The sequence below is a fragment of the Tenrec ecaudatus genome, chromosome 11, assembly GCF_050624435.1.
Source record: "Tenrec ecaudatus isolate mTenEca1 chromosome 11, mTenEca1.hap1, whole genome shotgun sequence".
NCBI lineage: Eukaryota > Metazoa > Chordata > Mammalia > Afrosoricida > Tenrecidae > Tenrec > Tenrec ecaudatus.
The window spans coordinates 62,584,701-63,161,416 of record NC_134540.1 but is presented as its reverse complement, the minus strand read 5'-3'; the positions used below and the strand labels follow the sequence as shown (position 1 = coordinate 63,161,416).

General features: G+C 43.8%; 3 protein-coding genes, 1 non-coding gene and 3 pseudogenes across 4 annotated transcripts; 2 read left to right on the top strand and 5 right to left on the bottom strand.

The window, feature by feature from the left end:
* Positions 1 to 45,153: 45,153 nt before the first annotated feature.
* LOC142460942 (large ribosomal subunit protein eL29 pseudogene) lies at positions 45,154 to 45,735 on the bottom strand (annotated as a pseudogene).
* Positions 45,736 to 55,800: 10,065 nt separating this feature from the next.
* On the top strand, positions 55,801 to 57,713 carry LOC142460941 (zinc finger CCCH domain-containing protein 15 pseudogene; annotated as a pseudogene).
* A 12,858-nt stretch (positions 57,714 to 70,571) lies between these two features.
* On the bottom strand, positions 70,572 to 71,605 carry TMSB10 (thymosin beta 10). The gene is made up of 3 exons (XM_075562531.1): positions 71,514 to 71,605; positions 71,126 to 71,240; positions 70,572 to 70,817 (listed from the first exon to the last, which is right to left on the bottom strand). The coding sequence occupies exons 2-3, from the start codon at positions 71,223 to 71,225 to the stop codon at positions 70,783 to 70,785; spliced, it is 135 nt and encodes a 44-aa protein (XP_075418646.1). The 5' UTR covers positions 71,226 to 71,240; positions 71,514 to 71,605; the 3' UTR covers positions 70,572 to 70,782.
* An 82,783-nt stretch (positions 71,606 to 154,388) lies between these two features.
* On the bottom strand, positions 154,389 to 410,590 carry DNAH6 (dynein axonemal heavy chain 6). The gene is made up of 76 exons (XM_075562653.1): positions 410,372 to 410,590; positions 400,609 to 400,785; positions 396,619 to 396,881; positions 385,445 to 385,712; positions 378,374 to 378,508; positions 378,165 to 378,285; positions 377,343 to 377,472; positions 373,729 to 373,897; positions 367,952 to 368,068; positions 360,816 to 361,016; positions 353,113 to 353,233; positions 348,670 to 348,821; positions 344,443 to 344,595; positions 342,637 to 342,888; positions 340,404 to 340,532; positions 338,497 to 338,610; positions 337,165 to 337,308; positions 328,321 to 328,533; positions 326,167 to 326,259; positions 325,333 to 325,452; positions 315,210 to 315,390; positions 306,175 to 306,271; positions 302,945 to 303,164; positions 301,090 to 301,254; positions 300,893 to 301,006; positions 298,107 to 298,232; positions 297,864 to 298,019; positions 297,404 to 297,565; positions 295,092 to 295,229; positions 293,480 to 293,647; positions 286,610 to 286,758; positions 285,266 to 285,373; positions 280,208 to 280,763; positions 279,133 to 279,255; positions 277,412 to 277,594; positions 276,272 to 276,415; positions 273,516 to 273,737; positions 272,047 to 272,194; positions 269,944 to 270,101; positions 255,449 to 255,580; positions 250,049 to 250,220; positions 247,123 to 247,269; positions 246,465 to 246,538; positions 242,863 to 243,017; positions 242,194 to 242,425; positions 239,597 to 239,749; positions 237,918 to 238,058; positions 236,210 to 236,452; positions 233,514 to 233,681; positions 232,735 to 232,970; positions 231,386 to 231,647; positions 230,173 to 230,296; positions 228,621 to 228,817; positions 227,671 to 227,874; positions 226,547 to 226,672; positions 223,390 to 223,554; positions 219,433 to 219,500; positions 216,273 to 216,453; positions 209,554 to 209,733; positions 207,235 to 207,468; positions 201,884 to 202,019; positions 197,382 to 197,551; positions 194,461 to 194,651; positions 184,671 to 184,831; positions 180,407 to 180,495; positions 179,541 to 179,687; positions 176,839 to 176,977; positions 173,707 to 173,826; positions 172,125 to 172,246; positions 169,176 to 169,305; positions 166,838 to 166,965; positions 164,710 to 164,895; positions 163,993 to 164,065; positions 163,020 to 163,171; positions 156,913 to 157,135; positions 154,389 to 154,492 (listed from the first exon to the last, which is right to left on the bottom strand). Exons 1-76 carry the CDS (start codon positions 410,588 to 410,590, stop codon positions 154,389 to 154,391), a joined length of 12,474 nt encoding a protein of 4,157 aa, XP_075418768.1.
* Positions 309,398 to 309,588, bottom strand: LOC142461848 (U2 spliceosomal RNA). Its single transcript, XR_012787028.1, has one exon. It is a non-coding gene; the product is annotated as a U2 spliceosomal RNA (small nuclear RNA).
* Positions 310,556 to 312,398, bottom strand: LOC142461548 (eukaryotic translation initiation factor 3 subunit C pseudogene; annotated as a pseudogene).
* Positions 410,591 to 448,923: 38,333 nt separating the features above from the next.
* SUCLG1 (succinate-CoA ligase GDP/ADP-forming subunit alpha) lies at positions 448,924 to 477,410 on the top strand. The gene is given in 10 exon segments (XM_075563066.1): positions 448,924 to 448,948; positions 448,951 to 449,028; positions 457,699 to 457,802; positions 463,824 to 463,940; positions 465,845 to 466,057; positions 466,182 to 466,239; positions 469,589 to 469,672; positions 470,737 to 470,888; positions 475,565 to 475,753; positions 477,160 to 477,410. Coding segments are annotated over 10 exon segments (1,032 nt in total). The 5' UTR covers positions 448,924 to 448,938; the 3' UTR covers positions 477,187 to 477,410.
* The last annotated feature ends 99,306 nt before the right edge of the window (positions 477,411 to 576,716 follow it).

Genomic DNA, 576,716 nt, shown 5'->3' with positions numbered 1-576,716 from the left:
TAGATCTTCTCCATAGGACTTTCTTAGTTGTAAACTTTTAAGTCGTGTTAGTTAAATAAATGTGTGTGTGTGTGTGTGTGAGAGAGAGAGAGAGAGAGAGAGTATTTGCCATTTCTATAATCCTTACATGTACAGTTAGTGGCATTAATTACATTCAACAATTAACCAGTCTCCCCAAACTTCCATCACCCTGAAACAAAATTGACCTGTAATCAACAAGACCAGATTGTGAAGTCTTTGCTCCACAGCACCTCAACATGGGTTTGAACCTCCAACCTTTGGCTAGTAGTGTTTCAAGGTACAAAAGAAACCCCATCTAGAATATAAAGAGAACATTTGATAAGCCTTAAGAGCGACAAAGACACAAAGATACAAACACACTGTCCAGAGGAGGGAGACCACTAGACAAGGTTGCAATGGTGTTAGAGTGTTTGTTGAGACACAACTCTTTAAAAAAAGGCATGGGCGGGCAAAGGAAACGGTCACAAAAGCATGATTAGTGTTGGATCAGTATATCACAGTTACAGGAGGAGCTACCCAATGATTGGGCCATGATTGGGACACTACATCATTAGATAGAAGGACTTATAAGGTTGATCCAAGGCCTTGTGACTAAGGCAGCCAGGGGAAACATCATAGGGCATGGCTCATGACTATAGATACCTTTGTGCTCTCTCCACAGCACAGTAACCAAGGACACACCCAGGCAAGTCCTAAGAGAAAGACTACCCCTCTCGGGGCTGGCTAGAGAAGGGTGGAGGCAATTCACTCTCTACTGCATTCTGCCAGAGGGTAAGATTATCTCCATCCTTGGTTAGTGATAAGAAAGTATTCAATGGGATCGTGGGGGAGGAGATGAGCCAGTCAGGGGGCAGTGCAGCAACAATGAAACATACAACTTTCCTATAGTTCTTTAATGCTTCCTTCCCCCGGCCCCCACTACCAAGATCCCAATTCTACCTTACTGATCTGGCTAGACCAGAGGATGTACACTAGTACAGATAGGAACTGGAAACACAGGGAATCCAGGACGGATGATCCCTTCAGGACCAGTGCTGGGAGTGATGATACCAAGAGGGTGGGTTGGAAAGGGGGAACCGATTACAAGGATCTACATATAACCTCCTCCCTGGGGAACGGACAACAGAAAAGTAGGTGAAGGGAGACATCGGACAGTGTAAGATATGACAAAATAATAATTTGTTCATGAGGAAGGGGAGGGCTGGGAGGGAGAGGAAAATGAGGAGCAGATACTAAGGGCTCAAGTAGAAAGCAAAAGTTTCAAGAATGATGGAAACAAATGTACAAATGTGCTTGACATGTATGTATGGATTGTGATAAGAGAACAAGGAAGCATTCAATGGAGGCCTATGTGAGAACTCTGCAAATGGCTTTGGGGCTGTCACTGCCGTCTACTCTCTTCTGCAAACCAGGGTGCTTGCAATTTAAGCTCTGATACAATCGTTAAGCCCAGCTATGCATTAGAACTTACATTCTGAGCACCCATCCCAGTTTGGAAAAGGCTATGATGGCAGTAACAACCCCAAAGCCATCTGCAAGGTCCCCCTATAAATTACGCCTCCATTGAATTTTTCCTGATCATTAACCACTGGTGCAGACGATCCTGTCCTCAAGCAGGCGGCCTTGGAGATCAGATTGCCTCTACCCATCTCTGGCCTGTCCAGGGAGGGACAGTCTCCCTTTTAGGGGTTGGCCTGAGTATGTTGTTGGCAGAGGTCACTGCACTAGGGACAATACAGGGTGTCATGTAGTCGTGCGGCATGCCCTATCAGTCTTGGCCTGTCTTGGTGAGAAGAACCCTGGCCAATCTTGTATACCCTTCTATCTAACATAATGTACATGTCCCATTCATGGTCTTGTTCCTGACTTCTTTAGTCCCACCTGTACTGTGAAGTATTGATCTGCCACCAATCATGAATTTGTGACAGTTCCCTTTGTTCCATGTTCGGTACATCTAGCTTGCTGATTGTGAATTCTCAGATGACATTTTGACCTTGTGTGAATGGCTTCCCTCCGTCCATGATGTGGCTGTGTCTTGACATTGCCTTTCTCTCTTTGAAGAGGAAATCAATGTTCTCCTTAAATTATATTTGAGAGTGGAGTCTCTTTTGTATCTTCAAAACATTTGTGCCACCAGGGCCCTAAGTGTCACCCAGCTCTCCCCAAAGCCCATGAAGGGCCTGGAACGCAGGTTGCTGGGATCATGCACTAGAACCGAAGGCTTTGTGGACTACTGCAGGGAGTTCAGGAAAAGGGAAGCCCTTGTTCCATTAGAAAGAAGGGTGTGTCTCTCACGCTACAAAGGATTCAGATGCTGTTGGCCAGTGCTGTTCCTTTACCGAGAACAGAGAACTAGTTCAAAAGGCTGCTAAATCATTGTAGGAAAAACAGGCCCTTCTCCTAGGAGCAACTAACATATTCTCTTAAGTCTCTGTTAAGCACCTCCCGTGTGACAGGGTCTGTCCTAACTGCAGCCACTTGATAATGAGCAACACAGGCAGTGTCTGCCCTTGAGAAGCCATGTAGTGTTCCCACTCAACACATTTGTGACCTGTAATTTGGTGTGCTTTCCAGGTTGGCTGGCATGGCAGAGTACTCCAAGGCAATGACCCAAACCAACTACGTGTTTTTGCCAGTTAGCCTTCCTGTTCTTACATTAAGAAAATTCTAGTTTTGAGTCATTATGACTTGGGCTGATATAAAGCAGTCAGTTCCCCGAGTGTGATTTCCTGGACAAATAGATTCTAAGCAGGGCTTATGGATGAACCTGGCAAGGCATCCATCACCACCCTATGAGGATTTACCAACCCCTAGCCGGCCTGCTCCCTCTTAGTTACCACACAGCCTCCCTCCCTCATGTACTCTTGCCCTGTGAGGGTTGTGTGGGTGCCCTTTCTGTACCTCAATAGCTCGCCTGGAGGGACTCTGGAAGATTCCTGGGGCCGTTGTATCTCATCACTTGAATTCCTAAAGCAGCAAACAGTAGAAGTTTCAGGGCCCGGGGTTGTAATTTAAAGGAAATGAAACAGAAGGGAATGGACATCGTAAGAATAGACTTGGGGACAAGGCGTGTCTCAGTTAGCCTGAGAGAACCCTGTGAGGACTGAAAACAGTTTCTCAACTTCTGGTAATTCCTAAAAAGGGCCTTCCATAGATCCGGCTCTGAAAACTTTTACTCAGGGCTATAGTTACAGGGTGGGGGTGGGCGTAGAAGGCTGAGTTTTAGACATTTTTGGGGTAGTAGGAAGTGGGTAGGTAGGTGACTCAAGAAAAATTTATGAAGTGAGATACAGGACCTGGAAGGGGCTTGTATCAGTAAGTGAAGAGCCTGCAGCATCGGCCTCAGTGTTTCACAGAATCCAACCACCATTCATTCGAGCAGTAAAAATACTGGGAGCCTTTGATCCCACGAGATCAGAGGGTCTTTCTCAGGATGCTTGGAAGGAAGGAGGCAGAGATGAGGGTAACTTCAATGTTTTCCTTCCTTGCGCTTATTAATAAATCGTACTTTTTTCTTTATTTCCGATATTCAGTTGTAGGTTGAAGTGCTAGACTCTGAGCTACTCAAGGAACAAAATCATAACTAGTTCATTTTGGAATCCTTAGTACTTTGCACAAACCTAAGCAAAAACTTTGACAGAATGAATGCACGAAGTGAAAACAATCTCTGAATCTGGCCAGTCTCATATAGTCCCTTTAACCCTCGTGACTGCCTCCTAGAGGTGGCATAAAACATTGGTGGGTGGGGTGGGAAGCAGGAACTCAGGAGTCTGACTCCATCTTACTATCTTTGGCAAGTTATCCAGCATCTCTCAGTCTTTATTCCCTTGTGAAATGGAGCAAATCATACCTTCCTTTGAAAGGTTGTTGTGAGAATCAGCAGTCATGTCGATAAAGCGTCTGGCACAGGTTAGTCTCTCAGTAAATGGTAGTTACTGTAGTATCAGGAGTCCGGGTGGCTCTGTAGGTTAAGCTCGGGACTGCTAACTGCAAGGTCACGTTTCAATCCCACCAGCCACTCTGTAAGAGAAAGAGGAGGTAGTTTGTTCGGTGAAGATGTATGGAGTCGGAAACCCCCTGGAGCATGCCTACACTTTTCTAGTCACTATGAGGTAGAATTGACTTGATGGCAGTGAGTTTGTTTTCTGTTTTGTTCGGATTGTAACATAACTCTAGAGCAGGGATGGGACACCACAGTGTTTGCCTGAACCCCTGAGATGCTTTTATTAGCCCGTCCTCTCCAGTAAACCCAGGTGCCACTGAGTCGGTCGTTCCAACAACTGGCGGCCTGCTCGCTGTGTGTCAGAACAGAGCTGTGCTCCGTCGGGTTTTCCATGCGGACTTTTTAGAAGTAGACTGCTGGGCCTTTCTTCGGAGATGACTAGGGACTTCAACTTCCAACCTTGGTTGAGGTGCTCCGGGGTCCCAGGAGAGTGGCTGCAGGGCTCTCTGCTGCCGCCATTCTGGAAGTACATGCTCTGCTCTGAAGCCTTTGCCTTTGTTAGATTCCTCGGCTGGGAAATGCAGTGGTCCTTGGCTTCGAACAGAAAAAAATGCACGCCGAAGCCTGGTTTGTGATCCAAGTGGGTTTTATAAAGGACAGCAGAAGTTTCATGCGTGACAGTAACTGAACACAAGCGCCCCGTGGCACTGAGCACCCACATGGCAACCTGAGGCCACGGAGAGGCGGCCTGGCCACACAGACCTCAGCCGAGCAGCTGGGGGAAAGAGCGGCCTTCCGGTTCCGGCCTTTTTGAGGCCTTCCGCTGGGAGGCGTGGTTGAAGGTGCTGGTTGACCCTATTGGCTGAATTAAGGCCGCTGGGCCTCGATTGGTCTAATCCAGATGTACCGCCCCTTTCTGGGTGGGGCATGAGTTGGCGCATGCCCAATGGACACCCTGGTCCCTGTTATGCTACCTAAAACCTTGTTTCTTTTCTTTAAAACCATCTATTGTCTTTCTCCCCCCCCCTCACCCCGCCAGTAACTTTTTATTCTGAATTAGATAAAAGCTGACACATTTGACAACACATTTCAACTCATCCACAGTGAGCCCCTCAGTGTGCCATCCCCGAGTCCACGTACTCCCTGTGTCTCCTGTCTCCAATTCATCTTCTCCTTACACTCCCGACGGGCGTTGTCCTTGGGTACATATGCACCTCTGATCTTGAACGGTTGATTAGTCTATCGCAGGGGTAGGTAGGTTCAGTTCCTGAAGGGTGACTGAGACTCCTGGTCTTGGCGGTTCTCTCTCCAACCCGTAAACCTGGTCTCTTTCATGATTTGAGGTTTGTTCTACATTTTTCGTCCCCGCTATCTAGGACTTTCTAAGATGACCCTTCTCAGTGCAGTTAGTGGAAGTAACGGGACATCCTCTAGTGTTCCGTCTCATGGGTGGTGGAGACGGAAGTTTGTGTGGTCCGTTACATTAGTCCATTGAGCTAATTGTTTCCATGTATCCTGCCGTTTTCATCCCGTGTTGTTTCCCCACACCATTCATGGTTGCACCTCGGATGATGCTCACAAGCTTCTGAGAACCCAGGTGCTCTTTGTGAACTCTGTGGTGTCAATGGATCTCCATGTCCCTTGAGGCTACAGTCCCTATCTCCCTGGCCCAGCAGCTTATTCTCTCCAGGGATTTAGTGATATCTCAAAAGTATGCATCTTTTCCAACAGGTGTAGCTCTTGAGCTTACTGCTCTGATGTTCTGTTAACACATTGGAAAAGAGAGGCTGGTGGTCAGATGTTAAGATCCCCCCTATACGGCCCCCGGCCCCCTTTCACAGAGGAGAATGTGCTGGGTGCAGACTCAGCCAGCCCCCCGGGGAACCTCTCGGGTCTGCTGTTGTTGCTTCTCATTCTTTTGCTTTATACTCTGCTCCCTGGAGCCAGGGGTCCAGAGACAAACACTTAGCTTTCACGTTGTTTCTGAAAGCATTGATTGGCTTGCCTCGGGCTTGGGGTTTTTTTTGGTTCTGCTGATTTGTCTTGCTCTTGTCATCCCTCCGCATAAACTGGATCTTTGGTTCGAAGCACCCGTTCAGAGCAGAATCTTCCCCTGTCCTTCCAGACACTTCTCCATCAGAACCCGTGGAGAGATTAGGGATAAGAAAAGTGTCCAGAACCTAAATCCGCATAATGTTGGTTCTCATGAGGTGGAGAGCAAATACCCCAACCTTGCCACTTTTCCACTAATTCACTCAGGGTTTCTCTGCTGGCTACAAGATTCACTGCAAAGGTCAGAGAGAACTCACTGAAATACAGGCTGTCCTCATGGTTACATAGTTCATTGGACATAACAATATAGCGGTAAAAGAAGTCAATTCAGGATGCAACTCAGGTCAATGGCAGGATACCCAAGACACAATCTAGGGTCATCCTAGAAGGCAGGGCATCTCTCCATCTGCAATCAGGGTAGTTTCACACTCACACACACACACACACACACACACACACACACACACACACACACACACCACGCATCACCCCCGGAACATATTGCTTTCTGGCAACTGTTGGGCAGCTGTCCTCCAAATTAAGGCCACTCTGTTCTCAGGTTCAGGATTTTCAGAGGCTAGTCCTTGTCATTTATAAAGTTTAGGGTGGGGAGTGGTGGGGAGAGGCTCTTTAGCTAATTTGGGAAAATCCCCCAGCCAATTCCTGTAAAGATCAACAACAGGGTGGGTAATCTGGCCAGTCCTTGCAAGCTGTTTATTCAACTAATAAATTGACAAATCTCTTGCAAGATCGCAGCTTTACCTGTCATTTTGAAATGGTTACCGACACAGGGCCAGAAAAGCCACAGAACAAAGAACCTGGGTTGCACATCTGGTGTGTTCGTGACTCCTGATGCCATCCCTCTCCCAGATCTGTGCCCCATCTCCCAGGCATGGCCCCCATCTTACTTCGTGGCCAGCCTAGGAACTCTTCATTTAAAGTGTCTTAAAGTTGCCATGTGTAGTTGGGATGAAGTGTTGTACCAACCTTTTGATGGACTGTTGCCCCCTAGACCTGTTTGGGTAACCCACCTCCCACTCAGCTTTCTTTTCTTTTGTTTAATTTATAACTCATTTCCTTGGGGGCTCTTACAGCTCTTCTCTGTATCATTCCAATGTTAGTGCATGTGCTGCCAAAGCAAGCACATCTTATAGCCCTTAAAACAATCCCTACATCAATTCTTGTTCTTTCTACAATTCCTGTTCTTTCTACTTGAGCTCTTGGTATTAGCTCCTCTTTTTACCTTCCCTCCCCTCCCCCTCTCATGAACCCTCGATAAATTATAAATGATTATTTTCATATCTTATACCATCCACTCTGTCCCTTCATCCACATTTCTGTTGGTCGACCCCCTGCGAGGCGGTTATACATTCATCATTGCAATCAGTTGCCCCTTTCTGCCCCCTCTCCCCACACCTTCCCCCTACCCTCATGATATTGCTACTTCCATTATTGTTCTTGAGGGGCTTACCTGTCCTGGATTCCGCGTGTCGAGAGCTCTTATCTGTACCAGTGTACATGCTCTGGTCTAGCTGAGTTTGCAAGAAAGAGCTGGGTTCATGATAGTTGGGGGAAGGAAACATTAAAGAATTAGAGCAATGTTTTTCAGCCTTCCTAATGCTGCAACCCTTTAATACAGTTCCTCATGTTGTGGTGACCCCAGCCATACAATTATTTTTATTGCTACTTCGTAACTGTAATTTTGCTACTGTTATGAATCATAATGTGTTTTCCGATGGTCTTAGGTGACCCCTGTGAAAGGGTCATTCGACCCCCAAAGGGGTCTCAACCCACAGTTTAAGAACAGCTGAACTAGAGGAATGTTGTGTGTTTCCTTGGTGCTATGATGCACCCTGTCTGACTCGTCCCTTCCTGTGGCCCTTCTGTGAGGGGATGTCCAGTGGTCTACAGTTGAGCTTTGGGGCTCCACGTTGACTCCCCTCATTTGCATTGATATGGTTGTTTGTTTTGGGTCTTCTGATCCCTGATCCCATCGACACCTTGTGCACACTGATTTCTTTACCAAACTCTGTCTGTAACCTGGTTTCTGATTTTGAACTTTAACTTGTTGATCTGTTGCTGGACATGGTTCCAAGCAATCTTCCACCTGGGAGCTGAATTTTCTTTTGTGTATTTTTATTTTATTTAAATTGCTGTTGGGAACTTACACAACAAAACGTACACTAACACAACAGTTTCTACATGCACAATTTAGTGGCATTGATGGCACTTTTCAAGTTGTGCAACCATTCCTTCTCTGAGTTGTTCTTCCTTCATTAACTTAAACTCCCTGCCCTTTAACACTCTTAACTGGTCTTTTGAGTTGCTGTTGTCAATTTGATCTCAGACAGATAGTTCTTGAAAGAGCACAATGTTCAATGCTCTTTTGAACCCAGTGCCCTGAAGTCTATCTGTATCATTGCTGCTTATTATCCCAAGATAAAAGCCAAGAGAAACTCTTCAGACTCTAGTGGGTAGACATCAGAGACCACTGGCCCAGGCATATAAACAACTCTTCCCACCCAGTAGGTTTATTTGCTCATGTCAAGCACTTAGCTCAGTGTCTGGCCCACAGTGATCTATCTGTTGCTTGTTTCTACTGTCATTATATAATTAAGGTAAGTAAGTGCGGTATGAGTTAGGGGGTACCAGCCCTCAACCACTAATCACGGGTTCAGTAAGCACAATTGTATGGTATATATATATAAAGGTAAAGTCATCGAGAGCATGAGAGAGGAGCTATTGCAATAATGGAGTCAGACACATTTCATAGTAGCATGCTCATCTCAGCCCCACTTGATGGTCTGTTAGGCAGACTAGCGCAGGGCTAAAAGATGTCCATTAAAGCATGCCCAGAGAGCCAAGCGTGGGAACAAGGAGTGGAGCACTGCACATGCTCAGAGGTCCAGGTTTTCTGCCGGTAGGCATGGGTGGGCACTAAACCTGGATTGGCCCACCTAGGCCAGGTGAATTCAATTCAGCCAGTGGGTCGATCAGAGGTCATCCACCATGACTCCCACTGGAATCCTTGAAAAGGCAGGAGCCTAGAGGAGAGAGAGAGAAAGAAAGAGAGAGAGAGAGAGAACTTTGTCTGCGTGACACTGAGCAGCTTCCGCCAGGCTGCATGGTCAGGAGTAGTCCTATGGGTGCCGTGTAAACCTGAAACTTCTAACTCTCATAAAACTCACTTGGATCATGAACCAGCCTTCGGCGTGAATTCTTTCTTGTGCAGAGCCAAGGACCGAATTATAACTCTATCTCCAGAGAGATCTAACAGGTCCACACAGAGAGAACGGGAGGGGAAAGAGGGCAAGGGAACAAGGGAGCAAGAATGGGAGAGGTGGAGCCGAGCAAGAGAGAGGGGGCGACCAACGAGAGAGGCCTCTATTGCTAACCAAGCTTATGTACTTTTGGGGGGCATGCAGGTGGTAAAGACATACGTCACAGGAAGGGGTTGCACTATAGATTATACAGCAATGAGAGGGGGTGATCTAGGGACATACACGCAATAGGAAGAGGAGGGATTGGGGGTATACATGTGACAAGATGGGCGGGTCCTAGATTTAGGATGGCAGCTTAACATTATCAGTAGGGTGTGAACTCCACCTAGAGGAACCAAATCAATGATTGCAGGCCTGTCCATTGTCCTTAACAGCAGGGAGTGTGCCTATTGCAGTCTGGCAACTGATCACCCTCAGGGAGGATGCCTGTGAGCATCTGACCTCTCCCCACAAGCAAGGTGTTAAAACCTGTAAGCCAAAAGATCCACGGGAGGCAGGGCAGAGTGGAGATGCAAAACATTTCTGTAGACATTTGGATATCCTGCCACAGAAGGGTCACAAGTAAGGGATGATTCAAGCAGGATGCAGTGATGCAGTATAGCACTGAGGAAACACATAACATTCCTCTGGTTCCTGAATGCTTCCTCTCTCCTCACTGTCATGACACAGTTCTACCTTGTAAATTTGGCTAGAACAGAGTTCTTACATAGGTACAGATAAGAGCTCTCCAAAACACATGGGATTCTGTGTATGGCCGGATCAATGCCAGGCAAGCTTCTAGCAGCAAGTGACCTTGAATCTCCCCCACCAGTGTGGAGCTGACCAAAGCTGGCTGACACAACTAGCAGCAATTGGCCTTGAATCTCCCACATACACCTGCGGAGCTGACCAGAGCTGGCTATGTAACCTGTCAGCAGCCTTGTAAGATTTTTTCTTTCTTTTACTCATGGCCCATTTTGCTCACAGCCTGTTTTGTTCATGGCCCGTTTGGCTCAGTGCCCACTTTGTTCTTGTCCCATCACTCTGCACCCTGCACAAATACACCCAAAACCAGGAAGACACCTTACATTCCAGAAACCCGGACATACCTGTATCTCCCAATCCCTGACTACTTTACCTTATGTGGACTCAAAACAGCCTAGTCACATGTTCCCTGGCCATATAAGCATCACCCCTGTAGCCTGGGGCACAACTCCTCTGGCCCAGACATTGGACAGTGGGACTTCTCCCAGGCTGAGTTTTTCTCCCCAATAAAGCCTGTTTGCTCTTATTCGACTGATTTGGTCTCTGGCACCTCTCTACTACCTTACATCCAGGACAGATAAAACCCTAAGGAACAGTAGTAGGAGTATAGATATCATGAGCTTAGGGGAGGATGGGGGCCAGGGGTGGGTAGGGGGAGGGACTGAGAAAGGGGAGAACTGATCACAAGGTTGGATATATAGCCCCATCCCCATCCAGGGGGACGGATAACAGAAATGTGGGTGAAGGGAGACAAGGGACGGTGTAAAACATGAAATAACATGATATAATTGATCGTGCTTGACACATGGATAAATATATGGATTGTGATAAGAGATTTAAGAGCCCCAATAAAAGTATTTAATTATATATATATATATATATATATATATATATATATATATATATATAAATATAATTGATCAAGGATTCACGAGGCTGGGAGGGTGAGGGAGGAAGGGGAAAAAAGAGGAGCTGACACCAAGGACTCAGATAGAAAGTAAATGTTTAGAACATGATGATGCCAACCTATGTACAAATATGCTTGATACAATTGATGTACGGGTTGTTAAGAGCTGTAAGAGCCCCCAATAAGACGATCTTAAAAAAAAGTATTAGGCTGCAGTTTGTCAATAGCATTTGAGGAGTTGCTGACGAATTCCAGGGGCAGAGGATTCAGCATGGAGGCCACATGGCCATGGGGGAAGGTCAGCAAGGATATTAGCTGGGAACAATGGGAAAGGAGGTGGAGCTTCACCAAAGGGCAGAGCAAACCTGAAGTAGAGAAGGTAGAGTCCTTTGGGCCTGGCCTGTACTTAGGAGTAGGTCATGGAAGAAGAATGCTCGGATAAATGGCTTGAAAGAGGAAGGAAGGAGAGTGAAGGAAGACAAAAAAGAGAAATATCAGGAAACTAAATGTGACTTTGAACTTTATTTTCCTTCCTTTCTTTCTCTCTTTCTAATAGGGCCATGTTCCATCCCACAGGTGAATCTGTGATATGTTTTGTGTCAACTTCTCTGGGCTAGGATTTCAGTGGTTTGGCAGTTAAGACTTAGTAAGCCCCCATTTATCCCTTAGGAATCATCATACTAATGTCATCATACTTTGATCTTGGCTCAAAGCAGAGGATACCAGAAAAATGTTTGTGTTTTATTGATTGTGCAAAGGCATTGGACTATGTGGACCATAATAAACTGTGGATGACCTTGAGAAGGTGAATTCTGGAACACTTCATTGTGCTCACTCGGAACTTGTACATGGATCAAGAGGTAGTTGTGTGATCAGAACAAGGGAATACTGCATAGTTTAAAGTCAGGAAAGGTGTGCATTAGGGTTGCATCCTCTCACCATACTTGTTCAGTCTATTTTCTGAGCAAGTACATAGTCAGAGAAACTGAAATCTATGAAGAAGAGTGTGCATCAGGATTGGAGGAAGGCTTATTAACAACCTGTGATATGCAGATGATATAATTTTGCTTGTTGAAAACAAGGAAGAATGGAACTACTTGCTGATGAAGATCAAGTATTGTGGATTTTAGTATGGATTACAACTCAATACAAGGAAAACCAAAATCTTCAGAACTGGACCAATAGTTAACATCCTGATAAATGGAGAAGAGGTTGTTGAAGTTGTTAAGGATTTTGGCTTACTTCAGGCCACAATTAATGCTCATGGAAACACGGAGATTAAAAGATAGATTGCACTAGATGGGCATTGGGTTTCTACTCAAGTACTCCCTCAACTCAAGAACACTGTTCTAATAACATGGCATTCTGTGATGTTCACCTTCGACATGATCACTAAAGTAAAAATGGGTGCATAGGCAAATGTGGTGAAGAAAGCTGATGGTGCCCGGCTATCAGAAATTATATTTAGTGTCTGGGGTCTTAAAGGTTTGAGTTTTAACAAGTGGCCATCTAGCCGAGAAGCAACAAGCCCACATGAAAGAAGCAGACAGCCTGCATGATCATGAGGTGTCCACAGGATTGGGTATCAGGCATCAAAAGACTCAAAACAAACAAATTATTCATGCAAATGATGGGGGTCAGAGAGGAGACCCAAAGCCCATATGTAGACAATTGCATATTTCCTTATAGAAGGGTCACAAGGAAGGAACGAGTCAGCCAGGGTGCAGCATAGCACTGATGGAACACACAACATTCCTCTAGTTCAGAGGTTCTCAAACTGGGGGTTGTGACTCCTTTGGGGGATCGAGTGCCCCTTCACAGGGGTCCCCTAACACCATATTTCTGGTGCTCTTAGGAACTGAGACACAATCCTCTATCAGTCTCCAGGCGGGTCTGCCAACATGCAGATACACCCGCATACTGGTCACCACAACATGAGGAACTGTATTAAAGGGTCGCAGCGTTAGGAAGGTTGAGAACCACTGCTGTAGTTCTTTAATGCTTCTTCCCCCAACTATCACGAGCACAGTTCTACCTTACAAATCCGGCTAGACCGCAAAATATACACTGCTACAGATAAGAGCTCTAAACACATGGAATCCAGGACTGATAACCCCCTCAGGAACAGTAATGGAAATATTGATGCCATGAGAGTAGAGGGAATGGGGCGTGAGAAAGGAAAGAAACTGGGAACCGTCTACAATGATCAACATGTAACCCACCCCCAAGGGGAGACAAACAATAAAAACATGGGGGAATGGAGACAGTGGATGATGTATAAAAATAATAATTAAAAAATTAATAATAATTTATAATTTGTCAGGGGACCCTAAAGAAAATGTTTTGAAAATGATGATGACAACATATATACAAACGAGTTTGATACAATTGATGTATGGATTTTTATAAGACCTGTAAAAGCCCCCAATAAAATGATTTATTAAAAAAATAGGGGGGAATGACGGAGGGAAAAAAGAGGAGCTGATCACAAGGGCTTGGTGGAAAGTAAATGTCTAGAAAAGATGGAATATATGTATGAATATGCCGGATACAATTGATGTGTGGATTGTAGCAAGAGTTGCATGAGCCCCTAATAAAATGATTATTAAAAAATAATAAATAAAACCAAAAAAATTTGGAAAGGGGCCCAAGGAATTTGAGGGCAATTCCCAGGTCCACTAGGCATATGATCTTGGCAAGTTACTTTCTCTTTTGGATCTGAATGTCCTCACTATAAAATGACAGTTTGCTAGTGGCAAAATATAATTCCAGAGGCAGATTGCCTAGATACAAATACTTGCTCTTCCACTCACAAGCTGTTGGACCTGGTTCTTTGTGCCTTAGTTACTTAAGATATTAAATAAGGATAAAAATATCTGATTAATATATGTAATGAAGATTATATGAACTAATGCTTGTGAAGCACTTAGAACTAATATCTGGTATATTGTAATAAATGAATGAAAAAAATTTTAAACTTCGAAGCTAATTTCTCTGTCAATTTGTCAAGTTCATATCAAGTTTCTTTTCCTTATTTCATAGAAATGTACCCAATTTTTTATTTCTTTGCTGTGGGGTATTCAATTGAATATAAACAACCTGTTAATCACTTTTAATGCCTTAGTGTGACTCTATTTGTCCCTTATTAGAATTTATGAAATGCAAAAAAAATACATATTGCATTAGATAAATCTGCAGCACAAGACCACATTAGAGTATTGAAAAGCAAGGATGTTACTTTTTTAAAAATCATTTTATTAGGGGCTCATGCAACTTTTATCACAATCCATACATACATCAATTGTGTAAAGCACATTTGTACATTCATTGCCCTCATCATTCTCAAAATATTTGCTCTTCACTTCAGCCCCTGACATCAGGTCCACATTTTTCCCCCTCCCTCTCCACTCCCCACTCCCTCATGAACCCTTGATAATTTATAAATTATTATTTTGTCCTATCTTGCTCTGTCTGACTTCTCCCTTCGCCCACTTTTCTGTTGTCTGTCCCCCAGGGAGGAGGTCACATGTAGATCCTTGTAATCGGTTTCCTCTTTCCAACCTATCCTCCCTCTACCCTCCCAGTATCATCACTCACACCACTGGTCCTGAAGGGATCATCCGCCCTGGATTCCCTGTGTTTCCAGCTCCTATCTGTACCAGTGTACATCCTCTGGTCTAGCCAGACTTGCAAGGTAGAATTGGGATCATGATAGTCTGGCGGGGGATAGGGGTGGGGAGGGGAGGAAGCATTTAGAAACTAGAGGAAAGTTGTATTTTTCATCGTTGCTACATCACACTCTGTCTGGCTCGTCTCCTCCCCGAGATCCCTCTTCAAGGGGATGTCCAGTGGCCTACAAATGGGCTTTGGGTCTCCACTCTACACTTCTCCCCTCATTCACTATGGTAAGATTTTTTTGTTCCGATGATGCCTGATAGCTGATCCCTTCAACACCTTGTAATCGCAGAGGCGGGTGTGCTTCTTCCATGTGGGTTTTGTTACTTATGAACTAGATGGTCACTTGTTTACCTTCAAGCCTTTAAGACTCCAGATGCTATATCTTTTGATAGCCAGACACCATCAGCTTTCTTCACCACATTTAGTTGTTCATCCTCTTTGTCTTTAGCGGTTGTGTTGGGAAGGTGAGCATCATAGAATGCCAATTTAATAGATGAAAGTATTCTTGCATTGAGGGAGTACTTGAGTGGAGGTCCAATGTCCCTCTGCTACCTTAATACTAAACCTATAAACATAGACACATAGATCTATTTCCTCATCCTCATATATAAATATATTTGCATATGTACATTTGTACATGTCTTTATCTAGACCTCTGTAAATGCCCTCTGCCTCCCAGCTCTTTCCTCTATTTCCTTTGACTTCCCTCCTGTCCCACTATCATGCTCAGTTCCCATCAGGGTTTCAGCAATTCCTCCTGGTTACATTATCCTTGATCATGCCCTACCAGGCCTCCCACACCCTCCTCACCACCAATTTGGATCACTTGTTGTTCCCTTGTCCCTGGGTTTATTAACACCACTACCTTTCCCCCCACCTCCCCCTCCCCTATGTCCCCCCAGAACTGTCGGTCCCATTGTTTTCTCCTCCAATTGTTCATCCAGCCTATCTTATTTAGACAGACCTGAGGAGATAATAACATGCACAAAAATAAGACAGAGCACAACCAAACAACAATATACAACAAAACGACAACAACAAACCAATGACAAAAAAAAGCAAAACAAAACACAATAAGAAAGAAAAGCTTGTAGTTAGTTCAAAGATTGTTTGTTGGCCTTTAGGAGTGTTTTCCTGTTCAGTCTGTTGGAGCACCATGCCCTGGCCCCAAAGTCCACCTTCAGCATTTCCTGGGGACCTCGCTGCTCCATTCCCTTACTGTTCTGCTGTACCCCCTTAATGTTTTGCCTCGGTGTGGCGGGATCTGTTCGGGTGCAATTCATACACTGTGCCTCTGGTGTTGTTCCCTATAGGGATATGGGTCAGTGAGGGGCGTCATGTCTAATAGTGGGGTCGGCTATGTGGTCTTCTCCGTCGACTGGCTGCTCTAATTGGGAACATCGTCCTCAGGGCCTGGTGGGCCAGGATGTGCTCCACTCTTCCCTCCTCCCCCTTCATCTGCTCCTGTGTGCTCTGATCATATATGTCCCTCTCCCAGAGCTGTAGATTCAGTGCCAGCCTTTGAAATAAATTCTTCTGAGTGGAGGGGCCGGTGTCCACTTAGTAGTTTGGGTTGGGGCCGGGCCCCCAGACCTTTCCACTGGCTCCTTACTCCACGCTGGCATGTTGCATTCACATCTTGGAGCACTGGGTTGAAGTTTGGTCCCTCTTTCCCTGTGGAGATATAAACAATACCCCCCCCCCTTGGGTGGGTAAATGCCCTGTACCCCCGCTACCCTTTTCTTTTTATTATTATTATTTTTCCTTTCCCCACCTCCTTTTTAGCTGTCTACCATGTGTACCCCTGTATTTGATCTGGTCCCTGCCATATTACCTGGTCCTCACCCCAGGAATGTTTATACACAGTAGCTTTTCCCTATGCCCCTTTTGCATTTTTTTAAAAAAGCTTACCTCAGCGGACTCATGTTGAACTTGTCCTTTTGTGCTTGACTTACTTCGCTTAGCATGATTTCCTGCAGTTCTTCCCATGCAGCGACGTGCTGCATACACTAATCACTGCTTTTTAGCGATGCATATGTATATACCACAGTTTTTTAATCCAATCATCAGTTGATGGAAATTTGAGTTGCTTCCAACTCCTTGCAATTGTGAACTGTGCCACAATGAACATTGGAGTACAGATGTCTGACCTTGGTTTGTTTCTTGCCTCTTCTGGATAATAAGCCCAGTAGGGGGATTGCTGGGTCATATGGTAACTCTATTTCCATCTGTTTTAGGTATCGCCAGATCGATTTCCATAGTGGTCGAACATACTTACAAGTCCACCAGCAGTGGATGAGAGTTCCTGTCTCACTACAGCCCCTCCAAACCTTGTTGCTTTCTGATGTTTTGAATTGGGCTACCTTTGAGTGTGTTAGGTGGTTCCTCATTGTTGTTTTAATTTGCATTTCTCTTATGGCTAAAGATCGGGAACATTTTCTCATATGTTTGTTGGCCATTCGGATTTCTGCCCCTGTGAAACTTCTGTTCAGGTCCACCTCTCAAGTGGGCAATTAGTTTTTTTTCTTTTTGGAAGCTAGCAGAGTGTTGTAGATTGTAGTCATAAGACCTTTGTTCGATGTGTCATTGCTAAAGATGTTTTCCGAGTCCATGGACTCTCTTATTATTCTCTTGGTGAAGTCTTGCGATGTGCACAGGTGTTTTATCTTCAGTATATCCCATTTGTCAATTTGTGCCTCCTCTGTGTTTGTGTCCTTCCCTATTTCTGATAGCCTATGTATTCCCTGTGCCAAAGTTCTCAAGTTGGTTCCAATTCCCTCACTGATGGCCTTAAGAATTTGGGGTTTAACTTCAAGGTCTGTGATCCACCTTGAGTTTATTATTGTGCATGTGTGTGAGATAAGGGTCTTGCTTCATTTTTCTGCAGGTAGATATCCATTTTCCCCCCAGTACTACTTGTTAAAGAGGGCATCTGTTTCCCATTTGATATTTTTTGGGGCCCTTATCAAAGATCATTTGTCTGTATGCTGATGATTTTGTTTCTGGGTTTTCAGTTCTTTTCCATTGGTCTGAGTATCTGTCGTTGTACCAATACCATGCAGTTTTGACAACTGTGGCTTTATAGTATGTGCTAAAGTCAGGTAAACAAGCCCTCCCACTGTGTCCTTCTTCTTGAGGGGTTATCTGCTAATTCTGGCCTTCTTCCCTTTCCATATGAAGTTGGTAATCAGTTTTTCCATTTCTTTGAAGAAAGATGAGGGTAATTGTATTGGGATTGTATTAAACTTATATAGTAGTGCCTTTGGCAGAACTGACATCTTGATTATATTAAGTCTTCCAGGCAAGGATGTTACATTGAGGGTTAATATACACCTGACCCAAATCATGGTATTTCCAATTGCTTTATATGCCTATGAAAGTTGGACATTAAATAAGGAAGACTGAAGAAATATCAATGCATTTGAACTGTGGTTTTGGCAAAGAATAGTGAAAGTAACATGGACTTCCAAAATATCCCAAACGGATCTGTCTTGGATGAAGTATAGCCAGGATACTCCTGAAAGGCAAGGATGGCAAGACTTCGTCTTTCATACTTTGGACATGTTGTCAGGAGATATCAGTCCCTGGAGAAGGACCTCATGTTTGGTAAAGAGGAGCGGCAGTGACAAAAAGGAAGGCCCTTGATGAGTAGGACTGGTGCATGGACTTCGGCATCGGAACAATTCTAAGGATGGTGCAGGACCATGCAGTGTCTCCTTCTGCTGTGTGTCGGGTCCCTAAGGGTTGGAGCCGACTCGAGGGCAGCCAGCATCAGCAATCTCCCAGTCTGTGGTGGAACACAATGCCATCCCCTCCATCATGGGGTCTTGTACGAGCAATCAGCCGTAGGGATGTAGAGTGGAAGTGACTCCCTTACTCACAACACAGCTCTAAGGCAAGCAATTGAAACGACAGTTCCTTCAGAGCCTGGCCTGCTTCCATTAGAAGTGAATGCTGTTAAAAAGTTGCGTGCTTTTGTTGGATCTGCATCTTGCATCTGGCTCAACAACCTTCGAAGCCTTCCATGTGATCTGCTGACCTTGGGTTCACTCACCTCTGCAGCCACCAACCTTCAGTTTCCTGCCAAGCTGAGTTCCTCAGCTCTCGTGGCTATGCAAGTTTGGAGAAGTCTCCAGCCTCACATCTGACTCGTAGGTTTGGAACCTACTTGGACTTGGGTTTGCCTGCGTCTACCTACATCTGGGTGAGACATTTGATTGATAATTTTCCCCTCTCATTATAAGCTTCACTGGTTTTGCTTCTCTAGTGAACCCGGCCTAAGCAGGGAACTAACTGATATGCCCACAGGGTGGCAATCTGACTTGAGAAAAGACAACGGTTTGCACCATGATCCGTAGCAGTTTATCAGTAGCAGGGCTCAACGGATGAGCTTGTTTCACAGGGGAACTGGCAGGATTCACTGGAACAAGAGTTTGGGTGGGTATGTGCAGGCATACTTATCTAGTGCTGCTGAAACAAAAGAACCACAAGTGGGTTGGTTAAACAAGCAGAAACTGATTTTATCACTGTTTACAAGAGGTTAGATGTCTGAATTTGGGATATTAGCTCTCAGGGAAGGCTTTCCTATTCTGCTGACTGGAGGAGGAAGGTCCTTGCCTCGAGTTTCAGCTCCTGGGTGGTCTTCAGGTGGTTTGGCATCTCTCTTCCCCCATCTCTGCTTCTTTTGCTGGAAGAAATTGATTTAAAACATACCCTATGCTAATCCTGTCTCATTAACATAAAAAGACAAGACAACCCATTCCTAAGTAGTATTATAATCCATTGGGTGTAGAGATTAAACTTGACAACTTAATTTTTTAAGTGTCACAATTCAATACATAAAAGTGCTAAAATGAAGCAAATGTTCTCTCTTGTACTGGGAAACCTTTGGGTGGAAATATTAGGCAAATCAGCAATGAATATGGTTCATTGGTACAACAAGGTATAGCATTTATTGAGATATAACCCATGTTCCATGAAACTTACTCTCTTCAAAGGATGCACTCAGTGGTTATTTTGATACATTCCCATGGCTGTACACTAATTTCTGTATCTAATTTTAGGACATTTTCATATTCCTTCAAGGAAATCCCATACTCATTAATAGTCATCCCCATTTCTCATCCCCATCACCCCTGGCCAATGTGAATCTATTTTCTCTCTATATAGATCTGCCTATTCTGTTTATTCATATAAATGGAATTATATAATTTATGACTGCCCTGTCTATTTTTTTTCACCCTCAACATAATATTTTCAGCCTTATCCATTTGGTAGCTTGTTTCAAAGTACTTCACTCTTCTTTATGACTGCTGGATATATGGATGTACCACCTCTTGTTTAGTCATTCATCATTTGGGTTTTTGTTTATTCCTTTTTTAGGAAGATCAGGTGAAAGTCAAGGCTTTCTACTCGTATGAAGAGTTATAGTCTCACAATGTGTACAAGGAAGAAGAAAATGTTCTAGAATTGAATACAGTGATGATTGTACAACCCTCCTCGATAAGATTGAATTATTGAATTGTATGACATGCAATGAAGTGCTAATAAAATGTTTTAAAAAGAAAAAAAAGTTACAGTCTTGGAAACTCACAGGGGCAGTTCTGCCCTGTGCTACACAGACATTATGAGTGGGCATCTATTTGACAGTGGTGAGTTTGCATTTGGTTTGGTGGTGTGGTCATTAAGCCTTGGGCTGCTACTTCTGTAAAGTGTTACACTCTTGGAACTCACCGGGACAGTTCTACCCACCTCTATAGTATCACCATGAATTGGAATCAACTCAGTGGCAGTGAGACTTAAAAAAACAACAACAACTTTTTGGCTATTATGAATAATGTGTAAGTTTTTGTGTAAACAGCTTTTCATTTCTCTTGGGTGTATATCTAGTAATGGAATTCCTGGGTCATATGGCAGCTCTGTTTAACTCTTTGTAGGAACTGCCAGACAGTTTTCCACAGCAGCTACATCCTTTCTTATTCCTACTAGCAACATGTGAGATTTCTCCACATCTTTGTGATAGTTTAGATGTTGTGTCAGCTTGCCTGGGCCTGAATGCTCAGTGACGTTGGCAGTTAGGGGATACTAATCCCATGATAAGATCTATTGTAATGGAGTCATCTTCATGAGGAGATCTGCTATGAGCAGCCAGCCAATCAACTGAAAGCAATTTCCTTTGGGAGGGGCGCTGGGGTGGGGTGGGTGGGGCCATGGAGGGCCAAGAATGCATATTCACAAAGTCAGAACTATAATTTTGGAAGGCAATACATTGACAACTCCTTTAGGGAGGAACAGAGTGACTTGAGGATGATGAAAAAGAGAGATTACTACACTCTTTGTGAAAAAGCTTCCTATCGAGTCAAGGGGCATTTATGGAGGTCTAGACAAAGACATGTACATGCAAATATATATATGAGGATGGGGAAATAGATCTATGTGTCTATATTTATAGGTTTAGTGTTAAGGTGGCGGAAGGACCTTGGGCCTCTACTCAAGCACTCCCTCAATGCATTAATACTTTCTTTTATTAAATTTGCACTCTATGATGCTCACTCTCCCGACACAACTGCTGAAGCCAAAGTGGGTGAACAAGTAAATGTGGTGAAGAAAGCTGATGGTGCCCGGCTATCAAAAGAGATAGTGACTGGGGTCTTAAAGGCTTGAAGATAAACAAGTGGCCATCTAGCTCAGAAGCAACAAAGCCCACATGGAAGAACACACCAGCCTGTGTAATCCGTGGTTCCGAAGGGATCAGTTATCAGGCATCAAAGACAAAAAATCATATCATTGGCTGCACACCTCCATGACACGATCGCTGAAGACAAATGGGTGCATAAGCAAATGTGGCGAAGAAAGTTGATGGTGCCTGGCTATCGAAATAGATAGTGTCTGGGGTCTTAAAGGTTTGAAGGTAAACAAGCGGCCATCTAACTCGGAAGCAATAAAGCCCACATGGAAGAAGCACACCAGCCGATGCGATCACAAGGTGCCAAAGGGACCAGGTATAAGACATCATGCAAAAAAAAAAAAGAATATATAATATATATTCACTATGGTATATATATATATATATATATATACCATAGTGAATGAAGGGGTTAGTGCAGAGTGGAGACCCAAGGCCCAAGTGTCGGCCACTGGAGATCCCCTCATAGAGGGGTTGAGGAGAGGAGATGGGTCAGTCAGGGTGGGATGTAGTACCAATGAAGAACACAGCTTTCCCCCAGATCCTGGATGCTTCCTCCCCCCAACTACCATGATCCGAATTCTACCTTGCAGGACTGGATAGGGCAGAGGTTGTACACTGGTGCATATGGGAGCTGGGGGCACAGGGAATCCAGGGTGGATGATACCTTCAGGACCAGGGGTGTGAAGGGCGATGCTGGGAGAGTGGAGGGTGAGTGGGATGGAAAGGGGGAACTGATTACAAGGATCCACATGTGACCTCCTCCTTGGGAGATGGACGGCAGAGAAGGTGGGGAAGGGAGACTCCGGATAGGGCAAGATATGACAAAATAACAATCTATAAATTATCAAGGGCTCATGAAGGAGTGGGGAGCGAGGAGGGAGGGGAAGAAAAAAAAAAAAGAGGACCTGATGCAAAGGGCTTAAGTGGAGAAATGATTAGGGCAAAGAATGTATGGATGTGCTTTATACAATTGATGTATGTATATGTATGGATTGTGATAAGAGATGTATGAGCCCCTAATTAAAAAAGAAAGAAAGAAAAAGCTTCCTAGCTGGGGATCAGGGTAGAGGATGTGGGCAGCAGAGGGAAGTGCACTTATTGTCTTGGAGAGGTGTGCCCTGGGGACTTGATCGAGATGACCCCTTTCCTTCCCACCAGAAACGCTGTCTGGGGGCATTTCTTTTAACACAACGACTTGGCATGGATTTTTTGTGTTATCAATAGCTGCTTAACCTACTATTAGCTTTCATTTCTCCATCAATCATCCCACCCCCAAGAAATACACTGTGGCTTCACACGCCTCATGCTTTGCTTTGTGTAAGGCCTGCAGTGTCAGACTTGGTCCCTGGGATGGGTCTAGTTGCAGGCAATTATGGTTTTCAGTTAAATTTGCTCCTTGCTCTGGGACCGTTCCAGTTATCAGCCCTCTTCCTGTTCCATGAGGGAAGTTCCCCTTTAGGCCATGTGCTTAAAACTGAAACCAAACCAACGTTTAAAGGTCATGGGTCACCACAAAGATGAGAGCTTTACACCAATTCAGCTCCACTCACAACAGGTTCCCAAGTACCCCTAAATCCTTGATACTGTCCTGCACAAGACATTTAAAGCCAAAGTGGTGCCTTGCCGTTTCTAAATCTAGATGTGTTTTCCCTTCAGAGAGTGCGTATTGTCTCCTGTTTCCTCTCTTTCCAGCATGACTTCCCTTTCATAAATGTCTGTCTTGAGCATTGTCCTCTTTTAAGAACAATATGACATAAAATCGACAATGTCACCTTGAATATAGGAAATTTTGGGGGCAGTGAGGAGGATGAGAATGGTTGTCCAACTCCAAGAACGTAATCAATGCGATTGAATTTTATATGTAGAAAATATCAAAAGAGTGTATGTTCGGCTGTGTATATTTTCAACAACAATAAAATACATGATTAACAGCTGGGGATCTGGAAGACTATGCTGAGTGACATTAGTCAATTGTTAAAGGACCAATACTGTGTGAGTCCACTGCTGGGGGCCAGACAGCCTGGTAGAGAATCTGCCTGGTGCCAAGGGACCATGTACCTTCCCTCCTAGGCAAGTATCTGGAAGGTCACTTTGTTGGATGTCTGGGATCACACTGTTAATGGAGACTACTGAGTGGCTGCCATGCAAAGCTATGATGAGGCCCCCCCAAACAGGTAGACATCCCCAGCCGAGGGATGATGGATACTGATGGGAAAGTCAAGTCAGGAGCAGACCCATCTGGGGGAGAACAAGTGCATGAAAGTGGGAGGACCACCTCCGTGTGTGTGTGTGTGTGTGTGTGTGTGTGTGTCTGAGTGTGTGTCTGACTAAAAAGACTTTTAAGGACCCTAAGCGGGGAGTATCCCTGGTAATATGCACTGAATAAGCCACATTGTCCCGTGTTTCTGGGCACATCCTATGGACTCAGCCAAGTGCCACAGAATACTGGGGCAACTGAATCCTGGATCTTCAAGGCACACAATATGCTCCAAAGGCCACACCAGAGAGATCTGATTCAGAAACTCCACCAGGAAAACTGGACTCTACCTCAAGCAGACTTGTAACTGGAGGCTTCAGGCTGAAAATGCTTGGTGTTTGGAGAAGCAGAAGACAGTGTATACCAAGATTATTGAACTGTCGGTGGGCAGACAATCATTGGCATATTACAATCAATGCTCACTATGCTGTATTAATATATATATTAGTACACCAAATCTTTGACTGACATTCCCAATATTATTGTAAAATTTCCCTGGCAACCAAATATTTGTTTGTGCAAATAGTGTCCAGTTAGACAGAAAGGATTGCTGAAGACAAAGTGGGTGCATAAGCAAATGTGGTGAAGAAAACTGATGGTGCCCAGCTATCAAAAGATATAGTGTCTGGGTCTTAAAGGCTTAAAGATAAACAAGTGGCCATCTAGCTCAGAAGCAACAAAGTCCACATGGAAGAAGCACAGCAGCTTGTGTGATAACGAGGTGTCGATAGGATCAGGTACCAGGCATCAAAGAACAAAAAATCATATCATTGTGAATGAGGGGGAGTGCAGAGTGGAGACCCAAAGCCCTTCTGTGGGCAATTGGACATCCCCTTAGAGAAGGGTCATGGGAAGAGATCAGCCAGTCAGAGTGCAGTATAACAATGATGAAACATAAAACTTTCCTTTACTTCTTTAATGCTTCCACCCTACCTCCTCACTATCATGACCCTAATTTTACCTTAGAAATGCAGCTAGACCAGAGCCTATACATGGATACAGATAGGAGCTGGAAACACAGGGAATCCAGGACAGATAAACCCCTCAAGACCAATATTGAGAGTAGCCATACCAGGAGGGGAAGGGGCAGGTGGGGGAGAAAAGGGGAACCGATCACAATGATCTATCTATAACCCTCTCCCAGGGGATGAGCAACAGAAAAGTGGGTGAAGGGAGACATTGGTTAGTGTAAGATATGAAAAAATAATAATAATTTATAAATTATCAAGGGTTCATGAGGGAGGGAGGGGGGAAATGAAAAGCTGATACCCAGGAGTCAAGTAGCAAGAAAATGTTTTGAAAATGATGATGGCAACAAATGTACAAATATGGTTGACACAATAGATGGATGTATGGATTGTGATGAGTTGTATGAGCTCCCAATAAAATGATTTAAAAAACACAATTGACTTTTGTGTATTAATCTTATATCCTACAACCTTTTAAAAATCATTTATTAGTTCTAATAGGTTTTTTTGAACAAAGGCAATATTGTCTCCTTCTTCAAATATCTGTATATCTCTTATTTCCTTAAAATTTTTTTCCTAATTGGAGATAAAAGTGATCAAAGAGACTTCCTTCTTTTGTTCCTGATCTTACAGAGAAACATTTAGCATTTCTTGTCAACATTTGTTATTTTTCATGAAAAAATATGCTGGTAGATATTTTAGTGTGTGTGAAGTGGTATATTTTTGTAGTTTGGGTTTGAATTTCTCTAATGACTAACAAGGAATATCCAGATGGTGGAATGGTTAATATACTTGGCAGCTAACAAAAAGCTTACAGGCTCAAGTCTACCCGGAGGCATTTGGAAGAAAGGCCTGGCCATCTCCATCCCCACACTTGCCATTAAAAACCCTACGGAGCACAGTTCTACTCTAGCACACATGGAGTCACCATGACTCAAAATTGACTTGTTGGTTCTGGTAATGACTAATGATGTCGACTATTTTTTTTACGTGTTTATTGGCCATTAATATATCTTCCCTGGGCCTATTTTTGTCATTTTAAGTTGGGTTGTATATTATGGTGGGTTCTCTAGAGAAGCAAAACCTCTTCACACCTATCTCTACCTCTACCTCTCTCTATATGACACACACACACACAGACAGAGACACACACACACACACACACAGAGAGAGAGAGAGAGAGAGAGAGAGAGAGAGAGAGAGAGAGAGAGATTTATATCAAGAAAAAGGTTCACCTAGTCATAGAAGTGAGCAAGTCCACATGTCAGAGCTTATTAGGCTTCTCTTGACTCATGTAACTCTTGAGCTGATGAACTCAAGATTGGCAGGAACATCACAGGCTGATGGTTACAGAGAGATAAATCTAAGTTAACAGGTCAGGCTTGTGACTGGAGAGGGAATGAATCCAAGGTTGGTTGTCAGATGGTAGGCCACATAGATGGTAGGGCTCTGGTAGCTCCTGGGATCAGCAGGCAAAATGGCGGACATTGGCTCAAGTCCAAAGAATGGGAGGTTGATTGATCCAGATGCAGGATCCAGACCCAACCAAAAGCAAGCAAACTTTCCCACTTGCTGCTATCGAGTCAATGCTAGTGACCCTCTGTGGGTTTGCGGGGCCATAACTCTTTACGGGAGTAGAAAGCCCAGTCTTTCTCCAGAGTAGGTGCTGGTGATTTCAAACTACTGACCATGTGGATGGTGGCCCAACATGTAACTACTACACCACCAGGCCTCCAGCTTCCCCACAGCATCCTTACATAAGAAGTATGCCACCTGTCAGAGGAAACATCCTTTGAATTGCAGGTTATCACCTGAGTAAGGGGGCTGCATTTCACTCCATCCTTATAACTGATTGACTGCTCACAACAGATCCCAGTATGCACTTGACCACATTGTGTTAGGTAATATCATGGGGGATTACTTACCCTTACCTGTGAAATAACTGAGAATCATGGTCTAACCATGTTGACTCAAAATCTACTATCACAAGTTTTTTTTGGTTAGGTTTTAAAAGTTCTTTATGTAGTCTAGATGCAACTTTCTTATGAGATATATGATTTGCAAGACTTTTCTTCCCATTTTATGAATTGTCTTTTCACCCTCTTCATGTGGTCCTTACTGTGAAAATAATTTTAATTCTAATGATGTATAATTTATCTATTTTTGCTTTTGGTGTTTGTACTTTTGCTGTCAGATTTAAAGAACCTTCACCAAATATCCAAGGTCACTTGGTTTTTTTTTTATGTGGAAAATATTATTATTAAAATATATTATTTCTTTTTTTTATTAGGGGCTCATACAACTCTTATTACAATCCATACATATACATACATCAATTGTATAAAGCACATCTGTACATTCTTTGCCCTCATCATTTTCGAAGCATTTGATCTCCACTTAAGCCCTTTGCATCAGGTCCTCTTTTTTCTTCTCCCTCCCCGTTCCCCCCTCCCTCATGAGCCCTTGATAATTTATAAATTATTATTTTGTCATATCTTGCCCTATCCGGCGTCTCCCTTCACCCTCTTTTCTGTTGTCCATCCCCCAGGGAGGAGGTCACAGGTAGATCCTTGTAATCGGTTACCCCTTTCCAACCCATTCACCCTCTACTCTCCCACCCCTCACACCTCTGGTCCTGAAGGTATCATCCGCCCTGGATTCCCTGTGCCTCCAGCTCCTATATGCACCAGTGTACAACCTCTGCTCTATCCACACTTGCAAGGTAGAATTCGATTCATGGTAGCGGGTGGGGGGAGGGGACGGGGGAGGAAGCATTTAGGAACTGGAGGAAAGCTGTGTTCTTCATCGGTGCTACGTCGCACCCTGATTGACTCATCTCCTCCCCTAGACACCTCTGTGAGGGGATCTCCAGTGGCCGACAAATGGACTTTGGGTCTCCACTCTGCACTTCCCCCTTCATTCACTATGGTAAGGTTTTTTTTGGTTTTTTTTGATGATGCCTTGTACCTGATCCCTTTGGCACCTCGTGATCGCACAGGCTGGTGTGCTTCTTCCATGTGGGCTTTGTTGCTTCTGAGCTAGATGGCCGCTTGTTCACGGTCACGTAGATTTCTGTCGGTTTTTTGTCTAACATTTCTCTTAGGCTTAGGTCTTTGATACATTTTGAGCTAACATTTTAATTTCATTTAATTGATTTCTGCTGTAATTTTCATTTATCCTGCTTGATTTAGACATGGATTCCTCTTTTGCCTCTGGTGTCCTGAACGGAAAACTTAGAATGTTGATTTTATATCCTTCTTGTTTTATCATATATGTATTTCCCACTGCTTCCTACACATTTTTATAAGTTCCATTTTCATTTTACTGCTCAGTTTTTTCTTGGAGAGTTCTTTAAAAGTGTGATGTTTAATTTCCATATATTTGAGGACTTTCTTCATTTTTTTCTAGTTTGTTTACATTATATCTAACAACAGTCTTTATGTGGTTTCTATCCTTTTAAATCTTTCCCTTAAAATGTGTTCTACAGTACAGAATGTAGTCTATTTTAGTTAAGGTGCGATGCGAGCTTTACAAGAATATATATTTGCTGTTTGGGGATAAAAAGTAGTCTATCAATGTCAATTAGATCCAGTTGATTGATGGTACTTCTGTTCAATTATATTCTTATTGATTTTCTGCCTGTTGCATCTGTCAATTATTGATAGAGGGGTGTTAAAGTCTTCAGCAATAATAGTGGATTTGTCTTTCTTCCTGCAATTCTATTATTTTGCCACATATATAACTCTCTTGTTGGCACATGCACTTGAAAGATTGCTATGTTTTCTTGGAACAGTGCCTCCTTGTGTTGTTAGTCTGCGTAGACTAGAGAAACAAATCTACAGAAACACACATATGCATAAGAGAGAGTTTTATATAAAGTGTAAGTGGTCATTCAGAAAGCATCCCAAACCTGTCCAGTCCAAGCCCATAAAGCCTACTTAGCCCATTTGTCCAACACTGATCTACAAAATCCTCCTCAAACTCACAAAACACACAATGATGCCGAATGTTTGAATTCAGGAGTCTCCATGCAGCTGCTCCAGCACCCAGGGCTGCATCAGGGTAAGTCCATGTGGTTTCTCCTCAGGGATGTCTTGCAGGTAGTGAGCCTTGCCAGCTAAAGCAGGGAACTGGCTAAGGCAGCTGCACCCTTATACAACCATCAGAAAGCAAGAGACCCGAGAACTAGAAAGGTGAGGCTCATGGAGCCATTTATCTCTCTGCCCTTCTATTAACCCCACATGTATTTATCGGCCAGGGCCAGGTTGACACAATAAATCTTAACTATCTCACTCCTTTATCATGTAGTTGTGGGGGGAGGTCAGATCCTCTCTTGAGGCAGACTACTGTCTCCCCATGCCACAGGGGTGGGCCTGCTCCCTGCTGCTGGAGACAATGGATTACTTCTCCCTGAGCCTTGCAACCATTAGCTTGGTTCCTATAGGTGGGGTTACACCCTACTGATAATGGTTCCTATGAAGATCCAGAGAACAGGTCAAAGTTAACCCCAATCTCTCCTCTTCCTATTGCGTGTATGTCCCTAGACCACCCCCTCTTATTGCTGTATAACCTATATGCAACCCCTTCCTGTGATGCATGTCAACCTTTAATTAGTGGACTTGCACACCCCCACAAGGTTAGCAATAGAGAGCTCTCTCCCCACTCTTTCCTCAGCTCTCTCTCCTCCCATTACCCCTTGTCCTCCTTCCCTTCCCCGTGTCTCCACGTGGACCATCATGCGGGACTGAGGTGAGCAATGCTACCATGAAATGTGTCTGACCCCATTATTGCAATATACCTTTAATCTATCATGCTCTCGATGACTTTAATATAATATATATCCCAACCGTACAATTGTGCTTACTGAACCCCTGATTAGTGGTGGGGGGCTGGCTCCTCCCAACTCCTACCACATGTAGTGCCCCAGATTTTCCTGGTTCTGAAATCTGGTTTTCATGAAATTATTATATTATGTCAGCTTTCTTTTGATTAGTATTTTCAGGGTATATATGTCTTTACTTCTTTATTTTCACTTACATTTAAGGTAAAGGTTTCTACTTTTAATAGACCACATACGAGGATGCTTCAAAAAGTTCCTGGAATAATTTCATTAAAAAAATTCTTTAAAGGTGAACAAGCGGCCATCTAGCTCAGAAGCAAAAAAGCCCACATGGAAGAAGCACACCGGCCAGTGCGATCACGAGGTGCCAAAGGGACCAGGTATAAGGCATCATGCAAAAAAAAAAAAGATATAAGTGTGTGTATGTATGTGTATATGTATATATGTATATATATACCATATTAAATGAAGGGGGAAGTGCAGAGTGGAGACCCAAGGCCCAAGTGTCGGCCAATGGAGATCCCCTCATAGAGGGGTTTAGGAGAAGAGATGGGTTAATTAGGGTGTGAGGTAGTACCGATGAAGAACACACTTTCCCTCAGATCCTGGATGCTTCCTCCCCCCAACTACCATGATCCGAATTCTAGCTTGCAGGGCTGGATAGGACAGAGGTTGTACACTGGTACATATGGGGGCTGGAGGTACAGGGAATCCAGGGTGGATGATACCTTCAGGACCAAGGGTGTGAGGGACGATGCTGGGAGAGTGGAGGGTGAGTGGGTTGGAAAGGGGGAACTGATTACAAGGATCCACATGTGACCTCTTCCCTGGGAGAGGGACAGCAGAGAAGGGGGGAAGGGAGACTCCGGATAGGGCAAGATATGACAAAATAACGATGTATAAATTACCAAGGGCACATGAGGGAGGGGGGAAAGGGGAGGGAGGGGGAAAAAAAAAGAGGACCTGCTGCAAGGGGCTTAAGTGGAGAGCAAATGCCTTGAGAATGATTGGGGCAGGGAATGTATGGATGTGCTTTATACAATTGATGTATGTATATGTATGGATTGTGATAAGAGTTGTATGAGTCCCTAATAAAATGTAAAAAAAGAAAAGAGGAGAAAAAATGATTAGGGCAAAGACTGTACAGATGTGCTTTATACAATTGATGTATGTATATGTATGAACTGTGATAAGAATTGTATGAGCCCCAATAAATTGTTAAAAAATTCTTTATTCTACAAGCTTTTGGAAGATCCTTTGTGTAGTTGAGAATTGTTGTTTTAGTCTTCTCTGACAGTCTTTATCTTTTAATTAATATATGTAGACCATTCACATTGAAAATTATTAACACAGTCGACTTAGTATCTATTATGTAACTTTTTCTATTATTGCAGTTGCTCTTTGTCTCTTTATTAAAAAAAAACACTTATTTTTTCTTCTTCTTTCCTGGTTATAATTGACCTTTACATGTGGTTCTACTTTCTTTCCTGAAGGAGCCCGGGCTTCACTGAGGATCAGGCATTTGCCTGATAACCCTGAAGTTGATGACCCGAACTCATTCGCTGCTCCATGGGAGAAAGATGAGGCTCTCTGCTCCTGTGAAGACTTCAAGTCCTGGAAATTCTAATGAGGACATGGCATGGTGGTCATGCCTGACCTTCAACAGCTACACAGGGGAAAGGAGAATCCAGAGGCACATATGCCCAAGAACGGAATCTGAGCAGAGGGCAGACAGGCCTCCAGCTTCCATCCTTCATGACCCTATTCTGGCATGAAACATCCCTACCATGACACTGCTTCTCTGCTGGGTTTGAAAATCCATTGAAATGACTACACAGAACTCAAAGAGAATACTCACAATTATGAGGTTTATTAGAGAATTAGCATCTTACAAGTCAGAATAAAAAAATATTAAGGATACAGTTTTTGTTTTGTAGCTGCGTGTCTTTTTAGCCTTGCCACTGGCACATCTCTCTCTGGTCTCACACTCTCAGACACACAGCCCCTTGGCCTCTTGGCCCCTGCTCAGGCGAATGTTACAAAGCTCCTCCGATGAATGCCCAAAGGGCACCCCACTCTGCAAGCCAATCTCATACTCAAAGGCAACCAACTTCACTCATTCTGTGGCTGAGAAACCTGATACTCTGTCTCACGTTCTTGGTGCTGCCACCATTTCTATCAGGGACCTCACACCTGCTCCACAGATGGCTCCTCTTTCTCTATGCTCCTGGGATTCTCTATTCCTGCATCTGAGGCGGTTCACTCTTACAGCCAGTGGAAGCGCAACACAGTCCTATCCTCTCAGCAGAGTCCTCCTTGCCTCATTTGCCTGATTCCACGCAATCATTTGGTGGGAGTTACAAAGACAATATATAGAAGAGTCCTACCAAGTAATTGCATTTCACTTTACCTATTTATGATCAAAATCAACTCGATGGTAGTGAGTTTGGGTATTTTATCTCATCTCTTAGCATATCACTTATTATTTTAAAACATTAGTGGTTATCCTAATGTTTGTAATATATATTACAACTAATCTAAGTTCACATTTAAATAACAATATGCTAGGCAATAGGGCAGCCTAGGCAGGCATGCTGCACAGAGCCTCTCTTACAAAGATACAAGAGACCAAGGAAAACAGACATGGATGAAAATTCTGCAACCTTGAAGTTCAGAGAAAAGAATAGAGAAGTAAACTGAGTACCGACTAGGAAAAGAAGCTGAACAATATTGAGAAAATAACAAAGAGGTGAATTGTTGGCTGACCTGGTGCAGTGCAGTCCTCTTGTTTTCTGTACACAGCATTTGATTAAAACGGTGGCCTGACAACACAAATGCACGCTAGTGTTTGGTAATGAGAACACTATGCAGTTCTGTTTTCTTGCTGTTGCTTTCCTTGTTTTTTCTCTCCTTTTTTGGGTTGCAATTGTTTCTCTCTTCTCTCTCTCTCTTTTGGTCCCACCTGATGGGAACTATCAGCTGTGCCCACATGGCCTACCCTCACCGAGACCTTCTGCAGCCCCACTCACCAGTTTCTTCCTGTTTCTGTATCACTTGATCATGGAAGGCAATGGCCAGCACCAGTCAAACCTGCCGTCAACGGTGCTCTATGAATAGTCAACAGAGAGTTACACACACACACCTTTTCTATCACATCACCAAGAGGCAGGTGGTGAGTGTCTAGGGAAACACCGACATGCAATCGCGGGAACACACCGTCTCAGAAGCCCGAATGAGCAGTTCTTCTCTGTCCTGTGGAGTCACTGTGAGTCGGAGAAAGAGAAATTCATTCGTTCTAGGATGCCTTGGTTGTGTAATTTAGATCTGAATTCCTGACTTACGTAATTTTCTTTGTCTCGGAAGATCTTCTTAAAACACTTTTTGCAAATCAGGTCTAAAACCAAACCTAAACTCATTGCCATCAAGTCTTTTGGGGAGTAGAAAGCCTTGTCTTTGTTTTGGGGGAAGAGGCTGGTGAGTTGGAATTGCAGCTAACTCACAACTCCTCCACCACCCCAGGGTTCCTGCTAATTGCCTCAGTTTCTGTTTCACCGAGAAAGTCTTCATTTCTCTTTCACTTCCGACGGGCAATTTTTCCCTCCCCAACCTTCCAACAATGTAAATATTTATTCTACTCTCTCCTTGCTTGCATGGCTTCTCATAAGAAATTTGATCGTTTTTATCTTAATTTACCATTTTCTGCCAAGATTTTTTCTTTGCCTTTGGTTTTTGACAGTTTAAATATGGTATGTCTAGGTATAGATTTCTGGCCCTTCTCCCATTTAATGCTCTCTAAGTTGCTTGAATATAGGGAGTCCTGGTAGTGTAGTGATTATGAGTTGGGCTGCTAACAGCAAGGACAGTAGTTCAAGACCACTAGCTTCTCTGAGGGAGGAAGATGAGGCTTTCAACTCCCATAGAGAGTTACAGACTCTGAACCTCACCGATACCGTTCTGCCCTGCCTTAGAGGATCCCTCTGTGTCAGCGTAGACTTGATGGCAATGGGTTTAGTTTGTATCTGCAGTCATCCATTTTACAATGCACTCTGTTTCAGGGCAGCACTATTCACATCCTTGCTCAATGAGCCAAGGGAGTTCAATGGAGTCATACTCCTTACTGGGATCCTGCAAATGGATTTGTGCTTTCACTGTCATCCATAACCTTCTGCAAACTGGGTGCTCACATTTTAAACTTTAATACAGTTCTTTCCTTTGGTCTTGAATTTTATTATTTACAATCCTTGAATCACATGGGCCGTTGTGCTTCTTGCAGGTGGACTTAGCTGACACTTTGCTTAGATGGCTGCTTGTTTTAAGACAAGCCTTTAAGACCCCAGACGCTATTTTTTCCCTGATAGCTGGGCATCATATGCTTCTTCTTCACACTTTGCTGTAGCATCCATAGGTTCTGTGATCGCTTCATGCGGTCAATATTGAGCAGGGACATGTCATAAGAACGAATTGTCCTTAGATCAGGGCTTACAATTAAGTGTGAGCTCAAAACCCATTCGTATAGCTACAGTTTATATATCCCGGGTCCACTTTGCTGTTGGTAGGTACCACTGAGTCCATTCCAGCTCACGGTGACCCCGGGTACAACAGAGCAAAACCCTGCCTGGTCCTGGGTACAACAGAGCAAAACCCTGCCTGGTCCGGAACCATCCTCCCAATGGTTCTTGTGTTCCAGCCCATTGCTGCAGCCACTGTGTCAGTCCATCTTGGTGAGGACTTTCCCCTTTGTTGCTGTCCCTCCACTCCCCTAAGCACGATCTCCTGACCATGGTTCCACAGCACGTGCCTCTAAGGAGCATTCTGGCTCTTGGCGAAAATGTCTCCCAACAACTCTTCGACAATTTCTGTGTGCTTTGTTTGTTCGTTTGTTTCTTCCTGTTCTGGAATTACTATGATATGTATATTATTCCTCTTGATATTGTACCACATAATTCTCGGGATTTCTTTGTAAATTTTGTTTGTTTTGAACTGTTCATCCAGCACAGGGGATGGCAAACTGCAGCTGGAGAGCCATATGTCGCTCTCTTGGTACACACATGCGGCTCTGAAGTGAAATTGAAAATGAAAATAAAACTAGTTTCATTTATAACATTTAAAAAGATATTATACAGATAATGGTGATTTCATTTGTTTGTAAAAAGAGATTCCTGGCTCTCAAATCATATTGAAATTGTTGTGAAGGACAGGATTGGCTCTTCCATCTCAAAACTTTGCTGAGCCCCGCTCTAGTAGATTGGTATTGAGAGAGTTGTCTTCAAGGTCACCAGTTCAGGCTTCCGCTCGGCTGCTTCCATTCTACTGCCTCACTCTTGCAGTGGATTGTCAACTTCTAAAATATGAGTTTTCATCCTCTGGATTGCAATTGCTGTTTTTGTATGGCTTCAAAACTAAAAAACAACAAAACCATTTCAGTCAATATATTCAGAGTTAGGTTTCTGTTTTTGAGGGTTAGTTTTCTTTTCTCTTTTAAAAAAATCGAGTGATTGGCATGTATGTCACATACCAGATAATTTAATCATTCAAGTGTGTGAAGATGTGTGCATCATCATCACGGCTTCAGAACATTTTCTTCTTGTACTCAGTGTGTTTCGCTCCCCACTGCCCCCTGCAGGGCTCACCTCTTACAATTTCGTTAGTCAGATTGTTCTTGTAATGTTTTCCAGGACTCTTCTATTTTTTGTCTGCCCCCCCCCCCCCGCCTCCACCCCAGTTTTTTCCCCCACCCTAGTTTTATCAGTTGCTTTTTCTGTCTCAATCTTTCTCTGTATCCAATGAAATTACCCAAGTGCCATTCTTCTGAATGCTTTCCGCCCCCGTGGTTCCGATGTCTTTTCTTCCTCAGGAAGATCTTAGGGCTCTGTAGATGGGTCCCTTGTTTGCACACTCTGCCTTGTTTTCTTGTACGAAGAGAAACCGTCTATGTTTCCATGGAGAATGTGGTGTTGAACTTGGGGTTACTTGATGATCAGCTGATTCCTGAGCGGGTGGTAGCTCCTGTTCAACAGCTGTAGGTGTTGGAGGTACAGGGGTGATTGGGTCATGGGGGGACAGTTTTCACAGAAGAACAAGCAAATGCTTTCTCTTTGTCAGCAACTCGTGTGTGTCTGGGTCTTTTCAGGCCATGGTGGCTTCTGGAGGTCGCGCTCCATGGTGGGTTTCTCCCGATGTGTTCTTTCAGTCTGCACTCTGCAATCCTGCTGCTACACCAGGGGGTGCAGCAGGCCACTAGGTGTGTGAGAGTGGGGGCTGCTCACGCCTTTGGCCGTCTGGTTTTGTGAGAAGCCACGAGAGACTCCTGTCCCTTTCAGCCACCTCTGTACAGCTCCTGGCTATGTAGCTTATCAAGGCTACGCCCTACCGGTGTGCTCCTGTCTGCTGATTTTTCTCAGCAGGTATTCAGTAGCCTAGGGGGTGGGCAGCAGGACAGTGTAACTAGTTGCTATGGAGAGTAAGGGGTGGGGGTGGGGGGGGGAGAATATCACCCTTTCACTCTCAACCCCCGGAGAGTGCTTTACTCTGTAAGTGGAGAGGATTTTTTATCACACCATGATAGGCCAGTGGAGAATTTATCTTCTCTGAGAGGCGGTTCTGGTTTTTTTAAAAAAACTTTTAAAGTCACTTATCTATCATTTCCTCAGAGACGTAGGGTTGTAGGCTTTTCATTTGTCTTGGTTAGCCCACACCTTTTCTTTACAGTGTGGCTGTTTAGGGGGCCATCTTGCCAGAAGTCCTCAGCTAGATAGTCTATTGTAGTTAAGCGAACTTGCTTCAATTATATTGCTTCACTTTTGCAGTGGATTATCAATTTCTGAAATATTAGTATGAATCCTCTGGATTACATTTGTTATCTAAGTGGCTGACTTTCTATAAACCCTTGGCTGCCAGTTTGACCTTGTGTTGACTAAGGTGTCCTTCATCTCAATGATGATGTGTCTTTGTCTTGTCTTGTCTTTGCTCTCTCACACACATATGTATATGTATGATTTGTTGATTTCACTTTGTATGAGAATAGATTTATAGTAACTTTAAAACATATAGACACTTCACCACTAGCCTGAGACCAGAAGAACTGGATGGCCCCTGATGAGCACTATATGCATCACAATAGAAGGCTCTGGACAGAAGTGTGTGTGTGTAGAATATAGAATAAAGTTCAAAATCTTCCAAGGAAATCAAGCTTATGCGTCTGATAGAATCTGGTGGAACCCCTGAGACTCTGGCTAGTAGACACTCTTCAAGTCTGGAATTAAACTCACCTGTGGGGATCAACTTCCAGCCAAACAATACATAGGGCTAGAACAGCAGTTCTCAACTTGGGGGTGGTGGTTGAATGACCCTTTCACAGGGGTTGCCTGATTCATAGTCATGGAAAAATCACAGTTATGAAGTAGTAACAAAAATAATTTTATGGTTGGGGGTCACCACAACATGAGAAACTGTATGAAAGGGTCTCGGCATGAGGAAGGTTGGGAACCACTGCCCTAGAGGGTGAGCAGTGAAAACACCAGACGGAACTGTATGCCTCACAACAATCAACCACATGAGGTCAAAGGGGCAACATTTGCCCTTAAACTCGGATCCGAAAGCAGGAAGGGTCTAAGGATGGGATGGAAGCAGGGACCCAGGGAGGAAGTGGGAAGAGTGATATTACATTGAGCAGATTGCAACCAATGCCATGAAACAAAATGTGTTTAAACTGCTAGATGGAAGGCGAATTGCTCTGCAAGCTGTCCCCCAAACCAGAGTAAAATGTCCCCCCAAAATAAATTAGGACAAAAAAGGAAAGTGTCTTTTATAAAATTGATTTAAAATGTATAAAAGAAGGTTCTTCAAAAAGTTCATGGAATAATTGACTAAAAAGAGAATGGAATTTTCCCCAATTTTTTTGGGGGGGGGGGTAAAATATACACATAGGATTTCAAAAATGAAGCTAAGAAAGATGGTCATAGAGAACATTACAAGGCCACGGAGAACATTAGTAGGGCCAGCAAACACAAGTATTCCCGATAAATGTCTAATTCTTAGTGCATAGTCTTTGGTGCAGAGAATGTCTGAGCTCAGTTGCAGGCACCTATGAGGAGAGGTCACATTCTGGCCTTCTCTCCAAGGGCATCCAGAGAATGAACACGTGGCCTGTTTGCACCCGAGAAGAGGGAATGTTGCGATCTGGTGTGACCCTGAGGTACACTACTCTCTGATTTTCATTCCATTTGCACAAGATCCTGGGACAGAATTGGAGCAAACTAGACAACTGGTTCTTCTCTGACAATACAGAGATGGCCACCAGGGGGCACCTTTCCCCCAAAGTCTAGTCTGATCTGGCCCAGCACGAAGGAGAGGCACCAGCTGCCACGGGCATCCTTGGAATCCACTGTTGAGGTTTAGTTTGAGCTCCTTGACCTTGCTTGAATCCTATCCGAGAGAAGTTAGCTCTCCTGCTAAAACACTCGGTGTTTCCCGAAGCGAAGACAGAGCCACAGGGAATGGAGTCTTGGGAAAGAGAGGATGAAGCCATCCTTGAACGAGGCCCAATGCAGGAAGAGTAGACTCAAAGGGAACATGGGAGAGTCGGTTCTGTGGTACTCTGTGTCTGGAGGGTCTCTGGCAGGGCTGTTTGGATGTTTATAGAACCGTCTGTGGCCCATACTGGTCAAACACTTACCGTATATGCTCGAGTTTATGCCGACCCAAATATCAGTCGAGGCACCTAATTTTACCACAAAAACTGCATAAAAGTGTGCTGAAAAACTGGGCTTATACACGGTAACTACTCAACCCCAAGGCGATGGCTGGAACTGCTTCTCTTTGGTGGGGAGAGGGATGTTAACTGGGATTGATGATTTCGCAGGTCTTATAGATACGGGCTGTAGGCTGGAGGTTCTCCACGGCTGCTCTGAGGAACCAGGCCACAACCTCTCTTGGAGTATGCACATCTCCTGTCACCACGAAGCCATGACGGTGACGGAGGGCCCTCTTCCATCCCTCAGTCATCCAGAGAAGGAAGCAGGACTGGGGTGACACCTCTGTAGCCACTGGCAGCCGTTTTTCTCTTGCTGCCAGTCCCACAACTAATACTCTGTGGTCTTGCAGGGGCTTGAAGCAGGGGCCTCAGAGGCCAGAGCTGTGCTGTCCAGGGGAAAAGCTGGGGTGACGGCTGTGTGTGTGTGTTTGGTGGAGTCAAGCTTCTTGGTGAAGGCTTTCAAATCCAGCTGTCATAGAACACCCCATCCTGGGTCAGCTAAGCATGCCAACTCCCTCTGTCCATCTTGCCTCGAGCACCCTTTCTTCCCTTCCTGGCTTCCTTCCAGGCCCCCCATGGGAGTGTTCAGTCCAGGTAAGCCTTGAGTTGTTTCACTGACAGCCAGGGCTTCCCTCCGCAGGTAAACAAACGGAAGGTGGATGTAACCTGCACCCAGCACGTCAACCCACCTTCTTTTTGCCAATACCATGTGCTCACTTGGTGTTTCTGGGCTACCTATTGGCAATTCTTAAGATATTTTAAAAATTTTCAAAATGCACCTTGAAGGCTACAAACCAAACGCATGCCACGAAGACGATGCTAACTCACAGCACCCTGTAGGACAGGGGAGACTGCGATGTATACGGGGGTAGAAAGCCCCATCTTCCTCCAGCTCGACAGCCGATGGTTCCGAACCGCCGAGCCTGTGATCGCACGTAGCCTAACGTGTAACCACGAAGCCACTCGAGCACCCAATGATAGACTACCAGTATAGTGTAAACCTAACTTTTATATGGCGTGAGAAACTGCAAATGTGTGAGCCTCACTTTACTGAACCTTCGCTATCTCCAGAGCTTGCCTGTCCATCCTGGGCCGCATTCACGTGGCAGGTCAGGGCCCCCATCCACGGTGGATTTTGGAGGACGTCACCCTGGTGTCCTGGTTGCTGTGTGGCGCTGCTGCTCAGCAAGGAAAACCCCACCCTTGCAAACCCAAACCCGCCACCATCCCGTCACTTCCGGCTCACAGCGAGCCTAAAGGGTGAGGTAGAACTGAGCCTTTGCCTTTTGCGGATTGTGAATCTTTATGGGAGCCGACAACCTCGGCTTTCTTCTGTGGAGCAGCTGATGAGTTTGAACCTCCCACCTTGTGGTTAGCAACCCAATGCGTATTCCACAGTGACCACGGCTCCTTGCTCAGCCCGGAGCCCATTTGCCATCGGCTCAGTTCTGACTCCTACGGACCCTGAGCCATAGCACACGTGGAGAGCAGCGTCAGGGGCTGGGTGGAGGGTGGGATTTCCAAGACCAACTCGCGGGAGTAGGCAGCCTCTTAGGGTTATCCGTACATGGTTGTACAGAACACACAAAGAGTGTGATCAATGGAGCGGAATTATATACGGAGAGGTTGTTGAATTGGAGAATGTCTGGTTCTGTATATTTTTGCCAAGATTGAAAAAAAATTCTATGAATGACAATAAGTACAAGGAACAAGAAAATGTTCTAAAATTGATTGTGATAAAGATTGTACAACTCTTTTTGGTAGGATTGAACTATTGAATTGTACGATATGTGTTTTCAGTGCCAATACAGCTCTTAAAAAAAAGAAAGCCTCTTCCCTTTTTTTCACTTTTAAATAAAATAATTTTATTGGTATATAACTCACATACCATGCAATTTAATAGATTAAACACAGTAAAAAGTGTTGTACAATCACCATCACAATCAGTTTTAGAACATTGTTTATTCCTGTTCCATTAGTTGCTCCCCATTACCCTCCAACCTCCCCTCTTCCTTCTCTTGTGGAGCAGCTAGTGGTTTTGAACTGCTGACCATGAGGTCAGCAGCCTAGTGCTTTGACTACTGCCACTCTAGAACTCCTCAGTCAACACAAGTCCCTTGGTGTGACACAAATCCCTGGGTTCTCACTTCTTTCATGCCACCTCCAGAGGGAGCCACCAGGTGGTGCTTCAAGGTTTGTCATCTGTGTATCATGGTTTGTTAAACAGCCCTCCTCTAATCCTGATACCACATTCTTCTGCATGGAGTCCAGCTTCTTGGATTGTTTGCCCAGCGTACAGATTGAATAGCTATGGTGGAAGGATACAGTTCTGGAGCACACCTTTCCTGGTTTTAAACCACGCACCATTCCCTGGCTGCACTCAATTGAAGGCCTCTGGCTATGTATAGAGTGCACATGATCACAATGCAGTGTTCCGGAATTCCCATTTTTCTCACTGCTGTGCATAGTTTGTTATGATCTACATAGTCTAGTGCCTTTGCATAGTCAATAAAACACAAGTAAACATTTTCTGGTATCTTCTGCTTTTAGCTAAGAGCCATCTAGATGTCAGCAATGATATGCCTTTTTCTCCTCTTTTAAAAACAGAATTTCTGGCAGCTCCCTATCCATGTATTTCTGCAACCACAGTTGGATGACCTTCAGAAATTTTACCTGTGTGTGATATTAATGATACTGTTCTATAATTTGAGGATTCTGTTGGGTCACCTTTCTTTGGAATGGGTGCAGATAAGGATCTCTTCCAGTTGGTTGACCAGGTTAGCTGTCTTCCAAATTTCTTGGCTTCCGTGGGTGAGTATTTCCAGTGCTTCATCACCTTGTTGAAACACTTCAATTGGTTTTAAGTCAATTTCTGGAGTTGCGTTTTGGGCTAATGCTTTACTGTACCGTGGACTACTTCCTTCAGCAACATTGGTTCTGGTTCATATGCTGCCTCCTGAAATGACTGAATGTTAACTAGTTCTTTTTGGTCCAGCGACTCTGTGTATTCCTTCCATCCTCCTTTGATGCTTCCTGCAAAATTCCGTGTTTTGCTTGTAGAATCTTTAAGTATTTCAACTTGAGGCTTGACTCTTCTCCCTAGTTCTGTCAGCTATGTTGAGGTATGTTGAGCATGCTCTTCCTTTTTGGGGTTCTAACTCTAGGTCCTTGCACATTGCATTACAATACTTCGTCTTCTTGAGCTGCCCTTTGAAAATTTTCTGTTCAGCTTTTTTTTACTTCATAATTTCAGAGAAGCTGGCTTAGATGAAGAAGAGTGGGGTAACAGGATCTGAGGAGGGCTTGTGAACAACCTATAATATGCAGATGACATAACCTTGCTGGCCGAAAGTGGGGAGGACTTGAAACACCTGGTGATGAAGAGCACAGATTGCAGCCTTCAGTACAGATGGCAGCTCAATGTAAAGAAAACCCAAACCCTCACAGCGGGACCAGTCAGTAGGTCATAATTAATGGAGCAAACTTGAAGTTGTCAAGGATTTCATCTTGCTTGGATCCACGATCAGTGTTCATGGAAGCAGCTGTCCAGAGATCAAACGACTCTTTGCATTGGGTAAACCTGCTGCACAAGACCCCTTCAAAGTGTTGAGGACAAAGGTGCATCTGACTTAGGCCATCGTGTTTTCAATTGCTTAATATGCCTGTGAAAGTTGGACATAGAATAAGGAAGACTAAAGAAAAATCCCTGGATTTGAGCTAAGGTTCTGGTGAAGAAGATTGAAAGTATCGTGGACTGCCATGAAAACAAGCAGATCTATTTTGGAAGAAGTGCAGGCCAGATGCTCCTGAAAGGCAAGGCTGACGAGACATCATCTCCTGCATTTTGGATGCGTTATCAGGAGAGGTCACGCTCTGGATAAGGATGTGCTTGGTAAAGTGGGTGGGTGGGGGTGCATTGGAGAAGGGAAGGCCTTCAATGGGTGATTGACACAGAGGCTGCGACAACGGGCTCAAACATAAGAACAATTGTGAGGCTGGTGGAGGACCAGGTGATGTTTTGTTCCATTGTACACAGGTTCACTATGAGTCAGAAGTGACTCAATGGCACCTGACAACAACTCTATGATCAAGAGCAAGTTTCAGCGTCTCTTCTGACATCCACTTCCATCTTTCCTTACTTTCCTCTTTTGAAAAACCTTTTATTTTCTTCATGTATGATGTTCTGATGTTATCCCCCAGCCTCTCTAGTCTTCTATCGCTAGTGTTTGACCCCTGCCAGTGCTGAGACACTTACAACGCCACTGGATCCACAAGACTTCCCACCCACTGGCCTGTGAGTTTGCTGTCCTCAGTGTCATTGTGTCTGTTTCATGAGTCTGAAGAGGACTTTATAGATTGGTATCGGACATATGGACTAATATTGAACTTATGGACTTGATCTCAACTGGGCTGGGATGTTTTCTCAATATTCAATGGTGCTTGTATATAAAGCTCTTTCTTATACACATAGGAGTGTCTATGGATTTGTTTCTCTCGTTTACCCAGACTAAAACAGCCCATATGTCTAAACTGGTCTGTAATTCCTCATCAGACTCACGCAACAGATGCAATGACACCGAGGACAGGAAGATCACAGGCCAGTGGGTGGAACGTCTTGTGGATCCAGTGGAGGTGGAAGCATCTCAACGCTGGCAGGGTCTACATGTGGCTTCTCCAGTTCTAGAGAGGTCTGACTCCACCACCTCTCTCCATGTGTCTTCTCCGCAGGGAGGTCTTGCAGGGAGTGAGCATGTGTCTCGACTTCAGTGAGTTATTTATTCACCATTTCTTCTGTTCATTAAGTTACTCTCAGTTCAAAAGCAAGTTTCAGAGTCTCCTCTGAGATCCATTTTAGTCTGGTCTAGTTGTATTTGTAAGGTAGAACTGGGGTCATAATTGTTGGGGCAGGGGGCGGAGAACCAGAGGAATGTTGTGTGTTTTGTCGGTGCTATGCTGCACCCTGGCTGGCTTGTCCCTTCCTTGTGACCCTTCTTGTAAGGGGATGCCCAGCTGTCTACAGACGGGCTTTGGGTCTCCATTCCGACACCCCTTGTTCGCATTGAAATGGTTGTTTGCCTGATGGTTGATCCTGTTGACACCTCATCATCCCAAGGCTTGGTGTGCTTTCTTCCATGTGTATGGCCTCTTTTTAGTAAATCCGCATACACCGGCGTTCTTCTTTTACCCGTTCTCTGTTATCCAGCAATATCTATAGCACCACTCCTATCCCCAAGTAAAACTTGTTCTAAAATAGTTCCTATCATCTGTGCTCCCTCTTCATGTGGGGTGAAGATAAGATGAAATTATTCCACTCTGTAGCAAAGGTGGGGGATAGAGATTTGGAGGACAAGATGATATTGACAAGCAATTTCATATACTTTTATTAGATCATTTTATTGGGGGCTCTTACAACTCTTATTACAACCCATACATCAATTGTATCCAACATATTCATACATATATTCCATTGTTCTTTTCTAGACATTTACTTTCCATTGAGTCCTAGGGATCAGCTCCTTTTTTTTACCCTCCCTCTCCCATTCCCCCAGCCCTTGTGGCCCCCTGATAGAGTGTAGATTGTTAATTATTTTCAAAGCTCACACCGATCACTATCACCTTTCCCCTCTGGTTTCTGTTATACTTCCCCCTGGATGGGGGTGTGGGGTTATGTGCCATTCATTGTGATTGGTGCCTCCCTCACTCCCTCCCTATCCCCCCACCCCCACTTCCTCCTACCATTTTGGTATCTCTGTTCCCATTTCTGTTCCTGGGTTCCATGTGTTGTGAGTTTTATCTCTTGCCTATACTTATGTACATGCTCCCGTCTAGTCTAGACTGGGAGGCAGCACTGGGGTCATGCTAGGGGGGGATGGGCAAGGAGGCCTCAAGGTATCAGAGGTATAATGTGTGACCCGTTAGTGCTCTATTGCACCCAGACTGACTCATCCCCTCCCTGTGACCCCCCTGTGGGGGGATACTCTATTGTCCATAGATGGGCTTTGGGTCTCTGCTCCAACCCCCTTTCATTCTCATCAATGAATTTTTGTTTGTGTTTACTGTTTGTTGTGAGTCTTCTGATGCCCATTGCCCAGACTCGATGACACCTCTTGATCACACCGGCTGGTGTGCTTCTTCCATGTGGGCTTGTTTCTTCACTGTTGGATGGCTGCTTGTTTAACTTCAAGCCTTTAAGACCCCAGACGCTACATCTTTTAATAGCCAGGCACCATCCTCTGTCTTCACCGTATCTGATTATGCAAGCATTTTGTCCTCAGCGATCGGGTAGGGGTGGGGGGGTGAGCATCACAGAATGCCAATTTGTTAGAACAAAGTGTTCTTGTACTGAGGGAAGGTATAAGCTGAGGCCCAAGGCTCTTCTGCAGCCTCAGTGTATTGCCTTATAAATATATGTACCTCGGCCAATACCACTGTTGTTAAGGTTTAATGTATTTATACAAGTGCACACCTCTGTTAATCTCCCTGTCCATGCCTTTGCTTCCTAGAGCTTGCCTGTTTCCTTTTGCCTCCTCCTGCCCCGCCACCACTTTCCCCCTTCGTCCACCTCTTAGTGCTTCCTCTCCACTAGCATGGTGTTGCTCTAATACTGACAGGATCTCTACCCTCTCCTAGATGCTGGTTCCGCTTCCCTAGTTGTTCCCCTGTCTCTGACGCCGTCTGCTCACCACACCCTTCTGCCCACTTCCTTCTTCCCCCTCTACCTTCCGGGGTCATTGGCCCCATTCCATTGCCTTCTCCCGGAGCTCCCACACAGCACTCTTGAAACCATCCCGTTCTGTGACCTCTCTGAGACCCGGGTGGCCGCTATCGCAGGAACTGCAACCAGGGAGGAATGTGCCCTGGAAGGGATGCGATCTGGTGGGAGGTGCCTGCCTTCTAGCAAAGCTGGTATTTCTGAACATGGTGTCTGTGTGAAACACAGCTTCCTCTCTATAAGAATAGAGAAAGATCATCTCTATATTTTGTAGATTATTTCATGGTTTTATTTTTTAATATTTATTTATTTATGACCGATAACAGTGCCGCCTGGGTTTATTTGTACAACAAACAGCACAAGAAGACACCAGCACCATGCAGGCAGCAGTCCAGGGCTCACACCAGTCCCTCACACTCTCACACAGAGAACTGTACTTTGTGGGAGCCTGGGTGCCTTTGAGAGCTTTTGCTGGAGTTTTGTCCTTGGCTGGAGCGTCAGCCTTGCTTTGTGCCTTGGCCTTGGGCCGGCAGAGCCTCAGACTCTTGGTAATATGTTCCCGAGCCCGCTTGTCAAGCTTGGGGTGGGTGATATAGGCCAGTCCGCTGAGCTTGCGGTTGACGCCCATTGGGATCTTGACCTTGACCTTGACCTCCGTGGGCTTCACAAGATCCTTAATGACCTCAGCAAGAGCAGCCTCGGCCTTGGCGTTGTTGGCCTGCATTTTCTTCAGGCCCTTCTTGTTGTGTTTCTTGGCGAAGCGCATGTTCCTCAGGAACTTGGGCCCACCCCCTTAAGGGATTCGTATCTCTGTGAAGCGGGGCTTTTTGATGCCGTTTCTGTGCCATGTCCGGGATTGGTTGTGCGTGGTGTGGTTCTTGGACTTGGCCATGCCTGCACCGATGCCTGCAGCTCCTGGGGCGCCAGCCATGGTTTTATTTTTTAAATATTAGATCCTTGATATAGTAAGAATTTCTTTTGGTGTTGGATCTGAGGAAAGTACCTAATTTTTCAAATATTTATTTATTTATGTATTACTTACCAAGCAATCAAGCTTTTTCAATATTGACCTAGACCCTGTGGCCATTGCATATAAAGGTTAAATAGGTATATGCACATTTGACTCGATTTTTTTTAATTTGTTGTTCTTCACTTTATTGTTTTTTTTAACAATTTATTGGGGCTCATACAATTCTTATCACAGTTCATACATATACATACATCAATTGTATAAAGCACATCTGTACAGTCTTTGCCCTAATCATTTTTTTCTCCTCTTTTCTTTTTTTACATTTTATTGACTCGATTTTAAGCATCCTGATCTATTCCTTTGCTATATCTAGGCATTATATCAACAATGCCAAAGTTTACAATGTATTGCATTTGTATGAAGTGCTTTGACATGTAGTAGCTGAGTTATTCCCGCCCCCCCTCACCCCCCATAAAGATTTCAGGGGGCGTCACTGGTATATCTGGCCCTGTGGTGGAAGTGCCGGGCAGGCTGGCTGTGCTGGGCCTGTTGGGACTGTGGACTGGCGTGCTAAACGCACCCTTTCCAACACGGTGGTCTCTGAGAAGTGGGAATTGCTGCATGGCATGTGGTCTTCCCCTGAGCGTGCATGCTGTGCATACACTGGCATAAGCTGGATGATCTTTCCTGACCTAGCCACTCGTTTCATCGATTTCAAATGTCTGTTTCAGTGGCTTGTAGTATGTGAAACCATTAACAGCGAATTTTAACACATTTTTATAACTTCTAAAGATTTCCATATTCTGGACTTTCATATAAACGGTACCATGTTGAAATCAGTTGATCATTCAGGTATCAGGTATCAAGGAACAATAAAACATATCATTGTGAATGAGGGGGAGTGCAGACTGGGGACCCAAAGCCCATCTGTGGGCATCTGGACATTCACTTACAGAAGGGTTGTGGGGAGGAGAGGAGCCAGTCAGGGTGCAGTGTAGCAACGATGAAACATACAACTTTCCTCTAGTTCCTAAATGCTTCCTCCTCCCCCACTATCATGATTCCAATTCTACCTTACAAATCTGGGTAGACCAGAGGATGTACACTGGTACAGATAGGAACTGGAAACACTGGGAATCCAGAACAGATGATCCCTTAATGACCAGTGCTGAGAGTGGCGACACCGGAAGGGTGGAGGGAAAGTGGGGTAGAAAGGGTGAACCAATTACAAGGATCCACATATAACCTCCTCCCTGGGAGATGAGATGGACAATAGAAAAGTGGGTGAAGGGAGACATTGGACAGTATAAGATATGACAAAATAATAATAATTTATAAATTATCAAGGATTTATGAAGGAGGAGGGAGTAGGGTGGGAGGGGGAAAATGAGGAGCTGATACCAAGGGCTCAAGTAGAAAGCAAATGTTTTGAGAATGATGATGGCAACAAATTTACAAACGAGCTTACACAATGGCTGTATGTATGGATTGTGTTAAGTGTGGTACGAGCCCCCAATAAAATGATATTTTTAAAAAAGGACAAAGAGAACCCTTAAGGTTTGTTCTCTAATAAAAGTCCATGAGTCATTTCCTGCCCCGCAAAAAAGAAAAAATCAGTTGATCATTAAAAACATATGATTTAATTTCTAGACTCTTTAATTATACTAATGAATGTAGCTATCATTATTCCTGTGCTACACTGTTATTGCTGGACTTGGTTTATGTTCATTTTGTGATCAATAATTTAACCAAACTCTCTTAATTATCTTAACATTTATTTGCTGAGTTTTAATTTAGATAGATGATTATGTCATTGCTAATGAATTTGTCTTTATTTCAATGATAACGCTTTTTAGCTATTTTCCTTATTTTATTGTGATAGGGTTTCCTTAACAATGTGAAGTACATTTGAAAATGTTTTCATAAATTCATGTTAATATAAACCCAAACTCATTTATTGTTAGTTTACCAAGTACTTTTTATTTTTTAAAACTTTTTTTGTGAATTGGGTGAAGGTTTACAGAGCAGAAAATCAGTTTTACATTCAACAATGAATTCATACACATTGCTCCATCTCATCCCTTGAAATCCCCTCGTTTTAACACCATCACTTCCTTCCTGTGTGCTTGCTCGCATTCTTCCTTCTTTCCTCCATCTTCTGAACTTTGTGCTTGTGTGTATGCTGCCCCATGGACTGCAAATGAACCATTGTTCTCAGGTGTGTGCATCCCAATCGTATTATTAGTTCCTGTATAAACCTGTCTTTTGTTTGAGTGAAAATTGAGCTCAGTTCTAGATTTGAAGGTGCCCAAGGATCTTATACAGGCTCAGGGGTTCCATCAGTCTCCATTCAGCCAGTACGCCTGGCCTCTCTCGTGATTTTGAGTTTGTTCCTCTTTCTTCTCCCACTGTATCCAGGATCTTCTAATGATTTCTTTGGCAGTGGGAGCGGGGCACCATCTAGTTCTTCTGGTCTCAGGGTCATGGAGACTGACGGTCAAGTGATTCGTGAGTCCATTAGCCTCGTTGTTTCACATGCCTTCGACTTCCATCCTGCTTCTTTCTCAGGACAAGGAGAGACTCACAGTCGCACCTCAGGTAGCTTCTCACAAGCTTGTAAGGACTGCAGCCACTGCTCACCAAAGCAGGATGAAGGTTTGTGAACTATGTTATGCCAATTGATCTGGTTACCAAGTATTCAACAAACTAACGTAGATATTGAAATCGATTTAAATTTTTTTGCAGTTGTCCCACTTCCCTAGGAACACCATGAGTTCCGTTGTCTCCTCCTACTCCCTTTTGGAGCCCCATGTAGCCCCTTTCTCCGCCCACTCACCTTTGCAATACTGTGACATCCCTTGTCCCAGCCCACTCCCCTTTGGAGCCCCATGAGGCCCCTTTTCTCAGCTGAGTTCCTTTTCATACCCCATAAAAATTTTTTTTGCAGTCATATCAAAGTAAGCATATATATTTTTCCTTTTACCTGTTAATATGCCAAATCATACCTTCTTTGAGTAAGCATTAATTTTCCATGTTGCAATATTATTGTACATTCTTTATTAAATTTGCTTGTGTTTTATTTTGGGAAAAAAGTGCAGCAATGATCCCAGTAGGTTTTGTTTCCAGGATCATTTTGGGTTTGTAAGATGACTTGAGAGGCACTCAAGCACTCCCTCAATGCATGAATACTTTCTTCTATTAAATTGACATTCTATGATGCTCACCCTCCCAACACAACATCTGAAGCCAAAGTGGGTGAACAAGCAAATGTGGTGAAGAAAGCTGATGGTACCCGGCTATCAAAAGAGATAGCATCTGGGGTCTTAAAGGCTTGAAGATAAACAAGCGGCCATCTAACTCAGAAGCAACAAAGTCCACATGGAAGAATACACCAGCCTGGGTAATCATGAGGTTCCGAAGGAATCGGTTATCAGGCATTGAAGAACAAAAAATCATATCATTGGGTGCACACCTCCATGATACGATCGCCAAGGACAAATGGGTGCATAAGCAAATGTGGCGAAGAAAGCTGATGGTGCCTGGCTATCAAAAGAGACAGTGTCTGGGGTCTTAAAGGCTTGAAGGTAGACAAGCAGCCATCTAGCTCAGAAGCAACAAAGCGTACATGGAAGAAACACACCAGCCTGTGTGACCACGAGGTATCGAAGGGATCAGGTATAAGGCATCATCAGAAAAAAAAAAATCTTACCATAGTGAATGAAGGGGGAAGTGCAGAGTGAAGACCCAAAGTTCATTTGTCGGCCGATGGAGATCCCCTCACAGAAAGGTCTAGGGGAGGAGATGAATCAGTCAGGGTGCGATGTAGCACCGATGTAGAATACAACTTTCCTCCAGTTCCTAAATGCTTTCTACCCCCAAACTACCATGATCTGAATTCTACCTTCAAGTCTGGATAGAGCAGAGGATGTACACTAGTGCAGATAGGAGGTGGAGGCAAAGGGAATCCAGGGTGGATGATACCTTCAGGGCCAGGGGTGTGAGGGGCAATACTTGGAGGGTAGAGGGTGAGTGGGTTGGAAAGAGGGAACCGATTACAAGGATCTACATGTGACCTCCTCCCTGGGGGATGGACTACAGAAAAGGGAGTGAAGGGAGACGCCAGACAGGGCAAGATGTGACAAAATAATAATTTATAAATTATCAAGGGATCATGAGGGAGGAGGGAGCGGGGAGGAAGAGGATAAAAAGAGGACCTGATGCAAAGGGCATAAGTGGAGAGCAAATGCTTTGAAAATGATGAGGGCAAAGAATGTACAGATGCGCTTTATACAATTGATGTATGTATGGATTGTGATAAGAGTTGTATGAGTCCCTAATAAAATGTTTTTAAAAAATGACTTGAGAGGCATATGCCCTTTCCCAGTTACTGAAACAAATGCAAATGTTGAGGGACTGACTGAAGTTAGTGCTTTCTTGTAGCTTTGAGAGAAATCATCTGTGTAGCCATCTGGGCCTGGCATTCTTCTACATAGTAACAATGTGTGTGTGTGTGTGTGTGTGTGTGTGTGACCGTGTGCACTTGTGTGCTGTTATACACTGAGTAAAAATTTATGTCTGTTTTTAAAAACAGTAGATTGTCAATATTAAGCAACAGTTTTTATTTGTTTACTGTTTCTGACTTGAAGTTTATTGTGTTTGATATTAATGTCCTAACCCCTTTCTGAACAGAACTGTTGGCAGATATGCTGCTCCTGAAAGCATGTGGTTGCAAATAGTTTCTACTTTTTCAGAGAGTCTTTAAAAAGGATTTTGAAAGTTACAAAACTAATTCACATTTATGATCCAGTCAAGTCTTATTTGGGCCATCCTGAATTATGCTTCGTTAAACAAAAATTCCCTTGTTTAGTGCTTTATCATCTTTTATTTTTAATTAATTAATTAAATTTTATTAAATACTTTTATTGGGGGCTCTTATATCTCTTATCGTAATCCATACATTCATCCAGTGCGTCAAGCACATTTGCACATATGCCACCATCATCATTTTCAAAGCATTCTCTTCCCCCTTGAGCTCCTGATATCAGCTCCCCATTTCTTGCCCCTCCCTCACCTGTCCGCCCTCCCTCATGAACCCTTGATAAGTTATAGATGATTATTTTCTTAGCTTACACTGTCCTCCATTGCCCCTCACCCACTTTTCCATTGTTTGACCCCCTGAGAGGGGGTTCTAGGTTGATCCTTGTGATCGATTCCTCCCTTCTCCCCCCACCCTCCCTAATCCTCCTGGTATCTCTACTCTCCTTGTTGGCCTTGTGGGCGGGGGTGGTGGTTTGTCTTTCCTGTATGTCATTTAAATCACTGAGTATTAGGGGGGATTTCTGTCATATGCAGCTAAGTCCAATCCGTGTCTCAAAGAGCAAATAAAAAATGGGACACTTAAAAGATGTTTCAGAAACACATAGCTTTATCATCTTTTAAGTGCGCCATGTTTTATTTGCTCTTTGAGACACGGAGAATTGGACTTAGCTGCATATGACAGAAATCCCCTCAGCACTCAGAGACTTAGATGGCATAGACACGCAGTCTTCTCCTCCATGAAGTAGACAAACCAGATCTGGCATAGAAACGCCAAGGTCCCCAGCTCAGGACAGAGGCTTTTTTGCAGCTTCTGCCATGCAATAGGGACTTCAGTCCCTAGGGTCCCTTAATTCCAGACCCTTAGTGGGAGAGGGTGCCCATACTCAGGGCCCTCTGCTGCAGGCTCAGGATGGAAGGCACCGATGCCAGGGCTGAGGGAGCTCATGCTTACTGACACCAGATGCTTTCAGGATGAAATGAGAGAATCACCCCCCCGCCAGCACACTTTCCCCCCTTCCCCCCAATGCACAGTGTCTGGCACCAGGGACAGCTGCAGTGTAATTCACCTACCATACACTTCAATTTTGATGTCACTCCATTCTAGGACCTATTTAAACAACTCCTAGATCCAGCTTCTTTACTTCCTCTCTAAGTCATGTTACCAAGTTCCAACCACTAGGGCGCTTAGCACAGACCTTCTGAGCTTTAGCTATTACTTTGTCCTTGGTTTGGCTTTCTGTTTACTTTAATGCCTTCATCTCATTATATATATATATATATATACACACACACACACACACACACTTTATCCACTCTTTCACTTCTTTAAAAGTCAGGGATCAAGATAAAATGATTTAGAAATTATTTCTATGGTGAATTGGGTGAAGTTTTACAAGCAGATCACCAATTTTACATTCAATCACCAATTTTACATTCAGTACATCCTACATATTTTGTTTCATCTACTGGATTGAAATGCCCTCAATGTAACTTTACTCATTCCACTTCCTCCCTCTGTTTCCCATGTCCAGTATGGACCAGTGGGATAAGTGGAGAAAAGGTGGAAGGTGTCCAAGGGTTCTGTCTCGCTTGGATCCACAATCAGTGCACATGGAAGCAGCAGCCAAGAGCTCAAATGATGCATTGCATGAGGGGTAAATCTGCTGCATAGTTTGGATCTCAATTTTTAAGGTTTTATTTTGAAATAATTTCAAATATATAGAAAAAAAATTAAGAAGAGTACCACGATTTCCCACATAGCCTCCAACTAACTTCATGAACTATTAACATTTTATCATATTTGCTTCCCCTCTCTTCTCTACAACTCACACACACAGGCTATTATAATCTTCCTAAAAAATTACAGGCAGGTTCCCCTACATCTCTGTGTTTTCCAAGAACAAGACATTCCCTTATATATTCACAGCATAGTTTTCAAAATCAGAACACTAAACATGGATAGAATATTATTTTTTAACACAACGTCCATTTTCAAATGCCTCCAATAAGGAATTCAAATGCCACCAATGCACCTCATGGCACTCTGTTTTCAGTGCAGAATCTGAGCACTGCATTTGGTTAGCATGTCTCTTCAGTCCCTTGGAATGAAACACAGGGCCTCAGCCTTTCTTTGTCGTTCATGATCTTTACCTCTTTGACAGGCGAGTTGGTCTGTAGAATACTCTTTAACTTGACCCAGGTGTTTCCTCATGATGGAATCAGATGATGCATTTTTGGCAGGACTACCATAGGCACGATGCTGACTTCATCTCAGTCCATCGTACCAGAAGGCACACCATGCCAGCTTGTTCCACTATTGGTGATGCCAGTTCCAACCTATTTTTTGCTTTTCCGTTCTACTGGTAGAATAGGACAAACAAAAACACCAGGTGAAGAATTATCCAGGGATAAGCTTAGCAGCATCTTTCTATCATCATTGAACTTCCTCCAGGCCTTAGTCTCATATTTAAACAGCTATAGACTTAACTCGTCTTTGATCTCCCTCTTGGTCTTACCCCCTTGTAGAATTTTCTGCTTGCTTTTGACTTATAGAGCGACACGTAGGTAGCAAGTAGATGTGTGTGCTTGGCAGAAGGCCGTGATGATTAAAAAAAAAGTTTAAGTTTCCTTCAGTGGTACAAATCTGCCTACCCCAGGGTAGTCCATGGAGTCCCCAGAGATTAAGAGACTAATACGGACACTGACCATACCAGTTTAGCATGTGACACTGGTGACTGTTGGTAACGTCAGCAGCTCACCATTTATTTCCCTTGTTTTGGGTGATAGCTCCTGCTTTTCATTGGGAAGTTTGTTCCTTTTCCATTTGCTGCCCCAAAATGTCTAATGGGTAGACCCACGCCCTCACTCCTGAGGTCGCTTATAATCTAAATTCAAACCTATTGGGGTCCTCTGTTGCTCTGACCCAGGTCTGACGTTTGAAACTACCAGGCACCCCACAGGCCAGAGACGTGGTTTCTACTCCTGGTAACAGTTATCGCCTTCAAATAACTCAAAGGGGCAGTTCTGGCCTGTCCCCTGGGGCCAGGAGGAGCTGGCATCATGCGGGTCTGAGTAATCAAACCCAAACCAAACTCACTGCCACCGATGGGTTTGGTTACGCTGACCAATATAACTGGTCTGGGGATGGTCACATTCCCCAATTCAGCCTGGCAACATGTAGGCTCAGGGTTTTTATTTGAACTAGATGAATAAAAGTTGTTGAGTTTCAAACCGAATCCACTGCCAGCGAGTTGATTCTGACTTGGAATGAGCATACAGGACAGAGTAGGAATGTGCCAGGGGGGTTCTAAGACTGTACATCCTTTTAGAAGCAGACAGCTTCATTTTTGCCCCTGGAGCAGCTGGCGGGTTGAACCCACTCACCGCCAGGGCTGGTCTCACACCTGAGCGCAATGTCAGCTTTGAACTGGAGCAGTCGCATTGCCTCTGCGAGGGTGCAGCCTGAGGAGGGAGGCTTCTGAAGCAGAAGTCCCTGTGACACCATTTAGCTCTTTGATTAACTCTGTCAGATGCACCTGAAGGAAAGCCACTCCCGGCCTTCTTAGTTAGATGAGTCAATACATCCCTTTGCTTAGCCCAATCTGGATAGGTATTTTTAAAAAAATTAATATCAGTAACCAAAGAATCCCCATGATGCAATGATTTTTCATCTTACTAATTTCTTTCTTTTTCTTCCCTAAGAACAAACCACATCAAATAACCTGGACATTTGGGTAGCAGGAAACAAAATAAGGGACGCATTGACAGGAGGTAACATTTGGATAAAAAGGAGATTCATATAATCGTAATCTGTTTAGCCGCAGCTGTCTCAGACGAACCTCTAAGAATTGTGCTCATGCAAGAGTGGGAGTTTGTCTCAGTAGAATTGCCTTCTTAGAAAGCAGGATTTCTCCACAATGTAGGAATAGTTCTTACCTGTGGTTTGGGTTCTTGGTCAAATTCAATTTCATTTATGGGGCCAGTGGCTTATAGCTCCCAAGCAGTAGGCAAGTCCTTGTGATCTTGTTGATGTCTGTGAGTCAGGCACTTGAGCATGAAAGAAATAGACATGAACATGATGGGACGTCAGAGAAAATGCTGACTAAAAGCAGATTTGTGCCATTTGGGTTGTTTCTCAGATAGTGTTAAGGGTTCAGTCTTCTAAATGTTTCTGAGGAGATTAAAACAAAAACAAAGCGCGGAGAGCCCTTTGTCATCAATCTGGGTCACTTTTCTCTTGCTAACTCCAAGGTCGGTATTTCAAAACCACCAGTCACCTGGCTGAAGACAGACTTTCTCCAGGCCCAGAACCCACAAAGGCAGTCCCACCCTGCCCTGGAGGGTCCATAGGACTCGCCATTGACTTGATGGCAGCGAGTTTGGTGTTCACGTTTGGAGGGACTCACTGAAAAAGGAGCCCTGGTGGTATACTGTTGGGCTGCTAATCTCAAGGTCAGCAGTTTGAAACTGCCATCTCCGAGGGACAAAGACCAGGCTTTCTATGACCATAAAGCTTTAGTCTTGGAAACCCACAGGGGCAGTTGGAGCCTGTCCTACTGGCTCACTGTGAGTTGGAAGCAACTGGATGGCAGTGAGTTTTTTGTTTTAGGGACTCAGTGGGTGGTATTAGTAGTCACTGGCTACCGAATAAAAGATTGGATGTCTCAGTCCAACCACAGCAGCTCCGTAGAAAGGTCTGGAGGTTCTTCTGAAAGTCAGTCATTGAAAACCCTAGGAAGCCAAACAATAGGTTACTTTAACTCGTACAGAATGTCTGCCCTTAGTACTGAGCTCTTTTGCGATCTATCTATATAGGATCACATGGACAACAGCAACACAAATGATTAGGTGGGAAACTTGAGGTGGGGCGGGCAGTTGAGTTGCTTTAATGACAACTCAGATAAAGTGAGGATGGCTACAACCCTTGAAGCAGGAACCGGTGTAACTGAACCGAACATGTAGACACTCAAACTGATGTGTGTTCTGCTGTGTATCTTTTCAACAAGAACCAAAGGGATGCATACGAAGGAAAATCTGGTGGAGCAAAGTTATACTCTGAAACCAGGCTTGCATCGGGTTCTCCCTGGTTCCATCACAGCTGACCAGAGAAAACGAAACCAGACCATTATGGACAGGCATTTGCAACATGTAGGTGTGACTAAGTGATAGATGGGACCGGAAAAGGTAGGCGCTGACGTATGGCTAGAAACTTAATCTTCCTCTTAGTAAGCAGGGGCAGCATATATTTTGCATAACGACCAAATCTCTTGAATGGCAGGGGCAGGAACAGTGGTGCCTGGCTCTAAGATGGCAGCGACAACGTCGGTTTAATGAATGCAATGCTTCATGGTCCTAGCAAAGATGTCTCTGCTAAGTCTCTCACTCCACGGCTTTAATCTGTATTGACCCAATATACCCACACTTAACAAATTTGGGTTGGTTTTGACTTTGCTGAATTGGCCATGATCGACACAGTTCTAAGTCCTGCCTCAAACATGAGTTGGGGTCTCCATGAATTGCAGTGACTCAACTGCAGCTGCTTAAGCCACCACAACAACCCTGATATAGGACTATGATGTAATGGATTGCTTTTTACATGTCTTTTGTAGCCATGTTCTTGTAACTCCTGCTAAGAAAATTGGTTGAGATTATGCATTTAAGGTGTTTGCGTTTCGCCAAGAGGATTGAACACCAAGCTAATAATGGAGCGATTTGTCTTTATTGTGAGGCAGCGGGGACAGAGGCCCAGGTCTTCCTACTCCTGCTGTGGGAAGCCAGAGTCCCTGACTGTGTCCATTGTGCTTAGTCTGGCTGGTGCCACCTGTCTTCCTAATGTACCCCCAAAATAGGCTCAGGCTGGGTGCGGAGGAGAAGAAGAAACCGAAGAAGACAAAGCTTTCGGTGTAGACAAAAAGGAAGGAGCAGAGCAACTGGAGCTTAGCTAGGCTGTTACTCATCCAGGCAAACTTGGTCAGCAGCATCCGTGACAGGGGCACAAAGGGAAGCACAAAGGAACTGGAAGAAAGATGACAAGAAGGAAGAATTGTAGGAGGTAAATGAACTATCCAGACCTTTAGCTGCTGCGGCTCAAAAATCAGTAAAGGCTCAGATTCCAAGTCCCTGGTATTCCTCAAGCAAGGACAGTGCCCTAAAGGCGAGAAGTGTAAGTTCTCTCGTGACTTGACTCTGGAGAGAAAACGTGAAAAGTGATATAAATGATGAAGAACTCAAAAAAGATACTATGGGTAGTTGGGATGAGAAAACATTTGAAGAAGTAGTGACTAAGCAGCACGGTGAGGCGGAAAAGAAAAAAACAAAAACTCACATAGTGTGCAAGTATTTCCTTGAAGCTGTTGAAAAGCAGTGTGGCCGGTTTTGGATATCATGCCCTAGAAGGGTGATATGTGTATGCAGCATTAAACACTTCCCCCTGGGCTTGTGTTGAAAAAAGATAAAAAGAAAGATGAAATTTCATGAGAAGGTCTCATTGAAGGGGAGTGTTCTTTCTAAATGTCGGTCCAAATGTTACCAAAATCTTTTCTTTTTTTTTTCTTTTTTTTTCCAAAATCTTTTCTTGCATGGAATAAAAGGAAAAGACAAGAAAAGATGATAAACTTGGTTAACTTTCCATAAGGATCTAGAAAGAAGAAAAGCTGACTTCGAGGCAGGGGAAGCATCAGTGATCACTGGTCATGGGTGTTTGGTTTTCGTCGGAACTGGTTGATGATGAATGAGAAGCAGAAGCAGATGATGCCCATTACACCCAGGGAACAGGCAGCGACAAGGTTAGTGATTTCTGTAAATGATATAGATTTAAGCCTGTACACGCTAAGAGCAATAGATGGGACAGGTATTATGGCAGCCAGTCCTGAAAGATTCAGCACATGCACCTCAGAAGAGCAGGAAAGCAAATGAAGTGAACTTCTGGAGGGAGGACAGAACATGCAGCCAGAAGGATCTGTAAGAGGATAACGAAGGGGAGGCACAGGACAATGGAGCCATTCATGCTGTTCCTCTTGATGCAAATCTTTTCACTGGAAGATTTGGATGAACTAGAAGAAGAATTAAACACTCTGGATTGAGAAGAATGGCCCCCAAACAAGTTGATGAACAAATGAAGTCAGCTCATGATGAGCTAGAATTGACAACATTAATTTTCTACCTGGGATTCTTCAAAAGACTATGCTTATTTGCCATGCTGATTGTGGAGGGCTAACCCTCTCTCAAACCAGGAATGTTCTCCCTCCATCTTCCCTCCTGACTGTGAGTAGCTCATGATAAATTGAAATATAATGGGCATTCCAGAAAACGATTGTCGTACCTGTCCACTTGATGTGGAGGAAGTTTAGCCGCATTTCTAACTTTTGTTTTTCATTGTTATCACCAGGAACAAGATGAATCTAAATATAAAACCTCTTCTAATGGCCCACAGGGGGCTGGGGGAAGAAAAAATGGCAATGGGGGAACAGGGCACTATTCCACCCAAGGGGAGGGATATTGTTCATGTCTCCACAGAAAAGAGAGAGGGAGAGAGAGACCACATTCTGGTGCTGCAAGCCTTGAGGGTGATGTTCCTGCTTGATACAGCTCGACCACAGAGAGTACTGCAGGGCTGAACCCGGCTCGAGACAGAGACATGACATCTCCTACCTAAATGACATTGCTACAGAGGCCAGCATTGAAGATACAGTTCATAGAAGTGGCCAGCCCACATGAGGGCAAACCAGGAGGGGAGGGCAGCAGACCACAATGGGAGCAAAGACAGGAAGACCCTGAGGAATCTACATAGCAGATATCTGACTTTAGGGGCAACGCTTGGCACCCCATCTGAACTGGTTTGGCGATATTCACCAGGGGGCCACACTAAAAGTTACAGGGTGTGGGGTGGAGCTCTAGATCGCTCCTGCCTTAACTGAAGGAAGAACAATGGGGTCTTGTAGAAGGCATGACAGGAACACTGAGGACTCAAAGGATATGAGTGTTGTTGGGTAAGCAGGTCCTGGGAGATGGATCACTGAAAGAAAAGAGGAATGGACGAATGGATTTTATCAGGGTCTACTTGTTATTTAGCAGAGGGATACTCAAAATAACAAAATGAATTATTTATCAAGGGTTGGTTCATAAGGGTGGGAGGGTGGGGGAGGAAGGAAAAAAATGAGGAGCTGATACCAAGGGCTTAAGTAGAAAGAAAATGTTTTGAAAAGGATGATGGCAATATATGTACAAATGTGCTTGACACAATGGATGCATGGATTGCGATAAGACCTGTAAGAGCCCCCAATAAAATGATTAAAAAATATATAACAGGGATACTCATCTACATCTACTTGGAGCTAGGACAAGAGTTACACATAGAAGTATTAGCATGAGTGCCTTTTCTTTTCTTTCTCTTTTGGTGTCTATCTCTATAAGACAGGCAGGATAAACAATCCCAAAGAGCTGAAAGTTCTGGGGGAAGGGGTGGGGGCATGGGAGAGGAGAAGGCGGTAGGAAGGGAGTGATAAACCAACAATGACAGGGACATGGGAATAGTAAGGGATCTGCAAGTGATGGTGAGGAGGGGATGGCACTCCTGTTCTTCTTTGCTCAATTGAAAGGTATCTGAGAGGAATTGCTGAGAGGAAAGTGATGGGTAAATATGATACTGGGGCAGGAGGAAAGAAAACAGAAATAGGGGAAAGAACAAGAAAGTAAATATTATATATAGGTATAAATATAAATATGTAAATATATAAATATATGGATATAAATTTTATAAAGATAGGAATCTTTATATATATATATATATATATATATATATATATATATATATATATATATATATATATATAGTGTGTGTGTGTGTGTGTACAACAAGGAAGCAGATGGTCTTTGGATCTCTACTTAAATCTTACCTCAGTACAAGAACGGTTTGTTCTAATAATGTGGCAATGTATGACACTCACCTTCCTGACACAATCACTGAAGACAAAATGGGTGCATAAGCAAGTGTGATGAAGAACGCTGGTGGTCCCCAACTATTAAAAGATATAGTGTCTGGGATCTTAAAGTCTTAAAGTTAAAAAAAGCAGCCATCTAGCAGGAAAGCAACAGAGTCCACATGGAAAAAGTACACAAGCTTGTGTGATCAAGAGGTGTCAATAGGAATAGGTATCAGAAGGTCAAAAACAAGCAATCAAATTGATGTGAAGGAGCATAGACAAAGTGGAGACCCCAAAACCACCTGTAAGATAATTGTCAGTTCCACATGGAAGAGATATATCTAGGGTGCAGTATAGCACTGTTGAAACTCATAACAATCCTCTAGTTCTTTAACTTTTCCTCCCCCTTCTAGTATGGTCTTAGTTTTATCTGATTAATCTTGTTAGACCTGCATATGTTCATGTGTATAATTAAGATCGTTCTATGCATGAAATCCAAGATCGATCAGTCCTTCAGGAGTTGTAATGGGAGTAATGAGTCCCTGAGATTACAGAACAGAGGGGAGGGGGAAAGGGAGTACAGACAGCAAGGATGACTACATAACCCCCCTTGAGGGGAATGAACACAGAATGACAGGTGAACAGATACATTGGATGGTGTAAGATATTTAATATATATGGGATACAGAAAGATTTTTTACCCAGGTTGTCTCCTGCTTGCTGGCTCATTGTGTTGTCAGCTGCTTAGGAGTTTTCTCCCTGAGGGTTATCAGCTATCCAGAGCAATCAGACTCTATCTAGTCTGTCCCATCCTACGTAGGGCCCACTCCCTGCTGATTAAAATAGTAGATTGTTTGCTCAGAATAACTCTAGCCGGCTCATGGATGACCAAGCTGAGGCTGCCATCTTGAATTTAGAATCCATCCATCTTGTCATATGTGTACTCCTAGTCCCTCTGATTTCTATTGCGTGTACCCTTTTCCATTGCTTGTATTGTCTATGACGCACTCCTTCCTGTGACGTATGTGGTTACCTGTAAATCAGGTGGGCTTGCACACCCCTAAGTATATATAGGCCTTGGTCAGAAATAAATAGGGTCTCTCGTCCTCCCGCTGTCTGCGCAGACCTGGCTGCTGAGAGCATGGCCATCCAGGAGGTGAGAGTGCTACTATGAAATGTGTCTGGCTCCTATTTTGTCTTCTCTCCTACCGCTCCTATATTCTATGAATTTACATATTATAGACATATGATTGCGCCTACGGACTCCATGAGTGTCAGAGGCTGGTACTCTGACAAATATAATAACCGAGCTTTGGGGGCTATAGGGTGGGGTAGGGGAGGGATAAAGGGGAGCTGATCCCTTAGAGTACAAGAAGAAAAAATGTTTTGAAAATGGTGAGGGCAACAATTGTACAATCATGCTTAATCTAATTGAACTATGGATTGCTATAATATCTGTAGAGCTCCCAATAAAATGAGGGGGAAGGAAAAATATTACCAAAAATATCCTTCATTTAATGCTGTTGTAGAGTGTTTTCATTTACTTTATATTTAGGATATTAAAGCGACTGCTTCAATATGAATGCTGTACTTCACAGAGGGAACTGCACATGCAGAGTCAGTATTGTGTTGTCTTTGCACAATTAGATGACCATTTGAGATGGACTTTCTTTGGTCTGTTAGGACCAGCTATACTCTCTGGTGTTAAACTGTTTAATTTGTTCCTCTTCCTTTTTGCCAATAAAGTTATAAGTAAAGACAGTCAGACATTAGAGTCTAAGAAAAAGAAATCAAGGAACCTCCCAACAAGAAAGAAGAACCGTGAGTGGATGACGGCTTTTGGACCTGGAGTCCCTGTGCTGGGAACCTGCTAGGCCCTGAAGATAGCTATGACACCAGAGACAGGGAAGACAGTGAGACGTGGCGGCAGAAGAACTAGAAGATCAGCATGAGATTGTAACACGGGGCTTTCTGGCCTATTATCAAGGCAGCCACAGTGGTGTGCCAACCCAAGGAGCCAGAAAGTGTCTGTGCAGGAGGCTCCTGGCAGAGTGCGGTGTCTTTGGGCCCTTGTTGATAGAGCTGAAGATCATTTCAGTACTTTTCTTAAAAAAAAAAAAAAAAAATATATATATATATATATATATATATATATATATATATACTTTCTTGACAAATACTTTGCGTATGATACAATTTTAGATTGTTTTCTTCATTCTTGTGTTCATTGTTATTGTTGTTAGGTGCCTTTGGGTAGGTTCGAAACCTATGCACCACGGAATGAAACCCCACACAGCCCTGCGCCATCCTCACAGTTGTTCCCACCCGGAATCCATTGTTGCAGCCCCCCGTCAATCCATCTGGTTGAGGGCCTTTCTTGTTTTTGCTTCCCCCCCCCTTTGTGTACATACATGTGGCTCTAAATAAAATTGATAGTGAAAACAAAACCATCATAGATTTGTTTATAATATTACTTAAAATTTTTCCTTATTTCTAAAAATAGACTTTTTAAAAATTGTTGAGAGGGAGGGACAGGATTGGCTGTTCTGTCTCAAAAGATTGTTGACCCTGGGTCTAGAGGAAGTCCCTTCATGGTTTTCCTGATTTCCAGTAGCCCCGGGTGTTTGCTGGCTGGTAGTGCTGCATAACCCTGTGGTTAGATGACCGTTTTCCCTTTGTTTGTCTTTCTGATTTTCTTCTCACCGTTGATAAGGAGTGAACATAGATCTGGTTAAGATCCATCCTACTCCAGTATGACCTCATTTTACCTCAACGGATGACATGTTCAGAGATCTTATTTCCAAGTAAGGTGACATTTGTAGGGACTGAGGTAAGAAAGGTGACATTTCTAGGGACTGAGGGCTAGGACTTCAATATCTCTTTATTTTGGGTGGTGGGTGGGTTATAATTAAACTATATCAGGTATTTACTGGTTGTTTAAAACATATATGTTGATGAGTTAAACTGAATAATAACACATCTTCTGAATTTCATAGAAATCAGTTAACCAATAGCCAATTTTCAAAAACTGGTTAAGACTCAACAGTCACCCTCTGAGTAATGTACAGATCACCATTAATAGCCTCAATTGTGAATATATTGTATTGCCTCTCCTGGTAGTAGATTGGCCCACGAAGAAAAATGTAGGTGCTGGACTTTTCTGAAGCATTTCTAGTTTCCACAAGTCATCAAGGCCTTGGGCACTCTCGATAATGCCCAGCAGAATGAACAAGGTAGCAGGGGGGCTAGTGGCAGCTCAAGCCAAGACGGAGCACGTGAGACTCATGGTGAGCATTCCATGACAATTCAACACGTATGGACCAACTGGCTACTGTAGGATTCACAGTGTCAAGAAGGCTTCTTCTTCATGGAGTCTACTTGAAGTGTGCCTTGGCCACTAGTTGGAAGGTACAGATAGAAGCTGAGAGAAGAGAATGTCTTTGGCTGGGAAATACAGAAATTCTTATGGGAAAAAACGATAACTGGTAGGAACTTGAAGGATGACTAATATTTGAATAATCAGAAAAAATACAGAAGGCCTTGCAAAGTGGAGAAGACCTCCAGTGGCTGAGAAGGAAGGAAGAGAGTTGGAAAACATTCACGGTTTCCTCTTGCTCTCAGGAACCAGATATGGGCTTTGCTCACACAATCTTTGGCTCTTTTGTCTGCAATGATAATGTAAGCTTCACAACTCTGAATTCTTAGCTTCTTACAAGATCAGGAAAGAAACCCCTTGTTAATTATAAAGGCCATATGGATAGTAAAATGCTTGTGGTGCATAAAATACTGGTAGATATATTGATAACTTTAAAAAATGTACATGAGAGGTGAAAAATGGAGATGCAGAACAGAGATAGAATTTCAGGAATTTGAAGTGGAGAAAGATTTTATTGAGGCAGGGAAATTGCTCTTGGGAGGGAAGGGTGAACAGAGAAAGGGACAGGAACAACTTGAGCTCTCGGCGGTTCCGAAACCCAATGAGCTAGGTCAGGGATATCGCGTGCCTGGCAGTGAGGCTATGGGACATATACAGGGTTTGAGCCAAGGATGTATGCACTGATAAGGGGAAGGAGGCTTTCTGATGCTGCAATTGCAGGGTCTGAGTCAGGATATGGTCTGTGAGAGTCAATCATCTTGTTTTTTGCAGACCCTCTTCCTAGAACGCTGAGAGAAGGGGCTGTACAGACCCGGCCCGGAGAGATACGCTCCTTGGAATGCTGGAGGCAGGGACTGCACAGTGCAGCTCTGTCCTTGAGAGGCAGGGGGGAGGGGCCCACACAGTCCAGCAGGCTACCATTAGGAAGAGCTGGGGGAAGCGGCTGCATGGGCCAGACCTGGCCCAAACATTCCAGATTCTTAGTGGTAATAGAGTCCAGGTTCTTATCTTTAACTACTTCCTGCTGAGATAGGGCGACAAGGGGAGGAGTTAAGATTTGGAAGGTTCAGGGTTGGTAGCGGACTATAGGGGTGCAGCAAAAGTTGGTTGACGGTCAAACTGGAAATGTCTTATCCATTCCTGTAAAAATTTAAGCACACAGGAAGCCAAAAGTAATTTTTCTATTTGGGAGTGATCTGTGACGGAAACTGGGTGCATGGACCCTGATGGGGCCTTCAGCTCCAGCTACCTCATGGAGAGGTCAAATATGATGTGACCTGGCGTGAGAAGTGATGGGGGAAGGTAGAGGGGTTGGGGGAGGTTGAGAGGTCTGAGGCTGAGGGGGTTGAGGAGGTGGAGGAGGAGTCTGACTAGGTTCTGGGCCTGAAGGGGGTGGAAGGGAGTATGGTGGAGGACAGGTAGGTGGGAAGGACAATGCTTCCAGGAAGTCAGAAGGGGTGAGATTGGGTTGAGTGGTAGCAGAAGGTAACGAGAGTTTAGCAGGAGTTACTGTGGATGATTGAGCAAGTAAGACCTGGGCTGGGTGACAGGTGACACATAAGGAAGGATGGGAGTGGAGGAAAAAGAAAGTTTGAATGTTCGGAATGTCAGACCATTTTTGGGTTCAGTGACAAAAATTGTTGAGATCATGGAGAATCTTGAAGTTGAAAGTACCTTTCTCTGGCCAAAGCGACTCATTGTCTAATTGGTATTGTGGCCACACTTGGTTACAGAAAAAAACGACACTTAGAGCTAATGTCTAGGGCCAGGCCCAACTTGGTGAGACTGGCTAGCAAGCATCCTAAAGGACTGGGATGCTTAGACAGGGGCTTCCCATGGTGTCTCAAACTCTATGGGGTCTGGGCAGATGAGAAGGGCATCCCCTGGTCCCCATCCACCCCTGTCAGTCAAGAAGTGGTCTGGTCACCCTAAGAGGCATCCCAATCAGAGTTAGGGACCCAAGGGAGAGTCCTGGACTCTCTGGAACAGGAAGGTTCCCTGACACAGCCTGTGGTTTTACCCCGCAGACAAGGACCTTGGATCAGTGAGAGACACTGTGGGGAGTTAAGTAGGGTGAGAGAGAGGCCTGGCCTCATGGCTGGTAAAAAATGGAGGTCAGAGGTTTTTGTTCCGAGTGAGGAAAGGAGGAAATTCATTTTAGAGTAGTTCTGGCAGCAGGCACTGCAGAGCTGCAAACACAAAACAAACAAACAGGTTGAAAAAGCTCAAACGCACTCTGCACTCTCGTCCAGCCAGAAGGTACAGTGACTGCTAGGTACTCACTGGTAGATGCCGAAGATAGCAGCTGAGAGGTCCTGGTCCAAGGGAAGGGGGGATGGAGGAGAGAGGGATGCAGCACTCGCTCAAGCATGGCAGGAGCCGGTCAAGACACCTCTTACGCCTGGGTTTCATGCACCAAGGTCAGAGGTGAAAAACAGAGATGCAGAAGGGAGTTAGAATTTAGCCATGAATGTGAAATTGAGAAAGATTTTATTGTGGGGAAGAGCTCCCGGGAGGGAAGGGAGCTCAGAGAAAGGGACAGAAGCATCTTGAGCTCCCGGGTGGTTCTGCGACCCGGTGAGTTAGGTAAGGGAAAATATGCCTGTCATTGGGGCAATGGGACATATACAGGGCTTGAGCCAAGGACGTATGTACTGATAAGGGGAAGGAGGCTTTCTGATGCTGTAGTTGCAGAGTCTGAGTCAGGATGTGGTCTGTGAGTAAATCATCTTGTTTTTTGCGGACCCTCTTCCTGGAACGCTGAGGGAAGGGGCTGTACAGACCCAGCCCAGAAAGATAAGCTCCTTGGAATGCTGGAGGCAGGGACTGCACCGTCCAGCTCTGGCCTTGAGAGGTGGGGGGAAGGGGCCGCACAGACTAGCAGCTATCTCTTGGGAAAGCTGGGGGAAGTGGCTGCATGGTCCAGACCAGGCCCAAACAGTACACACCTGTGTAACTACCACTTCATGAACATAGACATTTCCATCACTCCAGAGGGTTTTGACTTCTATCATCAAGAATTAGCTTTGTGGCCATCTAGCTGAGAAGCAACAAAGTCCGTATGGAAGAAGCACACCAGCCTGTGTGATCATGAGGTGTCGATGGGATCAGGTATCAGCCATCAAAGACCCAGAACAAAAAAATCATATCAATATGAATGAGGGGGAGTGCAGAGCAGAGACCCAAAGCCCATCTGTAGACAATTGTACATCCCCTTACAGAAGGGTCACAGGGAGGAGATGAGCCAGTCAGGGTGCAGTATAGCATCGATGAAACATACAACTGTCCTCTAGTTATTTAATGCTTCCTTCCCCCCAACTATCATGGCCCCAATTCTACCTTACAAATCTGGCTAGACCAGAGCATGTACATGGGTACAGATAAGAGCTAGAAACAAAGGGAATACAGGACAGATAACCCCCTCAGGACCAATAACGAGAGTAGCGATACCAGGAGGGGAAGGGGAAGATGGGGGAGAAAGGGGAAATCGATCACAATGATCTACACATAACCCCCTCCCTGGGGGATGGGCAACAGAAAAGTGGGTGAGGGGAGACATTGGTCAGTGTAAGACATGAAAAAATAATAATTTATAAATTATCAAGGGTTTGTGAGTGACGGTGGGTGGGGAAGGGAGGGATAAAAATGAGGAGCTGATACCAAGGGCTCAAGTAGAAAGAAAATGCTTTGAAATGATGATGGAACCATATGTACAAATGTGTTTGACACAATGGATGGATGTATGGATTGTGATAAGAACTATAAGAGCCTCCAATAAAATGATTTTTAAAAAAGAATTAGCTTTGCTTTATCAGCAGGGATGTTCCAACCCAGGAAGGCAGCTAGCAAGGTCATTAAGGGGCCAGATAGAAGCGTCCCCAGCTGAAGGCCTGGAGTGGTGATCTGGTAAAGTCAGACACTGAAGCATCATCCCAATTTAAGTAAACGAAGGTGCAGGGAGCTTCAGGGGATGGTGGTCTAATGGCTCTTGGAGAAATGTAGATAAAGATCATCTCCTAGCAATTGCTGCAAAGCCTGCCTTCTTAGGGGAACCATTGTATTCTATTGGTATTGTTTAAAACCTGCTAATCACTTCCAGGAAACATTGGTAAAAATCCTGTTTTATGTTGAAGGTATATTGACTTGCTGGGTCAGGACTAGATTCTGAAACCGCTTGAAGGAGAAACCTGGTGGTTTTCCTTTTGCAAGTCCTTGCAGGAATTAGCTTAGACTCTGCCCCCACCTCCCTCCCCCAACAAAAAAAGGATAGATGTTTAAAGACCTATTCTCAGAGTCTAAAGTAACTCAGAACTGCAATCAAAACAATGTAGCAGAATCATACAAAAAACAAGTCTGTTAAAACTCATGAGGGTTGAGATGTTACATAATCTGCATTTGCAAAGAAAAAATATTTTTCTGAGCTCAATAGTACAAAAAAATAGAACACGTTGGAAATGAATGGATTATGAAACAAAAAAAATCAGCTTTGATTTTTCCAGAATTTAATCTAAACCGAATCAGACAGTATATGATTCCCTTTTACTGTTGGAGTAGTAATCCATTGTATGAGCACACGACATTTGTTTCCATTCTGCTGATGGACACGTGGGCTGTTTCTGCTTTTCTGAATACTGCATCAGGAACATTCTTGAACATGTCCTTTGGTGGACCTAAGCACTCATTTCTTTGGGATCTATGACTAGGTGTGGTGTTGCTGGGTAATCGAGTTGCATGTTCATATGACTATGTCCATATGCTGCACATGCTCTGGTAAAAATTCTAACGCTGTTTTCCTAAGTGATTGTAGCAAATTTTCCATCATCAGTGTGTGAGTATTCCCGTTGTCTACCTCTTTGCCAATGCTTAGCATTGTGACACTTTCTGATTCTGGTCATTCTGGTGGGTTCTTCATGAAGTGTTTACCTTCCAAAGTCCTCTTCCTTTCAGCCAGATCCCCAGTGCCATTATGATCGCTTCACTACGTGGTTCCCAGAGGTCCTCCATTAACCTTTCAAGGCCTTGTATTGATCATGCAACAAATGAAAAGTAAGGAGATGGCTGAGGGAAGAAATAGAAAGGTCTTGGAGTGGGGTGTGTGTGTGTGTGGGGGGGGTATGGACAATGGGGAAGATAGGAAAACGGAAGCATCTAATATTCTGAGAAGGTAAGATGTTTGCCTGAGAGTGAAAGGAGCACAAGATAAAGATCGGTGGGACTGGGAAGTGCTGGGAAGAGAGGTGGTCCTACCTCTAATGTAGACCCGACATTCCTCAACGGCAGGATGGGGGTCTCTTAGCCTGTATTCCCAGAACCAAGAACAATGACTGGCACATTCCAGGCACTTTGCACATCCTCATTGAAGGGCTGGGGTCCTGGAATTAGAGGGCAGGTCTGGGAACCTTCCTTAGCCCTAAGCCCACTGTTAGACCAAAGTCCCAAATCCTCAACTCTATTCAGGACTCGTTCTGGATGGGACACAGAAAGTGAAACCCAAAATTCAGGTGTGATTAAATTTATATTTTAGCTTCAGATCAAGTCTCAACCAATTAGTGACTGAACTAGTAAATGGTTCCCAATTCCTCAGAAGGAAAAGTCATACATGAATGAGTCATTCAGCACAACTTCCCAATCCAGTCAAGTCTAACGCAGGCTGTCCCACTCCTCACCGCAGAGTAAGATTGCTGGCCCCACGGTTTTTCTTTTTTTCTTTCATGGTTGTGATCTCTCAGAAGCAGATTAACAGGCATTTCTTCTGAGTCACCTCCAGGCGGGTTCCAGCCCTCACTCACATTTTAGGTTGGTAGCTGCCAGATGAACTGTCTGCACCACTCAGGGACTTCTAGAATTCTCCCTAAGGCACCAAGGTTCCCAAATGGCAAGCAAGAAAACCGGCAGGACAAGGAAGGCAGGGGATGGGGTGCTTTCGTGATCTCTGACACGGTGCTTCTGTGATCGGAGCAGATGCAGCCTCGAGGCTGGGCTCCTTTGGAGTTTTTATGCTAAACCTGCTATGTAAAATAGCCATTTATCTAGATATACATTCCTGGGTGCAGTTCAGGAGCTGGAATGAGGGCGGGGCAGCCAAGCTTTCCTATAAACCTGTGGTGGGATTGGATTTTTGCAATAGCATTTCAACCCCGCCTCTGATCCCTATCTTTCTCCCACCTGTTTCCATATCATCAGCTTGCCCTTTCCAGAAGCAGACAGCCTCTTTCTCAGAGCAGCTGGTGGGTCTAAGCTGGCAGCCTTCTGGTTAGTAGTAGCCCAATGCCTTCTTATCAGCAGACTATCATTGTTAGCAGAAATGATTTCCTGTTTTTCTTTTTCAAACCTCCCAGCAGGGCTGGTTACCATGCACTGGGAGTAGTGAGGATGCCATAAAATTGTAGAACCTTCCAAAGCATATGCTTGGCCAGGAATCCTGGCCCATCACCCACTGGCTATGTGACTTCAGCAAATCTCAAAGGCTCTTGGGACCTGGGGCTGATGCCCATACCTCCCTGTAAGACTTGAGAATGAAAGTCACTGTTAGTGTCTGGCACCTAATAGGCCCTCAGTAAAGGTTAATGACCCCCAACTGGCTGCCCTCCTGATTCATTTTCCTCCCTTCTATCACTTCCCCAGGCCCACTGGCCTTTTGACAGCCCAGGTCGCCCCACCAGCCAACTCACTCCTTTATGCAAAACCAGCAGTAGCAACTGTCTGCGGTCCCAGATCTGCTGTGGCTGCCTGTCTCACCCACCACATTGTAAATTCTTTGTAGTCAGGGAGCATAGATTATTGGCATTGCCTGCCTTCACCCACAGTCCAGTCTCTTTCCAGCAGGTTAAAAATGTTGAATTAATCTCTAAGCAGTGATCCTTGTTAAAGAAACTCTACCCCTAGAACCACAAGTCTGTTTTTTTTTTCCTGTTCCTCAACACCCTCCCCTGGGCCCCACAGGACTTGTTTACCCCACCCCTTTCCCACGACTCAGAGTGGGACCGTGCTGCAGCTCTGCTGTGAGCACCAGTGTTGTCTACAGCTCTCTGGGGGCGGGGGTGTCACAGCACTGGAGGCTGCTGTCTAAATGGCTAACGATTTTGTGTAAGGTTTCTGAGTATCAAGACAAAAAAAAAAGCCAGGCTGTCCTAATGGCTCGTCTAGCTCATATGCTCATTTCCCCCGATGTCCTTTGCTTTTGTTCTAACGCCTCCTCTTAAAACTCCAAAAAGGGGCCTGGGGAGACGACTCTTTGGTCCCAGTCAATTTTCAACATTGCAGATTTTGTCTCCTCGATCCACCCCTCCCCCCTTAGTATGAATCAAAGCTCTGAGGAGGCCAAGAGGAAAACAGGCAGACTACAAAAGCGTATCCAAACCAAATCCTGCTCTTTAAGAAAGGCTTTTCCCAAAACAGCTTCCAGGAAGGGCAAAATGGATTGAGTTTTGTGTGGATCCTACCAGGACGTCATTATAACCCACAAAATCTTTTGGGGAAGACGGGAAAACCCAGTGAAAATGGTCCCCTAGAGCCAGCCATTTGCTGGACCCCTCCCCTCCTCCTCCCCTCTCTGCGGCAGCAACTGGATTCAGTCAGTGGGGAGCTTTGCTGCAGCGGCACTGTCCCTACATGCTCAACTAAGAGACTCAGACCACGCCAGCTATGCCACGAGGTGTGTTTTATTTTCATTAATCATACAAATAATTTTCTATAGTATCCCAGGGCAGACCGGAGAATTTGGTAGTCCCTTCGGAGACCCGGAGGCCGGTGGGTTCACAGTGCAGCTTGTCGCTCGTGTCCATCTTGCAGGTGACTCTTCCTCCACCTCAGTCTGGTGGACGATGGAGGGGGTGGGGGGCGAATCCTCCCGGATTAGGAGATTTCACTCCGCTTCTCCTGCTCAATGGCTGTGGAGAGCGAGAAGCGTGCATTGATTGGGGAGGGAGGGCGCCTCGCAAATCCCCAGCCTCGGCGCTTACAAACCTGCTATGGGCGAGGCACCCACGAGGACTGGGGGCTAAGAAAGAGGCTTGGGGTTGGCAAAGATAAGGCACTCTAGGTAACATATGGGGGGGCTGGGGCTGCCCAGCCCGGGGCATGGGCTGGGGTGGGTGAGGGCTGGTAAGGGAGGGGCAGATCAGGGGTGTGTGTGGGGGGGTGGAGGGGGTGGACTGCCTCCCCCCACCACCGGAACGGGAAGCGGGGGCGCACTCACTCTCTTTGGTCGGCAGGGTGTTCTTCTCCTGCGTCTCCGTTTTCTTCAGCTTGGCCTTATCGAAGCTGGCAATTTCTCCCATGTCTGGCTTGTCTGCCATTTTCTTAATGCAATCCTAGCGGGCAAACCAAAGCTGTGGGCCGGGCGCGGCGAGGCACGCGCTGTCCCCTCCGCGCTCGGGCCGACGTCTCTCGACGTGGCACGCCTGCCTGGGCGTTTCCTGTGGCCCAAAGGCCCGAGGGTCTGGGCGCGTCCCGCAACCCCCGCGATCGCCCCGCAACCTGCTCGGCCGGCGGGACGTGCCGTCGGGGCAGGGCGCCCGCGGCCGTGGCGGCGCGCCGGCTCCAGCCCCCCAGCGGCCGGGCCCCCGCCCCGGCAGAGCCCTCACCCTGGCTTCCGGCTTCCAGACGAGCTCCCGGGCGATCCCGCTCTCAGCGCTGCAGCAAGAGACAAAAGAGCGGCGCCCGCCCCTCGCCTTATATAGGCCGCGCCCCGCCCCGCCCCTCGCCCGCCGCAGCGGGGGCGGCGCCGGCGCCGGAGGGGCGGGGTCAGCCCGAGCAGCCCGCCTCCCCGCCGCGCCCAGAGCCCGGCGCCGCGTGCCCGAGCGTCGGGAGCCCTGGGCTCGCCTTCCCCGGGGCGGACTGCAGGCGCCCCAGGGTGGCCGTCTTTGGCGCCGTGGCCAAGGCCTTCCTGCGGGGGATTCCTCCCGCCCCCATACGGGAATCTGCCGTTAGCTCGACTGAATGGGCGTGGAGGTCGGCGGGGGAGGTGTGTGTGTGCGCGCGCGCGTGGGTGTGCATGCGTGTGTGTGCGCGCGCGCGGGTGTGCATGCGTGTATGTGTGTGTGCGCGCGCGCGCAGGTGTGCATGCACGATCTGCTGCAATCTCAGCTCCCTGGAGCTACCTCTTCTCTGTGAGGTTCCCTTGTCCCTTATTTGTGCCCCCTGTGGACCCCCACTCCGCCCTGCTTCGCCCCCCCCATTCCAAGGAGTCTATCTTTGCGTGTTTTCGAACTAAAATTCATAACAGATTCCTGGAATCGAAGGGGACGGGCGTGGGGACTAGTGCGATTTCCTCAGGTCAGGGGCCAGTTTCCTTCGGTCCCCGGTCCCTAATCACAGCAACCATGGCAGCGAGAGCGCTTCTACAATGCTTCGACTTACGTGGCCTTAATGGGTGGGAATGGGAGCAGGGAGCCCCAAGAAGTCTGAGGTTTTTCGGGGATTGTGTCGGGCGGTGCAGGTTTGGCTCCTTGAGTTAACCTTGAGAATGTTTCAGGCCCATGGAAACATTCCGGTTTTTCCTATGAACCCAGGACAGCTGTCTTCAAATCTTGAAGGGCGCGCAGCATCTTTAGGTAAGAAAGGTCATACATGAACAAGCCAAGGGGTGAAGCTGGCCGTGCCGGGTTTCTCCAGCTTTACTTTTTCAAAAGTCAGTGACCAAGCTCTATGAAAGTAGGACTTGATGGAAGCATCCTGAATTCTGTCCTATCCTCTCCTGATTTTATCTACTGTTTTTTTAGTTTCCCTCAGGATATTTGGGGCAATAGGAAAAGCTTCCATGTATGAGTCTGATATTCCAAACTCCTTGAATGACCTTGAGCAACTCTTTTCTGTGGCTGGATTTCTTCAAAGGTAAAATAGAACTGGTGTAGATTTTAAGCTCACGTGGTCAAGAAGAGTCAGAATCTAGCTGAAGGTAGCCGGTTTTATCTGGGAAAGCTTAACCCCTGTGACTCCGTGCTAACCAATAAGTTGGAGGCTCATATCCACAAGTCACTCTGCCTCTTCGATGGAGTTTTATAATTTTGAAAACCCGGTGGGGCAGTTCTAGTGTTCCCTAAAAGGTCATGGTGAGTCAGAATTGGACTCTATGACAGGTTATTTTTGTGGCAAAATGGGTAAGCGCTCAGCCGCCAACCAAAATGTTGGCAGTTCAAACAGGAAACCCTGTGGGACAGTTCTATCTGGCATAAATGAGATAAAGAATGCACACCAAGCACAGGTTTAATACGGCACAAATAATTTGTGTTAGGTTAATTGTGCCAAGACTATTGACTGTATGGATAACAAACTCAGGATCACATTGAGAACAATGGGAATTCCGGAACACTTCACTGTGTTCATGTGGAACTTGTACACGGGCTAAGCAACATTTGTTCCGATTGAGCAAGGAAATACTGTGCAGTATAAAATAAACCCAGGAACGATATCATCAAGATGATATCTTTTCACTATACTTAATCTGTATGCTGAGCAAATAATCTGGAAGAATGAAGGATTTGCCACCAGGATTAGAGGAAGGCTCATTAACAACCTGCAATACGCAAATGATACAACTTTGTTGTTTAATGACATTTTGCTTTCTTCAAGTATGATGTCTTTGATGTCATCCATAAGAAGTCTGGTGTTTGGTCATTTGTGTTCACTGTGTCATATCTGCCTGCGAGATATTCTCTAAATCCAGGCTGCCATCTCTTGGCTCTTAGGGGCCTGTTTTAATCTGCCGGCTTCATTTTGGACTTGAAGATGAGCCCAGTTGGCCCTTGGCCTTATTCTGATTGATGATACTGAGACTCTATTCATCTCCACAATTGTTGATTTGATTCCTGTGTTTTCTATTTGGTGAAGTAGATGTGTATACTCACTGCTTATGTTGAAAAAGATATATTCAGTGAAATGATTATTGATATATTTATATCAAGTAATTGGCACGCACAAATGTTGAACTGGGTAAATCCAGTCTGGTTCAAGCTTGTGGGTCAGATGTTAAACTAGAGGCTTCTCTCAACTCATAGCTGCCAGGGGCTGACAACCAGGAAGTGAGAAGACCAAGCAGGAATAAGGAAGACAAACCCGGAAGACCACAGGCTGGTGAAGTCAGAGGCAGATGAATTGGAGGTCAGCAGGCAAGCTTGTGGCTGCTGATGGCTTCCAGCGATGGCAGGCAAAGTGGTGGACCATTGGGTCAGGCCAAAGAACAAGAGGTTGATGAGGCAGATGCAGGAGCCAGATCCAGTAAGAAGTTAAGCAGCTTTCTACAGCATCTGCTTTTTAAAAATCATTTTATTGGGGCTCATACAATTCATCACAATTCATACGTACATCAATTGTGTAAAGCACATCTGTACATCCATTGCCCTCATCATTTTCAAAACATTTGCTTTCCACTTAAGCCCCTGGCATCAACTCCTCATTTCCCCCCTCCCTCCCTAGCCCCCCCTCCTCATGAACCCTTGATAATTTATAAATTATTATTTTTAATATCTTACACTGTCTGATGTCTCCCTTTACCCACTTTTCTGTTGTCTGTCCCCCAGGGAGGAGGTTATATGTAAATCCTTGTAATCGGTTCCCCTTTCCACCTCCCTTCCCCCCCACCCCGGTATCGCCACTCTCACCATTGGTCCTAAAGGGCTCATCTGTCCTGGATTCCCTGTGTTTCCAGTTCCTATCTGTACCAGTGTAGATTCTCTAGTCTAGCCAGATTTGTAAGATAGAATTGGGATCATGATAGTGGTGGGAATAGGGGGTTTGGGGAGAAAGCATTTAGGAAATAGAGGAAAGTTGTATGTTTCATTGTTGCTACACTGCACCCTGACTGACTGGTCTCTTCCCCACAACCCTTCTGAAAGGGGATGTCCAGTTGCCTACAGATGGGCTTTGGGTCCCCACTTTGCACTCCCCCTCATTCACAATGATAGGATTTTTGTTCTTTGATGCCTGATACCTGATCCCATCAACACCTCACTATCACACAGGCTGGTGGCTGTGTGGCTTCTGAGCTAGATGGCTGCTTGTTTACCTTCAAGCCTTTAAGACCCCAGTAGCCACTGGGCATTTCGACTGAAGATTCTTTTTTTTAAAAAAATGTTTTATTAGGAGCTCATACAACTCTTATCACCATCCATCCATACATCAATTGTGTAAAGCACATCTGTACATTCATTGCCCTCATCATTTTCAAAGCATTTGCTCTCCACTTAAGCCCGTGGCATCAGGTCCTTGACTGATGATTCTATAGAAGAGTTTTGACCCAAAGAGGGAAAATGCATAATGGAATATCTCATTCTTAGAGCCTTAAGACATTCTGGAATCATGGAATCTGGGTGGAACAATGAACCTTTAGCCCTGAAATAATCTTCAAACTTTAAACAAAAAATACCTCCTGAAATCTTAAAATCAAACCGTTGAAGAGATGGATTGACACAGTGGCTGCAACATTTCCAATGTAAGAACCATTGGCATGGGCCAGGTAGTGTTTCATTGTGTTGTGCACAGGGTCGCTGTGAGTCAGCATTGGCTGGATGGCACCCAACAACAACAACAACACTAAGAACAGTGCTTTAAATCCTCTTCAGTTTCAGTCTGCAAAGCGATTTTAACATCCAGCTTCTTGGGTTATTTGCTCAGCGTACAGATTGAGTAGGTATGTTGAGAGGATACAACTCTGACACACATCTTTCCTGGCTTTAAACCGTTCTACGAAGGGCCACCTAAAATAGACCGGTAAAAAGATTCACTGGGCAGAGATTTTGTAGTATACATTTTTCCTGCTAGGTGAGCATCAAGCAATTCGTTTTGAGTTAGTGGACCCAGTGGTGTCGCCTGGGAACGTTCTCTCTGGTCACAGTGATATTTTTTGTAAAAGCAGTTTTCCTCGTGCCTCATTTTTTGTAATGGCCAATGTAAGAGAACAGTGTGTGGATGTGAAATTTTGTTTCCTGCTCAGGAAAAGTGCAGCAGAAACTGTTGTGTTGTTGAACACACTTTACAAGGACAGCACTATGGGGAAAACTCAAGTGTACAAGTGGTTTTCTCATTTCAACAAAGGTGAAATGTCAATTGATGACAAACCTCATTCTGGATGTCTGACAACTTCCCGAGTGGATGAAAATGTTGACAAAGTTCGTGCACTTGTGGTCGCAGACCAATGACAGGCCACTGAGGAGATGGGGAAGTCATCTGGACGATCTTGGAGTTCAGTTTAGCGAATTTTAACCAAAGATTTGTGAAAGAGAACGGTGGCTGGGAAATTTGTGCCTCGGGTTTTGGCTGACCATGCCTTGCTCTGAAAGAACAGCTCTGATGGGACCCAGACTTTTGCCCTCTGCCCCAAAGTTATTATTCTTACGACCCGAGACTAAACATCAATCAAGTCAATGGAAGACACCATGTAACTTTGCCCCCACAAATCTCGTCAAGTGAAATCAATGATCAAGAGGATGCGCTTTAAAAAAATTTTTTATCTTAGGGGTATAGGGCATTTGGAGTTCGTTCTATCAGGTCAGACTGCTAACCAAGCTTTCTATTTAGAGGCTCTGAAAAGATTCTGTAACTGCTATAAAAAAGGCCTGATTTGTGGCAGACAGGGACTGGTTTTGCCCCCATGTGATAGTTTGGGTACTTTAGAGAAACAAATCCACAGAAACTCATGTATAAGAGAGAGCTTTATAGAAAGGTTAAGTGCACATCAAGAAAACATCCCAACTCATGCTGCCCAAGCCCACAAGCCCAACATTAACCCATATGTCCGACACCAATCCACAAAGTCCTCCTCTATCTCACAAAACACATGCAATGATGCCAACTTCAGGAGGAAAGCCGAGTCAGTGAATGTGTAAGCATCTCAGTGCTGACAGCGATCTCCACACTGCTGCTCCAGCACTCAGGGAACTGGCTAAGGCAGCTGCACCTTGGTCCAACCATCAGAAAGCAAGAGATCTGAGAACTCCAAAGGGGAGGCTCACTGAGCCATGTATCCCTCCGTCCTTCAATTAACCCTACATGTGTTTATTGCCTAGGTTGACACAATAAACTAACTACCTCACCCCACAACAATGCACCTGCTCACGCAGCCATCTCAGTATACCAGTTTTTGGCAAAAAAACAGCATGCCTCTGTTGCCCCACATACCTTCCTCCCTTGAACTCACTGTGTGTGACTTCTTTTTGTTTCTGCAATTGAAGAGTGATATGAAAAGACAGTGATTTGAATATGTAGAAGAGGTGAAGAAAAAGCCCAGGGAGGGGTTGTGAGCCTGTCGAACAGATGGGTTTGAAAAATGTTTCCAAGAATGGAATCGTGGATTTGACAAATGTATTCAGTGTAATGGAGAGTACTTTGAAGGTGATAAGGTTGTTTTGTAAAAAAAAAAAAAATTAAATATATAGCTTTGAAACAAAATTTTGGTTCTTTTTTGGGCAGCCCTCATATATCATTTTTTTTCCGTTGGAATTTCCCCCTCTTAATACAAAGTGCAGGAAGAGACTCTGGGACTTGCCCTTGAACATAAAATTCAAGAGCGAAAGTGAAACGAAGAAATAATGACGTAAAAGAACTGAACAGGAGGTGTCAAAGGATGGCTCGGGAAGACAAAGTAAAGTATCATCATGAAATGTGCAAAGACCTGGAGTTAGAAAACCAAAAAGGAAGAACGTGCTCAGCCTTTCTCAAGTTGAGGGAAGTGAAGAAAAACTGAGTTGAGTTTTGTTTGCTCACCATGGAGTGTGAAAATGAGTTTCTGAAGACGTCTAGCTGGGTTGTGTCTTGAAATTGAGAATGGGGAGACTTCTTCTCTTGTACTTTGGACATGTTAGGAGAAGAAGCATATGGTGCTTGGTAAAGCGGAGGGTCAGCAAAAAGAGGGAGACCTTCCGTTAGATGACTTGAAACTGTGGTTTCAACAATGCTTCCAAGATAACAGCCGTCATGGACAGTTTCGGACAGGACATTGTTTCATTCCACTGTACACAGGGTCACTGAGTTGTAGCTGATGTGACATAACCTAACAACAATAATATGTGAAGTTCAACTTCTGCGAAAGCTTACTGAGTCCAGTAGAGAGACAAACAGCCTTAACCTTTAAAATTTTTTTTAATTTTAAAAATCATTTTATTAGGGATTCATACAACTCATCACAATCCATACATACATTAATTGTGTAAAGCACATTTGTACATTCATTGCCCTCATCATTCTCAAAACATTTGCTCTCCACTTAAGCCCCTGGCTTCAGCTCCTCATTTTTCCCTTCCTTCCTGCTCTCTCTCTCATGAACCCTTGATAATTTATGAATTATTATTTTGTCATATCTTGCACTATCCTACATCTCCCTTCACCCACTTTTCTGTTGTCCATCCCCCAGGGAGGAGGTTATATGTAGATTCTTATAATCGGTTCCTCCTTTCTGTTCCATGCTCCCTCCACCCTCCCAGTATCACCACTCTGACAACTGGTCCTGAAGGGATCAACTGCCCTGGATTCCCTGTGTTTCCAGTTCCTATCTGTACCAGTATACATGCTCTGCTCTAGCCAGGTTTGTAAAGTAGAATTTGGATCATTATAGTGGGGGAGGAAGCATTTAGGAAATAGAGGAAAGTTGTATGTTTCATCGTTGCTACATCGCACCCTGACTGGCTCATCTCTTCCCTGCGACCCTTCAGTAAGGTGGTGTCCAGTTGCCGTCAGATGGGCTATGGTCTCCACTCCACACCATTCACAATGATAGGATTTTTTGTTCTGATGATGCCTGAGACCTGATCCCTTCGACACCTCGTGATCACACAGGCTGCTGTGCTTCTTCCATGTGGGCTTTGTTGCTTCTGAGCTAGATGGCCCCTTGTTTACCTTCAAGCCTTTAAGACCCCAGACACTATATCTTTTGATAGCCGGGCACCATCATCTTTCTTTGCCACATTTGCTTATGCACCCGCTTTGTCTTTAGCACACAATTATATGATTTTTTGTTCTTTGATGCCTGATAACTGATCCTTTCGGCACCTCATGATCACGCAGACACACAGGCTTAATCTTAAAAACCTGTTTGGTTCTCTCAGGTAGCCCCACCTCACATTTTCTATCTCTTCCTTTCCCATTTCTGATTCTTTCCTGTCTTCATTCTTCCCATTTGGAAATATTAATGTTCTCTCCATCAGAAGAGTGGAGCTGTTCTACACTAACTGTGCTAGACCACCTTTGTTCTTGCTTTTCAAAAGAAGCAGCTTATTTAGATATTTTCCCAAAGAAAATTCCTTTCTGCTATAGTTTATTGTGCCAGCCTGGCCGATAAACACAAGTAGGATTAACTGAAGGGCAGAGGGATAAATGGCTCGGTGAGCCTCACCTTAGTTGTTCTGTGCCTCAGTTTAAAGGGGTACACTACCTGTGGGATGCCTAGCCTGTGGACTGTGTCACTGTAAGTTGAGGTCCCTTTAAGTCCACACGATTGGAATGTTCATCTCTGGAGCTGGGGACCGACAGTTGATGACAGTTGGGGACCTGCCTTGCTGTTTGCTGCCTGGGTATATATAGCCCAGCTCTCTCTACAGAAGGGGACTAGTAACTGGCAGCTCTCAAAACTTGAAGGACTGCTAGTGTCTCACTGCTTTATAATTTAACTCTTAATTTCTTGTATTATCTATCTGTATATTATTTAACAGTTTATTTCTTGAATTATATATCTATCTTTATAAGTATATTTATATATAATTACTAGCAATCTGGTTTGTCTCTCTAGAGGACCCTGTCCAACACACTTTCCTCAGTGGAATTTTGATGTAAGATCTAAGGCTGCATTAATTTTACCTTTTTGACACAATATTCTGTCTTCTGTGTTTTTATTCTTTTAAATGTTACAGAAGTTTTTCCAAATTAATATTTATGCTCCCTCCCTTGCTTGCCCATGTGTCATTGAAAAGTCCCAGGTCATGAATTTGGCCTGAGTGTGATCTGCGGGTGAACCTGGCTGTCTGCATCCCAGTAAACCAGTTGCTCTTGGGTTAACTCTGACTTAAAGTGACTCCATGTGTGTCAGAATCGAACCGTGGTCCCTGGAGTTTTCAGTAGCTGCTCTTTGGGAGTAGACCACCAGGCCATTCTTCCCAGGAGCCTCTGGGTGACTGGAACCACTAACTTTTCAGGTGAACTGGGTATATTGACCGATGGCACGCACCATCCATCCAGGGATTTCTCTGTCTGGGCCTGAGCTTGTTTATGGGATTTGCTCCTCTGTTTTCTGTCCCAATGCTCTGAGCTGACAAAGTCTTGGAGAAGTCCCTCTCATACAAGATGACCTGTCCTAAAACAAACGAGCCTTTATGCTTCAAAGTAACTCACACTCACTGCCATAGAGTCAATCCCAAATCATACTACCCGATGTGACAGGGTACTACAGCCCTGTGAGGTTATGAGGCTGTTATGGGAACAGAAAGCCTCATCTTTCTCCCTAGGAGCAAATGGTGGTTTCAAACTACTGACTTTATGGTTAGCAGCCCAATGCATAACCACTTTATCCTTAGGGCTATGGAATTCCAGTCTCTGTGGCATAGTATTACCCTGTGAAGGAGCAGGGCACACCTGGAAAGAGGAAACAAAGAATAAAAGCTTTATAGAGAATCAAGACACGTTTTCTGATTCCTTCATCCATTTGACCAAAGTATTTTAAAGTATCTATTCTATGCAAAGCCCCTTTGTGAGAGATGCTTCGGTTCTCATCTTCAAGGGTTATATGATCTGATGGGGGATGCAGGTCTGAAAAATCAACCTAAAATATTGGCAGAAAGAAGTAAGAGTGAAGATTGGGAATTGCAATAGAAGCAGCATTTGAATCTATCCTACGTGAACAGCCTGGGGGGGTGCCTTCTGGGTGTTGAAAATTTGGGGTGCACATTATTTTTGTGGTTTGGGTAGGAGACTCATCTGTTCGGTCCTACCATCAATACTGGTCTCACCCTTATTCTATAGAACAGTGGTTCTCAACCCTCCTCATGCCTCGACCCTTTAATACATTTCCTCATGTGGTGAATCCCCAACCATAACATTATTTTTGTTGCTACTTCATAACTGAAGTTTTTCTAGTTATGAATTGGGTGACCCCTATGAAGGGTTTTCAGCCCCTAAAGGGGCTGCGACCCCCAGGTTGAGCAGCACTGCTGTAGACTAATTAATGCGAAAACACTGGGTGTGGTCTGGAAAGGCTCCACATGGGCACCTGGCCCCAATAATCTGTCCAAAGGAATGTATGATAGGCTTCCCTACAAAGTTACACTGAGGGGTGGCCATCAATCCCAACTACTACGTGGACACCTGCCCCTCCCCCGAGACGAATTTGTTTCAAAAGACAGCATTGAATCTGCGGCTCTGGAAGAGGGACATATCTGATCAGGGCACACGGGAGCAGATGAAGGGGGAGGAAGAAAGAGTGGAGCACATCCTGGGCCACCAGGCCTGGAGGATGATGTTCCTAATTAGAGCAGCCAGTCAACAGAGAGGACCACATGGTCAGCCCCACTATGAGACATGACGCCCCTCACTGACCCATAGCTACAGGAGACAACGCCGGAGACACAGTGTGGGAGTTGTGCCTGATCTGACCCCACCACACTGAGGCAAAACACTAAGGGGGTGCAATAGAACAGCAAGGGAATGGAGCGGTGAGGTCCCCAGGGAATGCTGAAGGTGGACTTTGGGGCCAGGGCGTGGTGTCCCAACAGACTGTACTGGAAAACACTCCTAAAGGCCAACAAGCAATCCTTGAACTAACTACAAGCTTTTCTTTCTTGTTGTGTTTTTTTTGTCATTGGTTTGTTGTATATGTGACTTGGTTTTGATCTGTCTTATTTTTGTGCATGTTACTATCTCTGCAGGTCTGTCTAAGTAAGAGGCTGGATAAACAATCCATGGGAAAGGGGACATGGGAGAGGGGGAAGTGTGGGGAAAGGTAGTGGTGTTAACAAACCCAGGGACAAGGGAACAACAAGTGATCTAAATTTGTGGTGAGGAGGGTGTAGGCGGCCTGGTAGGGTGTGATCAAGGGTAGTGTAACCAAGAGGAATTACTGAATCCCAAATGAAGACTGAGCATGATAGTGGGACAAGAGGAAAATCAAAGGAAATAGAGGAAAGAACTTGGAGGCAAAGGTCATTTATAGAGGCCTAAGTAAAGGCATGTATATATGCAAATATATTTATGAGGATGGGGAAATAGATCTATATGCATATATTTATAGATTAATACTAGGGTAGCAGAAGGACATTGGGCCTCCACTCAAGTACTCCCTCAATGCAAGAATATTTTCCTCTATTAAATTGGCATTTTATGATGGTCACTTTCCCGACACAACCACTGAAGACAAAGTGGATGCATAAGCAAATGTGGTGAAAAAAGCTGATGGTGCCCGGCTATCAAAAGATACAGCGTCTGGGGTCTTAAAGGATTGAAGATAAACAAGCGGCCATCTGGCTCAGAAGCAATAAGGCCCACATGGAAGAACCACACCAGGCTTTGTGATCACAATGTGCTGAAGGGATCAGGTTATCAGGCATCATCAGAGCAAAAAATCCTATCATTGTGTACTGACCTCCATGATATGATCACAAGGTGTCGAAGGGATCAGATGAGGTGTCAGGCATCATCAGAACAAAAAAATCTTAACATGGTGAGTGAGCAGGGGAGTGTGGAGTGGAGATCGAAGGCCCATTTGTAGGCCACTGGACATCCTCTTACAGAAGTTGTCTTGGGGAGGAGATGAGCCACTCAGGTGCGATGTAGCAACGATGAAACATACAACTTTCCTCTAGTTTCTAAATGCTTCCTCTTCCCCCATTATCATGATCCCAATTCTACCTTACAAATCTGGCTAGACCAGAGGACGTACACTGGTACAGACAGGAACTGGAAAAACAGGGAATCCAGGAAGATACGGGGAGGGGAGAGAGAGGGTGGGTTGGAAAGGGGGAACCGATTACGAGGATCTACATGTAATCTCCTCCCTGGGGGGGCGGACAACAGAAAAGTGAGTGAAGGGAGACGTCGGACAGGGCAAGATATGACAAAATAATAATTTATAAATTATCAAAGGTTCATGAGGGAGCGGAGAACAGGGAGGGAGGGGAAAAAAACGAGAAGCTGATGCCAGGGGCTTAGGATGGAGAGCAAGTGTTTTGAGAGTGATGAGGGCAATGAATGTACAAATGTGCTTTATACAATTGATGTATGTATGGATTGTGATAAGAGTTGTATGAGCCCCTAGTAAAATGATTAAAAAAGAAAAGTTAAACACCCCCCGTATGGTGGAGAGTGAGTGAATGCTACCTACTCTTGTCATAATGACCATCGTAACACCAAGCAACAGCAGCAGACACTAAGTCCTCCCTAATTTAGGTATAAGACCAATACTCAAGACTTGCCTATCTTGTATCATGTCTCAGAAACTGCACTGTATTCTAATAGCGACAGATTAAAGCTGATGAACTTATTTACATGGATTGGCAATCTCTCCTACTTTATAATAGTTGATGACACCCTGAAATTAAGTAAGGGAAATGAACAAAAACTACCCTAAAGAAAAAGAAGAAGTAAAAGCGTTGAGGTGGTAAAACCCCAGACACTAGAAAATAGAGAGGAGCCAGCACTGTTGGACTCTTGTCTGATTTCCTAACTCACCAAACCAGGGAACCCATAGGTGCTTGTTGTTGTTGTGAGTTACTGTGTTGGTGGATGACTTGATGTATAGTCAGTCACTGGAACATATTCTCACTGCATCGAGTCACTTCTGACTCATCGTGACCCTGTTGTTGTTATTCTTAGCTGCTGTTGTGTTGATTCCCACTCACAACAACTCTCTACAGCAACATGAAACAGTGCCTCAGCTGGCCCTCTGCCACCTGCACAGTGGTTCTCATGTCTTAGTTTGGTGATGCCGCCACTGCTTCCATCTCATTACATACTGTTACATATATTCTGTCCTCATGAATGACAGGTATCACTTCATAACACAAATTTTTAAATGAGAAAAAAGATAGAGTTTTAAGAAACATTTTATTGAGGGCTCTTACAGCTCTTGTAACAACCCATACGTCAGTTGTATCAAGCACATTTGTACCTATGTTGCCATCATTACTTTCAAGACACTTATTTTCTGTTGAGCCCTGGTGTCAGCTCCTCTTTCCACCCCCCGAACCCCCAAATGATAGTTTTTATGTGGGTGTAAGTGGTAAAAAAAAATCACAAATGACAGAGTTTAATAAATGTTAAGCATACCTGGGTGTTCTGTTGAGTGAGTTGGGATGTTTAAAAGAGCAGTGAAATAAAGACATAAGTTATGAGAAAGTTATCCCAAAATTGCTTCTTACTTTCTTAGCATAATGATTGTGTTAGTCTGGGTACTTTAGAGAAACAAATCCACAGAAACTCACGTATAAGAGAGAGTTTTATATAAGTTAAGTGCACATCAAGAAAATATCCCATCTCAGTGCTGTCCAAGCCCACAAATCCAACATTAACTTATATGCCCGACACCAATCCACAAAGTCCTCCTCCATCTCACAAAACACACGCAATGATGCTGACTGCAGGAGGAAAGCCGAATCAGTGAATGTGTAAGCATCTCAGCGCTGGCAGGGGTCTCCACACAGCTGCTCCAGCACCCATGGCTGCATTGGGTAGGTCCTTGGGGATGTATTGCAGGAAGTGAGCCTTACCAGCTGAAGCAGGGAACTGGCTAAGGCAGCTGCACCTTGGTCTGACCATCACAAAGCAAGAGACCCGAGAACTAGAAAGATGAGGCTCACGCAGCCATTTATCTCTCCACCTTTCAATTAACCCCATATGTGTTTATCAGGCAGGTTAGCACAATAAACTTTAACTAACTTAATGATTAATTATATTATTATCAGTATTTTCATATAATGTGTCCTTTGAATAGTAATGCTCTAAAAGATTAAAAAGGAAAATGTGAATGTATTGACGTATACAATATTTTAATATAGGTTCATTCAAACTGTTAATTCAGTTTTGCAAAAAATGAAACAAAAGAAATTCCATTTATTTGTGGTGTCCTAAAATATTATCTTAAAAATATTGTGTCCTAAAATATTAACAGTTATCTATTAAAATAATAATAAGGTGATATACAAATATTAATGACTTAACATTTTGGATAGAAATATTTAATTAAAATTTTCATAGGTCTAATGAAATTCAGCTAGTAGTGGTATAAAAGTGAAACATTAATTCTAGCACCAATGTCCATCTGTACTAGCTGGGTTCTCTAGAGAAGCAAAACCAGCAGCACTTGTATGTGTATGTATATAGGAAGAGATTTATACCAAGAAATGACTCACACAGTTGTAGAAGTGGACAAGTCTACTGGAGGCGTCTCCTGACCCCTGCAGCTGCAGGGGCTGATGAACAGGAAGCCAGAAGATGAAGCAGGGAGGCAGCGTGCTGGTGGATGCTGAGCTGAATGAATCCAGGGATGGCAGTCTGTTGATGGCAGTAACGAGGAGGCAATATATTGGTGAACCAGATGCAGGATCCAAATTTAGCAGTGGAAGTCAGCTAGCTCCCACACACTACAAACGTATACTCAGAGGACGCCACAACCTGAATGAAACCTCCCTCAATCGTATGACGTTTGTGACCAGATACAATTAAGGAGGTCTATGCTCCCCACAACTGCTTGGTGGCTTCACAGAAGACCCCATCATGGAGTTGATCACATCATATTAGATCATATCATGGGACAATCCTTTTTCACCCAAGTTGACAAATCTATCACACCACCTCATGGCCAAGGTAAAGAAGCAATATTTTGCTTCATGTATGTTATGTCTGACCTATGTGTATGCAAATTTAAGAATAATATAAATTGGTTACTGTTGCAAAGTAGTTTTCAGCTGCTGGGAATACTCTGCTAATTTGTAGGTACCCCTGGAGGCTCTGTGGGTAGGTGTTGGCTTGCTAACCACAAGGTTGGCGGTACAAACTCATTAGCCACTCAGAGGAAGGAAGATGAGGTTGTCTGGTCCCATAAAGATTTATAGTCTCTGAAGCCCTATATGGTCTTTATGATTTGGTGTCAACATGATGGCAGTCGGTTCTATAGCCACAAATTGAAAGAGTAAGAGAAGTAAGAAAACAGACAGACACAGAACCAACGCCAAGAAGCATCGTTATGCCAGAATCTCAGGCACGCACGTGCTTGGAGAAAACAGGTTTGAAGCATCTACCCATGCCCGGTTGTCACTTAATTCTTTCCTAAACGCAGAAGCAGTATCCTTGCTGGTGCCGGCAGTGGGATAGCCCACAAGCCTGGGTGCAGAGGTACAGCCATGCATTGCTTCCAGGACACAGGATACTGTGCAGGGCTAGTGGGAGGGGGTAGAGAGGATGGCGAGGGAGGGCTTGGGATTGAGATACTTTAATCACGGTCTAAAGGTGGAACTGCCACAGATAACACAGCTACGAACTTAAACAAGGATCTAAAACATGTGAAGGTGCAGGATAATTCTCACCACTACTTCCTTTTTCAGTTTTAATGACTTCTTCCTTTTTTACTTGTGCTTGGTCAATAGCAACATCATGATAAATAGCGGAAAGATTGCAGTTGCCCAGGATTTCATTTTACTTGGTTCCACACCAGGGAAGGAGCAGTCAAGAAATCAAGTGAGGTCTGGCATTGGACAAATCTGCTGCACAAGACCTCTTTACACTGTTACAGAGCGAGGATGTCACTTTGAGAACTCGGGTGCACCTGACCCAGTCATGATATTTTAAATTGCCTTATATACTTGTAAAAGTTAGCCAACGAGTAAGGAAGGCTGATGAAGAACTGATGGATGCATTTGAATCAGGGTGTTGGTGAAGAATGTTGGAAGTACTGCCATGCAGCAAGGATGAAACAGGCCACTTTCCTCGAGCTCCTAAACGCTCCCTCTGCCCCTCCCCCACTATCATGATCCCAATCCTACCTTACAAATCCAGCTAGACCAGAGCATGTACACTGGTACAGATAGGGACTGGAAACACAGGGAATCCAGGACAGTTATCCCTTCAGGACCAGTGCTGAGAGTGGTGATACCGGGAGGGTGGAGGGAGGATGGGGTAGAAAGGGGTAACCGATTACAAGGATCTACATATAACCTCCTCCTTGGGGGATGGACAGCAGAGAAGTGGGTGAAGGGAGACAGCAGACAGTGTAAAACATGACAAAATAATAATAATTGATAAATTATCAAAGGTTCATGAGGGAGAGGGGAACTGGGAGGGAGGGGGAAAATGAGGAGCTGATACCAAGGGCTCAAGTAGAAAGCAAATGTTTTGAGAATGATGATGGCAACAAATGTACAAATGTGCTTGACACAATTGATGTATGTATGGATTGTGATAAGAGTTGTATAACCCTGAAATAAAATGATTTTTAAAAAGTACTGCCAGAAGAACAAACAAATCTATTTTGGAAAAGTGAAAATATGATGTCTCATGACTGGCCTGTTTCTCCCTGAGCTCGCTGGACATTGCCTCCCGTTCCCTGACTGAAGCTACAGAAGGCAACAGTCTGCAACCTTATCAGTTACTTCATGTTCCCAGCCTCATCCTCCCCTCCCGTCGATGAATAACTTGGCTGATGTGGTTATGCTTCTTTGTAAACCTTCAAATGGTGAACTGTCCCTTTGTCTGTAAACCCGTCATGTGTTGCAGGATGTGTGCAGGGGAAGTATGGAAGCCTGCCTCTACTAAAGCTCCGGGCCTAGAGTTTCTTACTGCTGGGGTCCCTTCTCCCTAACTTTCATCTGTCTGTTTGGTGCATAAGTTTTTCCTTTCAGATTGTACCCTCTCAAAGCCTTCAATTAGTAAGATAAGAGCTGGTCTCTACGTCATCTCACCCCAGTAGAATATTCCTTGGAATTGCGGATGGTGAGACTTTGTTTCATATATCTTGGACATGTTATCTGGAGAGACCAGTCCCTGGAAAAGGACATTATGTTTGGTAAAGTGGAGGGAGGGCCAGTCAGAAAGTGGAAGACTCTCAATAAGGCGGATTGACACAGCGGCTGAAACAAAGGGCTTCAACATATCCATTTGTAGGATGGTGAAGGGCCAGGCAATATTTCCTCTGTTGTTCATCATGTTGCTGTCAGTTGGAATCAATTCCACAGCCTCTAACAGCAACAACAACACTCGACGGCCAGTCAGTCTGTCGTTCTGTGGCAGCACTGTGCGTTGCTGTGATGCCGGAAGCTATCCCGCTGTATTTGAAATATCAGCAGGGTCATCCCTGGTGAACAGGTCTCGGCAGAACTTTCAGACCAAGAACAGACGGTGAAGAAGGAATAGACTGTCCACTGAAAACTTTATAAGGAGCGGTGGAACGTTGCCAGGTATCCTGCTGGAAGATGAGAACCCTCAAAATACGACAGAGGAAGAGCTGCCCCTCATAGTAGAGTTGACTTGAATGCTATGGATGGAGGAAAGCTTTCCAGATGCTTAAATGCTGATGGGGCATGACTCAAAATGAAAAGAAACAGCTACAAACATCTATGCTTGGTAAACGACAGGGTCAGTGAAAAAGAGGAAGACCCGCAGGGAGATGGATCGGCACCGTGGCGCCAACCCTGGTGTCAAACACAACAACAATTGTGAGAGTGAGGTGGGACTGAGCAGCAATTCTGCTGTATGGAGTGGCGTCAAACCAGACTAAGGAGACAGCCCCTCACAATAGTAACAATTTAATTTGCATGATTTCCAGAATTCTGGTCCCCTCTGACTACTGTATTTTTATTCTCCTCTTTAAAGAATATGTAAGGGCTCTATTTTCTTTCTAGTTAATTTACTTCTTACAGAATTCATATTCTCTTTCTGTTTTCTTTTATGGCAATGCGATGCTCTTTGGCTTAAAACCAAATTTCTTGACCGCCCCCCCCCCAAAATCAAGCCGTATGAAAGGCAATTAGCAGCTCACCGAGGAGGGCTCCAGGACTTTAGAACCATCGGGCCAGTGCGAGCCAAGCGTTCACACTATCACTATGCTTCTTGCATGCAATGTGTGAGCTTTCCCCCAGAACCAAGGACCCAGGGTATTGTTGGAGCCTGGCTGGGGAGACGTAGGTCCAAGTGCTGGTTTCATCACCTACCTGGGTGGGTCCTTGGAGAGTCACTGTACTTGTCCAAACTTTAGTTTTCTCATCTAAGAAAAGATGATGCTAATAGCTGTCATCAGGATCCGCCCAGTCAAGTAAGAAGGCAATTTATAGCCGAGATGCATTTTACAAAGAAGAGTGATTCAATGACTGATTTTTTCTATGCCACTTACTTCTCGCTAGTATTTCTGAGCTAGTCTCCATCTTGCTTTATTTTGATTATTCTGTGCTGCCTAATAAATGTCACTAAGCTTAATTTTTTTGTGGGGGCGGGTGGGGTGAGTGGAGAACATGAGAGGACAGAGTCGTTATGAAGAACAGAGTGATGATGGAGTGAAAGAACATCCCAAAGTCTTGTCATTAGGGTCACACTACAATGGAGTCCATTGAAAAAATGCTGTCCAGGAAATTAGGGGCCTTTTCCTGATATGGAGTCTATTGGGGAGCATAGGAGAGAAGTGGGGACGAGGACTTGTCCATGAACATTTAATAACAGCAGGTGACCAGTTTAGGCCCAGATCTCTGGCTCCTCATGTCAGATGAATGGATGCGAACATGACTTCTTGTCCCCAAAGCTTACACAGATACATACTGTACCCGTGGGGTAAGCCAGGGAGCTCTTTCCTCGGAGCCAGAGTTTTAGGTGAGAAGGTTCAATGCTTTCATCTATTCCTATATTTATTCAACAACGATTCCTGGTGGCTGGAAGGTGCTGGATACCACGGCAGATGCAAGGGACCCAGGGCATATTAACTGGCAGTCTGGAGATGTCCATGGTCTGTTACAGGACATGGGCCATACATGAGTAGATGTGATGGATACAGCAGGACAAATGTATGCACAGATGCTGTGGGGGTGTACACTGCTCCTGGTGCCTGTGGACCCTCTGAAGCAGGTAAGCTCCTAGGGGGTTGGCCCTTTGGGGAGGAATGAAAAGAGAAGACACCCCCAAAGAAAGAGCATTTTCTTGGGGTGGGCCTGGCTGAACAGGGAGAGACCTAGTAACCATGAAGGACTAACTCTCACCTCTTCTGCTGGCGTGGGCACTTAAGCACACCCAGAGATAAAACACTGCATTCCCTTCTTCAGGCATGGGTCCCAGTGTGTAAACGTTGACCTCCTCCTCTTCCATGTCCAATGTGAGCATCTCTCGCCTTTGCATTCTTGTCTCTCCTGTCTCTGACCCTGTATTTTCTGTGAAGGAAGAGCAGTAGTCATTGCAGCTGAAGTTCGGTGACCGACTATGCAGCAGTTACCATACTTTATAGAGTAGAGGTTCCTTCAGGCTTCCTCAACTCCTTAGGGAAAGGGCGCTGCAGGCTGGGTTCTCCTGGAAGCCAGCTCGGAGGTGGTGTTTAACATGCAGGATGCTTACTAAAGAGCGCCCTTGGGGTTCCTCTCTGTCCAAAGGGAGGGAGGGAGCAGGATGGGATGGAAGGAGAAGTTGAACTTTGAAGTATGAAGTATGCTTCATGTCAGTCTCAGTGTCTGTGCCAGCTGGACAAAGCCCAAAGCCAACACTCCAAACCACGTCCTCTGCCTCCACTGCTTGTCTCTTCCTTGTGGCCCAGCATTAGAGGATTTTGGGTTTGGGACCTTTAATACCTTTGGAGGGAAATAATAAACAAAAGGAACATAGCTTTCCTTTTAGAAAACCAAAATAAAAAAATCTAATGGGACTACAGTCACATACCTGGCTGGATATGGTTGACTGGATGTTACACAATACCTGCATCTCCTTGAAGAAAATACTAGCTGCCAGCCAGAGGCAGTTTCAGGAAGGGGGTGGGGGGTTGAAAGTTTGGATTCTGAATAGCAGACCTACTGGGTATGTGACTCAGGTGATGTAACTTAGCCTTTCTCTACTGAGGCCTGCTTTCTTGAACAAGGACTGTGGGCAGAGTGGCTCCTGATAAGAAGAGACATTGGTGATGGACGGTCTAAGGTAGTTGCTTTACGGGAAAATGCAAAGCCTCAAATTCATTTGTTAAAAAACAACAACAGAAAACTTTAGATGTACAAACAACTTTATATGCGTATAAAGACCAACCGGAAAAGATCACTGTATTTCTGAGGAGCTGTAAACAGACTTTTTTGGTAGAGGTCACCCTTTCCTTAGGAGGGAGATCTGGGCCCAGAGGAAGTCCACAGGGGCTGTTGTTAGCTGCACTGAAGGGATCCACGACTTGTGGGTCCCACGCCTAGCAGAATGAAAAGTTCCAGGTCCTGTGCCATCCCCCTGGCTGTTGGCAGATTCTCGTTGGCTAATTTTTGGAAGTGGATCACCAGGTCTGTTTTCTTAGTCCATCTCAGTCTGGAAGCTCTGCTGAAGCCTGTGTAGCATCACAGCAACGCACAAGCCTCCAGATGGTGGCGGCTGTATTTGAGGTGCCTTGCTGGGAGTTTTCAGGCATCAAAGGCAATCACCCTGCTAGTGAACAGAAGGAAGGAAAGCAGATCCCTGATTTCCTGGAGCTCCTCAAGAAAATACTGACCAACTCCTTTGAAGCCAAATCCAATGCCTTAATTATAGCCCTTGAATAGGAGGGCCACTCATCATAGCCCTGTGAGGCTCAGACCCTTAGTGACTTCCATTCACGCGGCAAAAGGAAGCAACTAGCTTCTGGCAAGGGAGATGCGAGGCAGAATGGAGAATCCTTCTTTGTTGTAAAATATCGATGGCCAGATGCCAGGGCGACATTCCAGAAGTTGGCAGGGCCTCAGGGGCCAGCAACCATGAAGACAGCCTGGGAGATGTGGCTGGGATGGTAGGTAGCATTGGGGCCATTGCTCCTCACAAATGAGTCTTGGTAGGAACAATAACAACAACAAAAATATGAATGCTTTCTTCAACACTGATAGAGTCAGGGCAGCATTTCCTCAGCATTATGTAATCATGAAAAATGATCCTGTTGTGGAGAGCCGTGTAGTCATTAGGAAGAAAGAGCAGATCGATACGTTTGGGTGTTCCTGGCACACTCTCAAACTGGGCTCACCACGGTGTGTTTGCTCAAGGAACAGCTGTTGGAAAATCATTACCAAGGCGTGCAGTGCATTATGAAGGTGTGCTGGTTATTAAACAAAGAAAGAACAGATTCAGCAATACAGCGGCACGCCGCTATTGTTTGGTGCCGTTGAGCCTGTTTCAGCTCCATGCGGCATAGTAGAACTGCCTTCCGGGTTTCTAGGCTGTGATCTACACAGAAGCAGATCATCAGGTCTTTATTCCTTGCAGCGGCTGGGGGATTCCCACTCTCAACCCTTTAGTTCGTGACCTAATGCCACCACCAGGGCTCCTTCATAGAAGCATGGCGTGTACAACGGCAAGATCCTTCTTCATTTCCTCCCCACCCCAGCCCTCCCCTGCCCCAGTTCCACTCCCTTCCCAGAGGAAAGACCAACCTTCCCTTCACAACACAAACACTTGCCCCAGTCTTTCAGATCGTTCGGCAACTGTCATTAGAAGGATTAGCTGAGCTGTTTCATTGTTAGAATGCCGTGGTGAACCAACTTTGTGATTCCCAGACTGTGGTCTGTGTGTGCGCGCATGTGTCAATATCTCCTAAGGACAGATTCCTACAGTGGAATTTCCAGGTCAAAGGCCACTCACGTTTTGAGCAGGGGCTGCATCGCCTTACTTTTGAGAAGCCTTTGCATTCATACTGCATAAGCTTTTATTTTCGTCGGCTGGAGTGGTGAGATAGCACCTTGTTGTTTCAATTTGCTTTTATTTGCTTAATTAGTGTGTATCTTTTCATTTGTCTACTGGCTGTTGTATTTCTTTTTCTTCTTTCTTCCCTCCTTCCATCTCTCTCTCCCTCCACTCCTCTGCCTGTTTATGATCTTTGCAGATTTTCAACCAGTTCATGTCTTTGTTTTTCTAAATCAGGGGTTTTCAGTAGAACAGATGGAATCTTGGTCACCTGTATCTATTTTGCTGGTCTTATTATAGGTATTATTTTATTGTGGTGAAAATATACATAATAAGACACACATACACCAGCTCAATAATTTCTACATGTGATTCTGTGACATTGATTACCTTATCCAAGCTGTGAGACGACACTTGCTATCGGTTTACCTGTATTGGTTTATCGATGACAAAGCAGGAGATTGATTTGAAAAGAGACCTGGCTTCAAATGAGGCCTCCGTTACTCACTCCCCATGTGACTGTCTTGCAAGTTACTCACTCTCAAGTGACACAGCAAGTTCTTCTGTGCCTTTGTTACGTGCCTGGAGCAGCCTAAGAGCTTAATTAAGAGAGGTGGCTTCATCATCTTATTTCCATTTTTCTCCGTAGCTTCCAGGAAACCAGATAGCCTTTATCTTTGTACCATGAATTCTAGTCCCTTATCAGGAACATGTCACTGTTGAGTCAGTTCTGAATCATAGAGACTCCGTAGGACAGAGTAGAACTGTCCCACAGTGATCCTAAGGCTCCAGGTAGTCGTTACAGAGCCGACTGCGATATCTTTCTCCCAGGGAACGTCTAGTGCGCTCGTTCATCCACCACCCTTGCGGTTTGTAGTGGAATATTTAAGCACTGTGCCACCAGGATCCTTTCCACATGTTAAGACATCTCATAAATATTTATTGAATGGAATAAAATTTTAGGTAGGGAAGAAGAGAGAGAGAGAGAGAGAGAGAGAGAGAGAGATTGAGAGAGACTTTTGGAGTTGAGCTATTGCATTTCTTTTGTAAAGTTTTTTATAGTGAATTTGGTGGAGGTGTAGAGAGAAGATCTTCGTCACAATGCCCTCAATGCATGTCCCTTTCCTCCCAGTGCTTCCTGTTTCCCTGTCAGGCAGGGTTGCCCAGAGACACAAAATCAGTGATACTCCTATAGGTTTAAGAAAGAACGTTATATCAAGAAGTTATTTTATATATCAAGAAGGCATCCCAGCCCACGGATTCCATGCCAGCCAGACCTCTCCTTGGACTTGCGTAGCTGCGGACCGATGCGGAAGAAAGGTGAGGCGGAATCCAGGAGATCACAGGCTGGAGGGTGCCGAGCCACGTGGATCCAAAGAGCAGGACAGTTCCCGGGGTTGGCGGCCCTCCATGGGGCCACCCTTGGAGGCAGACACTGAATCCAAACAAGGAGAAGGTGAAGGGCCAGAGGGAGGGAAGCTTTCATTGTTTCTCTTATAAAAAGATCACACTGCCAAGAAGATATCACCAGGCTACTACTTGATCGACAGGTTGAACTCCCTACCTCAGCACCGGCCTAAATGGCACCACAAACAACAACATATTACTAACAGGTTGATTCTGAGTCAGATACTATCAAGTTGACACAAGATCTAGCCATCATACAACGCTCCTTCTTTCCGAACCCTCTAAATGTTGCCTTTGTGCAAATGCTGCCATTGAAAAACAGTGTCCTACTGTGAATTAGGTGTGGGCTTAGGTATCAGATCATTATTTTTGTGTTCTAGAACTTTAACAATTTATCAGCTCCCTCATTAGCCTTCCCCTCACCCTCTATTTTCCCATCTCCCTTTTGTTGAATATTACCATCTGCTTCATCAAATTAGTCCTTGTCTATCCTCTACCCTCTAATTTCCCTTTTCTCCCATTCCTTCCCATTCCTGGTATCTGTTAAAGTCTGTTTCTTTTGGTTTGATAAGCTTATTTTTTTTATAACAGTGGTTTCATACAATATTTGTCTTTTTGTGTTCAACTAATTTCACTCAGCATAATATCCTCCAAATCCATGCGGGCCAGGAGGTGTTTCACAGTTTGGTCAATATTCTTTGGTGATGCACAGTATTCCATTGAGTATATGGACCAAAGTGTCTTTCTCCATCCTCCCATGGATGGACATTGTGATTGTTTCCATCGCCTTGCTATTGTGCACAGTGCTGAAGAGAATATGTGTGTGCATGCAGCTGTCTGTACTTTGTCCCTTCTTTCTTACAATGTATGCCGAAGAGAGAGCTATCGCGGGATCATGTGGTATTTCAATTGCCAGTTGCTTTTTAAGAAAACAAACAGTTTTTTATTGTAAATTAGGGAGGAGTTTATATTTCAGATAATCAACTTGGCATTCAATAGTCCAAAACCACTAACCAACTCCACCTGTAGTCACCTCCACCTGTTCCCCAACCCCCCTTCCTCCTCTATGGACTACCATCTGTCTTCACACTAATCAACACCCATCAACAGCCCAACCCATTGCCCTGCCCCCTCCCTGCTCTCCCCCACTTGACAATTTCCAAAATCTGTTATCATTTCACCCCTTCCCCCAAACCCTCTTTCATCACCGATCTCATATAATATTTGTCCTTTGCGATTAGATAATTTCACTTAGCCTGATATTCTCCAGGTCTATCCATATCATGAGGGGCTTCCTGGTTTTGCCATTGTTTTTTGGTGCTTCATTGTATTCCACTGTGTGGATGCACCAGAGTTTCTCTAGCTATTTTCTGCTGATAGCTAATTAGGTGGTTTCCATCTTCTCGCTATTGTGAGCAGGGCTGCAGTGAGCCCGGATGCTCCTGTCTCTGTTCATCTTATGACTCTTCTTCAGTTATCTTCCCAGCAGAGGGATTGCTGGATGGGATGAAATGTCTATTTCCAGTTGTTGGAGGAAGCATTCTCTTGCTTTCCACAGGAATTGGACAGTGTGGTAGTCCCACCAGCAATGCATGAGTTCTCTAATCTCACTGCATGCTCTCCCACCATTTGCTATCAATACCGGTGTAATTGATAGTGTGTTTATGTTCTGTATCAGGGCCCCTAAGTTTGTTCCTAATTTTTCAGTGATGATCTTCATAATTCTAGGTTTACATTTAGGTCTTTAATCCATTCTGTGTTTGTTTGTATATGGAATGAGGTATGGGTCCTGTTTCATTCTTCTGAAGAGAAATATAATTTATTGAAGAGACTCTCTCTTCCCCATTTGGTTTTTGTCAGCCCTTTCTCAAAGAGAAAGGGATGGATTTATTTCTGAGTTCCATTCATTTGCATATCTATTGTACCAGAACCAGGCTAATTCTTCTCAGTTTCCCCTCCATGCTGTAGTCTGGGTGTGGGGTTTAAAGCTCACTGTTGATTATACTAAAACACATAGACAGCGCTGCAAAGCTTTCAAGATCTGGGCCAAACATCTTCATTTCACTCACCTGGCTCCATCTGTTCCCTGCTTGCCCCTCCTCCTTCAACTGTTTCCCGTCTTGGCCTATGTGTCAGCCAGACGGAACGCTGTGGACACAGCTAACTTTCACGCCTCACGTCCTTCCCTTGCGCTATCCTCTATGCTAAGAATGCCACTCTCCCGACTCGCATTTACGCACATTTTAGGAATTCAGTGGTTAGACCAGTGGCTCTCTACCTTCCTAACGCCGCAACTATTTCCTCATGTTGTGGTGATTCTCCAACCATAAAATTATTTTCGTTGCTACTTCATCACTGTAATTTTGCTAGTGCTATGAATTGGGCGACCCCTGTGAAAAAGTCATTCGACCCCCAAAGGGGTCAGGACCCACAGGTTGAGAACCACTGATTTAGACGGTCCACTGGGAAACATTTCCGACAGCTTAAGGTTCCATTAAGGGTTATTGTTTTGTGTTGTAATGGACCCTGGCTCCGCTCATCCTAGATATCAGTTGCTGTTAAGTGACCTCAACTCTGGGTGGCCTCTGGGTGCCAGGAGAACTGAGCGTCATAGGGTTTTCAATGGCTGTGACCTTTGGGAAGTTGAAAGACAGACCTTTCTTCTGGTGTCTGGTTGGATTAGAAACTCCAGCCTTTCAGTTTGCACTGAGGACGTGAACCGTTTTCCACCCTGGGACTTCACATTCGCTCTAAACCAAATGCAAGCCCTTTGTCATCCAGTTGATCCTCATTCAAAGTAACTGCAACCCCAATCGTACTTACTGTCATCAAGTCCATGCTGACTCATAGTGACCCCACCCCCTCCTCCCGTGGGTTTCTGAGACTGTAACTGTTTGCTGGAATAGAAAGCCCAGCCATTCTTCCTTGGAGCTGCTGGTGGTTTTGAACCACCCACTCTGTGGATCGCAATTCAACGTGTAACCACTATACCACCAAGGCTCCTAGTACCTATGCCACCTGGTAATATCCTTTTTGTCTGTCTCTTGATCATAATGATTACAATAAGGAGGGCAGTGTTTAAGATACTGATACGGGGCTACAAACTCTCGAGATTCTGAGTTTAACCAGAGCTTCAAACCAGTTCACTTTGGTTTGCCTGCTGAGAATGACCTTTCCACTGCAGATAAACTCAATCAGATTCTGCCTTTGAACCAGACCTCCAGGTTATTCTTCTGCATGTTTAAGAACATGTGGGAATGCTTACCTAAGAATTACCTAGGGGATCCTGTTAAAGTATAGATACAGACTCAGTTGATCTGTGGGGCAAAAGAAATTATCGGCAAGGAGTCAACCTGGAAGGAATCTGGTTAAAGTCTGATAGTAACTAACCAGGAGTTGGGCTTGGAGGACTCTGGCAATTTACAAAGCTTACTGGGTGATTCTAATCTGCAGCCATGGATGTGAACCGCATCCTAGAAAAAACTTGGTGGAACTGGGGCTGTAACTATTTTGGTCATCATTGTAAACCTGTCACTCACCACTGAAATGTCCAGGCATTGAATAAGGTTATGTTGGACAAATCTCTGAGGCATTCATTCCAAAGACGTTCAGCATCCCTTGAGGACAAGAAATGGTGCGTCCCATATCTATCAGGGGATGCCAAGCTGGAATTTCTTAAAACATCTAGCGTACACTCACTTTCCCTGTGCATAGAAGAACTAAAATGTTTGTGGTTTTGCTTACTGTAGAATCACAGTAAAAATCACACGTGGAAGCCATCGACACTTGTGTGTGACTGAGTCCATTGGGGAAGCCATGTGTTTCCCCTGTGCCCATCTTGAAGTCAAATGCCATACTGTCAGGCCCCATAAAAATGACCTCCCAAATACTGGTAATTTAAATTTAACTGAAACATTTTCACTACACATGAACCGGAAAACGTAATCAATGCTTCCTCCCACCCCCACCCCACCTTGTTAACATCTCTGCCCCTTTTCTCTTCAATAGTCATCTTCAGTTTCCTTGTCTGTGGTCTCTTCAATGGCATCTCTGGGGAAATTCCCCTTAACATCCAACAATTCAGCACTTTCCCTTCCTCTTCCTTTTTGGGAGTTCAATTCAGCACTCTCCCTTCCTCCTCCTTTCTGGTATTGTGCTACACATTGGGCTGCTAAGCAAAAGATCAACAGTTCAAACCCACAAACCACTCCTCAGGCAAAAGATGAGGCTTTCTGCTCTCATAAAGACTGACAGTCTCAGACACTCAAAGGGGCCATTCTCCTCTGCCCTATAGGGTGGCTGTGAGTCAGAATGGACTCAATAGCAGTGGGTCTTCCCTCTTTTATTCCACATTGTTGTTGCTGTGGCTGAGTGCCTCTGAGTTACTTCCAACTCACTGCGACCCAGTGTGCAGCAGAACAAAACACTGCCTGGTCAGGCGCCATGCCTACAGTCGTTCTTATGCTTGAGCCTATTGTGGCAGCTACTTCACCAACCCACCGTGTCTAAGGTCTTTCTCTTCATCATTGCCCCTCTGCCTGATCAAGCCTGAGGTCCTGCTCCAGGGGCTGATCTCTTCTGACAACATGTCCAAACTACACGACATGGACTCTCGCCTTCCTTGCCTCGAAGGAGCATTTTGGTTGTACTTCTTCCCAGACAGATCTTTTTGCTCTTTTGGTGGTCCCTGGTGCTTTCGATATTTTTTGCCAGTACCATCATTCAAATGAATGGATTGTTCTTCAGCCTTCCTTAGTCAATGTCCAACTTTCATATGCATATAAGGTGGTTGAAAATACCATGACTTGGCTTAGGCACACCTTAGTCCCCAAAGTAACAGCTTTGCTTTTCAACTTTTTAAAGAGGTCTTGTGAAAACATTTACCCAGTGCAGCGGGTTGTTTCATTTTCTATTATTTTCATGAGTATTGATTGAGGAGCCAAGCCAGATGAAATTCCTAGCAACGTCAACCTTTTCACCATTTACCATGATGTTATCTATTGGTTACCTCGTTTTCTTTATATTGCGCTGTAATCCATGCTGAATGCTACGATCCTTAATGATCAGCAAGTGCTTCAAGTCCTCCTGACTTTCAGTAAGAAAATAAGTCATCTACACATTGGTGTCATCTACATATTGCAGGTTGTTAATGAGCCTTCCTCCAATCCTGATGCTGCAGTGTTCCTGGTGTTCTCTGCTTTGAGCCAAGGTCCATCTGACATCAGCAATGGTATCCCTTGTTCTATGCCCTCTTCTGAATCCAGCCTGAACCTCTGAACCTCCCTGTCAGCACACTGTTGCAACCGTTGTTGAATTATCTTCAGCAAAACTTTATCTCTGTGTGTGATAGTAATGATAATTTGTAATTTGAGCATGATGACCTTTCCCTAGAGTGGGCACAAATATGGACCTCATCCACTTTGATCTTTTCTTTCTTTCCTGTCTTTTAATGACCTTTTGCTTTCTTCATATATGATGTTCCCGATGTCCTCCCACAGCTCATCAGGGCTTCTGCCATCGTGTTCAAGGCACCAAACATGTTCTTGAGATGGTCTCATAATTCAGGTAGCATGGACTCAATGTTGTGTTTCAGCACTCATGGAATTGTTTTAATTTTCTTCAGCTTTAGCATGAATTTACAGGTGAGCAATTGATGGTCTCTTTCCAAGTCAGCCGCAGACCTATTTGTAGTGGTTGATATTGAGCTTCTCTGTCCGTCATCTCTTCCCTCAGATGTATTCCATCTGGAGAAGGCCACATGCATAGCTGTCATTTGTCTCGGTGAAACATTTTTTTTTGCTATGTGGGAGTCATTGGTCTTGGAAAATTCTACCATAAAACCTCCAACTTTGAGACTATCACTAAGACCATATTTTCTAACTACTACCCCTTCCTCTCTTTCCAATTTTCACATTCCAATTGCCAATAATTATGAATGCATTTTGATTTTTTGATCAATTTCCAACTGAGGATGTTGGTAGAATTCTTCAATGCTGCACCACTAGCTTTGATGGTTAGGATCACTGGTGGCATGGTGCTTATGGTCTGGGTTTAGCAGCTTGAAACTAACAGCAACTCTGAGTAAGAAAGACAAGACTTTCTACTGCTGCAAAGCATTGCGGTCTTAGAAACCAAGAGAGGGCAGTTCTACCCTGTCTTACAGGGTTGCTATGAGTCAGGAATGATGCAGTGGCAGAGAGCTTGTTTTGGTTTGAGTTTTAGTGGTTGAAGTGTAAATTTGAATAATAGTTGCATTGATTGGATTTGCTTGTATGAGGATGGCTATCACAGACAGCCCTGAATTTCTTTTTAAAAAATCATTTTATTGAGGGCTCGTACAACTCTTATCACAATCCATACATCCATCCATTGTATGTCAAGCACATTTGTACATTTGTTGCCCTCATCATTCTCAAAACACTTGCTTTCTACTTAAGACCTTGTTATCAGCTCCTCATTCCACCCCTCCCTCATGAACCCTTGATAATTTATAAATTATTTTGTTATTTCTTACACTCTCCAATGTCTTCCTTCACCCATTTTCCTGTTGTCTGTCCCCCAAGGAGGAGGTTATATGCAGATCCTTATAATCAGTTCCCGCTTCCTACCCCACCTTCCCTCCACCCTCGCAGTATTGCCACTCTCATCACTGGTCCTGAAGGGATTCCCTGTGTTTCCAGTTCCTATCTGTACCAGTGTACATCCTCTGGTCTAGCCGGATTTGTAAGGTAGAATTGGGATCATGATAAGTGGGGCGGGGAGGAAGCATTTTAGAGGAAATAGAGGAAAGTTGCACGTTTCATCATTGCTACACTGCACCCTGACTGGCTCGTCTCCTTCCCACGACCCCTTTGTAAGGGGATGTCCAGTTGCTTACAGATGGTCTTTGGGCCCCCAATCTGCACTCCCCCTCATTTACAATGATAAGATTTTTTGATGCTTGATACCTGATCCCTTTGACAACTCCTGGTCACACAGGCTGGTGGACAGCACTGTATTTCAAGGTAAATCCTGAAAATATCCTTTTAGGCCATGAATTTGACAACATTCTTCCTGAACCTGTCATTTCTGGCATACTAAATCATATAATTTTCTGATTCAAAATGGCTAATATCAGTTCATTTTAGCTATGCATCTGGATATCAATCTTTATATGTTCCATTTCATTTTGACGACTTCCAGCTATTCTAGATTCATAATTCATATGTTCCAAGTTCTGATTATTAATTAATGTTTGCAGCCGTTTCTTCTTATTTTGAGTCATGCCCATAAACAAAGGAAAATCCCAAAGGCTTTCCTCTGCAGGCACTACTCCCCCTGCATCACTGTGGTCAACTCTACTTTGCCCAAACGGCTCTTCCTCAGCCATATTTTGCGGGCCTACTGACCCGAGGGCTCAACTCCTGGAAGCGTCTCTGACAACGTTCTACTTCCATTCAGGAAGTCTCCAGTATCTGAGTGTTCTGAGACTATCCACCATCTCTCAGAATTACCCTTCTTCACGGTCTGTTCTTCATCAGAAAGCTCTGGGGAAAGCTGTTCACCTTGGTTGGACCCTGCTGGCATTGGACATATCAGCGACACGGCTTCCAGTGTCACAGCAACACACACGTCCCCATAGTATGACAAATTGACTGTGGCTTCTTCCGCACCCCGAGGTTAGCGTACCAGTGGTGAGTCTCCTTAGTGCTCTCCTTGAACCATCGTTCCTCTTGACATGCAGTCAGACCATTCATACAAGCACCAGCTTTGGATCTGGTGCCCAGGAGCAAATTACCCTTTATCTCAGCACAATGCCCGCCAAGTGGGATGCAGGGGATAAGGGACAAGAAGGGAGGAAGAGAGGAGAATGAAAAAGTGCCATCACAGGGAAACCGTCTCCCCTCACAAGGAAGAGGCCACACCATGACTAACTTGTAGGAGCCTGTCGAAAGCCATAAGAACACCTCTGAGGTTGAATTATCCACAGGTTTAAAAATCAATGACCTAGCTTAAATCAATGTTCTCCCTTAAGAAGTTAGAAAAAGAAGAGTAAAGTAAATCTCACGTAATCACAAGTAAGGATTTAATAAAGATAAATCAACAAAATAGAAAAGACAAGCAATGAAAGCAAATTAATTAAACTTTGTCATGCTTTGTGATACATTTGTGGGCTTCTCCTTCTAGCAGTGACTAGAGGCAATGCATTCAGTGTGGAGGAGAGTATGAAATAAGAGGTAATTGCTTTTTCTCATTTCATGCTTTCATTGTGAGTTGCGGGAAGATTTACAGACAAACCAGTTTTCTATTCGGCAATCCATACACATTTTGTTTCATGTCATTGATTGAAATCCCTACAATGCAACATCACTTCTTCCCTGTCCTTTTCCCATTCCTCCTTCTCTCCTCCCCCCTTTCTGCCTTCTGGACTTTGTGTTGGGCAAATGCTGTCCTGGTTTTATGGTTCACGTTATATCCACTGCCACGGAGGAGATTCTGACTCATACCAACCCCACAGGGCAGAGGAGACCTGTTCTCTAGGGCTTCTGGGGATGCACCTCTTGATGGAAGCAGATTGCCTCATCTTTCCCCGGTGCAGTTGGTGGGTTTGAACCTCTGACCCTGTGTTTAGCAGCCCCCAATGCTTCCCTGTGGAGCCATGAGGGTTCCTTTTTGCTCACCTTGTAGATTTGTCTATTGTTTGACTGAAAGTGAGGCCTGGGAGTGAGTTTAATTCTAGACCTGTAGCCTCAGCGGTTCCACCAGGCTCGATTTGGCTAGTAGTCTGGTCTTTCATCTGATCTTGAGTTTTGCTCCACATTTTCCCTCCCTTTCTGTCTAGGATCTTCTAATGTGACCCCTTGCAGAGGAGCTTGTCGTGATAGCCAGGTACCATCTAGCTCCTCTGGTTCTTCGGACATGCAGGCTGAGGTTTGCACCGTCTCTCAGGCCATTAGACTGATTGTTCCGTGCATCTTGACTTTTCACTCTTTTTGCCAGGATGGACAGGGACAAGTAGTTGAACCTTAGATAGCTGCTCACTAGCTTTTAAGACCCCAGCCTTGACTCAAAATAGGATGGAGAAAACTATCTTTATATGCCAATGACCTTGACATCCTCCAAGACTATGGTCTTGAGTTCTCAGACCTAGCAAACGATTCATCGTGTTTGGTTCTGGCTAATAAGTTTTAATAACATTGCTCCCTTCGTGCTCTATTATATTCATGGACATAGTTGCAGAAGCTCTCAAAAACACCCATTGCATCGAGTCCATGTGACTCATCATGACCCAATAGGACAGGGTAGAACGGCCTCTGTGGGTTTCCAGGACTGTGACTTATGGAAGTAGAAAGCCTGTCTTTCTCCCCAGGAATGGCTGTTGGTTTTGAACTGCAGACTTCGCAGCTAGCAGCCCCAAGTATAACCACACTGCCCCCAGGGATCCTCACATGCAGCACAGGTCAATATATATGTAGAGGACCCCCTGTTGAGCCTATATAATTCGGTGGGGATAGTCCTATGCTTGTTCAGCTTGCGGGTGTCTCTATGTATCTACTCATATAGATTACTGTCATCGCAGGATTGTGTGTCTAATTGTCTTTAAACTAGAGAACAATGTTTTTGCCAGTAGGTGGCAGCGCAGGCACCTCAAAGCCCGCCAGCGGGGTTCTGGCTTGGCCAGGGGTCTGGAAACTGCCACTGTACAGGCTGCACTCCCGCCAATGGAGTCTGACTCTAATTCCTAGCGACCCAATGGGACAAGGTCGAATGCCCCTGCGGGTGTCTGAGATTGCAATTCTTTGTAGACAGGAGAGGGTGTCAACTGCAGAAAGAGGATCTAAAGTTAGCAATTTCACAAAAGCACCCCAAGCTCGGAACAAGTTGGCTTTTGGGATGTAAGCTCTCTCCAGCCCGGCGCGGGTCGGCCCACATTAATACCAGATTCTCAAAGTGGCTTGCGGCTTAACAGGGCAACCACTTGCACAAAGGCCCAGCTCGTTACCGCTCAAAAGTGCATCACAGCACGGTGGTCCGAGGTGGGATGCTGCTAGTTGGTTTTACACTATTTCTCCCCCTCAAGGATGCATGCTGTGGTCCTTATGGGGGTTCTGGGAGAGGACAGGGCGCAACCACGTTTTGCAGGCCTACTGTGTGCACCAAAGGCGGTGCTTTTCATCAAGGTCCTCATTTAATCCGGGCAGCAATTCTCCGCGTGTGGTGTTAACGAGGGGAGCGTGTGAGTTTTTGGGGTCAGGACTTTCAAGGTGTGAGCCCACGGACCACTCCCCAATCTCTATTTTCCAATCGGGTTCCCTTGTTTTAATTACGTTTTCTTTAAAACTAGCCTTCCGTTGGTTTCTCTGACTTACTTCAAGATCCAGCTTCAGTCTTGGCAGTCTGAGTCCAGAGGCCCGGACAGGAGCCACGACGAGAAGACGGCTGGCCCCGCGGTGGGCGGCGGCGCTGGCAGGGCCAGGGCGCGGAGGCCGCCTCCCCGGGGCTAGTGGACTGCGAGGAGGGGCGAGGGTCTCTCCGGGCCCACGTGGTCGCGGGACTCGCCCAGCCGCGCCCGGAGGTGGCCGCGTGACCTGCAGAGGGAGCCGGCGAGCACCCCGGAGCCTGGCACCCGGTGCACCTGGAGGGCAGCGGGCGCGGCGCGGCGGCCGGGGGTCTGTGGGCGAGGCGGCAGCGAGGAGGGCGCGCACCGCACTGGCCAGACATCGTCGCCCGCCAGCCCCGCGGCCTGGCCCTAGAGGCGCAACCTTGGAAGAGGATGGGTCCCTATGGTTGGTTCCTGCTGCGGACCCTCGGCCTCCTGCCTTGGGGCGCTGTGCCCGCCGCCGCCGCCAACTGCGAGCTCCAGCTGCAGGTAAGGGCGCCTGGTGGCCGCGGGCAGCGCTCGGGGGTGTGGGCGCCGCTCTCCTTCCAGGCTCCGCGAAGCCCTCAGACCCCCGAGACCGGTCTTCCCCTTCACCCAGCGGCGCCACGCTGTGCGCCCTCCTGGCTGCGTCCTCGGGGGTCCTGGGTAGCGCACGGGGGCACCACCCTCCCGTCGTGGGCGACTGGGTCCCCGGACCAGCACAAGGGCGCCCTGGCGGGACGCCAGGACACTGGCCGGACTGCTTCTAGGGCTTTCGAGGGAATGATTGGTTCCTTGGACAGGAGCTGGGACTTGGGCACATTTACTTTAAAAGTATGCTCCGACCCCTTCCTTGTTTCCAGGCCCACGAAGTTTTAAAAGCACCCCGCTGCTGCGTATCCAATTTCCACATCGATCGTAGTGTTAGGGAGCTAAAGTCATTCCCCTTGTTTTACTGGTCCGGGAAACGGAGGCAGAGAGAGGAGGACCCTGGCCTCCAAGTCACCAAGTCACCAAGTCACCCAGCGCAGCAACCTCCGACAGCCTTGCACCCACTGCAGGGCGGCACTTCCTTGGATATTCCCCTCCACGCTTTGCTGGTGCGGACACTGAGGCGAGGGACGCTGTCCACCCACCAGTAGGTGCTGAAAGCCAGCATTTCTCCAGATTCCGAGGATGGTACTCTTTTGAAATTAATGTTTCTTTTTTCATTTGTTATCCAGATAAAATTTCTTATACTGGGAATTGAGAGTGGTTCTCCACCTTCTCTCTTCTGAGTGTGAGTGTGGCGTATTTGTATGCGTGGATCCAGCCTCTGTGCGTCCTTAGTGATGATCCGAGGTTTGCCTTCCTGGGGACCTGTACGCCCTTGGACACGGGGTGCCACACCCTTGGTAGCACGGTGTGCAGCTCTCGGACTCCCCTTTATCTCTGGCCTTCTTAATCGTATTCATCATCCTGTCCACTCTGAACTCACTGCCAACGATTGTTCCCACTCATAGCGAGCCTAAAGGATATGGGAGAACTGCCCATGTGGGTTTCTGAAACTGAATCTTTACAGGAGTAGCAAGCCCCATCGTTCTCCCTCAGGTGGGAGCTGAGAGGCCGGTGGTTTCAAACTGCTGCCCTTGTGATTAGCAGCCCACCTTGTAACCTGCCGTGTCCATATAGCCTAGCGACAGCAAAGGAGAAAAGCCAACCCACTGCTACGCTGTCCATTTGACTTACAGCAGACTTGCGGAGCAGCCTAGAACTGCCACCCCAGCCTCCACCCTCTCCAGAGGGTTTCCAAGGCTATCCATCGCTATGGGAAGCAGACTGCTTCCTGCTTCTCCAACTGAACGACTGGCAGGTTACACAGCAGACGGAGTGCTTGAACCACTGAGTTAGCTACCTGAGGTTCTCTATCAAAGGAGCCCCAAGCCCTCAGCTCATAGTGACCCTACTGGCTGAGTCCAAATAATCTCTCAAGTTTCCCAAGCTGCAAATCTTTACAGGAGCTGACAGCTTCATCATGCTCTGGTGTCAGCAAAGAGGATGGCCTAATTGAGCTGTTCCTGGGCTGTGGGAGAGAAGGGGATGCTGCCCGTGGTCCCTGGGGGGCCTCCTGGATGCAGCTGCGACTCTCGTTCTAGAAGGCAAGGGACAGGGCAGCTGGCAGCCCAGAGAGAAGTGCGCAGGAGGGTTCCTTTCCAACTCTCCTGCGGTGTGGTGTACTTGTTCCGAAATGCACGAGCTCCCTTCTGCAGCTGAAAGGATGACCTTTAGCTCTGGGAAATTATAGCAGTTCTTTTGAAGAGTGTGTCTAGGGGAGGGGGTTTGTCTTCCTGGGTCCTAGAGAATCACTGAACTAGTTATTCTCAAACTTGCTGGTCTTAAGACTCTTCTCTATGCTACTAAAAAAGATTGAAGAACTTTTATGTGGATTGACAGAGAAGTCTGTAAAACCCTAGAATATCCACCTCCCTAGAGGATTTCAGGTCCGTGAGCCTGGAGCCAATTTGCTTTTAGGTGTGATTTAGGTTATTAGCGAGCAGAAGTGGCCTGGACACTGCACCATGTACCCTTGCACCACACACTTGTACCGCTCACACCTCCAGTGTCATTAGGAAGGGTCTTCTGGAGCCATTTGAGCAAAACCAGAAGGAATACGGAAGTCTGTGGCTGTCGGAGGGGGCGGGGGGCAGCAGAACCTCTGGAATGCTCTTGGCTGTTCCTTTTGCACTTGCCATTTCTTCCTAATTACACTCGTCAAAGTAACCTCACTCCTTCCTTCCCTCTACTTCCTAGCTGCCTTCCCTGCTTTATTTTCTCTGTAGTGTTTAACCATTATTCAACAAAACATTTTTGTTTATTGCTGCCTTCTCCTACCCCCCCCAATGCAGTCTTCATAAGGGTGTGGATTTCTGTCTGTTTGTTTACTCCTGTATTCCCAGTAACTTAACAAAAAGTGCCTGGCCACTTAAAAGCTTATTTTAAAACGAACAGCCACCTAACAGGTGTCAACTAAGTTCACATGTAAGAAGCACATCAGCCTTTGTGATCCAAGGATTATAATGAATAAAATCCAAATCCGACGGAGGGAATGGCATCAAGGCGTAAAATGTGAACATCTGCTTTGCAGAAGATTATGGATGACAGTGGAAGTCCAAAATCCATGTTCAGGGGCCACACATGGATTAAGCTGCCAGTAAACTCTTTGACCACAGTTGAGTCACGGGAGTAGCTTTGCTTTCAGACAGAGAGCATTGTGAAGTCGATTATGGCACATGGAGTGACGTTAAAATGCAATGCCTTACAGCTGATCTCCCTTTTGACCCATTTTAAAGTTGTTTCACTAAAAATGAAGTCAATGGGAAATATACGTGGATTAACTCTCCAGGACACCCCCTCCGACTGTGTTTAGCTAAAAGGGTGTGAAGAGCTTGCTATCACACAGGTGCAACGGGATGTGGATTGTTGCAGAAGCAGTTTGGCTAAAATTTAACGCATTCTTATTTGAGTTCCCTTTCAACCCATTCAAAATTTGTTCTAGTTTTTAATATTTCCTACTTTTGATTTTTGATTGAGGTTTTCTCTGGTTTATTTTGCTACTGTGTTCTGTTTTTATGCATTTTTGTCTTTTTTCCCTACCTATGAAATCCAGGATAGGCAAATCTATAGAAATGGTAACTGGATTAATAGTATTGAGCATGTGGTAGGAGAGGTTGGGGGAAATGGGGAGCTAATAACAATGAGTAAGAGAAGGAAGAAAATGTTCCAGAACTGATGATAGTGATGATTTTATAAGTGTTTAGTGTGATGAGTGAACTATTGAATTGTATATGTGAATTTTTGTCAATCAAACTTTTTTTTTTTTTTTTAAGAAAAGGGCCTGACTATGGTTGATGTTGATGTTGGCTGCTGTTGACTTGGACCCTGATACTTGGTGGCCTTGTGCACCTTAGACATGTTGAATGATCCCTGTGAATGGCTGTGGTTCAGACTTGACAAAATCAAGGGTTTTCATTGGTTGAATTTGGGATCCAGATCACCAGGCCTTTCTTTCTCGTCTGCCTCAGACTGGAAGCACCACCGAAATCTACTCAGCATCTTGACAATGTTTTGTCTTCACTGATGGATCGATGGTGGCTGCATATGAGGTACAGTGGCTGGGAATTGAACTTGAGTCTCTTGAACAGGGAGCAAGACTTTGGTAGCTGTACCACCACTGTCCCCACCCTGGCCATTATCGGTGGTTGATAAATATCTGTTGAATGGAAAGGATAAACTTACTTTAATATAATCCTAGCCAACATATTCTCTGATCAAACCAATTCAAAGTGCAGTCACCCCCTATCTCCAGATGGTAGGATGGGAAGAGCGGAAGGGTACAGCATCCCAGGCAGGGAGCTTGCCCAGTGCAAGTTGTTGTTGTGTTCCATTGCACGTACCTGTGCCATTGCAGGCACCTGTTAACATCTTGCTTTGATTCACATTGGACAGAACTCATGTATCTCAGTTACCCATGGCCATTTTCTCAATCTTTTGGGAACAGTTGCAGCAAGGTTTAGAGAAGCCATGTTAATAGTGTTAAGCTTTCTTTTTTTAAAAAAAGAATCACACCATTGACACGGGCGACTTCTTTCTTCTAGTAGCAGGTGGTGGCCATATTTACAGTGACACGATGCACTAGCGCAGTGTTGTGTCACTGTGTTTGTGAAGACTAACAGGCCCTAGGTGGCAGGTTACCAGGTTGAGAGCACGGCGGGGGCAGTAGCACCTGCAGTCAGTGCAGTGGACTGGGATTCCTCACAGGAAGAGCTCCCTGCTCGGAAGCCCTAGAGTCACCCTTCAGGCATCTTTTAGATGCTGAAGGCATGCCTTGGAGGTCAGTGTGGTTGGTTGGATCCTGGTAATCAGACCTGGAAAGATGGATGGTACACCGAGTGGGCATGTATGCTGGTCAGAGCACAGCTGGATTTATTAAAAAGCTTCTCTAGGATAGAGGATTGATTTCTTTTAAACGTCGCTTTTGAATTCTGATGCGAGAAGGTGAAGGTGAATAGGATGTAGCCTCTGGCTTTGGGAGTCCCTGAATTGTGTGAACCTAAAAGGAGAGCCTGTTGCTTCCATGAACACTCACAGTGGAGCCAAACAAAATGAAAACCTTGACGCAGCAGTCAAGAACTCAAGTGGCCTCTTGCAGTGGGCAAATCTGCTGCGCAAGACCTCTTTAAAGTGTTAGAGAGCGCGGATGTCACTTTGAGTGCTACAGTGAGCCTCACCTGCGCTGCAGTATTTTCAATGGTCTCATATGAATGCAAAAATTGGAAAAGGCACACAGAAGACTGCAGAAGGATTGATGTATTTGAATTATGGTGCTGGTGAAGAATATATGTAGGTGATACCAAGGGCTCAAGTAGAAAGAAAATGTTTGGAAAATGATGATGGCAACAAATGTACAAATGTGCTTGACACAATTGATGTTTGGATTGTTATAAGAACTGCAGGACCTCACTGCACAATGGGCTTGATTTATTAAAAAGAAAGAAAAGAAGTTCTATTTTGCAATATTAGCAGTGTGGCAGTTACACAATCTCCTGTCAACTTGGGAAGGGATGGAGTCTAGCCTGTCAATCAGGTCACAGCTTGATGACCTCATTTGGAGGTGCAAAGGAGATAAAATAGTTCACTGGAGGTCAGATACACGCTCTCTGCTTGATATTCCTGTTGACAAGCCACATGGAGCTACACTGATGAAACCAGAGCCCTGGAGCTGGAGGAGCCACGTGGGACACCCACGCCAGCACAGAGATGCTTTCACTGCCACTGGATCCACAAGACTTTCCACCCACTGGCCTGTGATCTTCCTGCATTCAGTATCATTGCATATGTTGCGTGAGTCTGAAGAGGAATTTATAGACTGGCATTGGACATATGGGCTAATGTTGGATTTATGGATTTGATCTGGACTGGGATATCTTCTTAATATATAATTACTCTTTATATAAAACTCTCTCCTACATATTATATATGAATGTATCTGGATTTGTTTCTCTAGTCAATCTGGACTAACACAGCCAGATAAGAGCATGAAGTAAAAACAAACAAAACCCCAAATCTCCCAAACCAGGCTCCTACAGTCTGGATTTCATTGTCTTAGGATATCTTGGTTTAACGTCATCTTCTCTTTCTAGACACTTGTGAATTGAATGCCCTGCTTGGTAGGGTGAATCCCACCTAGTCGTGCTGTGGGGGAAAGGTCTAGGCATCTGCTTCCATGAAAATGACAGCCAAAATCAGAAGACTAGTTTCTGGGAGTCTTAAAGGCTTGCATTCAAACAAGTAGTCATTAAGGTGAGGCGTCACTTACGTCCGCATGGAACAGCATACCCTCCTTGTATGATCCAAGGGTTGGAAATGATACCATACAAGACTGGAGGAAGGAATTATATTAGGGATTAACTTCTGAGCATCTGATTAGCAGAAGACTATGGACGAGAGGGAAAACAACAATTTCCTTGGCAGAGGCCCCACGTGGATTAAGTCTCTGGCCAATTCCCGTGGACCACCGAGCAAGGAGGTGAGTCACCTTGCTGTCAGAGTGCACTGGGGAGTGGATTCATGCAGGTGTAGATAGATGGAAACTGAACACCTTTCTCGTATGTTCTCCTTTTTGATCCATTTAAGCTTGTTCTAGTTTTTATTACTTTCTGCTTTCTTTTGTATTGAGGTTTTCCTTTGTTATTAACTTTTGTATGATTTTGTTCATGTCAAATCCAGGATAGGTAAATCTATAGGAAGTCACTGGATTAATAGTTTCTTAGGGCGATTACACAGGAGGTTGGGAGGAAATGGGGAGCGAGTCATAATGAGTGCGAGAATGAAATAGATTGCAGAACCATTTTAAAGCTATTCAAACCATTGAATTGTGCGGTATGTGAATTAGAGGTCAATAACACTGTTAAAAATTAAAACCCGGAACTAGAAGGTTGACAGGTATTGACTTGGACAAAAGGAGGATAGAGAAGTGTAAGAGGGCGAAGAGAAACCTGAGGTGGGGGTGTAGTGGGACAGAATATGGGGGGGAGTGTTGAATGCAGAGTTGATGATCTGAAAGGTACCCCCCACTTAATTCACAATAAAAATTCATTTATTATTTAAAAAAGATTTTTTAAAAAGAAAAGAATAACTCTGCCATCTACTTTCTTAATAAACACACACAAGCGTTAAAGTCGAGAGAATCCCCCAGAACAGTTTGACTTTGTGGCACACTGGGCGGTCATGGGCCAGAATCAGCTCTCAGGCAGGTGGTTTGGTTTCCCATTTGGGGTTTAATACTAACACTTCCGCTGTTGTTTCTTCCCCTTGGAAGCTGTTCTGAAGCCCTTTGGTGGACCTCATAGAAGAAGTGGAAGTAGGTTCGTGGTTTCCAATCTTTTCACCCTCTGTTGTTGGGGGCTGCCCAGTCGATTCCAAGTCCTAGCACCCTAAGTGACACAGTAGGACTGCCCATTCAGGCTTCCTAGGCCGTAATGCTTTTTATTAAAACAACCCTTTTGTTTAGGCTGTGATTTTATTTTTTCAATAGTTTTGATATAAAATTCATACACGCTTCCATAGTTAAGTCGCTTTTAAAGAGTTGTCTATACATCCTCACTGTAAGGAATTTTGGGGCGCGAAACAGAACCAAAGATCCAATCGACAAAATTTAGAAGCAGGCTTTATTGAGAGGCTTGCGGGCGGATTCAGCAACTCAGGAGATTGAGCTATTGAAACTGCACTTTGGGAAATTTAGGCTGCGGTTTTTATACCCCTGCTGGCAGACAGAACTGGGAAGAATCCAAACTGGGGAGGATCTGTGCACACAGGTGCTTCAGAAGGGAGAAGGTCTTTGACCTTATCTATATGCCAAGGATGGCTAGAGTGGAGTGTGCATATCTTCAGAAAACATTCTGGCTCCAGGAGGAGCGGCTCCAGGAATTTGAAGGTTGAGCAGGGGAGGGGGAGATCAGTGAGGGAGAGAGGTCAGTGAAAGGGAGGTCTATGAGAGGTGAATTCTGAGAGCCAAGCTGAAGGCATTGGATTCAAAATGGAGTCCCTTTTGCCAAGACCAGGCACTCACAATGCATCACAGTGCCCCTCCCTATTCCAGTAGCCATTCATTGCTCCCAGGTCCCCTCTACCTCCCCCTCCCACATCTTCTGATAATGTATTGTATCAGTTATTGTCTATGCATCCACTCCTGTGTTTCATAAACTGGGAAACATACCAAAAATATACAAAAACAAAACAGAAATCAATCAATCAATAAATAAGAAAAAGGGAAGAAAAGACCATCAGCAACATTCACATAAGCCAGAGAGCCAATTTCTGTTGTGGAACAAGCAATAAATATTTAAACCTAGAGAAAATTCAGGATGGGTCAGGAGGGAGGTCAACTGCCAGGTATCATATTATACCATCGGTCCATTCACCATAATAAAATTCCGAGGACGCTCTTTCCAATGAGGCTGTCATTTCAATGGGAGCAGATCTCCCCGCCCTTCCTCTTGCAGAGCAGATGGGGCACTTGAACTGCCAACCTTCTGGTTAGCAGCTAGTCACTTTGACCTTGGGCCACCTTGTTGCTAGGTGTCATAGAGTTGGTTCTGACTCATAGGCTACCTTATGACTCCTTTATCATCAATTTTCCCCTTAAAACCAAACCGGACTTAGGCTTTGAAGGTCAATTTAGGGAAATCAGTTGCACATGTAGGTGCTGATTAATTATTTTGTTACCTATCTAAATTAACCAAGACACCACCGCCTGTCTCAGCTTTCAAATGGCCTCTAGGTAACAAGTACTTTTTTCCTTCCAGGCAGCTTTCCTTCTAACTGATAGCGAAGGAACTTGATTGTTTAATTTCTGGACAATCATTTCTTGATAGAAGTACCGTTTCTGTTTGGCTATTTGAAGCACAAGCAGCCCCCAACTAAGGATGTATCTGGGTATGTCGAACTGTGCTTAACCTCTGATTTTTTCCCCCCTCTGGACATCTGTTTTTAAAGTTTAAAAATTTTATTGTACATCTAATTGTTACTAATACATACTACATGCAACGTACAATGGGTAGTTAAATGATGCTATAATTGTCATGCTAATTCCCCAACAAGGATCAGATTTACAAAAATGCTGATAAAAGGTAATAGCAATGAAAATTACAACAAAAAATAAGGTATTTGAGTTATATAATAACCAATATATGAGGGAGTCATAGGAAAGGAACACCATTGTAAATCGGGGACTATCTACTTTTAAATAACTCTGGGACCTTTTATACTCTGCAAGAGGATGCCTGGGGGTTCAGAAGGAGCCTGGTGACATAGTGGCTTGAGCACTTGGATATTAACCTCAAGTTCAGTGGTTCAAACCCACCAACCACTCCAGGGGAGAATGATGTGGCAATCTGCCTCCATGAAGATGGACAATCATGGACACCCTATGGGGCAGTGCTACTCTGCCCTGTGGGGTCACTAGGAGCCCAGATTGCCTCACTGGCCTGATGACCCTGTAAATCAGTGGTTCTCAACCTGTGAGTCGCAACCCCTTTGGGGTCAAACGACCCTTTCACAGGGGTCGCCCGATTCATAACAGTAGCAAAATGAAAGTTGTGATGTAGCAATGAAAATAATTTTATGATTGGGGGTCACCACCACATGAGCAACTGTACTAAAGGGTCGTGACATTAGGAAGGTTGAGAACCACTACTATAAGTGATTCATCTTTTACTATAAAATATTCAAGCAAAAGTATGCTCAAAGTTTTCTTAACAACATGGCTTATTTCATGTCAATGAGCCAGCTGCCTATTCATAACAATCACCTGTCTAATTTGTTCATGACCATAACCTTGTAACATGGATTAAAATCTACTTTTACTGAGGAGAAATCTGAGATGCAAGCAAATGAAGTGGCTTTCAAAAGCACAGTGGGGTCACAGGATGTAGGCTCACTTTGCTCATTGGTGTAAATTCAATAAGAAGTATTTGTGTGTGAGCAGAACTGTAATTTGAATGCTTGCAAAACGACGTCTCAGGGCTGAGATGTTCTTAAGACAATCGAGGCAACATTGACGAGTCAGGAGATTTTTTAAAAAAAAAATGGGAATGTGTATAGCTTCTCCTGAAATGTCTGTTCTAGAGCAGCGGACTGCTCACACGCTCACTGGCTGCTTGGCCCATGCCCTTGACTGAGAGTTGTGGTCAGTTCTGTTGCCATTTTCCATTGTTATTTCTCTCCGGCCCTTCTCTGAGTGTGCAGACCTGCCGAATGGTGTTTTTGTGGAAGCTCGTGGGTAGGGGTGGGAGCAGAGCAGCTGAAAGCTGTGAGGAGTGGGACCCTGCTTCAACCTCCTCCACCGGAGTGTCTTGTATTTTGAAACCCCGTGTCCTATTGAAAATGGAGTGGGGCTGCTCATACACAGAGGGCCATGGAAACGGGGTTTCCAGCTCATCCAGGGATGCCTTGGAAGTAAGGCGCCCCCTTCTGAAAAGTCAGCCATCAAATTTCAGCCACGGAGCACACAGCTCTGCCCTCGCACACGCGGGCTCCCAGGACTCAGGGCTGACTCAACAACAGCCGTCTGCTGACCGGGTCTGAGAGGGAGCATTGCTGAATGCCCCAGGGTTCAAGCTTCTGTAAGAAGGGGAACCTACAGGGACAGGAGCAAACTGGGAGGACAGGGATTTTTCTTCCTCTATTTCTTTTAAAAGAATATACTATAGATATTTACACAGTCCGAGAAATGAAATCAACAACAACATCCTGTGAAACCCTCCATTCGCCCCCCGCTCCCCCCATCCCTCCCTCTCCCTGCTGCTGCCAGGACCCTGACCTCCTCGTCATCATGGAAGTCTTGTCTACTGTGCTAAAACCATGTTTCTTTTTCTTTATTTTCCTTATAACAATGATATTAAATATTTATCTGCGCAAGACTGGCTGAGCTGGCTAAGCCTCAGGGTTTCTAATTTCTGAGGACTCTGCCCTTGGCAGGTGACTCTACCTGGACACAGCCTGAATCCTCCTGTGGTCTATTTTTCCTGCAATGCAGTTTGTCCCTTGAACTCACCTTCTCACGTTCTCAATCCCCCTTTCCATCCTACCTTGTCTCTCCTCATGTTAGCAGAGCGAGTTGAATTCCTTCTTGTGGACCATAAAGCGAGACCCTCCGTCATACTTATTCCGCACCATCCGTGTGCCGTACCCCCAGGTCGGGGACTTCATCCCTGACAGACAACTCCAAGGAGGCTTTTGAGCAGAGCAGCATTGTGTACTTTGAGCTTGACCTCACGGACTCCGGCACCGACTTGATCCTCACCAGCTGTCAGATGCTGCTGCTGGCGAAAACCTCCAGGCCGTGCTCCCCAGCGACCTCTACTGCTGCCTCAAGAGCCACCTGGAGCATGTCAAGCTCATGATGCCCGTGTGGGTGACCCCCGACCAGCGCGGCAGAGGGCGAGGTTGAGTGGAGTGGGGAGAGGGAAAAAGGGATGGAGAGACATGTCTGCTAAAATATCCATTTGTAGTATGGGGGCAGATCACACCTTAAGGAAATTCCCCTTTCGTTTATTTATTTTATAAAACTAGTTTTCTTGAGATATAATTAATATACCATACAGTTCAGGGGTTCAATCATATTAAGAAGACTTGTGCAGTCATCACCACCATCAATCAGCTTTAGGACACTTTCTTCTTCCTTATGCCGGTGACTGTTGATTCCCCATTACCCCACAGCTCTCCTTCATGCCCCAAGGCAATTGTTAACCCAGTTACTGTCTTAGTGGATCTTCCCAGCCTGACTTCTCAGAAAAACCTGCAAAATCAAGACAAAGAACAAACAAGGACTCAGCAACAATGACCAAGTAAAACCGAGAAAAACCTCGATAGAAAAGGAAGTGGAAATACTTAAAAACTTGAATAGATTAGAAATGGGTCAAAAGGGAGATGAAATGACAAGGTGTTATAATCCAGCCTAACTATAGCTGCTAAAACCCACTTTACAACGCCTCTGTCTGCTATGAAAGCTACCCGTATTCCCCACACTATGGTTGGAGGGGATTCACCGGAGACTAAATCCACGTAGAGACCTTGCAAATGGGTTTTGGGCTTCCACTGTCATTTGTACCATTTGGCAAACCAGGTGTTTAAGATTTAAGCTCTGATACTATTAATTCCTCCAGGTTTTATTAATTACAATCCTTGGGTTATTCCAGGTGGACTTAGCTGACTCGTCCCTTAGAGGCATCTTGTTTTGAGATAAGCCTTTAGGGCCCCAAGGAGCCCTCGTAGTATAGTTCTTATATGTTGGGCTGATCACCGCAAGGTCAGTAGTTTGAAACCACTAGACACTCCTCGAGGGAAAGATGGGACTTTCTATTCCTTAAAGATTTAGTGTCTCAGAAACGCAGAGGCAGTTCTACCCTGTCCTATAGGGTTGCTATGAGTTGGCATCGACTTGATGGCAGTGAGTTTGTTTCTGTGTTTTGTTTTCAAGACCCCAGGTTCTATTCTCTCTGTTGGTACCATCTGGTTATCTAATTTCTTCATGAGATTTGCTATAGCACCCATATCTCCAATGATGTCCTTATGAGCAGGGCCATGTCTCAAGAACTATTGTTTTTTTTTAAAATATCAGGGTTATGATCAAATGTGTGCTTGAAATTCACTCATGTATCTATCACATATCTGTATATGTCCCTGGTTTAGTTTAGCGACATCATTATCATTTTATTGGTGTACATCATAAACCCCGACACAAACACTTAACCATCACCCTCCCTTTATTGTTTGACTTCGTCTACCATTACCCTTGCGAATCACTCATGTTGTTGGAGGTAATTGTCTGTCGCTCATTTTCATGCTGTGTAGAACTGTAGACTCTAGAGGAATTTGGGAGGTGTTGTTCAAGAGTCTACCTTCCCTGCACATCCTACACAAAGAGAGATCATTTGGACGTGTTTTGCAAGAAGATGAACCCAGACTTGTTTTCCAGCACTCCTTCTCCGGCCGACTTGAGGAATGGCTAGTTTCTCTCTCCTTTTTCTTTGCAGCTCTCACAAAGGGCATCAGGGACCCCTGCTAAACAGTGATAGTAGGGGAGGTCCAACCCCACAGACTCCTCAGCCACTTCCCGCCCACTGCAGGGGAGAGGCAGAGAGCAGAGGAACAAGGGGAGCCAAGCCTTGACTTTCAGTCATGGGACGCCTGCCCTTCAGGCAGCTCTGAAAGCTCACTCCCCAGGTCGCTGCCGCCTCCCACTGGGATTTGTCAGGTGGTCCAGCTTGTGATAGAGGCCCAGCTGAGGCCGCGCCAAAGCCCTTGAGGAACATTGTGTTGGTGGTAGAAAGGGCGCCAGACCTGAAGTTAGATGTACTGGCATTAAAATACCTGTGCGAAAGCTTTGTATCATTCACTTAACTGCTCTGAACTTCAATTCCTCTCAGCCCCCCGTTGTTTGACTGTAGTTAGTGATACATGTCCTACCCCTTTTGTGAGAAGTAAATAAACCCGTAACTTGAATAACACTTTCTAAAGACTACACAGGGTACTGATAGAATGTGAATGGGACCTCCGTGATCTTTTACATTTGGCGTAGTGGTTAAGGCCAGCAGTTTGAAACCACCAACTGTCCCTCTTGAGGCAGTCGAGGCTTTCTATTGGTGCAGAGTTAGAGTCTCAGGATCCCACAGCAACAGTTCTCCCCTGCCCTGTAGGGTCGCTATGAGACGGCATAGACTGGACGGCAGTGAGTGAGACCTCTTCAGAACAGACCAACATACCCACTTTACAGAAGAGGAAATGGAGGGTCGGTGAGTCTTTGCCTGTTTGGATTTGATGCCAGATGGGTTGGAGTCCCTGGGGACTTGAGTCTTCAACGGCCTATCCTGTCAGCATGAGCCCCTAGAGTCCTGGGTTGCAGCAGAGGCTTCTGGGCTGTGCAGTCAATTCACTAGCCACCTACCATGGGTAGCTGGCTAGTCAGCATTTGGATTGTGGCTAGTACTTTGAAGAAGGGAATTTTGAATTTTATTTAGTTCATTAAAATATCCAGTGGGGATGATACCTTCAGGACCAGGAGTGTGAGGGGCGATACTGGGAGGGTAGAGGGTGAGTGGGTTGGAAAGAGGGAACTGATTACAAGGATCTACATGTGACCTCCTCCCTGGGGGACGGACAACAGAAAAGGGGGTGAAGGGAGATGCCGGACAGGGCAATATATGACAAAATAATAATTTATAAATTATCAAGGGCTCATGAGGGAGGAGGGAGCGGGGAGGAAGGGGAAAAAAGAGGACTTGATGCAAAGGACTTAAGTGGAGAGCAAATGCTTTGAAAATGATGAGGGCAAAGAATGTACAGATGTGCTTTACACAATTGATGTATGTATGGATTGTGATAAGAGTTGTATGAGTCCCCAATAAAATGTTTAAAAAAAGAAAGTATATAAAAAATAAAATAAATTTTATGAAAAAATAAAATATACAGTGGATTTCAAAGACCAAGTATGTATAAAAGAGATAAACTACACTATGAGTAATGTTTTAGATTGATCCCACAATCGAATGCCTAATCAAATGCATAACCACATGTCACCAGCACTCCTCGCCTCCGTCCTAATTCCTGACAAATAATCCTGGAAGTACATAGGGTGGCTTTGTCTGGACGTCTGCTGGCACGTGGGGCTGAGAGAAGACTGCCTTGGAAAGCTGATATCAAGGCAGCTCCCATCTCCCTTGTCACCAAGTCCATTCCGACTCATGGTGACCCTATAGGACAGGGTCGACCTGCCCCTCACGTGTCTGAGACTGCCCATCTCTGTGGGAGCAGAAAGCCTCGTCTTTCTCCCACAGAATAGCTGGTGGCTTTTTTGTTGTTTTGTTTTTAAGATCAATTTATTGGGGGCTCAGACAGCTCTTCTAACAATCCATACATTCATTGTATCAAGCACATTTGCACATATGTTGCCATCATTGTTTTCTAAACATCTACATTCTATTTGAGCCCTTAGTATCGGCTCCTCTTTCTGCCCTTCCTCCCCACTTCCCACCTTTGAACTGCTGACCTTGAGTTTAGCAGCCCAGCACATAAGTCACCAGGGCTCTGTATCAACTGGCCTCAAGAGGCAACATGTATTCTATCATGCAGGACTGAGCAATAAAAGCCAGGAAGCGTCAGAGAGCGTCCTCACTGGTGAGAGGGTTGAGCGGGTGACGCATCCTTTAGGACACAGAAGCTTCCAGGCCCTGGCATGCATCTCTTCCTCCTGATGCTCCTGATGTCTGTCCTTCTGCTCTAATGAATCGATTCCCCCAACTCTAACACACTCCCTGACTTCCGTGAGTTCTTCAGTGACTTTTCAAACTTCAAGGGGCAGAAGAAGATAGGGTGGGCCGGCAGGTGAAAATGAAGGTGTCTTGTGGACCCCTGGCTCCCAGCTGATATCTATTTGGTGATCTAAAGGATGGTGACCTTTCAACCTGTGATCTCTGAATTAATGCTGGTGTCAACGGGCAGAAAAATGTGAGCCAGGTGAGCAGCTGGCGTCAGAGATGGTGGCAAACTGGGAATGTGAAGACGAGATCCATGTCGGCATTTGGGGCATTAGATTTATGCTGATTCTTTTCCACAAAGGTCTCTGGGAAATCGTGTTGGGGACTAATGTAAAAAGGAAAACCAATAGGATAAAAGCAAATCACACACACACACACACACACACACACACACACACACACACGACTTACTGGGAAATTTAAGATGCTGGCTGTGAGAAAGGCTACATTTAACTTTCCGAAGTCATCAGCACACACTTCATGTTGCGCCTTTTCTAGCCAAGGTCCCTACAAGTCTACTGATCGCCCATTGGTCTTGACAAGCATGGAAACTCACCTTTCATCCTCCCATCTGCAGCTACCTCCAGAGTGGCCCAGCCTCCCTCCCATCACTTGTGAGCACATCCCAGGGACCAGACCCTGGACTAGGAGGTGGTCGTGCAAAGACCAAGAGACTGTGCCCAAACTTTGTGGAGCCTGTGCCCATGGGAGAAGTGGCCAGGGCTCCAACAGAGGCAACCCCAGAGAGGACAGCAGAAGGTCTGCTCTGAGCGTAGAAAGTGTCTTGGGGTCTTCGCCATGTGGATTTCTTCTGGCTCGTCTCCTCCCCTAGACCCCTCTGAAAGGGGATCTCCAGTGGCCAACAAATGGGCTTTGGGTCTCCACGCTGCACTCCCGCCTTTAATCACTATGGTAAGATTTTTTTGTTCCTTTCTACACCTCGTGATCGCACAGGCTGGTGCACTTCTTCCATGTGGGCTTTGTTGCTTCTGGGCTAGATGGCTTGTTTACCTTCAAGCCGTTAAGACCCCAGATGCTACACCTTTTGATAGCTGGCCACCATCAGCTTTCTTTGCCACATTTGCCCATACACCCATTTGTCTTCAATCGTATCATGGAGGTGTGCATGCACCCAATGATATGATTTTTTTGTTCTTTGATGCCTGGTAACTGATCCCTTCGGCACCTCGTGATCACACAGACTAAAGTGTTCTTCCATGTGGGCTTTGTTGCTTCTGAGCTAGATGACTGCTTGATTACCCTCAAGCTTTTAAAACCCCAGATGCTATATCTTTTGATAGCCGGGCACCACCAGCTTTTTTTTCTTCTTCACATTTGCTTATTCACTTTGTCTTCAGTGGTTGTGTCAGGAAGGTGAGCATCATAGAATGCCATTTTAATAGAAGAAAGTATTCTTGCATTGAGGGAGCACTTGAGTGCAGGCCCAATGTCTTTCTGCTACCTTAATACTAAACCTATAAATATAGTCATGTAGATCGATTTCCCCATCCTCATATATAAATATATTTGCATATGTACATGTCTTTATCTAGACCTCTATAAATGCCCCTTGCCTCCCAGCTCTTTCCTCTATTTCCTTTGACTTTCCTCCTGTCCCATTATCATGTTCAGTCCCCACCTGGGTTTCAGCAATACCTCTTCATTACATAACCCTTGATCATGCCCTACCAGACCTCTCACACCCACCTCACCACCAATTTGTATCACTTGTTGTTCCCTTGTCCCTGGGTGTGTTACCACCAGTTCCTTTCCCCCACCTCCCCCTATCCCATGTTCCCCTGGAACTGTAAGTCCTGTTGTTTTCTCCTCCAGATTGTTAATCCAGCCTATCTTATTTACACAGACTTGCGGAAATAATAACATGTACAAAAACAAGACAGAGCAAAAACCAAGCAACAATATACAACAAAACAACAAACGACTGACAAAGAAAAAAACAAAACACAACAAGAAAGAAAAGCTTGTAGTTAGTTCAAGGATCATTTGTTGGCCTTTAGGTGTGTTTTCCAGTTCAGTCTGTTGGGGCACCATGCCCTGACCCCAAAGTCCACTTTCAGCATTCCCTGGGGACTTTGCTGCTCCATTCCCTTGCTGTTCCGCTGCACTCCCCAAGTGCTTTGCCTTGGTGTGGCGGGATCAGGTTGGGCACAATTCCCACACTGTGTCTCCGGTGCTGTCCCCCGCAGGGCCATGGGTCAGTGAGGGGCGTCATGTCCCATAGTGGGGCTGGCCATGTGGTCCTCTCTGTGGACTGGCTGCTCTAATTGGGGTCATTGTCTTCAAGGCCTGGTGGGCCAGGATGTGCTCCACTCTCTCCTACTCCCCCTTCATCTGCTCCTGTGTGCTCTGCTCAGATATGCCCCTCTCCTCGAGCTGCAGATTTATTGCCATCTTTTGAAATAAATTCTGCTGGGGGAGGGGCAGGTGTCCATTTAGTATTTGGGATTGGGGCCAGCCCCCCACCTCTACACTGGTTCCCTACTCCATGCCTACATGTTGCATTCACATCTTGGAGCACTAGGTGAAGTCTGGTCCCTCTTTCCCTGTGGAGATATAAACAATACCCTCCCCTTGGGTGGGTTAGTGCCCTGCGCCCCCGCTGCCCATTTCTTTATTATTATTATTATTTCCTTTCTCTACCTCCTTTTTAGCTGTCTACCATGTGTATCCCTGTATTTGATCTGGTCCCTGCCATGTTACCTGGTCCTCACCCCAGGAATGTTTGTATACAGTAGTTTTTTCCCTATGCCCCTTTTGCATTATTTTTTAAAAAAGCTTACCTCAGCGGGCTCATGTTGTACTTGTCCTTTTGTGCTGGACTTACTTCGCATAGCATGATTTCCTCCAGTTCTTCCCATGCAGCGATGTGCTGCATACACTAATCACTGCTTTTTAGCGATGCGTAGTACTCCATTGTATGTATATACCACAGTTTTTCATCCAATCGTCAATTGATGGAAATTTGGGTTGCTTCCAACTCCTTGCAGTTGTGAACTGTGCCGCAAGGAACATTGGAGCACAGATGTCTGACCTTGGTTTGTTTCTTGCCTCTTCTGGGTATATGCCCAGTAGGGGGATTTCTGGGTCGTATGGTAGCTCAACTTCCATCTGTTTTAGATATCGCCAGATCGATTTCCATAGTGGTCAAACATACTTACAAGTCCACCAGCAGTGGATGAGAGTTCCTGTCTCACTACAGACCCTCCAACACTTGTTGATTTCTGATTTTTTTGAATTGGGCTACCTTTGAAGGTCTTAGGTGGTATCTCATTGTTTTAATTTGCATTTCTCTTATGGCTAAAGATCGGGAACATTTTCTCATATGTTTGTTGACCATTCGGATTTCTGCCCCTGTGAAACTTCTGTTCAGGTCCTTTGCCCACCTCTCAAGTGGGCAATTAGTTTTTTTTTCCTTTTGGAAGATAGCAGAGTACTGTAGAATTTAGTAATAAGGCCTTTGTCTGATGTGTCATTGCTAAAGATGTTTCCCCAGTCGGTGGACTCTTTTATTACTCTCTTGGTTAATTCTTTTGATGTACACGGGTGTTTTATCTTCAGTATATTCCATTTGTCAATTTGTGCCTCCTCTGTGTTTGTGTCTTCCTCTATTTCTGATAGCTTATGTATTCCCTGTGTCAAAGTTCTCAAGTTGGTCCCAATTCCCTCATTGATGGCCCAAATAGTTTGGGGCTTCACTTCAATGTCTGTGATCCACCTTCAGTTTATTCTTGTGGATGGAGTGTAATAAGGGTCTTGCTTCATTTTTCTGCAGGTAAATATCCATTTTTTCCAGCACCACTTATTAAAGAGGGCATCTCCTTCTCATTGGATATTTTTTGGGCCCTTATCAAAGACCAGTTGTCTGTATGTTGATGATTTTATTTCTGGGTTTGCAGTTCTTTTCCATTGGTCTGAATATCTATCATTGCAGCAGTATCATGTGGTTTGACAACTGTGGTTGTATAGTATGTGCTAAAGTCAGGTAAAGCAAACCCTCCTACTGTGTCCTTCTTCTTGAGGAGTTCTCTGCTAATTCTAGGCTTCTTCCCTCTCTATATGAAGTTGGCAATCAGTTTTTCCATTTCTTTGAAGAAAGATGAGAATACTTGTATCAGGATTGCATTAAATTTACATAGTACCTTTGTCAGAACTGACATCTTGACTGTAATGAGTCTTCCAATTCACGAGGATGGGATATTATTCCATTTGTTGAGGTCACTCTTGGTTTCTTGTAATAGTGTTCTGTAGTTTTCCCCATATAGATCCTTAGTTCTTTTAGTCAGGTATATCCCTAGATATTTCAATTTATGTTTGGCTATTGTGAAGTGTACCACCTTTTTGATCTCCTCTTCTGTGGTTTTATCCAATGTGTATAACAGCCTGATGGACTTCTGTTTATTGATTTATTTTGCACAATAAGATCTTTTATTTGTTAACACTAAGTCTTAATTTTAAACAGATCCCTGAACTGGTGGCTCATAGTCATCAGCTCATTCCACTTTTGCACCTGTCTCATCACCAGTAGTTTTTCCAGAACTGCCACCTTCACCATGAAGCTCCATGAGTTTTCCCAATTCAAACTTGGGCTTTTTCAGCATCTTTACTTTTCTGACAAACACATCATGGAGAGGATAAATAGACTGGTAAGCCTTTCCTATGTCTTTCCCAATGCGGTCTAGAAACAATTTGTTGACTCCACTTCTTTCAAGTCATTTGCACCTCTTGGGTCATGATTTCCATCATTTTCTTTCGGATCTGGCAGACCTGCTGGTGCTGAGCTTAAGAGGTCTTCCTAATCTGATTATTGCATTTTTTAGTAAAACCAACACAGAACAGATTGAAGTAGATACCCTTTGGTAGTCTTGACATCAACATGAGCTTCAATAATGGTCTGCCATTTCTTCACCATGGAGCACATCTTGTCCCATGTAAGGTACATGCCATGGAAGTTGGTCAGGCAATATTTGCGCTGAACATCCTCGGTAATTAACTTAAATTTTCTAAAGGCAGCTTCATCGTTTTGCAGATCAGCAAGGCTCACTTCAAAAACTCAACCCTTGAGGCCATCAGATGCAATTTTGGTTCCTTGAGTCCTGGTGACTAGTGTTTTCCCAATATTTCTTATATTGAACTTAGCTGGTGCTTTTACATCATACCAATCTTTTTTAGAAAATGGATCAACCACTTTTTTCTTAGCTCCTTTTTGCCACGTTTGGTAAGGCGCTTGTTCTTGCCAACTGCCATGGTGTCGTCCAGAGAGCAAAAAGGGCCTTTTTGTTGATCTTGTACCTTGCCACTCTACCAAACTCCTCTATTGCTTCCAGTACTTGTGGAGCTTTTTGGATTTTCTCACATTTTCCTTCCCCAGACGAATACCTTTGATGTCTTTTCTTTGTCTTATCCTGTTAGCTAAAAGCTCCAGCATGATATTAAATAAGAGTAGGGACACGGGACATCCTTGTCTGGTTCCCTTTTTCAGTGGGATTGTGTTAGTCTTTTCTCCATTGACTACCACATTGGCTGTTGGTTTTTCATATATAGCTTGTATTGTCTTGAGGAATTTTCCTTCCATTCCTATCTTCTCAAATGTCTTAAACAGGAATTGGTGTTGGATGTTGTTGAATGCTTTTTCTGCATCTATCAATATTATCATGTGGTTCTTACATTTTTTTCATGTCAATGTGATGAATAATACTAATGATCTTTCATATGTTGAACCATCCCTGCATCCCTGGTATGAATCCCATTGGTCACGGTGACGTATTTGTTTGATATATTCTTGTATTCTGTTGGCTAATATTTTGTTAAGGATTTTTGCATCCATGTTTATTAGGGATATTGGTCTGTAGTTCTCGATTCTTGTAGGATCTTTGCCCAGTTTTGGTATCAGAGTTATACTAGCTTAATAGAAGGAGTTTGCCGTCTTTTTCTATGTTCTGGAAGAGTTTGTGTAGGAATGGTGTTAATTCTTCCCTAAATGCTTGGTAGAATTCTCCAGTAAAGCCATCTGGTCCAGGGAATTTTTTTGGTTGGTAATCCCTTGATAACTTTGTCTATTTTTTTTATTTCTATGGATCTGTTGAGATTCTTGACGTCCATTTAGGATAGTCTAGGGAGGGATTGTTTTTCCAAGAATTTGTCCAGGTCTTCCAAATTGTTGAATTCATTGGAGTACAATCCTTCGTAGTACTGTGTAATTATCCTTTTGATTTCATTAGGGTCTGTTGTAATGTCCCCTCTTTCATCACTTAATCTTGCTTTTGAAATTTGTTCCCTCCTTTCTTTGGTTAGGTTTGCCAGCGGTTTGTCAATTCTATTTATCCTTTCAAAGAACCAACTTTTAGCAGCATTCATTTTCCCTATAGTTTTCTTATTTTCACTCTCCTGAATCTCAGTCCTGATTTTTATAATTTCTTTTCTTTTGCTATTAGTAGGATTGTCCTGCTGACTCTGTTCTAGTTGTTGTAAATTCTGTGCCAGCATATCAATCATGAGTCTCTCTTCGTTTCTCAGGTGTGCATGTATTGTTATGAAACTTCCTCTGATAACTTCCTTTGCTGTGTCCCATAAGTTTTGGTACACCATGTGCTCATTCTCATTGTTTTCTAGAAATTTCCTAATTTCATCTCTGATCTTTGCTGATATGCACTTCTTTTGCAGTAGAGAGTTATTCATCCTCCAATTGTTTGCTCTTGTCTTCTTTGTCTTCCTTTTGTTCATTTCCAGCCTTATGGCACAGTGGTCCGAGAGAGAGGTTTGTATGATATGAATGTGCTCAAATTTATGTAGATTCGCCTTATTCCCCAGCATGTGGTCTATCTTCAAATATGTGCCATGTGGGCTTCAGAAGAATGTGAATTTTTTTTGGTATTTGGATGAAAAGCTTTGTAAATATCTATCTGGTCCAATTGTCTAATTGTAGTTTTCAGATCTCTAACCTCCTTGTTGTGTTTTTCCCCCTGTGATCTATCTTTCTCAGAGAGCGGTGTATTGAAGTCACCCACTATAATTGTTGAGACTGTGATTGCTTTTTTCATCTTTTGGAGTGTTTTGTTGATGTATTCAATAGGTCTTTCATTAGGGGAATATATGTTTACAATGCTTAGTGGTTCTTTGTCTACCATTCCCTTGAGCTTTATATAGTGTCCCTCATCTCTTTTATTGGTTTTCACTTTTAGGTCAATTTTATCCGAGATTAAGATTGCAATCCCTGCTTTTATTGAATTGCTGTTTGCTTGGTATGCCTTTCTCCAGTCTTTGATTCTAATCCTATTTTTGTCTGTAGCCTTGATATGTGTCTACTGTAGGCAGCAGATTGATGGGTTTGTGTTTTCTAAGCCAGTCTGCTTTTCTCAGTCTTTTAATGCCTGAGTTTAGGTCATTGATATTCAGGGTTGTTATCTCCATCTGTGGAATCTGTGATGTCATCTTATACCTTTTGTGTTGGGAGTTTTCTTCCTTTGCTTTCTCATTAGTGTGTTGTGTGTGTGTGTGTGTGTGTGTGTGTATCATTCTTGACTTCTTTCCATCCTTAAGCCAATGCTATCTTGGGATCTGTTTTCTCTTTGTTGCTCTCTGGGTGAGGCTGTTCTATGTGGCGGTCTCTTATTTATGCTTTGTGAGTGTTGTTCTTCTGCCCATACTGGGTCAGCAAGGATCTTTTGTAGGGCTGGGTTTCTTCTAACGTATTCTTTGAGTTTTTCCCTGTCTAGGAAGACTCTTACTTCTCCATCTATCTTGATCGATAATTTGGCTGGGTAGAGTATTCTTGGGTTTGTATTGTTTTCCTTCAATTTTTGGAATATGTTATTCCACTCTCTCTTCTTCATAGTTTCTGCTCATAGGTCTAAGCATATTCTTATTTGGGAACCTTTATATGTTATTGTTTGTTTTTCCCTAACTGCACTCATGATTTTCATCTTTTCCTCAAAGTTGGACAGTTTAACTATTATGTGCCTTGGTCACTTCTTCTTGGGGTTCAGTCTAGCTGGTGTTCTTTCAGCCTCCTGAATGGTTGCCTGGTTTTCATTCATTAAGCTTGGGAAGCTTTCCTCCAAGAATTCTCTCACTATTGTTGTAGCTGACTTCTTTGATGTGACTTCCTCCGGTAAGCCAATAATTCTAATGTTGTTCCACTTCATGTCATCCGACATAGTGCTTAGGTTTTCTTTAGCTTCTCTGATGATCTTACTAGATTTTTGTTTGCATTTGTTTTAGTCTGCTTAGCTGTCCTCCAAGACACTGATGCGGTCCTCTGCTTTCTCCAGTCGATTCTTGAGGTCCACGTTTCTGCTGCTGGTTTTTATTATCTCTTCCCTAAGCTCCTGTACTTCCCTTTGGTGTATAACCTTTATCTCCTCTATCATTTCATCCTTTTTCTGTATTGTTTCCCTCATATTCTGTATGACTCCAAACAGCATTCTGATAGTTTCTTTCTGTGGCAGCTCAATGCCTGCTTCTTCTATGCATGTCATTATGTTTGGAACATCTTCTACCATTGCCTTTTGTTTGTCCTGTTTTTCCATTGAGGCCATTTGGGCTGATGACTGTTTGTATTGCATTGTTTTAGAGGAGCCAGGTACCATTTTCGATGGAGTTGAAGAGCACTGGCTTTCTCTGGGAGACTTGTAGGAATGCTTCTTTGAACTGCCTACAGCTAATTTCACTATGGAATTAACCTACCACTTTATCATCATGTGGCTTCCCTCTCAGGGGAGTACCCCAGAATGCTGGTGGGTTGCCTGGTTTGTTGTTTCAGAGGTTGGGCAGAGGTTCCTGCAGCAGCTTGGAATCTTAACGGGTGTTGGCCAAGCTGCCTTAGTCCCACAGGCGCAGAGGCAGGAAATCCCCGGTAAGAAGTTGGGCAGAATATCCCCTGGTGGAGTTCAGCAGGGCTTTCTCCAGCCTTGGGCTAGCTGCACAGGGTGGAGCTCAACTAGCTGGATGTGGCACAGGCGTAAATGCCCTAGGCTAAGGGGAGTGATCTGGAGGTCAGCAGTGGAGTGTAAGAGAACAGGAATGAAACAAAGTGGAGATAAAATAAATAAAATGTAAGCCTGCTGAGACTGTGCTGGGATATAGGGAAGAGAGGGAAACAAAAGTAACAACGTGGCTGAACCCTGATCTCTGCCTGTGGAGCTGCAAGGGTTTATTCCCTGCCCCAGCTGCAAGGGTTTATTCCCTGCCCCGAGGCTGCAGTGGCAAGCTGTGGCTGTATTGAGAAAAAGCCCCTGTGCAACCCTCCAAGACTTGGGGGGTGGGGTATAGAGAAGACTGGGATGCAGTAGTAACAATGTAGCTGAACCCTGATCCCTGCTAGTGGGGCTACAAGGGTTTAGTCCCTGTCCCAAGGTAAGCAGCGGAAACTGTGGCTGTATTAAGATCAAGCCACCTTAGGAATCCAAAAGTCCTGGCTCCAGGAGAGACAGTGGCGGGGCTAAAGTCAAGCCCTAGCTGGTCTCCACTGTGGTAAGCCAAAAGTCCTTAGCCCCTCAAAACCTTATGGGTCTGTGCCTACTTATCTTTATGATGTTCCTCCTGCATTCTAGCAGTGTTGCATTTCCATCTAAGCAACTCTCCTGGGCTGAATTCTTCGGAGTCCCTCTGGTATGTGTCACTCCTTTGCCATCTTCCCAGAAGTCTGAAGCGAACTTTTAAAAATGTGGTTTGTGGTGGTTACATAATCTGGTGTCAATCTGGTGTCTATCAATCGGATCATAGCCAATGAGGCCTCTGTGTGGGCATGGCTTTCTCCTGAGAATTCTGAGAAATCTGGATTTTACTCCTTGGAGGCAGGAGAGACTCCTCACTCCCTTGGAGACACTCTACTGGCAAGACACATGGCACTATGCTGAGAAACCTCTACCCTGGGAACTGGAGAAGCCACATGCAAACCCCTACCAGTGACACTGGATCCAAAGACTTTCTACCCATTGGGTTGTGATAATCTTGCACTGATCATCATTGCATGTGTTTCATGAGTCTGAAGAGGACTTTACAGATTGGTATCCGATATATGGGCTAATATCAGACTTAGGGCTTGGACTGGACTGGGCTGGGATGTTTCCTCAATGTTCAACTGCTCTTGTATATAAATCTCTTTCTTATGTACATATGAGTGTCTATGAATTTGTTTCTGTAGTCTACCTTGGCAGCACATGATTCTTCTAGCAATGGCTCTGGCTCTGTAACTCCTACCAAATGATTGGGTGGCACTATGCAAACAGAGTGTAACACTAATAGTGGGGATTGGTTAATTTTAGTCACTCCCTCTAGAGTTCCTTTCACCTACAGGCTGTAAAGATGAGCCATCTTTGAAGTAAGAGCAGAGACAGAAGTCCCAGTACCATCGGAAGAACAACCTATTTGAGATCTCTGTCTGAAGTGGTGGGGACCAGGGGCACCAGGGGCTGTGGCATGGAGACCACAAAACGGAACAGAAGAGCAGCACTGAGATGAGGAGACTGTGAGGCAGGGCAGTGGGCAGCCTTTCTGGTCCATGGAGGCTGAGGCCAAGAGACATGTGACTGAGAGACTGAAGACCGGAGAGCAACTTGAGTGCTACCCAAGGAGAGGAGCTCCTGTAGATAAATTTTTGTATCTTTAATATTTTCTGATTTTGGTTTTATTAACTTCCAAATTAGCCCCCTTCATTGTGAGTATTGTCCTAGTTCTGTGTGGTCATTGCAATGAGTTATGGAAGCCAGCCTAAAGTAGAGTGCCATGGGAGGAACGGCTGTTTTCAGAATACATCAAGAAGGATGGAGGGTGGGGAGGCGTGTCTGACCCCTGCCTCCTGGTAATTGGGAAGCTATTAGTAAAAAGGTTCGTCTAATACCACAAGACTGGAATTTTCTTCTTGCGTTTCTGGTTCCTTCTCTCTGTGATGATGATTTGCCCTGTTAATATTCTTCTCAAGCACCAAAAATCTATGCATTGATTCTTCTACAGTCATCCTACTCAAGGTCCAACTTTCACCTACATATGATTCCGTGGAGAATACCATACCTTAGTCCTCACAGTAATATCCTCGCTCTTCCATTCTCTAAAGAGGTGCTGGGCAGCACATTTACCTAATGCAATACATATTTTGCTCTCTTGACTGCTATTTCCATGAGCATGGATTGTGGATCCAAGTAAGACAAAATTGTTGATCACTTCCTCCTTTGCTCCATTGATCATGAGGTTACCTATTGGTCCGGTTATGAGGATTTGGGACTTCTTTACACGGAGTTGTCATTCATACTGAAGATTGAAATCCTGGGTCTTCATCAGCAAGTTCTTTAAATCATCCTCCCTTTGACTTTCTGAGACTGTAACTTTTTATAAGAGTAGAAAGCCCCTTCTTTCTTTTGAGAATCAGATGGTGGTTTAGAGCTTCAGACTTTGTAGTTAGCAGTGCCACCAGGCTACTAGAATTGAAAGATTTTGACCCCTTAGGAAGGTTTCCAGGCAATGGGTAGGGTACTAAAAATAAAAAGCACCTTATCATGGGGTAGGCCTGGTGAAACAATAAGCAAATGCTTGGCTTCTCACTGGAAGGTCGGTGGTTTTAACCCATAGCTACTCTGAGGGAGAAAGGTGACAATCTGCTTCCATAAAGATTACAGCTACAGACCCTACGGGAGTTAGACTCTGTTCTGTGAGGCTTCTAGGAGTCAGAGTGAACTCTACTGCATGGGGTGTAGCTTTTTAGGTTAATGATTCTGTGTGTGGTTAACCGTGTCCCATTAGCTGTTTATTTGATTAAAATAAATTGGTTTTGAAGCTCAGTTGTCTTGTTACAGTTTAAAACACAGCCTAAGGGAAATTCCTTTTAGGGTAGTAGAAGTAAAATGAATGGAGATTTATAAAGAGGGGTTGGGACAGTGTAGGAGTAGCATCGATTGTGACTTTTATTGGACCTTGAAAGATGGCGAGACAGTTTATTATACCAGCATTACATAAAAGAGTGTTATGGATTGAATTGTTTCCTTCCAAATTATGCACCAATTTGGCTAGGCCATGACACTCAGTATGTAATTACCCTCCATTTTGTAAACTGACATAATTACACTATGTGTTGTTGTAAATCCTAACCTGTATGATATTAATGAGGCCAGATTAGAGAACATTATGTTTATGAGGCAAGATTCAATATTCAGGATTTTGTGTGTGTGTGTGTTTTTTGAGTCAATCTCTTTTGAGATAGGAAAGAGATTAAATAAGATCAAAATGAAGAAAGAAGAGCTAGCTACCACCACGGGGGGAAAAAAAAACCCAAATAAACAAAACACCTGGGAGCGAAGCTTGTCCTTTGGCGGCAGAGCCCCCAAGCTTCTTAGACCCAGAAGATGGATGTCAAGTCACATGGAGATCTCCAAGGGATGCTGAGTCCACATAAATGGAAAGAAGACAATGAATTTCTTCCAGAGTTGGCACACACACACACACACACACACACACACACACACACACACAGCCTTCCCCTAGCGCTGGTGCCTTGAATTCAGACATCTATCCTCTGAAAGCACGGAGGAATAAGTTTGTATTTGTTAAGTCACCCATTAGGGACTTTCTGTCATAGCTGAGGGAAGCGAATGAGCTCAGTCAGCTCCTGGAGGTCAGGGTGCACTTTGGATGAGTAGAAAGGAGAGCTTGTGGTCAGGAGACCCGCGGCTGGCATTGCTGGCCTTCCTCCCACCACCAGGCAGAGGACAAGGCTTGGGAGGGTTCAGGAATAGGAGGATAAGAGAAAAAGTTCAGGGCTGTCTGTTGATTCTCTCTTGTTGGTATTGACATTCAGAACTGTTCCCCTGTTGAAAGTGAGCTGAATGCCATTCCTAGGGCCCCCATGCTTGAGGCTTTTTCTTGAGAAGAGCTCAGGTTCAAGTTGAGAGAAGCACTTTTCTCTGCTGGAAAGCAGCCCTCCTTGCCCAAAGACGTTTGTGGAAGGTGTAGTTCCCAAGTCTGGCAACAGATATGAACGACAGCAGTGGGAACGACTTACATCACCATCTTGCTTCATTGGTCAGTCTAGATATCCGCTGAAGGGCTGCCCTGTCAGGCAGAGGAGGAGGACTCTGGGACAGGAGAAAATAAATCTCAGAAAGACGCACCCCTTTGCTTGGGTACCTGTGTGAGGTGGGAGAGGCCAGGGCAGCTCACAGTGTTTTAAAAAAAGAAAAGGTGTTGGCAAAATGCGGTCTGGTGTGGGGACTAGGCAGACCTTCCCAGTGCTCCCAGACCATACATAGTTCAAGGGACTGAATGGGTCTCAGAAGTGAAGGGGATGGGGGTGGGGTGGGGAGTGAGGGAGAAGATACAGCAACCAAACGCCCCAGAAGTGAGGCCTGTGCCTGAACAGATGTGGAGTCCATTGTCTGGGGAGCTGTGGGGCTGGAGGGGTGGCGTCTTTCTTTTTTTTTTTATTAGGAGATTAAAAAAAAATTTTTTTTAAACAATTTATTGGGGCTGATACAATTCTTTCACAGTTCATACATATATAAAGCACATACATTGTATAAAGCACATCTGTACAGTCTTTGCCCTAATCATTTTTTTTCTCTTTTCTTCTTTTACATTTTATTAGGGACTCAAACAACTCTTACCACAATCCATACATATACATACAACAATTGTATAAAGCACATCCATACATTCCCTGCCCCAATCATTCTCAAGGCATTAGCTCTCCACTTAAGCCCCTTGCATCAGGTCCTCTTTTTTTCCCCCCCTCCCTCCCCATTCCCCCCTCCCTCATATGCCCTTGGTAATTTATACATCGTTATTTTGTCATATCTTGCCCTATCCGGAGTCTCCCTTCCCCCCTTCTCTGCTGTCCCTCTCCCAGGGAAGAGGTCACATGTGGATCCTTGTAATCAGTTCCCCCTTTCCAACCCACTCACCCTCCACTCTCCCAGCATCGTCCCTCACACCCTTGGTCCTGAAGGTATCATCCACCCTGGATTCCCTGTACCTCCAACCCTCATATGCACCAGTGTACAGCCTCTGTCCTATCCAGCCCTGCAAGGTAGAATTCGGATCATGGTAGTTGGGGGGAGGAAGCATCCAGGATCTGGGGGAAAGCTGTGTTCTTCATCGATACTACCTCACACCCTAATTAACCCATCTCCTCTCCTAAACCCCTCTATGAGGGGATCTCCATTGGCCGACACTTGGGCCTTGGGTCTCCACTCTGCACTTCCCCCTTCATTTAATATGATATATATATATACATATATACACATACATATATACATATACACACATACATACACACACTTATATCTTTTTTTTTTTGCATGATGCCTTATACCTGGTCCCTTGGGCACCTCGTGATCGCACTGGCCGGTGTGCTTCTTCCATGTGGGCTTATTTGCTTCTGAGCTAGATGGCCGCTTGTTCACCTTCAAGCCTTTAAGACCCCAGACACTATCTCTTTTGATAGCCGGGCACCATCAGCTTTCTTCACCACATTTGCTTATGCACCCATTTGTCTTCAGCGATCCTATCATGGAGGTGTGCAGTCAATGATATGATTTTTTGTTCTTTGATGCCTAGTAACTGATCCCTTTGGGACCACTCGATCACACAGGCTGGTGTGTTCTTCCATGTGGACTTTGTTGCTTCTGAGCTAGATGGCCGCTTGTTTATCTTCAAGCCTTTAAGACCCCAGTCACTATCTCTTTTGATAGCCGGGCACCATCAGCTTTCTTCACCACATTTACTTGTTCACCCACTTTGGCTCCAGCCGTCGTGTCGGGAGAGTGAGCATCATAGAGTTCCAATTTAATAAAAGAAGGTATTCATGCATTGAGGGAGTGTTTGAGTAGAGGCCCAAGGTCCTTCCGGGGGTGGCGTCTTTCATATGCAGAGCAGCCCTTGGATCTGAGGGCTATGAAAGTGCTGGAAAGTTGAGGGGCTTGCTGGGGGAGCTTTTGTTTTGGACAAAATAGGCATCTGCCAGACTCGAACCCCCTGCTTGCCCCTTGAGCCATGGGTCCCACAACAATGGCCTAACTGGATGGGGTCTCCAGCAGCTGAAGGATCCCCTCTGCAAGTGCTGACAGGGAATAATCAATTCTCTCCACAGCCCACAGCAGAGCAAGAGAGGAGGGGGCTGTGGGCAGCCGGGGAGAGTAGAGACAGAGACATAGGGGTGGAATTTGCAAACGGTCTGGTGGTAAGCTCATTGCTTTCGCCAGTGAGCACGGCTTTGCAGAAGACCGTGTAGATGAGGGGAGCGGGTGTCACGGCGTAGCCCCAGAAGGGCCGTCTGCAGACGACAAGGCACTAGCTATTTGGGGGGCTGATAATCATGTTTTAGAAACAGTAAGATACACGACTACTGGTCTTGTGAAAAAGCAGAGGTCAGTCTATCAGGCTGGTTACTCTAAGGGGTTGGGGAAGGAAGACCCTCTGTCTTGACAGCATTAGGAATCCTATGCCAATGGGCGCTTTAGGATTGCCATAATCTCTCCCTTTATTTCTTGCTCTCTGTTAACTTTCGTCAGCTCTAAAACCAGTGCAAGTTCAAAGGGGCTTGATACACAGCAACTGGTGTTTGGCCCAGAGATGAGTCTCTGCTTCAGCTGATTTGGGGTCTGTTTCAGAGGGGAGATGAGATCTTGGAGCAGCGCAGCGGGTTATGCACTGAGCCGCCAACACAAGTTGAGCAGCTTGAACCGCCCACTGCTCCCAGGGAGACAGGTGAAGCCGCTACTCCTGTAAAGGTCTAAAGTCTTGGAAACCTGAGGGGCAGCCCGACCCAGCCCTGTAAGGTAAGTGAGAGTCAGAATCAACTTGATGTCAAGGAGGTGTTTCTTTGGGTGTTGCCACCGTCATTTTCCAAAATATTTTCTTTCTTCTTGAACTCTTTGATATCAACTCCCCTTCATCCCTTCCTTCCCACACCCTACCCATCAGAACCCTTATTATTATATTATATAATAATTATTACTATTATTTGCGGTATCTCACACTATCCAGTGTATCCATTCATCTACAGTTCTGTTATTCGTTCCTCTCCGGTGGGGTTATACAGTCATCATTGCTATCAGTCCCCCCCCCTCACCCCCGCTTCCTGTACCCTCAGGGAATCATTACTCCCATTTCTATTTCTGAAGGGTTTATCTATCTTGGATTTCATGCACTGAATTACCTTAATTCTACAAATGAGCACACACAGGTCTCACAAGATTAATGAGGCAATACTGAGACCATAATAGTAAGGGAAGAAATATTAAAGACCTAGAGGACAGTTATGTGTTTCACCAGTGTTATACTGCACCCTGGATATGCCATCCCTTCCATGTGATCCTTCTAAGAAGGACTGTCCAGTTATTTTACAGGTGGGCTTTGGGTCTCCACTTTGTCCGTGCTCCTTCCCATCGATTTGGTTGCTTGTCTGATACCTCTTCCCGTGGACACCTCATGATCACACAGGCTGTTGTGCTTCTTCCATGTGGGCTTTGTGCTTTCCTGCTAGGTGGCCTGATTGTGCTCTTTATTTAATTGAGCTACAGTAAGGACGGTTGGAGTGACTCTCCAGGGATGTGTCCCTGAGCCCGGAATCCCTCTGCAGCTTCCTTTTCTGGTACCTATGTAACCTGCTTCCCGCTTGATGCATACGGTTAAGCAGTTGACTGCCAACGGCAAGGTTGGCCGTAGAAACCTACAAGAGGTACCTCAGAAGACAGGCTTGGTGCTCTACTTCTGATTGGTTGAAAACCCTGTGCGCACACGGATCTACTCTGCCTAAGTCGATCTCAAGGAGCTGGAAGTAAGTTCACTGTAACTAACACCCACAGCAATCGGCTCCTTTGTTTCAGGAAACAGACACTGTGGCCTCTCCTCTCTGGACGCCCTCTGGCTCCATGCTGGCCTTCATGTGCTCCTCACACAGTGGTAGCTTCCAGGTTTCTCTCTTTCCAGGGGCAAGGCCATTGATTTTGGAGTAGGGCTGGCTAGCTTCTTCGGATTTTCAAAAAGAGCCAGTCTGGGTGGACCTCTTAGTTGCAGGACCTGAACTAGCTGAAGCCGGGTTCCTCTGCTGTTTGCAAGCTCCCCCAGATGCCTTTGTGGGGGGTTAGGGTGATGGGAAAGCTGGGTTGGTTGCTTCCTTTCCCCTATCTCTAGTGATTATACAACGGGCTAAGAACATGGCTTTTAGGGTGATTTCACTTACCCTACGGATCACTGGTGGTGTAGTGAATTACACATTGGGCTGGTAACCACAAGGCTAGCAGTTCAAATCCACCAGCTGCTTCATGGGAGAAATTTGAAGTGTTTTGCTCTCATAAAGATTTATAGCCTGGGCAGTTGACGTCTCGTCTTCCATGTTCCTGTCTGTCTGCCAGTGGTGACCCGATGGCTTCCCCAAATCATGATCAATGTGCAGCCAGCATGGTAGCTTCCCCAAAAGGGGCAGAACCCAGTGGCAACACTTCCAGGATTCTGTGGGCAAGAGGCTACAGCAGATGCTGATGGATCTCCAAATGCTTGGTGACAAAGGAACTTCCTGCCATCAGGCAACCTTTTCAAGTGGGCAGGGGCCATCCATTTGTGAAACAGCTAAAAGGGCTATGAAGACTTGAGGTGGAAGCTCTCCCTGGAGCTTCCCCAGTGGCTACTCTTCTGATTTGCACAGTGAAGTTCCTCCCTCCCTGCCACCCCCCACCTCCCCAACATAGACACTTAGGGCAACACCTGCCTGAACATCCTGAAGTCAGGGCCATTCACCTCTCATTCCAGAGTGCTGGAAGAGTCCAGCATCACAGCCCTTTGACCATACATGCTGCTGAACTCTGGAACCCCCCTGCCTTGAAGAAATAAATACCCGTAGAAATCCTACACAAAGCAAGTCTCCAGCCAAGAGCCATGACCCAGTCTGCTCTGTCCAGGCTCTCTTCTTGCATTGTCTCACCTCTCTGCTCTTTAGAGTGTCTGTTCTTTCCTTGAGTTCTGTGCAGAACTCTGTAGTTTAAGCTCTGTTTTTGTTTGTATGTTTTTTAAATTAAGTCCCATTTGTACCTTTGTGATGACTATATTAAAAAATACAAAAAAATGCATTTTTACTAAAAAGCCCCAAACACACAATCCTCCTCAGAAAAGGGTGACTTTCACTCCTCCGGGGATGACAGGGACCCTTCCAATCAGAGTTCTGCACTCCTTTTCTTTCCTCCTGGCTTCCTCGGGGGCCCAGGTGACCCTGTCTTCCATCACATTGACTCTGGGGCTTCACTCGTTGCAGTTAAATTTCAAAGTCCCATCACCATACCTTTAGCTGTTCCTCCATCAGACATCTTTGCAGAGACTAGGGGCCCTCGTGGCGTGCCGGACAGATCCTCTGAAGGCAAGCGGGCAGCACCCTCTTCCACCCCAGAGGCATGTTGGCAGAGCCTCCCTCCTGTGTGGGGGAAAAAGCTATTTGCTTCTTAGGCAAACGGGACAGGACCAACACATTTCATGGCCCAAGGTCGTGGAAGCATGATCACAGCTCAGGCCGCATAGCTGATTGAAACAACTGTTGGCCTGTCTCTCCTACTGAGATAAAACAGACACGCTGCTCCTTGGTCCCTGGCAAAGGCTGCAGAAAGCAGCCACCTGCAAGTTGATCAATTTTTTCATGTTCCACCCTCATCCTCCCCTCCTGTCCATGAACAACTTGATTGAAGTGTTAATGTTTCTTTGTATGCCTTAGAACTAAACTGCTTTTGTGTAACTCTGGCATGAGCATGCTGGCTACGTGACCCCAAAGATTATATAAGCCTTCCCTTAATACAGCACAGGGATCTGGAGTGTCTATGTTGCAGATGCCCTCGTGCCTCAACTTTTTGTCTCTTTTGTATATAAGTTTTCTCCTGCAGATCGATCGGACCCTCTGGAACCCGTACAATTTATAAGAGCCGGTCTCTGTGTTATCTCACAAGTCTGCACCCTGCTGGCTGCTCCTGCCATTGCAGCTTTAGGGCTGGGGTTCCGGCTGGCTTGTTCATAGAGCCTCCTGCAGTGTCTGTGCTTGCCTGGCGGCTCCTGCTCCTGCTGCTCCTGCTCCTGCTGCTTCTGTTGTGCCCTCTCTGCCTGACCCTAGGAGTGTCCTGACTATGGAAGAGTTTGTGCTTAGGGTAGATGCGCGGACTCTTCCATGAACAGAGTTTGTGTTGGGTGTATGTTGAGTTTATGGCAGTTACAGCAACAAAACTGCTAGTGCCAATCACCAGGAGGATGAGCAGCTTGGCAGCTTGGCAGGGCAGGAGCCATATGGGAGCCATTAGAGAAATTTTCGCCAGCGCTTTGCAGCGCATTCCAAAAGCTGGATCTACGAACTTGGAATGCAGATTAAAAATAAAAGGTTGTAAATGGTAATTGCTAGGTTAATCCACAGAAGGACTTGCCCTCCTGGGGAGGATATGAATCAGACTCTGAAAACTTTGATGACAGGTGCTTCCCATCCTGGTGGGTTTCCTCAATGAACGTGCTTGCTTTTCATCAGTGGTACAGGGGGTTGCCGTTCAGGTGCCCAAGGGTCCATGGAGGCAGGAATTGACTGCAGCGCAGTGCACACGAGCTGCTCCCAGAAGGCATTCACATCCAAGAGTGGGCATGACAGGTATTCATTTCTTTAGGTTCTTGAAGCTGTAACCCTGAGTGGTAGCCACCCAGCCTGCACATGGAAGCCCCTGTGGGTGGGAGAGAGAGCAGCTTCAAAGAGGCTGAATCAGAGGTACTTAGGGTGGGGCCCAGATATCACATTAAAGCTCCCCAGATGTTTCTTTTTCCTTTTTTTTCTTCAAGACTGGATTCCGTTTATTTTGTGTTCACACCAACATTCCAAAACAGAAAGTAAGAAATAAAGAGGGGCCTCTTTCTTTTTTTTTTTGATGAGAAAATCATATACATTTATTTAAGCTTTGCGCCATCATTTCTTCTTAATAGGAAATTAAGTTATTTTCACATGACCAAAAAAATTCATGACACACAATTAGAAACCAACAAACAAGAGTCACATTTTATAAGATTGCAATTATGTTCATGTGGTCCTAGTGTAATTGAAAGACATAAGACATTTCATTCGTTAGTAACGCAGAATTTCTTCTAGTGGGTTTCCTAGAGCTCATTAGATATTCCCTGGCTGATTCTCCTAAGTAATTAGATTTTAACAGGATTTTCAACAGATCAGAGCAATCTCTGTGGGTGCCAATAGAAGAGTCCCCCTCTGGCCTTACCAGCAGGGCAGAGCAGATAACATCCAGACTGGGAGTTAATAGGACAATTACTGGCCTCTTTTAAATGAGTTACATTAATGCACTTAAGCTAAATGGCTCTGCATATGATTAAATATTAACATCTGCAAAGTATGAAATCATGCAATCAAGTTTTGTTGTTTTAGTTTCCCCCAAAGAAAGATTTCAATTGTTTATACAAATGCCTTAAATACTGTATATTAAACAGTAGGTTGTGCGAATAGAAGTTGGAAACCATTCGCACATAAAAGTCCTAAAATATAGTGACTTATAGGATTCTTTTTTTAAAAATAATTAATTTAATTAGTAATGCAGGAAAACTTCCTTTTTTCCCCTTTTTTATATATATATTTTTTAATTTTAACAATTTATTGGGGCTCATACAATTCTTTTCACAGTTCATACATATACATACATCAATTGTATAAAGCACGTCTGTACAGTCTTTGCCCTAATCATTTTTTTTCTCTTTTCTTCTTTTACATTTTATTAGGGACTCAAACAACTCTTACCACAATCCATACATATACATACATCAATTGTATAAAGCACATCCATACATTCCCTGCCTCAATCATTCTCAAGGCATTTGCTCTCTACTTAAGCCCCTTGCATCAGGTCCTCTTTTTGCCCCCCCTCCCTCCCCATTCCCCCCTCCCTCATATGCCCTTGGTAATTTATACATCGTTATTTTGTCATATCTTGCCCTATCCGGAGTCTCCCTTCCCCCCTTCTCTGCTGTCCCTCTCCCAGGGAAGAGGTCACATGTGGATCCTTGTAATCAGTTCCCCCTTTCCAACCCACTCACCCTCCACTCTCCCAGCATCGTCCCTCACACCCTTGGTCCTGAAGGTATCATCCACCCTGGATTCCCTGTACCTCCAACCCTCATATGCACCAGTGTACAGCCTCTGTCCTATCCAGCCCTGCAAGGTAGAATTCGGATCATGGTAGTTGGGGGGAGGAAGCATCCAGGATCTGGGGGAAAGCTGTGTTCTTCATCGATATTACCTCACACCCTAATTAACCCATCTCCTCTCCTAAACCCCTCTATGAGGGGATCTCCATTGGCCGACACTTGGACCTTGGGTCTCCACTCTGCACTTCCCCCTTCATTTAATGTGATATATATATACATATATACACATACATATAGAAATATACACATATATACACATACATACACACACTTATATCTTTTTTTTTTGCATGATGCCTTATACCTGGTCCCTTGGGCACCTCGTGATCGCACTGGCCGGTGTGCTTCTTCCATGTGGGCTTTTTTGCTTCTGAGCTAGATGGCCGCTTGTTCACCTTCAAGCCTTTAAGACCCCAGACACTATCTCTTTTGATAGCCGGGCACCATCAGCTTTCTTCACCACATTTGCTTATGCACCCATTTGTCTTCAGCGATCCTATCATGGAGGTGTGCAGTCAATGATATGATTTTTTGTTCTTTGATGCCTGGTAACTGATCCCTTTGGGACCACTTGATCACACAGGCTGGTGTGTTCTTCCATGTGGACTTTGTTGCTTCTGAGCTAGATGGCCGCTTGTTTATCTTCAAGCCTTTAAGACCCCAGTCACTATCTCTTTTGATAGCCGGGCACCATCAGCTTTCTTCACCACATTTACTTGTTCACCCACTTTGGCTCCAGCCGTTGTGTCGGGAGAGTGAGCATCATAGAGTTCCAATTTAATAAAAGAAGGTATTCATGCATTGAGGGAGTGTTTGAGTAGAGGCCCAAGGTCCTTCCGCCAGAGGGACCTCTTTCTTACTTGGCGAGATATAAGGGGAAAAGACCAAAACACAAATAAAACCAAGAATTAGAAAAATAAAATTTTAAACAATTCTCACTGCCGCTGAGTCGATTCTGACTCATAGTGACCTAACACACTAAGTTCTGAAAGTAATTACCATATATACTCGTGTATACGCTGAGTTTTTCAGCACAAAAAATGTCCTGAAAAACTGGGGTTCGGCTTATACATGGGTCAGTGGTACCCCAGCAAGTGTAACATCTCACGGGTGATTGCCGTTTCTCGCTGTTCATTCAAAGCCCCGCTGACACTGCAGGGCTTTGAATGTTTGTTTGCTCACATTTAACCAAATCAGAGCCGTCCTAATACGTGGACGGCTCCAATCCGCAGAAGCACCCGTAGTGATTCACTGACGGTGGCAGCTGAACTGGTAAGGATGTGTCTGTGGCTGCACTCCATCTCTCCCCTCTGGTCTCTGTGTTAATTCACACCCTGCATTTCCCACCCTAGGCTTATACTCGAGTCAATCAATTTTTCAGGTTTCCCAGATAATAATTAGGTACCTCAGCTTATACTCGGGTCAGCTTATATTCAAGTATATATGGTAGTTCTTTTTAGATACAACCCTTTTTCCTCGGCCGACCAGCCTAAATCGAAACCCAACTCACTGCCATGGAGTTGCTGCTGACGCATAGCGACCCTATCGGACAGGGCAGAACTGCCCCGGTGAGTCCTCTTTGTGGGAATACTCGCCTGTTCTCGTTAGAAAGCCTCGTCTGTCTCCCTCCAATTCTTGCCATTTTCATTTCTAGGAGCAGTCTTTCTGGCTGTACTTCCTTCAGGACAGATTTGTTAGTTCTGGTAGTCCATGGGAATTTCAATATTCTTTAACAATATCATACTTCAAAGGCATCAAATTTTCTTTGGTCTTTTGCATTCATTGTCCAGCTTCTCATATGCAGATGAGGTGATTGAAAATACCATGGCCTGGGTCAGGCCCATCTTAGTCTTCAAAGTGACATCTTCTTTACTACTTTAAAGAAGTCTTGTGCAGCAGTTTTGCTTGATGGAATATGTCATTTGATTTCTCAATGGCTGCTTCCGTGAGCATTGACCATGGATCCAGTTAAAATGAATTTCTCAACAAGTTCAATCTTGCCTCCATTTATCACGATGTCGTCTGTTGGTCCAGTTGTGAGAATGTTTGTTTTCTTTATATTGAGGTGTAATCCATACTGAAGGCTTTAGTCTTTGGTCTTTCTCAGTAAGTGCTTCAAGTCCTCCTTGCTTTCAGTAAGCAAGGTTATGTCATCTGTATGCCACAGGTTGTTAATAAGCTTTCCTCCAACCCTGATGCCACATTCTTCTTCACGTAGTTTACCTGCTCAGATGGTTTGCTCAACATACAGACTGAATGGTAAAAGGATCCAACCCTGACACACACCTTTTTCTGATTTTAATCCATATACTATTCCCTGGTTCTGTTTGAAGCACTGCCCACATTCAGGTTCATCGTGAGCACAGTAAAGTGCTCTCGAATCCCCATTCTTCTCCACATTACCCATAGTTTATTGGGACACATAGTCAATGTCTTTGCATGGTTAGCAAAGCATAAGTTCTGGGATCCTCTGCTTTGAGCCAAGATCCATCTGCTGTAAGCAGTGATATCCTTTGTTTCTTGCCCTTTTCTGAATTCACCTTGAATTCCTGGCAGCTCCCTGTTGAAATGCTCCTGCAATCATTTTTTAATTGTCTTCCTCAAAATTTTACTTATATGTGACATTAATGATATTGTTTGAGAATGTCTACATTCTGATGGGCCAGCTCTCTTTGACGTAGGTACAGATATGGATCTCTTCCAGTCAGTTGGCCAGCTAACTATCTGGAGGGGTTGTTGAAATACAGATCGCCGTGCTTACTCCCAGTGCTTCAAATTACGTAGGTCTTGGGTAGGGCCTGGGATTTGAATGTCTGACAGTTTCTCAGGTGATGCCATGCTGTTGGTCCAGGGATCACACTTTGAGAACCATTGGGCTATGGAACTAGCACTAAGCTCAGCTTGTTTCATGGAGAATAGATGGGAGGGTATTGGCATTTCCTCCCCATTCTAAGGGGAACTAAAAAAGCTTGGAAAAGGCAGATACTTGGTGAGTGTTGAAGCAATTTGAGTAGGGAACAAATACTGTTTTCTTTAAAAAATACTTATTTGACAGATCTTACACATTCTAATATATCCATTCACATACAATTCAGTTGTTCAGTCCCATTGTGTGGGGGTTATTCAATCATGAATACTATCAGCTCTGCTTTTCCTCATCCCCCCTCCCCTTCCCTTTCTGTATCCTCAGGGAACCATTACTCCTGTCACTGTCTCTGAGGGGTCAGCTATCTTAACTTCCATGTACTGAGCGATCTTAAATCTACAAATGAACATATGCAAATCTAACATGATTAATGATGTAAAACACATAAGGCAAGTAAAGGGAGGAAATCTTAAAGAACTAGAGGATAGTTTTGTGGTTCATCAGTGCCATACCGCACCCTGGATTTATCATCCATTCCATGTGGCTGTTCTGAGAGGGACTGTCCAATTATCTTGCAGGCAGATGTTGGGTCTCTCTTGCGTGTTTTTGAACTTCTGATACTTCTTCCAGTTGACACCACATGCTCACACAGGCTGGTATGCTTCTTCCATGTGGGCTTTGCTGCTTCCCTGCTAGATGGTCACTTGTTTAATTCCAAGCCTTTAAAACTCCAGATGCTTTATTGTCTGATAGCTGGGCACCATCTGCTTTCTTCACTACATTTGCGTATGCACCCATTCTATCTTCAGTGATCGTGTTGGGAAGGTATCATATAATACCACATTAGTAGAACAAACTGTTCTTGTACTGAAGCAAGATTTAGCTAGATTCAGTGTATCCATGAAGAAAAATGCAAGATTCAGCTATATAGCAGTGTAGCCATAAAAAAAGGATACAGACATGTGGAAGAACACATGTAAGATAAGTATGAATAAACACTTCATGTTGTGATGGTTAAGGTTGCGTGAACAACTTGAGTGGGCTGTTATTTTCATTGGTTTGGCAGTTACAATGTAGCCATCCTTCACGATGAGATTTGCTATGCAATTATCTTTGTGATCAGATCTATTAGCCACCAATGAATTGAAAAGGAGTTTCTTGGCATTGTGATATGCTTCCAGTATTTATGGCTGCCCTGGCAAAAGTTACTTGGTTTTTACTGGATGTAGATTCTGCAAATGGCCCATAATTTGACCTCCATTTCTTTGTACTTGAACCAGCAGCCTGCGGTATTGCCTACCGATCCAGGAAATAGTCAACAGTTTTTCATCTTCAGTGGGTTTATTTTCTTCTGCAGCCAGCAGCCTGATGTCTGACTTGCTGATCTTGATTCATCAACCCCTGTACCTTTTTTAATCAGTTGAAGCCTCCAGCCTGCTATCTGACCCAAGGACTTGGAACTTCCTAATCTCTACAAATATGTGAGACATTTTCTTGAGATAAATTTCTGAAGTCATACCCCCTTGGAAAACTCCAAAGCTATTGGTTTAGCTCTTTAAAGTGTCACTGTAAGGAGTAAATAAAAAAAGATACTCAAGCAAAGTTTTTAAGCTTCTCACAATAAGGGGAAATATCTGAAGAGCGAATGATACTAGCGTATGTTGAGAAGGCACCAAATAAGCAGAGCGCGCATTCCAAATCTGTGATGTGGCCTGATTCTCAGTCTTCACTACTTTACAGACAGGTGTGACTGTCAAAACATTACAAAAAACCTTACCTTTTCTTTTTTCTAAGAGTACCTTCTTATAAATACCAAGGATGTTTAAGAAGCTTCCACCCATCAAAGAAATGGAAACTCATGGAGGAAGGCCTGTTAACAGGTGCTTGTCCTGAATGCCTTGAAGAGAACAGCAGAACCCGACAGCAGGTACATGTGAGTCAGCTGGATTTTGCAAAACTGGTTTGGATGGGTTAGACTGTGGAATGATGTGTGACCCCTTGGCCTGGGCCAGCTTACATGTAGATGCTTCACAGTGCCCTCTCCCTCTTCTCCAAAGAGTCATTCATTCAGATAAGTGAAGTCAGCTGGCAAGTCATTCCCAATGCCAGCCGGTGGTGCTGGATAGATCCTCATCGGAAAACTTTAGAATCCAGGGCCCCTGGAAAGCTGCGTTTCCTCATTTAGGTCCTGATTTCAGACATGCATCTGGGCTTCTGTGTCTCTCTTGATAGGACTGTGATTAGACAGGACCATGCAAGTTGTCAGCTCAGGTAGGGCTCGTCACCAGCAGAGGGATGGGAAGGGCAGGAACATCTTATGTCCCAGAAGGTTTGTCCCAAGATGGAAAGGCTGGCTAACAGGTCCTTAAGAGAAATAGAACTCTAAAACCAAGCTCACTGCCACTGTCTCTATTCTGATTTATATAGACTGTATAGAACAGAGTCGAACTATCCTTATGGGTTCCAAGGCCATTAAATCTTCAAGGGCACAGCAAGCTTCATCTACCGCCTGGAGAACAACTGGTGGGTTTGAACCAGCAACCTTTTGGTTAGTAGCCCTAGAAGGTTCCTTTTAGAGATAGCCACCAAGAAAGGTTGGAGAGGTTCCTGATAGAGAAACGTAGGATGAGCTAGTCAAGAGGAGGGGATTTTTACAAAGAAGGCTGTTCTCCCATTGGTTAAGGGCACATGCCAGGGGCAGCAAACTTACAGTAACCAAGGAAAACAGCGGCGTGGAAGGAGGGATATGTGGGAATGGGACCCTATCTCACGGACCTGTGGGAAATAAGCTAACAAGCCGCTCCTAGCGAGAAGAAGGAGGAAGATGATAAAGGGGGCTGGGCTGTGTGGGATCTTTTGCTGACGTGAGACCTGTAGTGTGTTACATCTTCAGAGGACAAGGATAGGTATATGTGTTGGGGGCAGAGGGGAAGTCGCCCTCCTGCTGTCAGCAGGCTGGAAAAGATAGGACATGCTCCTGGCCCTGAAGCTAGGACAGAAACAAGGAAATAGGGGGTTTCTTGCCAGGCTGATCTGTGGGGAAAATAGGCCAGCCCCCCACAACTAATCATGGGTTTGATAGGTGCAATTGTATGGTTAAGATATATAAAGATCATAGTAAAGTCATAGAGAGCATGAGAGATATAGGAGAGAGTAAAATAAAGAAGTCAGACACATGTCATGGTAGCATGCTCACCTCCTGGATGGCCAGAACTAGCCAGGTCCTCGCACAGCGTGGGCTGAGGTGAGGTGCGGCAGAAGCAGACAACCACCTGGAGGAGGAGGTGAGGTGGGCCAGAGACCCAGAGAGAGCCGGCTGGACCAACTTTATTGTTAACCAAGGCTTACAGCTACTTAGGGGGCATGATTACAGGTAAGCACATGTCACAGGAAGGGACAGTACAATAGGCATACAAGCAATAGGAGGGGGATATACAATGGACATAGGTGTGACAGGAAGAGGATGAGCTTGGGCTGTACACATGATAGGAAGGGGAGGGACTAGGGGTATACATGTGACAGGGGTGGACCCTAGATTTATGATGGCAATCACCCTTGGGTGGGCTCTCCTTCAGGGAGTGGGCCCCACTTGTTGTGAGATAAACAGTGGTGTCTGCTTGCTCTGGATGACTGATAACCCTTAGGAAGAATGAGTCATTTGCCAAGTGGCTATCATAACCACAAACCTAAGGCTTTAAACAACACAGATCGATTATTTTGTAACTCTGTAGATCATAAGTCTGATACAGGTCTCTAGCAAAGTTGTCAGTTGGACCGTGTTTCCTTCTGGAGATTCTTAAGGAAAATCTCTTTCCTTGACCTTTCCAGCTTTTAGAAGGTGCCCACATTCCTTGGCTCATGGGCTCTTTTCTTCATCTTCAATACTGGTAGCATGACATCTCTTTGACCACTTTTCCATAGTCTTACTCTCTGAGTCCACAGTGGGGAAAGGTTTTCCAATTTAACCCTTTTGTGATCTGGAGTGCATACATAGTTCCCACCCACATTTTCTGCACCTAGGATTTTGTGGGAAGATGCCATCCCACTTTCAGTGCATGCTGTCATGTATAGCTAGGTGAGTCCGAAGACCCTTTGGGACATATGTGCTCACTACTTGTATGAAAATCCACATTACCTCAGAAAAGCTAAAAAAACAACAAAAAAAAGTCATTCAGAATGCCTCCTATTACTGAAAACACATAATTCCAATAAAAATCCAAAGCAGAAAATAATTGTTTTGAAAGTGACAGGTGATTCGATTGGACCCTCCAGATCCCCCAGATCATCTCTTTATCTCAGGATCCTTTACTTCATCACAACTGTAAAATTCTCTTGTCACCTATAGTGACATATTCACAGGTGTGGGACATTCGGGCATCTTTGGGAGTCATTGCTCTGCCCAGTGCTTACAAAGGCCTGGGGATCTGACCCGCATTGAGAGAAAGGGAGGTACACATGAAGTGAGCACCTATTGTCTGCTCAACACTGTGAAACATGTTGTTGGTTGAACGTTGTGGTCAGTCCCCACAACAACCAGGTGAGACAGGTCAGTTTTGCCAAAGCAACAGAAGTGCAGAAGGTGAGAGCCTTATCCAAAGTTCTGAGCCTGAGCTCCTTCATGGATACCACATGCCCTCCTGGGACTGTGGGTGAGTGCCCAGGAGAGAAGCAACATCACCCAGGTGGGTCTCTTTTTGAGACTCCGATGAAGTGAGTTGACTATCAAAAGCAGGCAGGGGGAAAAGCAGGCCATGTTCCCAATGGCCTTTGTGCACAAGTGACGGCAGGCTTCTGCTTGCATGACTACAGGTTGAGCTGAATTGTCTGGACTTGGGGTGAACCACAGCATGATGACCTAGAACCTCAAGCTGCGGTCAGATACACAGACAAGCCCGTGCGCTTTGGGACTGATGGGGGCTTAGCAGCAGCTGGAAAGGTCTGTTTCTGGCAGAGCAGCAGCTGACTCTACTCTCTCTGGGACCTTCAGCCTGGGCCGGAGCCCACAGGAAACTTCGAATGTAGGAGCCTTCCCTGGAGAACACGGTGAAAGCTATCTGTACTCTCCATGTTTTCTGCAGTGAGAATGGCTTAGGTTTGTGATCGGTAACAGTATCTCAACCATGATTGTGAAACATGACATGGTACTTTGGGCAAGTCAGCTCATTTTTTGACCCTCAGTGCTTTCAACGACAGTGTGGGCATTATGATTCTTCAGGACCCATCAACTCCAAAATTTGAGAAAGAGGTAAAACCAATTTCCTTTGGTCATCCATCCCCTGATGCTCAGCCCTCCCCCGGCCCAAAGGACTATGAAGCTTGGCCCTCAAACCCTGGCCTGGGCTACTTGATGGAACTGGGTTTGGGTCTGAATGTGTCAGCTGGGATTTAGTCCCACTGTAGATCAACTGCTTGAGCCAGAGAACCGAGATGCAGTGAATTTGAGACCATGTTCCGGGCTAAGTTAACCGAGCAGCTATTTCTGGAGGGGCCACCGTGTGCCAGGGCCTGTTTAGGTTGCATGGAAAGCAAAAATGACACAGATAGAGTCTCTGCAATTGAAGTCTCATCAGGGTTTTGGGGCGGGGGCTACCTGACCACCTGCTTCTGAAGCTTGCAGAACTTAGGGTTGACACGTCTACTTTGGGGCCCTGGTTTCTGGTTGGTGGAAAAAAGGGGTTTATCTAAGAGGTGTCATAGGTTGTGGCAGACACTGTGCTGGACTCTGGAGACAGTGGTGACTATGACATGTGCTGTCTCTTGGGGGTCTTCCAGTTGTGACCATTTCTGGAGTTCTCAGCTTCTGGGGGGTGGTTCAAAGTAGGTGATTTTTGTCCTTCTGTTGCTATTGAGAAATTTCCTTCTTTCCCCCAATCTTGGTCTTTCTTTTCTTTTTTTTTTAAAAATTCTCTTATACCTACCCGCTTCCTCACACAGGGTCAGGGATAGATACTGCCTTCTCAAGTTCCATTAGACTGTGGTCAGAATAGGCTTGATGCCAGCAGGTGGGTGAGGCAGAACCAGAAAGGAGTGATAAAGGCAGTGTTTCTCAGCCTTCCTCAGGCCGCGACCCTTTAATACGGTTCCTCGTGTTGTGAGGACCCCCCAACCATAACATTATTTTCGTTGCTACTTCATCACCGTCATTTTGCTACTGTGATGAATCTGGCGGCCCCTGTGAAAGGGTCATTTGACGCCCCCAAAGGGGTCGAGATCCACAGGTTGAGAACCGCTGGATTACGGTCTTACATGCACTGGTCTGCTGTACCCACATCTTTAAAGAGGGAAGCCGAGGACATTGGCACATCGTTCACTGCTCCCCGTCCTGGAGCAAAGGGGAACTTCGAGTCGCTTACTGCCTTTATCAAGTGACAATGGGATTGACAACTAGTGGCTGGAATTCTCCATCTTCTCCTTCTCCCCCTTCAAAAAAGATCTGCTCGGGGAAGAAAGTTGGCCTTTCCAGGGCTTTTACTTCTTCACTGGACTAGTGGGTTAGGGCCAAAGTTACCCTCAGGGGTAAATAGAACTAAGTTTGTATTGCCCACCAGTTGTTAACAACCTACCTCTGGGAAAAACTAGTTTATGGCCAGACCAGTGTGAGGAAGGAAGGAAGTAGCCCTGAAGACACCTGGACAACAGCCTGAGTGTCCTTTGCTCGAGACAAGAGGCAGAGTCTGTTGTTCAAAGCAGGGACCTCATAATGGTCCAGGAGGGATGACCAGGGCTCAGGGGGGTTTGTAACTGTTCCCATGCACCCTAGTGATACCGCGGTTAAACACTGGGCTGCTAATGGCAAGGCTCCCAGTTAGAATCCACAAATGGCTTCGTGAGAGTCAATTCTTGCTCCCTTAAGGGTTACAGCCTAGGAAAACAAGAAAGCCAGTTCCCTCTGTCCTATACGGTTGCTATGAGTTGGCACTGAACTTGACACCATGCGTCAATACACCAACCTAACCAATCTAAGCATTTAACCATTTTACATCCCTCTTTAAATACTGGACCCTTAAGTGACTTTCTGCAGACAGTGGTGACCTATCAGGGAAGGAGAGTGATCATATTCAGGTAAAACAAAATGTAACAAGGAATAAAAATAAAACAAGGCTCCCACGCCTTATTGTTTCTTCCTCCTGAGTGGGAGACTAGGAGAGAGAGTATGGTGGGGTTATTAGCTCAGAGGTTAAGAGCACTAAACTGATAACAAACTGTCAGTGGGTGGAACCCCGTGGAGAAAGATGCAGCAGTCTGTTGACCTAATGAAATCTTTGGAAATCCTGTGGTGGTGGTGGTGGGGCAGTTCTGTTTGGTTCTCTAGGGTGGTTATGCGTCAGAGTTGATGGCAATTGGCTCTGGAGGTATATTGGTGTGGGTAAGGGAGAAATAAAGGCTTTCTTGTGATCACTTCTCCTGGTGCCTTCAAACACCAGACAGTCGCTGCTTGTCTGGTCTTGTCCTGAACTTTCTTGTTATCTGCATGGCTGAAGTCCGAGCTGTAAGAGGGAGGAGGATTTTGTGTCGCCCTCCACCCAGTACCGACACCTCCTGCTCCAGTTTACAGAGAGAAGAGGAACGGGACTTCACAGCCTGCCCGGTTTGTCACCTGGGCTCCAGGAGCACGGGAAGCTGGGACCACAGTGCAGTCACTGTCGCCACCACAAGTGTTTCCACCCGGAAGTGTCCACCTGCCCATCGAGGCTGAGCAGAGGTTCTGGAAGAAACGAAGGAGGCCGATGCGAAGGACATGGCTCTGGCAGCTCAGCGAGCTGTGGGTCCATCTGGAGGAGAGGGGAGGCAGGGCGGTGGGTGGGCCGGCCACGCAGGAGCTCATTGACTGGGAGTGCTGGGGAGCCAGACTCCCCTAAACAACACGACCTAGCACTGCTCTCCTTAACACTCACTTACGTGAGGAGGCTCGAGGCTAGGGGAGGGATGAGAGCCTTCTCAAGGCCCCTCTGCACACCTGTGGCACCGATTCCTGCTCTCTGTGGAGATGAAGCCAGATTCAAGGTGTTTGCTTCGAGGCAGGACAAGGGTAACCTGCTCACCTCTGTTAGAAGGCATCTGTGGGGGGCACGGATGGGCCTGATGAAAATGGAGCGAAGCTTGGATAAAGGCTGAAGTGACTTGATTTTACAATTAGTGCTTGGCAGAGTTGGCAGCAACTCCATAGGATGTGCTCATTCAGCCCCATCCATGGTTTACTGGGACATTGGCCGTGGCAGCATCTCAGACCCCCTCTTCCAGGGTGGGTATAGGAGAGCCAAGGGTGGTGACCCTGCATGGGTCTGCAGGGCACCGGCTCTGGAATAATGACAGCACAGAGGCCTGGCATCCAGGCTCAATGTTCAGCCTCAAGGCATTGAGTTCTTTGTGCCCGCTGTTGGGCGCAGTGCTCTGGTTATGACGTGAATCGGACCAACATTGGCCCTGCCTTCATGGAGCGCGCTCACAGTGTGCATGTGTGTGGAGGAGGCTGGATTTGGAGTCGATCATCCTCCTGGCACAGTGTGAGAGTATGTGAGTGTTAGTGTGTCTTTATTTAGGTTACTTGATATAGGCTGGTTATCCCTCCTTCAGGAAATGGGCTTGGTAGCTGATACTGAGTGGAAACCTGGCAGAGTAGAGTCTGATGACTAACACTTCTGAGTCTGGATGAGGGGTCTTGGGGATCTGTTGCTTAGTAACTGGTGGATGGAGGGCCCAGTGGGGGCGGGGGGCAGGAGTAGAGCACTCTGCTGATCATGGACAGTTCAGCGGTCTGAGTGCGCTACACTAGCCACGGGACAAGGACAGAGTAGTCTGTGTCCATAAAGATTCACAGCCCTGGCAGCCCTGGGGGCAGCGCTGTTCTGTCCTATCCGGTCGCTGTGAGTTGGGGCTGATTCAATGGCAGTGGGTTTGCTTTGGCTTCAATGCCGAAGGAATGAGGGAGCGAACAACTGGACAAAGACAGAAAGGCGTTCCAGACAGATGGAAACATGTGGAAGCCTAGTGTGGAAACCCCATCACATTAAAGAAACCAAGGTAGGTGGTATCTAGCTGGAGGCTGGGAAGGGAAGTCGGGGTTGGGTGAGAAGAACCAGAGGGTTGGTCAGTCTAATCCACACGGTCACTGCTCTTTATCACTTGGCTGCCTTTTCATCACGGCAAAGAGAGGCAGAGACACAAGGAGCCCACCGACATACACCCATTCCCGTCTTTCAGGGCAAGGAGGCAGATGAAGTCGGTTGGGTACTTGGGGGCTGTGGAGAAGGCAGGGGCTCCTGCTGTACCCTGAGATGCTGTCTTTCTCTTTGCCTCCTAGTGCTGTGCTCCCACATCTCCAGGGCCCCCTCCTGGGCAGGCAGATCTCTGCGGAGCTGCGGTTCCCTCGCTGGGGCAGTCCCACCATAGCCAGACAGTGGCCAGCAGTGCCTGTCTGTCTCTCTGGACTACTGTGTTTTGGGTACTGGTGCTGGCGTTCCCAACAGAAACACCCCTTCTGTAAAGGCTGGGGCAGCCAGACAAAGTAGGCCGGCCACACCTGCCCCGCCACACTCTGCTCTGGCCTTGACCGGCCCATCGTGGGAGAGGAGATTCAGAATCAAAACCACGATTGGTTCTTCTCGGTCCAAGAATGATGACGGGTAGCCCACCTTGCTGGGGGTGGGAAGGAGATGGACAGCTTGGTAACATAGCTATACATGGAAACCATGAAGCATGTCTGTGTGTATACATAGACGTGTCCTCCCCACAATATGTGCAAACCCAAGCCAGACTCACTGCCATTGAGCCGATGGTGACTCGCCGTGTGCAAGGCGGCCTCATCTCTCTCCTAAGGAGGGACTGGTGTGCTGGAAGCACACACCTTTCCAATATCCGCCTAGCACCTAAGTCACAGTGCCACCTCAGGACTTCTGAAACCAGCAAACAACTCTTAGCCACATCACCTGCCTCTGCCTCCTCAGCTCTGTTCCAGCAACTTCGATACCGTGGTGCAGTGGCTGTGGGTCCTGACACTGCATTTTCCTGTGGCTCTTCCTCCCTGTAAGCTCCTGTTCTGCATCCAGTGGAGCCAGGGGTGGTGCCCTATTCAGGAGCCAGTGAAGCCTGCACTTTGGCTGCTGTAGATGGGAGGGTGCCACCGGAGCGCACTGCCGGTGACGGCTGGGGAGGCTGTGTTTGAGGTGCTTCTACAAAGCGGTTTCAGTCTGTGCCCCCACTGCTGCTGCTGCTGCTGCCTGGGCCTCCGCCTCCCGGCCTCTGGGCGAGAGAGACCAGCGGGGTGGAGGAACAGAAGCCTCCAGGCCAGGGATGGAAGCACATGCAGATGTAGACAGCAAGGGGCCTAGTGGGTGAGCCGGAGTGCGGGGTTCGGGGTGCTCCAGGAGGTTACTGACGGCCCCCTGGGCCGAGGGAGGGCTCAGTGTACAGCTTTGAGCAACAGGAAGCAAACCACTTTATTGCCGATTGTACGTGAAATACAAGCCACTTATACTACACTGTAAGTAAAAACAAAAAGCACTCGCTGTGTTCCCATGGAAACCCGCAGACCTTGCTGGCCCCTCGGGGAGGCGCCTTGTCACTCGCTCAGCTGGCAGAGCAAAGCCGACCCCTTGGCGATCCAGTAGTCCTTGGACCTCTTGGAGGGCAGGAGGATGGTCACCACAAAGTTAGTAGAATGGCCTGTTTAGGGACACAGGGAAATAAATAAATACAAACATAAAGGGAAGGCAAGCCCCCTGTGCCACGACACTACAGTGAGGGCCAGGTCTCTTAGGCTCCAAATAGCCCTCCCTGGATTTCAGGTCTGCGCTCGAACATGAAGGTAGACAAGGGATCCTTGAGTCCAGAGTGTGTCTGGCTTGGGCTTTATGAGCTCTATTTCAAGTTCTCTGCAGTCAGATTTAGGGTTTGCATGGTCTTCAGTCACCTGTGGCTGCAAAACTTGACTTTGAGGACACCGGACCAGAACCCAGACCCAAGCTTTCCATGAGACTCACGGGAATGCATCTAGTAGGTTGATTTTACACATATTTCATTTTTCCCTCCATCCATCTGTCCACTCACCCACTCATCCGCTCACCCACCCCGGCGCCCCCTCCATCTCTCCCGTGTTCTGGAGTGCGCTAGGCACCGGGGAATCCTAGATGGATAGCACCGTCAGGTGGTTTGTCTTTGGCTGTGGGACAGCTAATGGCAGAGGTTGCTTTTGTAACTTCTTCAGGGCGGGCATCTGCGAGGCGCAAGGACCAGGGTGAAAAGAAAGAGGTCCTGCCTTCTTAATTGGCGTTGCCATTTCCGGCCCTCCAAGCACAACATTCTCGATCCATGTGCAAGTTACCAGCAGCCAATGCTTCGATCTGCCCCTCTCATCGCCGTCCCGGGTGCCCTGGTGATAGCTAACCCTTGAGTAACAAGCCTCCCATCACAAAAGCAAGGGAAGGCAGCCTCGCACGGCCTTAAGAGACAATTACTGTTTTTCTGGGACCTGGCATTTGGCCAACGTCCTAAAGAACCCCTCAATCTCTGCTCCCTGCCCGGACTTTCCTGGGGGCTGGTTCCAAGCCTGTACGGGAGACAGACAGTGACGCCCAAGGAGTCTGGGAGGGCGCGTGGTGGGAAAAGGGAATGAAAAGATAGTTGAGTTTTTCTAAGAACGTTTTGAAGCTGCTGGGATAAGAATGGTGTAAGGCCTCCCCCAGATCTGGAGAAGCCCTTGGGCGCAGAGCCAAACCTGTGCAGCCATTATGTGTGCAGGAAGCCGGATTCGCCCACTGTCGGCTAAAAGGCCGACGCCCTGGCAGTGGAGCAATTCGAGCCGTGAGCGCTGCTAACTAAACGGGCCGTGCTTGAATCGGCCAGCTGCTGCCCGGGAGGAAGATGTGGCTGGCCGTCCATAAAGTTTGGCGGCCCGCAAGACCTTCTGGGGCAGCTTCTCTGTTCTAAAGGCCTCTGTGTGTCGGGATGGACTGGCCAGCGCGTTCATGGGAAGCAGATGGCCACAGCCCGCTCCTGTGGAGGGCCTGGTCAGTTCACACCCTTGACCTTTTGGTGAGTAGCTGAGCATTTAACCACCGCACTAGCAGGATTCCAAAAAGTTACCACTGTATTGTACACAAATGCTGTGCATGCTATAAACACACAGATACATGTATGTGTGTGCGCGTGCGCGAAAAATGCAACTTCCACGTGTGAGTCTTCGATGAATAATATACGTGCATGTAAGTTATTTCTATGATGCATGTAAAATATGGGAGAACTAATAACGGAGATTAGAAATGTCTGATTCCAACAAGCAGTAGAATGTAAATAGAAAGGTGCTGTGCTGACACAAAGCTCAATTAGATCAAGTGCACAGAATGTTCAGTGTACTTTTCATTTAGAACTGGTAAGGTACAGAAAACAAATATTTCACAAACACTGTGGGGACAATTGGTCATACAAAACTTAGAGCCTTTCATGACATACCACTTACCAAAATTAAATTACTGATGGATTCTACAGACTCAATCACAACGACTTTAGAATTATTCACACCTTGGTGAAATCAAGGAGCCCTGGCGGCCTGGTGGTTACCAGTGAGGCTGCTAATCAACTGCACGGTTGGCATTTTGAAACCACCAGCCACTCCGCCTGAGAAAGATGGGGCTTTCTACTCCTGTAAAGAGTTCCAGTCTCAGAAACCACAGGGGCAATTCTACCTAGTTCTATATTCTAGGATCTGTAGGGTCATTATGAGTCCGGGTGGACTCCACAGTGTTTCTTTTTGTTAACGAAGAGAAACTTCCTGTACAGATTGGAGCCAAGGAAGCCTGGTGGGCAGGGCCACTCAGTCGCACCAGGTGGCTAGGAATGAACAATGGATCCCACGACTCCAACAATAGATGGGGCCACACCAGCTTGCTTACATCGCGTGCCAACAATAGATGGGAAACATTAAGATGAGTAAGATTTAGAACATTTACCTATTTGCATGCAATGGTTGGCTTCCTTTTAAGCCTGGCTCAAGACTTCCCTTTGCCTATTAGAGGTGAGTGTATAGACCTTCCTTGTCAGATGTGCTTTGGTCACTCCCCACACTGGATCCGTAAGGGTGTCCTCACCTGTGGTTGACAGTGTGCCTGCGCGGGCCCCTGTCTTATAGAGCGGGGAATGGTACAGTGCAGGATCGGGCTCATAATTCTGTTGAGGTTCAAAATGCACCACAGGCAACATTGGATTCATCTGCCCAGACAGTGCGTCCTCTATCACCATCTCCTTATCGTCCCATCGGGAAGCATCCATGAACATCCCATGAACAAGAACGCCGTCTTCCGGAGAGGGCAGCTAAAAGATACCCAGAGGTTTAGAGGTGAGAGGAGAACACTGCTTCTCAGCTTGACCTCACCACATGGTTTTCCCACTCCTCCAGGCTGTCTATGAGGGGCTCCCCCCAGGGGTCCCACTCTGCTGTCATCGCCTAGCTTCTTTGCCTTTCTCCTGGGAAGCAGATAGGGTACGGACTGTGGTCAGCACTGGCTACTCTTGGCACAGGGTTCAAGGGCCCGGGTTCCTTTCTATATCTAGATGGGAGGCTGCACCGCTGCAAGCATATTTGCAGAGTGCCTATGAGAAATCCCTTTCGTCTTGTAAAATATAAAACACATTTGATTTGGAACGTTTTTATTGAAGGATAAAAAGAGCTGAGGAGAGATGCTATCCTCAATATCCTGCGATTGGATGTCTTTTCACTGGTGTACAATTTCCATCCCAGGAAAAGTAGCAGAACATCTCCTTAGACTAGGCAGAGGTTGATTTAGCAGGGCTCAAGTGCAAATTGCAGGCAGCTTGGTGTCATCCTTCCACAGACGGCGAGTGTAGTCACTTCTGGGGCTCTGGACGTTTGGCTAATTGGAGCCTTAAACCTTCAGAAAGAGGCCCCAGCAGTGGACACAGGTGGTGCATTTTATAGTGAAACAAAGGATGGGGATTTTGTGAGTGTGTATGTGTCCTGAGCTTTCTCTCTTCCGGGAATGGCAGGGTAGGATTGGCATTCTTGTTTTCTGGGCCTCTCTCCGTGCAGTTAAGGACCCCTGGTGGTGCTGCCAGGTTAAGTATTGGACCGCCAACCACAAGATTGGTGGTTCAACCCCAGCAGCTGCTCTGGCGGAGAAAGTTAACACTAGCTGCCCCATAAAGATGTAACAGCCTTGCAAACGATGTAAGTTTATTAAGATTTGGAATCAAATCCTTGTTTGATTGTTTTGGGTGGGGTGTGTACATCTGAGTTAACAGTACCTGAGGGCCATCTGGTTTTCCGTGTGACAAGCTCTGCTGGAGACATCCATCGCTTAAGCACGGTGCCCACAGGGTCTCACCCACTCAGAGGGAGGGCCTGTTTCTAAACTGGGCAAAGGCTGGCAGTGGCCCTGACTGTTTATCTCAGAAGTAAAGCTGTTGAGATCTATGCCCTTGCTGTCTCTCAACATTTTCTGGGAGGTGGGAGGATGTGTTCAAGCAGAATTAGCCATAGTTTAGGAGATGCTGTGAGACAGGTCATCGAGCCAATAGCTGAGATCTCCACCGAACTTGGAGGTCCTAAAGCATTGTCTTGACTTGGTGTACCTGACCCAACCAGAGATGTAACATGAACTGGTGGAGAGGACGTGAACCTCAGTCCCTGGGGTCACTGTAAACTGCTCGCCAGAGCCAGCCAGGGACACAGAACAGGGAACCTGGTTGAAGGCTTTTATGTGTGTGCTGCTCTGCTTTCCTGCAGCCTCAGTGATGCCTGACATGGAAGGGATTTAAAAAGAATGGAGAATACATCCCTAAGTTTGTTTTTCCCTCTTACTTTTAAAGATAGTTTGATGCTTGTGTTAGAAACGGTTCTCTAGAGAAACAAAACCAGGACACTTAAGATTATATAGCTGTAGATATTTACAGCATGAAGGAGTATAACAGCTAATTAGTCCACACAGCAGTACAGAGGGCTCAGTTCAACTCACTTCCACAGAACAGTTAATATGCTGGAAGCCCTTCAACTCATGAGGGCTGCTGGGTCCAAGGTCAAGGAAGCAGACAGCTGAATCTTCCCCAGGGCAATGCAGGCAGTCCTGGCCACAGGCAGCAAACAGCAGGGTGCGTCACCAACAGTCAACAGGGCAGGAGCTTAGTGAGGCAGGCCCAGGTGGGATATAGAACTCAAGCAATGCAGGATGACAGAATCTGACCGCCTCAAGCTCAAGCAATGTATACACCAGCAGTGTGGCGAAGCAGGTCTCGAAGGAACCCCAAGCTCTAGCAACATGTTACATGAGTTGACTGTCCTACAGGTAGTGTAGCTCACACATTGAGGCCGAGAACTAGCTAAAGCAGCCACATGCTGGTCCGACCATCAGAGAGCAAAAGAGAGGGGGGCAGGGCTTTCCCCAGCCATTTACCTCTTTGCCCTCCAATCAAACTGCAACTTTATTAATCCCACATGTTCCTATTGGCCAGATTGGCACACTACACCTACCTATCAATGCTGAAACAAATTTCCTTCAAAGCAATCAGCCTTTTCCCTCTTCACTGTTATCTTAAACACTGGCAATGAAGAGTGTTAGCGGGTTATATGTTGGGTTGCTAACCACAAGGTCAGCAGTTTGAAACCACCAGCTGCTCCAAGGGAGAAAGATGAGGCATCCTACTCCTGTAAAGAGTTACAGTCTTGGGAACCCACGGGGGCAGTTCTGCCCTGTCCTAGAGGGTCTATATGAGTTGATTCACCTCGATGGCAGTGAGTTTTTGGTTAAGATACAGGCAAGTATTTCATAGGTTAAGGCATGTATTGAGGTCAGTCCATCATTCTCTTATTTTGCAAAAGGGCAAGGGCAAAAGGCAAAAGTCATTTCGTTAGATCTAAGTAGTATGATACCGACGTAGTTACAAGATGAGTAGCAGTAATGAATTCTGTGATAGTTTAGAACAGTTGAGTCAAAGCCAGTCATTTCAGCTACAACGATTGGTTATTGAGCCCTTTTCTTTTTAGATAGTTTCATTGGCATATACTTCACATATCATACAAGGTAATCTTTCAATTATATGAAGAATATTTATGCAATCACCACCACTCTCAATTTCAGAACAATTTCTTCTCATGCTCGTTGTTAGATACCAATTTCTCCCCATCCCCTGCCATGACCCTATCCCATTACTGTCTATAGGTCTACTCAACCTAGATTTCATATACCCGAATCATAAAAACGCAATAAAAAACTCAACAACAATGAAGAGTGCACCAAACCCCAAACAAACAAACTCACTGCTGTTGAGTCACTGCTGACTCATAGCAAACCTGTAGGACAAGGCAGAACTCCCCAATGGTGCAGCGCTTGTGCATTGGCTGCTAATGGCAAAGCCAGCAGTTCAAAACCACCAGCTGCTCTTCAGGAAGAGTGCACAGTCTTTGAAATACCTGTACAGGTGATTTTCCAGGCAAGGTTGAGAATCAGTGATATTCTAGATCAGTGGTTCTCTTACTTTAGTGGGCGAAGAACCACCTATAATCCCAAATCCCACTATCTCCTTCAGAGCCATTCTTATTTCTAAGGAGCCTTCCTCTTGTACTTCTTCCAAGGCAGATTTGTCTGTTTTTCTGGCAGTCCATGGCACTTTGTATATTCTTTGCCAACAGTGTAGTTCAAATGCATGAACGCTTCAGTGGTCTTCCTTATTCAATGTCCAATCTTCTCATGCATGTGGGTGAGTGGATATCCCATGGCTTGGGTCAGGGGTTCCTTAGTCCTCCAAGAGACATCATGTTCTTCAACACGTTAAAGAGGTCTTGTGCAGTAGATTTACCCAAAGCAGTATGTTGTTTGGTTACTTGACAGCTGCTTCTCTGAGCATTGATTTCTGATCCAAGTCAGATGAAATCCTTGACAAGGTTCATCTTCTACATTTGTCATGATTTTCTCTGTTGGTCTAGTTGTGAGAATTTTGGTCATCCTGAAGACTGCAGTCCTTGACCTTCATCAGCAAGTGCTGCAAGCCCTCCTGCCTTCAGGAAACAACACTGTGTCATCGGCATTTTGCAGGCTATCAGAAGCCCTCCTCCAAGCCTGAGGCTTCATTCTTTATATGGTCAATGTTCTTGGATTATGCAGATGGAATAAATTCAAAAACCAAACTCACTGCCATCAAGTTGATGCCAAATTACAGAGACCCAACAGGACAGAGGAGAGCTGCTCCCCTGAGTTTCTGAGACGAACTATTTACAGGAGGAGAAAGCCTGAGTTTTGAGGGCAGACATAGCAGACTGCAGCCCAACCAGAGCCCTGGGCCACCAGGGCTCCTGCAGATGGAGGATGTGTGGTGAAGGCATATAACCCTGCGACACACCCTTCCCGATTTAAACCGCATCGTCTTTCCTTGTTCTGCTCAAATGACTGCCTCTTGGTCCACATACAGGTTCAACATCAGCACTTCCTAGTCTTCTCAACGTTGCCCGTGGTTTGTTTTAATCCACACTGCCAAATGCCTTTGCACAGTGAATAAAACAATTAGACACGTTGGTGGTGTTTCCTGGGTTGTAGCCAAGATCCGTCTGACTTCAGCGGTTTCTTGTTGATGGACAGCTGCAACTGTTTTTTAATCATCTTCAGCAAAATTTTACTTGCATGTGATTTTAAGGATATTGTTAGATAATTTCCACATTCAGCTGGGTTACCTTTGGGTCCAAATAGGGCTCTCTTCCAGTTAATCTTTCTAATTTCTTGGCGTAGGTGATTGAGCGCATCCAGTGCTCCCTCAGCTCAGGAAACATTTGAGCTGATTTTCTGCCAATCCTGGGAGGCTTGCTTTTTTGGTTACTACCGCGGTGTGTTCAGTGGAGAGCTGTCAGAATTGCTGGGCTGTGGTCCAGAGTTGCTGGTTTAGTGGTCCTGGGAATTTTCATTTCTAACAAAGTCTCAGGTGGTGCTGAGACTGTTGACTGGGGGCACTGAGCCTTGACATCCTCTGCTCTAGAAGGAGTAAACTATGCAGACGAACAGGTCAAAAGTGCATCCGTAGCATGTTCCTATCAGGTTTGAAATATAGTCATATAACATGTAGTTAGCACATCAGATCTGTCGGGAGGTACCTGAATGCTTGACCAAGATAATGAATTTAGCCTATAATGCTTATTGTGGACCTATTAGGTCTTGGTTGCATTACATCTGCGTGTTCATTTAATCCGCACTGGGACATGGGTGGCACGAGCCCATTTCATAGACAGGAACGCTGAGGTGCAGATGTGTTTCTAACTGCTCCAACTGACCGAGCTGGTGAGGCAGGATTCAAACTTCAGCCTCTCTGATTCTGAAACACTTGTTTTTATCCTTCTGCTACATTGCCCTCACAAGGAGGACACAGTTACTGTAGGTATCTAAAGAAATCAGGTCTTCGCCATCGTCCCTGTTCCTCTGTGGCTGCAGAAAGTCGGGCAGTGCAGTTTCAGTGGGTACAAGGTTGACCCAGGACACGGGAGGTGCTATGCCAGGCCCGATGGCAAGGTTTTCCAGTTTCTTAATGCAAAATGTGAATTCGCGTTCCTTTCCCAGAGGAGTCCCCGGAGATCAACTGGACTGTGTTCTACAGACGGAAGCACCAAAAGGGGCAATCGGAAGAAGGCAGAAGAAACGATCCTGCCAGGCAGTCACGTTCCGGAGGGCCATCACTGGTGCATCTCCTGCCGAATTAATGGCCAAGGGGAATCAGAAACCTCAAGTTAGAAAGGACCTACGAGAAGAGCCTATCAGGGCTGCCAAGGAAGCCAAAAGGGCAAAGCAAGCCTCTTAAAAAGACAGCAATGGCTGCGACTAAGGCACCCAACAAAGGCAGCACCGGAACAAACGCCTGTGAAAGTGTCTGCTCCCTGCGTGGGTGGAAACCCTAAGTTGGCAGATGAAACTTAAATCAAGATGCAACTATAGCTTAAAAAAATAAACAAAGTGTTGCTTTACTCTATGTTTACAAATCAGACTCATTTAGGCTGCTCCTCAAACTTCTCGTCATTCCTAGTTAGGGAGTTGGTCTTGCATGTGTGAGTCCTGTCCTGCCCCTTCCTCTCCTAGATAAACTGATGGCATAGGAGGTGGGGGGTGGGGAGCAGGGGAAGGAGTGGGTGGAAATACAGAATGGCAGCGGGACAGGAGGTGCCTTGTTGTTTGGCGACAGTAGTTGGGGGCGGGGGGGGGTTTCATACCTCTTTGTCCATGGGCAGTTCTTGTCCAAACTGCACCGCCTTGGCAGCTTCTACCACTGCAGCTTGATCCCGGTAGGCGGGAATCATGTTGAACTTGAAGCTCAGCTCATCTATCGGCAAATTGTATTTCCGGGCATGATTCTGAAGAGTCCCTGTAAACACAGAAAGCAGAAAGCTGAGTTCTGCAAACACCACCGCGCAGTCTGACTTAGAGGCCGGTGGCTTTGTTTGTAGGGTGACCCTGGGCCATCAACTCCGTTCTCCTCCCCAATGCCCCAGGGGGCTGCTCTAGTGTTAGAGCTTCTTGTCCACAGTGAAGTCCTCACCACCAGCACCTCTTTCTGGAAGCCTGCACCTTTTGTACAAGTGTTGGTCAGGCTTGGGAAGAGGGTCCGAGGGTCGGGCTCTGTCAAGGTGCCAGGGAGGGGCCTGCGGGGAAGCCTGGGCACTAGTGACAGGGGGAGCAAGAGGAGGGGGCTTCCCAGCCCAGTCTCCCTCACTTTCCATCCTTGTCTCCCGTGTCACGGTCAGCTGTTCCTGCAGATACAGACGAGACAGCTGAAGGGCTGCGGAGAAAGCTTTGCAGAGGCTCTGACCCTGGGCGTCTCCTAACTGGATTGTGGCTGCTGGGGGGACAGCAAGCACCTGTTTCAGAAGGGATAATGTTGCACCGAGCTGGGGCTGGCGCAGGTGCCCTGAGTGCCACTCCGAATCCCTGGAGCCTGGAGTCCTCGGTGAGAGTCCACGGAAGCAGTGGGGCCCACACTTTCTAGCCTGAGAGGGGCAGGAGTTCAGTTTTTGGGGGACACCTGCTATTCATGCCACCCATGTGGTTGGGGGGAGGATGCGCATGGCCTTGTTGAACTTCCCTATAATCTGCAGGCAGTTAGGAAGCAGCCATTTGCCAATGTCTGAAGAACCCGCGCGTGACAAACCAAGTGGTGGCGAGGCTTTTCAGGGGAATCACTCCTACCTGTTAGGAAGCCTTGAGGGAAGAAGAACCCAGAGATCCAGAAGGACTTCGGCTGCCCTCTCTTGAGCCACAACTGAAGGAGACACAATTACACTGCGATGTACTTATTTCTGAAGCACAGTTTGCCATCGAAGTAGATGACATGTTCTAGGGCAGTGGTTCTCAGCCTTCCTATTGCTGCGACCCTTTAATACAGTTCCTCATGGTGTGGAGACCCCATATGTGGGCGTATCTGCATGTGGACAGACCCGCCTGGAGACGGATAGAGGAGCCGTGTCTCGGTTCCTAAAACCATCGGAAATAGGGTCTTAAGCAATCCCTGTGAAAGGGTCGTTCAACCCCCAAAGGGGTCGCGACCCTCAGGTTGAGAACCACTGCTCTAGAGGGTCTCTTAGGAGGCAGGGCCTAGCCAGTCTATTCTTACAGCTTGCCCTGCCTCCTCGGCTCCCTGACCCCGCCTGACCACAAACACAGCGCCTGGCTATGAAGGGAGATCCAGCAACAAGGTTGCTCCTCTTAGCTTGGCTCTCTACCCCGTAGTGGAGGCCACTCATGAGACTGGAAGTCCCAAGGATGGCCTGGCTGAAGAGTGAATGTGGGAATGTGACTGCATCATAATCAGGATGTTGTCCTCAGCACCCCCCTTCTGGACACTCACGTGATCCCTCCCTGATCATCACCAGAGTCACCAAACCCCAAAGAAGTGAGTTTACTTACATCCACAAATGCAGTCCTCAGAATAAGATCTTTCACCCACGATCCTAGCGGTTTTAGGGAGGGGTAGGCTGTGTTGGACCAGAGAGAGGGGACCTGGTTGTTCAGGAAACTGTTATAGACCTTCTCCATCTCCTCAGACATCACCACAAGCCCAGCAATGGCTTTTCTCAGTGTTTCTAGAGAAGTCTGAAAGAAGAAAAGCAAGGTCAGTACCCTTGATCAGGGTCATTTATCAAGGATGAATAGCGCTCAAAGGGACACAGCTCTGGATGGTAGGTACTGCCTGGGGCTGCAGGGCCCCCTTGCAGGGTCCTCTTTGCACACGGCCTCCTGGGCCAACCTCCCACTCCACTCCCTCCTGCCCCCAATTTTGCATGAATTTTTATAATGTTAGACCAACAAAGTAAGGTTTGTAGGCTCAGGGTGTGTGAGACAGCAGTGGCAGTGTGCAGTCAGTGGAAACGAGGGAAGCAGGGGGACACCCTCGGAAGCTGAGAAGAATGGCTCCCGGGCCTTCTGGCCAGCATCCAGCCCTGCTCCAAATCCACAGGAAGAGAGGGCCTGATGGTGAGTGGTATGAGAACCAAGCAGGCCATCTCTGTCCAGAGGACCCCGGGAGCCCCAGGAGCTGCATCAGAAGTGAGAGAGAGCTACAGGAGAGCAATCTTCCAGCAGCTGGGAGAGCATCTCCTTGAACGAGAAACCATTCTTTCAGACTGGACCCTTACCCGGCCCTCCCTCTAACAAGAGATGGGGCAGTCAGGAGTGCTGAGAGATGGCAGGGCTCGCAGTGGCCATGAGAAATACAGGCTGATGCTTGCCACTTGGCCAAGGACAGAAACGGGTTCTGAATTTGGTTACGGCTCTCAGGTTTCCTATTGATGTGAGAAGTACTACCAATACTGGGAAAATAGACAAGTAGGTGTCAGGGGCCAAATTGATGTTGATTAAAACACAAAGTGAGGCCCAGGACTACACAGCATAGTCCCAGTGACAGACAAAGGTATTGATGAGGCTAGCCATCCTTAAATTCCTTCATTTTTACAGATTTATTTTTAACCCTTTCTAGTTTCCTACATCTCTTTCCATAAGACCTATAGTAGGAAACACAAGGTTATAATTAGATTTAGTCTGATGATCTGAGAAACCATTGGCAGCAGACTGCAGGGAGGAGTTTCTCAGCCAGAGGAAACACAGGCATTCCATCTTCACAAGCCAGAAACTAACTCACACGCCACCAAGTCATGACCCTAGGTAGGCCCTTTTGGGTTTCTGAGACTCTTTGTGGAGGTAGAAAGCCTCATCTTTCTTCCACAGATTGTCTAGTGGTTTTGAACTGCGACTGTCATGGCTAGCTACCTAGGCTTCACCACTCCACCACATGGCTCATTCCATCCTAGATACCAAAAATAGAATCAGGCAGTGGTAGCCTTAATGACAATGCAGGGAGAAGCCATGAGAGAGAATGACTGCTCGGGATCTCAGTGTCATGTGAAATAGGGAGAGGTCACATTGCAGTTGATGACGTTCCTGGTCAGGTATCTGTCAAGTCAATGATAAGTTGAAGAATGTATCCGCATAGAAAATATACAATGCATAGAAAATATAGAACTCCTTAGAAGTGAAGACGGCAAGGTTTTTTTCTTAATTAATTTGGATGTATCACCAGGAGGGGCCAATATCTAGAAAAGGAATTTGACTTGATAAAGTAGAAGGCCGGCGACAACGAAGGAAACCCCTAATGAGACGGACCCGGAGAGACACAGGGTGGAGGAGAGTGGCTGCCCTCGACCCACAGTCTTGGAGGTGGTGCAAGATCAGGAGAGGCTTTGATCTGTTCTCCATGAGGTCACCAGCAGTCAGAGCCTACTTGAAGGCAGCCAACCACTACCCCGACTATTAAAGTGGGGAGGCTGAAGATCTGTAAGGTCACACACTTGCGGCCTCATTATTAGAAATAGGGAATGCAGATTCATTAGAGGGGGATTAATTCCAGTTTAGACAAGTTAGGCTTGAAGAGATGTTGGCATATCCCAATGGGAATGGAGACTTCTCGGCGTACTCATATCCTTAAACAATTCTCTACAAAACATTGATACTCAATAGCAATGAAAGTAAATACCCATACATGTATCAAGTTCAGCAGATTGTTAAATCGGTCCACTTCTTGCCCAAGGACTGTGGTCAAGGAGTTAACGCGGCCTTGGGAATCCTTGGTGAACAGGCCCTCCGAGGCACCCTCCATCAGCAGGGCTTCTGCGAATGGAAAACACAGAGCTGCAACATCCCTGGTTTCTGTGCGCATCACTTAGGTTACTGTGATGTGCTAATCTTTAACACTCTCATGCCAATTTCTTCTGATATTCAAGTCATGTATGCAGGCCTTACATCTGACAGCGTTTCTGTAATTAGGGCTCTGTGGCAATTCATTCTGCTTATTATCGAAGCAGTCACCGAAAAGGAGCCTCAAATTCAACTGCACAGGGATCAAGTGATAGTTTATACATGGATGTATCTATGTATCTCAGATGTTAAACTTGTGTATCTTATTTTTTCATCTGAAAACACGCTCCTTGTGGCTGTTTTCATCTTCTCTGCCAGTCTGTGTGGTCTACGGATCTGGGATTGGGGATAGTAGGTCTTTGACTGCTGAAGTCAAATACAACAGGTTGACTGTGCCTAATGAGGTGACAGTGGGAGGAGAGGAGAGAGATTCAGAGGGAAAAGGATGAAGTGGGAGGTGAAGGACCAATTGTATTGAGTTTGAGTGGATATTTTGCCTGAAAGGCTCTAGTGGATGTGGAGGCTGTACACGAGGGCACAGAAAGGTCAACCTGGGCTGAGGGGAGTCAAGGCAAGACAAGGGACATCCTGAGACCAGAGGGAACTACCCTGGGAGCCTGAGTCCTTTCCTCTACCATGTAGGTATGGAAGGCATTTGTTTCCTTGAATACCTACCTTGCATCTAGGAGAGAAAGGGGTAGGGGCGAGGGACAGAGACGAAAGAGACTTAGCATTTATTCCAAGTTACTGAGCATCACGTACAGGAATGGATTTCACAGTCAAACTCCATGATGCTTACAGAGAGAAATCTCTTATATGCCAATAGGACTCCACATCACATGGACATTATTTCTGTAGTAGTCCATCAATCTATCCATCCCTTTCTCACCAAGTCCTCCAACTTATATTTATTGATTAAAGATGGCTTTCTGAAAGAAGGGACTCAGTCCACCTCCACTTTAACTAAGTCCTCGACTCCAGGAACCGTTCTCTCGGGGGTTTGCTCTGAGGAGGAGATCATGGGGTCTGAGTGCAAACTTCATCCATTCCCTGGGGGCCTTGTGGATACTGGGGAGAGCCAGCCACAGGCCTCTTTTGGCTTCATTTTCTTCCTCCCAGAATGACATCTCGGAGCTGGTTCCGACGCATGGCGGGCGGCCCCAGTGGTACAGAGTAGAGCTGTCCCATAGGAGTTTCTTGGCTGGAATCTTTATGGAAGCAGAGTGCCAGGCCTTTCTTCTAGGGTGCGATGGCACATGTTTGAACGTCCAACCTCTCAGTTAGTAGCAGGGCACAAACTGTACCCCCTTCCCCCCGGGACTTGACCCATGACGAATGGACTAATAAAATCTAAAGCTACAGCCAATGTCAATGTGGAAATGGATCTCTTGTGATCATTCAGCAAGATTCCGTAGCGTGCCAGCAACCCCGGTGAAATTAATTTAGCCATTTCTCTGGCAGAGGGAAGCATGAAAAGGAATGGATTCCAGAGATGGGTTGTCTAAGGGGATATTTTACAGCAGTGGGTTTTTAAAATCTGCATTGGCCAGTGCGGCAGCGTTTGGTACGTGCTTTGTACGGCTGAGGAAGTGAGCGTTTGGTGTTGTTTTATACCTTTTAAATTTAAGTGGGGGGACGGAGACATCAGACAGGGCAAGATATGACAAAATAATAATTTATAAATGATCAAGGGTTTATGAGGGAGGGGGGAGCAGGGAGGGAGAGGAAAAACGAGGAGCTGATGCCAGGGGTTTAAATGGAGAGCAAATGTTTTGAGAATAATGAGGGCAATGAATGTACAGATGCGCTTTACACAATTGATGTGTGTATGGATTGTGATAAGAGTTGTATGAGCCCCTAATAAAATGATTAAAAAATATATTTAAGGGCCCCTGTCTTGCTCTCAGCAGGTCTGGAGATAATAGAATAATGACGCCAAGGGAAACGGAGGAAATGCCCCGGCTGAAGTTCCTTTGGGCTAGAAACCACCTCACTCCTGCTGTTTCTCATAGCTCAGCTGCTGAGTGCTGCAGGATTCGTCAGCAAGTGCAGAACTCGCGTCAGGGGCCGACACGTAAGGACAAGTCTGTGTATTTAGTGGGTTTGGAATCTTGCTTATAACTTAACTCCCTTTGCATTTCTTCTTAAAACTGCCATGACTGATATTAGGATTTATTGATTACCTGGAACTCTGGCCCGGACGGAAGCAACAAGTTCTTGAACAATTTCATCATTACTCTTCCCCTCACCGCCTGAAAATGACCTGGGCTGAACTTCCAGGATGATGTTGATTAACGTGTTGGTCTCTTTGTACTGCACGGGAAGCAAGTAGGAAACAGTCAAAGAGTCACTGGTCAGCACACATCGTTTACGTCTAGAACACATGATCGCTCTGGAGGACAAAGGGAAACCTTATGTGAACGATAGAGTCGGTAAAATGTGCTCTTTGGACATGCATAATACACGGCTGTGTTCTATGTGATTATCTTTTAGCTAATCATTTAAAGGGAAGATATGGAAATGAGGAAGAAATGGTGAGAACCCAGCTTTAGGACACACTTTAACTAGGTAGTAGCTTTCCCAATTGGAAACATCCCATTTAATGGCTTGCCATTAAACATTTAGAACGTGGAGAGAAGTAGGAAGAAGTACTCAAGATCTTGCTGTCTAGGTTGGGGGGTGGGGGGAGATGATACCAAACATTTTGGCTTTTCCCTTACTAGGATATCTTCTTTGTATATATGTATCTGGTTTACAAGATCATGTCCACACAATTCCAGTTCACATTTTCAGTTTCATGAGCATTTTACCATATTTGAAAAAGGTTCACCAACCTTGCTTTTAGTGATTGTGTCTCCTTCTATAAGGTGAGTAGACCATAGAGTACATTAACCTTGGGGGGCATCTGTAGACGGTATAGAATTCAGGAACGTAATCTGTATGTGAATTTCATTCTCTATCTTTGCAAGTTCTACAGTGTGCCTCCCGGAAACCAGTCAAACTAGATGGTGTCTGCTACTGTGCCCAAGTGCCCTGCAAGGGATCACATTAAAAGGTTCTGGATAGAGTGGGAGGAAAACGTGGAGCAAAAACTCAAACCATAAAACAGGAGCCCCTCTAGTCACTGTTCAGGTCTGGCAATGGGCAAAATCCCTTGGCTCAATTTTCAGTCAACCAATAGGCAGATCATGGGGGACAACACTAGAGCGGTCCACCGAATAGTCAGCCATTTGAGATCAACGGGCGGAATTCACCCAAGGACAGAGTTCAGAAAGGTTAGTGCGGGAGGAGGAACAGAAAGAGGAAACAGCTGGGAAGAAGTGGGAGAGGCGCTTGTGGAGCTTGTCATCAGCGAGAGGAAGCAACATATGTGGAATGGGAAACAGAAATGCAAACCTTCACCCAGTTCACATTAAAAAGAAAACAGAGAGAAAGCATTAAAATGATGAATTTAGAAGGTTGCTTTGAAAGCTGAAGGGAAAACCTCTCATTGGCCTGACATGGACATCATGCCTGCACCTTGGACCAATGAGCACGGCTCAGGGGTGGGATGTGACTTCGGCCTGACTGAGTTATTTGTTCCCTTCTGTGGAGGTGGAGCGAGGATGGCTGGGGATTTTATGAAAAGTTCATGGAATGGGGAAAGGACACTTGCCTTCAAGGAAAGGGATGAGAGTGGGGTATGTACCGCACCAGAGGAACGAGGGAAAGGAGGCTGAGCAGAAGGACCTACCCAGGATCTCCCAAAACTACCCTCTTCAGTACACAGTGTTGCCTCACTGCGTACAGGACGCAGGGAATGTCCTCATGCCAACCACAGCCCCCTCCCTTCTCTCGCCTTCACTTACTCCTGAACAAATCCAGAACCAAAATACCAATCTCACTGCCGTCCACTCCGTGCAGACTCATAACGACCCCCCGTGGGCTTCTGAGATGGTGACTGTTTATGGAGTAGAAAGCCCAGTCTTCCTCCTTCGGAGCCGCTGGTGGTTTGCACTGCTGATCACGGGGATCAGGGCCACCGCACCACCAGGGCTCCCATCCAGAGCAAATCAGTCGTGGTAAATAAATAATAACAGTGTGTTTGTCCATCTCCTTTTCTTCTTGAAAGCAGAGCATGTCTTAGAAAACCAAGATAGGTTATTTTGACTCCCTGCCGAATGGCGGATTTAATGCCAGTGGCCAGAAATAAGGCGTCCAAGCACCTACCTTCTGGAGCTCTCGAAGGACACACTTTGTGTGTGTGTGTGTGTTATGTGGCAGATCTCACTCTCAATATATAATTTCAAAGTTTAATTTGTAAAGAAAGAGGACGGCCCTTTAGCCCGCTGAGGTCAAACCTAGTCCCCTACCTGTGGGTTGTGACCCCTTTGGGGGTGGAACGACCCTTTCCCAGGGTTCACCCGATTTGTAGCAGTAGCAAAATGACAGTGATGATGTAGCAATGAAAATAATGTTATGGTTGGGGGTGAGTCACCACCACATGAGGAACTGTATGAAAGGGTCGCGGCATTAGGAAGGTTGAGAACCACTGCTCGAGAGTGTTTGAGGGTCTCTGGGAAAATACCTCATTTCATGAGTTGGAGTCACCATCCATGGCTGACCATGGTAGATGAGAAAACTAGAGGGTAAGCTGAGTTAGGTAATCAGACTATCCTTCGGTAATGGTGAGATATCGGAAGGCTGTTCGTACAGAGAATCAGCCAGACCTATTGCTGTGGTCTGGCACGAGGAAATCATTTTAATCCATTGCCTTTGGGTATTTGTAACTTTACTTTTATGGCTTGAAGCTATATAGAACCATGAACTTTTGTGCCCTGTGGTACAAGGTGCCAACATGGAGCAAGAAGGATGGGACTGTTACCCCAAGCCCCTGTGTTGTGGTGGACGGTGAGCAGGCAGAAATGGACGAAGTAGGAGGTAGGGTTTCAGAGGTCAGTAGTGACAGAGGACTCGTGCGATGAGTTTAGAGGAACGGTGAAGGGTCCAAAGGGAACAGGCTAAATAAATCAAGGTGGAATATTTTATCTATGTAAGAAAATTATAACTTACGCAACTGGTGAGGTGATTTCTGAAGCTTCAAGTTTATAGATAAAATATGAATATGTATTTTAAGTTGAAAGGCCACATACCTGGAAAACTAAGTTGGCATTTTCATGCATTCCAAATATTTCTGGGTCATCTATCAAAGGCAGATGCTCAATGTAGTCCTTAAACTCTTGTAGGCTGTCAGCCAAGGGTGCAAAATAGATGCCTGTTATAAAAAAGACAGAAAGTGAACTTGTGTCAAATGGGCTGGCTTTGTACCCCTGGGATTGGTACATCGTTGCCTGGTTCTGATGGTGGCTGCAATCAGCTGCCCATATCAGAAAAGGACTCTTTCTTTCACAAGCTTCTTGGCTTGCACTTGCGTGTCTTGGGCATCTGCTCAGTGCCCGGACTTTTCAGGTGTCTCCTGCAGATCATTTCAAGCTCCCTTGAATAGGACTGTGCTGCTGAAATGCCCACCTCCATGAAGGTTCCAAATTGACACTGTTCGAGACGGCCTTTTCATCTGTTTAATGAACAGCAACCCTCCCCAGGCCCCCAAACCAAAAGCTATGTTTGCAAGACGTTAACATGTAGGGTTACTCCATGTGTCCTACAAATTCCAGGATAGACAGATGGGTCTTATGAACTCTGAGCATCAGTCTCTTTCAACTAAGAACGAGGAGTTTTGATATGCTAAATGTGTACTAGTCAAGGTAAGCCAGTGGCACAGAGGTTTAAGGACTGTGTTGTTAACTGCAAGGTGAGTGGTTCAAACCCACCAGCTGCTCCACAGGAAAAGGAGCCGTTCCGTTCTGTGCTAACAAAGAGGTCCACTCAGGATTCACTCATCTATTTGCTGAGTTACCAACAACCCATAAGACTTGTTTTTGACCCAACTCATTGTAATGAAACTTTCTGTGTGATCACGAGGTGTTGACGGGATCTGGTACCAGAACACCCCAACAAACAATTATATCAATGAGAACGAGAGAGGCTGTGGTGGAGACCCACAGCCCATCTGTAGAAATTGGACCACCCCTCACAGAAGGGTCACAGGAAGGGACGAGTCAGCCAGGGTGCAGTATAGCACTGACGAAACACACAACATTCCTCTAGTTTTTTAATGCTTCCTCCCCCCGACTATAATGACCCCCGTTCTACTTACAAATCTAGATAGACCAGAGCATGTACCCTGGTCTAGATAGGAGCTCTCAACACATGGGATTCAGGAGAGATAACCCCCCCCCACCCCCGGGAACAGTAATGAGGGTAGGGGAGGGAGGGGGGAAAAGGAGCTGATATCAAGGACTCAAGTAGAAAGAAAATGTTGATGGCAACACATGTAAAAGTGTGCTTAAGGATTGTTATAAGATCTGTAAAAGCACCCAATAAAATGATTGTTTGAAAAAAGAGCGTTTCTTTAATTACAGTCCCAATGTATTAGAATGTAACTTTGAAAATACATATAAATTAACACAACCAATTTTAAAATAGAAATTCAGAGTTGTTGCTGCTAACATATATCCTTATCTTCTAACAACAAAACTAGCTTTGAAGGTGGTCAAGCATGGAAATGGGGTTGTGGTCGGGAGTGCTGGGGGTCAGACTGGACATAGTGAACTCCTCAATGGACACCTGAGATACTGGTAAATAACTTTTTAAGAATATTGAAAACTCATTCACCTGATTCAGAATATTTATAATTGACTTCTAGTGTCTCAGGAGAAAAAAATTTTTTCAAGACAGTACGAAGGCATCTTTGATCCCAGGTGTCTGTAACTCGGCCACCATATGTAATTTCACCTGAAAAAAAGTTTGCACTTTGAAATATTTTATTGTTTGCTTAATTGAGAAACATACCCAAACTTTATTAGGGTTGTTTATATCCACATTCATTTGCTATTGAAAATGGACACACCAGATCAGGATTTCCTTTCACTGAATTCATATTGTGAAAATGTGACTATGACCCCACGGAACCACGAATTAAAATGCAATGCTGATCCGGGTCACAGCATCCTTCTTGAATGGGATGAAACACCAATCACCAGCTTTACACATTCGACGAGAAAGCATGTATCATAGAGGAAACCGGTCTTACTGGCAATTAGGGAGAACTGTGTGCGTGTGTGTGTAAGAAACGTTGCATGTATTTAGTTTTTAAAATTAAAAACTAAACTTGTGAATTGGGTGAAGGTTTGCAGAGCATCTTTATGGCTTTCCTCTTTATTTCTCTCACGACTAACGGAAGGAGACTTGGTGACCCAGGGGTGGCCCTCAGCTGCTCCAGGAAGGGTGGGGAGTTTGAACCCCAGTCACTCTGTGAGGGACAGGGGTGGTTCTTTCCTGCTTCTGTATAGACTGACAGACAGAAACCCGTGGAGTGGCTCTGCTCTGCTCTGTAGCATTGCTGCTGGAAGGCAAGCGGTTAATGACGAGTGGAGCCCTTTTACTTGTGTTTATTGGACCCTTGTGTGTATTCTTTGGTAAAATGTAAAATATTTGTTTTTCTCCCAAATATTTTCTTCAGATTTTAATTTCATTATTTTCCTCATTATTTTTGAGTTGTAAAAGTTCTTAATGTCTTTAAACACAAGTTCTTTATTAACTATATTATTTTCAAATATGCCTACGGCTTGTCTTTTCACTTTCTTGATAAGTTTAAAAATGTCATCATTAAAAAACAAACCCAAAACCACTTATTGCTTGCGCTTTTGGTGCTGTATCTAAGGGAGCCATGCTAACACAAGGCCACAAAAGTTTATTTCTCTGCCTTCCTAGCTTCATTGTATAGTCTTAGCTCTTGTACTTGGGCCTATCGTTCATTTGAATGGCAGTGCGGATGGTGTGAGGCAAGCATTTAATTGCCCAGTCCAGTGCCATTTGTTGAAAAGACCACTCTTTCTCCATTGAATTGTCTTGGCACCTTTATAAAAATCCAATTGAACATAAATGCAAGGGTATATTTCTGGACTCTTGGATTCTTTCCCACGCATCTGTAGCACTGGGAGTTAGGCATTGGGCTGCTAAAGGAGAGGGTATGCTTAAACCCACCAGCTGCTTCTGGGGAGAAAGAGGAGCTGTTGCTCTGTCATGATTTACTTTTCTGGAAACCCTATATAAGGTCACCGCGGGCTGGAAACGTCCTGGAGGGCAATAGGTTTATGCCAGTACCGTCTCTGTTACTGAAGTCTGTAGTAAGCGTTGAGATTGAGAAATGGAAGTTTTACAACTTTTTAAAAATATTTTGAGTCCTTTGCACTTCTATATGAAAGTTAAAATCACCTCAAAACTATGAGAAGAGATTTTCTTAGGATTGCGCTGAATCTACAGATCACTATGGGGGAGATTTGCCATCTTGACAATTTTAAGTCTTTCAATCCCTGAGCATGGATTTATCTCCATTAATTTATAGCATTTTAAACTTTTTAAACGATGTTTTGCAGTTTCAATATGTCAGTCTGGGTTTCTTTTGTTAATTTATCCCTAAGTACTTTATTCTTTTTGATGTTATTCTGATTGAATTAAAGATAATTTTTGTAATATTTACACACTGCTTTAGTCTCCTATGACCTTGCTGTTCTTGTTTATCACTTTTACTTGCTTTTTTTTTCACTTTTACTTGCTTTAAAGTGAATTTTGTTGGATTTTCTTTGTATAAGCTCATGCCATCTGCAGACAAAGACAGGCTTACTTTTTCCATTCCAATGTGAATATCTTTTGTTGTTTAATTTTCCTGGCTAGAAGCTCCTGTACAATGCTGAATAAAAATAATGAGAATAAGCACATCTTATTTTGCTCTTTATCCTTTTAAACACCCAGTGGCTTTCATCGCCGTAGAGACTCAGGTCACCTGAAAAAACCAGATGTTCTAGGAGTGAAGGCGTGAAAACACAAGGAAAGGATGGGGAAGTGTGGGCTGAGCAAAGGGCTCCAGAGTCAAACTCTGCCCACGGACCCTTTTTGCTAATCAACCGCAGCACCATTTGAATGCCTGGAGGCAAAAGTATAAAATACTGTCTTCTGCTTGGCCTTGCCGCTTCCAGCCCCCCCTGTGATCCCCCGGGAGCTGGTCTTCGTCTATGCTCACTGTTATTTGCTTCCTTCTCTTCACACTTCTTCCAAAGTCTCATCTGCAGTTCAAGTTTCTACGCCTCTGTTGTTTCCCATTTCCCTCTATAACCACAGAAAACCATCCATTCCCACACACCTGGTCTCTCCTCTCTGCCCTTTGCAGAGATCTCTCTTCCCCTCAGCTATCTCAGTGCAAACCGTCCCTCCCTCGGTACTTGGGGTCACACAGTTACGCTGGATCCAGTTCTGAAGGCAAGATCCCACATGACCATAATTAAACTTGGTCATGGTCACAATGTCAGTATCGTGTCTTCTTTTTGCCCAAATACAACAGTTAAAAAAATCTTTTGAATTTAAGACGAGGGACTCTGGAGCCAAGATTAACTGTGTACTTTTTTCTTCTGTGTAAAATGAGAGGAATAACAGCTCTCAATATATGGAGGTGTTGTGAGGATTAAGTACGCGAGTCATGGGGCATGTTTTAAAGCGTGCCTGGCTTTAAAGGGTGAGGGCTATATTAATTGCTAGCTATTATTAATATTTGGGAATACATCTACTCCTTTTCCCTGTGTAAGTATAAATGTCTTCGTGATATTCTTATTATAGCATTTCTTCCCAAAAGGATTATCAGCACCGTCATCAAACACGGGGGGAAGACCCCGTCTTGCTGTGGGCCAGCTGGGCATACACCAGCAACGTTTTGGTGCCCGGCTGGATGCCCTGGCCCGTGGGCACACTGACCAGTGATGTAAATCAAGGCAGCCCAGGGGATCTTTCCTTCTTGACAGTAAAGGTTCAGGTTCAGCAACGCACACTCCCTGTCACTGTCATTGAATTCATAGCAGATGTTCCAACCGAGAGGGCCAAACTTCTTCCTCTCCTGGAACGGAAAATGAAAACGGTTTCAAGTCAGATTTGATACATTAACTTGTGTAAAACACTGAAGACTAAAAGGCTTCTTGTTGCTGTCGTTGCAGGAGGGCATCCTCATACTGCAAAACATCTGAAAATGCTGTGCTTCCACCTTTGCTAGGTTTCCACATAAGGAGAGAGACACAGCAGTCATTTCTTCCTTCAGTATTGCTTCTTCTCTTAAATTTCCTTGAAACAAATTGCAATCTCTGTAAATTTGATCTGTCAAAAGAATAGCTATTCTTCAGGGCAGATAAAGTAACGTATTTTTTTCCCAATTAAAATAAGAAAAAACTCAACCTTTGAGTCTTTTGACATAAAATACCGACTGTCCACTTTTCAGCCAAGCCATGCTATGCCGATCACACACAAATGTCTGCACAGTAACTTTAAAATAATTGATGCAAAGAACCGTAATTCTTGTCTCATAACACCCTATGCTAAAATATTTTAGCCTCTTGTTATTCCCTGTCCTACCTTATTCTGAGCTGCTGAATAAACCAGAACATTTGTCTCAAGGGCCCTCCTCTTGCTCTCAAAATGGCCCTAAATATTCAACCAACTCCTCAAATCCGCTGCCTTTTGTTACTGGCACAAGCGCCCCGCACCCATTGCCCCTTGAGCTTTCTCTAGTTCACCTGTTCCCTTAATTATCCACAGATTGTAGTCTTAATTAGTCTTGTGTTAGTGTGGTTACCAGCTCCATGCATGACCCACGACACCACCAGAGTTCTCATATCCTTAATTACTTTTTATCTTTCTTATTTCTTTTTCTTTCTTTTTTTTTCTTCAATCATTTTATTGGGGCTCATACAACTCTTATCACAATCCATACGTACATCAATTGTGTAAAGCACATTTGCACATTCGTTGCCCTCAACATTCTCAAAACAGTTGCTCTCCACGTAAGCCCCTGGCATGAGCTCCTCATTTCCCCCCTCCCTCCTCCTATCCCCTCCCTCATGAACCCTTGATAACTTATAAATTATTATTTTGTCATATCTTACACTGTCCGATGTCTCCCTTCACCCACTTTTCTGTTGTCCGTCCCCCAGGGAGGTAGATATATGTAGATCCTTGTAATAGGTTTCCCCTCTCCACCTCACCCTCCCACCGCTCTCCAGGAATCGCCACTCACACCAATGGTCCTGAAGGGATCATCTGCCCTGGATCCCCTGTGTTTCCAGTTCCTATCTGTACCAGTGTGCATCCTCTGGTCTAGCCAGACTTGCAAGGTAGAATTGGGATCATGATAATGGAGTTGGGGGAGGAAGCATTTAGGAACTAGAGGAAAGTAGTATGTTTCATCGTTGCTACCTTGCACCCTGACCAGCTAGTCTCATCCCCACGACCCTTCTGTAAGGGGATGTCCAGTTGCCTACAGATTGGTCTTGGGTCCCCACTCTGCACTCCCCCTCTTTTTCTACGTAGATGGCGTACATTTGAAAACCAGGCAGTCAATCTATGTATACCACATCTAGAGATAGGGAGTCAGAGAGTCAAGTATAAGAACACACAATGGGTATCCGGGCAGAGCTGTGAGGAGGAGAAGGGAGTGCCTTGTTAAGCTCATCTTTCTGGGGACTTAACACTGCTCCATCGGTGTCACAGGATGGTGTTCAGCATGCTGAGCAGGTATGAAGACTGACAAGATACATATGTGTGAAAAAGGCAGAGTGAAAATGATACTGAAGTTCCAATTGGAAGGCGAGTAAGAGAAGGACATGATCGTTATCAGACCTGGGGTCTGGAAGAGAAGCATATTTGGACACTGAGGCAGGGTTGAGGCCATAAATTTCACGCCTGCTACATTTCCCTTAGTGTAGGCTTCCTGCAACTAGAGTTGAGGATAGAGGTGGAAACTCAGTCCCGAGGCACTGAGAATGGGCACGCACGGCCGAGTTGGGACAACTTAGGTTCAGATCCACGCAGCACAGGCTTCTCAGAGTTTCCCTTGCCACCGAAAACCGCTCTTTAATTTCTTATTTCTCTTTTTCAGAATCCTTTCTTCCTTTTTCAAGTTTGCAAACTTGGGTTTCCCAGTGCGATTTATAACCATTCATTTGTGTTTTATTTTTCCGTGTAGTTGGGGTACAAGGAAGCTCATTTTCTTTCGATCATGCACCCTCGTTGGTCTTGTGGCAGTGACTGTGACCCCCTCAGTGTAACCGTACTCCTTCCACACGCGCCCGAGTTCCCGGTTTCCATACGTGCCTCATTTTGTTGCCCCTCCTGCCTCCTGAGCTCTGTTTTCAGGCCAAGGTGTCCCCGTTGGTCTCCGCTGGTTGATTTACCGAGCTGTCCACTCCTCTCAAGTGTTGGTACTCACTTTCTAAGCGGTGATGGCTTGCCTGAACGCTGCCCTGGAGGCGGGGGCGGGGTTGACCAAGCGTGGAGGGTGCGGCAGGGCCACAGTCTCAGCTGTTCCCCCGTCGCTGCCAGACCACTAAGTCTGATCTTGTTTTTAGGATTTGAATTTCCGCCTAAGAATGCATTTGCCATTGCCTATGAAGAAGCAGACACGAGCATACCTGAATGATCGCGTGAAAGAAACAGATGCCAAATATGATCTGTCTCCACTTCCTCCCGAGTATGTTCTCTTCAAAGAATGAAGGTGTCATTTCCGTAAAAGCTCGTCGGATATTTGCACGTAAGCCTTTTGGGGGCTCATTAGTTACCTGGATTTAGATAGAATACAAATGGCAGAGAATCGAGAGATTTGCATTATTTGTGAATAGCACACGCATACACAAACACACACACATGTAAGTCGCTGGTCAGATGCCCGTGGGCCATTCCTGCCAGGTCGGGGCCCCTCTGTATCCCATGTAGGCTCGGTCTAAGGAGGGTAGGCTGTGTCCTCAGACCATGATGGTGTATCCTCTACAGAGGACCTCACATGTTTGTTTGTTTTTTGGTTCATTTATCTCAACACAGGCCAGAAAACCTGGTTAGGCCTTTTCCATTGGATGACTTCTAGCTATCCCAACACATGGCCTCATCCTGCTTTTTGCCGTGAAACGTGGGACAGGTGGAGAAGAGGCAGGCACCCCTCTGTTCCTCTTCCTTCACAGGCAGAGTTTCCCTGTGGATTGGAACTTTCTGCACTCAACTACAACAGCCGTATCATCACCTGTGAAACAACCCCCTCCCTCCGAGAGGGCGTCCTTTCTCATTTAGCACCTGGGACCTTTTCTGGTCGAGGGCGAAAGGAGGACAAGTATAATGACCGGGGCATACTGGGAAAGGACATGGCCTGGGGAACTGTTTTCCCTGCTTGCTATGAGGTGAAAGGACATGGGCTTCCATCTCCCCACTTTGTCCACACAGACCCGTGCGCCCACTTAGGGACCACTGAGGTCAATCATCTGAATTGCTCAAATCGGGCAACCGTTACCTTGACAGAATTTTGAAGGACTGTCACAGGAAATGTACTACTTGGCATGGAACTTAAAAAAAGACGAAATGTGTCCTTGATCACGATAGCTGTTTCAGACAAAGACAAAACAAGAGACTGGTTAATTCTTGAGAGCATTTCTGACAAGAAGCCGCTGTATCAAGGTGGAAAAAAAGTGTAAACTCTTTGTAAGGGCTTGTCAATAATACCGCTGCAACCATTGTTGGATGATCTTCAGTACAAATGGACTTATATTTGATATTAATGATATTGTTAGATAATTTCCTCATTTTATTGGGTCGCTTTTCCTTGGAGTGGGCACATGTATGGATCTCTTCCCGTTGATTGGCCAGGTAGCTGTCTTCCAAATTTCCTGGCATAAGCGAGTGAGTGCTTCCAGTGGTTCATCAGCTTGCTGATGCATTTCAGTGAGTATTCTGTCAGCTCCAAGAGCCTTGTTTTTTCTACGGCCACCAGTGCAGCTTGCAGGTCTTCCTTTAGTACCATTGGCTCTTGATCACATGTCACCCTTGAAACGGTTGCCTCCCAGCCAGTTCTTTTTGATACAGTGACTCTGTGTAGGCCTCCATTTTCATGTGCTGCTTCCTACATAGTTCAATAGTGTGACTAAAGAATCTTTCAATATTGAGCTTGGATTCCCAGTTCTTTCAGCTTCAAATGTTGAGTATGTTCTTCATGCCTGGCTCTCTCACTCCATGTCTGCACGCTTCATGACAGTAGTGTACGTTGCCTTCTTGTGCTGTCCTTTGCAATTTTCTGGTCAGGTCTTTTACTCCATCATTTCCTCATTTGCTTTAACTGCTCAGCGATCAAGAGAAAGTTTCAGAGTCTCCTTTGATATCCACTGTGATCTTTTCTGTCTTTTAAATTACTTCCCTCCCCCCTCAGGTATGATGATTTTGAAATTACCTCATAATGTGCCAGTCTTCTGTCATTGGTGTTCAGTGATTAAATAGATCTCCCTCTCTCTCTTTTTACTTTGTTGACTTATCTTCTCTCTTATTTAATCATTTTATTAGGAGCTCTTACAGATGCATGGCATTCCACCATTCAATCACATCAAGCAGTGTTATACAATTGTTACTACAATTAGTTTCTAATCATTTTTTCTTCTCGAACTCCTTGATATCAGCTTCCCTTTGTTCCCTCCCTCTCCCTACCATACCCCCAGGAACCCTTATCCTTTTTACCCCTATAATAGTTATTTTATCTTTTAATGAATTTTTATTGTCAATTAGGTAGGGGTTTTTATATTTCTACCAATTCTGTATTCAACAGTTCAAATCACTCATCCATACACTTTCCACTCTCCTCATCCCTCTTCCCAGTCAAATGTATTCTTGAGATGGTTTGGAAATCCAGGTTAGACATACTCAAGGTTGTAGTTTACATTCACAGACCTGTTTTAATTTTCTTCAACTTCAACCTGAACTGAGTAATTGGTCTTTTCCATTGTCGGCCCCTGGCCTGGTTTTGGCTGCTGATATTGGATTTCTCGATTGTCTCCTCCCACCAATGTAGTGAGTTTGATTCCTCTGTATTTCACTTGGTAAATACCAAGTCTATAGTTGTCATTATGTCACTGAAAAACATATTTGCAACGAAAAAGTCATTGGTCTTTCAAAATTCTATCAGGTGATCTCCAGCTTCATTTCTATCAACAAGGCTATGTTTTCCAACTTATATACCTTCCTTGTTGTTTCCAACTTTTGCATTCCAATTGCCAATAATTATCAGTGCATCTTGGTTGCATGTTAGATCAATTTCAGATGGGAGACGGTAGAATTCTTTGATCTCTTCACTGCTGGCTTCAGTGTTTGGTGCATAAAGTTGAATAATATTGCTACTGACTGGGTTTCCTTGTATATGTAGATATTATCTAATCAGACACAGTGTTGTATTTCAAGACAGCTCATGAAATGCTCTGCTTTGCAGTGCACAAGAGGCCATTTCTCTTGGATTTTCCACTCCTCGTACAGTCAACCATAAGATTGCCTGGTCAAAATGGCGAAGAGCAGTCCACTTCAGCCCACTAATGGCTAGGACAATGACCTTTATGCATTACATTTCATTTTTGGGTGACTTCCAATGATCTTAGGTTCATACTTCACACATTCTATGTTCAAATTACTAATGTATATAGCTGTTTCTTATCATTTTTAGTCATGTCCCATCAGCAAATGAAGGTCCCATAGACTTCACTCCACCCACATCATTATGATCTCTTCTCCTTTGAGAAGCCAGCGATTGGTCGGCTGTATTTTCGGTGCCCTTCCTGTGGGCTCATCTCCTGGCACACGGCTCCTAGAATCACAGTCACTTGCCAGCCACCACGGTCCGATGCACTGACCGACAAGCAGTGCCCATTTCATGTAGCCATGGCACATTGCACTTTAGGTGTCTTCCAGTGATGGTTAGATTTTTGTGTCTACTTGAACCTTATGAAAGTTGGGGTGGAGGTCATAGCCTGATGCTGCGTCTTGGAGAGTGTGGCTTTTTGATAAGACAAACACTGGGAGCGTCTTTCTCTTTCTTACCTGGTGCCCTCTTTGCTGGCTTCTATTTTGTGTCGGCCTCCAGGGGTGGCCCCCATGTACACTGCTGTCCCTGGGAGCTGTTGGTGCCCTGCCATGCTCTCACTGACCTCGGATCCACACAACTCTGCACCCACTGCCTGTGACCTTGCTGCTTCCCTCTTCACCCTTGTGTGTCATAGGCCTGCAGCAAAGGGCCCGGTGAGCATCGGATCCAGAAACTGGAGTTGGACTGGCTGGGATGCCTTTATACATAAATGAGTGACATCGGCTTTGTTTCTCTAGACAACAAGCCTAACATACTTCACTAGTACAGCGTAACACCAGTACTTTCTTCTTCATTATACTCCTAATCCTTAGAGAACTTGAAGAAACAAGAGGCAGCTAGTTCTCAGCTGCTGTCTGATGGATTTTCACTTGGCAAGCTCCTGTCTCTCAGAGAACTGGGTTTCCGCATTTTTCGAAGAACACTGGTGGCGAGGTGTAGGCAGAGCCCTCTCTTCCAGGAGTCCCTCTGTCCTTGAATTGGTGTCAGGCACCTTGCTGGTGCAGTGGTTGCACATTGGACTGCTAACCGCAAAGCCAGCAGTTTGAAGCCCCAAGCTGCTCCAAGGGAGAAAGGCGAAGCTTCCACTTCCTTCTCACAGCGTTACATCTTGGAAACTCACGCGGTCAGTTCTACCCTGTCCTAGAGGGTCACTATGAGTTGGAATCAACTCAATGGGACCCAGGGTGGTTTTTTTTTCCCAGTTGCTGTTATGGGCCATCAAATCAGCTTTGCAAATCACAGAGATGCCATAGAATTTCCTCCTTTGTACTTTTTTAAGGGAGCTGACTGCCAGCTCTTCCTCTCCGGTAGCTTGCTGGGTGGCTTTGCAGGGCTGGCCTTTCCATTAGTAGTGGAGTGCTTCATTATTGCTCCACTAGGGCTCCTTCGGCGCGGTAAGAGGTAGCAGTGAGTAAGGTCAAGTCTCAGGTTATCTATAAAGCTCTCGCTTTCCCAGGAAGGCCTCGCTGATGGAGGCACCAAAGCCGACCTGTGCAAGTGCTCTCGATACTGTAGACCAGGATTGTTCCGAGGCGCAAGTATGGTGGATGGGGTCCTGCCCGGTTTGTTACTACTAGCGCAGCTCCTAAGGTTTTAATTATTTTTATACGAACATTTTTAGATGGTTAGAGTTATGTCTTCTTTCTTGCTAGCCACACGTTCTGGAATGGGAAATAAAATGATGTCCACCCCTGAGAATAATGCTGGGATGTGTGGCTGAGAGGCAACTGTCAAAGTGTCGTCGTGTGGACTACAGAGGGTACCACTTGGTAACACTCCTTTAAGAAATAGGGGGTAGTTGAACTCCAGTCCTTAGCATCGCTCGCTCATTCTATAGGGAAAGACTGCATTTCCATCTCTGCTTAGTCCATTTATTTATTTATTTTCATCAAGCTACCATGCCCACAGGTCAGCTCGTAGGCCACCTTCAAGTGTCCTTCTATAGAAGGCCACATGAAACAGAAGTGATATCGCGGGTCACAGCCTCAGGGCGGAACCCCAGTTGTGTAACTCAATGAACCCTTCCTGGGTCTCACTTTTTTTCTCTTTCATATGGGGAAACACCATGCCCACAAGGAAGAACTATGACAACGATTAGGCTAGCTAACAAAATGTGACATAAGAACAGTATCACCATGCAAAGGCTAGGTGCTCAACATACTTGGATCGGTGAAGGTTTTAATGAGCTCTTCCATTGCCAACATCCACGAAACAGCAAGATGGCAGTTCTGCAGAAACACCCAGTTTCCTGTCTTCATTGCATCCTTGATCATTCTCTCAGCGATGGGTCCTTGGCCCTGCCCCAGGGAAATGGACTGCACTCTGCATTGAACGACAACAGAATACCGCTTTGTGCTATCTGTACGCAACGTTAAGTATGAAGAAGTCTAACTATAGTCGTGCCTTGTGTAAGTAAACATTTCTTTTTTTTTTAATTTTTATTTATTTAAAAAAAATTTTTTTAGTAAACATTTCTAATGTTTATCTTGATCTCTTGTATACCATTGCGCATATGAAGAAATGTATCATTACAATCCACACTCATATTATAATGAAAATAATTTTATCATATTTTTGCCTTTTGAAAAACATTTTATTTTTTATTTTTATTTATTTATTTATTTTAACATTTTATTAGGGGCTCATACAACTCTTATCACAGTCCATACATATACATACATCAATTGTATAAAGCACATCTGTACATTCTTTGCCCTAATCATTTTCTCTTTTTTTCTCCTCTTTTCTTTTTTTATTGAAAAACATTATAATGATAACACACATACTGAGCAGTGCAGAAAACAAATATAGCCCTCTCTGAATGATCACAAATGAACATCTGTGGTTGAGAAGGGCAACTTGCTGAAACCCAGAGCCACTTTTCATGGGTCCTCTCCGCTCACAACACGGCCCCTTGTATCTCCGATCCTCTTTCCAGAAAAGAAGTGCTATTCTGACTGCTAACACTACAGGTTAGCTTTCATAACTTAAAAAAAAGGAAGCCTAACTTCTGTACCTAAAAAGTGTACAAATTACTAGCCAACAGCATATTGAATACGCCTAAAGTTAAAGTACACATGTATCACTACCCTGAAATCAACATTACCGACACAGGCCCAATCACTCTCCTCCCTTATCCCGTAACACAACTATTTTGAATTATAATGCCATAAATTAGTTATGTTTTTTATTTTATATAAATGGAATAGCATTAAGTACTCTTTTATGGCTGGCTGATTTCCACCAGCATTATACTTTTGAGATTCACTCATGTTATTCTATGACAGGAGTTCATTGCTGTATAACACGGCACTGGGTGGTGTACCACACTGATTCATCCCATCAGCTTTTGATGGGCATTTGAGGTGTCAAAGAGAAATGAATAGAAGGTATCTTTCTTTGATTTGGGGGCCACCTTACTCATTCAGTTATTCACTTTAAAGGAGTTCCTGACCAAAATTAATCTGCCATCTGCTTTTCATTCACCCAAAGTTGCAAATCATTTATTTCCTGTTCAAAGCCAAGTTGGCTAAATTTGAATTTCAAACGATATGGCTGGATGGAGGGGCAGAGACCACTGTATGACTTGGTAGCCGTTGATTTCAGTAAAAGGGAGAAGGCAGGCTCAGTCATCAGGTTAAGATTCGCCCATGGGTGATCTTCTCTTTATAAGTGTCCCTGAGCCATTTGCCTTTTCTGGAATTAAAATGGTCTCCCTAGATTCATAAAGAAAACCAAAAACCCATGCTCAGATCAAAGCTGGGGTTGGATGATTTTTAAAAGGGCTATTTGTGGCATTTGATTATTGTGTACCATCTGCAATAAACACCCTTGCCCATGCCTTCTGATACTCAGGCGCAATCTATGTTGCTGAGTGCATTTCTAAGAGGGAAGGAGCTAGACAGCGGTCAACTTCTGACAAGAATCCCAAACTCTCTTCTACAGGATGGGGTCATCCCACAAGTCCCTCAGCAGGGGACGAGCTCCTGTCTCTTCCCTCCTTGCACACCTCTTAGCGATGATGCCTGGTGGTGTCTCCGTTGCATTTGCAGTTGTTTCCTCTGCTATCAGTGACGAGGAATGCCTTTCATAGACTCATGCATTGCTAGGTTGGCTAATCCCTTTCTGGCATTTGCTCTCTCACTTTATTTTATTTTTTCTGGTGGGTTCTTTGTCTCATTGATTTCTGAGTTCTTTACGTTTGACATCAGCTTTTGTTAGTTATATTTCTTACAAATATTTTCTTCTGTGCTTCCAATTTATCTATCTATCTTTTATGAACAGAAATTCTAAATTTTAAGGTACTCCAGTCCAATTTATTCATTTCTTTGTAATCATATTCCTTGTGTCCGATTTAAGAAAGCTTTCCATACCCTATGTCAGAATGATATTCTTATACTATTTATCTATATATTTTTGGCCTTCTTTGTTTAGATCTACAGTCTTCTCAGAATTGATTTGTGTGTTTAGTTTGAGGGATGGGCTATCGTCCTTTTTGTTTTCCACATTCAACTGACTTGGGAAGATTTATTGAAAAAAATTGTTTTTCTTCATGGGTCTGGGGTACTAACTATCTTAAATGCCTATGTACATGCATCTCTATCTAACTTCTCGGCTCTGTTTCCTTCATCTGTTTAGCTTTGCATTCTGTGACTGGTGCTTTGTAGTAAGCTTACGGTAAGCCGTATCTGGTTTCCCCTCTTCCGAATTGTCTTTTGAATTATTCAAGTGATGTTCACATAACAGCATTGATTACGGAAGTAGTTTGAAAGCGTGCTGTGGCAGAGTGAGATTTCTTATTGCGGCGCTTCCACCTGCCGGCAAGTCTCTGTACGTCCCTCCAAATGACTGAGTGGCCGTATGAAAATTGGGTGTGTATCACACCAATAGAGGACTGGTCAGTTTTTGTTACCCCCTTCTTGGCTATCTTTGTAGCAGCAGCAGCAGCAGCAGCATCTTTGAAGCAGCAAGAGAGAGAGAGAAAGCCCAGAACCAGCAGAAGAGCCTGTTCTGTAGCTCCGTCTGCAGTGGTGGGGCTGCTTGAGCGACAGGAGCAGCATTGAGACTATGGTGCTGTGAGAGCGAGCAGCATGTGGGCTTCCTGGTCCATGAAGATACAGGCCAATGGGCCACATGGCTAAGAGGCTGAAGTCCAGAGAGGGACTCATTTTCTGACTGTAGAGGGGTTTGGTTGTGAATGGCTGTATCCTTACTGTGTACTGATCCTGACTTGTGCCTATTGATTTGCCTAGTAACACCCCTTCCCCAGACCCCAATAACTGTGAGTACTGTCTGTGTGACCATTACAGTGAATGATCAAAGCCTGCATAGAAGTAGACTGTCCAGGGGCACGGTCAGTGTCACAGTAGGTAAAGAAGGACTTGCCTCCAGCAAGTCTGGCTCCTGCATCGTGACAATAGGGAACCCAGAGGCGGCCAGGTAATGGCCCTCCATTCATTTCCAGCATGGACAATTCAGTGGCTTCCAGTAAATTTACAATACTGTGAGGTTACCACTTTTATCTAGTTCCAGAACATCATCATCATCATCATCATCATCATCACACACACACACACAAACAATAATAAACAAAATCCATACACATTAAGCAATTAATCATTCCCCATATTCTCTCTCCCTAGTCCCCAGCACTAATCACTAATCTGCTTTCTATCCTGATGGCTTTCTGAATATTTCATGTGAACGGAATCAAACAATATGTGAACTTTTGTGTCTGGCTTACTTACCTAGCCAAATATTTTCAAGGTTCATTTGTGTCATAACATGTATCAGTACTTCATTTTCATGGCCAAGTACTATTTCATTGGATGGACATGATCACATATTTTACATTTAACTATTGATGCACATTTGAGTGTTTTTTTCTTCCACTTTTTGACTACTCAGTAATGTTGCTTTGAACATTGATTGATATGTGAGTTTCATTTGAATACTTGTTTTCAGTTCTTTTTCTATATAGACCCAGAAGTGGACTGTCTGGGTCCTAGGGAACCATAAAACTATTTCCATAGGGATTGTACAATTTTACATTGCTAATTGTAGTACACGAGGATCCCAATTTCTCTGCATTTGCACCATCACTTACTACAATATATTTATTCATTACTATTAAAATTCCAGTGGGTGTGAGGTGGGACTTCACTGTGGTTTTGATTTGTATTTCCCTAAAAGCTAATAACACTGAATATCTTTTCATTCCATTGTCAGCTATTTCTATATCTTCTTTGGAGAAAAGTATATTGAATGCACTTTGACCAGTTTTTAAATCGGATGATCTCTTAGTTTGTTAAGTTGTAAGGGTCTTTTACATATTCTAGATAATAGAATCTTATCAGATATATAAGTTGCAATCATCACAGCCCATTCTATTCTTTGTGTTGTCTTGTCGTTTTCTAGATACTGCCCTGCAATGCACAAGGTTTTATAGTCTTTTAAAAAAATCATTTTATTGGGGGCTCATGCAACTCTTATCACAATCCATACATACATCAATTGTGTAAAGCACATTTCTGTAAGGAGATGTCCAGTGGCCTACAAGTGGGCTTTGGGTTTCCACTCCGCATCCCCCACCTCATTCACTGTGGTAAGATTTTTTGTTCTGATGATGCCTAATACCTGATCCCTTTGACACCTTGTGATCACACAGGCTGATTGGCTTCTTCCATGTGGGCTTTGTTGCTTCTGAGCTAGATGGCCACTTGTTTACCTTCAAGCCTTTAAGACCCCAGATGCTATTATCTTTTGATAGCAGGACACCATATGCTTTCTTTGCTATTCTGTTGTCTTGTCTTACACTGCCCGGCGTCCCCCTTCACCCACTTTTCTGTTGTCCATCCCCCAGGGAGGAGGCTATATGTAGATCCTTGTAATCGGTTCCCCCTTTCCATCCCACCCTCCTTCCACCCTCCCAGTATCACTACTCTCAGCACTGGTCCTGAAGGCATCATCTGTCCTGGATTCCAGGTTTTATAGTCTTATGAAGTTCATTTGGTCTGTATTTAATTCATTATTTTATTTTGTTCCTTGTACTGTACCCAATTGCCAAGCCTGAAGTAATTTGCACTTTTTTTTTTCAAAAAGAGTTTTACAGTTTTTGTTTTTATATTTCAGGCTATCATCTATTTCAAGTTAATTTTTGTGTATGGTTTGAGTTACAAAAGTTTATCCATTTAAACGTTGATGGAAATCCCGGCCGGTCCTGGGCTGTCCTCACAATTGTTGTGTTTGAATGCATTCTTACAAACACTGTGTCTGTCCGTCCAGCTCATTGAGGTCCTTCCTTTTCCCTCTGCTGCAGGATGTCCTTCTCCAGGGACTGGTCTCTCCTGACAACTTGTCCAAAGTACGTGAGACAAAGTCTCACCATCCTTGCCTCTAAGGAGCATGCTGGCTGTACTTCTTCTACGATAGATTTGTTTCTTTTGGCAGTCCACGGTACTTTCAATAATCTATGCCAGAACAGTAATCCAATTGACCCAGCACCATTTGGAGAAAACACTATCCTTTTCCCTTGGGATTTTTGTGGTACCCTTGTTGAAAACTCAATTGACCACAGATGTATGGGCCTGTTTGTTACTGCTTAATTCAATTTCATTGACTTCGATGTCTATTCTTATCCCATACCATGCAGCTTGATTACTGTAGCTTTTTAGTAAGTTTTGAAATAAAGAAATATGCATCTTTGTTCTTTTATTTTGAGATTGTAATTTGCTTTTTGGAGTCCTTTGTGTTTCCATGAGAATTTCAAGATCAGCTTGCCAATGGTTGAAAAATTATCAGCCTAAATTTTGATAGAGATTGCATTAATTTTATAAAGCCACCTAGGCAGGGTTACCATCTGTGGTAGCAGTTACACCATTTCATGTCAACTTGATAAATAAGAATGAAGGGGTGGAGTCTAGTCTGTCAATCAGGTCACAGCTTGGTGATCCCTCCTGGTGGGCGTAGTCTTCTCATGAGGATTCTGGGACTTCTTCTCTTCCTCCCGAGGGGCAGGACACACTCTCTGCTTCACATTCCTGTGGACAAGTCACATGGAACCATGCTGATGGCAGCCAGAACCCTGGAGATACGTCTACCGTCATTGGATCCACAGAACTTTGCACCCACAGGCCTGTGATCTTCCTGCATTTGGCATCATTGCATGTGCTACGTGAGTCAAAGAGAACTTTATGGACTAGTATCGGGCATATGGGACAATATTAGACTTATAATGGACTTGATCTGGACTGAGTTGGGATGTTTTCTTAATATATAATTACTCTTTGATATAAAGCTCTTTTTTATACACGTTTCAGTATTTGTTTGGATTTGTTTCTCTAGTCAATCCAGACTAACACACCATCATAACAATATTGAGCCTACAATATAGCATGTCTTTCCATTTAAGTCTTAGATTTCTGTGAGCAATGTTTCACAGTTTTAAATATATAAGTATACAAATCTTGCAATTCCTTGGTTACATTTATTTATAAGTATTTGATTCTTTTTTGATGAATTTTAAATAGCATTGTCTTTTTAATTCCATTTTCATGTTGGAAAGGGATCATCTTTGTTATGTTAATGAGAAGGGTTAGCATTGGGTGAAGTTTGTGTTAATCTCCGTGGAGACATGAAAGAGATACACACCAAGCTGATTGGGGGGAGTCTCGAGCAGAGGGGGAAGAGATGCCAAGTCACATGGTGGTGAAGTAGGAGAAGAGGTTTAATAAAACCAACAATGATCTTCCTCCACAGCCTACAGAAAAAGAAAGCCTTCCCCCAATGCAGAATTCTAGTCTCCCAAATGGAGAAAACACATTTCTTTTGGTTAAAACCACCACCCACTTGTGATAGTTCTGTTGTAGCAGAACGAAATAACTAAGATAGCAATTACATTGCTATATGTAATTTTACTTTATTTACTTACATCACCAGAGTATTACATTTTATAACTATATCGTGTTCTTATCTAAGTAGACATCTAAGTTGGCTCCAAATTTTCACCGTGGTGGTATGAAGTTTCTACAGACGCTCTTGCGCACGGCTCCTTGTGAACACATGGCTGATGCTTTCCAAGGGCCAACGGTCAGAAACGAATGGCTGCACCCTCGCAGTGCCACCTCAGCCCTCAGTGTTGTCGTCGTCAGGTGCCGTCGCGTTGGCTCAGACTCACGGGGACCAGAAGCACAACAGAAGGAGACACTTCCGAGCCCGCCGGCCTCACAGCTGTTATGTTTGAGTCCATCGCTGCAGCCACGGTGCTAATGAATTTCCTCTGAGGGCGTCCTGTTTTCTGCTCCTCTTTTACGTTACCAAGCATGATGTTTGAAGCAGACACTGCCAAGTTGCCCTTCACAAGGTGCTTACCATTTGTTCACGCTTACCTACAATATGAATGTTTCCATAACTCCATATTTTTTTAACCAGAATTATGCCAGTTTGATTATGTGAAATGGCATCGCATCATGGTTGTAATTTATTGCCTCCTAATTACTATAGAAAAGATGCCCTGGTGGTGTAGTGGTTACAAGTTGAGCATTGATTCACAAGGTCTTCAGTTCAAAACCACCAGCTGCTCCATGGGCGAAGACAGGGTTTCTCACACCATAGTTAGTCACAGGGGCACTGACTTGATGGCAGTGAGAGTTACTACAGAGGTTGGATAACTTTTTATATACGCTTAGTAGTAGACATTTATGTGTCCTTTTCTAAGGATATTGTGGTAAATTTTTTGTTTTCTTTTCTTAATTTTTAATTTTTGTTTTCTTTTTTTCTTGTTGATTCACAGGAGTGTTTAATAATTTTGGACACAGATTCTTCTCTCTCTCTCTCTCTCTCTCTCTCTCTCTCTCTCTCTCTCTCTCTCTCTCTCTCTCTCTGTGTGTGTGTGTGTGTAGGGAGATTTTAGAACCAAAGGCAAATGCCTCGGGCCACAAATCTCAAGTCAACAGACAGGATTCATCATTCCTTATTGTTCCTCAGACCAGGGGCCCAGACCAGACTCTTCATTACACTCCGGTGTCTAACCCAGGTGGAGAGCACTTTGTGGATCCGAGCCCCCCTCTTCCAATACCTCCATGAACCTGTGTGATTTACTGTGTGTCCAAGCTCCATTTTGGAGTGGATTAAGGGAGAAAGTGGAAGTCAAGAAGACTGAGTTTTTATGAAAAAACAAACAACCCCCAAACCAAATCCCCTTCTACTAAAGGAGAGTTTAAATCAAAAGAAGATATAGTTATATAAATGGAGAAGTTTAAATTACCCACCTCCCCTCAATACTCAGCAGAGTGGAGGCTTAGAAGGAAGATGAAATTAATACAAAGCAAGAGTTAGGTACCATCTCACCCCTGCATTGATAGCAAAGGTAAAATAAAACCGAAGAGCAATGCTAGTGAGGGTGTGGAGAGCCTGGGCCCCTCCTGCCCTGCGGTTGTGACTAAGCAGCACAATGACCGTGGCTCTTCTATCAGTGGGGGCTGCGACTGTCACTCGGCCCAGCAAGCTCTTCAGTTGGCAGATAGCCTAAAGAAATAAGAGCCAAGGCACAGATAGCTAAGTATTGTATGATAATATTGTACAAAGGAAAAATATTACAGGAGACCCCTGTTATAAATGCTTGAGAAAAGGCTTTCACAATAAAAGAAACATGCTTTGATGCTCACCGGGATGACAGGGAGGGGAAGTCACAGGCTAGAGGGTAGCCTGGTGTTACCTTGGGTGAAAAGGACAGTAAAACACAACAAGGGAAGATAGGTCCAAATGAAGGGCAGGGCTAGACACTGGGAGGTTTGCAAGAGTTAAGGGCAACAGAGATCCATACATAATCCACAGATCTGACAGAGGATCTTTGTATGTTTATCTGTCTTTGCTGTGAACATATCCATGCATGCAGTGGAACATACAGGAGGCACAGTGGTGAACACTCTTCAGACCTAACTAAACCTCTTGATGGGCTGAGTTGTTGGGCCTAGGAGATGACGTCCATAGTCCTGGGGGAACCCAAGTCTATTGGCATAACCTGGGTCACAAAGACAATGTTCTGTATTCTCTCTGGACGAGTAGTGACTGAGGTCTTAAAAACTCACGAGCAGCCATCTCAGGTGCAACGACTGGTCTCTCCTATGTGGAGGAAATAAGGGCAGCGAATGTGGGAAGACACCTGGAAATGATTAGTCCAGCAGATTACTGTGTCGCACAAACATTTCTCTGGAGATCAGAAGAACTAAATGGTGCCCAACTACCGCGACCAGCTGTTCTGAGGAGGATCACAGTAGCAGGACCTGGAGAAAGTGGGAGAAAATGTGGAATAAGACTCATAATTGTAAGCGAGATCAGGCTCACTGGCCCCCAAGACGATGACCTTTAGTTTCCCTGCAGGGCTGGAATGGAATCGATCTCTGTGTTAAAATAATCAACCATATAAAATACGACGGGTCACATTTCCCCAGCAACAAAGTCCTGAGGGTTAGAAACAGGAAACACAGAGAGGAAGTGGGCTAAGGGATGGTACCCTGGGAGGGTTGATCACCTTGGTAATGGATGAGTGGAACAAAATATGTACGAATTATTGAGTGCCAAACTGACGAGATGTTTTGTACAATTTCACCCATAGAACATAACAAGTTATTATCATTATTTTTGCAGATTTGAGTACGGGGAATAAACTATAGTCATTTTACAGTTTCATTAGAGTCAAGCAATTCCACTAAATGATTGCAATTGAACATTTTAAACAACCGCCTTTTTTCTCTCATGAAACTTACACCTGCTTGTATGAACTTTGACCTCATAGTAACCACATACATATCCAAATATTAATTTAGCTGAACTTACGTTGAAGGGGTATCTGAATGTAAAAGTTACATTCAACAGGGGAAAGTACAAAGGCATGTTTTAACAAGACAACGCTCATTCCTAGTAATTATTAAAACCGTACAATGTGACCTTACCGTTCTGAAAATCCACTTTCTCGGGCAAATCTCTGGAACGCGCCCATGGGATCGGAGCCGGTGCTTAAGATGAATATCAGGGGCGTGTTGGAGGACATGTCTTGGTACAGAGTAGCCAGATCCACAGGCGGGTTCTCTATGAAACGTTTCCCAAGATTTTCTATCACAAAGTCTGTAAGAGCGAAAACCACCTGACCATTGGAAAGAGAAACATAGGAATGAAACAATATGTTAGATGAAGATTCTTCAGATTTTGATTCTAATTCTTTCTCCTCTGCACCTCAGAGCGGGGTGCCCTGTGCTTCGACACTCATTCTCTCCTGGTTGAGTTTTCTCCTCCTCTGCCGTGGGGTTGATTCCCATTCACGGCGACCCCACAGGACAGAGTAGAGCAGCCCCTTTGGGTTTCAGAGTCTTCAAATCATTATGGGACTGGACCGTATTGTTTGTCTCCCCCGGAAGAGCTGGTGGGTCGGAGCAGCTGACTTGGGGTTAGCAGATTGATGGGTAACCGGGTACCCCATCGGAACTCCTTCCGAGTGCCTCCTCCGGGCAATGTTGTGAATTTTCAAACGGACTACTTGCTGGCAGCCATGAGCCACTGGGTGAGCGTAAACGTCCCTCATTCCATCTGGCTTCATGCCGGCCGTCTTCCCAGCTTATCTCATCACCCACCTCGTCTCCACTCTCTTGCCTTCTCTTAGGCTTTACTTCAAGTGTCCCATGGTCTCTTTCTGCATTAAGATTCTCTCCCTCTATCCTGGTTTCCCTACTTCCCTGTTTCCACATTCAGTTAGGAGCTACTCTCTCCATCTCTACAGGGGGAAAAATACCCCCAATAAACAGTCCCCATCAAGCAACGACTTCCTCTCTTTGCTCTCCTTCATGTACGAACTTAACTTCCCATGTCATCTCTCCTCCCCTGAGGGCTCCCCTGGACTTCTCTTAGCAACCAGCCGCAGGCCTGATGGTCAGGATCGCGCTTGGCCATTCCTTGCATGGATGCGCTCCCTTCACTGCCTTCCTTCTAGCTTCCGACCCCAGGCCTGCTTTGTGGCTGCCTCAGTCTTTACCCAACATGGGGCCTGGTGTGAGACAGCCCAGCCTCAAAGTGTTTTGTTGTCAAAAAGTGGCATGATAAACATGGAAGCGTACCATGTCCATCGTGCGGATGGCTCTCCGAGAGGCGCGCGGTGCACCTTCCACACACGGTAAATAGCTGCCCTGGGGTACCATGAGCGTTAACACGGCCCTGTCGAAACAAATCCGAGTGCAGTTTCGGGGGGAGGGGAGGGCATCTTAAACTTGCATCAGACCCTTCTGTGGACACTGGGAAAAGGCGCTCCATGTTTGTCCATCCAAGCGAGGGCGCGTTGCATAAGGGCACCATGGTTCAGAAGAAGAAAAACCCACAAAATCCCTGCCACGGCATCCTGTCCCATTCAGAGTGGCCCTAGGGGCTGAACAGAACTGACCCTGTGGGTTTCTGAGATGGCCACACTTGTCAGGCGTTTTTAAGCTCTCCCAGCATATACCTAGGAGTGGGATTTCGTTACTTTTATTTAGAACAATTTGGATAGCATAAACATGCTTTTTGTTTGGTTTGTTTCTAGGAGGTCCTCCAATCAGTGATAATACATGACCACAGGCAATCACTGGTGATTGGTTTGTTTCTAAGATGTCCTCCAATCAGTGATAATAAATGACCACAGGCAAGCGCCGGCGGTGATGTCCTGGAGCTTCTACAGCAGCGCCAAAGTGGCAACACACTCATGAAGGGTTTTTGGACATAAAAAAGTTGGAGTTTTCGGAAAATTTCCTTTGTAAACAAAGCAAACCATGATTAATATAGAGACGGGGATTTCCACTTTATTAACAGCAGGTTATTGTATTGTTTGTTTGTATAATTTCTTAGGTGAATGAATTTTTTGTTACAAACCATTTAAAATATGCAGAAACCAAATCGGTATAAACACACCCTTTGTTCAATTCTCTTCTATTCAATATATATCCAGATTCCTGGATGATGGTTCCCCAGCCTTTTCTTTCATTATTAATTTTTTTGGGGGTAAAATACTGCTTTAGCAATAACTTCGAGACTCTAGTTCTTAAAGGCACCTCCCATATCTTCTTCCCCTATTGCCCTAACTTACAAAACCCCAAGCCCTCCAAAACCAACTTGGTCATTGGTGCAGTCTAAATAATTAAGTCTAACCTATTTGTGGGTCACTAAAAGGCACGAGGCTTTAGAAGAAAGAAGCACAACACAGCCCTCCACTGAAAACACAAAACAACAACAGACCAAGCCCGACCGCTAGAGCAAGACAGGCAGCCTGAGACCCTAGCCCAGTGTTTCCTCCAAGGCGCGAGAGCAGGGGTTCCGTAGGTGGGCTCTCCATGAGTGGGGACCGACGCCATGATAGTGAACTTGTGTTTGGTGTGCCCCGAAGGTCACTGCGGCATTATTCACAAGAGGCAGAGGGTGGGAATAACCCAGGAGTCCGTCAACAGGTTAACGCATAAGGAAACCGTGGCTCGGGCAGACAGCAGACTGTTTGCAGCTATAAAGAGACACGAAGTGGAGAGACACGACGAGCCGGAGAACAGTATGTGATGTGCAGTAAGTCACAAACAAGAGGACAAATATGGTGTGGTCTGACTCCCATGAAATATTAATAACAGGCAAATGCATAGAAAACTTATGAATGGCTACCAGGGTGTGTGGGGAGGAAGGAATGAGGAGGTATTACTGAAGATGTACTGATAGAACTCTTTGGTCCAATGAGAACCTTTAGGAAATGGGTATTGGTGACGGTTACGTGACCTAGTAAATATAATTAGTGTCACTGACTTGTACACTTAAATGGTTAGAACGGTAGTTTTTGGCTACATATATTTTACTATAATTAACAACCCCCTACCTTTTCTTCTTTACAACATTTAATAAGAATGAGCTTATTGAAAGAACTCAGTTCTGGATTCCAGGTGCTCTGTTTCTGGACCCCCTTTTCCGGGGTCAGGTCTTGCTCTTCTGACTTTGCCTTATCGTACCCTTCCCATTCCACGGGGTTAATATAAGTTTCAAAAGAGCCTGGAAACACAATGAAAAACGATTCCTTAGTCATATATATATATATGTATATGTATATATATATATAACTTTGAAATGAAATGAGTTAAATATTTTGATTCTTTAAAATATTGCTACATTTACTGTTGGTTATAACCATAAATGCAAATACATTTATGTCCCCCTTATGATTCTGTGTTGGGCTGCTAACCTCAAGGTCAGCAGTTTGAAACCACCAGCCATTCTCATAAAGAATTACAGTTGGTCACTATGAGTCAAATCACCTCAATGGCAGTGAGTTTGAATAATTTATTTATTTTTAACCCAACCAAATGTTTACATATTTAAAATTGGATCAGAAAACTAATTCCGGCAGCAAATCACTTACAAACAGACTAACAGAGGTTAGAAGTCAAAGGACACACAGAGAAACGTCAAGTAAAATGTGAGCAAAAAAAGGAGCATTGAAGGGTGGAGCGTATTATTGGGCAAATTATAATTTACAAAAAAAATTAATGGAACAAAGTAGATCGAGTTATAATAACTGAAATGCAAAATCCATAGTAAAAGACACAAATAAAATACTTCTTTGTATGTCAGATAACAGCACTAAAATCCATGACACATCACTATCTAAAGTAGAAGGAAGAAATGGGGAACACCTCACAATAGTGGTGGGAAGTAACACACAGTAGTCTTCTATGATGTGACCCTTGATCACCCCTGGAGGATGGAGCAGATCTGCCCCTGTGGGCCTCTGATACTGTGTATCTGTATAAGCGCAGAAGCCTCATCTTGCTCCCGAGGAGCAGTGGGTGGTTTCGAACTGCTGACAGCTTGTAAAACCCTCTCTGCCAACAGGCTCCTTATGAAGAACCGACTCAATGGCAGAGATCTTGGTTATGTGTTTACACATCTACAGACAAAGTCAATGGAAAATTCTAGCATATAAGTAATAAATAAATACATTGACATCAACTCATTTTCCACTCTAATAAAAATTCATGAGGTGGGGAGGGAGGAGGAAAATGAGCAGCAGATATTAAGGGCTCAATTAGAAGGCAAATGTTTTGAGAATGATGATGGCAACAAATGTACATGTTTTTGACAAAATGGATGCATGTATGGATTGTGATAAGAATTGTACGAGCCCCCAATAAAATGATTAAAAAGATAGAATCTATCACTCCGCACCCTCGCTACTATGCAACATTGATAAGAAATGGATTTGCATCTCATGGGGAGTAGTTAGCCTTCACTATAGTTAAGGAACACGAGAATTCCTGTAGTCACGGGGTGGATGGGTGCTGTTCGCCCCTCAGTCCGTTCCCCGGGGACGGGGCAGGTTCTGCAAGTTGTACATTAACAAAATAAGTGGCCTGAATTTAGAACTTTCTCCACCTGTTCTGCTGAGGATCTCCTCCGAGGAGCTAACAATGGCACCAAAGAGCTAGTGACAGAAATTTTGTGACACTCAGACTGTGGCCTTGGGGTAGAAGGCAGACTTTTATGTGATATGCGACCCCAGGGCACACCACTCCACACCAGTGTCCCTTAGTTGCAGGTGGTTACATTGTGCTGAGGGCCAGGTAGCGACTGACAATTCCAAAGGAACTTATTTCTTCCAAGGTCATTATTTATTATAGAATCACTAGGACCCAGATCAACCAGCTGGGATCTAATCATGCATAATTTAAGCGGTAAATCTCAATTACTGAGGTATGACTTAGAACCAATCAAAAACAAAATTAAGGCAATGAGGAAGCCTCCAAAGGTAAGGTAAGCATGACTTTGGAGTTAAAATTAAGCATTCCTTGCAAAGATCTAAAGCTTACTTTTGGATCACATGGACAAATCTCCATAATTCTGCAGGAGTTAAAAAATAAATTTGAAAAAAAATCTGGGCACTGAAAGAAATGAAACAGAAATGTTGTTTCAGTCTGCCGCAATGTTTGAGCCCCACTGTCAAGGATAATAGCACATGGTGCCTTTTCTACCCCCCAAAACAAATGCTCTGCAGAGTGACTTTGCCTTTCTGCCTCGGCCCTCTCCCTTTCTTCAGCCGTGTCTGCATGAGGTTCTGTCCGGCACTTTCTGCGTTGGGTCTGTCTCTAACATAGCCATCTCTGGACCCTTTCAAAGTCTCTTCCTTTTTGAATTCACTTCTACCCTTAGTTGTCTAATGTTGTAGGTCCACAATTTAAAAAAAAGTTTAATGTGATATATTTATTAAAGAGCATCTTAATTTTAGAATTCTTTATTAAAAAGCCAAACAAATATATTAGAAGCCCCAGGCATCATGCTTTGTAAAGAAAAGGGTCAGTGAAAAGGAGGAAGCTCTTCAACGGGATGGACTGACCCAGTGGCTGACCCGGTGGCTGAAACAACAGGCTCCAACAATGGTTGTGAGGAGGGCAGGGGAGCAGGCCAGGCAGGGCTTGCTTCCTGTGATGGTACGCGGTGCCACTGCGAGCGGGGCTGACTCAGCAGCACCTACCAGCATCCAGACCAGCATCCTGGAAATGTTGGTTCCCATGGACCGCATTGAGCCCCACTTAGGGTATTTAGTTAAACAGAGATTCTGTTTCAAAGTACACAACGTAGTCACTAAAAGACTAGAAATAGAACATAGGACTTCCCCTTAGTAGAGGTGGAAATAAAGGAAATAAACAAATGTAGACCATCTACCTGAAGGCAAGAGAGAAGAAAAAAACACCCACTTAATGAACTTGAAATCCAAATCGAGTAATGCTTTGGACTACTGACAGTTTGGATCAAGTGGCTATTTGTTATGGGAGGCAGTCCTAAGCATTGAAGGCTGCTTATCTGCACCCCTGACTGGACTCTCTGGATACCACTAGCTGTACCCACGTGTCTGCAGGGGACAAAATCTCCAGTTGAGGACCATTGAAATATATCAATAATTGTAATAGAATTTGAATGAACCTTTTCATTAAAAAAGAGGGACTATCTGTTTAAAGCAACGGAATCTCATAAATGATACTCTAAAGACATGATGACATAAAATGTTGAAAAGAAAGGATAATCTAGGAGCCCTGGTGGCATAGTGGTTTTGTGTTGGGCTGCTACCTACAAGGTGAGCAGTTCAAAACCACTAGCTACTGCTTGTGAGAAAGATGGGGCTTTCTACTCCCATAAGGACTTACAGTCTTGGAAAGTCAAAGGGACAGGTCTACCCTGCCCTATAGGGTTGCTATGAGTCAGCATTGACCCATGGCAGTGAGAGAAATATATATAGGGGGAATGCTAACCCAAAGGAACTTGGTCTAGCAACTTTAATATCAGAAAATAAATTTCATAGTAAAATGCATTTTTCAGGGTAGAAAGGAATATTACTTAATAATAAAAAGAACAATTCACCAGGAAGATAATCATCTTACCCCGGTCTCACACAACATAAAGAGAAAAAATCCCAAAATACAAAGAGAGATCGCCAACTACAGTGGTATATCTAACTATGCCTCGCTTAGAACATGACAAACCAAGTATGTCAAATATTAGTAAAAAGCATAATTAATATGTTAGAGCTAAAGACTGCACACAGAACCCCGAGTCCAAGAAATACACACCCAGAACAGGTTACATAACCTTCGCATGCACCAGGCTTCAAAGAACATTTAATAAACCACAAAGCATCAACTTCATGGGATCTGTGAATATAATTTCTATAATATAATGAAATCATAAATAATAAAAAAGTTGGTTGCCCCAAATTGTAAATGTTTACAACTAAAAGGTCTAGATATAGACACTTGGGGAAAATGGACTTGCTGTGTTATAATTCCACACCGCAGTTCCCTGTGGGGAGAGTGGGGGCGCAGAGAAAGCATGACGAGATGCTGAATGCTCCCAAACCAAACTCACTGCATTCCAGGCCCTCTGACTCATCCTGATGCTATGGGACCGGGTAGAACCGTCCCCGTAACTCTGCCCGAGAGTGGAAAGCCTGGTTTTCTCCCACGGAGGGACCGGTCGTTTCTAACTGCCAACCTTGGGGTTAGCAGCCCAACACATGACCACTCGGCCCGCTGGGCCCCTCCCACTCATCTGTTTCTGGATTTAGGTGGGTCTGTAAGTGTACTCAGATTTTGATAATTAATAAAGTCATACAATTGTAATCTGTGCCCTTTCTGTATGTTATCCTTCAAAAATATTTTGAAAGGCGCAGTCCAAGCAACGCTTAAAGGTAAAGTTATAGTCATAATATGGATCTAATAGTCAGCCATGAAATATTGAAAATACATGGGTGAAGTATACAAATTAAGAATCATAAAACACAGGATTCAAGAGCCTGTTTACAATCCCTTTAGCAATTTCTCTTTGTCTTATTACCTAAGGTTATGAAAATTGGATGTAACAGTAGATATTGTGTAATTCCCTTAAAAACTGGAAATGACTCTTCTAGGTCACAGCAGGCGAACCATGTGGCAGGAAGTAGCCAGGGAGCGTCAGGCTTAGGAGGACGTTCCTATTAGAAGACAAAAAGCAAGGGTAATAATTCACAAAAGGAAATCAGTGGAAAGCCAATCTCTGATGAAACAAGGCAAAGCCCATGGCCTTCAGGTGCAATCTGACTCATGATGACCGTATGGGACAGAGAACAACTGCCCCTTGGGGCTTCCTTGGTGGTGATTCTTCCAGAAACAGACGGCCACGTCTTTATCCAGAGAGTGACCGGTGGGTTCAAACGGCTGATATTTTGACTAGCAGGTGGCTGAGCTTTTAACCACCGTGTGATCAGGAATCCTTCCTATTTTACTACCAGCATGCTAAAAATAGCCAAGTACCTGAATAAGTAATAAAAAGAGTGATACAGAAATGATGTTGAATCAATTTTACCTGTGAACTTTTGCACAGACATGTAGCTGATGAACAATTGTCAGCTGACATTTGCAGAAAGCAAAGTTGACATGGTGATTAGTCTTAGGGCTAATGATTTCATTTCCCCCCAGGGAACTACTGTCTCCAAATCAGATCCTCATATTTTTAAACCCCAAGGTGATGGAGAACGCTGAGCAATGCAGTAAGATGAATATGGAAACTAAGCTCACCCCACTTGGGATGGGAGCATGGTACTCATCTCAGACATCCTAGGGTTTTCTGAGGAATAACATTTTGCCAACTTGTCAGCATGTCATGAAGCACTTATATATAGATTAGCAGTTTTTAAAAAATGACAGAAATTGTGATTATAGGCTGAACTAGTTTTTTGAGAAACGTCATGAATACTTGCACGAGGTTCTGGGCTACATTTAAACAAAACAAAAGACTAAGTCATTGAGGTATAATTAACATGTGCAATTTACTCATTTAAAGCATACAACCCCGTGGACTGGAGTATTCTCACAGATAGGTGCAATCAGCAGTATTCTAGAACACATATATTGCTAAACTCTTCCAATGAGTTTTTAATTTTAGACTTGTTTGATTTTTTCAATCTATTTATTATTTGGGTTTTCATAAACAATTTCTTTCCCTTCAAATGTTCGTTTCAATAGAGCATTGTTTTTTTTCTTTGTGTGCCTTGTGAGTTTTTGCTGAAGCTGATACATTAGAATTTTACATGGTGTCAGCTTCCTCAATTCTTCTAAATATACAATGATTTCAACACTGTTTATTTCTCCAAGAAACGTTTAAGCAGGCCCAAGCTTCTCTTTCTCACTGTAACATCTCCCAGCTCTGGTACGGCCCAAGTGTCCATCTTTTGACGTTTCCCAGAGAAATCTGAAAATTCAGACTTCTCACTCCACTTTCACGGGACACAGTCTACGAACCTAAGTTCCCACTCTCTCCTCCACTCTGTGAAGATGATGCTGATTTTAGAGTTAAAAACACTCATTTTAGTACTGTTAAACTGGTTTCTGTCTTTTAAGTAGCTAAAACTAAGAATTTTAATCTGTAAACCACCGGTGGTCATGACAGTCACAAACAGATGTTTGTATTAATGTTGTTTGTCAGCTAAATGACAGTTGGAATCAAACATCTCCTTTCTTCAATATTTATTCCTTTAACCGTGTTGTTGCTGTATCTCTATGGTTGGTGATGCAATAGACACATGCAGTAAAAAGACCATGATGAATGCCTTCTTATTGAACATATATCTATAGCGTTTGTAGAAATACTAAGATTTGCCAAACCTTCAAAATTTTAATTGTGAAATATACAAAAAAATTGATCACCTAAAACATTCCCTCTTTCCATTTGAAGCCCCTTGTATGGGCACAGGAGTGTCTAGGACATTGGCATGGCTGCACTTGCCCTTTGTCCTTGTTTGCCTCTCAGCGTCTCCCTTTGCTGGGGCATGCTGTGCTGCCTTTCACTATATCATCTATTAACTTTCCCTTCATCATTATTCATATGACTTTCCTACATCTCCCTCTCATCTCTAGTCACTGTCAAGTTGCAATAAATGGCATGGAACCCATATCGGACTTCTTCCGGTTTCCCCATTGCCACAAGGCAGAAGGCAGATATGCGTCCATGCTCCATCCTTCACCTATTCTGATACCAACTGCTTCTCCCACGGCACTCAACTTCTGTGCTGGGCTGATAATTTGCTGTCATGGCCACACAGAAGGCCCAGACAGTATGCACAGTCATGGGGGTTTCTTAGGGAAGTTGGAGAGTTCTGGTGGCATATTGGTTAAGCTACTAACTGCAAGGCTGGGCTGCCAACTGCAAGGCAGTACTTTGAAGTCACGGCTACACCACTGGAGAAAGACAGGCTTTCTAGTTTGTAAAGAGTTACAGTCTCAGAAACCCACAGGGGCAGTTCTAAGTTCTACCTTGTCCTAAAGGGTCACTGTGAGTCACCCTCAGTGGCAGTGAGTATTAGGGAAGCTAATGGGTTACTACAAATCAGGAACAGTAAACAGTAAGGATACAGCCATTGCTTGACAGAAACAGCGCCCATCAGTCAAGTCTCTCTCAGGTCCTCAGCCTCTCAGCCACATGGTCCCTTGGCCACTCCTCTGTAGACCAGGAAGCCTGCCTACTGGTCTACCTCCCAGTCTCCCAGTCTCTGAGCCACAGTCTCTGTGGTCTCTGGTCTCGGCCCCTGCCACTTCAGAAGATCTAGAAGGAGTTCTTCTGACAGTCCTGAGCTTTTTCTTTCACATCAAATAAGGAAGGGCCATGTTGATGGACTAAATATCAAAACAATGTGTTTATTTTCTTTCTGTAATTAAAAAAATAGTGATCTGAGACATTATTTGTACTTCTGTGATTGACTTATTTCGAGTCATGTAATCTCTGCCCAATTAATGCGTGTTGCGAGGTGTTTCACAGCTCTGTTGTTATTCTTTCCTTCATGAGCGCCCGTCACAGCTGATTTACGCGTTCATCTGCGGGGGTACAGGAGCTGGTTCCTGCTTGTTGCTGCTGCGAATAAGGAACACGGGTGTGCATACGACTGTTTGTGTCACAGCTCTTATTTTAAAGAACACTTAAGCTACCGTTGTCACTTTTCTGGGTGTGATCTTACTCTGTCTGAGATGATGATGATTATTAGCATTTAGAAAATATATTTTCACACATCACCCAAATATACAAAATCCACTAATTAGATAGAGTGAGTATAGTCAATGAGACTAGCCTGGAAACCTCCATTTTCTGAAGTCTATTCACTCGCCCCACATGGAGCACACACCTGAAGGTACTTGAGGCACTGGGTGTCTGTTTCAGATGTTTGCTGTGTGTCCTTCAACTACGGTTGCTTTCGTGGTGTTTAAAGCGCCTCCAATTGCTCTGACCAGCAATGGGCTCCAGTTTCTGCCCCCCGCCCACCTGTGGCTTTAGACCCCTGCCCACCTGTGGCTTTTGCTGTCACGTCCTCCTGGAATTCTAGGCTTTGTTATCTGGACTTTCTTTATCTGGTGTCCCCTTGAACTCTTCAGAGTCCATGGGGTGCTTATCTCCTCCTCTCCCTCTCCTTAGAAATGGGACACTCCTTATTTTCTCTAAATCCCCCTCACCCCCTCACAAGGCCCTTTCTGTCACACCATGTCCCTGCATTACAGAGTTTTTCCATAGGCATTTAAAGCTCCATCGTCTGTTAGTTCCTGACACCAGCATAGAAAATTTCATATAGTACAAAATGTAGCTTTCTCCACTGGAAACAAACAAATGAGCAAAAAGACAAAAACAAAATCCTCCCTCCTTAAAAAAAAAAAGAACTGTAGAATTTGTGGTAAGTGGGAAATAACACTCTTAGAATGCACCCTCACTGCCCTTCAGTCCACAATGACTCACAGCGACCTTATAGGACAGGGTAGAACTGCCCCTAGGGGTTTCTGAGCCTGTCACTCTTCAAGGCATTAGAAAGCCCTGTCTTTTGTCCCTGGAGCTGCTGGTAATTCAGCTCTCAACCTTACAGTTAGCCGCTCGATGTGTAACCATGACAGGACACTACAAGTAACTAAATAAAGTGCAGATCAATACAGACCTTCACCTTTCTCCTGTGGACCGGCTGTTGGTTTCGAACTGCTGGCAGTCCAACACACAACCACTAAGCCACCAGGGTAATGAACCGTAGCGTGAACTTGTTAAGAGAGCCAACTCGACCAACCGAACCTGATGATTCAAATCCCAGATCCATTACCTCCTGAGTAGGTGATCAAATCACATTCCTTAACCTCCCAGTACGGCATTTATCTCATATGTAGACCGGGGATTAAAGGAGGAACTCGCTCATGTGGACTCTGAAGTTAATAAATGAGTTAATAAGAGGGGGCTTTCAAAGGTTTGTGGGGACATGGAATGAAAAGAAAGTAGATTTTCCCACACAAACAGTTTGAAGCCCCTTTGTAGATATCAAACCCCATAACAGCCCTCCATGAGTCGTTGATAAGGTTATGGCAGCATTAAGGACCAAAGACCCGAACGAGTGGATGCAAGACAGGTGGTGGTAGGTGGGGAGTTGCAAAGAAGGGTCTGCTGGTGGAGAGGCCATGGCTGGGCTTGTCTCAGGAGCCTGAGTGCTGAGAGACCCTGAGTTTCACCTCCCCAAGGTTAGCAGAGGCTCAAAAGTCTGCCAAACAGGTTCAGCTGCTGGGTCTGTAAGGGCCAAGGGCAGGGCGTGTGACTGGAGGACAGAGCAAAGAATTTAGAGTGGGATTGAGATGGGCTGACAGGGGGGTTGGTTGGGGGATTGTGGCTCATCTCCACGGGCCACCAGGTGTGTGCAATGCAGGAGCGTTCAGGCATTTTAAAGGGCTTGGGCAGCTTAGAGAAAAGGATGAACAGGAAGAAGGGAACTGTAGCCACACTTGTGTCAATTATAGAAGGTGACATGCACGCTAACTAAATCCCCCAGCTGTATCGTGAGAGGCGTTTGCAGGCAAGATTTCACAAGCAGCACTGCCAGGTCTGATCTGTGGGTTACAAAGCACTGCAAGCAACTTCTATTTGATTGTTTTTTTTTTTTCCCAGAAAGGAACTTCCATTAGATCTTAACTCTTCACCTTTGTAAGATGGTCAATTTTTCAAAATAGGTTCACTTCGATCAGCTCAAAGGGTACTCATGACATCTCTTGCCATAGGTGAGAGAACTGCTGTACAAAGAGGCAGAGTGAGTTGGCCCCGGCTCCCTCTGCGCTGGGTCACACTATCAGTCCCCCAGGATCCCTGGCTGATGTGTGGTCTTGATCTAGAAAGACTTGGGATATGTCGGGGGAAACAGGTACCTTCTCTAATCCTGCGGCACCCCGGAGAAAGAAATTCCATTCGGCGTCCGTGAGGTTCCCTTGCTGACGCATCATCTCGATGCACAGCATGAAGCTGTAGATGAGCTTATGTTGTTCAAAAAGTCCTCTGGAAATATTGACGTACGCTGTCAGGAGGGTTTGCTCCAGCAGTGTGTCCAGGCGCTGCTCTAGATTGCTTGACTTCTCGGAAGTTTCAATGGTTGTGTTGAACAACTGAGTGAAAGAGAGCTTGATTAATGCCAGGGCTTAATTCGTTCTCTGTGGAGAAAAGCAAATCTCTGTGCCCCTCCCTTCGTCCAGGTCCAGTGTGTGAGAGCAACATGGGAGGGGAGCATTGCACGACAACACGTTCAGGACCCATCCCACACTGCTAGGTGGCCTCCACTCACTGTACTCTTTTCTCTGCTTGGACGACCCTGGACCAAGCTCACTGTCATGGAGGGGATTCTGTCTCATAGAAGCCCTACAGGCCACCTGAGCATCACCTCAGGATTCTGAGGGCAGGAGCAGACTGCCTGCCTCATTGTTCTCCCACAGAGCCTCCAGTGGGTTTGAACTTCCGGCCTTTTGGTTTACAGGTGAGTGAGCGCGCGCTTAACCAGCGTGCCAGCAGAGCATGTTTCAGAAATGGACCAGTACCAAACTCCCGACAATAGGCAAGGGCACCATCTTTAAGCAAGACAGGAAATCATGAAAAAGAGAAGCTGGGATTACTAATTTTTCACTTTCTCAAAAAAAGAAAGAAAGGAAAAAAGGTGTGTGTGTTGTCAGCCCCTTCATTTTGCAATGGGTAGTGGAGTTGTTATTTTAACACACTCAGTAGACAAGCAGATTAAGCTCTCTTTACCCAACTGGCCAGCAGTGGAAAGCTAAAGCCCAGTGGAGATGTAGTAAGTTTGCTGCCAAAAGAAAACGTGGGGAACCTGAAGATATGCTAAATGCCCTCAGCTTAAATCACACCTGGCTTTGGTAGAGGACGTCCCAGCTGGGCTAGGGCTGGCCCCGCGACATACAGGCCACTTTCTTTGTAGCTCCTCTTTCAAACAGGGCTTGGATGATCCAAAGCCCCACCATGTGCGAGAGATCGCTCTTGGAGGTCCAACCTGGTCGAGCCTCCAGATCCCTGCAGCTCCTCGGTTGGCTCCACTGAAAAAGGTGGATGTAAGCCAGGAGAGAGTCTAAACAGAGGGAGCTCCCTAGACATAAAACCGCCCATCCCGGGAGGCCAGTGAATAGAAATGGGTCAATTAGCGGAGGCACGTGGCTGGGGAGACCGGCTAGATGTAGCTCTGAGTTCCCGGCCATGGAGGCTGAGCAGTGTTTGATGAGGAATCTCTATTTAGGAGTACAGGGATGTGGGTCAGGATTGTGGGAACACTAGGCCTCAGCTGACCGGGTTTCCAGGTGTGAAAGTTAGCAGTGACGAAAGAGGATTAGAAGCATTTAAGAAGAAATGAAAACTGGGGAGGAAAGAGGAGATGTCTACAGATGTCTGGTGCTCCCTGCTGGGCGGAAATGGGACTTTCTATTCCTGGAAAGATTCACAGCCTTGGAAACCGACAGGGGTACTTCTACCCTGTTGTGTAGGGCTGTTCTAAGTCAGCACCAACTTGATGGCAGTGACTTTGACCTCTGGCTACCCTGAGTGATGCTGACAGAGAGGCATTGTTTTGGGGAGATACAATGAAATGCTGCCACAAAGGGAGTGCTGGCTGGAACCAGAGAACTACAAAAATGTTCATTCATGGGAAAATTCCATTTTTCCACCGACTTTTTGTAGCGGCCTCCTGGATCCTCCTCATCAGGTGAGACGCAACTGTGAAAAGGAGGTGAAGTCGAGAGAGCAGGAGGGGAACACGAGGGTCTCACAGTCATAGGGAAACCAATTTGGCCATGGTTGGTGCGGTCAGGGACTTGCGATATAATTTGGAAGCACTCACAGTAGAAAGGGAGCCAGATGGCGTAGAAAAAGATCAAGACAAAGCCGTGACTCTGCAAAGAAAAGCACACAATGGCAGGAGTGGGGGAACCGAAGCAAGCTGGTTTCGTTGAGAGGGTCAAGAGAAAAGGAAACAGGGGAAGAGATGGTCTTTCCTACTTCGACTGGTGGTTCTCCGCTGAACAGAGCAGATGAAGGCCCTCGTGGGGCCCAGACCCGAATTCCTCTCCATGAGAACTCGAGTCCTGACTTGTTTGAGGCCGGGAGGGATTGAGGAAGGACTAGCAGGTCTGAAGGACAACCAAGGAGATAAGTTCCATTGACAACAGGAGCAACAGCAAGCCCCCCCAGCACCTTACCTGCTTGAAATACTTTAGGGAATACTGGTACATGGGGTCTATCTCGGAGAGGCTGGCAATGACAAAGTACATGACGGAGCCTTGTGTGGCTACTGGGCGGTACTTCTCACGAGCGATGTTGATCATCTTCTCGGTGGACTCTGCTTCTTTCAGCCTGGTTTTAATGGCACCAGATGTGATCTGGATAGATACACAATGACGCGTTCTTAGAGATCTGTCCCAGAGAAAAACAGGTTAGCCCAGGGAAGAGAGAAGATGACAATAAAGTCGTGATTATAGGAAAGGGTGGCCGCATGGAACGGCTGACTCTCAGTGACAGAGCTGACTCTTTCCTCCCAGGGTGAGCAATGCGCAGAGGGACAGGGGCAGTATAAGCGCCCCGAAGTAGCTGGAGCAGTGTCTCTAAGACAGGGGTTCTCAGCCTTCCCAAGGCCGCGACCCTTTCATACAGTTCCTCATGTTGTGGTGACTGCCCCCAACCATAAAATTATCTTCATTGCTACTTTGTAACTGTAATTTTGCTACTGTTATGAACTGGGCGATCCCTGTGAAAGGGTCCCGAAGGGGTTGAGTCCCACAGGTTGAGAACCGCTGCTCTGAGACATGAATCTGAGTTCCTGCTGAAACAGAAGCACTAACACAGCACTACCCAGTGCTCCCTAATTTCCTTAGGAACCTTCTTAAGTGATTTGACGTCCCCGTAATGAAAGAAGCATGAAGGAAGGAGGGATACTCATGAAACTGCCCCAAAGAGGTCAGAGGGAAGTTGGTTGGTACCATCTCTCATCCTGGAATGAGAGAGGAGACCAATATTCTCATTCTTCTTTTCTGATATTCCCAGGTGTGGACATAAGGAGCCCTGAGGATAGGCGCTGTTGCTTGTGAAGCAAATGGAGATGCTAGCAAGGCCCTCTGATGGGTTTTTGGACTCGTGTGACTCTGGGGAGCATTTTTGTCAAGGGACTGTTTTAAGATCCCTGTGTATGTCTCTTTGAGTCTCTCTCTTTCTATTGCTGTCTCTTCCCACCACGGTCTCCCTTTTAAAATCAGCGGTGGATATTCGTAGCTTGGGTGAACCTTTAACTTTAGAGAAAGTCAACAGGTTGAGGGCAGGGACCTGAAAAAGCTCCCTGGGAAGGAAGTGGCAGATCAGGATTTGCTCAATTGCTGAAGGGTTCTGTTTAGATGGGTGTCTCCATTCTGTCTAGGTTGGTGTTGTCCAAAAGAAATGTAATGTGAGTCACCTCTGTCATTCTGGAATTTAAAAAATACATTCAAAATTAAACAGGTAACATCACATTTTGTTTAACCAATGAGAACAAAAGTACCCTCATTATCCATAGGTAGTTGGTATGAAATTATGAAAGAGCTATTTCACTTTTTTTGGACTCCTGGTGTGTATATGTGGCAAGCAGTTACCAACTGTATCAGACAGTACAAATCTACTGCCCACTGGGCCAACAAGAAGGGTGAAGAGGGAGGGCTTGCTTTACCTGACTTTGGCACATACTATACAGCCACAGTTCTCAAAACTGCATGGTATTGGTACAATGACAGATACTCAGACCAATGGAAAAGAACTGAAAACCCAGAAATAAAAGCATCAGCATACACACAGCTGATCTTTGACAAGGGCCCCAAAAAGATCAAATGGGAAGCAGATGCCCTCTTTAACAAGTGGTGCTGGAAAAAATGGATATCAACATGCAGAAAAATGAAGCAAGACCCTTATCCCACTCCATGCACAAGAATAAACTCAAGGTGGATCACAGACCTTGAGGTTAAACCCCAAACTATTAGGGCCATCAATGAGGGAATTGGGACCAACTTGAGAACTTTGGCGCAGGGAATACACAGGCTATCAGAAATAGGGAAGGACACAAACACAGAGGAGGCACAAATCGACAATGGGATATACTGAAGATAAAACACTTGTGTACATCTAAAGAATTCACCCAGAGAGTAATAAGAGAGTCCACAGACTGGGAAAACATCTTTAGCAATGACACATCAGACAAAGGCCTTATTACTAAAATCTACAGTACTCTGCTAGCTTCCAAAAAGAAAAAAACCAATAGCCCACTTGAAAGGTGGGCAAAGGACTTAAACAGAAGTTTCACAGGGGCAGAAATCCGAATGGCCAACAAACATATGAGAAAATGTTCCCGATCTTTAGCCATAAGAGAAATGCAAATTAAAACAACAATGAGGTACCACCTGACACCCTCAAAGGTAGCCCAATTCAAAAAACCAGAAAGCAACAAGTGTTGGAGGGGCTGTGGGGAGACAGGAACTCTCATCCACTGCTGGTGGGACTGTAAGTACGTACAGCCACTATGGAAATCAATCTGGCGATACCTAAAACAGATGGAAATAGAGTTACCATATGACCCAGCAATCCCCCTACTGGGCATATACCCAGAAGAGGCAAGAAACAAACCAAGACCAGACATCTGTGCTCCAATGTTCATTGCGGCACAGTTCACATTTGCAAGGAGTTGGAAGCAACCCAAATTTCCATCAACTGACGATTGGATTAAAAAACTGTGGTATATACATACAATGGAATACTACGCATCACTAAAAAGCAGTGATGAACTTATGAGGCACATAGCGGCATGGGAAGAACTGGAGGAAATCATGCTAAGCGAGGTAAGTCAGGCACAAAAGGACAAGTACAACATGAGTCCGCTGAGGTAAGAATTAAAAAAAAAATTTTTTTTAAAAGCAAAAGTGGCATAGGGAAAAAAGCTAGTGTATACAAACATTTTAGGGGTGAAGACGGTGTAGTATGGAAGAGACCAGACCAAAACCAGGGATGTACATGGTAGACAATGGTGGAGGAGGTGGGGAAAGGAAAACAAAAGGATGAATACAAGGAAGAAAAGGGTAGTGGGGTCAAGGGGCATTAATCCACCCAAGGGGAGGGTATTGTTTATATCTCCACAGGGAAAGTGGGACCAGACTTCAACCCAGTGTCGCAAGGTGTGAATGCAATATCCCGGCGTGGAGGAGGGAACTGGTGGAGAGGTCTGGGAGGCTGGCCCCAGCACCATAAATTAAGTGGATTCCTGCCCCTCCCCCGAAAAGAATTTGTTCCAAAGGACGACATTGACTCTGCAGCTCTGGGAGATGGACATATTTGATCAGAGCACACGGGAGCAGATGAAGGGGCAGGAGGAGAGAGTGGAGCACAGCCTGGCCCACCAGGCCGTGATGATGATGTTCCTGAGTAGAGCAGCCAGTCCACAGAGAGAACAACATGGCTGGCCCCACTAGGAGACATGATGCCCCTCAGTGACTAAGGGCGATACAGGGGACAGCACCGGAGACACAGTGTGGGAATTGCACCTGACTTGATCCCACCACACCGAGGCAAATCACTGGGGGAGTGCAGCGGAACAGCAAGGGAATGGAGTGGCAAGGTCCCCAGGGAATGCTGAAAGTGGACTTTGGGGCCAGGGCGTGGTGCCCCAACAGAATGGACTGGAAAACGCTCCTAAGGGCCAGCAAACGATCCCTGAACTAACTACAAGCTTTTCTCTTGTGAACTGTTTTGTTCTGTTCTTTGTCAGTGGTTTGTTTTTGTTGTTTTATTGTCTGGTTGTATACTGTTGCTTTGTTTTCCTCTGTCTAGTTTTCATGCATGTTAGTGACTCCACAGGTCTGTCTGAATAGGACAGGCTAGATGAACTATCTGGAGGAAAAACAACAGGACCGACAGTTCTGGGGGGACTTGGGGTGGGGGGGGTTAGGGGGGGTAAGGAAGTGGTGTTAACAAACCCAGGGACAAGGGAAAAACATGGGACCCCAAATGGTAGAGAAGGGGGAGTGGCAGGCCTGGTGGGAAATGATCAAGGGTAAGGTTACTTAGAGAAGAGGTATACTCTAGCCCAGGTGGCGATGAAGCATGGTAGTAGGGCAGGAGGAAAGTCAAGGGAGATGGAGGAAAGAGCTAGGAGTCAAAGGGCATTCATGGAGGTCTAGACAAAGACATGTACATGCAAATATATATAGGAGGATGGGGAAATAGATCTATGTGTCTATATTTATAGGTCAAGTATTAAGGTGGCGGAAGGACCTTGGGCCTCTACTCAAACACTCCCTCAATGCATGAATACCTTATTTTATTAAATTGGAACTCTATGATGCTCACTCTCCCAACACAACGGCTGGAGCCAAAGTGGGTGAACAAGTAAATGTGGTGAAGAAAGCTGATGGTGCCCGGCTATCAAAAGAGATAGTGACTAGGGTCTTAAAGGCTTGAAGATAAACAAGCGGCCATCTAGCTCAGAAGCAACAAAGTCCACATGGAAGAACACACCAGCCTGTGTGATCGAGTGGTCCCAAAGGGATCAGTTACCAGGCATCAAAGAACAAAAAATCATATCATTGACTGCACACCTCCATGATAGGATCGCTGAAGACAAATGGGTGCATAAGCAAATGTGGTGAAGAAAGCTGATGGTGCCCGGCTATCAAAAGAGATAGTGTCTGGGGTCTTAAAGGCTTGAAGGTGAACAAGCGGCCATCTAGCTCAGAAACAAATAAGCCCACATGGAAGAAGCACACCGGCCAGTGCAATCACGAGGTGCCCAAGGGACCAGGTATAAGGCATCATGCAAAAAAAAAAAAAAGATATAAGTGTGTGTATGTATATATATGTATGTGTATGTATGTATATATACATATATATCATATTAAATGAAGGGGGAAGTGCAGAGTGGAGACCCAAGGCCCAAGTGTTGACCAATGGAGATCCCCTCATAGAGGGGTTTAGGAGAGGAGATGGGTTAATTAGGGTGTGAGGTAGTATCGATGAAGAACACAGCTTTCCCCCAGATCCTGGATGCTTCCTCCCCCCAACTACCATGATCCGAATTCTACCTTGCAGGGCTGGATAGGACAGAGGCTGTGCACTGGTGCATATGAGGGTTGGAGGTACAGGGAATCCAGGGTGGATGATACCTTCAGGACCAAGGGTGTGAGGGATGATGCTGGGAGAGTGGAGGGTGAGTGGGTTGGAAAGGGGGAACTGATTACAAGGATCCACATGTGACGTCTTCCCTGGGAGAGGGACAGCAGAGAAGGGGGGAAGGGAGACTCCGGATAGGGCAAGATATGACAAAATAACGAGGTATAAATTACCAAGGGCATATGAGGGAGGGGGGAATGGGGAGGGAGGGGGGAAAAAAAGAGGACCTGATGCAAGGGGCTTAAGTGGAGAGCAAATGCCTTGAGAATGATTGGGGCAGGGAATGTATGGATGTGCTTTATACAATTGATGTGTGTATATGTATGGATTGTGGTAAGAGTTGTATGAGTCCCTAATAAAATGTAAAAGAAGAAAAGAGAAAAAAATGATTAGGGCAAAGACTGTACAGATGTGCTTTATACAATTGATGTATGTATATGTATGAACTGTGAAAAGAATTGTATGAGCCCCAATAAATTGTTAAAATTAAAAAAAAAAAAAAAAGAAGGGTGAAGAGAAAACGCAGAAGCTGCCCTCGGGAACCTGGAGGCTGAAATTCCCCAGGCACCTCCTCCTTGCTGTCTGCTAGGAGGACTGGGGAGTGGGTGGAAGAAAAGACAGAGTTGAGTAGGAGGCTCCAATCTCAATACTGGACTCAAGTACAGCTTCCTTACAAGTAGACAAAGGAAGTTGATATGTGTGCTGCGGGATCAAGAACAGCTAGAAAATAACTTTTTTTTCAAAGTCCTGACAAGGTAGAGTTCAGGCTAAAAAAATGGAAAGTGGCCAATTTTCTTCCCTTTGGCCAGAGAAAGAGAACAAGGGAATGTGAGATTTAGGATGACTAGTTTATTCTTGTTCCGACATGAAGACCTCAAGACACTGTAGGACACAAAGCAGGAAACCATTTGTAACATCAGTGGAAGCCAACAGAAATACCCCTATGTGATTCTTGTCTAGTAAAGTAAAAGGGATTTTAAAATAATTATTTTTATTTCTCATGAACAGATGAAAATAACTGTGTGTATTATGTTCACAGTATATACTTTGTACATCTGGGTTAGACAATAAGAAATAATTCCTTGTATTTAATTTACATTTACCTTTAACATGCATTTAATGTAAAAGGTTGTCTTTACTATATAGGGTATTCAGTCAGCCAGCCAGTCAGTCAACAAATATTGATTGGGCACCAATTATGTACACCAGGCTTGGTTCTCTGAGCCCTATCAAGATAAACTATTCACAAATAACAACTACATACACTTTTATATGTAGCGGAGGAGCTCAGCTATTTAATTCAATAACTGGGAGACAGGCATAGACAGTAGACAGCAGCATGTGTTACAGTGGAGAATCAGATAAGGTGCTATAGAAGATCTAAGGAGGAAGAGATTAATTCATCTGGGGATATGAGGGCAGCTTCCTGGAGAAGGTGATATTCCCATAATACATGGTATGTGTGTATACACCATGATTATATTTATTCCCTTCAGCTTATGTCTTGTCTTAGTTGTTGACACCAAATGCTTTATTTATAACTCAGACATGACAAGAAGATTAGTTGTCTAGTTTCTCGGTTCTGCCTTTGGTTGGCGATGGGCTCGGCTGGCCACCACATGGTTGTCAGTGTCCCTGGGGCTGCCATTTGTACTTTACAAGCCCTTGAGGGAAATGTCAAGGGTCATAGCTCTCACCTTTGAAAACCCCCACTTTCTGAAAGCACTAAAGATCTTTTCCTTGCCTTGGAATCCTGGAGGGTGTCAATAAGTTCCTCGTTGTCTAGGACGTTTCCTTCAGAAGTATAGAGCATTTTCAGGATTTTCTCTTCGATAGCTTTCAACTGGTTCTTGTCAGTGTTGATCCTCACAATGAGTTGGTTTCTTTGTTCCTCCAAATCAGGCTTTTCAAGTCGCACCACATCACTAGAACCAAAGTTTGAATAGCTAAATCATGTTTTGTCCCGTTCCTAATGTTGCTTCTCTTTCCCCTTTTCCGGCTCTAGGTGCTTTTATTCTGAGAACTATTCAGGTGAGTGTAAAGATTATTGGACTCCTATGCACAAGCCCCTCCCCCACCATTTAGTTGGATTCACCCTGTGACTCATCACTGAACTTGCTATCCGTTCTCATTCTCTGTCTTTATTTCAGAGCCCTGCACACTCTCAAGGTTCTTATAGCTCCTGCTCATTTTAGGAAAACCCACTCAATGCTGGATTGTTCTAATCACTCAATTCAGTTTCTAGTGTTGGGTTGTTCCAACTGAAAATGGCATTGGGAACATACTTTTCGTGTTGGCACAGAGCTTTCTCCTTTCCCTCATTTAGGGTGTTTCTCACCAACTCTGAGATGCACCTGAAAATAAGGGGATTTTACCCACAGGTCCACTCCTCGCTTACATGGGCCTTTAGGCTTTCCTATGAGTTTTATATGGTTTACCTATCTCACTCCTCTGGATGGTCCTAGGAGGTGAACACCATGGTTACCACATCTAGCGTAGCTTGCACATGAGAAACCACACGGGTGGGGGTCACTTCCCATGGTCACACGGCTAAAAGGGCTACAGCTGAGTTGAACCTGGGTTTGCTGGCTCCAAACCCAACCCACTGCTGCATTCATTTAGGGTCATGCTAACTCATGGTACAAAACAGAACTGCTCCACAGTGCATTCTTCTGTCACCCTGCATGATGGGCCAGAGAACTGCCGACATTCCAAAATAAATACATTAAACAAAGAACTACCATGATTCAGGTTAGTAGCAGGGAGCAAATCTCCCAGAGACCTGCGCTGGCTCGAGAGCACTGAGTATTATCCCTTATGCCACACCACCTCATACGACAGCCCGGTGCTTATTTGTTATGCACATGCTGAAATCAGAAACTAAAAAAATTATGATACACTCAGATTATGATACGCATACCTCAGATGCCATTGTTTAAAGACGTCTACCGAAGAAAAGGTTTATAGAATGTTTAAGCTAAAGGTGAGCATAGAAGACACCGTGAGAGAATTATAAATTAAATTAGATAAACTTAGAATCAAAAGAGAGTGCCAAGCAAACTTGTGAGGATGAACTTGAGTTTCTGAGAGAAGGAAGGCAGACAGGAAGAGGGGAGGTGTGCAGGGTGAGGCAGTGCAAGTCCTTGAAGCTGTAGAAAGGTGTTGTCCTCTTTAGAGGGGCTGAAACATTGCTTGGCAGACCCCAGGAGGCAGAGGGGTGAACTCATTTTCCAACATTGTGAGGAACCTAGAGACATTTCCCAGTGAGCAATGGGCTACCCCGGGCCTTTGCTGCCTGGCCAGGAGCTCGGCCGTACAGAGGACAAGGAGAGCTTGCCAGACTCTAGAAGCAGAACTGCATCCTGGCACCAGTCAGGAATCGTCAGCTTCCCTTCCATGACATCAGCTGGGGCGATTCCACAAGCCTGGACTGAGACTCAGCACTCCTGTCGGTGTCAGGCCCCTTCTTGTTCCAGGGAGTCTACCATGCCCACAGTTTAGCAGCACAACCAAGCTTAGCTATTTATGGGGACAAATTGGCATGTGAGATGTGCAGACATGTCATTAGAGGATGTCCATAAAATATTGAGAAATACCCTTTGGTGGGGAAGAAATGAACTTAGCGGAAGTTAAGCAAACTAGCAGCTGGCAGAATAGATTCCAAAAAGAAACAAGAACAAGTTCATTAGTGATAACAGGGGTTGGTAATTGGATAACCTTCATTCTATATAAGAGGTCTAAACTATATTTTCTTTTAGAATCTATGTATATGTGCATACAATTAATTCTCAACCAGCTATTATTAAAATGTCTGTTTCCTGGACATTTGGGCTAATTCCAAATATTAATAACAAGAACTTGGAACCGTACTTGGGTGAAATGGGGTTTCATTCACATTTATAAGTAGGAGGGAGGAGGGCTTTGTTGTTGTTGTTGAGGCAGACATATAGCTGAATGCTGCTGCTAGCTGCTGTGAAGTCAGCCCAAATGTGTGACACCCTTTTGTACAAAGGGACCAACGATTGCCTAGTCCCAGGGATCACATCTGAGCAGTGGCCCTGTGCTCCACAGGACTTTACTGGCTGATTCTCACAAGTAGAGCCGCAGGCTGGGCCTTACTGCCTAGTCCACCTTAGTCTATAAGCGCCACTGAAACCTGTGTAGCATCATAACAATTCGTATGCCTCCACTGACAGTCTGTAGTTGCACATGAAGTGCATTATTCTGGAAGTGAACCTGAGCGAGCCACATGAGAGATGAGTGTCTACCACCAGGACCACCAAAGGGTTCATCTATTACCCTAAAAAAAATCTAGAGAAAAGTGAAGCAAAAAATTTTTTTCAGAGTAGTAAGTTTTTCTCCCCGCCAGGTGTATAGGAATGATCCTCCAAGAACAAGAGAATGATCGAGTGTGTTCACTTACCCAAGGTTGGAACTACTGGAAGGGGTGCTGACCTGGCCCAAACAATGGGTGAGCACTAGGGGCAGATCATGGAGGGGTTTGAAAAGATGGGGGGCCACATCAGCAGCTCTGGGCAGTGATGCAAGTAGGAGAGAACTGAACCCTGCTCATCCTTTAAAGCTGAGTAGTAACACGTGGTGCTTTTCCACATTAAGAATATTTTCTTCTTCAATATTTTTAAAAGAAAAAATATGTTAGGAAATCCTTATCCTTAACCAGGCCCACTGGTGCCACAGTGGTTAAGAGCCTGGCTGTTCTCTATCAGGTTGGTGGTTTGAGTCCAGCAGCTGGTCTGAGGGAGAAAGATGAGGCAGTCTGCTTCTGAAGATTGCAGCCTTGCAAACCATATGGGCAGTTGTGCTCTGTCCTGCAGGGTTGCTTTACGCTAACACTGACATGTTTGTATTGTTTTTTATATTATTCGCCCCTTCTCCTTTTTTACCTTAATAATTGATCCTCAAGACCAGATTTGGTCACAGTGAAGTTAATGATGGTAACTTTAATGCACACCTGGAAGAGAAGCACATAAAAATGCCTAAGTATAAACATACATATGTAAATACACTTATAAATAATGATAGGGACATAGATCTATGCACATAGATCTATGCACATATAAGGTAGCAAACAGCCATTGGGTCTCTACTCAAGTGCTTCTTCAATGCAAGAACAGTTTGTTCTAACAACCTGGCATTCTGTGATGCTTACCTTCCCGACACGATTGCTGAAGACAAAATGGGTGTATATAAGCAAATGTGGTGAAGAAAGCGGAAGGTGCCTGGCTATCAAAAGATACAGAATTTGTGGTCTTAAAGGCTTGAAGGTAAACAAGCTGCCTCTGGCTGGGAAACAACAAAGCCCACATGGAAGAAGCACACGAATCTTTGTGATCATGAGGTGTCAATGGGATCAGGTAGCAGGCATCAGAAGACCCAGAACAAACAGTCATATTGATTTGAACAAGTTGGGGGGAGGGGAGGGTGGTAGTGGAGTGAAGACCCAAAGCCCATCTGTAGACCATTGGACATCCCCTTCCAGAGGGTCACAAGGAAGGGATGAACCAGCCAGGGTGCAATATAGCACCAACAAAACATACAACATTTCTCTAATTCTTTAATGTTTCCCCCACCCCCACTACCATGACCTCAATTCTATCTTACAAATTTGGCTAGACCAGAGCATGTACACTGGTACAGAAAAGAGCTCTCGACACAGGGAATCCAGGACAGATAAACCCCTCAGGTACACTAATGAGAGCAGTGATACCATGAGGGTAGAGGGAAGGCGAGGGGAGATAGGGGGAACCAATCACAATGATCTATGTATAACTGCCTCTCCAAGGGGATGAACAACAGAAACATGGGTGAAGGGAGACAGCTGTAGGTGTAATATATGAAAATAATAATAATTTATAAATTATCAAGGATTCATGAGCTGAGAATAAGTAGAAGTAGTGTTTTAGGATCAACAGTTTGGTTTCAGTTTCAGCTGCCCTCTTCAGTAAATGCATGAGATAGGGCAAGCCAAGCCATTTGCCAGTTCTGAGCTTCAGTTCATGATATTTAAAAATTAATATAACAGTAACAACTTATAGGGTAGTTGAAAAGGCTAAATGAGGCAATAAAGTCAATGATAGTGCCTTGTACACAGTAGGTCCTTAGTCAAAAGAAGCTATGCATTGGGTTGTGATCTGCATGGTTGGCAGTTTGAAGCCACCAGTATCTCCAGGAAAGACTCCTGTAAACAGTTACAGTCTCGGAAACCCACAGTGGGTGCCTATGAGTCCGTGTTGACTGGATGGCAGCAAGCTTGGTTTGGTTTATTATGGACAATAAGTAGGTGGCATTTTACATATTTTGTCTCACAATAATATTTTTATGGAACATTGAGACAATTAAAAAAAATGCAGACATTACTTTAACATGAATAAGTCAACGGCAAGAGAGAATAAATTCAAGCAAAGGTGAGTACTCTTCTTGGTAAATCCTTTAATTAGGCTTTATCTCCACTTTATGGTTGACAGTTTTAAGAACCCAGAAGACAGCATAATCATCTAACCAGGGGCCAGGGAGCTAGTGGCAGTGGGGAGGTTCAGTGGGTGCACTGCTCCTTTTCATAGTTAATAAGTATGCAAGGGCCTGAAGGTTGCAAGTCAGCACCTGGTTGCTTTCCTAAGACATCAATGAGATGTGGGACAGGGAACACTGGCAGTGGTTGTGTAATTAAACCACTTGAAACTGAGAAGGAAACACTGATCTTGGCCTTGAATGCTGTCCTTCCATCCTATTGAAGTGTGTCAGTTTCATTGAACTTGACACCAGCTGGTGAAGACAGGTACTGAGGGTGACACCGGAAGCCCTGAATCCACTCGCAGGGCCTGCATATGAATTAAGCCTCCCCGATGGATCCCCTCTGATCAGAGCGGACAGATAGGAAGAGCTTTGCTGTCAGACAGCAAGCATTGTCAAGCTGGCGATGGGAGATGCAGTTAGGTTACAACATAATACCGTATCATTCGATCTCCCTTTTGACTCATTGTGAAGTGTTTCAGGTTTTAATATTTTCTGCTTTCTTTTCGATTGAGGTATTTCCATGTTTTGTGTAGTCATTGTTGTTGTTTTCTTTGTTTGAATCTTGCTTTTTTTGGTATAATTTTCTGTATATGAAATTATGGATAGGTAGGTCTGTAGAGACAGTAACTGGATTGATTGATCATTGCCTTAGGGCATGGCAGGGAAGGGTGGGGGGAAACGGTGAGCTACCTGCAGTGAGTATGCGAAGAAAATGTTCTGATATTAATTGGTGATGAATGTACATATAAATCTTCTTAATGTGGTCAAATGATTAAATTGGATGACATGTGAAGTATATATTGATTATATTTAAAGATGGCATTGTTATTGGTGCTACCAAGCCAACATCATTTATACTGCTTCTGTTTATGGGTCCACTTGTGAGGAACTTTGATTTCTTTACATTGGGTTATAGTCCACACTGAAGGCTGCAGTCTCTGATTTCCAACAGCCAGTTCTTCAAGTCCTCCTGGCTTCCAGCAAGCAAGGCTGTGCCGTCTGCTACTGCAGCGTGTCAGGTAGCCTCCTTCCACTTCCAATGCCACTTTCTTATTATGTAGTCCAGCCTCTGGGGTTATTTGCTCAGTAAACAGACGGAATAAGTCCGGTGAAAGGACAGAACCCCGAAGCACCCCTCTCCTGATTTCCTGAGTTATGTCATCCATGGCATTCAGGTCAGCTCTACTGGAGGAGACCGTTCGTACCCAGTGACATCTTCAGTGCCTTCCGACCTCAAGGGTCCATCCCCCGGCACTGTGGCATACAAGGCTTTGCTGCCATTCAGAAGGTTTCAGCGCTAGTCCCTCAAGCGTGGACAGCACAGTCCTCCTTCCCAGTCGGTCTGAGTCCTGCAGTTCCACTGACACGGGTTCACCACGGGGGACCCTGCTCATATTTGAAATACCAGGGACAGAGCTTCTGGTACCACAGTCACATGCATGCCACCACAGTGAGACACAGTGACAGGGGAGGGGTTGAGGAAAGACTAATAGGTGTGAGAAATCCAACAACTAAAATTACAGTGACACTATTTAGAATGGTGCATGGGGATACTTTTGAAAGTAGTAAACATAAAGTTTTGATCTGTATAGGCTTTTCCCTGGTTGTGCAGCCTGGCTTGAAAAGACCCTGGAGAGTCGATGTGGATGTGTCTGGAGCTGCGGCAGCCCCAAGGGAGTGTGGGAGTGGAGCCATGGATGGAGTAGTAGAACGAAATTCTTACTGACTTTAGTTCGGTGGCCACTGCCTAGGATATGCATCACAAGAGTCGGAGTTCTTTTGAATCCTCTCATGACACAGGAACATGTGCAAAGAAGTAGAGGTCATCCACCTCCTCTCACATGGTCTAGGAGACCCGATGACCCTGCTCTGGGACTCTATATTCAGACACTGGATATTGGAAAAGTGATTCTCTAACCTTGCTCAGTCGTCAGTGGTTTCACCTGACAGCCTCTTTATTGGGGGCTAGCTATTACAGGTCTGGGCACGCTCAAAGACTGACAGACCTCCGCAGATGGATTCTCACTTCGCTGATTCCTTCCTCCCTGCCACGAGAGAGGGCCGAGAAAGCCCTTGTGCTGAGTGAGGGAGAGGCATGATGACAAGGGAGGGGTGCCTTGTGCTTCTAAGAGGAGCAGCTTGTGGACCAGGAGGAGATGGGGAGCCCTTGGGAGAAGTGCAAAGCCTCATGGAACCAACAGAGATCCAGGGAAGGAGTGGGCAGGATTAGAAACTCAACTAGCTGTGGAGAGTCAACAGCATGAGGATGGTCATAAAATCATGACAAAAGCGGAAGGTAGGCTGGATTCCAGACTATGGCGGCTTACCTCAGGCAGATAGTGGGGATTTGGCATCTTGGTCGTCATATAGAACCTGAAGTTTTTGTCATAATCAATGTCTGAGTCTCCAAGGCGAATGAGAAATCGGCCACCACTAACAAAAGTCTGTTTCAAAAGAATGGGCTCTAGAGCTGGATCCAAGGTTTCTTTAAGCTTCAAAACACAACAAAACAAGAAGCCATTAGAATGACATCAACTTCTAAAATTGCCTTTGATCTTACTAATGAGCCTTTTACGTGATGTTAAAGGCACTTATTTAGTGTACTCATTTTGTGTCTAGCTATGTACATTTCCTAATGATTATTTTTTTTAAAAAAGAGCTGAGTTCTACTCGTAGTGACTCTGTAGGATTTCCCAGGGAGCAGGCAGTCTCATCTTTCTCTAGAACCTCATCAGTAGTCTAAGGAAATGAAGATGTGAGGGCAACACCTCTACTTAGAGTAACCTCACAGACACCGTCATCTCCATGAGAAATAATCTAAGTAGACGTGGGGGGTACCAGCAGTCCCCAGGTAAATGAAGACCTGTGAATTCTCAGGGCTGTTAGTTAAGTTGGGGTTGGCAAGCTTTGAGGACCAAAGCGGAACCCCACTGACTGGTTTTGTGTGAACCTAGGGTTAAAAGTAGTTGTAAAATATTTTATATAGTTTTAAGGATCATAAGAATAAAGAGCAGAAAATTACAAAACAGAGAACATGAGACTTTATATAATTACAAGGCCTAAAATGTTTAATATATGGTTGTGGACCCCCACATGATGGATATATGTATCTATGTATACACACACATATTCATTCTCTTAAGGAAAAAAATATCATTGTAAGAGTTTGGACATGGTCTGCGTGACCCAAGGATTGCAAATAATAAAGTCCAAATCCAGAGGCGGGAATGGGAGTAGAATTTAAATTCTGAACACTCTTCTGGGTTGCTGAAAGCTATGGATGACTGACAGTGAAAGCCCAAATCTATTTGCAAGGTCCGATGTGGAGTAAGTCTCCAGAGAATTCCCCCTGGCCACTGACCAGGGATGTGAATAGTCTTGCTGTCAGACAGAGTGAATTGTAAAGTGGTTGTCACAGACATAGTTAGGTTAAAATGTAAACCTTGTCATTTGATCTCCCTTTGGACTAATGTTGAATTTGCCCCAGTTTTTAATATTTTCTGGTTTCTTTTCCATTGAGGCTTTTCTCTGTTTCATTTGTAATTGGTTTACATTTTCTGATTTTGGCTTTAACTGGTATGTTTCTTGTATATGAAATCCAGGCTGGGTAAATCTATAGCGATCATAAAGGGATCAACAGTCTTCAAAGGGCATGGCAATGGCGGCTGGGGGAAGTAGGGAGCTAACAATGAACGCAAGAAAGAAGAACATGGTCTGAAATTAATCGATGACTGCGCAACAGTTTAATGTGATTGAACTATTAGATTGTACAATATGCAAATGACATATCAATCAAACTGTAAAAAAGAACAAAGTATTTGGGTATGGTGACATTGCCAATTGCCATATCAACTCGGGGAATAGCTGATGGGTTCTAAGGCCCTTGAGGTTTGCTGATATTTGACCGTGATACACAGCAGCCAATTGATTTCACACGGCGGCATGCTCTCTACTCTTGTGAGGGCTTAAAACAAAAAGTTATCATATAAAATTTACCCTTACTCCCTATAAATGCACCTTTGTGGGGTTTCCCCTTTCATTTTCTTCTGTTTCATTTAAAAATTGCTGATAGAGATTGACCAAATTGATTTTGTCCCCCAGAAACAAGATTTGAAAAAAACCACCCCAGAAAATGTAGACAGCAGCTGGGAGCACAAAGCACCAAGCTCATCACCGAGTGCAGGGCAGACCCTCTCAGAATGCTCGGTTTCTGTCTTAGGTCCTGACCAGGAGCCACCCTCCACGGTCAAGAACACTGCTCTCGAGTTGAGAGGCTGCTCGTCAGTGGTTCCTCCACTGCCAAGAGAGAGGGGAGCCTCGCTGGACCTCCCTTCTTTGTATCCAGAATCCAGTTTGGTGCCTAAGTATTTTGGAAGAACTCGCCCTCTCCTGAAGGGCTTGGTTACTAAAAAAGGAAGGCAAACACAGGATTACTTACTCACCTGTAGGAAATAATTTTTCATCCCCCACCCTGCTCCACTCATATCAAAGGTTCTGCTTCCAGGTACGGCTGGCATGTGTGACCCTCCTAACCCCGCAGCACCTTCCTGCTGACTCAAAATTCCTTTCCAGATGTATAAGCCTTGACAGGAATGAAGTATGCAGTAAGCACGGTAAGCAAGGCTTTCTTATGCTTACTTACTAATCTGTACTGGACAGTTTCACATGTTTTTAATTTCATGTTTGAAATCACAGCATGTGGTGAAACCTAAGTGAAATTGTTCACTACAGAGGAGAAAGTACAAGTAAGCCTGTGTTTATCTTGTTGATGGACTAATGATCTCCCTATCTCTTAGCTGCAGAGGCTGCAGGCAGGCCTGGGATCTTCAGATCAGAAACAGTGCACCCAGACTTCTCGTGCTCTTTAAGGAGTGGGAACAATGACGGATTTTTAAGGCAAGCAAGTCGACTCAAACAGTTTACTTAACATTTCTGTGATTCAACTTCCTAGCTGGTAAAATGGGATAATACTAGTAACTAGCTCAGATTTTGAGAATTACTAACAATCAAGGGAGCCCTTGGTTCTGTACTGGCCTGGTGATTTCAAGGTCAGCAGTTTGAAACCACCCACTGGCTCCTCAGGAGAAAGATGAGGCTTTCTACTCCCATAAAGTGTTACAGTCTCAGAAAGTCAGGTCTACTTTACCCCACAGGGTGACTGTGAATCACAATCCACTCCAATGGCAGGGTTTTTTTGTTTTGTTTTTTTACTATCAAGAAGCTCAAAGAATCCTACGAGTCAACAATATCAGGAAATAGAGGCCACCCTGTTTGGCACCAAACAGCGTCTGAGCAGGAAACATTTCCTCCAGTCAACAGATTCCTCTCCACGTGAGAGTCCATTGTTCCAGGAGAAAGTGGTTTGACCAGTTTGAAACTGGCGCTGTCAGGTGTCTGTGGCACGACGCAGCTCTCCCTGTGTTGGATTCTAGATGTAATCTTAAAGCTGGGAGCCAACACGAGATCAGAAAGCAATCGGCCCACCTCTTCCAGTAAGACAGGCAAACCAAGTCGGATGGAATTCTCAAGTGTACGTAGGAAGTTACTATCTGTCAGCTTGATGATCTTTAAGCCACTTCTGATTTCCTTGTTTCTTATCCAGCGGTTTGCCTGTGGAAGAAAGGCCAGAGCAGGGCACTTACTTCTGAGTTTTTTTCATAGTCAGAAAGGGGAAGCTTTTAGAATCAAGCTCAGCAAGTTTGTTCATTCTAAAGACAATTTTGAAAAATAAAGACAAAATAAAATAAAACGATGCTCCCACCAAAGAAATATTTTAAGGCCTACTTGCTGTTATTCGAATTTGGACCAAATGAAGTAAAAAGATCCCTGGGTAAAGAGTCATATGATAGTCAAGCTGTCTCCTTCCTTTCACAGTGGCTCCATTCTCCAAACACCACTTAGCGCAGGCTGATCCCTGGACTTGGGAAGGCTGGCCACTGGGCTCTATAAACTCGGGGTAGCTTACTCAAGATCCATCACACCCCGGCTTCATTTTGAACCTTCCAAGCCTTCATGAATGTCTGTCCTCATAAGTATTGGAAACTAAAGGTCGACTCTTAGACAAATCAGTCTAGAGCAAGTGTGCAGAACACTCAACACTCCTTGATGACTTCCCACCTCCCCCAGAGAAGGGTCTTCAACTAGCTGACTTCCAAACCTCTTCCTGGGTTGACACTGCTGTGACATTACCAGGACACCTGCTCCTCACTCACTGTCATTTTCCCACAAGAGTGAAGAAAGGATCGTACGTTAACAAGGTGCTTCCGGCAGCAATGACTGTGGAGGTGTGCGGTGAGAGCAACGTTGGTTGTGACAGCTGAAGTGATGTGAGGACTTGGGGAGGCCATGATTCTCAATGGTTTGGCATTTCTGTCACGATGACCTCTTGTCAGTCAGGTCACGATGACATATGTCAGTTATGTGATGATGACATTGTCCTCCATTTTGTGATCTGATGTAGTCCTCTTGGCATACAATGCTGCTCTTTTTACATTTATAAGCTGGTCTGGGGAAGCTCAGTGTGTTGGTAAGTGAGGAGTGGGTCTATGTTACATCCAACTTCTACAGTTCTCAGCATGGTGTAAAAGCCGTGAGCATCTGTTACATACCTGATCCTGCGGGTCAATCATCAAGGGCCACCGTCGCCCCTGAGTAACTAAAATACCATTTTCTGTTGAGATCGTGTCACGCGGCAGCCCGTCCGTGTTCCACTGCCGTATTTCATAGGGGTCTCCGAGGATGTTAATGAGACTGAAGGAAGTGTCGATCGGGATGTTCAGATCCAGGCAATCCGTGATCCAACAGTCGATAAGCTGGAGAAGAAGAGCTCATGTGACTTTTCAGAGGGAGGAGCTCTCGGTAAACGCGGGTGTTCAGGAGTAAGGCAATGGGACAGCCCGGCATAACAGAACACTGTCACCCCACTATGCCCCGAGTACCAGATGACCCCTGAATTCCTCAGTCTACAGATGAGTTCTACACTGAACTAGCTCTTATCAGGCAAAGACAAGAGTGAAAAGTTTTTGAGAAAGATATTTCATAGAGATGGGTTTAAATAATAGAATCCCTCTAAATAATTCAATTTCCTGGGAAGCTCACTTGGCTGGAACTGTTATTTTTCTGATAAATGGCAGGCTTTATTAATTTTAAAGATGAAGATTAAATGGGCCACAGAGTTGTCCCTTGTCCAGTCCCCTTCCATGACCCTGCTCTCGGCAGCAGGCTCCCAATGGAGAACATTCCATCCTGGCAGCTCAGGCGCTACTGCTGCTCAGCAGGGAGGGGGACTCTGACCTCGCTGTCCTCCCTCCCAGGCCACACAGGGCTGTGTGATGCTGTGATGAGCAGCTGCTTAGGGCAGCAGAAGCGGAGGGGGCGCTGTGCTATGGACAGTCTAGGGATAGCTAGCTCATCACTGGCTGACACCCAGAGGCAGGGAACCGTGGAATATGCCAACCCATTTCCCTCATGAGAACCTCCATCTGAACGCAGGAGAACCGGCACCCTTCACAGTGCCCGCTACGTTCGAGCCCTGGGAGGAGGATGCAGGCTTTCTCACCAATTGCCTGTACTGAGCCGTGAATGCGCCATAGTAGGCCACACAAGCCGCGGCTATGAACACATTCCCAACAACATTGGAAAGCTCTTCTTCAAATTTCTCAATGCTTTCTTCCCATCGGACTTGCTCATCTCCTAGCGCTGCTGTCAGCTTTCCAGCACGGACGAGGCGTGCTTGTGTCAGGGCCATGTTCTTAGCTGGGAAAAGGATAAGAAATCCAATTCTGTTATTTGGTATTTTCCTAAAATGTTCACGGTGTGTTGTTGTCTGTATGTGCAATGGCACAGAGCACTGCCAGGCCCCGCTCCATTCCCACCCCAGTTGCAGCTCTGGACACGGTGACCCTCAGGGTTTGCCTTAGCGGCTTTTCAGAAGTTCGTTTCCAGGCCTTTCTCCCTGGTCTGTCAGTGTTGATGCTCCACGAAAATTTGTCCAGTATCACAGCCACATGTCAGTCTCCACCGACAGGTGATGACTACACATGGGGTTCATCGACTAGGAATCAAATGGGTAAATCCAGGTAAGAATTCTACTATGGAACCACCAGATCTCAGGTTGAACAGTTACTCAACTGCTTTGGCTTATAGTGAAATTAGCATTATTTAGCTAATTATGTCAGTCCATCTCTGTGATGAAGGCTCACACAAACTCAGGATTATTTCTGATTTCAGAATTAAAAGCAAGTTTGCCTCTTCCATGTAAAGAACTCTCTTTTGGTACCCCGCTACTCTGGGAAAAAATGATGCCCTCGCTCTGCCTTGGGAGTCATTGTTTTTCTATATCAAATGCATATGTAGCCTTTCATTATACCATATGCCTCTCAAATAACCATAACACCGTACCTGATCAAGGAAGTCTGGTTCTATGTAATATATGCGCCTTTTCTAGTTTCCTACTGATATAGTTAAGGTTTATTGTGCCAACCTGGCCGATAAAAACATGTGGGATTAATGGAAGGACAGAGATAAAATGGCTCAGTGAGCCTCGCCTTTCTAGTTCTCCGGTCTCTTGCTTTCTGATGGCTGGACCAGAGTGCTGCCGCCTTTGCCAGTTTCCTGCTTCAGCTGGCAAGGCTCACTTCCTGCAAGACATCCCTGAGGAGAAGTCACATGGACCTACCCTGGTGCAGCCCTGGGTGCTGGAGCAGCCGTGTGGAGACCTCTGCCAGCACTGAGATGCTTACACATTCACTGATTCAGCTTTCCTCCTGCAGTCAGCATCATTGCATGTGTTTTGTGAGATGGAGAAGGACTTTGTAGATCGGTGTCAGACACATGGACTAAACGTTGGACTTATGGGCTTGGACAGCACTGGGTTGGAATGCTTTCTTAATGTATACTTACCCTTTATATAAAACTCTCTCTTATCCATATGAGTTTTTGTGGATTTGTGTGCCTAGTTTACCCAGACTAACACACCTCCCAGGTTAATGGAAGGAAATGAATGGAAACACATCCTACGTGTTGGGTGAAAGCTGAGACGGGGATGCTTGGAGAACTCTGCCTTTGGAAGCAGGCATTGCTGACCATTGCACGTTCTAGGAGCTACTGACCCAGGCTATCCTTTTCATTCACGCCTTTGTCGTATTCGTCTTGCAAGTTCTTTATCTTGTCCTCTACCTGTTTCAGCAATGCTTGCTTTTCTCTCAGGGTCGCCATAGTCACATCGAGCTCAGCCTAAGAACGTCAAGTAAATAGTTAAGAAGAGGTCCCCAGGGAAGGCTGAATTTGCAGATTCAAAAATATATATGAAATTTATAAATATGACTTTTACCCTAGATTTTTCTTCTAAAAATGATTTTGATATGCAGATACAAAAGAGTTAGCACAAATGTAAAATAGAGTTAAAAAAAAAACAGAACAGAAGCGAACTAGTCCAACAAAAAATTCCTAAGAGGACTAGGGAAACAGGAATACCAACTGTTGGGATGAATTCATTATTACAATGGAATATTAACTTTAAATGATGAAACTAGTGGTGTAGTAAGAACTCGTCTTTACCGAATAGGGTTTTGGAGCAGGGTCAGTGTGCACAGGCGGACAGGCTGCAGGCCATCACCAGCCTGCTGCTTGCTCTTTGTACAGCCTGAGAACCCATTTTTAAATGGTCTTGAAGAAAATCAAGGGAAGAATAAATGTCATGGCATATGATAATTTAAGACACCACATGGAGCTGTATAAATTTGGGCTCCAGGGGTCCTCATTTAGAGAGATTCAAGAAGTGAAATAACATTGGAAGTAAGGCAGGCACAATCATTTGTGTGATGCCTGGCTGTTTTTGAGACAGATCAAATAGCCCACAGAGCATGGATTACTTACTATCTAGACCTGTAGATAAAAAGGTTGCCACCCCCTGTTCTACACTCCTCATGATCTAGGTCACCTGCTCCACTGAGTGACCATGCTTTGTTCTACTTGAGAAGCCCACACATCTCACACCTGGTGGCACAGACCAACAGATGCTAGAGCTAGAAGACACCTACAGACACATTCCTCTTTTCGGGTAGTTTTGCTTATTTTCCCTTTTATGCTTGAAGGTGGCTCATCCTAGAGGCCATTTCTGAAGAAGAAGAAACAAGTTGCCAAGTTAGCTATTGATTAGAAGAAAGCTAATTTCCAAGAGCCTCGCCACCACCTATAGTGTGTGTGTGTGTGTGTTGGGGTGTGTGGTGGGGTGTGTGGACATAGTGGCCTTATTAAGGAATAAAATCTTGAGTGATAGACGCCCACAACTTTTAATTCTCTAATACAGAAAACACAATGTACCTGGGCAGCACGGAGTTTCTGTCTCTTTGGCTCAACTTCCTTGACAACCCGAGAGTACAAATCCATTGCCCGTACCCACATGCACATGGATTTGCAGGCTTTGGACACTTTTTCTACTTTCTCAGGCACAAAGTCAGGATTGTTGATATACTTCTGAAGTTTGGCCAGGATTTGCGGCTTTATGTTCTCCTTGTCATAGTCTAACAGCCTTTTCAGGAAGTTCGAGTCACCAAGGATCTGCTTTGCTGTTGGCCAATCGGGCCTGAAAGACAAACATGATAGGTTAGTAGCACCGTAACAAAGTAACCAAAGGACAAAAGAAATGCCTTCCCTTGAGAACGTTACCCTATTATTCCAATAAGCGTTTTTTTTTTTCTATTCCTATATTATAGGTAAAAGTATACTGCAATTCATGGGAAGGAACTACGGTTCCTTCCATCTCAATTTTGGCAGAGAAAGAATGAAAAAGTCATACAGTTTTAGAAAGGTAAGGCAGTACAGAGATAACAGTTTTATTTTATTCTAATAGATTTACTTTATTTAAATTCCTTAGGCATTTGCATTTTCCCTCCATTGCCTTAAAATCTCTAGTCAGGACCATTCCAATCACATTCCAATTGGATATAATTCTCTTGGTCCATCTTGCCCCTTCTGAACTCTCACCAGATTGCTCTTTCTAACATGAAAATTTGTCTGTGTAAGAAATATTTAATGGTTGTCAGACCCCCTTGTTCTCTGAAGAGCCCCCAGACTTCACTCTGGTGCCCCGAGGAGGGAGTGCTGGATCCTCTCCTTTGGCTCTTATGAGTTTTGCATAGGAATGCTGGTTCCTCATGACATAAATTTTTCAGGAAGAAGAAAAATGGTTTGTATTGTTAAAGAAAGTTTGGAAACTACATGTCTTCGGGATGAGATGTATAACTTTAACGGCTAGCACAACATCCAAGACCTTTCATGAAGTAGTTATTCCGCCTTCCACCAGCCCCATCTCATTCTGCAAGCATGTAAGGTCCCACTGTCTGAGCATCAGCTCCGGAATAACCATGTGGACGTAGGAACTTTCCCTCCTCAGCACTCCCCAAACAATGCAACTCTCATATTGCTTTGAAATGATTTTTATTTTATTTTTCATGTCTCTTTTATTACTAACCGCATGTCCCTAGTAGGGAAATCTTTATCCTGATATCTTCTATTATCTAGCACAAAATAGATATTCAAAAATTGCTTCTTGAATGACTGAATCACGGAGTGAATGCAGAAGACAATGAAAATATATAATAAAATGGAGGGGGAAACCATCAAGAAATCCCACTAGTGGTTCTGGCAACACATGAATCTGAATTACTCACTTTGCATTCAGGAGAATGGAAATTGCTTCCATTACTGTCATGACCATATCTGGGGGTTTTGTGAAGACTCTGATCTCAGATATATCTGCTTTATCCAAGGAATCCAAAGCTTTATTGGCAGCATCGAGAGCAGGGAGAGCTTCTTCAAGGTCTCTCTGTGCATCATCAGCTATGGCTTGGGTTTCTTCGGCTTTCACTTTTGCCATTGCTTCATCTTCTTGTACAATTTGACGGACCTAGTCATTAACAGATGGCTGGGTAAGTAGTCTCAGTACTTGGATTTCAATGTTTCAAAACCAGCAATAAGAAGTCCCATTTGCCCTTTGGTTTGCAGCAAAGAGGAAAGGGGACTAGCCGCATTGTGCCGCATGCTCTCCCTAGCTGCCTACCCACATTTAAGCTCTCAAAACCCAAAGGGGCAGTTGTGCTCTGGCCTATACGGTTGCTGTGAGTTGGAATTGACCTGGTGGCAGTGAGTGAGTCTGTGTCCTTCTTCACGCCATGTTGTAGCACAACGGAGGGGAACTTACTATCATAACACTTCCTTCTGAATAGAGGACTAGCTGCTTCAGATATGTAGGTGACGCCATGCTCATAATGCCCCCTGTCCCACTCATGGAAATAACCCCATTTTGGGGGAGAGAACTGGATGATGTATTGGGGGAAATTGTTTAAGTACTTAAACATGGTTGGGTTTATCTACCATTCTATTCCGTCACATCTATTAGTCCATTGCATCTGAGTGATTCTTGTCAGCACTGTCAGGTCACGCGGCTTACCTGATCGGCACTTTCTTGATCCACTGCTAGTTTGTCCATCAGCTCTTCAACATTTTGTGATTTTTTTAAAAGGATAGGTTCCAAAGCTGAGAGGTCTAATTTCATTTTATCTACTAGTAGGTTCGTTTCTAATAGCTTGGTCAGACCATTCTTCACCCGACCTAGTGCCTAAACGACAATGAAATACCCATTTTAGTGAGTATCATCAACTCTAGGTTTACTCATGTCTAGGATCAGAAAAGCCTAGATTTATAAATTTCAAGCTTAAAGCCAAGACCCAGTAGAGCGCCTCAAGTAGCAGACTCTGAAGGGGTAACTCTGGCACGCACATGGTGGATTTGGCTCCAGGCCCCAGTCATCAAGTTCACTGGGCTGTGAGCTCACGTTGGGTGGAGACCACATCGTATTCAGTGTTACTCCCCTCTGTTGGCTTGTGTGAGTCTATCAAGTGGATACAGCACGAGTTCCAATAGGAATCCCTGGAGACTGCTGCTCTAGGAGTTTGTTCATTCAAGGTGGGCTGGCAGGCTGAGACCCCAGGGAGACAGAGCTGACTCTGCCGAGTTCTGGCTGCTGGACATGAACCCACTCCCCTATAATTAGGAACTGCTGACTAGGATCAAAGGTGTGGGGTCTGGCTGCCAGACTTTGTGTGTGTGAGTGAAGGCGGTGTAGAAAGCTTTGGTTCAAATAGGCAGATTCTGTTCTGTGCGGCATGTATTTTATCAGGTAATTATCCACAGAGAGGCACCCCAATAACAAAATGAGTTAAATATTTTGTTGCTAACTGCAAAGTCAACAGGTGAAACCCATCAGTTGCTCCATGCAAGAAAGATGAGGCTATCTGCTACGTACAGATGTGCAGTCTCTGAAAAGCCTGTGGGGCAGCTCCACTCTCTCCTCTAGGGCCACTATGGGTGGGAAGCAACTTGATGGCAGTGGGTTTGTGAATCTGCTGAGAAGGATTATGTATCTGAGTGTTAAATGCTTCCATTTTACTGTGCTTACAATGTTATTTGACACCTAACGGCGATGATCGGCAGCCCCTAGTTTCTGAGCTCATTGACTGTGTCAGATCAAACTCCAGGTGCTTCACAAACATCCAGTATCATATTTAAATTCAACAACAGTCCACGAGGAAAGATACAATTATTTTTAGACCTTATTTTCTCTTCAGGATGAAAGAAGTTACATCCTATAAGTCCAAGGTTGCACGGCAAGAGAGAGGTGGTGGGCTCGTGTGTTGTACAGAGTCTGGGTGATAAAAAAGTTTTTGAAGTAAAAAGAAATAGAGGAAAGAACTAGGAGGCAGAGGGCATTCATAGAGGTCTAAATACAAGTATGTACATATGTAAATATATTTATATATGACAATGGGGAAATAGATCTATATGCATATATTTATAAGTTTAGTATTAAGGTAGCAGATGCAAGAATACTTTGTTCTATTAAACTGGCATTCTATGATGCTCACCTTCCCGACACAATTGCTGAAGACAAAGTGGGTGCATAAGCAAATGTGAAGAAAGCTGGTGGTACCCAGCTATCAAAAGATATAGCCTCTGGGGTCTTAAAGGCTTGAAGGTAAACAAGCGGCCATCTAGCTCAAAAGCAACAAAGCCCACATGGAAGAAGCACACCAGCCTGTGTGATCACGAGGTGTTGATGGGATCAGGCATCAGGCATCAAAGAACAAAAAATCATATCATTGTGGATGAGAGGGAGTGTGGAGTGGGGACCCAAAGCCCATATGTAGGCAACTGGACATCCCCTTACAGAAGGGTCCCAGGGAGCCAGTCAAGGTGCAGTGTAGCAATGATGAAACACACAAATTTTCTCTAGTTCCTAAATGCTTCCTCCCCAATACTATCACGATCCCAATTCTACCTTACAAAACCAGCTAGACCAGAGGATGTACACTGGTATAGACATAGGGAATCTAGGACAGAGGAACCCTTCAGGACCAGTGGTGATAATGGCGATACCGGGAGGGTGGACAAAGGCCGGGTAGAAAGGGGGAACTGATTACAAGGATCTACATATAACCCCCTTCCTGGGGGATGATCAACAGAAAAATGGGTGAAGGGATGCATTGGTCAGTGTAAGACATGGAAAAATAATGATTTATAAATTATCGGGAGGGAGGAAGGTAGGGAAAAAATGAGGAGCTGATACCAAGGTCTCAAGTAAAAAGCAAATGTTTTGAGTATGACGAGGGCAACAAATGTACAAATGTGCTTGACACAATGAACGAATGTATGGATTGTGGTAAGCATTATACAAGCCCCCAATAACATGATGAAAAAAGTAGTTCTTGTTGTTAACGAGAACCACTGACATGTTAGACAACAAAATCCCATCTCTATCGCTTTACCTAAAGTTATTCTGTGTGCTGAATGATGCAGAAGTGACTGGCCCCTGAATGCTGTTGCTGTCGCAATGTTCCCATGTTTACACCAAGTCAAGATGTGTGAATGAACCAAGTACGACCCGGAAAGATCGAGAACGGGAAGACCCCTGGCTGGACAGACTCCAGGTGGAGCGCGAGATGCCTTTTTGTCAGCCTCTCAAGGATCCAGGTCGGGATGCAGGGAAATCCGCGCGGAGACCGTTCACTTATTCTGGCAACCACTTTGAGTTCAAGCCACACAGAGAAGAAAAAGAAACCCATTTGCCATGGGTAACATGGAACTTACTAAAACCAACTGTCTCTTCTTTTCGCTCAGCATGGACAGGTAGAGGTTGATGAGCTCCAAGTAGGAGGTGGGCGTCGTGTAGTACCGCCTGCGCAGCTCCGTGTAGTAGCGCTCCGCCATCTGCGACACGCTCAGGTGCACGTACACGCACATGAGCGAGAGCTTCTCTTTCAGGTCCACGTTGCCAGGGTCAACAGTGGAGAAAAAGGTCTTTGACACAGAAAGAAGTGCTTCCTTGGGCCACTAAATAGGAAAACCGTTTGGACAAATCTATTGGCCACTTTAATACTATATAGTTAGCTGAGCCATGAAAGAAAAACAATTCTCTAGAACGCTTTGTTGCCTTGTTCACCCTACCCCACCCCACCACACCTCACCGCCCCGCCTGCCCCTTCGCGAATGAACCAGCAAAGGGCTCGCTGTCCATTTGAGCGCGCCCCGAGTCTGCTTTTGCTCAGAGTCTGATACACAGATGTTGTGCAATAAGTATTTGTTGATTGAATAAATGATAGCGTGTCCTTGGATTGTTCTGTGGATAAAGCATATTACCAGGACCTCGAGTCCTCGTTATGCAGTTTGGACTTCAGGCTCATCATTACAATCATTGTCCTGGTCACACTTTAACTCCATCGCCTCTCTCTTGTGTCTCAGTCCCCCTGAGGCCTACTCAAATGCAGTCTGTTACTCCGTGCAGCTGAGTATGACTGGGCCAAACATGCGTCCACACCCACTGTCCTCACTTTAACTTCATGACAACTAGGTCATGGGGCCCCTCGTGTGGCTCAGAAGCCCTTCTCAAAAAAGCACGAGATTTACTACTATCGGGTCGATGTCAACTCACAGTGACCCTATAGGACAGGGTAGAACTGGCCCATGTGAGTTTCTGAGACGGGAACTCTTTATGGGAGTAGAAAATCCCATCTTTCTCCCGAGTAGTGGCTGGTGGTTTCAACTACTGACCTCGCAGTTAGCAGCCCAATGTGTAACCACGACGCCACCTCTAACGCGTCCCCTTTGTACTCGTCTAAGCAGTTATCTCGTGCTTTGTTCTCTCCACTCATCCTCTTTTCTCTTTACCCTCAGTGGTTGGTCTTGCTTCCTGAATCACTGTCAAATAGAAGCAGTGAAACGGACCTGCCCCGTGGCCCCTCACCTGTCTCAGTGTTTCTCCACCTCGTCTTCTCTCCTGTGCCTCTGGGGCTAGCTGCGCATGCTCCTTCAGCCCTTTCATCGATGCTGCTGCCCTTCAGACTCAACAGTATTGGTCCCACAACCCTTCCCATTGTCTACTGCGCTCGTTCTCTTTCGGGACCATTTTCATCAGCTCAGGCTCAGGTTGTGTTTCCCATGGAAAAGCCCTTCTCGCAGACTGCACACCCCCCTCTAGCGATGGCCCATCTCTCTGCTCTCCTTTAGGGATGAGCTCCTCGAAAGAGCAGCCTTTACTTGCTCTCGGACCTCTCCTGGTCTCTCTCTCCCACCGTTCCAGTACAGCAGCTCTTGTCAAGATCACCAATAAGGTCCACACTGCTAAATACATTAGAACTCATGTGCCATTTTTGCCCATTGACAACATATGGTGATTTCATCCCTATTATGAATTCCTAGTGACCTTTAACAATAATACCCAAGGCCGTGAGTTCTTCCTTGACAATATGAACTCAAGCAAGTCCAACTTCTCCATGAGACGTTCAAGGTTGTTACCGACCTGGACAAACCAGTCAATGGTGCAGCAGTTCACAAGGGAGGGAAACATCCGACATCGGGCCCGAAAAGCCTCCCCGACGGGACTCATGCAGAGAACAATGTGCAGCTTCTGCCGAACTCTGCTAATAAAGTACTGAAACACCTGACCAAAAAAAAAAAGCGATAAATACATATTTTCAATTTGAACCAAGGATGAAGCAACTAAGAAAATAAGTTTTGGCTAATGAACTGACATTACCAATATCTAAGATTGGGGGCTATGAGTCAGAATTAATTCGGCAGCATCTAACATCAATCAAAGCATCAAATATCAGAAAGACAGCACCGTAGATACATGACTTGCCTTGTGCTCACTAGCCGCCACCATCTCTTCCTATTATGCGGTCTGGAAAGGTGAAAACTGACATTGTGCAGTTGTATTGTGATGAGGATTAGGTCCTCTTCACCAGGTATTTGCGGAGATCCCTCGCCTAAGGTGGAGGGAGGCCATCACGGCAGGTTTTGGTTCGGGAGAGTGGCTCACTGGGAGAGAGGCAGCCCCGGGGGAATGGTCCTGGAGCCTTTTCTCTGATCTGGTGGGGCAGGCGCAGCTGCAAAGCGGGCTCGCTGACTGGCTCAGAGGCTTCCAGATTCAACAGGAATGAATGCTGCAAAGCAGCTTTCCCGGCCACTGATTTGGACAGTGGGTGCCTTCCATTCAGTGCTAGGGGTTCAGCTTAGAGTCTCTACGGCCTTCCCATGATGCTGCACACAGTGGCTGAAGTACATATCCAGCTGTCCATAACTTTGAACCTTGACCTAGCAATCCAGGAGATTTTCGTGACAGACCAAAAGAAAGGCATGAGAAAGACCTGCCTCCTCCCATCCCCTCGCCCAAGTGCACACAGCTAAAGAAGGTGGAGGAAGGAGGGAACGGGTCCGCATATGCAGTCTAGCGTGTTGTCGAAAGTCAAGAGCGGCGAGACTTGTTCTGGAGTGAGCAGAAATGTCTTGTCTTGGTTGTGTGGTTGCTTTCCTGGTAGGTCAGAGGTTCACGTCCCGGGCTCTCCTCAGGTGGGTACGGCAGGTGTGTTAACACACTTGGGCTTAAAGAAGCCGGCCAATTGGGACAAGACTTTGACTTCCCGTGGCACGGCAGGATTTCTGTTTTATTTATTTTTGCTTTGCACAGCCTGGTGAATCAATAATTTAAGCTCATAAGATGAAATAAACAGGATTATAAAGAAAACCCAATTATGTTGGAATAATTCTACTCAGGGACTCTTTTACAGTGTGTGTATGTGCTGATTTTTAAAAAAATAGTGCATGTCCAAGAAAGTACTAAGGAGTCCTGGGGGTACCAGCTAAGGATTCCGCTGCTAACCAATGTTGGAAGATCCACTGTGGGGGAGCAAGATGTGGGAGTTCACTTCCATGCAGATCACAGCCGTGCAAATGCTCGGGGGCAGTTCTTCTCTGCCCTAAGTGGTAGCTATGGGCTGGCCTCAACTCCTGGCAAAGGGGGCAAAATTCCCCCAAATTCCCCATCACTCCTAACAGAAGCTCAGAGTCTCCCAAGCACATTTCTTTTTTCCCTTCCCTATTCACAGATCCTTTGAAACAATGTGTGGGTTTCTAAAAACAAAATACTGAGACAATTTTCCATTTACAAAACCATGTGTCAGTCTGGCTGTGTCCTACCTCATCTCTATTCCCCTCAGAAATCCCCGCTTCTTTTGCTTTGGGTCTCGTGGCAGCTAACACCTGCTCCAGTTCATCCTTTTCAAACAAATTAGGCACCTCACCCGAGTTCAGGATGTTATTTATATCTTCTAGGAATTCCTCCACCACAATCTGTAGAAGGAAGCAGAACGGTCATTTCAACCCATTCACCGCTTTGTATTTATGAATATGGATGGTAAGGTAAACATGTAACTTAAACAGCATTGTCTTAATTATGTGTTTAATAAAAGATAATCCAAAAATTTATATAAAATCATAATGACATAGCTAGCAAGCTCATTGAGTTTTTAATTTTTCTTTCCTGCTATGTTTCTTAGAAGTTATGGCCACTTCACAGGTTTAAGTTATATGTCTAAGCATTTGAGTTATGCTCTTATTATAAATGTCAATCCACAATTGTGTAGAAGTCTATCATATATAGTCATATCATTTTGTTGCTGCCCCATACATTTATTTGATGGACTTAGATGGTCCACAATCTCAATTATGTCCTTAGTATATATTTGGGCCTATAGCTTTTCTCTCCAATTAGATTATTCTCTTAGAACAAATTGAAAGGAGTCAAATTAATAATGAAAGTTCATAAATACTTCATGGATTTTGAATATTTTGAGGTATGGACCCTGTTTCATTCTTTTGCAGATGAAGATACAATTTCACCAGCATCACTTATTGAAACCCATTTAATGGGTTTCAGCCCTTTATCAAAAATCAGATGTCTGTAGATGCTCGACCTTATTCCCGGGTTTCTATCCCGCCCTTTGGTCTCTGTTTCTGTTGTACCAGTCACAAGCATTTTTGACTACCGAGGTTGTGCAATGTGTTTGAAAGTCAGAGACTGAGAGGCTTCCCGGGTTTCTTCCCTTTGGACATAAAGGTGGTCTTTAGTTTTTCCATTTATTTGAAGACTAGGGTTTAGATAGGAACGGCATTATATTTAGAGATTGCCTTACATGACATTTCCACAATACTAAGTCTTCCTAATTCATGAACTTGGAACAGTCTTCTGCTTATGTAAGTCTCGTCTTTGTTTGTTTCTAGTGCTGTTTTGCAGTTTTCTTTGTACAAGGTGTTTGTTTTTCTAGTTAGGTTTATAGAAATTACATTTTTTATATTTTTAAAACACACTTACTTTGCTTTCTTTTTACCAGTAAGCAGCAGACTAAATTCTATTTTTATTATTGTGCTTCTTTCAATTGCTTTCCACATTTATAAGTTTTACATAGATTTGCACATACATATATATATAGCTATGAATCTTTGTTATTATGACCACATCTCCTTATCGCTAATATAAAACATTTTAGATTTATTGTGCTTTTCAACAGTAAAAATTTTTTTGGTTGTTGTTAAAAGTGGAGTAAGACAAGGTGATTTTGTCTTTGAAAATTTAACCCCTGGAATTTGCTTTTTTTTTTTCCCCCAATGTGGTTTGTTTGATCTTTAAAATAAGTGTTAAAAATTCCTTAATAAAGAATCTAGTTTCTAACGAGGACAGTTAGAAACTACAGATAAGTAAAAATCACTCACCATTCCATGCCTAGATGTTTTTACATTGTGTATGTGTATGTGGCCTATCTGTTTACATAAGTATTAAGCCCAAACATTGAAAAAATGTTATGATGTAACAACATATTATATTTTTCATGTTAATGAGTGTAAATATGGAAACAATTTAATTTCATACTTTTTACACTCTTATGCTGTAATCTGCTGTGTAACTCTTTCCCTGAATAATGAGGCTATTTTAAATTATTAACTATTATTCAGAGACATTGAGCCAAATATTCTTATATATCAAATTTTGTATGCAGCTCTTATAATTTTTAAGGGAAATGGAATGATTTTAGGTACCTGAGGTCGTTACATAATTTCATGTCACCTTGGAGATAACGAAAGTTTATGGGTAGTACTCAACCTGTCAGTCAGATCCACAGCCTGATGGTGCCTCCCTGTGGGCGTGGCCTTCTCATAAGGAGGGTCCTGGGAACCTCCTCCTTTTTCTCAGCCTGCATCTTCCTGCCTGCCGGCAAGCTACTCTGAGACCTGCCTGAGCCCTGGAGATGTTCCTACCTCCATTGGATCCACACAACTCCACACCCTCCCACCCTGTGATCATCCTGCATTCAGCATCATTGCTTGTTACTACGTGAGTCTGAAGAGGGACTAGTACTGGACTTATGGACTTGAGTTGGACTGGGCTGGGATGTTTTCACGATATATAATTACTTCTTGATATGAAGTCCTTTCTTAGACATATACGAGTGTCCCTGGATTTGTTTCTCCGGTCAACCTTGCCTAACACAGTACCCATTGCCAATACATTTCCAGAAAAAAAAATTGTTAACTCATAATTTACCACTAAAATTTTCCAACACAGCATATTATGATTTTCACATTGGCCAACCAACCAACAAATCTCCTGGTCCACTTTACACACTGTTAAAGTACAGAGCACTGAAAGCCTCTGCACTTCGGCCTACAAACTACGGAGAGCACACAGAATTGCAGCACCGATATCTTTCCTGCTCCGACACAGTAACTATTGCATGTACCTGCGTGTCCGTGAAGAGAAAAACCATGTTCTTGTCCTCTACGCCTGCCATTTTGTACAACTTCCTCAGGTCTTCATGGAAAGTGTCATAGTTATAACCCCGGCTCAGTTCAATCTGCATACATTTGTAACCACATATGTGAGCTGCAAGTCTCGTAAGAGACTGCTTTCCCGTGCCCCCTACTCCAACAAGCAGAGCATTGCCTCGTTCCTGACGGATCATCCTGGCAATCCTGCAAGAAGCAAAGCAGAAGCATTAGTTTCAAATCCACAAGTGTGGCTTCTGCTGGGAAGGCCTGTCACAGCCCCGAAGGCTGCTGGCTCGTAGTTCCCCATCCAGCAATTGTGGCGTATCACCCTGCCATTCATTTTATTTCTCCATAGACTTGAAGTTCCTCTTTAGGAATGTATGTAATTAGCCATCTTTGTAAACAAGAAGACAGAACATTAAAAAACCATCTACTTAGCAAAAATAACACTTGGGTGTCCATAGAAAGTCCATGCCAGATGTATTTAAAATATAGTCCAAAACCTTTGAAATTATGATGAGATATCCTAGCAGACCTTTGTCCATCTAGAAATCCTTGTAAAGTGTTTTATATAACTTTACTTTTATCTTTTAAACCAAAAGAACTTAGAACAACGCAGTGAGCACACTATCGCATTGTACCTTGAAACATGTTCTATAGCATCCTGGAAGAAGACCAGCTTTACGTCTTTGGGATTTGTGAGATTGTAATCATCAAGGTAGTCCTGTAGAACATTTGCAATTTTCTCCATATCAGGCATGTCATCATAAATGCGATCGCTCTTGTCTGCTCCAAACTGTAAGATGATTTGTGGGAGAAAACCACATGGAAAAAATTTATATATATAAATGTATGTAATAGATATAATAAGGGAAACATTATTTAATCTATGTTTCTAGTAAACCTTTTGATGATATACATGCATATACAAACAGAGCTTTAACTTCAAGGAAATGGGACCAGGTCCAGATTTTCACAGGTCACTGGAAAGTTCATGTAGTTCTTCAAGTCAGATGTCGACTTTATGATCTCTGCAATAAAACTGCAGTAGGTTGTATGTAGTTTCCCACTTATCCATTACTCTGGCTTCATATTTTGGCTCGAAGGCAGTTGGCATCAGAAAAGCCAACTGGGTTGAAAATCATGCACAGTAAACTGTGAACGCTTTCTTAAAAAGGCCATAACCATCTGCCATTTTGAATAACAGTCATCTTGGGTTAAGGAAATTGTTGCGAGTGTTGGGACTTTCTGCAGTCCGTGGGTGGCACAAATGTGTTAAGGCTGAGGTGCGATCGTAAAGATTAGTTATTCAAATTCAACCAGAGATCCGGGTTTGTAGTCTATGGGGCAGTTCTACTCTGTCCTCTGGCATCGATGTGAGTTAAAATGAACTTGATGGTACATGACAACAATATTCACCTACCAGAGGGCTGCCCGAGTGAGGAGCTATCGCACACACATGGGCAATACAACAATATTCACCTACCAGAGGGCGGCCTGAGTGAGGAGTTATCACACACACATGGGCAACATGAAGTTCACTTAACCGGCACTCATTGAGAGTCTCTTATGTACCTAACTTTGTGCATAAGTCTTGGGGATGGAATGTTAATCAAACAGACATGGTACCTCCCCTCTTGAAGACAGAGTCAGCTTGGTAAAGCACAGTGGCTCTTTGCCAACCGAGGCATGGCGGTGAGATTAAGAGCTACACAGGGCCCATGTGTAAAAGTTATTGGGCTTTTTCATAAAAGGAAAAATTGCCACTAATTAGAGCTCCCTTAAAATGAAGACAGAAAGTCTACTAAGTACCTTCTCATCATTAAAGAGGCAACATAAACGGAACTAGGGTGTAATAAGGGGATTCTGGTGCTGACTTAAGAGATTACACCTCTGTGGTTCTTTCCTAATGACATGCTTGCTATTCTCTGATTCAAACTACAAAGAAAATGCATGCCACTACATTGGAGTCAGTAAACCTTTTCTGTACAAGGCCTGCTAGCAAGCATTTGGGGCTTTGAGGGTATGTGATCTCTACAGTGATTATTCCAGTCTGACATTGTAGTTTGAAAGCAAACCAAATCAAAGTCACTGTCGTTGAGTCAATGCTGACTAACAGCGATGCCCTTGTGGGTTTCAGAGACTTCACTGTTTACAGGGTAGGAAGTCTAGTATTTCTCCCATGGAGCTGATGGTGGTTTCGAACTGTCGACCATGTGGATCACAGCCCAACTTATAACCACTACCCGACCAGGGCTCCCACACACACGTGAATGGACATGGCTATACCTGTGTCATAATACATTTTATTTACAAAAATAAGAAGTGGGTGAATTTGAGCCAAGGGCTAAAGTTTTCTGACCCCTAGTCTAGAGCCTTTGGCTTCAAGTAAAGTTCTGGCAGAACTTGAACTTTTTTTTTTTTTTTGACCTTCAACATCATTTTTTTTTCATATATTTTTTTTATTTTAACAATTTATTGGGGCTGATACAATTCTTTTCACAGTTCATACATATACATACATCAATTGTATAAAGCACATCTGTACAGTCTTTGCCCTAATCATTTTTTTCTCTTTTCTTCTTTTACATTTTATTAGGGACTCATATAACTCTTACCACAATCCATACATATACATACATCAATTGTATAAAGCACATCCATGCATTCCCTGCCCCAATCATTCTCAAGGCATTTGCTCTCCACTTAAGCCCCTTGCATCAGGTCCTCTTTTTATTTCCCCCCTCCCTCCCCATTCCCCCCTCCCTCATATGCCCTTGGTAATTTATACATCGTTGTTTTGTCATATCTTGCCCTATCCGGAGTCTCCCTTCCCCCCTTCTCTGCTGTCCCTCTCCCAGGGAAGAGGTCACATGTGGATCCTTGTAATCAGTTCCCCCTTTCCAACCCACTCACCCTCCACTCTCCCAGCATCGTCCCTCACACCCTTGGTCCTGAAGGTATCATCCACCCTGGATTCCCTGTACCTCCAACCCTCATATGCACCAGTGTACAGCCTCTGTCCTATCCAGCCCTGTAAGGTAAAATTCGGATCATGGTAGTTGGGGGAGGAAGCATCCAGGATCTGGGGGAAAGCTGTGTTCTTCATCGATACTACCTCACACCCTAATTAACCCATCTCCTCTCCTAAACCCCTCTATGAGGGGATCTCCATTGGTCGACACTTGGGCCTTGGGTCTCCACTCTGCACTTCCCCCTTCATTTAATATGGTATATATATACATATATACACATACATATATACATGTACACATATATACACATACATACACACACTTATATCTTTTTTTTTTTTTGCATGATGCCTTATACCTGGTCCCTTGGGCACCTCGTGATCGCACTGGCCGGTGTGCTTCTTCCATGTGGGCTTATTTGCTTCTGAGCTAGATGGCCGCTTGTTCACCTTCAAGCCTTTAAGACCCCAGACACTATCTCTTTTGATAGCCGGGCACCATCAGCTTTCTTCACCACATTTGCTTATGCACCCATTTGTCTTCAGCGATCCTATCATGGAGGTGTGCAGTCAATGATATGATTTTTTGTTCTTTGATGCCTGGTAACTGATCCCTTTGGGACCACTCGATCACACAGGCTGGTGTGTTCTTCCATGTGGACTTTGTTGCTTCTGAGCTAGATGGCCACTTGTTTATCTTCAAGCCTTTAAGACCCCAGTCACTATCTCTTTTGATAGCCGGGCACCATCAGCTTTCTTCACCACATTTACTTGTTCACCCACTTTGGCTCCAGCCGTTGTGTCGGGAGAGTGAGCATCATAGAGTTCCAATTTAATAAAAGAAGGTATTCATGCATTGAGGGAGTGTTTGAGTAGAGGCCCAAGGTCCTTCCGCCACCTTAATACTTGACCTATAAATACAGACACATAGATCTATTTCCCCATCCTCCTATATATATTTGCATGTACATGTCTTTGTCTAGACCTCCATGAATGCCCTTTGACTCCTAGCTCTTTCCTCCATCTCCCTTGACTTTCCTCCTGCCCTACTACCATGCTTCATCGCCACCTGGGCTAGAGTATACCTCTTCTCTAAGCAACCTTACCCTTGATCATTTCCCACCAGGCCTGCCACTCCCCCTTCTCTACCATTTGGGGTCCCATGTTTTTCCCTTGTCCCTGGGTTTGTTAACACCACTTCCTTACTCCCCCTACCCCCCCACCCCAAGAACTTGAACTTTTAAAGTAAATGTTTTAAAACATACTTGCCTTAATAAAATCTCCAAATATGATGGGTTTAATCAAAAAATATTCCACGTCAGTAGTAATTCCAAAATGTTTGTCTATTTAAAAATAAAATTTGTTAGGTACATTTATCATTAGATAAATTTGTTTGTAGTATTTTAATGATATAATGATGTATTTAATTATAAATATAGGAACAGTATCAGCTGTTACTTCACTTAGAAGCATTAATTAGCATAAATGAAAACTAGGGGAGCCAGATTAACCCCGAATTATGTGGTTTGGTTGACAAACAGCTCAGTTAGAGATGAATAATACTTAATATTTATTTTAATGTTGCATTAAGTAATAAATTAAGTAATAATAAGAAATGCTTTAGCAATATCCTGGTTGGTTCCCAGACTATTTCTCCTACTTTCCTTCCTCTACTTAAAATTCTATACTGACTTTAAAATCTTAAAGTCATCATCCTTGGATTTCAAGACAATAATTTTCATAATAAATCTTTAACCCAAGCCATCGGAGAATTTTCATTTGTGAATGACTAAAATTCACATTGCATGGCTGCATATAAACTCATTTTAAAGAAGCCAGAGTGCTTTTCTTCTGCAGAGAACAACCAGGACCAACACAAACAAACAAATAAGAAACCAACAATAGATAAATAAATCTTTATATTTACTGGCCATTTCTGTCAAGATGACATGGAAATAGAGTTTATCTTCATTATTAATCAAACGATCATGGAAAACTCTTTGACATTCATGGCAAAAGAGCCTAAATATCTGCAGTTCTTCTCTTACTGTTCCTGAATCACACTGGAGGATACCTACATTTTAAGAAAAGAGAAAATAAAAATTTTACCTCTGTGGGATAGATGGTAATAATTTTAAAGTTACTGATTATGAAATCCTTAAGTCCAAATTTCCTGGATGTTGCCCCTTTATGCACACAGATAATGGCGATCTAATTTTTAAAACCAAAATTGAGACGCATTTTTCCTGAAAAAACAAAAAACAGCAACACCTTTTTCCCCCCGTTTTGTGATGTTTCTTTAAATGAACACGTAAAGTGGCCATATTTTGCAGTACAAGCAATGTCGATCTCATTATTACACTGGGTTGCAATACATTAAGCGGGGCATGCCAAGTTTGTAGAAAACATACTTTCCAGAATGGGTGAAGGGGAAGGAGTATTGAGTTTTGTTTGGGGTAATGTAAAGTTTTTTGTTTTGTGAGTAATGAATGTCATTGAATTGTACACTGAAACTGGTTAAAATGGAAACGTTTCTGAGATATATATCTTACCACAAAGAAGAAAAGGCCCCAGGAACTAATGAGAAAAGAGAGAAAGGAAGAAAGGGAAAAGGCAAAGGTCTTGAATAGACATTTCCCCCTACAAGATAGAGAAATGGCTAATAAAATGTTATTAACCCTGAGAAATAAACCAATCTCACTGCCATTGTGTTGACGCTGACTCAGAGTGACCCTACAGGACAGGGAAGAACTGCCCCTGTAGGCTTATGAGACTGGCTCATCACAGGAGAAGTAGAATGCTCCCTCTGTCTCCCTCGGAGCAGGTGACGGTTTCGTGAACTGCAGACCTTAAGGATCATAGCCCCAAATGTAACCACTACACCACCAGGGCACCTCATAAGCCCTTAGGAACATTCAGATCAAAACCATAATGAAATATCATTTTATATCCAATAGGATGGCTACTAGAAAATTTTTAAAAAAGAAAAGAAAAATATATGATGTTGGTGAGTATGTGGGGAAATGAGAACACTTGTGCTTTACTGGTGGGAATGGAAACTAGTTGGTAATTTCTTAGAAAGTTTAAAAATATGGGGGAGAAAGGGGAACCTATCACAATGATCTACATATAAACCCCTCCCAGGGGGATGGACAACAGAAAAGTGGGTGAAGGGAGACATCGGCCAGTGTAAGACATAAAAAAATAATTATAAATTAACAAGGGTTCATGACGGAGGGAGGGTGGGAGAGGGAGGGAAAAATGAGGAGCTGATATTGAGGGTTCAAGTAGGAAGCAAATGTTTTGAGAATGATGAGGGCAACAAATGTACAAATGTGCTTGACACAATGGATATAGGTATGGATTGTGATAGGGTTGTATGAGCCCACAATAAAATGATTTTAAAAATTAAAGTTAAAAATAAAATTACCACATGGTCTAGCAATTCCACTCCTGGGTGTGTACCCAAAGAGCTGAAAGCAGTGACTTGAATAGTCTTATGCACATCAATGCTCATCACAACAGCAGAAATTAATAGCCCGAAGGGTGAAAACCCAAGGGTCTATCAATAATTGAATGGATAAACAAGATGTGGCATATATATCAATGGAGTATTATTATCCAGACAGAAAGAGAAAGGAAGTTCTGATATGTACTACAACATGGATGAACCTTTAAAACCTATGCTTAGGGACACAAGACAAGCACAAAATGACAAGTATCGTACGATCCTATTGATATGAAATCTTCAGCAAAAGCTAGTCTACTGAGGCAAAAAAAGAGGACTGGTGGGTAACAGGGGCTGGAAAGAGGAGTTGGGAAGCTCACGTCATTCATCTAGTAAGCCTTTCTCTCCCTGACATTTCTACTGTTTTCAAAACACGGATCCCCCTTTCGTTGTTCTCCGATGTCCATTTCAATCCTCATCAAAAGCCCTTAATCTTTTTGGGTCTTGCTCAAATTATTTTAAGTATGCTAACCATATATATATATATATATATATATATATATATATATATATATATATATATATATATATATAATCGCAAACTCAGTTCTAATAATTTCAAGTTAAAATGAAAGCAACGATGCATGGAAGTACCTGGAAATGTTGGTGCTCCATCGGGAGCTCACACCGTGAAGATGGGACAGTGAGCAACACACAATACAGCATAGTAGGTTCTGCTCATGCTGCTGCAGTGGAACAGGGCATTTCTACAGATACAAAGGTGAGACTTGTATAGCTCACAATTACGTGTGTGTGTGTATCTATGAGTTTTGAAATGATTAAAATTTTGATATTTTCAGTCAACATTTCCAGATCATTTTAATGATATGGGAAAATAGTCAAAATTGGAATTTCATGGCTATTTGATAATGCACCCTGGTCAGAGAGCAATAGGCCCTGAATTCTGAGACTCATAAATTTCAGTGCTAGCAATAACAATTCAATGGGGGAGGGTGATAAGTGACTAGAGTAGACGATGCCTGAGGAGTAGGAAGTAAGTCCAAGTCTGTTCATTTTCACCAAAGAAATGCACATGTTCCTGAGCTTTTCTAGGAACAATGGACCGTGCCAGGACTAAATTGCTAACACAGAGGGCAAACTTCCAGTAGAGGAAGAGGAACACACTTTATTGTGTCATGCTCTATCAAGCACGGTGGCCGCACCAAGGTCAGTAGCCCCAGTCAATCTACCAAGGAGCAACCAGGCCACAGGGCCGTGAAAAGAAAATAGAATCACAGAATCACCCGAATAGGAGTTGAGTCGTTGAGGAAGCTGGGGTGAATATTGGGGGTCAATGGAAATGAAGGGAGTGTACAGGTCAGAAAAGGCGGGATCAATACGCCACCTTGCACACATTTGGATAAGTCTCTCAAATTAAAGACATAGTGGGACTTGGCTGGTGTTGGGAGCAGGTCCACACTCATCCTGTTATAGATCTCCACTGCAGCTTCCACGATGTTCGGCGCGCTCTGCTTTACAGCTGGGGGGAACTCACTCAGGAAGCCGTTTAAGATGGACTGGAGCAAGAAACACAACGAGAGAAGGTGAGATTTGTTTTTAACTTTCAAAACTTTTATCCAAATACGTCTCTTTCAATAGTATAGAACTAATAATAACCAGGAGGAGAAAGTCCCATGCAAGGACAGCTGGGTACTAATGTCCCTTTATTCACTCCAGAATATGCCCTCGGGAGTGAATTAATTCCTGACTTCTATAATTGTTCAGGGGTGCCTGCATGACATTCAGTCTAACGACTGAACTTACCACGCATGCTTTCCTTTCCAGGGGTGGACACCGCGGCCGGCTGGTTGTTCAGAGTGTCTTCATGGAGGGCCCAAACTCATTGGAAATGAACTAACAGCCTTTCTCTGATTTTTATGGGTGGGTGATCCACAGTCCTTCATGTGCACAAAATCTGAGCCTTACTGATAACTATGAATTCCTCGCAACGCTCAGTTAAAAGGCCCCATCTTCCAGCAGCTAAGGAACTTAGAAGTCTTTTTTTAACATCCCCACCTCTGTCCCCACAATCAATCTTGAAAATATTTCTTTTTTAAGGTTTCATTGAGATATAATTCACATATCATATACTTTCGTATTAATTAAATACTCCCATATTTAATATGACTCCAGTTGCATTAAAATAGTTATATAATCATCGCTACAATCAGGTCTAGAACATAGTCTTCCTTTCTGTATTCTTGGCTTCCATATCCCTCCAACTTCCCCTTCCGTGTCCCAGTAAGTCAGTACGCTAGTTATCACCTCTACGGATTTACCTATCCTGGATTTCATGTACTGGAAAACCAACAGACAAACAGAAAAAAAGAGACCAAGAACAATATCAAAATAAACCAGAGCAAAAGCCTCCATTGAGAAAAGAGCAGGAGAAAATAAAAACTGGGACAAATTTAAAATAATCAAATTAGTAGTAAGTATTACATTGTAACTGAATTACATCTGCCATAATTGAGTCTACAATACTCTCTGCCTGATAGCGAGGCTAACTGAATATCTTTCTTGACCCAGTCTACTACTGCAGCCCCTGATACTATCCCAGTCCAGCCCTCACCCTTTTCCACCTGAGCTCCACCTCTCCTCTTTACTGCCTTCACCACTTCTACTCTTGTCCCCACGTACGACCTATAATCATGCAAACCAGGTGCCCCAAACTTCAACAGCTCCCAGTGCACCTTGAGGACGTTCACCAGGCCTTACTTCCATGGCCTGGCCCTTCCTCCCTGTCTGCCTCCTTACCTTATCACCCACCCACCCCCAATAGTCACCATGTCCTGGCCACACTAGCTCTAGCATCACAGGTTCTTTCCTCCCGTAGGGTTTCTGCGTAAGCTCTTCCCTACTTCCAATACACAACTCCCATGATTCTCTACTTGGCTAGTCATTTTTCATGCCTCAGGATTTAGATTACTTACATGTCCCTTTCCCTGAGAGGACTTCCCTGATCACCTAATTTAAACGAAATCTCCCCATCAGTTTCTTTCTTGGCTTCTGATGTTCTCATACATGATCTCCCATACTCTGAAACTTATTGCCATGGAATGAGTCACGGTGGCCCTACAGGACAGGACAGGACTGTCCCGTAAACACTGTTACTGTTTATGGGAGGAGAAAGCCACATCTTTCTCCTTCAGAGAGGCTGATGGATTTGGTGGATTGGAACTGATCTGTGCTTAGCAGGCCAATGTGTTCCCCATACCTCCATTGGGATTCCTCCATACTTTGAAAACACATGTTTATTGGCTGGACCACCACCTTCAGGGACTTGGGTAAAATTATGATAGCTTTATTAAATACAAAAAATATAAAATAACAAGAAATAAGAGAAAGACACAAACATCTGCTGCTATCTCTACAAGTTAAGATGAAAGTAGAGTGTTGGAGGCACAGCGGGTAGGATCCTGATGCTGTTCCAAACTGGCGTTTGGGTTCATCTAAGCCAGGGGTTCTTAAGCTTTTTCCACTGTGAACCCTTTTCAACAGAGAAATTCACAACAGGGGCAAACACTGCCAGAAACGTGTTGGGTTCATTAAGGATTTGATTTTTAATTAATTTTTGGTTGTTACATGTTCAGAAACCTTTCGCTGTTGCCAAGTTTTTGGTGACCCCTACATTCACATGGTAGAGTTTACAAGACCCATGGCTTCTTCCTCATATGCATCTTTTTCCAACAACACAAAAGGAGACTATATACTTAGACATCTCCAGATGGAATGCACACAAATCCAATGGACTCCCTCACTGAGGTAAGACAATGAAGAAGCTCAGTTCTGGCTGCTAAAACCAGGCCAGTGGCTGACTGTGCTGACAGATCATCAATTGCTCATAATATAAGCTTAGGTTATAGCTGAAAATAAATGAAAAGTTCACGAGAGCCAAAATACAATCACAAGTCTATCCTACCTGACTTTTGAGAACAACTAACGAACAGATTTGCTGCCCGGACACTACTGACAGACTTGATGAGCTGTAGGAGGACATCAAGAACATTGCCCATGAAGAAAGCCAATGGCCACTAAAAAGACAGAAAAGATCAGTGTGGATGTCAGGAGAGACCCCAAAATTTGTCTTTAATTGTAGAGCAGCTCAGGCAAATGGAAGAAATGATTAAGTTAAAGAACTGAATGGAAAATTCCAAAGGGCAGCTCAAGAAGGCCTAGTAAAATAGTATAATAAAATGTGCAAAGACCTAGAGTTAGGAAACCAAAAGGGAGGAACATAGCCAGTATATCTTAAACTGAAAGAACTCAAGAATAAATTCAAGCCTCAAGTTGCAATATTGAAAGATTCTACAGGCAAAATATTTAATGATGTAGGAAATATCAAAAGAAGATGGGAAAAATGCACAGAGTCACAGTTCTAAAGAGAACTAGTTGACATTCAGCCATTTCAAGAGGTAGCACATGAGCAATAACTAATGCTGCTTAAGGCAGGAGTCCAAGATACATGGAAAGTGTTATCCAAAAACAAGAATCCAGGAATTGATGGAATACCCACTAAAATAGTTCAACAAGCGGATCAAGTACTTACTAGAAGCACTAACTCATCTAGCTACTTGGCTAACTGACTAGAAATGATCAATATTTGTACCTATTCTAAAGAATACCCGATTATTGGAAATCATAGTAAAATTGTGCTGAGGCTTACTCAACAATGGTACAGCAGTACATTGCCAGGGAGCTGCCAGAAGTGCCAGATGGATTCAGAAGAGGACATGGAACAAGGGCTAGTAGCATTGCTGATGTCTCAGAGCATATAATACCAGAAAGATGTTTACTGGTATATTATGGATTATATTCAGGCATTCAACTGTTTGGACCATAATAAATTATGGACATTCCTGAGAAGAATGGGAATCCCAGACACTAAACTGTGCTCATGCAGAACCTGTACACACATCAAGAGGAAGTTATTGGAACTGAATAAGGGCATACTGCATGGTTTCAATTCAGGAAAGATGTGTAGCACGGTTGCATCCCTCACCACACTGTTCAATCTATATGTTGAACATACCATCAGAGAAGCTGGCTACATGAAGAAGAATGTCACACGAGGAGTAGAGGAAGGTTTAGTTGTGACCTGAGATGTGCAGATGACACAGCCTTGCTTGCTGAGAGTGAGAACTTGCAGTACTTGTTGATGTAGATCAAGGATTGCAGCCTGCAGTGTGGATGACAGCTCAAAGCAGACTACACCCTCATAACTGGACCAATAGGCAACATCATGGTAAGGAGAAAGGATTGCAGGTGTCCAAGATTTCATCTTGCTTGGATCCATGATGAATGCTTATGGAGGCAGAAGCCAAGAGATCAAATGATGCAGTACATTGAGTAAATGGGTGCACAAGACCTCTGTAAAGTGTTGAAAAGCAAGGACGTTCCTTTGAGGACTAAAGTGGACCTGGTCCAAGTCATGCTATTTTCCATGGCCTCATCTGCCTGTAAGAATTGGACATTGAATAAAGAAGACCAAATAAGGATCGATGTGTTTGAATTATGGTGCTGGAGAAGAATACTAAAAATAACATGGGCTGCCAAAAGAGCAAACACATCTATTGTGGAAGAATTACAGCTAGAGTGCTCCTTAGAGGGAAGAATGGTGAGACTTTGTCTCACATGCTTTGGTCATGTTGTCAGGAGAGACCAGTCTCTGGAGAAGAGCATGATGCGTGGTAAAGTAGAGGGGCAGCAAAAAAATAGGAAAATCCTTAACAAGATGGGTTGTCCCTGTGGCTGCCACAATCAGGTCAATCATGAGGATGACACAGGACTGAGCGGCATTTCCTTCCGCTGTGCATAGGGTTGACATGGGTAGGAAATGACTCGATGACAAATAACAACATCGGTAGGAGACCCAGTGTTGGTGAGGGTGGGGTCTCACTCATTCCCACATCATTGGGCCTCTTCAGTCCCTCAGTGATTACGACTAAAGTGGGCTTCTCTCCATCAGTCGCTCAACTGTTGGGCCAACCCAGACACTTGTTTTACCATTTCCTGCCTTTGTAATTTCACTTACCTACCTACTTCCTGTCAGTACCAGGATCTGTCCTGCTGGTCAGTTTGCATCTCTAAGACCACTTTCTCTAGGCAGCCTTCGCTGTTGGGCTGCAATCTGTCCTAGGTGTGGCGCATCATTATTCCACTAAGAACTAATGTCTTCTTACTGACCACGTGAGCCAGGCGCTTTTCAGGCAGATATCCTTATTCTTCCCATTTAAAAGTGGAGGCAGTAGCCACTTAGGGAATTAGCTCGGCTGGATGAACTATGGGTGGGTAAGTGGATTGATTGGAGGTGGTGGTGATGGCAGATGAGATGGGTGCCGTTTTAGGGATGTTGCAATTGAGCACACGCTGGGAGACGCCAGGTGTTGCCAGTGAAGGGCAAGTGGACTCATACACCAGGTGGTCAGGTATTAATTAGAGGAGCACAGAGGAACGCGGACTGGGAAGTGGGTGAGATCCACTCTCAAAGGTCTAGGATGTAGCCTGCCTTAAAGGCTAGGGCTGAGTTTTTGACAATCTTTTTGCATTCCCGAAACTATTTCAGGGGCCACAAACACAGCGATGGGGCAGTGATACAAATGCCTGCTAACTTCTATGTTCCTGTGACCGGGTTTCTGCTCAGGAAAATGAGGGGCACCTTATAAGCACAATTAACCCTTTGATGATGGGATATATATACACACGCACCTATTTCCCTCTTGCCCAAGTTTAAATCCACACTCACCTGAAAAATCTGTTTTAGACTGTGCTCAGAGGGCATCGGAAGACACAGCATGCTGAAGTGTCGGATGAAGCGAGGCGTCACAGGGTTGCGGCCACCACCTGGGGGTGCGCATGCCGATACGATCGTTACATCCTGTGGGGGGAGAGGTCCACTTAGGTCATCCAGCAAAGAAAGTCATGGAATTTTCCCATTCCAATGACAGGAATGTTGACTCAAAGTCAACATTTTTTAAGGGCCTAACGAAATACCAGCTTTGAATCGTCTGACTGAATCCTCACAACCACTTTAGGAGATTACTCTAATCAGGTCCATTTTTTACATTAAAAAAATCACTCTTTAAACAAATATTTTGTGCTACTTAAACATAGTAAGTGTTGTGCTGGGGAGAAAAGGCAGCTTTCTCCATGCTTCATTGAACTTGAGGGAAGGACAGAGTTTAATACCATAAGCCAATAATCTCAGAAATAAATGTGCGACTATAAACCATAATAATCTTTTTGAGAGAAGACAGATATTGCCATGTCTAGTAGCTATCTAAGAGAGATGTTAGCTTAGTTCCTATGGAAGAAGCACACTAGCTGGTGTGATCCAAGGATTGGCAATAATAAAATCCAAGACCAGAGGAAGGCATTGTATTAGGGCTGAAATTCTTAGCACCTGGTTTTCAGAAGGGTAAGGTTGACCGTGAAAGCCTAAGATCCTTTTATAGGTGTCTCACGTTGATTAAGTCTTCATTGAACTCCATTGGACCATTGACTGGGGATGTGAATAGTTTGTTCTCAGAAAAAAATGCATTTAAAAATGGATTATTGTAGATATAAAGTTTAGCATCTTTTAATTTGTTTTCCTTTTCGACCCACTTAAAAAATTAAATTCTTACGTAATATTCCTTAAAATTAAAATGTTTTTTAAATAAACAGTTTAAATGGGACATAATCCAAATATCATACAATTCAATAGTTTAATCACCTCAAGAGGTATTGTACTATCATTACCAGAATCAATTTTAGAACATCTCTGCCCCCACTTTTGTACTCTGTATTATTAGCTCCCCATTTCCAGCCAATCCCCGCCATAACTACAAGGAACCATTCATCCAGTCAGTGTCTCCACAGCCTCACCCATCCTGAATTTCTTATACCAACAAACACATAAATATAAAACAACGAGTCATAAAGCTAACAACAGTAACAAAATAAAATGGGGGAAAAACCAGTTGGAAAGACAGAAAATATTAAGAACTAAAGCAATTTAAAAATGGGTCCAAAAGGAGATAAAAGTTAAGGTGTTAGATTTTAACCTATGGAGACTTGTCATTTTCTACTTTCCAGTTCATTGTATTCACTACCTTGGTCTACGTTCAAAGGGCATTCACCTGAGGCTCCATCTGCTCGTATTTATTCACATTTTTTCTTTTCCTGCTAGAGCTTTTAGATGTGTCAACAAAGGGATCAAATCAGATGTTACACTTTAATCTACTAGGCAATTATCTCTACAATACGCTCTGGTTGACTAATCACATCTCTTGACTATGATCATGTTTAATGTATGTGTGGATCCTGCAAATAGATTTTGGGCTTCCAATGTCATCCACAACCTTCTGCAAACCAAGAATTCACAATTTAAGCTCTGATACCATTCCCTCTGTCGGATTTGGATTTTATTATTTACAATCCTGGGATCACACAACTGATGTGCTTCTTCCATGTGGACTTAATTGGGGCTTCACTTAGATGGCAGATTGTTTGAAGAAAAACCTTTAAGACCCCAGACATTATTCTTTCTGACAGCCAGGCACCATCTAGTTTCTTCACCACATTTTCCTGTTGTACCCCTAACTTCAGATCTTTTCATGTGAGGTTGTATCAAGCAAGGCCATGTCATAAGACCTAATTGTTCTTAGATTGGGGCTAGAATTAAGTGTGAACCCCAAATCCATTTCTATAACTGGTTTATATAGGCCTCTGATTCATCTTAGAGACATTATTGTCTTTCAATGTTAAAGAATATTATCAATTTTCTTTCTGGAACACAAGGTCACATTGTTGATAGTGTCATTAATTTAGCCAATTTGACTCATTTTTAACTTGTTCTAACTTGTTCTTGACTCATTTTTTGACTCATTTGACTCTAACTTGTTCTTGACTCATTTTTAACTTTATCATTTTCTACTTTCTTTTGAGTTGAAGTTTATCTATGTTTTATTTTGTTGTTTTTGATGGAAGATTTTTGGTATGATTTTCTTTATTTGATATCCAGGATAGGTACATCTACAGAGACAGTAAGTAGATTCATAGATCCTTAGAGTTATTTTAGGAGTTATTGAGGATAGTGGAGTGCTAATAACAATGGATACAAGAATGAAGAACATTATCCAAAATTGATTGTAGTGATGATTTCATGGCACTTTGTAATACATTTAAACCAAGGAATTGTATCATACACTATGTATATGTCAAGTAAACGGAAAACAAAAGAGACCTGCATTAAGGAGATGCTATGGACCTTGTGAGAAACATCTCAGTATCCTCATTTTGTTAGTTTTAGGTCTTAGAGCACGTGGACAGGACACAAGGACTCATCATTTCAGTTGCCCTATTTCTCTCTTTGAAGCTTTCTCCTTCTACCTTATATAGTTTTAATGTTACCAGCTTTTAAAAAAATACCATATATACTCGAATATAAGCCGACCCAAGTATAAGCCGAGGTACCTAATTATTACCTGGGAAACCAGAAAAACTGATTGACACAAGCATAAGCCTAGGATGGAAAATGCAGAAGCTATTGGTGAGTTTCAATAATCAAAACAAATGAAAATAAAATTACTAAAAATTGAGACATCAGTGGGGTAATGTATTTAAATATTTATTTTAAATAAAGACATAAATGAAAGGACAACTAGTCATTTAACAGTAGTAAACCAGCACAGTAAGTGGAAAATAGGTTCAACAAAAACAATAAGGTATCAACAACGATACCTTAAGAGTACTATTCCCTGAGCTCAATCAGCAACCAAGCTAAAATGTAAAGTGTTAAAATCCTTCAAAACTGGATTCCTCATCATCATCCGTATCCCAATGCAGAGCTTCGGCTGGTGTGAGGTGTTCATAGATGCTGTCCTCACTGAGATCGCCATCATCACCATCACTGCTGTCATTTTCATACAAAGCGCAGTCTTCACTGCCATCCATAGCATTACTAATACTACATTTCTGGAAGGCACGTCGCACCATGTCTTCTGGAATATCTTTCCATGCATCTTGAACCCACTTTGCTATTAACTCTATGTCAGGCTTCATGAGATTTCCTCCTTTTTTTAGTCGAGCTTGACCAGATGACATCCATTCGTGCACATCCTTTGCACACGGTCTTTAAAAGGCTTATTCAAAGATACATCCAGAGGCTGCAGTACAGATGTAAGCCCACCTGGAATAACGGCTAAAGTGACTACTAGATTTTTGTCAATTTCTTTATGTCATCCGATAGGTGGGCTCTGAACACATCCCAAACAAGTAACGATGACTTTTTCTTTAAGGCTGCTCCTGGTCGTCGGTTCCAAATTTCTTCCAGTCATTTTTTTGTTCTGTCTTCATCCATCCAGCCTTTAACATATGCATGCACAGTAATTCTGGGTGGGAAATTATCTTTTTAGGCAAGGTCTTTCTTTTAAAAATGACAGGATGCAGCTTAGTTCCATTAGCCAAACATGATAGAACAACTGTAAAGTGGTTTTTTAAAAATTTCCTGTGGTTTTGAGAAAAATGTTTTTTTCTCCTAAACTTTCCACAGTTCTGTTGCTTGGACGATCAAGAGTCATGGCAGTTTCATCCATATTCCCAATATCTGCCAGGTCATAATTATAAATCCTTCTTTGTTTTATAATAAGTGACTGGAATGACATCATTTTTTCCTTCAGGGTCTTGTGGCAATTTCTGGGAAATCTTTGTTCTTTGTCTCAAACATAGTAGGCCAAACCTATTCATGAAGCAGGTACACCATCTTGCTGATGCAGCAAATTTTGCAATGCCTGGTGCTTTATATTTGTCATCCTTAGCCATTTGTATAGCACGTGTGTGGATTCCCATGTGTGTTATGCAGTAACCATTTTGACGACACTCCATAACCCATTTATACAATTCACTCTCTAGAGCCCCACAAAAAGACGTTAAACCACGACACGCTTTTTTAGCTTTGGAAATCTGTTCCAAGTTAGCCTTCATTTTCCACAACACTCTCACTTGCTTTTCGTCAACACAGAATTCCCTACTTGCAATACTGTTATTGCTCTCTTCTGTTCTTGACACAACCTTCATTTTGAAACCAGCCTCATATGACCGGCATTTTTGTTTTGGTTCAAGAGTATCCATTTCCAATAGGATAAAAAAACAAGACTTTGAAAAAGAACTTTCATGGTAATACCCTCCCACCCAGCCCCCTGTGACGTGTTAGCTGAGAGGAGGGGGTGGGGGAGTCCATGTGGGCGGGGGGGATGCAGGATGTGAATTAACACAGAGACCAGAGGGGAGAGACGGAGCGCAGCCACAGTGTCAGCCCTTCAGTGTCAGCGGGGCTTTGAATGTACAGCCGAGAAACGGCAATCACCTGCGAGATAACGGGTTACCTGGGGGGGGGGGGCAACGAGCTGTTACACCTTGCTGGGGTACCACTGATCTGTGTATAAGCCAAACCCCAGTTTTCAGCACATTTTTTGTGTGCTGAAAAACTCGGCTTATACACGAGTATATACGGTAGGTCATTTTATTGAGGGCTCTTACAGCTCTTATAACAATCCATACATCAATTGTATCAAGCATATTTGTACATATGTTGCCATCATTATTTTCTAAACATTTACATTCTATTTGATCCCTTGGTATCAGCTTCTTTCTACCTTCCCCTCATTCCCTTCATTGTGACCCCTTGATAAATTATAAATTATTATTTTAATATCTTACACTGACGGCTGTTTCCCTTCCTCGGCAGTCCCCCCCCCCCCTTCCAATCCCCACCTTCCACCTGCCCTCCTGGTATCTCATTTCTGTCCCTGAGGGTTTATCTAACCTGGATTCCATGTGTCCTGAGCTCTTATCTGTACCTGTGTACATGGTCCGGCCTAGCCCGCAGTGAAAGGCAGGATTCATGTCATGACAGTGGGGGTTGAGGAAGCCTCAAGGAACCAGAGGAATACTGTGTGTTTCATCAGTACTATACTGTGCCCTGGTTGACTCATCCCTTCCTTGCCACCCTTCTGTGAGGGGATGTTGCATTGTCTACAGATGAGTCTTGGGTCTTCTCAGACACTCCTCATTCTCAACAATATACTTTTGTTTGTTTTGGGTCTTCTGATGCCTGCTACCTGATCCTATTGACACCTCATCATCGCACAGACTGGTAGCCTTCTTCCATGTGGGTCTATTGCTTCTCTGCAATATGGCTGCTTACCTAGCTTCAAGCCTTTAAGACCCCAAATGCTATGCCACTTGCTAGCTGGGCACCATCAGCATTTGCTTGTGCACTCATTTTGTCTCCAGCATTTGTGCCGGGAGGGTGAGCATCACAGAATGCCAGGCTGTTAGAACAAAGTATTCTTGTGTTGAGGGAGGACTTGAGCAGAGGTTCAAAGTCTGTCCACTTCCTCAATGTATTGCCATATAAATATACATACCTATGAACAGCCTAATCTTAGAGTCATAGAACATTAAAGTTTGAAAGTACTAAGCATGTTATATTTCTGCAGGAACTGGTTATTCCTGACAACATATTCAAGTGTGTGGGGAAAAAAAGTCTTTCTATACTTGCTTTTAAGGAGCATCTGGCTGTTCTTCTTCCAAGACACATTTGTGTGTTCTTTTGGCGGTCCACGGTGCTTTGAATGCTCTTCACCAGCACGAGGCTTTCCACTCATCACAGAAACTCACAGGGGACAATTATGCCCTTTCCCTGCCTTTTGACCACTATGAGTCGGCATCAACTCAATGGCACTGAGTTTGATTTTTGCTGTTTTGGTTGTTTTATGATGCAAATGATCTATACTATGGCTTGGGTCAGGTAACCCAAGTAACATTCTTGATTTTTAACACTTTAAAAAGGTTGTATAAGCAAACATGGTGAAGAAAGCTGATGGTGCCCGGCTGTCAAAAAGATATAGCGTCTGGGGTCTGAAAGGCTTGAAGGCAAACAAGCGACCATCTAGTTCGGAAGCAACAAAGCCCACAGAGAAGAAACACACAGCCTAAGTGAATACAAGGTGTTGAACAGACCAAGTAGCAGACACCAAGGAACAAAAACCATCATTATGTGATCACTTTCCTCACATAAACGCTGAAGACAAATGTGTGCATAAGCAAGTGTGGTGAAGAAGGCTGATGGTGCCCGGCTATTGAGAGATATAGCATCCGGGGACTTAAAGGCTTGAAAATAAACAAGCAGCCATCTAGCCCAGAAGCAACAAAGCCCACATGGAAGCAGCACACCAACATGTGTGATCATCAAGGGCAGAGGGAACCAGGTTTCAAACAACAAAGGCAGGGGGAGAAAAAAACCACATCACCGTGAATGAGGGGAGTGCGTGATGGGGACCCAATGCCCATCTGTAGACAGCTGAACATCCCTTGCAGAGGGGTAGTGGGGAGGAGATGGGTCACTCGGGGTTCAGTGTAGCAATGATGAAACTTAAAACCTTCCTCTAGTTCTTGAACATTTCTTCCTCCCACCCCCCAATTATCACGATCCCAATTCTGCCTTGCGGACCTGGTTAGACCAGAGGATGCACAGCGGTGCAGTAGGGATCTGGAAACACAGGGAATCTAGGATGGATGGACCCCTCAGGACCAGCGATGAGAGTGGCAATACCGGGAGGGAAGGGGGTATAGAAAGGGAGAACCGATCTCAGGGATCTATGTGTAGCCTCCTCTCTGGGGGATGGGCAATGAGAAGGTGGGTGAGGGGAGACGCCGGGCAGTGTAAGATAAGATAAAATAATAATTTATAAACTATTAAGGGTTCATCGGGGAGGGGAGAGCGGGAGTGGGAGGGGGAGGGGAAAAAAAGGAAAACGAGCTGATTCTAGGAACCCAAGTGGAAGGCGAATTTTGAGAATGATGAGGGCAACGAATGTATAAGGGTGCTTTACTCAATCGACATATGTATGGATTGTGATAAGAGTTGTATGAACCCCAATAAAATGATTTATTAAAAAAATTTCAACGGAAAAATGTTCAACTACAGTAATGAAATTTAATTGATTAGAAATAATAGGTCTTTAGTTTGAGGTAAATTGAAGACCTTTTCCATAAAGTCTCATTTTTACTCAAAAAGAATTGAATATGCTGTTATCTTCAGCACTCCCTGAAAATCTCTTTTTATAAACCTTCGAGCCAACATATTCTATTAAATAAAGACCTTTGAAAAATTCAAAATAAAATAAAAAGGTCCTGTGCAGCAGATTTACCCAATGGATACATCTTTTGATCACTTGACTGCTGCTTCCATGAACATTGATTGCAGATCCAAGCAAGACAAACTCCTTGACTTCAATCTTTTCTCCATTTGTCATGATTTTACCATGTGTGGTAGTTACACAACCTGGTGTCAATTTGGGATTTGAGAGGATTAAGAGTGAAGGGGTGGAGTCTAGTCTGTCAATCAGGTCATAGTCAATGAAGCCTCTGTGTAGGCATGACCTTCTGAGACTCCCGTATTTCCTCCTTTGAGGTGGAAAACACTTCTCTCTGCTCACTTCCTGTGAGAAATCCCTGAGGAGAAGCCACATGGACCTACTCTGATGCAGCCCTGGAAGCTGGAGGTCACATGGAGACCCCTGCCAACATTGCTTACAATGCCACTGGATCCAAAGACTTACTACCCACCGGCCTGTGATCGTCCTGCACTTGGTGTTATTGCATGTGTTTCATGAATCTGAAGAGGACTTTATATAATGGTGTCGGACCTATGGGCTAACGTTGGATTTATGGACTTGATCTGGACTGGGCTGGGATGTTTTCTCAATTTTCAACTGCTCTTATATATAACGCTCTTTCTTATTCACATATGAGTCTCTATGAATTTGTTTCTCTAGTCTACCTGGACTAACACACTATGGCTTAGGTCAGGTGCACCTCAGTCCTCATTGTAACATTCTCACTCTTCAATAAACTAAAGCGCTCTTGTGCCTAATTCAATACAACTTTTGATCGCTTCACTGCTGCTTCCATGAGAATGGATTATGGATGCCAACAAGCCAAAAATCCTTGATGATTTCAACCTTTTCTCTATTTATCATGATGTTACCTATTGATCCATTTGTGAGGATTTTGGTCTTTACATTGAGATGTAATCCATACTGAAGGCTTCTGTGGTAGTTACATAATCTGGTGTCAATTTGAGAGGGTTACAAGTGAAGGGGTGGAGTCTGGCTTGTCAATCAAGATATAACCAAAGAGGTCTCTGTGTGAGCCTTCTCCTGAGAATTCTGGGAACACCCGTATTTTCCTCCTTGGAGGTGGGAGATACTTCTCTCTGCTCACTTCCTGCGAGGCATCCCTGAGGAGAAACCACATGGACCTTCATAATGCAGACCTGGGAACTGGAGGAGCCACCTGGAGACCCCTGCCAGCACTGAGATGTTTCTACTGCCATGACTTTGCACCCACTGGCCTGTGATCTTCCTGCATTCAGCATCGCTGCATGTGTTTTGTGAGTCTGAAGAGGACTTCATAGATTGCCATCAGACATAGGGGCTCATATTAGACTTATGGACTTGATCTGGACCAGGCTAGGATGTTTTCCCAATAGTAAACTGCTTTTGTATATAAGCCTCTTTGTTATACACATATGAATTTCTATGGATTTGTTTCTCTAGTTTACCTGGACTGACACAGCTTCAATCCTTTATCTTCATCAACAAGGGCTGCCAGTCCTCCTCAACTTCAGCAATCAACGCAGCTGTCATCTGCATATTGCAGGTTGTTAATAAGCCTTCCTCCAACCCTGGTATCACATTCTTCTTCTGTGTAGGTTCTCTCAGTAGTATTTTCTCTGCATGCATATTGAATAGGTATGGTGAGAGGACAGAACCCTGACCCACACCCTTCCTGATTTTCAACCGTGCAGCCTTCCCTTGTCCTGCTTGCACACGAATCCCTGGATTCATGTATAAGTTCTGTGTGGGCACAATGAAGTGTTCTGGAATTCTTCTCAGGGCTCTCCAGAGTTGTTACGGTTCACATAGCCAAAGACCTTAGCATAGTCAATAAAACACCAGCACACCTCTTTCTGGTGTTCTCTGCTTTCAGCCAAGATCTATTTGATGGCCCATGCTCCACGCCCTTTTCTCAATTTGGCATGACCTCTGGAGCTATCAATGTTAATTTGCAACCATTGTTGGATGATCTTGAGTAAAATTTTACTTGCATATGATACCAATGATACGGTTTTATAATTTGAGCATACTGTGGGGTCATCTTTCTTTAGAATGGGTATGAATATGGATCTCTTCCAGGCAGTTGGCCAAATAGCTGTCTTCCAGATTTCCTACCTGCTCCCAGTGCTTCACCAGCTTGTGGAAACAATCAATTTAACAATCCCATCAATTCCTGGAGGCTCGTTTTTGGCGAATGCCTTGAGTGAGGCCTTTTCTACAGGTACATGAGTGTCACTGGTTTTGTTTTCTTGACCACCCAGCCTAGCACACTAGTCCATTTCAGCTCAGAAACCCTTGGTATGTCAATCTTCACGTTCTACTTAGTTTTTGATGACTTCGAATTTTCCTAAATCCATACTTCATATATTCCAAGTTCTGATTATTGTTCTTCCTTCTTCAGCTCTTCCTTCTCGTTTTGAGCCATTCCCCATCAGCAAATGAAGGCCCGAGAGGCTTTACTCCATGCAAGTCATTGTGGTGGACTTTACTTTGAGACGACAACTCTTCCATTGGTCATAGTTCGAATGTCTGTGACCTGAGGGGTCATCTGGCGCTATCTCTGACAATGTTCTGCTTCCATTCACTAGGCCTTCAGTATCTGTCAGTGTTTCCATGCTATGCAGAAGGTGTTCAGCTCTAACTCCTCCAAAGCGGACAGAGGATTCCTTCTTCACAGTCTGTTCTTAGCCTGGGAGCTCTGCCGAAACCCGTTCCCTCTGGGTGACTCTGGTGGCATGTGAAATACCAGTGACATCACTTCCAGCATCACAGCCACACACACACCATCACAGCGTGAAACAAAATGACACAAACGTTGTGGTTGCCTTGTCGAGAGGCTGGTAATCAGGGGCCAACTCAATAGGTGAAGGAGCTTTCCAAAGGTCAGAGCAACTCAACATTGAAAAACTGAGTCTCATGTGCGATCATGTAGGGACAGAAGAGCCACTTAGCCCAGATGCTCTCTGGGGGTTTCAAACACTCAACAAATGCCAGGGTTTCATGACCTTTGGGTGTCCTTTCCACCCTAAGGATCCCCGATGGCATAGTGGTTATGCATTAGGCCGAGAACCATAAGGTCAGCCATGCAAAACCACCAGCCTCTCCTCGGGAGAAAGATGAGGCTTTCTACCCTTGTAAATAGTTATAGTCTTGGAAATCCACCGCAGCAGTTTGACCCTGGCCTATTCTGTTGCTCTGAGCAAAACAGGCTTGATGGCAGTGAGTTGCTTTTGGTTGTCCACGTTGAGATTCTAGAACTACTCGGCCCCACATGGAATCTACAAGCCGCCCGGGTCTACTGAGCCCTTGAAATGTGGCTAGCTCAATAGGTTCAATGAGTACTTGATTCCAAAGACAGCGCAAAAGAACATCAAATGTCTCAATAATTTTTACATTAGTTACATGTTGAAATGATATTATTTTGTATCCATTAGGCTTTCTAAAATACGACATTAAAATAAAAAAATTACAATGCCATGCCAATGCTTGGCAAGGGGACATAACTTAGTCCATGGGGCCAGAAGACATTCATGGAGAAAGTGATTTTTCAGTGAAAAGCTGAACATTGGTAACAAATCAGGAAGCATGGTCAAAATGAGGAAGCAGGGTCCACGCCAGGCAAAGGGCAGTGGGTGTGCGAAGTCCTTCTTTGGGAGGGAAAATCTGACACCTTCAGGAGGGCACTTACGGGCTTAAGCCAGGGGATGTCAAGATCAGAGCTGCATGTTGAAAAGACCCTTCTCACTGTCTACAGGGTGGGGACAAACTGCAGAGGTGTGGAGACCAGTGAACAGTTAGCAATCCTGCAGAGCGCTTGGCTTCAGATATAGTAGCCAGACCCATACCACACTCCCTGCCATCCAATCAGTGCTGACTCATTGCGACCCCCTGGAGGTTTCTGAGATGGAAACTGTTTATGGGAGTAGAAGTCCAGTCTTTCTCCCTTAGAGCTGCTGGTGGTTTCAAACTGCTGACCAGACGGATCGCAGCCCAAGTGTAACCACTACACCACCAGGGTTCTTCTCAGATAATGGCAGCTGAGACGAAAAGAAATAGTTGAACAGAAAATATTTTCTATGATTAGCTTGTATGTTAAAAGAGAATTCTGGAACATGGAAAAGCCAGTGAACAAGAAGCACCACACTTATACGCAGAGAACTTGACCATCAAGTCTTTAGGGCATAAGGTAAAATAGATGAAAAGGTTGCCTGGGATGTATCTCTCTGCTTCTTGGCCTTATTTCTATGCCACCGAGGCCTGAGATAGGTAGGTTCCTGGTTTTATGTGAATTCAGCTCTAACACATACAAAGCAAGCTACTGAGCTCGGCAGGGACCCTAAAGATGAAGGGGAAACACGTCAAGAGCTCACAATAGAATTCAGAGGCATACAAAAAATACGATCATGCCCACAGCTCTAATTCAGAGACACACAAAATATTTCACAGAGTCGAAAGACGTGAACATGAGGAAATAGGGTTACAGTGTCGAGGGGGAGGCCTGTGAGGTGGTGATTTAGAGATGGCCTTGAAGGGAGAGGGGGTCCCAGTGGCAGAGCTGGAGAATGAAGACCTTCTAGGCAGGGGAACCTTCCACCTTCACAAAGGCGCAGGGGCGAGACTCGCGGGTACATCAGGAGAGCACCATCGATATGATTATGAGGGTCTGTGAGGCACGTGGAAAGAGTGGCCGTTTGTGACTCTCTGTCCGAGACCGTGGATTCTAGAATGAGGCATTTCCAAGCCTTTCATTTGCTCGGGAGGAACCCCTGAAGAGAGGGCTTGGCGTCCTGGAGGTTTGGTCTGCTCACACTCTCCCCAGGCTCACCTCCCTGGCACAGAGAGAGCGTCTACACATGGAAAGTAGGGACCATAATCTTCCCTTAACAGTCTACTGGAAAGATAAAGTTAGAGAAACTCTTTGGAAGGTATTAAAGCTTTATGCAGAAAGACTGCTTATTTACAAGGTGTTCTTGTTGCCTTCTGACTCTTTTCTGCAGGACTTTTCCTATTTAGCACTGGCTTCACACACAGTCTGGGAGAAGAGAGCTGCTGGCTTCTTCCTGGTGATGGAATGCAGGCTTATCTCCCATCCCAGACACCCTGTGCCAGCAACCAACTGGGTCCTGGTCCAGGACCTGCTCCCTGGCCCCCATCATGTTGGATTTGACTCCAGCTTGTCTCCCTCTCAGATTCTATCCCTTCCTCAGCCACTTACACGTATTCTTCTCCTTTCCAGGATCACCGTAGCTTACTGAAGCATGATCCATCTCAAATGCTTCACCGGCTGTGTTCAATGGATGTCATGTGTCATTGCCCATGGTAAGCCACTCTCCCCTGGCTGATGCTCTTACCAGATGTGGGCTCCACTTTGTTCTTGTTGGTAATTACCATCCAAGGGATTGTGACTCATGGGGACCCCGTGTGCACAGCACGGAAGTGCTTCACAGGGTTTTCAAGACTACGACCTTTTCCGAAGCGGATTGCCGGGCTTGCTTTGCATGGCACCTCTGAATGGATTCGAATCTCCAACCTTTAAGTTATTAGGTGAGCCCTGAGCTGGGTGTGCCTCCCAGCCTTGCTATGAATTCCACCAGAGCGGAGACAGTTGAGAGTTTCACTCACGCGGGCATCCCTCGCTAGGAAAAGACATCACCCTTGGGAAAGTATAGGGCCGGCTAACATCTGAGAGCCCCCCCCCCCAGGAGAGGGGCCATGGCCCTAACAATGGGCTCTAACGCCTGTCAGGCCCTGGAGATGGTAGGGGACTGGGACACAGTGTACCCTGTCACCATGAGCTGGAGCCGACTTGATGACAATGAACAAGAAAGTCCCCAGTCCATGGCATGAATGAATAGGCTTTCCACCTGCTCTTGCAGTTTAAATTGACAGACACTGTGTCTATCATGTTTCATTAAAGGCTTTCCATATGAAAAAGTCTAAAGTAACCTGTCCTTTCTGGCTTCTAACTGTAACCTTTATTCTGAATTCTAATTATTCCCTTAAAATGTTTATCTTCCTGCTCATCCTTCCCCCAGTGTTCGCAGTTAAGAGGCCAACAGCTCGACAGAGCGCTTCTGAGCCATCCCGAGGCACCGGGGTGTAACATGCAGGGCAGGGAGGTATCTTGGCTAAATACCAAGATCTGTGTCAGTCAGACGACTTGGGTTCTAATCCCTCCATATCTGCCATTGAATCGTAACGTGACCTGGTGCTGTTTACTTATAATGCTCTGGTCCTCTATTTCTTTATCTGTCAAATGGGGAACATGGCACTTGACTCTCTTCCTGAATAAGTGGAAGGCACTGGTACCACTAACTGCTGTTTTTACTGTGAGCAAAACCAAATCCACTCCCCTGTTCTGTTCAGGCTGGTGGTACACATTCCTCAGAACAGACACAAGGCAATGAAGCTAGATTCCTACTCCTCCCTCAGTCAGCACCCCTACCCCCCACCCTGGTGTCCTGTCAATCTTCCCAGCTACCCTGCACCACACCAGGCCCCCAGTCCCCAGCCCCTCTGCATCCTGCCATTCATTGCCTCTGCTCTCACCTCCTTTCTCGCCCATTCCTACCCTGCAGCCAGTGGGTCTTTCCCTACCATTTCCTTCGGAGGTTCCTGAGCCCTCACAGGATGAATCCACGTTCCTCATCATGGCGTCATGCCCTCTGAAAACTTCCTGGGCGTCCTTCCTTTTGGGTATTCACACTTCACACGGCATGGTCTTTCATGGATGTCTTTTCCTCATTTGGTCATGTTTTCCCTTCAAAACTATAGCTTCGAAGTCACTTCTTCTGGGAAGGCTTCTCTCACCATCAACCAGCCCCACCATTTCCCCTCATCAACCCACGCTGCAATCACATCGAGCCAGATCCTCCCCGGGGAGCCGGGACCCTGCGAGGCGGGGGCTGTCTCCCCTGTCCATGAATCCCTGAACCAAGCACGGCAGGAACTTAATGGAACTGAGTTACAGGGGTTAAATTGACTGGATTGAAGGACATCAAAGAGACACTGAGGTGACCTTCCTACCCAGCCATTTAAACAAAAGCACTCAAAGGAATTTCAAGCCAAACGTTACCTGTATTTCTTTCCAAAAGAGTTTGTTCCTGTCGTAAAATCCATGAAAATCTTGGTATTGCCGAAGCAATTCAATGGGAGGTTGAGAGCCATAGCGATCCAGCCTGGGCATGTTTAAATCGTCCACAAAAATCACCACTTGCTTATTTCCCGGTGCGCCTGGGGGAAGGGACAGTGAATGGGAGAATTACACATTGCCCTTGGAAAACGTCCACCACAATCTAGGTATGGATCTGGACTAAATGGACACCTTATACATCACAATGAGCTGTATGTATTTTTTCTGGGGCGAGGGAGGCTCCAGCAGGGTCCCCGCCACCTCTGATGTCATTTGGGCGCCTGCAGAGATCCGTGATCCCTGCCTGAATGCGTGTGCTGTCATTTCAGCCCCCTCCTACCCCCTGCCCAAGGCACACAACCTCCAGTTGGACCTCAACTTTTAAAGTCTCTATCACAACCGCTGCCCTCCCCCACCGTGTGCCTGGGCCCAGGGTGAAGGAGGGCACCTCCGTTTTGCATCCGGAAGCTGCCTTGGACCATCAGGAGAGTCAATAGCTATACTCACTACAAAACCAAACTCACTGCCATGGAGTCTATCCAACTCACGGCGGCTACAGGGCAGGGTGGAAGTGCCCCTGTGGGTTTCAGAGACTAGAACTCTGTATGGGGGCAGAAAGCCTCGTCTTTCTCCCGTGGGGTGGCTGGTGGTTTCAAGTTGCGGACCATGTGGGTAGCAGCCCAGTGTGTGACCACCCCCCACCTGGGCTCCTCATTACATGAAATAATAATAATCATAAAAGAGAGTGCTGGCAGAGAATGAGTTAAGCAAAGACCCCCTGGTGGACCCCACATTTCTGTGTTTGGGCTAAATTTCCAGGAGGGGCTTTCAAGGTCACTGAGGAAACCTCAAGGGTTCTGTGCCATCCATTCTCTGGCCCTCAGAAGCCAAGTAGCAAGAGTTGGGGAGAGAATCGCTCAGAAAAGGTGCGGGGCCTCCCTAGAAGGGCGGGCATCTGTTGTCCTGTGCCTAGATGCTCAAGACGAAGAGAGGGAGTCAGTCAAGCATAGAGTATGCCCACGATTGGGGGTGGCAAGGCCAACAATGTGCAAGGTGGCCGAGTTTGGTATTGCGTCAGTACGCTCGCTACCCAGGAGGGCTGTGGCCGGGCAAGCGGACCTCAGTAACAAGAGGCTGCGGGGCACCCTGATGGAGGGTGGGACTGAGTGGGTGCCGAGGGCCTGCTTCCCAGCATTAGAAAGCCTTCTGGTCAGAAGGTGAATGCCTAGCCTGTGGAGGACGCTGGGCGTCCTTAGGAGAGCCCGCTCCTGGACGCTCTCTACACCGGGAGCACTGATACTCGGGCGGCCAGCCCAAGCGGAAGGGTCCGTTCACAGAAGGACCATCCACAGACAAGTCAAGGAGAAGATGCTTAGCCCTTCATTTGTTTCCTCTTGTCTCAATGCACGTCTCCTAGAGGCGGGGAGGACAAAGACAAGTGAAAGAACACCCCACGGCCTGTCCACCTGAAGTCCTTCGAGTACCTAGGCTTGCAGCAGGGGAGATGCACGACTTTAAGTTGGGCTTGGAATGGCGGCTTTACATGGTTCTGGACTCAAAATAACTAGAATTACTAGAAAATGTTGCCCTGGCATCGAAGTGGCTAGTAAGGGAAGGGCAGTAAGCGTGATAGCCAAAGCCTTGACCGAAGCGCTGACTGACGGGGGTGAAAAAATGGAACACAATTGTGTTGACTTCTCAGTGAGTTCAGATTCATTCGGCCCAAGGTACATAGGTTTGTTGGTTTTCCATAAAGGGAACCAATGGAGGTTTGAAACCAGAGCATCTGTGGCGTGAGGGAGGGCCATGGAGAGACAGAGACCGAGGACGTTCTGAGTGGAGCACGATGATGGAAATGAATTCTTTGCTTGCTAATAGGAAGGTTCCTAGGTATCTAGCAGTAGAAAAGATACCTTTTAATGGGAGCACTTTGAAAGACTTTATAAAATAAAACAAATATGTTATCCACTGGTAGTTTATCAGTAATTTAGTGATTTATAAACTCCTTAAATAATTTTGGGGGGACAAAAAAATGCTAACTCTTACCGAGAATGTTCTTTCTTTTCCTTTCCAGCTTTGACTCAATAATCTCTTGTGTCCTTACTGATGAAGTTTGAGCAGAAAAATTTAGATAAACAGGAACATAGCCAGCCGTTTCCTGAATTTTACTCAGTAGTCCTTTTGCAATGACAGACTTTGAAATGAAAAAGAGTCCATTGATTTCAAGTTCAGTGCAATATTTTTCAACTGTCTATATTTGTAATCACCCAGTATGATGCATCAGAAACATGATAAAAAGTGAGAGGTTATCAAGGGTTCACGAGGGTGAGGCAGGGTGGGGAAAAAGAGGAGCAGCTACCAAGGGCTCAAATAGAAGAAAATGTTTTTAAAAGGATGATGGCCACATAGGTACAAATGTGCTTGATACAACTGATGGATGGATTGTTATAAGAGCTGTGAGAGCCCCTGATAAAATGATGGTTAAAATGAACCAATGATTGGTTAAAAGAACCAATTTAGAAGTTACAGCTGTTAATCTCTTGCTGGGGGTTCCATATTTATGAGACCCAAAGCAATTTTCCCACTGACTCCAGCTGATCTCAGCCAAAAGCTTCTTTAATTTTGTTATCAAAATCCATTTTGACTATTGTGCAAGCCAATTTCATAAAAGGAGTCGCAGAAAGGCCCAAACAACTACTGTATTTCTTTCAGAAACAATGGGGTGGAGGCGATGAGTCCGTTTGTATGGAATTGCCCCCAAACCAGCAAGGCCAACAGCATTCCTCCTTTTGCTTGACTTTTCTCCACAACAGAGCCCTGTTGGGTAAATGGGCAGGAGGGACAGGGGGACCATCACCAACAGCCTACTGCAGACATAAATGGCTCCGGGCATTTCCTATTCTATCCAATGCACCGGGCAGCCCCAGAAAGTCCAAAACACAAAGGAGGGTCTACAGCTTCAGTCCCTAAACTTAGTTATTTGGCCTACTTGCTCCTTTTCAGGAAAAAAAAATTGCAATGCCTTACCACTCTGGCATTTTATATACTATATACAACCCATGTATAATACTAGATATAACCAATACTCCAGGATAAGGTGTAGGTATCTGCTTTTGAAGTTCCTTCTGGAGGGTTCCAGCACACCTCCCCAGGGGGTGTTCTCCTCCACTTTCGGAAAGACTGGTATATCATCTGGTTCATATGATATTGACTCCACAGATTTATTCCCAAACTGGCACACTTTGGAATAATTCCTAAGACCCCTACAGATTCGGCACAATCCATCCATTACCTTCATCCTGAAAAAAACAACTAAACTCACTGCCATCAAACCAATCCAGGCTGACTCTTAGCGACCCCTGTGGATTTCTGGAATGCCATCCAAAAAATAAAAAAGGAAGAAAATCAAAATGCAAACGACTTTCCCTCTGAGGACGAATGTGTGATTTCTGACCTCTACAGTTCGAGTCCAACCTGCTCTCAGGGCAGAAGTCTGGTTGGTGCCAGTTTCCTACCTTGCCAACTCCCGTCATTCCCGTGAACAGCACCGAATGCTTCACTGCCAGTAATTTTTCCATCAGATACCCAAAGCGCACGGTGTCCATCGTAGGGACGAGCATTTCAAAAAACGGAACATCCCGGCTATACTTGAAGGTCGGTATGATTCGCTCCCAGGGATCCAGTCGTTTGGTGTCAAAGTCCATGTGGACGCTCCACAGGTCGCCAGAGCTGGGCAGCTGAAGTGTAAAATTCAACACTGCCGTCAACTGAGGGACTCAGGAAACAGAAACCGTCACAGAGAAACCAAGGGAGCAAAGGACAGGAAGAGGGGGGTGGGGAAGGTGAATGGGTTTGGATGTCTTTTTTTCTTTGTGGTAAAATAGGGTAGGCAGCAGACTCGTTCTTTAAATGCAAGCGTGCAACTTGCTGCAGGGGAACGTCTGAGACACTGATTATCGTGGTGCTGCTGCTGTGTGCCCTTCAGGCTGGGAAACAGGACCGGAAGCCACGAGAGCACAGGGCATGCTGGGAACATTGCAGCCCACTGCAAAAGCTGGGAGATGCAGCTGGGAACAGAGGCAAAGGCCAGGTGTCAGCAAGCCTTGGTCTGGCAAGCCAAACTCTGCTCGGAGGTAAAGAGTTTGGAACGAAAGATTCTAAACAGGCCATAATTTTTTTTTTTTTTGTACAGAGCATTGAGATGGAAAGCTCACTTGAGGGTAACTCTTAATAAGCATTAATTTTACATGGAGACTGAGTGCATACAGCTATATGTATATGTCAAGTGAATAATACTTATCCCTACTATCTGTCTGAAACTTCACTCTATTTTCTGTGCTATTGTAGTAAAAAATATTTATGGAGGTATAACGTTTTTTCTCTCCCAGATTTTAGGAGTCGAATATAAGGAATTTCCCCCAATATGTTCAGCACCTCAGAAGGCAACCTTGTGCCTCTCCCCTGTCAATACCTTTAGACACGCCTTTACACTCTTTTAATCTGGGAAAAGCCTCAACTTTGTCTGTCAGACGTTGACAGTTTTGAAAAATACAGGCCAATTGATTTCATTGAATGCTCTTCTGTTTGGGATTTCCGGATATATCATCATGATTAGACTCAGGGTGCTCATTTAGAAAGGATACCACAGGAGCAAACTTATTTCCTTCGTAAGCCCCGCCCCACTGCCGCTGAGTGGATGCAGGCTCGGACTGATGCCCTGAGCAGTTTCTGAGACCGCAAGTCTTTATGGGAGCAGAAGACCCACGTCTTGTTCCTGGGGAGTTCTAACTGCTGGTCTTGGCAGTTAGCAGACCAACCAGTAACCCGCTATTGTCACCAGGACTCCTGCCTTCCCTTCTTAGGACACCAATTAAGGGGTAGAGGGTTGTCTCAATATTGCTGATGTTGATTTGATCACTAATTAAGAGGTGATGCCTGAAAAGTTTTATATTTCTAGGTAGTATTATCTCTGGAAACAATCAGTCATTTGTGCAGAGCTTCTTTGAAACTCTGCAAATATTGTTTCTCAGGAAGCTTATACCCGCAAACGCTAGCATCGGCTATTAATGTAATGGTTGCAAAGCGATGAGGCTGTAACGTCATTAATTCCTTCTTCATAAGTTAGGTGTCATTCTCCTGTAATGAACAGGTTTTTCCTTCTCCCCAATTTATGTATACGCGCGTGGGTATTTTCATTTTCGGTAGAGATTCACAGATCTTATTCAGTAAACTATAATTCACTACTATATTTATTTTCGATATTCAAATTTTCCCAGTTTGGGCGGTGGGAGCCTGGCCAAGCTATGTTCTTTATGATATGTCTGCATCATCCTCTAAATACTTCTTTACTATTTGGCACAAGAAGAGACTTGGGCTTTGTTTGCACGTTTCCTGTCCCATCCTGGAATCAGTTAGTTCACTAAGGAATCTTTGTTACCTTAGTGGGGCTTAGGGTTTAAGCATTCAGAATCTCATGGCAGTGGGCAGTCATTGCTCCTAGTTCCTTTCAGGGAATTTATGTCTGTATGGGTAGTTATTCACCTCCATTTATCTCCCAGGTTCAACGCATGCACAGGAGGAGCCCTGGGGCTCAGCGGTTAAGTACTTGGCTGCTAGTAAACCATCTGTGGCTCAAACCTCCCACTGCTTCCTGGGAGAAGGGTGTGGCCGTCTGCTTCTGGGAGACGGACCTGGGCAACCCTATGGGCAGTTCTCGCGTCCCTATGGGGTCATGGGGAGTTAGAATGGACTTGATAGCGTTTTCAAAAAGTATACACATTTTAAAATAATCCATACTCATACGAACCTTTGGTTCTTATTCCATAACAGAAATTACATGCCAGTCTTTCTCCTTCCATGTTTGGAAACCCCTTCTGTGACAGTAAGAAATGTGGCTGGCATTGTCCTTAAACTATTTATCCATTTACTCAGTGATAATGTATGGCAGTCAATTTTAGAGTGGTTAATTTACCCCAGCAGGAACAAGACATATACAAACTACAATGATATATTCTGGAACATCATGGGGAATTTAAAAATATTCTTTGTACTTTATTCTTTCTTTATGCTAGATAGAGACTCCTAAATATTTTTTTCAATGTACTAAATGGTATCTACAATAGAAAATTGAGAATTTTCTTTTAGAAAAAAACTTATTTTAGTCAAGAATATATATTTGCAGTAGGAGGAGCGGTCTTAACATTTTTGACTTAAATGTTAATTTTTACGATTCAGAATTATTATGTTAAAACTAAATTTATTTGGGTCTTACCCTGGCATCAGGATTGTCATCAAATTGTGTTCTAATAAATGTATCAAATGAATCCCAGTAGTTCTCACTTAAGTTTCCGCCCAGAGACCATAAATAACAGAATACAAAAGTCTGGCATAGTACAGTGTTCAGTTTGGTTTGTTCCTGAAAAATAAAGATAAGCAGTTTCAATATTTTCTGTGTAAACATCAGAAGGATCCTAAACCGCGAAGTCCAAAGACCCTCTCCTTTTCTTTAGAATGAAACGTCCTCCCAGGTGCATTTCTTAGCCTCCAGGAAGTGCTCCACAGAGCAATGTTATCTGTGAGACATATGTGAAGAGCCAATGGGAAAAAGAATGGCAAGGAGTATGTACAAGAAAAAAAGGCTCTCGAGGTGTCTTTCACCTCACTGTTACAACTGTTGATGCTTGAATGAAACTGTTTAAGCAGCTGCTAGATAGACATTTATTGGGAATAAGACAAAGACTCAGAGGATTCAGACGTTGAAAACGGGTGTAAACTAGAGGGCCCCTAACATGCCCTCCAACTTGGGGCTTCTCCGTCAAAGTCACTGGGACTCTAGTAAATTAATTTGACAAATCATATTACAGAAATTTGAAATTATTTGCAAAGCATCTGCCCAGTAATCTTCTTCTTTGTTAAAATTGTATTGAGCAATAATTCACATATCATACAACTAATGAGTTCAATTGTATTAAGGAGAGTTATGCAATCCACTTTGGAACATTTCCTTCCCTCTTTGCTGTTGACTCCCATTGCTGTTGACTCCCCACTTCGCCCACCCTCCCTTCTGTGCCGAGGCAATCATTAATCCAAATACTCTCTTCATCCATCCACCCATCCCCATTTCCATGTAGAGATGTGCGTGCAAAACCCAGACAAGCACCAAACAAGGACCCAGCACCAATGACCACAGGGGAAAAAAAAACAAAACAGAGAAAGACCTCAATTTAAGGGAAAGCAGAGAGTATTAGACATTGAGCAACAATGCACATTGGATCCAAAGGGCATTCCAATGACAAGGTGTTATCTTCCAACCTCAGTGCAGTTGTTAAATCCCCTTACAGTGCTCTTTGCCTGACCACAGGCTCACTGTCTCACTTTCCTAGGTCCACAGCAGTGAGGAAACCCTTCATACCATTGTCAAGTTAGGTCCATCCTTCCCAAATATCAAAGACTCCAATAAGAAACAGAGTGTAGTCACTTTGCTGATGTTCACTTGTGGGATTGCCTGGCTACACTTTTTACTGATAAAATTTAAACCATCATCAACATAACGCTGGAAAAGGTTTAGCAGATATTCCTTGGTTTCTTCATTCAACTGCAAATAAAGTAAAAGCAATTTTAGCAAGACTACATGAAATGTTTAATGAAGTTTAATGAGGTTTCCATGTACGTGTGACTCCAATCTATACATTTCAATACTTTCTATAATCCCGTAGCTAACGGTCATAAGATATAAAACAAATTAAATGTACAAACAAAAAATTCTACTGTTGTTAACAAAGGGTATATAGGGTGCATTCTATTCTTTAATAATATTTGGCTCTTTGATCTGGTAGCGGAGTCCCAGGTTTATAATATCAACATATGAGTATATATTCCATGTATCCCTCTATAATGTATTACAACTCATTAAGAACAATCAAACAAGAGACACAGAAGAAAAGAACTAAATATCTATGTAAACTAGGGGAAGTGCCCTGGTGGTACAGTGGTTTAAGTGCTTGGCTACTAATCCAAAGGTTGGCAGTTCGAACCCACTAATCACCCACAAGAGAAAGCTGTGATAGTTTACTGCCATCAAAATGATAGCCTTGGGGCTCCAATGGGGTGGGTCTACTCTGTCCTATAAGATCTCTATGAGTTGGAATCTACTTGATAATAGTGGGTTTGGTTTGGTATATATGTTAAAAGGAATTATTCCAAATATTTTGAAATGAAGGAGGTTTCAAGCTTTGTAGTAACCTATGATAAATTCTAAATTCTGAGAATTATTTCTTTTAATAAAATACTAGGCCACAATATTGCTAAAATGTTGGTGCCTGGCTATGCTGCAAGCTGCAGTCTGCATGGTCTCCAGCCCTGCAGGAGAAAGACTGGGTTTTCTACTGCTGTAAATAGAGTCTCAGAAACCCACCAGGGTCGCCATTGTGAGTCAATAGTCACTTGATGGCGGTGAGTCTGATTTTTAATGAAGAGTACAGGACTGAGGAAAGCAGTTTTTAAATTCATCTTTGGAGGGGAAAGGCAGGGGAGAAGATGACTTTCTTGGAGGGGGGTGGAATGGGGAGAAACATTTCAAGGATCCACTTGTTGAGATAAAGAAAGCCAAAACCCTATTTAAGAATGGAGAGTTATGGAAGATAATGAGGAGCTACATTGGACGTCTTCTTCACTTTGCTGGGAGTCGTCCCTTTGATGTTAGAACGTGTCTTTGGCCATGAATCTCAGAGTAGGGTGGGCTTCTCCTTCTGTCTGCTCACAGAGGTGTTGGGGGTAGGAGGGATGTTCTGAAATTAACATTGCAATGACAGCTAGTGTCTGGGTTTAAGTTTTCTTTTTCTTCATTATCCCTAACGAAGTCTTTTTTTATCTGTGCTTTGGCAGGACGTGGTTTGTACCTGAGAGGAACCGGTATGGTGAGAACCCAGGCATGCAGATAGAGAGCTGGAAGACCAGCAGGCGGCCATATTTGGAAATTCTTGGTGAGAGGCACTAGGTTACATTCTGGAATTCCCACAATCAAGCCAAAATGAGGCCTTCACCTGTTCCTGTTGGCCACTCACGGGCCATATGAGCCCTAAAGGAGAGGTTGGACCAGGGGTGGGTGGGGGGGGTGGATCTGGTTGCACCTACTTTTTTAGAAATCCCATTCATCCAGGTTTGAACATATGGCATCCATTTCAGTTCTTCAGGATCAACAAATACCATTCCACAGCGACTGACGGTGGCCGGAGAGGCCACCCTTAGATCTTGAACCTGAAATTGAAGGAAGTTAACGGGTAATAGCTAACACAACTCTTCCTTATTCCAGAATGAATGACTCGCCATTTGAAAGCTTAAGCGACTGCTGAATGGTTTTATGTGGAAGAGCATGGGGGAGCTATAAGCAAGCAGAACTGGAGATGGGGAATCGAGGTGTAAGACGGGGAATAAAGTGAGTGTAGAGCCAAGTTCGTATGGGAGGGAACAGATGCCCCTCCCCGTCCCCACCTTTATTTCATTTATTCTTGTAACCGAATACCTGGCCTCCTAGCCTAATACCTAACAGAATGCTTGAAGAATGAATGGAAAACCCCACCAAACCCACTGTCTGTCAGAGAGTTGATTCTGACTCAGAGCCACCTTTGGGGAGGTAGAACTGCTCCTTCAATAGTTGCAGTCTTGGAAAGTCACAGGGGCACGTCGACCCTGTCCTAAATGGTCGACCCTGTCCTAAATGGTCACCATGAGTCAACATCAACTCAATGGCAGTGAGGGCTTTTTGCTTAGATTTAAAATCTTCACAGGAGAAGGCAGCCTCATCTTTCTTCTTCAGATTGGCCAGTGGGTTTGAACCCCTGATGCTGGGGTTAGCAGCTCAATGCTTCTCCTCCTATGCCACCAGGGCTCCTTAGGTGAACAAAAGAGTGACGATACCGTCCTTAATACTTTGTAGTTGTATTCGGTTCACATTCCTCTCTCGATTCCTTCAAAAGTTTACACTACAGTGAACCAATTTACTCATATTAATACAATTTATCTTTTACTTAGAAATTATCTTTTACTTATTATTTTACTTAGAGATGATGTAAAGTCACCAGTATATACAAATAATACACGATTTCAGGTATTACGGAGAGTGAATGCTACATCAGCGTGAGAAAAACAATTTAACGATGGTATGCTAATCTAATAAGTGATTTCTCTCCACACAAAGGCATTCATTTACCTCAAAAAGCATGTGGATTTGAGGTGTGAGTTTAATCCTTTCACTGTTAGCCAGGCAAAGCATCTTGTTATCATCCAACACTGTATTCATATTTTCGATCCAAAGAGCATCCACCGGCCCATCACTGACAATCCACTTATGGTCTTCCGAGGGATCACTCACAGCTGCTCGGACACTTAGCGCCATCAAGCCATCCTTCCATTCCAAGGTTACACTATTCACTTCGCCGTACAGTTCACCCATTGTGATTGATTTAGGATTGAGAACAAAGGTTTTCACTGGATGGTAAAAGGGGTTGTCTATTCCAAGTTTGTGCAAGTTTCCCAAAGTTTCCGCCAGTATTCGGTACACGGTGGTCTTCCCACCTCCTGTTGGCCCGACTAGCATAACACCATGCCTTACTAACATGGTCTCATAGAACTGTATCACTTTCTGAACCATACACAGCTCAGGCTGAAGCTGCTGCTTAGTCATAACATCAATAATTGTTGAGTGCAAGATACCGTAATCGTGCTCCGGAATTTGGACTCCAGGAAACAGGTCAGATATGATTCCACTGAGAAAACAAAAATACAATCCATTAGGAACCTCTGGCCACTAGGAAGCTCTCCATATTGTTACAGTGACTTGATTAAAGATTATAATGAGCCCTGCTTTTCATCATTGGTCTGCTTTTCTACTGACTTCATAGAATACCTGCCTGTTGATTTGCTGACAGGACACTTTTCTCTGATAGCTTGCATGGTTTTTTCTGCTTTCTGTATACTAGATTAATGTTTGGAAGCACACATTCTCAGCATATAATAAGACCTTCTGGAGTAAGCAAAATTTTTCATGCGTCTGAAATATTCACAGGATGTGGCCACAATGAAATATCCCTATCCATCTACCGAAATGGCTAAATTCAAAACTAGTGACAGCACACTGAATGCTGACAGGACGCAGGGCTACCGGATCAGTCATGCATCACTGATGGAAATGCAAGACCGCACCCCTGCTCCGGAGCACGGGAGCTGCATAAGAAGCAAAGATGCAACTGTCATGTGACTCATGATCTCACATCTGGATACTTAGCCAAGATAAACAAAAGCCATTTTTATGCAAAAACTATACTGAGCGTTTATAGAAGTTCCATGTGGACTAGACCCAATCCGGTAACGAGCCACATGTTCTTCAAGAGTGAATGGTTGCTCACATTACAGCATATCCCCATCGTGGAATACTGCTTGGCTATAAAGGAAAATGAATTACTGCTACGCAAACAACTTGGGTGAATCTCCTTCGAATTATGTCAGTCTCAAAAAGTTTCATGATTCACAATTCCAATGCAGTGAAACTTGTGACAACCCAAGCCTATTATTATTTTTTCATGTCTTATACCGACCGATGTCTCCCTTCACCCGCTTTTCTGTTGTCTGTCTCCTAGGGAGGGGGTTATGTGTAGATCATCGTGATCAGTTTCCCCTTTCTCCCCCACCTTCCCTTTCCCCTCCCGGTATCATTATTCTCAATATTGGTCCTGAGGGGTTCATCTGTCCTGGATTCCCTGTTTTTCCAGTTCCTATCTGTACCAGTGTATATCCTCTGGTGTAGCCAGATTTGTAAGGTAGAATGGGATCCTGATAATGAGGTGGGAGAAAGTATTAAAGAACTAGAGGGAAGTTGTATGTTTCTTCCGTGCTATTCTGCACCCGGACTGGCTCATCGGAGGGATCCCTTTGTTGATGATGAAAATGTGCTGAATTTGATTGTATAAATGCCAGCATCCTGGTTTTGATAATAGTTTTATGATATGTTATCATTGAGGGAAATTGAATAAAGGGAACATATAATCTGATTATTTTAAAACCCAATGGTAATAAATACAGGCAACAGCCACCATTTATCCAATCACAGAAGAGTCCGTGTAAGCACGTGGGTGGACAGTGAATGTGGGAGGTAGGAGTGGAGGTTTGGAGGCTGGTAGAGGTGCATTCGTGTTTTATTTCCTGTTATGAATACGAGTATGAATTTCCTATTATGATACAGTCACGAACTGAATTGTATTCCTCAGATCCCCTGCAGACTTAACTCTCAGACCTGGGAATTTGATCTCATTTGGAAATTGAAAGTCTGCGAAAGTGGGATCAGTTAACACAAGAGCAGGGTGGATCCCACTTCATTATGAATGGGTCCTTCCAAAAAGAGGAGACGGACACAAACACGGAGCAATGGCAGCCAGATGGAGGTAGATACTAGAGTGATGCACCTACAGGCCAAGGAAACCATGGATTTCCGGGAACCCCTGGAATCCACGAAGAAGCAAGGAAGGATCCCCCACAGCCTTTCTCACTGCCATCGAGTCAGTGCTGACTCAAAGTGAGCCCTGTGGCTTTCCAAGACTGGAACTGTTTACTGGAGTAGAAAGCCCAGTCTTTCTCCCTCAAAGCTGCTGGTGGTTTTGAACTGTTGACCATGTGGATCGCAGCCCAATGTGTACCCCCTACACCATGAGTGCAGCCTCTTGGTGGAAAAGGAGGGGAAGGGTAATAGTCTTCGTGACACCTTGATGTCAGACTTCTGGCCTCTGCAAGCGGGAGGCAATACTTTTTCGTTGTTTTAAATCACCCAGTTTGTGGTAGTGTGATCTGACTGCCCTAGGAGATGAAGGCAGATAACTAAACATCTAACTTGGTTTAATGAAAATAAGTGAATTCACAAGAACAAAGTGAAGTTATATGAACAAAACCACACTCATACAATTAAGCGAAGGGAAGACGCAGCAGATGAGACAGTTTCCCAACTTGTTAAAGCAGATGAGCAAAATTTCAACTTGTTAAAACAAGATGACAGCAGATCGAGGTATGGTCTCCAGCAAAGTATGTCAAGGTGTGTGAATGAATTAACACTATTAATACCTTGTGCTAGTTGACAAGAGAGAGAGGGGCTATCCTCAAAGCAAGATCTGCACACACACGTGTGTGTGTGTGTGTGTGTGTAAACTTCAACTGAGATAAAGAAATATTCCTAGGGAAAGGAGAGGACAAACTATTGCCTCACATTTCATCTCTCAGTTACCGTATGCACTGTATTTCAAAATAAATGACAGAACTACATAAACAAAAATAAAGTAAAACAAAATAACCTAACAAAAAAGTAGATAAAAGTGAATATTTATTATCTCACAGTAAAAGAATATCTCTCAAACAAACAAACAACAACTCACTCCCACCAAGTTGGTTCAAACTCATAGCAACCCTACATGACAGGGGGGACTGTCCCTGTGGCTTTATGAGATGGTAACTCTTCATGCAAGTAGAAAGCCTCATCTTTCTCCTGAAAAAAGAATAGTTAGCCATACCTAATTTCTAGGTTAAAAGATGAGCGGGAACTGCATAGACAGGGAGGCAAAAGAAAGCATTCCAGTGGAAAGCCCAGTGGGAGGAAAGTCATTGGATCACAAAGTGTCTGGAAATCAAGGAAGCAAAGGGGACTTGGCCGTCCGAGCCGCAAGGCGACACAGAGGCTCCAGCAGCTCAGCGGTGGCTCTGCCACCAGAACCCTCATGCCCTGCCCTCTCCTGGAAAAGAGCATGGCACTCTTTTCAAGCCTCCCTGCTCCTAGACACGTTGTTGGTGGTCCTCGTTGTGGGGCAACTTGTCCCACAGAACAAAGAATGAATAGTCTTTCATTAAGACCTACACAAGAACTAGATGTCTGAATTTAAATTTGAAATTTAAGCTGGCAGCGAGGGAAGACATTAGACTCGAGGAAGGCTCGGGAATGGGCACTACTAGGGTTCTATGAAATTAGGGTTCACTGTGGATTTAAGAAGGAGCCCTGGCAGTGTAGTGGGTTACATGTTGAGCTTCAATCTGCATGGTTGGGAGTTCAAAACCACCAGTAACTCTGTGGGAGGAAGACTGGACTTTCTACTCCGGTAAACAGTTACAGTCTTCAGGAAACCACAGCGGGTCACCATGAGTCACTGACTCACTGGCAATGAGTTTGGTTTGGCTTTGTGGAGTTGAGAGGAGCTCTGGGGGTTGTGGTTACACGTCGGGCTGCTAACTGCAAGGTCAGCAGTTAGAAACCACCTTGGGAGAATGATGGGGCTTTCTGCTCTGCTACAGCGTAGACTATCTAGACATACATAACACATACATAAAGCGACCTGGAAACTCACCGGGGCAGTTGTACTCTGTTGCTATGAGGCAACATTGACTTGATGGCAGCGAGTTTGTTGAGTATTTGGTTTTATGGAGTTGAGAATAGGAGGTTTGGCTAAAAGTCTGCTTCTAAGGCTATTAAATCTACATATCTGTTTATTATTCCACAAAACCGGCCAACTGTCTGATGCTGGGGGACACCCAAGTATGACCAAGGGTAGGAATGCCATATGAGGAAGCAGAGCATTCAATAAACGATGAGCGCCCCGCCCCTGCTCCCCTAATGGGTACAGAGCTTCGCACTATCTTAGCAGTCCTTGGGTGGTACACATAGTTTGTACTTGGCTACTAATCAAAAGGTTAGCAGTTTGAATGTACCTAGTAGCCCTTGGAAGAAAGGCCTGGAGATCTACTTTTGCAATTTTATAGCCATTTGAAAATGGAATGGATGACCTCGTCAGAATTGACTCTAGGCAAGGAGTTTTTCTGTTTGTTAGTTGTAAAACTATGCGGGTGTGTAACTTGGATAAACCTAAATAATAAAAGAAGAGATAAATACAAGGGATCAGATTTCTGCTAACCCCCAAGATTTTCCCCCTTCGAGCATGCATTTCTGTTAGGTCAGGAGCTTATAACCAAATGCTAATTTTTTTCTTTTTATTTATTTATTTTTAACTAGATACTAATTTCTATAGCACATAGCCTACTGATGAATATTTTGAAGAAAAAAGAACTAATGTCAAAATTTAGTATCTTTATTTTAAACTAGTAGTTTCTTTTCAAATTTCAATACATATCTCTGGAAAAGATGAAAAAGTTATTACTTTGTTAAGGGAAGAAAGACTCAATCATGTGAGTATCATTATCCATACACCAGCTAGGCTTTATCCTGAAAGCCCCAGAAAGTTACCTGAACAGAAGAGCATCGTCCGTGAGGAACTTGGGCAAGTTGGAATCTCGTAAAGCCCTTATGAGTACCACGTCCTCATTCAGGGTTGGGTTCTCTCTTTTTAAAGACCTAGATCCAAAGGAACAGTTCAGAGGACAATTAGAGAAAATGTGATTGGACATAACCTTTCAGAGTCAGGAACTCTGTTTGTCGCAAGGTGCAAATCCTCCTGGACCGCAGCCTGTGGGAAATAACAAGGATATCTCCCTTCCGCACCTGATTCATCCACACTTTAGCCAAGCTGCACCGTGGTGTTTCATAGTCCGTGGCTCTCTTTCCCTCTGCCCAGAATGCTATGCTTTGCTCTTTTGCTGACTAACTCCTAATTTCTCTTCAAAGGCCAAACCTTCCTCTAGAAAGCCCCCCCCCCCTTTTGCATTCTTAGCGACCCTATGAATGCCCTCAGCAAGTGGCATCCTAGATGACGGCTGCTTTGTCTGTCTCTCCCACTGCTCTGAATTTGTGTTCTTGGAACCATGCCTGTAACTGTATTCTAACCCTTATGATGCTTATATGGCAAGCCTGAAACATAAGTAATACTGCATTTGGGAAGAGAAAGGAAGGAAGAAGGAAGGAAGAAAGGAAGGAAGGAAGGGAAGAAGGGAGGGAGGGAGGGAGGAAGGAAAAAAGGTTATAGATACAAAGTGAGAGAGAAGAGGCATGGATGTACAGAAACTGGCCCAATGAGGCTCAGAGGAAGACCTAGTGAGAAAACTGTTATTCTCAGGGACTCTGGACAAGGTGAGGTCCAGAGTTAGTCATTTCAATTAGTTGTAAAGAAAAAAAAATAAGGCGTGAAACAGGAAAGACTTCTGCTCTACTAAGAAAGAAATGCAGCCTTGTATTACTTTGTGAAAACGCGGTGGCCCCCACGAGGTAAGCCTGAATGCAGTTGGAAGGATGAACTGAAGTTTCTCTTAACATGCATGATGTTGTCGGCTAACAATGTGATTTACCTCCCTGAATCTGAATAACAGGCTGACCAGTCTTCCTTTCCAGTGGTCGTAAACACTTTGGTATGCTCGAGCCAAAGTACTGGATGAGCTCCTGGAGGCAGGAAAGTTAGTCCTAGTCTATTTGGGATTCAGGTTCCATCTCAGGTAACACGTGGGGTCTCACAGAGGAGAGCCCTGGAGGGAAGAGGTGAGATCCCTGACCCTGTGGGGTGGGAGTCTGAAGGTGAGACTGACAGCTGGCGCAGGAGCTGTCAGTGACTCATTACTGACTGTGAACCAGGCTGATTTCCCTTTCCATCCATTGGTTACAGGATGTGGTGTTTAATGTTTTACCACTTTGGTTTCTTACCCAGCCATGACCAGTACAGACTTCACGGCTCTCATGCCGAAATCGTAGTGATCCTGCTGAGAAAGTTGCTCACTGCACAGTTTATACATCTGAGTCATTTTTCTTGCCAATATTTTGCTGGACTCAAATCCTTCAGAATAGAGAATTACCTAGAATAGGAAAGTATAATATTATTATATGATATTGATAGTCTAATTATTAGATTATTATTAGGTCTCCAGATTTATTTGGTCTATTGTCTCCTTTTAAAAAAAATTACTCAGGTTGCTAAAGTTTTATGATACTCTGGCTCATAATTTAGGATGTAGTTACATTTCTTTGCAGCCCCTCGCTAGATGATTCCAGCATCCCCAGGGGGAGGGTATCACCCACTTTGGGAAACACTGGAATATATTAGCCTAATACTAACCTATTAAAACGACTGCCATTAAATTCATTTCAACTCACCCTTGACCTCTATAGGGCTTCAGAGGCCTTGCAAATCCTTATAGGGGCAGGCAGCTTCCGCTCTCCTGAAGAGGGAATCCACTTTCGGAATTGCACTCCTCCAGTTAGGTGGTCTCGTTTAACAAAAGAATGTAAATATAAGGTTGGAAGGACAGGGTTTGCCGTGCCACTGGAGGGCATGAGACAGGATGCTTTATGGAGACACCTGGGCAGTGCTCTCTTGACGAAGATGTGGCTTTGACGACTTTTAGTTCAAAAAGCAACAGAGCCAAATGCTTACGCCATGGAGGTGAAATGGTATGATCAGGCCAGGCCTCAACAGGGCAGTGTTGTCACAGAACTGAGCTTATCCAGTTCGACAAGACCACCGCCTTGGAAGACAATATCAGTCATAGCAATGTGCTCCCCTGAGAAAAGCTACAGTGATTGGCAGTCTATCCCATGCCCCACAGGGTCTTGGTGGTGTGAATAATTTGTGCTAAAAGTATATGGTCCAAACCTAATGATGCCACAGAAGAAAGATGTAGTGGTCTACTTCTGTTAAGACTCTAGCTATGAAAGCCCTATGTTTTGGGTTTTCATTTTTGTATGTTTTTCTCTATATGAAATCTAGGGCAGGGGAGGTTGGGAGGAGACGGGGAGCGAATAAGGAGTTCAAGGGGGAAGAAAACGCGCTAAAATCGGTTGTGATGCTGATGGCACCGCTCTTGTTAGTAGGTTTACATGTTTGAAATGTGTGATATGTGAATTATATGCGAATAAAGCTGCTAAAATAAACAAACAATAATCAATAAACAAAAGCTATTTTGATAAGGGGACTGGGGGAGGTGGGGAGAGAGAGACACACACACACACACACAGAGAGAGAGAGAGAACCTTGCAGAGTAGTTCTGTTTTGTAACACATGGGGTTACATGGGGGAGGTGGGGAGAGAGAGAGAATAAGAGAGAGAGAGAGACAGACAGAGACACACAGAGAGAGAGAACGAGAACCTTGCAGAGTAGTTCTGTTTTGTAACACATGGGGTTACATGAGTCAGAATCGACTTGATGACCACAGTTTTTTATTTTGCTTTGTTCCCTGACCTGTGAAGTTACTTTGCTTCTGACAAGTTTTTGTGTCTTTGGTTAAAGAAATTACACAATGCCTAGTGTTGTTCCAATTTAAGTATATGTGCTGCCGAAGCTTGCCCTGCGTGCTGTCTTTGATGATGGTGGTGGGCATGGACCTATCCTTAATCCATAGTCTACCAGAAGCACTGCAGTTGGCCTCAAAAGCCAGTCCGCAGTGATGCAGAGATGTCTTACTGGGGCCCATTTCATTTAGGGTTCTGTCACTCACTGCTAGTGAGCACAGCACTGTGCATGATTAAAAATAGTTTCTGCTCACAGACTCTGATTCAACCAACCTGTCATAGCAACAGGAAGAGTCCTTAGAAGACAGGATGTTCAAGTCCTTCTAATTCTTGAGTTCTGTAGCAACAGGACACACAGAGGATACGAACAGGGGATGGACTGGCTTCTAAGCCGGGTTTTCTCCCTACCAATTCTGGGACAATAAGCAAGTAGTCATTTATCTTCCCTGGTTGCACAGAAGGTCAAAGGTGATGACGGCATGTCATCCAACCCACTGGGCCCCCCGGGGGTTCTGGAGGACCGTGAGATGTGGTAGCGTGATACGAATGAAGGTTGTAATTGTTCTACTGATAGGATTTGGCAGGGTAGGATCTAGTCTTAAGCAATTGCTCTCCTTCACATGGAAAAATATTAAAAATTAGTTGTTATCAAAGGAGAATTAACTTCAGATGATCAAGTGTACACAGGCTGACAATAAATAAACAAAATTTTTAAAAACCGACTTGGGCTATTATTTCTTTTTAAGACAGTTTTATTGGCACATACTCCAAACATACCCCACACATTATGCAGTACAATAGTTTAATCAGGGCTATTGTTTTTTGGTTTTTTTTGGGGGGGGGCTATTGTTTTTCAACAAATTCATAGAGCTCCTTTTGTGAGTGATTCTGAGAAAGTCCATGTCCTCGGTCCATGAGATTAAGTGACCGACTTTTCAGGATCATTCTGGTTGTCCTCCCAGGACAGAGTTGTTCATTATTCTGGCGCCCGCGGATTATTTACTATTCTTCACCAACACCACCATCCAGAGGCACCAGCTCTCTAATCTCCATTGTATTCATTGTCCAGCTTTCCTATGCAGAGGAGGGGTTGAAAATCCCACTACGTGGACCAGGTACACCTTCGCTTCCAGAGTGACACCTTCACCTTTGACACTTTAAAGAAGTATTTTGCAGGTGATTTGCCATGCAACCTATTCTGTGGTTTCTAGACTGCTGCTTGCTGGGCATGGATTGTGAGGCCAAGTCAAATGGAATCCTTGATGGGTTTAATCTTTATTCCCCCCCCCCCATTTATCACGGTCTTACTGAGGGGTCCAATTGTGAGAATTCTGGTTTTTATGTTGAAGTGTAATCTACAGCGATTCACATTGTTAAGTCCTTCTTTGCTTTGAACAAGCAAAGTTGTACCATCTGTTTATCTCAGGTGTTGAGTCTTTCCCTAATCCTGATATCACATTCTTTTTCATGTAATCTAAGTTCTTTGGCTATTTGCTCAGCATACAGATTGAACAAATATGTTGAAAGGTTACAACTGACACACTCCTTTCCTGATTTTAAGCTACACAATAACCCCATTGTTCTGCCCTAATGATGGCCCTTTGGTATAAGTTCTATGTGAGCATAATCACTGTTCTGGAATTCTTATTCTTTGAAATGAGGTTCATAATGGTCAAAATCCACTTGACCAAGTGCCTTCACAGAATCAGCAAAACACAGGTAAACATCTTTCTGTTATTTTCTCCTTTCTGCCAAGACCCTTCTGACATCATGAGTGTTCTCCCTAGTGCTTTGTCTTCATCCGAATCTCTCTTTCAAACAGTGTTATTGGCGTATAATCCAAACATAATACAATTCAATAGTCAAACCCTATCAAGAAGGCCTGTACAATCGTCACCACAATTGGTTTTGTCATATTTTCTTCATTCTTGTGCTCATTGTTATTAGCTCCCCATTTCCTCCCAACTTCCCCTGCTATGCCCCCAAGAGAATATTAATCTAGTTACTGTCTCTATCGATTTACCTATCATGAGAGGAATATGGAAGAGTGACTGGATACAAGATTTTTTAAAAAGAGGCTATTGGTTTGCTACATACATCACACAAGACCATGGAAGAGGAGATCAAGAAGGCAGCACCCTTCACAATAGCGAAGAACAAACTGAAATATGTAGGGATCTATCTAACCAAAAAACCCCAAAGACTTGTTCAAGGAAAACTACAGAACTCTCCTACAGGAAACCAAAAGCAATTTCCACAAATAGATTTGCCTATCATGGGTTTCATTTGCAGAAAAATAAATAAAACAAGACAAAAAAATACTCAGCAACAAATTAACAAAGCAAAACAGATAAAAATCTAGATATAATACAAAACAGAAAATATTAAAAACTAGAACAAATTTAGAATTATAAGGGAGAGCAAATGACAGGCACTAAATTTTAACCTAACTGCATCTGCAATAATCCACTTTCCAATGCACTCTGCATGATAGCAAGTGTATCAGTCCAGGTGGACTAGAGAAAAAATCCAGAGATACTCATATGTGTGTAAGAGAGAGCTTTATATCAGAGAATAATTGTATATTGGGAAAACATCCCAACCCAGTCCAGATCAAGTCCATAAGTTCAATATTAACCCATATGTCCTACACTAGTCTATAAATTCCTCTTCAGACTCACATAGCACATGTATTGATGCCAAATTCAGGAAGATCACAGGCTGGTGGGTCAAAGGTCTTATGGATCCAGTGGTGGTGGAAGCATCTCAGCACTTCCAGGGTCTCTATGTGAGTGTGGCTCCTCAAAGCCACATGTGGCTCCATGTGCCTTATCAACAGGAAGCAGAAGCAGCAGCAGCAGAAGAAAAGTAGCTTCCAGAATTCTCATGAGAAGACCATGCCTACCAGGAGCCATCATCAGGCTGTCACCTGACTGACAGGAGAGACATTCACTCTTAATATCCTCAAGTTGACAGGAGATTTTGTACTACTAGAGCAAGGTTGTTCACCTTCTTGGTCTATGATCCAAAGAGAGTCATGAGAGGCTTAATCCACATGTATGCCTCTCATTTATTTATTTATTTAAACCCAAACAACTTTAAAACAGGTCAACAGGGAGCTCAAATGACAGGCTAGTACATTTTAACCTAAAAAGTCTGTCGGTATTTTCTTTCGACATTTCTTGTATCTCAATGCCGGAGAAAGACAGGCGTGCTACTCCTGCAAACAGTTACGGTCTCAGGGACTCACAGGGGCAGTTCTCCCCTGTGCCTCAGGGCTGCTACAGGATGGCAGTGAGTGTGCTTCTTGGTTTGGTGTCTTTCAGTGCTGGAGCACTGGTGGCGCAGTAGTGGCTGCGCACGGGGCTGCTTGGCAGGGGAAGGGGGCGGCAGTTTTACCCTGCCCTAAAGGGACAACTTGATGGTAGTGAGAGTTTTGAGTGTCTTTCCGTGTTTTCCTCATAAACTCAGTGTCACCGAGTCTATTCTGACTCATAATGACCCGATGGGTCAGGGCAGAACTGTTCCTGTGCGTTTCTGAGGCTACGATTTTTTTTTAAATGGCAGTAGAAAGCCTCAACTGTAGGCTTGACTCCCCCTGCCCCCACGATTTCAGTGTGAGAAAGGCCTAGCATGCTCTTTCCTTTGGTTTTTCCTACGTTACTATAATACTTTGTCTTTTACAGCCATCCTCTGAAACCCTCTCATCAATTCCTGTACTCCATCATTTCTTCCATTTGCTCCCTGTTCAAGAGCCAGTTTCACAGTGTTTTTTGACATCCTTTTTGGTCTTTACTCTGCCCCCACTCCTTTCCTTTTGAATGGTCTTTTGCTTTCTTCGTGTATGATGCTATTTATGTCGTCCTACAACTACTCTGGTCGTAGGTCTTTAGTATTCAATGTATCAAGTCTGTTCTTCAGATAGCCTCTAAAACCAGGTGGGATATGCTTAAGGTTGTACGTTGGCTCACATGGACTTGCTTAAATTTTCTTCAGCTTCAACTTGAGCTTGCATATAAGCAATTGATGATTTGGTCCATAGTTGGCCCTGGGCCTGGCACCAACTGATATTGAGCTTCTGCACTTGTCTCTTTCCACGGATGTAGTCAATCTGATTCCCGTGAATTCCATCCAGTGAGGTCTGTGTATATAGTTGCCAATTATCTTGTAAAAAATGCATTTGCAATGAGTACGGCGTTGGTCTTGCAAAATTCTACCGTGCAATCACCAGTGTGGCTCCATCACTGAGGCCATATTTACAACAGATGTTTCCTTTTTATTTCCAACTTCCTTATTCCAATCACTAGTAAGGATCAATGCACCTTAATTGCATATCTAGTCAACCTCTGACAGCATAAGTTGGTAAAATTTAAAATTTCTTTATCACTGGCATTTATGGTTGGTGTGTAAATAGGAACAATCGTTATTTCAACTGACTTTTCCTTGTAGCCATATGAATATCGTTTATCATTAATGGCGTTCAGAATAGACCTTGGCCTTTTTTGCGATGCACGTGATGCCATTCCTCTTTGCTTTGTTATTTCTGCAACAGTACACCTGGTGACTGTCTGAGTCCAAAAGACCAATGCCAGCCCATTTCAGCTCACCAACACTTAAGATACCAATCTTTATGCATTTCATTTTTGATAACTGCCAATTTTTCTAGATTCAAACTAGTATATTCCACATTCTGATGCTCAATCGATGGCTGCAGCTATTTCTTTCACTCCACGTTAGCAAATAAAGGTCCTTCCACAGCTAGTCTCCTTTGATGGGGCAGCCCTTTCTCATCCGATTTTGAGTGTCTTCCCACCCGAGAGACTCATCTCCTGGTACTATATCAGCCGATGCCCCGCTGCTAGCCACAGCTTTTCACTGGCCAGTCTTCTTGCAAGTCGATTGCCAGTTCTTCCTTCCGAGTCTGTCTTAGTTTGGAAGTATTGGAGAAATCTGTCCAAGCCGGGGGACCCTATTCATATTTGAAGTAACAGTGGCGTAGCTTTTAGCGTCACATCAAAACCCAAGCCACCCCATTATTAGAAAATGACCGGCAAGCGAATTAGGGATATTTCAGTGAAGAAAATAAAGAAGGAAAGCAAAAACAAAACAAGCAAAATCAAATATAGACTCAGACGTTCTTCGTGAAAATAGTCATCGCTACATTGAATCCAAACAATGATGTGAAACCTTACTCAAATGCTTTTATTAAAACACTTCCTACCATGATAACAAAATCAAATGTAACGAAAGAAGGTTAATTTTTTGCCGCTTTATAACGTGAAGCTCACCTCTGCAATCAAGGCGTAATTTGGCACCATCATTGCGAATGGTCTGAACAAGGCTTTCAGGTTATCTGGCAATTCGGTCCTGCCGGCATAGCCAGGGTTCATTGTGATAAAGGCGGCACACGTCATGATCAGCTTTATTTCTCGCCCTTCAAACATGAACCTGGAGAGCTGTTTCAATGGAAGAGAAAGTGTAAGTTAATACTTCTCCAGAATGATTTGCACACAAAATCCATATCGAGGTACAGTCAAGCGGAGAAGAATGAGTCCTATGTTTGCACAGCAGGTGCCATTTCTCCCGTGATTTAAATGCTTGTGCCTTCTCTGTTCTGGGCTACGTTTTCTCTGCTCTGTCTCCTTGCTCCTGCCGGCCTAGTACACTGACAACAAGCTTCTAAGCCTCCACTGTTTTTGCCAAGCTTTCTTAATTTAATTTAGACTGTATGGTCATTATACCTTTTTTATTCCTACTTTCTGGCTTTTCCCAAGGAATTCCAATTTGGTATTATTGCTTGGGTGTCGAGGAATACTGTCGCCACCTTTGGGACTACACTTTCCCTTTTATTCAACAGCAAATCCTATTGACCACCTGTACAGCTGAGGCGGGGCCCTGGGCGAGGCTCGAAGGAAGAGCACGGGGGAGACCCACTGCCGAGCCCTCCAGCAGCTCCCGGGCTTGCTCTTGTGGGATTGCCTGAGGCCTGGAACGCAGCAGCGCATCGTGGAAGTGTGCACAGCACCTGCAGAGAGCTGCAGAATGCTGAGATTTGAAGAATGAAAAGGGGAATTGTGGGTAAACAAGCAGCGACAGCTATTCTGGGCAAAGGAGGCAAGAACAAGAAGCAACACTGTGTTCACGGAATGGCCGGCGATTCACTTTGCTAATCACGAATGTGCACTTTCCTTGGACGTTCCAGGGAAAAGGATAGAAACGTGAGACAGAATGGAAATGGTTCTGCAAGCCAGGCTAGGGATTTGAGATTTTTTTTTGACACATAGAAGGGTAAAGCTGAGAAATATTTTCAGCCAAAGGATTAGATCACTCTGGCAGTGTAGAGATCAGACAAACTGTGGACAGACCGACCAGTATTGGCTTTTGTGTGTTTGTGTGCAAACCTGACAATAAAAATATTTACCCAGTACTCAGCAGCGCTTTCACACGAGGACAGCCTCTGTCTAGTTTAGTCTGGGAACACTGCTGACACCTGTTTGACAACAGGGCAGCGCACTCCCCACTGACACACAGATGGTGGCTGCCATGAGGTGTGTCACCAGGCAGTGAATTCGGTTCTCCTGTACGGAAGATGGGAATTCTACCACCGAGTCAAAATGCACTCCTGAAATTTAATTCCCCAAACAGAACTCACTGCCATCATGTCCATTCTGACCCATAGCAACCAACTAGGAGGTCAAGGTGGAAGTGGCCCCATGCGTTCCCATGACAATAACTCTTTGTGGGAGTAGAAAGCCTCATCTTACTCCTGAGGAGTGGCTGGTGGTTTCAAATTGCCAACCTTGTGGTGAGTAGCCCAAGGCATGACCACTATGTCACCAGGACTCTGTCAGTTAACTGCAAACATTAAAAAAGGCATCCTCCAGAGAACATGCACCTTACCTTTGCAGCTTTGGCATTTCTAATGGTGATAAGTTGCTGGGCGATGACTGACAAAACTTCTATGTCAATTCGGTTGAATTCATCAAAGCAGCACCAGGCCCCTGACTGTGCCAACCCACTGAAGAAGCGCCCCATCATCTGAAATCAAAATCACGCTGTTCAACTTGGGACTGACTGCATATTACAATTTCTTCAGAACTCAAGTTTTACGCTGACATGTTAAAATGAGAAAAGAGATAAGATCTGCAAATAAGTATTATGTGAACACTGTGGGCTATGTCAGAAGTCAGCCTCTTTCTACAAAAGGAAATATATTCATCTTTCTTAAAAAAATGAGTTGGCCCTCATTTCATTTTTAAATAGAGTGACAGCCTCAACACTTTCCCTTCTTTTCCATAACCTCCCCTGACCTCTGCAAATACTTGATAGCTCTCAAACGTATAACAGATAAACTTAAAGACGTGAAGCTTGAGGATTTTACTAGTGAAAAGCTTCATTGCCTTGACAAGGCAGTATAAGTGGCAGAACACACACTGGAACTACTAAGAAGAAGTGTCACTTTACCATTTAAGACTGCTGTTGTTGGGTGCCATGGAGTCCGTTCTGAATCACAGTGACCTCACTTACAACAGAACGCAACACCATCCAGTCCCAGGCCGTTCTCCGCAAACACTGTCATGCTTGCGTCCACTATCGCGGTCCCTGTGCCAACCCACCTCATCAGAGATTTTCCTCTCCTTCACCAACCCTCCACTCAACCCACTCTTCTTTTCTAGAGACTATTCCTCCATGATGACAAGTCCAACGTGTGTGTGTGTGTGTGTGTGAGACCACCCTTGCTTCCATGACGCACTCTGACTTTTTCCAAGACGAGGGTTGTTCATTCTTCTGGCAGGCTGCCATTTATTTAAAATCCACTGTCAATATCACAACCCAAAGGTATCAGCTGGACCAACAGGTCACAGGATAAAGAAAGAAAGGATTGAAGCTGCCAAGGCCTTCAGCTCACTTGGGTTCATAATCAATGCTCAAGGAAACAAAGTCAAGGATCAAATGACCATTGCATCGGGTACATCTGCTGCACAAGACCTCTTAAAAACGCTGAGAAGCGTGTTACTTTGAGGACTAAAGTGAGCCTGACCTGAGCCATGGAATTGCAATTGCCTCATATGCACGTGAACGTTTTACACAGAGTCAGGAAGACTGAAGAAGGATGGAGGCATTTAAATCATGGTGCGGGTGAAGAATATTGAAAGTGCCATGGACGGCATAGGAGCAAACAAATCTGTCCTGGAAGAAGTACAGCTAGAGGTTCCTTAGAGGCCACGGTGATGAACTTAGTCTCATGTACCTTGCTTATGTTGGCAGGAGATACTAGTGCCCGAGAAGGACATTATGCTTGGTAAAGCTGAGGGAGGGACAGTGAAAGGAGGAACACCCTCAACAAGATGGACTGACACAGTGGCGGCAGCAACGGGCACAGGACCGGGCAGTGTTTTGTTCTGTTGTACTCAGGGTTGCTATGAATCAGAATGGACTCAGTGACTCTGTGGTAGTTACATGTCAACTTGAAGATACACAGGGATGGAGCATAGCCTGTCAATCAGGTCACACACAGCCTGATGGTGCCTCCTTGTGGGTGTGGCATTCTCATAAGGAGGGCCCTGAGAACCTTCACTTTCCAGACACCTGGAGAAGCGTCCACTGCCAATGGATCCATGGCACTTTGCACCCACCAGACTGTGAGATTCCTGCATTCTGCATGCTTGCATGTGGCTTCATGAGTCCGAAGAAGGACTTATGGACTAGTTCCAGACTTAAGGACTTGAGTTGGACTGAGCTGTGATATTGGCTTGATATATAATTACTTCTTGATATAAAGCTCTTTCTTACACATATGTGTCACTGGATTGTTTCTCTAGTCCACCCAGCCTAACACAAGCACTGTAGAACAACAACAACAACAATCTTTTCTGATAGTGCTACGGGTTATGTGTGGGGGTACTAACTGCAAGAACAGTGACTCACACTGGTTCGAACCCCACAGCCACTCTGCAGGAGAAAGATGAGGCCGTCTATTCCTGTAAAGACCTGTAGTCTCAGAAACCTAAAGAAGCCATTCTACTCTGCCTCATAGGCCACCATGAGTCAGAATAAACTCCAAGGCAGTGGGGTTGGGTTTGGATTACTCTTTTCTCTGACTCTTAAAAAGACACCCAGAGTAGCTGCCGTTAGCACATCCTGTCCTTCTGTTACGTTCTTCCGCAGACAGAGGACACACAAACCAGAGTGTTCAGCTGCGGGGCCTGTACCTTATAGTCCAAGCCGTCGGAACAGTTAAAGACCACGCACTGGATGGCGAGCGCTTTGGCTAGGTCCTTGGTGGTCTCTGTTTTTCCAGTGCCAGCAGGTCCAGCTGGGGCACCCCCCAGGTCGAGTTGCAAAGCCCCCATGAGGCAGAGGTAGCAACGATCCTGAAGAAATCGATAAGTTGCCGTTATGGAAGGGAATCGACTCTAGCCAGAGCTTCCCGGGGGTTCCTTTCGGTGGGAGTGGGGGGAGGGGCCATTGCTTTCCACAAAAGACTCCCCAGAAGCTGGAAGATATGCAAAGACCCACACACACGTGGTCAAATAACGGCACTCCTTGCTTCAGGAAGGTGGATTCACGGCCCATCTGATCATGAGTTGATGGGAAGGAAGACTTCTGCTGACGGATTTTGGTAGAGGAGCGTCTGTACGCCCCCATGAACCAAAGGGCACAGCAGCTTACCGTGAGCGGAGTAATGACTAGTCGTGGGCATGCACCTAAGTATTCATAGCCGTAAGTGTACTGTGAGAGGGCCATCCGAGCCACACAATTGTCCAGGTCTATGTCCCAGTAATAGCGCAGCTGCCTCTGCCAGTCAAAGGAGTCTACTCCAGAGATCTGCACACACGACGGCAATGGTACACTTGTTAAACGGGTAACTGCAGTCAGAAGGAGCATTGGCTTTTCTTTAAAAGAAACATTTACCTGCATCGTCACAAGCTCGGAGACAATGTCTCTTGCATGGACATCAATAGTAATTAAGGCAGTTATGATATTTCTGTGTAATTTAGGAAGATTACCACGAACCAATGCAGCCAGGGCATTTAATCTCTACAAAAGAGGAAGAAGAAGAAAGACCATCATTTTTTTACACACCATGCATATATATTTTAAACATACATACATACATATTCGCTACAAAAGTTGGAGTAGAAAAATGCGTTGCTATTGCGCCTGCTCCAACAACCAGGGACCCTATGGGACAGAGTATAAGCGCCCCTTAGACTGTGAACCTTTACGGATGCAGACAGCCTCATCTTGTTCTGGTGCATGGTTTGAACTGTAGACCTGCAATTACCAGTGCCCCTTAAATTTGGAGTCGATACCTGCTGAAACCATCTCCATGGAAGAATGTCTAGTTCTATGACTAACTATGGTAAAAATCTACATGATTTAATTCCCCAAACACCTCTGTGGTGTGCGTACTTTCATTCCCACAGGTTAACACAGTAGGAAACAGACGGAAAGCGAGGGACAGCAACTGCATGGCAGCCACGCAGATACAGAGTGTCAGAAATAGAGCGAGCATACATGCTTGTCTTCAGGGAAGTCCACACTCCTGAGCGTTATGTGCTGATGCTTCTGGAGGCTGCTGGCCACAAGGTCAGCAGTTGGAATCAAGCAATGACTCCACGGAGAAACAAACGACTTTCTACTCCCACAACATTACCTTCTCAGAAACCCTCATATCCTGGACTTGATGGCAGCGAGCGAGCGAGTGAGTGACTTTCCACTCCCACCTACAGTTACCATCTCAGAACCCACCCACAGTCCTCATCTCCTGGACTTGATGGCAGCAAGTGAGTGAGTGCATGAGAGAGGGAGTGAGTGAGTGTGAGTGAGAGAGAGTGTGAGTGAAAGAGCCAGTGAGTGTAAGAGCCAGTGAGTATGAGTGATAGAGTGAGTGAGAGATTGAGTGTGAGAGTGAGTGAGTGAGTCAGTGAGAGGGTGAGTGTGAGTGAGTGAGTGAGAGAGTGAGTGAGTGAGTAAGAGAGTAAGTGAGAGAGTAAATGAGTGAGTGAGTGAATGAGAGTGAGTGAGTGAGAGAGAGGGTGAGTGAAAGTGAGTGAGTGAGTGAGAGTGAGTGAGTGAGAGAGTGAGTGAGAGTGAGTCAGTGAGAGGGTGAGTGAGTGAGAGAGTAAATGAGTGAGTGAGTGAGAGAGTGAGTGAGTGAGAGAGTGAGTGAGAGTGAGTCAGTGAGAGGGTGAGTGAGTGAGTGAGAGAGTGAGTGAGTGAGTGAGAGAGTGAGTGAGTGAGAGTGAGTGAGTGAGTGAGTGAGAGAGTGAGTGAGAGAGTAAATGAGTGAGTGAGAGAGTGAGTGAGAGTGAGTCAGTGAGAGGGTGAGTGAGTGACTGAGAGAGTGAGTGAGAGAGTAAATGAGTGAGTGAGTGAGTGAGTGAGTGAGTGAGAGAGTGAGTGAGTGAGAGAGTGAGTGAGAGAGTGAGTGAGAGTGAGTGAGTGAGAGGGTGAGTGAGTAAGAGTGAGTAAGTGAGAGTGAGTGAGTGAGAGAGTGAGTGAGTGAGTCAGTGAGAGGGTGAGTGAGTGAGAGTGAGTGAGTGAGTGAGTGAGAGAGTAAATGAGTGAGTGAGTGAGTGAGAGAGTGAGTGAGAGAGTGAGTGAGAGTGAGTCAGTGAGAGGATGAGTGAGAGTGAGTGAGAGAGTGAGTGAGTGAGTGAGTGAGAGAGTGAGAGAGTTAGTGAGTGAGAGTGAGTGAGTGAGTGAGAGTGAGTGAGTGAGAGAGTGAGTAAGAGGGTAAGTGAGAGAGGGTGAGTGAGAGACGGGGTGAGTGAGTGAGTTTGTGAGAGAGTGAGTCCTCATTTTCAGGGGTTGTTTCCCACCCACATTCAGGACACCCGGGTGTGTTAGCTAAGGCAATGCTGGGTTAAATGAAGATATTTCTAGAGCTTTTGCGTCTGCTTTTCACCTGCATGGCTAATGTTCCGGGCAGTGCTGACCGGGGCTCACTTGCTTTAAACGGGCAGCGGCTCTGTCTTTAGGAGCTTTTGTCTCCTTCCTCAAGCCCTCTGAGCTGACATCCAATCTGGACTCAAAGAAGAGTCTTGTCTTATTACAAGGACGGTGTTTTCTCCTTTCTTTTGGAGAATGATCTTCGACAAAGGCAATATTGCTTGAAAGTAGCATTGAATTTGGAGTTAAAAGTTAGGCCCCATTGTAAAATAGCATTTCCCAGACAGACCCGGAATGGTATTTACATTCATCCAGTTGTGTGTGTGAGTGTGTGTGTGTGTTGACTGACAGCTGCCGGAGAATTCCATAACATTGCAGACAAGCGTAGCCTGCCTCAGAGAGAGTGCCAACCCGGGGGTTTACGCAGGATAGAATTTCATCTCAGGGTGGAATTTCAGAGGAAATCTCCAGGACCTAGCTAACACAATTGCCTCCCTACAAAGTGCAAACAATTATAACCGGATCCTTCCTCTTGAATCATTTTCCTCCGATTGTATACTATATTAATACTCCTAGTTCATGCGCTTGTACGTGTGTATAACACAAACACTGACTGTTGCTAAGAAAACTTGAACCAAAGTGGTTTCAGTGTATTGGTCCCATGAGAACATTAGATTTCCATACATAAAGGAAATGTGCACGACTGTGCCAATACAGACCTCAAAGACCACCCGCACCGCATTATGCGAACACACTGTTATGCTGCTAACAACAACAACAACAATAACAACAACAAACCTCACCTCAAAGTTTACTTTTTCAAAAGCTTCCAGGGCTTCTTGGCAATTGCCGCCTTCTGTCTCCAAACACTCGGTCAGATCTCGACACCACATGATTTGAGAAATCGTCAGGATTACCTGCGTGGAAACATGTCCGGTGAGTGTGTGATGCAGCTTACTAGCGGATGATTCAAAGGCGGGATCGTAACCGGGGCAAATACCTGAGAAGGGTGGCCAGCTATCACCCACTCCGTCCTCAGTCGCAACTGATAGTCAGCAATGGCACCTTTGCACAGGCGCCGCAAAGACGAGAACATGGCCTCTTCCACTTTGCCAAGCCATTCCTCCACGTTGCCTCTGGCCTTGAGTCCTTTCCCCAAGCCCACCTAGGAGGCAGTCAGGACAATAAGACAGCTAGCTACAGAGTCGCTATGGGTCAGAATTGACTTGATGGCGGGGCGTTTGGATGTTGCCTTTGGACGGGGCAGGTAGGCTGTTTGGCCTCTGTGCTTCTGTGACACGATTCTTAGCTATATGAACACTTATAGTAGGAATTGGTAGTTGTATGCTCCCAGGGTCACTATGAGGCGTCTGCTGGTACTGAGCAGTCAGCATTGGGCTGCGACTCACAGGGTCTATGGTTCAAACCTTCTCATTTCTCAGATTGTCAGTCACCGCATTGGCCTGCTTGTCCTCGACTCCAGCTGTTCTTTCCTACTGCCCCTTTAAACCTCATGTCTCCCTCGGGCTCTAGTCTCGGTCCTGTCCTTTCTCCTGAGCCAGGGGTGAGCACGTTCTTCTGCAAGAGGGTCAGTTCAGAACCAATAAAATACAGGCTCCTGTCACACACACACACACACACACACACACACACATACACCCCACTATGCATTGCCTGGACTAGAATTCTCGGCGTTTCCTTGCTTAGGAGATATTTGCTCTGTGGTCAGTTGTGCTGTTCCCAGGATATGCTGCCATTGCTGGTGGTAACTCACACCTGGTCAGCGCATAGTGTCAAATACTTTCTGTTTATTACCAACTGGGCATCCTCCTAGCTCATTGCGTGTTGTTATTAATTCCTATTTAATAGATGGGGTCACAAGGTGGTCCAGGACTTACTCCCAGGTGGTATAGCAGTGCCGTTAGCGTTCCACCCTGTGCCTCTGCGTTGAGAAGGTGGGATTCCTGCTTTCTCTGCTCTGTCCCTAAGCACGGAGCTCGTGCCTGTACCGCTGCGTTCACTGCGGTGCGTTTGTGTGGGAAACGGAGGGCTGGGAAGAGGGTGTATGCGGACAAATTCTTTATTCTCATATTTAAGAAGCCTGGGAAGCCAGGGTTCTGGGTTCAGGGAGGCCTTCACACTTGTGAGTTAGAGATGGGTCCTAACCACATTCTCATGATTAAGATTAGTCCCCACCACATCCTCCCTAAGAGTGCTACCTTAAAGTCACCTCCTACAAGGACATGGCGGATTTGTAATCTGGCCAGCAGTTTTGTCTATAGGAGCAGGCATGTTGCTATTTCTTTCCTAGCTCAGGAGACATTCACTCCCCTCCCCTGGTCCCAGCACTGGTGCTAGGTTACTCCTCCAGGAACTCAGGAACTTCTAAAGTTAGGGTACAGCCCACTTTGTTATGTATGTGGTTACCTGTAATTAGGGAGCTTACATGCCCCGAGACTATATAAGTTAATGTAAAGGACATATTTGTTCTCTCTCCTGCCTGGACCTGGTTCTTGACACCAGGAGGTGAGCGCCCCAATGCTTCTGCCTGTCTCTGAATTTCTTCCCTTCAATTACACAACTGTCCCATAGGACCCATCCGCGTGTGGAGCTGGACCTCACACTTTTGAGCTGGTTGCTGACAGTTTCCCCACTAGACTATAGCTCTTTCTGGCCAAGCATTTCACCTTGGTTATTTCTGAAACCCCCATGGCGGCAGCAGCAGACCAGCTGGCACATCGCAGCACTTGATCGGTGTTTACAAGGAGAATGGGTAAACCTCTGCTCTCAACACCCAAGAGAAACAAACTTTTATCCACAAAGAATTATAAACAAACAACAAAAAGACCTCTTACCCTTTCTCCTTCTGGAGAGAGCATAGCTAAAATATCATTAGTAAAAACTCGTTCTGGCTCTCCTTCGACACCAGGGATTTTCCCTTCCGCAGGAGGCATAAGAGCGAATTCGAGCTTGGAAATGGAGTCGAAGCATTTTCTCAGGTGTGGCTGCACAGCTTGGGGATTTCGTGTCTGAGCCAAAATCTCTAGAAGTTCATCATTTGACAAGAAGTAAAATCTGGATGAAAGAAAATACTGGGAGATATAACGTGAAGCTGAAGCAACGCCTTGGATAGACGAAATGTCAATCCCTTAGCCACACCCCTAGGTTCCCTGTTCCTCCCACGAAGTGGCCCTGGCATTCCGGGAAGACCACATGTCCCCAAACAAAAGTTCTCTGGTGATTAGTGACCATAGAGCGCAAACACTTAGAGACAAATGCTGGTACATAAAAGAAATATTTTTTTAGTAAAAAACTTAAGACAATGCTAGCTCTCGCTATTATAATGATTAATTGTAAAGTCTCACATGGCTTTAAGCTCTTAGATCGAAGCTATATTTATATTGTTTGTTTTCTCTAAAATATAGCCTGGTATCTCACACATATAAAATTTGTTGAGTAGGTGAATGGCTGGCTGGCCAGACAGTGAGCGGATCGCTACAGGAACCTGATTGGGTTCTGTGAAGGGGCAGTAGGTGACCCCCCGCCCTCCAGCACAACTGCATCCCTTGACGTCTATGTTACTAAACAAAAAGTCACAAAATACAATTTGGCCAACACACCATTTCAGGTTATATTAAGTTGTAACTCTTGTAGAAACAAAATGTTTTGTGTATGTGTAACATATACAAGATAGGAGTCCTGGTGGCACAGTGGTTTTGCAGTGTGAAACCACCCGCCACTCCTTGGAAGAAAGTGGAGGTTGGCGTACTCTTCCTGGAAAGAGCTACAGTTTCAGAAACCCACAGGGGCCGTCCTTCCCTCTTCTATAGGGTTGCTATGAGTTGGAAGCGATTCGAGAGCAACGAGTGACTCCGGTAGAGATATACAGCTTTGGAAACCCAGTTGGGCAGTTTTGTTCTATGAGCTCACTGGACGGCCACGTGATTGAGCTTTCTGGTTTATTTTTCAAATCTATGAGACCAATGAAGGAAACCATGAATACTATTTTGCTATAGATTAGTGGTTGTCGAAATATGGCTCACAAACGCAGTCCAGCCTGCTAACTGATTTGATAGATTGTTTTGCTGCAGGAAAGCTCCATTGCTTACAGACGGTCTGTGGCATCTTTCCTGCTGAAGCAGAATTGAGGCGTTGCAGAAGAAACCATGTGGCTTGCAAGGCCTAAAATAACCACTAACTGGTCCTTTATTAGAAAAGAAAATCCAACCCTTGGTCTAGCTAACTGAGCATATTATTTTAAATACCAATCACCATAAAAATAGGGATTGGATTTAATCACTCTAAAGGAATTTGGTTCATTATCTGGCTATTGTAATTCATTTTAGAATGGTTAATGAGGGCTCCAAGATTTAAGATAGTGGCTCATTAACAACAACAACACAAGAAAACTGCATCCAATCAGTAGGCATTTTGTTTTCACTGCCGCCCACATCCCTCTTTCATCTTTCAAAGGAAAAGTGTACAAACCAGTAGTTCTAAGTACCCTAGACGACTGATTGGCCACTAGATCCCTGCATCAGGGAAAGCTAGGCGGACGCTTCTCAGGTGCCTGTGCAGTAAGGCTTTTGGTGAGATTCTGCTCCTGAGAGGCTCCAGAAGGTGGCGAAGGCCCGGTTTTCCTAGGATGGCTGGGGTCCATCACAAGGCCCTGGTGGACTGACGAGGGAGGCTTCAGGGGTCCTGCTGTGAATCACTGGTCATGGTCAAGGCAGCTGAGTCTCGGGGGAGCTTCCTGAGACCTCTGCCTGCACTTCCAGGTTTCCTTAAAGTGGCCCTCCAGTCCGTATACTGCTCACACTCAACTACATTTATGGATATTGTATTTCTTGGGCACACGTATGTTTGTTAGCCAAGTAGCCAAGATAAGAATCTAGCCGGGGCTGCCTCAGTGGCTGTCCCAAGAGAGATCCTAGCAGCTATTCCCTTGACAGCGAATGAGAAAAAGCCAGGAAAGGGGAATCCTTTTGTGAATGCTCTCCAGCGTACAGCCTGGTATGCCCCAGTGACTACAGTTAGGGACTCTGGCAGCCATTGAGCAGTCATACTAGGTTGTTGCTATGGTTAATTGCTGTAGTCAATTCCAATTCATGGGGACACATCAGGTGCAGAGTAGAACTTCTCCATAGGGTTTCCGAAGCAGGCCACCAGGTCTGTCTTCTGAGGCCTCTCTGAGTCGGTTTCAATCTACAACCTTTTGGCTAGTAGTGGAGCACTTAATTATATGTACCCGTCAGAGTGCTCGGTCCTACAAACAAAAAATCCAAACGCATTCCCTTCAAGTAAATTCTGACGCTTACAGCACAGAGTAGAACTGCCTCTGGGTTTCTGAGGCTGTAAATATTTAAGGGAATTGAAAGTCTCATTTTTCTCCCTCAGAGAAGCTAGTGTTTCGAGCTGCTGATCTTGTGGTTAGCAGCCCAACACAGAACAAACTATGCCACCAGGACTCCTGTAGTACACTACAGAATAGTCAGCCTATAACCACCCATAATGATATGTCATTGGCTTATCTTCACTATTTCCCAGCTGTTACCCAGGAGCTTCCTTAGAGTAGGAATCTGGACTTTTCTTCAGCACCGAACCCTAACATTTGGTAGGTTTTTGGAGAGCATGAATGAACAGATAAGTAAGTAATTTCATTTGGAATTGGCAACATGGGGAAACTACAATGACTTCTGAGTCAACCTTGGCAATGGTACCCGTAGGCCACACATGAAAGAAAACGGAAAGGATCAGATCTCTTTCATTTTTCACATACAGATCTGTGGCCTTATGCCCACATGGGGGCACACACATGCATACCTATCTCCACGGTGAAACAACGCTGTGATCAAGAATCCTTCTAGCCTTCACAAACAATGTTGACCTTGAGACTTCAGGGTTCCCAATCAAGAAACGACCGGAGTCTCCATGAGCACCCGTTTTTCTTGCTTCCCTTTCTGGTTTCCTGATGTTGTGAGGTCATGGACTGCTTTGTTTTGCTTGTATCCTTTTATATTAATGGATCGTGAGTCTTAACTACTAAAAAAAGTCTTAGGCAATTTATTGATATTTAGAGACTTACCTTGGAAAGATAACTCTTTTAGATTCTAAATAGGCTTCTAGACACTTCTGGATTTGGTCAAGCAGTGCATTATTGTTTTGAAAAGTCTCCAGAAGCCCTGTTCATTGAGGAAGAATATGTATGAGAAGTATGTTAAAAACCAAAATGTGATTCCAATGCGATATTGGTATTTCTAGACTTTTGGTTTCATTTGCCGAAAGCATGGTTTAACTACTTAAACTTTGGGAGCTTGCCTAAACATATCCACTGTTGTTGTTGTTAGCTGCCCTCAAGTGGGTTCAGCTTCTCCCACGCCTGTTGACAGCAGAGCAAACAGGGCCGGTCCTGCACCCTCCTCACAGCTGTCACGGTTGAGCCCATTGCTGAGCCACTTGTGAGCGGATCGCAGTGTCAGTCCAACTCACTGAGAGCCTTCTTCTTTTTCCTTGCTCTTCTACTTTACCAAACAGGATGTCCTTCTGCAGGGACTGATCTCTCCTGATAACATGTTCAAAGCATGTCAGACGAAGTCCTGCCATCCTCCCCTAAAGGCTGTACTTAGTCAAAGACCGATTTACTCATTATTTTGGTTGTCTTTCAATATTCTTCTCCAGCACCCTAATTTAAGCGCATCCATTCTTTTTCTGCCTTCCTTATTCAATGCCAACTTTCACATGGATACGAGGCAATTGAAAACATCATTGTGTCACTTAGGCCAAGTTCAGTCCTCAAAAAGACATCTGTGCTCCTCAATGCTTTAAAGAGATCTTGTGTAGCAGATTTACCCAATGCAATGTTATTGTTCGCTGCTTCCATGAGTATTGATGGAGCAGCCAAGCAAGATGAAATTCTTGACCATTTAAATCTTTTCTCTGTTTATCCTGATGTTTTATCCTATGATCCAGTTGTGTGGATTTTGGTTTTCTTTACATTGAATTGTAATCTATATTAAAAGATGTAATTATTGATCTTCAGCAGCAAGTGCTTCCAAGCTCTTCTCGCTGTGGCCAAGCAAAGCTGTGTCATCTGCACGTCAAAGGTTGTTAACAAGCCTTTCCCATATTCTGATGCTGTTTTCGTCCTCATCTAGTCCAGCTTTTTGGATTACTTGCTTAGCATACACATTGCATAAGAACGGTGAGAGGACCCAACCCCGTCGCACACCTTTCCTGATTTTAATCCAGGCAGTATTCCCTTGTTCTGTTGGTACAACTGCTTCTTGATCCATATACAAATTCCGAATGAGCACAACATAGTGCTCTGGGATGCCCATTCTGCTCAAGGCTCTCCATAGTTTGCTATGATCCACACAGCTCAATGACTTCACCTAGTCAATATTTTTCTGGTATTCTATAGTTTCAGCCCAGATCCATCTGATGTCAGCACTGATATTCTTTGTTGCATGTTCTTTTCCGAGTCTGGCTTGACTTTTTGGCGGCTCCTTGTTGATGTACTCCTGCAACAGTAGTTGAAGGATCTTCAGCAAAATTTTACTTGCATGTGATATTAATGCTATTGTTAAATTCTATTGGGTCACTTTTATTTGGAATGAGTAAAAATATGGATCTATTCCAGTTGGTTGGCCAGGTAAATGTCTTCAAAGTTCTTGGCATAGATGAGTAAGTGCTTCCAGTGCTTCAACAGCATGTCAAAGCATTTTCAATGATATTCCGTCAATTCCTGGGGCCTTGTTTTGGCGAATGCATTCAGTGCCACTTCCTTCAGCACCACTGAGTCTCAATCAGATGCTACTTTTTGAACTGGTTGAATATCGACCAAGCCTTTTGGTACAGTGACTCTGTGTAGTCCTTCCATCTTACGTGGATGCTTCCTGCATCATTCAACGTTTTGCCCATAGAAACTTTCAATATTGAAATGAAGAGCTTGAATGTCTTCTTGGGTTCTTTTAGCTAAAATTGTGCTGAGTGTGTTGTTCTTTATTGCTTTTTTAACTCCAGGTCTTTGCACATTTCATTATCATGATGTACTTTGACTTCTAGAGCTGCCCCTTGAAATGTTCTGTTCAGCTCTTATATTTCATAATTTCTTCCATTTGCTTTAGCTGATCTACAATCAAGAACAAATTTCAGAGTCTCTTCTGACATCCACTTTAATCTTTTCTTTCTTTCCTGTATTTTTAATGACCATTTGTCTTCTTCGTGTATGATGTTCGTGATGTCATCCAAGAGCTCATCAGGTCTATTTTTCATTGGTGATTAATGAGTCAAATCTATTATTGATATGTTCTGAAAATTCCAGTGGGATGTAATCAAGGTAGTATTTTGGCTCTTGCGGATTTGTTTTAATTCTCTACAACTTCAACTTACAGAGGGGCAACTGATGGCCTGTTGCACAGGCAGCCCTGGCCTTGGTTTGACAGTTAATGTTACTCTTCTCTGTTGTCTCTTCCCATAGATGCCATCAATTTGATTTTTGTGCATTGTATCTGGAGAAGTCCACATATATAGTCACCATTTATGTTGTTGAAAGGGCATTTGAAATGAAGTAGTCATTGACCTTGTAAAATTCTATCATGGGATCTCCAAGTTTGTTTGCTTCTATCACCAAGGTCATGTTTTCCAATGGCTGTTCCTCCTTGTTCTAAGCTTTCACATTCCAATCACCCATAATTATCAAGGCACCTTGATTATGTTTGGGCAATTTAAGACTAGAAAAGTTGATAGAATTCTTCAAGCTAGTGATGAAGAAACCGATGAATGCTATCAACTTTAACTAAAGCTAGTGATGAAGACTTTCCATTTCTTCATCAATTGAAAATAGCTAGAGCTACTATTAAGAATATAAGCTAGTACTTTAAAATAATATTAACTTTAATATTATTTTTAAATAGTTTTATTGGGACATAATCCACATACCATTCAATAGTTCAGTCCTATCAAGAAGTGTACAATCACTACCACAATCAATTTCATAACATTTTCTTTCTTGTACTACTTGTTATTATCTCCCCATTTCTCCCCAAATTCCATTGCCCTACCCCCAAAGAAACAATCCACTTATAATCTCTATAGATTCAAATATGAATTTAATATCTACTACATATGAACAAGTATATTTGATTTGAGACACTTTTAGCTGGCGCCCTTACATTTTGTAGAGCTTGGAATGCAAAAATGGAAGTTAAATAGTTGACCCTCCAAACAGACAGTTCGTGAGCCCTACCCCATTCTCTGTCCCATCTTCCTCATGGGTCTTCTGTTTCTTTTTATTTATTTTTTATTTATTTTTGTGCACCGTTCCTGGAAGTACTGCAATACCAGGTCGGTGCGTGGAGTGGATGGAGCAAGCTCCTATTCCAACTCCCTGCTCCAAAAATCCATTTAATATATTGTCCTTGGACAGAGGACGTATCAGATATTAAACTGATAAGAACAGATACTACACTTGATCTTAGCCAAAAGGCCAAGAAGTGATAGGTCTTCTGTTTCTTCTGTCATCTTTAGATGCCATGATTATGGCAATAGGAGCCTCATGCCTCAACTACAGCTCCTTGATGAGAAAGATCCATGTACCAGTGAACTTTGTAGCTTGGGTGCCTATCGCAGTGCCTCGATTCCCTGCCTATCCAAGAATCAAATCCAAGTCTCTACCGCAGCTTCCCAGCCTGCATGTGACCGCATCCCATCCCATCCCAAGCCACCATGTACACACACCTGTATGGCCTCATCTCCTAAATATCTTTAAGTGAGCACTTCACCCCCCTCTAGACTGGTTCTTTGCTGGCAGGCACGCTCTCACTTCAGAGTCCTTCTCTGGGTCGGTCCTTCTACTCTAAGCCTCCTCCCGTGGGATATGCAAATATGTTTACCTCTCTCATTCATTAAGATTCATGCTCAAATGTCTCTTTATCAAAGCAAACAAACAAAAATCCCATCGCACACACAAATACCCTTCACATATGGCAACTCCTAGCCACTCCCCTTTATCTGACAGTGTTTTTCTTTATAGCCCATCCTCATATGAAATTATATACAGGTCTGCATTGTTTTTGTTTTTTTCAACTCTCAGTGGACTTTAACAACTGGGTATGATTTAGGACTTAAACACTGAGTGGTCTGGGCACAGAGATACAACTGGTGGGATTAGTAGGCTGTTGGAGACTGCTGCTGGTGGTAGCCACTACGTTGCATGTAGCCCTCACTTTAGCGGTAACCATCCTGATCTCAGACGTAGCCACCATAGGTACCCTGCTTGTGGGCAAACACTTGCTCATTTTCTCAACCAGGGTGCCCAGTTTCTCAGCCAGCTGCAGTACCAGGTTCTGCTGGGCCGTGGCCTCCGTGCGGTGCATCACAAACTGTCTGTGTTGGCTGGTCCAGGGAGGCCATCAGCTCCTCATTAATGATCATCTTGCTGATGAAGCTGTGTAGAGGGGGGCCAGTCAGCTCAAACATGTCAGAGTCTCCATACTGATGGAGTCGTAGACACTGCTGTAGGTGAAGAGGTAGGTCCGAAGAGGCTCCTCCTGGATTTTCCTAACCAGCATGGTGTGGTTCGACAGGGTCTGCACTGGTGGGTCCACATGCTGGCGGTTGTCTTGAAGGTGCCTCAGGAGCATGAGGTCATGGGCCTGGTGCCAATGGGAGTGCAGAGCGTGGATCTGGGAAGTCTTTGGCGTGGATGTACTTGCAGTCTCTCCATCGGCACAGCCATGTCGTCCCCTTCATTTTCTTCCTGGTCTTGCTCAGAATTCGAGGACCCCTTGGGGGCATAAGCTGCCGCTGGTGGGCCTTGTAATCAAGCTTGTCATAGGTGTGGAGGATGCGCTGCAGGTAGACACGGCAGTTCTCCTCTGTGGGGCCCTTCTCCTCCCGGGAGCACTGCACACGCTCGATGATGGCACACTCCTTCGCCTCATCTTTCGGATGCTCCAGTGTACTCTGGGGAGTGACGTTCAGTATTTTGCAATATCTTGGGAAATTCTTCATCCATTTTCTCCACAAGAGTTAGGATACAGCCACGGACTCGCAATGGCTGGTCAGTATTGCTCAGGTTCTCACTCTCTTCCAGAATGTTCTCTCCAACACAGATGTTGGGGTTTGCAAACAGGATGTCCACCAGCTCACTAATGCAGTCCAGGCACTTCTGCCACAATTCCGGCTTCATGTACGTGGCCAGGGTGGGGTTGTTGTCATAGAGAGAGGTGATGATATTGAACTTGATCTTCACAGCGACACCCTCCCCCAGGTTGTTTTCTGAAGCAATTCTGAGCCAGCAGCTGCAGCAACTCAATCTGTGCTGCAGGATCAGCGCCCTGCAGGATCTCATTCAGCGTCTTGATAACACGAGCATGGGAGATCTCAGTTCCCTTGGCAAATTTTGGCTTCTCCTTAACCAGGGGCACTCCACTCCGGACACGTTCCCACTCTCCACCTTCACTGTCCTCCTCCTCCTCATCCAAACGCTTAGATGTCTTATCATGCTGAGATTTCCATCCTCTTTCCTTTGTCCTCCCACTTCTTCTCAGCCGCCTTCTTGTCCTCCTCTGCATTGGGGTCTTTTTATGGAATCTTGAGGCTGGTGCAGACTGTTTTCCTTCTTCCTCCTCCGAGTCTGAGTCAGACGGTGTGGGACTGGGGTCCCCATCTTCATCATCTTCGGAATCTTCTGAGTCTTCATCTTCATCCTCCATGTTGGGAGGAACTTGTGACTGTCTGATTTCTTCTTCAGGAATGCTGCAGCACTCATTCCATCCTCATCCGAAGAGCCTTCTCAATCTCTGTTCTTCTCCGCATCTCCGTCTGCAGACTGTACAGGGTTCTGCTTGTAATTTGTGTTGTGGGATTCACAATCTCGGTTGTATTTGCGGATCCACTGGCACAGGGTGCTCAGGGCCTTGGCTTGTTCTTGGTCATCTTCTTCTTCCCTTCCTTGTCCTCCCAGCGCTCATTCAGGTAGTCCTCCAGGTAAGCCACGATCCAAATACAGAACCTGAGCGCTTCATCTTTGTCCACAGTGCTCCTGGTCTTTCTATTTGATTTTCCTAGAAGCTCAAATTCTTTCAGGCACTTGGTGAAACCTCAACTCTTCATGACATTCCGCATGGTCTGGATAAGATTGAGCAGCTCTTCTAGAAGGGCACTTCGGACAACCCTCTTCTTCATCATCACTGAGCAGTAGTGCCTGTTTGCCAATGCTTCCTCCAGAGGGTTTAGAGGCCGCTCCTCCCCAGACGCTGATGACTCCGGCTCGCTGTCGGAACCAGTGGTGAAAAAACGCGACATGGTGACCTGGCAGCTGAGGTTGCGAGCTACAGGCTGGAGTTGGATCCACATGGTTTTAGCTGAAATTCTGAGCACCAAATATGTTTGTGAACCATGTGAATTTGAATTTATGGCAAAAGTGTTGGATACAGAGTAGTAAATCCAACTGTCCCGTTGGATTTTCTTGGCTGTGATTGTTACAGAGGATATTGCCAAGTTTCTCCTGCAGAGCTGCTGGGTGGGGTTTGACTGTGCTCTCAAGCGTTACAGAGTAGAACACATACAGAAGGGTCCCTTGGCAGCGATCTGTAATGAAACCGATTGATAGGCCTTTCTTCTATGGCATAGCTGGCTAGGTTTGGACTGCCAACTTTTTGCTTAGTAGCTAAACATAAATCACTTGTGTCCCTCAGAGTTTGGTTAAGTCACTGGTAGAGGTGTTCAGTGCCATCGAATTGACTCTGACCCATAGAGACCCTATGCACGCGAGAATGAAACACTACACGGTCTGCGCCATCCTCACACTTGTTCCCTGTGCCTGAGCCTATTGACGTAGCCACTGTGTCCTGCTCATCTAGGACCTTCTCATTTTCTCGGTCTCTCCACTTTACCAGTGTAAGATGAAGTCTTGCCATCTCTGCATCTAAGGCGCACACTGGCCTTACTTCTTCCAAGACAGATAGGTTTGTTCTTTTAGCAGTCCACAGCACTTCTCCAGCACTGCAGTGCAAACACATGGATTCTTCTTCAGTCTTCCTTATTCAATGTCCCGTTTTCACATGCATATGCTGCCACGGAGAATGCCATGGCTTGGGTCAGGCGCACTTAGTTCTCCAAGTGACATTTTGCTCTTCAGTATGATAGAGAGGTCTTATACAGCAGATTTACCCAATGCAGTACATCTTTTGCTCCCTTGACTGCTGCCTCCATGAGCATTGATTGCAGATCCAAGACAAAATCCTTGACAATTTCAACCTTTTCTGCATTTATCATGATGTGAACTATTGGTCCTGTTGTGAGGCTTTTGGTCCTCCTTAGATTGAATTGTAATCCATATTGAAGGCCACAGTTCTTGAGCTTCATCAGCAAGTAAGAGTGGAATAACAATAACAGTAATAACAACAGCCCCTTCTTTGACAGGAGTAGCCATTGTCAGAAAACAGTGGAGCTACAACTACAAGATCCCCAGGGATGTAAAGTCTAGTCCAAAATCACATCTGGCAAAAAGGACATTCCGACGTGAAGGCCAGAGACAAGGGGTTGTTAACATGCAAGAGAGCAAACCATTCCTGTCTACAAACTTTTACTAAGTTAATGTTATAGCTTAAAAATTACATACATAAATATTTAGCAATATTTATCATGATGTCTATAATTGACTTCAAAATCATTCCGTACATAGATCTATCAAGGGGATTAAAAATGAAACGCAGAAAGTAAAGAGGGCAAATGCATTTGGAACTCTTCCCGGAAGCTTTACTGTACCGAGAGACAAAGACACTGCAGAGAGGGAGTTTATGAAAGGATTTAAAAAATGGATTTGGGGATATAACTCGGCCTTTTGATTGATAGGCTCATGGAAAGAATTCTAGAGAGAAGGAGACCGTGAAGAAGCAAGGGAGTGATTGCAGGAGCAAAGAGCTAGGGTGGAGTGAGAAAGGCTGGGATCCAGAACCTACATGGAGGAGTTGGCTCTGATAAAAGCAAGACTGGGTCTATCACTGATGACAGAAGGGGTCAAGGGACACGGAGGGGCAAAAATGCTAGAGAGTGCACAAAGTTAATTTTGGGAAGGTGGGGAGTTCCAATTTGTTTTCTGACTGACAAGGCAAGTTCCTGCTCTATAACGGAATGGCACCAGAAGATCAAGGAGAAAACGTGGTGTGAAATGGTCACCTTGGAAAGTTCAGCAAAGAGATCTAGACAAATAGAGTAAGAAGTCAGCGAGTGCTGCATTCCTTCCTGTGTGAGAGCTGGCATCAGGAGCCTAACGTGAGACATGCTAGGTGACACTGATGGTTAATGTGTTTGCTAACCCAATGAGTAGAGGTCTGACCACACACAGAGGCACCACAAATGAAAGGTCTGGTGGCCTCTGTCTCAAAAACCACCCATTGAGAACCCAGTGGGATCAGATTTACTCTGGGTGAGGCTGCCACTGTTTGTTTGGATGGGACTTCTCTCCACAAGAACCACCCTCTCAGGTGCAGATAAGGCATTTTAGATAATGGTTTCACCTAAAATTAAGGTGAAGGCAGGTAAAGATTATAGAAGAGATCTTTAAGAGATTTTGTAAGGGAGAATTTTACAAATGGATGGCAGACTCTCTTCTGGGTCAAGAGTGATGTGGGATCACCAGGAAGGTTCAGATGGACAGAGCCATGGTCTGAAGGTTTCTACGAAGTAACATGATTGCTTGCTTAGAGCGAGCGAGCTGGGGAGATGGCAAGTGGGACTCAAAGGGTAAACGCTTGACAAAGAATCTCCATCCACCTAATTTTTTTACTTGAGATTTATGAATTCATGGACAAGCAAACAAGAGTTGGGAAATCTGCTCCGGGGTAGTTCAGCAAATGCAGCCCAACTAGGGAATGTTTTCAAGATGAGAAAGATTCACTGCTTGACATTTCCTTTAGTCTTTGTATCAAGTGAAAAAGTCAAGATAAAATGGTAATAAAATGACCCCAATTGACTAAGATCCTGAAATCTATGCAAGACTATCCCCTGGCTGGTAAAGATACTTCTAGTAATCTACTCACGCTTTCCCTTGGAACTCCACGTGACCATATGGTGTACATTGATAGAAAAATAAACCCACAGTGTGTTTTATACCTGGTTGAGTAGCTGCTCGGAGAGCATTAGGCAGCCGGTTCACCTTCCTCATGATTTCTTTCCATGACTTATCCACCTGAAGGAACATCTTGGCCTCCGCTGGCAACTGCCTCTGGATATCAGGAGCATTGAAAATGCTTTCCAGGTAGAGCCAGTTTCTCTGACAGGTCAGCCACTCCTCCTAGGAGAAAGAGATGGACATTATCAGATTTTAATTCCCATAATAAAAGCATGCAGTTACATGAACCGTAATTACTGAGGGAGTCACTGTTACCTTTCTCTGGGCGGTCTCCTTTATGTCTCCTCCCAGGTTCTTTGAAATGAAAATCCCTTAAAGGTTCTGTAACCTCCACCTGATTTTATCTCACTCTCCACTGAGAGAGTAGAGTCAATAGTGAGTTCTGTGGTAAACAGACTGCAACCAGAGATATACCCAGAGACAGTCTACAGCAATGTTTCTCAAAGTGCACAATACCACCCCTGGGGGCCCTGCGACACCTCAGGGGGCTGCAAAAGCAGATCCCTACACTTTATTTTAGATGATGGAGTATAGTATACATGTTTTTAATTGCCAGGGTGGCACTGAGTTTTGTTTCTTGTTTTTAGTCTAAAAGGGGCGTAGTGGGTCAAATAAATTTGGGACGTTATATTCTGGAGGGAAGGAAGATGCCTACACTTAATGAAATGTGAAGGGCTTGGAAAATAGTGAGTTGAGTTGCTATTCCCAAGCATTAAAAAATATTATAATGAGAAAAGGTTTTATTTTCCCTCTCAATTATTTTACATTCGTCTCTTTTTTTTTATTTTGGGAAATAAATTAGAAAGTTTGAAATTTCTTTGAAAATAAGTAAGAATGCTTTTCTTCATGCATAAAGGTCATCTGGAGAGTGATAGGACAGGTAGAAAGCACAGGAGGCTGAGAGGAAGGGGATTATTCATTGCCCCTCATCTTAGATACAATCAAGAAACCACAGATGCCTTTGAGAATTAACTCCCTAGAGTTGACGTTACCTCTGTGCTTCCTGCCTTTGTGCATGCAGGGCTAGATCCCAAAGAGATTTTTCTCACATAACTTTTAGACTTTAAGGTATCGTCTAAGTCTCAAGTCATAAACATTCTCTGGTTTATTTCAGGTATCACGTTTTCTCACAGTTAATTGCCTGGGACCCACAAGCTAGTACAGAATTTTCTCTCTCTCTTTCAAATGACAATGCCTTACTTTCCAATTGCACAAGAAATACATATTTATGGCTTAAAAGTAAGATACAGACTACATTAGAAAAGATGAATCACTATAAATTTACCACTAGGACTCTGTTGTTTCCTTCCTGGCTTTAAAGTATGAATTTCCCATTTTAAAAACAATGAAAGGGCATAATACTCCTTATTTTACTTTTTTGCTTATTGTTTTCAAAAGTTACATAGAGAGTGAACCTCTCCCCATATAAACAAATACATCTTCTTGTCATTCTCAGGGAAGAGTGTCCATTTATCATTTAATCAGCCATGCCTTTGATGCCTACACTATCCTGAGATGGCCACTACTTTTGATTCACAGATAGTTTATTTCCATTTGCTGTGGGCAGAGCAGCCCAGGCTGTTCATTCTTATCAGTAATACGTCTCTGTGGCAGAATTATTTTCTCTACTTTTCATTTTCTTTTTAAAAATAGTTTTATTGACATATAATTCACCAATCATACACTTCCACAGTTCGGTCATATAAAAAAAGCTGTATAGTCATCACTGCAATCAATTCTAGAACATTTTCTTCCTTCTTGTACTCCGTATTAGCTCCCCATTTCCCTCCACATCCCTCTCCCACAACTCCAGTAGACAATTAATTTAGTTACTTTCTCTACAGATTTACTTATCCTGAATTTCATATACCAGAAAACATTCAAAAGAAAATAATAAAAACAGCAAAAAAATTAAAGGCGAACAATATTAACAAAATAAACCAGAGGATAAAACCTCAATCCAGAAAGAAGCAGGAAATACTAAAATCTAGAACAGATTTAAAACATGTTAAAAGGGAGATCAAATGATCAGGATTATATTTTAGCCCAATTACATCTGTCATAATCAAGTTTACAATACTCTTTGGACACAATTTTTTTAAAGTCCATCTTTGATAATTTATCTTTTAACTTTGATATGTATTTCCTCCCTTCCTATACAAATTAGCTATCAGTAAAAAAAAACAAAAACAAAACTTTGCAGGCATCAGATAATATAGTTTTCATTGATTAGGATAGATTTATTATAAAACATCTCTGCCAGATGGACATCAGACCTCTTACTCAATAAGAGAGTTTTATGTAAAGATTAAGTGCGCATCAAGAAAACCTTCCAACCCAGTGCTGCCCAAGCCCACAAGTCCAACATGAACCCATATGTCCAACACCAACCCTCAAAGTCCTCCTCCATCTCACAAAACAGAGACAATGATGCCGAGTTAGTGAATGAGTAAACATCTCAGCACTGGCAGGGGTCTCCACATGGCTGGTCCAGCACCCAGGGCTGCATCAGGGTAGGCCCATGTGGCTTTTCCTTAGGGATGTCTTGCAGGAAGTGACTCTTGCAAGCTGAAGCAGGGAACTACCAAGACAGCTTCACCCTGGTGCAACCACCACAAAGCAAGAGACTCAAGAACTAGAAAGGTGAGGCTCTCTGAGCCATTTATACCTCCACCCTTCAATTAAGCCCACATGTGTGTATCGGCCAGGTTGGCACAATAAACTAACTCAAGTTGATACCAGGGGCTCAAGTAGAAAGAAAGCGTTTGAGAATGATAATGGCAACAAATACACAATGTGCTTGACACACTGGATGTATGTATGGATCATGATGAGAGCTGGATGAGCCCCCAAGAAAATGATTTTTTTAAAAGTGTCTGCCAAACAAAATAGGAATCGGGTATCTTTTCTTACTTATTGTCTTTACCAAATCACAGATACCGTTCCATATCGCAATACATCGAGATCTAAACACAGTTAAAGTTTAAGAGCAATTAGATAGGTCTCTTGTGAAATCGGTGCAACTGAGGACTTTTGTGCTTCTTTTTTTTAACCTTTGGGAGAATCTGAGATGGAATACAAATAGAGGTGTGTATCACAAGAAGGAGGAGGAAGCTCTGGCAGCATTGAGCTCTTGTTATACATTATGCTGGTATCCACAAGGTCAATGGTTCAAAACCACCAGCCACTCTGAGCAAGAAAGGTGGGGTTTTCCACTCTAGTAAAGAGTTAGCCTTGAAAACTCACAGGGGCTGTTCTGTCCTAGAGGATCACTATGAGTTGGCATCTATTTTATGGCAGTGTGTGAGAACACAAGGAATAGTTCCAAAGAGACATCAAGCAACAGTGTTTTTCTTGTAGATACAATGTTGTGGTGACAAGACTGCTAAGATAGCTGCCCTCCCCCATCCCCACCAGGCCAAGATCTAGTGTTCACACCTTTGTAATCCTCTTTCCTTGAATATGGGCATCACCTGTGACTTCTTGCTAGCCAGAGGAACATGTCAACGGTGATGGGATGTACACATTACATGTATATGATTATGCTTCCTATGATTGTAACACCCATCATGCCAGGAGACACTCTTCTTTGCTGAAAGTGCTCACATTGGGAAAAACATATGGAAAACATTTGCAGGCAGCCTCTAGAAGTTGAGGATGGCTATGCTTAAGAGCCCACAAAAATTGAAGACCTTAGTTCTATAGCTGCAAGGAAGTGAATTCTTCCATCCCATCTGGGGGAGCTCCACCCTCTGCAGTGTAACACGAGGTTGGGGAAAGCCCACCCAACTGCCTCCAGGGGAAATCCTGCCCATCTCCTCCAGGGGATGTCCCACCCACCTGCCCTCTGCTGCACCTATATCCCACCTACCTTCCTTGGGAAAATCCCGCCCAACTTCTTTTGGGGACTATCCCACCTGTGTGGTTGGGGGAGCTCCTACCCGTCCTCTGGTCCCATGTGACTGAGAGAGCTTCCTCCCACCTGCCTCAGTGACACTGGATCCAAACTCTTTCTACCCACTGGCCTGTGATCTTTTGCATTCAGCATCATTGCATGTGTTTCGTGAGTCTGAAGAGGACTTTATAGATTGATATCAGAAATATGGGCTAATATTGGAATTATGGAATTGATTTGCACTAGGCTGGGATTTTTTCCCTGGATTTTCAGTTGCTCTTGCATATAAATCTCTCCCTTATATACATATGCGTGCTTATGAATTTGTTTCTCTAGTTTACCCAGACTAACACATGGAGCATAAGGTGAATCTGCATAAATTTGAGCACACTGATATCATACAGACCTCTCTCTCTGACCACTGTGCCATAGTCTGGAAATCAACAAAAGGAAGACAAAGAAAACAAGAGTGAAAAATTGATGAATAAGTCTCTATTGCAAAAGGCTTGTATATTGGCCCAGATCAGAGATGAAATTAGGAAATTTCTAGAAACAAACTAGAATGAGAACATGACATACCAAAACTTATGGGACACATCAAAGGCATTTGTCAGAGGAATTTTCATAGCAATACATGCACAGATGAAAAAGGAAGAGAGACTTATGTTTGACATGCTGGCACAAAATTTACAGCAACTAGAGCAGAGTCAACAGGACAGTTCTACTAATAGCAAAAGAAAAGAAATATTAAAAGTCAGGGTTGAGATCCAGGAGAGGAAAAATAAGTAAACTATGGAAAAAATTAATGCTGTTAAAAGTTGGTTGTTTGAAAGGATAAACAGAATTGACAGACCACTGGCAAACCTAACCAAATAAAGGAAGGAACAAATTGCAATAGCAAGGATGAGGGATGAAAGAGGGGACATTACAACATACCCTAATGAAATCAAAAGGATTATTACACAGTACTATGAAGGACTGTGCTCCAATGAATTCAGCAATTTGGGAAACATGGACAAATTCTTGGAAAACCAATCCCTCCCTGGACTATCTCAGATGGATGTCAAGAATCTCAATGACCCATATCAATAGAAAAAATAGACAATGTCATCAAGGGATTACCAACAAAAAATCACCTGGACCAGATGTCTTCACAGGAGAATTCTACCAAGCATTTAGGGAAGAACTGATACCAATCCTACACAAACTCTTCCAGAACATAGAAAAAGATGGCAAACTCCTGACCTCTTTCTGTGAAACTAGTGTAACTCTGATACTGACACCATACAAGGATCCCACAAGAATCGAGAACTACAAACCAATATCCCTAATGAACATTGATGCAAACATCCTTAACAAGATACTGTTCAATAGAATATGAAAGTATATAAAACAAATAATTCTACCATGACCAAGTGGGATTCATACCAGGGATGCGGGGATGGTTCAATATACGAAAGACCATTAGTACCATTCACCACATTGACATGAAAAACTGTAAGAACCACATGATGATATAATAGATGCAGAAAAAGCATTCAACAACATCTAACACCAATTCCTATTTAACACTCAATCAGATAGGAATGGAAGGAAAATTCCTCAGTATAATACAGGCTATTTATGAAAAACCAACAGCCAATATGTTAGTTAATGGAGAAAAGATGAAAACAATCTCATTAAAAAAGGGGACCATACAAGGATGCCCACCCTTGTCCCCACCCTTATTTTACATCGTACTGGAGGTCTTAGCTAAATGCATAAGGCAAAAAAAAAAGATACCAAAGGTGTTTGCCTGAAGAAGAAAGAGGTGAAACTATCATTATTTGCAGATATGATTATATGTATGGAAAATCCCAAAAGCTCCACAAGGGGAGTACTGGAAGCAATAGAGGAATATGGCAGAGTGGCAGGATACACAATTAGACTATTATACACATCAGACAAGACCACAGAAGAGGAGATCAAAAAGGTGGTACCCTTCATAATAGCCAAGCACAAATTGAAATATCTAGGGATATATCTGCCTAAAAAAACAAAAGATTTGTACGAGGAAAACTATAGAACACTATTCCAAGAAACCAGGAGTGACCTCAACAAATGCTTATGGATTGGAAGACTCAATACAGTAAAGATGCTAGTTCTGCCCAAGGCACTATATAAGTTTAATGCAATCCCAATACAATTACCCAAATCTTTCTTCAAAGAATTGGAAAAACTAATTACCAAATTCATATGGAGAGGGAAGAAGCCCAGAATTAGCACAGAAGTCCACAATGAGAAGGACAGAGTGGGAGGGCTTGCTTTACCTGACTTCAGCACATATTATACAGCACAGTTGTCAAAACCGCATGGTGTTGGTACAATGACAGATACTCAGACCAAATGGAAAATAATTGAAAGCCCAGAAATAAAGTCATTAGCATATAGACAACTGATCTTGGATAACAACCCAAAAATATTAAGTAGAAGCGGATGCTCTCTTCAACAAGTGGTGCTGGGAAAAATGGATATCTACCTGCACAAAAAAATGAAGCAAGACCCTTATCTCACTCCATGAACATGAATAAACTCCAGGTGGATCACAGAAATTCAGGGTAAAACCCCAAAGTTTTAGTGCCTTCAATGAGGGCATTGGGACAAATCCGAGAACTTTGGCACAGGGAATACATAGGCTATCAAAAATATGGAAGGACACAAATACAGATGAGTCACAAATTGACAAGTGGAATATCCTGTAGATAAAACACCTACGTATATTGAAAGAATTCACCAAGAGAGTAATGAGAGAACCCAAGGACTAGGAAAACATCTTTAGCAATGGCACATTAAAGGCCTTATTACTAAAAGCTACAGTAGTCGGCTAGCTTCCCCAAAGAACAAGACTGACTGTCCACTGAGGAGGTGGGAAAAGGACCTGAACAGAAGTTTCACATGGGGAGAAACCTGAATGGCCAATAAACATATGAGAAAATGTTCCTGATCATTAGCCATACGATAAATGCAAATTAAAACTATGAGATACCACCTGACACCCTCATAGATAGCCTAATTAAGAAAATCAGAAAGCAACAAGTGTTGGAGGGGCTGTGAGAAGACAGGAACTCTCATCCACTGCTGACAAACCTGTAGGTTGTACAGCCACTATGGAAATTGATATGGCAATATCTAAGACAGGTGGAAATTGAACTACCCTACAACCCAGCAATCCCGCTACTGGGCATGTACCCAAAAGAGGCAAGAAACAAAGCAAGACCAGACATCTGTGCTCCAATGTTCATTGCAGCACAGTTCACAATTGCAAGGAGTTGGAAACAACCCAAATTTCCATCAACAGATGAATGGATTAAAAAACTCTGGTACATATATACAATGGAGTACTACACATCCCTAAAAAGCAGTTATGAACCCATGAAGCACATCGCTGCATGGGAAGAAGTGGAGACAATTGTGCTAAGCAAAGTAAGCCGAACACAAAAGACAAGTACAACATGAGTCCACTGAGGCAAGCTTAAACATGGCAAAAAGGGGCCATAGGGAAAAGCTATTGTGTACACACACTCCAGGAGTGAGGCCCAGGGAGTATGGCAGGGGCCAGACCGAATCCAGGGATACATGTGGTAGCCAAATAAAAAGGAGGGGGAGGGGTAGTAAAAAAATAAGACATGGGTAGGAGGGGAACAGGGCCATAACCCACCTAAGAGGAGGGTATTGTTTCTATCTCCACAGGCAAAGAGGGAACAGACTACAACCCAGTGCACTAAGATGCGAATGCAACATACCAGCATGAATCAGGGAAATAAAAGAGAGGTCAGAGTGGCTGGCCCCAATCCCAACTATGTGGACAGCCCCCACTCCCTGAAGAAGAATTCACTTCAGAGCACAGCACTTGAAGCTACAGCTCAGGAAGAGGGACATGTCTGATCAGAGCACACAGAGGTAAATGGAGGGCGAGGAAGAGAGAGTGGAGCACAACCTGGCCCACCAAACCCAAAGGACGATATCCCTGCCCAGAGCAGCCAATGTACAGAGAGGACCATCGGGTGGGCCCCACTACAAGGTACAACATCCCTCACTGACTCATAATGCTATGAGGGACAACACTGGAGACACAATGTGGGAATTGCGCCAGATCTAACCCCACCACACCGAAGTGAAATGGTAAGTACACGCACCAGAACAGCAAGGGGAGCAGAGCAACGAAATCCCCAGGGAATACCAAAAACAGACTTTGGGGCCAGGGTGTGGCACCCTATCAAACTCGACCTACCAGAAAACACTCCTAACAGTCAACAAACAGACCTTGAACTATTTATAGGTTTTTCTTGTTAGTTTGTTTTGTTTTCTTTGGTTGTTTTGTTTTTCTCTACCTTGTTTTTTGTGTATATTATTATCTCTGCAGGTCTATCTAGATAAGATAGGCAGGATAAACAATCTAGAGGAGAAAACAATGGGACTGATGGTTCTAGGGGGACATGGGAAAGGGAGAGGCAGGGGAAAGGAAGCAGATGTTAACAAACCCAGGGACAAGGGAACAACAAGTGATCTAAAATCGATGGCGAAGAGGATGTAGAGGCCTGGTAAGCCTAGATCAAGGGCAATGTAACTGAGAGAAATTTGATCAAGGGCAATGTAACTGAGAGGGATTACTGGAGCCTAAATAAAGGCTGAACATGATAGTGGGAGAAGAGGAAAGTAAAAGCAATTAGAGTGAAGAACTAGTAGGCAAAGGACATTTACTGAGGTCTAAATACAGGCAAATGTGGTGAAGAAAGCTGATGGTGCCCAGCTATCCAAATATATACTGTCTGGGGTCTTAAAGGCTTGAATATAAACAAGCAACCTTCTAGCTAAGAAGCAACAAAATCCACATGGAAGAAGCACACCAGCCTGTGTGATCACAAGGTGTCGATAGGATCAGGTATAAGGCATCAAAAAACAAAAAATCATATCATTGTAAATGAGGGGGAGTGCAGAGTGTCGACCCAAAGCCCATGTGTAGGCAACTGCACATCCCCTTACAGAAGGGTTGTGGGGAGGAGACGAGCCAGTCAGGGTGTAGTATTGTACCGGTGAAACATGCAACTTTCCTTTAGGTAAGCAGTTCTCAACCTGTGGATCACGATCCCTTTGAGGGCTGAATGACTTTTTCACAGGGATCATCTAAGACCATCAGAAAATGCATATTTCCAATGGTCTTAGGAACCCAGGACCTGAGACACTGATCCTCTATTAGGGTCTTCCCACATGAAAAAACACCCACATATGAGTGCCGGCATGAAGATTATTACCCATGCTTCAAGACAAAATTTCACTTATTTGTAATTAGTAAAAATATTTCACAATATATAATGAATGACATATTGTTTTGTGATTAATCACTATTCTTTAATTATGTTGAATTTCTAACAATCAAAATGCATCCTGCATATCAGATATTTATATTATGAGTCCTAACAATAGCAAAATTACAGTTATGAAGTGGCAATGAAAACAATTTTATGGTGGGGGGGGGTGTCACCAAAACATGACAAACTGTATTAAAGGGTCGTGACATTAGAAAGGTTAAGAACTACTCCTCTAGTTCTTAATGTTTCCTTTCCCCCATTATCAGGTACACTGTTACAGATAAGAGCTGGAAACACAGGGAATCCAGGGCAGATGAACTCCTCAGGACCAATAATGAGAGTAGTGATACCAAGAGGATAAGGGAAAGGAGGTGGGAGGAAGGGGGAACTGATCACAGTGATCTACATATAACCCCCTTCCGGAGAACAGAAAAGTGGGTGAATGGAGACATCAGTCAGTGGAAGACTTTATATATATATATATATATATATATATATATATATATATATATATATATATATATATATATATATATATATATATATTCAAGGGTTTGTGAGGGAGGGAGGGTGGGAAAGGGAGAGGAAAAATGAGGGGCTGATACCAAGAGCTCAAGTAGAAATCAAATGTTTTGAAAACAATGATGCAACAAATATACAAATGTGCCTGACACAAATGGATGGATTGTGATGAGTTGTATGAGCCCGCAATAAATGACTTTTTAAAAGAACCCTAATAAAATGTCAAAAGTTGAGTAGTACAATTGTAAATTATGTGACATTGGCATGACAAAATGATTTCTGAGTCTTTCTGTAGTCCTCTCGTTCTCTAAATTATGCGTTTCAATTATCCTTACTCACCAGAGTCTGATTAAATAAAGCAAGTTGTTTCTGCCAATCATCCACTCTGGTTTTCAGAGGACCCACATAACGTGATGAGGCGATCGTTGCAATGTTGATGGTGCTGTCATCAAGAAGCACCTTTTAAGAAAGGAGACAGTGGCTGGTGTAAGATATGAAAATAATAATAATTTATAATTTACCAAGGGGTCACCAGTGGGTGGGGCGGAGGGGAGGGAAAAGGGAGGAGCTGATACCAAGGGCTCAAGTAGGAAGTAAATGTTTAGAAAATAATGATGGCAACGTATGTATAAATGTGGTTGATACAATTGATGTCATAAGAGCTGTAAGAGCCTCCAATAAAATAATCTTTAAAAAAGGAGAAGAAAATACATGCAGGGCTACGTATCTGCGTGCTCAGTCATAACTATAGACATTTAGACCCAACACACTATTTTAAAGCCAACTTTTTGAACAAATAAATTAGGTCCACCAATTCTTTTTACCCAACCGCTTCCTCTCATTCACGCCCTCATGGTGGCTCATAACCCACACTGGTGCTTTCTTAAAGTCATCCAGGGACTTTCATTCCTTTGCTAAATATTTCATTCAAGTATTGAATAAAATAATATCAGTTATATTCCTATAAGGGAGGCTTCTAAAAAAGTACATGGATTAAAAATTGATGAAAATTTCCCATAAATTTTTGAAGCTTTTTTTGTATTGTGCCTACCCAATTAGGGTTTTTCCTTCATGACTCTCATATTTCAGGACTTCGTGAGAATCTTCTACAGAAAATTAGGGCTAGATCGGACAGGCCCTTCATTGTAAGTCTTCAATAACCCAGTTCCTCACCTGTATGTCGTCTGTGCCACCCAGAATAAACACATCTTTGGAATCTCGGTGAGGCAGAATGACAAATTCAGTTGTTTTCCATGAATCCTCCACCTTAGAAAGAATCCAATTCTTAGAATATCTACATAGATTATTATTTAGGCACTCAGTAAATGAGTGATGAATGAAATAAATGAAAACTTGATTATTATAGCATTCTCTTTTCCTTATTGTTCTTAAAATTATTTAAATTCTTTTCTCAGTTAAAAGACACTTATTTGCCAAATTTACCTATATTTATATATATAATGTATTAATACTATTTACCACCATTTTATATGTTAACTCAAATGAAGAGAGTTTTATGTAGCCATGCATATATATTTTTTTCACGCATATATTTTTAAGGTAAGGAATTACTATGTCAGGAAGCAGGGAAACCTTACTACCCCTCAGGCATTCTCACAGTCTTCTTTGGTAGTCAAGAAGAAAAAGAAAAATAATTTTGGCTTGAAAGCTCTCCCTTGCCTTGTGGGTCTTTATTTGGGCAGATAATTTCAAACCGTGTTGCCATCCAGTTCTTATTACGGTAAAGGTTAAGCAGAAGGAGGATATTTCTAAAGTGATGATAAGCATGCTAGTAAATGTAGCTGGGCCTCAGAAGGATGGACGACACTGATAGCATCAAAGCTACATTATTAAAATGCATCAAGATACCAAAATGTTGACAGTCTTCCTTCTGAACCTGCACACGTTCACACTCCACAATAAACAGAATATACCATTTAGCTCAAGACCACAGTGTCAGGAGATAGCAAGGCCCATTGAGTTAACACAGTCCACAAAAACCATGTTCTACGTCCTTCTTTGGTGGTCAGTGACTGGGGGTTTAACAACTGTGAGCAGCTATCTCTCCTTGTCTCAGAAAAAGAGAGTAAAGATATCCAGAGACACATGGAAACACTTAGTCAAAGGACAGTTGGACCATGCAAATCCCAGCTTCAATGGCCCTGAGACAAAAAGAATTAGATGGTGCCTGGGTACTACTGACAAGCACTCTGAAGGAGTTCGCATCAGGAGGTCCTGGATGAGTCGGGGGTGGGGGAGATATGAAACAAAATTCAAAATCAACATGACCATACAGGTCTGATGGAGCCTGAGTCCTGATACTAGGGCCCTATGCTCTCCAACCTGAACTTGCCCACGTGATTCAAACAATTGACATATCCACAGGGGGAACAATAACGTGAGGGATGTATGCACTTCCTTAGGACAATAAAGCATAAGACATCAAAAGGGCAGAGCTACTCATTGTGGGGGATGCAAGCAATGTCATGAAACCAAATGTTTCTAAATCGTGGAATGAAAAATCAATTTGTTCTGGAGACTTTACCCAAATCACAATAGGAAGTTTAAAAACAAGTACCTATATACAGATATACTAAATATAATGTATACATTGAGCCTGACTTTGGTAACGTGAAATTACTTGGTCTGGCTCTTTTACCCATAGTCTTTGTCACTCCCACCAAATGATTCAGCGGGGCACTGCAAATAGGCTCTGTGAAACGGTAATGAGGGATGTGGTCAGTTTTACCGTTCTAGTGGGTGTAAAGTGAGCCATTTCAGAAGCAGAAACAGAGAGTCCATGACCAGTGAGAAAGAAGAACCCGCAGGGAAGCTCTCTGAGATCCCTGCATCGAGAGGTAGCTGAGAAGCAACATCTAGACGGCGAGACAGAGCAGAGAAGCAGTGCTGACTGTGAGGCAGAGAGGCGAGGTTCCTGGCCCAGTGTTTCGGTGCAGGAGGCTGGCTTGTAGAATGGTGTCTTTGGGCACTTACCAATACTAGCGGAGCTCTGTAATACTTGCTCAGGCAGGGCAGAGGCCAAGGGGCCACATGGCTAAGAGGCCAAAGAGAGACATATCTGGCAGCATGATGGAGAAATTTGTCCACGAAATTTGTAGGGTCATTGAAACAGTGGGGAGCAGTGGCGTGCTATTGGGGGGGGGGATGGTTGGTATCAGAATAAGGTAAAGAAAGTTGGAGGGTAGAGTCATGTCTGAGCTCCGTCTCATAGGAATCATGCTTGGGCGGATGTGGAGCAGGATTCTCCTTTCCCCTTCTGTAACCAAAGGAGTTCAGATGTAGCTTCAGAACCATGTTTTCACTCACCTTTTTAAGAATAATTTCTAAGGCAGCTTCTCCAGAAGCCTGCCCAGAAATGTCCTGGATTTCTTGGCCAAAGTCAAAAACATGCAACTCAGAGAGCTTCTCCAAGGTTAGTGGAGTTTCGAGGTCGACTAGAGTGGCATCAACAGTTTGCTCGATGGTTTTCCAATGTCGAGGCTTCAAAGTTGGGTTCCTCAAGTCAATGATAACTGGAAGCTGGAAAACAAACAGTCTCAAAAACATCACGCTTTTTGCCTTAAAAACAGTCTTTTCTTGGTCTTATGAAGATAAGCATTTCATGACACCGTTATTATAAAGAAAAAACCAACTCTCCTGGTTTCAGAAATCTAAGCTTCTGAGTTCAAGTTGGGGCTGCAGACGGCTAGAAAGAGCACCGACTTCATTCCTACACCAAATGAAAATCTGGACAAACTGAAAATCAATGACTTTTCTCGAACCTATTTGGAACAGAGGTTGGAGGGCAACCAACTAACTTCAAATCTGCGGAGACACATACAAGGAGAAACACGTCTTAAGAATTTTTCCTATAAATCTCTCTCTCTCAGTGGCTCCAGGGAGACTCCATACTCTCATGCTATCCCCCAATCGCTTTTGAGCATTTTAAAAAAATTTAGCTGAGTCATATTACGAACGTCTCTGGAAAAGTTGGAGGGCATCTTAAGAAAGCTTCCTTAGAGTGCTAGCTGAGGGGGGGGGGGCAGCAGCCTCTGCAGTAACTCAGAAGATTAGTTTCCTAATAAACAAAAACCTTAACATAAGGGAAAGACCACAAAAGCTGCCAATGTGGGGCACTCGTGATAGCTCATTGCAGCGGAAGGAATGAAACAGGAGCGGGGAGCTCAACTCCTATGGGAGGGCTTCAACAGTTCAGGGAAATCTTTCACTGTTTACATTCCATTTTTCCAGAGGGAGCTTTGTAACTTGTCCTCTTACACATGCTGGGTGCAGCGCTCGATGTGTTAAGGAACTAGGAGCACTTGTGACGGCCAGACTTCTGAAATCCTGCGCGGTCGTACCTGAGTGCATTTTGTCACGGTTCCCTGAGGCCCTGGAGCGCAGTATCCTAGGTGTATTAGGAGGCTTCTCAAGGCCGGCAAGGGATTCCTTTCTACCCCTCTCACTGGACTAAGAAGTGCTGAGTAAAACTAACAGGGAGATGCAGCATGGAAACGGCTGCTGGTAGTGCCTTCTGGTTGGTCCTGACCCATAGCGACCCTGTGCACAACAGAAGGACACACTGCCAGGTCCTGTGTCATCCTCACAATTGTTCGTTAGACCTTCCGTATCTGACAGTGTTTCCAAGCGAGGCGCGATGCTTTCAGCAGCTGCTTCCTTGGAAGCGGGTAGTCAAGTTCTTCATCGTCTGTTCTTAGTCTGGATATTCCACTGCGATCTGTTCACGCTGAGTGAAACGCCAGCAGCTTCCATCATCGCACTAGCCTTCAGCCCACCCCAGTAGGACAAACTGACAGACGAGCATGGAAAACTGCAAGAGACACATTCTATCAAGAATACAGAACAAGGGAACGACCCAAAGTGAGGGAGAAATAGAAACTGAGAAAATAACCTTTGATAAACCAGCCCAAGCCCTAAGCTCAAGGTCTCATCAGAGAAACTTGAAGTGTCTGTGGAACGTTAGTTAACCTTAGAAACCAAACCAAAGCCATTGCCACTGAGCGGATTCTGACCCACAGTAACGCTATATAAGGTTTCTGATGCTGCACATATGCACAGGAGCAGAGAGTCTTGTCCATTTTCTGTGGAATGGCTGGTAAGTTTGAGCCACCAACTTTGTGGTTAGCAGTCCGATGCTTACACTCCAATGCCACCAGGGGTCCTCACCATAGCAGGGCCCCCAAATCTAGTCCAACTCTTGATGAGATGTACCCCAACGCGCGACACTAAACTCTCAACAGAAGGAAAGGCAACCTCATTTCCAAGCATAACAATTATTAACTCTATCTACACTGATGACTGATGATGATCACGTAAAACAACTGGCTTTCAACAAAATTTAATAGACCTAAAAAAAAGGCAAGAAAAGTACACATTCAAGAGATACAAAATCAGGACCAGACTTAGAGATGCTAAACATGTTGGAGTGAACAGAAAATTTAAATAATGAATTTAAATAACTACTTAAAGCTCAAATGGGAAATGTAGACAATGTAAATAACTGGATATATAATTTCAAGAGGACATATTTGAATTTTGAGAAAAAGCAGAAATGCTAGAAATTAAAAAGAAAGTAAGAGGAATAAAAGAATGCCTTTCCCTACAACCGCCACCACATCAGGATAAAGCTGAATACAAATCGGCAGTGGCTGTGGGACGCAGTGTTCCATCTCTTTTTGCTCAATGTGGACGGAATGCATCTGAGGCCCTGGGTGCGCCCGTGCAGACGCCTCACAGCCATTGGGTGAGTCAACTTAAGAACAAAAGGTGAAACTGGAAGAATGCAGAACAGAACGAATTGAAAAGAAAACAGAGGGAGCACCATGATTCAGCCATACCTGAAGGCCTCCTCACCTCCAGACTACTCTTTGATGACTTGAACCAATAATCCACTTTATTATTTAACCTAGGATAATTGGTCCTTTTCTTTTTTAAAAGACAATTAAAGATGCCAATATAAAGAGTCTGGCTATATAAAAACTCAAAAAAAAAAAAAGAATGCCTTTCATGAGTTCGACATAGTTGAGAAAACAATCAGTAAACTTGAAGATGGGATATAAATTTCCCAAACTGAAGCACAAAGACAAAAAAGGAATACAGAGAAGAAGAAAAAAAATACAAATAAGACAAATTCCAGAAAGAAGCAAGACAGAAAGAACAGGGCAGAAGAAAAATAGCTGCAAGTTTTTTATTTTTCCCAAATTAAAGGCAGACTCAAAACCACAGATCTCAGAGACCTAGAGAACACCAAGCATGATACAGACAAACAGCAACACCTTCCCTAAGCATATCATGTTGTTGTTAGCTCCCATCTAGGTGGCCTCCAACTCATGGTAACTCTGGGTATGAGGAGGGAGGACCATTGTGATTCTTGTGGTTTTCATAGGTTGGTTCCAGAATTGGGATGCCCACGGTTTCTTCCTGGTTTGTCTTAGTCTGTGAGCACTGCTGACAGCTAGTCAACATCAGCTCAACTTGAAAACCTTCACTCAGACAAGTGATGGTTGCACGTGAGCAGCCTTGGCCGAGGACTGGCGCTGGGTCTCCTGTACAGTGAGCAAGGACTCTATTATTAAGCCACCACTGTCTTCTGCCTGCCCTATTAAAACTGCAGGACACCAGAACAAAAAGAAAACCTTGAAGACAGTTAGAGAGGAAAAAGATATTCTCTAAAAAAGAATCAGATTAAGCATGACAGCAGATTTCTTGTCAGGAATCACACAAACAAGAAATTAATAAAAGCACACAGTTAAAAACAAACAAATAAACACAAAAAGTGTCATCACAGAAGGATAGATCCAGTTAAAATATCATTCAGAAGTTAGGAATAAATAAGAACTTCTGAAAATGGAAGCTGTTGTAAGTGGGCCGACACTTTTATGATTGAATTAAGGAAGTTCTTCGGACAAAAAGTATGGGACAACTCAGATGCTTAGTTTATACAAAGAAATGGAAAGCACTGGAAATTCAGCCAATTAAGATAAAAAAGTTTTCTTTCTTATTCTTAATTACATTAAATTATAATTATTCACAGCCAAATAGTAAGGATTACATTAATGCAAAAGGAGAGAGAGATGAATTGACAGCGTGCTATTATAAGGTCTATATCCCTATGCATGACAGCTTTGTCACAAAGCAAGGCTCCAGGAATTGGCGGGATATCAGTTGAGGTGTTGTGATCGTCTGGTGCAGTGATGGCTCTGCACACCCAGGTGCATCAAGAAATTTGGAAGATAAGGCTGCTTGACCATTCAAATAGAAGAGTCATGCTTGTGCCCATGCCAAGGAAAAGTAAGCCAAAAGGAAAGTGAAAATTATTGAACTATATCATTAATGTCATACGTGGACACAATTTTGATGAAGATATATTTTTAAATGGCTGCATTGACAGAGGACTGACAGAAGTGCAAGACGGATTCAGGAGAGAATGGAAGGAGGGATATCATTGCTGATCTGAGATGGATCTTGGCCAAATGCAGAGACAATCCGAAACATTGTCATTTGTGCTCTAACTATGCAAACACATAGAAAACAAATTATAGAGAACATTGCAAAAATGGGAATTCCAGAACAATTAATGGTGTTCATTTGGAACCTGTGCATGGATCAAGGAGTGACTGTTTGGAAAGATCAAGACAGTAATGTGTGCTTTTAAACTGGAAAAGGTGTGTGGCAGGGTTGTATCCTGGTACTTTCCTCATTTAGTCTGTATGCTAAAAATTATTCAGAGAAGCTGAAGTAGATGAAGAAGCATGTAGCACAAGCATGAGAGGAACACTCATTGCAGCCTGTTATGCAGATGACACAAGCTCGCTTGCTGAGAATGATAACACGACACACTGACTGATGGTTGTCAAAACCTATTTGGCCTTCAATAAGGATTGCACCTGCATTTGAACAAAGTGAAAGTCTTTACAACCGGACTGATAAACAGCATCATGATAGAGCAGAACTTGACACTATGAGCCAGTTCATTCTACGTGGACCCACAATCAACTTCCATAGAAGCGGCAGTTAAGAAATCAAATATTGAAAAAGCATCTTCTTAAAGTTTTAAAATGCAAAGAGTTTGCTTTGATGACTAAGGTACACCTGGCTCAAGCCATGGTCTTTTCAGTGAAAGAGGAAGAGGGAAGAATCTGGGCATTTAAATAGTGGTATTGGTAAAGAATAAGGAATAGACCACAGATTGGGAAGGAAGAAAGGAAGGAAGGAAGGAAGGAAGGAAGGGAGGGAGGGAGGGAGGGAGGGAGGGAGGAAGGAAGGGAGGGAGGGAGGGAGGGAGGGAGGGAGGAAGGAAGGAAGGGAGGGAGGGAGAAAGGAAGGGAGGGAGGGAGGGAGGGAGGAAGGAAGGGAGGGAGGGAGGGAGGGAGGAAGGGAGGGAGGGAGGAAGGAAGGGAGGGAGGGAGGGAGGGAGGGAGGAAGGGAGGGAGGGAGGGAGGAGGGAAGGGAGGGAGGGAGGGAGGGAGGAAGGGAGGGAGGGAGGGAGAAAGGAAGGAAGGGAGGGAGGGAGGGAGGAAGGAAGGGAGGGAGGGAGGGAGGGAGGGAGGAAGGAAGGGAGGGAGGGAGGGAGGAAGGAAGGGAGGGAGGGAGGGAGGGAGGGAGGAAGGAAGGGAGGGAGGAAGGAAGGGAGGAAGGAAGGGAGGGAAGGAGGGAGGGAGGGAGGGAGGGAGGGAGAAAGGAAGGGAGGGAGGGAGGGAGGGAGGAAGGAAGGGAGGAAGGGAGGGAGGGAGGGAGGAAGGAAGGGAGGAAGGGAGGGAGGGAGGGAGGGAGGGAGGAAGGACGGGAGGAAGGGAGGGAGGGAGGGAGGGAGGAAGGGAGGGAGGGAGGGAGGGAGGAAGGGAGGGAGGGAGGGAGGAAGGAAGGGAGGGAGGGAGGGAGGGAGGAAGGAAGGGAGGGAGGGAGGGAGGAAGGAAGGGAGGGAGGGAGGAAGGAAGGAAGGGAGGGAGGGAGGGAGGAAGGGAGGGAGGGAGGGAGGGAGGGAGGAAGGGAGGGAGGGAGGGAGGGAGGAAGGGAGGGAGGGAGGAAGGGAGGGAGGGAGGGAGGAAGGGAGGGAGGGAGGGAGGAAGGGAGGGAGGGAGGGAGAAAGGAAGGGAGGGAGGGAGGGAGGAAGGGAGGGAGGGAGGGAGGGAGGGAGGAAGGAAGGAAGGGAGGAAGGGAAGGAGGAAGAAAGAAAGAGAAAGCAAACCTATCAGTCTTAGAATACAAGTGGAATGTTTCTTAGAACTGAGGTTGGCAAAAACTTTGCTTCTCTAACTTTGGACACGTTATCAGGAAAGACATTTGCTAGAAAAGGAAACCATGTTTGGTGGAGTCAATGGACATGAGGGCCATAATTGCCACAGCGATGTACTCAAAGATATACCTTTGACCAAAAGGATGATACATTTCCAGGCATCATCTTGCTCTCTTTTACATAAAACCAAACCAAACTCACTGAGAGTCCATAAGGACGCATAGTGACCTGTAGGACAGGGTCGAACTGCCTCCTGCGAGGATTCCAACTCCTTATGGGAGTAAAAAGCCCCGTGTTTCTCCTGAGGAGAAACTGGTAGTTTTGAACTGAAAACCTCGAAGATCCCAGCCCCACTGAGTAACCACTATGCTACCAGGTCATGGTTTGGAGTCTGTCAGTAATTTGGTTGTGATCGTTAGGATTATTGTGCCAACCTGGCCCATAAGAACGTGTGGGATTAATCAGGTCACAGTTTGATTGGAGAGCAAAGAGATAAACGGCTCTGCAAGGCCTGGCCCCTCTCTCTTGCTCTCTGGTGATCTGAACATGTTGGAGCGTGGGTGCTGCTGCTGTAGGTAGTTCTCTGTCTCACCCTGTGAGCTACACTACCTGTGGGCCAGGCCAATTCGTGGATCGTGTTGCCAGAGCTTGAGGCTCCTTCAAGGCCTTCCTCGCCATGCGGCTGGTGCGTGTATCGCTTGAGCTTGAGGCTGCTGGAGTCTGTCGCCTTGCATTGCTTGTGTTCGATATCCCATCTGGACCTGCTTTGCCAAGCTCCTGAGCTACTGACTTTTGGTGACCCATCCTGCTGCCTACTGTTGTGGGCAGACTCTGCTTGCCTTGCCCCAGGAAAGACTCTGCTGTCTGCTTCCTTGATCTTGGACTTGGCAGCCCATGTGAGATGAAGGAATTATAGTATATTAACTGTTCCATGAAAGTGAGTTGAACTGAACCCTTTGTACTGCTGTGTGGACTAATTAGCTGTCATATTCCTTCTCGCTGTATAAACCAAAATCATAACTGTCTGGGTTTCATTTCTCTAGAGAACTCTGCCCAACACATTGGTTGTATAAGGTCACCATACTTATTCCATCTGTATGCTGAGCAGATAATCAGAGAAGTTGCGTTATATGAAGAAGAATGCAGTATCAGGAGGAATGCAGAATGCAGGATTGGAGGAAGGCTTATTAACATCTGTGGTAGGCAGACGACACAATCTTGTTTTCTGAAAGTGAAGAGGATTTGCCGATGAAGGTCAAGGAATGCAGCCTTCAGTCAGATTGCAGCCTTACAGCATGACGGCCAAGGTTACAATTAGACGTCAGAAAGACCAAAGGCCTTTCAACTGGACCAATAGGTAACACCATGATAAAGAAAGAAAAGGTTGACGTTTTCAAGGATTTTGTCTTGTTTGGATCCACAATCAATGTTCACGGAATACAGGTTTTGTATTCCAATGTGGCTACACCCATTTGCAGTCTTACCGGCAATATATGAGGATTCCAGTTTCTCCAGATCTCCACCAACACTTAGTACTGTCTGTATTTTTAGTCTTGGCCATTCTACTGGGTGTGAAATGATACCTCCTTGTGGTTTTGAGTAGCACTTCTGATCACTAATGACGTTCAACACCTTTTAAGAGTCTTCTATGGGGAAATGTTTACTTAAACTCTTCCCATTTCTAAGGATTTTCTATTATTTTATTTTTTTAATTTTATTTATTTAAAAAATCATTTTATTGGGGGATCGTATAACTCTTATCTCCATCCATCCATCCATTGTGTCAAGCACATATCATTTTATTTTTGAAATACAAGATACGTCATGCTTTGGACATAAGCACATGAACAGCATTTAAACGCATTTTGCTAAGTAACAGAAGAAAGAACCCCAAAGGCTGCACAAAGTATGATTCTATTCATATCATATTCTGTAAAAAGTAAAAGCATAGGAACACCAGACAGACCAGTGATTGTCAGGGGTTGGTTACAAAAGACAGTGCAAAGGAAATTTGGGGTGATAAGCTGTTTTATGCGGTACTGTTGTGACAGATACATGAGTCCAACCACTTGTGAAGATGCACAGAACTATGTGTAACAATGAGCGATGTTTGCATGATGGGAAAAGCAGCAATAACGATTCTGAGGGAACCCAGGGTGGGATGCCAGTTGCGACAAAGAACCGCAAGTGTATTTACTCTCGTGTGATACAACCACACTAAGGGTGTCAGGGAGACGGCGACCCGCATCACTTTGGAAACGGTGCTGTACTTAACTATTCTAACTCTAAAGATCAAAACAAACAGTATGTAAAAACACTCAAACTGGTAAATTTGCTTCTCGTTCTACGTGAATAAGCTTTGCTTATTTTTTCCTACCCCCTGTCATCTTTCAGTCCTTTGTCTCGTCACTTTAGAAAGCCGAACGCAAACTGGTTCAGAGGGTCCAGTCATTTCCCTTTGGATTCCCGCCTTAAGCACCGGCTCAGCAGTAATAAATTTCAACGAGACAGTCCTGTACATGTCCTATCTGGCTTCCCAACTTTTCCACACTATGACACACCTTGAAAACGGCAATGCTTGTAGGAAGCAGGGATATAAATGGACAGAACTGTCCTAGTCTCACCTGGCTGCCTTACAGCTGAGCATCTTGACACACCTACAGTCCCCACCATTTGTCCCAGTACCACATGGGAACTGCCGATGCTAAATGGTCCTTCTAACAAAAGTCCTCAAATGCATGTCAGCCAGTTGTAGGGCTACAATTTGTGTGCATTCAAAATTGAATTTGTGTTATTTTTTTCTTTTTCCTGAAAAGATCCTAACTAAAATAGGGAAGAATTCGCGACTTGTCTCCTTAGCTTCATGTCTTAAACAACTAATCTGGAGGGTTTGAAATAATTTCAGCCAGCCTTACCTTTTCTTTCATTTTCTCCACCTTCTGTTTGAGCTGAGGCACTACGTTGTTGGGCGGCAAGCCTTTTTCCAACTGAGCTACAAACTTGGCATATTTAGTAACCTGGGAGTTTAGCATTTCTGGATCCAAGGAGTCAAATTTGGACTATGAAAATTTGAAGAAAAAAAATTTAAGACATGGAATAAAAGGTATGCTGAGTTAGCTATAATAATTTATCTTAGTCAGATGTTTTTGTTGATAAATGGTTACTCCAAGTTATTGCTAGACTTTTGGAAGTGAAATGACTCATCGTACATGCTTTCCATGGCCCTTGTCTCCACATTATCAAACGTAATGTTGCGCTACCAGTAGTTGCTCCCTGAGGACCAACACACTTACCGTCGCCCACGGACACAGCTCAGTTTTACTCTCCAACCAAACCAAATGTGTTACCACTGAGTCGATGTGTACTCACAACAGCCCTATAGGACAGGGTAGAACTGTTCCACGGGCTGTCCGAGACTGTGATGGAGCAGCTGGTGATTTCGAATTGCTGGCCTTGTGGGTACCAGCCCAACGTCTGTACTCCACCACGGCTCCCAAATTTTTACTTCAGCTAGGCAAAAATTTCTAATCCAGCAGTCGCCTTTTATTTCATTAGGCACAGCTTTAATATAGGTGGTTTTAAAAGATGTCTTTCTAACACACACACACATATTTTAAGTGTATTTAACAATTACATGACTGTATGTTGCTGTTAGTTGCAAGCAAATCTGTCTCAACACATGGCCAACCCCACGTGTTACAGAGCAGAACTGCTCCATGGGGTTTTCAACACGGTGACCTCTGGGAAACAGGCCTATCTTCCAAGGTTGTCTATAGGTGGGTTCAAACCACCAAGCTTTTAATCTATATGTGCTAGATGCACCTATATATTGACTTGTAAAGAGTCACGTGGATTCAGAGAAATAGGAAAATTGTAAACCTTAAAATTTCACAAATGGGATAATTCTACAGTCCTCAAGAATTAGGTTCTTCAGGACAGCACTGTGTTGAGAAACCACGAAACTGCTAAATGTCCTGGGATGAGGCCCTGGATGCTGGTGCCTTCCTGTAGCTTTTCAAGCAGAGAGCTGGTGCGTCTGCCTTACACACGCTGCTCTGCAGCCTGCACTGATGGCAGGACGGCTGTGCACGTCACTGGGAAGTTGATAAGCATTCCCATAAGATTGCAACATAGCTTATTTTATTGAGATTAAGCAGATACCAATTTTTGTTAAATATTACAATTTACATGGCTAGGATTTCACTTGTAGTGCAAACCTGATTTAAGAATGGAGGTTCTTTTCCTACCTTTAACCATTCTTGTTGAATTTTATCCCATTCAGAGTAAGAATCCCAGAGCAACACTTTGAGCTTCAATTCAGCACTAACTTCTTCCAAATCATCGAACTTGGACACTTCTACCTTTAAAGATATAGTAAGAAATACGCATTACTTCGTTTTCAGATATAAAGACCTTATAGTATCCTATTAGTATTTCTTGATCAGGGACTGCTTAGCAGAAAATTCAGATTAAATGGAGGGGGAAAAGGAGAGATAGAAACAAATACAAACAAACATATATAATTTCTTTTTTGAGTGAAAAATGTAACTCCTTATTTTAATAACTTGGATATTCTCTGAAGACATCGGATGGCAATCCTACTTCAAGTTGGGTCATGCATGCTTATTTTGGAAAGCATAAGTCTTCAGAGGTCTGACCTTTTTTGGGAAAACATGTCTTCATAGGCAATTTCCTTCAGGGACTGTGCTCTTAAATGATAGCCGTGAGTGAAGAGGTTGATGTGGTCGCTGGTGGTGATGATGGGGCCCTAGAGAGGTGGAGGATGGAGAAGACAGTCGCATCCTTATTTCTTCCTAAACCCACTGACTGTGTCTGAAGACTGTGGTGAGAAAGGCGATAGCCTAAAGAAACTATGTTTCACAGACTGCCTGAGCTGGGAGGTGCGGAAACGTGTAGGAGGTTTGCTGCCTAGAAATTACGAGCCCTGTGATGCTTTAGGGTTTTGAGAGAAGACATTCAGCCCTCAGTCTTCCTTCTAGAATTACATATGGCTTCATGGACTCTAGATTACTTAGGCGTCCACGCCTCTCCCCCAAATAGTGGGAGCTGCAGAAGGAAACTTGGACCGGAAGCAATCATCAGAGAAGAATCAGTCAAGTGCAGACATGGACTGTGAGAGTGAGGACACAAGATGTTTTCTTTTGCAGGTTCTGCCTGAAGCAATAAAGCCATAGAGTTCCCTCTGTTAGTAGTAACTTTTATCAAGCAACTTTTCCTCCAGCACTCCCTAGTGCATATCTTCCTATCTTGTAAGTCAGTTAACTCAACCTGGGAACAGTTAGAGAGAACCCCGAGTCTTTCACACACAACCTCCTATGTCAAGTGTTGTGTCAGCTGCACCACCCAGTGCAAAGCTCATTGTTTTTCAGATTTCCCTTCTAGGTCCTGAGATTTCAAATGGATAGCTCCTCTGAGCACTTGGGGCCAATTCATCTGAGGCTCTGGAAGAGAAAAATGCATCACATACCAAATCCTGCCACAGAACTCTGATACTTTGGGGGAAATTAATATCTCCCTCATTGTTGGTGGCTTTGACTCTAGCAATATTTTCCTTTCTTGTTAGTCTCTAGCAACGGTCCAGGGATCGATACCAACTGTCTCTCCATTTTCAGAAGGGACATCTTGCAGTACGTTCAACCTACCCTTTAGGCCAAACTACTGCCTGGCTTGGCTAAAAGGCCCTTCCTTCATCAAATTAAAGCATCCAACTGGTCAAACCATACGCTATTCATAGATTCATAACACACACACACACACACACACACACACACACACACACACACGAGAATCCAAAGAAGTTTTAACCTTACACATCAGAAAAAGAAAAAAAGGTTGGGGGCAGCTTTACTTAATTGACCACATTTGATAATTCACATACATTTTGACATTGCGACTAAAATGCCCAGGCTGAGAGTTTTCAATAAATCTCACTCACTTTACATAAGAAATAGGCACTAATCTTTAAAGACCTCCAAAGCAGGAGACATCTCATATGTTACGGACCAGCACCATGACTAGTAACACGTAAGTGTCCAACACTGAATGTAGACAGTCATGATGTTGAAAGTGCTTCTCCATCAATTTCACTTTCTATGGACACGTATTAAAAACAGATGTGGACAGCTATAATCACCTTAAAATTCTTCTGATAGGATTTGAATTGAAATGCACGCTTTTGAAGATCTTCTAGAACTAATTGCAGGTCATTCAACAAGACCCTTATTTTGGATTGGTCAGCATTTATATCCAAAATCTGTGGATCCTGTAAAAATAAGATGGTTTCATTATATACACTTATTCTTGGATATAAAATTCTTTTTTATACATAAAGAGATGGTTTGAGGTTAGTAATTTTGATGTAGCCCAATTATATTAAATGAATGAACCATGCCAGGCACATATTTTTCCCAGTAATATTTTCACTCTCTCTCTCTTTTTTTAAGTTAACACACTTGCTTTTCCTAAATTTGAAAGTGAAACGTGCCAAAAAAGTACAGAAATGTATTTTTAAAAGGTGGCATGAGAATAGCAATGCTTTTAGAGAATCAGTGGGACCTAATATAGTGTCTCTCACCTCTTTGCATTTCCTACATTTCTTCGACCACCATGCCTTCAGGGAAAAGAGGTATTAGGGAACAGAAAGGAAAGGCTATCATATAAAACACAGTTCCACTTTATAGAAAGGGGGCATGGGAAGAAGCTCTTTGAATTCTAAGAGGGAAGAAGAGGAAAAAGAAAGAAAAGTAGCTGTACATCATAGATTCTCAGGAACACTAGTTGGGATTCAAATATTGGTTAACGAAAAGGGAACAGTTCTGGAGGAAAGCAGAAACACCTAACCAGCCATGGGAGAATCGGAGAAAATTGGAGGAATCTGAGACTCCTGCAGACACAGCTCGGGAGGCCACTTATTCCAGCTGTGGTTCAGCATGACCCTGCATTCAACATGGCAACAAGCTCTGATGATCCAGCAAATAGGAAGTGCTGAGAGAAAGCGTGTGTGTGTGTGTGTGTGTGTGTGTGTGTGTGTGTGTGTGTGTGTACGTGCGTGTGTGTGTGTATACCTCAGACCACAAGAGGTCTGGTCAGGATCAGAAAGGCCTAGACCACATGCTATGGAACTCGCAGGACTAATGGGCTGCGGGAGGGTAGCAACAGGGCTAGCGTGGTGCCTACATACCTGGGCAGGACCCTAAGTGAACAACTGGCAAAGGGCCCCGAGGCAGAGCAGCCAAACTGAACTGGAAGCTGCTCTGGGCTTGGGGTACACCTGAGAACCACATGTGCCCCCACGTTCTCCACTGGAAAGCAATGCAAGCTACTTTTAGGGGTCAGAAAGCGCCTGTGGAGCTGAGGACAAAGGCAGTGAGGTCTCTTAAAGCCAAAGAGATGCCCAAGAGGAAGTTTACATTTTGAACTGAATTAAAAATCTACCCAAGAAAACCCGGCTTGGAGTAGAGCAGACATTTCCATGACTTTCCTGAAATGGAAAATGTCAAATTTATGTTTTTATCTGTTTCTCCCCTCATCCGCAGGACTGGGGAGTCTTAACAGCAATATGATATCACTGTTTAAAAAAAAAGAAGCTTCAATTCTTTGCCCATTGAAGCGTCTGCCATTGAGTAGATTCGGACTCAGGACAGAGGAGAGCTGCTCCTTGGGGTTTCTGAAACTGCTAATCTTCATGGGCAGCGAGCTCGCCTTCTTTCTATATCAGCTGGTGGCCTTGAACCCTGGGTTGAGGTTAGCAGATAAATGTCCCCAGGGCTCCTGTCCTTGGGGAAGAATGGTAGTGAATTCATCGCAGCTCGTGGATAGAAGCAATTGCTGGTCCACAGGGCAGAGAGGTGCACTGCTGCGCTTTTTGTGTATGTGCATCTGGCTCTTTAGAAAACAGTACACACAAAGTGCATGCTGGCACATATTGCTTTCTTTAGAGATCTGTCTGTACGCACGTTTACATTATTTATGCTTTTAAACATCGTGCTTTTTATCTAAGACAGTCAATCGTACCCACGAATCATACCAGCGAGTTGTAAAAACATTCGTTTTGAAATAATGACTGTAAGCCAGGTGGAGCCGTCTTCAGTAGGACGGGTGTGCTTTACCTGCTGGGCTCTGGAGTCTTTAGGAGAGGCTCGAAGGCATTTCCAGTTTTCAGGAGCCGCTCAAAGACATCGCTACTGGGTCAGAATGAAATCATGAAAATGAAAGCTAATATATATATGTATATATACACACACACACACATACATACATATGTATGTGCATATATATGCTCCTTCAGTGGTTTAATGAAAACCCAACAGTAAAACTGTACACAGGCATTTTGGGGGTGCTGGGGTGAAAGTCCTGCTTTAGCATACCTGTGCTTGCAGCTTGATTTCGTTGACTTCATTGTTTAGCTCTTCCAGGTCTTTACCCAAATGCACACAGAACTGCTTGATGCTAGAATCTCTATCACCCACGGATTTGTCGATGGCATTCCGAACAGCCACGATGGATGGCTTCATTGTCGCAAAAACCGCAAAGTCTTCGGGAGGGGTGGGGACCTGATATTGCTCAATCAGCTTGTACATTTGCACCACCGTGTTCCCCTCCTCCTCCAGGCTTTCGATCTAAAGAGAGACAGAGGTTGCTCGGGAAAAGCAGCTCAGCCCAATGAGGTCCTTTCAGGCTGTTGGTTTTTAAATAGGAGAAGGCTGCTGCACCCCATCTCCCTAAGAAAACACAAGCATGATTTCGGACTCCTCTTGCTGTTCCCTGATTAGTTACCCACCAAATCCTTTTAGTGTTCCCACATCATTAGACTCCAGTTCCTCTCTCCCACCCGGACAATGCTGCTTTAATTACAACCCATCAGCTGTCTCCACTAAATGCTTTCTCCCTAGCATCCCAAGTGCCAGGCCCTGTTGCCTTGGGTTGTTGCACATTCCCTCTCTATGGATTGCCTACTCAAGTGTTTAGCTGTTCCTTACAGAATGACTGAAATAGAAAGGGGCTTCAAAGTTTACTGGGAAATGGAATGCAAAGATAATGGAATTTCCCCCACAAAGCTTTTAAAGCCTTTGGTGACCCCTGGGCAAGGGTCACCACAAATGCCCTAGTCTTACAATATCTTGAACCTGTTCTCATTGCTGTATTAATCACCTTATAATGATGGTTTGCCTTTATGCTAGATTTTGAGCTCCTTGAAAACAGGTTTACGTGTTGCCATATTTGCTGTCCCCTGTTTGTTGAATAAATGGAAGAAATTATAAAGTAGGCAGCTCATATGTGTAGAGCATCTCTTTAGGGAAGCTGCTTCCTCAACAAAACCCAACACTGCCCAGAAAGACCTCTAGGGACACAGAGTGGGATTCTGGATGGCACCTGACTCCCTTGTTCTGGAACCGCAAGGCGACAGCAGTCTACCCATCATGGCCAGTGTATAAAATATGATCTTACTTTCCTGTCATAGCTTACAGGACAGGAGGGGATGCCTGAATCTATTTACTAGGCATTTAGAATTGACACTGGAAGAATGACATTCGCTTTCTCTTGGTAGTTGACTAGGTTTGCAATGCATAACTTGGAAGTTGCCAGTGGCCACGTTGCTGTTTTTGGTGAAGATTAAGAAACAGTGGTCTGCACAGGAAAAGAGAAGAGTTGAGAGTCTGAGAGAAGCAGAAGAGAGGGCTACAGTGGACTACTTGGTTTACTTGGATCCCATCCTAGAAAGCATCCTAGGTTTTAGAGTAGAACCTTCCCTTTGGCTCAAGGTATCGAAAGTCAGTTTTGTGCTTGTCCAATGAGGCCTGTGGTGGTGGCAGTGCTTAGGTGCGATCAAGTGGTTTTAATCACTTGAGCAAACTCTGTATCTGGAGCAATATCACCTGTCGGAGTCCTTGTTCCCTCACCTGAAGGATGCGGATACATTTTTATCCATTCTTTTCTAGGTTGTGTAAGGATGGAAAGTGTCATGCGCATACATTTTTCCTGTAACTCATGGCTTGTAATACATTTACTAGATGTTAGCTGCGATCGCGATGTGAGATAGGGTATCTACTAGCTTTGTTTGAAAATGTTTCTGACATTTTGGCAGCCACTTCCTGATCTTCATGCCCTCCCTCTTCCTTGCCTTATCTCGTATAACATGTGAAAGTTTGAGTTACTTAGCATCGCCAACTCACCCTTTCCTGAATCTCATCAAGAAATATCAAGCTGTTCACATATTCTATGGTGGTAGTTGGAGCAAACTCTAGTTTATACTCTGCATCTTGTGCCTCAGAGATAATGGCGTCCACTTTTTTCTTGCTTTGAAGAGGAAGCATAAAATTTAGCACCTATTAAAGGACAAGAGAATGTGATTGATCAATTTGATATACATCCTCACTGGACAGTTATTAAATCAGTCAGCATTGAAAACAACAATGGTTTCTTTTCTCTCATTAAATCACTGTCAGCATATCATTGGATTGTTAGCACAACACGGAGAGGTCACGCAGCTGATTAAAAGTTTTTGTACAAGGATTGATCTCTGTAAGCACTCTTTCTGACTGTTGTACGCGGTTGATATACATTGTGTTGGCCTCCACAGAATTAATTCTACTCCTTCCTTAATGAAGAGACATTGATCTTAATTTCTTTCAGAAACGAGCATGGAGTCTGACTGATATCTAGGGAGCTACGGCTGTGGCTTCCTCATGCAGTGGCATAACGAGAAGGGTGCAGGGGTAAGGGCCACCCCAAGTGACACTGCCAGACCTTCAGGTTATACCAGAATGGAGGTCTGGAAAATGTATTGTTTCAGCAGAAATTTATTAATTTTATAAAATATCCCCGTGGTTATAAAAATAGCTATAATAATAAAGTCAAACTTACGTATATCAATATGTATTCAAGACTGAAACTTTATGCCAATTTACTTTTTGAACCACGTGGAACCCTGCTAGAAGGCCTGGCGGTGCACTGGTTACACGCTGGGCTCCTAAGCACAAGGTGGGCCATTCAAAACCACCAGCCGCTCCACAGGAGAAAGATGGGGCCTTCTACTTCCATAAAGAGTTACGGTCTTGGAAACCTGAGGGGAAGTTCTACCCTGTCCCACAGGGGCAATTCTACCCTGTCCCACAGGGGCAATTCTGCGCTGTCCCACAGGGTTGCTATGAGTAAGCACTGACTCTGTGGCAGTGAGAGGACCCGTTGTTACTATCCAATTACAATATTGCTTCAAATCACGTGGTTTAGTCTACAGGGACTACCAAGCATCTACCATTGTTTTAGTGGTTTTTATAATCATTGATTTTTCTCAAAATTTCTGGTGCTTTAGCTACAATTCTGTAGTAATTAGTATTTGTGAATCTGTATTAATAATGTTTTTGAGAATGAAGAAGTTACCAAGGTAAATGAAGCAGAAGAATTTCAAAAAGGCTTCCACTCAGTGACTAATAATATTGTAACAGTGTTATAAATAATTCAATGGAGAAAGATGTTACAAAACAAAGTTATTGGTAGTATTCGTATAATCTAATAAATATTACATTCAAGCAGTTTGTTATAGCGCACATTATTTTATGATTAACATGGATAATAAACCTTACTGAGGCTGCTGTATGGTCTAATACGGGACTCCGATCATGAGGGCGGGGGCGGGGTGAGACCAAGAGCTACTGCGCTGGGGGACCCACTCTAGTGACATTAGGGACATCACTATCCGCGTGTCCTACGGCTGATCGCAGTTAATTCAGTCAGGTAGCTGCCCAGGCTTTTTTAAATTCTGAAGCAGAGTGCATGTTAAGAGCCCAGGTATCCCTTGCGTTCACTTCCTGTTCATGGTAGAGGCTATGGTTAGCCTATGCCATGGAAAAATTATTTTGAAGTCAGAACAATAAAATGAAAAACCTCAAGCGGACAGCATCTCACATCACTGAGACATGGCAACAACTTTAAGGGAATGCTGCCCAACGTAAAACAAGGTTTTGGGTGGATCAGACATTTTAAAGATGGGTGGCAACCTCAAAGTTGAGTTAAGAAAGGTGAGGTAATCAACCTTGACAAATGAGGAAACTGGCTGAAATCCAGAAACTGGTGGAAGATGATTAATTACCCATTTCCAATGACTGAAACTGGAATCTCACATGGTTTGGCATTTTCAATTTTGGGAAAACACCTTGACCTGGGCAAACTTTCAGCTCAAAAAGGTTTCAGCCGAAAGGGTTGTGGGAAGATCAGCTAGTTTAAGAGTCTGAGTTTTCCATCACCTTTCGAGGCAGCTTAAAGCAAATGAAGAGGGTGTTATTGGATGAATCAGACCTGGGAGTGAGTTGCAGGGTTGCCGATATGTTCCAGAGAGAAAGGTCCAATCACACCGTGGCTTCCAAGGGCTTCTATTGGACCAGTTAAGTTTAAGGCAGGGAGACCAGTCAAGAAGATGGTGGCAAATATGTGCACAGGTTTGATTCCAAAGGGGTAATCTTGATAGACTTTCTCATAGGACACAGGACCATCTCAGGGGCTTGTTATGAGGGAGTTTTAAGAAAACTGAAAGCTGCATTGGTTTGAGGAAAAGGGCAGGAAAATCGCCCAAGGCATGATTTTTCCCATCATGACACACGCCTGCCATTATTCACGGACAGCGAGAGCAGTCTTCCCAATACTTTGTTGGGAAACCTGTGTCCACCTTCGAACCCTGGTCCTGACCCTTTAGACTTTTTGTACCCTGAGCTCAAGAAACACAGAAAGGTTTCCCGAGGATACCCAGACTGCCACTGGAAATGATCAGAAGTGTGTAGACTTAGATGTAAGGCATGTAGAGGAAAAACAGCTTCACACTCTGATGGTCTTGTTTAATAAAGGTTTCTGTGGTTTGTGGTAACACGTTTTGACTTACCACACCTGATAGTTCTGAATTCTTTAAAGTTCTCAGAATATTTATTAGTCAATCTCTACTCCAACCTGCCAATATCATGAACGATTCTTTATATGGATTAAATGTTCCTTCTTTACATTAGTATATTTTTATTTCTTATTTGACCCAGACTAATACAGTGGAGCGATATGGAATTATACAGTGAAACCTATCTCTTATTGCAATTTCAATTGTAAACTACTACTTGGATTACGCCAGATATGTTGTAGAGCTCGAAGTGTTTGTGGAAACGGAATTGAACTTACTCCAGCCATATGTGTGGCTGTCTTTTTCTTTTCAGCCAACAAATAAACAAAATTCCAGAAGAACGCTAACGCTATACTGCCAGCAAGAGAGCGGGCACTACTGTCAGTGAACTTGGCGGGCTTCTATGCAGCGCTCTGTCTCATGTCATCTACACAGGGGTCGGCAAGCATTTTCTGCCAACAGTCAGCATATGTCTTTACTTTGTGGAATACACAGTTTCAACCACAGGTGTACGATAGCGTTCCATTCCAACAATTCTGTCAACAGTCAGTTCTGACATACTTCAAGGAACCCTTTTTTAGTTTTCAAGACAATAATTTCTTTCACTACCGATACGTCAATAAATCTGATCTTTGAATATCTGCAAGGGAATCGCCGAGAAGGATAACACCAGCAAATTACACACCGCAATATTGTGTGCAGTGCATATTATTCATGATAACATGTACACACACAAAGATTGCTGTCAATACAGTTTGTCAGAACTCAGATACGTCATGACTCGAATACTACCTGCTCAACTCTGCTCTTGTAGTGAGAAGTCAGGCATAGACAATATGTATACAGAATCACACTAACACTATGTAGTCTAAAATAAAACGGCCTGGATTATACCGTGGACAGCAGGGGGCTGAGCCGCACTCTCTGCAGCTGTCTCTCTGGAAGAATCTGAGAGACATGTGTCCTGGGGTGCGTAAGAGAGACTAAAAGTTATTGCAGAACGAATGCAAATTCCTCCAGCGCGAAAACTCACCAAAAACACAATCAAATCTTCATGGACAGTGCTAGGAAATGATCTTTTAAACTTTATCTCAGCATCGAGAACTCACCAGCATACCCAAGGTCCAGATCGGATGTAGCTAAGTGGCCCAAATCTCTTTAGGATCCTGAGCTGTCTCACTGGGCTCTCAGTGGCAGAAAGCCTTGAAATATCCCAACAAAGGATAAAGGAATGGGAATAAGAGACTAATCTAAGTCCTTCATCCCCTCTTTTTCATCAACTGAGAGCTTGCTACACTGGAAGTGAAAAGAATAAAATGGGATTCCCCACCCCCACCCCCACCCCCACTCCCACCCCAGCCCCACCCCCAGCCCCACCCCCACCCCCACCTAGAAATCAAGGGTGGCCAGGGGTCTTATGCTCATTTAAAATATTTTTAATACCAGAACTATTTTTTGTAGTTAAAAAAATCACCAAGTAATTGAAGAACATGTAATGAAATTCTTCCTCGTTCAAACTCACCTCCAAGCAGCGCAATGGCGATGGAATTAGCTTTTCCTTGAGCAGCTTGGTGTCCACGAGCAGCAGTCCGACGTTTCTGGTGGGCCTCAGAGCCACCGCATCCTTATGCTGTTTGTGATATTTTTCCAGTTGTTCACTAAAGAATTTGACATCTACATAATTTATATAAGTCACAAAATGCACTTCATTAGATTTTTTCAGGGGTCATTACAAAAGATACTGAAAGTCATTACATCATTACATGAATATAGTGTCGCATGTATTTATAAAGTTCTGGTGGTGTGGTGTTTACATGATGGGCTGCGATCCGCATGGTAGGCCGTTCAAAACCATCAGTAGATATATGTATGTGTATATATATATTATATTAAATGAAGGGGGAAGTGCAGAGTGGAGACCCAAGGCCCAAGTGTCGGCCAATGGAGATCCCCTCATAGAGGGGCTTAGGAGAGGAGATGGGTTAATTAGGGTGTGAGGTAGTATCGATGAAGAACACAGCTTTCCCCCGGATCCTGGATGCTTCCTCCCCCCAACTACCATGATCCGAATTCTACCTTGCAGGGCTGGATAGGACAGAGGCTGTACACTGGTACATATGAGGGTTGGAGGTACAGGGAATCCAGGGTGGATGATACCTTCAGGACCAAGGGCGTGAGGGACGATGCTGGGAGAGTGGAGGGTGAGTGGGTTGGAAAGGGGGAACTGATTACAAGGATCCACATGTGACCTCTTCCCTGGGAGAGGGACAGCAGAGAAGGGGGGAAGGGAGACCCCGAATAGGGCAAGATATGACAAAATAACGAGGTATAAATTACCAAGGGCATATGAGGGAGGGGGGAAAGGGGAGGGAGGGGGGGAGGGAAAAAGAGGACCTGATGCAAGGGGCTTAAGTGGAGAGCAAATGCCTTGAGAATGATTGGGGCAGGGAATGTATGGATGTGCTTTATACAATTGATGTATGTATATGTATGGATTGTGGTAAGAGTTGTTGGAGTCCCTAATAAAAAGTAAAAGAAGAAAAGAGAAAAAAATGATTAGGGCAAAGACTGTACAGATGTGCTTTATACAATTGATGTATGTATATGTATGAACTGTGAAAAGAATTGTATCAGCCCCAATAAATTGTTAAAAAAAAAAACCATCAGTAGATCCAAAGGAGAAAGACTGAGCTTTCTACTCCCATAAATGTTACAATCTTGGAAACCCACCGGGGGTGGGGGGGTGTCATTATGAATCAGCATTGACTCAATGACAGTGAGTTTGCTTCTGGAGTTTTATGGATAGAGTACTTTGCATAACTTTAAAGTGTTAATTCAAAATGTTTTATGATATTTAATTCTTATAATAAATATTACAATATCTCCCAATTAAGAGATAACAGATGGGAAAAACCAAAAGCCTTGTCATTGCATTAGTGAATCTAATCTGGAACACACTAGATTCTAGAGTTAGGCTTTTCTGAAGTTAGGCTTAATCTACGGGATGTCCCACATGGTACCTCAGATGGAAACAATGTGAGGATATCAACAACAGTAGCAATGACAGCTCTCAAAACCGAAGGGAGCAAATGTCTATGTTTCTCTTCCCCAAATGAGTTCTCCCTTTCTCCTCCCAGCACTTCCTGGCCACTTCGGCTCGCAATCTCAGTTACATCCCTCTTCAGTTTTCTCTTGGCTAACATTGCCGATGCATTCAGATAATCTTCCCTCGTCCATTTTCTCTCTTTACCAATCTATCAGGTACCAAGACCAAAAATCAAACGCACTGTCCACAGGTCGATACCAACTCAAACCCATCTGATGGTACAGTTGGAATAGCCCCGTGGTTTTCTGAGACTGTAATTAGATGCCAGGTTCCATACCGTATGACCTCTGTGGTGGCATCTCATAGCATATGAGGCACCATTCCCCAGCCGATTTGCTTCTGTTCAGTGCACACCTGCTCTTGCATGATAGTGTTGCAAAGAACAGTGGAAATAGACTTGTCTAATTTTTCTTCCAAAATTGAGACTTGATTTTTGTCTCTCTAGGATACCAGTATCTTGAAAAAAGGGATCTTGTTTCAGTTTTTTTTTAATTGAGGGATCCATACAAAATATTTACCATACAAAAGTATTAATTCAGAAATAGATCAGTGACCTCAATTTATAAGCTAAAACCAGAAAATTCTGACAGGAAAATAAAGGTAACTCTTCATGACTTTTACTTGGCAATGGATTCTTAAATAATGAAACCATGAGCAGCAAAAGAAAACATAGATACATTTGATTCCATCAAAGATTTTAAAATGCTTGTGATGCAATAGACACTATCATGAAAATGAAAAAAATTGCAAATCACATATCTGATAAAGATCTAGTATTCACACTCTGTAAAGAAATTGTATGTCAACAACAAAACATTTTAATTTTAAAAAGGCAAATATCTTGAATAGACACTTCTCCAAGAGGACATATAAATGGCCACTTAGCAAATGAAAAGATGCTCAACATGAGTAATTGTTAAGGAAATGTAAATTAAAACCAAAGTGAGGTATCACTCATACCCACTAGGATCGCTGTAAGTTATAAAAACCAAAAATAACAAACGTTGACAAGGATATGGAGAAATGGGAACTCTTGTATTGTTTGGAATATAAAACAGTGCAACTATTGTGAAAAGCTGATCACAGGTGTTCAAAAAACTTAAAGAATTGCCGTATGAGCCACCACGATCTATAATAGGCTAAGGGTGAAAACAACCCAAATGTCCATCAAAGGATACATGGATAAGCACTGAGACATAGAAATACAGTGGGTTATTCTTTAGGCACAAGATGACATGAAGTAGTGATACAGGCTATGAAGAGGATAATGATGTGAAAGAATCTGGTCACAAGGTAATATAGTGTTGGATTCAGTTTACATAAAACCAGAATGATTCAATCAATTGTGATAGAAGACAGATTTTTATGATTCAGTATAATAAAAATAAAAATTTAGAAGAAAAACAACTTATTACACACACATAGAACACATTATACTGTCTCTTGAGGCAAAGTAACAAAGTAATTATTTTTGTATGCCAGAAAATGAAACAACAAAGCTAGTTCATGAATTAAAAAAATATTACCAATACACTCCATATTTTAAAATAGTCATACCAAATGATATATACTTAATTTTTATTAATCATTTGAGATCTTTCTGGCCTGGAATTTCAGTTGGGTATTGAAAATTAGTTTCTTATGTTTTGAGAATGATGATGGCAACAAATGTACAAATGTGCTTGACACAATGGATGAATGGATGGATGGATTGTGATAAGAGTTGTATGGATTGTGATAAGAGTTGTATGAGTCCCCAATAAAATGATTTATAAAAAAAAGAAAGAAAATTAGCTTCTTTAGTTGAAGAGCCTCAGCAGAATAAAATCATTTCTCTTTGAGACGAATTCCCTGCAGTGTTGATGTTCACCTACCAGGTTTAAATTTCATCGCAGAAATGTAGTAAAATAAATAAAATCAAGTAACTTTAATTCCTGAAATAGATAAATGCTTATTTAAATTTTATTTAATAGAATTTTAAAAATCATTTTATTGGGGGCTCGTACAATTCTTATCACAATCCATACATCCATCCATTGTGTCAAGAATATATGTACATTTGTTGCCATCATCATTCTCAAAACATTTGCCTTCTACTTGAACCCTTAATATCGGCGACTCATTTTCCCCTCCCTTCCCCACTCCCTCCTACCTCATGAACCCTTCATCATTCATAAATTATTATTATTTTGTCATATATTATACTGTCCGATGTCTCCCCCCGCCCTCTTGTCTGCTGCCCATCCCCCAGGGAGGAGGCTATAAGTAGATTCTTGTAATCAGTTCCCTCTTTCTACCCCACATTCCCTCTACCCTCCAGGCATCACCACTCTCACCACTGGTCCTGAAGGAGTCATCTGTCCTGGATTCCCTGTGTTTCCTGTTGTTATCTGTACCAGTGTACATCCTCTAGTCTAGCCAGATTTGTAAGGTAGAATTGAGATTATGATATTGCGGGCGGTGGGGGAGAGGGGGAGGACACATTTAAGAACTAGAGGAAAGTTACATGTTTCATCGTTGCTGTTTAATAGAATTTGTAGAGGTATATATTCCTTTTAACTCCTTCCCATACACAGGCTAAACATATAGCTTCAACACTGGTATAACTTCATACCAAAAGATAGACCATTAGGAACAAATTGTTTCCCCAAATACCTTGAAATAAAGACGTAAATAGAGCTAAAGGAAAATATAACCCTAGTCAACAACCTAGCAATGGATAAAATCTCAGCTTCTCTCAAGTCAGCTCTCTAAAGAGAACCATTTCTATCATAATATAATACCAAACAGAAACCTTAAAGACAACAAACTTTGATATTCCTATTAAAATTAATTACTAAGGATAAGTGGGAAACGTACCTGGTTCCTGAAGCTTAAGCGCTTGCAAATCAAGACTTTCATTTTCCTTGAAGAATATCTGGAACTTTTCAAAGGTAGCTGCATATAACTGGGCAGTTTCAAAGGCTGCCTTAATAGCTTCCTGAAAGTTATGAACAAACAGACAGATAACACAACATTTTTTCCAAAGTCAAATCCAATAAATACAACTAAACAAATAAACAACATGAGTACCTTTTCTGAGCCCAGCCTATGGATCCCTAAATCAGTAAAGATACAACCCTTGATGTCAAAGAGCAATTAATGGACTTAAGAAGGAACTCTAAAAAATTTAAAATGAATAACATTTAAAGATCAAACTTCAATTCTTTCAAAAGATTGTTCTTATGACTGAAAGAAACCACACTCATACTTTGCAGCTTTGTATAAGCTTATAGGTTTCACTAATAAACACATAACTGCTAGTCTTTTAAAATGCAAATTGTATGTCAACTAGGAAAGTGACACCGAGTCCTGCCTTCAGGGTGGCAGGCTAGTAGTAGATCATTTAATTTGAAAGGACAGCAACGCCTTCATGATTCCAGAGGGAAGGGAAATGAGGCGTTCGGCTTTCGTAAATGCAAAGTGCCTATAGGGTCACTAGGAACCAGAATCTACTTGACGGTAGTTAATTAGGGTAATAGATTCAATTATTTCTTCACTTATTTCCTTTTACTTAAAAAATTTTATTCGAGGCTCTTACAGCTCTTATAACATTCCATACATCCATTGTGTCAAGCATATTGGTACATATGTTGCCATCATCATTTTCTAAACATTTACTTCCTACTGAGTCCTTGTGTCAGTTCCTCTTCACCCCTTCCCTTGTGACCCCTTGATAAATTATAAATTAGTTATTTTTATATCTCTCACTGACCGCTGTCTCCATTCACCCACGTTTCTGTTGTTCGTCCCTGGGTGGGGAGGGGGTAATGCATTGATCACTGCAATCAGTTCCGTCCTCTGCCCCTACCAATCCCTTGCCCTCCTGGTATTGCTACTCCCATTTCTGTTCCTGAGGAACAAGTGTACCTGCTCTAGTCTAGCCAGAACTAAAAGGCAGGACTGGGGTTATGATAGTTGGGGGTGAGGAAGCCTTAAGGAACCAGAGGAATTCATTCTGTGTTTCATCAGTGCTATGCTGTGCCCTGGTTGACCCATCCCTTCCTTGTGACCGTTCTGTGAGGGGATGTCCTATTGTCTACAGATGGGTTTTGAGTCTCTGCTCTGGCCCCCTCATTCTCAGCAATATATTTTTGTTTGTTTGTTTTGGGTCTTCTAATGCCTGTTACCCGATCCTGACAAGACCTCATGATTGCATAGGGTTGTATGCTTCTTCCATGTGGGTTTATTGCTTCTCTGCTAGATGGCCGCTTGTTTGACTTCAAGTGTTTAAGACCCCAGACACCATATCTTTTGATAGTTGGGCACCATCAGCTTTCTTAACCACATTTACTTATGTATCCATTTTGCCTTCAGCAATTGTGTCAGGAGGGTGAGCATCACAGAACGCCAGGTTGTTAGAACAAAGTGTTCTTGCATTGATAGAGGGCTTGGCAGAAGCTCAAAGTCTGTCCACTTCTTCAATGTATTGCCATATAAATATATGTATCTAGGCCAATACCTCTATTTTATTAATATATGAACATAAGTGCATACCTATGTTTATACCTCTACCCATATATTTGCTTCTGAGATGTTTCCTTGGTTTCCCTTTACCTTTCTCCTGCCCCCCCCCACCACACTCACCCTTCTTCTGCCTCTTAGTAATTCCTTTAAGCTAGTGTGTTGTTGTTCCAACACCATGGGGATCTCTACACGTTCCTTGTTGTTGCTTTTAATTCCATAGTTGTTTCCCTGTCCATGGTGGTTTGCCCACCGCTCCTTTCCCCTGCGTTCTCCTTCCCCCAAGTTCCTCCAGACCAGCTGGTCCAGGTGCTTTCTCCCTGGACTTGCTTTCCCAAACAGAAAACAAAAGATTGAATAAAAAGAGAACAGAACAAAACAAATGTACTAGCAAAACAAAAACAGAACAACAAATAATGTAAAAATCATATATACATTTATTTCCTTTTAATAGGCTCTTACATGAGATTCCAGCATATTTGATTTTTCCTTTATATTACTAACTGATGGTATGAAACTATGTCAACTTCATCTCCTTTTGAGCAGACCTAACCGTGTCCCTGATAGATGACCATACAGGAGATAGGAACATAACACATGGTCGAAAGTTGTCGCGTTCCACCAACATATTTAAAATATGAACTAAAACCCATTTTATTTGGAAATAATTTGATTCCCAGAACAGGCACTTGGTGTCAGGTGCCATCCAGTCACGTTTGACTCACAGTGACCTGATGAGCCTGAGTTTAACTCTGAACCATTTGGGAGAAAGTTACACATGCTTTCTCCCTAAAAAAGGGCCAAGATTTATTTACCAATGACAAACACTCTTTCTTCCATAACCATAGAACAATGATCTAAATCAAGAAATTAACATTAATACTATTATCTAATTACAAATCTTACATAAATGAATCATTTGCCCAATTTATGTCCTCTATTATTACAATCCACGCTCTAAGCTACTAGCTGTCTGTCAGAAGCTATTTCAAATGCTAGCAGGGTCACCCCAGCTGACCAGCTGTCAGCAGAGCTTCCAGAATAAAAGACTGCAAAGAAGGGGCAGGTTGTCCACTTCTGGCAGATTAGCCGCTGAAAGCCTTACACAGAGCAGCGGAGTGTTGTCTGCTATGATGACAGATGGCGAGCCATTCTTGCTGAAAGGCACTCGAAAGATGACGGGGAGAGGGCTGCCTTCTCAGAGTCGAGTCAACAGGAGCCACCCGGAGGACATACAGCATCTGAGACCCTCGACAGCTGAGGGGCCATGACTCAAGGTGAGAAGAAATAGCTACAACTATCTCTTAATAACAGGAACGTGGCCCTCACGAAGTATGAATCTACGAAAATTGAAGCTGTCAAAATGAAGTGGAATGCATGAAGATTGACATCCTAGGCATTAGAGAGCGGAAATGGACACACATTGGCCATTTGGAAGCAGCAATCATTCGCCCTTCTAGGAATGACAATTTCAAGAGGAATGGCATCACATTCATTTTCAAAAAGGACATCTCAAGCTCTAGCTTGAAGTTCAATGCTGTTTGTGATATGATAGTATCCAGACACCTACAAGGAAATCCAGTGAATACAATTATTGTTCAAATTTACATACTATCCCCTACAGTTGGTGATGAGGAATTGGAACAATTCCACCAACTTCTTCAAACATGCAATCAAAGTGCATCAGTAACTACTGGTGATTGGAAGGCAAACGTTAGAAATGAGTAAGTCGGAAGAGTAATTGGAAAGTGTGGTCTTGGTGACACAAATGATGCTGGAGCTCTCATGATAAGATTTTGCAAAAGCAACAACTTCTTTATTTTCTATCTTATTACAAAGGCATTTCGTTTATTCTCATCAGTTTCACTGACGTCCTCGTGGTTCACACTTCCCGATGCCACCTCTACTTACAGTAGTTAATGTGCAATCTCATTCAGGTTCCAGGGAGGGAAAGGGTGTGGTCCAGATGGGCTACCTCTCCTGGGTAAAAACAACTTCTTTCTTGCAAATGTCTTTTTCTGAAACATAAATGGCGATGGCATACATGGACCTCACCACATGGAATACTCGGGAAGAGCTCAGTATCATCAGCCAAAACAAGGCCAGGGGCTGACCGTGGAAGAAACCATCCTTTGTTACTCGGAAAGGTTAGGGTGACGTTGAATAAAATGAAAACAAGTCCCTGAGAACCAATCTTGAATATATCCTCCTCCCCGCCCAACCCCCCTGAGTTTAGAGGACATCTAAAGCACAGACTTGATTAATTGGACACTAATGACAGGAGACCTAATGAGCTATGGGATTACATCAAGAATATGGTACATAAAGAAAACAAAAGGTCACTTAAAAATCGAGAAATTTTAAAAAGCCAAAGTGGTTATCAGAAGAGATTCTGAAACTTGTTCTTTGCCACAATGCAGCTCTAGCAATGGAAGAAATAATGCAGTAAAAGAACTGAACAGAAATCTTCAAAGGACAGCTAGAGAAGACACAGTAATGTACGATGGTGCAAATACAGTCAGAAAGCCAAGATGGAAGAATATGTTCAGCCTATCTCCAGCTGAAAGGATGAAGAAAAATTAAATTTTCGGTTTGCAATGTGGATGGATTCTAGGGGCCAAATATTGAATAATTCTGCATCAAAAGAAGATGGAAGAAATGCGTGGAGGCACTGTACCCAAACGAACTGGTTGATTTACAAACAATTCAAGAGATCGTATGCGATGATCAAAAACCAATAGTACTAAGGGAAGAAGTCTAAGCTGCACTAAAGCCTTTAGTGAAAAATGAGGCTCTGGTAATCGATGGAATACCAGTGGACACCTTTCAACAGATTAATGAAACACTAGAAGCAATCACTCACCTATGCCAAGAAACCTGGAAGATAGCGATGTAGCCAACCAACGAGAAGAGGGTCATACTTGTGTTCATTCCAAGGAAAAGTAACTCAACAAAAGGTGGGAAGTCTCAAGTGGTATCATTGAGATCATATGCAAGTAAAATTTTGCTAAAAATAATTCAACAATGGTTGCAGTAGTACAGTGACAGGGAGTTGACAAAAATTGTACCAGAATACCAGAAAGACGTAGATTTGGGTTGTATTGACGATACCAAAAGTATTCACTTTTGTGAATTGTAACAAACACTACTGAGAAGAATGTGAATTCCAGAACACTTACCGGTCCTCATGCACAACCTGTCCATGGAGCAAGAGGCAGCCCTTTGAATAGAACAAGGACTCAAAATCAGGAAAGGGGTGTCAGGACTGAGCGCATAATCCAAGAAACTGGACTCTAAGAAGAAGGGTGAGGCATCAGGACTGGGGGAAGACTTGGTAACAACCTGTGGTGTGCAGATGACGCGACCTTGCTTGCTGAAAGTGAGCCGGACTTGAAACACTTGCTAGTGATGACTGGTGATGGCAAACTTCAGTATGGATGGCAATAATATGGAAATAAAGCCAGAATCCTCACAAATGGAACAAGAAGGTGACATGACAAGCTCAGGAAATATTGACGTAGGATTACATCTTACTTGGATCCACAATCAGTGCTCATGAACACAGCAGTCAAGAAATCAGAGGACAGATTGCACTGAGCAGATCTGCTGTGGAAGACCTCTTTACAGTGTCACCGTGAGGTCCTTTCAATGCCAATATTCGTGTGAAAAGTGGATGCCGAATAAGGAGGCCCCAGGAGAACTGGTATATTTGAACTCGGACGCTGGTGAAGAACATTGAAAGTATCATCGAATGCCCGAAGAACAAACAAACAAACCTGTCTTAGGAGAAGTATTGTCAGAATGCTCTTTGGAAGCCAGGAGTACTTCGACTCAGGGACTTTAGACAAATATTGGGTAAGAAAGAGGTCGGTGAAAGTGAGAAAGGCCGTCCAGAATAGGGGCTGGCGTGGTGACTGCCATGATGGTCGCAACCATAAAAATCAGCGTGAGGGCGGTGCAGGATTGGACAGTGGTTTTTCCTGTTGTGCACGGGGTCACCGGGAGTTGAAACAGACTTCTCTCAGGCAGTCTCAAGAGCTCTCAGTGAAGATGTAGCTAACATCGTCAATGGTATCCATTATTCCATAGGCTCTTCTCAATCGGCTTGGATTTCTGCCAGTTCCCTGGCAATTTCCTGCTGCAGCCACTTCTGACTGACCTTTAGCAAACTTTTATAAGTATGTAATATTAAACGCTATTGTTATGTAATGTCACCATTGTATTGGCTTGCCTTTCTTTGGAATTGGCACAGATCCAGATCTCTTCCAGTCAGTTGGCCAGGTAGCTACCTCCCAATTTTGACATAAGTGAAAGAGTGCTTCTGACATTGTGTCGGTTTATTGAAATGTCTCAACTGGTCTTCTGTCAATCCCTGGGGCATTGTTTTTGCCGATGCCGCAGGTGCAGCTTGAATGTATGCCTTTAATACCCACAGTTCTCGACCACATGCTTCCTCCTGAGACAGTTGAACATCAACCAATTTGGGGGGACACTCTTATTCCTTTTATGTTCTTTTGACACTTTCTCTGTTGTTTAATGCTTTGTTCATAGAATCCTTCAATATTGAAGCTCAAAGATTTACAATTTCTTCAGTTCTTTCCTCTTGCCTCCTAACCCCTGGTCCTTGCACATTCTCTCACAGGGCTTTCCCACGCCTTCTCCAGCTGCCCTTTGAAATCTCCGCGTCAGCTCTTCTACATGGTCATTGCTTCGATCTCTTTTAATTTACCCTGTGTTCAAGAGCAGTGTGCTCACGATTCCTTAATATAGTTGAAAATATTATAAGGAAATCTATATTGAGAAGTTGCTATCATCCTTGGTGTCTCCTAACTAAATAGATAAGTGTCCATTACAAATGTAATAGTCACTATTAAAGGAAATCAATTCACCCAGGGAGAGAAGTTTGATAAAACAGAATTCTATTTTGTTATTTGTTCCTGGGACAGATATTATGGAGGTTAATGAGTGAAATGAGGGTGTGGAAGTCTTTTTAGTTCAAGTTATTGGTGCAAAAGAAGCAAAGATATAGGTTAAAAGTTTGGGATTGGGTTCTACATTTGATTCTACATGGAATCAAAATCATTTTCAAAGTTAAAATTATAAAATAAATTGAAGAGAATAATGTATAATCAGTGATGTTGTAAAGTAATCAAGTTGAGAATAAGAACTCTATCATCAGCAGGTGTAAAGACAGAATGCTTACTTTTGAAATCATATTGGGATGCTTACAATAATATTTTTATTAAATAAATGTACACATTGTGCTAATTTTAGGTTATGGAGGGGGATGTGCACAGTGGTTATCGATGGCTGACAAATCGGTACATGCCAAGTTTGCGTGGCACAGGAGTAGTACTTGGGTGCCCAGAAGCACAGGCGACTGCAGTAAGTCAAAGGTTACATGGGTCACCGCGTTGGCTCGTGTTTTCCAGGCGTGAAATTATGTCACTCAGAGATCCAGCACAGAAACAACCCAGGAGGTGACACTCTCCGCCATCTTCTCACTGCAATATTCTCTATACATTTCTTATTTTAATTTTAGACATATAAACAGACAATTTTAGTATAAGGAATAACCATGCTCAAAGCCCCATCCTGAGCTCTGCTCATGAATGCAGCCATGTTTCCGGCTCAGACTTCAGTTGGTGCTTGCATCTGAGGCCAACGATTCAATGCAGTTACATTTGTTTTCTAATGGCACTCGAAGAATTACACTGTATCTTAATAAAGCCTAAAATCTATTTAATAACAAATAACTTCAATTAATAAATGTCTGTTGGCTGGAAGACCTGATTCCACTTGCATCTCTCCGCATCCTTGACAGTCATTTTGCTTCACTGGAAATCCATGCAAGTAGAATGCTAATGCTTTTTAAAAAAGCGATGTTATACTCCACAGGATAATTTTTTGAGACATTATTTCCACCTTTTACCATTCACAGAGACAACATCCCAGTTTTCACAAATAGGATATTTAAATGATAAATGAGAAACTATATCCCTCATATTTCTTTAAAATGTGAGAATATCATAAAGCACCTTTAAGACAGATAAGCTTACCTTTATTTGATGGATAATCAAGTGAAAATTCTTGTCATCATCCAACACTGCTGATAAGCTTGGTCCCATGCCACATGTTTTTTCTTCCAGCTTGTTGTTAATGTAAGGGCTGGTGAAAGCATTGAAATATGAATCAGGCACCAGATTAGAAACTGATAGCACCGTGCTTTGAAACTGATTAATTGCACCTGAAATACCATCCTGTTAGAGAGAAAAGTATGCATTTAAATGTTAACATACATATGTTTATATTTATTAATAATTCTGGATTTTCTGTAATGTCAAAACAATAATAATAATTCATTCAACCAGGCCAAAATTTTCATTGGCTCTGAGTACATGACAATCAGAAGATGCAGGCCCTTCTTTCAATAGACATATTTTCCAATTGAGAGGCAAGTAATCACATTGTGAGAAGTAGTATATTTGAAGTATGAACAAAATACAATAGGATCTTTAGGGAAATAGAGCCAAAATATGCCCAAGGGAATCCAGAACAATATAAAGGGAGGATTAAACATTTTATTCTTTGAGCAATAATTTCCATTCTGAAAATATAGCATGAAAAAATAGGCATGTAAGTAAAGATATATGTACAAAGACACTGCAGCATTAGTTTTAATAATAACTAGAAAGACACCTAAATATTAAAAAATAGGAGTATGATTATATAACTCATGTCACATTTAAGCAATGGGAAATTAAGCAACATTTAAAATAGTGTCCCCAAAGATTAATGACATGAGGAATAGTTTGTGATAAATAGGGATATGAAAATGTGTACTATGATCGCAACTAAAATATACGTGTAGGGTCTCATGGTAAGTTATGTATACCTGTTGAGCAGTATGCACTGGAAAAAAACTTGAAGAACTATCAACATGTTAAAGGTTTTCTAATGGCATATGAAATGATAGATGATTTTAGTGATCTTTTTCTGGGCTTTCCACATTCTTTCCAATGAGAATGAGTCAGTTCAAAATTTGTGAAAAACTAATTGTCAAAGATGAGGAGGGACTTCCCATGTGTCTACTCGGGGAGCACATCTTTGCTGCATCGGTGCATGTGAGCGGCCCAATGGGTGGCAGGTTGAGGGGATGGAAGTCATTCCGGTGCTGGAGTGTAGGTGTGAATGTGAAGAAAACAGATGCCGTGCATTTACTTCCCCTCTGCTCTCCTTCCTTATGCAAGACCTTGTGCAGGCAGCTGAGTTCTGCAGGCTAGCTTACGGGCCAGTTCTCCCCAGACGGTGGTCACAGACTGTGTGCGCTGAAGATCCAAGGATCTCAATGCCAGGTAAGCTTGGCAACGGATCCAAGGTCAAACAAAGTTAAACAGGCTTCTCGGAATCTACAAAGCGGGATTCTTCAGATCTGTTAATGTGCAAATGTACATTGCAGGCCTTTCCTCCTGGAACACCTATCAACAACTCACAGAGCATCCTTCAAAGAATGATACTCACCTTCCCGGCACGATCGCTCAAGACCCTATGGATGCATAAGCAAATGTGGTGAAGAAAGCTGACAGTGCCCTGCTGTCCAAAGACATAGTGATCTGGGGTCTCATAGGCTTGAAGTTAAACAAGCGGTCATCTAGCAGGGAAGCAACTAAGCCCACATGGAAGAAGCACACCAGCCTGTGTGATCATGAGGTGTCGATGGGATCAGGTATCAAGTATTAAGATATTCAATATAAACAATTATATTGATGCGAATGAAGAGGATTAGAATGGAGACCCAAAGCCCATCTGTAAACAATTGGACTTCCCCACCGAAGGGTTACAAGAAAGGGACTATTCAACCAGGGTGCAGTGCACACTGACAAAACACACAACATTCCTCTAGTTCCTGAATGTTTCCTTCCTGCCACTCCCATGACCTAGTTCTACCTTACAAATCTGCTAGACCAGAGTACACACATTGGTACAGATAAGAGCTCTTGACATAGGGAATTCAGGACAGATAAAACCCTCAGGAACAGTAGTGGGAGTAGCAATATCATGTGAAAACAGAAATGGGGGAGGGGGAGAAAGGGGAAACCTTCACAAGGTTGGATATATAGCCCCACCTAGGGGGACAAGTAACAGAAATGTGGGTGAAGAAAGACAATGGACAGTGTAAGACATGAAATAATAATAATATATAATTAATCAAGGATTCACGAGGGTGGGAAGGAAGGGGAGGGAGAGGAAAAAAAGAGGAGCTGATACCAAGGGCTCAAGTAGAAAGAAAATGTTTTGGAAATGTTGATGGCAGCATATGCACAAGTGTGCTTATTGCAATGGAATGATGGATTGCTAGAAGGTAAGAGCTCCCAATAAAAGGATTAATAATAATAATAAAAGGTTCAAAAATAGAAAGAAATGCTACTTTAGACCATGGAAGAAGTTCAAGCAGGAAAATGGCACGACTGGATTTACCTATGAGAATGATCACACCGTCAGCAATGTGAAAAAGAGATGTGGAGGAAGAGGCTGCAGACCAGTGCCAATCATTCCAACAGGCCAGATGAGAGAGGAAGCGATTCTCCCTTCTTCTTCCCATGCCTCAAACTAGCATTCATATTTTCTAAATTAAAAAGTATATTAGAGATGACCCTGTTCTCTCTGAGAGGAGTGGCAGAGGAGCTGCCAGCAAGGATCATGGCGTGTGGTGGCCTGCTCTTGGGGAGGGAGCGCCACTCCCCAGCTGTGGGTTGGAGGGTGTATCTTTCACTAAGGTCAAGATAGGGAGGAAGATAGGAACCCGTTTTAGAAGAAGTTGATAAGTGCAACTTCCTTGGCGTGGCGGGAATTAATGTTGGAAATTCTGGTGGTGTTTTCCAGAGGGCGATGAGTTGGGAGCTTGGAAGAGCAACCGTAGTTGGACACACGGTTTTACTAGGTCCCTCCTCCAAAGGAAACCAGTGGGCTCCAATGTAACCACACTGGTGAGGACAAAGCAAGACCGGGCATGCTGCCGTTCTGTTCCACACAGGGGGGTTATGAGTCAGAACCCGCTCCATGTCACCTGAGAGCAGCAGCCTTCGATTCCAACAAAGCAGTGACAACAGAGACACAGACGAGAAGAGCATGTGTCCAGTGCGCAGAGTAGCAGCGTATCCGGACTCGCCGGGAAAGAGTGCCGAGGAAGGAAAATAGGTTGGCTAAGAACAACCAAGAGACATGCAAACATGGTGAAGTCTTTGATGGGATGTCATTAAGACTAGTGGCCCAAATAACAGTGAGAGAAAATCAAACATTTATGAATGATACGCTAATTGGGGACTCTATGAAGTGAAATCTTATGTGTTGGTGTGGACACGAGTGTGTTTATTTTGCCTAGAGCTTGCTATATATTCTTCATATAGAGCAGCAGATCTCAACCTGTGAATCACAACCCCTTTGGGGGTTGAACGACCCTTTCACATGGGTCGCCTCATTCTTAACAGGAGTTATGAAGTAGCAATGAAAATAATTTTATAGTTGGGGGTCACCACAACATGAGGAACTGTATAAAAGGGTAACGGCATTAGGAAGGTTGAGAACCACTGACCTAGAGAAATTTAAAATACCTACATTGGGGACAATGTTAGGAAGCGGGAAGACTATGTCATCTTCTGAGGTCTGTCACTTGGAACTAAAGAGACGAGCAGCCAGCTGCTCGCTGTAGAGAGCCTGCTTGTGTCTTTTGTAGCACAAAGTGCCTGTGTCCCAAGTGGAAGAAAATAATCTTTGGGCCCTGCTGCCCAGTGCACCTGTCTGTGTAAGAGCTCCTGAGGGCGTCTCTGACACGGCATCTCACAGTCTGCCTGTTGCTTTAAATGGCTTCGACACAATTGTCTGCTTCACACCTCCCGGTGCCAAAGAGTGCCGGAATCAGAAGAAACCCTGGAATTCATTCACATGCCTTCCCACCTGAGAGATGCAGAAACTGAGTGCCAGAGAGAAAGGGAAGCCGAGACTAGAATCCAGAGATCCACGTGCTGTTTGCACCAAAGCATGCCCGTTAATATCAGAAAGTATAGACTGGGTGATTTACTAATAGCCTCTAAAATGTCCCCCGGGGTTTCTTCCCTTTGATGCAGGGGCCCTGTAATCCTCCTCTCCTTGAGTGTGGGAGGGACCTGCAGATGAGGGAATGTCCTTCTCAGGAGTAGGTTACATTAAATGCACAGTAAGGAGGTTTTATAACTGTCATCAAGGTCCTAAGTCAGTTAATTTTGAGTTAATAAAAAGGTAGACTATTCTTTCTCGGTAGAGAAGATGGCTGAACAAAGTGCAAGTCTTTAAAGTAGCGGTCCTCTGGCTGCTACTGAAGTGGAAAAGGTCATGCTGGAACTGGCTCTCCAGGCAGGCCGCATGGCAATGTGTGAGGGCTAGAAACCTAACGTGACATCCCTCAGCCCCATAGACGGATTGAGAGGAAGTCTTTCAACCACCCTAGAGCGCCTCTGATGAGACCTCAGCTCCATTCAACACTGAATTCCAGCACAGAGAGACCTTGAAGACCAGACTCTTAATCCACAGAAGCTGCGTGATAATAAGTCAGAATTGCTTAAACGGCTAAATGGATGGTAATTTGTTACATAACAATAGAAACAACACCAACAAAAATTTCTCAAATACTCTTTCAAAAATAGTACTTAGAGCCGAGTGGTTTTTTAGAGCCTTATTAAAAGGATGACTTTGAACCAAATCTAAATTTTGGATAGACTATGCTTTTGACAGAGGAGTCTTGGCGGCATCTTGGTTATGTCTCGGGCTACTAAGTTCAAAGGCAGAAAAAGACAAGACTTTTCACTCCTGCAAAGAGGTACAGTCTCAGAAATCCACCCTGTCCTATAAGGTAGCTATGAGACACTAATGAGCTTGGGTATTTTCATTTGTTTTTTAGTATATTCCTGATTGTCTTTATAGCAAGCTCCTGATTTGCTCCAAATTAAAGAATATATGCTTGTATCCTGGTTTATAAAGAACCTACACTTGTATTTCCATTGGCTAATGTAATGACATTGTCAACAGAATGACCTTGTGCTCTAGGGAGATAGATTATTAATAACACGAACACAAAAGGTCAATGATGTCTCTAAGGTGAATCAGAGGAATATATAAATCATTGAAGATATGAGCACCACAGCAAGGTGTGATGAAGAAACTTGGTGGTGCCCAGCTATCAGAAAGGAAAGCATCTGGGTCTTAAAGGCTTGCCTTCAAACAAGCAGCCATTTAAGTGAGGCATCAACCAAGTCCACATGGAAGAAGCACACCAGCTTGTGTGATCCAAGGATTGTAAATAATATAATCCAAACCCAGAGGAGGGAATGGTATCAGGGCTTAAATAGTGCACTCCTGGTTTGCAGAGGCTATGGATGACAGAAGACCAAAGTCCATTTGCAGGATCTGCACATAGATTGAACCTCTGGTAATTTTCCTCTGACCATAGTCAAGGGATGTGAATAATAGGGTCATTGGACAGAGAGTGTAGCACAGCAAATAGTAGATTAAAATGTGACATCCGATTTGGAGGGTTAAAATGTAACAACTGATGCAATCCTCTTTTTGACATTTCTAAAAGTCCTAGCAAGCAGTTCAAAAGGGAGTGGTGGGGAAGTACATGTTGATGAAGTCCCTGGTGAATCCCCTGTGGACATCAATCAGGGCTGTGAACAGCCTTCTATAGGACAGAATGCACTGAAGAGTGGGATATGACAGATCTGCCGACATTAAACCGGAACATCTTCTCATCTGATCTCCCTTCAACCCATTTTAAAGTTGTTCTAGTTTTTAATATTTTCTATTTCTTTCCAATTATTTGATTTTGTTATGGTTGTTAGCTTTTTTGGCTCTTTGTTTTGTTTTTGTATAATAAGTATCACCACATTTGCTGATGGTTCCCGGATATCAAAAGATATAGCATCTGAGGCCTTGAAGGCTCGAAGATAAACAAGCGACCATCTAGCTCAGAAGCAACAAAGCCCACATGGAAGAAACACACCAGCCTGTGTGACCATGAGCTGCCGAAGGGACCAGGTATCAAGCATTAAGGAACAAAAAATCATATAATTGTAAATGTGTGAGTGCAGACTGGAGACTCAAAGCCCATCGGTAATGGGTGAGTGCAGAGTGGAGACTCAAAGTCCATCGACAGCCAACCGGACACCCCCTTACTGAGGGTTGTGGAGAGGAGATAAGCCAGTCAGGGTGCAGGGTAGTAAAGAAGAAATATGTAACTTTCCTTTAGTTCTTAAATACTTCCTCCCCCCCACACACACTATCATGATCCCAATTCTACCTTACAAATCTGGCTAGACCAGAGGATATACATTGGTATAGATAGCAACTGGAAACACAGGGAATCCAGGACAGATGACTCTTCCAGAACTAGTGGTGAGAGTGGCGATGCCTGGAGGGTGGAGGGAGTGTGGGATAGAAAGGGGGCACCGATTACAAGAATCTATGCATAGCCTCCTCCCTGGGGGATGGACAGCAGAGAAGAGGTCAGGGAGAGATGTCAGACAGTGTAACATATGACAAAATAATAACAATTTATGAATTATGAAGGGTTCATGAGGTAGGGGAGAGTGGGGAGGGAGGGGGACAATGAGCAGCTGATATTAAGGGCTCAAGTGGAAGGCAAATATTTTGAGAATGCTGATGGCAACAAATGTACATATGCGCTTGACACAATGGATATATGTATGGATAGTGATAAGAATTATACGAGCCTTAATGAAATGATTAAAAAATAATAAGTATCTAATAAGGTACATGAGCTTCAAATGTCATTCAAAGCTATAGAAGTATGGTAACTATTTTTACCCCTCACAAATAATCTAGAAAATACTTAAAATGTGGCATCATGCCCTGGGGAGAATTTTATGTTCAAACATTGCGCATTTGCCTCAAAACCCAAAACAAAATTCCAAAAAAAGAAAAGATGTTAATCATTTAGAAAATTTTTATGTAAGTGTAAATTAAAGCTTTCTTTTTCTCTTCCTCTCTCTGTCTCATTTTACTATATATATATATAGTAAATATATATTCAGTTAGAAGAAGTAGCCACGGCAGTCCTTCCTGCCAACCGTTTGATAGCAGTGAAGCGTCTTCATTGTCCAACAGGTGCTGCGGACCAGGGTGCTGCAAGAGAAACACGCACCAGAAAGTCTTCCAAGGAGGGCACAAACAGCAGTGACTGGACCGTCAGAATCAGTTCGGTGATAAACATGGGTATGAGAGATTCATCTTCTTCTTGCTTTTCCAGCAAAGGTGGTACCTGAAATCACATTTTAAGTCTTATACAAACACAAGTTTTAAGTGTAAAAAAGAAAAGGGGGGAAAAAGAAGTTATATTACCTTACCTAAGGCACACATAATCTTAAGTTTATAAATTAGCAAATTTTATAATTTTGACACATGAGAAATCTTTCAAAGACTATTATCATAGGCAGAAAAAATAAAGGCAAAAATCAAAAGACTACATAATAATGGAAAACATCTGTCCTTAAGAAAACAGTAGGAACAAAATGGAAGGGCAAAGAACCAACTGGGAAACTATCAGTCAGTAATGCAAACAGCAGACAAACCAGTTGCCATTGGTTCAACTCTAACTCATGGGAACTCAGTGTATCTCAGAAGAGAACTTGGCTCCAAGGTTTCAATGGTTTATGTTTTAGAAGAAAAACACAAGCTCTTTCTTCCAAGGGGACTCTGGGTCGGCTCAAACCTCCAACCTTCTGGTTAGCAGTAGAACACATTGAGCTTTCATATTCTTCCGGGAAGATTGATAAGATTTAAGTGAAAAATACTCAGTTGAAATATAGCCTAAGATGCAAGGGGCTTAAGTGGAGAGCAAATGCCTTGAGAATGATTGGGGCAGGGAATGTATGGATGTGCTTTATACAATTGATGTATGTATATGTATGGATTGTGGTAAGAGTTGTATGAGTCCCTAATAAAATGTAAAAGAAGAAAAGAGAAAAAAATGAATAGGGCAAAGACTGTACAGATGTGCTTTATACAATTGATGTATGTATATATATGAACTGTGAAAAGAATTGTATGAGCCCCAATAAATTTTTAAAATTTAAAAAAAAAGAAATATAGCCTAAGAAGACTATAATATTCAAATATATGCACTCAAGTAGAAGAAATGTATATGGTGGTTTAAAAACTTCGTGAAAAAATCTAATAAAAAGACAAAAGAATTTTCCCATTTTGAGATTTCCTTACACTTAAATATAAGATGGACAAAGGGCATGATCCAAATAATCACAAAAGAAAACTACTAAAGATCAACAAAGCACTCCCCCTTCTTTTCTTGTTCAAAATAGTTTACTGAGTAATAATGCTTATCAAGGGTTTACTGTGTGCCAATCACAGTACGAAGAGTTCACGTAGTTCCCACTCCAGCCACAGGAAGTAGACCTCACTATCGCTCTCCTGAGCAAAATGAGATTCAGAGAAGCAGATATTTTATCCCAGAAACCCTAGCTAGTAAAGGACAAACAGCACTCAAAGAGATCTTTCTGATCTCGTATCTCTGCACCCAGGTAGCAAGGAGCAGATGCTTCATCAAAGAAAATGCGGAGACCACCAAAAAACACATGAAGCAAAACAACCATCATCAACCATTAGAGCTATCATTCACCCCAGCATTAATTGCAAAGCTCAGGAAAACAACAAATAACCGATGCTGACAAAGGTGTGGGGAGACCAGAACCCTGAGACATTGGCAGTGGGACTCTAAAATGGGGCAACCACTATGGAAAATGGTAGGGCATTTCTTTAAAAAATTGGAAATAGAAATCTCGTATCACCCAGAAATCCTTTTACTTCATATATATCCTAGAGTACTAAGACTGCAACACAGATATATGCACACGCATGCTTATCACAGCACTATTAGTAATAGCAACAAGACATAAACAAAAAAATGACCATCAATGCAGGATTGGATAAACAAACTAAGGTATTACCAACACACTGTGGAATACTACACAGCACTGAAGATGAATCTGCAAACCGCTTCATAACATGAATGGGCCTGGGGGACATTATGCTGAGTGAAAGTACCCAATCACAAAAGAACAATATTTATGAGACCACTATTGTAAAAGTCAAGAAAAGATCTTGCTCAAAAATAAACATCTTTTTGTTTGTTTGTTTCCAGGGGGGAGGGGAAGGGAGAGTAAATCTTATCAAGAGAGTAGACACATTAACTTTGGTGAAGGGAAAGGCAAGATTCAATAAGGGGGAGATTAGGACAACACAGTCAAAATAAGGGAACGCTGGAGCTGCACCAGAGTAAACAACAACAAATGTGAATTCCATCACACACACAATCCTGCAATAATAGTAACAACAGACACTATCTGAGTGTATGCATAGGTAGACACGCAGGCTGAACAAATGTGGGAAGGTGAATGCAGTTGCACCCACAAGTTTGTATAGATTTAGCAAAAGCTATTTCTGCCAATCTATCTTATGTGTTGCAAATACATCCAAGGATATTGTAGAGTATATGAGAGGTTTCAAAAAGCTCATGGGAAAATTCCATTATCTTTTAATTCATTATTCCAAGGACTTTTTGAAGCCCCCTTGTCGATGGGGAAAAATTCTGAAAACATCTTAGCCAAACACCATGAAGGATTGAGTCACTATGCTTGGAGACAGGACTACAGTTCTGGGGGACATCTAAGTCAATTAATGTAACATATAACACACCGACAGGGTTCTAAGTCCTATGTTGGGAAGAGGCAAGTAAGGTCTTCAAAGCTTGTGAGCAGCCATCTAAGATGCAGCTGTTGATCTCTCCTTGTCTGGAGCAAAGAGGAATGAAGAAAATTCAAAGTTTCAAGGAAACAGTTCAAAGGATTCATGGAAAATCTCTACCCTGAGACTGGAACTAGATAAGGCCCAGCTACTAGTAGATCCTGCTCTAATCAGAATCACAATGGAAAGTCCTAAACAGAAAGGGAGAAATGAAAATGCAGAACAATATTAGAAAACACAAAAAAGACTTACTGGTATGAGAGACTGGTGGAACTGGGAGGCTATGGTCCTTACTCATCCTTCAAACCTGAACCTGAACCTACCCCCTGGGATCAACTTTCAGCTACACGACAGGCATGTAAAATTATTGCCTTCCTCAGTACAATCAACAGCACAAGATCAAAAGGACAATGTTTGCCCAAAACGAATGCTCAAAAGGTAATAAAGGTAATAAAGGTAATAAAGGGCCAGAAAACAGGAGGACAGTGAATGGAAACAGGGAACCCAGGGAGCCGTGGAACAAGTGCTGTCACATTGAGGGGATGGCAACCAATGTCACATATGTAAACATTGTTGAATCTTAAACTAATGCGCTTTAAAATTCCAACCAAACTAAGATGAAGAGTTTTTAAATAAGGTAGCAATATACCACTCCACACACAACAGATTGACAAACTTTAAAATGAAAAATTGTATGTAGTGTACATTGTGGATAAATGCTCATTCTCAAACACTTTGTAATATGACCCCACCAAAAAGCATCTTTCTATAAAGTTATGTATTGTCATGTATCAAAATATTTATGATTTAATCATTCTATGCCCAGAAATGCCTTCTAGGGAGGAAAATCAGAGGTATGTGTGAAATGTATAGGAAGAATTTGCTTTGAGGTGAGAAAGTGATTAATAACAAGAAATTGTTCACAAGACTCACAGTATGCATTGCAGCTTAAACTCGAAAGCGCTTGGGTTATGCAAGGCTGAGGTCTAAGGGGGAGCCCTAACCCCATTTTGAGTGTTGACAAGTGCAGATGCTTTGAGTTCTTTTTGATACTTCTCCCCTGTACACGTCCCATGGACCTAGGAACATGGCTTTTCTTAGACAAGCCCGAGGCAGGGACAGGCAGCTGACTTTCAAGGAAGAATATGGTTGAAAATAGTCGAATCATTACTCAGAAAGATGCACACGCCAAGAACTAGGGCATTTGCTGAAATTAGCCCATCTGAATCATGTTATGTAACATTTGTCTTGTAGCTGTGACATGGGGTCAATGGACCTAACTCATAATTCAACCAACACATAGCCATGTAGTCAGCGTCCTGGAAGCAATCTGTAACCTTTTAAAATCTGCTATTGGGCACATATCCCAATCATAGTCTTTCCCCTGCATCCATAATCCCCTCTGTGATAGTCGTGGGTTGACCTGCCACCTGTCATGATCTTGTGAGGACTTCCTTTGTTCACTATTGTACGCGTGTTTGCGAGCCGGTAGGTTGCATTGGCCTCTGTACCCGGTCCATGTTGATTGTTGCCTTTATCTATGTTGATAGTCTTTGTTTTGGGTTTTTCCTGTTTAAAGAAGTCATGTGGTAATGTGGTATTGGAGGGCTGAGAATTGGGCGGTTAACTTCTAGGTTGGTGGTTCAAATCCAGCAGTGCTGTAGGAAAACACGATGAGGCTCTTTGCTCCCATAAAGATATATAGTCTTGTAAATCCTAAGAAGTAGTTCTACCCTGACCTGCTGAGGGCAACTGAGTCAGAATCGACTTTATAGTAGTGGGGTTGGTTTTTCGTATAGAATATGTTTCTATTTAGGGCATTTTCCTTGATAACACGAGTACATAATATGAGACTACTATTCAATCATTGAAAGAATACCTATTTGACTTGGGGAATTTTAAAATAATATATTACGATTTAGACAAATACACAAACAGTAAATAAAGCATAATACCTCACCACCACCCACTCCCTGAAGCAGCTTCCTTTGGTAGTAGTGGGGTTTTCATCCAACACTTCTGTATCTTTCCCCTGCTTCGTGTGTGTGTGTTTCCTACATTTAGATCTCAAGGGGCTCTGGTGGGTGTAGTGGGTTATGCACTGGACTGCTAACCACAAGGTCAGCAGTTCAAAGGCACCAGTTGCCCTGTGGGAGAAAGGTGTGGCTTTCTACTCCTGTAAAGATCTTTTAGGCCCAGAAACCCACAGGGGCAGTTATAGTCTGAGCCATGGGGTCGCGATGAGTCAGAATGGACTTATTGGTAATTTAAAAAATATTATTGTGACAATTAGCAAAATAAGATAGTATTTTTTAAAGGAAGAATTAATGATGTGGGGGAAAGAAAATGATGAAAAGGGTACATGGTTACAATTCAACTTTTGGAGAAAAGAGAAATGGAGGCAACGTGTGATAGGGCTCGAAAGTGCATAGTCGCGTTTCTTGGGGAAGCAGGACGCTGACAACACCAGGTAAGAATGCTTTGTAATATTCCCCGGTATCCTGGCATGCGCTATTACGAAGGATGAGAACGGCTTTTTGGGAAGCATGGATATAATATGAATTATATATTAGCTTTGCTCAAATGAGGTCAAATTCATACTACTTCATTTTTTAAATTCCAAATTATTCTATTTCCCTAAGATCAGCATCATCCCAAGAAGTTAGCCACTCAAACATTTGCTCCTATGATTTCCTTTTTCTTGCCTCCAAATCATTGCTCTTTTCTTCTATTTCTGTAATCTTCCCTACTTTCTCCCTGTCTGTCCATGACTTTGATAATCTCCAAACTACAAGCTTCAGGGCCATGGATCCTGTCTGTGCATATAACTATTATGTATCTGACACTCAGCAGTTGGATACATAATAGTAGTTAGATACAGTAGACTGACACATAGTAGCTACTTAAGAAATATCTGTCAAACAAAACACAGAATAACCTATTGCAAGTATCTCTGAGAAAGGCAGCAACATATTATAAGCACAGTGGATTCTCACCCTATTATTAGATCATTATCATTGCAATGAGGTCATTATCAGATATATTGGTTTTCTTTCTGTTATTTCCTATGTGAATGGCAGGTCCTGAAAAGATTTAATTCATAGGACATGGTACACAATAAATGCTGACCAGTGTTCATTCTTCATTTAATCTTGACTATACCTTTTTATCAGTGACTTCGGGCTTCTCTTCACTAATCCATTTCTCAATGACATCTGCTGAAGGCGTTCGCTTTAACTTGTCAGTAAGATAATTCAAAAGAGTATTAACAGCATTCACCACTAGGACATGCAGTGTGTTCTCAATTAGATAGTCATTTAGACGAATAAAGCTTGAAAAGAAAACAACACAACTTAGAAAGTGACTGTAAAGCAAGCATGCATATTGAACATTTTAAATGTATATTCTTCTTAAATTTTTGTTCAATCATATTACAGTATCAGAGATTTATTGCCCTGAAGAGTTATTTTTACATGAAATCCAGGAACAGGAATGGGAGTATTGATACCAGAAGGGGAAGGGGAAATTGGGCAGGGGAGGGGAGGAAGGGGGAACCGATCGTGATGATCGACACATGACCACACCACACCCCCGCTTCCAGGGGCATGAACAACAGAAACCTTGGGGGAAGGGAGATAGCAGTCAGTGTAATATATGAAAATAATAATGATTTATAATTTATCAAGGGGTCACGAGGGTAAGGGTGGGGAGGGAGGGGAAAAAGGGGGTTGATGCCAAGGGCTCAATAGAAAGTAAATGCCTATGATCTACATATAACCCCCTCCCAGGAGGCCAGACAACAGAAAAGTAAGTAAAGGGAAACATCGGTCAGTATAAGCCATGAAAAAAAATATTAATTATCAAGGGTTCATGAGGGAGGGAGGGTGAGGAAAGGAGAGGGAAAATGAGGAGCTGATACCAAGGACTGAAGTAGAAAGAAAATGTTTTGAAAATGATGATGGCAACAAATGTACAAATGTGCTCGACACAATGGATGGATGTATAGATTGTGGTAAGAGTTGTATGAGCCCCCAAAAAATGATTTTAGAAAAAGAATATATACATCAAGGCACAGTAAATTTTTTCAATATAAAAAAAGTAAATGTCTAGAAAATAATGATAGCAACATATGTACAAATATGCTCGATACAATTGATGTATGGATTGCTACAAGATCTGTAAGAGCCCTGAATAAAATTATCTGCAAATAAATAAACAAATAAGAGTTATTTTTAGCCAGTCTTCATTGTAAAACACAAATATTCACATATATCACGTTAAGTTTACTAAGGGTTCTATAGAGGAGAATGAATGAATAATATAGTTGTTACTGAGAATATACCTAGTTTACCTAGCCAAAATGGCCATGGGATTTTCTAAAAGATACTTTAGAGATGACATCAATGAATATACAGCACCCATGAGCTTGCATTCTAATGGTAAAGATTTGTGTGGTAGTTACATAATCTGGTGTCAATTTGAGACTTGGGAGGGTGAAGAATGAAGGAGTGGAGTCTAGTCTATGAACAGGGTCATAGCCAATGAAGCCTCTGTGTGGGCATGGCCTTTTCCTGAGAATTCTGGGAACTCATATTTCCTCCTTTGAGGTGGGAGACTCACTCTCTCTCTTTCTCTCTCTTGGCTTACTCCCTTGGAGACTTTCGACTGACAAGGCTCACTTCCTGTGAGACATCCCTGAGGAGAAGCCACATGAACCTACCCCGATGCAGCCCTGGAAACTGGAGGAGCCAAGTGGCGACCCCTGCCAGTGCTGAGATGCTTACAATGACACTGGATCCTAAGACTTTCCACCCACTGGCCTGTGATCATCCTTCATTTGGCATCATGGTACCTGTTTCGTGAGTCTGAAGAGGACTTTATAGCTTGGTATCAGACATATGGGCTAATCTTGGATTTATGGGTTTAGACTGGACTGGACTAGGAATACTTTCTTAATGTACCATTACCCCTTATAGAAAACGCTCTCTTAGACGCATATAAGTTTCTCTAGTCTACCCAGACTAAGACAGCGTGAAATCATTGCTACTCAATAAATGCTGCTTCATAGGCAAGTGCTAACTTAAAGGTGCAAATCTCTAGGTTGCTTCCTCCATCCAGGACTTGGTATGCAGATTGAGGCAGCAGGCCATTTGGAAGAACTTTGGATTCTGCTCAAGCAGAGCCCCAGGTGTGTCTAGCACCTGCACACTGGTGCCATGGTGGCCACCAGGATTGCTTTGCTAACTTCTGCTGTGGCAGAGTTCGTTTAATAACTAAAAATGAAACTCGGACACAGATAAGATTTATGAAATAAGAAGTTGCAAGGGCTGGGTTTAATTACTGAGCCCCAAATACCAATGATCAGTGCCTTCCCATGCAGCCACCTCTCAGATTTGGTGATTCTGTTTGGGAGAGTTTCAGTGATACCTCAGTTGCCCAATGGCTGCAAGCTCGAACTCTCCACTCCTCGAACAGCACATTTTAAAAATAAATCTGCAACGTGTTCGTAACTTTGCTCAATAGTTTAGCTGAAAATCCAACTTACAAAAACCCGAACTGGCTGAGAGCGAGTCACTCGCCGGCAACATCTCGCCTCAGAGACAAAGGGCGCTTCAGTCTAAGTGCCACTCTCTCTCAGACAACACAGAGTGCTCGTGTTAGTGAACTAAAACATTCACCATTGTGCTTTTTCATGTGAGTTGCGTAAAATATCATAACCATGTCTCCCTAGGAAGTAAGTGATACCAGCAGTAAGACTGAGGACAACTCTGAGAACCACAACATACGTTCATGAAGAAATCGTAGTGAAATTTGAATTAGGTTGCCACTTGTCTGGCTTGGTGGCTGAACACAACATGGCTAAGTCGACACTATTAACATTTGGGGAGCAGGGATGTAACTAAAGCTGTTAATGTAGCAAAAGTCGTGAAGTCATCAAGCATGAAACAAAGAACCCGGCCCACCGGTGAGGTTGGAAAGTTATTTGGAGAAATCAAACACTACTCAATGGAAAGGCTAAGGGTCTTCATATGAATTTATAAGTGTAATTTTTGGGTCTCCAAACCAATTATTTGGTCTTCCGTTATTTCTTTTGGGAAAAATACATGCAGTTCTCGAACTTGTCAGTATTTGAGCATGAATTTGGAAGGAACCGAGTCGAAAGCTGAGGTATCTCTGTACTTGTAGTCAGTCACGTTTTTGCCACCCTGACTTATGTGAGTTATCAGGTTTTAGAATGATAGGAGATCCAGAATCTGGGACAGTCTGTCAAGATCCAATTGGGGAGTGGGTGACAGAGCCAACCCCAAGGAGAGAGTTCCCTGGAAAAGCATCAGGAAGCAGAGTCTGCTCCCTAGCTTCCCAGCGACAAAGCACTCATCAGGGGTAGGAAGCACTTGGTACAGCTCTGGCTGCCAGCAGGCAGAAAGGTGGCATGGCCCTACAGTTCAGTTGGAGGAGGTCCACATATCTCCGCATCTGGCTTCTCCCTCCCACAGCCGGATCCACAGCTGGCTCCAGGCTCCAGGCTGGGTCAGAGCAAGACCAAAGAAGAGCTCTTCACCTTGGTCACACCCTCCAATCTTCACCAGCTCCCCAGTCTCAGAGGTCGAGTGGAAGTCAAGGGCAGTTTCTGGGATGTGCCTGCAGCTACCATATCCCCACAAACAAACTTCCTCTTTACTGCTGTGAATCTTCTGACAAAGGACTTAACTTTCAATGAAATTTAAAAAGAATGGATGCTCTGATTTTTCTTGAGAGAAAGAATGATCATTTACCATGTTAGCCTCATGCAATGATGCCTTTTGCTGGCCTGTTCTGTATATGTCATTTTCTCAGACTCGCCATAAGTGGGCAGTTCAAATTGCACTTCATTGTAACCGGAACTTCCTATTTTCCTGGAATACTCTAAGAACAACAAACAGATAATGCAATGACAAGACGTCTTATGTAAAAATTCATGTTTTTCTTAATATGCATTAAAAGAAAAGGTGAGAAAATTTAAAAAGCAATGAAATCCTTTGGTTCATGAAGCATTTCAAACTCCTTAGGGTGTCTCAATTATACAAGTAAGAGATTTTATATAAGTTAACAATTTCAATTCAACTAGTGTCTGTGGAGATTGGATTAACATTATTTTAATAGGATCCGATCTGTTGACAGACCACCTCTTCCCCAGGACCACCTCTAGCCTCCTCCTCTCCACCTGCAGTTTAGTGCTCTCCTCGAATCCATGTTCAACTGGGGCCAATTCTGTGATCTATCCAGTCCCTTAGTTTCAACAAGTCCTTTGTATACAGTAATAGGCTGGACATACTGTTAAGCTGAGAGACTACACAATCCACTGTAAAATAGTTATGAAATAAACATTCTGTGTCCAGGACCAGTTTGGAAATATTGTGCCCAAGCATGAGTAAGGCAAAGAAAATGCAAGATTTCTCCAACAAACAACATTACATATATAACATATCAAGCAAAATATTGGAAGAATTGGGGGGGGGCACTGGTTCAGTGTTTCAGCATAACGAAACAGAATTTTGACAATTCTGCAAGTTAGAAAGTCATCACTTCTGACATAGTGAGTTTCCTGTCCTCCATACCCATTCGGTGTTCGTGCACACAGTCATCAGGGGTAAATCCAGCAGCCTGGAGAGCGATGCGGCAAGCCTGCCGCACTATGTCCTTCGCCTGCTTTCTGAACTCGTCCAGGCGCTCTGTCACCTAGACATTGAGAGATGCATTTAATGAATGGTGCTCGAGTAGTAGTGAGAGGAAATGGATCGTGAGTGCTATAGACACAACTCCTTACCTCCTCTAGCCGTATGACTTGCGCACCTTTAAATTCTAGTAGGGTGTACGTATGTCCTTTTTCAATGTGACAAAGTCCCATAAAATTTAACAGATAACACAATTCATTTATTTTAAGCAGAGCTGGTCGCAAAAACTGAATGAAAATAGAATTTATCATTATTTAGTAAAGAGAATATCCTGTTTTAAAAGCATAATAAATAGCCCTCCATGTTAACTGTAGCCACAACTGCAAAACTCATACATTCAATAAGAGCACTTCTAAAATTTAGTTTGAAAGGTTATTTTACCGGACATTACAATCAAATTAATTTGATTTAAGTCCTTTATTTTCATTTTGAATATATACAAGTATATATAATTTAATTATATACAGAAAAAATTCAAGGCAAGTAACAGAGGACTGGGCAATATTTTCCATTGTATCAGGCTTGGATCATGAATACAAGGATCCTTTGGCTCCCTTTAAGGATCTCACAATGTTTACGCAGAGGCCCATATGATGATTTAAGAAGGTGTGCTACAGTTTTAACTTAAAAATGTCAGTGGCTAACAAGATACCAAAAATAAAATTTGTTTGTTGCCAAGAACCTGTTTTGCAAGTTGCTATACAAACGATGTTACATACACACAATGGATTACTATGCAACAGTAGAGAATAACTATTATTCTGCAAAGCACCTTACAACCTGGAAAGCTTAAAGGACCCTATTCTGAGTAAAATAAGTCAATCACAAAAGGACAAATATTGCATGAGAAGCTATTATATAAAGTCAAGAAAATGTATGTACACTAAAAGAACTATTATTTGATGGTTACCAGGGGTGAGAGGAGGAGAGAAGGTAAATCACTCAAGTGCAGGGGAAGGCAATGTAAAATACGAGGGAGGTAGTCCTAAAACAATGGAAACAGAGGAAGACACTAGAGGAAGCATTAAAGGCAACAGGGGGAAATACTGGGATAGTCACATTTTTACAATAAAGGTTTTTAATTTTTTTAAAGCTTCGGGAATTGATGGGATGCCCATTGAAATGTGTCAGCAATCTGAGTAAGCACAGGTAGCACTCTCATTTGTGCCAGGACATACGGAAGACAGCTACCTGGCCAATGACTGCAAGACATCCCCATTTGTGCCCATTCCAAAGAAAGGTGACCCTAAAGACTGTTCAAACTAATGCGAGTTACGGAACGCTTCACTGTGCTCATTCAGAGCTTGCACACGGATCAAGAGGCAGTTGTACAAACAGAACAAGGGCAGGCCGCATGGTCTAAACTCAGGAAAGGTGTGTGTCAGGGTTGTATCCCATCACCGTACTTGTTCAATCTCTATGCTTAGCAAACCATCAGAGAAGCTGGGTTATGTGCCGCCTTAGGATGGGAGGAAGGCTTATTAACAACCTGCTGTATGCAGATGACACAGCTCGCTCGCTTGCTCAAAGTGAGGAGGACTTGCAGTACTTGCTGATGAGGACCAAGGATTGCAGCCTTCAGTGTGGAAGGAGGACCAGAAGCCTCCTAAGTGGACCAATGGGTGACATTATGATAAATAGAGAAAAGGTTGAAGTTGTCAATGATTTTATCTTACTTGGATCCACAATCAATGCTCATGGAAACAGCAGTCAAGAGATCAGACATATTTTATTAGATAAATCTACTCTATGAGACCTTTTTAGAGTATTGAAGAGCATGGGTGTTACTTTGAGGACCAGGGTGCACCTGTCCTAAGCCATGGTATTCTCCATCGCTCATATGCATGTGAAAGTTGGACACTGACTAAGGAAGACTATAGAAGAACAGATGCATTTGAATTGTGGGGCTGGAGAAGAATATTGAAAGAATCATTGACTGCTAAAAGGACAAATGAATCTGTATTGGAAACAATAAAGACAGAGTGCTCCTCAGAGGCAAGGATGACAAGACTTTGTCTTACATACTTTGGACATATTGCCCGGAGAGACCAGTCCCTGGAGAAGGACATCATGATTAGTAAAGTGAAGGGGCAGGGGAGGAGAGGAAGACCCTCAGTGGGATGGACTGACACAGTGGGTGTATCAATGGACTCAGGCATAGGAAAATTTTGATGATGGTGCAGGACCATGCATGTTTCCTTCTGTTGTGATGTGAATAGGGTCCCTACAGGTTGACGCAAACTCGGTGGTACCTAACAACAATAGCAATAATAATGTGATCAGTGAGTGGATATGTGGTAGACAAGCAGGCTGAATGTGTATGGAAGGATGAGTGGTAGTATATCTATCTATCTATATATATATTTGACAGAGGATATACGAATATGAGTATTTGCCTTTTGCTAAAAATACGTCCATGAATGTGGGGAAGCAAGCCTACAAGGAGTCAAATTACAAAAACTTAGGCATAACTAAACACCTTGAGAGAATGAGTCACTGAGCCAGGGTAGTACCGTTGTTCCAAGGGACATTAGCTTAGACTAAATGTAAAATTACCTACAAAGAAGAACTAATTCGACTATCATCTGATTTCTCAGCTGAAATCATGCAGGCAAAAAGGCAATGCAATGATATCTACAAAACTTGAAAGAAAGAAAGAAAAAGGAAGCCAAGAGTTATATATCCAGCAAAATTGTCCCTGAAACGAGATGACAAATTTGTGACAATTCCAGATAAACAGAAATGGAAGGAATTTGTAAAAACAAACAAGCAAAAAGACCCTAATTTTACAAGTAATGTTGAAGGGAGTTTTTCAGACAAATAACTGATAACAACCTTAGATCAACATGCATCACCACGTCCAGAAGTCAACCTAGCAGTAGAAGTATCCAACATAAAACATGCCTATAAGACTAAAATTAGGAACCAGACAAAAATTGGGGCAAAGACATTGTAAGAAGCGATCATAGTAAAGTTACAGATCTTCCAAATGGACAGAAAGTCAAGTGGATTTAACTTGGGGAAGCGGAAGGCAATATACATTAAGGGAAGTTGACCATAGATTATGGAGCCAGGATAAGACACTAGGAGTGTGCTGGAATAAAAGGCAACAGATAAATACTGTTATATACATAATCCAAGAATGGCCATCTATGAGCAGATGCACGAATTAGATACATGGGCTGAATAGGTGTGATGGTAAGGTGAGAGTACACCCACAAATGTGTAGATTTTATAGGACATTTGATATTTGTACATGGATATTTACTTTTGTACCAAACATGTGAGTGTGGCAGAGCCTAAAAGAGATGGAGTTACGAAAACTAATTAGACATAACCACCTTGCAGGGATGAGTTGCTGTGCTGGGAGCGAGGCCCAATTCTCCAGGGACACCACATCAATTGGCTTAACAGCCCCCAAAGACAATAGTCTACGTTCTACTTTAGTGAGTCCTGACTGGGATCTTAAAAGCTGCTGAGAAGCCTTCTAAGGTGTGGCTTCTCACCTCATTTTGTCTAAAGGAAATCAAAGTGATGAAAATCAAAAGCAAACGGTGAGTTCGGTGCACGAGTGAACCACGTGAGCATCAATGCTCACCCTGAGACCAGAACAATTAAATGGTGCCCAGCCGCCACCGCTACTGCAAAGGGGTCATTTTAGAAGATCCTGGATGGAGGGGGAGAAAAACGTACACTAAAACCGTACATTCAAGGCAACATCCAGCTTGCTGGTCAGATACTGCAGGAGCCCTGGAGAGGATGGCCCTTGGCACACTTCAGGTCAGGAACTGATCTCATCCCCATGGCTCCATTTTTCAGCCAAAGTATGGGCAGGTCTGTAAAGAGAAGAGTAACCTAGCAAGGTACACACACCTGAAACTCCTCTGACCGTGGACCAGCGATGTGCATCGCCTGACATGTTGTCATGCAGAATGTTTGGAGAGTGGATTGTTGCAGATGCAGCTAGGTTATATGACCTTTGTTATGATCCATTTTACTTTTTAATATTGTCTACTTTTTTAATATTGTCTGTTTTTAATATTGTCTGCTTTCTTTTATTTTTTTTTGCAATGTTTTTATTTTTTTAAAACATTTTATTAGGGGCTCATACAACTCTTACTGCAATCCATTCATATACATACATCAATTGTATAAAGCACATCTGTACATTCTTTGCCCTAATCATTTTGTCTGCTTTCTTTTAAATTGAGCTTTTTCTTGGTTTTATTTTGTTATTGTTGTTAATTTGGGGGTTTGAAAAAATGTTTTTCTGTATATGGCATGCAGGATAGGTAAATCATAGAGACAGTAAATGGATTAATGGTTCCGTGGGAGTATGGCAGGGGATCAGGGGGCCAACGGGGAGCTAATGATGATGAGTACAAGAATGAGGAAAAAGTTCCAAAACTGATTGTGGTGATGACGGTAGCATCTCCGAAATGTCGAACTGCAAACTTGTGAATGGTAATCCAGTAAAACTGTAGGGAAAAAGCATAATAAGCCATTCTACATAAAAGCGGCAGCTGGTACCCAAGGACAGAGTTCAGAACGTTAGCAAAGAGGATGTGGGGAAGTCATGCTATCTGGGGATTGCAGTGAAGAAGCTGAATGTGCATGAATGTTGAAGTTAAAATTTGATCATCTTCCCTATCAATCCATCCTATCCCAATTATATTCCAGAAAAAAAGCCCCCACTACATTTTATTAACTTAAACATTTTATTACAAACACTCCTGTTATTATAAGAGTTGGGATGGGCTCCCAACTTAACAGTGCTGGATTTGTTCCCTATTGTTATTAGTAGTCAACTAACTTTAGCAATGAATCAGAAGTCCCAAGTGTGTTTCTTTGGAAGATTGAAAGGGCCAGAGCTAGGGCTTCTGCCAGTCCGTTAGGAACTCTGTCATGTGTGCGTTTTTTGCTGTGCAGTCCCTTCTTAACATTTGCTTCAGTTAAGTTATTGAATTCAGTTCTCTCTGTTCCAAATGATTCTTTCAGATGCTGTCAGAGAAAATGGCATTGCTAGGCTTCTGTAGCTACAGCATTTTGTGAGGCGTCATGACCAGTGGGGAGGATAAAGAAATGTAAAACATGGCCTTTCCCTCTCAATTTTTAAAATGTAGTAGATATGATCAAAAAAGAGGGGAAAAAAGACTTCAGGGTAAATTTAGATGTCTGTCTCAAGAGAATAGTATCAGATTTATGCCTTTGACCATGACAGAGTAATAGGTCTTGGGCTTGTCCGCTTCTGTAACAATCATAAGAGAGATTTTCAAAGGCCAGGAAACAGGTGACACAGAATTGCAATCTCTGAGAGAAGGGAAACAAGGGAGGTCATGTCCACAATGCTTCGGCTTTCTGACTGGAAGCACCTTTTGGACTAGGTGAAAATCGGCGAGAACCCAAGCACAGACAGCAGTCCGAGGAGATAAGAGCTAGAGTTCAGGTTCAGGAGACATAGAATTTTCAGGATATGGTTTTAGAGAGACTATGCTTTGCAGGAGAGAGTGAGGCCCAGGAGAGACCATATCAGGGGAAGGACATCAAGCTTGATAGAGTAGGGGCAGCACAAGTGAGGAAGACCCTTGAGAAGCAGGTTCAGTTCCGTGGCTGCGGCAATGGGTTTGAACATGGGGACAGTTGTGGGGCTGGTGCAGGAGCGGGTGGTGTTCCATTCTGATGCACAGTGGGTCGCTATGGACAGGAGCCGACTCCACAGCAATCTCACAATAACCACGTGCTGTGCGGTGAAGAAACTCCAGAAGTCTCTGTATGGTCATTAGTTGAATGTTAAGCTGTGCAGGTACTGAGGGGCCTGGGGCGAGGGGGACTTCATAAAGACGGGCAAGAAGAAAACAGCCAGGGCACTATGAGCTGAAAATTACCAATGTATGTCCACACAGGCTAAGAAGCCTCTGTGGGTACAGGCAGCCAAAGCGGAGAGACACCACTGAGAACCACAAGTGGTCGGAAGGGCACTAGCTAGCTTCAAAAGACACGAACTTCTTAGCCTGACAGGGATGAGCCAGTCAAGGCCAATGCACCACTGCTACAATGATGGAATGACAGAAAACTGCTCTCAGCATAGAAGAAGACAAGCTTGGAGGGCTGGTAGATGTAATTTAAAAGACAGATCCAAGAACTACTTCACATAGCTAGTAACAGCTTTATGGAATTCGCAATGCCTGCGTTGTGGTAAAAGGTGCACACTGCTTTAATAAACTTCTAAGGAGGTCAAATAACTTCATGACATTTGAGGTCTATGGGTTGATTCTGATGGGCTTCATTTGAAAAGTTGGAAAGTGTTCGCAGCACTGGGTGTGACTGCTGGTTGAAACGGTGCCTCACCCCTATGGACCTTGCGCTGCTATCTGACCTATGCTAGACATCTTCACCCCATGCTCCTTTATTGGACAGCAAGCATCATGGAAATTCTTTCAGATTAATATGCTCAAAATGAAATAAATAACATTAAAACAGAAACTCGAGGCTTTGACCTCCAAGAAGGCGATGGGGCCGCGTCATCACCAATCCTCTGCGCATGACAATACTGGTGACTCATATTCAGGGGCTAAATTAAACTCCTACTTCAAACTGGAATTTGATGCATAATCTAAAATATGGCCACTGAGTTTTTAACAGATCGTTTTCATGACACCTCATCCTCTAAAATAAATATTTTAGAAATCTTCCCCACGGTCTGATTCCATGACCTAAAAACTCATATGACATAGTGGTGGGTACTGGCTACTGACCCATGAACACAAGACCCCTAATGATTTGGGACCATAACGTCCAGAGTGTCAAAGGTGAGAGAAGGTAACGAAGGAGTTGCCAGCCAACCGCGTTCGAAAGAGTATCTAACTTTCCCAGTCAAAACAAAGGGAACTGTGGATACAAGATGTTGCGGCTGCTACTAACCAACGGTAACCAACAGTGCCCTGTGCACCTCTCATTTCAAACCTTTGCATTTGGCAACCTTAGGTGAAGTGTAGCAGCATCATTAGACCACCTGAGGCCCAAGTACAAAAACAGGATGGAGCTGTGACTTCCTCCATAAGAGATGAGCTATTTCATGGCAGTCCATGCCAACACCTGTACTATCGTAATAATTTCCTGGTTCTGTGGGTAATTGTTTTAAAATATAAGTAAGAAATACTTACAGGACTAACAATGAACAAATTTTTCTGTAGAGAATTTCGAGACTCGGTAATTTTCTTGGAGCGGACATTTTTCTTCCATACATTAAAAGCCTTCCATTTCCGGAAAAGTGAAAATATTGGAATCTTCTTGAGTTCTCTGTGATACAGATACTCCTGTTCCCATCGATTGAGTTCAATATACTCAATGTCTTCGTTATAAATGTGGGTGACTGCACTTTTGCTAATAGTATAGTAGTCATTTTTATTGAGGTTCTCATAACTTACAACTCTGTGAATACATGAAAATTGGTACAAATATGCCATATGAAATTAAACAATTGCATTACGTTTTTGTTTTAAAGAGATAAAACATTCCTAGGGAAAAAAGCATTCTTTTTTTTTCTGTTACAAGGAATTATATTCAGATTGAATAAACTACTCAAGAGGTGAATAGAGTTGTTTTTAAACAATAGTTGGACTTATGGCTATCGTTCTTAAAGTTTTCATAATAATAATAATATGCTTGATATATAGTTATATAATTTTCACAGTAAAATAAATTGACTATAAAGTTTTAAACATCATTGCCCTATATGAAAACCAAATAAACAAGCTCTAATCTCTTTCATCTAATCTAGTCAGATTTACTGCAACTGTACAGGATACGGTAGAACTGTCCCCAGGCGTTTGTGAGATAGTAAATTTTTATAGGAATATAAAGCCTCAGCTTTCTCTCTCTCCACAGTTGGTGGTTATGAACTGCTAATATTGAGGTTAGCAACCTAACATGTAAGTCACTACACCACCAGGGCTCCCTGCCCTATAGGAAAGCTACTCAAAATAAAATTTTAATTACTCACAACTCTAGAAACTATTTGGTATTAATAATGCAAAAGGATTTATGTTATACAGTATTGACAGAATTATGAGATGAAGAGACAATCAAGAAAATTGTCCTACATAAGATTTTGAATCATGACATAGCAACTGTCAGCTAGTGAATTCTTCCACCATGTAAGTTACAGGAAATCGTTCACGTAAAGAAGAAAAGCAGTATGGGAGGGAGGAGGATTAGCAGAAGAAACTGTAATAAGATTAAAACGACTGATTCTCTAAAACTTAAATTGGTCCTTATCTGTAGGCACAAAGCTATTTTCTGTGATTTTAGCTATAACATTGAAATAGTGAATGGGATTTAGATATTTTCTGTGACTTTAGTCAAAACATTTAAATACTGTATGGACTTTAAAAGCTTGATAAAATATATTTAGAATTTAAAAATAAACCATGTAACAGGGTTTTGAATTGGTTCATTCTGGTTTGACACCCCTGCTGAGAACTTTTATTTCCACCTCAGAAATATTGAATCAAAATCTGTATTTCAACAAGATTCCTGACTTGAATCTCTGATTTATAAAGATTCTATGGGACTTTGAAATAATAAAATATAGGTTTAAAGGCAAAAACAAAACCATCAATCATTTCTACACTAAAATATATAAGAAATACATGTCTGAGAGGAAGACTTGAGAGAAACACTGTCAATTCAATCCAGTGAAAATCAACTGCTTCTCATTCTACAGTCTTGTCTAGTCCTTTAGTCTGCACTCTCGGGAAGCCTGCACCCTAGGGATGACCTTAGGTCATCTTTGGAATGGCTGTATGTAAAAGTAGAAGAAGAAGAAAGAAAAGAAAAAGAAAACGAGCTAAGTGATCTGTTTTGAAGAAATTTGGGCAAAATTTGCATATACTTTGTGCCTGTTAACCAAAAGACTAATAAAAATCCTTGGAAAAAACATTAAAATATTAAATTTATACTTTTGTTTTTGCAAAACTAGGTAATAAAAATGTTTTTTAACTAGCACATGTTGTTGCTAGCTGTTGTGTTGACTCCCATTCATGACAAGCGAATATAAAGCAGAAAGAAGTAGTGTCCAGCCCTGGGCCATCTCCATGATCATTAATGTGCCCAAATCGTCTTCACTCTAGTATTAGTATTACTTTCACAATGATTTTGAATCTTAATCTTTATTTTAAAAACTTGTATGAGCACACTTGCCCTAAACATCTTGTGTATGTCAAGTTGGAAACATTATCTCTTGCTATTTTATTACTACCCAACAATAAGACAGTCAGTAGGTCTAATGGGATGAGATTCAAAATTTTTACTTTCTGTCATTGCTAAGACAGGGGGCCTATTATTGTAGGTGAACAATCTCTGGGAGCATCCAAGTCTTTCTTGCTCCAAACACAGCTATCTGCCACGTTGATGAAATGCTGATACATTTCTGATTTCCGTACACTATTTCCATTCTAAGTTCCAGCTCACAATGAACAAAAAAAAGCTTCACTTCTATGTTGCTGTATTTCACTGAGTCTGTTCTAACTTATAGTGACCCTTATGTACAAGAACAAAACACTGGTTAGCTGTCAACTCTTATACCTCTTACTGGGTAAGATCATCTCCCGCATATAATTATCAACTTATTAGACTGACATTCCAACTTACGTAGATTTCTTTTTGAAGCATATTCCTGACATATTTGTTTATGCCTCACAAAAACCACTAAATTGGTTCTTAAATAAAACCATTGTCTTTCTTCAATGGATTAATATAAACATACAATCTGCTGAGTTGCGTACTCAATGCCTTTGCCATACTTAAAAATTATGCGAAGACACTGGAACTGTTTTATCACATTACTTTTAAAAGTGAAGTTAGTGTACTATGTCCCTTTCTGATCGGTCACTTGACCATACTGTACTGTGGTGGGTGGTGTGTCACTGTGATGATGGAAACTATGCCATTGGCTTTGAAATACCGGCAGAGTCACCCATGATGAACAGGCTTCAGAGGGATTTTCAGACTCAGAAGAGACCACCAAAAGGCTTTTGCCCCTGAGGGACTAGCCCAGAAAATCTTATAAATCATATCCCCCAATAATCCGATATAACGCCGGAAGGCGAGTCTTTCAGATTGGAACCAACTAGAGACGAGATGACTCTCAAAGTACAGCTCTCAAGACCTCCATTGGCTGAGTGATGGACCATAAGTCAAAATGAAAAGAAACTGTTAAAGACATCCATTAGCAATTAGCTCATGGAATGTGCAAAACAAGAATTTGGGAAAATTGGAAGTCATGGAAAGGAAATGGAATGTATTAAAATCAATACTCTAGGCATTAGTGAGCAGAAATGAGCTGGTATTGACCATTTTGAATCAGACAATCATGGTTTACTGTGCTAGAATGACAAAATCAACATGAACCATGTTGCATTCATTATCAAACACAAAGCAAAAAATAAAACACTCCAAGAGCTAACCTGAAGTAAAGTGCTGTCTGTGAGAGGATAATAGCTGTATGCTTACAAGGAAATGCACTTATACAACTACTATTCAAATTCCCACACCAACCAAAACAGCCGCTGATGAAGAAATTGAAGAACTCTACCAACTTCTTCACTCTGAATTGATCGCCACACAATCAGTCTCTGCAATAATAACGAACTGGAACGCAAAAGGCAGCAACAAACGAGGAAGGAATGGTAGTGGGAAAATAAAAATTTGGTGATAGAAATGGTGCTGGATATTTCTAACCGCCCCTCCGTGAACCACACCATGGACTAAGCACTGTGATGACCTTAGCCACTGGCCTTACAGGGAACATGGCACCCCCCAAGGGCCACACCCGAAGGACTCAATTTGGAAGTCCTACCACAAAAGTCCCTGTAACCTTCAATTTAGGACTGAAATACTCTGAAGAGGAAGCGAAAACTGGCCACCCCAAGACTGTGGAAATGGTGATCATTGGACCTTGGGTGGAACCCCTGGCTTAGTGAATGTCCAATGAAAGGGGATCCAGAGCCACCATATAGTTAGCATTCCAATGCTCCCCTTGCATTAACACGACAGGTTTTCATCGAAGAGGCAAGGAGCTGCACTTGTAAGAAATGAAGCAGTAAAGTTTCCCCCAGCACCAACCCCCATGCTCAGTGTAAGCAGAGCTCAATCAATGCAGAAGTCAATCTACACAAAGCAACAAGTCATGCATTGCAGCTCATAGTTTAACAGTATCTTAAATTCTATGTCATTGGATAAATTATTGATGTTATTGATGCAATTTTCCAATACCCCAAGGGGATGGTTGACAATATTTTTCTGTTTTTTTTTCTTTTCTGCTTTTGTTTGGTTGGTTTTTGTTCTTTTTGGTTTTTGTTTTTGTCATATTATGGCTGCTAAAATAAACAAGATTCACTAATAACTCATGGAAAAGCAGATGGATTCTGGGGTCCCACTTCATTCTAGCCCAATCCAAGAATAGTAAGTTCTTATAATATGGCCTTATTCAATACTCAATCACTGGAGAATAAAGAACGCAGATGACACCCTGCTAGCAATTGGAATAGTGTCTAGGGTCTTAAAGGCTTGTATTTAAACAAGTAGCCATCTAAGTGAGGTGTCAACTAAGTCCACACGGAAGAAGCACACTAGCCTGTGTGATCCAAGGGGATGAAAACACAATCCAAACATGACGGAGGGAAAAGCATCAGAGCTTAAATTGTGGACACTATGGAGGACAGTGAGAGTCCAAAATCCATCTACAGAGTATCTAGTCAGGTTCACCCTCTGGCAGATCCCCTCTAGTCACAAGCAAGAGACTCAAACAGCTTTAATATTAGACAGAGATAGCTGTGAACTTGGTTAAGGTGGATTGGACCATGGTATCATATGACACTTAGTCAGTGGACCTCCCTCTTGATCCAACCTGAATTTGCTCTAGGCTTAAATATTTCTATTATTCCATGACAGAAATTTATTCTCTCACTTTTAAAATATTGTTGGTGGTCTTTCTTTCTTACTCTTCATTTAAAAAATCTTTATATTATTATTTTCTTCTATTATTATTTATATTATCATTTTTTCTGTTTTATTGTTGTTGTTATTTTATTGTTTCTGTTGGATTTCCCAGTTTGTGAAGCACAGAATGAGTAGATGCATAGACACAGTAACTGAAGTAATGGTTTATTGGGGATGTGGTGGGGGAAGGGTGGGGGGATTTGGGGAGCAATTAATGAGTGGGAAGGAAGCATTAGAACTGATTGTGACTACATAGATGCAACTCTTTTCCAAAGTGATATAACTATGGAAGTGCATGACATGTGAATATTATAACAAGAAAACTAATTTAAAAAAGAACAAAAAACCAAATGTGACCAATTGGTATCATGGGTGAAGGAGGAAGAGTTTTTGTTTAGGGGGCACTGAGTTCATGTTAATGGTGGTGGAGTGATTTGGAAAAGGATATCAATAAATGGTTTTAAAACACAAAGAGTATAATCGATGGCACTGAAATATACATGTAGAAGTTGTGGAATCGGAGAATGTTCTGTTGTGTGTATTTTTTTGCCACAATTAAAAAATAATTAAATGAATAACCAATGGTACAAAGAAGAAGAAAAGGTTTTAGAATTGAACATGGTGACAATTGTATCACTCTTTCTTTCTCCCCATGGATATATGGAGGCATTTATTTCCTAGTTTCTTTAGAACTATGTCTGCAGGTGCATCTTCTCACATGTGAGACTGTAATTACCTCAATGGGTGGTCACACCTATTAGTGCTTGTATTCGTTCCTATTCGTGGCCTTGCTTGAGAGAATGAATGGCTGAGATCTACAAAAACGTTTTTAAGCCAGGCCAAGGAATACCGCAAGATTTTTTTCTTATTTTTTTTTAGAAAGAAAGCCCTTATATTTTGCACATACAGCTATATTCTCTGACTTTTGACCAAGTTTGAAGGTAGGGAAATAGCTAAGAAACAAAGCTGAAAATCACTTAAATAAAAATAAGGAGAACATTTTCTAGATTTGTAATCCATCTTGCTAGTGCATTATTGGACAGTTCTCAAAATTCAATGTATACTATATGTCTTCTCTCTATATTTTTAAAATAATTTTATTAGGGGCTCACTCTTCTTGATATGACCAAATTATTAAATTGTGTGAATGACCAAATTATTGAATTGTGTGACATGTGACGTGCCAATAAAGTGTTAAGAAACAGAGCTGGAGACCACATAATAGAATTTTGTAGGCCTAATGACTTTTTCATTGCAGATACCCCTTTTTAACAACATAAACACCAACTATGCACATGGACTTCACCAGATGAGCTACACACAAAGAAAATTGACTCTCTCTCTCTCCCCTCACTGTAATGTCTGAAACTGCTTCTATCCTTTATAAAAAATTCACTTGGATAAAAATTTTTTAAAAGAAATAAAATTGACTATATTTTCTGGAAGAGATGATGGAGAAATTCATTATCAGCAGCTAAAACTAAGCCACGGTTTTACTGTAGAATAGATAATCAATATCTCATCTGTAAGTTTGGGTTAAAGCTGAAGACAAAGCAACCCATAAGAACCAAAATATGACCTTGATTATATCCCACCTGAATTATGAGAACATTTCAAGAACATGTTTGGTACCTTGAACACGATGGCAGAAGCCCTGATGAGCTCTAGGAGGACATCAGGGACATCATATACGAAGAAAGCAAAAGGTCATTAAAAGACAGGAAAGAAAGAAAAGATCAAAGTGGATACCAGAAGAGATTATGAAACTTGCTAAACCTAGCTAAAGTCAGTGAAAAAAAAGATGAAGACAAAGAGCTGAATAGAGAATTTCAAAGGGCAGCTCAAGAGGACAAAAGAAAATACCATAATTCCCCCTCTAGATTCCTCAGCCCTCAAACCTAAACAGTGGTCTGAGTGGCTTAAAGGAAAAAGGAAAATGGACTGAACTGAAATGGACTTGGAGTCTTGTGACAAACAAGTTCACTTCAAACAATAACACACAGAAAAAAAGAAAATACTATAATGAAATGTGCGAAGACCTAGTTAGAAAACCAAAAAGGAAGACATGCTCAGCGTATGTTAAAATGAAAGAACGCAAGCAAAAATTCAAGCCTTGAGTTACAATATTGAAGCAAAGTAGCGAATGATTCAGGAAGCAGCAAAAGAGGATGGAAATAATACACAGAGCCACTGGGCCAGAGAGAACCAGTTGACAGTCCACCGTTCCAGGAGTTAATATATGAGCAAGAACCAATAGTGCTGAAGGAAGACATTCATTTAAGCTGCACTGAAAGCATTACCCAAAAATAGCCTCCCAGAATTGATGAAATATTAATTGAACTGTTTCAACAGGATGATGAACAGTGGAAGCAGTTACTCATCTATGCCAAGAAAGTTGGCAGACAGCTACTTGGCCAACTGACTGAAAGAGATACATATTTGTACCCATTCCAACACAAAGGTGACCCAATGCAATGTTCAAATTATAGAACAATATCATTGTTATGGCATGAAAGTAAATTGTTTCTGAAGATAATCCAACAATGGTTGCAGCAGCGTATCCACAGGGAGCCATCAAAGGCTCAGACCAAATTCAGAAGAGGATGAGAAACGAGGGATGTCATTGCTGGTATCAAACGGATTGGAGCTGAAAGAAGAGAATACTGGAAAGATGTGTTTCATTGACTCTGCCCACGTATTTGACTGTGTGGATCATAACTATGGATAACCTTGAGAAGAATTGGAATTCCAGACAAGTTTATTGTGCTCATGTGAAATCTGTACATGGACCAAGAGGCAGTTGTAGGAAGAGAACAGGGAATACTGCATGCTTTACAATCAGAAAAAGTGTGCATCAGGGTTGTACCATTTCACCATTCTTATTCAATCTTATTCAAGCAAATAATCGGAGAAACTGGATTATATGAAGAAGAATGGGGTATCAGGATTGCAGGAAGGTTTATTAACAACCTTACTTGTGAAGGCGAGGAGGAATTGGAGCACTTGCTGTTGAAAATCAAGGATTGTGGCCTTCAGTGTGGATTACAACTCAATATAAACAATAGTGAAATCCTCACACTGGACCAATAGATAACCTAACGATAAATGGAGAAAAGGTTGAAGTTGCCAGGGATTTTGTCTTACTTGGATCTGCCATTAATGTTCATGGAAGCAGCAGTCAAGAGATCAAAGGACACATTGCATTAAGTAAATCTGATGCACAAGACCTCTTTAGAGGATTGAAAATCAAGGCTGTTACTTTGAGAATTAAGGTGTATCTGACCCCAGCCATGGGATTTTCCATGGTCTCATAGACATGTGAATGTTGGACATTCAATGAGGAAGACCAAAGAAGAATCAATGTGCTAAATTAATTGTGGTGCTGGAGGACTACTCAAAGTGCCTTCAACTGCTAAATGGACAAACACCTATCTTGGGAGAAGTACAGTCAAAGTGCTCCTTGAAAACAAGGATGGTGAGACTTTATTTTACAACAGTTTTATTAGCACTTTATCCACAAGTCATACGATTCAATAATTCAATCACATGAAGAAGAATTATACAATTGCCATCATATATTCTATTCTAGACCATTTTCTTCTTCCTTGTACTCATTGTTATTCATACAATTATTACTTTTTTCTAATTGTGGCAAAAATATACACAACAGAACATTCTCCAAATCCACAACTTCTACTTGCATAATTCAGTGCCATTGATTATACTCCTCACATTGTACAACATTATTGACTTCCATTTCCAAATTATTCTGCCACCATTGATATAAACTCAATGCCCCTTACCCAACAACTTATTCCCCTTCACTCATGGTAAACACTGGTCAAGTTTGATTTCTTTCTTTCTTTCTTTCTTCTTCTTTTTTTTTCTCATGATTTTCTTGATATTGTATTCACATAGCATACACTTCCATGTTTAAATCACTTTTAAAATTTGTTGTTTATACATAATCACAATCAGTTCTTGTGTTCCCTGCCCCCTCCCACATTCATTGTTGGCTCCCTAAATCCCCTCACCTTCCCTATATCCCACTCCCACATCCTGATAAACTATATCATTTATTGTGTCAATTATTATCTCTATGCATCTACTCCTTCTGTGCTTCCCAAACTGGGAAACCCAACAGAAACAATTAAAAACAAAAACAAAGTAAAGTGCTAAGGATATAATAATATAATGATATAAATACAAATAATGAATAAGAAAGACAACCATCAATATTTTAAAAGCCAGGGAGAAATTTTTGTCATGGAATAAGCTGGAATAAGAAATATTTGAGCCTAGAACAAATTCAGGTTGGGACGAGCGTACCAAGTACCAAGTTCAATCCAGCATAATCCGGTCTACAATGAATGCTGACGTCCCTGATGGGCAGACCTGTGTGCAAACAGAAGGGAAGTGTCTATTGCACAGTCTCTTATTGCCCGAGAGGGGGCTCTGTCTCTCAGATCTCCCAGGGTACCTAGTGGAAAGAGGGAGGGCTGGGATGGAGTCAGTCCAATGGGATACTTCATGGAACATCCTCAGTGCACACAGAGGACTGGAGCCAGGGCTGCAGTCGCCAGTGGACTGAAGATGGGCTATCCTTGGAGCAGGGGAGAAATAGGACCCTGGGGTCTAGCCCCAGCTGCAAGCCCTGAGGGGTGGCAGGGATTGGCTGGGCTGTTGTCCACAGGATACCTGTATTGGGACCATCTGGCATTCCAGTCTGTAGGACCCCAAATCAGCTGATTTTCTACTTCCTCAATTCCCCTTCCTGGGGGAACAGCTGTTGTTGCCAACTAATCAGCAACAGAAGAAAGTCAGTATTATTTTTAAGCCCCATGATAAATCCTACTAACTATATTATCACAGGAGCCCCAGTGGCACAGTGGTTAAGCACTAAGCTGCTAATCCAAAGGTCAGTGGTTTGAATCAGCCACTGGAGGAAGATGTGATCATCTGCTTCCAATGCTTCCCTAAGTTCACAGCCTTGCAAACCCTAGGGAGACAGTCCCACAGCTTCCTATAGGATGAGTATGTGTCAGAATCAACTCAACAACAATAGGCTCAGTTTTGTACTATACCATCAGCTATTAGTCTTGCTGATTTACAGATTTATAGCCTCGGAACCCCACAGAGGAAGTTCTACTCTGTCCTATAAGGTGGCTATGAGTCGAATTGAACCCAATGGTAGGGGGTTTGGCTGTTTGTTTGCCTGTTTTTTTAGGGGAATTGTGGACTTTAAAGTAATTCAGACTTGCTATGCTTTTAATCATCCCAACAATGAATGTGTACATTATGCAACAGATAAACACTATGCATCATTCACCATAATACCCTTAATTAATGAGGTCTTTAATTGTTTCTTATTTTTACTTGTTATAGATTAAGCTGTCTTCCCCCAAATATATGCTATAACCTAAGCCCTATAAGTGTGGACGTGACCCCATTTAGGAATAAAACAATTACCAGTGTAGAATGTATCATAAACGTACTCAGTTCCCAGGTAGTCTAGGTCAGATTTGGCACAGAGAGCAAGCGTAAATGAAGGGGAAGACACTTGCCACGTGAAGAATCAAGGAACACCACCTCAACAGAAGGTAAGAGATCCCCAGGGACAACAGAGAGAAAGGCTTCCTCTAGGCCCGGATTTGGGCTGGTAGCCTCCAAAACTGTGAGAAAGTAAATGCTGTTCTCTTAAACCCAATTCTCATGTGCCTGTGATAGATGCACTAAGAAACTAAGAACAACTCTATAAAGCAGGGGTGGGGGCCGCATCATCATCAGCACCAGCTGACATCACATGCTTCACCACAGAGACGCAGGTCAGTGTTCACATTAGGAGTGCATTCATTGAAGGTTTCATCGGTGTGACCCGCAGATAATATTATAAATGTCCAAATGACTCTTGGCAGGAAACATTGGTTCCCTACTTGTGAGGATGGCTCAGGACTGGGCAGTGTTTCCTACTCTTGTGCCCAGGAGGGGAACTGATGCAGCGGCACCCAACAACTCCACTAAAGGAAAGGCCCATAAAACAAGTCAAGCATGATCGTTTACATATTGCCATTTTTCTTCTCAGTATGTTTGTAAAACAGGTTAAAAACGGATGGAGTAATGATGTATGTAAGAAGCACAGTGCTTTATGCTCATAAATAGATAAGAAATGTTAACTGGGAAGATTAAATAAAATTGTGACTGGAGACATTTATCATTTGATGGCAACTAACATATTTGATCATACTTGTCATCGATCCCCAATCAATTATGCATAATATTTATCATCTTAACTACAGTGTTCAATGTCAACTATATTACTTCATAAGAGAGAACTCACTTCAGATTATATGTATCATATTCAATGGAAGCCCTGGCCACTGCAGGAATCATATAAAGAAATCCAATGTTGTCATTCTCAGATACGATTCTAATGATTTGCAAAGGATCACAGATGTTGGCTTTAATGACCTCTTCCCGGTCATTGAAAGTTGATTTGGGGTAAATTGAATATCTAGCTTTGAGGAGACCTCTTTTTCCAAGATCGCCACGTGGAAGCTTAGGTGGAGAAGGAGCGAATATTTCAACAGAGGAGTGCTGTGTCTAAGGAACAAGCAAACGATTTTTTAAAATTAGTTTTTCAAAAAGCAAAGCTATAAAAATTAGTAAACAATTACCTTCAAGGACTAATTATCTATTTCACGAGCCATTTGGGGTGCCCAGGCAAGTATTTCAGAAGTGACATTTTTTCTTTAAACTATTGTTGCAATGATATTCCTGCTCAGTGCTGCCTCTCCAGGTACCCATTTCCTCCCCCAAACAGCCCGAGCATCTCCAACCATCACCTGCTCTTCTCCTTCAACCCTGACGTGAATGGGATCCCACCATGCTTTCTGTTCAGCGGCTCTGCATTCACTCGGACTGTGGCTTCTACCCTCAACCTCCTGACCTGTCTGACAACCATACTGTGTTCCAGTGAGTGAGATCTTGGACAGCTACTATTATAACTCCTAATATGCTTTACCTTTTCGTGCGAGAGGCGATTATATCAAGCATTGGGAATCTCTATGTTTGTGGCAATTTGACCCTAACTTCAGTGGGCATTGCCTAACTTCTCCGACCTCACAGAGGTGATTGGATTGCAGATAAAAGAATACCTAAAGTGGGCAAGCAGAACCCTCACGGGCAACGGTTAAGTGATAAGCTGCAAACTCAAAGGTCAGTGGTCCAAACCCACAAGCCACTCAGTGAGAGAAAGAGCTCACAGTCTGCTTCACAAAGATCTGCGGCATCCGATAGCCTGGAGGGCAGCTCGACTCGGTGCTGCACAGATGCTATGAGTTGGAATTGACTGACAGCAGTAGGATTTTTGGTTTGCTTGCTTGTTTTTTAGAGTGAGCTTGCTTTGTTGAAAAGCTAATGTAAATGTACAAATGATTTCTTTCTTTCCTGGTGGCATCCTGCTAACAACATGAACACCAGTTTTTGCTTCTGTAGGGACAAGTTCTCCACAACATTTGTACTCACCGGGATCATCATTCTCAGCCTCTGCTACCCCACATAGAGCCAGTGGGATAGAAGCGGGAGAAGAGAATCACGGAAAGCTCAAGAGTTGGTTTGATGTGAAAAAATGAAAGGAGGTTCTTTATAAACAATGCATTTGCACTTGTTGGCTTGGGATGACAGCAACAGCGGTGTTTTCTCATGTGAGAGAGTGGGCTATATGTAGATATTGGGGGCCAGAAAAATAAAACCAAAAACACAGTTCTTATCTCCGTGGTTCAACGAGGACCATAGTCGATTTTAATTCTTTAATGAGAATGGAGCATGCACAATTTTAACATCTCAAATGGAAAACCTCACTGCCATCGAGTCAATTCCCACTCCTAGCAGCTCTGTAGGACAGAGTGGAAGCTGCTGCTGTGGGTTTGAAAAGACTCATCTTTCTCCCAAGGAGCGCCTGGAGGTTTCAACTGTTGACCTTGCAGTTGTCAGTCCATGTGTGTCCCACAATGGCAGTTTTATTGCAGCTTAAGGGAAATATAGCTTCAACCATAGAGCTCTTTGTTGAGTGAAACTCATTGAGCCGTTTATTGTAATTCTGTGATTTGGCAGAGGGAGATTCACTGTGGCTTCAACAGTGGGCTTGAGCCCTTGAGGACGGTGCCAGATCATCATCTGCGCTTCCGTCTGCTGCACAAAGGCGCTCTGTGAGTGAGTAGCGGTAACACTCCAGTGGGGAGATGTGATTCAATGTATGTATAAAATGTATGTATAAAATGTATGTATAAAATGTATGAAGGGAAAGATATACGAATTCTCTGGGTGGGAGTTCTCAAGGAGGCATTTATTTATAAAGAGTACAACTCCTATAAACGCCTTTCTGATAGATGTCCAGTTTAATTCAATAAGTCAACCCCTTCCTTAATTACAAGAAGTCTCTATCATTCCTTCCTTCTCTATCTTTCAAGACATTGCTGCGTTCCCATGCTAAACTCATTCAATCAGATTGATATCCAAAACACAACCTTCTTCTCAGAATAAATGACCTTTTCATAAGCATTATCCCCTTTCTCCCACATTTCTCTTCATCTCCTAGCTCTTGCCTTGGTTCTGCACTAATAGCTACAAATGGGAAGCATAACCCGAAAGCAGACATCCTTCCTTGAATTCCCTTCCATCTGGGGTGTCACTAAATTGTCTCACCTCTTTAAAGTCAAGCTCTTCCGGTCCACTTCATAATAAATGAATTAATTCAGGGTGATCAGATCTTTCCTGGTCCCATTTAAGATAGTTCTCATTCTCTCTTCTCTTCACTTCTCAAAACACCTATTATGTGAGGTTATATAATTTGTTATATGATTTCTTTCTTCAGGATGAGCTTATCCGTGAGCCATGGTGAGTGCCTTCAACGGGCTCCTCTTACAGGCCCAATCCTCTCACTTGCTGTGGTAGTCAGGGATTATGTCAACAGGACACTCCTGGCTGGAGGTGGGTCAAACTTGTGAATCAAGTTGCAGCCCGATGACACCTCCTTGATGGCATAAGTCTTTTGTATAAGAGCAAGATGAGCAGAGACAATCTCTCTCTCTGCTGCTCTGCCAGAGCCCTGCCGTGTTTCACCCACCTTGGATCCACAGGACTCTGTACCCACCAGCCTGTGATCTTCCTGCATCCTGCATCATTGCATGTGGCTGCATGAGTTTGAAGGGGGCCTTGTGGACTAGCATCAGACTTATGGACTTGAGTTGGACTGGGCTGGGATGCCCTCTTGATATATAAACACTTCTTGATATAAAGATTTTTTATATGTAAATTGGTGCTATGGGATTTGTTTCTTTAGGCAACCAGGTCTAACACACCTTCTCGATTTTATTAACTTTCTGCTTATTCTTCAAGCTTAGTGCAAGTTCCTAGGACAGCTTTCCCTTAACTCTCCACCCTTCTGGCCACAGGGTATAAGTGTCTACTCTTGTAGTCCTTATCATTTGGTACCTTAAATGAGAACTTTTACCTCGAAGTAACCACTTCCATAACCTACCAAAGATGTAAGAAATGGTGGCATTATCTTAGGCTAAGCTAACTTCAAACTAAGACAATAGCATGAGGAGCAATAAAAAGCTAGTGTTTCATATATACTAATAAAGCAAATAATTCACCAAAATCAACAATGACAAATCACAGTGCACTGTGTGTAAGTGCTCACTCATCCATTTGCTCACATCCAGAGTATGAGATCAGTAAGAACAGAGCTTGCCTCCAACTCTGTATGTCTAGTACTCTGGCCCAATATCACCTAGTACTGACATGTTTAATGGTTATCTTAATCTGGAGTGTGCCCATGATATGTCCATATTAATCAATTATCTGTACGTAGCCGTATCGATAGGTACCCAAGGTCTAGTGAGCTACTCTTGATTATTCATTTATTTCTTTGAAGACAACTTCCTCATTCTGTAATTTTCACTAGCGACAAAAGTTTTCTTTCCAGATGGTTGAGTCCCTCATGCCTTTCATCAAGACCTTCAATGACTGCTGTTTTTTTCTGTAATAATGATGGCATTTTCACGTGAGCTATAACATCCAACGTTCAATTTAGTCTTTTTTAACATGTAAAAAGTGGCATAAAAGATGCACAGATGTTGAAACTTTCCCTCACGATTTTCCTCTACAATAAAAGCTTTCCTCACATAGGAAGAACTAAGAAATATTGTATTTCCCAAGCCCCTTATACAAGCTGACAAAAAAAATTTGCTGCCATTTTTAGAAATTAAAACCCAACAATGCTATACAGAATTTAAATATTCGATGAAGCATTTTAATACTGCACCTGCTTTCTTACTAACTCTTGATTCTCAAGCAAAGGAGTAGGTGACTCCGACTGAGCAGAAGTTCTTTGACCGGGTCCTGCCGGGCGCTTTAGGATCCCAGAAGCAATTAACTGACGCCGGTTCTGTTCATGGATGTAATCTGGCTGCTTGTGATCTTGGTAGACTTTAAGCACTGGCTATGGAGAATAAAGAGACATGGTAATCATTTTTACCTAAGACAAATTCGTGAATGAGTCTTAGTCTTGAATACCTGTGGACTCTATTCCCTATTGGAAATATAATCTTCTCCTTGGACTAATATAGTATCAGAGGCACAATCCTAGCACCAGCTACCACCATTGTCTGTCCTTGGCCTAGTTTCCTACTAATACTTTTGTCATTTTATAACTTACATTACCGGTGAATACTGCTGGGAGTAAGGTCATGAAAACAAACAAACAAACTCAGAGGCATAAGAGCAGCTATCGATTACTTGTCAGTTACAAACACCTATGATTCACCACCACTGCTACTGTGGAAAGGAACATGCAACCTTTCCAACCTGCCCCAAAGTCACTTCACACAGCCATAAGCGAGTGAGGATATAAGAAATGGCGATAGCATTATATTAAATTAACCTAATTTCCCACTACTAGCCTGGCACATTTGTCAATTTTATGAATAGTAGCAAAATATTGTTAGATGTAGTCAAAGAAGATGAGTCCCTCATGTTGAAATGCACTTGAAATACTATGGGGGAAGAGATGCCTTCTCAAAGTGGTTTAGATCTTACTGACTGAGGTGGAGCAAAACTTTTGGGACCTTCAGTTGCTGATGGGGCATCACTCAAAAGAAGAAGAAACAGCTGAAAACGTCCATTCATAATTGGAAAATGGAACGTACAAAGTATGAATCTAGAAAAAATTAAGAGGTCATCAAAACTGAAACAGAGTGCATAAAGATTGGCAGCCCAGGCATTAGTGGACTGAAATGGAGTGTAATGGGATATTTCGAATGTGAAGAGAAGACAGTTTACTATGCCCAGAGTAAGAAATCCGATCATTCATATGAAAAAGGATATTTGGGTCCATGATGAAGTGCCATGCTATCTGTAAAAGGACAATGACTAAACACCTGCAAATAAGTCCAGTCAATACAACTCTTACTCTAATGCATTCATCAGCCACTAAAACTAACAGTGAAGAAATTGAAACATTCTACCAATGTCATTAGTCTAACATTGATCAAACATGCAATCAAGATGCATTAATAATTACTGGTGATTGGGATGCAAACGTTGGAAACAAAGAGGAAGGAAGAGTAGTTGGAAAGTATAGACTTGGTGACTGAAACGAAGCTGGAGATCACATGATAGAATTTTTGACACCAATGACTTTGTCACTGCAAATACCTGCTTTAACGACATAGGTGAAGACCTCACCAGATAGACACAGAAGTGAGATGGACAGTGTCTGTGGGAAGAGACGATGGAGAAGTTCAGTATCATCAGTCAAAATAAGACCAGGGTCTGCGTATAGAACAGACCATCTTATATAAAAGTTCAGGCTGAAGCTGAAGAAAAAGAAAACAAATCCACAAGAGCCCAAATATAACCCTGAATTTATTCCATCTGAAGGTAGAAAGCATCCTAAGAATTCATTTGACACAGTGAACATTAATGACTAAAGACCAGATGAGTTGTGGGATGACACAAGAACATCATACCTGAAGGAAGCAAAGGGCCATTAAAAAAACAAGGACCAAAGTGGATGTCAGAAGAGACTCTGAGGGCGGAGGGAGGGTGGGTGGAACGGGGGAACCGATTACAAGGATCTACATATAACCTCCTCCCATGGGGGGTGGACAACAGAAAAGTGGGTGAAAGGAGATGTCAGACAGTATAAGATATGACCAAATAATAATAATTTATAAATTATCCTGAGTTCATAAGGGAGGGGGAGTGGGGAGGGAGGGGTAAAGAGAAGACCAGAAATATGTTTACTTGTATTTCATTGACTATGCCAAGGTATTCAACTGGGTGGACCGTAATAAAGTATGGCTGACCTTGAGAAGAAAGTCAATTCTGTAACCCTTCATTATGCTCATTTGCAACTTGTACATGGACCAAAAAGCAGTTGTGTATACAGAACAAGAGGACACTGCATGGTTTAAAATCCGGAAAGGTGTGCATCTGGGTTGTATCTTCCCACCACACTGTAGTCCTATTTGTAATGTGAGCACATCATCAGAGAAGCTGGCCTATATGAAGAAGAGTGTGGCATCAGGATTGGAGGGAGGCTTATTAACAACCTGCAGTATGCAGATGACACCACCTTGTTTGTTGAAAGTGAGGAAAACTTGAAGCATTTGCTGATGAAGATCAAGGATTGTAGCCTTTAGTATGGATTACAACTCAATGTAAGGAAGACCAAAATCCTCACAACAGATCAATAGGTAGAATCATGATAAATGGCAAAAAGATTGAACAAAATCTAAGGATTTTGTCTTACTTGGATCCACAATAAATGCGCACAGAAGCATAGATCAAAAGATGTATTGCATTAGGGACTTCTGCTGTACAAAACCTCTTTAGAATATTTAAAATTGAGGACCTTACCTAAGCCATAGTATTCTCCATTGCATCATGTGCATGTAAAAGTTTGACATTGAATTAGGAAGACCATAGAAAACTAGACGCATTTGAGTTGTGGTGCTGGAGAAAAATACTGAAATACCATGGACTGCAGAAAGGGCAAGCTAACCTGTATTAGAAGAAGGAAGGTCAGAGTGCTCCTTAGAGACTTTGTCTCACATACTCTGGACATGTTATCAGGAGAGACCAGTCCCTGGAGAAGGACATCATGTTTGGTAAAGTGAAGGGGCAGTGATAAGTGGAAGGCTCTTGATGAGATGGACTGACATGGTGGCTGCATCAATGGGCTCAGGCAAAGGAACAATTGTGAGGATGGCACAGTGTTTAATTCTGTTGTGTACAGCGTCTCTATGGATTGGACCCAATTTGATGGCACCTAACAACAACAACACTTGTGGAGGTGTAGAGTCTTACTTTCAATGAGGTCACAGCCTGATGGTGCCTCGTGGGAGGTATAACCTTTTTCTAAGAGAGACACTGGGGACCCTTCTCCTCATTCTCTCTTGCCCTTCATCTTCATCCATGTTGGGATTCTAGATGTCTGCTTCCAGGGGTGGCCTCATGTGAGCTGCCCAACCCTGAGAGATTTCTGCACCCTACCATATCTCCATCGCAGGATGGAAACCTTAGATCCACGTGACTCTGCACGCACCAGCCTGTGGTCTCCTTGCTTCTTGCTTCACCTCTCACATTATCACCCTGTGGTTACATGAGTCTGAAGAAGCCCCCAGCTAGAATCAGACTTAGGGACTTGAGTTGGGCTGGGCTGAGATGTTCATATCTTGATATAAAATTCTTGATATAAAGTTGCTTCTTATACATATATGAGTGTCACTGGTCTTGTTTTTCTAGACAACCCAGCTCAACACATCAACACAATTTAAAAAAAGAGGACTGATAGCCTTTCCACATCTTGTAAACTTTAATGAATTCCTGGGTCTGAATCAACAATAGCTACTCATATGAAGAGAGCGAGAGAGAGAGAGAGAGAGAGAGAGAGAGAGAGAGAGAGAGAGAGAAAGAGAGAGAGAGAGAGAGAGGCAGTTACTAGGCATAAATTGATAAAGTAACACTACCCTTTTAAAGAAGTAGTCATGCTTCACGAAGCCAATCCCAAATCTAATCAAGCCCCTAGACCTAGCTACCTACATATAGAAAATAGAGGGCACCAGAGAAATAAGTTAAACACAAAATCAGATATGATTGACAAAAGCAGGCTGTGGAAAACTCTATAGAGCAAGCAAAATTTGTGAATTACAAGTGTTTTTCAGGAAAAAAAGATTGATAGAGAAATTAAAGATTAAAAGACATAAAAAATACATCAACCAGTCAGTGTATGGGTCTTAACATTGATCCAAATTTTAACAAATAATCTATAAGAATCGTTATTTGAAAATTGGGGCAATGGTATTTTGCTTCTCACTGCCACGGAGCCAACGTTGATTCATAGTGATCATAGTGATCATAGTGATCCTCTAGGGTAGACCTGCCCCTGTGAGCTCCCAGACTGTGACTGTTTATGGGAATAGACAACCCTGTCTTTCTCCCAAAGAGCGGCTGGTGGTTTCGAACTACTGATCGCATGGTTAGCAGCCAAACTGGTAATCACTACACCATGAGGGCTCCTTGTTGGTATTTTGATAGCTTAGTTTTATTCATTTTAATAGCTTTTCTGAAGTATAAAGGACCCAAGCTAAACTACATATTTAAAATGTACAGCTTAATAAGTTTTAATATAAAGAGCTGTAAAATAATCAGAATTATGAACATAATTTTTCCCAAACCATTTAATTAGGCACTAATTTAGACATCATACTATTCCATAGTTTAATCACATCAAGCAGTATTGTACAGTTGCTCCACAGTTTCAAAATATTTTCTTCTTTCTTGAACTTCTTGATAGCAGCTCCTCTTGACCCCTTCCTAACTCCCCCACCGTACCCACCAGGAAACCTACTTGCTGTCTCTCGAGGTGCATCAATCCTGAGTTTCATATATTGTAAAACATAAAAATATGTAGCACAGACTCAAGAAGGCTAAGGTTCATCAATCCTGGGTTTCATATGTTGTAAAACATAAAAATATGTAGCACAGACTCAAGAAGGCTACCCATGGTGACAAAATACATTACAGATAAACCCAATATGAAGAAAAACACAGAAAACATTGAAAATCAGATCAAGCCCCAAATGTGTCAGAGGAGAGATCAAGTGACAAGTCACTTAACTGTTCAAGTCAGGTTTATCATTTCAATCAACTACAGTCGCCACTCCAGTCCTCACTGTATTCTGGGTGAACACAAATTTCATTCCCAGGCCTCCTCAAGTCCTGTCCTAAGACCTCTTCCTCCCTAGGGAATGCCACACTGCGTTCTGTCACTCTGTTTTCATGTGTGTGTCTGAGAGTCTGATATAAGCGGGATCAGACAGCATGTATTTTTCTTTCCTTTTTATTAATAAATCATTTTACTGGGGATTTTATAGTTCTTATAACAAACCATACCGAAGTTGGATCAGACACATTTGTATATAGGCTGCCATCATCGTTTTCAAAACATTTTCTTTCTGCTTGAGCCCTTGGTATCAGCTCCTCTTTTTGCCCCCTCCTCCAACCTCTCACACTCATGAACCCCGATAAATTATAAATGATCTATTTCATATCTTACACCATCAGCATGTATTTTTCACATACATTACTTCAGTACATTTTTTATCAACTCACCCATTAGTGGACATTGTAAGCGTTTTTAGTTATTTGGCTATTACAAATAAAATTGCTATGAAAATTGAAAGAAAAGACTATTGGGGAAAAAAATTTAAAAAAAAGAAGAGACTATTGGTTAAAAAAGACTATTTAAAAAAAGACTGTATTGGTGTTCAGTCCTTTTCTCCTTGGGTGTGGTAAAGTACAATTTCTTAACATGACTCTTCAATCGATAATGTCTTTTAGGCTGTGTTATAAGTTCTTGTCTCTAAGCCTGTGCTTATAATCCTTTGTGTAAGGCGTGCTCTGCTGTGCTGAGGGATAGGGCTGAGATGCAACATATTCTGAGCCTTCATGTTTCTCAGTCATTGCCTTCCAGTGACTACCCTTTGTGCAATCAAGTCACCACCCTTTGTTTCCTTGGGGATAAGATGTGTTGAAAGAGAAAAAGCACAGCTCCATCAAAGCCATATCTCTGTGGATAAGAGAGCTATCTCAGAATCAGGAAGGGCCTTTCCGGTCAGAACAATCAATGAAGAAGAGCTGCCAGGGGAGCGCATTCAAGATCCCTTCCGAAAGTTGCAGAAGTCAATACCAGAGGCAGCACCAGAGACCAGGCCATGCCACGGCCAGAGGCCAAAGCAAGGAGACCATGAAGCCACAGAAGAGCCGTGCCAAGACTATGCAGCTGTGAGGCACAGGAGGGTGTGCGCTTCCTAAATCATGGAGGCAGAGGTCAAGGGCCCATGCGGCTGTGTTGGAGAAAGAAGACAGCGGAAAGAGTGGGTGTGAAAATTAGGTTAACCAACGGAGTGGGAAATGTATGGAGAAATCACAGGTTACAGAAGCAAAGCCTCGAGGGGAGTATGGACCCTAACAGAAGGATGACAGGCAGTGTCCAATTGTCAAACAACTCGTGAGCGCTCTCCCATCTATGCCTCAGTTATATTCCAGAGCACACCTCCTCTGGAAAGACCAGAGGGCCAACTAGTTTAAGGACATGCACCACAAGGGCTCTCATGACCACCGAATGACTTAAAACTTGGTTCCAGGGTTAACACGAGATATGAACTAGGAATGGAGGAGATGTGGGCTGTGCTAAGCAGCCCAGGTGCTCTTGCTGTAGACTCCATTTGGAATTTTTGGACTCCAACTTGTTCCAAAGCTGCGCACGCACCTACTGAACAAAGGGGGCCAGGAGAGAACCTGTAGAAACCATGTGACTGCACAAATGCCTAAACCGGGAGCCTTGCTCCAAGAAACAGACGTCAATTATTAAGAAAACAGCGCTACAAAAGCCTTGGACTTTGTAAGCTCAAAGAGACTGCGCTGCCTGTGGCATCTTCCCTGTAGGTCTCTCCTGGTCTCTAGTCTTTAACAAATGCCTTCACGCAATTTTACCTGTCGAGTCTTTTTGTCTCTGCCTGTCTTGAAGAACAGCTGAGAGACTGAGGGCCAGAGAAGGAGACCGGGCTGCTGGGCGGCTGCCATTTGGAACTCTCATGAGAGTGAGCGCTGCTGTGAGTTCTGTGTGGCCCTTCAAGGGTGTTATGGCTCCCAGCAGAGAAGTCTGCTGCCATGGAAAGAAGTATTGTCAGTGGCAGAACAGGGTCAAACAAGGCTGGAGAGTGGAGACAGGTCTGCTCTCTGCCTTGGGAAACCCAGCCTAGGTTGGCGTGGGGCTGATTACTCTTCTCCTTGTGTACCCAGAGGAAGAGGTCAGATGTAGCCCCTGTGCCCTCTACCCAGGCGGAGAGTGACTGGATCTCATGATAAGTGTACATTTAACTTTTAGGAACTGCCACGTCTAGAGGGAGTGTCCTATTTTACATTCCCATGAGCAGGGTTCAGGAGTTCCAATCCCTCCAAATTCCTGCCAACATTCTCTAACGCTGGTCCCTTAAATGTCAGCCATCACAATAAGCCTATCATAGTTTACCATTGTCATGTTATTGTGCATTTTCTTAAAAGCTAAAGAAGTTGCACAGGGTGGGAAAACTTGTTCTGTAATGAACCAAATAGAAAATATTTTAGGTTTTGTGAACCATATGGTCTCTAATACAACTACTCAACTCAGGCAAGGTAGCACGTCAGGCAAGGTAGCATGAAACAGATTACACAATGCATAAACAAGAAGCTCTGGCGGGGTATCTCCAAGACCCTTCCCAGGTGCTATGATTTGTTAGCGCTCACAGGACCCAGCATAGCTATGCTTTATTACAGCGAGACCCACAAAGCAAAAGCAGCAAAGGCAGAGTTGAATGGCGCCAACTGGACGAGATGGACTGGCACAGTAGCTGTACTGATGCGCTCGGGCACAGGAACAGTTGAGAGGATGGCGAAAGACCGTGCAGTGTCCTGGTCTGTTGTGCCTAACCGTCACAGCCGGTCAGAGCTGACCTGAGGGCGGCTAACAACAACAACATGGTGCTAAGTCCCAAAGGAGTGAAAGCCGGAAAGCAAACAAGTCCAAACACACCGGGGTTCACTACGGCCAAAGGTGAAAATAACCGAAAAGCTCATCAGTAGACGAATACATAAACAACATGTGGATACTCAGGCACCGGAATATTGTGCAGCCATCCAGAGAATTGTGGTGCTGGTAAGAATATTGAAAGTACCAAGGACTGTTAAAAGGACACACTGATCTCTATGGGAACAAGTAAGGCAAAGACGGCAAGACTTCGTTTGACATATTTTGGACATGCTGCCAGGAGAGACTAGTCCCTGGAGAAGGGCATCATGTTTGGTAAAGCGAAAAAGAGGAAGGCCCCCAGAGGGATGGATGGACACAGTGGCCGTATCAATGGGCTCAGGCACCGGAACAATTGTGAGGATGCTACAGAACCACACAGTGCTCCCTTCTATTGTGCACAGGGTCACTATTGGTCAGAGCCAATTCAAAGGCACCCAACAACAACATGAGGGAATTTAACAAATCTTCACCAGCCAGGATCAGGTAACATTTAGGATACAATCACTGCTCCTCAACTAGTAGCCAAGTCTCTCTCCAGCTCTCAGCATTGGCTGAGAACCATGAGTAGCCATCTTTCTTTGGCTACTGCCTCCGGGAGTCAGGTAGGCAGCCCCCTGCTCTGTCTCACAGTCTCATCTTCTCAGCTGTACTCCTCCCTCTGTTCTATCCCATGGTCTCCTTCTCTCAACTCTTCCTTGGCCTTGGTCTGGTGCCTCTGGAGATCTGAAACTGGTGGTCCTTGGTCCTGGGATTTTTCAACATGTTCCTGCTTCTGAGGTGGCTCACTCTTATACAGATGTGTGTTGTGGATCTTTCAAAAGACTTTACTCCCAAGGAAATAAAGGGTGGGATTGGCTCACACCCTCTGTTGGAGACTTCACCCAGTGGCAAAGCAGAGAGCTCCCTCCAAAATGAGCATGTAGCCCCAGGCACTGAGTATAGCAATGAGGCTGTGTTACATAAGAGATTATGGCTCGAACAGTCCCATTAATTCACTAACATCTCAGATGCTCAAAATGTTTGCTTCTGGATTTCCTGGGGGGGGGGGGGGGGTTAAAGAATGATAACCTCTGTCTACTATTGAGAGCATTTTGAAAAAGCCAAAGCTGCAGGAAAAGCTATGCCAGAGGATCTTTGTCCGTCACACCTACATTCCTGCTCCTTCACTCTCATCAAGCAAGGGCAATTTTGAATGAATTTCTATGGGAAATCTGTAGACAGCCCTTTTCAGTTTTGATTCGACTCTTCCCTCTTCCCCTACCCCCACGCCCCAATTTCTTTTTGTTTCCTAATCTTAAAAACAATCTTCAAAGGGAATCCACTTTTCTCTAGTTAATAATCTAAGGAAATATACATTTCTATGGTCAAGTCCCCCAGACCCTTAGTTCTCCTGGGATAAATTAAATGGCTGGTACCATAGAGTTCAGGCTGAGAAATAGATATTTGTTTATTTTTGTATTTTGACTCAATTTTTCTACTGACATTTTTCTTTCCTCAAATATATATATATATATATATATATATATATATATATATATATATATATATATATCTCACTCTTACTTATATTCTCAGTATTACATGGAACCTTCATATCTAAAAAAGCCTTATAACCTTCATAGCTAGAAATCTGTATTAAATTATTTATTTTTAATCTAATTTTTAAAATCTGTCTTTGGGTTCTTTTGTTTCCTTTCTAGAGAGCAATTTATTGTCTCGAAAACTTTCTTCACCACTCTGTCCCTCAGCTTTAAACAGTACCTTGAACTCATCCAATAGTTGCTGAATGTTTACAGTATTTATATCTTGAAACACAGATCTTAACTTTGGGGCTTTCATTCCTTCTTGGTCAAATAATGAAGCATCTAGAAATTATATCCATCACACAAACCACTTTCCGACCTTCCTCTGTAGCCAAAACACCCGATGGAATCCCCAGTTTCACACGTACCAGAGGTTCCAGCTTTACCCGCTGCTGTCGTTTCCTGGTCTTCTCCTGAGCTTTGGTCGTGTGTGCAAAAGTCAGACCTTGAGAGACCTTTTCTGGGGCCGGTGCAAAACTCGGTCTTCCCACTGTTCTTAAACTACTCAGTCTTGAAAACACAGTGTTTTCTACCTGCTCATCAGTCCTTTTCAGGTCGAGGTTACTGTCTCTGCCCTGCCCAGCCATCCTTCATTCTGGAAGGGGTCGGGCAGGAAAGGAACAATGGAAAGTACAGTTAAAAGACGGAGAGACCATGACTAGCAGAGAGAGATTTAAGTTGCATTTACTTATTCTCAAAGACAACCCACGGGAGTGAACCCAATCGTCCCAAAGTGAGTATGCAAACTGAAGACTTGAAAATTGGGAACTGTGTCTGGTGTCCAGGAGACCCTACAGACAAAACAAAACCCATTACCATTGAATCAATCCCCACTCAAAGTGGCCCTATAGGATAGAACAGAACTGCTCCCTAAGCTTTCTGAAACTGCAGATCTTTAAAGAGCCTTACTGCCTCTCTCTCTCTTTTAATTATTAGTTGGGATTTACGTAATACATGTATCATAGTATTCCATATATAAATCACGTCAAGTAAAATTGTACAATTGCTACCACAATAAGTTTCTGAACAATCTTTTTCTACATGGATTCCTTGACGCCTTCTCCCCTTTAACACACAACCACCACTGTACCCCCTTCTCACCAACCCCTTTTTCTACTTGCTGTCCCTATAAGGTTCATCAATCCTGGGTTTTGTAAACTGGAAAATGGAAAAGCATTTAACACAGCTTTCAAAAGGGTGACCCTCTTTGGCATAACTCCTCTAAGATGCCGCAGCTGCATCTTGTTAGTACAAACAGCCCATCGAGTCAGTAGCCTAACACATAACCACACCACCTCCAGGACTCCTGGGCTGGAGTTCAGGACTTTGCATTCCTACCAAGTTCTGGTAGCTGATGCTACCCCTGGTGGAGATTTGGAAGGATGAAGAGGATAAAATTAGTATCAAGATCAATGTTTGTCATACCCAAATGTGCAAGATCATCTCCTGGGAGCTCCTTCAAATGGCAGGCAAGGGGGAACCCCACCCAGATACTCCAGAAGAAAACAAATAACAGTGTGGCTTCAGATTCTCTTTGCATAACAATCACCTGTGTAGCTTGTGAAGGTGCAGATCCTGATTCTTTGAGTGGCAACTTGTGGAAACACTTGCACCTTGAGCCTCTCTCTCCTACTGCCCTTGCACTTCTCCCCACCACTCCCACACCACCAGACTGCACCAGACTGCACTGCTGAGTTTTAGTCTCCGTCTGTGATGGTCAATATTGTGTATGAGTACCTTCCATACAATTTTAATTTTTAAGTAACCCACATTCAAAAAGAAACAAGTGAATGAATTGTAATACTATTTATTTAATATATGTTCAAAATATCAGGATTTTAACATGTAATCAGTAGAAAGACTGTGAATATATTTGATACTTTTTTGTGAGTAGCCTCTGGAAGCCTGGGTGAGTTTCTCCCTGTGATCCTCCCACCCAGGGCCCTGTCTTTCTCCCGTAGAGCAGCTGGTGGTTTCAAATGCAGCTGTTGCAGCTCACAGCCCAAAGCGTAGCCACTAGACCACCAGGGTTCCTGCACAGATGGTGCAGCTTCCGAATTGAACTAGGCAGGGCTAGATTTGACCATTCAACGCGAGATCGTGGTGGCAAATCTCCTCTTAGCTCTATTTCTCACTTTATCGTCCCATAAAATGAGAAGCCCAACAAAACAGTATTGAGGATACTGAGGCTATATAAAAGTTTCCAGGAGAGTCTGGGTTTGAACCTGTGACCCAAGGGCTTCGGGGCTCTAAAATGATATGCCAATCAATTTAATTTTCAAAAACACTGCCATCCAAACGATTCTGATATGCAGCGACTGCACAGGACTGAGTAGAACTGCCTCTTTGGGTTTCTAAACCTGCACTCTTTACCTGCACGGAAAGCCTCATCTCCCTCTCTCTGAGTGACTGGTGGATTTTAACAGCTGACCTAGAGATTAGCCCCTCGATCAACGGGCAGCCCACTCACTCGCTGAGTTTACTGACTCTTAGTAACCCTGTAGTGCAGTGGTGACATAGTGGTTTTGCATCCGACAAAAATGGAGCTTTCTACTCCTATAGAGTTAGTTTTGGAAATTCACGAGGGCAGTTCTACCCTGCTCAAATAACTCAGAATTGGGGTCGTAATGACTCAGAATTGACTCGATGGCCAGGATCAGGACTGCCTCAGTGGGTTTCCCAAACAACTCTTTACAAAAATATATCGGTTTCTCTGCTGAGGAGCAGCTAGTGGTTTTGAACGGCTGACCTGAGGTTAGCATCCCAACACAGGGCTACCAGCACAGTCCAGGGCTACCAGCTCCGTCCACTAACTCAAAACCAAACTGCCATCAAGCCGATGCCAACTCCTAGCGACTCTATAGGTCAGGGTGGCGATGTCCCTACGCCCCCCTCCCCCTGTGCGTTTCTGAGACTGTAACTCAGTATGGGAGTAGAAAGCCCCGTCTGCCTCCCTCAAAGAGGCTGGTGGTTCCGAACCGTTGACCTTGTGGTTAGCAAGCCAACGCATAAGTACTGCGACTCCAAATCTCCCTGCCAGCGACTGTATTCGAGTCATCCTAAAAATGGCAGGTAGGTAGCATATAATCACAGGTCATGGCTTTCCTCCCTCTGCCACTACCCTCACCTGCACCGTCTACCCTCCCTCTCCATCTTTGCTAACCGCGCGCCGGCCCGAAGTGGGACCCAGCCCCGCAGGACTCACCCAGTCAGCCGTCTCCTGAGGTCGCCAGTAAGGAGGAACAAATGGGCCACAGCGGGGAATGTTTACCGTTGCCTAGCAACCACTAGCCCTACCCATGCTCCCTGCGTGGTCCCGTGGCCCGTCGCTAGGGCAACCCCTGGACCAACCGCAGGGGCGTGTCCGGGATCGGCCACTCCGCACGCGCAGAACCTTTCCCGCGCCGCGGGTCCCCGCCGCTCCAGTCCCGGCTCCGCTGGCCCAGTTGCAAAGCGAGGCGGTTAACGAATGCTGTTGCTTCTTTTTCTGTTTTTAAAGACCTTTCAGCTGACTTGACTTTCGCTTTCATCTAAACGTCTTGGGTTAGAAGGACCGGGAATCGCAGAACTAGGTGCGTTGTGTAGGGAATTCCGGACCTCAGGACCTCAATGGCACAACTCCGGGGCATCCCTGTTGCACCCCTGCTGCCCTCTTCACTGCTGAAAGGGGCTTGCTCTTCTCGCCTTGGCTCCATCGTGCCTCTCCACCAGACACGCCTGCCCAGCACCAGCATGTGGCATCCATCCGTCTATGGCGGAGCAGAGGCGACCCCGCCGAAGCACCTTGAAGGTTGCTGACAAAAGATGCCTCTCCCTGTCAGAAAGCAGTCATTTTATCTGCCCAGAAGAAAGGTTACACCAGTCAGCAGAATCCAATGCCCCTTAAAAATGACATCATCACCGCGCATCTTCTCTGTGCACAGTGTGTCCTTCTCTATCGCCATATTCCGTTTTTGCCTTCCTGTCCAGACCCTGCATGAAGAGCTGTATATATTATACCCACAACTTACATTTCCCGACCTCTCCATATTCAGGTACGTTTTATTTGTTAGCTATAACACCACCTACAATGAACAGAATCGTCTCAAAATAGAGCGGATTGGAGAGTACAGGTTTTTTTGTGCTGTCAATTTTATTAATGTTCTGGATGGTATTAAGACATTCACATTAGAAATAAAAACATCAATATTTAAACAAGCCAGTTTTTGACTCATAGATGCCCATTGTGCTTTCTAGGCTATAAGCCTTCATCCAATCATCATATAATTAGATTAATAAGGAAATTTAGACCCAGAAAGTGCAAGTAATTTACCCAAGTTAAGGAAAAATTAGAACACAGAACTCCAAATCCCTGGTCAGAAAGGATATGAAATTAGTTTGGAACGTTTCAAAATACTGCAAATGTAGACATACGTTTTAATCACAACTAAAAACCCTACCAGCAAGTAATGTGTGATCATACATATAAACTGTTGTTGTTAGGGGCCTTAATGAACAACAGAAGGAAACATTGCCCAGCCTGGACCCATCCTGACAATTGTTGCTTTGCTTGAGTCTATTGCTGCGCGCCCTGTGTCAATCCATTTTCTTAAGCTAAACCAGAAGACTCCGATTTGGAAAGTCCACTAAACAAACGGGACTTTACCCTAAAGTCATGAGTAGCAGATTTAAAGAATTGAAATACTCCCTTAGATTAAAAAAAGAAAGACAGAAATACTCCCTTGGAAATAGGGCTGAAATGCCCTAGCATGACAAAAATCCGACAACTGTCATCCCTAGGTTATGAATGTGGAAGTCAATGTCCCTTGGTTCAGATCTCTTGTTTTAGGGTGTCCAGAGAATGGTGGCTTAGAACTGCCATATATTTGCTATTTTCGTGCTCACTTTGCTTTCTTATGAGACGTTTTAGTCCAGCAGGCATGATTCTGCCTTTATGAATGAGCATTATTGAAAATTTGCTCATTGTTTTCATAAATAGCGGAGTACAGGCACTGCAGGGTGTGATCTGTACAGGTCAAAAAACCATGTATTTTGGTCTAAAAATCTGTCCTGTTTATGTGTACTTTATTTTCTAAAGAGTATTTGAAATGCTATAATGGCTAAATAATGATACTGTCAATAGAATTACCATATGCCCCATGGGATGATTTATAATGTTTCCTACAGAAAGATTATGATGTTTCTAAAGTGGACTAGGGCCATACATAAACTATGGTTACAAGAAGGACACCTGGTGGTGTAGCAGTCATGTGTTGGGATGCAAACCAAATGGCCAGCTGATGCCAGGGGTTTAAGTGGGGAGCTAGTGTTTTGAGAATGATGAGGGCAGCGAATGTACAAATGTGCTTACAATTGATGTATGTATGGATGGTGATGGGAGTTGTATAAACCCCCAATAAAATGATTTTTTAAAAATAAGTTAGCGATAGAAGGAAGGCCAAACTACCTACCAAACTTAAACACATATTATCAAAAACATAAAGATTGGCCTTTGTTAGTCCAGGACAACAGAGAATGAAGGAAACCTTATTATCAGAAGTGGAACCAGCCTATGGGACTAATAACAACCATCAACAATTGTCACTTCAGCTTTGAGACTGAAAGAATTGAATGGTATCGGACTGCCGCTGCCAAGTATCCTGATCAGGGACACACTAGATGGATCTTAAACTCTAACAACAAAGAATTCTAATTTCCTGGACCCATTGAGGCTGGAGGTGTTCTCTTGTGAAAATAGTCTCAACAGGAATAAATCGGAGCGAAGTAGCTCTGAAAGAGTCAGGATGAAAACGCATTGAGCAGGTCATGACCAAGGATGGCATGATGATGATAGGACAATTTGTTATAACTGAAAATATGTTCATTGTTAATATGTTGGTTTTCAGCAGAGTTTTTTTAAATACCTCTATCCCAGATAGGTAAAATCCAAAGACCAAGCCTTGACCGATGCTGCTGCTGGAGGAACAGGGTACTAGGGCCAAAGCTGATAGAAGGGCCAGGATGGGATAGGGCCTCATCATAGGAGTTCTTACCATGTGCCAAAGGATGGGGAAATTTGAGAGTCAGAGGTCATGTGGCTATACAGGGATTATCTATGGGCCTCTGGCCAAGATTCTAATGCCACACAAAGCTAGTTACATTGCCTTAATGAAAGATTTCTCCCAAGTTGTCTCCCCCAAATATATGCCAAACTTAGCTACTTGCTACACATGGAGGTCAATAAAAGTAGGTCAGGGGTTATTCTCCCTAAGGATTATTCAGCTATCTAGAGCAATCAGAGTACCCTAAGGCCAACTCCCATCTGATAAGAATTAGTAGATTGTTTACCTGTAGGAGAGCCCAGGGAGCTCAAGCCCACTCAAGGGTGACCAAGATTAGGCCGCCATCATGAATCTAGAGTCTGCCTTCTTATCACATGTACACCTTTAGTCCCTCCCTTTCCTATTACATGTCCACCCCCTAGCTCATCCCCTTCCTGTTAAGCTTATGCCCATTGTATATCCCCCTCCTATTGGCTTATTGTACAACCCCTTCCTGTGACATGTCTTTACCTATAATTAGGAGGCATGCACAACTCCAAAGATAGATAAGCCTTGGTTAACAATACATCGCTCTCTCTCCTGCCCTATACCACCAAAAGGTGAGGTGAGCATGCTACCAAGAAATTTGTCTGACTCCTCCATTTTACTCTTCCTATCTCTCTTATTCTCTATGACTTTACTATAATATTCACTTATTATTGCTGTATACTTGTGCCTACGAGACCTGTGATGGTTTGTTAGGGGCTGGCTCCCCTGACATTCTCACTTAGTTATATTCTAATATTAGGCCTTTGGTTATTCAAGAATGCTTTTGAATGCTAACTTGTCATTATGTCTACTCATAAAAATCATTTTAATTTTATGAGTTTATAAAATGCTAACTTTATTGTTCTAAATATCTGCTACTAAAGTCTTGAGGCAGAGGATCTTGGATCAGTTCAAAGGTGTAAAACTCCCCAAAGACTGTTCAGCCCAGGTTATAACTAGGGTTTGGAGAGAGAGAGAGCATTGTTTCTCCAGGCCACACAGCCAAGTAAAGGGAAATACAGTGACCCAAACCTACTGTTCCCACATAAGTGAAAACACATCTCTACACAACCCCTTGTTTGCAAATGTGCATAACAGCTTTATTTGTTATAGGCAAGGACTGAGATCATCCTAAATATCCATCAATAGGTAAATTATGGTATAGTCATACCCTATATAGCTACTCTTCAATAAAAAGAAACAAACTATATGGACACATGCAACAACATGAATGAATCTCAAAAGCATGAGCAACAAGAGATTGGACATGTAAAAAAGAGTACTTATTGTCTAATTCTAGTAATATGAATTTCTAGAAAAGATAAATCTAATCCATAGTAGCTGAAGTAGGTTGTTTCCTAAGGCATGTGTTAGTATGGGTTGACTAGAGAAACAAATCCAGAGACTATCATATGTGTGTAAGAGAGAGTTTTATAACAAAGAGTAATTGTATATTAAGAAAACATCCTGGCCCAGTCCAGACCAAGTCCATAAGTCCGATATTAGCCCATGTGTCTGATACCAGGCTACAAATTCCTCTTCAGACTCAAGCAAGACAGGCAATGATGCCAAATGCAGGAAGATCACAGACCAGAGGGTGGAAAGTCTTGTGGATCCAATGGCAGTGGAAGAATCTCAGCACTGGCATGGGTCTCCATGTGGCTCCTCCAGGTCCAGGGTTCTTTCTCCATCAGCATAACTCCATGTGGATTGTCACTAGGAATGTCTCACAGGGAGAGAATGTGTCCCACTTCAGGGAGGAAAACAGTAGTTCCTAGTATCCTCAGATGGCCGTGCCCACACAGAGGCCTCATTGGCTATGACCTGATTGATGGGCTAAACTCCACCCCTTTGCTCAAGTTGACAGGAAATTATGTAACTGCCACCGACTGGGAGTAGAGTAGGAAAATGGCTGACACGGGCCACAAGGAAATGTTTTGGGAAGATGGAATTATTTTATATCTTGAGTATTATGATGATTACCTAGGTATACACATTTGTCGAAATTCATAAAATAGCGCTCCGTAAAATGTGTGCACTTTCCAGTATTAAAATGAGTCCTGGTGGCTCTGGGCTTAGGTATTGGATAATTCAAACCTATCAGATGCTCCAAGAGAAAACCTTGGAGCTGAGAGAACCAATAAGCTGTTGAAGCTCTGGAATCCCTCGCTCAGCCTATGACAAGACATTTGGAAGAGAGCTAATTGGCCAACTGACTGTAAGAGATCCATATTTTCACCCATCACCAAAACAGGTGACCCAATACAATATGGAAATTATTGAACAGTAGCATTAACATCACATGCAAATAAAAATTTGATGAAGATAATTCAACAAGTGAGGCAATTTCTCAACTGAGAGCTGCCAGAAATTCAAGAGATTCATAAGAGGACATGTGGAACAAGGAGTATGTATCATTGCTGGTGTTAGATGTATCATGACTGAAAGGAGAGTATACCAGAGAGATGTTTACTTGTGTCTTATTGACAATGCAAAGGCATTCAACTGTAAACCACAACAAACTATGGATAGACTTGAGAAGAATGGGAATTCCAGAACACTTCATTGTGCTCACGTGGAACCTAGATGGAGGCGGTTGTTGGGAAAGAACAAGGGGATATGGCATGGTCTAAAATCAGGACAGGTGTGTCAGGCTGTGTCCTGCCATGATATCTAGTCCATCTGTATGCTGAGCAGATAATATGAGAAGCTGGACTATATGAAGAAGAATGCTGCATCCTGATTGGAGGAAGGCTAATTAACTACTTGTGATATGTAGGTGACACATCTTGCTTGCTGAAAGTGAGAAGGACTTGATGCACCTGTTGATGAAACTAAAAACTGTGGCCTTCAATATGGATTGCACTTACTGGAAAACCCAGAGAATCACTGCCATTGCGTCTATGCCAACTCACAGACACTCTATTGGTCAAACAAGAATGACCCTTGTGAGTCTCCAAGACTATAACTCTTTTTTTAGAAAATCATTTTATTAGGGGCACATACAACTCTTATCACAATCCATACATACATCAATTGTGTAAAGCGCATTTGTACATTCAATGCCCTCATCATTCTCAAAACATTTGCTCTCCACTTAAGCCCCTGGCATCAGCTCCTCACTTTCCCCCCTCCCTCCCCACTCCCCCGTCCCTCATAAACCCTTAATAATTTATAAATTATTATTTTGTCATATCTTACACTGTCCGACGTCTCCCTTCACCCACTTTTCTGTTGTCCATCCCCCAGGGAGGAGGTTATATGTAGATCCCTGTAATCGGTTCCCCCAGACCATAACTCTTTATGGGAGTAGAAAGCCACCCCTTTGCAGTCCAATGCATAACCATTACATCACTAAAACGCAAATCCTCCCAACCAGACCAATAGAAAATATCAGGATAAACAGAGAAAAGGTTGAAATTGTCCAGGATTTCCTCTTGCTTGGATCCATAATCAATGATCAGGGAAGCAGCAACCCAGAAAGCAAATAATGTTTTGTATTGGGCCAATATACTGTACAAGACTTCTTTGAAGTGTTGAAAAGCAAGGATATCACTTTGAAGCGCTCCTGATCCAAGCCATGATATATTCGATCACTTCATACGCATGCAGACACTGGGCATTGAATAAGGAAGACTGAGGAATAGCTAATGCGTTTGGACTACGACTTTGGTGATGAATATTCTAAGTTCCCTGGACTGCCAGAAGAACAAACCAATCTGTCTTGTAAGAAAAAGAGCAGGAATACTCCTTAGGAAACACGTGTGGATTAAGCCCCTGATGAATCCCGACCATGGACCAGGGACATGAACAGCCTTGCTAACACGCAGAACGAATTGGAAAGTGAATTGCTGTGGATGCAGTTAGGTAAAATTTAGCATCCAGTCATTTGATCTCCCTTAGGATCCATTTAAAAATTTCCTGGTTTTTAATATTTTCTGCTTTCTTTGTTATTGAGATTTTGACCTGTTTTTACTTTGTTATTTCTGTTAGTTTTTTGTGTGTTTGTTTTCAATGTTTTCCTGTATATGAGATTCAGGGTAGGTAAATCTATAGAGGCAGTTACTGGATTAATGGTTTCTTAGGAGTATGGCAGGGGAAGTTTGGGGGGTAAGGGGGAGCAAATAACAATGAGTGTAAGAATGAAACAAATGTTCTAAAGCTTATTTGGGTGATAATTGTACAACTCTTCTCAATGTGATTAAACCTTGAATTGTATGCTATGTGAATTATATGCCAATAAAACTGTTGGGAAATGCAAAAAAAACTTATGCTACCTAGAAGGCAGGATGATGAAACTTCATCTTTGTACTTTGGATATGTTATCAGGAGAGACTGTCAGTCTGAAGAACAGCGTGCTTGGTAAATGGAGGGGACTTGAAAGTGAAGCGGACCCTCGATAAGGCATTGTACATAGCGCTGCTCCCAGTCAGAACTGACTCGACATCACGGGACAACAGCAACAAGGACACAGACTTCCAGCCCCCCCTTCAGACCAAGTAAATAGTAATCTCCAGATGTGACCTGCAGGCAATTACGTGCCCAATGAACCATTACCATGTCATATAAAAGAGCATCTTCAGTTAAAGTTATATGAAAATAAAAAGATATTAAAACCTTAGTAAGTAGTCAAGTTGTAAAGCAGTTTGCATAATATGATGTTATTAAAAGCACAAAATGTTTATAAACTCAGAGACTATCTAGAAATAAAAGTTTTTTTATGAGATTATCAGATGTTTATGTTACGCCTTTTGCTTTTCTGTATTAGAAATATGTTTTTAAAAGAAGACCATATACTTCTTTGACATTGGAAGAAAAATTACTTCTTTAAAAATTAAATTTAAAAAAATTAAATCAAGATATTATAAGAGTACAATGATTTTAGAGGAGGCTCGGTAGAATGGGTCAACAATACTGATGGAGGATTTTTTAATTTTTGCTGATGGAGGATTTTTAAAAATTATTTTGTTAGTGGCTCATACAACTCTTTTCACAATCCATACATACATCAATTGTGTAAAGCACAATTGTACATTCATTGACCTCATCGTTCTTAAAACATCCACTATCCACCCAAACCCCTGGCAGCAGCTCCTCATGTTTTCACCTCCCTTCCTGCTCCCCCCTCCCTCATGAACCCCTGATAATTCACAAATTATTATTTTGTCATCTCTTTCCCTGTCCGACCTCTCCCTTCACCCACTTTTCTGTTGTCCGTCCCCAGGGAGGAGGTCATATGTAGATCCTTGTAATCAGTTCCCTCTTTCCAATCCACCCTCCCTCCACCCTCCTGGTATCACCACCCATACCACTGGTCCTGAAGGGATCATCCACCCTGGATTCCCTGTGTTTTCAGTTCCCATCTGTCCCAGTGTACCTCCTCTGCTCTAGCCAGATTTGTAAGGTAGAATTGGATTCATGATAGTGGGGGAGGAGGAAGCATTTAGGAACTCAAGGAAAGTTGTATGTTTCATCATTGATACATCGCACCCTGACTGGCTCATCTCCTCCCCGAGACCTTTCTGCAAGGGGATGCCCAGTGGCCTACAAATGGGCTTTGGGTCTCCACTCTGCACTCCACCCCTCATTCACAATGATATGATTTTTTGTTCTGATGATGCCTGATACCTGATCTCTTCGACACCTCGTGATCACACAGGCTGGTGTGCTTGTTCCATGTGGGCTTTGTTTCTGAGCTAGATGGCCCTTGTTTACCTTCAAGCCTTTAAGACCCCAGATACTACATCTTTGATAGCTGGGCCCTATCAACTTTCTTCCCCACATTTGTTTATGCACCCATTTGTCTTCAATGATTGGATCAGGGAGGTGTGCACACATGATATTGTTTTTTGTCCTTTGATGCCTGATAACTGATCCCTTCGGGACCACATGATCACATAGGCTGGTGTGCTTCTTCCACGCAAGCTTTGGTGCTTCTGAGCTAGATGGCCACTTTTTACCTTCCAGCCTTTAAGACCCCAGATGCTATATCTTTTGATAGCTGGGCACCATCACCTTTCTTCGCCACATTTGCTTATTCACCCGCTTTGTCTTCAGTGGTTGTGTCAGGAAGGTGAGTATCATGGAATGCCAATTTAAAAGAAGAAAGTATTCTTGCATCGAGGGAGTACTTGAGTGGAGTCAAAATGTCCTTCTGCTACCTTTATACTAAACCTATAAATATATGCACATAGATCTATTTCCCCATCCTCATATATAAATATGTATATGCCTTTATCTAGACCTCTATAAATTCCCTTTGCCTCCTAGCTCTTTCCTCTATTTACTTTGCCTTTGCTCTTGTCTTCATTTGGGTTTCAGTAATTCCTCTTGGTTATATTACCCTTGATCATGCCTTACCAGTCCTCTCACACCCTCCTCACCACCAATTTGGATCACTTTTTGTTCCCTTGTCCCTGGACTTGTTAATACCACTACCTTTCCCCCCACGCTCCCCTCCCCCATGGCCCCTCAGAACTGTAGGTCCCATTGTTTTTTCCTCCAGATTGCTCATCCAGCCTATCTTATTTCGATAGACCCGTGGAGATAATAACATGCACAAAAACAAGGACAGAGCAAAACCAAGCAACAATATACAACAAAACAACAACAACAAACCAATGACAAACAAAACAAAACACAACACAACAAGAAAGAAATGCTTGTAGTTAGTTCAAGGACTGTTTTTTTTCTAGTCCATTCTGTTGGGGCACCAAGCCCTGGCCCCAAAGTCCACCTTCAGCATTCTGTGGGGACCTCACTGCTCTGTTCCCTTGTTGTTCTGTTGCACCACCTTAGTGTTTTGCCTCGGTGTGGCGGGATCAGATCGGGCGCAATTCCCACACCGTATCTCCAGTGTTGTCCCCTGTAGGGCTATGGGTCAATGAGGGATGTTGTGTCTCATAATGTGGTCGGCCATGTGGTCCTCTCTGTGGACTGGCTGCTCTGAATGGGAACATGGTCTTGAAGGCTTGGTGGGCCAGGATGTGCTCCACTCTCTCCTTGTCCCCCTTCATCTGCTCCCGTGTGCTCCAATCAGACATGTCCCTCTCCTGGAGCTGCATATTCAATGCTGTCCTCTGAAATAAATTCTTCTGGGGGAGGGGCAGGTGTCCACGTACTTGGGATTGGGGCCAGCCCCTCAGATCTCGTTGATAGAGGATTTTGACTTTAATAAAAAGTCTTTTATCTAGACTCCACTGAGATAGAAGAAAAGTAGTGGTGGGTGAGGCAAATTGGTGGATTCAAGCCTGATTTTCTCTAGGAAGGAGGAGATAAGACGAGCAGAAGAATCATGGAGAAGCATGGATCCAGAGTGGTAGAGACTCCATGACATAGACACCGTCTGTAGCCTGGCTGTCCACAGTTTGGAGTGCCTGGGGAGAGAAGATCGTTAACTTGCTTGGCTATTAACCAAAGAGGCTGGAGATTTGATTGCATCCACAAAGCTAACAGAAGAAAGCTTTGGTCTCTTCTTCTGAAAAATGAGCCATTGCACACCCTTCTGAGCACAGTCGGACTGTGACACAAATAAAGTTGCCATGAATAGGATTCCACTAGTTGGCAATTGTTTTTGTTGTTGCTTTGCTTTTTTTAAATTAAATACTTTTAGTGGGTGCTCTTACATCTCTTATCACAATCCATACATGAACCCATTGTGTCAAGCACATTTGCACATATGCTGTCATCATTGATTTCAAAGCATGTTCTTTCTACCTGAGCCCTTGATATCAGCTTCTCATTGTTCCCACTCCCTCCCCCACCTTCCTTCCCTCCCCCACCTTCCTTCCCTCCTGAACCCTTCATAAGTTTATAGATTATTATTTTCATATCTTACATAGTCTTCTGTTGCCCTTCACCCACTTGTCTGTTGTTCATCCCCCTGGCAGGGGGATTGATTGATTCCCCTATTCTCCACCCCCCCCCCTTCTCCTTATCCTCCTGGCATCTCTATTCTCATTGTTGGCCCTGGGAGGTTAACTATCCTGGATTCCCTGTGTTTCTGGCTCTTATCTGTAGCAGTGTTTATGTTCTAGTCTAAGGTAGAATTTGTAAGGTAGACTTGAGGTCATGATAGTTGGGGCAAGGAAGCATTAAAGAACTAGAGGAAAGTTGTGTATTTCATCAGTGCTATACTTCACCCTGAGTGGCTTGTCTCTTCCTTATGACCTTTCTGTGAGGGGATGTCCAATTGTCTACAGATGGGCTTTGGGTCTCCACTCCATGCCCCCCTCCACTTCCATTCACATCGAGTATGATTTTGTTCTGGGTCTTAGATGCCTGATATCTGATCACATCAAGCTGGTGTGTTTCTTCCATGTGGGCTTTGCTGCTTCTCAGCTGGATGGTCGCTTGTTTGCCCTCAAGCTTTTAAGACCCCAGACGCTGTATCTTTTGATAGCCGGACACCATCAGCTTTCTTCACCACATTTGCTAATGCACACATTTACTCTTCAGCGATCATGGCAGGAAGGTGAGCATCGCAGAAAGCTGATTATTAGAACCAAATGTTCTTGTGTTGAGGGAGTACTTGAGTTGAGGCCCAATGTTCATCTGCAACCTTAATTCTTAACATATAGATATAAGTACATAGATCTATTTCCCTCTCATTATATATAAGTATATTTACATATGTACATGCCTGTATTTAGGCCTCTGTAAATGTCCTTTGCCTCCTGGTTCTTTCCTCTATTTCTTTTTACTTTCCTCTTGTCGCACCATCATGTTCGTCCTTCATTCGGGTTTAGTGATTCCTCGCTGCTATGTTGCTACTGATTGAGCCCCACTAGGCATCCTACAACCTTCTTTCCATTGATTTTAGCTCACAGGATGTAACCTTGAAGACCTTGGGTTGGTTTTCACCTTGCACCTTCCTTTTTCCCACCTATTTGCTTTGACTGCTTAAAATTGCATTCACATTTGTTTGTGTACAATCTTGGGTCTCTAGCTTTCACCACATTCTCACAAATATGGCGACAATGAGCCTCCAGAGTTGCGAATGATGCAGACTCTTATCTGTTGCCTGCAGCGGTAGCACAGCTGCAAAAGGTTTCCAATTCTGGGAAGTTTATATCATATTTTGATGCTTTATTGCCACCTAATGGTTGAATGCTTGTACTGCCCTAAAGGATTTTCTTGGCGGGCAGTCTTTTAACCATCGCTGTTTGCTTCGATGCCACGCGCTTTGTCCTCATGCCTCCGAGAGCTCCCAGGAGGTCGGTATTCTAAATCAGGTCAATATTTACTTTTATCATTCCACAATAATAAAACCTTAGATGTGGAAGAAAGTGGAGTCATTATGTGATCGAATTTCTCACAGATTGAGAGAAATCGTAACTGCTATAAAATTTTACTCCAAAATGTTGAGCCAAGTTAAAATAATGCACTTGGGCTTGGCCCAGATAAAGTATATTCCAGGAGTTAAAGGTACTTGCAGAAATGGTCCCTCGACCGATGCTGAATGGATTGGACAGACCATAGAGATGTGGTACTTAAACTTAGCTGAGCTTTAGGATCACTAGAAGAGTTTTGAAAAGAACTGAAGGCCTGGCTGCATGTGTACAAATTAAACTTGTTAAGGGCAAGACCTTGGCGTTGGTAGTTTTTCCTATCCTTCTGGGGAGGACATTGTTCGGTCAATAGGGTTCATTAGACACAGGGTCTTGCTATTCAAGAAGCGATTCATAGATCAACAGCAATAGTCTTACAGAGAGCTGGGGGTCTCCTGGACTTGCAGACTCTGAAGTCCTTCCTCAGAACTCTTGAACCAATCTGCAGTTTAACAGTATCCCAGGTAGTTTATATGCACATTGAGCGTGAAAAGGGGCTATATATTAGAGAACAGAACGTAAAGATGTAAAGTATCTAACAATGGATGGATGTAAGGATTGTGATAAGAACTGTATAAGCTCCCAATAAAATGATCTTTTTAAAGCTGTAGATAGATAGATAGATAGATAGATAGATAGATAGATAGATAGATAGATAAATCTATGTAACTTTAGAATAGGTGTACTGGTAACTTTCACATTTAAAAACATTTCTCAGAGGCTGGGAGGCAAAAAACAAAAACAAAAATATAATTTCTCTTGCCACACGGAGGCAAAACACTAAGGGGGTGCAACAGAACAGCAAGGGAATGGAGCAGCAAGGTTCCCAAGGAATGCTGAAGGTGGACTTTGGGGCCAGGGTGTGGTGCCCCAACAGACTGGACTGGAAAACACTCCTAAAGGCCAACAAATAATCCTTGAAATAACTACAATCTTTTCTTTCTTGCTTTGTTTATTATTGTGATTGGTTTGTTGTTTTGTTGTATATTGTTGCTTGGTTTTGCTCTGTCTTGTTTTTGTGCATGATATTATCTCCACAGTCTGTCTAAATAAGATAGGCTGGATGAACAATCTGGAGAAGAAAACAACGGGACGGACATTTCTGGGGGAGAGGGGTGGTGGGGGGAAAGGTAGTAGTGTTAACAAACCCAGGGACAAGGGAACAAAAAGTGATCCAAATTGGTGGTGAGGAAGGAGTGGGAGGCCTGGTAGGGCATGATCAAGGGTTATGTAACCAAGAGGAATTGCTGAAACCAGGAGGGGACTGAGCATGGTAGTGGGACAGGAGCAAAGTCAAAGGAAATCGAGGAAAGAGCTAGGAGCCAAAGGGCATTTATAGAGGTCTAGATAAAGACATGTACATATGCATATATATTTATATATGAGGATGGGGAAATATATCTTTGTGCATATCTTTACAGGTTCAGTATTAAGGTATCAGAAGGACAGTGGGCCTCCACTCAAGTACTTCCTCAAAGCAAGAATACATTCTTCTATTAAATTGGCATTCTATGATACTCACCTTCCCGACTCAATCGCTGAAGACAAAGCAGTTGTATAAGCAAATGTGGTGAAGAAAGCTGATGGTTCCTGGCTATCAAAAGATATAGCGTCTGGGGTCTTAAAGGCTTGAAGGTAAACAGCAGTCATCTAGCTCAGAAGCAACAAAGCCCACATGGAAGAAGCACACCAGCCTGTATGATCACAAGGTGTCGAAGGGATCAGGTATCAGGCATCATCAGAACAAAAAATCATATCATTGTGAATGGAGGGGGGAATGCGGAGTGGAGACCCAAAGCCCATTTGTAGGCCACTGGGCATCCCCTTACAGAAGGGTATCAGGGAGGAGGCTAGCCAGTTAGGGTGCGATGTGGCAATGATAAATCGTACAATTTTCCTCTAGTTCCTGAATGGTCCCCTCTCCCCCTTGCCCACTATCATGATCCTAATTCTACTTTGCAAGTCTGGAATCCAGGGCGGATGATCCCTTCAGGACCAGTGGTGATACTGGGAGGGTAGAAGGAGGGTGGGTTGGAAAGGGGGAACCGATTACAAGGATCTACATATGATCTCCTCCCTGGGGGACCGACAACATAAAAGTTGGTGAAGGGAGACGTCGGACAGGGCAATATATGACAAAATAATAATTTATAAATTATTAAGGGAGTCGGGGAGGGAATGAGAACCTGACGCCAGGGGCTTAAGTGGAGAGCAAATCTTTTGAAATGATGAGGGCAATGAATGTCAAAATGTGTTTATACAATTGGTGTGTGTATAGATTGTGATAAGAGTTGTATGAGCCCCTAATAAAATGACAGAAAATAAAAGAAACTTAGTGCACCCAGTGGTGTAGCTTGGGAAGATTCTCTCTGGTCACAGTGAATTTTTTCATGAAAGCAGTTTTGCTTTCAGTTTTTGTTTTGTTTTAATTTTATTAGGGTTTATAATTTTATCACTTATTTTATTGGGGGTCCTTTCAGCTCTTATAACAATCCATCCATCAATTGTATTAAGTACATTTATACATATATTGCCATCATCATTTCCAAAACATTTTCTATTTGAACCCTTGGTATCAGCTTTTTGTGATCGCTGATTTAAGAGAACAGCATGCAGCTGTGAGATTTCTTTTCCTGCTCAGGTAAATGCTGCAGAAAATGTTGTGATGTTGAACACAGCTTACAAGGACAACACTGTGGGAAAAACTCAAGTGGAAAGTGGTTTTCTCATTTTAAAAAAGGTGGAATGTCGGTTGATGACAGACCTCGTTCTGGACATCTGCCAACTTCCTGAAGGGACAAAAATGTCAACTGGTAGCGCATTTGGAGTTCATTCCACCACGTCAGACTGTTAATCAAGCTTTCTATTTAGAAGCTCTGAAAAGATTGGGTAACAGTGTGCAACAAAGGCCTGATTTATGGAAGACAAGAGACTGGTTTTGCCACCACAACAATCAGTCTGCTCACACAGCTATCTCAATGCACCAGTTTGGGACAAAAACAAAACACAAACACACACACACAAAACAAAACAAAACCAGCATGCCTTTCTTGCCCCATGCACCTGACTTCTCTCTGTGCAACTTCTTTCTGTTTCTCAGAATGAGGAAGGACACAAAAGAATAGCAATTTGATGATGTAGAAGTGAAGAAAAAAAGAGGGAGGTGCTACCATCCAGACAAACAAATGAGTTTGAAAAATGTTTCCAAGAATGGAATTATAAAGTTGACAAATGTATTAAGTGTAATGGAGTTCTTTGAAAGTGATAAGGTTGTTTTGTAAAAAAAATTTAAATCATAACTTTGAAAACAAAAATTTGGGGGTTTTGGGTACCTTCACATATGCTTCATAATGTAAATATACAGTATATATTATACTATATATACATATAGTATGTGTATATATATGTTGCATATATTACATAGTGTAATAGTTAACCTGGCCAGTGAATACATGTGGGATTAATTGAAGGGCAGAGATAAATGACTTGATGATCTTCCCCTGCCTAGTCTCTTGCTCTCTGATGGTCTCTACCTGCCTTAGCCAGTTCCCTGCTTCAGCTGGCAATGCTCACTACCTGCAAGACATCCCTGAGGAGAAGCCACATGGACCTACCCTGATGCAGCCCTGGGTGCTGGAGCAGCCGTGTGGAGACCCCTGCCAGTGCTGAGATGCTTCCATGCTCATTGACTCGGCTTTCCTCCTGCAGTCGGCGTCATTGCATGTGCTTTGTGAGATGGAGGAGGACTTTGTGGATTGGTGTCAGACATATACGCTAACGCTGGAATTGTGGGCTTGGACAGAACTGGGTTGGAATGCTTTCTTCATGTACACTTACCCTTTATATAAAAGTCTCTCCTATAACATATGAGTGTCTCTGCATTTTGTTTCTCTAGTCTACCCAGACAAACTCACATCGCATTAATGAGGAACCCTCACAGTGCAATGGGCAAACTGCTAGTTAAAAGGTGGGTGGCTCAAATCCACCAGCTTCTCAGATGGAGATAAGACATCAGCAATGTGCTCCTACAAAGATAAACTCCTTCCAGCAACTCAACCCCCACTCACGGCGACCCTGTAAAGGATTTCTCAGACTGTAAACATTTACAGGTGCAGATAACCTCATCTTTCTCCGGCGGAGTGGCTGGTGCGGTGTGAGAGCGTGGGAAGTTCTACTTCGCCTCTACTCATAGGGCCGCTATGAAAGGGTCTGCATCACCTGACCGAACAGCACAGCAGCCTGCTACACCTGCAGCACTCTGTACCGCTTACAGCAGAGGCTACCTGACTTTGCCTGGGAATCAAATCTGGCCCACTGCCTGCTTTTATGAATAACGTTTTGTTGAAATTCAGCTTACCCATTTATTTTTATATCTGTATGGCTGTTTTGTCCTTCGATGGCAGAGTGGAGGAGTTGAAACAGAGGCAGTATGTTAAGGCTCACAAAGTGGAATATATTTACCATCTGACCTTTACAGGAAGGTTTTCTAACCCCGTTTGTAGTAAATATATGTAGTACAGATAAACTACATAGATGATGCAGTAAATACATAAATTCATCAAGATGAGAAATCACCATGCGTCTGTCAGAATTTTACAGTACATGTCATTTATATTGTCTTAAGACTTGTTCGCGTTCAATAAGCTAAAGTGAAGATTACGGAGGGAGTGTTTTCAGATGAGGAGGGAGTGTTTTCAGATGAGGAGGGAGTGTTTTCAGATGAGGAGGGAGTGTTTTCAGATGAGGAGGGAGTGTTTTCAGATGAGGAGGGAGTGTTTTCAGATGAGGAGGGAGTGTTTTCAGATGAGGAGGGAGTGTTTTCAGATGAGGAGGGAGTGTTTTCAGATGAGGAGGGAGTGTTTTCAGATGAGGAGGGAGTGTTTTCAGATGAGGAGGGAGTGTTTTCAGATGAGGAGGGAGTGTTTTCAGATGAGGAGGGAGTGTTTTCAGATGAGGAGAGAGTGACACCCAGTGGACAAACCAGGAAGCGCAGCAGGTTCCATTCCCTGAGGCACTTGATACTTGGACAAAAGATGAAAATATTAGACTTGCAGAGTGCATTTTGAATATGTCCAACTGTTAGGCTGCCCAGAGAATTTGATGACTCCAACCCAGCAGCCACTCCACAAGAGAAAGATGAGGCTGTCTGCTTTCAGAAAGATTTACAGCTTCAAACAGGAGCAAGCCAAGCACAAAGTCCCTGCGGAGCCCCAAAAATAGACCAGTCTAAGAGGAGCAGTTCCCAGAATGCCCCAGGACTACTGGGGAGAGAGTCATAAAGGTCTGTGGATGGACCTGGAATTATGTATGCTTTTTCTTTTCTTTTTCTATCTTTTTATTCAATGTTTGTGTTTTGATTCTCGTATTGGTTTGCCTAAGATACGCATGGGAAGCAAGCCCAAGGTGGAAAGCAACTGGACCAACTGTTCTGGAGGGACTTGGTGGGTGGAGACGGCAGGGGAAAGGAGTGGTGGGCAAGCAATGCCATAGACAGGGGAACAACTAGGGAAGTAAAATCAACAAGGAGGAGGACATAGAGATCCCAGTGGTGCTGGAGCAACAGCAATCTAGCTGAGAGGAATTGCCAAGAGGCAGATGGAGGATAAGCATGATGGTGGGGCAGGAGGAAGGTAAAACAAAACAGAGGAAAGATCTAGGTAGCAAATCTACGGAGAGAGATATAAACATAGGTGTGCACTTATGTAAATATATTAATTAATAAAATAGAGGTATTGGCCTATGTACACATGGCAATACATTGAGGAAGTGGGTGGGCTTTGGGCCTCTGTTCAACTCCTCCCTCAATGCAAGAACACTTTTTTTCTAACAACCTGGAATTCTGTGATGCTCATCTTTCTGGCACAATCGCTGAAGACAAAATGGGGGCATAGCGAATGTGGTAAACAAACCTGATGGTACCTGACTATCAAAAGATACAGCATCTGGGGGCTTAAAGGCTTAAAGTTAAATAAGCAGCCATCTAGCAGAGAAGCAACAAGCCCACAAGGAAGAAACACACCAGCCTGTGTGATCATGAGGTAGCGATGGAATCAGGTAACAGGCACCAGATAACCCAAAACAACAACAAAACCCCATTTTTTGAGATGAGGCGGGTTAGAGCAGAGACTCCAAACCCATCTGTAGACAATAGAACATCCCTCACAGTAGGGTCTCAAGGAAGGGATGAGTCACACAGGGCACAGCATAGCACTGATGAAACACACACCATTCCTCTGGTTCTTCGAGGCTTCCTCACCTCCCACTATCATGACCACAGTCCTGCCTTTGCTAGACCTGAGCATGTACACTGGTACAGATAAAAGCTCATGACACATAGAATCCAGGCCAGATACCCGCCCCCCCCCACCCCGGAATCGAAATGCAAGTAGCAATACCAGGAGGGTATGGGGAATGTGAAGGGAGGAAAGGAAGAAGGGGAAACGGATTGCAATGATCAATAGATAACCCTTTCCCTCCCCGCCTCCAGGGAGATGAGCAACAGAAATGTGGGTGAAGGGAGACAGTGGATGGTATAAGATATGATGAAATAGTAATTTATAAACTATCAAGGGTTCATGAAGGAGGGGGGAGTGGGGAGAGTGGGGGAAACATGAGGAGCTGATACCAAGGGCTCAAGTAGAAAGCAAATGTTTCAAGAATGATGATGGCAACAAATGTACAAATGTGCTTGACACAATGGATGGACGTATGGATTGTGATAAGAATTGTATGTGCCCCCAATAAAATGATTTTTTAAAAGATATGAAAATGATAAAAAATGTATAATTTATCAAGGAGTCAGGGGGCGGTGGGAGGGAGGAGGGAGGTAAAAAAAGAGGAGTTGATGCCAAGGACTCAAATAGAAAGTAAATGTTAAGAAAATGATTATGGAAACATATGTACAAATCTGCTTGATGTAATTGATGCATGGAATGCAATATGAGCTATGACAGCCCCCAATAAGATTAAAACATTTTTTAAAACGAGATTCACAGCTTCAGAAACTCTATGGGGCAGTTCTACTATGTCGTGCAGTGTCACTATGAGTTGCAATTGACTAACCTCCCGTAGGAAATTTTTACACACACACACACACACACACACACTATCTATCTATCTATCTATCTATCTATCTATCTATCTATCTATCTATCTATCTATCTATCTATCTATCTCTATGGCTATCTAAATATCTATATATCCATTCATATAGATACAGTCATTCATATATTTATGTGTCATCACTTATGATAGAGGAGAAGAGATCATAGTTCTAAACTTTGGGGAATCCAGAGAAGGAGAAACATGAGTGGTAAGCCGACACACATTAACACGTGCATGCGGAGCAATGGGCCGCAGTCGATTGATGGCATCGCCTCACCAGGCCATGCAAGGGCGGGGAAAGATCATGGACAAGGCGACTCTCGCCAGAACACCCAGAAGACTCTGGAATGGGCGGGGCCAAGCACGTGTGGAAACAGGAGCTTGGATGAGGAGATTGTCTGAGTCGATGCATCCTCTTTCTCAGTTTCAAGCTGAAATTAGGTCGCACCGAGTTTCTGGCATTCCTGACCCACTTGTCCTGGCATGACCCTGTCATGAATAGTGTTGCTTCTTTACTCTTTGTATGTATTGGGCATCCAGCGATTTTCCAAGCAGCTTGTTTTCCCTGCTTGAAAGGACTGTGTAACTCAGGGAGGTAAAAGTAGGCAGTGTTCCTGTGAACAGTGGATGTCCTTGGCAGACCCAGGAAACATCGACTTCCTATTATGTCTGAAGATGGAATTCTCCTCAAATTCAAATCTAGGAAAGACAAATATTTGAGCCATAAAACAAAGACAAAGGGAATGAAAGCAGCATCTTGTGTGGCCCTATTTGCCGGCTACTTAACAGTCATGATCAGGGGCAATGATCCGCCACAGGGTGCTTGACAGTAAGAAGCAGACCACTCACACAACAGTTGCTTAAATACTGAAAGCTTGGTGCGGTCACTGATGCTAGGTCTTTCTGCGATTCCTTTGGCCTTTTCACCATGGCGGCAAGATGAAGCTGCAGACCCAGTCATCGTGTCCATATTCAAGACAGGAAGAAGGAGATAAGGGCAGAGTATTTCTTTTTCCCCTTTTAAGGCCAAATGATTCTCTGTCCCTATATGGCAAAAAAGCAAACCATCTCCCAGAAGCCCCTCATCCGTTTTCTCCTATGTGTCATTGACCAGAACTGGGCCCAATGATTATCACAGATAAAAGAGAGGGTGAGGGGGTCGGGAACAAGACGGTCACCGATGACACAGACACATGTGATTTATGATTCGAGGCATGGCATATTGCCACCCTAGACAAAATTATGGTTCCATAAACAAACAAATAGTAGACACACACACATATACACAGAGGATACTGTAAGAAATGCCCAGGAACTACAGTTCTTATAGTTGTTCATCGCTGTTCAGTTGGCGCTGTCGCATGGCAGACCTACGTGGAACAGAGCAAACTGATGCCTGGCCCCGGGACGTTTTCCTAACTGCCAGGATCCTTGAGTCCATTGCCGCGGCACCGAGACCAGAGCCAGTGAGTGAAAATGTGAACGGCGCAACTGACGCTGAAACGCTCGGCCCTCGTTGAGGGAAATGCAAAATGGCACGGGTGCTTGGAAAAAATTTGCTAGCTGTTTATAAAATTAAAAGCACGTGCCCCATATGACCTAGACATTCCACGCCTAAGCATTTAAATGAAAACTTATGATAGCACAAAAATCTGTATGCAAATGATGATAGCTTCTTTCCCCGAATTTAAAATAGCCTACATGCCCCTTAATGGAGCGAGGTGGGGTGGGGCTGGGGGAGAACCGATGAGCAGCTGGGGTACATCCCCACGACGACCTGCTCCTCAGCAAACACTGACAGGGAACAGGCGACTGGTCAGATACATGTGAGTGCAAGAAACACAATTCAAGAGCACATGCTTATTTATGATTCTCCTTTTCTGGCATCCTGAAAAAGCAAAGCTATAAAGACAGACAACTAGACAGTGCTTGCCGAGGGCTGGCGACGGGGCTGGAAGAGCTGACTTCTGGAGCACAGGGGCAATTTTGCGGAGGAAGGAAATGTTCTGTATGTGGATTGGTGGGGTGATGTGACAGCATACTTTTTTTCTAATGGAAAGAATTGTATGACGAAAGGAGAAACTTTTGTAAATTATACTTTTTATTTAATTCTTGTTTGGCTTCTGTTTTCCACTGTGGAAAATTCAGAGAAAATAAATATATCCCTCTTTTTACACAAACTTTGCTTTTAATAAAAAGTTCCCATGATTGGGATTATTAATGCAAACTGTAAATTATACTTTAATTAAAAAAAATCACAGCTGAGATTTTCTAACAGATGCCGGAGAATAGCAAATAAATAAATACTAAGGCATATTCCACTTCTGCAGAAAACTATAGCAGAAGCAAAATATAGCAGAATGGAGAGTGTCCACTCACAAAAGAGTTAAGTGGCAAAACCCAAACAGAGGCAAATTCAACACCTGCAAGTTTTACAGTGTGTCATGATGTCCTAGAGGAGGATGTTTGCCCACTAGTTTACTTTCCTCACGTAGTGGCTCTTTTCACAGAACAGGACTTTGTACCAGGTCCAAGGGTGTAGTCAGCAGCTACACCACATGTTGCAAGTGCAGACTTTAGCTCACCTGTTGACCCCGGAAAGCTACCTGCCCTTGTTCTCTGCTTTCTTCAGCCAGGAAGGTCCAATGCTGGTGAAGTCCTAGCACGGCTTCATCAATAGCCTCTTCATTTGAAGGGTAACTGTATAGACTTAAAAATCTGTGAAATGGAATTTCCACCTGATCTTCTGTACTCTTAAAACTGATTGATGAACATGATGTGTTCGTCTTATGGATTAACTTCTAGAACCACCAGACGTGTATAATTTTGGCGCCTAATTCACAGGTACCTCAATGGAAGATCTCTACATATTTAGAATTTGGCATACACTTTTTCCTATATTGTCTATGATTTTATTACAGTGGATCAAGTTGGGTTCTGTCTTCTCCATCTAAAGATCAGAGGACTCAGCTTCTCAGCTCTGGAGGAATGACTTGTTATCCTTCAGGGAAATGATATGGCCTGGACTTCATGTGGATGTAAGCCAGGAGAAATATCACCGTTTCTCAGGCTATCAGGAATATGTTTAGTTTTCTCAAGTCTTCAGAAGACTCATATTCTAGCCCAGGTCCTGCCACTTATAACTGGTGTGCCGGGATTTGAGGCACTGAGATAATATGATAATATCCTATATTTTTCATAATACCTGCCTTAGTCCAGTTGAATTTCGATGGCCCACTTGATCCACAGGATAACTCTGGATGGTGGGAAGGGCAGGAAAGCACGTTGCCATTAGATAGATTGGGAAGTTTAATGCATAGGAAAATATAACTTTAAAAGTGCTCCTACCTTCTGACTGTCAGATTAAATCTACTACTCTTGTCTATATGTGAGCAAGTAAGAAAGTAAATTTGAAGTCTGTGAGCGCGGTTTTATTGATAATTAAGTCAAGGTTGTCAGATGTGTGGCCCGCTTCACCTTTTTTGTCCAGTTGTCCTCAGCGGCAGCTTATGTCTCTCCAGCGAGCCTTCTTGGTTCCTGCCCCATCGTCGTCCCAACACCGAGCACTGGTGAAGACGCATAAGCAAGGCTGAATAAATATTTGTGGACTCAAATGAGTATTAGATTGGTTTTAATCCATAAATGCCTTCTAAACCAGCATTGTCCAGAGAACAATTGCTGATAGTTTTAATAGAACTCATTTATTTTGTTGGCATCCTTACCTCACCATTATCTTGTTTTTCTCGTGTATGTACAATGAAAGAAAACTCCTTGCTTGGTTTGGGAAAGGCAAACAGTCATGCAAGCCTGGAAGATAGTCATCTTTATGGGCACTCCAGGAAGCAAGCCAGTTAGCTATTAACCAACACTCCACATGGTTCAGCTACTTATTAAGTGCTTGGTGCTTCTCTCTGGGGGCTCTTTGTGGACTTTTTCCAGCCCAAAGTGACGAGACAGACTATGGGTTTGGTCAATGTCAGTGTGTCTAACATCACTTTTCCCAAACCTTCCTCTTTCAGGAAATCAACCATCAATAAATCCCAATGGAGCTGACTTCTACTCAAGGTCACCCACCATGGGTGTGTCCGCGTGGGACTCTCCCAGCAGGTTTTCAGTGACCAGGTTTTCAGCAGTAAACCGTCAAAATCTTTTCCCAAGTCATTGCTGAGTGAAGTTGGACCACTTTTGTGGTTAGCAGCTGATTTGGTTAACCATTTTCACGACACAGAGCTATCTAGTTAGCAGCAGGTTATAGCAAACACCAGGCAGCTTGAGGTGGAAGGAGTCGGTAGTCGGCACACCTCCTGAGCGGCGAGAGAAGCTGGAGAATATGCAGCCTCCAGGAATTGACCGTGCTGGGACATTAATTAGCCTGTCCCTTTTCCTGGAACTTTAAGTGATGTTGGCACTGTTTTAGGTAGAGCCCCCAACCTTGTTTCCTTTTGGGAAACACGAGGTTCTTGAATTTTTCAAGATAAAGCAAAAGCACAGATTGTGAAAGCATTAAGATATGTTTGTGAAAATCAAACAATGCAGGAATGTGCACGGGGTAAGGTAATATCGGAGGCAGAAAGGAGAGTTTGAGGCTAAGTCACAGAAGTCTTCAGGGATAAGTGTTAAGATATATTAAAAAAAAGTCCACACTGCAAAGTTTGTATCATATAGCATGATACTCTCTTTTTAAAAACTTCATTTCTCGCAAATATTTTATCCTGTGGTAATTGAAGTTTTTTTATTTTTTCTAACCTGGTGAGGTAGTTAGTTTATTTTGCCAACCTGGCCAATAAACACATGAGGTTAATTGAAGGGCGGAGGGATAAATGGCTTAGTGAGGCTCGCCTTTTGCGTTCTCGGGTCTCTTGTTTTCTGATGGTCAACCAGGGTGCAGCTGCCTTAGGCAGTTCCCTGCTTCAGCTGGCAAGGCTCACTTCCTGTGAGACATCCCCAGGGAGAAGCTGCATGGACCTACCCTGGTGCAGCCCTGGGTGCTGGAGCAGCCAGGTGGAGACCCTTGCCAGTGTTGAGATGCTTACAAGTTCACTGACTCGGCTTTCTTCCTGCAGTCGGCATCATTGCGTCTGTTTTGTGAGATGGAGTGGAACTTTGTGGATTGGTGTTGGATATATGGGTTAATGGGTTAGTGTTGGACTTGTGGGCTTTGGCAGCACTGGGTTGGGATGTTTTCTTCATGTGTACTTATCCTTTACATAAAACTCTCTCTTATACTTGAGACACCTGGAGACCCATCAGGTAATTTAAAGCTTTAATTTCAAGTCCATTTCCGAAGCTCTGGAAATACAACCAACAGGTCTGAGATGAGGCAGGAGAGGGGACAGAAACCTATCATATAGGACCTGAAATATTTCCCAGCCCCACAGAGAAACAAGTCTGAATTGTCGGGTCCATGTTAGTGTGGAGTGTGTGTAAGGCAGCACAGTTGGCTATCAAGAGTTATTCTGGTGGGTAGAAAGCTGTCGTGTTATGAACCTATACCAGTTAATGTCATTGACGTGGTCCCAACTTACAGCGATTCTTTGGGTTCCAAGCTGTAATCTTTACAGGAATAGAAAACCTCTTCTTTCTCCCTGTCTAGTGGTTTCAAACTGATAACCTTGTGGTTAGCAGGCCAGGACATAACCCTTTATGCCACTAGAGTTCCTTGTAGATGTGTTGAAATACAACCAAGCTGAACTCTGAGCTGGCCAAATACTTGCCTTCAAGAAGGTATAGGATGGTAGAAATCTCGAGCCTGGGAGGAAAAAGTTAACACTCCTCTTGGGAAGGAGGGATGTAAACCCTCCTGTGTGTTCCCAGAACTATGAGGCACAGCATTGTGCAATCATATAGTTTTGCCCCTCAGTAGGTACCATGCACTAACTGACAGCACCAGGGTTTACTCTTAAAGGATCATGAAAGTATGTACAGTCCAGAGGGTATTGAAAACCGCTGCCTTTTCAAGTAGGTTTTGTTCCTACAGCCTTAGCCATGAGTGGGCATACCAAAGGCTCACCTTTCCAGAACCACAAGGATTTGTAGGACTAAAGCAGAGGGTTTAACATAGTGTCCTCAGACTCCCAGAAAGCGAGGCTGAAAACAATACACAAACAAATAATGGGTGAAACTCCCCAAATTTGGCAAAAGGCATAAGCCTAGAGATTGAAGAAGCTGAGTGAATCCCAAGCAATTTATGTCAAGACCTATCATAATAAAGACAAGGACAGATTATTAAAAGCCACGAGAGAGACAGGCCACCTCAGCTGTATAAGAACCATTTAAATGAGAGCACATTTCTTCTTAGAAACTCAGAGACCAGAAGGAAAAGAAACAGTGTCCTAGTGATGAAAGAGCAGGACTGTCGACTGAGATCCTGTATCGGGCAGGATTATCCTTGAGAAAGGAAGAGAAAATGAAGACATTTTCAGATGAAGGAAAATTAGGAGAGTTTGTTACCAGCCAACCTACCCTTGAAGCACGGCCAGAGGAAGTCCTTGAACAAGCAAACCAAAGAAAAGCTCTCAGACCATCATGGACACAAGAAATAATAGAAAGAGGAACAGTATGGGCAAAGGCAGTAGACTTTCACTCCCCTCTTAAGTCTCCCCTCTTATGTCTTTGAGGCCAGTACAAAAAATATATGCTGGCCTGATGTGGATTTTAATAAATGTAGACAAAATATTGAAGACGATCACATTATGAAGAAGAGAGAGGCCCCCAACTAACTGAAAAACTGGCAGTTTAACACACCAAGCAGCACTGTGGAAGAAAGAGCTGACAGTCTGCTCTTGTAGACTTTAGAGCCTGGAAAACCCTCCTCGACAGTTCTACCGTGCCACTAGAGGGCGCTACAAGGCAAAATCACATCAATGGCCTGTAAAGACAATGCTATGAATGGAGGAAGGTCAAAAGATGTAGAGAGAGCCTTGGTTCTACCTTCTCTCAAAGTAGATTTTGGTGGTGAGCAAAGTGTTCCCCTGATGGCAGTATGGGTATCTGTACGCGTGATAAAATGATATAGAACAACACACACGCATCGAACCCAGGACCATTCCTGGTTTGGGTCGTGTACTGTAACTGTGCAGGACGCAACCATTGGGAGGAACTGGGCAAAGGTTCAGAGGCCCTTACTGTGCACCATTGCATGTTTCTCTCACTCTTTATTATTACAAAATAAAATGGTTTTGAGAAGTAACCAACAATAGCAATGGCCTACTCTCTGCTGCCTGTTTCTCGTCTCCTTGTGGTCATAATAGCTGCCGGACTGAGAAATGGATTATTTCCCAGACAGCTCAAGTGAGAGAACGAAGGAGAAAGAGGCAGAGACTGAAATGGAAAAGGCACAGGAGCAGAAATGTGACTTCTGTTCTCGAGGAGAAGGGAGCCCGAGTGTAAATACAGTTCACCAGGACAAAGAAACAAAGGCATCGCCTCAGCATGAAGGCAATCATAAGAGACCATAGCTGTGTTTCAGAAATCACAGAAACTTGGTCACTTCAGTAGGATATAGAGAACAAAAGAAACTATTGCAAAATCATGATTGGGGCAGATCAATATCTCACAGCCGCAGGCTGGATTATAAGTGTGGGAAAAGGACTGTGGTTGGTGTGTTTATATTACAGATGAAAAATCTCACAAAACTGGTTCAGGGCCCTCTGACTATGGCAGTTAGGACCACACAGACTCTAGAACCCCAAATGCCGTCAATGTCCCACCTAGGCAAGTCCCTAAGGGCAAGGCTGCCCCTCCCTTGGCGAGGTGGAGAAGTGGCAGCGATCCACTTCCCAGCACACTCTGCTTCAGGACAAGGTTATTCACACCTCAGATTAATGGTCAGAGAGTATTCGATGGAGGTTCAATCTATGTGGAGGCTCAACAAAACAAAACAAAAAACTGGTTTCAGGACTTTCACTGTAAAGCACAGCCTTCGGCAAAACTAGTGCTCAGCATTTATGCTCGAATACACTTCTGTAACATGTCTGACTCAAGCATAATGAACGAGGGGTGGGGAATGTGGATTCCAGGCTGTGGGTATAAATACAGGCCCAGAGTAGGGACCTGCCTAATGGCCACAGTGAAATAAAATGCTGTTTCTTCCCTGCACTGTGTCCACCCCTCCCACCGCCTGACACCTGTGTTTGAATGGCCTCTTCCCAAGGTCCTGAATGCTGTTGGCAGGGAATACAGCTAGAGGGCCAGGGAAGGCCTCCCAGCTCCCTGCATCAAAGCTGAGCTCTTGGAACCCTGGAATGCCAACAAGAATGAGAAGCATTCGGCTGCAAACACTATGGAGCCAATCAGGGCCACATCTGCCAGACCCCAATATGTGGTTTCCCAGTCATCCCCAAGGAGCTGCCTCTTGAGCAGCACAGATGGAGGACATAGACTTAGGGGTTGTCACCTCGCGTGCCTGTGGCAGATTGGTGGAGACAGCAGGTCCCCTCAGCTGGTGGAAGACGGCTGAATCTCAGGTTCCTTAGGAGGGAGGAGCTTCCAGTCTCTCTGTCTCAATCTGTTTACTTTTTTTTTTTTTTCCAAATGAGGTGATGCTATTCAATAGCTTGATAAAGCGACAGTCTGGCTTTTTCCCACTTGTAGCAGTCCAAGACTTTGTGCCAGAGATGTCACCTAAATATCCGCTCCCCAGCCACTATATAAGAAAAGGACCTGAATGAGAGGGCAGGGGACTCGTGGTTATTAAGGACTTCCTCCTTGCCAGGAAAGAGGCAAGGTCCTTTTATGTCCAACGTTCCTTTGAGCTCTCAGAAGCCCCAGGGTCTCTGGTCCCTAGAAGAGGGCATCGCCCTGAGAAGCAGGGTGGCAATCAGCAGCAGTTCTCCTAGGCCGTGGGGGAACAGTTGGCCCACAACTGGACTGTCGGAGAGCCTTGGTTATCTGTGGGTGGTGGTGGTGTTGGCAGGTACCATCCAGTTGCTTCTGACTCAGAGCGACTCACAGTACAGCAGAATGAAACACTGTCCCCTCCTGCGCCACCCTCTGGATGGTTCTTTGGGTTGAGCCCATAGTTGCAGCCACTGTGTCACTCCATCAGTTGAGGGCCTTGTTTCCTCTGCCCTTCCATTTGACTGGGCATGGTGTCCTTCTCCAGGAACTGCTTTCTCCTGGCAACCTCGCCAAAGGACCCAGGATGAGGCATCTCCATCTTTGCCTCTAGCAGCATTCTGGCTGTACTTCTTCCAAGACAGATTTTCTCTTCTCTCTCTCTCTCTCTCTCTCTCTCTCTCACTCTCAATATTCTTTGCCAGTATCATAATTCAAATGCATCGATTATTCTTTGATCTTCATTAGTCAACATTGAACTGGGTATTTAGCAAACAGTTCACTGCTGTCCCGTCTATGCCAATTCAGAGCGACTCTATAGGACCGGAAAGAACTGCCCGGTAAGTTTCCAAGACTGTCGCTCTTGATTGGAATAGAAAGCTTCGTCTTTTTCCGGTGGAGAGACTGGTTTCGAACTGCTAACCTTGAGGATCGCAGCCTAACAGCTAACCCTATACACCACCAGGGCTCCTAACTGGCTATTTGGGGCCTCCGAATTAGCACGGACTTAGAGGGGATTGAAAGAGTGGGCCTTCAGACAAAGAGAGGGTGCCCGAGTGGCAATGGAAGAACACTCTCCCGGGCCGTTTCCTGTGCGGTGGTGCTGCAGGCTGACCCTTGCTGCCTGCCCGCTTTCTCCTGGAACGGACGTCTTGGGGACAGTGGGACTCCCTGCCCAGCTTCCCGCCCCGCGGGGGAACCGCCTCCGGGCAGAGCCCGCCCCGCCTCTCCAGCGCCGCTCACACCCCGTGACCAGCCCCTCTGGGTGCAAAGGTTTGGCCCAGTGTCTCCCAGACCCGCTAACTCAGGTCACCGACGTGGGCCGTGTCGTCCCGCCTCCGGTGACTCCTCCCTCTCTCATTGGCCCGCGCGGAAAGGCAGCTGCGGCGCCATTGGTGGAGACGGGTCTGGGGGAGGGGCGAGAGAGGGCGGTGAGTTCCTTCCCTGGGTTGACAGAGGACACTAACCCCACTGTCGCCACTGCTTGGCAAACTCTCTCCTTTGGCACTGGTTAGCCTTCACGACCTCCTCTGCTGACCCTGGGGTCATTTTGGGTCACCCTCCCTGATAGTAACTAGGGGAGAGCTCCGCCCCCCTCCCCTCCCCTTAGGGATGTTGCTGGGGCTGGCAGCATAGTGGCACCCGCTCCCCCCACTCTGCCCATTCCTGGGTTCTTCCCTTGCCTTCCACAAGGCTTGGTCCCCAGTGCATTCAGCATCTGCTTCCCAGGGCACCATATCAGAACAAGACCCAAGGATGGGGGAAGAGACATTACAGTGAGCGCCCTGCCTCTAGGATACTGCTTGAGTGCAGTGCGGATAACACACTGAACGATGAGCTGTAAAAGGCATTGAGGAGGGCCAATGAAGTGTGGCAGAAGCTTCCTGGTTCTCATTCCTGAAGGAAAGGCCTAGCAGTGCATGGAAAAGCAGAGAGGGTGCCTCTGCTTGAGTCAGCCGGTGGTGTCTACTGATTCTTCTTGATAGTTGTGCTGTATGATTCTCTCTCCCCTTGAAGCTGCGCTTGAGATGAAAATCCTCCCCTGCCTGTCTGACTTAACTCTCTTTCCAGTTCTCCAAACACTTGAGCTTCGGGGTTAAGTGTTTCTGATTCGTGTTGTACCAGCTTCCATGAATAAGGTTGTGATAGTTAGGTTTTATGTCAATTTAAGTAGCTGGGATCCTCCCATGATATGATGTCAGATGGCATAGTCAACACCATGATGGAATCATCTGTGAAGAAGCCAAGCAGTTGTGGGTAGAATCGAGTAGAGATCGCCGCCTTAATCTGTTCACAGCCTTGATACAGGTATCATTCAGGGCGTGGCCTACTCAGTAGAGATTTGTGGGATACAGGAAGATTTCTTCCAAGTTGTCTCCCCAAATATATGCCAAACCTCGCTGCTTGCTACACATGGTAAATGACTGTATATCTGGAGGTCAATGAAAGTAGGTCAGAGGTTATTCTCTCTCAGGGTTATCAGTCATCCAGAGCCATCAGACTGTATAGTCTACGTCCCACCCTTCTGAAAAGGATAGTAGTAGATTGTTTCCCTATAGACAAGCCCAGGAAGGTCAAGCCCACTCAAGGGTGACCAAGGTTAGGCCGCCATCATGAATTTAGGGTCCACCCTTCTTGTCACATGTTTACCCCTACCCTTAGGTCACCCCCTTCCTGTTACGCTTCTACCCGTTGTATATCCCCCTCCTATTGTTTGCATTGCCTGTTGTACATGCCTTTCTGTGACATATGTCTTTACCTGTAATTAGGGGGCCTGCACAGCCCCAAAGAGATATAAGCCTTGATTAGTAATAAATCACCCTCATTCACTCCTGCAATTCCCACCTTCCACATTCTCACATAGAACACCAAGCAGGGCTGAGGTGAGCATGCTACCATGACATGTGTCTGACTTGTTTATTTTACTCTCTCTCTCCCATTTCTCTATGACTTTATGATAATCTTTATATATCTTAACCGTACAATTGTGCTTATTGAATTTGTGATTAGTTGTGGGGTGCTGGCTTCCCCCACAGAGATTGACAGGTGGTTCACGTCTACTGGGACCTGTATCCTGTATCTGGGGCATTGACCTCCTGCTATACTGCCTGTTGATCCCAGGAGCCATGGGTGGACTACTGATCTTGGATTCATTCAGCTCTGCATCCACCAGCTTCTCATCAAGTGTTCCGCTTTTCCATCTAGAACATGGTCTGCCACCCCCTCCCCAAAGTCTGGCACAACCTGTAGAAGGTTTGTTTTGTTCCATTTCCATATGGCTGTACACGACTGCATTGGTGTATTTATACAAAGCGTTGTCATATTCTGATCATAGCAGGAAGATACTTTGTGATATTAATTAACCCAATATTCCCTGTTCACATTGGACCCTCTCCTCACCAAAATTCACACTTTTCTTCTTCACCAATTTATTTGGCATTCCAGGCCCACTGCTCCAGGAAAGATGCACCTTCGAGTGCCAAGAAGAACAGAAATAGCTTAGATTTAAGACCCGACATGTGAGTCAATGTAGCCAAGACAAGAAAAGCATCATCACGGAAAACCAGAGGAAAAATCGTAGGGGAGAAGTTGGGGAGAATAAGACAGCTTAGTTGTGGATTCCTCTCCTCCTTCCAGCTTGGAAATGAACACAAGCCTAACCCACTGACACTGAGTTTCTTGGACTCATTGCCACTTAGTAGGAGAGAATGGAACTGCCCCATGGGCTTTTTTAAGGCTGTGAAGTTTTGCTCAAGCAGTCAGCCCCATCTGTCACCCACAGAGTGGCTGGTGGGTTCAGTCCACGGTATATTTAATATTCACCTATGCCACAATGCAAAGCCATTGATTGTTCCATTTTCCTGGGGGTGTTTATCTTCTGGACTTATATCAGACAACCTTCTGCAGCTCTTCAGCAGCTAGCTTTGCAAAAGTGGATCCCTCATCCTGATTCCTAGTCTCTCTTAGTCTGGAAGCACCACTGAACCCTGCTTACCCAGGGGTGGCCCTGCATGACCCTGCAGGTATTTGAAAGGCTCGTGGTATATATAGCCTCCAGCATCACAGCAACACATACGTCCCCACAGTGGGACAAACTGACATGCATGGTGGTAATTAATGATAATAACTACTATTTACCAAACACTCACAAGGTGTCAAAAGCTCATAATAACACAGACCAGATTACTACGTAAACATTGAAATTTTTGGAAAATGGGAGAGGATTACATCATTGCATAACTGGCAAATTACATCATTATGTACCTGCTAACCCACTAAAAGCATGGCCCAGCCAAGTTGACACATAACCTTAAGCATTATAGCCAACATCACTTTCGTCTACACCTCAGCATTCATTACTGCAAGATACAGGTCATCAATGTACAAAGTAGTATGCTGAAGTTTTTACCAGGGTTGTAAATATGAAATGTCAAATAATGAGACAGTTGATAAGTGAGGAAGGAAAAGACATGTCAATTTCATTAGCTTAGCAGATGACAGGTTTTCCATTTGCACTAGACATTCATTGTTCCAAGTGCTGGACCTAGAGCAGTGAGCAAAACATAGTATAATCCCTGTCCTCATGGAACTACAGATTTATTAAAATCATACTGAGACAAAATTTTTCTGGTCATCAAGCGGTGTACTGATCAATTAAAATGATAACTACTATTATGTTGGTACTTAGGTAAAATATATAGCTATATTTGATTGCTAAACACTATATATACAGGCTGATGAAGCACTGAAAGTACTCATTAATCTATGAAAAGAAATTTCAAAGACAGATACTTGGCCAACTAACTAGAGAGATCCATATTTGTACCCATTCCAAAGAAAATTTACCTAAGCGATGCTCAAATTATAGAATGATATTGTTGATATCACATGAAAGTAAACCTTTGCTGAAGATCTTCCAACAGTGGTTGCAGCAGTACAGTGACAGGGAGCTGTCAGAGGGTCAGGTCACATTCAATAGAGGATCTGAAACAAGGGGTTACTGAGGTCAGATGGATCTGGGTTGAAAGCAGAGAAGACCAGAAAGATGTTCAGTTGCATTTCATTGACTATGCAAGGGCATTGGTTATACAAAGGAATTGTAGCTCATAACAAATTGTGGATAGCCTTGAGAAGAATGGGAATCCCCAATACTGCATTGTGCTGATGACAAACATGGACAGGGATCAAGAGGCATGTAACAAAATAAGGTAATACTGCATGCCTTAAAATTGGGAAAGTTGTGGATCCGAGTTGTATATCTTCATGACATTTATTCAATCTGTATGCTGAGAAAATAAACACAGAAGCTGGATTGTGTGAAGAAAAATCAGGATCGGAGAAAGACTTAATTAACAACCTGTGATATGCAGATGACACAGCCTCCTTGCCTGAAAGTGTGGAGGACTTGAAGTACTTGCTGATGAAGATCAAGGATTGCAACTTTTGCTATGGATTACAACTCAATGTGAAAAACCAAAAATCCTTACAGTTGGGCTAATAGGTAACATCGTGATAAATGGAGAAAAGGTTGAAACTGTCAAAGAGTTCATCTTGCTCGGTGCCACAATCAATGCTTAGGGAAGCAGCTGTCAAGAGATGAGTGGTCGTTACATAATTTCCTGTCAATTTGATAAATAAAAGTGTAAGGTGGAGTCTAACCTGTCAATCAGGTCACAGCCTGATGATACGTCCTTGTGGGTGTGACCTTCTCATAGAGATGGGCCTGGGAACCTCCCTCTCTCTGCCTTCACCTTTGGGCTTGCTGACCCTGATGGTTGCCAGAGCTGCAGATTCATCCAATGTCATTGGATCCACAAGACTTTGCAATCACCAGCCTGTGACGTTCCTGCATTCTGCACCTTTGAGTGTGGTTTTGTCAGTCTAAAGAGAGACTTAAGGACGAGTATTTCACTTATGGACTTGACCTGGTCTGGGCTGGGATGTTTTCTTGATATACAATTACTTCTTGATATGAAGGTCTTTCTTGCCCATATATGAGTGTTTCTGGAGTTGTTTCTCTAGTCAACTCGGCCTAACAGGAGTGCAAAGGGCACATTGCCCTGAGGCAATCTTCTCACAAGACCTCTTTAAAGTGCTGAAAAACAAAGATTTTACTTTAGTGACTAAGGCGCACCTAAGCCATGGTATTTTCGATTGCCTCATATACATGGGAAAGTTGGACATTGAATAAGGAAGACCAAAGAAAAAGTGATGCATTTGAACTATGGTGTTGGCAAAGACTATTGAATATTTGCCCCAAGGGACTGCCAAAAGAGTAAAAAGATCTGCCTCCGAAGAAGTATAACCAGAAGTATCTCCTGTAAGTATCTCCTCAGATCAGGATGGTGAGATGTCTTACAAATAATCTGGAGAGACCAGTGTGGAGAAGAGCACGATGCTTGGTAAAGTAGAAGGGCAGTGTAGAAGAGGAAGGCCCTTGAGAGAGAGTGGTCCTGCAATGGGCTTAAACAAGAACACGTTTGAGGCTGGTGCAGGACAAGACAGTGTTTCATTCTATTGCACAGAGGTTCCATATGAGTTGGAACCGAGTCAACAGCACCTGACAACAACAAACACAACGCATTTAAAAGTATTTTTCATACTGGCCATCCTGGGAAACCACTGGTACTAGCAAGAGGATCCCTGATGGCATACTGGTGATGCATTGGACTGCTAACTGCAAGGTTCGCAGTTCTAAACCACCAGCCTCTCTGAGGGTGAAAGACAGGGCTTTCTACTCCTGCATAGAATTACAGTCTCAGAAACTCACAGGGGCAGTTTTACCTTTCCCTACAGGGTTGCTGCAAGTCAGCTTCGAGTAGATGGAAGTGAATTTGCTATTAGTAACACTGAAGGATTCAATTATCACAAGTATATGATCCATTCGGTCAGAGGGATTTGTGTGCAGTCAGTTCAACTTTGGACTGAGAATATCTGGGTTATAGAGGAAATATTGGGTAATCGCCATGGGTATTCTCACATATCATACAACTCCATGATTCGAGCAAATTGGAATGATAATTGTATTGATATTTATAATGCCAGCCCACGAACTCATTTGGAGGCAGGGAAGAGATTATTTTGTTTACCCTATGACTCTGGGCTCTCTGAGGCTACTTCTTAACCACTTATGGAAGGAATAAACAGCAAAGTCACATTTGACCTAGAACTTCAGACTCCTGGGTCCCCAAGGACCCACTTAGAGCCGGACAAAGACTGTGTGATAGGTTGTTTAAGAAAAAGTTTCATATTTCAAGAATTAGTGTCATTAAGGTAGTTTCTGGTCTTTCTGGTCACGTCGTTTCCCTCATTGGGCACCAATGGCGTCCAGATTGTCTGTCGTCCTCCTTAATCACAAAGATAGGAGGGTCGGCGGGCGAAAGAACCGGTGTTCTCCTTTCTGTATGGCACACTAGCAAAATGAAGGCACAGGAAGATGGGTCTAGGGACTTGCAAAATTCTGGCATCGCTTTCCCTCCTCACTTCAGATTCTTCACTCCCTTGTCCCTCATGCCCCTCTTCTCTTCAATCCGACTAACTGGTTCCACCACTCCCAACAGGTCCCAGTTTAAATTACAAGCAAGTGGCACTTGCCAAACTACATTTCCCACAATGCTAGGCGCCACGCAATCTCGCATCGGGGTTTCCTCTTGGTGCCAGTAAAATTATTGCCGTCTCAAACCCACATTTCTACAACTTAAAAAAAGCTATTGTTCACTCTCCCGTGAATGTGCTTTTAAAATTTCCACCATCTATCCCAAAGGTTCCCAGCAGAGTCCGCCGCCTCTGTAAATCCGTTCAGGCGACTGCGTTAGTCACTCTCCTGCTCGCGCCTCGGTCCCTGCCAGGTCCCCGGGGGCCTGGGAGTGTCATTGGCGGATGACCGCAGCCCCAGCGCTGCCGCCGCGACCATGGCCTCCGGCAGCAGCGGCCTCGCTGTCTCCCGTCTCCTGACGCGCTGCTTTTTCGGTGAGTCCGCCGGGGACCCTCCGGCTCAGGCCTCGCCGAGGCCTTGGGTGCGGCGCCAGGGCGGGTGCAGGAATCTCGGGCGCTGCAGAAGCCTGGTCGGGCTCCGCGGACTGGAACGGAGTTCCCGTGGGTGGGGGTGGGGAGTGAAAGTGGGGAGCTTGGCTTCGCCCCGGAGCTCCAGCTGCTGGCGAATGGGGTGCAGAGGTGGGGGAGGCTGGGCCCCGGAGTCGGGACTGGGAACTGTGCAGACTTTGAGAGTCGCGGGCTGGGAGTGAGGCGTGTGGTGATCGGGGTTCAGCTCCGCCGGGATGGTGACTTTCTGCGTCGAGAGGGATGAGGATTTCTCGGTTGGGAATTGGGGAGCGAGGCTGACAGTTACAAGGCAGGGTAGTTACATTTCCCTTCCAGTGTGGCAGGGTCAGGGCAAGCTGGGAGATTTACCCAGAGTCCTCATGGTCCAGAAGACTCCTAGAAGTTTATAGCTGGCTGGGGCTTACTTAACCAACTTATTTGTAGCGTTTCAAGCCGGCCGTGGGAACACCACTAGTTTCTGATTAAGTAATGCCCAAGGTTGAACGGTGCTGAGTATCTTACTGTGTTCAAAGTCTCTGTAGCTGAAAGAGACTTTGGAATCAGTCACACCAGGGCTTCAGATCTGACTGGTTCTTTATTTAGGTCGAGCATTAATCCTGGACACTTATTTATTTCTCAACTCTTGTTTGAAATCCCGTGGAGTGGGAAGGATGATACCATACTGGAATTAATTGAAGACAACAGCACTTGCCCCATTATTTTGTCTGCTACCAATAATGTCAAAGAGTTGCTAATTAAAATCGTGACACAGCATTGGCTGACATTCTGGCTTAAGAGCTGTTTTAAAAGTGGGGAAATGGGCATTTTGCAAATGGGATGACCTGGGCTTACTGTGTCAACGAAGCTTATGTACAGCTCCTGGTGTGTAATACGCACTCGTCTAAAGCTAGTTTTCTTCTCCCATCTTAACATCACTGTGCACCTCACCCTAGTGCTTGTCTGAATAGTGAATACATACTCCAAAAGCATGCAGTGATAAGTGTATACTCAACCAGAAAATCATGCCCCTTGCCCCCAGGGAGTTGACTGCTAGGGCAGAGTAGAGCTGCCCCACACATTCCCCATGGTTGTAATCATGGATGCAGACTGCAACAGCTTCCTGCCTCAGAGTGGAGGGCAGCTGAACCCTTTAACAACTGCACCACCTGTGTTTCTCAGTTCCCCAGTAAGTCCAAATTCAATTTGCTAGCAAGTCAATTTTGTCTCACAGTGGCTCTGGGGTTTCTAAGACTGTACATTTGTACGGGAGCAAACAGCCACATTTTCTCCTGAGGATTAGGGAATGGGTTTGAACTATTAACCTTGCGATTAGCAGCCCAGTGCCTAGTGCACAGGACAAAAAGGAATGTGGGTGGCCCAGAGGTTAAAAGCTTGGCTGCTAGTTGAAAGAGAGGTCAGCGATTTCCCTGTGGCGTCTCTCAGAGATGTACTATGCTTCTGCACACATCCCAGCCTTGGAAATCCTATGGGACAGTTTTACTTGCTCAGTGAGCTAAGTGTTAGACAGCGAAGTAAAAAGTTGCAGGAGAAAGAGGAGGAAATCGACTTCTGCCGACGTTTACAGCCCTGGAAACCCCATGGAGCAGTTCTGCTCTGTCCTCTGTGATCTTGATGCATTGGATTTACGAGTTAGGACCCACATAATGGCAAAGGGTTGTGTTTTCAGAGGGAGGACTTAAGACTTTCTGGACAACTTGGACAAGTAAGAGTTGGGTTGGTTTAGGATGGCTTTCTGGAGCTCCGTATTGTATAACTTGAAGGACAGTTGAGGGTTTCTCAATACGATGAGAAAAAGATCAGTTTTACCCAGTGATTACTCTGCTCAGCAGTTTGAGCACCAGGAATCAGGTGCATTGGGGATTGGTCTTTCACTCAAAATGTCACTTCTATGGCATCAATTTTGACTCATAGTGACCCTCTGGGACGTGGTAGAACTACACCTTGGGTTCTCAAGGAAGTCTGGCTGAGACGCGGTAGAACGACACCTGGGGTTCTCAAGGAGGTCTGGCTGGGACGCGGTAGAACGACACCTGGGGTTCTCAAGGAGGTCTGGCTGGGACGCGGTAGAACAACACCTGGGGTTCTCAAGGAGGTCTGGCTGGGACGCGGTAGAACAACACCTGGGGTTCTCAAGGAGGTCTGGCTGGGACGCGGTAGAATGACACCTGGGGTTCTCAAGGAGGTCTGACTGAGAGTGGGCTGCACGTTGAGCTGCTAGCTGCTAGATCAGCAGTTGGGACCCATCAGCTGCTCCGCGGGAAAGTGAAGCTGTCTGCTCCTGTCAAGGGTGCTGGCCTCCACCAGTTCAGTTTGAATGGAGTGTGGACTAGGAAGTAGGAGAAGGCAGCTCTGCAGCTCTGCCACTGTGGTGGGCAAGCCCGGGAAGGAAATGCCCAACTGCTTTTCTCCCCTGGGATTTTGCTAGGACAGACATACTTCTGAGGTTGTACAGATTTGGTTCCAGACCATCACAGTAAAGTGAGTGTGATAGGCCAGGTTGACTAGAGGAACTAATCCAGAAGCATTCATGTGTGTAAGAGAGAACTTTATATCAAGAAGTAATTATGCATCAATAAAACATCCCAGTCCAGATCAAGTCCATAAGTCTGATATCAGCCCACGAATTCTTCTTCAGACTCACGCAGCAATTCAGTGATGTCGAATGTAGGAAGACCACAGGCTGGTGTGTGGAAAGTCCTGTGGGTCCATTGGTGATGGAAGCATCTTCAGAGCTCTGGCTGCCATCAGCATGGCTCCATGTGGCTTGTTGACAGGAATGTGAGAGAGATTTATCAGAATCCTCATTAGAAGGTCATGCCCACAAGGAGGCATCAATCAGACTCTGACCTGATTGACAGACCAGACTCCACCCCTCCACTCTTATTTATTAAGTTGACATGAAATTGTGTAACTACCACGGTGAGTCAGCTGAAGGTATTTGCTTCTGAACGCATGTGAAGTGTGTTGTAGCATTGGTGACAATGACCAAACTGTGACACAGATGCAGAGTGAGTACCTGGTTTTGGGAAATGGTGCCTTTAACCTTGCTTAATGCAGGGTTACCACAAGCCTTCGGTTGTGAAAAATGCACTTGTCTGTGAAGCCCCGTAAAAGGAAGTGTGCTTGCATGAGGTTCTGACAGATCCCAGTGGTGGTCAGAGTCTGAAGAAACGTGGACAACACATCGAGTGCTCTCGTCTGCTTTTAGCAACGTTTTACAACTCTCTTCACCCAGAAATGGATGTTTTTTTTCCCTTCCAGGTACAGAAGGTCTTCAGTGATCATTTAGCTTACATTTTTGTTGCTGGAGTGGTCTTTAATTATCCAGGTCATGAGATTAATTTAGTATTAAAGATCTGACAGGTGTGAGGTAGACACCAAGCCCTCTCCTTTATTCAGGGCATTTCAGCCTGTGGTGTTTCATGTACAAAGACCTGTAAATTCCCCAAATCTTCTCTTTGCCTTGTCTCATTTCTGAGCCCATTTCCACACCTGCTGGAAAACACAGCAGCCTCACCACCCCCACTTTGCAAACATTTCATGTAGACGATCACAGAGTTTTAAATTGTGAGGTTAGTAACAGAATGCTGTGCACCAGGGCATTCGGTCCCCTTTGTTCTGTTAAGTTTCAAATGACTGCCCTTATGGGCTGAAGGTCGTAAATGTTGAAATATTGATTTGAGTTAGAAAACAAAAACCAAAAATAGCTTGTCATTTCTTTCCAGAGCCCTGTTGGGGTACAGTCTTGAGTGCCTAAAATTTTTGAGCAGTTTAATAGCTTGTGAAAAAAAAAAAAGGAGATGCTACTAGTAGAAGTGGAGAGAGAAAATAAAGTGAAAAAATGAGAAAGATTTATTTCTTGAGAAAGTGTAAGGATTTTATTAGCAGCTTTAAAGCGGAGGTAAGAAGTTTTTCAGCAACTGTAAAGGGATGCAAGGCCATCTGAGCCAGGGTCTCCTATAGTTAGGTCTTCCAGCATAAATAGGGAACAAGAGCCAGTCTTTTTGAAACTCAGGAATATGGCATTTCAGGGCCAGAAATTGAAACTTAAAGTCCAACGGGGTGCACATCTCTTTTTGGAAAAAGAAGACAAAAACCCAGAAGGATTTTGTTGGCTGATTTCAGCAGGGGCGCTAGAGTCCTGGTCTGTGCCGACTGCTGAGTTGTCCTTCCCCTCACTCCCTGTGTGATAGTTTGAGCCTCCTTCTTTGGACGCTGGGACTTTTCTGGCAGTTTCTGTTTTGCTGAGAAGGTAACTACTCTGTTCAGATTGCCACCTGCTCTTTCCACATGTTTGCCAAGTTGTAACAGCCTGTTTTTAGCATCAAGGACGAGTAAGTGGTGTTTCCGATAGTAGTAGCTATTGCTATTCCTTCAGAGAGCTAAACCTTTAATTCAAATACACAGAGTGGCCTTGGTCTAAATGTACCTTGAAAAAGAGATTTGATTTTTTTTTTCATCTCAAATTTCATCAACAATGGTGTCACTGACTTTGAGACTGATTTCAGTGTCTGACTGTAGGATTAGAAGAGGCATACGTTAAGGTAATATGTCTGTCAGAGAAGGAGATTTCATAGGGCCTTTCTTTAGTTGAAAGAAACAAACAGATATGCTTAGCAGGAACATTGAGCCAAGGGGATGATACCCTGGGCAGTCATAGGGTGAGTGTCTCACATCAGGCAGGAGAGGAGAGTACGTTTGGTGGGAAGGGCCAGGAATAGAGCAAGCTTTAGTTCTAGAGTGGGGTGAGTTTCTGGGATTGGAAGGCATTTGTGGTGATTATGGTAAGCCGTCCCAGCTTGCTAGCTCTTCAAGATTCCTCTGGGTTTCAGAAACCAGTCACCATCATCATCTTATGACCCCCTGTATAGCTAAGAGCAGTAGTCTTGAAAATGAGGCCCATAACAGGGAGCCCGTGAGTGAGTTCACATTTGGGATCTCCTAGGCTGAGCCCTCCGGTACGAGGTCATTTTGGATGACCCCAGGCAAATGGGGTTGGGGTAGGGCTAAGGATGGAGTAGAAGAGAATGGACTTTTTAGTTACAGGGAAGTCATGAGTGAGGAATCAGATAAACTTCTTTCTGTACTGGAGACGAAGTGTTGAGGATTTCAGGAGTAAATTGCAGGTAGTGCAATGTGGGGGAAAGGCCAGCCCCCACAACTAATCACGAGCTCAGTAAGCGCAGTTGTACATTTGAGATATATAAAGATTATCATAAAGTCATAGAGCATGAGAGAGAGAGAGGAAAGAGTAAAATAAAGAAGTCAGACACATTTCATAGTAACATACTCACCTGGATGCCCATGCTCTTACCAGCCAGGTCAGTGCACAGCGTGGGCCGAGGCGAGGTGGGGTGGAGACACCTGGGGTCCCCCGTTGATTGCTAACCAAGGCTTATAACTCTTTAGGGGGCGTGATTACAGGTAACCACTCATCACAGGAGGGGGCAGTACAATAGGCATACACATCATAGGAAGGGGATGAGCTAGGGGTGTGCATGTGACAAGATGGGTGGACCCTAGACTCAGTATGGCAGCCTAACCTTGGTCACCTTTGGGTGGGCTTGACATCCCTGGGCTCTCCTACAGGGAAACATTCTACTATCTTTATCTGAAAGGAGTGGGCCCTACTTGTTGTGGGATAAACAATGGTGTCTGCTTGCTTTAGATGGCTGATAACTCTTGGAGAGAATAATCCCTGACCTACTTCTGTTGACTTCCAAGTGTATAGTCATTCGCCAAGTGTAGCAAGCAGCTAAGTTTAGCATATATTTGGGGGAGCCAATTTGGGAGAAGTCTTTGTTTCCCACAGTGCAAGACCAAATAGAGTTAACTGCCTTGAGGACCTTCCCTTTAACCCAGCCCTGTGCCATAGACTACCAAAGCCTGTTTTTTGTTAGTCAGGATAGGGGGCCGGCTTTTGGAAGACTTCAACTCTCTTGTTCAACACATCATCCTTGAAGTCTGGCTCTGTAGCTTGACTGTTGGTGTTTCCCAGATGACGATTGAATAAATGAATGTCCAGGACAACCCCTGGGATTGGTATCGGTGCCTTCTTATCCTAGCAGCCTTGGTGACGCCGTTGGGTAAGGTGGGATGGCTAACTCCAGTCAGCAGTTCAAACCCACCAGCTGCTCTGTGGGAGAAAGCTGAAACTGCCTGCCTCTGTGAAGATGGGTAGCCTAGAAACCCTGTCTGGGTAGGGTGGCTCAGAGTTGGAGCCGACCTGATGGCAGTGCGTGTTTGGTTTTCAGATCCCGTGTTGCGTGTCAGGCGAGTTGCGTGCTAGCATGCGGTCAGGAGTGTCCTAGGGTCACCGTAGGGTTGCTGTGAGCCGCAGTCGCCCTGACGACTGAGTTAGGTATAGGCGGATCTTAGAGTGCACGTGCAGAGGGCTGTGCATATGTGAAACAAGGTATAGGTGTAGCCCTGGGAGTCACATGTTTACGTTAGTTCACACACCCACATGTTCGCCTAGCAGGCCTCCAGCATCCACTTCATTCGATGCTGTTGTACGGCAAGGGTATTCCTCACACAGGCGGCGAGATCCCACAGGACTAGGAGTCTGCGAGGTGAGCTGCTACTGGTCACTTTCCAGTTCTGCTTTTACGAGCCCCTTAGATGTGCTCTCCGGAGCTCTACCGAGTTGATCCCGGAAGGTCTGGAGTTAGGAGGAGGAGGAGGTAAGGATCTAGGACTGAGGCCACATTATTACCAACTGAGGCCAACCTGTTTATCTTTCTCAGAGGGCAACGCATTAAACTGTCTGGTATCCCCTTTCTGAAATTAGTGTTAGAGTATTTGTGGAGGACCAGACTTTACAAACAAAAGACAAGTATTTTCCTTTTAATAAGTACACCTGCTTTCCTGTCCGCCCGCGTCGGTTCCAAAGACCAGGTCCTTCATTGAAAGTGGAGGATGACGTCATTAAATCACAAAATGGAGGATGGCCACATCTTTATAGTATTGCCAAATTATATGTTACAATCAGTGGGAATCACAACCCTGCTTTTTGTCCATTAATTGTTCGTTTTGCCCACTTAATTGCCCGTTAAGTGGACACAGTGCTAACCCTGGCAGCCAGCATCACTCTCGCTCCCCCACCCCCCGCCGTGTTCCTGACTACCCGATGTACATCATTAATATACATAATAGTAATGTCGGGTGAGCTAGTAAGTGTGGAATAACCTCTGATCTTGTCACCTGAATTTGTAATCTAACCTTCTACCTTCTGGCCTGAAAACTGATACTTTTTCTGCCCCTTCCCTCTCCTGGCCCACCAGGTTTTTTGTTTGTGTTTAGAAATCCAGGATTGGAGGAGCAGGTGCGATCACCTCAGCAGGAATGGCAATGGGAATGCAGAATGCAGCTATTCCAGAACATTGTGGTTTGGGGCCCCAGATGGCAGAGCCATGAGGGACTGGCTCTGCTGTTCTCTGCTGCACAGCTCGGCGGAGGCAGGCACTCAGGCCACAGAATCCTGTTTTCATGTCCAGTGACCAAGTCTCAGGAGCTTAGCTGAGCCCACTGTGTCAGGATTTGATTTCCAAAAGTTTCTCTTGGCCTCTTGCTCAGCATACTTATGTCACACACTCAGAACAACCTCTCCATGAAGGCCAAGGGTGAAATCTGATCCAACTCTTCCCTAAAGGTAGAGAGAATTCCCACGTTCAAAGCAGTCCGAAACCGAAGTTGTTTGTATGCAAGACAAGGAACTGGAAGGAGTGCCCGAAAGGTCAGAAGCAGATGTCGAAGTATTCTCAGTTACAGAATCTAATGTCCAAAGACCCACAGGGCACGAGGCTGTGATTCTGGGCAGAAAGCATTGTGCAGACCTTGGACTAACTGATGAGACTCTTTTCTGGGCAGCTTTGTGGGCTACCTCACGGACACCCCTTGTGCTTTGCACGGGCCTGTGATGGGACATGGCTCTGCCTCTATTAAGGAGGAGTTTTGTTTTCTTTACAATGAATTACAACTCATACTGAAGGCTACCGCCCTTGACCTTCAGCAGCAAGTGCTTCAAGTCCTCCTAGCTTTCAGCAAGCGAGGTTGTGTCACCTGCATCTCACCAGGCAATAAGCCTCCCCTATCCTGATGCTGTCATTGTGCAGCAGTTCTCCGTTCTCTAAGGTCACCATGGGTTGGAATGAACTTGACCGCAGTGGGTTTGATACGTGGATTTTGGCCATTTTTCCTTGAGCCAAGTTTTCTTTCTGAGGAACAAAAATGATCCATTTCACCTTTTCTTTCTCAAGGTAGCAAAAGCTCTAAGAATTCAAGACTGTACAAATGTGCTTGGCACAATGGAAGGATGTATGGGTTGTGATAAGAGTTGTACGAGTCCCCAATAAAATTATTTAAAGAAAAAAAATCCAAGACGGTGGTTCTTGGTGAAGAGGCAATTCTGGAAAGTGAAAACATGTCTTTTTTTGTTTAATTTTCTAACAGCTTGACTTGGGTAAAAAGTGACACATTTGCATGATGACCAAATAAGTCTGTATTGCGAGATATTTTTCAAGGGACATTCCAAAAGCTTGTGAAAGTTGTAATGTGTTATGTTCCCTTTCTTTTCAGTGCAGCAACGTGGAATTCGACATTGTTCCTATGAATCTTCCCGGAAAAATCTCTATATTGATAAAAATACAAAAATTATTTGCCAAGGTTTCACTGGCAAGCAGGTATGTATATCTGGAACTTTTTTTTAATGGTGTAGATTAAAGATAAAAAATTAAGTACTTTTTGGTTTTTAATGCCCCCAAAGCAATCATACATGATCGTTGAAGGAAAGCCGTATGTCATGCAGGAGTGGACTGGCATGTGAGGAGATTAGCTAAAATGAAAGTTGTATTTATCAACACGTACCTAAAAATTTTAAAAGGGCTGGGTGCTAACAGTAGCCACCTTACCATGTTGGAGATTCACCTACCGTGTCTTAGCAAGTAGAACACAGTTCACTTTCCTCCAGCACTGGAACCGAGCATGGTTTCTTGGATCAAAACCAAGCTGAAGTGGACAGCATGTGTCCTTGTACAAAACTTGCTCACAGTTCAGCACAGAATCCACGTTCGGTGATGGAAAATGCTCGAGCCCCTTGTGGATTGTGGGCACTGAGATAGGTCCGTTTTAGGCTCTCGGTGGTAAATGCTCTTCAAGGAGGTATGCAAGCCAGATTGTCTGAAATATCTTAGTTCATTCTCATTCATCCATGTTTATTCTCCTTCCCTCTTCACCTTAAGGGAATTGGTTTAAATGTATCTGTGATGTGATTCCACAACTAAATGTAACAGGATTTTCTCGGATTGTCCTTCTTTTACAAATTGGCATATAGCCTTCCAGTTTGTGCCTGTAGACTGTGCGTTGTAAACAGTCTATTCAGAGAATGTATGTCACGTGCACCGTCTTGCTGCTCGGTGCTGTCAAGTCAGTTCTGACTCATCGCGGCGATCCCACGTACAACAGAATGAAACACTGCCCAGTCCCGTGCCACGGTTGTCAGTGTTGCGTTTGAGCCCATTGTTGCAGCCAGTGTCTCGGTCCATCTCCTTGACAGTTAACCTTTCTGTTAACTCCCTCTTTACCAAGCATGATGGCCTTTTCCAAGGACTGGTTTCTCCTGGTAACTTGTCCAAAGTACAAGGGATGAAACCACAGCGGCCTCACTTCTAAGGAACATTCTGGGTATACTTCCAAGAAATTTTTTTTCCTTTTGGCAGTCCAAAGTATTTTCAATGTTCTATGCCAACACCATAATTCAAGTGCGTCCTTTCTTTCTTGATCTCCCGTGTTCGCTGTGTAACGTTCACACGCATGTGAGGTGATGGAACATACCATGGGCTTCGGTCTCACCTTAGTCCTCAGACTTCCTCCATCTTTGGTCTTCAACACTTACAGAGGTGTTGTGCAGCGTGACACATATTTACAAATATCAAATGAGTGTAAAACAAATTCCTAAAGGTGAAATTGAGTGTCAAAAGTTGTGTGTTGAAAATTTTAACAGATATTCCTAAATTGTTCTTTAAAGGTTTTATATAAATTTATACTACTTCTGTAGTTGATGGGTGGATTAAGAAGAAGAAGAACTGCTATCAAAACAATTAGACGAGCGGTTCTCAACTTGTGGGTCGCAACCCCTTTGAAGGTTGAATGACCCTTTCACAGGGGTCACCGATTCATAACAGTAGCAACATTACAGTGATGAAGTAGCAACGAGAATAATTTTATCGTTGAGGATCACCACAACATGAGGAACTGTATTAAAGGGTCAAGGCATCAGGAAGGTTGAGAACCACTGAGAAGATTCAATGTGTCTTAACGTGGTGTCATTCTTAGTCTCAAAGGTGCTATGGCAAGATTGAAGCAGTCAGTAATGACTTTTGGAATGGGCTGGCCCACTGGTTTTGGAAAGGGAACACTGGCGTAGCAAAGATAGCTGTAGACAGTATGTAGGTAAACAATGAAGATGCTCTGATAAAACTAGTAGAGTTCCCCAGTCCCAGGATAAAGTGTTTTTGCCTCCCCTTGATCATTCCACTACCCCCCGGGGCAGTGTTGCTTACTTTGGACTTATTTAGAGGATAGTATTTAATAAACAGATTGCTATAACTTGTGTTTGAAAGCCCTTTGAAAATGCTTTAAAATGATACAGCTTTTGGTGCCTTTGTTAATGAGCTCGGTCAGAAGTCTCCTGGCTGACTTTTTGAGCTCTTCTTGTTAATCAGTTCTCATGTAGATGTTGAAGGACCACAGTGCTTCAAGCAGCAGTCTGTGCTTTTAAGCCGCAGGTTTTCAGCTTTCAGGAGTCGTCAGGGGATATTTTTTATGTAAGATTTAGAGATGATCTCAATGTAGTAGTTTGCAGGGTTCATCCAGCCACAGTGACACCTGAAAGGCTGAAATCCAGGAGGATTGAAAATCTGGTCTGGTTTTTATTTTGTTTTTTAAAAAGTAATCGAGAGTCTGGACTGTCTCAGCCTTGTTGGTTCAGAGTGTCTTAGAGTGGAGGTAGTGATGAGGTCTGAAATCTAAGGCTTCTCCCACAGGAAATTTGCATTCCATCTTGTTGGTGGTGTTGTTTTAATACTCATTGTCCCGCATTTGGAGGCGTATTTGTGTGCGTATTTCAGAGTAGGTTCCAGCGATGCGGATTTCCAGTGGGTGCCATATAATTCCTTGTGCTGGTTTTTATGAGCTGTTAAAATGAGTCTTAATTGTGAGCTGCCTGGTGAGAGTGGAAAACTATAGAAAGTAACTTCATTTTGAGGTGAAATATTATCCCTGTGTAGCACTACCTGCAGACCAGATATGCCGGTCCATTGAATTTCATCAGCAGTGTGGTTTACAGCAAACCAGAAAAGCCCAAACACGCTGCCATAGAGCTGATTTCAACCAAGAGTGACTCTGTCCCCAAGGGTTTTCGAGTTTAATAGGAGTAGAAAGCCTCGTCTTTCTCCAACAGAGCAACTCCATAGGACAGTGGAGAACTACCCGTTTGAATTTCTGTGACTGTATTTTGTTGTGAGTCCCAACTTGTGGCCCTGTGGCTAGCAGCCCAGTGTGTCACCCACTGCCCCACTAGGGTTCTGGGTCTACGGCTGTGCTCCGAAAAGTGGGCTGAAATGCCAGTTTGGATTGTGTTTCTTCGTTGGTTACTTTTAATCCTTTGAGTCAAAATCGACTCCCCCACAGTGGATTTGGTTTCGGGTGGGATATTGCCTTCATGTTGACCTCTAGGTTCTTATATCCACTGCAGTGGCTACACAGAACTCACAGACAAAATTCATGATTAGAGTTTCCTAAGGAAGTCAGGAAGTTGTAACACCACTGAGACACGCTCAGGGTTGAGTGGTTTATCAGGACATGCTGCAGCGTTCTTTCAGGTGTGCGAATGGGCACACCACGCCACTGGAAGTCTCAACCTGACCGCATTCAGCTCCAGGTCTGTGGGTCAGCAAACCCAGCTTCCCCTCTCAAGTGCCCAAAGGCACCCCCCTCTGCAAGCCAGCATCCTGCACAAGAGCACTCAGCTTTACTTGTGTGGGTGGGGAAGCACATCCCTGGTGTCCATGCTCTGGCCCCTGGTTTCCCAGCTGCTGCTCTGATATTATAACTGTCTTCTGCAGCCAGGAGGTCCACTGCTCAGCGATCTCTGGTCCAGAGGATGAACTCCACTTTGGGCTCTTGTTGGTAATGAGATTCCACCCCGAGCTTCTCCGAGGACTCATTTTATCTGCAGCAGATGGTGTTGGCCAGGGAATCCTGGTCTCCCTAATAACCAAGTACTTCTTAGGCACATCCGATCACTAGCTTCTCCTACCTTCTTACAAGACCCATGCACAAAAAGGTCGTTGGTGGGAGTTAGAGACCGTGGCTAGAAGAGCCACGCTAAATAATTCACTGTCCCTGCTGGATAAATGAATTCTTTTGTAAAGTAACATAAAAATAAAAACAATATTTTGCTCCTGTAATAATTTTCAGATACTTTTTTTAAAGAGATCATTTTATTGGAGGCTCATATAGCTCTTATAACAATCCATACATCAATTATATCAAGCATATTTGTACATATGTTTTCAGACACCTTAAAATACATTTTCTTTTTTAATGATTTAGCATTTCCTTTTTTGTGATTAAAAACATTCTTTTTTTCTCTACCAGCAAAAGTCTGCAGTTCATACTTCGGGTAGCACTGCTTACAGGCAGCGCACCCGTCTCTGATTCTTTCCTGAACTCTGCTGCTGACTTTAGAAAGTCAGCATTCTTGGGACAAAAGTTCCGATTTTAAACACGAGGAAGTTCAATCAGAGCTCCTAAAGCCTCTTTTAAGACTTTAATTTATATTTTTATTATTGTTTTTTAAGGCTCTAATTTTTGTGTGTTCGATAGAGCCTCGGTAGTTAGGGCAGCATCCTAAGTCCCTGTAGAATGACTGTAGAGATCCATTCATTTCCCCCAACAACGGTTTGTCTTTTTTGGTGCCAAATTGCAGTGAACAAAGCAGACACAGAAATCTTGGAAGTATTACATGTTTTGTGTGTGGTGGAGAGAAGCACATCCCAACATCAAAGAGTAAACTATGTATGTTAGAAAGTATAAACAATAAGGAAAAAATAAACCACGCAAAAGAGGTATAGAGACGTGTGTGTGCATGGACACGTGTGACTGCGGTGTGTGTGCACTCGAGTGCGTGCGAGTGACAGTCCCTCAGGGAAACAGGAAGCACATTCTTCAGCTGAGAGCAGCAATGGGCGGGGGGTGTTCGAATTTGAGGAAGGAAGAGGGCATGCATGATGATCTAGGATATTTGGCAATGCCAGGAAATATTTTGGACTGTCATAATTGCTGTGCTACTGGTATGTAATAGGTAGAGGCGATGGCCTGCTATGGTCACTTGAGTCAGAATCGACTCAAGACAGTGAGTGTCGGGCAGTTTCAGGAGGTGGGGAGAAACAAGATCAAGAGAAACGTGGGGACCCGGGGAGTTGAAGCCCAGGGAACAGGAGGGGTTCTGTTAAATCAGTGTCAGCGTGTTCTGGCACACGATAACTTTGCTTCCTGAAAGCTTGGAGGACTTGAAGCACTTGCTGATGAAGATCACAGACCGCAGTACCGATTGCAGCTCAGCGTAAAGAAAACCCACATCTTCATCACTGGACCCATAGACAACACGATGAGCAGCAGGAATAGGTCAAAGCTGCCAAGTGTTTCATTTTGCTGGATTCATAATCTGTGCTCTTGGAAGTAGCAGTCAAGGCAGCAAAGGACCGATTGCATTGGGCAGCTCTGCTGCACCTGCCTCCTCCAGGTGTTGAAGCACAGGGATGTTACTTTGAGAACCATGGTGCACCTACCTGAGTCATGGTATTTGCAATTGCCTTTCACGTCTGCACGGAAAAATCAGAACGTGCGAAAGGAGGACCACGGAATTACTGCTGCATTTGAGTCACGGTGCTGATGAAACCACGGACGGCAGAAGAGCAGGCATGCCTGTCCCTGAGCAGAACCAGAATGCTCCTTGGAAGTGAGAAACGTGAGGCTGGATGTTAGCAGTCGCTTGGTAAATAGGGGGTCAGCGAAAAGCAGGAAGGCTGTCAGGACATAGATGGGTGCACACACTGGCTGCCACAATGGGCTCCAACAGGACAGTGATTGTGAAGATGGCGCAGGCTTGGGCATTGTTCTGTTCTGTTGTGCGCAGGATCTCTGTGAGATGGAATCCACCCAGTGGCACCTTTCAACAACAAAGCCACCGAGTATTCTAGTCAACCTAGGTTGCAAATGCTGGATAGATATTTTGACTTTGCAGAGTTGTGCTTCAGGGTTTCCTTGTTTACTAAGTTGTTGGGACTGCTGGATAGCCTGGTGGCATGTCAGTCGTACCCACTGTGTTGCCAACCGCTAGGCTCGCAGTTAGCTGGACCCACCAGCTGCTCTGAGGGAGAGAACGGAGACGTTCTACTCCCTTAGACTACCTACCGTCTCAGAAACCCACAGGAGCAGTTCTGATATGTCCTGTGGGGGAGCCTTGAGTCAGAATCTACCCCATGGCAGTGAGTTTGGTTTCACTTGAGAATGCTGGTTACATGTCATTGTTTATTCTGGCTAACCTATTTTTCCTTTGCCTACAGTGCTTAGATGACTTTTGCTTCACTTTGGGCTTCCCCAGCCTGCCTTTCTCATAGGTCTTGGGCCTTTTTCCCCAGGGCACCTTTCATAGTCAACAGGCATTAGACTATGGCACCAAACTGGTTGGAGGAACAACCCCAGGGAAAGGAGGCAAGATGCATCTGGACTTACCCATCTTTAATACTGTGAAGGAGGTAAGGGATGGTAACTAAGTTTGGAAAGAGAAGAAACGCTGAGAAAAGTGATCAGATTTTGGGTAGAGATCTTGATTGGATCCCTTTTAGAAGAGTCATTTGCTAATTTACAGTCCAGTAACCTAGAGAAATTGAAGTAAAAAAGTTTACTTTAGTCCTATGAGGTCAAAGCTGTTTGGTAGTTTAGGACCCCCCAATTTATAAATCCATTATGTGTAGGTTTGTAATTTTACTTTGAACTTCCAAATAGAATGGATACATACATGCATATAAGTACACACATGTACATATGTGTTTCAGTGTACTGTACTTTAAAAAGTAAACAATTTTATTTCATACATTAATATAGAATATAAATTTTTTTACCTTAAAAATTATATATTCTCTATAGAGGTATTTATAAAACATATACATTATTCTGTAGAGGGCTTATTTAAGTGTGTGTTTTTTTTGGCTGGAATTCTTTTACAGTTTTCTTTTTCCCTCTAAATTTTATTATGACTTAAAATCGAGAGAGGAGCATTTGGAATAGTCTGGAAGTTCCTTGAGGGATATCGTTTATTTCTCACTGCTCTGGTTTTACAGAGCCCTTTCTGAGTCGATAAAGGGGAAACCTTCCACCCAGTATCAGTTGCCAGCATAGTATCGCGTTCACAGCCCAGCCTCTACTGTGTTGAGAGACTGATGAGGCAGGTGCAATATTTTCAATAAAATGCCTGTGGACTGACTTCTTTTGATTTTAAACTCCTGGCATTTTGGGGGGAGATCTGCCTGCATCTTTTTAAAAAACTTTTTTCCCTTTTGCTATCCAGATACCTTATTATTATTATTTTAACGAACGGTGTCGTAGAGAGCGCGCCCCAGTCTGAATCCCTGGACAGTCATACAGGGGTGCTTCTCAAAGGCATTGTCTCTTGCTTCTGCCCTGTATAGTTGCACTTGTATGTTCTATACTTGAGTACCCAGATCCCTTACAACATCCTGTAGCATAGCCTTGCCAGAGGCTGATGTAGAGCTTGACCAAGGTAGCCTTGACTTTCAGAACGAGGCAGCCAGCTGTATACACAAAGAGCAGAGGCCTTGGAATCGATAGACTTAGACTTGTATGTTGATTCTACCATTCCCTCTCTCTGTGGCCCTGTGCAAATTACTTAATAGCTCTAGGCTTCTGCATCGCCATGTACAAAACGGATACGGAGCACACAGGTTGTGGTCAGTCCTTAGATGAGACCTGTGCTGGCCCTCACCGGCCACGAGTAGGTGCTGCTTGCTGCTCTTGGAAAGTCAGAGATGACCACCAGGCTGTGGCTTCAGGCAGCTTAGGTTATGGTGGGACGGCCATGGTCATGGGTAGAGAGATACTTCTGTGCTGTTCCAGAGAGAGAGCGAGCGAGCAGGAAAGGCCCAAAGCAGCCTCGTGTCTGCAGAGAGAACTGAGGCTCGGTCTCCCAAGTACTTTGCACGCGTTTCGAGCGCTCATGTGATAATAGAACCAAATGCTTATTTGATGCATGCTTACGCGTGGGCATTTTAGTTAGGTTTATTTCTCATAAACTTAGATTTAGAGTAAAATGTCAGCTAAAAGAAACTGCCCCAAAGCCACTACATTTTTGCTGTCTCTTGATTAGATTTAGTAAACGCCAGGGGCCTTCTAAAGGTTCCTAGGCAAATTCCATTATCCTGTAATTGCATTTTCCCACAAACTCTGGAGAGCTGGATTCTGAGTGGCTCCGGAGCTCAATAGTTCTTGCTCTTCTGGGCAGTGGTCCTTGATAGGTGGGGCAACACCTTAGCCCGGGTCTGGATACAAGAGGACAGGGATGAGGGTACAGTGCTCGCAGGGTTCAGGTTGGACTTTATTTTACAGTGTTTCCAAATAAAGTATTTCATGATTACTGTTTCAGGCCAAGGAAAAGACAGGAGCGACAGCATCAGTCATTTATGTCCCTCCTCCCTTTGCTGCTGCCGCCATAAATGAAGCTGTGGAGGCAGAAATGCCCTTGGTGGTATGCATTACCGAGGGGATCCCCCAGCAGGACATGGTCCGGGTCAAGCACACACTGCTGCGCCAGGGAAAGACGAGGCTGATCGGGCCAAACTGCCCCGGAGTCATCAATGTGAGTAACCAGAGGGAAACGGCCTGGGGTCCCCGTCTCCTGATGCTAGCCAGCTTTGAGTCAGTCCACGTGAACATGATCATGCAACCACTTTCCCCCTCTTATGTCACTGATATGTTTTCAGCCTGGTGAATGCAAAATTGGTATCATGCCTGGCCATATTCACAAGAAAGGAAGAATTGGTAAGTATGTTTGTTGTTATGGTCTAAAACAAGGTCTTTGCTTTAAACTCTTAGAACTCAAAAGGAAAATCTGTGACTATGTCAATTTGAGCAAATCCTTTAGACTTTGGTTTGCTGAATGCCCAACATTGGTCAGGATGTGCGTGTGCACATGCGTGCATGTGCGTGCGTGCGTGTGTGCGCATATGTATATCTTCAAAGAAAAGAATGTGGCTGTGAGATTTTTGAGAGGTGAAAAGAGGTTGATTGTGCATGGACTATTCCATTTGGTACCAGTGCAGAAATCTTCAGTAGCCTCATCCACTTCGGATCTTTAGGTTAGAGGTTAGGGGAAAGAGTGTTTTAGTTCTACAGGTACTCCTGGAAAGGACAGAAGGTAACATCATACCAGTGTAGCAGTGTCACTGGCTCTCCAGCTTGCGTTAATGGCAGTTAATAAAATTATATAGCCGTTAATGAAGTGTATTGAAAAAAGAAATGACAGGATTCCAGATCAATGATCTTGAACCCTACCCCTCACCTCCTCTTGGCTTTCCGGAGGCTGGAAGTTGAAGTTCCAGGGCTCCTCACAGGAGGAGGCTATCAGGGTCAGCTCTGGGGGAAGGTCCTGGTCATCAGTCTCCCCCTGGTGTAGAGCTGCTCAGTTCAGGGACCCCAGGTCCAAAGGTTGTGTTCTACTCCTGACTTTTCTTTCTTGCTAGTAGCGAAGTCCTCCCAACGAATGATATTTACCTTGAACATAGCTTTATGCTCTCAACCACATGTCACATATTTGATCCCACCCCCTCCGATCCCTTCCCCCCATTGTTTTTAATATTGAGATAATTAGACACGCATAACAAATTTTACATTGAGATACTTTATAGACTTTCTCCCAATGGTAACACCTCCATAACTATGACACGGAGACTAGGAAAATCAAGACACTGACAGGACGCACTCAGATACAGCCTGTTGCCCGCCTCCTTCATGTTGCTCACTGACCGTCACACCCAGGCCCTTCTTGCTTGCCTGACGACGCCGGCATCTGGGCACATTTCTGATTTTCCAATTAAGACACTTTTCTCCTGCTTTTGGGTCAGGAAGAGATCAGCAGTGATGCTCCGGTTCTGTGCTGACTCCTTTTTGCATCAGGCCAATAGAGAAGCCTTTTCTCACCAGGTGCTCTCAGTGTTGAGCCTATTTCCAGGCATAGAATGCGCTCAATAAATGTTTGCTGAAGTGGTCAGAACTGAAAACTCCTGTACACCTCCTTCAGCCAAGTCTGATTCCAGGAGTTGTAAGCCCATTCCCTTACTGGACCCTAAGGCATGACAATCCCATCCCCAAGATGCCTCACTCGTTAGGTGACCCCTATTCCTGGTGTCGTCATTCATCTGTGCCCTCTCGCCTTAGCACAGCCCCTCCTTTGGGGACCTTTTCCAACTGAGACTGTTTAGAGACAAGAAAGACCATATCTCACATCTTTTTGAGAGTGAGATCAGGAAAAACCTCAACAAAAAAGGCACATTTTAACTTTCCGTCTGTGTCATGAAAGGTGGTATGAATTTTTGTCTAATAGTGGAGGTGGCTCAAGGCCAATTGTCACAAAGCAGAGAACAGACATACCTTTACCCTATTCCCACCCCTCTCCTCTGCTGGGTTCGATATTTTGTTGCAGTGGCCACACTGAAGTCAGACAACATTCCCAGTACTGGTGTTTTTTGGGGGAAGTTAACAAGTTACCACAGCCAGGATCTGAAAACACGGAGGACACAGTCACTGATCCACAGCCACACCTCTCCTCAGCCTGTAGCCTTCTCTCTCTCTCTGTCTCTGGTCCTGAGGCTCAAAGCCAGGTGGTCGGTCCCATCCATGGGCCAGGAAGCTCACTGCTCTACCTCACAATGTCATTGTTTACACTCCGTTTCTCTTCCCTTTCTTCTGGTCTCCTCGCTCCTGCCTCTGGTCTTGGTGCCGGACGGCTCTGTTGTCTCTGCCGCTTCAGGCAAGGATTTCAGATGTGCTCCCGTGGAGACTCCTTCCTTGATGGGCTCGGGAGTTTCCCTCTCCTGCTCCAGAGATGGCTCTCCTCTACACAGTGGAATGGCAACACAAACCGACCAGGCCCACCGGTTAAGTGCTTCACACACCTTATTGTCCACCCAATCCTTTTGTTCAGAGTTACAAAGACACGGATAGATTCTGAGCCATATTAAGGAATTTGACTCCACCACAGGGATGGGCGTGCTTGTTACTGTGTGGTACAATTACACTAAAAGAGCTAGCTGACAGTGCTTTGTAGGGCACTGTCTAGGAGTGGCCAAGACACACACACACCTTTCCTTTCCTTTCCTTTGACTTACTTGTGCAGAGACTCTGAACCTTTGTGTACCCAGATTCGAGATTAGAAGATGTGTACTTTTGCACAGTTTACACTTAGTGTCCAGTAAGTGTGCAGTGATCATAACAGGATTTTTGCCTCCCTCTGACAAGAATTCATCCTGGAGTTAAAAAGCATCTTCTGTGTCTTTAAAGAATGCTCTGAGACAGAAGTTTAAAGAAAGCAAACCTCGGACACCCTCGAAATAGCCACCCTCCTGTCAGCACTCTGATCTGCATCATGGCATGGTCTTTAACCCAAACAGAGTCTTGTGTTTTAAGTGTGTACATATTTTAGACAAAGTATTCTAACAGCTGAGTTACTTGTTAACCTTTTAAAATTGGGGATCCAATTATTAGATTTTTCTTATTCTAAAACCTATTGCATACATTGTGACTTTTGCATTGAGCATTTTCCTGTACCTCAGCCAATCATAGTGAACGACCAGCTGCCATGACACCCTTCCCCACCTCCATATGCACCTTGTCCAGCCCATGATATAAAGGAAATTAGGTGGTAGGTTTGACTCCAGCGTGACCTTGATCTTATTCCTGATTTCTTTTTCTTTTTAAAAAAATTTCCCCCTCAGTTTTCTTGATAGTTGCTCTAAAGTCTATATTTATTTGGAAAATAATTGGGGAAAATAGTGTCAGGAGGAAGGTGGGTAGCATGTGACTAATGCTGGTTGGTAGACATGGGTTTGGTGGATTAAAGTTTGGGTGCCCGTACGCCTCCTCTCGCATCTTCTGCCCCCGCAAGGCAGGATATATCCACCAAGCTCATGTGGACATTATCTCCTTCATAAATACCGATCTGTCTTGACCCAGTTTTGTTGTCATCAAGCAACAATAATTAAAATCATTTGAAAGCGTTAGAATGTATTTTTTATATGCCCATAGTGGTTATCAGAGTATTTATGATTATGTTGATTGTCTGATAGTCTGCCATATGAATGTAAGCTAATATTTTTGAATTTTCTTTTTCAAGGTATTGTGTCCAGATCTGGCACCCTGACCTATGAAGCAGTTCACCAGACGACACAAGTTGGATTAGGGCAGTCCTTGTGTATTGGTGAGGACTATCTGTTACGGTTGTTGTATTAGAGATGGTGCCATTAAGTGAGGACAGTGATCACTGATTTATTTGCAAGTAGATTTGATTAGACAGGTTTTGTGATCTTGGATTTACTTGAGTGTGAAGCTCCTAGGTATCACTGTTGCTTTAATTCCTAGGCCCACATTTGATGTGCAGGCCGCGGGATGAACATCCTTGGGTCTTGTGGCTGTTGGAGAGCTAGGTCTGCACATAGCGCTTACTTTGAGGGCTGGGGAAATAAAACAGGGTTTCTCACTAGGGTTTTTATTACCATAGTTAATGTCAGGTGCATCACACTTATTTCTTTATTCATTATCTCATTCTTAAGGCAGCCCTCTGAGCCATCTCTGAATTGGGAAATTTTACAGTTTTATTGGTGAGAAAATCAAGGTTGAGGAAGGTTGATTTTCCCACATCCTGTTTTTGTGCCACATGATTTCAGAGTTTATGACCAGAAACCAGGCAGACTAAGTCTGCTCTCAAATCCTTACACCACCTTATAAAAGCCTTTCAAAATTAGGTTTGGTTGTTGCTGTTTAAAAATTTTTAAATGCTCAAATGAGACTCCGTAGTATTTTTATTACGCTTCAGCTCTAAATGCAGGTTGCAGACATCAGCTGGGTCTGCAAAGCGCGGTGCTAGACAGCGTGGTGGGAGTGAGAGCAGGCTCGAGACAATGTTGCCTAAGTCCGTCCTCTCCAGCTTCAGTTTGCAGACACTAAGCGGAGAATAACAACAATGACGTATCATAGGGAGCGTGGGGAAATAGCAGGCCTAATATACCTTTGCATTTAATAAATGCAAGTTCCTTTTCTCAACTTTGGTTTTCAGAGGTAAATTGAAAATTAAAGATCAACCCTATTTCTAATTTAAAAGACCGTGACTGCCAGGCTGTAGGAGCGTCTGCAGATGCTCGTGTGTCATCTTGAAATCATCCTGTGCTTGTAGCAGAGTCCCTGTGGAAATGGCATTCCTTGACCTAAATTCCACGGTTCAGTCATCCGTTTTCCTTGGGTGTTGATATTCCTTTATATTTTCAGGCATTGGAGGTGATCCTTTTAATGGAACAAACTTTATTGACTGCCTAGACGTCTTTATGAAAGATCCAGCCACAGATGGCATCATATTGATAGGCGAAATTGGTGGAAATGCAGAAGAAGATGCTGCAGAATATTTGAAGCAACATAATACAGTAAGTTTGTGTTATGGAACATGTAACTGTTTGCTCTTCATCATGGTTTGGATCCGATTCATTGAGATGTATCTGTGTGTACTTCCACGTACCTGCATACGTAGTCATAGGTAGAGATTTACTTCAAGGGATTAGCTCATGCAATTGTGGGGCTTGTGGGTCCAAAGTATGTAAGTCATGCAGTCAGCTACAGGCTTCTGCAGACCCGTGTCTTAAGATCCACAGGCCAGGTGTTGAGAAGAACCCTCCTCCTCTGCCAGAATGCTGTCTGTTCCGAGGCCGCCCCACGGAGACTCCTGTTCAAGTGACGGCCTGATAACATCAGATATCACGCTGGAACGCAATCACATTATGGGACATTAACGAGCAGCGACCAGTTCTCTACCTGGCAAAACCACCGAGAATCAGACCTTGGCTACGTTTGCCCATAAAGTTAAACTATGACACCCGTTTTTCCTCTTTTTAAAATATTCTTTAATGCTACTTGTTTATTTTACAGACTTTCTTTGGTAAGGTTAATTTTTATGAACATATGGAAGAAACAATTAAACCTGTTTTTGTTAGTCCTTCAGGTTGGGACTCTTTCTAGGTTGCTTCCCCTCCCCCTTTCCCACGGTGTCTGTTCTCAACTCTTCTACCCTGAGCCTCTTCCCCATGGCCCACTCCAATTTGTGAAGCGTAAATACTGAATACGTGTCAAACGCAGTCGCACCTGCTAATAGCCCACTGCTTGAGCTGTCAGCTATTGTTGCCATTCCGTCTTCTTGCTCTGCAACATCGCTGCCCATCGATGTCATCAGGGACCTTGATTTCGTCGTCATCTCGCCATCCCCTTGGGTTTTCTTCTGCACCTTCTCCTCTTTAGTTTTCCCAGGATATATTTTCTTGCCAATCCTTAAGGGTAGATGATCCTCATATACTCAGATGGCATCAGACAGTTTCCAAGGTGGTTCCTACCTTAGAACTAGCTCTCTCTCTCATCTCGTTTGCACTTAGTTCCCAAGATCTGCCTCTCAGACCTTGCAGTCAGACAGACTCAGAGCCTCAGGTGTAGCTAGAGTTTCAGGCCTTGGTCTCACGTCTTGGGACCATCTCAGTGATTTCCTCCCTGATGGCTCTACGTCTTTCTGAGCAGTGACGCCCTGTGCGCCTGTTTGAAGCCACAGTGTCGGCTCCAGGCCCACCTGGCCATGGCTTCCTGTCTCTTTTCTTCCCAGGTCGCGTCCTGTTGGACATGCTACTTGTTTTCCTTTCCACCAGCTCTGCCTCATTGCTTCCACAGAGTCCTGAAGGCCTGACTCGCGTGAACTATGGTGTGTGGGGCAGAGAACGGTTCTCCTTGGTGCCCAGTCTGCTAACGCAGTGGGCACTAATAATACATGAAAGAAAATAGTCGATTGCTAGGAGGTTAGAGTAAAATGTTATTATGGTCTTTTGAATTCAGAAAAGCTGTTAAGTTTGCAATTTAAGTAAAAACTGACTTCTCTTTGGAAAGCAAAGTTTTAAGGTAATATGATGTAACACTGTTAAAATATAATTTAAAATTTTGGGGGGGGCAACTCTGAAGCTCTTGAGCAGCATAAAATTTAGTGGGGAAAAGCCTACCATCCACGTTTTCTCTTATTTCACATATAATTTTCTATTCCTGATGACTTCTTAAGGAGTTAACCTTCTTATTAATTAAGCAGTTCGCATGCCATATTATTTAAAAAGCATCTCACACAGTACTTGACATGAAAGAAAACTTTTTTAAAGCCACTGCCATTGAGTGGATTCCAACCCCGGGCTTCTAAGGGTTTTGTAAATCATTCGGGGAGCAGGCAGCCTCGTCCCTCCCCCTCAGAACAACGGGTGGTCTCCAGCCACTAGCTGGCCTCGCGCACAGGTACGAGTCTGAAGCTGGCCACGGCCACCGTGATGGTTGCTGCTGCTGCCGCTTTCCTGGGACCATGTCTGCCGTTACTGGCTAGAGCTGTGCCGTTTAACTGTTTACACGATTCTTTTATAAGATCCTTTTGTCCTCTTTGTACGCGGGAGGAAATAGGCACAAGTTTAACACCTTGCCAGTGATGGGTGCACAGCAACGAGCGGGGTGGGATTGGAAGCCAGGTCGGCCTGACTTCTCTGTTGCACCATGTGGGACTGCAGGGGTTTAGGACAGGCAGGAGGCCGGGCCTGTGTTTGGGCAGACACTGACACCACACGAACCCTTCTCCAAGTTCTTTGGCTTCCTGCTCCTCGTGGTCTCCATGCCCGTAGTGCCCCTGTTCTTTGGCTTTTCTCTGCTTAAGCGTCTCAGGTGACTCTTTTGGTCAGGAGGGCGGATTGTAAGCTTGTTTCTCATCCCAGGATCATCCTAGTCTTGCTTCCTTCCTTGTAATAATGCTCCCCAGTATTTGACAGGGCAGAGGGGCACCCAGTGGGAATTCGTGCCCCTCGCACGTGAGGTGCCAATCCTGCTCAGTCTCTGCGTGCACAGACACGTGACTCGTGGATCCCCTTCTATTTGTCGACCCCGCTGTGTGGGGTGCACAGAGATGCAGGAGAACCTGGTCTCTGTTCGAGGAATCCCCTCTCGGAAGGGAAGCCAGTCGAAAGTAGGGTGCTCCTGGGTACCGAGTTTGACCGCAGCTGAGGGCATTGGGGAGCATGGGCGGGGAAAGGGGGAGCCTTCTGGGGGAAGAGGAGCCTGCGCAAGGCTTAGCTATTAATGACATTGGCCAGGGATCCCCGGAGGTGGAGAACACTCTCCGTAGAGAAACGGGCGGAAAACAGCTTGGCGAGTTGGGGTGCCTGGAAGAGAAGGCGGCGGTCAGCAAAGAGCATTGCGAGCTCGCAGCTCAGGCCGAATCGCGGCAGCGGAAGCCCGCTATTTGTGACCATTCCCCGCCGTCACCCCAGTGAAAAAAAGAACCAGCGTCACCTCGAATGGCCTTGATGAGCTAGTACACATCACTCGTTTCAGTCCGTTTCCATGCGTGTGCGAAGTACATGTGCAGTGCCGCATGCGTAACGCTTCCACGACGCACCCGCCGGGCCGAAAGACGCCCGCCAGACGAGCCTGGGCCGCAGATGCAGGGACTGTTGTGGGCAGACCTGCTCTCAGCCTCCAGTGCAGGAAAGCCGGCCGTGCTGTTGGTTCCGGTGCGAAGGCTTCAGGGCGCAAGTAAAGATCTGAATTTTGGAAACCTTGTCTGTCCCTGGGAGCCTGACGACTTCCTCACCCCTAAAAGCTTCTCTAGTGAGATTGGAAGTGATACTGGTAAATGTTATTTGTGGATATGGAATGTTACTTTTGTCAGCTTCTGGAAGTTCTGCATAACTGAACTCCTGGTTTCCAGCTGACTACTACGTGTTACCAAATCGCCAGGAAAAGATCCATTCAAAGGCCAAGACCAATAGATTTTAAAGTTAACGGACTACAAAATTCACTGCTGTGGTTTCAGATTTCCACCACTGTATCTAATCTTTAAGAAATTACCTCTCAAAGAGTTTTTTGACGTGTCAAGGCACAACATCCACAGTTATCTGAAAAGCCATTAAAATGCTTTTCCCTTTTTTGATTACATGTCTGTGCAGGCCAGATTTTATCTACCCCAACCAATATAACATGGTGACAGATTGAATGCAAAAGCAGATAGCAGATTCCCTCGTCTATTTATACACTGTGCGTTAGAGAGACTTCCTGAGATGTAAAACATTGGCACTTGTCACCAAAATTTGTTTTGGTTTTGAAAAGAGTTTGTTTTGTTTTATCTTTAAAAAAAAAGATTGTTTCTAAATGAATTTATGATTATTTAAATTTTTTCCTTGGGATTCTAAGGGGTTCTAAGACCAAACAGTTTGAGACTTACTGCTCTGTGTAACAGGCACCTGAACCAAGCCAGTCAGCTGCCCTGTGCGCTGTTTGATGTGTCGGTTTTGAGTGTTACATATTCACATAGAAGTTATACCTCAGAACAGATCTTCAGAATAAAACCACCCGATCTCCTTTCTCAGACGTCATGACATTTCAGAGTGCTGGCCCATGGCCACCTAGCAATCCATTCATTAGTTAACAGGGAGTTAACTAATTAACTTTTAGTGAGTATTTCCCCAAACCCAGCAAACCCACCACTGTCGAGTGGATTCAGACTCAGTGCGACCCTAAAGACCAGAGTCAAATGCTGCACAGGATTTCTGAGGCTGTCTGTGAGGAAGCTGAGGGCACACTCTTCTGCAGAGCAGTGGGTGGGCTTTAAACCCCTAACCGTTCAGTTAGCAGCCCAACGCTTAATCCTGTGGATCACCAGTGCCCCTCAGTAAACTCAGGATGCACAAGCAGACTGTTTTAGTTCACACACGATCAAATGCATTCTTCTGGGTTTCCAGCTGAAAGGTCACCCATGGGTTTATTAAATGACCTATACCAGTAAAGTTGTATCGCATCAAAGATAAAACTTGCCCGGTGCTGTTTTCCTGAATGTATGTGGAAGAGTTGCATCAACTCTAAGAACAATGTGGTTTCATCTTCGTGTTCGTTTTCTTGGTGTAAGTGATGGACCTTCCCCCACCCCGGCCATTTCCCATTGGATTAGCCATCATGAATTTGAAGTCCAATTTTGATTGACTTCTTTCCTCCTCAGAGTCATATCCGGAGACAACATTCTTTGTTTAAAATACCACTTTCTGTCCAGGGTCCAAATGCCAAGCCTGTGGTGTCCTTCATTGCCGGGCTGACAGCTCCTCCGGGCAGGAGAATGGGTCATGCGGGGGCGATTATTGCCGGCGGCAAAGGGGGCGCAAAAGAGAAGATCGCTGCCCTGCAGAGCGCCGGGGTCGTCATCAGCATGTCTCCCGCCCAGCTGGGGAGCACCATGTACAAGGTGAGAGGGCTCTTTCCTCCGCGCCCCGATGGATGGCGCTCAGCAGTCTCTGCAGCCACGCCCGACCCAAAAGAACTTCCTGGCTAAAAACGTCATTTCAAGACTGCTGTTTGATGCTTTGCATGGAGTAAAATCCAACTTCGCAGAATGCAGTTCTGAGTTCAGAAGTGCCGGGAAGCCCATTTGAGGGCTGGGGGTGGGTTGCAGAGCCTTGCTTCTGGTTTTGTTTTTCCCAGGAGGCCCTTGGGGAGGACTCTCACCGCATAGGTCTGTTTGCAGGGAGAGGGCCAGGTCACCGGAAGTGAAACCTAGATGCAGGGGGATCAGAGGGAAGGGGCCCAGCCTTTTGTTTCTGGCCAGATGTCATTGTTGTGTAGATATTTAAAGATTGACTTAACTTTTTTTTTTTAAAGCTTTTGGCTGAAAATATTCTTAACACGATTTTATATATTCCGTAGTCTCTTGGAAATAATTTTGAGCAATGTCTCCTTGATAAGTATTTTGTGAGATTCCCGCTCCCTGTTGTGTGTGTGTGTGTGTGTGTGTGTGTGTGTGTGATGGCCGCTCCCTGTTGTGTGTGTGTGTGTGTGTGTGTGTGTGTGTGTGTGTGTGTGTGATGGCCAGAGCCTTGGAAGTAAACAGAGAAAGAAACCGTGTCTTGTCCTTCACCTTTTTTCCTCTGGGGAACAGTGTTCATGGACGTCTTCACCAGGCTGATGTGTTGTGCTCCTCCTTGGGAAGAATCAAATGGAGTCCTCATTTCATTGATTCTGTAAATGAGCCTGTCTTTTGGAATATGACATTATGTTCCACAGCATTTGAACGAAATCTGAGTGATTAGTCGGTATGTGAAGAAGAGTTTTATTTGAAAGCAGAGACAAAAACAAAAGCGAATGCCTGACTTCGTATTGGAGAAATGTATTGCCTTTCCCTCCACTAGATGGCAGCCAACATCTACACATGCTGTAGCTCAATGTCCTTTTCAGGTCTTTCTGTGCTTAACCATTTTGTACGCTTCCTTACTGATTCTGTGTTTATTCTGAACTAAACAAGCCTTCGGTTGCCATTGCCTTCCTAAAAGGACCAGTGGTGGTTCATGTAGAGCCTGGCAGGTGTGTGTGAGCACAGCCAGGTGTGTCAGCCCCCACTAAGAACTCCAGGGCGGAAGGGAAGTCTTCTGCTGCTTCCTGCTTGAGGAGGCAGGAAGCTGAAGCTGTACACCTGGCTTAATGACATGGAAGCTGACACAGGCTAAGTCCAAAGCTGGTGTTTTATACTCGAGCACCCTCATCCTGGTACATTGTACTTCTGACTTTGGGGAGCCTAGAGGATCTAACAATAAGCGATTTCAGAGTTAGTCTGACCGTGAATGTAATCTGGGTCTCTTCTTCTCTCTGTTTCTAAAGGAGTTTGAAAAGAGGAAGATGCTGTGAAAGAAATGCCAAACCAAAAAATTTCCCCAAACTGTGGAATGAATCATTATAGGAACGAGAACCAACTACCGTCTGCTCCTGCTGTCCACTAATTGTCAAAGGCTCTGTACCTGACATTGGTCTTTCAGTGCAACAGGAAGCCGAAACAAAGAATGTTCTATTCTGAGATGTCTTCACTTGACTGTGTAGCAGAGACAACCAATAAATCTACCTTTGAACTTGAATTTGGAACTTTAAGGCTTTTTATTTCCAATGTGGAAGAGCAGGAGAAACAATGTGTGTGTGCGTGTGTGTGCGTGTGCGTGTGTGTGTGCACCCTAAAGTGCTCTGAAGGAATGTTCCAACAGACCTTTGAGAGACTAGAAATCTCTGAGTGGGATTTACAGTTTAGATGTAGAGTGGCGTTTATCTCCTTTTGAGTCATGGTTTTCCCATGTGGAGATATAATACTACTTACCTTGCAGCGTAGTTTTGAGACTTGGAAATAAATAAACTAAGCCCCTGGATTGTAGTAAGTCAGTGTTCCATCATCGCTAATGGCTGCATCTACTGTAGCGTCTGCAGACAAGATTATAAGCAGAAGCTCATCTGCTTATTGAGGCTAGTTGGGAAATGAAGGGGCTTCAGTCATGCTGTTTTTCTCTGTGAACACTTAGAGGACACGCCCTCTTCCCATCTAGGGTGTAGTTTTTGAAGTTTAAGACATTCACCAGCAAGCTACCAGCATGTGACTTTGGGTTAACTTGGGAAGTGGACCGTTCTCGTAAGAAGCAGTTCTAATGTGTAATTATCATTACGTAAGACCGAGAGTGCCTGTCCTCAGAAGTTTATATCACAGAGAAGTAAACTATGCCAAAATGGAGGGTCGCAGCTCCTCAATCAACTTCTAAACCTTGAGCCAGCTTACAGACACATGGACTATTCTCAATGATGCCCTAATGGAAATAACTGACCAAAAATTAGTATCGGGAGCAGCCTCTGAAGAAAAGCAAATCAAGGAGTCTCCCCCAGGGGAGACATGAGTGGGACCTGAGGGCAAAGAGAATGAGCAGCCCCTGCACAGACAAGCGAGAAGAGCTCATTTTGAGGATGTCAAGGGATCTTGGGGACCTGGCGCAGTGGATCCTCGTAGGGGTTGGAGGAATCTTGGGAAGGCATGGGGCTGTCATTTGGGGAGCTCACACATGGCCATGCTCAGGCATCAGAGGGCAGACAGCAGGTAACAGGAGATGGAGCCATAGCTTTTCCCAAATCAGCAAGAGATTTGAGAAGGGAGCCCTCGCATCTCTGAAGACTCATGATTGCTATGTCACGTCAGCCAGGTTTGACCGTGGGAGCTGCCATCTGTGAATTAAGGCACTGTCCTGAATGAAGATTGGGCCCTGTGTGTGGGGATAGGGGCTAAGTGGCAGCTCTTCATCCACAGTCAGAGGGGCATGGCTCCTGCCATGGATGGCAGAGTCAAAGTAGTCACCTGAATAGCCTGACGTATGGACCTTTGGCGTTAGCTGCATAGGCAGAGATACTTCATCTACACAAGCAGAAGAATGTTAGGTCTTGTAAATGAGGGTGAGTGCAGAGTGGAGACCTAAAGCCTATCTGTAGGCAACTGGACACCCCCTTACTGAAGAGTCATGGGGAGGAGACGAGCCAGTCAGGTTGCAGGGTAGCAACGATGAAACACAACTTTCCTCTACTTCTTAACTGCTTCTTCCCTCCCGTCCCTCTTCCAATATTATGATTCCAATTCTCTTACAAATCTGGCTAGACCAGAGGATGTACATTAGTATAGATAGGAACTGGAAACACAGGGAATCCGGGACAGATGACCCCTTCAGGACCAGTGGTGATACCTGGAGGGTCGAGGGAAGATGGGGGAGAAAGGGGGAACCAATTACAAGGATCTACATATAACCTGCTCCCTGGGGGGATGGACAACAGATCCTCCTTTTTTTGAATTTTTGTTTACTTAGTATGCCTTTCTCCAGCCTTTCATTCTCAACCTATTTTTGTCTGTAGCCTTGTTTTAGGCAGCAGGTTGATGGGTTGTGTTTTCTAAGCCAGTCTGCTAGTCTCAGTCTTTTAATGCCTGAGTTCAGGCCATTGATATTTAGGGTTATTATCTCCATTTGCGGACTCGGTGATGCCATTTTATACCTTTTTTGTTGGGTGTTTTCCCACTTTCCTTTCTCATTAGTGGGTTGTTTGTGTGTGTGTGTGTGTATTATTCTTGACATATTTCCATCTTTAAGCCAATGCTATCTTGGGGTCTGTTTTCTCTTTGTTGCCTTCTGGGGGATGTTGTTCTATGTGGCAGTCTCTTATTTGTGCTTGGTCAGTGTTGTGCTGGGTTTCTTCCAATGCATTCTTTGCGTTTTTCCTTGTCTGGGAAGTCTCTTACTTCTCCATCTATCTTGATAGATAATTTGGCTGGGTTGAGTATTCTTGGGTTTGCTTTGTTTTTCTTCAATTTTTGGAATATGTTACTCCACTCTCTCCTCTTCTTCATAGTTTCTGCTGGTAGGTCTGAGCATATGCTTATTTGGGAACCTTTATATGTGATTGCTTATTTTTTCCCTAGCTGCTCTCATATTTTTCTCCTTTTCCTCAAAGTTGGATAGTTTATTATGTGCCTTGGTGATGTCTTCTTGGGATTCAGCTAGCTGGTGTTCTTTCAGCCTCCTGAATAGTTGCCTGGTTTTCATTCATTAAGCTTGGGAAGTTTTCCTCCAAGAATTCTCTCACTATTGTTGCAGATAACTTCTTTGTTGTGTCTTCCCCTTGTAAGCCAATAATTCTAATGTTGTTCCTCTTCATAGCATCAGACATAGATAGTTCTTAGGTTTACTTCAGCTTCTCTGATGATCTTATTAGATTTTTGTTCGCATTTGTTAAAGTCTGCTTGGCTGTCCTCCAAGTCACTGATGCAGTTCTCTGATTCCTCCAGTCGATTCTTGAGGTCCATGTTTCTCCTACTGTTTTTTGTTATCTCCTCCCTAAGCTCCTGTATTTCCCTTTGGTGTATGGTCTTTATCTCCTCTATCATTTCATTCCTTTTCTGTATTGTTTCCCTGCAAGCAACATTCTGAAAATTTCTTTCTGTAGCAGCTCAATGTCTGCTTCTTCTATTTATGTTGGTAAGTTCCAGACATCTTCTGCCATTGCCTTTTGTTTGTCCTGTTTTTCCATTGAGGTCGTTGGGGCTGATGGCTGTTTGTGTTGCATTGTTTTAGAGGAGCCAGGTGCCATTTTCCGGGGAGTGGAAGAGCACTGGCTCTCTCTGGGAGACTTGTAGGAATGATTTATTGAACTGCCTACAGCTAATATCATTATGGAATTAAGCAGCCACTTTATCTCCTGTGGCTTTCCTCTCAGGGGAGTGGCCCAGAAGGCTGGTGGGTTTCCTGCTTTGGTGTTTTGGATGTTCGGCAGAGGTCCTTGCAAAAGGTTGGAATGTTGACGAGTGTTGGCCGAGCTGCCTTAGGCCCCTAGGCACACAGGCAGGAATTCCCCGGTAAGAAGTTGGGCAGAGTATTCCATGGGGGAGTTCAGCAGGGCTTACCCCAGCCTCGGGGTAGCTGCACAGGGTAGAGCTCACCTAGCTGTGTGTGGCGCAGGTATAAGTGCCCTAGGCTAAGGGCAGTAGTCTGGAAGTCAGCAGTGGAGCTTGAGAGAACAGGAAAGCGACCAAGAGGAGAAAAAAAAGCGAGCCCGCTGAGACTGCTGGGATACAGAGAAGAGGGAAACAAAAGCAACAATGCTGCTGAGTCCCCATTCCCACCCTTGGAGATGCAAGGGTTTAGTCCCCCCATCCCCCACCCCTAGGAGGCGGTGGCAGGAAGCTGTGGCTGTATTCAGACCAAGCCGCTCCTACGGGCTCCAAATAGTCCAGGTTCCAGCAGAGACTGTGGCAGGGCCAAGGTCAAGCCCCAGCCTGCCTTCACTGTGGTAAGCCAAAAGCCCCCAGCCTCTCAAACCTCATGGGTTTGTGCCTATTTATCTTTATGATGCTCCTCCTGCATTCCAGCAGCGTTCAGTTTTCCTGTAAGCAACTCTCCTGGGCTAAATTATGCAGAGTCCCTCTGGGATGTGTCACTCCATTGCCATCATCTCCGAAGTCCTGAGAAAGAACTTTATATCACCAAAGTATCCCAACCCAGTCCAAGGGAAGTCCATGGGTTCAATACTAGTCTGTAAGTCCCTCTACCCAGTGCCATGCAATGACAATGAATGTAGGAAGATCGCAGGCTGGAGGGTGCAGATTCGTGTGGATCCAAGTTTCATGCAAACATCGTAGGGCACCAGCAGCTCTCAGGGTCACTGACAGAGTCCCAGCAAGCAGGAAGGGGAAGAAGCAGAAAGATTCTCAGGTTCCTGCTTATCGGAAGCCACACCCCAAGCAGGCATCCTCAGGCTGTGACTTGATTGACAGGTTGGACTCCACCTCTATACTTTTGTTAAAAACTCAAATTGAAATAAAATAATCTAACTCCCACAATCTGCAACCATCTTTGAGGAAGCCACGGGACACTCTACAGAACTCTATAGAGTGGCTTGGATTTCCTGGGAATGATTCTGACATATTTTGGTGGAGTTCCCTTCTATACATCTGTCTGGGTTTTTAGTCACACCGGCACTACCTGACTACATTCATCCTGAAATGTGGAAAATATGTTAGAGAGGGTAGAGCAATTCTTGATGCTTGTCTTCGGTGTTCTGTGTGTGTTTGGGGTGGGGTATTAAGAGTCATGTCCCCTCAGCTTCTATGATCACTTCGGAGCAACATTGCAGGCACTGCTCAGGGCTTTGCTTGAATATTTCTAATTATTGCTCTGAAGTGCATGTCCCTTCCCTCCAGCCAGGTTGCCTCTCCAGCATCTCCATCCTTGAAACAACATACCTGCTGGTAACCTTTCCATCTTTATATCGTTACAGGATCTCTTTAAGGCATGGAATAGATAAACCCGTACTCTACTCCTAGCGGGTGACGCTTTCTAATTACCTTCCTGAAGGCAGGCATTTTGTTCACAGGCTATCTCCGACATCTAGAGCAGTGTCTGGCACATGAGAAGCTCAGCAGTGTTAGAATTTGAATAAGAGACATATTTCAAAGATGCAGAAGAAGATAATGATCTGCTATTTGTATTTTCGGTCCTCCATTGAACTACAAATTAGATATACTCCCTAATCTGATTGGGGAAATATAGCTTACATGATTCGCTTATTCTCTAAAGAAAATCCTACTGGGGAATTTTAACCATTGGAAAAGAAACCCAGCACACTCCCTCCCCCACGCACTTCCTCATTCTCAGAACGTACCCATGCCAAGACCCCCATTCCTTTGCTCGATATGCCCACCTATTCCACTCTGGGACCTTGCCTGTGTAGGCAAGGCATGAAGCTATGCTAGCCCGCCCTCTGGACCCAGATCGTCTAGGATGCTAGTTCCTCTGGGTCTCCAGTGAATACATTTTTCTTCTCTCAAGTTCTCCAAGCATGCTGCCTGGTCAATCCCACATCACAATGTTGCAGTTACTGCCCAACACCCATTTATTGACTCTGGTATGGATTCAGCACCTGATTGAGCAGGGATTAAATATGATCAACACAGGATCATTCCCAAAAGGTGAGGAAGACAGCTTCCACCAAATCACGAACGTGATGACAATCATGAAGTAAAATCTTTCATAAACAGTTGGGGGGACTAAGGGACAGAGAGATAAATCCTTTGTCCGGAATGAGAAACCTAGTATTTTATGCAAACGAGGGTCTTATAGAAGTATCTAACAAGAGGCTCAAACCAGGGAGGAGAGTCAGCCTGTTCTGAGATCATGATGTTCCAGCCTGACATTTGGTAAACACCGGGGTGGGAGAGATGAGGTCTAGACAATACTCGATATAGCGCACCCTCGGAAGACTGAGGAATGCCGGGACCTCTGAGGAGGAAAGAGAAGCTGAGGAGGCGGGGCCAGAAGGGGCGTGCCACTCCGTGAAGCTGTGGGGTTAGGAGCTCCTGCAGGCCCAGGGAAGACGTTTGCACTTTCTTCTAAGAGCAGTGGACAGTATTAAAGGCGTTTAAATAGTGGTCTCCACTCTCCTGAGCGAGGCTTCTGGTGCTGGGATGGTGCAGATTGGTCAGCGCGTTTACTTCCTGAATGCCGCCGAGACATTTTGATCTTTTTGGCCAAAGGGGTAGGAGTAGAGATCTGTAGGAATAACAGATCGTGGTAAATGATTAGACTTAGACGCTAAGGATGAGAGAGAGAGGTGACATTTGTTTCTAGCTTGAGCAAAGAAATAGACGTTTCAGAGCCAGATTTGATGGGAGTGTAAAGAATTCAAGCTGAGGTGGTAATTTGAGGTTCCCTGAGGTGACAGCATCAAGCAAACATGGTAAATGTAAGGCTTGTGCTCTCTGAGATGCCTTTGTGTAAGAAATACTTAAAGCCACAGAAGTGATAAGGTCATGTAAGTCACAACTTTCCAAATCCATATGGCCTATAGTCTCCTTTACAGGAAAAAAAAATTACTCATTGTCCCCCCTTCCTGGAAATGAAAACTTCTGTAGATTGCATAGATATCTGTTTTTGTAGCCCTCCTGGATTGTTCCAGCATCCCCAGGTATTGGTCATACCCTCTTATCAGCTATTCAGGAAATAGCGATCTAGGTAAATGGTAGACAGGAAGCCTGCATTTCAAGTCTGAGTATTGCCTTTACCATACAGTGAAGCAGGTCCAGAGAAGGCACACTGCATGCATGATGACACAGCATGCCCGCTCAGGAACTTTACAACAAACTGGAGGCTCTTTCTATTTTAAATGTTCAGAGTCCAAAATCTGATTCCCAAGACTGGTGGGGGCAGGGGACACTGAAGGGGAAAAAAAGAAAGAACCATATCTATTTACACTTGGACGTTGATTCCTGAAAACCAGCACCTGGAAGGGTTTCAATGCCTGGCTGGTGAGGACAGCCCATCATTCAATGCATTCTTTATGAGCATTTGGTGTGTAAATTTCCTTTCCAACACATGGATTCACAGTGCCAAATAAGACATAATCAGGAGTTCCAAAGGAGAACAATCTTATACTCTGTTAGGAATAAATGCCAAGAAGTTCACTGAGGAAACGCCGTGCACCCTGGGCCACGCCATGGCAGCAGTGTCATGTGCTCTCAAGTCCAAAAGAACCAAGGGGTTTTTCCTACCTACAAATCAGCTTAGTTGCCATGGCCAGCAAGACGGCTAAAATAACTCTTCTTTTACCCATGCTCCCCTGATCACTGGGAACCCTCGGTGCTATCCTTTTAAAACGAGCTTTGTACCCAACAGTACATGGTCCTGGGAACAAGTCTGATATCACATCTCCATATACCTCGCTCCTTTGGTTTCTCCAGAAATGATTTGGATCAACCCCTTACTGGAAGCCTGCCCCCAAATACACCTGGAATTTAGGGCCTGCAACTGTATTTTCCTTTATGATCACGCCCCAATGTCCGGGTGTTAATTACCCACAATTGAGTAACCCTTCTTCTGCAAGAACTCTGCCGGAGGGTTTTCCAAACCATCAGTAGTCACTGAAGGAAGATTGGGCTCTTTCTCCCTCCTGCCAAATTTATGTGTCCTGTGTTAAGAGTGAATTCACTGGGGGATGACAGGGAGTCCGGTGAAATAGGAGGAGCAGTTTGGAAGCAAGTGCCAATGAAGGGCCAACCTGAAGACATCGAAAGGAAGTAAAGGAAGGTTCCCTATATTGATTAAAGATTGATCAAACTTTCAAGAACAAACACAGACGATAAGCCAAGTACAAAAGTAGGGTGACTAGTCTTCCAGTTCAAATACGCCCAGTTTATTCAAAACCAAACCCTAAGTGTTTATGTCCAGATCCCTGTGATCCATGGGTGGCTACAGACAAGTTCTGTCACTAGTACATTTGTCACATTAAGTTAAAACAATGGCTTCTGAGGGTGTCTGCTGGGCCCATTAAATCCAAGGCCCAGAGGTCAGCTCAGAAAGTTATGATGATTGTTTTTGGAGGATTCTCGAGGGGTAATCTTGACATATTCTCTCAAAGGACACAGGATGATCCTGAGCACTTATTAGGAAGGAGTTTGAAGGAAACAGAGAACTGCATTAGTGAGAAGAAGTCAGTTGCACTGAGGAAGACAAGAGCAGTCCTAGGGTAATTTCATTGGGACATCTTACCCATCCACCTTACCGCCCTGATCTTGCCCTTTCAGACACCGATTGTTCTTAGCATGCAAAGAACATTGAAAAGGAACACAGTCTGGATCTCGTGAGGATGCCCAACTGCCCTTTGGACGCGATGCATATCAAAGAGCTCCGAATTCTTCTGGGCTGGATTAGAGATGGAAACACCACCTTTTAGAAGGGTAGGTTGAGATGGAGGCTATGTTGAGAAACAATACCTTCACGTTTTTCATAATTTTGTTTTATAAAGTTTTCTGTAGCAATACTTCTTTAATTTATCGAAATATAAAAGGAGAAACAATATACGATAAAAGATGAACTATTAGGATTACAGCTGTCATACTAATGACTTATTTTCCTTGAAGTACATAATTCTATGCATGTTTAAAGCCATGTTAGTCTCATTAAAACCACTAGTCTAATAGATCTTGCTACGTTTGACTAAATTTATTCTAATTAGCAAGAGTGGTAGAAAAATCAATCCTGTCTGCAGAACAGAGCAGAACCAACATTCATAGGATTAGGTAAGTAGCTAAAATTCATTTAAAAGGAAATATTAAGCATTGGAGATACTGACTATAACTAGGTTGTCTTTTAACAAATCTTTTCGATGTCTTGTATTGTTTTCTTAGATGAATTTACCCAAGTACAATAAGAGGTATTGGTAATGGCAAAAACTCCCTCTAGTTGAACTAAAAAACTGCAGGAATTTTATTGTTCTCAACTTTAGCAAAAATCTCATCATGATTTTTGCTGAGTGGCCATTCCATCTGCAATGTTAACAACCTGAGCCATCCGAAATGTCCTATTGTTGTCGAGCTGATTACAGCTCACAGCAGCCCTCCGTGGGGCTTCTTTATCAGAGCAGATAGCCTCATCTTCTCCAGTAGCGCTGCTGGTGGGTTTGAACTGCTGACTGTGGTTGACAGTCCAACGCTTATCCAACAGCGCCATCAGGGAGGGCCCGTTTGAGCAATAGTAGTTGACAAATTTCAAATGGGCTTTTCAAATTGAGGGACACAATTCCAGGATAGAAAGTCTCAGAGACATACTTACCCTTATTCTGAGTTTTCCGATGGGTTCTAGTATTGCGTTTTATCTGCACACTTAAAAAGGGCCTGCATCTTTCTAACACCGGGTAAAGATATTCAGATTAATGATCTAGTACATGCTGGCCTTACAGGAATTGATATTGTTTGGGCAATTAGGATCAAAAGAGTGTTAATGGCCACTGAACAAATATTTTCATTCAGATTAGGCTAGATTAAAACATAGTATTTAAGGATGAGCCAATATTGCGGAGGGATGTCATAGCTAACCCATGTAGGATTCTGGGGGATAAGGTTGATGACAGGTTTAGCATTTAGTTACATTACTGGCACTGGCTACTGATTGGACCACTGTATTAAATGCATTTTCTCTTCATGCATTGGAAAAACCTCTGAAAAAAAGAGTTACAAAACCTAAACAAATCTTTGCTATAAATAGAATTGCCAAGGAAAATGACTACAAATGTGAAGAAAAGCTACTAAGAGGACGATGTGATAAATCCGTAACTTGTATAAAGCAGAAATAGTGCGTGTGCAGAGTAGAGTCCAGGGAAGCCTGGGATTTGATACTCTCGGGCTGTGGGCTCCCTTCTTAATGGCTCTTTGAAAAACAAATGCTGAATGTTTCACAAATGCTGACTGCAAGGAAGGCGTATGAACCAGTCTTTTCAGGGCGACAGTAAGGCACCAAACCAAACCAAACTAAACCAAACCACTCAATGCCATCGAGTGAGTCCATTTTAATTCACTGTGATACTTTAGGGCAGAGTAGAACAGTCCCCGTGAGTTTCTGAGACTGTAAATCTTTCTGAGATTAGAAAGCCTCATCTTTCTCCCACAGAGCACCTGGTGGCTCCCAACTGCTGGACTTGCAGTGAGCGTCGCAGTGCACATGGTAAAGCACGGAAGGCAGTGACCCCAACAACAAGGATTATACCTGTACCCTTCCTCCTTGAACTTCCCACATCGTAGGAGTGAGTGGAGCCCTAATGGTATAGTGCTTAGGAGTTGAGCTGCTAACTCCGAGGTCAGCAGTTTGAAGCCACCAGATGAGACTTTCTCCTCCCACTAAAAGCTACAGCCCACATGGAAGAAGCACACCCGCCTGTGAGATACGAGGCATCGAAGGGATCAGGGATCAAGCATCAAAGAACAAAGAAAATCAGAGCATCATGAATGAGGGGGAGTGCAGAGTGGGGACCCAGGACTGATCTGTTGGCAATTGGAGATCCCCTTGCAGAAGGGTTGTGGGGAGGAGACGAGCCAGTCAGGGTGCAGTGGAGCAATGATGAAACATACAACTTTCCTCTAGTTCTTGAATGCTCCCCCCAGCCCCCCACCCTCCCACACTATCATGATCCCAATTCTACCTTACAAATCTGGCCAAACCAGAGGATGTGCACTGGTACAGATAGGAACTGGAAACACAGGGAATCCAGGGCAGACATTGGTGAGAGTGGTGATACCGTTGGGTGGAGGGAAGGTGGAGGGAAAGGGGGAACAGATTAAAGGATCTACATATAACCTCCTCCCTGGGGAATGGACAGCCGAGAAGTGGGTGAAGGCGACATTGGGTGGTGTAAGATATGACGAAATAATAATAATTTATAAATTATCAAGGGTTCATGAGGGAGGGAAGAGCAGGGAGGGAGGGGGGGAATGAGGAATTGATACCAAGGGCTCAAGTAGAAAACAAATGTTTTGAGAATGATGAGAGCAACAAATGTATAAAAGTTCTTGACACAATGGATATATGTGTGGATTATGATAAGAGTTGTACAAGCCCCCAATAAAATGATTTAATTATTAAAAAAAGGTTACAGTCTCAGAAACCCCCAGGTGCAGTGGTCGCTATGAATAGGAATCAACTTGATTGGAGTGAGTTCAGAGTTTGGGAGGAGTGGAATAGAGAGCAGCGGACACAGGAAAGTTGGAAGACCAGGATGGAGTCAGAGCCTTGCCCTTGGCCTCAGTGATGTAGTGCTCGCTAATGAGCTGACCACAGACCACAGGGAGGGCCTGTTCAAGACTGTGGGCAGCCTTGGGAAAGGCCACTAGAGATGGAACCGTAGCTCCATATGAATTTCATGATATCAAGGATTCTATCAAAGCTCTGTGGGACTGGGGTCAGCTCTGTCAGATCTGGAATTGAGATTTGAAATTGCTTCTGATCAAACGCTAGGTCGAATATGTTGTAATCCTAGGGAAAATGGAACTGACAACGTGAAGGTCAGGACTCATAGCTTTTATTCAAATAAAGGAGTTCTCTCTTTGAATAACTTTTCAGTCCATTAGTATTCTGATTAGTTGGAGTTATAAGGGAAGCATCATTTTAGCTGCTGAATTAATAAAGTTTCTATATATATGCATATATTTAAAGTTTAAATATTAGAGAACTTTAATTTTGATGCTGGAGGTTGGGGGTTCTTTGCAGTGTGACCCATTTGGTGATTTTGAAAAAGAAGCAATGCTCCCAAGAAGAGGGTGTCCCTTCAGTCTCTTGATCTGTCTTGGACAGGTCTCCAATGAGGAGACGCAGGTGAACGCGAGAAAGAGTCATATGAGAACACTAAGACTGGGTGTTACAGAGCCATGTTGTGACAGGGTTGGTCAAGTAAGAGCCTCCTTGCCCCCCTTGCTTCTCCCTTCTCATCTCTTTGTCTCTTTACCTGGGTAGCTAGTAGGATGATACTTGCCATTGGATTAAGGGCTCACTCAGGTGATCTCATCATCCCAGCCCCTTACTTAATTGCAGAGACCCTTTTCCCAAATAAGGTTACTTTCATAGTAAACTGGGAATGAAGATGTGGACATGTCTCTTTTTGAGTTGGCACCTCTCTGCCCAAGACACCCCCTGAACAAAATGTAGAGGGACAAGGAGAGGGCTGCATTCCCTGGGGCACACTTGTCCTACCCAGTGCCACTTGGGTCTGGAGAGGACCTGACAGCACGGTTGGCAGGGGCACTTTGCTTAGCTAGGGAGCGTTTTAGTGCAGCACGAAGTTCATGGGACTCCAGGATTCCCTGTGGGGGGATGAAAAAACCAAAAACAAGACACAATGAAATGCAGAGAAGATACAGGGTCATCAGTGGAAAGTGAAACATGCAGAGAATTATTGGAGGGCGGAAGAGAAGGGAGAATGGCAGCGTGAACTAGCACAGGCCTTCCTTACCTCATACTCGGTCCTCAACGTGTGGCAATCTTATGCTCAAAGGGGATTTAGGGCTGTGACCCACTAGGCTTTCAGAAGTAGTAAGCCTTTCTTCCTAGTCAATCTTAGTCTAGAAGCTCTGCCGAAACCTCTTCAGAATCTTACTAATACGTAAGCTTCCACTGACAAAGGAGGGGCGTTGCATATGAGGTATATTGCCTGGAATTGAACTCACTTCTTTTTCACGGAAGGTGGAAATTCTACCACTGAATCATTATTGGGACGAAGTACTCCTTATTATCCTGCCTCAAATATTTTCTCTGTCTTTATCTTCACATAACTACAACTTCTCATTTTCTGTCTTTGCTCTCAAACCAGCAACGAATCCCTATCACTAAGAGAGTAACCTTGACCTTTCTCCCTGATCCTCATTCCACTCACGACACTGTCCCTTTGATAAGCCAGAGGGAGGCATTTTTTTCCCCTGAAAAAAGCCAGCAAATAAGTATTTCAGGCCGTGCCTACTGCTTGCCACTACTGCAACTGTAGGACAAAAGCAGCGATGGAGGACGACAAACAAATGAGCCAAGCAGCTGCGTTCCACTCATTGAAAATTTATTTTCTTTCTCTTGATTTTCTTGCAGTAAAATAAATATAATAAAACATTTTTTCCATGAAAATTTATTTTTATTTTGCCTTCAACATTTGCCTTTTAACAATTTTTAAGAGTAAATTTCAAAGTCATTACTTATATTCATCATGTTGTGAAACTATTACCACTATCTGTTTCCAAAGCTTTTCTATCAGCTCCAAAGAGGAACTCGGTGCCCAGTAGCTCCTGGACTCCTCTTCTCCCAGCTCCTAGAAACCATGGGTGAAACATGGGTGATATGAACAGTCTGTCTCAAGTAAGTCAATTCACAAGACAGGGACGGAAGGGAGACCAAGAGTATTTATTGAATATCAAAAGCCTGCCTTCTGGATCAGCAGGCTGAGAGGTGTCTCAGAGGTGATTGCAGAGGGATGTCAGGAAGAATCGAAGTTAAGGAGAAAGCCGGTAATCTCAGTGGAGGGCGGTCTCCTGGACCAATCCATAACTTGGTGTCTTCAAACTTGAGGCAGGCCAGTTGGTTCTCGCAGTGTTCTCTTGGCTTTTGTCAACATTTTGGCTTCAGGTATTGTTAGTGAGCATGTCCTTCCAAGGGAGGTAGCTGGGTTAATTTCTGATTTCTACAGGGAAATAGGGAAGGTTTGTCAATTATGATGAATTCCAACAGAATTATGAGAGAGAAACAAAGAGAGCAAAGTACGCGAAACCCCAGTGTTTCTGTGGTGCTGGCGTGGTCCCTTAAAACGAAGGAGAGCCACGTCTGTGAAGCGCCAGCATCTTATGTATCTGGGGTCATACAGTATCTGTCTTTTTGTGGGTACTGAAATTTGAAGTTTATATAAATAAGACATGGAAATACTATTTATTATTTTCCAATCACAAAAATTGTTTTCTCAAAACTATTCTCTGCTTGAAGGCTTTACGAAAACAGATGCCAGGCTGGGTTTGGCTTCGGAGTCATTGTTTCCTGGCCTGAGATAACCGATCGATGTTTCTTTCTTTACTTCAATCATCTGCCTGTCTAGAATCCATTTTCTTACAGGGCTGAATCTGCAACCCAAATGCTTCTCCTTCTTCCCCAACCATCTTCTTCAATTCCCCACTTCCCCAGACCTCCCGGGCACTACTCTTGGCATTTAACCTCCTGGGGCCCCAATAGTCAGAGTTCTCTGTAGTGTCCATCTGGGTCCTGTTAGTTGCCTCTCTGTCTTGTTGCCCGAAGATGGCTGAATGTGTCTGAGGGGCAAAGCTGGCATTCTGTGTCTCTGTGAATCTCCTCAAGTCATGTCCGGCACCTACTTGGTGCTCAGTAAATATTAATGAATAATAAAATAAAGAAAGACACTTTTTAGACCTTACTCTGCAGGACCCACAGGAATTGTTTTATGCACAAAGTTCAGAAATAAAAAGTCAAACGCCAGCAAAATCACTTTCTTTTGCATTCTTCATTTTGATGATGTCTCTAGAGTGTGGTTTTCTAGATTCTTTATGCACCTAATGTACTCCAAATCACCTTACATTTCTGTTGCATCTAATAGATGAGGGGTGACATGGAAGGGTACAGGGCCCCTCGTCACCTAGAGTCATATACCACAACCTGTCGGAGTAATCTCAAGCATAGACCACACCAGAACATTTTCTTATGGGCTTTTACATTGTACAGGTAATTATGCACTTAAGCCACACTGTGAGAAAGTAACAACAATATGGGGTATGTTGCGTGTAAGTCAGTTAGTTGGGACAATGGCGTTTCTGATGGCCTTAGGTGACATGATGGCATATCGCTCAATCCAGGCACGTTTGGAGGAACAGCCAGAGGTCACTGAAAGGATCTTATTTGCGATACTGCAATTCTCTGAGAGGAAAGAGGGGGAAACAGGGGCAGATGATCCATTGAAAATAATAAATGATGCAAATTCTACGTCTAAGGTATTTAAACCTGTAAATCCCCTGACCCATCTCTATTTCAGGTAAAGTCAAAGTCAACATGTTCGGCTTTCAATCTAAACTCATATCAGCCTGCACATTTTAGCTGAAAATTGTTTAAGTCAGGTCTCCCCCAAAAGCTTTTTTCAAAATATGGTCTGGTCTGCTATTTCCCCTCTTTTCTCTCTGAGTTATTGCAGGGCTGGCGGTAGCAGAAGCACCCCCAGGACTCTAGCCTTCAACCGCACAGCCAAATCCTGCAGTCAGTCTTTTCTGTTGTGGAGTTTCAGTCTTCTCTGCTTCCTCTTTCCTCACCACGTTCTAAGTTTTAAGAACACAACTAACCTAACTACTTACTATTAAGTACACCAAAGATAGCTTAGACAGAGTAGCTGTTTATGTACACACACACACACACACACACACACACGTATTATTTGTGTAGTGGTGAAAATACTTCATGCACTCAGCTCCTAACTGAAAGGTTGGAGGTTCAAGTCCACCTGAAGTTACTACAGGAAAAACTATCTGTCAGCCTACTTTTAAAAAAATCAGCCATTGAAAAGATGGAGCAGTGCTCTTCTTGGTCTCACATGGGAGCACAAGGGCAATACTACATGTGTGAGCATATGCGATTTTCAAAGATACAGCAGGTAGCGGGATGGTGGGATTCATTCTTACCCATTTCCTTCACAATTCAGTCTTTCAATGAGAGGCTTTGAGATTGTCCTGCAGTTATAGGGCCCTGGTGGCTTAGTACTTCCACATTGGGCTGCTAACCATAAAGTCAGCAGTTCAAAACCACCAGTCACTCTGAGGGAGAAAGACAGGACTTTCTACTCCCCAAAACATTTACAGTCTCAGAAACCCACAGGGGAAGTTCTACCTTGTCCTATAGGATTATTATGAGTCGGCAACAACTTGATGGCAGTGATCTTAATTTTTTAAAAAACTTTCATACTTTCCGAGAAGTCATTAACTACAGTGGCCAGGTTATTAGCCTAAACTTAAAAAAGAGCCTAAAGCCTTCTTAATTCTAAATTGCTAAGACAGAGCTAGTTGCTCAATCCATGAGACCAACAAATATATGTTTATTTCACAGCTGTGTCCGCAGTCTAGTATAACCTGTGATATATAAACCAAAATAAAAATGAACTCAAAACTAGAAACTGTTGCTGTCAATTCACAGTGATTTCATTTGCAGAGCAGTTGAGGCACAGAGGGCTGAAGTAGTTAGTTTATTGTGCCAGCCTGGCCGATAAACACATGTGGGATTAATTGAAGGGCGGAGAGATAAATTGCTCAGTGAGCCTTGCCTTTCTTGTCTCTCACTCTGTGATCATCGGACCAGTGTGTGGCTGCCTTGCCTATTCTGTGCCTCAGTTTGCAAGCTACACTATCTCTGGGACACCTATTCCATGGACTGTGTCGCTGTAATTTGAGGTTCCTTCAAGAACTGTTTTGCCACACAATTGGAATTTACATCTCTTGAGCTGGGGACTGTCAGACCCTGTCATCTGGCTGGCTGCTGGTGACCCGTCTTGCTGTTTGCTGCCTGTGCCTGGATAGCCTGAATTGTTCCATAGGACTATTCAGCGGCCTCAAGACTTGAAGGACTGCCAGTGTCTCAAAGGAGTGAGTTGCACTGAGCCATTTGTACTGCTTTATAATTTAATTGTTCATTTCTTGTATTCTATATCTATCTATCTATCTGTCTATCTATCTATCTATCTATCTATCTATCTATCTATCTATCTATAATTAATGGTTCATTTCTTGTGTTATATATCTATCTGTATGTGCATATATCTATATCTACATCTATATCTATATCATCTATATCTATACTTATACCTATCTCTATCTCTCTATCTAATTATTAGCGATCTGGTTTTGTTTCTCTAGCGGACCCTGTCTAACACAAGGACCCTACAGAGGAGATACTTCAAGACTTGGGACATTGTTCGAGGCAGGTTTAAATCCCCTTCCTGCCCTGTGACCTGCAACTCATGCCAAGGTTACACAAAGGGAAATGTTTGCGATTATTTGAGGCTGTACAAAGAGACTTTAATACATCAGCCAAGCTGTTCATACACAAGAGGGGAGGACAAGCTAGGGCACATGAAGTAACTGATAAGTTTGCAGATCTCTGCTCCTGCAGCCTGGCCAGGGAACACGATGCAGTGTCTGTTTTATCTCAGGCCAGCTACTGCTTCACCAGCTCCCTAGGTTGAGCTGTCAGCATATTCCCATGGGCCTTGAGGCGTGGAAGGTGGTGGTTCTGTCCCATTTGCCTAAGGAGCAAACAGATGCCCTCCCCTGCCCCCCCTCCCCAAGCCCAGTAACTATCGTTTCAATAAGCCCTAGTTCTAGTGACTCTGTGGTGGGAATTAATTGGTCTTCTCCTTGACATGGGAGACCGGCTCCATCAGTAGTGAGGCCACCTCGCTTGAGGTGATTTTGAAGGTGTTCCAATGAGAGGGTGATATGTAGTCTATGAGAATTAGGTAGGCACCCTGCCTCGTTGCTTGGAAGACTAGGTTAGAAAATGACATGACCTAGGAATCGGAGCCGGTCTTTATCTTGGTTTGTGCCATCATAGCAGTGGGCTTAGGCAGTGTTTGTCCTTCTGTGATTACGTTCACTTAGCCTGATGGTTTTCCTGCACGGGAAAAATGCTGCAGAAACTGTTGTGACGTTGAACACAGCTTACGAGGACAGTGCTATGGGAAAACTGCAAGTGTGTGAGTGGTTTTCTATTTTCAAAAAAGGTGAAATGTCGATTGATGACAAACCTTATTCTGGACATGCATCAACTTCCTGAACGAATGATAAATGTCACCTTGTAGTGCATTTGGAGTTCATTCCACCAGGTCAGATTGTTAATCAAACTTTCAATTTAGAGGTTCTGAAAAGATAGCGAAAGAGTGTGAGACAAAAAACCCTGATTTCTGGCAGACAGGGGACTGGTTTTGCCACCACAATGCTCTGCTCATGCAGCCCTCTCAGTGCGCCAGTTTTTGGCAAAAACCCAGCATGCCTCTCTCGCCCCAAGCACCTTATTCACCTGACCTCACTCTGTGCGACTTCTTTTTGTTTCCACGAATGCAGAGGGCCACGAGAGGAGAGTGATTTGACGACACAGAAGAGGAGAAGAAAAAGCGAAGGAGGTGCTGTCAGCCATCCACACAGACACGTTTGAAACATGTTTCCCAGAGTGCAATCGCAGATGTGACAAACGTATTCCGTGTAATGGAGAGGACTTTGAAGGTGATAAGGTTGTTCTGTAAAAAATTTAAATACATAGCTTTGAAAAAAAATTGTTTTGGGGGGGTTACCCCCTCGTATATGTCTGTCATTGTACGAGTGCCAGGCTCTTTCGGCGGCGGTGACTGTGTAGTAGATCCTGAGAATGGATAGTACAAGGCCTCCCACTTTGTTCATTTTCCAGGAGTTATTTGCTTATTGTGGGTTTCTTCCCTCTCCATATAAAGTTGGTAATTACTTTTTCATGTCTTTAAAGAATGAAGTTGGGGTTTGGAGAGGAATTACATTGTATTTATGGATTGCTTTAGGCAATACTGACATTTCACAATATTAAATCTTCCTATCCCATCACCGTCGGATATTCTTGCCTTAGTGTCGGTCTCTTGGCTTCTTGGAACAGTGTTCTGTGGTTTTATTTGTCCAGGATTTTCCCCCTTTGGTGAGGTTTATTCCTAAGGATGTCACCTTTTGTGTAGCTTTTCTGTCTAGTATTGTTCTCCTGATGTCTTTCTCAGAGTACTTTTAGTTGGAGTATTGTCTGCTTTTTCTTCAGTTCTTTAAGAGTTTGGTGCATGTGTTTTGAAAGTCTTTCACTTGGTGTCCAGGTAGTCCTCATAATTATGTTCAATTGCCCTTTGGATCATTAGGGAGTGTCCTTTGGTGTCCTTGGTGGATACGGTCTTGAAGTCTGTTGTCTCATAGATGCATGCTATTCCTGCTTTGCGGGGAGTATTATTAGCTTCATATATATTTCCCATTCTTAGTCTAATTTTATCTTCACATCTAAGGTATGTTTCTTGTAAACAGCATAGTAATAGGTTCTGTTTTCTTATCCAGTCTGCTGCTTTCTGTCTTTTGAGTCATATATTTAACCATTTCATCCAGTGTCATTATTGATAGGTATGATTTTATTGTTGCCATTTTGCTCTTTGATTTTTGTGATATTATTGGTTTCTTTGTTCCTCTTAATTTTCTGAATTGATTTGACTTTGTATGTTTTCTTTTTTGAGTGTACTGTTGTTTTATAATTTTCTTGGTCTTCCTTTTTAAACATTTTTTGAGAGGTTTTTCCATTTTGTCTGAGGCAATCTTGTTATTTGTTCCTTTCTCCCCAAATTTAAAACAGCCTATTCTTTCTTGAAATGTACTTACGTCTTCTTTGAAATGTTTTATACCTACATTATTCACATAGTTTGCATTTTAATTATTTTTAATGTAGATTCGTAAGTCTGGGTCCCTGTTTTCAATTTTGTAAGTTAGTTTTACTTTCAATACTAGAATAATTGGTTTTCCTTCTCAGTGGTGATATCTTGTATGCTCACCTCAGGATAATGTTTGCTGTTATTGTTGGCTCTTTGTCCAAAGTATTCCTCTTAATATTTAAAAATTCTGACACTGTTTTTACAAATTCCTTTAATTTCTCCTTCTCTGGAAAAGCCCTTTTCTCTTGTACTTGAGAGAAAATTTTGTTGGACATATGTTTCTTGTTTGGCAATATTTTTCTTTCAGAGTTTTATATATGTCATTTCATTGCTTTCTCTCTGCTGAAAACCTGAGCTTTACTTCATTTTCCTTGAGTTGCTCTTAGTATTCTTTCCTTGTCTTTGATTTGGAAAGCTTGATCATGATGTATTTTGAGTACTGTTCTCTCTCTCTCTCTCTCTCTCTCTCTCTCTCTCTCTCTCTCTCTCTCTCTCTCTCTTTCTCTCTCTCTCTGTCTCTTTTTCCTTCTTTCCTTCTTTCTTTCCTTCCAGCTTTCGGCTCCTTGTGTGGTGACTTGCTCATCCTTTAGGATGATCAGGAAGTTTCCCCCTTGCACCTCTTGGACTATAGTCTCTGTGCTTTTTTCTGGGGGTGGCAGCTTCGTGTTCTGGAATTCCTAGCATATGTATAGTATTCTTGCTGGTGCCCACATAATTCTTAAACTTTCTTCAGAATTTTTAATTATTCAATTGCTTAAGTTCTATCACTCTGTTCTTTCAATGCGTTATCTATGTCTAATATCTTAGCCTTGTGAATTTCTATGCTGTTTTTGTATGTTTTCTATTTTTTAATTTATCGTATCACACAATGTTTCCCAGAGTTATTCCATAGTTTTTTCATCTCCTGCCCCTTTTTTTATTCCTGTAATTCTCCTCTGTTAAAAGTACTTAAGAATCAGCCTTTCGAATTCTTTTTTCTGGTGCTTCCAATGCCCAATATTCCCCAAGAAAGCCTTTATGGTACCATATATTTGTCACTTTTTTTGGTGCCATTCTATCTTGTTGCTGTCATTGTTGCCTCTAAAACATCATTTAAAAAAATGTGTACATGTGTGCCTGTGTGTGCGTGCCTATTTGTTGATCAGGCGATTCTGGAAAGGCTGCTGAACCTTATTTAGCATGTTAGCTGCTGGACAGGTGGGGTTGGTTCAGTTGTGGAGGGTCAGCTGTTTCCATTGGATAGAGTGATAAAAGATTGATTTTACAAACAAAGACAAATGTACAACAGCAGAATACAACAAACAGATTAGCCAACAAATAAGCACAGAATGCAAAAACCCCTCCAAAACCAAACAACCAAATATTAATAAAATAAAAAATAATAATTAACATGTGAGTGAAAATAAAACATTTAAAAAGAAAGGTCGAGACAGAAGCCAATAGCTGGTTTCTCTTTTTCAGTCACAAGGATGTTTACTAATGTCCCAAACTGCTGTGTACAATATGAGCTCAGCCACGAGTGTATGAGAATCGGGAGTGGGGCCTCTTCTGGACACCAGAGCGTTATGGGGAGTTAGTAATGGTTCCATTTATCTGATACGCTGTGATTGTCATCTTGTACTTTATCAAACCAAACAAACTCAAGAAAAAGAAAAGCAAAAAGAGAAGAAGACACAAATCCATACTAGCACCTGTAAATCCCAAAGTCCTAACAGAGTCCCTGGGCAAACAAGTTGCAGGTCTCCGGCAGCTGTCATCACTGAGCTTGGGGACATGCAGGCCTCGCCCCCCAATCACTGTCTCACGGTTTCTAAAACTGCCTCAAGCTGGCAGGGTTGGATCTCGGGCACTGGTAACCTCATCTGCTGAGCGTGGAGACTGTGAGACCTAGACACCTTCATGTACTACGTTGTTGTGAGCAACAGGTGTGGTGCATTCCCTCCTAAGACTGTCTTCTGCTCTGTTTGTGTCCATCTGACTTAGAATTTTCTTCTTCTTCAGAGATCCAGGGCTCCGGGTGTTTCTTCCTTATCTTTTTTCTCGCACTTCTGTTGAGGAGGGGTTGTGTAGGATGTTTATCTGTCACCGTCTTTACTGGAACTCTACCAAATATATATATATATATATATATATATATATATATATATATATATATATATAAAACAATAATATGTTTCTCTGACTGCTCGCATCATTGCTTCCTTCGGGATGTTAACACGCACGGGAATGAGTGTGGTCTGAAGGGGTGTGTGTGTGAAGTCGTCAATAAGCAGCCTTTGGGGGGGGGGCTCTTGCCCCACCCACGGCAATGAGAGGAGCAGCTTGGGAAGGCAGTTAGCCAGGGAGCATTTACCAAGAAGCCACCCTTCTAAGCCTCTCAGAGAATCCTGGAAAGCTTGCATTTCAAACACAGCACGGTTTTCTTCACAGCAAGTGTCTCTAACTTTCATAACATTCCTACTCCAGAGTTTGAACCTGTCCTGGCGGGGGAGGGGTGGGGGGCTTGTTGGAATGTCTCAATGATTAAGTGAAGGCCTGGTGGCTCAGCTGCTACCAGTTTGAAATCACTAGAGGCTGAGCAGGTGGTAAAAATGTGACAATCTGTTTTCATACAGACTGCAGCCTGGGAAACCCTGGGGGAAGTTTGACTCTGTCCTATAGGGTCACAATGAGCTGAAATTGGCTTGGCACCAATGGGTTTAGGTTTCGAGTTGATCAAATGTGTTTTAAGTCCCAGTTCAAACAATCTTACTGCATGAACATCTCCCAGGCTACTCCCCCCATTTCCATCCCACTTCCCACCCCGCCACAGCAACCAGATTGTCCTTCCTCTATCTCTCTCTCTCTCTCTCTCTCTCTCTCTCTCTCTCTCTCTCTCTCTCTCTCTCTCTCTCTCTCTCTCTATCTACCTATCATCTATCTATAGTTTTTTTATGACACCAACCTCACTCATCTAAAAGTAACCTTGTATATTATTCCCTCTTCCTTCATGACCCACATTTTCCCTACAACAATTCTTTAAAAAAATTTTTTATTAATAAATCGTTTTTATTGGGACTCATACAACTCTTATCACAATCCATACATACATCAATTGAGCAAAGCACCCTTATACATTCGTTGCACTCGTCATTCTCAAAATTCACCTTTCACTTGGGTTCCTGGAATCAGCTCGGTTTCCCTTTTTTCCCCCCTCCCCCTCCCTCCCCACTCCCCTCTTCCCCCTGGTCCCTTAATAGTTTATAAATAATTGTTATATCTTATCTTACACTGCTCGGCGTCTCCCCTCACCCACCTCCCCATTGCCCATCTCCCAGAGAGGAGGTTACACATAGATCTCCAAGATTGGTTCTCCCTTTCTACACCTCCTTCCCTCCCGGGGTCGCCACTCCTACCGCGGGTGTTGAGGGGTTCGTCTGTTTAGATTTAACTTTTCAGATTCCTCTATCTATGTTTTATCCCTCTCCCAGCCCCAACTGATTCTCTTTCAGAGTGGCCTGTTCATTTCTACCCTAGAAATCATCACAACATTGTTTACCAGCCTTTCTATTTAGCATCCACCTTCCTGTGTGTCCCATAAAGTTCATGTGAGTGGAGATAAATGGTTTTATTCACTCATGCTTGCCACTCTAGTCCCATTGTCTGGCACATGCTATGAGCTCATTGAACATGTCATGAACTAATCAACTTACATGTTGATGTTTCTGTGGTACTTAGTGAAAATCCCATTGTCTATGGCTTAATTTTTGCTTATTTATTTTTCTGAGTTTATTTCTGTTATTCAGCACTCTTACTACTAGAGGGCAGGGATCCCATGCTTTTTGTTTTTGTTTTTAAATCATTCCAGGCACCTAGAAAAGAATTTAAAAGCTTTATTATAACAATAACAACAACATCTATTCTTATATCCTTCTCAGTGCTCGTGGGAAGGATACAGGGTGATTGACTATTAGCTCCAAGACTTATGGGTATAGCATGTGTTCTGAGCCCAGGCTGATACTATTTCTGTTTCGTTGCCCTTTTGGTGATGGGCTCTAAAAGCAAGGAATTCGCATGTTCTATGTTGTTAGATCCATCACTTGTCTGTCAGGTCGTCATATGGTGGTGGCTTGTGTGTGTTGTGATGCTGGAAGCTAGGACGCTGGTATTTCAAATGCCAGCAGAGTCACCAACATGAGCAGGTTTCAGCGGAGCTTCCAGAGTAAGAAAAGACAATACAGAGGACTTGGCTCCCGTTTCGGAGGAAGGAGCTACTGAAAACCATATGCACAGCTTTGAAACACTGTCAGACACCGGAGGCTTAGTGAATAGAAGCAGAGCATTGTTGAAGAGAGTGCTGGAGGATGGGATCCTCTGCTCTGAGGACACTCAATTGTGACTGAGGAGAAATGGTGGAACTGATGGAATACAGTTGAAATGCTTCAGCAAGCTGATGCAGGCACTGGAAGCACTCACTTGACGCTCCCAGGAAATCTGGATGACAGACACTTGGCCAACAGAGTGGAAGAGATCCCTATTTGTGCCCATTCCAAAGAAAAGTTACCCAACAGAATGCTCAAACTGTAGAACAGTATCATTTGTATCACATGAAAGTAATCTTTTGTTAAAGATTATCCAACAGTGGTTGCAGCAGCACATTGATTGGTAGGAAAGTATCAGAAGTTCAGGCTGGATTCAGAAGAGAATGTGGAATATGGGATATCATTGCTGATGTCAGATGGATCTTCGCTCAAAGCAGAGGACACCAGACAGATGTTTACTTGTATTTTATTGACCATGCAAAGGCCTTTGACCCGATGAACCATAATAATTCTTTCTGGAAGATTGTTCTCATTCACATCCAATTAAACTACTGCTGACTCGCAGGCAGTGAAAAATAGTGAATCAGATCAGGTGGTAGGATGCTGGCACAAGCCTCTGGAACTGGCGGTCAAGTGGATGTAAACCAAACACAGATCTGGAACAAGAGAGTGAACCTTGTCAAAGTTGCTCAGCAAAAGTCAACATGGCCACCAGAGTCTTGGGTCAGTGGTTTTCTTAGGATAGTAACTGTTTGTCCTCGGGTAATTCGAACTTAACTTCTGAAGCTACTTAGTCAAGAGTTGGGGGTGCGTTGGGGAGTAGCACAAAGACAATAGCTTATGTCTAGGGTTTTGTTGGAGGTGTGGACTTTACCTCTGCTGCCAAAGGCATAGGATACACTCATCACTTCTGTTCATCCACAGGTCCACCCTCAGTGCATTCTATGACCCCCAACCTCCTTTCTCAATTCATCAGGCAGACCACACCTTAAAAAAAATCAAAATGTCGTGATTTGAGCCACACTGTCTTGTAAATTGGGGACTCAAAGTATATCTCACCTTAATCTTGACTCTTTAGCATAACAGCTAACTCACTCTAAAGTGAGATCATAAACACAGCCTAGAATTTACAATACATCACACAATGGAGTAATATGGCCAGACAGATCATATTAAGCACCATCACACTAGAGGAAGCTTTGAATAAATAGAAAATCCCAGGCCCCACACCAGAACACTTCTTACGTTAATGGACTCCACCATGGAGATGGTTTAGAAGTTCCTCAGGTGATTTTAATGTACAGCCAGGCTGGGAACCCCGGGCCCAGAGGAATAACAGTGACCGTGACATATTTTCAAGGCAGTCTAGTAGAATCTCTACCACCAAAATGACAAAACACTTAGAAAGGCTGTACATTTTTGTGAAAACATTAAGCAGAGGAGCTATGCTCCCAGACGATGATCCAGTTTCTGCAGCACACAAGAGTGGAAGGAATAATTGTGGGACGTGTGACCTGGAAAACTTGTGAAGAGAAACAGGGCTTTGGGGGCAGACAATCTCATTTGATTCTCTAAAGCCTCGCCTGTGTCAAGGAGGCATGCAGAATTTATGAGGCTGGCAGCCAGGGGCCAAGGTGACTTGAAACTTGATTATTTAAAGTACCAGAGTCTCCGAGAGAGAAATATCACTGGGGGAAGCAGACAGAGGTCCATTTATCTAGCCTTAAACCTAAGACCTACAATTCTAGATGCTCATCCAATTTGCACTCAAAAGGCCTGAATCTGATACTCAGCTTGGCTTCTTACCACATATGTGGTTCTGGGAAAAGTCACTTAGCTTTGTGAGTCACACAATCCTCATTAGTCAAATGGAGATAGTAGTGTATATGCTTGGATTCTTGTGAGAATTAAGTGGCTACTGCTTGTAAAACACTTGGCACATCACCAGGCACACAGGCTATGCGGAATAACTTTGCGTTTACTCTCAGTCAGTGAGTCTTAACCATACGAATAATCATATAGGGCCCTGGTGACACAGTGGTTAAGCATTTTAACCATCAACCAAAAGGTCAGCAGTTCAAATCGATCAGCCATTCTGCTAGAAAAAGGCATGTTGGCCTCCGTTGTCGGAAACCCTATGGGGAAGTTCTATTCTGTTCTAAAGGTTTTCAGAAAGTTGGAATTGCCTTGGCTGCAATGGTTCTCAATGGATTAGGAATAATAACAGTAAAAAGCAGCTCTCTGTACATTCTATATTATTGGGCCATATATTCTTTCATTAATGCTCTAACCTCAGACCCCAGTGTGAACACTAAGAATGCATGTGGAGCTGAACGGTGAGGCTGGGAGAGGAAGTGAGGAAGAAAGTGTTTTGGGAAGGGTTCTACGGAGCAGAGAACTTTGTGTTTACCTGGTGGGGACTGAGCATGAGAGTGGGACAGGAGGGAAGTCAAAGGAAATATAGGAAAGAGAGGGGAGGCAGAGGGCATTTATAGAGGTCTAGATAAAGACATATGTATATATATGCAAATATATTTATACATGAGGATGGGGAAACAGATCTATGAGCATATATTAATAATGTTAGTATTAAGGCAGCGAGGGACATTGCACCTCCACTCAAGCACTCCCTCAATGCAAGAATACTTTCTTCTATTAAATTGGCATTCTGAGATGCTCACCTTCCCAACACAACCACTCAAGACAAAGTGGGTGAATAACTATATGTGGTGAAGAAAGCTGATGGTGCCCGGCTATCAAAAGAGATAGCATCTGGGGTCTTAAAGGCTTGAAGGTAAACAAGCGGCCATCTAGCTCAGAAGCAGCAAAGCCCACATGGAAGAAGTACACCAGCTTGTGCGATCACAAGGTGTCAAGGGATCAGGTATCAGGCATCATCAGAACAAAAATCTTACCATAGTGAATGAACGGGGGAGTGCGGAGTGGAGACCCAAAACCCATTTGTAGGTCACTGGACATCCCCTTACAGAAGGGTCTTGGGGAGGAGACAAGACAGGGTGCAAAGTAGCAACGATCAAAAATACAACTTTCCTCTAGTTCCTAAATGCTTTCCCCCCCCACACCCCCACTGTCATGATCCGAATCCTACCTTGCAAGCATGACTAGACCAGAGGAGGTACACTGGTACAGATGAGATCTGGAAACACAGGGAAACCAGGGCGGATGATTCCCTCAGGACCAGTGGAGTGAGTGGCGATACTGGGAGGGCATAGGGAGGGTGGGTTGGAAAGGGGGAACTTACTGCAAGGACCTGCATTTGACCACCTCCCTGGGGGACATACAACAGAAAAGTGGGGGAAGGGAGACGTGGGACAGAGCCAGATATGACAAAATAACAATTTATAAATTATCAGGGGTTCATGAGGGAGGGGGGAATGGGGAGGGAGGGGAAAAGTGAGGACCTGATGCCAGGGGCTTGGGTGGAGAGCAAAAGTTTTGAGAATGATGAGGGCAACGAATGTACAAATGCGCTTTACACAATTGATGTATGTATGGATCGAGATGGGTGGTGTATGAGTCCCTAATAAAATGATTAAAATAAAAGTAACTTAATCATGCAAGCAGCTTGGAATCCCTTTTATCATACTCTGTGCTTTAGAAGAGAGCCACCAGAGCCACCCCACACTCAAGATGAAGAAATTAAACAAGGTATTGGATATCAAGAGATGGGGATCATCTTAGAGGATACCTCCTGAATCAGAAGATCTCAGACTGGGGACCTGACATCTGTGTCACAGAAAGCCTTCCAGATGTTTCTGATGCATGCTTATTCGTATGGTTAAGATTCACTGACTAAGAGTAAACACAAAGTTCTTTATTTTAATATTTTATTGGGAGCTCTTACATCTATCACAACATTCTATCAATCACATAAAACAGTATTGTAAAATAAAGGAAAATGTTTTGAAACCGACTGTGGTTTTACATAGATGGCATATAAATTTTAAAAATACCATTAAACAATGTATTATTTAAGGTTAAGTATAATATGAGGGGATTTTTTTAAAGTATAGAAAAAAATGAGTTAAAATATAATGACATCTTCCCACTTTCCCCCACTTTTATTTTAAAGCGAAGTTCTACAGCAGCTCTACCCATGGCCATACATTATTCGATTTTTCGACTGCTGCTTCCATGAGCATGATTGTGGATCCAAGCAAGATGAAATCTTCAACAACTTCAATTATTTCTCCATTTATCTATTGGTTCAGTTGTGAGGTGTTGCTTTTCTTGTCATTGAGTTGTAATTCACACTGAAGGCTGCAACCCTTGATCTTCATCAGCACGCACTTCAAGTCTCCTTAGCCTTCAGTAAGGTTGTGTCACCTGCATATCACAGGTTGTTAATAAGAATTTCTCCTTTCCTGATTTTTTGCTCTTCATGTAGTCCAGTGTGATGGTTACATCATCTGGTGTCAACTTGTGGAGGGGTGGAGTTTAGCCTGTCAATCAGGTCGCAGCTTGATGACTTCATTTGGAGGTGCCATGGAGATAAATAGCTCGCTGGAGGTGGGACACTCACTTACTCCCTGTTAGACATTACTGACAAAGAGCCTGATGGAGCTACGCTGATACAGCCAGAGTCCTGGAGCTGGAGGAGTCACATGAGACCCATATCAGCACTGAGATGCTTCTACCACTACTGGATCCACTAGACTTTCCACCCACTGGCCTGTGGTTTTCCTGCATTTGGCATCATTGCATGTGTTTCCTGAGTCTGAGGAGGAATTTATAGATTGGTATCAGACATATGGGCTAATATTGGACCTATGGACTTGATCTGGGCTGGGACGTTTTCTCAATATTCAGTTGCTCTTATATATAAAGCTCTTTCTTATACACATATGAGTGTCTATGAATTTGTTTCTCTAGTCAATCCACACTAACACATCCAGCTTCTTGGATTATTTGTTCAGCATACAGATTGAATAAGTATGGTAGAAGGATATAACCCTGATGCACACCATCCTGATCTAAACTACTCAATATTCCCTCGTTCTGTTCAAATGAATCCCTCTTGATCAATATACAGTTTTGGCCTGAGCACAATGAATTGTTCTGGAATTCCCATATTTCTAAATGTTATCCAATGTTTGTCACGATGAACACAGTTGAATGCCTTTGCAGAGTTAATCAAACGCAAGTCAACATCTATCTGGTATTCTCTGCTTTGTGCCCAAATCCATCCAATGTCAGTTGTATACCCATCTTGAATTTCTGGCATTCCCTGATTATGTGCTGTTGCAATCACTTGTGAATTACCTTGAGGAAAACTTTACTTGAATGTGATATTAATATTATTCTATAATTTCTGCATTCTATTGGGTCACTTTTCTTTAGAATGGGCACAGAGATGGGTCACTTTTTGTCAGGTAGTCAGGCAGTGACTGTCTTCCAAGTTTCTTGTCATAGTTGAGTGGTGCTTCCAGGGCTTTATCACCTTGAACATGTGAATTCGTAGTCCATAGCGCCCTGCACGCTTGTGTTTTGCTCTTCCCTTCTTGCTCGATCATATTGTACCTTTTGACGGTTCTTTTTGGCACAGTGACTGTGTGTATTCTTTCGACGCTTCCTGCATCATTCGATATTTTGCCCACAGAATATTTCAGTGTGGCATTGAGTGAATGAGTGAGTGCCATCTAAGGGGCTCATGCCTCAGCACTGTATCAGACAATGTCACACTGCCATTTACCAGGATTTCAGTGGCTAATCCCTCAGAAGTAGATGCCAGACTCCTTGTTTGTAGTCTGTGCTTAGTCTGGGGGCTCTGCAGAAACCTATTTGCCTTGGGTAACGTTATTTGAAAAGTCAGCAACATAGCTTCTAGTGTCACAGTACATGCAAGTTACCACAGTATGACAATCTGACAAACAAGTGGCAGAATCCTGAGTACTTGTGAAGAAAAGAATGTTTTTCTCCTTTTTTCTGAAGATAATGTCATCTCGTCCTCCCAGTGATATAAACATGGTTTTAGATGAGATTCTTTAGCAGCCAGAAGTTTTTCTCTTCATTAGGACCTCTAGCAGCACAAAGATAGGCTTACCATTAACTGAGAGGTTCACAGTTCAAATACACCCTTGTGACAGAGCGATCTAGTGTCTGTTTCCCTAAAGATTATAGCCAGGGGAAACTATGGGAAATCCCAGTTCTAATCCATCCCCTGAGTTGAAAATGGCTTTATGGCTCCCACCAACAACATTGATCTCTTAGCTTCATGTCTCTGTAGTTACACTTTATGCTGTAACCCAGGGGTTTTCAAAGTGGGGATCCCAGACAAGCAGTGGCAGCGCCCACCAGGGGTTTATTAGAGATGCATATTTTGGGGCACCAGATCAACAATTCAGATTCTGGAAGTGGGTGTAGGGTTCCAAGTTCTGGTAAATCCTCCAGGAGATTCTGTTTAAGAACCAATGCTTTGGCTGAAGATCTACAAGGAATTGATGCTCTGCAGCTTCCAATTTTTAATAATGATAACCCTTTAATAGCATGAAAACCAACCAGACCCGCAGCTACTGAGGAGTTTCCAACCCAAAATAACCCTCTGTAGCCTTTCTGAGACCTGTACATCTTTACAAGAGCAGAGAGCCTCAGTTTTTTGTTTTTTTCCTGAAGAGTGATTGGTAGATTTTAACCAATGGCATTCCCGTTTACTCTCCAATGAATGGCCCACTACTCCAGGGTTTAATCATGTTTTAGATAGTCACACAATGATGTTAAAGCCAGACACGATTGGATCACATAATAGCCAGAAAACAGCATAGCACAGTCATGAGATGATCTTTGAAGCCAGAAGTCTGCATGCGAACTTTGCCTCCCCATATATTGGTTGTGTGTCCTTGACCTTAAACCCTCTGTGGCTATGATTTCTCATCTGAAGTAATATTAGTAACTGTAACACGTTACCATAGAGCTGATTCCTACTCATGGCGACGCAGGGGCATCAAGGTCGAACTGTGTTGTGTAGGATTTCCGATGGCTGGTTTGGGCAGTAGGTAGCCACGCTTTTCTTCTAAGGCGCTTGTGGGTGAATTTGAACTTTAACTTTTATATTAGCCCCCAAGCATGTTAATCATTTCTACCCTCCAAGCATTCTGAGATAATAATAGTACCTACTCTACAGAGCTGCTGGGGGGAATGAATGAATTAATAAGTCACTAGAACAGTAGCGCGTAAGGCATTGCGAAGCAAAACAAGGAAACGTGAAGCTTCAGGTCGAAAGAAAACCTTCTCAAAGAGAGGGACACAGACCTTGTGGGTGGAGCAAGTCACATCCTTGCTGAGTGGCATTTGCTTTTGCCTCCCGGGAACCATTGCCCTGGGCTGGTGTCATTCGCTCAGAGGCTGAGGAGGGGACTGGTCTATGGCTGCAGAGCCCAGAAGGTCTATAAATACTCCAGCAGGTCTGAAACCTGTCTTTCTCTGATTGCTGAGAGGGGAGCTGTAAGCAATGCAGTTTCCGTCACCAGGATGTGGCAGGTGTCTGAGATCCCTGGGATGTAATTTGGCCAGATTTAGGATTTCACGGCTTTCATGCATATTTCTTTCTTAAAAAATTCAATTGCAACATGATCCAGGCACTGCCATCCATCCCTGCTGGTTGTTGGGTATATCCTTGGCAAATTTGATGTATTTTAACCCCGCCTTCCGTGCGTGCTAATCTTGTTTCATCAATCCTGTTCTGTTCAGGCATGTCTGCCTTCATTTGGCAGACATGGCAGGGTTTTCATTTCCCCCATGTAAATGACTTGTTTATTACAGTAGGGGTCCCGGGTCTTAGGAAATGGCTTACAGATATCCTCGAATAGAGCTCAGAAGGGGCTTCATGAATAATAATGCCCAAGTAAACCTGAGATGAGTTTGGACATTGCCTCTTTGAAATTCATACATCATCTTAAGTGCTGTCATTTAAGCAGAAAATGTAGAAGGCTTCCTGTGAAGGCTGAATCTGAAATATGCTTTCTTTACGGAACTTATCATTTCAGCACAAAACAAATAAACAACAGAAAGCAGAGGTGGGAGTAGATGACGCACGGTATGTGTTTTACTTCAGCATAAAATTTGTTTTTCTGATTGTACTGAGGCTTTTCACAGTCCCTGGTCCTAACTTTTTAATTTTCATTTTCCTGTCTATTAAATATAGCCTGGTTTCCTTCCTTCTAGATTATGAGTGTATGGCATAAGGCAAAAAGGCTGAGATGAGATTACCACTCAGAGTAAGTCACCTGTCTGTTTCTTTTGGCTTTGCAAACGAGAGACAATTGTGCAGCTGCATTTAGAGCACAGACTGGAGCGTGTGTCTAAATCTCAGGTCTCCCCAAATATGACTGCACATTTCAGTTACTTGGAGACTTACACAACAAACAAAGAAGGATTTATTTTAGAGCACTTTTAGGATGAAAGAAAATTCAACAGATAAGACCGAGCGTTCCTATGCAGTGGTTTGATTACCTGATCACAGTGTCCTGTATTAACATCTTTCATCAGGATGTAACATTTGTTACAATTGTTGTAACTAACATTGACATGTGTCATTTACCGGGGTCCATAGTTTACACTGTAGTTCACGCAGGGTTGTATAGTTCTATTGGTTTTGACAAATGTATCAAATTATGTATCCATTGTTATACACACTAGATTTACTGCCACAAAAAATGCCCCATGATGATTCTTTGTATTCCTCCACACTCGCCCTGGAAACCACTAATTTTTACTGCCCACAGGTTTGCCTTTTCCAGAAAGTAATTTTATTGGAATCATTCAATGTGTAGCTTTTTCAGATGGACTTAGCAAAATGCACTTAAATGGTCCTGTTTTCAAGTAACTTTTTGTGTACTTTTGCTCTTAAAATACATATATAAATAAAACCATACCTAAACCCACTGTCTTCAGTTGGTTCTGCCTCCTAGTGATTCTGTAGAACCAAATAGATTGCCCCCTTAGATTTCTGAGATGACAAATCTTCATGGGAGTAAGTAGCCTCATCTTTCTCTCACAGAGCAACTGGTGAATTTGAACTCTTGCTCTTTCAGACAGCAGCCCAACACTCGACCCACTATGCCATTTGTATTTCATATACATTAATAGCTGTGGTTTGGGTAAATGCTTACAGAGCAAAGTTCTCTTCCATGTAACAGTTTATACCCATTTTGTTTTATGACATTGATTGCAATCCCCTCCATGTAAGAGCTCTCTTCCCACAGCCTTTCTGGTTTCCTCATTTACATTCACATTTCTGTTTTACCCCTTCCAGCCTTTTGATCTCTATAGGGTAATTTAATGCCCTAAGATCTTGAGCAGTTGATTTTTCTGAGGAGCAACTTCCTCATAGATGTTACTGCTCATTGTCTTTTTCTATTTTTCTTTTTGGCTAAAAGGTGACCTTTGGGAATGGGTTCAGGTCTAGTTTTGAAGGGTGTCTAAAAGCTATAGAATCCCATTGGTCTCTATTAGACAGAAATGTCTGGTCATTTTTTGTGACTTTGAGTTTTGTTCAAGATTGTCTTCCCATTATGCCTAGGACTTTCCATTGTGATCCTGATCACAGAGGCCCATGTGGTAGCTGGTCACCATCTCTTCTTTTCGTCTCAGACAAGTAGAGGCTGTGGCTGTGCGGGCCTTTTGTTTTAAAGCACTCTAAAATAGCTCATAAAAGCAGCAAAGGGAAAACATAAAAAAGCTAGTTTAATAGATGCTAGTTTTTCTTTTTTATAGTTTAACTGTGATGTAATACCCACAATCAACTCACATAATTATAGAGTGCCAGATGCTGTCCAGTCGACTCTGACTCATACACCTCTGTGCAACAGAATGAAACACTGCCTGGTCCTCCGCCATCGTCACAACTGCGGGTCTGTGTGAGAGGTAGACCAGGAGCACAGCCATCACTCCTCCCAATTTCCTTCTGGTCCTTTGTGGCTGCTTCATTGACCCCTGCCAGCCCTCCTTATTCTTAAGCCACCACTGATTTGCTTTCTGCCATTATGGATTAGCTGTCATTTTCTAGAATCTCATATAAGTGAACTCAGAAGTATGTCCCTTTTTTGGTCTGGCTTCTTTTAGTCCATATGATTATTTTGAGATTCATCCACGATGTGGATTAAATTATGGCCTCCCCAAATACGTGTTAGAATCCTAAACCTTATACAATTCTGTTTGGAAATAGGGATTTCTTTGCTAAGTTAAACAGCTGTGTTCTAAATCTAATTTCTGAGTTATAAAAAGAGTAGATGAGACAGAGGAGAAGACGGGCAGCACATGCGAATCATCTGCCCAGGGACACCAAAGAATGAAAGGATGTCCCAGTCAACCTTTGACAAAGGAATCAACGTGCTCAAGACCCTGATTTGAAATTGCAGTCTCCAGAATAGTTACGAAATGCATGTCTGTTCTTGAAAGTCACCCTCGGTGTCCCGCGTTACAGCAACACAGCAAACGAAGACAGTCCATGTTAGTTTCACATTCACGGTTTCTGTATTGCCGAGGAGCTCTAGTGGTGTCGTGGTCTATGTGTGGGGCTGCGAACCTCGCCTTCAACAGGCAAACCCACCAGCTGCTGCTCAGCAGAAAGATGAAGCTTGCTGCTCCCCCCAAAATTTAGTCTCAGAAACCTAAACGGAAACCTGTCCTATGGGGTCATTCTGAGTCAGGATCTATTTGAGTTTAGAGTTTTTATTGCTGGACATTTAATTTAATAGATATATAATGATTTATTCATTTATTTGCCTGTCAATTGATAATTACCTTATTTCCAAGTTTTAGTTAATACCAAATACAATATCTTACATCATTTGGGTTTGCATTTCCCTCATGACTAGTGATGCTGGACATCATTCATCATATGTGTTTACTCTCAACACACACATGCACAGAACAATTTTTGGGTGGATTACATATGAAGTTGTCAAGGATTTTGTCGTGCTTGGATCCACAATCAATGCTCATGGAAGAAGCAGTCAAGAGATCAAAAGATTCATTGCATTAGATAAATCTGCTACACAAGATCTCGTTAGAATGTTGGAAAGCAAGGATGTTACTTTGAGGTCTAAGGTGCGCCTGACCTAAGCCATGGCATTTTCAAGGGCCTCATATGTATGTATGGGGGAAAAAAAGGCATGACTCAGGAAGCGTGGAGAAGAAACGATGTGTTTGAACTGTGATGCTGGAGAAGACTCTTGACAGTACCCTGGACAAATCAAGCTTGGAAGAAGTGTTTCCAGAATGCCCCTTAGAGGCAGGCTGGTAAGACTTCGTCTCACGCACTTTGGACAAGTTGTCAGGTGAGACCAGTCTCTGGAAAATATAATGTTGGGTAAAGTAGTGACTCAGAGAAAAAGAGGAAGATGCTGGACAAGGTGGGTGACACAGTGGCTGCAACGATGGGCTCAGGCACAGGGACCATTGTGAGGGGGTTGCGGCCCGGGGAGTGTTTGTTCTGTTGAGCACGGGTCAGCCTGGGTCGGAATTCACTCAGTGGCACCTAACAGCACACATGCAAATCTTTTGCTCCATTTGAAAAGTGAGTCGTTGCACATATACCTATGACACAGATTTCGCCAGTTTGACTCTTTACCAACATGTCATGTAGGCGTTGCTCTTAAACCAGTCAACTGTGTGAAATGGGCTGCTTTCTGACTACTGTGCACCACGAGCTCATTCCAGATTCTGGTGTAAGTGCACCAAGAGTTCATTACAGATTTTCATATAAGTGTAACAAGAGTTCATTACGGATTCTGGTGTAAGTGCACCAAGAGTCCATTACAGATTCTGGTATAAGTGTACCAAGAGTTCATTACAGATTCTGGTGTAAGTGTACCAACAGTTCATTACAGATTCTGGTGTAAAAGTGCTTTCTCCTGGTGTGATCTGGAGGTATCTCCTCATGGTCTGTGACTTGCCTTTTCATAGAATCTGATTCCTAAGGTCTTTAAAGCTGCCCCAGCACAATACAGAACTGAAAGACGAGTTCTTTAGAAACATCACTGCCTTGCTGTGAAGCCCTAAATATCCCGGGCTTAGGTGACAGGGCCCCAACTAAGCTTGCGCTCCGAAGCTTAACCCTACTGCTTCAATATTTATCTTCCAAACTGTGTTACTGACTTCCATCGGCATCATAGGTTCCCAGACTTATTTAGCAAAACTTATAGGGTTCCAAACGTATTTTTTTTCTTTTCAGAAAAAAATTACTCAGTGCCTCCCTTGAAATGAAAAACTTGTGTATTATAACCCATAATGCAGGATAAAGTGTAGGCATCTGCTACTGCAGTTCCCATGGATCATTGCAGTGCCTCCCAAGAGGTAGCATTGCCCTCTGTGGAAGCACTGATCTACATGATGAAGGTGATTGTACCACCTCTTGCTTAAAGGTGTTAAATGGATTCCTTTGTGCCAAAAGGTCCCCTGTGTGGTGCTAATGGTTTGTGTGCAAATACCCAGAGCCTACCCACTGGCACTCTGGAAGAAAGGCCTGATAATCTGCTTCTATAAATATTACCAGAGCCAAGAAAACCCTTGAGTCAGTAGCGCTTTCTAAGCCATGGCATCCGCACCAGTTAGAATCACCTTCATGACAATGGATATCTGCTAAAATTGTATCCTTAACCTTTGGTCATCTAGAGATTGGGAGCATCTTAACTTGTTCTCCAGAGAGTAAAATCTGGCTCTGTTTTAGCTCGAGAACTTTTTTTGTTGACAAAAAAGTGTCAAATACAAGCAAGTGTATATAATTAAAAATAAAACAAAAAAAATCCCTTTCATTCAATCTGTTTTTTGTTTCCGATTTCCCCGTGCTTTCCGCTTTGGATTGGCTCTCTCATTTCCACCAATCCTTAAGTCTTTCCAGGGGATCTCGGGGCAAATTGTTTGTGGCTCATTAGCTTCCTGTCCCTCCCTCCCACAGGTACTTAGAGCCCACTTTTCTCCTTTCTGCCTGTGCAGCCGTTTGACATTCATCCACCTGTCAGCTTTCTATGTTCATGTGTAGTGGTCCAGGAGGAGATCGATCTATTGCCTAGGTTACAGAAGAATTTCTCCTTCTATTTCTTTCCCTTTCTGCCTGGTGTTTAAGGATCATTTTTGAGAGGAGAGGAATCCAGGATTATCTTTATTCTGCATTCAAACTAAGAACCTTTCTTAAAATTTCTCATAAGTGAACTCTAGTGGATTGATGCCATTATCCTTTCTTAACTATAGTGAGTGAAGATTTTGTGCGAGCTGTCCCCTGGGGGCAGTTTGAGGATTTTCTAGGGGAAGTTTAGAATGCTTTCACCACTGGTGATGGCTTGCTCTCTCTGCGGCACCCTTCACTGCTCCTAGGGAGGCCCCTCCTTGTTCACAGCACACTGCAACTTTTGCTCCCTGGACCAGCTCTATTCAAGTGTCACTTTGTCTTATCTAATTTCTTTACTTAAAGAGTAAGCACATTCTCGTCCCTCAATACTCCTTAGTGATAGTGGAAAACTGGGTGAAAATGTAAAGTTGAGTGAGCATACAAAAACATACAACTCGTTGTCACTGAGTGAATTCTGCTCATGGGACCCTCGAGTACGGAGCGGAGCTGCCCCTGTGGGATTCTGAGGCTGTCAATCTTTGCAGGATTAGAAAGCCTGCTCTTTGTTCAGTGGAGTGGCTGGTGGTTTAGAACAACTAACCTTTCCGTTCGCCCAACACTTAACCACTATGCCACCAGGGTTCCACTCCTCACTTAACTGCCATTGAATCAGTTTCCTTACAAGTGACCTTTAGAAGCCAAAGACTTGGCATTTGGTTTGCCTGCCATGATCAGATTTGGCTCTGAGAGTGGTGAATATGCTATTGAATAATGGCTTCTTCAACGCTGTGGTTGTCACCCTAAATGTTCATTCACAGATACTAAATAAATGTCACTTGAGTTTTTTTAAATTACCCAGGCTATCAAATTTAATTGTAAAATATACACGCTAAAAAGAGGAAAGGGAAGATATACTCAAATGAGATGATTGTGGATTATGGACTAGTATTTTTTAAGATGTAGATAAAAATTCACATGTTATAGCTTTCAAATCAATTTGGTATATGATCTTTCCTGCAAAAATAAATAAATAAAATCATAGGAAAGTAAGCCTAAAAATTTAACTGAATATGAAAAATTATTTCTCAATGTTTAAAAGCATACAAAATCAAAACTATTAAAGTGCGTAAGCAGTTAATATTAGAGAATAGAAATTTGCTTCATATCTTTATATTTAACCCAAGCAATCATGTAATCATGTAATCTTGATGAAGTTTTGACTCTTGATTTCTATCACCTCTGGGTCAAAAAAACCCAAACAACCTCACTGCCATTGAGTCACTGCTGACTCCTAGTGACCCCTGTGGGTTTCAGAAACTGTAACTGTTTATGGGAGTGGAAAGCCCAGTCTTTCTCCCTTGGAGCTCTTGGTGGTTTTGAACTGCAGACCATGTGAATAACAGCCCAACACATAACCGCTACACCACCAGGGATCTGTAAAACTCAAGAAGGGAGGGTCAGAAGCAAAATTCATATTGTTTTAATCAATGTCTTCTATGTTATACTCATTTGGCTGTTAACTGAAAGGTCAGCACTGTGAGAAAGTATTTAGGCTCCAATATAGACAGAAAGAAAGGGATGCAGAAAGGGTTCATTCTCTTAGAAAATTCCCTGCTGTGCACAAGACCCAAGCCATTTGTCACTTCTGTCTAACTTTCAGGAAGCCCTCTTCCCAAATCCTTTTCGTTATACTTTCCTCTAGAGTCAGAGGAAATGACTAATCCTTTCTTCACGAACGCTAAAGTCCCTTTGGTCAAGCCTTTAGAGTGCTTCCGTCGGAAGCTCAAGAAACTCACTGGATTGACGCCAAGGAGCCTAGTAGGACAGTGGTGACAAACTCCACTGCTAATCAAAAGGTTGGCAGTTGGAGCCCCAAAGCTGTCTGGGGTAGAAAGATGCAGCAGCCTATTGACATCAGCCTGATGGGGCAGTTGTACCCTGTCCTGGGTGGTTTTTATCAGGTGGAACTCATTTGATGGCAATGGGAATTCAGGTTTTGTCTGGAAGTCTTTCTTATTATGTTCATAAATTCTACTTCTCACCCATCCTGAAACCTATAGAAACTAATTAAAACAAGAAAATCATTTGAGCCTGTTGACTCTTCTTCCTGCCTCCTATTTTTGCTCATCCCTTTCCCTGTCGGATCATCCTAAAAACACAGACTGTCATAAGACTCAATATTTCTTTTCAACCCCTGCAATCTAGGTTCCACTCTCCCCTACGCAAATACAGTGGGAAGAATAAATCTCCTTGATGCACTCTGTAATATGCTTGCATTTCACCTCTCCAAGATAAGCAGCCCTTTCTCTCTCCATCCCATGTGCGTCACTCATCGCACTTGGCACCCAGCAGTCCTGTCTGAAGTCACGCAGTCCTAACTTTTTTTCTCTCTATCCAATGCTTTTCATTTCCTTTTCTCCTTCTTCTCCTTCCTCTTCTTTTAAAATCCAATTGCCTTCCTTACCACCATAAGGATTCTTCAGTCTCTTTCTTTTCTTTTGTGAATCATCAGGTTTGGACTCATACTAGCTACTCTTTTTCTTTGGTTGCTATTGCTGGGGGTTATTGTTTGTCTCCAGCCTTCACCTTCCTCACGCGCTCGGTCCTTATTTCTGTAAGAAGCAAGCTGCTTGGATGGACTGAAAGTAACCCAGCTGCTTCTGAGTTTCCAGCTGGAGACTGACTATGACATGGGCCGAACACTTTTGGTCGTTGATGACCAGACTCACTTGAGACCGTCTTCACTTGTTCTCCCTCTGGCAGCAGGTGGTTCTGAGGAGTCAGAAAGGAGAGTCTCGGGGAGGAGCCGAGTCAGTCAGGGTGCGATGTAGCAATGATGAAACATGCAACTTTCCTCTAGCTCCTAAATGCTTCTCTTCCACCCCCCACCCCCACTATCATGATCCCAATTCTACCTTACAAATCCGGCTAGACCAGAGGATGTACATGGGTACAGATAGGAACTGGAAACACAGGGACTCCAGGACCAGTGGTGTGAGTGGCGATACCGAAAGGGTGGAGGGAGGGTGGGGTGGAAGGGGGAACAGATACAAGGATCTACATATAACCTGCTCCCTGGGGGGTGAACAACAGAAAAGTGGGTGAAGGGAGGCATCGGACAGTATAAGATATGACTAAACAATAATAATTTATAAATTACCAAGGGCTCATGAGGGAAGGGTGAGCTGTGAGGGAGGGGGAAAATGAGGAGCTGATAACAAGGGCTCAAGTAGAAAGAAAATGTTTTGAAAATGATGATGGCAACATATGTACAATTGTGCTTGACACAATGAATGGATGTATGGATTGTGATAAGAGTTGTATGAGCCCCAATAAAATGATTTTAAAAAAGAACAGAAAGTGTGGGATAAGGGATAGACAAGCCAAGGGAAGACATAGTTAAGAAGTCAAGAGTGAAGCGTTCTTATCAAGACTGAGGCCCAAGTTGTGGAAGGAGACATTTCAATGTTGGGGCAGAGATGGAATCTTTTCAGTCTGTGTGGATTAGAGCTGGAGGGCTATTGCAGCAGGTCAGATGAGAGAGAGAGAACTAAGCTGTGGCTGTGGAGGAGGTAAGAATTGGTTGATCTTGGATGAACTTGTATATGTAGCGTGGAGTACATAAAATTTAGGGTTGGATCAGATTTGGATGCTGATGAGAAAGACAGGACTCAAGGACGGCCCTCAGTTGTGAGGCCTGAGCAACTCGGCGAGTGAGGGAGCCACTCACTGACAGAAGGAGCAGTTACATTTTGGGGGGTTAAATTAAGACTGCCCTAGAAGTAATGTTTAAATTGTCTTGTGTACAGGCGAAGGGATGTAACAGAAACTGCTTTTATTTATTTATTTTTTTTGATTGGAAGGACTTCATGTGCTCTGGATGGAAAAGTTCTCTCTTGGTGTGAATTGTCTGATGCAGAGAAAGCTCTGTAATCCAGGTGACATGGAGAGTGCGATGAGTCACTTAGCACGCTTCCCCACATCCATCAGATGCACAGCATTCCTCCTGTCTCCTCCTGTCTTCATTTCCTAGCCCGAGATGGCAAGTGAGCCTCCATTGCTTGCCAAACTGAAAAAAAAAAGTCTCCATTAATAATATCAGGTGCCATGCATGGAAAAGTGATAGATAACTCAACATGATTTACTGCAAGATATTTAATAGAAATACATTTTCATCATGATTCTAATAAAAATGATACAAAGGTCTGATCAATATTGATGATATTGTTTTTAATTTCTTTTATACCATAAATTTGTTCTTGGTTTTCAGGAGCAAAGCAAATTCATTTCTGACTAGATACAATTTTTTATAGAAGAAAATATTTTAAAAATAGTTATTAAAAATGATCAAGTGAAAAACCACGTATCTTAAAAGTCACTCACTAAAAGAATGAGGTTGTAATTTTAGCAGATGCTACCGTAAGTGCTGAATTCACTGTGCAACTGATAGGCATTATGCTAGAGTGGAATTTCTTAATAGAACTTCTCTGCCTAAGTCCTATATGGTTGGGTGCAAGTGGGCAAATAGGGCATGTTTGACACTCTGAGAGAAGACTTGGTCAGCCTGTGTTACTGCTTTTGTTCATACTTCTGGGGTGGACCGTCTGTGATTCAGATCTGTGAGTCAGACTCTGTAATCCATACTGTCTCCTCACAGGTGATAGAAATCCAAAGAGTCAAAACTCCATCATGATTACATGATTGCTTGGGCTCATGAAGCAAATTTCTTTTCACATTTTAATAAATCATTTTATTGGGGGCTCTTACAGCTCTTATAATGATCATACATCAATTCTCTCAAGCACATTTGTAACATCATAATTTCCAAAACATTTCTTTCTACTTGAGCCCTTGGTATCAGCTTCTCTTTTTCTCCTCTCCTTCCCCCCCTCATGAATCCTTGATAATTTATAAATTTATTTTCATATTCTACACCATCTGATGTCTCCCTTCACCCACATTTCTGTTGTTCATTCCTGGAAGGGTAGTGGTGGGGAGGAAAGGGTGTATGTTGATCATTGTGATTGGTTCCCCCCCCCCCCTACTTCTCCCCGCACCTTCCCCCTACCCTCATGGTATCGCTACTCTCATTATTGGTCCTGACGGGTTTATTTGTCCTGGATTCTGTGTGTTGAGAGCTCTTATCTGTACCAGTGCACATGCTCTGGTCTAGCCAGATTTATAAGATGGAACTGGGGTCAGGATAGGGTGGGTGAGGGGGAAGCATTAAGGAATGAGGAATGTTGTGTGTTTCATCGGTGCTATGCTGCACCCTGACTGGCTTGTCCCTTCCTTGTGACCCTTCTGTGAGGGGATGTCCAATTGTCTGTAGATGGACCTCCATTTTGACCCCCCTATTCGCATCAACATGGTTGTTTGTTTTAGGTCTTCTGAAGCCTGATACCTGGACACCTTGTGATCACTTGGGTTGGTGTACTTCTTCCATGTGGGCTTTGTTGGTGAAGCAAATTTCTCTTCTGTAATTTGAACTGCTTACACATTTTAATAGTTTTTATTTCATATGCTTTTAAATGCTGAGAAATAATTTTTCACATTCAGTTAAAATTTTAGGTCAATTAACCTATGATCTGATTTTTAAAAATATTCTACAGGAAGTATCATACACCGAATTGATTTGAAACCTATAACACGTGAATTTTTATCTGCACCTTACAAAATACTAGTCTGTAATCCATAATCATCTCATTTGAATATATCTTCCCTTTCCTCTCTTTAGCATGTATATTTTACAATTAAATTTGATAGCCTGGGTAATTTAAAAAAATCAAGTGACATTTATTTAGTATCTGTGAATGAACATTTAGGGTGACAACCACAGCACTGAAGAAGCCAGTATTCAATAGCATATTCACCGCTCTCAGAGCCAAATCTGATCATGGCAGGCAAACCAAATGCTAAGTCTTTGGCTTCTAAATGTCACTTGTAAGGAAATTGTAGGATTACACACTTGACTGACTAGAGCACTACACAGAATAAGATTCCCAAACATAGAGACCCATCACCTCGGTATTGAATTACCAGAGGATGTTTAGGGTAGGCCTTCCAGCAGATTCATACACCATGGGCTGTGTTGGTAGACATCATAATAGCCGAAGTCATGGACTCATTGACATCTGATTAATGATGTTACCTCGTCATTCTGTCATGTAAAAGCTTAGCTGTCTCTAGGTTCATTATAATAAAACTCAAATGGGTCTTCAAATGAATAAAATTCTGCTCCTTGTAAAATTCATTTCCTTTTAACAATTTATTTGGCATGCCTAATGAGATTATTAAAGTTAAAAAGTAATTTTAAAATTTTCTCTTGTGATAACATTAGTAAATGAGCCCTATATATGTCACAAAATACCTACAGATATCTATATCTATTTGGGAAAATATAATGGTCATTAGCTGTCATCAAGTTGTCTCTGATTCATGGTGATCTTTTTTTTTCTGTTGTCTGTGGAATTTAGGTTTTTAAAAAAAACATTTTATTGGGGGCTCATACAACTCATATCACAATCCATACATACATCAATTGTGTAAAGCACAGTTATACATTCATTGCTCTCATTATTCTCAAAACATTTGCTTTCCACTTAAGCCCTTGGCATCAGCTCCCCATTTTTGCCCCTCATTCCCAGCTCAGTCCTCCCTCATGAACCCTTGATAATTTATAAATTATTATTATTTTGTCATATCTTATATTGTCCAATGTCTCCCTTCACCCACTTTTCTGTTGTCCGTCCCCCAGGCAGGAGGCCACATGTAGATCCTTGTAATCGGTTCCCTCTCTCTACCCCACCTTTGCTCTACCCTCCCAGTATCACCACTCTCACCACTGGTCCTGAAGGGATCATCTGTCCTGGATTCCCTGTGTTTCCAGTTCCCATCTGTACCTGTGTACATCCTCTGGTCTAGTCAGATTTGTAAGGTAGAATTGGGATCGTGATAGTGGAGGGGTGTGTGTGTGAGGAAGCATTTAGGAACTAGAGGAAAGTTGTATGTTTCATTGTTGCTACACTGTACCCTGACTGGCTCATCTCCTCCCTGAAATCCTTCTGTAAGGCGATGTCCAGATGGGGTTTGGGTCCCCAATCTGAACTCTCCCTTATTCACAATGATTTGATTTTTTGTTCTTTGATGCCTGATACCTGATCCTGTCAACACTTCATGATCACACAGGCTGGTGTGCTTCTTCCATATGGGTTTTGTTGCTTCTCAGCTAGATGACCACTTGTTTACCTTCAAGTCTTTAAGACCTAGACACTAATTCTTTTGATAGCTGGGCACCATCAGCTTTCTTCATCACATTTGCTTATGCACCCGCTTTGTCTTTAGCGACTATGTCAGGAATGTGAGCATCTTGGAATGCCAGTTTAATAGAACAAAGTATTCTTGCATTGAGGGAGTACTTGAGAGGAGGCCCAATGTCCATCTGCTACCTTAATACTAAACCTATAAATATATATACATATATCTGTTTCCCCATCCTCATATATAAATATATTTGCATAAGTACATGCCTTTATTTAGACCTCTATAAATGCCCCTTTCCTCCTAGGTCTTTCCTATTTTTCCTTTGACTTTCCTCTTGTCCCACTATCATGCTCAGCCTTAATTTGGGTTTCAGTAATTCCTCTCAGTTACATTATCCTTGATCATGCCCTACCTGGCCCCCTACACCCTCCTCGCCACTGGTTTTGGATCACTGATTCTCTTGTCTCTGGGTTTGTTAACACCACTTCCTTTCCCCCCACTTCTCCCTCTCCAATTCATGGTGATCTTATGTAAAACCAAATGAAGTGTTGTCCAGTCCTGCACCTTCTATCTAGATGTCTGTCTGTCTGTCTATTGGAATATCTTTTCACATACCTAGGCATAGGCATAGATGTAGACATCGACATAGACAGGTATGTAGATAGCTGCCTCAGAGTCAAGTCCAACTCACATACAATAACACAGAACATTGCTCAGTCTGGCATTCTCCTCCGTCACTGGCATGTTTGAGTCAATCTTCGTGGATATGGTGCTCATGCAAATCACCCTCACCTACCTAGCTCTTTTTCCCACCAAACATGCAGTCCTCCTTAAGTATTGATGCCTCCTGGTTGCATGCCCAAATCAGTCAGAAAATGTTCAGTTGTGACTCAAATAGCTTTCTTTGGCTGGTTTTCTGAAATAACTCTCCAGGCCCCCTTTCCTAATCAGTTTTAGTCTGTAGGCTCTGCTGAAACCTGTCTACCATGGGGGGCTCCACAGGTATTTGAAGTACTGGTGGCATGCCTCCAAATTCCCAGCAATATAAAAGCCACCGTAGTTACAGACAGGTGGTGGTGGGTATGTCTCTAATGAACTCTGGTATAGCAGTGGGTACAGTATTCATCTGAGAACCCAAAACTTGATGGTTCATCACTAGCTGCTCTGTGGGAGAGAGGTGTGGCAGTCTACTACTGTAGACTATAGGAGACACGATGGGACAATTCTCCTCTGGCTTATGGGGTCATTTGAGTCAGAACTTGAAAGCTGTGGGGTGTCTGACTCTTTCCATACATATACGGACACATGCGCGCGCACACACACACACACACGGATCTCTGGTGGCATTTCAATGCTAACTATAAGAGGTGATTCAAACCCACCAGTTGTCTATTCCTGTAGAGATCTGTACACAGCTTCAGCAACCCCATGGAGTAGGCCTGCTCTGTTCTCTGAGGTCACTATGAGTCAGAATTGACTCTATAGCATTGGGTTTTGGGGCTGGATACACACAGTGTATGTGTGACATGCAAGATACATGTGCAAGATATATTTGATATCTCCACACTCTTTATGTCTGTGTTAATCTGGATTGACTAGTGAAACAAATCCTAAGAAACTCATATGAGTTTAGCCTGTCAATCAGGTCACAGCTTGATGATATCATGTGGAGGTGCTAAGGAGATAATTGTTCATTAAGAAAGCATCCCAACCTAGTCCAGTTTAAGCCCATAAGTCCGATATTAGCCCATATGTCCGATTAGAGTCCTCTTCAGACTCATGAAACACATGCAATGGTGTCGAATGCAGGATAATCACAGGTAGAAAGTCTTTGGGTCCAGTGGTGTTGTAAGCATCTCAGTGCTGGTAGGGGTCTCTATGTGGCTTCTCCAGCTAAGGACACTAGCCTAGTTCTATGTGTTTTATCAGTTGAGTGTCTTTCAGGGAGTGAACCGAGAGAGAGAGATGTCTCCTGCCTCCAAGGAGGAAAAAAAGCAGTTCTCAGAATTCTCAGGAGAAGGTCATGCCCACACAGAGGTCTCATTGGCTATCTCCAGATCGACAGGCTATACTCTACCCTACACTCTTAATCCTCAAATCGACACCAGATTATGTAACTACCACATCTGGGTAGACTAGATAAACAAATTCATAGCTATTCATGTGTTTATAAGAAAGAGCTTTATTCAAGAGCAATTGAATATTGAGAAAACATCCCAACCCAGTCCAGATCAAGTCCATAAATCTGATATTAGCTCATATGTCTAATACCAATCTATAAATACCTCTTCAGACTCACAGAACACATGCAATGATGCAGAATGCAGGAAGAGCACAGGCCAGTGGGTGGAAAGTCTTGTGGATCCAGTGGTGGTGGAAGCATCTCAGCACTGGCAGGGTCTCCACGGGGCGCCTCCAGTCGCAGAGCTCTGGTTTCCATCAACAGAACTCCATGTGGCTTGTCCACAGGAATGTCTCGCAGGGAGTGAGTCTGTGTCCCGCCTCCAGCAAGCTATTTATCTCCTTAGCACCTCCACATGAGATCATCAGGCTGTGACCTGATTGACAGGCTAAACTCCACCCCTTCACTCTTAAGTCTCAAATTGACAACAGATTATGTAACTACCACAATGTCCATGTAGTTTATTCCCTCTCGGTGAATCTTTCATGATGACTAAGATAGTTATTTGGCGGGGGGTGGGGGTGGGGTGGGGGTTTCTGGCGTAGACTATTTTCCTGGCTGTAAAGAGGCTGTGTGGCTGGGGCCGCCTTGTTTGGCTACACTACGCACAGCCAGCATGTTCGTATCCTCAGGGGGAATCACTAACACTTGCCTGAGTGTGAGAGATAAGACACTATTCCTGGCAAGTGGAATGAGAGCAGGCTTCAGAGGAGGACCATGGGCCCTGGAGTCAGGAACCCTCATCTAGAATTCCAATCCTGTCACCACTTTGATGTGCGAAATCTGAAAGTAATTTTTGAGTACAACGTTAGGTCATTTGATGGCATTAGCCCGAATTTCACTGTCTCCTCACCTGCATTAATAAAAGGACCTCCGAATTCTAAGATGACATTTCCTACCTCCAGACTGGCCCAAAGGCACACGTACACCTCGTGAACTTCTTTGAGAGGCATTTGCTGCTTTTGTTGCCTGATTCTGTAGCCAGTATGTTTTGCTTGTTACACGGAGTTCTCAGAACTCAGTGGGGTTTCCTGTCAGCAGGGAAATCTCATTACAGATGCCTCCACTAAACACGACACAGTGACTCTGGCAAATTGAACCCAACTGCAATACAGAGCTGCATTTTCTTTGACCACTGTGGTTAAGGCCCACACGGCGGCACCAGCGGGGGCAGATGGACAGATGAGTCGTCATCAGATGCCTAGCACCAGATACAGAGGCCAGAGTCATTCTGAAATCTCAAATGGGGCCTTAGAGCAGAAACCGCCCGCGTCTGCCTAATTTTAGTCTATGATTCATGCAACTCCATGTGGCCAGAACTGCTGGAATCTAGCAGCTATAAATTCACGCTTGAGGTAAGAAGAGCAGTTAAAGTGCTATCAGCAAATACCACTCTTCTTATTTTAATTCAAATCCGTCTTCAGACCCCGACGGAACTTCCGATTATATTGACATCACAGCCTCATTGAGTTGCACACTACATAGAGGTGGCCTCAGGGGAAGCCTTCAGGCAGCTTTGCATGTCCACCTACCGAGGACCTGGTTCCGGAGGATCAAATTCAGGTGCAGTTTGTTTATGTACAGGGAGGAATTTCACCTCCAGCGACATTTGAGATTTAGCCATGCGCTTTGCGGGGTTGAGGTTTAAAACTCCCAAATCATTTGGAGACTTAGAAAGATTTCAAAGATCTCCTTTGTTTTAACTCTGGCCTCCTACTTTAAATGGGATTTCTCTTTGAGCCGATGATTTTCGATCCTGGCTATGCATAAAAAATGTCTGATGGGTTAGAAAAACAAAACCAAAACCCCAGGCCTCAGATTCAGCCCCGAGGATTTGGCTTCCGTTGGTCAGACAAGGGGCCTACACCTGTATCTTTACAGATACAGCTCAGAGAAATGAATTCTCCACCACAACTGTAAATTAGAGTAACCTGAGATGCTTTAACACTTCTCTCCAGGGATCCTCATTTTATAAAGGATCTGTTTACAAAACTTTCATTTTCCTTCTCTTTGGAACCTATGCTATGGTCTTTTGTTTTTTTAATTTGAAGTGGTGTCTTCAATAATCTTTAAAAGTTCTCAGTTGGTTGTGCTGTACAGCCAGGGTTAGAACAGCTGTGCTGGAGTTTATAGACCTCAGAGCAGAGCAGGAAGTTATGTCTGTGAGAGCTGGAACCCTCCTTGCAGTCTAGGTGAGCCTGTTGTTCCCATTTCGATACACCTGGTCCTAACAGATCCTGCAGTCTGAATGTCTCTGGATAAGATGTCTCAAGTGCTTTCACACCAAGGCAGGGGTGTAACTTCCTGGGCAAATCATAATGGATTACGGAGGCTACGTCATATTATCACTCATTGCCTCTTGCCCTGGCATATACTCTAGAAACCCTGAGGTGTCCAGGAAGGAAGACCTGGAGAGCCACTGACCCCCGACATCAGGCATGGAAAACTCAAGGAGCAAGGTTCTACTCTGGCACCTATGGGGCTGCTTAGGATTGATTTGATGGCACTGTTGGTTTCTTTCAGCCGGCCAAGAAGCTGGATCCTTGGAGCCTCTGCTTTTCCACTTCACTATCCTGAATCAGAATCCTCATTTTGACAGATCCTCAAGTGATTCTGGAGATCTTGCTAAAATGTAAATTCTTATTTTGTACAGCCAGGCTGGAAATGCAAATTTTCAGCAGGGGTCAAAATAGAATGAGCTGGTTAAAAGCCTTGGTTGGGGCTGGGGGAGGGGGATCTGTGATCAAGGAATTTGTTCTCCATGTTGAAGTCATCTCCATTCTTTATGCATCTCGAGATATGTCGCAGAAAGAAGGGAAGGAAATGGTTGCTTTCCCTGAGAGGGAGACCAGCATACTTTAGACTCCTTAAGGATGGAAATGCTATCCCAGGATCTAGTCAATCAAGGAGCTCACCCTCGGGAGAATCCAGCAGGCACCTAGAGAGGTTCCCAATTGGGGCGTTTCATTGGACGGGTCTGAAGAAATAAACAAAAGTAGGATATATATATTCCTGGCTTTACTTAAAACTGAAAGTATTAGTACACTTCTTAAAGAAGAATGTGAATATGTTCAAACTGCCCTCCTGTAGCTCTCAATTTGGCCAAAGGATTGCAGTTCAGATGGTGATGTATTATCATCTTTTGCTTTAAGCACTAACCACTCCCTCAGTGTTTTTTGTTTTGTTTTGTTTCTTTTATGTAACTGACCCAGGACTTGACATCTCTTTTCCTTGTAAAAATGTATATAATTTTCCTTTCTGTATGACAGCTGCTTGTTCAAAAGCTCTACTTTTCAGACAGTATTTATGCCAAATTGTTTCCCCACCTTGGCTCTGTTGGCCTCTGTGAGAGAATTCATGTCCAGAGTCACCATAGGAAATGGACAAACCTCCTGGACCCCAGAAGATTTACTCAGAAATCTAGCGACGTATTCGAACACTTCCAGGAAGAGCCTCAGAATTTTTTAGAAAAATTAGAAACTGGAATATGCTCTGATACATCAACTTGTGTGTGTGCTTTGCCTTTGCGCATAGGTGTGGAGGCAGGGGACTGACCCGTTTAGGCCACCTGGAGAGTTGTCCTGCCCCACCTCCTGACGAGACTTACCTGCCACATCTTCCTGAGGAGCCTCGACAAAATGAAGGACAAACCAAGATCTCTGATCTCCTTTCCTACTGCTCTCACATGACCTCTGTGACTAGCTCACATCCCTGGGACCTGCGAGCCACATAGATCCACCTGCCTTCTTAGACAGACAGGAATCTGTATGGAAACTCACGACTGTTGCGGAATATTACTTAGCTTGCTGAATATGTACTCAAAAGATCCCTTAATCAAATGGGCATTGGTTCTGGTGAACATATTTAAAGCGCCAGAAGAGGGTAGGAAACTTTAGAGAAAGGCTAGGAATGTTGACAGGGTAGAGGCAGAGGAACCCCAGAAAGTACCCGGCAAGCACGTGGACAGTTTGTGGAAGAATACAGTTTCTGGCTGAACCAAGAACGTTACCGGGCTGCACTGACCCTTGCTAAACAAAGGCTTTCCTTTCACATGGTGGGCCAGCCTGGGAAAGGATAACACCGTCTCTATTTTCTCTTCCCTCGGTGGTACTAAGATCGAGTGCCTTGTTTAGGAGGCAGTCTTCTGCTTAGACCTAAGGGCTCAATATTCCTTCCTGCCAAGGCGCTCCCCTCCCTCCCATCCCCCATATTCCATTAGCCTTTCAGTGTTTTAGTGTAGTATGAATTCCCATGACATCACCCCTTACTGTAAACATTTCTCTCTTGGGTCTATTTCTGGCTAACGTATTCTGACCAACATATTTTCCTGTTAAGCCCATTAGCCCCGACCGATGGTGCTAGCCCTCCTGCAATATGGGGTGCCCTTCCTTCCGGAGCAGGAGTCCCTAGGTGCTGGTTGGTCTGAATTTCTCTAGCTGGCACCTCCTTTCTAATAATCCGAACTCATTCACAAATATGTACCTCTTCATCTTCCCACACCCCCTTTGTTCTTAAAGCATACAGGAGGGAATGCATTTGGCACTAAGTGCTTGCTGTTGGCATCAATCACAACCCCCTCTGTTTCTGCCAGTTGGGGTCCCTGGTTGCTGGAAATGGGTGGCATGTTTGGCTGCTAACCAGAAGTTTGGAGGGTTATGACTATCCAGGGACCCTTCCACATAGAGATACGGTGATCTGAAAAGCTAGCAACTGACAGCCCCATGGTGAAGCTCAGTCCTCCTGTGATACACAAGGGGGCAACAAGAGCCAGTATGGACCCCACGAGATCCAGGACTCTGCCCGTGAGAAACTCGAGACACACTTTCCCATGGATGCTTCAAATGACAGGTGCTTAGATCTTCTGTCTCTCCTGTCAGTCATAACCTACCCCACATCCCAAATTTTACTGCCACACATCCTGCCCTGACTTATATTTTCTTACTGGAAGATCTTGAAAGGAGATTTCTGTTTGCTTCCCTCCCCTCAATCCCCACCTTCCCCTCGCCATTCTTTCTGGTTTGTGTTTCCTGCTCCTACTTCACCCTCACCCACAGTTATCATTGCCACCCCCACGGCCATGAAGGGCAAGACCTCTCTCTTGGATCTGTGAACTGGATGGAGGCAAGCAGATGAAACACCAGGACAAAGAGCCAGGACGATGGTGTGGGTATCTCCCTGCCCAGGGAGAATGGCCTCTCCTAATGGCCTGTCCAGTGAGCAGACTCCAGAATATAGCTTTTTAAAAATAAAAAAAATTCTGTTTGGGCCTTCTGTTCTTGTCCACTGAGGAGAACCTGAGGTGGTGGCCGGCATCCCCGGGAGTGGTTTTGGTCTGGGGTTGGCATGTGTTGGGAGCCAACACTGCAGCATTAAACAATGATAGTGAGGTTCTGGAAAGCAATGCTTGTGTGTTTTTAATACGGAGATATAATGAATTACGTTTGTCAGGAACAAGGTGATTCCGACTCACAGCCATCTGTGCCACAGAGTAGAACTGCCCCCTAGGGTTTTCTTGGCTGTTGTGTTAGTCTGGGTTGACTAGAGAAACAAAATTTATTGACACTCATATGTGTATAAGAAAGAGCTTTATATACGAGAGCAGTTCAATATTGATAAAACCTTCCAGCCCAGTTCAGATCAAGTCCATACGTCTGGATATTAGCCCATATGTCTGATACCAATCTAAATGGCCCTCTTTAAAGTCACAAAACATATGCAATGAAGTTGTAGGCAGGAAGAACACAGGTCAGTGGGTGGAGAGTCTTGTGGATCCAGTGGCGTAAACATCTCAGGGCTGGCAGGGTTTCCACGTGGCTTCTCTGGCTCCAGAGGTCTGTCTCCATCAACCTCTCTCTATCTGTTTTCTCCACAGGGATGTCTCACAGGGAGTGAGCCGAGAGAGAGCATGTCTCCTGCCTCAAGGAGGAATTCCCGGGGTTCCCAGAATCCTCAGGCGAAGGCTATGCCCACACAGAGGCTATATCCTGATTGACAGGCTAGACTCCAATCCTATACTCTTAATCCTCAAATTGATACCAGATTATGTAACTACCATAGCTGTACTTAAAAAAAATCGTTTTATTAGAGGTGTACATACAACTTAAAAAATCATTTTATTGGGGGCTCATACAATTCTTATCACAATCCATCCATCCATCCATGTGTATCAAACACTTTTGTACATTTGTTGTTCTCATCATTCTCAAAACATTTGCTTTCTACGTGAGCCCTTGGTATCAGCTCATTTTTCACCTCCCTCCCCACTTTCCCTTCCTCATGAACCCTTGATATTTTATAAATTAATATTATTTTGTCATATCTTACACTGTCCAATGACTCCCACTTCACCTATTTTTCTGTTGTCCATCCTCCAGGGAGGAGGCTATATGTAGACCCTTGTAATCGGTTCCTCCTTTCTACTGACCCTTCCCACTGGTCCTGAAGGGATCATCTGTCCTGGATTCCCTGTGTTTCTTTTTTGTTGTTGTTGAGATATATATAAATTGTTTTATTAGGGCCTCATACAACTCTTATCACAATCCATACATCATCAGTGTCTAAAGCACATCTGTACATTCAATGACCTCATCATTCTCAAAACATTCACTCTCCACCTAAGCCCCTGGCATCAGTCCCTCACTTTTCCCTTCCCTCCCTCCTCACTTCCCCCTCCCCCATGAACCCTTGCTAATTTATAAATTATTATTTTGTCATATCTTTCCCTGTCCGACATCTCCCTTCACCCACCCTTCTGTTGTCTGTCCTCCAGGAAGGAGGTTACATGTAGATCCTTGTAATCAGTTCTCCCTTTCCAACCCACCCTCCCTTTACCCTCCCAGTATCGCCACTCATGCCACTGGTCCTGAAGGGATCATCCGCCCTGGATTCCCTGTGTTTCAAGTTCCTATCTGTACCAGTGTATATCCTCTGGTCTAGACAGATTTATAAGGTAGAATTGGGATCATGATAGTTGGGGGAGGAGGGTGGGAGTAAGCATTTAGGGACTAGAGGAAAGTTGTGTGTTTCATCATTGAGACATCGCACCCTGACTGGCTCGTCTCCTCCTAGAGACCCTTCTGTAAGGGGATGTCCAGTGGCCTACAAATGGGCTTTGGGTCTCCACTCCACACTCCCCCGCTCATTCACAATGATATAATTTTTTGTTCTGATGATGCCTGATACCTGATCCCTTTGACACCTCATTATCACGCAGCCTAGTGTGCTTCTTCCATGTGGGCTTTGTTGCTTCTGAGCTGGATAGCCACTTGTTTACCTTCAAGCCTTTAAGACCCCAGACGCTATATCTTTTGATAGCCGGGCACCATCAGCTTTCTTCACCACATTTGCTTATTCACCCACTTTGTCTTCTGCAATATTGTCGGGAAGGTGAGCATCATAGAATGCCAATTTATTATTTATTATTTTTTTCTTTATTTATTTTTCTTTTCTTTAATTTTTTAAAAACAATTTATTGGGGCTCATACAATTCTTAGAGAATGCCAATTTAATAGAAGAAAATATTCTTGCATTGAAGGAGTACTTGAGTGGAGGCCCAATGTCCATCTGCTACCTTAATACTAAACCTATAAATATATGCACATAGATATATTTCCCCATCCTCATATATAAATATATTTACATATGTACATGTCTTTATTTACACCTCTATAAATGCCCTTTTCCTCCTAGCTCTTTCCTCTATTTCCTTTGACTTTCCTCTTGTCCCACTATCATGCTCAGCCTTAATTTGGGTTTCAGTAATTCCTCTTGGTTACATTACCCTTGTCTTTTTCCCTTGGAGCTACTGAGTGGGTTTGAACTGCCAACCTTTAAAATAGCAAGCGAGTGCTAAACTATTGCACCAAAATGACTCTTATTAAACTCATAGTAATGGATATTCTTTTATTTTTTTGAAGTTTATTTTTTTAATTAAAAGATCATTTTATTGGGGGCTCTTACAGCTCTTATAACAATCCATGCATCAGTTATATCAAACATATTTGTACATATGTTGCTGTCATTATTTTCTAAATATTTGCTTTCTGTTTGAGTCATTGGTATCAGCTTCTCTTTTATCCATCCCTCCCCGCTCCCTCTCTCATGACAAATTATAAATTATTATGATTTTCATATCTTACACCTACTGCTGTCTCCATTTCCCCACAGTTTCTGTTGTTCACCGCCCCTGGGATGGTGGTGGTGATTATGTGTCGATCATTGCAATCGGTTCTCCCTTCCTCCCCTTCTTTCCCTCTTCCCCCTTCCCTCCTGGTATTTGCTGTTCCCATTCCTGTTCGTGGATTCTGTGTGTTGTGAGCTCTTATCTCTTATCTGTACCTGCATACTTGCTCCAGTCTAGCCTGCAGTGAAAGGCAGGACTGGGGTCATGATAGTGGGGGGTGGGTGGGTGAGGAAGCCTCAAGGAGCCAGAAGAATATTGTGTTTTTCATTGGTGCTTTACTGCACCCTGGTTGACTCGTCCCTTCCTTTTCACCCTTCTGTGAGGGGATGTCCCCTTGTCTACAGATGGGTTTTGGGACTCTGCTCCTACCCACTTCATTCTCAACAATATGGTTTTTGGTTGTTTGTTTGGGGTCTTCTGATGTCTGTTACCTGATCCAATCAAAATCCCATCATGATCACACAGGCTGGTGTGTTTCCTCCATATGGGCTTGTTGCTTCGCTGCTAGCTGGCCACTTGTTTAACTTCAAGCCTTTAAGACCCCCAATGCTATTTCTTTGGATAGCCTGGAACCACCAGCTTTCTTCACCACATTTGCTTATGTCTTGGGGGTATGTCATGGGGGATGGGAGGAAATGGGGAGCTAAGAATAATGAGTACAAGAGAGGAATGTGTTCTAAATGGATTGTGTTAATGTTTGTACAATTCTTTATGTGCTTGGGCTACTGAATTGCATGATATGTGGATTTTGTGCCAATGAAACTGTTTAATAAATTAAACTGACCACCTTTCTCATAAAAAGAAGAAGGAGGAGGAGGAGAAGAAGAAGAAGGAGATGCCAGAATCCCTGGTGGTCTAACGGGCTATGCACTGTACTGCTAACCACAAGGTGGGCAATTCAAGTCCAGCAGCCACTCTGAGGGAAAAAATGAGGCTGTCTGTCCCCATCAAGGTTTGCAGACTGGACACCGGGTGGAGCAGTTCCTATTTGCTCTACAGCGTGGTCACTGAGTTGGAGCTGACTTGAGGGGCCACTTGGTTAGGAATTACAAAAACCAAAACATTTTATATCGAAGTCAGAAGCCCTGGTGGCACAATACCTAACTGCTTCGTAGCTAACCTGAAGGACCGTGACTTGAGCCTACACAGGGATTCTGCGGGAGAAAGGCTTCGCAGTGCTATTCCATAAAAATGATAGTCAAGGAAACCAATGGGGCAGTTCTGCTCTGTCATGTGGTCAGTCTGAGGCTGAATGAACTCAAAAGCATTCAGCAGCAACATATGGAAATCATGTATTTGTGTGCCCTGAAGTCCCTGGTTCTAATGTGGAATCCTAGGGGACATGCCCATGGACTAATTAAGGGACTGGAGCTGAAGGGATAACCTTTGTGACATTGGCTGGGCTCGTGGATGATAGAGCAATACGTTGTGCATTTTCACAGCCCTTGGCTTTGTCTCCTATGGACAATTCCTTCCCTTTACCCTATCATACTTCCCCTTTCTCAGAGAAAGAAAAAAGACTTGAGGTCTATTGAAGTCAGCCTCATAGCCTGCCCTGGGGACTCAATCCATTCGACTTATATGAAGTGTTGTGGGCACTCTTGCTGTTCTGCTCTAACTCCCTTTTTCTCACTCTGGTTTTCTATTCTTGTACCTCTTGCCTATCAGTGTGCCCTACTGGGGTGGCGTGCGTGTTGCTGCAATGATAGAAGCTATGCTAAGTAAGTACTTCAAACACCAGTAGGGTCACCCAAGCTAAATAGGTTTCAGTGGAGCTTCCAGACTGAGTCAGACTAGGAAGAAAGACCTGGTGTCCTACTTCCCAGAATTTGCCAATAGAAATCCTATCACTCACAATAACTGACATGATTCTGGGAAAACGAGTCTCTTAGTTTGGAACTGGCTGAAATAATGGATCCAATCCGTTGATTTAATCCTGAAGTTGCTATGAGAGTGGGCACTATCCTCGTAGGTAGTATATGGGGTCACTATGAGCCAGAGCTAAGTCAATGACAACCAATCAAAAACCTTTTTTTTTTGCATTAGGATATTTGTCTTTTTCTTCTGTAAAATACAAAACCATAGGCCTGATATTCAATCCTTATAAACAGCTCTGTGATTATTCATTCTCTTACTAAATATTTTAATCTTTGAACTAAATCTGGTTTCCTTTCTCCTTCTAGCCCTGGACATTTAGAGTCTCTCATTGTACTAGTCTATTAAATCTACTCCCAGGAGAATTTTTCCTGCCAAATCTAATGTCTTTCCCTCTACCTTATTACCATCCTACAACTTCCTGTTGGGTACTCTTTACCTCATGCTGTTCCTTAAGGCTGTTACTATTGCATATTCATCTTTTAAATAACTTTTTCATTAGCTCTTTTTTCTCCTCCAACCTAAACATATCCCTGGGGTTGTCTCCCCCTCACTTTATTTTCTTCTGTCCTCAAAGAAAAACCGCACACATATTTCACAGAATTTTATTCTCTGTTAAAAATCCCTAGCCAATATCTCATTCTATTTTTGCTCCTCATTCTAGTCCCACATTCTGAGTAGCTGTGGGAGATTTCCATTTCAGAGCTCCACAACCATTTAACACAGGATTCATCTCTTGCCAAACCATTTCCTCTTTTTATGCCCATTTTTAACAAGGTGGCATGGTGAGTTTTCAGTATGCTCTCTGCAATCCGACAAGTAGAAATCCAGCCCTGCTACTTACCTGCTGAGGGATCCTGGGCAGATAATTTAACCTCTGCTTTCTTCTGTGCAAAATAAGGATATCTACCTTAAAAGGAGACTAGTGCTTGCTTTGAACATGTCATCGTAAAGTGTCACTTGCTGGGCGAGGCCATCCTGTTTGTTGAAGTAGAGAGCCCAAGAGGGTAAGGAGGACCCTCAGTGAGAAGGATTGGCCCAATATTAGGAATGGTGGACTTAGACAGGCTTGGGAAAAATGACACGGAACTGGGCCAAATTGTGTTCTGGGGTCCATAAGGCCACTATGTGTCTGAGTCCACTTTATGGTAGCGAACAGCAACTTTGGAAGGACTGATACTCGTGTGTGGTCATGAGTGAGGTCATTCATAAAGCTTTATGAATGCAGTCATCTGAATCAATGTAGTCATTCACAAAGTTCCCCCTTCCTAGGCTAATAGCAAACCCAAACCCATTGCCATCAAGTTGACGGTTGAGTCTGTAGAGTTTTCTGAGACGGTCAAGCTTATGAGGACGGCCTCATCTTTCTCTCCCAGAGTGGCTGGGGGTTTAAACTGCCAATGTGGTGGTTAGCTGTCTAACGCAGCCCCACCAAGGATCTTAGGCGAATACTAAGGCTTTACTACCCTGCCTGACCCCTTGGACTTAGGCTGGCCATGAGATTTCTTTTCACCAGTGAATAATGAGCAGATGTGCCAAGTACCTTTCCCCCTGTGCTTTACAGTCACCAGTGGCCCCACTTGATTTCCCCTGAACTCGGAGGGGAGAGTGACGTAGGGAAAGCCCTGCTAACACTTGGCAAATGGATGATAATGGTTAGAAATAAACCTTGGCTGTTTTCAGCTGCTGAGAGGTAAGGGTGTTTAGTTGCTGTAGTATGGACTGGCCTACAGGATAATTATACCCCTGCACTACGAAGATGGATGTCGCTCTTGGCCTCTTCAAGCTCGGAGTAGAGGAGACAGGCTGGACAAGTAAGTACAGCAGGGATTTCTAATTGTGACAGCTTTTGCTATGGCCTCACAACTCAGCAGTTAGCAACGCTAAATAAATGCCATTAGTTCTCTGACAAAAGATGTCTCTTCTTTAACCTAAATCCTTTCACTTGCCATTCAGAACGACCCTTTCTTTTACTTCAAAGGCGCTGGAATGGAAGCATGCTGAGAATCACCTGGAGGGTCTGTGCGAAGCCCACTGCTGAGCCTACTGCTCAGCTTCTGATTCAGGAGGGTTGGAGGGGGCGTGGGAATCTGCATGCTTCATAAGGTCCCCGATGAGGTGGGACAACACCGAAAAGCACTGTTTTACTGGTTCTGCTTCTTAATGAAGTGGAACATGTGCCCCCCCCCCTAAAACCACTGATCTTCATATGCTCCATAGCCAATGGTTGGTCAGCCAGTAGTATATGACCAAGATACCGTGGTACAGGCCAGCATTGCTTTTGTCAGAGAGCGTCTGTCTTGGTTAATTTCACAGAGTAGCATGGTGAAATTAATTTAGCAAACTCAAAAGAGTTTCACTATGTTAACTTCATTTCACCAAACCAAGTTGAATCATGCAAATCTGTGGAACTAACTTCTTGGTGTACACACATCACACACACACACACACACACACACACACACACACACACAGACACACACACGGGCTTCAAAAAGTTTATGAAAGAATTCCATTATCTTAAAAATGTTTTTTTCCATGAAAGGTTTCGATTCCTCTTTTTTAAATCTATGAGCATGTATGTGTGTGTACATATATGTCTTACTTTCCTAAACCCCAAGCCAAATACACCATCTGTAGAGTCGGTTTTGACTCACAGTGACCCTAGAGGACAGAGAAGAGCAATTCTATAGAATTTCTAACATCGTCGATCTTTATGGAAATGAATCACCTTATCTTTCTCCCATGGAGGGGGCTGGTGGGTTCAAACTGTTAGCAGCCAAGTGCTTTAACAGCTGTGCCACTAAGTTTCACTGTACTTTCCCAAGACTGACATAGAAACAAAAACGAAACATCAACAAAATAACAAAGTGAGTGGCTTTAAAGAGCAGGAAATAATTCTGTTTTAAAGAGAAAATAATAATTTCATAGTTAGGGGGAGTGCTGGGATGGAGAGTAGGGCATTCATTGGCAGGCCATGTTTTCTTGTCCACTCTAAGGGAAGATTTTCCCTAATCTCTTCCAGCAACTTGCCTCATATACCTCTTGGCAATCATTGGAGCCTGGCTTTCTTTTTGTTGTGTCCATCTCTATGGCTACCTCCCCTCTTTACACAGGGCCATTCAGGTCAAAGCCAAGGTTATATTGGTGGCATTGTAGATCCAGGTTGGATTCTTGAGTGCACAGACAGATGTCTGTTTCCTCTTGCCTCCCTGGGCAATATCTCATCATAGACCATGGCCCAGCACTAACCACAACTTTTGTTTCTCCCTTTCTTTGATGAGAGGATGTGTCTCTCTCACCCTGTGTGACCCCAGGGGCTTGACTTTGGTCTCCCCATCTTTGCAGTCCATTGACTATCCTGAGCTTGATGGAGTGGATTTCAGCATTTTAGCTTTTTGGCTTGTTCTATAATTGTTCTGAGTGTTTCAATGTTGCATCTTCAATAGTATAGACCCTGTTCTATTTATATTGTTTATCACTGGGATCAAGACTTGTACATTGTTTTTGGTATTGATGAAGGTTCAATATGAAAACATGCCGCCTTGCAAAAATTGGTTCTTTGGATCCCTTGGTTCTGAAAATATGTTAGGAAACCTTCCTTTTGTCAATATTTATACCTAGATAGTATAGCTTCCTGATTAATTGGACTTATTAGGCTAAAATAGCTTCTGCCTCTACAATAGATCCCGACTAAAATTTTTCTTAGAATACAACTTAAAAAGAAATAGTGCGTAGTAGGAAGAAACCTCTGTTCTGTGACAAACAGATTACGTTTTTCAGGCCATCAAAATTAGTTCCTCTCGGTCTGATTTCTAAATGTAAGCTTGGAAAACTTTAAAGATATTTTAGTGTTTACTTCTTAGACTTTAGTTGTTTTCTAGGCCTAGCTCAACTCTCTCTGCTTTCATGGGCCCATCTCCTCCTTTGCCTTCCTTACGCTGATGCAAATGCATTCCGAAGTTATGCCTCATGGTCTCTCATTTACTGATATGCCCAGTGTGTGTGTGTGTGTGTGTGTGTGTGTGTGTGACCATAATTAGTCCGTGACCTTCAGTCCCACCGCCACAGTAGTGTAGGCTCTACAAGAAGGATTTGCGCCTTTTCTTAGCCTTATGAGCCACATCACGATGAGCTTATGCAGCAATCAGTGCTTATGGAGCACAGATTTATGTTCCTGGAGATGTGTGGAGGGCCCCAGCACTGGTGCCGTGATTCATCACTCAGGTTTATATCTGCACAGCCAGGATTCACTTTATAGCCTGATCTATTTAATGTTCAGTTCCATAGGGGCCTAGTTTGTCACACACTTACAAGATTGGAAGGTGCATTAGCAATGATATGATCCAGTGGTTTCCCAGTTCTTGTTTTCTTAGTCAGAGAGACAAAAACCTTAATGCAAAATATATAAAAGAGGCAATGGTTGAGCTTTTCATGTTTACCGGGACCAGGGGAGAGACTGAGGTTCCTTCGCTTTCCCCCAACCCCTTTCCCAACATTCACTCCTCCACCTCTCCAGAGGGGACCTGCTATGTAACTGCAGCATCCAGCATCCTCGAAGAGCATTGACAACGCTGCTCTAGTGCAGGCCCTTGAGGAAAAGTACCTGGTCCCACGTCTCCTGGCTGATAGTATCCACTCTGGTTCACCACCACAGAGTCGATGCAGGCACTTAGTGACCCTATAAAAGAATGTAAAACCAAAGCAAAAACAAAACCCTTTGGATTTCTGAAGCTTCAAATCTTTACTAGAGCAAAAAGCCTTATTTGGCTGATAGTAGATCTGAATTCAGAATCTTCTTTACTCCAGGGCAGTTTTCACACAACTATGGTTTCCTAACTGGTCAGGAAAAAAACCACAAAAAGTTAAATTGGACTGTTAAGCAGAATTTGTGGATTGTTACCCCCTTTAAATGCCACAATTCCAGACTGAGCCTCAAGTGACAGATCCTGCTTATTCGGTTTCTAAACACACTGAATTAGTACATTGGGTAAATATTCTTCCTAAAACATCTCGGGAAGCCAGGAATTCATTCTACCTTCGGTAAAGGGCTCCAGTCAGTGTCTACCAAAGACCGGGCTGCTTAATTTTGTTCAGCTTTTCCTTCCAGACCTCACTAACCCTCTGATCCACACATGGTACTCCAGTTGAAGAAGTCTTTGTTATGAGAACAGCTGAACATAGGGCCTGGGTCTAGGAGGTGAAAATTTATAGTAACAGATTAAGTTATATGATCTCCAAGGTCTAATTACCATATTTTAATACAAAATACAGACTGATATTTTTTTCTGGCCAGCCATAATTTCTTCTGTACTGCAGACACTTTCTTCTTAAAAAATAGTGTTATTGGCATATAATTCACATGTCATACAACTCAATGGTTCAATCATATTAAGAAGAGTTGTGCAATTATCCCTATAATCGATTACAGAACATTTTCTTCTTTTTTTGGTAGTCATTGTTGTTAACACCTCATTCCCCCCCTGCCATGCTGCTAGGTATTGTTACAATGACTCTCTCTACAGATTTACCTATCCTTTTGTGTTAGTCCAGGTAGACTAGAGAAACAAACTCATGGACACTCGTATGGGTATAGGAAAGAGCTTTATATATAAGTGCAGTTAAATATTGAGAAAACATCCCAGCCCAGTCCAGATCAAGGTCATAAGTCCCATATTAGCGCATATGTCCAACATCAATCTATAAAGCCCTCTTCAGACCCATAAAACACATGCAATGATGCCAAATGCAGGAAGATGATAGGGCAATGGGTGGGAAGTCTTATAGGTCCAGTGGCATTGTAAGCATCTCAGTGCTGGCAGGCAGTGCTGGCAGAAGCTCCACATAGCTTCTCCAGGCCCAGGGTTCTGGCTGTATCAGGTTAAGCCCATGCGGCTTCTCCTCAGATGTGTCTCACAGAGAAGGAGCAGAAAGAGGGTCTCCAAGGGAATGGGTAGAGAGAGAAGGTGTCCCCCACCTCCAAGGAGGAAATACCAGACTTTTCCCAGACTCCTCAGGGGAAGGCCATGCCCACACAGAAGTCTCATTGGCTATGACCCGATTGATAGACTAGACTCCACCCCTTCACTCTTAATCCTCTCAAATCCCAAATTGACAGCAGATTATGTAACCACCACACCATAATTTCATATATAGAAAATCATATAAAACAGAAACTACAAACAAAATCCAACAACAATTAAAATATAAAACAGAGAAAGCTCTCAATTGAAAAGAAAAGTAGAACATATTAAAAAATGGACACAAATTTAAAATGGGTCAAAAGAGAGATCAAAGAAGGTGTGAAATTTTAACCATGTTGGCAATAAATCCACTTCCCAATGTACTATGTCTGACAGTGAGACTATTCACACCTTTGGACTATGGTCAGAAGGGGTTCACTGGAGGTTTAAACTACTTGAGACCCTCCAAATTTGTCTTTCCACTGTCATCCATAATCTTCTGCAAACTGGGTGTTCGCATATATAGACACACAATTTAAGCTGTGATACCTTTTTTCTCCTCTGGATTTAGATTTTATTATTTGATTCACACTGGCTAGTGTGCTTCATGTGGACTTAGTTGATACCTCACTTAGATTACTGCTTGAATACAATCCTTTAAGATTCTAGGTGCTATTCTTTCTGATCACCAGACACTATCTTATTTCTTCAATGCACTTTGCTACAGCACCCATTTCTTCAATGTCCTCTTCATGAGTATGAGTATTAAGTAGGGCCATGTCATAAGAACCAGTAGTTCTTAGATTAGGGCTACAATTAAGTATGAGTCACAAATCCATTGATAGATCTATGGTTTATATATGTCTCTGGTCATTTTAGAGCAGTGGTTCTCAACTTGTGGGTTGCGACCTCTTTCACAGGGATTGCCTGATTCATATCAGTAGCAAAATTCCAGTTATGAAGCAGCAACAAAATAATTTTATGGTTGCGGGGTCACCACAACATGAGGAACTGTATTACAGGGTGGTGGCATTAGGAAGGTCGAGAACCACTGTTTTAGAGACATCATTATCATTTTATTGGAGAACATTATAAATAATCTCCCTGGGGCATAAGATAAGTCTATTGATAGCATCATTAATTTAGCCAAAGAGATAGAATTTAAAACACGATTTCATAAAGGAAATTATACACGTATAGGCTATCTTTTTAGACCACAATGCACGAACTGTGAACTTGTACACATTAAAAATATTTATTTACATGAAAAGTCAGGGTTAGGTATAGGACAAAATTTTCAATAACACTCATCCCCAAAGACAGAACTATGCCTGCTATATTAACTAATGTCACAGAAAAGTAAAGAGAACATGAAAATATATATGGTAAATACTGGGTAGTCTTGAACTACCATGCATTTGGCCCCTTCAAAACAGGAGGTCTGAACCAAAGTCCAATGACTACCAACTCCATAACCTTGGGATATCCGTCATCTGCTTCTTCTCACACAAGGGTATTTCAATCTTAAATCCGAGGGAGTATATTAATTCCTTAAATCTGCTGCAGGTGAGTTTAAGGTAAAGTTCGGCTCACTTAGTGGGATTTCAAATTGGATCTTTCTGGTATGGCCGCAGGGTGCTGTACACCTTGAATGGACAGAGTCTAAAGTTCCAGTTGTCTTAGCACACAGCCTGGGTCACGAAAGGCTGGATAGAAACGAGGTCACGGCTGTCCAATTAGGAACCTAGCATTGGGTATATTCTGCCTTCGTGCCTATATAAGTAACATGTGTTTCCCCCAATGACAAGTTGCCCCACCTGGTTTACTCACAAACAGACGTGTAATTGACTTCTCGGAGACAGGTATGTTTGCCTCCACCTCTTGACTTGCATTTCCAGTAAAGCTTGCTAATCACTCCAGCAGAATTGTCTTTTGATTTGGGGTAAGTGTAGAAAAATGACATATGGCAGGAACTGAATGGTCCTCTCCATTTACTCCCATCTAGGGAACCTGATCCCAGCTTAGACGAGGCCTCTTTTTTCAAAGTTGTTTTTAAGATGTACTAATAAGGGGTGATACGTGGTTTATGGGCACTAGGCAGACTCACTCCCTTGTTGCTTGGGAGACCATAGTCAATGTTGATTCTTAGTGACTCTATAGAGCAGGGTAGAATTGCCTCAGTAAGAGTTTTACCAATGTCTTCATTAGAAACCGGTCAAACATGCAATAAAGACACATTAATAATTCTAGGTGATTGGAATACACAAGTTGGAAGGTCTTCAGGAAGATGGATGGACACCATGTCTGCAGCAGTGGGCTCAAGCACAGGAAATAATGGTGAGGATAGGACAGAAGCAGGCAATGTTTGGTCTTGTTGAGCATAAGGTCAATGTGGGTCACAACTGACTCAATGACACCTACAAATAACATTCTATATTATATTATAACATGCTGTAACTTGGCTTCTGATAAATGCTTTTGAAGTATCGTAAACATTTCAGTATGTTGTATTTTCTCATTTGTTCCATGGAATTTTGTAATATAATCCCATATTTGAGTTATTGCTCATTCATTTTTAAATAGTGTGTTGCTCAGTCTCCATGTGTTTGTCTTTATTGTGTAGGGGTAGTTAGGTCTTTTGAATTATGGAGTAACATTTTAACAGCATCCAGAAAAACATTTGAATGAGAAATGAAGGAAAAAATCAGAAAAGTGGGTGATGGGAGACAGTAGTCAGTATAAAACATAAAAAAAAAATTATCAAGGGCTCATGAGAGAGGGAAGCAAAATTGAGGAGCTGATACCAAGGGCTCAAGTACAAAGAGTGTTTTGAAAATGATGATGGCAACATATATACAAATGTACTTTATGCAATGGATAAGAGCTGTAAGAGCCCCCAATAAAATGATTAAAAAAATAAAAGAAGTCGTCTTTGGTATTGCAAAATTCCATCATGCTGTGTCCAGCTTTGTTTCTATTAACAAGGCCATATTTTCCAACTACTGTTTTTTTCCTTTGTTTCCAACTTTTGCAATTCCTATTGCTAATAATTATCTAATCATCTTAGTTTCAGACTGAAGATGTTGGTAGAATTCAGGTTCTTCTTCCCTAGCTTTAATGTTTGGTGTGTAAGGTTGAATAATAGTTGTATTGACTGGATTTCCTTGTATCCAGACAGACATTATCCTATTACAGACAGCATTGTACCTCAAGACAGGCCTAGACATGTCCTCTCTGACACTGAGTGCAATGCCATTCTTCCTGAAAGCGCCATTCCTGGCTTAGTATACCATGAGACTGATTCAAAATGTCCAATATCAGTCCATTGCAGGTCTCTAATACCTAGGATATCAATCTTTATGCCGACCACTTAATTTTTTCAGGGTTTCCAATTTTCCTGGCTTTAAGCCAAGTTCCAATTATTAGTAGAAGTATTAATACATTTCAAGTTCAAACTATTAGTAGATGCTTTCTGTGTTAAAGTGTTGCCCCATCATCAAATGAAGGACCTGAAAACTTTATTGTTTACCTCATTATGTTTGACTCTACTTTGAGAAAGCATCTCTCCCTGAGCCGTAGTTTGAGTGCCTTCTGACCTGAGGGACTCATATCTGACAGTGTTCTGCTGGTACGCACGAGGTTTGGGTATCTGAGAATGTTTTCTGCTGCTGTTCATAAAAATTACAGTGTCCAAATTCTCAGAAGTAGACAGCCTGTTCCTTCTTTGTAGTTTCTTCCTCCTCTGGAAGTTCTGTTGAAACCTGTTCAACTTGGGTGACACTACCATTGACATAGCTTTAAGTGTCATAGCAACATGTAAGGCACCACAGTATGACAAACTGACAGACCATTGGTATAAATTGTGTTTTGGGGTCGATAAATAACTTGGCAAAAGTTGTCCAATTCAAAGAGAAGAAGCCAGCCCTCAATTCAAGATGCTTCTGTCTAAATATTATATACTCTTTTATGTCCTTTATAAGGCAGAATACCGGATAGGACAGACAGTTGATTTGAGACAGTTCAGTAGGTTTTATGTGTGGTAATGCCTCATTAATCTCATATTACCAGGAAATGAGCTCTTCACCATAAGTGAATATTTAATGTAGTAGAAACTAAATAGGACTAAATATTAACTGAAAAATAGTAATTCTAAAGGCAATCTTCCTGGTTTGGGGTAGGCATTTTCCTTCTGTTGTTCATTTTCTGTACCCTTCCCATTTTTGCTATTCCTGATGGAGACTGCCATCTGTAGACTCATCCTTGTTCAGGTTCCAGACCGATGGAATGGGAGCCTGAGGCACATGGGCAGTCCCTACCACGGGGGCATCTAGTTTCCACAGGGGTAGGGACGTTGGGGCTGACAATGCTTATTTAAGCGTGCTGGATTGAAGTGACTACCTACCTTGAAGATCACTGTGTGTCAGCTATCCAGATTCATGCCATGAAGTAGATAGCAGACCTTATTGGTCTTTTCTTGTGAGCACCTGTTGTTCAGTTGTCCTTTTAGAGTTTGTGGAGATGAAGTGTGTGGCCAATTTTTATCTAGCATAATTTCTGGCTAAACTCTGCTTTTTGATGGTCATTTTCTCGAGGACTGAGTCTGCTTCTATATTCGTCAGATGATTGAACCTCTTAAGGATTTGAACTTGCCTAATGCCAAGAAGCCACAGGTTCAAAGTCTTTACATTGCATCCTCCCCACTCTTTTGGACTTTGGTGGTGGCTCAAGTCATTCTTGGTCGGTTGGACTCCTCTGTGTTCCTCAGTTCCCACACTATGGTCATTCTCACTTGATGACAACATGCTGCACCAGTTAGATAAGAACTTGTGTCATAACCGCCACCTGAGTCAGACTATTTGACATTATTTGTAAGTACTTTACAATTTTTAGCAAATTAAAAAGTTTTCTAACAAAATTTAAACAAAACTAATTCAGAATTTGAAATAGGAGTCTCCTGCTCCACCTTCTTCAAAGTTTTTTGAATTGAATACTACTTCTTGATTTTTTTTCAATTTTAATTTTCTTCTTATTATGAAGATGAGTGTTTATCATCTTTCTGCATTCCAATAGCCTTGCTTCTCTCCTGTTCTCCAAACATAAGTGCATCAAACGATTTTATTTAAATTGGTATGAAATGTTTGCCTAATTTTTATCTAATATTATTGACTATCATATTTCCTTTCTTTATAGTATGATTTTGCTTCCTGGAGTTAAACAGTAATCTCATTAACTTCTGTTTCATAATTTGTCTATGTTGTTAGCACTAATTGCTTCTAAAATTTCCAATGGCCATGGATCATCCTGGTGACTAGCATTTCCCACCCAAAGCATGAGATTTTCTCTGGTCTGGAGTTCTTCTTCCAGGAGTGCTCTCTCCTCTGCTCCTCTCGGTGGGGTTGTGCTCTAGGCATGCTGTCCCGGCCCTTCCCTTTGCCTCTGCCAGGAGATGCCTCTGGTTTCTGAAATCCCACCCCTTTCTCTTCCTTGGTTTGCTCCTTGATTTCAGTAGAGCACATCCTTCAGTAGCTTCCTAAGAAAGCACATGGGAGGACTATGTTTTAAGATCCTGAAAGTCCTAATGTATTTATTTTATTTATTCAATTGATAATTGGGCTGAATATAAATTATGGGATGCAAATGTTCTTTCGGAATTTGACACTGTTGCTCCATTAACTTCTAGCTTTGAGTGTGTTGTTGAGTTTGATGACATTCTAATGCCCATTCCTTTGGATGTGAACTAGTTATTTATAACTTGAAGGTTTTAGTGCCTTGCCTTTATGGATGATATTCTGAAATGTCACAGCAATGTAACTTGGCATGGGGATCTCTTTATTCATTGTGCTGGGCATTCAATAGGCTCTGCTAATCTGCCTACTCATGTTTCTCAATTATGATAAATGCTTTATGCATTATTACTTTGATTCTTTTGTTCTTAATTATACTCTGTTATTGTTCTCATTTTCTAATATTCTATCATTTAGTGTGGAAGACTTTTGAGTGTCTGCTTCTATAAAGAATTCAGTCACGAAATTTTTGGCACCCGACTGGGCAGAGTTTTTTTCTTGGGAGCTCAGCTCCACTCTGTGACACAAGGAGTCACTGTGAGTCAGAATCCACTCTATAATGACAGGGTTGGTTTCAGTTTCCTTAATTAGAAATTAAACTCCTGGGACTAATTGACACTCCAAAATCTCCTCTTATCTCCTAATGCTTATCTTCACGTCTTTTTTGTTTGACTTTCTTAGGTTCTCTTTAATTTATATTCTGAATTAGCGATCTCTCCCCCCCCCCCAGGTGAATCTTTTATTTAAAGTATCAGTTTTCAAAATTTAAGACTTCTAATTGGTTTTATAGTCCCTAAAAATTTCATCTTGTTCTTTTTTCGTGGATGAACATTTTCTTTTAACTCTCTAAGTATATCAGTTTAAAGTTTTCAAGACATGAGCATCTTGATTTCTTCAAAGTTCCTTTTGTTACTGCGTTTGGTCTTGGCTTTTCTTACCAGGGGTTTTATTTTCAGTGTTGTTTTAATGTTTGTACTCTCTGATATGATATTAGAGCTGATTAGACACTTTCACGTAGCTGGATGGGCTTCAGTTCTTCATGGTGAAATCGTGTCTGTTAATGTTTAGGGACCTTTTCTTGGTCGATGCCAGTTCCCTAGAAAAGATTCCTCTGGTCTCTTGAGTGGGCGGTTGGGAGAGGTTGGGAGTAGATCTAAGCTGTTAGCGAGTATTCTGAGAGTTGAGAGGGGCAGGGCATCTGGAGCCTCACCACCTCTATGAGACTTCCGTGCCCTCAGTTTTAGGTGTGCGCCTCTTCCACCCTCTACTGTGAACCTGGGGCTGGATCTTCTTTTCTCTGTGAAGTGAATTTCCAGTTTCCTGCCAGGGCTGAGGAGGGAACCGATGAGTGTCACCACTCTCTTAACAGACTTTTGACTAATCCAGCTCCTACTGGCCCTGTGTGAGTGCCACTGACGTCTGAGCCTGACCTTGCTGCCTTCACATTGGGTTCCTTCTCCCTCCCTTGGCTTCCTTTCTGTTCCATTATATCAGCTCTAGTTAAGCCATTTCATGTTTTGTAGCTTACAAATGGGGGTAGTGGTAGTCTAATAGAATTCTTACTTCCTGTGTGGAGACTCAGGTTTGATAACAGCGAATGTACATCATGAGGCAGCCACAACTTGAGAGTGGAATTTTGCCTGTTTCTGTAACGCTGAACAGGTCTCAGTGGAAATTCCAGACTAATATAGACATGGAAGAAAGGCCTGGTGATCTCCTTCCCCGAAATTAGCCAGTGAAACCTCTGTGGATCACAGCGGTCTGATCTGTAACACATCATGGGGATGGTACAAGACATTTTGTTCTGCTGTGCATCAGATCACGATGAGAGGGGGAGAAGGGGAAGCAACTCAACAGCCAAAACAAAAGTCCAAACTCACGGCCATCAAGTCTATTTCGAGTCATAGTGACCATGGAGTCTATTTCAAGTCATAGGACTGCCCTTGTGGGTTTCTGAGACTGCTACTCTTCATGGGAGTAGGAAGTCTCCTCTTTCTCCTATTGCGTGTCTGGTGGCTCTGAACTGCTGACCTTGTTGTTAGCCCAGTGCATAACCACCAGGGCTCCTCACCTCCTGAAGAGCAGCTAACAACAATAATAATGGTGGCTGACATTTCCTGTTCGTCATCTCTTTGTAGAGCTTGTACACCCACACATGCACACAGTCGATTTATTGTCCTTTTTAGAAGGATAATGAGAGAAAACAGAGTTCAGTACGCACGTCCCATCTATCATGCTTCACCAGAAGTCATCCTTTGCTATCTTAATGAGCATGTTTATTGAACATAGTTCATATTTTCCTTGTTATTTTTGGCCACCTACACAAAAATAAATTGCAATATGTGAAAGAGCCCTCAGGAATGCACCTCCGATAGGTAAGGCCATTGTATAGGCAATACGCATTCTTCTCAGACCGCTGTGCTCTCTTTAAGTGCTTCGTTCCTCATCCAACATTGACTTGCCTGCCATGTGTCATGTACTGGGTAGACAGCAGGGAATCCATGTCTTTGTCCTCTTGGAATTTTCTATCTGCTTTCTCTTTTGTATTTCACTCTTCATCGTTCTCAATGGCCCTCTGAGTTTCTTCTAATCCACTTATAATCCGTTGTGAGCCCAGCACATAGCCAGTTAAGTGTGTGTGATGACACATGAAGGGGGAAGAGGTGAGTCTCGGTGTAGGCCTCCGCGGCTCTGGTAGGAATAAAGTGCATGAACTTTGTGAGATCCAGGACGAACTTTGCATGGAGCTTTTTTCCCCGTTCCTTTTTGGAACTCCTTTTGGTGCTTGGCTTTCCTAGTCATAGTTTTGACAGTTAAAGTGGACGTAAAAGGGCCTTCTGCGTATGAAAGGCGCTTAGGACAAGAGGACGCTAGCAGGGGCAGGGCCACCAGGAGACTGAGCCCACTTGAGAGCAGTGGTTTATTTATTTATTCTTGGAGCAGGACAAACTCTTCCAGGACACACCATAACACATTCTCGCTGCACAGTGGCAGGAGGTCAGACCCTATGTGGCGAAATACCTTTACCAGGAGCTCTCTCTGGTGGTGAAATGGTTAAGTGATCAGCTGCTAATACAATGGTGGGAGGTTCAAACCCACCATCCACTCCACAAGAGAAAGAATGGCAGCCAGCTCCTGGGATGGTTTGCAGCCTTGGGGACCGTGGGAGGCAGCTATACTCTGTCCTGTAGGACTGCTATGAATCAGAATCAACTTGATGGCTATTTTTTTTCTCAACTTTAAGGTGAAAAGAATTTCTCAGAGTCAGGGTTTGGATGATGCAAGCTGAGACCCAGATCCCCAGGGACTGTGCACTAAGAAAAAGACTAAGATTCCTAATCGCACAAAGCACAGATGGCAGAAATAACTATTCTTTCAGGTAATGGGAAATGACCTCAAAGATCAGGCAGCCTCTCATAAAGGAAGGAAGGAGATCTCATTAGAATACCACAGCATTTTCAAAGTGAGCCCCACCAAGATTGGAACAGGAAGGGCTTTAATGTCTGCACCCCTCTTACATCTAATGTAATTACATTTTCACTTCAGCTTAACTGGTAAAAGAGCTTGAATTTACACTGCACATGATCTTTACGTGTTTTCTGCTGATCACTGCTTAACAAGGTATTTCACAGGAGAGGTTTGTTAGTTTTAATAGCCCTTAAATTACTTATGGCAATTACCTACATCACTTTCAACTCCATGGAGGCTATTAAAATGCTCTCATGGTAACTGTAAAGAAATATAAAAATTGGTAAAGATGAAATTATGTTCTCTCCCTGAAGGCATTTGTTCGGGATATATTTACATTGCTTTGATAGAGGGGAATGTAGGTAGTCCAGGAAAAATATCCTAAGCACTGAGATTTCATCAACCTAAAAGCAGATATCTCTCATTTTAAAAATTCTTTTCTGTCTCACCAGGTCTATTCCAGCGCTCTCCTCACGGGGTAGCTGCAGAATACTTTGGTCGGAATTGGACCCCGCCAATGGGCTGTTTCAAGCCCACGTGATCACATGCAGCTGACTATTTCTCTGCCATTGAATATAAAATGAAAACATCTAAATAAACCTCAATATGTGTTATTTACATATCATTCATGGGAATAAAACTTTTGTATATTTAATAATTCTTCAGGTGTGGTCTACTGTATAGGATAGGTCATTTCTGAAAAAAATGTCATCTCTCCTCTAAGAAGGTTCTTTGATTTTTCTCTTAGTAATTTGGTAAGTCACGGTTCTCCCTTTTAGTACCACAGACCAGTCGTTTTTTCCAAACAATATCTCAGCAGGAGACACACTGTTGTAGGAACATCGGCTTGGTAAATATGATGCCAAGGACCAAGAAAAGGCTGTAACACTGAGAACGTAGTGTCCTGTACCTCTCTGCCTTCAATCCAAAAAATCCTGAGTCTCAAATGTAGCAGTCTTACTCTCACAAAGTACCCTCCCTAACATCTCATATTTTATTCTTTTTGCTGCATTATGCATTCTGAAGCTGATATGTCCTCTTCATGGTAACTCTGCATTATTAAGTGATAACTACTGTTTTGGTTCATACAAAAACTGAAATTTGGAGATGAAGTGATTCAAAAGAGGTATGGCTTTGTGAAACCTGCCCTTATTAGATGTAACTCGTGAATTGCCACTAAGATGAAGAACATAGGATTTTCTTGTACCTCATTCCAGTTGTAGTTTTAGGAAATATAGATATTTCCAACAAAGGCCAGTAATCTTCCTTTTCTGTGTTTTGTTTGTCTCATCAATACATGTAAACCAAAGAACATTTTTGTATCTGTATATCTGTCCATGGTGAATAGTTGGTAGAGGTCTTGTGACATTTTTCCATTTGATGATGGTATAAGTTGGTCTGAGAAGTAATTATATCAAGGAAACCATTATTAAAAAGTGAATGGGTTACTTCACTTGTAGATTGTGGATCACCAAGTTGAACGGTTACACCTGAAATATTTATATATTCCTCCAAGTTTGGCAATTTCCCATCCATTCTACTTTAGAATCATTTTCACTGTTGGATACTATCACATTTCTTCTGGGCCTTTGTGATTGTCTACAGCCAGGCTAGTTATTATCTTCCAACAAAATTTCATATTCCACCTACTCCTATATTTTCCATAATCATTTGGACAATTAGACAAAGCATACTTAATTCATTCAAAAGTTCTTCACAAAACCCAAACAAACAAAACTCAAATTTTCTTCACTGCCATGACCCCTTAGTTTTGCACATTTGGCATAGTGAAATGTGGGTTGAAGTCAGAAGAATTGCCATGTCACATCTCTGGGGATTCTGAGTTCAGTTAAAAGGCATGCCAAGCAAAGAGGAAAAGTGGGGATGGCTAAAATAAGAGATGGGTGTTGAAGTACCTTTGCTTATCTTGGATATGTGTGCTTCTTAAAATTTCAGCCCAAAGTAAGATAACTAAGAATAAAGTCTAGAACATTCCTATAAACACATTCCAGGCTTGAAACTGCATAAACTGGTGCAAGTGCAGACACGAGTTAACTCATGACCAGTCAGCAATGTGTAGGCACGAACACCCAAACATACTTGTGACCAGGCAGCCAAGTGCTTAATAAGCATTCATGGAATCTCAAGCATATGCCAGGCATTCTGCTGCCTAATACCACATAGAGTACTTCATTTGATATTAAAAAGAAGAAAAAAACTCTGGAGAGCTATGTAATGCTATATAATTCAGGATTCAAACTCATTCTTAATTCTAGCATGCTTTCTAACATACTACCTAGCTGCTACCTACTGATTCAGGTAAATTCTAGCTGCTACCTACTGATTCAGGTAAACAGGAAGGAGGCTTGGTGGTACAGTGTTGAGTGCTTGGCTGATAACGGAAAGGCTAGCATCTTGAATCCACTCAGTGGTTCTGTGGGAGGAAAAATTGGTCATCTGCCCTTTAAAGATTACAGTCTGGGAAATTCTGTGGGGAAGTTGTCTTCTGTGAATTAGAATAGACTCATTCAATGCCACCTAACATTATGCTGTTGGATTAGTTCACTCACTTGCGCTTACTTAGACATCTAGAGTAAACAGCTTCACGTTTTGCACATAAAAAATTCTGCTTCTAAGAATGGCTGGTACTTGTCCTCCCAACCCTACAGCATCTTCTTACTGAATCACAGCTTCTCAATATACCGCATGGGAAGAGGGATACTCTTTTGCCTACCTATCAGTGAGTTACTCCCTCTCTTTCACACCCTGGGACTGTGGAAAACAGTCTGAGAGAAGGGTCAGATTAGTTGAGATAGCACAAGAGAGTAACACAAAAAGGGGCAATATCATCTCTAATTCCCCACAACCAGAGAGTTTGCTAGTCCATACCCTCATGCACCCAATGGTGCTGGCTACAGCCCTGCTATGTGTAGTTCTCATCAGTGTGCATAGACTGAAATAATTTGGGAGTGGCTGAGTGTAGAGTGTGGCCTTGTTCTGGCTTTGGTTTGCTTGTTTTTGATAAACTACCAGCATAGAGACACATTGGTGGCTGCACAAGAGAAGTAGAATCAGCTCTAATTCCCCACAACACTGTGGGGACCAGAGAACTTACCAAGCCCAAACTTTATGTAGCATGTGCATCCGGGGGCAGAACCTTAATAACCATACGCTGTCACCTGACAAAGAGAAAGTATCTATTGGTTCCAGCTTGGGGTTTTTGTTTGCTTGTTCGATTTCTCATTGTTTTTTCCTTTTTCTTAAAAAATTTCCTTTCTCACTGGACATAACTGGTACAACCATCCACACAAATAATTAACCCCTGCACCTCCAACAGCTAGCTATCTGTACTGGAAAAGGGCCACTTCCCATTGCAGGATCACCTGATGATTAAATAAACAAATACAAAAATCCCAAGAGACAACATACATTTCAGTTTATATGAAAAAGAAGAGAAGAGAGAAAAAGAAACAAGAGAGAATAGTGCATACAAGTAAGCAGTGTACAGAGCCAAAAGATCTTTCTAAGGGAAAAAAGACATTCTAACTGTTGAAAAAGGAATCCAGGTGTTTCTTAGGTACTTCCAATAGATGAAGAGAATAGGGAAAGCTACAGACAAATACTTTAGAAGGATTTAAAAAATGCTAAAGGAAAATCTGACAAAATAAGTGAAAAATTTGAAACCACCCAATAAGAGTGTGTACAAGTTCAGAAAACGAATACTAAAATGTTGGGACTTGATACTGCTTTAAAAGAGAAAAGCGCTAGAATTGAAGCAATCGGAGGTTGAAATAGAGAGCTTGCAAACAAATCTCTCAAAGCCCATCTGCTAGAGGAACAGTCCAAAAGAGAACAACAACAACACAGAAATACCAAGAACGTCTCAGAATCATGTGGGTTATTATCAAGAGGAATAACATGTGTGAAAGGAATTTCAGAATAGAAGAAACAAAAAGCACAGAGAAAATTGCCCAAGAGCTGTTGTAAGGAAACTTCCCTAACATCATGAACAGTGAGAGGATAAACATTCAAAAAGCTGAAAGAATCCCTGAACAGGATAAATAAAATCATATCAAATAAGATGTGTCATAATCAAACTTTCCAAAACAAAGGATGAAGGAAAGAGTACTGAAAGCACCTTGGGACCATAAAAAGTTACCAACAGAGGGAAGATAAAATGATTGTGCTCTTATTTCTCAACAGAAACCTTGTAGGCAAGAAGGCAATAGTATGCTATATGGGATATAAAACTCTGAAAGAAAACATACTTCCAACCAAGGGTCCCGTTGTGAGGTGCCATCAAGTTAGTGCCAACTCATGGTGACCCCATGCAAATCAGAAGGAACCTCCCCCCCCACAACCGCACCCTCACAACTGTTCTGTGTGGGAGCCCATTGTTGCAGCCACTGTGTCAGTCCATCTTGTCGAGGCCTTACTCTTTTTCGCTGCACTTCCACTTTACCAAACATGAGATCCTTCTCCTGATAACACATCCAAAGTATGTTGGACAACCTATTGCCATCCTTACCCCGAAGGAGAATTCTGGCTGTACTTCTTCCAAGACAGACCCGTTGGTTCTTTTGGCAGTTATGGTACTTTCCCTCTTCTTCACCATCACCATAGTTCAAATGGCTTGATTTTTTTTTTCAGTCTTCCTTATTTCATGTCTCACTTTCACATGCTTATGGGGCAGTAGAATGAGGCATGGCTGGGGTCAGGTGAATCTTAGTCCTCAAAGTAACATCCTTGTTTGTCAAAACTTGGAAGAGGTCATGTGCAGCAGATTTTTCCCAGTGCCATGTGTTGTTTGATTTCTTGACTGCTGCTTCCATGAGCACTGATTGTAGAGCCAAGCAAGATAAAGTTCTTGACAACTTGTCTTTTCTCCATTTATTGCAATGTTACCTATTGGTCCAGTTGTGAAGAATTTTGTTTTCTTTAAAGGTGTAAGAGTAGTAATCCATATTGAAGACTGCAATCTTTGATCCTTAATAACAAGTGCTTCAGGTCCTCCTCGCTTTCAGCAAGCAAGGTTGTGCCATCTGCTTATTGTGGGTTGATAATAAGCCTTCCTTCAGTCCTCTGCCCGCATTCTTCATAAACCAGCTTCTCTGATGATTTGCTCAGCATACAGATTGAATAAATCTGGTGGGAGGACACAACCCTGATGCACAGTTTTCCTGATTTTAAACCATGCAGCATCACTTTGTTCTGTTCCCACAAATGCCACTTGATTTTTGTACAGGTTCCACATGAATGCAATGAAGTATTCTGAAAATCTCATTCTTCTCAAGGTTACCCAAAGAATCATATCCAGCAAAACTGTGCCTCAAATATGAGTGGGAAATAAGAGAATTTTCAGATAAAGAGAAATAAAAGACATTTTTAAACCCTAGACCAGCCTTATTAGAAACACTAAAAATAAGTACTTTGAATAGACAATCAACAAACACAGCATCATCAAATTGAAATCAAAATACAAGACAACACCACCCAGATTTCAGCCACTTTATAAAAGCACCCCCAATGAAACACACTTACAAAACTGACAATAGGGAACCAGAGATGTCAATACACAGTGAAAAGTATTATGAAGCAAATAGATGGAATAGTTTAGAATCTTTAGATATAAGACATTCCAGTGGAGAGAAAGTGAACTCCAGGAGAGAATAAATGGCTTTGAACATGAGAAGAAATGAATAGCTACCTACATAATCACAAAGAAATGGAGAAACCTCATCATTCCATTCTGCTGTGCATAGGGTTATGCTATGGGCCTGAGCTGGCTCGATGGCACCTGAATAACATCATGGAAAAAGACAATGGAAAAGTTCAATATCATTAGTCAAAACAAAATCAGAGATTGATAGTGAAACAGACCATCAATTGCTTGTATGCAATTTCAAGCTGAAGCTCACAAAAATGAAAGCAATTTCACAAGAGTAAAAGTATGCCCTTGACTATATCCCAGTCTGAATTTAGAGACTGTTACCAACAGACAGTATCAGAGAAATGATTATAGGAGATCAAAATGATAAACCTGACTTGAATGATTAAATCCTTCTCACTTGATCCTTCCTCTGATACACATTGGACCTGACTTGGTTTTCAACATTCTCTCTCTCTCTCTTTCATTCATATTGGGATTGATTTCTAATGTATTTTGTCATTGTGAGTAGCCCTCTTGAATTTTTGTTACATGTTTCTCAGTATAAGAAACTCAGGATGGTTGGATCTATAGAGACAGCAAGTAGAATAAGACTTCCTGGGGCTACAAGTGGGGAGGGAGGTGAAGGGGAGCTGATATCAAGGAGTTCAAGAATGAAGATAATGTTTTGAAACTGATTATGGTAGCAATTGTATAAGACTGCTTGATGTGACTGAACTATGGAATGATATACTATCATTAATCCAAGAAAAAATTTTAAAGAATAAATTGATTGTACTGAACACTCCATTTATCAAAACTCAAAGATCAGATGAGCTATTAGATGGCATCAAGAAAATAATACATGATATCATTATAAATGGAGAAAAGATTTAAACTGTCATGGATTTAGTTTTACTTGTTCTGTAATCAATGCCAAGAAATCAGATGAAGCTTTGGGAAAATCTGCTGCGGAAGGAAGATCTCTTTAAAATGTCAAAAATCCAGGGTGTTACTTTGAGAATGAAGGAGTGCCTGGCCCATGGCATGATCTTTTCAATTTCTTCATGTGCATTTTGAAGCTGGATGATACATAAGGAAGTGCAGAGAGGAATTTATGCCATGAAATGATGATGTTGGTGAGTAATATTGGATATCCCATAGCTTCCTAGGAGAAACTACCAAATATCTGTTAGAAACATAGTCAGAATGCTTTGTGGAAGCTAGGATGGAGAGACTTAGTCTCCCTTAGTTTCGACATTTTATTAGGAGAATCCAATCTCTGGAAAAGGACATTGTACTGGTGAAAAAGAGGAAGACCCTCATGGACATGGATTGATGTAGTGGCTATAACATTGGGCTCAAACATGGTAATCATTATGAGGAAGGTGCAGTACTAGGCAGGGTGCGGCTCTGTGGCACCTAGGGTCACTATGAATTGGAAGTGACAGAAAGGCACCTAACAATAACATATGTTCATGGTCTGAAGGGGTTCCAGTGTAACTTGGCAGAGAGACATGTAAACACATATATACTAAGCCTTGTGTCTGGGTTGCACTGTACAATTAGGTATCCTGGTCCCATTGGCTCCTGAGCACCCCAAATATGGCTTGTCTGAATTGATATGTGATCTGGGTATAAAACACACTGTATTTTTGAGTCTTGATTTCAAACACAATCTAAAGTATTTCATCAATCCTAAAGAATTAATTATTTGTTGGACTGATGATATTTTGGATATATTGGATAAAATAAAACTCATTATTAATATAAGGTTCCTATGATTCATTTTACTTAAAAATCCTGTTATTAGAAAATGTACAATTACACATTATATGGCTAGTATATTTTTAATGGGCACTTCTCCATTATGAGTGAAAGATGGGGTTTTTGACTCCTGTGAACAGTTATGGCCCTGGAAATTCTGGGACGACTCTGAGTCAACATTGACTTGATGGCAATGAGTGAGGGAACAAGGGAGTGAGTTCTATGATGGGTTTGGCACCCACTGAAAATGGAAAAGTTTCAAAGGAATCGTGGGGAAATAGGAGTTTTATAGGCAGAGGCAAAGAAGGTTAAAGAAAATAACTCAATCTAGCTTTAGTGATTCAGACAGCAGGCCAGTTGAGATAAAAAGAAGTAAATTGAAATAGTGCATGTTACTTCAGAAGACCCCCAAACAAAACATCAAATCCCTACTGCCATCGAGCTGATTCTGACTTCGGATGGGGTTTTCAAAACTTTGCATCTTGTCACAGGAACAGATAGTCTTACCTTTCTCCCAAGAAGTGGCTGATGGGTTTGAGTCGCTGACCTTGAGGTTGCCAACAGCACCACCACCAGGCCTCCTCTCCTGAAGATGGGAAGTTGCCTAGGGATGAGAACCTATCTTCAACCATGGGACATTAGGATATTTATCACATTGTGCGTGGGCCCAGATTTTCAACTTAAAAATTAGCCTGCTCTATTTGGTCTAACATTTACTTAATTCGCTCCAAATGTGATGGTTGAAACTGCTTCGTCCTCTTTGGTGAGGCATGTGATATTAGCTGGTAGCCATGATTTTGCAGGCCTATACACCAGAGGCTGGCCATTCCCCACCTCTGCATCAGACGAGACAGTGGAGTCTCCCACGCCATCACAGGGCTTTCTGTGAAATCATTCTGACTCTCTTGTGGTCCTCTGAAGCAGGGCCTTTAAACTCGCAGGCGAAAGGGTGACTGAGGAGTGTTCAAGGAGTGTTCCTGGTGTTCTGTTGTCCCTGCTCAATGATGACCTGAAATCGAGTACAACCAAATGAATGGAGGAGAAAGCTGCTGGTTCCTGAGATTTTGGGGAGAGGAGCTGGAATTAGAGCTGGACGTTCTATCCCATGCAAGAAGGAAGGATGAGACTCGACGTAGAGACCTACATCACCTCCCAACTCTGCAGTCTGGATTTGGTGTCTAAGGTTTTGAGAAAGGTCCTCATGAAGAGGGACCTGCAAGGCTCACCCCTCCACTGTGAGCTCTCTGTAGACAACGTATGAGGTTTGCTCAGTGAATGCTGTTCACATTATTTCCGCATGCCCGACACTGGCTGGGTGGCCTTTAGGGTCTGAGAAAAGGTAGAAAGGCACCAGAATAGTGGGATAGGTATTTTTGTCCATGCAACTTGAGAAAATTGAGCTTAAATGCCTTGTTCAGGCAGATCTTCAAATCCAGTTCATGAATTAGAGGTCCTTTGCCTTGTCCTCTTGAAGGGGATAGTACCTCCCTGGTCCCCTGCTCTTGCTCCTCCATTTCCCACTCACTCTTAGGCCCCATGGTAAACAGACAAGGAGGCCTCAGTGGGAGCGGTGGGGCCAGGGGTCCAGGAGCAGGCGTGGAAGCCCTGATGTGTCTTCTGCAGGGCGCGGAGGAGGGTGTGCTCCGGAGGAAGCATGCTCAGCAGGTTTGTGTGGTGCCCTTCTCGCACGGGGCACAGACAGCAGCTCTGTTTTTGGCAAAGGGAGAGGAAACAACCGACAAGGAGACTCTTTGATCTGGGCTTCTTCCTTCTGTGACTTGTCCCTTTGTCATGTAAGTCAAAATAACCCGTCTGGAGCCCCCACCAATTCAAGCAGAGCACTCAGAGAGCACGCCATTCTGCGATGTTCTGCCAGGCAGATGTCTGAATCCAACCCAGAAGGGCCAGTTTTGAGCTTTCAGGAACCAAATTGTGAAAATATCGGACTGTAAGTGGAATCAGTGGAGGCCTTTTGGGACAACAGGCATTTCTGAAGCTTCAGAGGAGCCATCTGGTAAGCCTCTGCCTCCTCACATTCAATGCCCAAGGATCTGAACACTGTGTCAAGTGAGCAGGAAAGAATGGAAGGCTTCAAACAGTGATGCTGCTAGCTCCCATCCTGTCGGTCCCGACTCACAGGGACCCCAGCACAATGGACCAGAATGATCCGTTGAGTTTTCACTGCCTGGTTTTAAAAAATGGATCGCCAGGCCCTTTCCCCCAACTTGTCATATGAAATAAAAAACCAAACCGGTGGCTGTCAATCTCAACGCAATGGCCACCGCGAGTGTTGTACAGGCGAAGGATCCCTAGGATGTTCTTGGCTGTAATGAGTTCAGAAGCAGATACGGCAGGCCTTTCTTTTGTGATGTTGCCGGGTGAGTTTGCAACACTGACATTGATGTTAATAAACCAAACTCAAAGCCATCGAGTTGTGTCTGGCCCAGCGGGCCTACAGGACAGGATAGAACTGTCCGGTGATTTTCTGAGATTGTAACTCTTTTTAAATACAAACAGTTTTATTGACACTTAATCCACATATCACACAATTCAATAGTTCAATCATATCATTACCACAATCCATTTTAGAACACTTTCTTTTTTTTTTTTTTACCCCATGGTTAAATCACTTTAAAAATGAGTTGTGTAATCACCATCAGTTTGATTGTTCCCTCCCCCGCTCCCTCATACCTTGTTCATTTCCCCAACTCCTCACCCTCCCCACCTCCACCTCCCCTATGAACCCTTGCATCAGTTCTTATCTCTATGCATCTACTCCTTCTGTGCTTTGCAAACTGGAAAACCCAAGAGAAACACTAAAAACCAGAAACAAAATAAAATGGTAAGGATAAAATAATAATAATACAAAGATAAAAATACAAATAGTGAGAAAGAAAGAAAAAGACCTCCGTGAAGAATGTAACTCTTTACAGGAGAAGAAAGCCTCATTGTTTCTCCGCAGAGTGGCTATTGGCTTTGAGCTGCAGACTTTGTGGTTGGGAGCCCGGCATGTAGCCACTATGCTATCAGGGGTCCTTTTACAAGAATAGGGGACCACACATTCTTTATACCATCCAAGGGCTCGTCAATCAATCATAGCACTGAACATGAGAGACAGCTTAGGGGGCCTTTAAAGTCTCACTTTACAGATGTAGGAACAGAGGCAATGAGGGAGGTGGCAGAATCATCTAATCGGTGATGGCCAGGGTCAGTTTGGGAACTTGGGATCCAGTCCTCCCGCTGGGACAGAAGGTTGCTGCATGAGAAATTTCACCTGTCAGGAAGCAGCGGACACAGAAATTCTGAAATTTATCTCATCAGAGAATCTTTCTCCAAGCTAGGACTCCTAGGATGTTGGAAGAAGTTCAGTCAGCCCTGGGAAAGAGTTTGGCATTTAGCTCCACCAGGAAGAGACTCCGAATTCTCTGTACCTCTCTCCATGTTGCTGAATGAGAACCAGCTGGACTTGCTGGATTAATCAGAGAAGGTGTGGAGAGAATGTCAAGAAATCCTCCTGAGAATCCAAATCGATACCAAGCATGAAAAACAAAGCTGCCTTTCAAGACTCGAAGTTCACAAAGAAAAGTTTCTTTGCTGCTAAAATAAATTGGAATACCACAAAAATGGTTAAAACCCAGTTCAAGTTTTTCAATTTTGTTTTTTGGCTTTGTTTTGTTTTCTTCAGACAGTTTTTAGCATTGAAAAGGAATTTCCCATCATGCATCTGGGCATCTTTGGATTTATATGAGGAGGAGAAACATTATGAAGTCAATGAGTTGTTCGTTAATCCGTAGCTTCTTGTCACCTCTGCCCAGGCACCCAGGACTGCTGCTCTTTTCAGCTGCCCACTCATGCCAGAATCGGCCCATTTTCCTAAGAATAATTTCATTTTGTAACTCTCTTCTCTTCACCCTCATTGACATTCACCAGGTATATCACCTTCGCAGCCATACGCCCCTTTCTTCAAGCCCTTGCTCAGCATCCTACAAACAGGTTAAGTAATGAAGACGTTAAAGCAAACCAGCTGCCCTCAACTCATGCTTGTGGTGACTCCAGGTGTGTCCGACTAGGGTGACTCCGTGTGTCCATAGGGGTTTCAATGGCAGACTTGGGGGAGCAGGTCACCGGATTTTTTTCCGTGGTGTCTCTGGACATCTGTTAGCAGTTGAATGCTTAACTATGAGTGCTACCAGGGGATCCTGGGAAATAACTATAGAGTATGTTAAAGTTTGCATCTTTGAACACAGACTGCGCTTTGGGGCAAGTCATTTAATATCTCAGGGGTGCCATTGTCTTGTCAGTGAATAAATGGTGTTTGCTGTAGCAACCTAAGGGGATTGTCGCAAGATGTCAAATGCATGCGAATTAACAAATATGAAAGATATGCCAAATGGTGGCATGCTTCATAAAGTATGTTAGTATTAGGAAATGTCTTAATTTAAAGACATAAGATTTTCCCGAGCTCATGTGTGGCTAAAGGGAAGATCAAAGATGGTAGACACCCGGTTCCCCAGTTCTCCCTATGTAGAGTCTATATTTCTCTGCCCATGCCTAAATCTTGCCCTAATCTTTTGTTTAACTTTTCCCTTGCCTTGTTTACTGCTGCTAGAAAAGAGAGGAGAGGGCACCCGTGGCCAACTAGCCTCTCCCTGCCTTCTAACACGGAGATGGTGCAAAAATGACGCCAAGTTTAGCTGAGTGCCTGGAGAAGCTTAAAGCTGTGTCTTGTGCCAGAGTGTCTCAAGAGGGCAGTGACGAGTTGAATCAAGCACTTCAAGCTGAGTGGGGCTAGTCTCCGTAGCCAGAATTGGTTTCAGGGGCTCCACCACAATGATATGCCTGTCAACCCCCACCCCCACCCCTTCTCCTGATCCTGTTTTAGCAGCTGCTGTAAGAGGATCCTCAAAGGATAGGCCCTGAGCTATCAGGAGTCTTCAAAACTATCTGCCCCCAGATGTCCTCAGGCCCTGTGGAGAAGGGCACTGGCCAACCTGGGTGTGAGGTCAGCTGCTCCTGTTTTCTTGTTTCCATGCTCTTCTGGGTCACTTTGGATTGTGTTAATCAGAGACTCCTGCCCTTGGTCCTCAGACCCAATGAACAGCCGGAATGGCCACCTATCTTGCTAGGCTCCTTTGCGTATGCAAATAGACCTCAGCCCCAGCAGCATCACATTGACAGTTGGTCTACAAGGTGTTCGAGTGTTAGGTGAGACGCTGCCACGAGATGGCAGCAGAGGACTAAGATTACTTCGTGGTTGAGCGGGGAGGCACCATGGAGGCAGGGAGATGGGGTTGCCTTAGCAGAGGGTCCAGTTGAAAAGGTACCTCTATTTTAGAGGGCTGGAAGTTCAATACTGGGAGTCACAGACAGATTTCAGGAAATTGTTAAGGTGGGACTTGAATAGAACGAATGTCCATCATATATTGAATGCGTAGTATGAGCCAAGCAATGTGCAAAAACAACTTCACCTGCGTGATATGATCTGTTTTTTGGAACAACCTTGTGATAGTTGTGAGGAAACAGCTTCAGACTAGTTAAATTACTTGCACAAATTCACATAGCTGCTAAGTGGTGGTGCTAGGAATACAACATCCAGGGCTGCCTGGCTTTAGAGCCCGAGTTGTGAAATTGTGCAAGGCTCAGGGCAAACTTGTTATCCTTGGTGCTAACTGCAAGGTTAGAAGTTCACATCCAGCAATGGCTTCTTGGGAGAAGGGTGAAGCTACCTGTTCTCATAAAAGATTTACAGAAACTCTATAAAGGGTCTCTCTGAGTTGGAATCTAGATGATTCTTATACATAAGAACCACCTGGGGATCTTGTTAACTTGTTAATCCAGAGTCTGAATAATTAGGGTAGAAAAGCAAATTCTCAGCAGGGTGGTCGAATTAGGCTCATCCCTTATGAGCCCTGTGGGTGGTTACGGGTTGGGCTGTGCTCCACGTGGTGGACAGTTCAGCACCACGAACAGCGCTACAGGAGCGCGACTGGACTTTCTAGTGCTGTGACCAGGTGCCTTCCCAGAAATCCAGAAGGGTGTGTGGTGAGCGAGTCAGCGTTGGTTAGCTGGCAGTGAGTTTGGTTTGTCACTGTGCGATGGAGTCACTGCTTTGACGTTAACTTTAGACCGATAACTCTCCATCCAAACCAAACCGGTTGCCACGGAGTTGATTCCAACCCGGGAACGTCCGGGTACAGACAGAGTGCTCAGTAGGGTTTTCCCAGAAGGGACCTTTGGAAGCCATCTTTTCCAATCGTGGTCCAGCGCTTAACTTTTTCTGCCTCCCATCAAGCAAAGTCATGATTTCAGGGTTCACCTTAGCTCTGCCCCTGATTTGTGCAAAGCTTTTACTTCTACTCCGTTCCCTTCTATTCCTAGGAGAAAAGTCTTTGTGGCACTTGGAATTTCTCTCTTCATTAGCATGACAAACAGGCTACTTCTATCAAGGGCAGCCAGGTGAGACTGGCCTGGAATTTAGAATCTCCGTATAAATAAAGTCTCAGCTTTAAGCATTAATGAAAGACATGGGATCTTTATGGCACCATTCATCTGTGCTCTTGCCAGTTCCGTATCTGGGGAGTGTCTTCTATCTTTGCCCCTGCCAGTCACTGTGGACCTTCGTCCTGATGTGCAGCAGTCCAGGTTCTTCACAAGAGCCCTTAGCCATCCCCAACTATCATCTAATGTGTAAAACCTAACATTGCTTCTATTTGTCTTACTAGTTAGTAATTTCTGGATGATTTTAACTTATTGCTTTGTGCCTTTACATTTTTCTCACCCCCCCCTTTGAAATAGGTACACCACATTTTTTTCCCAGTAAGAGAAAAATGTAGTAAATGCTGCTTTATAAACAAGCCTTTTATTCAGGGAGATGAGCCTGGTGGAATGAAAGTTATGAGCCTGAAATTCCTGATGGAGATGATTTGCCAAGGGAAGAGCTGTTTATAGCTTTCATGTAGCCATTTACAAAGAGTGTGAGAGAGAGCAAAAACCTCATTAATTTTCACCTTATTTGTTTGAAATTTGTGATTATTTCCTAGGAGATGGGAAACCATTTTTACTGAGTTTTCAAAAGGAGAAAAAAAAAGGCAATGTTTAGGAAAAAGGGATAATTCCCTTGGATTTTAAATTACTTTTGATAGTCTCATTTACATATCAGCAGTTAATATGCGCATTATGCATTTTCCTGACATATTCCTTAGATGAATAGATTGTGACCTTCTACATTAACACCAACCTCTGGCCTTAAAATCTGATTGTGTGGTCTATTGGGATACCATTTAAGCTCGGACGGTCTGGAAGTTCAGTGATTGGCCCAGAAAGATGCTTCAAGCTAACTTCTAGGGACAGTCAATGGGTTATGGGAGAGAAAAAATTGTGTGGGACAATGTTACGATTGACTTTATTAAAAAACGATTATTGTGTGAAGGAAAAGAAACTCTTTGCAAGGGGAAAATATAAAACCCAGCATTACAGTGGGAAAGGGACTATCATAACAAGGAAAAAGAGAATCTCTCTCTCTGAGCTTCTGCTCCATTGGCACACAGATGGCGAAGCGTTCCACAAGGGGACCAGCAGACAAATACAGACACACAGAAGCCACCCACGGTGGGACCTCAGGTGTACTGTTGCAGAACTGCACTCTGTAAGCTTTCCACTGGGTGGTGTTTTGAGAGTACAATCACCAAGCCTTTCTTCTGAGGTGCCCTTGTCTTCTTGAACTGCTAACCTCTCGGTTAGCAGCCTAATGCGAGAACCTCTCGGTTAGCAGCCTAATGCGAGAACCATGTGCGCCAACCTCCGTCCTCCAATCATTAGATGATAAAGGAGCACCGAACGAGTGCGCAAAGGCTAGTGAACTCTAGGTTTACGACCTTCCGTAAATCATAGGTTACATTGTTTTCTTAATAATTCAAACAGAATTCATAAACACAACTTTTTATGTGTGTTTTCAGCAGGAACATAGAAGAACTCCAGAAACCCAGGTGCCAGCAGGTATAAGATCAAAAATGATACTGAGAAAAAAAATTTTTTTTTTGGATACAAACACGGACTCTTTCCAACTAAGTAAGAACCTTAAGACAGTAGTTTCCTAACGTGTTTCCTTAGCAGCGGTGCTCTCTCTGATGGAAATCTAGGGCAGAGACTTGATACATAAACAAGATACAAGTGGGGATGCTCAGATTCTAACCGAGCTAAGAGGTTCCGAGTCTGGCCTGCTCAGATCACACGTTCTGTTTGGTCTTCCAGGAATTCCAACACAGCTCCCAGAGATGCCCAGGTCAGCACATGGAATCACCTGGGCACCTTTACAAACTTCCAGATTCCCCTTCCCTCCCAACCCTGACCAATTGAATCAGAATCTCCGAGGGCAGATTCCTAGCTCCGTATGAACGACTCCCAGGTGATCCTAATGCGCAGCTAGCGTCAAGACCCCTGTGTTATGATTAAGGCGCCCTGGTCCCGCAGTGGTTAAAGCCTTCAGCTGCTAACCCTGCTGTCTGCAGGGCAAAGAGGGGGCAGCCTGCCACATTGCACAGGCCTGGGAAACCCTGTGGGGCAGTTCTAATCTGCCCTTACGATGTTGCTGTGAGTCGGAATTGACTTGATAGCAATGGCTATCGGCTTTTTGGCTTGGTGCTATGATCGACAAAATATGATTAGCAAACGATTGCCCCAAAGCATAAGATGGGAATAGTCTTAAACTTCCCAAGGAGTTCTGGTTGGGCAGCGATGAAGCACTTAACTGCTAAACGAAAGCTAGCCAGTTTGAACCACCTGCCATTCTTCAGGGAAAAAGACTTGGCAATCGATGCCCATAAAGTTCCCAGCTTTGGAATCCTTCTGGGCCAGTTCTACCCTGTTTTATGGGATCATTAGGAGTCAGTGTGAACTTGATGATGAAGCGTTTGGCTTTTATTTTGGGGGGTTTCAGACTGCATATGGGATACTGAAGAGGGAGGGGCTGAACTTGGGTTTGCACTGGGTTTTATTTTGGTGTCTATCAGGGCTAGACCCTCTGGGCTAGAAACGATGCTCTTCCAGGAACATAGTCTTTGGAAAAGAGACAGTTGTCTGAACATTGGGGTGACTGAGGCAGGGGGAGGGGGTCCAGCTATTGTTGTGACCTCCCCTCCTCTAGTTTTGTCCCCTCTTTCTCTTTTTGCTGAGTAAACCCAATGGGGCAGTTGCACTCCGTCCTCTCGTTTCCCAATGGGTTAGACTTGATCCAATGGTAATGGATTTTGGGTTCGGCTTCTGTTTCCCCCACCCCCTGAGCTGCAAATGTTCACCAGGAGTCAAAACAGTCAAATGAATAGCTGTTGGGTTGATCTGATTCATAAAACCCCCATGCACGTTAAAGTAGAATCGTGCCCATAATGTATTCACTGGCTTATTTTTAAACAAGTAATCCAAAGCATCTCTATGTGGACTTGAATCTGCAGCTCCGTGGTTAGCAACTGAGCCCATAAACTCACGGTGTCGTCCCAGGACCCCTCCCTAGCAGCCCTTAGCAACTGCTCTTGCTCGCTCCCTTTGATGTGTAAGAGGGCCCGGCTTAGGTCTCCTTGGTTCCCAATGTTTTATCGAAAGAAGCAATTCGGGTGCGAGGGAAAGTTGTATGAATTTGAAGTAGCAGGACATCTAAGAAGGTATCCATCCCACTGAGTAGCTTCAGGTTTTGTTATTTTAATTAATTGCAGGTCCTGTCCTCCCTAATGGGTATGATATAGCATAGCAGAGATACATCATGTGAGTGTACTTGGTGTGAGTCCACACACAGATCAGAAATTCGGGGGTAGTAACACCCCACCACTCCTGCTTTGAGCAATCCTCACAGTGACTTATGGGAGCTGTGGATCCTTTGGTCCTTGGTGGGATAATTGCGGAGGCCATGGTGGCTTAGTTGAAGATATCTTGTTCTATGAAGGAGGTCCGAGTTTGCTACCTGCATCTAATGAAAACTGCTGTGGCCTAAAACAACAGAAATTTATTCTCTCATCATTCTGGGAGCTAGAAGTCTGGAATCTATAGGGCAAGGGCATGCATCTTCTGAAAGCCCTTTCTTGACTTGTCATGTGAATTCCTGGTTCTTGGTCTGTGGCTGCCGCTACATCTCTACCTAGGGACCCTCTCCACATGATCTGTTCCTCTACATGCCTCCATGTGTCTCATGGAGGTCATTTTTTAAAGGCTCTGTGTTAGGTTGAGTTCTCTAGAAAAACAAGCCAGTGACAATTATACATGTACAAGAAAAAACTTTGTACTCCCAAAGAAACTGATATCATGGAGACCACTCAGCCCCATTCCAGTCCATGGGCCAGATGCTAGTTGGAGTCTGCCCTCCCCCACCCAGACTCACACAGTCACTGGCTAATGAAGCATGGAGATGAAGCAGGAAGCTGGGAAATCACAGCCAGGTGGGTTCAGAGTTGCCTGGATCCAAGGTTGTCAGGAACGTGACAGAGCATCCACAGTTCCCAGGGTTGGCAGGCCACATGGGCCACCTGCCACAGAAGTCAGACACAGGATCAAGGCCAGCAGGAAGAAGATGGGCAAGAGAGAGATTAGTTCTTCACAGCATCTCTTCTAAACAGGTATCATCAGGTGGTGACCTGCAACTTATATGGGAGGGCTTACTGCCAACCACAAGAATCCCAGCCAGAGCAGCTTGACACAGCCCTAACCCTCGCAGGAGCACAGTCCTTAGGGGTAATACTTAAGTACAAGGTGACCTCAGGGTCGGTATCTCAGCACACTACTCTCAGGTATGTCCCCAGTCTTGGCCAGTCCAAACAAACAAACAAACAAACAAACTTGATGCCGACTCATAGCAACCCTATAGGACAGGGTAGAGCTGTCATAACAACCTATAGCAACCCTATAGGACAGGGTAGAGCTGCCCTTGGTAGTTTCCGAGACTGGAACTCTTCAAGGAAGGGCCAGCTCATCTTCCTGCAGAGCGGCTGGTAGTCAAGCTGCTGACCTCATAGTTAGCAGCCCAACACTGAAAAACTGGGCCCTGAGGCGTTTGAAAATGGAAATGTATTTTTTAAGAGAGATTTGAGTTTCTCTTACTGAGTGGACATGAATGTGGAGGGGGTGCTCTTCAATCCATTGTGCCCTTGAAAGATTGTGTCAGTGCGTGCTTGCTGCCAGGGCACACATGAGGGAAGGTAAAATGATGTTCACAGGCAAAGGCTTCTTTTGTGGTTGGACTGGACTTCAGAGCTGCTAAGATCAGCATTGCTCCGGCCCCATAGGTGGTTTCACTCTATCTCCCAGAACCTAGACGCAGCTGCTCTGGAGATCACGTGCACAGCCTAGTGTGGTGAGGGCAGGGCTTGAAGCCAGAAGACTCAACGCTCCAATCTTAGTTCTTTCACTAACTAGTTTTGGGTCTTTGGACACATTTCTTTACTCTCTGTGGGTAGTCCACGAGAGGAAAACATGTGTGAGAACAGAGGTATGATCTATCTTGTTTATCACTACATTCCTAGTGTGGGCACATAGGGCTTACTCAGTAGACATTAGTTGAATTAATAAAATCTAGCTCACAGAGTTACTATGGAAACAGACTCAGTCTATGTTTTAAAGATACTCAATACTGTGCGTGTAGCAAATGATCAAAAATGTTAATAGCTGCTATTATCTAGCCCTCTGCTTCCCTTGATTCTCAAATGCATAGGACTGAGTTCCACCCATGCCTTTTCCCTTCGGCTAGGGGCTTTGGGGCTACCTGGATTCAGGATAAATGTAGGGGAGTTGATATGGAGTCTAGACTGACAGCTCTAAGACTTTTCACAGAGGAGCAGGAGCAGACAGAGGGACACAGGGAGGTCTGTCTCTGGACCATGGAAATGAACTCCCATCCATCCATCCATCCATCCATCCATCCATCCATCCATCCATTCATCCATCCATCTTTATTCATAGAGTCAATGTTAGCATCTCTCTGTAGCATTACCTGATTCCTTCCTGGAAGGATAATTAGTTCCCCCATCTGTCTTTGGTGGCATTCTATGGATTTCCCTCCTGAAGCCTGCAGCACTTTAATTCACTGATCCCCCTCTATGTTCCCCTCACCCCACCCCACCCACTGCCGCCTTATGATTCCGTGAGCTTGTTGGGAGCAGATATTGTTTCATTTATCTTTATATCTTCAGTCCCTACATGGTGCTAGGACCTACTAGTTGTTGAGTTTTTTCCTAAATTAAATAAAATCAGGGAAAACTGGCTTCAAGAATGATTATTATAGAGAGTGGAGCACTAATAAAAAGAAGAAAGAAATCACTTGGCTGTGTAAGACTCGGGCATTTCTTTGCCTTCCATTTACGATGTGTGCTAGATCAGTCTGTGTCTGCTGGATTTGATTATGAGCATAAAAAGCCTCCAGAGATTACCATTTATGTAGAAAGTATAACAATAATTCTCACAGATAAAAATGAAAGAATACTATATGCAGGAAAATTATTATTCTATATAAATAGAAGGATGATAGCCACACAAATCCCTCATACCATGGAGGTTAGTGAGGAAAATTCTCCCTGTTCATATTCTTCCTTCTCTAAAGACTGCTTGAGTCTTGTAACTCTGGGTCTCTCCATATGCCCCCTGTTACCCTTGGGAGGTTCAATATTTGATTGGTCATTCTGGGAAGAAGACTCAGGAATGAATAGCTTGGCTCTTTCCATCCTCTTCCCTTCAGGGATAATTCTGACCATAAAGAATGCTCTCTCCTGATACTCTGTGCTTTAGATTGCACACAGTCAATGTCTGTGCAGGGAGGCAGGTGTGGGCTTCGAATTACCTGTGGCAGTAGGGCAAAGTTGGCATGGTATTGAGGTCTACTTAGAAGGTCCCCTTGGCGCTAACACTAAGATATGCCTTCACACTTAACCTCATCAGCATTACAATTGATACACTAAGATATGCCTTCACACTTAACCTCATCAGCATTACAATTGATATGCTGACTACCAACATTACTCTACATTATTTCTCCATTTGTTCCAAATCCTAGTTGAGAAGAGGGGTCTAAGGAAGATTTTCACTTACTTCTCTCAAGTGAAAATACAAGGTGCAAGATGTCTACACATGGAGTGATCAGCAACAGATCTTACGTTGCCAGGTAAGAAGGAATAATACAACGTTATATTTCTAGAACACTGTCCTAGTAACATTGCACTCCAGCACCCTTGGTTGGTAAAGAGTGGAACACGTATGTGAAAATAATCCAGGGATTTGTTTAACCACAGCAAGGACTGAAGAGATGAATGCAAGGGTTGATGGGCGGATCAATAAACTAGTAAATAAGCTAAAGAAGTCCAGGAGAGAATGAGAAGGAAATTAGAATAAGAAAGAAAAGAGAGCAGGAAGAGTAAGATGTAGGTATATTTATAGAGCTTCTCATAGGAAGCTTTCAGGATGGACAACTCCATCCACCAAACATTTTCTCTCATGAAATTCACCCACGAAAGTTTGTTCCTTAGCAAGCTAACTCATTCAAGACAGACTGAGAAGTTGACAAAGGTCACGCTTGTTCAGTGACAATAAGACAGTACTTCACAATACTGTCTCAGTGGAGATAGGCAAATATCAGCATGGGTCTGTCCCCGTCTTACTTTCATATGGGAGCTATAGTTTATGAAGTCTCTATTGTCTCTTTTTATTTAGCCCCCTTTAAAAGCAACTTTGTGTGCTGAGGTAGAATAAGTCATCTTCTACCATTTTGAAAATTATTAAATTGAGGGAAATTCAAGTCAAGACAATTACTCCAAAATTTCATGACTAGTAAGTGGAAATCAGTCCTGAAGTGTTGGAGGCCAAATTTGGAATTTTGTGCCGAAGCTTAAATATTCTTAAATTTTTTATAAATCCATGATTGATGCGCTTTCACAGTCTGTGACTAGTAACAGGCTAGTCAGACTCTCTCTGCCGTCACTCTTGTGATTTTGCTCTAAAGTAACATTATTACGGTGGATTCCAGTTGTTTCTAATCCTTCACTGTAGGTCCTCTTGAGAAAAAGAATTCAGCCAGCAGCCACAGCATCGGCAAAGCATTGGGGTTTTATTGAACGTGAAAATAAAGAGGTCCAGCAAAGCACAGCAAAGTATTAGTGCAGTTGACATAGGTCCAAACGTGTAGTTGGGAGAGTGTCTTGTCTGCCTGGTGGATTTCACTTTTATAATCCTTTTTCTCCTGCCTTAACCTGTGGTGTCATTGTTACTCACCCATGGGTTGCCATCTGCAAGGTCTGAAGTTCAAAACCACCAGCTACTCTGCAGGAGAAAGAGGAGGCTTTCTACTCCTAGGAACAGTTAAAGTTACAGCCTTGGAAATTCACAGGGACAGTTCTACCTGTCCTATGTGGTCACTATGAGTCAGCATTGACTCCATGGCAGTGGGTTGGTTTTCTGGTGTTAACCCATGAGTCAGCTTCCATGGAGTTGTTTTGCTGGTCTATTTCCATGTATTATGGGCCCAACTTCTTTGGCAGTGATTTTGCTGGTCAATTCATAGATGTTATTTGCCTCGCTTCTTTGGGGTTGTTTTGCTGGTCAATTTCTTATTCCCTTCCCTCCCCTACTCCCAGCTCTGAGCTATTTAACGGCCTAACAAGATCTTGGTTAAGGGGCATCGTGAGGGTTTATCCTTTGCCAATGCCTCAGAAGTAAAGCAAACCAGGGCTTTGTGAGTTTTTCCTACTTATGACACCTTTCCACCCAAGAAATGTACAACATGGGCAAGCACTACCCGAAATACTCCAGATTCATTGCATGTTTCATTTTGAATTAATTTTCAGTTGTTGCACTTTTAGGGGACTTTCACTGTGGCCCAAATTTTCAAGACACCCCCTTCCACCTGCATCTAGTTACACCACTCTCTGTGGGGTCTTGACCTACAGTTTAAGAAGCTTTGGGGAGAGAACCAACCAACCAAACTCCCCCCGCCCCCCATTACTGTCAAATTGATTGCAATTTATGGAGACCCTGTAGTGCCGAGCAGAGTAGCTCCATAGAGTCCCTGAGACTAAATCTATACAAGAGCAGACAGCCTTCTTTTTGCTGTTGCACAGTGACTGGTAAATTTGTTCTGCTGGTCTCACAATCAGCAGCCCGATGCTTAACCCGGTGTAGCAGCAGGGTTCCTTCTGAGAGTACAAAGCTGTTTGCATTTTAAGAATTATACCCAGCAGCCAGCTCACAAATAAGACCACATGCTGGTGTGCTGCGAGGCTGGCAGGACTGAGGATGCATGTGTCTGTCGACGAGTATTTGTGGTGGCTTTTCACTGAGCAATGGAGGGATTTAACTAACAGAATGATCCTGAGTTCTGAAGGGCAATCAGTCAGGATGCACTGAATGTTTGCTACCTGTGAAGCCCGGTGTTATGGATTGTGAAGAGAGACTCCAATCTCAGCTTTATCTGTTTAAATAATTTCTGAAATGCCGGAGTCAACTTTCTGCCTAATTAAGTCTCCGTTAGCTTACAAGGCTGAATCTGAGGATTTTGCTCCCAGGCAGTCTCCAGTTTCTAGTGATCAGTGGTACAGGGCTAGAATGGCAAGTGGGCTACGTGTTGTTGGATACCATTCATTCTATTTCTGTCTTCTTTCCACAGAACAAGCTTCTGTTGAACATCTTATTGTGGGCACCAGACCCATGCGATGCATGCTGAGATTTGCATTCAGTCTTGGCCACTGCTCCAGAAAGGTTAGAGTCCAATGGGTTATTTAAAGACAACCAAGAAGATGTTTTGGGAGTAAGTTCTTGGTAATAATAACAAGTGCCCCAGTTTCTTGCTTCATTCTGAGAGGAGTTCAATGGAAATATTCTGGCTAGGCGATGAGAAATTTTATGTTATGTGTGGTGGCTTCAAATCTCTTTAAAATCTATCTTTGTGAATTTACTGAAGCCCCAATTTTATACAACGATTGCACATTCTGTTCAATCAAATCATCCCTGTCTACATTCTTGTGCTCATATTCATGTGTGCACTCATACAAACACACATGCAAATTGACCTAGATACGTAAACTTGTCTGTGCAAGAGAAGGGAAACTTCATGTGCTGTCACTCCTAGGGGATTGGCAATGAGGGGAGCCATTAGCACGGATTTTGGAAAGGGGTCCTAGTATGGGTTGAATTGTGTCTCCCACAAAATATATGTTGAAGTTCTACATATCTAATGAGACTACATAACGTGATTATCACCTTGTTTGAAACTAGGGCTTTTTAATTATGCTAATGAGCACATGCAGCGTTCGGTGGGTCCCAAACCTAATCCCTTCTGAATGGTATTTTATACCATTCCTATAAAAAGGGGCAATAGAGACACACACACCAACAGAGAGGATAGAAAGAGACCATGTGACAATGGAGGCACATGGAAGTACAAGTCCAGGACACCAAGCTTTCCAGCGTGAAGCTGAATGCGATCAGGAAGGATCTTCCCCTGGAACTGATACAGTTTCGTCTTCAAAATTGTGAGACAGTAACTTTTCTTCTTTAAAAGCACTCAGGTGTGGTATTTTTATTATGAAAGCACTGGGAAATTAAACCAGATGCGGATTGAACTGTGTCCCTCACAAAGGTATGCTGAAGTCCTCATCCGTATGTGCCACTTTCATTATGGCTGCTTCAGGAAGCTCAAATCAGACACCAAATTGTGTCCCCCAACAAGACATATTAAAGACTTCCACCCTGTATCTCTGTGTCCCTGATTGAAACCTCAGGCTGTGAAGATGTCATTGTTAACACGAGGGAATACATGATGACAGTGGGTGCGCCAAAGACACAGAGACACAGGAACTTAGAAAGAAAATGGACATGCGAACACAGAGACAGGTATCGGAATGACACATTTACAAGCTAAGTAACACCAAGGATTGTCAGGAACCATCATAAACCAGGAAAAGGCAATGGACTGTCTTCTTCTAGAGCAGCGGTTCTCAACCTGTGGGTCATGACCCTTTTTTTTGTGGGTGTGTGTGTCAAATGACCCTTTCACAGAGGTCACCCGATTCATAACCATAGCAAAATGACAGTTATGAAGTAGAAATGAAAATAATTTCATGGCCGAGGGGCAACCACAATATGAGAGACTGTATGAAAGGGTTGCAGCATTAGGAAGTTTGAGAACCACTGTCTAGAATCTTGAAAGAGTCCGGCCTTTCAGACAATTTGCTATCTGGCCTCGAGAACTGGGAGGTTATAAGTTGCTGTTACTCCGAGCACTTCTGATTACCAATGAGCTCTCCCCCACTTACTGGAGGATTTAGTGAAATAATACATACTTTATAATACACTTCTGCCTGACATGTCTCTCAACAAAGATACGATCCTTCTTTGTCCTGAAGCCACTTGTGGTGTGTTGAAGGCATCATCCAATGACAGAAAAAGACACACAATCACCTCCTGCCAACTTCCACATTGCCCCCAAGATTGATAAAGATAAGAAAACTATATTTTCTTTTCTCTCTCCCCGCCCAATACAAGCAGAGTTATTTAACTTCCCAAAGGGCTTAAGAAATGTCTGGGGAGAATTATATCTCATGTTTCTCTGATGTTAAAACCTTTAGAAATAAACTTGTCCTCTTGGTAGGAGGCCGCAGCACCTGCAGACGGCAAGTGGAGCACTTAAGCATTCACACGTGAAAGGAAATCCCACAGTAAAAGGACATTTCAGGCGGCATATTGATCACCATAGCAAAGAGCCTCATGCAGCCTGTTTGCTATTGGTAGGGGGTGGCATGGCTGACCATGGGATCCAAGTGAGCTGAAAGGGGAGCTTTACGGGGGAACCTAGATATAGCTAAGCTTTGTGGAAGTGCATAGCAACCGCTGACTGGCACTAATGAATAAACACGTATGTCAGACATGGGTTCTCGACAGAAGCAAAACCAGTGACTCTTGTATGTGCCTGCGTAGACAAAGAGATTTATGCCAAGACATGGCTCACACAGCTCCAAAAGTGAGCAAGTCAACTTGGTTCAAATCTGTGGGTCAGATGGAAGTTGAAGAATGTTCCTGACTCCTCTGGGTACGGGAGTCCTGGTGGTGTACTTCCTGGACTGCAAAGCGCAAGGTCAGCTGTTCAAAAGCACCAGTGGCTCCGAGAGACAAATAAAGGGCTTTCTAGTCCTATGAAGAGTTACAGTTTTAAACATTCACTGGGGCAGTTCTCTGTCCTTTAGGATCTCTTTGAGTCGGCATCCACTTGATGGCAGCGAGTTTGAGTTTGTAGCTGCAGGGGGCTGACAAACAGGAAGCAGGACGGTAAAGTAGGATGATAGCATGGATGCATGGCTGCGCAAATCAGAGATCAGTGGAATGAATCCAAGTTCTGTTGATGGATCCTGGGGTCAGCAGGCAATGTAACAGGAGGGCGACGAACCAGACGTAGGATCCAAATCCAGCAGTAAAAGTGAGCTGGTTCCACAGTCTATCAATACCAAGAGTAGGTCATATCTTGAAGGAAACTTCCTTCAAACATACCAAGGCTGTGACCAGATTAAGGACATCTATTTTTCCCACAGGAGTCCTGGTTGCATAAAGATTAGGTGCTGGGCTGCTAACCACCAGGTCGGCAGTTCAAAACCATCAAGCTGCTTCTCTAGAGAAAGACGAGGCTTTCTACTCCCACAAGGGTTACAGTTTTGGAAACCTACAGGGACAGCTCTACCCTGATCTATAGGGTCACTATGAATCAGATTTGACTTGATGAAAGTGAATTTGATTTTTGGTTTATTTTCCCTACAACCGCTGCGTGGCTTAACAGAAGATCTCATGATGGAGTTGACCACACTGTGCTCTAGCGTATTATAGGAGAATCCTGACCCACTCGAGTTGGCCGAAAGTCTATCACAGCACTTGACTACTAACTGAAACGTTTGTGGTTCAAGACCAACCAAAGTCATCTCAGAAGAAAGGCCTGGCAATCTCTCCCCAACCCGCAATTGAACATCCTATATAATTGTTCTATTCTGACACATATGGGATTACTTGGAGCCGGAGCCCTGGCGGCATAGTGGTTTACACCTTGAGTGGCTAACTGCAAAGCCCACTACCTATAAAGAGTTATAGACTCAGAAACCCAAGGGAGTAGCTCTCCCTGTCAAACATGGTCGCTATGAGGAGGCATCCATGCAGAATCAGTGAGTAGATGAGTCAGAAGTGATTTGGCAGCAGTTAGTTTTTCAAGCTTGTACAACCTCTATGTGTGAACCCATTTAATTCTCCTGAAATCCTGTGAAGAAGGCACTGTTACAGCTGAGATTAGAGAGGCACAAAGACCTTAAGCAGAGTCCGTGAGTGGCGGAGACCTAGCTCAACGACAGGCAGCCTGCAGAGTCAGTGAGTGGCGGAGACCTAGCTCAACCACAGGCAGCCTGCCTCTGAATCAATCAGTGTTTCAAACCATCTGATGCTCCATTTCCCACAGTTATTGGACAGAAAGCTTGAGACGATTTTCTTTTTCTTAAAAATATCATTTTTATTGGGGCTCTTACAGCTCTTATAACATTCCATACATCAATTGTTTCAAGTATATTTATACATACAGCTTGAGACATTTCTATTTTAATTTCAGGAGGACTAATGACCTAAATGTGAAAGACAGAACTTTAGATCTTTTGAAAGAGAATATAGAAGGATATCTTTATGCTTCTTTGGTGTAGAGAAAGCTGTCACAAAATAAGAGCTCAAAAGTGCTGGATATAATCAGCTATCTAAAACCAAGGGTGTCTGTTCAATGCAACACACTGCTGAGGACAAAAACACATGGAACATAAGCTGGGAAAGGTACTTTCAATGATTGCCATTACCAAAGATTCCAGCTTAGAATACGCAAATGACTCATCCAAATCAATAAGAAAAATAAAAACAATTTAAAAGGAAAAATGGGTAAGGAATTTCAACACCCATACTTAATAAGAAGGAAATCTAGCATAACATACCCATGTTCATGGCAACATTATTCACAATAGCAAAAGGTGTAAACTGCCTAAGTACCCGTCAAAAGGAAAACATATAAACAAACAGCTGTGTATGCACACAATGGAAGACTACACAACTTTAAAGCATAATGATTGGTTGGTGCAACATCTCACAACCTGGAAGGACCTGGAGGGCATTATGCTGAGTGAAATAAATCCACCACCAAACACAAATAGTGTATGTGACCACAAGTATAAGAAGTCAAGGAAAAATTTCACACAGACAGTAACATTGTTTGATGGTATTGGGGTTCAGAAGGAATAAAGGAAAAATATTAGCTAGTAGACAGATACATGCTAACTTCAGTGAAGGGAAAGACAAGACACATGACGGGGAAGTCAACGCAACATAACAAAGACAAAGGAATACACTCAAAGGTCTTCAAGAGGGAAAAGCAATAAACCGAGCAAACAGCCCACTGCCACAGTCCCCTCTAGCTTGGAGTGATCCCACAGGTCAGAGTAACACGGTCCCTTTGGGTTTCTGTAAGTTTGTATGGGAGCAGAAAGCCACATTTCCCCCTAATGGATCAGCTGGTGGATCCAAACTGCTGGCCCACTACACCACCAGGAGTCCTAAACCATGGTAAATTAACAATGGTAACGTATGCACACACTCCTGCAACAGCAAACTAGGTATGCATGGATAAGCAGGTAGTTATTTATGCTGAACAGGGGTGGACAACTATATGGAAGGACAGCCATGTCCATGGGTATTTATAGTCCTGGCAATCGATATCCCTACATATATACTTGTATCTGTTGCAAGTATGCCCATGTATATCATAGCATGAACAGGGAGCACAGTCATGAGGACATCTTCGCCATAACCAAATACC

Bases quoted from the DNA above. Each gene is read 5' to 3' on its own strand.
- TMSB10 (XM_075562531.1), bottom strand. From the start codon at position 71,225: ATGGCAGACAAGCCAGACATGGGAGAAATTGCCAGCTTCGATAAGGCC. The intron at 70,818-71,125 runs GTGAGTGCGCCC...CGCTCTCCACAG, and splicing joins CACCCTGCCGACCAAAGAGA to CCATTGAGCAGGAGAAGCGG.
- DNAH6 (XM_075562653.1), bottom strand. From the start codon at position 410,590: ATGGCTGGGCAGGGCAGAGACAGTAACCTCGACCTGAAAAGGACTGAT. The intron at 301,007-301,089 runs GTATTTGCCCCG...GTTTCCACGCAG, and splicing joins TAGCTGGCCACCCTTCTCAG to GTAATCCTGACGATTTCTCA. The intron at 227,875-228,620 runs GTGAGAAAGCCT...CTTCTTCTCCAG, and splicing joins CGGCTCAGTACAGGCAATTG to CTTATCGACTGTTGGATCAC.